The sequence below is a fragment of the Carassius gibelio genome, chromosome B15 (genome assembly GCF_023724105.1).
Source record: "Carassius gibelio isolate Cgi1373 ecotype wild population from Czech Republic chromosome B15, carGib1.2-hapl.c, whole genome shotgun sequence".
Taxonomy (NCBI): Eukaryota; Metazoa; Chordata; class Actinopteri; order Cypriniformes; family Cyprinidae; genus Carassius; species Carassius gibelio.
The window spans coordinates 17,152,075-17,634,427 of record NC_068410.1 but is presented as its reverse complement, the minus strand read 5'-3'; the positions used below and the strand labels follow the sequence as shown (position 1 = coordinate 17,634,427).

The following is a 482,353-nucleotide window of genomic DNA, read 5'->3' as shown; positions in this document are numbered from 1 at the left end:
CAGTGGCACATTGCCCTCTACCTGCACCGAGTGGCAATATGACAAAGGCCTGCGTTTCTTTACTGATCTGTCAGAGGATAGTACAAAGTACTGCTTTTTATGTACCACTGCACAAAAAAATCCACATTAGCCAATCATTCAGTTAGGGTAAGTTAATTAATTGCAATTTGTAATTTCATTAGAGAATTTTGTTAGTAGGAATGTGCCAATGCAATTATTAATCAATGCATTGCTTTTTTTATTCTCATAATACTACATTGATTTTTAAAGCCGTAATATACATTAAAGGTCATACTGTGCACAATTCATCACTACATGCTTTTCCAAAGAATTTGCCTTTATAAACTAAACCTAAAATTCGTTTACTCACCCTCATGTGAGTAACCAGACTCACCACAAACCCATACGACTTTCGATCATCTCTGAAAACACTTCATTCATCCCAAACTTTGGCACTTCAAAAAGTTCAAAAGACATTGTAGAAATAACAAAGCGGTTTAAGTCTTCTCTAGATTACTTTACATGTATGATAAACAGATTTGATTTAACACTTTTCACAAAATAAAAATACTGATCAGTGTTCATACATAAAACATATCAAATATGGAAAATGGAATCATAACCATATTTGTTTGATGTGCAAGGAAACAATTTCATTGGTTCTCACGAAAGGCCAAATATGGACACTGGTTTTTGCAAATAAAAGCCTAAATTAAATTGGTTAAGCAAATAAAATGATAATTTCTCCATCAAGACTCCACTTGTGCCTCAGTAAACTCTTAATTTGCTGTTTATTAGTAGTTAGTAAGGTAGTTGTAAACTAAGTTCAGGTTTTGGGTAGGATTAGAGATATGCGCTTTATAAGTACTAATAAAGGGTGAGTAAACGATGCCTGAATTTTACATTTTTGAGTGAATGGGTGCATTTCAACAGCAGCGCTTCCAATAATCCCAACAGAGGGCCAGGCCATGATTTCCCTCAGCTGACCTGCATTCAGTCCCATCACCATCGAGGGGAGCCCCAGGCTCATGCGAACACCCTGGCCCTGTCTGCTTGTTCTCAAAACCTGAAGGCATAAAATCAGCCCATCTGACGCCGAAGCACTGATATCAGGCAGGCGAGAGCCTCCAGCAAGGCCTGAAGAGGCACTGAGACCAGTAGCGATGTCACTTCCTTTCTTGTTCTCTCTCACTCCACTGCATTCGATAACTAAATCTTGGTTTCAAACAACTCATTATCCCTAATGCAGTTTCTCCCTCTTCCTCACTGTCTGTTTTCCTCCCTCGTTCTTATTCTCGCTCCGGGCGTGATTGCGGTCCCTGTTGGATCAGATGAGAAACCCGGAGTGTAATCACACCCAGAGGTCCGTCACGCTAAGAATCCTCACTGTTCGTCATACAGTACCTCACTCCAATCGACATCAACACCCCCCAATCACCACCTCCTTTGGGTGCCTGGCAACCGGCTCCCATGGCAACCACTCCTACAAGGGGTGTATTGGGTGAGTTCCAATGCCTGATGGAAGGAGGAGGCTATGGGAGAAAGAAGCATGGAAATGAAGTGCTTTTGCAAATGCGTTTTGAATAATTGTTGTCTTGACACTACTTCCTGGCACACGCTGGGGAAACTTTAACTACTCGTAAGTATGAGGAGAAGGTTGAACGTACCTAACCTAACGCTAATATTTATACAAAGAATCTCTTTGCCAATTGGGAGACTGGGAGTGTTTTTGAAAAATCTGTTTTACTGAGAGCAGGACGTCCAATGGCTGATCTAGATTTTAGCAAATGAGGCCTACACAAAAGAGTGAAAAATCCCTCAAAACAGTGGAAATTATTAGAAAACTAAACTGAAGAAAATCTGCATGAGTATTATGGAGTTTATTCTTCGTTATTCTGGTTACTAAATAAGAGTGGAGTAGTTTAAAATTAATATAAATAACAATTTGCAAGCCAATTTGCTTCCATAATAGGAGATATTCAACAAGAAAAAAAAAGTATGGCACAACTTTATTCATCAGTGAGGGATCAGGTCATAAAAAGTGGATCTAAAAACATTAACTTAATTTTAAATCACTTTTAAGAAAACATGACTAGTAATTTTGCTTCTGAAGTAAAGCTTTGCTTCTCAAATATCTTGATTTAGGAATGTTCTATCTATCTATCTATCTAGTTAGTTAGTATGTACAAGTTATTATTTATTTTTTTGACAAAGCTGTATACATTTAGGAACTGGCGGGACTGGAAGAGAAATATAGCACTTCTGTTAAATTTACAATATTTATCAGCCAATAATCTTAAAATAGTTAAATACTGTCCAATTAATCAGTCTGTCTCGTGTATCACTCCATCAATAGTTGAAAGTTAAATGTCAACAATGTTCAACATACTAACACTTTGTTTTTCTTCAGTTCACCCCGACAAAAAGGCTACATTTCCAATTTAAATTAAACGCTGCTGGGTCCACGGTTCACAGTATGCTCAAGACCGAAAATAAATAGACCACAGTGGGAAAGCAAGAAAAAGGCTAGTGACTGACAAATGTCAGCATGACAGGACCTCCAAACATATCTGGAGTCCATTTATTGAATAAACACAAAGTGTTTTTTAAGATTAATAGCCACAATTATCAGACTGCAGACGAACTGTGAGATGACTCAAGCATGTTATATGGAGGTTTCCGCCACGCTGGTAAGAGTGAGTCAGGAATAATGAGTGGAAAGGAGGACAGGCCCACAGATGGCCCACAGCAGTGCTGGGACATGCCACATGGCTCCTCCTTGACAGCTAGTGCCATCCAACACAGGGAGCAGAAGTGGACAACTTTGTTATGCTAATGAGGTGGGACAGCTGTGTGGGGTCATGGGGCGAACCTAGAACGTCACTGCACGAGCGGTACTGAAAAAACCCTGATGAACCCGTCATCACAGAAGAACCTAGTTCCTGTAAGTGCCTCACACTTGAATGGTTGCAGAGAAGATTAAATAATTTAGAAATGCACGATGTTTAAATAACCATTTTGGTTACCGGTCGATATTACAGCCATTTTTCATTTATTGGTATTGGCTAATACTGAATATTTATTTTGTATGATAATTTCCCCTATTTTTATATTAAGATCACATAATGCTCACTTAAAGTTAATCTGTATAAAAAAACTAAGAATTTAATAATGCTGTTAAGTAATGTTAGTCAAATCTCAAAATGTATTTCCATTATTTATAATGTAATACTCTTAATTTTGTGAGACCTTAGTTCACTTTTGAGCAAATTAATTACTTTAGTTTTATATTTTTTATTTATTTAATTGGTATAAATAATATAGAATTTGTAATCTTGGCCTCTTATAAGTTACCTTTTCATTTCATTTTTAATTTTAATCAAAACGGATCATTAAAAACACAATGGCAATGTTAAATCTTCTTCAAATCTCAAAACGAGTTTCCATTTTCATCCACAAGTTTATAATATTTTGAAATGTACTTTTAGCATTTAATTTTGGTTTTCATTTAAGTTTTTATATTTTTTAAGCTATTTTGATAAAAATAGTGTTTGTTGCTTAATTTTTTACGGGACGCCTACGTTGACTATACTATATTACAATCAAATTGAATCTAATCTTGACAAACTTTATATCGTTGGAAAGGTCTAAGACTCCCAAATTTATATTATACCAATATTTTTTGTTAAAAATTATGTAGGAAAAGTAATAGATCAATTTATGACAAGAGTGCATGCTCAGAAATCTACATTACAAAAGGAGTTTTGACCTTTGTTTAAAAAAAAGACTTCCTCGTTGCCTTTTTCTCTATCACTTTTAAGAAATCATCAGAAGTTATATATCACTTGAAAACACAAAATCTCAAAATTCATCCTTTAAAACCCATTTTAAAATCAGACATTGCATTACCATGTAAATGGCACATCAAAATCATGTTACAAAATGTTTTCAGTCATGAATTATAAAAATTTAGGTTTGTATCATGCACATTCAAGTCTATCTTCAAAAACGTGAGTGACATTTAACAGGTTAAAGGCACAATAACACTTTTAAATGTAATCTTTATAAAATGTCTTAATTTCTTACGGTGCATTATAAGGTTATGATGCCAAAATGTACTTGTAGCATTTAAAATTATAAATTTTAGTTTTATCATTTAGATTAAAAAAAAGTAAATAATTTATCAGTTATTGGCCATTAAACATTAAAAATAAAGTTACTGGCATATCAGTATTGGCTAGAATTTTGCTGCCCTACCTACTTTCGATGACAGCCATGTCGTTTTTTCCTTTTATCTTGAAATACGTCAAGAATGACGTCTGTGCTGCAGTTCCATTTCTTGAGTGACAGCAATGCCATATGTGCACTTACTTGACCCTGTTGTGATACACAACCAAGCAGAGGAAAAACATTCTTTCTTTTCTTCCTCTTCTTTTTTTAAGGAGCATCAAAAATGCATGCCAGTCACTTTGGATTCAGCATGTACTGTTTGTTGTTGTCTGCACTGAGGAGAAGGCCAGGCTACAAAACCATCTCAAAATAACCCTTCTAAATCGAAAACATTCCAGAAATCCCACTGAAACCTTCAATGGCCTTCAATACTCCAGAATAAGAGGTAACAGATGACTGTTATTTGTGGACTAGACTCATTGTGTTTTAGCTATAGTGTGCACGCTTTACCCAGAGTACTGGATAACCTTCACTAGGCAGTTACAATGTATTGATTCAAACTAAAAGACAAGAATAGCGCAGCAGACAGAATGAAGATAGCGTTCCATGCTAGTATGAAATGGCTAGTATGTTATCTCCACCTCTCAACCAGTCAGTGGAAGTCATTTAAGCCATGGAAGCCCACCTAACCATGAGTGTTTTGTCTGGATGTTAGGAAACAAAACCTTGTGAGAGAAAAGGGGGCCTCTGACTTAACAAAAACTCATTCGAGGTGCTTTCCTGTAAACTTTTCCCACTTGATTAAAAGCATGAATGGAGTTGGTAGCCACTGACTTCCATATTACAAAATATTTAAAAAAGTACTATGGAAGTTAATGGCTTCCTTCAAATGTTTGGTTTCCCACATTCTTAAAAATATATCCTGTGTTCAGCCGAAGAAAAAAATTCATACAGGTTTGGAACAACATGAGGGCAAGTAAATGATGCATTTCAATTTTTGGCTGAATTATTCATTTAAGGTTGAGCGGAGAGTTTAGTTCATGGTTAGTAAGCTTGTAATTATGCATAATTCACTGTTTTTATTATTATAGTAAATAGTAACAATTAAAATGTAAAACAATATATATATTATTTTGTTTTACATTTTAATTATTTTGTTTTACAATTAAAATGTAAAACAAAATTATATATATATATATATATATATATATATATATATATATATATATATATATATATATATATATATATATATATATATATATATATATATATATATATATATGAAGAGTTGTGACATCTGAAATTTTTTTAAGACAAATTCAGATGACACTTGGAGGCTTCATGAACTCTTCATATATATCATCACCACATAATTTACTGAATAACATTAGATATAATTAATGTACATTATAATGTAACATCTAAATACAAGTGTAGCATTTACAATGACTTTTTAATCTCGGCCACTTATAAATTACCTTTTAATTTCATTTTAATTTTTTATCAAAACTAATTAAAACACAATAACTGTTAAATGCAATCTTCTTCAAATCTCAGAATGAATTTCCATTAACATTATAAATACGTGAGGCTTTTTTTTATTACATTTGAAAAATCACCCATTTAACAGTTATTGTACATAATATGACAACAATTATCATCTTATCAGCCATTATTGAAATGGCCAAAGGTTATGGCAGTAACAAATTTTGTTTTGCAAAGTTTGCTGCTTCAGTATTTGAAGATTAATTTCTACGTTTCTATGGTATAATGAAAAGCAATGATAATCATATCATAAGCTTTAAAGGCTTTTATTGGCAAAAGAATATAATGAGTCAATGTTAACAGTCTTCATAATCTATGAAATTTATTCTGGCATGCTGGATATTAGCTTCTGGGCCAAGTCTTGACTGATGGCGAGCCATTCTTGCCTTATTAGTTCTCGGAGTTCTTAACAATTAGTGTGCTTCTGCTTGTCCACGCGCCTTTTGAGGACTGACCAGAGTTTCTCTACTATGGGATTGAGATCTGGGGAGTTGCCTGGCCATGGATCCAAAATTTCAATGTAATGATCTTCGAGCCACTTCTTTATCACTCTTGCTTTGTGACTTGATGCTCCATCATGCTGGAAAATGCAAGGATCATCACCAAATTGCTCATGGACTGTTAGAAGAAGTCGCTCTTGCAGGATGTTTTGATATCATCCTTTATTCATGGTAGTGTTTTGGGGCAGAATTATAAAAGAGCCCACTCCCTTGCTTGAAAAAAGCAACCACACACATGGATGGTCTCAGGATACTTCACTGTCACATCACAGGACTCATGGTAGCATGAGTCCTGTCGGAAGAGAGAAAATAACTTTGCACCAGTCTTTTGCTGTCCAATCCTTATACTTCCTGAAGAATATCAGTCTGTCCATGACATTTTTCTTGGAAAGAAGTGGCTTCTTTGCTGCTCTTCTTGACACCATGAGGTCGTTGTCCAAAAGTTTTGGCCTCACTGTGCGTGCAGATTCTTTCACACCACCCTCCTGCCATTCCTGAGCAAGCTCTGCACTGGAGGTGACATGATTCAATAGCGGAGATGGTACTGGCACTTGCTGGACTCTCTGGGACATCCTGAAGTCAGATGGTACTGGCACTTGCTAGACACTCTGGGACATCCTGAAGACTTCTTCACTGCAGTCGAACCTCCTTTCTTGATGATCAGGTAGATGGTTCTTTCAGGTGCAATATTCTTTGAAGCAATTTCCCTGCATGTAAGGCCATTTTGATGCAAAGCAATGATGGCTGCATGTGTTTCTTTGGAGGTAACCATTACTAACAAGAACAGAATGATTGGAAGTGCTTCTTCCCTCCTTTTATAGCAGTCAGTCTGCTCTTATAATCTAATTATTATGACAGTGATTTTACCTGACTAGTGCTCATTCACACTTTCACATGTGCTACTGATATGATAAGTCAATTAATGTTAGCTGGTCATTTTGTGTCAGGGTTTTTTTTTTTTGTGTGTGTGAAATGTTAATTTTTTTGGCCAATGAAGCTTTTAGCAATTATTTCAAATGCATCTGATCGCTCTACGCGATAATCTAGAAACAATGTAAATGAACACCACAACAGCTCAAGCAGAAAACTGTGCAAAACACAAAATTTTGGCCACGACTGTTCAATATTCATAGCAGAGACATATGGGTTATTTTAAGGTGGCTTTGTTACAAAGTAATTACAGAAATAAGTACTAAGTAATCATAAATAACTGCATGTGCTTGTACTATAAGTTTAGGGGTTAGCATTAGCGTTATTACTACAGGAAGTAAAATAAAGTGTTACGGACATATGTGAGATTTTATATGAAACATATGTAAGCTCTCCATATATGAGATCCGGCACATTCATGCTGGATTCTTCTAGGTCTAGGTTTTTACAAACTTTACCCAGAAGGGACAGACTAGGAAAACTGTATGAGATATAAAATGTGTGTCCCAACCAAGACGAGGGTCTGAAGAGGCTGGACGGGTGGGCATACAGGGATTAAAAGCACAGATCACAGATGGCCACCGCATCTCATCTTTCAGTGGGCCCCAGCAAATAATTGGCAGAGGTATGCTGTGCGGCCTTTGTCAGCACGTGCGTCTGACAAACACGGGCGTGTGTCGGGAACAATGGCTGTCCAACAAAAGGACAGGGGCCGGCTTCCCCACCCCTCACTACAAATGCTGTGAATTGCAAGGCACGCGCGAACTGGAACAATAGGGAATGGGACGGGTACTGGGTGGCATCAAGCCGACACAAGGCCCGCCCTCAAGGTATCAGGCCAAAAAGCTTCAGCATCAGCATTAGCATCAGACCCCGCTCTGCCAGCCTTAAAAATGGTGTTGCAAAATGGTGTTGCAGTTTTGCAAAAGCACGTGTGCATATGAGTTGTGAATGCATATGGAAGCGGAGGTTAATTCAGTGGAAGGGAGGTCATGCCAAAAGAAAGGGACATAAAAAGATCCTAACAGCTGGGACAGATCTACAGGGATACAATTGAGTCGGAGTGGGGGAGGAGGAGTGGCAGAAGAGAAATGGGACAGGAAAAAAAAAGATGGGTAGACGGGCCACCTTTCTAGAAGGCTGACAGGGGTCCTTTGTTACGGCAGCTGGTTGAGGGAGGTCAGACCAGCTGTGCTTCCACTGACCCCCCTCCCCCCATCCCGCTCCGCTCCCTGACCAAACACAGCCAGCTGTATAGGGGAGGAGTTAGGGGTTTTCAACGAGTTTGGGGGAGGGTGTCCATACAGTGTCCAAATCTTAGGACCCTACATGACTCACATCCAGTGTTTTACACTAAATGGCTCAGGACCCTAAATCATTCAGACTCTAAAGTAGTAGTAGATAGTGACAAGCCAATATATCATTGTGAGAAATTGAGCACTGGTAAAGGTGTTTAATTGGCCGAATAACAGAGGTGACAATTTCCCCTATCTTCATGTTACTGCTACATAACCAGTATAGTAGGCACATATCCTTATTACCATCTGCCATTTAAAGAAAAGTTATTGGTGGACATCTGGTCAACCCAACTCTTAACAACCTGAACACCAAAAAAAAAAAAAAAAAAAAAAAGTTCACTAGACACTATTATGAGAGAAAAGACGTATGATTTATGGTGGTCTATGGTTCAGTTCAGTTCAGTTCAGTTTATTTATATAGCACATTTAAAAACAACCATGGTTGACCAAAGTGCTTAACAATGTCTAGAAAAGAAAACTAGAGAGTCACATACAAATAAAACAAATACAGTAAAAACATACCAATGTCACAGCTCAGCTTGATATAAAAGCCAAGGAATACAAGTGTGTCTTAAGAAATGACTTAAAAATTCCAACAGTCTGAGCAGTTCTTATGTGTACAGGTAAACTATTCCACAAATTAGGTGCCACCACTGAAAAAGCCCGGTCACCTTTATTTTTTAACTTAGTTCTTGGAACACTGAGGAGCACCTGACTGGATGACCTCAATGCTTTAACGGGGGCATGGACATGTAAAAGCTCTGATAAATACGCAGGCGCCAACCCATTTAAGATCTTAAAAACAAACAATAAAATCTTGAAATCAATCCTAAAGCGGACAGGAAGCCAGTGTAGTGAAGCTAGGACAGGGCTAATGTGCTCATACTTTTTAGTCCCAGTCAAAAGCCGAGCTGCTGCATTTTGGACTAACTGTAAGCGTTGAAGAGATGACTTATCCAGACCAACATATAAAGAGTTACAGTAGTCTAGTCTAGATGTTATAAAAGCATGAATTACACTTTCAAACTCCTTACGTGGCATGTAGGGCTTGACTTTAGCTAACAGTCTTAGTTGAAAGAAACTGGCTTTTACAACAGAACTAATCTGTTTTTCAAATTTAAAAGCACTGTCAAAAATCACACCGAGATTCTTGGTAAATGGACGAACAAATAACCCTAAATTACCAAGTGCATCTACACAAGCACTTAAATCCCCAGGACGACCAAACACAACAATCTCAGTCTTATTTTCATTAAGACAAAGAAAGTTCTGATCCAACCATATTTTTAAATCTTTCAGGCAATTCAGTAATGAAAGAAACTAAGCTTTGTTATTAGTATTGACAGGCAAATAAATCTGTACATCATCTGCATAACAGTGAAAAGTGATATTGTGCTTTCTAAAAATATACCCCAAGGGCAGCATATACAAAGAAAACAACATAGGGCCCAATACTGACCCTTGAGGGACGCCACAAAAAAGAGGGTGGGCAGATGATGAAAATTCACCAAGGTGAACAGAAAAACTTCTGTCTGTCAAATATGACTGAAACCATTTAAGGGCTATGCCCTTAATACCGACACAGTGTTCAAGTCTAGATAAAAGAATAGAATGATTGACCGTATCAAAGGCCGCAGTAAAATCCAAAAGGACTAAAACAGCAGAGTTACCAGAGTCCACAGTTAAAAGAAGATCATTAGAAACTCTTAAAAGAGCAGTTTCTGTACTGTGACGGGGCTTAAAACCAGACTGAAAATTTTCATATATACTAAATTCATCAATAAATGACTGAAGTTGATTAAAAACAACTCTCTCCAAGACTTTCGATAAAAAGGGGAGTTTAGATATAGGTCTAAAATTTGACAAATTGGAAGGATCCAAGTTATTCTTTTTCAGTAGTGGTTGTACAATGGCATGTTTAAAAACAGATGGTACACACCCTGAGCTGAGAGATGTATTGACCAAAGATACAATGCTTTGCCCAACAGTGTCAAAGACATCTTTAACTAAACGTGCAGGAATACTGTCAAGGGGGCAGGTCGTAGGACGTAGCTGTTTAACTATGTCAAAAAGATAGGAGAATGTAACCGGCTCAAACTGCTGAAAGACAGCTGGGCAAAAAGAAAAACCGGGGGAGTTACTGATAACTGTAAAGGGTGGAAAACTGAGACCAGCAATTTTGTCCACAAAGTGTTTCAGAAAGTTTTCACATAACATTAAAGATGGCACAGTACAATCTGAATCACATGGGTTAACGAGAGAATTAAATACATTAAAAAGAACCTGAGGCCGCTGGCTGTTACTGGCTACGAGGTCAGAAAAATATTTAGTTTTGGCCGCTTTAACTGCTCTCTGGTATTTACATAATGTGTGTATGGTGTGTAAAAGACTCTTATACTATGCATTGCCCCCCTCTAAGACCATCTGCTTTAAATCCATAATGCATGTCACTGTATTATTGTAGCATTAAAAGCTTTTAAAACATTTATAAAGTGAAACCATTGATCCCAGTATCTATGTACAAGCAGTCTGCTCGTAAACTCATGTTTGCAAAGGATGTGCATTTTCAGGAAAGGCTTGGCTCTATTGATAGACACATTTCACTTAACCATCTAAAGTCTGTCTTCTTATGGTCTATAAGAACACCATAATGGAAGCTAAAGTGGTCATAGGCAGAGCAGGAAGACATTGTAGAGGTCCTGTAACACTGCAGTGAACCATATTCACTATATTATTCAAAAACAGTTCCAGTAGAGCTCTTGTTACACTACATCATGTTTCCAGACTTCTGCAATGACAGCCTGCGGGCACCATTTCACAATGGATATATTTGCAAGAACAATCTGCACTGTGGACTGCTAATGAGTACTTGAGCTTGAGGTGCACTCATGATATGAACTAACCAAAAAGACCCTGTTAAGAATATTTATATTTTAGACCTTGAATTTGAGATCTGTCTTTGAAAATGTTAACTTGAAATGGTACTCAAGACTCTTGGACTATAAAAGAAGTGTAAAATGCACAAAGAAACAAATTCAGTGGAGACTTCAATTACATCAAAAAGAAATGTTTAACCACTAAAATCTCCAATGGTAAATGACTTTAAACTGAAAGAACCATTTTCATGATCTAACTACAACATATAAGGCACAAGCTTAAACTACAACACTGGCAAATAAATAAGCAAATATCCATAAAAAAGCAAAGCATTACACGAGGGCTCCAACTGACAAAATGTTATGATTATTTATTGTTGGGGGTGATTTTAAGATCATTTGTGAGGGCAACCAAGACATAAATACTATGGATGATCATTAAAATGTGATTTTGTATATTGAAAAAAAATTACTCAAAAAGTACAATAATAAGTCTTAAACGTGTATGAAACATACACAGTGCTTCACTTAGCATTACACAACCTCAACAGATTCAATTGGATTGCACAACTATATGGAGAAACACACACACACACACACACACACACACACACATATATATATATATATATTTAGATAAATAAAGATAAGACTACATAATAACAATACAATGTGTTATTTACCCTTACACTGGATCCTACTAAAGTAGGCTGCTAGCATACAGGCTAATAGATGCTAAAAACAATATACAGACCATATAAATAGCATTTTTTAAACTTCATAAACAAAAACCATACCAAAGCTTGGATGAAATGTCAACATCTTTAACTTGCAAGGACACACATATACAGATTTGCTGTAAGACACTGTAGTATTCACATCTTCTTTCCAACTTAAAATAGATCAAATGTAAAATCATTCCCACTCATCTTGGCCAGATTCACCATTATCCTCACTGAAGAACTAGCTCAGCATTCTGTCTATCATCTGCCTGTTTCAAACACACAGGTGAGTGTGTTTCATTGTACAGCATGCAAAGCATATTTTGTATATTCTAAATAGACTGCTGAAGGGGGAAAAACAGCTTAAACCAGCCTAAGCTAGAACACTAGACTTATGAAATACTTATCCATAATGCATATGGACCTATTGTATTTAACAAAGAGCTTGTGAACTGTACTTGTTACTTTTCTAAATAACAGGCTAGTAATAGTAATGATACTACTAGTAGCAGTAGTAGTAATAACTAACTGGTGAGAAGGGTCTGGACATTTCAATCAGATGACAATTCATCATCTTTTTACAATGCTGGACACAAATTTCAGCTCCAAGATCACACATATTTCATATACTTTTAATCTGACTAATGGGTGCACTGCACTCATAGGCAGGTTTTCTTGTTTAGACAATTATTTGTGGATTTAAATATGTTTATTTTCTAGCCTCACTCAAGCCGATGAAAAAGTGAAAGTGATTGAGCCCACTACACCAAGATAGCGAGCAAGTGCTGCAATAATAGATGAGATGGGCTCCACACAGGCAGTATTGATCGAGGGCAGGAGGCTAAACAGAAAACGGGATAGAAAGAAGTGATTTAGCATACGGTGAAAGAAAAGAAAAAAAAATCCAACCTTCTCTGGGTAATACAAGGGTTTCATGATACTAGTGTCCATCTTGGCTACTGCAAAACATAGTATTTTTCTGCTATTTATTTTGTAATGTAGATATTCTATTTAATTTTTGGACATCTTCGCAACTTCGCTGTCACACTTCACTGTCTGGCTTTGACAACAAAATTCTTCCCTGAGACGTTTATACAAACTTTGTTTACATAAAATCTAACTTTCCATAAACTCCTTGCTGACACTTTAGTCAGTGGTTTGTGGGAATGGTATTGGTGACACATGAAAGGATATTAAAATTGGTGAAAAAGAGAACAGCCACAAAAAAATACAACATCCGTCATGCGTGGTCTGATCTCAAGTGGTCAGACGAGACAGATCTCCATTTATCACGATGGCCACTTGAATCAGCTGTGATCAATGGATGGGTCTCTGATTTTGATACCAGTGTGCTGCTACACATCGATAAACTAGAAGCATCCCTGCTCCACGGAGCACCATTCTCCCTTTTAATTTCGTTTTTGGGCTGAAATACACCATAAAACAAATTGAAAATGTCTGTGTAGTTATTTGTTTCCTCCAACTCTTCCTCCTCCATCTGATTCCAGCGGGATCCTCGGTTATAGATGAGAGGTTCTACAACATCTGTTCAACAGCTGAAGGCTTCTGACAGATGTTTGGAAAGGAGGATTGGAAACGGGGGAATGTCAGGGTAGGCAAAGAAGGAAAAGCTTCCACGCCCTTCATCATTTGTCTATGTTAGCATTAGGCATGAGTCACAGCAATTACATTGAAGGGCTGGAGCTGCACAAACCATGGCCACCCCAGTCACAGGCATGTGATACTTTTAACCTTTAGATGAGTTTTTGTGGAACGTTTAAAGAAAAATCTTGAAGAAAAATGTCTTGACAATCAGGGTGCAAGCCGACTTTTGCTGTGAGCTTGGTTGCTTAAAACAATACTTTTCTATTCAAGCTGAATGCACAGAGAAATTCACTGTGTAAGATTCTAATGTCTTAATTATTTCCAAAGTGTAAAAAAAACCTCAACTTTCAGCATTGCTATGACAAAAGCAACATTGACTCAAACAGTTATGTGGGTTTGGGGAGTGACTATCAGTTTGTCCGAGCAATAAAGGACAAGGAATGTGTTTGATCTCATTTAAACCCCAAAGAAAATCCTTAACAAGCTAAATTACTAGTTTAATGTAGTCATTGACTAGTTAACCTGCTAGCTTAAAGGAATAGTTCACCACAAAAAATGAAAGTTTTTTTTACAAACACATGCACAAGGTGATAACTCATGGACTGGAGTGGTGTGGATTATTGTGGTGTTTTATCAGCTGTTGGAACTGCCTCTCATTAAAGTGACGTAATGCTAAATTTATCCGAATTTGTTTCAATTAATAAACAAACTCCTCTACATTTTGGAGTACACTTTCAGCACATTTTAGAAAGATACAATTTAGAAAGCAGACAATTCAATGTATGAAGCAGAAAATCCCTGTATTAGTTTTTGTCAAGTCATATTTATATCGCCTTAAGCAATATCATGAGTGAGGGTGCTTTTTTTCCAAATATCAGCACGATTACAAATGTTTACACTTTAATTCAGTTAAATATATTTTTAACTGAATATTGTTGTGCACACCAGAACTGTTGTGGGTCTCTGAGCAACATTCAGCGGTGTTTTGTTACTGAATGAATCCATGTTTTTTAACCAACTGGGTGAGTCAATGATTCAATAAGTCATTAATAACGAGTCCGACTTTTGATTAGACATAACAAACAGCTACAAATGTCCATTCAGTCCACAGCTGACATTGGAAGTTAGGATTAGCATTGTATCCACTATACAATTTTTAACACTTTGCACAAACAGCTAAGCAAACTTGAATTGTATACTGACAATCTTCCAAAAAAAGTGACAAACTGATACTATTCCAAAAAAGAGTTTATAATGGTTTCTGTGCCCCTGGTGTTTAAGGTACTTCATGGAAACAGAATTTTGGGTTTCCATTCGGTGCCATTAATGGTGCATAAATTACACACTGCTGCTTTAAGTGAATGAAACATCTTCAAAAAAATAATCTCTTTTAAATAAATTCTGAATCTGATTATCTAAGAGTTGAGTTAACAGCATGAATCTGTACTGCAGGGTGTGAAATATGCTTTGCATACCTTCATATAGTACTATCTTTGTTGCATTGCTTTTAGATGTTCTGGATAAAACTAAAGGCTAACTGACAGCAAAAAAAAAAAAAAGAAAAAAAAATCTTGCTGTTTAATATTTGGATGCTTAAAAGAAAAGGAGATTCGGCTTCATATATGAAGAGAGCCTCACCACTGCAATCAGTAGGGAATTTCATTTCATTTCGTAATTACGGTGTCTCTGACTTTGAAGTTGTGCCACACAGGGGAGCTCTCTGAGGCACAACTAGAGAGATGCTACTATGTTTATCCATCCTCTGTTTCTCTATCCCTGTTGCTCTCGCCCTCTAACTCTCACTTTTTCCCTTACGTAAACACAAGACTGCTGCAGATGCTTTACAAGAGCTCATGCTCTGTGTGTGAGTATACAGTGTGTAAAGCATCTGCAGCAGTTCTGTTCATGACTGAAACAAGCTGCTCTATTCTTACCGTGTTCAGCCCCACCTCCTTCTGTCATGCAGTTTAATTCTATCTGACTGAGTTTGTCATCGTCAATTACTCATAACAGTGTAAAGAAGTTATCTACAAATAAATGGTGATGAAGGTGCCATAGTGTTTAGGGTCAACATGGAACTTTCCTTACCTTCAACAAGTGAACTTAAAAGATGAAATGGAGTCTACAAGTCTAGAGTACATTTTAAACTCCTTAACTTTTGGATCCTAGACAGATTCCTTTGCTGAATCCGGACACATTGCCAAGAATCACCATATTACCCATTATGAGCACTAGGAAGAGAAAGAGCTGTTTCACTCTGTCACTTGAGATCTCACTGTAATGTGTGGTCATACATAATGTAAAGTCGTGTAATAGTGGATGTGTTATGATATTTTTAATGCAGAGGAAAAAGGTCTACAAGCAAGCGTTCAAACGTGTGCATGGCATGTAAAAGCCAACCTTCGAAATTAAGCTAAACTACTCTGATTCCACTGCTGAATGCCATGCACACTTTGAAGTGATTACTTTGAATGACTCCAGGATTTTCCACACAAATGTAAAGGAAACTGGAAGAGTAATTTTTTCCAAAGTTATGCCTGTTAAGACTTTTTTGTTCTTTTTCTGACAAACGCATACCATGGCATTTTATTATATAGAGAACGATATTACATATTCATAGCTGATCATTTCATTTGAACACATTATGAAAGCGAGGTAATGAGATAAGCCTCAAGCCTTGTCAAATATGAGACCTGACAGTAAGTAAACTAAATCACAAAGACACAACTGGCCCATTGCAACTGAAAAATGGCTCAGCAAAAAATGGAAATGGCTTTTACGAGCAACCGCTCTCCATATATGGCGTAGAATTGTAGTCCATTGTTTAAAAGTCACACCCTTGTTATTACAAAAGAAATTACATCCTTCTCCAGTGCCACAGCTTAGCTGGCAGCCGTCTGATTGCCCTTTGCCCCTACGCTATTGTGGTTTCAGCTGCTGTGTCCCCTTGTTCTTATCCATCTGGATAACAATGGGGCGCACACTTACACCACAGACCAGCAGAACAGACGGTACCCACTCTGGGAAGTTAAAAAACCCCATTCAGCTGTTATGGATGTCCAATACCGACAGTCAGTGTGACAGGTGATTAAATAGTGCAGCTCAGAGAAGTTGCTTACAGAGGTGCTTAGGTTTTGTTTTTGTTTTTTTATGTGAATTACATTCAAATCAGCCCCAAAAGACTTGGCCCCTCGGGGGATGAAAAGGAAAACAAATTCATAATCTTGGACATTTTTTTTTTTTCCTCTAGCAAGCCCATATGCTTGAATTTGGGTTTATAAGCACAGATACATAACCAAAGGACAGTAGATAGTAATTTAATGGTCAGATCAGATCATGTAAAAAGTTCCAAGAAATGAAAATATGTTTAAGTTTAACTGCTACCTTAAATTTTGAGAAAAAATCAAATCAACTGGGAAACTTTCAACCACTTTGATTTTAATTAGTACTGATGTAGACGGAGTAGAAATGGCAGAACATCAGTGTAATAAGTTAAATGGATATAAATAAAATCATTATGATGAAAACGCAGACGTCTTGGTTTATTTCGGGCAAAACACACTTAGACTTCAAAGATTTAAAGATATTGTTAATCCAAATGTGACAATTTTCACCATTATTCCGTATGTCTTTCTTTTTCTTTTCAAGGTCTTTTGTAAAACCTCTCTCTCTTAAAAGTCAGTGAGGTGCAGTTTGGACCATTATTAACTTTGATTGTATGGACCTTGTTTCTGTTTCAAATATTTTTTTACCTATAAAGCTGATTCTACAAAATACAAATTCTAGCCATAATTTAATTCTACCATCATAATTTTAACAATCCATTTATGACTGCAGCTAAAGGGAAACATATCTCACCTAATTTATTTCTTTTCACTCTGTGCTCATCATAATGTTGGTGATATTGACACATACAAAGCATCTGTACACTGCAGTCCTGTACTCATACCATATTTCACTGAGGGCTCGGACAAATTCCTCAGAGTGTAAGGCCTAGCCATTATGGATCAATAAGTGTCATCTAATTATTGATGAGAGGCTATTTGTAAAGCGTTCTCTAATAAAAACACAATTTCACTCCCATAGTATTACATAATTTTACACTAGATGACTTTTACATAGCCTAAGCATATTTCTTATTGGTGGTGTTTTATGATGCTGAGTGTTTAGAAACATCTGGACTCAAACGCACTCACATTCTTGTATATGATGGAGTGGTTAATTATTTTTGCGCCCAATCATATTTCCATAACTCTAAGGGAATAACTCCATCAGTATTGTTTGTTGAACAAATACTTGCATGCTTTATCATAGATATGGACCTGAAGAAACCAGATATCTATAGATGTGCAACTCCAACCACTTCAGCTTTACTGTATGATATCCCAAGACTATAAATAATGCATGTTAAAATGAGAGCACTGATTGCAATTGGGACTTACCGAATAGAAGGATACTACAATGAGTGTCCGTGCCGCCTTTTGTGTAATCCACAGAATATTTTGGGGAAAAAATTACTTCAGCTTACATCAGAATTTCTCGCCACAATGACGCTCGATTAGATGCACGTGGACGGAGGCGCTTCGGATGGTCGTAAATTTTGAAAACGGCCGTGAGAAATGGACGGATTTTGGATAATCTCTGCGTTTGTTATTCACTGAGCAGCAGCCACTGGCGCATAGACTGCGCTCCTCCCGCGGCTCCACCCGCTAGCTCCGCCCACCCGACGAGCCCATTGGCGCACACCGGCGTTTATGCAAATTTCCTCTTCCCGCTGATGTTCAAGAGTCTGAATGGGATACAATGTATCCAGACGCCAGGCATAAAATACCGTCATCTAGAGGCCAAAACACTTCTCTAAACGTTTACGTTTCTGTATCCCCCCCCCCCAAAACTTTATTTTTTTTAACTGAGCGGGTGTTAATAGTTACTGCATTTTGGGTTGAGTGCTGTCTTACAACAATAACAAACAACTATTAATAAAATAATAAAAAAATATATAAACTATACATCTTCACTGAGCTCTAAAAAATAAATATACATTAAAATAATTTAATCATTATTAATGCATTTTTATATATATATATATATATATATATATATATATATATATAAATTAATACAATCAACAATTTGAGTTTATAGTGGGGCCAATTTCAAAATAAATACCTTTTGCTGAATGAATGAATGAATGAATGAATGAATGAAATGGGCAAGCAGAATATCTGGATAAGACTTCGGTAACACTTTATTTTGATAGTCCACTTTAGAAATTCTACTAGCAGTAAGTAACTTTGCAACTACAAGTCAACTAGCAGTTAGTAGAGTATTAGTAGACTGTATGCTTAATATCTTCTAACACTTTCTTTGTCAACTTATTGTCAACTAATACTAAGCCTAAACCTACCCCTAACACTAACCCTAAACCTACCCTAACAGTCTACTCTGAGAGTTAGTTGACATGTAGTTGCAAATTTCTGAGATTTAGTTGATATGTAGTCGACATGTAGTTACAAAGTTACTTACAGTCAGTAGAATGTCTAAAGTGGACTATCAAAATAAAGTGTAACCAAGACTTCCGATTCAACATTTGATATGGTTGTCGTTTTAATGTACTAAATATTGTAGAAATGTAATTTTCTGTAAAGTTGCTTTGTAACGACTTGTATCTTGAAAAGCGCTATACAAATAAACTTGAACTGAACTGGAAGTGGAAGTATAACATCCACTGTTAAATAAGTTGTCATACTTTTAATGATGAAAAGTGACATATTGCACACACATACTAACAATGACTTTCCTAACATGAAATAAATAGCAACATGATGTTAAACCAAACTGTCCCATCTAGAATTCTATTGTTACATTTATGGAATCCTGAAATGCATTCCTCTCCACTGCAGTAAATTTGTTAATGGTTAAATATTAATTTAAAAAGCTTGGCAATGATCATCATAACATAGACGTTTAAGCAAATTCTACAAACTCTACACACACTCAGAGCTTGTTGCTTGATAAACCAACAACGGAGAATATTCTGTTGTTGTATAAAGTTATAAACAAATGTAGGACATGTAGAATAGTATTATGGAACTTTTGAACTCTCCAGATTTATAAATAAACAACTCAGTCAGTCAGAAGTTAATCACATAACATACAGTTCTTGAATGCTTATCACATATAATAAAACATACAATAAATTCACTTTTATGATACAGACTCTACAAATCTAAACCTTGGTGCATCTTTTCTTACTTTGGTAGGCATTGTAAATGTCGAGGAACATATTTCGGCAGGGAATGCGTGCCTTCAGCTTGGAACAGATGAGGAATGAGCCAGCCATTTTGCGGTGCAGAGAGTAAGACTCCTCTGGAGGAGGAGTGAGACGGTGTCGAAGCATGACAGGGATCAGGCTCTGGATGCGCTGTGTGGTACTCTGAGTGCTGAAGTCAAACGCTTCAGGAGAAGCGAACGCTTCGCCGAGGATCATAACTGCCTCTACATGTGCATCCTCGAAGGCCTTAAGAGAGTGAGACAGTTTTGTTAAAGAGAACAGTTTAGAAGCTGCAGAGTGGTAAAGAAAGTAATAGCTTTGATCCTAGAGGGAAATAACAAGAATAAATGAGAAATGGATAGAAATTATGCAAGGCAGGGATACTAAAAATCATATAAAGCCACAAACCTTGGCTTCAAAACCAGTAAGGAAATTCAGATCTTTAGATTTCTGCAGAACAGTAGCCCTGTCTCCGACTGATGCTGCATGAACCACCTTTGAATGACAATTTGGACAAAATATGGTTACACATATTTTAAAGCAATTCACATAAAATGAAAGAGCAGATAATAATAATAATAATAATAATATTTTCCCTTATTTTAACCAGTAAGTTTGGCATTATCTTACAATGCCAGTTCTATTCAAATGCTTTAATTGACAAATGTTTCCCAAAAATTATCTGCAAAAAATAATAAAAGAAACCCATTGATAACAAATGTCTTCTTTTGAAAAATCCTTTTGACTGCTTCCCACTCCAGTCATACCAACAAAAGTGTTGAGTAAAAATCTGTACCTCTATGTAGTCATCTGTGAATGACTGTGGGTAGTCTCGGCAGGCTCCAAAGTCCAACAGAAATATCTGTTATAATGAAGAACACATTATTAAAGTTGTCCTCACTGTTTCAGTGGGGAAAACGGAAAGGCATATTCGCACCCAGATAACAAAGACATGCTATTAAGAAATTATGAAAGAAATGTAGTTAACTATGGTCCAAACTAAAAACAAAAACAACAGTAAACCTTTCAATTCCTTAAAATATCTTTTTTATTTTAAGCAGTCATTACTGTAGTCTTTTGTGTCACATGATCCTTCAAAAATCTGAATGCTGATTTGCTGCTAAAGAAACATTTATTATTAACATTGAAAAATGTTTTACCGCTTAATATTTTTATGGAAACTGCGATACATTTTACTCAATATTTTTTTTTAATGAATAGAAAGTTAAAAAGAACTGCATTTGGAACTGAATGTGTTCATATAAAACTAAAGATTTATAGATAAAACAGACATGTCCATTATGATTGTCGTAGTAGTTGCTCACCTTGTTCTGTTCACTATTATAGAAGAAGTTGGACCAGTTAGGGTCTGTCTGCATGAAGTGGAACTCAAACAACTCTCTCAAACACAACTGCAGGATGTTGAAACAGATCTACAGAATAAATATGAGTGAGAATTATTTCTCTTTTTCACAATAAAATAACACAAGATATCCAAATATCTCCAAAACTGAAGAAATATTACTGTAGGTCATTTACACAAAGTTAAGCTAACAAATGACCAAAAAAGATATACACAAACAGTCTAACTTCTGGTACGAGTCTTTCTGTTCAGTATGCATGTGTATATCGAACAAATTGTTCAATTTTTTCAGGAAACTCGCGACATATCACCATATACTAACACGTTCAGTTCTAAGGGACGTCATTAACACCTTGTAAACAAAACGTCACATAGCATTTCATTTACCTCAGGCAAGTCATCAGTGTCTTCAGCTGGTTATTAGCTAAAGAAAGTAAGTCTAGTGAAGAGCATTTTGCGAAATATTAGACTTTACTTCTTTATATTTACTTTACCTGTTAGTGATGTCTTCATTATTTAATATACGTTTAAATAAATATTTTGTGAAACAAGTTATGACTCTAAAAATAATTATATTTCAACTACAATCATAAATTGCATAATATAGAAGTTAATTTTAAAACAATTTACATATCTGCATACATTTTTTTGAGTGTTATTATTGTTAAGAATAAATAGTATTTGAAGTAAAGTTTAGGCTCTGTTGTTAATTGTAACCTTACATTAATGTAAGCTGAGGTAGATTTTTATCCCTAAGAAAATTTTTATCATGATTATATTTGAATTTATTTAAAGGACAGACGAAAGAGCAATTTGTTCAGTAAATCTAAGGCTGGGAGATATGGCAAAAAATAATTATCGCAATAATCTTTTTTATATCAGTCGATATCAATAATTATCATGGTAAATGTCAAATTTAAATTTCTTTCAAGCTTAAAGTCAGATTTTTGCTCCAATGTTAAAGTTCAAACATCATATCGAACTCGTTTGAGGAAATTTATATCGTGACAATTATCGTTATCGCGATTTATCACCCAGCCCTAAGCAAACCACGGTTAAATTTCACAAAACAAAACAATTATTTATTTATTTTTTTTCATGTTTAGTATTTTTCCTCCGGCTGTACCAAAAAAACATACCGAACCGTGACATCAAAACCGAGGTATGTATCAAACCACCATGTTTCTGGACTGTTACAACCCTAACATAGCAAATTCATCAATACATCAAATAACGGCTTATAGTAAATATCTTACATTAGGTTAATCTAACACACCTCATTTCTAGTCTCCTGATTCAAATCAACACAGCGGTCCAGTGGAACTCCATGAACTAGTTCCATGGTGATCACACGACGACTCGACAGCTCGTCAAAAACCTCAGGGACCACGAATACTGGATCACCTTTAAGCAAATTCCTGTGAGAGTGAAAAGAAAGAAAGAAAGAAAAAAAAAAAGTTCAACGTGTAAGGATTTTTGTAATATATTTTTAGCCAAAGCAGTGCAGATTAATAAAATAATGATTCTTTTCCTGGAATTTACATTACTTTTAGGGTTACAACAATATTTTAAAATTAAATGAATGTTTTTATTCAGAAAGCACATAAAAATTTATCAAAAGTGATGTTAAAGACATTAATAATAATATAATGTTACAATTTTTTTTATTTTTTATATTTCAAATATATGCAGTTCTTTTGAATGTTCCATTCATCAATTTTTTTTTAACTAATAATAAATATTTCTTAAGCAGAAAATCAGCAATATGATGATTTCGGAAGGATCATGTGACACTGAATAGTAATGGAGTAATGGCTGCTGAAGCTTTATCATCACACATACATTTGAAACTATATTAACCAGTTATTTAAATTGTTCACTATATTACTGCTTTTACAGTATTTTTGATCAATTAAATGACTTGGTGAGCATCAGAACTTAATTTCAAAGACACCACACCTTTTAACATTAGTGTAGCTAAAAAAAGTATGAAATTGCAGTTCATTCAAACACAATCCTAACTGGGAATACCTAAATCGCTTTGCACACTCTGCCTCTCTCTTGTAGTCACACTCCCATGCCAGCTCCCTCTGCAGAACTTCAAGACTACTGTCAGCAAATAGACCTGGTAAAGTAAATCACCAGTTACTGACATCACACAACGTGACTCAATATGGATATACAGTTTGTGCTTTTTGAACTGAGTATATGGCATATGAATCATATGCTAGCGCTCACCATCAGGCAACACAACACTCATCTTCAGAACAGACATGAGGTTGTTGATGTCACTACGAATGCTCTCAGCAACACCAGGGTACTGCAGTATATGAGAGACAATTAGTTAAAAAAATAACATATCACATATAACATCAACATCCGCTGCAAAACCTTAGATCGCTCTGAAAAAAAAATGAAAATTTCAGTCCAACACCTGGATCTTCATAGCAATTTCCCTCCCATCAGGCAAGACTCCATGATGCACTTGACCAATGGAGGCAGCAGCAAAGGGTTTTTCCTCAAATGATGAGAGTTTCTCCTTCCATCCAGATCCTAACTCCTCCTCGAGCACTTTCTATACATGGGGTTTCAACACAGACATCAGTTGCTGAGATATCACAAAGTGATAGCTGCAAAAACATCTGATAGAAGTCAGTTAGAAAGCACTATAAGGGGGTTTGAAGCAACTCTAACTATTGTTATGAGAGTCTTGTCTACTCAGGAGCTCAATCAATCAGCTGTATAAAGCACAATGACACTCCCTTGTGGTTTAAAAAAAAAAAAAAAAAAAGCCCATCTATAAAACTGCTGTCACGGTTAACTTACAACTAACACTACTAAAAAATAAAGCTGAAATATTCGAAAATCTAAATATTAAATACAATTTAAACCAAAATAAATAAATAAACTAAAATAAGTTACTAATAATAATTCAAATATAGCTAAATAGAAATATATAAAAATGACTAAACCAAACAATATATAACTAAATTCAAAATAAATATTATAGTAGTACATAAATATTGCTAAAATAATTTTTTGATTAATATTGAAATGGCTTGTTAGTAAAAAAAATTAACTTTTCATCAAGATATCAAGGCAATTTTTAATAGTCATGTGGTTAATGTTTCACAAGATCATAGAAAACACAATAACTCACATGCATTTGCCAGGCTGGCATGAAGTCTGCACTCTGTCGAACCCTCTCAAATATTTTCTGCAGTTGTGGGTTAATGAAGCTATTATCTATTGAGGACATACAAAAATAAAATAAAACGTTTAATAAAAATCAAAGGATATTTTCCTGATCATCACAAATTACAGCATCTAACCTTTTGCGCTTTTGAAATGCTCTAAACAGTATTTTGTTTCAGAAAGCGTTTCAAGCTGGATCTCTTAAAAGGGGAATATTTAGCATCATTATTAAAATTAACAAATGGTGGCACTTGGTACCAAAGTATTCACAATAAAATTCAACTTTGTACCCTGAATGCTTAGCATCTGTCCAATCTTGAGGGCCGCTCCTCTAACCTTACACAGTGTGTTCACTATTCTCTCTGCATTGGCCTCTGACAGGAGGGGAGAGTCTAAAAGAGCCCCCATATCTGAAAGAGAAAGACACCAGAAATTTAACCCAATAACCCAATCCAAACAATTCTGAAAAACTTTTCTAGGGGTGTCAACACACATTTAAGCAAGCTAGCACAAATAACCTGAGCGTTTCCCTCCAAAAGACTGCTTTGCCACCTCAGCAATAGCACCGATGCCAAGTCCAACAGCTAATCCTATGAAAAAAAGCAGCAGCGTTAATATGGTTACAATAGGTACAATGAACGCCTCATTAAGTGTTAGTCACATATGGTATACATATATTGTATATTACAAACAGTCAGCATTGCAAATGACAATTACTATAAAACTGCAAAAAAATCACTGACCTCCAAAATTAGCCAGTCGGCTTATCCGGGTTGCCGGTACTTTTCTTTCTCTCGCTCGCTCGCTAAGCTGCAAGGCATCAAAATCACTCTGCTTAACGTCTTTATTTCAGTTATTTATTGAAACTACATTTATTTCATAAACAAGCAGCACATGCTGAAAAAGGAACCTGCATAGATACTTTTATAGACTAAACAATATACTTAGAATTAGAAGACAAATACATTATAAAATGCCATAAGAGAAAAAGTATTATATACTTATTTGGGTTTCAAATTCATACTTTGAATTAACTATTATTTTTATTTTCCATTTCCATTTTAACTTTTGTTTCATTTTTAGTAATTCACTTTAGTAAATGTGCTTTTCCAATTTATTTTTTCTTGTATAAATATTTAGGTTGAAATATATATATATATATATATATATATATATATATATATTTATTTATTTACTTTATTATTATTTTCTTTTTATTTATTTTTTTTAATGTAACAATATGTTTTCATCACATGCAATCTCAAAATATTTCTGGTCTTAATTTCAGAAACACAAGCCAATTAATGTCCATGTACTTCGAAACACAATGTTATGACTGTATCTTCAAATATTATAATTATTTGATTAATTATACATGAATGATGCTTACAATAAATCAGCCTAGTTGTCCTCACCTTTTGTCGGACAGGCCTTGCAATATTCTGTTTTGCCTCCCTTGCCTTTTTAATGTCTTCAGGGCTTAACCTAGCAACCACAGAGTCATGAACAAACCTAACACGGAGATGAGACACTGATACATGCAAAAATCGAGTGCTTTGACCAGGCCAGCCATTTCCTTTGACAGAGCCAGTAGGTGCACCAGAAGACATCTCTGATGTTTCTTCCCTTCCATCTTTGCTGGAAATATCTGCTGGTATTTCAGAGCCTACAACCCATTTTGCTGCTTCATCTGGGTCCATCTCCCCCCACTTCTCACTGTCAGGGAACTCCTCGGTCTTGGGTGTCTGAAAATATTCATTTAACATACATATTTAGCAGTGCAATTTCTCTTCTTGTGTTCATGCATATCTGTGTAAGTGTTCACTAACCACGCCAGTTCCCATCATGCTCTCAACCGCCTCCTGTGCAGCTTTGACCCCTGAACCAAAGGTCGAGTTGCAGGCCATCAGTCTGAGCTGTTCACCCTGAATGGTGGCAAAGGCAGCACCCACCTTGCCAGCCCCCCTCATCACCTGGAGCACCTCTGCCAAAACCACTGAAAATCACAGGGGCAGATCAAATATTCTGAATGAGCTTATAGATATATATTTTAGTTTTCATTTAATTTTGAAAAATTTTTTTATGTGCTTTGGTCTCTCTCTCTCTCTCGCTCTGCACACACAGACACACACACACTAATAAAAATACTAATTAGGTTTCATTTCTAATAAATTAGTTCAGTGTTATTTTTGTATTTATTTTCATTGAGTAATTAAGTGCTTCAACTTAAAGGCATAGTTCACCCAAAATGAACATTTTATCATTCATTTCTCACCCTTGTGTCGTTCCAAACCCGTAAGACCTTTGTTCATCTTCAGAACACAAATTTTAAGATATTTTTGAAGTATGACATCTCTCTGACCCTCAAGACTACTCCGACATCATTAAAATGGTCCATGTGACAGTGGTTCAACCGTAATTTTATGACGCTAGGAGAATACTTTTTGTGTACAAAGAAAATATGACTTTATTTAACAATTATTTTCTTTTCTTTTTTCTTTTTTAAGGCGCATTTACCCGGTCAAGTTTGGCAGCTCGGTGCTTGCTCAAAATTCAGTGTAAATGCACAATGCTGCATAAAAGCTAGTCTTAAGCTTGCCCTGGTATTAAAGTATACTGAATAGTGAAATTGCTATGTAAATGCATTAATGTCCCCTCCGAGCAGCATTAAACAATCAGTATACACCACTTCAGGAGAGCTTCTGTAGCACCTTTGCAGTGAAAATCGGGCATCCACGATAATAACCATGGACTAGAGTAACATATTACAATTAACATTATATAATTTCGTTTTGTTTGTCATAGTGGTGATGATGCACATGCATTTGCAATTGAGCAATAAGGCCTCATGTAAAGTTTATGATTTCTAAAGTGCCTTTTATCCCTAGATCCAATTCACTGACACGGGCATTAATAATGCTATTGAAAATGACAGTATTAAAATGTATCCAATCATGACATGAACATTACTGTCAAAATAGACAAATTATGTTGGCATGGCATGAGAACATGTATGCATTATCACCCACGTGCACATCATATTTTACTCTTGTTTCCAGCTTGCCTGTATAAATGAGCCCAACAGTGTAGTTACTCAAACGGTACTAATACTTACTCGTGTTGAAAGTTTAGATTCTCCTCAGTGTCTGCACGAAGCGTCCTTCTCACTCCACACACCTCTGTCTGTTTTGCAACCACTACCGGACACAGAAAGCATGAGGTGATTGATAACCGTCTTAGCCAACCAAATTTGCAAGTATCAAAGAGTTTTAAGAGCTGTGCCTGTTGTCAACCAATCACGAACGACAATGCGCTTCGTCTGGACCAATAGGATTTGACATGGGGCGTATCCAATATGGCGCAGTAGCCAATGAACAGATGGAAATAACGCCGTAAACTGGCCAGTGTGAGAATTGCAGTTAAAAAGCTAAGATATTTATGTTTTTCCAGATCAATTACTAATAAATAACCAGAAGAAGAAGAAGAAAAATTTAAGTTTAGAATAATTTGAGTTTATAATTGTTAAATAAATGTTCACCATTCAAAATTTTAATTCTGACATTATAACTTGCTACCCTTAAAGCTTATCTATCTATCTGTCTGTCTGTCTGTCTGCCTGCCTGCCTAGCTATCTGTCTGTCTGTCTGTCTGTCTGTCTGTCTGTCTGTCTGTCCGTCTGTCTGTATATCTATCATAAGAATGTAATGAACATGGCCTATTATTAGGTTTGTGACCCTACTTTTTGTCATCACTGTAAAACATTTAAGAAAGCGTTTCAAATTTCAGGCAAAATGAAACGTTGTTCAAATTTGATAGTGGCCATGATTTTATGCTTCGCTTTCCTTTCGTTTTTTTTAATATTGGACAAACTGAATTTGTTTTCCATATAGTAAACTGGAATGCATCTGGTTTTATTTGCATTAACTTGCACTGTTAATCAATTATTTACATTTCACAATACCTTAATTAAAAGCTCACACAAAGGTCTATTCTTACACTTCTAAATGAGACTGTGTGGTCAACTCTGCTTTCTGTGTCTAAACAGCCTTCTCTCAGGGTGCTACATTAAAGCCATGTTATAATATTGTTGAAAGCGTTGTCTTTTTATTATCTCAGTCCTTAACATGGGTGTTTAGTTTAATAGCTCCAAGCTCGCCTTGCTCTTGCACAATCATCATGTCCAGTCATGCTTGTTTTGATTTTGATATGGCAACAAAGTAAAATCAGAAAACAATAAGGAACAGTTTCTACTTCAAATCCATTCCTAACATAAAAACACCATGTTGTACATCAAGAACTAGATCATGCACCCCCTGTACATATTGTGCGGCATACACTGCATGATGTACATTGCTGCTTAATAACTGTATTTTTTTTTATATTTATTAGTATTTGATTATTTGAAAATGGTTGTCTTTATCATTTGTATATTTTAAATTATTGTAAGAACAATTTTGCCTAAAAACAAACAAATAAAAAAATACATTTCTGTTTGGTTTTAAATATGCTTAAAAATTCTTTTCATTCAATCATAATAATTATTTCATGGACTATGAATGAGCTATAATTATTAAAAGGCTAATCAACTAAATATTTTGGAATATGATTTGGGCCTACGTCTATACAAGCAATTAGTTAGACAAATTAACAATTTAAATATCTAAATCTTCATTAGTACTGATTCATATTAATTTGTTTTTTGATAATAATAATAATAATAACAACAACATATTTTAAATAACTAATACTATTATCAGAAAATATTCCAAACAATAAATAAATAAATTGCAGGTACATATTACGTTTTCATATATTTTAATAGTTTACATATGCATATTTCTTTTGAATGATCTTTTATTTTCAATGTTTTGGTTATGATTCTGTTGTACATTTATTTCAGAATTTTTACTCACAATATCACTTTCTAAAAATACCACACATGTCAGAAATTGTGCTGTATTTGTATGTATGTGAATCATTAGATCCCTTTTCCGATCTGTGAATCACTAGACATAAAAATCCTAATAATACTGTGAATATTAGATAATTGTATGCAACATCTGAAACACAGTGTGTCTCTGTCATCTAGTTATCAGTACAGCACAAAACGATCCTAAACAGAGTCTACTATCATCATTTCTGCTCAAACTTGACTTTTATGTGAAATGTAGTAAAAGTGAAAGACGCTGAGTGTCATTATGATGATGAGGTAGAAGAATTTTCCTCTTCGTGGGTGTAAACAGAGATAATTTGGTGTAAAGCATACAGTATATGGCGTAGAGACAGAGGGGGAGTCTGAACATCCATATATGGGCATGCCATCAACTTTCTCTCCCTATTGGCTACTAGCGGTTTGCAGCTGCTTGTCAACAAAATGGCCTTCCTCAATTTCTTTTCGAGGACCTACTAACTATTTCTGTTTTAGTGAAATAGTATTGAAACTTTGGTTGAACAATAGAGACGATCGTTTTTTCTTAGAACACAGTATTTACCAACATATTTCTGTGTTCACAATAGGCATATATCGTTGCCAAAGCCAGATCAATATTGGGATTTTTGCTTCATTCTCGAGTTAGCTCACAAATGCTAACAGTCTACCTCTAAACGTTTATCGGCCTCAACTTTCATCTCAGATTGATTTATAATCACGCAGAGAAATTTGGAGGATAGTTGGCCTAAAGTTAACAATATAGCCACTTTTTTGCTACAAATATAAAGCTGTTGGAACGACACCATCGGAGATTTGGTCTCACAAGAAGGTAAGCAGAGAAATAATTCCAGCAGAGCTGCTACTGTTTTAGTTTGGGATATTATTTATTGTTGATGATGACAACAAGTGGAAATGTTTTAGAACGTTTCATATAATCAAAAATGTATTTTGATGCTAAAGTGGCACTGAACTTGTACTGTGTATTGCAAAAATATGCCAAGTTACGAAAATGTAATACACCGCAAGCTAAGCTTTCCACTTGATGAAGACAGCTTAGCTAACCGAGCTAAACATATGCTAATTACACACTGGCGCAGATATAAAACAATAACAATAAAATGCATTCACTTTAGTTGAGAATATAGTAGTGTTAGTTATATTGCTACCGATTATTTGAGTTGACATGATTGTTAATTAAAACTAAAGCAGATAAGTTCCCTCGCTTTTTATATGTTATAAAGCTGGCTAACAATTTGCAGTAGCCAGTTAGCTGAGAAGCTTTTAACTGCCTCGAGTCGAATGAATCCCAAACGCTTTCGACTCTTTACTGTTTTCAATTAGTGTTAATTGAAAGTAAAGTAAAGTACTGAAGATGGCAAGCGATTAAGTCAAGGCCTGTTTTTGTACAGTCTGTGGTTAAGACAAGCCATGGATTAACTTGAAGAGTAGGCCTGGTGAACAGGAGCGCTGGAAAAAGGAAAAAAACACTTACAGACGCAACAGCATAATCCACTTATTTATCATGAACGTATACTTGCATATTAAATTAAGTATATAGTATCTTCCTGTTTGGACTGGGGTATTTGCGAGGGTGATCATATTCTTGGGAATATTTGTTGTTCTAATTTTGTAATTTGCTCTTGGTGATCGTAATACTGTCGACTTTTAGGACTTTATAAAAGCACTTTGTGGTCATATTACCATTTAAACGGTCAAAAACGATTTCACACTGTTGTAATGGTGCACAAAGTCTGTCCTGTGTTGTTTGACTCCTGAGTTATCGTCTCGTGGACTGACTTGTTTAACAAGTCCTTTAACATTTTGTTGGCTAATTATCTGCAAGCTTACTGGAGTCATCCAATCTTTCTGTTCTTTGTCACAATAATGAGAGATTTTTATCAGTTCTCAATAGTTAGATTTTCCTGATGATAGTTTATTTATACACATGAATGCACACATACTAGTAGTATTTACTATATGATATATTGTTGGACAATCAATATCAGGTCAACTTTCATAGAAGGCATCTAGTGGCATCTTTCAAATGCAATATAAAACGTTTTTAGAATGCATTGCAGCATTATAGAAGGCTATACTCATTAGTGTTTTGATTGGTTTTGCAAGGTTTAAAAAAATTGCATACAATGTGACTATATAAACAATGCTTTTTATACTCCTTTTAGTTTGCTGCAACCATTGTCATGTTTGTTTATTTAAGGCATATTGTGTCTCAATGTAATGTGTTTGATTATAAGGAGTCCTTAAATGTAATACTGGTCCTCCTCTGCCTGTGCATTGTCTCTGTTCTCAAAGGTTTGGCTGGTGCACTTCATGAGACTTTATAAACTGGTGTGCTGATTTATTTGCCACAGAAATAGTGGATTTTGTTGCAGATCATTGTGGCCACCCAGAATGAAAAGACCAACTTAAACTGATTATATAATTGTGAACAACATGTGTTGGCATGTTCTCATTTTATAAAGGGTTTTGGTGTTATTTAACATAACCACACATAACAAAAGCTTTTAGACTAACTCAATATTAAAGGCAAAATTCCTGAATCGGCACTTTTTAATGATCAAAGAATGGCTCCTTGTAGAGATTACACAAGCACCTTTAGTAGCATGACAATGTCTGTTCCTGTTAGCTGGGATGACTAGTCAATTTAATTGACTACTAAAATCCATTGACATTTGTATCAGTCATTAAATGAATAGAATTGATTGTAGTCTGTCAGCCCAGTCTTATCATTCGTCTTCCTGAGGGCTGTTTCATAAAACAAGTTTACCAAATTAGCCAGGCTCATTTCAGTTAGTCGGACTTATTTCACTTGATTTGGTTTCATAAAGCAAGATTACCATAGCTCAAGTTCAGTCACTCTGGCAACTTATGCTGGGAAACTAACCTGGTCCGGGCCAGGGTAAGCTGAGATCCTTAACACCGAACAATAGGAATGCATTGATATTACGACACTGACACTCTCACATACAATTATTTGATGTTATCAGTCCAAAAATAAAAGTATACAGAAAATGCAACTTGCATCAAATAAAAATATATGGGCTAGGCTACAACCAACTGTATTTAATTTATTGTGCACAAGATTTAATGACTTTGTTTTAAGATATTAAACATTTTAACATACTGCTACATGTGCATTCAGTTGATAAGCAGGTTCTAGCCATGCAATCTTTCTCTCTGGTTTTATGACCGCTGTACATTATGGTCATTAGGAGAAAATTTAAACATTACAATATAAAGTTTCTCTTTAAAGCATTAACAATTAATGAATTAAAATTTAAATAAATAATATAAAACAGACTATATTTTATCTAAGAGGAATACACGTTTAAGGAGTCCTATAATGCTTTTTCAACTTAAGTTTGTCTGTAATGTTGCTGTTCGAGCATAAATAGATCTGCAAAGTTACAAGTCCACTTCAAAAGGAGATATTTTATTTAACAGAAATCACTTTTCAGAAACTACAACGAATGGCTTGTTTCGACTACAACACATATTTTCCGGGATTTGTAATATCACAAATATCTACAAATGGCATGAGATCATGAGACCTGGTTGAGCAGCACTAGAGAAGGCAATGAGTGTCATCACTATGTTGGAGACAGAGTACCGGTAGCTTTCCCAAGGCAGACGAACTTGGAGTAAACATCAGTTTACAAATGGTGCATTAATAATTAACAATTAATAATAAAAAAAATTAAAAATTAAAAAATTAAACAATAATCGGGCCCTATAATATGATGTTCTTATTTTTTCTGGTAATCAGAAGTCGGCACAAAACATTAATTTAATTTGTCCTAATCAAATGAAAATTAAACCCTCAAAGTGCTAGGTTTACTGTTAGAATTAAAGAAAACTAATGTGATTATTCCTTTAAAAATAAAGATTTATTAATCTGCAATAGCAGTAGTAGCATTAAGGCTTCTAAATTGTAATATTTTCTGAAGTTTCTTAACGTTAAACTATACTTTCATTTTGAAGGGCTGCCGTGAGGAACTTGCAGCTGGTGTGAATGTAATATGATGGTAGTTTTCTCAAAAGAAATGGGAAAATCCTATGAAGTGAATCTCAGAACTGCTGGAGATGATATTTGTGTATTCATACTATCATAGTGAGACAGCAGAAGCTGAAAACAACGCAAGCATCATCCGTGCTTTAGTATTTGTGTAAGTTGCATTAGTGAACAAAATCTGCCATTCATTCATTGATTGTGGAAATCATGGTGCCTTATGCGTGGTATCAAATACTTTTGCAGATATATAGCATTTCACCTGAGCATTGCGTATCACGCGTATGGCTTTGTTCTTGGTTCTCATCAACAGCATCTCTGCCATGAAATAATGGCAGGCTTTCCGTTCATCGCACAAGGTAAATAAGGGTGACATCTACTGGAGAAGAGTAATGATGAGAGTCACGTTAATCAGATCTGGTTTTAAATGTGTGCTGAAATATAATACCGGAAAATATGGATTCGTGGTTTTTGAGAATGGATATCAAATCGACGTCATAATAATAATAATAATAAAAAAAAGATAAATCGGAAAAATAGATATTTTTTGCCCAGCCCTACTGATTAGGGCTGTATTAGCTAGCTTACAGTTACTGCAATCATAAAAATACAATTATATAGGATTAAAATTCTACATTTAATGTCCAACAACAAATATTTTAGCAGAATGCATATTTTATTCAGAATTATTGTGCTGTTATTCTATTGCGTTTGTTTAGCGTGCATGCGCGCCACAGCGCTTGTTCAATCATGTAAGCCTCACCCACTCCACCAGCAAAATTGATATATTACAGATGAAAAATATACCTGTGACGTGTCAGTTATGCATCGCAAATATTCATTGTTTGCCATGGTGGATCGATTTGATCCATGATCGACATTAAGGGTTGCTTAAGAATAAGCGTGAACATCAAATTATCCTGACTCATTGAAGCTGGATTGAATCTCACAATTAGTGAGATTGCTTAAACTTAAATTGTCATTTATGAACTGCTTTAGTCCCGATTGATTTGTTAGGTAGTTTCAAGTCAGGTTTGGAATTTAATCCCTGCTTTTCTCAGCGTCTTTTATGAAACAGCCCCCTGGACTTGTACAGTAGATGGTAGTAACCTTTTCCAACATGATTTTTCAAATTTATGAAAAATAACTTACCGGTAATATAGGCCTATATTTAGATATAGCATGAAATCCATGCCAGTATTTCAGAGAGAGCAAACAATTGTGTGTAATGTTTTATGTGAAGATCACACTCTTGATTTGAGGAGCAATTGTAGGCGTTAAAACTAACATTAAAAATAAAAGGTTGATTCTCCCTTTTCAGAATTGTATTGTTTTTGACAAAATGTTTAGCTTATGTTCTAGAGTGAGAGAGTTTTAGTGATTTTAAGTAGGGCTGCAACTAACGATTATTTTGATAATCGATTAATCTGTCGATTATTTTTACGATTAATCGATTAATCGGTTTATGTACTTATATTTTAGTTTTTTCCATTTTTTCCCCAAGTAAATTATTAATAAAAGGTCTTTATCATTCAGCATAGATTTTTAAGAGATTTTAACCATTTTGCATTGTCATATCCTCATCAAAAATATACCTGGAGTTGTTTTATTATGTTAGTAATCCTTTGTCGAACTCTTCTGCAATCAAAACACTGACCCATACTCTAGCAAAATTCACAAGGAGATTTCAAATATTGTTTTCACCATGGCAGTCCTTAGAGCTCCTAAAGTAGTTTAACATCCCAAACAAAGCTTAAGGAATCTTTGAGAACATATTTTCACGAAGTATAAGGATAAAACAGAATAAAATTGCAGTGCATTGTATTTTATTATTTACTGGGAAAAAGCTTTATAGCTTATGCTGTGAAATTGTAAACAATCCTTCGAAAAAAAATGGCATGAAACCTGAATGGAACTCACAATTTAAAGTAAAATCCATCAGAAGGTTGTCCAGAAAAAAAAAAAAATTGGGACACACAAAAAACCTTCTGAAAATTAAAAATTTACCTCTCTCATTCAGTCATAATTAGGCTGCAAGTCTGAATTATGAACTGGTAAACGACAAACTGATCACATAACATGTTTGTAAAGCTTTAAATGTTAACTGTTAAAAAGCAATGTTATCAGCTTTTACGACTAAACATTTGAAAACAACCTTGTACTGGAGAATCTGCACAAATAAAATTCTTAGGGGCCGTTCACATATCGCACCTAAAAACGCGTGGAAAACGCTAGTCGCGCCGCTTTCTCCTCCTTTCCAAAGCGCTCGGGCAGAAGCGCCCCTGAGGCGTCTGCCTTTGCTAAGCAACCATGACGTGCTCTCTCCATGACGTGCCCTCTCCATGAAGACCCGGAAATTTCAGCAAAGGATAAATGGATGCGGTGTGGACGCGCCTGGAAAAACGGGCGCATCGCACCGCGTGCGTGTCGCGACCGCGTCGCTTCCATTATGAGAGTGCATACTGCGCGCCTACATAGGAAATAACGAACTTGAGCACGCAAAAGACACGATATGTGAACGGCCCCTTAAACAGTTCAGTAGTGCAGAGTTTACAGGTTACTCTTCATTTTGAAGGCTCAAAGTAAAGTACTCCCACTTCCCGCTGAATGCTGCAGAGACGCTGTTCGGGAAGCACGTGACATAAAACGAGGCCAGCTATTGGCTATTCGCTACTTCACCTGCTGTACTGGCTGAGTAAAACCTCCGGTGGCTCATTACTGCCACACTTTGGTCACCGCAGATTTGAAATATGCACGAAATGAGCCGCTTATGGCAAATAAAATTTATTTAGCGACGAATCGATTACTAAATTAGTTGACAACTATTTTAATAATCGATTTTAATCGATTAAATCGATTCGTTGTTTCAGCTCTAATTTTAAGGTTTTTAATTAATTGTATAAAATCTCAATCAATGGGCTGGTTGTAAAAAGCTGTGACACAAAAACTTGGCAAAATGGCAAAAAGACAACCCAGGACCCTCGATTTTCAACACAATGTCATAGATAAGATATCTCAAAGCTGCTCAATACAATATGTATCGTTTTGGAAAAACAATGGGTGTGTTCACATTTATTTAAGATGATTCATCACTCTTATGACTTCATCAGTAGGGAGGACTTTCTTATTTATTGCTGTGCTTCTAAATATGACATTTTAACATAGTTACATGAATGCAGTGAAACTAAGTCTTGCCTCTTTCTTTTAGTCCTTAGATGGAGTAATCTGTCCGGCTGGAGCCTGCAGACCTGAAAAGTGAGAATGCATGGTGATTTGCAGAGTTGCTGCCCAGCATAGAGGCAGGTATGCTCCCAATGGGCTCACAATGAACCGTGACACCTTTTCCCACATCCGGCTGTGGTGCCCACGCCCCTTTGGCACCTACTCCCAGAATAAGCCATACAGCAATGGTACAATCTGCAACAGAACAACTACTACCCACTGCAAGGCTGATGATTCGGGGCTTACAACCATAGAGACCCATGGAGTCAGTGATGAGCAGGATGAGGATGTTGGCACTGAAAACACACCACCAGATGCTCCATCTACCCTTCTGGCTCCACCACTACCTGCTTCACCCTCTCCAACTTCACAGATGGAGGATGGCAGGGTACTGCTTGATACCTGGTATGTCATCAAACCAGGCAACACCAAGGAGAAAATTGCCTTCTTTGTAGCTCACCAGTGTAATGGTGCTGGAATTCCCAGGCCTAGTGCCATGAAAGTCAAGGGAAACTGGGCTACTGATTGTACCAAGGCCAAGCGGCGGCGGCGCTGTTCCTCTTATGACCCTCCCACTAGAGCTCAAAATGTTGTCGTTGATGTACCCACAGAATCCAGTTCAATCGAGGATAGTGTTGGAGTGAGTGAGACAGATTTGCTTTCTGTGGCCGAAATGGTGGCTCTTGTAGAACAGCGTACAGCCTTGGCGCTTCAAGGGATGGTAGCGGAGGGACAAACTAGTCCTTATACGGTCCATCAGAAACCTATTGTAATCCTTTCAGAGACCCCTTCATCTGCACCAGCTTCTCAAAGTGACTTTGACCTGCAGCAGCAACAGCAGGAATCCCGGCGGGTCGCTCAGGCTGTTGCACAGTTTGAATCTCGGCAGCAGAATCTCGACAGTACAACTTTGCAGCCTGAGCTGAATGGAATGGATCACATTCAGACAGGTGATTCTGTGGGTGGCACTCCAAGTCATGGACGAGGGGAAGTACGGATTGCTTTCCGGGTGTCAAGTCTGGACCCTCGCACTCAGTCTGAGCCTGTTGGTCGGCCCAAATGCATGTTTATGAGTTGTGGAGTTGGAGGGGGGCAAGCAGGAACCAGGAGCAAAGAAAAGATCACTTGTGACCTCTACCAGTTGGTCAGTCCATCATCTCGAGATCCAGGTGCCCTCCTGGCTGGCTCCCCAAAAGCTGATCCCCTCGGAGAAGGCATCACTGACAGGCCATCCTCCACAACCCCAGATCCTAACCAAGACCCTGCCTCAGGAGAGAAGGCAGCCATTGCTCGAGAGCGGGTGACTGGTTTCCACGTTGAGGTTGTGGTCACAGGTGCAGTAGACCAATGTGTCTTCTATGGGAAGGACAGCACAGAGAATGTTCAAGAAGAGACTGTTTGTTTTGCTATCCCCAATGGGGCTAATTCAACTGATGCCTCAGAGGACCCGCCTCCTGGCCAGCTGTTCTTTCTGCAGTCACCAGCTACTGAAGATGAGAGTTGCTCATCGGTAAACAGTGGGATGCGGTCTTTAGACTGTGCAAACAACAATGGGCCAGTGGGGGCTAACATAGAGAGGCCAGATTCCCCACTGGCAACTGTGGATGATTGTTCTGATCCTCCTTTGTGCCGTCTCTACCGCCATGTCTCCCATGACTTCCTTGAGATTCGCTTTCAGATCCAGCGGCTTCTGGAGCCACGGCAATACATGCTCTTGCTTCCAGACCACATCATGGTCAATATCTTCAGCTACCTGCCCACCCGATCGCTAGCGGCCCTCAAATGCACCTGCCATGACTTCAAGACTCTGATCGACACTTACGGCGTGCGTGCTACAGACTCTCGCTGGAATCAGGATCCACTGTACCGTGACGACCCCTGCAAGCAGTGCAAGCGGCAATATGAGCGGGGGGATGTGTCGCTCTGCCGCTGGCACCCTAAACCTTACCACCACGACTTGCCTTATGGACGCTCCTACTGGATGTGTTGTCGGCGCACCGATAAGGACACACCTGGCTGTCGAGTTGGGCTACACGATAACAACTGGGTACAGCCATGCGAGCTGGTTCAGGTCCGCGCCAAAAGAGACGATGGGAGGTAAAGGAGAATGTAAGGGGATTTTCATTTCTCTCCGTTTTCACTCTACTGAAATCTCATGCCACTGTACTATTTATGGTTGAGCTCACCTCTTCTATCATAGCTTATTAACCTTGCTATCATTGTCAGTATCATTTCTTATCAGTGCACCATAGTTAATTCTCAGTCCTGCACAGACTGCAAGATGTTCTGAAATTTGAGAGCCAGTGCTGGTTAAATAAGGTAGTCTTGCTGCATGGGACTAGTCTGTGCATTGTACTTCTGAACTGGTTAGAAATTCTTCTGTCAATCTTGGAAGACCAGCTCTGATTCTGACCCCAACCTTGCAAAAACCCTGCAGGCTAGACACAGGACTTGCGATTATAACTTAAGGGGTTGTTGTCGAGTTTAATTTGCTGTCCCTTTGGTCAAAAGCACGCAAATGATGTCACTTTACAAATCCCCCGATGTCACTTTGTAATCAACCGTTTGACTGCTTGTTGGATTTTTCGGTTTTGTGTGTGAATGTGAGTGAGTCTTTGTTGTTTTTGGAGTTCATTTTCTCCCCTTCAAATTGATTTATGAAATTAATCTTTATTTCTTGACCAAACCTTTTCTGTGACCTATGTCTTTGCCTGCCAGGCTGTCTGTGTGCTTGTTGGCAAAGGCAGCTTTTGCCAAAGCAGTAATTAGCTTCATGTGGCTGAAAGAAAAGTAACTAAGAACAGGACAACTCAAAACCTGATTCTAGCCTTAACCCTGTTCGTTCTGCTCATTCCACCAGTCTGTGAAATCTTACAAACAGAAACAATGATGCTGATCCCTCTGGTTTGGGAGACTGTCATAGGTTTCGCTGCAATCTGCTTTTGGGAATCCTTGCCTCTAAAGTGAATAAAAGTTATTTAAAACTGGAGTCTGTGCTGTTCCTGTTCATGTGTTTTAGAATTGCAACAGTCAAATATTTGTAATGGTAAAGTTATCTTGTCACATTAAGGCATTGTTTTTTTATTATTATTATTCGTTGGTGTGAATAAGATGAATAAAAGGTGCTCTGTGGAACTCTGTCCTCTATCACCATCTGTTGAATTTAAAACTGCACATTAATTGTGGAGCTCTGTTTGCTGTGCTAATAATTATTGGCATTGTTAATTTTTACCATAGTGCACCTTTTATATGAAGGCTATACAGTAGTATATATATATATATATATATAAAAACAACATCATCATAATTAATAATAAAAAAGCGTATTATGGATTAAATGCTGCATGTTTGTAAAAATCCATCAAGATTTTTTAGCTTTTCATTGACTAGATTTGTATGGATCATTTGTGGACTATCAGCTGTTTGGACTTTCATTCTTACAGCACACTTTTGCTAACAATCAATTGATAACAACTAATGTAAAGGTAAAATTCTCCAAATCTGTTTAAATGAATTTGAAGGCCTGAGAGTGCGTACATTAATTTATTTTTTATATATTCATTTTTGGGTAAACCATTCCATTCCTTTTTTTAACGCATGGTATCACGTAGTCATTGATTAACAGATTCTGTAGACTAGAATTTAAATCTAGTGTTCCCATCCCTGTAGTTCTCCCAGCAGTACACACTTTGGATGTCTTCTTGTCTGACACACTCACTTCAAAGGGTTTCAGACTGATTAGGCGAAACAGATGTTTGATTAGGGAGACTCTTGATCCCAAGACAAGGGTTGGGAAACACTGATTTATAAGCTATGATCATTGTTTTGCCCTCACGCATAATAACCCCAAAAATAAACAGCCACAGACATCATTATCAGAGCATTAGCATTGACTATATACTTCCACAGTGGGTCTTCACTTATGTCAGGTAACTGTTTTGATGCTTCAGTCACTTCCTCCTCCGTGGGCTCTGGAGCCTGAGTATCACTTATGCCACAAAACCAGCCAATAATCTTCCTCATTATGGATCGGTCACCACGTTCAACTACGTCAAAGAGAAAATAATCAAAATGTGTATCATTACGCACAGAAGTAAGTTTGACCTACACCAGAGGTGTCCAATCCTGCTTCTGAAGGGCCAAGGATTCTGCAAAGTTTACCTCTAACCTGCCCAACACGCTTGCCTGGAAATGTGTAGTAATCCTTAAGAATTTAATTAGATGATTCAGTTGTTTAATTAGTATTGGTGCTAAACTCTGCATGATGGTGGCCCCTCCAGGTATGGGATTGGACACCTCTGACCTACACATACAAATATACATTTTATCTACAATTCTATTCAAAAACAATCTTACGTTGATCCTCCTCAGTTACGACCTCTTCCTTTTCATCAGCCTCTCTTCGAGCTTTTCGTCCTCGTTCCTCCTCTTCGCAGTCCAGATCGACCCTTTCTTCTTTAGAATGGCGTAAGGAAAAGACAAGTCGATAGAGCTTGACAAAGAGAAAAAGGTCTTATAAATGTTATAAATACAGAGAAGTATTCAAGTAGCTTCAGCAGTAGCTAAAACCTTACATGTTTGTCCTCTATGGGAGGAGTGTTGTAGCTTACAAAAAGCACTAGGATCGCAGTGCAGAAGAAGAGCAGCACTGCAAAGTAAAGGTAATGAACTCCACATATGAGTTTTGGGCAGTTGGAGGGAATAAGGCAGGTTCCTGAGCCATATGCAAACTCGGGTACCATACGACACAGACCCATAACCAGTCCTCCCATCAGACCCCAGAAGGCTCCCTAAGGAGCGATAAGTGAAGATGCAAGCTTTTAGTAAATTTGTGTTGTGATGTGGCATTAAACAAAGAATAAATATGTTTAAAGCAGTTACTTACTGCCTCATTGACCCTCTTCATAAAAATGGCAAGGAAGAAGACTGCTGCAATAGGTGGAGCTAAGAAACTAGTCACAGATTGAATATAATCAAACAGCTGTCCGCTCTGGGCTGCCTGGACAACTGGGATCCAACAAATGCTAATGACGACAATGCAGAGTATCCACACCCTGTCAAACAAGTTAATACATATGACGTCAGGACCACTGCTGGCCAAATGGGTGCCCTAAGCAAAATAGTATCGCCCCTCCTTCAAAAAAAATAAAAATAAAAAAATAAATTCTAATATAAGGCCTCAAAATACAACTTGTATTATTGTATTAAAATTGTATTATTTATAAATTACAATTGTAGCTCTAGACAATTACCTATGGCTATGATTTTATTAATACATTTGTCTGATTGATTTTATAGTCTTAAGCACTCAGAAATCCCACAAAATAAAATTTAGCTGTTTAACTATAATAAAACCATGGTTAATTTTGGTAAGGGTTGTGATGTCCACATGTTTTTGTTGAAGAAATTAAAGAGGCTGTAGCATTTCTATCGCAAAAGGGCGGCCAAAAATTTAAGTTATATTAAAAATTAAATTAAATTTAAAATTATTTAGTGGATATTTGAATTTCCATCAATGGATTGTAAGCAGATTTTGCTCAATTAAATTGACCACAAATGTAAACAGGTTATGAACTGCCATGAGAGTAACAAAAATAGAACAGTTGCTTGATGCAAGTTATGTATACAAATTCTAATTATTTTCTGAACAATTTTTTTTCACAGTTCCTCAAAAAAATCATTCACTGTAACGTTATAATTAGAACAAGAATTGGTAAATTCAGAAACAGTTTGATGCCATTTGTACTATAAGATAAACAGTATACCTCAACACTCTTTTATAAGCAGGAATTAGTTGTGAACATACCATATTATTAAAGATATAAATTGAAAGGTTACAAACCTTCCTACAATCATGAGCTCTTTATCTCTAGCCTGAGGCCGAATACGAGTCCAAATGTCCATGGTAAACAAGGTGCTACTGCTGTTAAAGATTGAGGCTAGTGAGCTCATGAGAGCTGCCAACATGACTGCCAGCATTAAACCTCTGAGACCTGATTAGGAATTGATTAAAGGAGAAAGAAAATAGACAGACAATTAATTACATTCATTTGTGTAGGGGATACTATCAGTTTAAAAACACTGGAAAAATAAATCAAGTTGTTTACCTGTTGGCATTATAGAAACCACTAATTTGGGGTAGGCAATGTTGGAGCAGCCAACTTCTGTGCCGCACACTTTCTTACAGATGCTTGGCTCCACACAACCTACTTCATCTAAGAATTAAATAAATAAACGATAACTGGTATTCTTTGATAAAGATTGTAATTATAAAGATATTTCATATTAAATATGTTCAAAATAAATTGCATACCAGGGTAAAGCACTCTGCTGATCATGCCTGGAAACACCATGAGAAACATAGGGAGAAGTTTGAGGTACCCACACAATATACATCCGGCCTTTACATGCGTCAGACTACGGGCAGCCAAACAGCGCTGCACAATTACCTGTAGAATACATAATGTCATGTGAACAATTAAGCAAGGATGATGGCAGAGTTATATATAAATATATATAGCACTGTACAGGTGCATCTCAATAGATTAGAATGTTGCAGAGAAGTTCATTTCAGTAATTCAACTAAAATTGTGAAACTTGTGTATTAAATAAATTCAATGCACACAGACTAAAGTAGTTTAAGTCTTTGGTTCTTTTAATTGTGATGATTTTGGCTCACATTTAACAAAAACACACAAATTTCAACAAATTAGAATATGGTGACATGCCAATCAGTTAATCAACTCAAAACACCTGCAAATATTTCCTGAGTCTTCAAAATGGTCTCTCAGTTTGGTTCACTAGGCTACACAATCATGGGGAAGACTGCTGATCTGACAGTTGTCCAGAAGACAATCATTGACACCCTACACAAGGAGGGTAAGCCACAAACATTCATTGCCAAAGAAGCTGGCTGTTCACAGAAAATGCACAACCAACCGAGAGAACCGCAGCCTTATGAGGATTGTCAAGCAAAATTTATTCAAGAATTTGAGTGGACTCCACAAGAAATGGACTGAGGTTGGGATCAAGGCATACAGACGTGTCAAGGAATTTGGCTACAGTTGTTGTATTCCCCTGGTTAAGCCACTCCTGAACCACAGACAACATCAGAGGCATCTTAACTGGGCTAAGGAGAAGAAGAACTGGACTGTTGCCCAGTGGTCCAAAGTCCTCTTTTCATATGTGAGCAAGTTTTGTATTTCATTTGGAAACCAAGGTCTTAGAGTCTGGAGGAAGGGGGGAGAAGCTCATAGCCCAAGTTGCTTAAAGTCCAGTGTTAAGTTCCCACAGTCTGTGATGATGTGGGGTGCAATGTCATCTGCTGGTGTTGGTCCATTGTGTTTTTTGAAAACCAAATTCAATGCACCCGTGTACCAAGAAATTTGGAGCACTTCATGCTTCCTTCTGCTAACCAACTTTTTTAAGATGCTGATTTCATTTTCCAGCAGGATTTGGTACCTGCCCACACTGCCAAAAGTTGGTTAAATAACCATGGTGTTGGTGTGCTTGACTGGCCGGCAAACTCACCAGACCTGAACCCCACAGAGACTATAGGCTATTGTCAAGAGGAAAACGAGAAACAAGAGACCAAAAAATACAGATGAGCTGAAGGCCACTGCCAAAGAAACCTGGGCTTCTATACCACCTCAGCAGTGCCACAAACTGATCACCTCCATGCCACGCTGAATTGAGACAGTAATTAAAGCAAAAGGATCCCCTACCAAGTATTGAGTATATGTACTTTCCAGAAGGCCAACCATTCACTAACAATGTTTTTTTGGTCTTAAGAAGTATTCTAATTGGTTGAGTAAATTGGTGGGTTTTTGTTAAATGTGAGCCAAAATCATCACAATTAAAAGAACCAAAGACTTAAACTACTTCAGTATGTGTGCATTGAATTTATTTATTACACAAGTTTCAGAATTTGAGTTTAATTACTGAAATGAACTTTTCCATGACATTCTAATTAATCAAGATGCACCTGTATATTCAGTATATATGCATACATTGTTTTATATATATTTATCCTTAAAATGTCCTGTCCTTACCTGATCAGTACACCAGTACCAGCTACCAATAATTGCAATGCCAAATAACACACCGGGCCATGGCAGGTCCCCAGTCGTGGGATCTCTAAGTAAATGAAAGGCATCCTCACGTGGTGTGTAACATTGCTCAGAAATGTTCAAACTCCTCTGAGATGGCAAAGATAAACTATATTTATCCAGTAAAGCATTGTATCCTCCAACTTCATAGAAGGCTATTAACAAATGGGGGACAACACAAGTAGCAGTTTATTATATAGTAGTTCATTTGTATGGACAAGTTATTTACACAAATATTTGTACATTTTTGTTTCTTTGTTAATGTAAAAAAAAAAAAAACTTTTGCACATTCATTATGTACAGTATGATTTTGAGACAAAAGTCTGACCACATTCCCCAGGTGTGCTGTCAGTTGTGTCTGCTCGCCTATCCAAATAAATGACTATTATTTCATTCCCTTTACCTAGTTCATAAGTGTGGACTGAATACAGATGCAATATATGCAAAATATTCAACCTTTAGCTGAACAGTCATTTCTTTTCACCCTAAAACACAGTGCAATGCACAATTAAAAATAAGGATAAAACATTAAAAAATTTAAACAAATTAGCTCATAGTTAACTTAGTAAAATAAACAAATAAGAAGCGCATGTGCTGTCTCATTATATTGTGACATATGTAAGCTGTCATTAAACTGTGAATAATGATGAGACAATGCATTTGGATAAGCAGTTGGTACATACAGAATCCCATTAGGACGAAGGCTCCAGCAATGATTACAAAGGTTTGGACAGTGTCTGTATACATCAATGCAGCCAGTCCTCCTACAGAGACATTGCATGTCAAATTTGAATGCATTACAATATTATTTGTTTCAAAAAGGCTATTTAATATCTATAATATATTGTCTGTCCAAAGCTGATTGTTTTCTAATGATTATAAGCATTCATATAGTTCAAACAATAGAATAATGTCACGGTCATGGGTTTGTTTCCCGAGAAATGCATGATCTGACGAAATCTTTGTCTTCAATATTTTAAGCTTTAAAGTTGTAAAAAAGTTGTTTAAAAATGTAGATTGGATGAGACTGATCAGTATCTGATTTTACCTGTGACTGTATAGAGTGCTGTAATGCAGAGCAGGGCAATCACTGCAACATAGATATTCCAGCCAAGAGCCTGCTGTATAAAAACAGCTCCTGAGAACATGTCAACCTGTGTTCAGTGAGAGATTCACAGAGGGAGTGAATCGGTGCCCTTTTTGCATGTAGCAAAGCGCATATTATGATTCTTTAGTGTTTTATATTATCAAGACGTGTTTATACTTACGGAAATCTTTGTGAAGATGTAAAGGAACAGTGAAATGACAGAGAGATACAAGCTAATTCTAGATCCTCCAAATCTTTTCTTGAGGTACCGAGGCATCGTAATCACCTTTTGTAAAAAAAAAAAGAAAAGAAAAAGAAATTCACTCATATTATTCAAATGAACATTTTTTATCTAAAATATCACTTAAAAAAAAAAAAAAAAAAAAAATTACATACCCCTGCAGTTAAATAAACAGGGACAAACACCCAGCCCAGCAACAAAACAATAAATAATGCCTGTGGAACAGAAATGTTTGAAATGAATAATGGAATCAAAATCTGATCTGAACTTTACCAATGACAAAACACAATATTTATTTCTCGCTCTCTCTCTCGCTCTCTCTATATATATAATAGAGCTTACATTCCATTCGAAACCACCGACAGCTATTCCACTTGCAGCTGCTGTTCCTGCAAGACCAACAAAATGACCACTTCCAATGTTGCTCGCAAAAAGAGAAGTTCCCACCTGTGTGTGTGGTGTGAGAGAAATACATACATAGAAGTAGAAAGCTTTAAAATAAGCATTGAAATCTTTAGATAGAGTCACAACATTTATTTTCATGTAAATAGTGACAACATTTAAAAACGACTAATCTGTAAAAAAAAAAATAATAATAAAAAAAAAAAAATTGTTTTTAATTAAATTTATCATTGTTGTGGGTAACGCATTACAAGTAACGCGAGTTACGTAATCAGATAACTTTTTTCAAGTAACTAGTAAAGTAACGCATTACTTTTTCATTTACAATTAAATATCTGAGTTACTTTTTCAAAAAAGGGGGGATAAATATTGGGATGTCCATATTGGGATAAATCGGAAGTACAGAGGCACTGTCTGAACATGATGTTCTAGACTAAATGTGAACATGCATTAATTCATCCCACTTGAAAAAAAACAAACAAACAAAAAACTGATTTAGTATTCATCAAAATGAATTAAAACAGTTTAATGCAAACTCAGAATATGACAAAAACCTGCAATAATTAAATATGTTAAATAAAACAAATGTATTTAATCCCATTTTATTAACTAATGTCTTTGTGGCTTACCTTTGGTGATCCAGTTCAACCATATAAATTAGCAAAAATGACTTTAGATAAACTAACAATTGTGCTTCAATTTATTTTATTTGTTTTATTGCTGAAGAGTTCTCCTGTGTTCTACTGTAAATATGTGAATTTACTTTTCTTTCAGCTTGAGGTTTATTCATTACAGTTTTTGTCATGAAAGAGCTTTTATATTTAATATAAAAATAAGTTCTTATATTAAAAACACTCAAGCCCTGCTCATATTTCAAAAGTAATGCAAAAGTAACGAAACATTACTTTTCATAAAAAGTTACTAAGTAACGTAATTATTTTCGTTTTTAGGGAGTATCGCAAAACTGTAATGCATTACTTTTAAAAGTAACTTTCCCCAACACTGCTTATAATTATTAAAATTTTATATTTAATACTCACAGGCCACCATACCATGGTCCGACCTGCAAGAAAGTAGCCGCCTACTGTGCCACGATTAGTCCTAAATGTAGACTGAGATAAAAAAAAGATAACATTTTTTTACTACATTATACACAAATTAAAAATGTAGTTCTTTTAACAGACATATAATTTTTTTTAAATGTTAAAACACACAAGAACAAACTTTTACTAACCCAAATTCCTACTGCAATAACCACCATGAAATAGCCAACGATTACACTGATGTCAGCTGGATTGTTGATGGTTATGTGTTTCGCTGTAGTGTTTTCCATTTTTGAAGTCAGACAGACACGATGCTGATATCATTTATGAGATGACAATACCTGAAGCATCCAACAGATAAGGCACTTGAGGAGGAAAACATTTCTTCATACAGGATTTGAGGGTAAAATCCATGATCTTTGCCCACATGCCAAAAAAGCTGATGAAGGAATATTATTAACAATAATTAACTTATTACTAGCCACTAAAAGAATTTAAATGCTAAACTTAAACCTTAACTAATGCTGTGGTACTTCTAGTAGAAAACAAAACAGTATAGTGCTTACATTTTAAAACTTTAATTACAGAATTTTATGATAAAAAAGCATATGAAAAAGTATTTAAAAAATTCAAAAGAGAAAGAAACACCCATGAGCACTGTTCAAAATGTCATCATAAAAAAATTACAATTAATTAAAGTATTTTCATTAATAACATCATTTTATTGTGTTTATTTCTTATGTATTAAAATAGACTTACGAAACTTTTGCCTTTGCCTTATTACAGTATTATACAAGCATAATTAGAGTAACTGGCTAAATTATGTCATAAAACATTATTTTGCAGTTTTTCTTTATGCTGATATAAGAAGAATAGCTTTTTCTTTTTATAAATGAACATGTCTGTTTCTCACAAAATCCTAAAATTATGTTCCCAACAGTACATTTCTAACCATATTTGGAAATAACTAAGGGTGGGGTGGGGGGGACTCTTTCATGGATGATGAGCTTGTGAATGCATCAGCTCTGTCACTAAGGTCTGGTTAATAATCCTGAACTTTGGTATGTGACAATATAACTATTTCACTGCTTTTCAAATGCAACAACAACTCGCTTATATTTGCAGGACAAGCAACAAAGAAACTTCTGTTCAATTTATTTAATGTAAACCAGAGCACAGACTTTTCATTCAGAGAATGTTCAATATTTGACAATTGTAGGTCTTTAAAAACAAACAGACCTGTTTGACATCAGATGAAAATACAGAGTCCTTTTGTCTCTGCGAAAATGTTACTGTAAGACAAAATTACAATAACTGAAAATAAAATGAAAACAATCATACAAAAAGCAGTCATTTGGTTTCTATTGCGAGTCTATGCTTTAAAACATTTCAGATGACCAGCTAAACCCAAAAAGATGCATTTAAAGCACAACAGATATGTAAACTGATCCACTTTATTGAGGGCAAGCTGAAGTCCATTACAACAATGTGCAGAAAATCAATCACTGTCATCATTAACCCTTCCAGAGGTGTCCAAATTCAAGAGGACCCCACAAAAATCACACAAGATACTAAAGGACTATAACATGGATTATGTATGTTAAGACTCATGTTTTGTTGCATTATTGTTCAATGTTAGTTCAGTAATATGAGATAAAAAGACAATTTCAGAAAGAGAAAGTGTGTCTCTTTATTTCAAAAGAATTTCTGGCATCAAATAAGCATGAATTTGGGACAGTTCTAGTAAATGCATTTGTGATTTACGGGTTAATTTAAATACAGTAGGGTTTGCAACATTAAATCTGAATAGCAACATCATTTAGAATTACATGATGTTGTTCATCAGCGGTTATTATCTGGGTCTATGTTATCACATTAGTGATTGCATGACACAAAACAATATCACAATTTGCAACATATGTTGAAAAAAAAAATAGAAATGGAAATTGTAGTCAATGGGAAATCTGCTCCTTTATTAAATGTAATAAAATGCGTGTGGTTTCGAATGTGCATGCTTACATAACACTCTTAACAGACTTCATGTGTGCTAGCAATCATCTCCAAGATCAAATTTCAGACTGGCTAGAGCAACATGATTTTTTTTCTTCTTCTCCAAGCATTTATTTAATCTCATATCTTCTGAATACATATCTTATAATTTGATCTTTAAATGTATTTCCACTGTAGTTACCCATAACCAAATAATAATAAAAAAAAATCATCCACCTCAAATGAATTGTATACATTTATTAATCACATTATGCAAATTTCATTCACATGATGGTTTTTCCATCCACCATTTTATTTTATTATATTTTCATGCAAATTTTGGGATACAGTATAGAAATGCTAGTTGAACGAAAACCTGGATGAATCAAATGTTGCTGCTTGACAGCAGTTGAAAATAAGTGTAATTTGAAACCACTGTAATCATTAAAAAAATGTAATAAAAGATTGGAAGCTTCAATTTGAAGAGATCCCATATTAAGCTATGACTTTATCAACCGCTGTTATGGTAGAAATCCAGATGTTTTAATGTGTGTAAAACTACATTCAGCATCATAGCAATAACTTTAACCAAAAAGGTTCAAATGAACATCAATGATTTTTTTCCTGATTGAGTCAAGCTTGTGTATAACTTGTTTTTGCTGTGATTCGAACAGTTTTATTATTTAACAGGACGATAACATTTCTAAGTTCAAATTTGGGAATCAAAACATTCTAAAATCATATCCAAATGTTATGTATATTTTCTGTCAATACTTCGTAAACAAAAACTTCCATTCTGCTTGCAGAAGTGAAATAATTTCAAAACATCTAGACATCATCCAAGAGTAATAATGTAAAAGTAGGTGCATGAATGTTTCCAAAATGCCCATAAGTTTCACTGAAAAAAAATAAAAAATAAAAATTCACACTTCCTGATTTGTCCTGTCAATCCGCATGATTCTGCATGACCGTGTCGGTCGTTTCTCTTTCCCCCGTTTCTGTTGGGCAGCACGAAGACGTGCTAAAATGTGTTTTTTTGGGAACTTCAGTGTGGTACATCCAAACTGGCTAACTCCTCCTGTTTCCCCTGGTAATTTCTCCCGCCTTTGGACCCAGCTTCGCCAGCCAGGTTTCCAGCAGTAGACGCTATCATAAAATCTCGATCCATTCTCACCACCCAACACATATATCCTGCGTTTCCATCTAGCCACACCTCCAGCTGCAATCCGCCTTGGCAGGCCAGGAAAAACCACCGGACTAGGCGCACGGTCACTACCACCACCCCCTCTCTCTACTCCAACAGCCACCTCCCGTTCTACTCCTGATCCTCTTCCTTCTCGGAAGAACAACACACGTCCTGTGGCATCTAGTGGTTCAGCCTGGGTGTAGTTGCCATTGAGGAACTTGGCGGCATCACGCAAGTAACCACCAATTGCACAAACGCCGCCACGTACTGCCACGCCTCCAGCCAGGCAGGTGGCGCCAGAGTCTAGGGCGACGCGGCTCCAAGTATTTGTAACTGTATGGTATATAAGCACGCCAGCATGCACCACAGCCCTGCTCTGCTCCAGTGTGGTACCACCAAGCAAGTAGAGACGACAGCGGAGGGCAGCGCAGGCAAAAGAACGCAATGGCAATGGTAAACGAGGTCCTGATGCCCAGGTCAGTGTGTTAAGGTCAAATCTTTCAGATGTGTCCAGAAAGGCTGCTCGGTTACAGCCACCAAGAGCGTATAAAAAACCTCCGCAGCCAAGAAGACCTAACATTGCACGTGGTTCAGCCATCAATGGCTGTACAATCCAACGGTTTAGCACGACATCGTACTCATGAAGTGCTGAGGAGACCTCAGAACTCCGCAGGATGCCTCCCGCCACAAAGAGTCGACTTCCAACAGCAGTGCAGCCAGGACAAAGCAGCGAGCCCAAGGCTGCCAGCTTCTCCCACTTTCCTGTACGAGGGTCGAAGCAATCCACTGTGAAGTCCCTTTCCTGTAAAGACTCATTCTCTCTTGGCTTAAGGTCTACACAGACTATTTTCTTCTCATACATGCCTTCTCGAGGCCTTAATGGTCCTCCCATGCCCTCTGTACTGGCTCGAAGTCCAAGTTCTTGGTTCATTCGGTGGCTCTCTTCAGGGCCGAAAAGACCGGGGCGTAAATGGCGTAACAAATTGGGCATGTGACTGTAGCGATCAGCCGGCTGGTTTTCTGCCCAGCGCCTTGCTGCATCATATACTTCAGTCTCAGACTCCACACCCAATCGATCCGACTCCAACAAGCTGCCAAGAGTTCCTGGGTCCAACAGGAGGAAATCTCGCTGCCGGGCTACTCGAGGGAAATGCTGGCCCACCAGTCTCAAAGAAGCCCGAAGAAGCAGCTGGTCATGATGTGAACGAGCCAGAGAGTACATTCCCAGGCAATTCTCCACAGACAGGTGTTCAAAAAGGAATCTAACAAACAGGAAAATAAAATGTGAGCATCAGCAAGACAAGATACAAAGTAGAACAATTACAATAGGATCACATCTACATTTTACCTAGAGCAAAGGTCCTGCAAGGGCATCACTTGAAGACGATTGGCTGCTACAAACAAGTCCTCTGCTGTATCAAGACTAAGACCTGCTTCTCCTGTATACACAAAGTGGATAACGGTCTCCATAACAGAAGGTGTCACCTCCTCCAGTCGGATCTCAGTAAGACGAGACTCTACGAGAGGGCTGGTAAACATGGCACGAAAATATGGACTGACTGCTGCTAAAAGAACTCTGAAAAAAGAAAAACAGCAGACGTCAAAACAGAACAGTTTTTTTTATGTTACGTGCTGCTGAAGAAACACTTCTATATTATCAATGTAAAAAACAATTTTGCTGCTTTTTTGATGGATAGAAATTTCTAAAGAAAAATGTTTATTTAAAATAAAAGTCTTTCGTAACATCATAAATGTCTTTTTTGTCACTTTTGATAAATTGAATGCATCCTTGCTGAATAAAAGCAATTTGTTAAAAAAAAACATCTTACAAACTGAATGGTACTGTATATCATTCATTATACTGAAATACATATAATTATAATCTTCTTCATTATTTAATATTCATTATGCAGTTTAATAGCTGGGGCCATTAGACTGAAATATTTGAAAGTATTCATGTTCTGAAAAAACATTTTTTTACATTCAATATTACAACCAGATAACCTTAAAAGCTGAAACCATAAAACCTACCTGTGACACATAAACTTTTTTCCCTCCACCACAAGCGTGACATCACACAACTGCTGAGCATCAAGCAGCTGTTTTAACCCTGAATGAGAATGCAAAGAGAAAAAACTAAGTTGTTAAAAAGGTGGCTAAATGATTAATCTATGTTCTAATCACAGTTACATTAACATTTAGAAAATGCTTTTATCCAATGGAAGCAAATTAAAATCAACAAAACAATAAGTTTTATGACAAGTCTCAGTTAGCCTAATGCAGTACACGTAGCAAGGTGTTTTTTTTTATTATATAAATTAAAAGAAAACACATAGAATAGAAAAAGAATAGAGCAAGCTAGTGTTAGAGGCCTTCTTTTACCTTTTTGTAACTTGTATAATAAATGAAAATAAAACAATACAAATAGAATACAAAAAGAATAGAGAAGCTAGTTCGTTTTTTTTTTTTTTAAGAACAGAATTAGAATAGAGAGTGCTAGAGATAGAGGGTCAAAAAAAGATGGAAGAGATGTGTTTTTAGTCGATTCTTGAAGATGGCTAAGGACTAAGGCTGCTCGAAACAACTTGGGCAGGTCATTCCACCAAGAGGAAACGTAATGTAAAAGTCTGTCAAAGTGAATTTGTGACTCTTTGGGATGGCACAATAAAGCGACGTTCATTTGCTGAACATAAGCTTCTAGAGGGCACTTAAGTCTGAAGTAATGAATTTAGGTAAAGGGGTGCAGAGCCAGTGGTGGTTTTGTAGGCAAACATCACTGCCTTGAATCTTATGTGAGCAGCTATCGTTGGATCATAAGGATGGAATGAGAGGTAGAGCTAAGTATCATCAGCATATCAGTGATATGAAAAGCTATGTTTCTGAATGCCATGTAGACAGAGAAGAAAGGTGGTCCAAGAACTGAGCCCTGAGGCACCCCAGTAGTTAGATGTTGCAACTTGGACACCTCACCCTTCACCTCATGAATGTTACATAGACATATTTGATAAATGTAATGTTGTTTCATTGTTTTTGAAGTACTGAAAAGTTTTTGTTTACTTCTTATCGCAGATCTGTAGGGCTTAAAGGGAACTAAATAAAATGCAATGCAATTCTAATCTGATTATTTTTAATTATAATTTAAATTACACCTTTATTTGAATAGTTACAAAATGTTAAATTTTTCTTCATTTTACATTTGAGCTTTTCTTTTCTTTTTTTTTATCAAACATAAAACTTTATTTTAAGGAATCCCATTGTCCAACAATCAATGATCAAAACTACAACCATTGTCTCACCCTGAGTTACATATTCCCCCAAGGGAGTAGAGTAGTCATCAGGAAAATCCTCTTCCTCTGAGTCACTATCCGAGAGAGGCTCTCCACCACCTCTATCTGCATCCTGCCATGGCTGTGGTCGCCAGGTAACTGCACCACCTCTGACAGTATTCATCTGTGGCAAGTTAATTTAAAAATACATTGTTTATAACATGTCATTTATAAAATGCTCATATAGTGACAGTATAATGCTGTGATCACATTTATAGATTCTAGGGCTGAACTGAACATCCATACACACATAATGTGTGGAAATTCACCTGCAGAGTTAAAGTCCGGCCACTCAAAATGATCAATTCAAAGTATATGACTGGAAACTGCAATCCAGGGCAGTCTCTCTGACTGAAACATACATCTGAGAGCTACAAAATGACTAAGCAAAACAGAGTAAAGGAACGCCAAAATAATTTATCATTGATGACTAGATAATCAAATGAACAGTTTACAATTTACACATGTAAACTGTTTTAATTAATTTCTTTTGACTTCCTAGACCTTTTCCAGGCCTACTGACCTTGACCACAGAAAGGGGCATTATTCACAAGTTGTTTCTTATAATATTCAAAGGCTAAATTTGAAACATTAAAGTGAGATAAAAATAAAAAAAAGACAACATAGCTTATACTTCTGTGTGACAGAAAGAGAAGGCCAGTACTCAGCAGGTTTTCTGAGGCCTTGTATGGGAGTGCCTCGGATAGCTTACATCTAACAGTCTAACCCTTACATGTATGGCATAACCTCAGCTGTTACTTTTCATCAAAAACACCATATATTAATGAACAATAAAGATAGAAAACCTATTTTAGTACATATAAATAAAATACAGAATAAGAACAGCTGGTATATTTCAGGATTTCAAAGATATTTAAGGAACTCTCTGTATAAGCAGTAACATTGATTGAACACAAATAGAAACAATAATATTTCCTTTTAAAATATGCTCACTCCAGACATTTCTGAGACTTTCTTATGAGGTTTATGGACAGGGTATATTTTTATTTATTTAACAATGCTATATCCAGGATTCTTCCCTCATCATAACATTTCCCAAAAGCCATTTGTTGATCAGAATATTAGTAATGGGATTGCCAAAGTAACCCGATTCTTCATGCACCCTATGAATATAAATATTAATACTACACTGCAAAACGAAATTGGTACTCCACCCAAATACAATAACAGCCGAACAGAGCATAAAACTCTTGCCCAATAAAATCGTTTAATTTTTTCTTTTTTAAATATTACCATGAGAGGTGAAGCTTTCTATCAGAGAGTGTGAGAGTTGACCCCAGCGGTACAAATCTGGGTGATAGATGCTCTCTTAATTCTTGGGATGTCTGGAGTTCGATTTTGTGTATCAAGAATTTCAGGGCGCCACGATGAAACAGACGGCCCGTTTACAACGCCTTGACCTTCCTGGGTAGTTTCAGCGCAACTTGATCGGCTCATTACGGTGTGTTGTCCATCCTTAGCATATGAGCACAAAAATATACACGAGCGCCTGATACATCCACACTGTCGAGCACGGCTCCATGCAGACTATTAAAGGGCTAGTAATCCGGACTGGCCCAGAGAATACGCAGTCCTGGGGGAAACAAGTGATTGTTTGATCAGTAATGTCAACTATTGCTCACAAGTGCCAACATTGCTCCATGATTGGAGGCGAAGCAAGCTGAGGGGTTTTCTGTCACTTGCCGGAACAACACACTAAACTTCCGCTTTGCTCATTGACCAATTTACCGGATGTGACGGATATTTACTTCCGTTTCCGAGAACTTTGAATTTGTGACTCCCAAAGCCGAAGAAATTCATTTCAATTCATTCATTGATTAACTGATTATATCCATGCAGTGAAATCTTACGACGAAGATTTTGACTTGATCAAATAAATACTTGAATATTTATTTATTCACTCGTATTTAGTGACAATTCTGAAACTACTGATAATGTATTTTGTATGTAGGCTATGCTGCATTATGGCTTGATATTTACGAAGTTTCCTCACCTTAAAATGTATTGTTCCAAGGACATTGTTAATGGACGTGTTGTGTGCAATAAACAGAAAAAAGAAGAAAAAGAAAATATGTCTTTGTAGTAAATAATATCTTTATTCTGAGAGTGAAACCTAGGATTTGTGTATTTCACAATGACTTTCTTTTACAAAAGATGATGAAAAATAAAAATGCAAATAAATCTTTTTAGCCATAATAAAATATTACATTTATTTAATCAATTTATTTAATTGATTAAATTAATTAATTTTATTACCCTACGTAAAAACATAATGTTCTTGCCAAACTGGTCGTACAAACGGTTCAATAATACAAGAAAAGTCTTATGTATTTCTGTATGATTACCAAAACTAATTTCCACCGAAATACACGAATGAATCATATCAGCATGTGTGCGAGGAGACGGATGCGGTGAAGGAGGAGAAGGGGGAGGATAATAAGGCGATCTGCGCAGTGTTGCCAACTTAGCGACTTTGTTGCTAGATTTAGCGACTTTTCAGACCCTTTGAGGGGGGGGTGAAATGCTATTTCATGCATACTGAGTTTTTTACATTATTAAAGAGTCGGATTCCCATGCTAAACATGGACAAAGTTTCAAAAATTAAGTTGTACGTTTGAAGGAGTATTTTTGTTCCAAAAATGCCTCTTCTGGTTTGTCATAAATTTCTGAAAGTTTTTTTTCGAGTATGAGTCTGTGTGACGTTAGATGGAGCGGAATTTACTTATATGGGTCTTAAGGGCACTTCTCCCGGAAGCGAGAGACCGAAATGTCACAAAAGAAGTGTGTTCCCAGCAAACACAGAACGTTGTGAGCACGTCGCCAGTTAGTCGTCATTTGGTCAGCGCGACATTACTTTATGGCAACGTTGTAAGGACGTCGTGGTAAAGTTCCATTTTTTTTAATCTTGGCTAACTTCCCAGAAACGTCGTGGGCACGTACTCAAAAGACGTCGCTAGTTAGTACCATTGGGGACGTTGTAGCGACGTGGTCAGCTGGTCTTCAGATAACTTTTAATATTATTGCACTAGATGTATTATTATTATTAAGATACCATTTGAACAGCATTTTCTTTGGGAAATATACAAAAAAATTAATCAAGCATGTTAAAATAATTATATATATATATATATATATATATATATATATATATATATATATATATATATATATATATATATATATATATATGTGTCATCAGTTTAAGAACAATAAAATAAACAATTTACTTAGCAAATGGTGATAATGTTTGTTAATGAAAGAGAGTACGGAACAAATTAACATTTAAACCTTAAACTAGCAGCGCACGTCACTTTCTGAGTGAAGTGCGCGACGTGCGCGTGCCCGTCATTTTGTAACGGTCAACTTCCAGCGGACGGACACGGAGGAAAGGTAAGTCCTATAAATCTACTTTTATTCATAGATTTTAACTTGATATAACGTTAAATACCATCAAAGAGGAGTAGTGTTTTGTATTTTTGTAGGTTTTCTCTTTCAATTTAATAAATAAATGCTCCGTTTGGTTAATTAGCTCAAAAGCAGTCTCAGAGGTGGTCTAAGGTAACGGTAACTGTTAAAATCGAATTTAACCTTACCTGTTTTAAATTATTTGAAATTTATCACTATAAACTATACAGTGTTAACTTTCTAATAATTAAATTTTTAACCGTAGTAACGTTAATTAGTTTGTTTGAATAACTTACCTGCTGCTCGAGCTTGATGATGCTCATGCTATCAATGCAGTGAACTTGAATATAATCCGATATAACGTTAAATATAAAGGTTAACGTTAATTAGACCGAGGCTGCCGAAATCATGTTCAGTGTAACGTTATGTGGGATTAATAATTTCCCCTTTTCTCCCTCAAGTGGCAGGCTTGTAAATTCTGTCATCTGTTCATTATTGGTGTTGATGGTGTTTTTCACATGCATGCTTTTTAATGCTAGTTTAATTCTCAAATTGATCTGATACTTTCGTTTCACAAAAAGTAAACAAATTGTTCACTTTCTTAGGGCCTGACAACCACCAGTTGAGTCCATGATTCAGTGAGTTCCTTATAAGGAAATATATTTGTTAACACCTAGTAATTTAAATGTATTATTTATTGCTTTAAAATGAGCACATATATTTATCATCAGGGGAAGAGACAGTCTGGGCAGCAGCAACAAGACAACTATTACAAGTAGAGATGGGTTTCAAGAACTGGTACTAATTTGGTTCCTGACTTGTTCAGTACTGAAAACATTTACATAAGGTACAGGATCAATAGTGCTGCTATCAGTATTCTTGTAACATTGATTCATTACCCTTTAGACACAACCACATATCCTCCAAATCATCTCTGCGTGGATGGCAGCAAGGATCCAGGATCAAGAGATCATTCTTCATGGAGACTGTTCCACAGGAAGCAGTTTCTCCTGGGTGAAAAACTAAACCTGGTTGTTTCAGCATCACTCAGGCAAGCCTAAATACTTTTAAATTGATTTCAGTTGGTTATGTGTTTCAGGTCATCCTGACCATTCTGCTGTCATGTATGTAAGGCCGTGCTGGAACTACATTTCTCGTTGTTGAAAGATTTGTGCAGCGGTATCCAGACATATAACGCCCCATCACATGGGGCGTCAACGCCTCTCGTTTACTTTTAAATGAAGTGACGTCAAGGATGGTGAAATTAATTCTAGAAATTAATTCTAAATAGAAGTTGAAGACTTTTCAAGCACCAATGCAGCCGTCCTCCAGTCAGGAAATATAATGCAAATACCCAAGCGCAGACGCAAGCCAATCGAGTGCATGCAATACCAGAAAACTAATGTGATTGGCTGTCACTATGAGAAGAGACAGTAATTCTGATCCGATATCAGTGTCGTTTTTTGCAAAAAAAAAATTTAAATCAATGTAGAATTTTCTATACTTCTGTGTAAGGATGTCAATTTTCAATAATTTCCATGATCGATCGTCGGGGGAAGTCGTGGCCTAATGGTTAGAGGGTTGGACTCCCAATCGAAGGGTTGTGAGTTCTAGTCTCGGGCCGGACGGAATTGTGGGTTGGGGTAGTGCACGAACAGCTCTCTCTCCTCCTTCAATACCACAACTTAGGTGCCCTTGAGCAAGGCATCGAACCCCCAACTGCTCCCCGGGCGCCGCAGCATAAATGGCTGCCCACTGCTCCGGGTGTGTGCTCACAGTGTGTGTGTGTGTGTGTTCACTGCTCTGTGTGTGTGCATTTCAGATGGGTTAAATGCAGAGCACAAATTCTGAGTATGGGTCACCATACTTGGCTGAATGTCACTTCACTTCACTTCACTTCACTTAAATTAACGATCAAATAATCGATTAATCGTTAACCCTAATGCTGCAAAGTCTATTGCAGTAACACCCAGTCACTGGTATGACAGGATGTGCAAAAGTGTGTGTGTGTGTGTATATGTATATATATGTATATATAATATATAAAAGACCAAAAGTTTGGACACCTTCTCATTCAAAGAGTTTTCTTTATTTTCATGACTATGAAAATTGTAGAGTCACACTGAAGGCATCAAGGGCTATTTGAGCAAGAAGGAGAGTGATGGGGTGCTGCACCAGATGACCTGGCCTCCACAGTCACCGGACCTGAACCCAATCCAGATGGTTTAGGGGTGAGCTGGACCGCAGACAGAAGGAAAAAGGGCCAACAAGTGCTAAGCATCTCTCAGGGAACTCCTTCAAGACTGTTGGAAGACCATTTCAGGTGACTACCTCTTGAAGCTCATCCAGAGAAAGCCAAGAGTGTGCAAAGCAGTAATCAAAGCAAAAGGTGGCTACTTTGAAGAACCTAGAATATGACATATTTTCAATTGTTTCACACTTTTTTGTTATGTATATAATTCCACATGTGTTAATTCATAGTTTTGATGCCTTCAGTGTGGATCTACAATTTAAATAGTCATAAAAATAAAGAAAACTCTTTAAATGAGAAGGTGTGTCCAAACCTTTGGTCTCAAACTGATTTAGCATTGTGATTATAGTTATATAACTATTGCAATTCGTGACTTATCCAAATTGTCTGTAAAATGATGTTTGTTTCTGTAGATTTGAGGGAAAGATTAAAAACAAGGAGGTCTGGGAACGACTGAAGGGAACTGACAGCAGTGCGGGAAGGAAGTAATCACCAGAATGTAAGTTCTTTGAGAATGTGTGCATTATTACAAGTTGAGTTTTCATTTAAATGTGGCAATGTACACAGCTGGTCAAAAGTTTTAAATATATTTTAAAAGTTGAATTTATTTCTATAATGCACAGCTATATTTTCAGCATTAATTACTCCAGTCTTCAGTGTCACATGATCTTCAGAAATCATTCTAATATGATGATTTACTGCTCAATACATTTTTCTGATTATTATCAGTGTTGGAAACAGTTGTGCTGCCCAAACATTTTGTCTACACTACAGTTATATTTATTTATTATTTATTTTATTTATTTATTTTATTGGGGGGGGGGCTAATAGCAAGAATGCATAAAATTGAAAACCAGTGGTAGAGAAGACTTTTGTAATTTTACAAAAGATTACCTTTTTTTCAATGTTTTGAACTTTGTGTTTTATAAAATAATAATGAAGAAAAAATTCAACTTTCCAGAAATGCTAAGTTTTCTTCCCCATCATTTCTAATATGGGGTGCGCTTCCCTAAAACCAACTTTGTTCAAAAAGTTCCTTCGTTACCAATAGAGTTCAGTGGAACTAAGGACCGTAGTAAGCTAACTGCAGATGTGATTTACATCATGTACGTCATGAACAGATGCACACTTTGATCATAGCAGCAATAATGTGATTAGGTGCATGTAAATGCACTGATTTGTGATAATGAGCAATGTTTCCCGATCAGCAATCAGTATATGAAAAAGATCATGTGACACTAAAGACTGGAGTAAAGTTACTGAAAAATTCAGCTTTGCCTCATAATTATTTCAATAAATATGTTTAAGTATATTCAAAAAAAGAGTATGAAAACTGTTATTTCTTTCTTTGTTTTCTTTTTTTTTTTTTTTTTTTTTTACAATTTAATTTTTTTTTTTTATCAAATTAATCTAGCTTTGGTGAGCAGAAGAGACTTCTCTTGAAAACCATAAAGAAAAGATTCCAGATTTTTGACTGGTTGTGAACATACATGAGCAACATTAACAAGATGATCCTCCCTTTCAGCTCAGAGAAGGATGTTGACAGCAGGCCCAGGATGAAGAAGAGGAGGAAGAACACGTTTAACAATTTTCTATAAGCTTGCCATGTGTTATAATAAAAACAATGAACATGACTACAATAATATGCTAAATGTTATTAAAAGATTCCAGTTTGCAAGAAGTCTGAGTGTCTGACTCTACACTAGAGGAACTCTTTTCTGAAGAAGATCAGGTGCTGAGAAGGAGCCTTGTTCTACAGCACAACACTGCATCAAGCCTCCTGTCCTTCCCTCAGAAGAGCCTGTCTTCTGCTGCTGGGGTAAGAAACGCACTCTTCCTCTTCTCTATCAGCTGTCCAGCACCTAACTCTGCCTCCTCAGCACTGTCTGAAAGAGTCTTCTCCACAGTCAGTAATCAGAGATCACAGATTCTTCTGAGAAAGTCGATATGCTCATTTTCTTAAAAAACTTTGTTTTTTCGGGTGGGACAAATAATACAGGAGAGATGCTAGAAATCTCTATATTGTTCATTTTTCATATCTTTACGCTTTATGAATGTTTTTCTTCTGAGAAGCTCAAAAATTATGGTTCTTTGGTAATTGTTATATTGTTTAGTTTTATCCTCTGATAGTGAGCACAGAGCCCTGATCATGACATGCAAGAAAAAGAAAGAAATCATGTCCATGATTTACTAATTCGTTCCCTCTATGTACTAAAACGTGCACGATTACTTTTACATTTCATTGATTTGCTAAATCGTATGCACAATTTACTAATTCGTTCTCTTGATGTATAAATAGTGTACACGTTTTAGCAAATCGAGGGAATGAAATAGAAAATTGTGCGCATGAATTAGCCTAAATTTTTTTCTGCATGTCGTGTAATTAAAGCACATCACCACCAGACATTTATACCAGGAGCCTCTTATACGACGCTCACAGTTTTACTTTGTGCAGTATCTCTGTGCAGTATCTGCTGAATTGTTTCATATCTATTTATCATGTATTTTTTGTTGCACTAAATTATGTTGTATCAATAAGTTTACTGATAATTATTTTTAATTTTCACTAATAACGTCATTAACCATCTCCCCATCTTTAAGACAAAAATGTTCTATTGTTTATATTGTGTAATCTATGAATTGATGTGTTTAGTTTTCTGTGCTCATAACTTAGTAACATTTTGCATGGTTAAAGAACAGGTGCGATGTTCAAAATGTTTTGGCTTCGTATTTGTACAAAGTAGTGCTGAATAAATATTGATTTGTGAATGAATGCAGCGTGTTTTGGTCTATTTTATATTAGAATGTAATGTTTTTGTATTTGTTTGCATTGCATGTATGTAATTAATGTATTAACTATGAATCCCCTATAATTAGATTACAATTAGATTTCATAAGGTTTATTTTTTGCACCAGAGATGGATTGAGTTTATTAGTTCTTTATGTATTTCAAGGTAATGGTGAGGTGAAAATATGAATTACCAATATGATCCTGTAATGTCACGTCCTCATAACGTGCCAGTTTGGTCGTCAGGACATACTCATCACGTTCCAGCGACGTTCCACTATAACGTCGCCAGGACGGATATGGGAATCACAAAGTTACGTCACTTGAACGTTATGTGGTACGTCGCTGAGACCAATATGGTATTTTATAGTAACGTTCTCATAACGTGACAGTTTGGTCGTTGGGACGTACTCATCACGTTCCAGCGACGTTCCACTATAACGTCGCAACGACGGATATGGGAATCACAAAGTTACGTCACTGGAACGTTATATGGTACGTCGCTGCGACCAATATGGTACTTTATAGTAACGTTCTCATAACGTGACAGTTTGGTCGTTGGGACGTACTCATCACGTTCCAGCAACGTTCCACTATAACGTCGCCACGACGGATATGGGAATCACAAAGTTACGTCACTGGAACGTTATTTGGGATGTCGCTGCAACGAATATGGTCTGGTCCAGTTACGTCGTCACAACGTAACTGTGTTAGCTGGGTTTTTGGTTGCCAGGGCAAGACAACCCTGCACAGATTACCAAAAAAAAAAAAACAGCATTAAGGGACCAGTGGATGGAGTTTATTTTTACAGAGCATCAACGGAGTTGTGCAAGTGTTTTTGTTTGTTCCCTGCATTTCGAAGATGCTTGTTTTACAAACAAGGCCCAGTTTGACGCCGGATTTGCATATTGTTTATTTCTTAAGGATAATGCAGTCCCAACGAAAAAGGGTCACGAACGTGTGTTGGAACTGCAGGCGGTGAGCAAGAAAAAAAAAAAAAAAGACGACATAAAGTGGAACTTAGTCATTTTCCAAAACCACTAAGCAAATATACAGTTTCAATACATACCACATAGAGACGTCCTGCTGTAGTTTTGCTGCTGCTGCTCTTGTTAAATTTCAGCCTCTGGATCTGATTCTGGATCATAAATATACGGCTGAATCTGACTGTTAGCCATGGTTTGTTTTGGATGATGTTTTTTTCCCAGGCGGCAAGGAAGTCGACCGGAAGTTGAAGTCGGCCGGGTGCCGCCATCTTGTAGCAGAACTTCACTTGCGTAACATCCCTTTGACCTCCCATTCATTTTGGCGTCACTTTGACAGCGAATAACTTTACATCTGAGGTGTTTAAAGACTCCATTTGTCCATTATTTATTTCTAAAGACACAAGATAATGTATAAAGAGCTCCATTACCTTCTATGTTACATTATGGCCCCGTAGAAACAGTTTTTGTAAAAATAGGCTAACGATTGCGTCATAAACACGCGACTCTCTGTCGCATAACCATACAGACTGGAGGAGAAGCTCGCAGGGAATTAACTTAATATGGCGTACTGGCGTTACATTTGAAAATACTATGCAAAATAATTAATCAGAATACTTACTCCTGCTCACTCACGCCAAAGAACTCCACGCTCAAGCTCGCCGTCTCTGCAAGATTAACGATGGCAGTTTGCACGCACAGCTACTAGAAGATTTACATCTGTCAGACAGGTTGCTGACGTCGTCAAGCTTCGCTTGAGTCTGCACGTCAGAAACGGAAGTGCTCAAAATAGCTAAAAACGGGCTTCATTTGTCTCAATTGAGTTCCAATGGGCTCACTGTGTCCATTTCTTTTACTGTCTATGTTTTTTCCTTACGGTAATGTCACAGCTTCCAAACGCTCTCAACGCAAAAGCCTACTCGCGCTCGTGATTCTTTAGCTCTGCCCACACGTCACGCCTCCAGGCGCTCATGTTTTTCCAGGAAAAAACGGTACAGACTATCTTTTCCTTATAAATATAACAAAACTAAAGACTTTTTGGAGTTATGAAGGATGCAGTACTACTCTATAGGTACTCAAGATTAACAGGATATTGAGTGAAAATGAGCATTTCACAGAATTGCTGCAGTAAATACTTTATTTGCCACGGGACATTAGAAAAGGAGCGAAAACAAAAATACAAAAAAATAATAATAATTAAATATAACTGACATTTACAGTTATAATACATTTTGAGCAACTTGACATTAGCAAATGTTAATATAGGAAACTGCAGATAAATGTGCATAATCAATTGCATGAATGTACAAAAGCAATCGCAACTTGTTCAAAAGAATGAGAAACTGGTTTTATGATGTGTATAAATTACTAGATGGTGTGGAGGTTGTACAAGTAGTTTTAAGAATTTCATTTCTGATTTGAGAAATGCTCCAAACTGACAATGCAGAAAAACTGCATATAAGCATATGGCATACTGTTCAATACAGTAGTTATATCAGAACTTTCCTCCAGAGTACACTTTTATATTGACAACATGACTAAGCGATTTGACTGTCTTGTCCGTAAACTATGACACAAGGACTTGTCATTCTGATAGCACTGACATGTTCATTGACACATGTTTATTTTTGAGAGATAAACTAAGGATTTTCAGCAAGAGACTGGCTTTTGCAGGTAATCCATGGTGTTTTGCTGTTTGTTCGAGTTGTTTTGAGAAATGCACTTACTGTTTTGCAAATCTCAAGGATGATTCGAGAAATGTACCAAAGCGACTGAGAAAAACTGTAGTGAGTATAACTAGGAATTCAATCCAGTCTCTTTCAATCAATATAGCACATAGTTTAATGTGTAAATTTGTACATTTGAAATGGATATATGGCATACATAAGCATATGGCATACTGTTCAATACAGTAACTGTCATCCAAAATGTTGCCATAGTTTATATCAGAACATCACTCCAGAGTACACTGTTATATTGACAGGAGGACTAAGCAATTTGACCGTCTTATCCATAAACTGTCAATGACTTGTCATTCTGATGGCACTGACATGTTCATTGACACAGATATTTAATTTTGAGAGATGAAATAAAGATTTTGAGCAAGAGATTGGCTTTTGAAGGGAGGCTGGGTGGCCCCCCCGAATCAGTTGTCAAAAACACTCTATTAGGCTGTGCAGAGCTTGGCCGTTGGCATCTTATCTGGATGCTTTAATCCTCTAAGTGCCCCTCCCTGAGAGAGTGTGTGCAGGTTGGCGCCGTGGCTTAGTTGGTTAAAGCTTGTGTGGTAAATAGGACATACTGAATTCAAATCCCAGCACTGTCTTTGCTGGTAATCAAACACCACCTTGGGTTGTATGGTTTTGCTTTGCGCAATCATGCAGTACAGAGGAGCGTCAGAGCAGCATGCGATTTCATTTGCCAACCACCCCTCAGCTGCTGCCGAACAATTCTGACCCAAGTCAACAATTCAGCAGGGCGCCGTGCTTAGCTGGTCAAAGCGATTGTCTTGTAAACAGGAGATCCTGGGTTTGATTCCCAGCGGTGCCTTTTAACAGGTGGCTCTGCTCTGTGGGTTCTTTCTGGGAAAGGAAGCCCTTACAGATACTCCGCTTTTCCAACCACATACCAATTGCAGAGAGTCCCACATATCTTGTCCTTCCCACTCCCCAAATACCTGAACTCAATTCAACGCACTGGAACAGCCAGGAAAAAAAACTCCACACGTGGCTCTGTGGCGCAATGGATAGCGCATTGGACTTCTAGACTGCCAGATGAGGCCATTCAAAGGTTGTGGGTTCGAGTCCCACCAGAGTCGTTGCTTTTGGCTTTCTGTTAATGGCGCTTGGCCAACAAACACATATGCTCTCTGGCCACCCCTCCGGACTTATAAAACTCTAAATCTCACTTTCTTGGCAGGTGCATGCAAGTCGGCGCTGTGGCTTAGTTGGTTAAAGCGCCTGTCTAGTAAACAGGAGATCCTGGGTTCGAATCCCAGCGGTGCCTTTGCTGGTGATCAAGTGACGCCTTGGGCTGTGAGGTTTTGCTCTCCGTAAAAAAGGGAGGCAGAGGAGGGCCAGAGCAGCATGCAATTTAATTTGCGAACCACCCCTCAGATGCTGCCGAACAATACTGGCCAGAGTCATCTCAGCGATGCAGCATGGCTCAGCTGGTCAAAGAGCTTGCCTTGCAAACAGGTGATCCTTGGTTTAGGACTGCTGCAAGCCTGGAAGGAGATACTGCACGTGGCGCAGAGTGTAGCGCATTGGGCTATTAGTCTCCGGTGTGAGGCCATTTAAAGTTTGTGGGTTTGAGTCAAAATAGATTGGTGACTTCTTGCCTTTCGTTTATCATTAAATTGCACGCTTATGCCCTCTGGCAACAGAAAGTTGTGAAAAATCTCATGAGCTGACCAGCACGTGGACCTTTGTCCTCACCGCTGGATGTTTTGATCAACTTACTCACCCTCCCAGAGCTGTAGGGCTCTGCTTGGCGCCGTGGCTTAGTTGGTTAAAGCGTCTGTCTCGTAAACAGGAGATCCTGGCTTCAAATCCCAGCGGTGCCTTTAGCGTCCCCTGTGTGCCTCAAGCATGTGCTTTTCTGAGATCGGACTGCAAACAGGAATAGCAAAGGCAGCAGGCGGTTGCATTTCCAAACCAGATCCTGATAATGCTGACGCTCTTTTGAACAGGTCAACACTTGCTGACAGGCTCTGTGGTACAATAGATAGCAAACTGGACTTCTAGACGGCCAGATGAGGCCATTGCTGTGCAGAGCCTGGCCGTTGGCCTCTTATCTGGATGCTTTAATCCTCTAAGTGCCCCTCCCTGAGAGAGTGTGTGCAGGTTGGCGCCGTGGCTTAGTTGGTTAAAGCTTGTGTAGTAAATAGGACATACTGAATTCAAATCTCAGCACTGTCTTTGCTGGTTATCAAACACCACCTTGGGTTGTATGGTTTTGCTTTGCGCAATCATGCGGTACAGAGGAGCGTCAGAGCAACATGCGATTTCATTTGCCAACCACCCCTCAGCTGCTGCCGAACAATTCTGACCCAAGTCAACAGTGCAGCAGGGTGCCGTGGCTTAGCTGGTCAAAGCGCTTGCCTTGTAAACAGGAGATCCTGGGTTCGATTCCCAGCGGTGCCTTTTAACAGGTGGCTCTGCTCTGTGGGTTCTTTCTGGGAAAGGAAGCCCTTACAGATACTCCGCTTTTCCAACCACATACCAATTGCAGAGAGGCCCACATATCTGTGGCGCAATGGATAGCGCATTGGACTTCTAGACTGCCAGATGAGGCCATTCAAAGGTTGTGGGTTCGAGTCCCACCAGAGTCGTTGCTTTTGGCTTTCTGTTAATGGCGCTTGGCCAACAAACACATATGCTCTCTGGCCACCCCTCCGGACTTATAAAACTCTAAATTTCACTTTCTTGGCAGGTACATGCAAGTTGGCGCCGTGGCTTAGTTGGTTAAAGCGCCTGTCTAGTAAACAGGAGATCCTGGGTTCGAATCCCAGCGGTGCCTTTGCTGGTGATCAAGTGACGCCTTGGGCTGTGAGGTTTTGCTCTCCGTAAAAAAGGGGGTGCAGAGGAGTGCCAGAGCAGCATGCAATTTAATTTGCGAACCACCCCTCAGATGCTGCCGAACAATACTGGCCAGAGTCATCTCAGCGATGAAGCATGGATCAGCTGGTCAAAGAGCTTGCCTTGCAAACAGGTGATCCTTGGTTTAGGACTGCTGCAAGCCTGGAAGGAGCTGCTGCACGTGGCGCAGAGTGTAGCGCATTGGGCTATTAGTCTCCGGTGTGAGGCCATTTAAAGTTTGTGGGTTTGAGTCAAAACAGATTGGTGACTTCTTGCCTTTCGTTTATCATTAAATTGCACGCTTATGCCCTCTGGCAACAGAAAGTTGTGAAAAATCTCATAAGCTGACCAGCACGTGGACCTTTGTCCTCACCGCTGGATGTTTTGATCAACTTACTCACCCTCCCAGAGCTGTAGGGCTCTGCTTGGCGCCGTGGCTTAGTTGGTTAAAGCGTCTGTCTCGTAAACAGGAGATCCTGGGTTCAAATCCCAGCGGTGCCTTTAGCGTCCCCTGTGTGCCTCAAGCATGTGCTTTTCTGAGATCGGACTGCAAACAGGGATAGCAAAGGCAGCAGGCGATTGCATTTCCAAACCAGATCCTGATAATGCTGACGCTCTTTTGAACAGGTCAACACTTGCTGACAGGCTCTGTGGTACAATAGATAGCAAACTGGACTTCTAGACGGCCAGATGAGGCCATTGCTGTGCAGAGCCTGGCCGTTGGCCTCTTATCTGGATGCTTTAATCCTCTAAGTGCCCCTCCCTGAGAGAGTGTGTGCAGGTTGGCGCCGTGGCTTAGTTGGTTAAAGCTTGTGTAGTAAATAGGACATACTGAATTCAAATCTCAGCACTGTCTTTGCTGGTTATCAAACACCACCTTGGGTTGTATGGTTTTGCTTTGCGCAATCATGCGGTACAGAGGAGCGTCACAGCAACATGCGATTTCATTTGCCAACCACCCCTCAGCTGCTGCCGAACAATTCTGACCCAAGTCAACAACGCAGCAGGGCGCCGTGGCTTAGCTGGTCAAAGCGCTTGTCTTGTAAACAGGAGATCCTGGGTTCGATTCCCAGCGGTGCCTTTTAACAGGTGGCTCTGCTCTGTGGGTTCTTTCTGGGAAAGGAAGCCCTTACAGATACTCCGCTTTTCCAACCACATACCAATTGCAGAGAGGCCCACATATCTTGTCCTTCCCGCTCCCCAAATACCTGAACTCAATTCAACGCACTGGAACAGCCAGGAAAAAAAAACTCCACACGTGGCTCTGTGGCGCAATGGATAGCGCATTGGACTTCTAGACTGCCAGATGAGGCCATTCAAAGGTTGTGGGTTCGAGTCCCACCAGAGTCGTTGCTTTTGGCTTTCTGTTAATGGCGCTTGGCCAACAAACACATATGCTCTCTGGCCACCCCTCCGGACTTATAAAACTCTAAATCTCACTTTCTTGGCAGGTACATGCAAGTTGGCGCCGTGGCTTAGTTGGTTAAAGCGCCTGTCTAGTAAACAGGAGATCCTGGGTTCGAATCCCAGCGGTGCCTTTGCTGGTGATCAAGTGACGCCTTGGGCTGTGAGGTTTTGCTCTCCGTAAAAAAGGGGGTGCAGAGGAGTGCCAGAGCAGCATGCAATTTAATTTGCGAACCACCCCTCAGATGCTGCCGAACAATACTGGCCAGAGTCATCTCAGCGATGCAGCATGGCTCAGCTGGTCAAAGAGCTTGCCTTGCAAACAGGTGATCCTTGGTTTAGGACTGCTGCAAGCCTGGAAGGAGCTGCTGCACGTGGCGCAGAGTGTAGCGCATTGGGCTATTAGTCTCCGGTGTGAGGCCATTTAAAGTTTGTGGGTTTGAGTCAAAACAGATTGGTGACTTCTTGCCTTTTGTTTATCATTAAATTGCACGCTTATGCCCTCTGGCAACAGAAAGTTGTGAAAAATCTCATAAGCTGACCAGCACGTGGACCTTTGTCCTCACCGCTGGATGTTTTGATCAACTTACTCACCCTCCCAGAGCTGTAGGGCTCTGCTTGGCGCCGTGGCTTAGTTGGTTAAAGCGTCTGTCTCGTAAACAGGAGATCCTGGGTTCAAATCCCAGCGGTGCCTTTAGCGTCCCCTGTGTGCCTCAAGCATGTGCTTTTCTGAGATCGGACTGCAAACAGGGATAGCAAAGGCAGCAGGCGATTGCATTTCCAAACCAGATCCTGATAATGCTGACGCTCTTTTGAACAGGTCAACACTTGCTGACAGGCTCTGTGGTACAAAAGATAGCAAACTGGACTTCTAGACGGCCAGATGAGGCCATTGCTGTGCAGAGCCTGGCCGTTGGCCTCTTATCTGGATGCTTTAATCCTCTAAGTGCCCCTCCCTGAGAGAGTGTGTGCAGGTTGGCGCCGTGGCTTAGTTGGTTAAAGCTTGTGTAGTAAATAGGACATACTGAATTCAAATCTCAGCACTGTCTTTGCTGGTTATCAAACACCACCTTGGGTTGTATGGTTTTGCTTTGCGCAATCATGCGGTACAGAGGAGCGTCAGAGCAACATGCGATTTCATTTGCCAACCACCCCTCAGCTGCTGCCGAACAATTCTGACCCAAGTCAACAACGCAGCAGGGCGCCGTGGCTTAGCTGGTCAAAGCGCTTGTCTTGTAAACAGGAGATCCTGGGTTCGATTCCCAGCGGTGCCTTTTAACAGGTGGCTCTGCTCTGTGGGTTCTTTCTGGGAAAGGAAGCCCTTACAGATACTCCGCTTTTCCAACCACATACCAATTGCAGAGAGGCCCACATATCTTGTCCTTCCCGCTCCCCAAATACCTGAAGTCAATTCAACGCACTGGAACAGCCAGGAAAAAAAAACTCCACACGTGGCTCTGTGGCGCAATGGATAGCGCATTGGACTTCTAGACTGCCAGATGAGGCCATTCAAAGGTTGTGGGTTCGAGTCCCACCAGAGTCGTTGCTTTTGGCTTTCTGTTAATGGCGCTTGGCCAACAAACACATATGCTCTCTGGCCACCCCTCCGGACTTATAAAACTCTAAATCTCACTTTCTTGGCAGGTACATGCAAGTTGGCGCCGTGGCTTAGTTGGTTAAAGCGCCTGTCTAGTAAACAGGAGATCCTGGGTTCGAATCCCAGCGGTGCCTTTGCTGGTGATCAAGTGACGCCTTGGGCTGTGAGGTTTTGCTCTCCGTAAAAAAGGGGGTGCAGAGGAGTGCCAGAGCAGCATGCAATTTAATTTGCGAACCACCCCTCAGATGCTGCCGAACAATACTGGCCAGAGTCATCTCAGCGATGCAGCATGGCTCAGCTGGTCAAAGAGCTTGCCTTGCAAACAGGTGATCCTTGGTTTAGGACTGCTGCAAGCCTGGAAGGAGCTGCTGCACGTGGCGCAGAGTGTAGCGCATTGGGCTATTAGTCTCCGGTGTGAGGCCATTTAAAGTTTGTGGGTTTGAGTCAAAACAGATTGGTGACTTCTTGCCTTTCGTTTATCATTAAATTGCACGCTTATGCCCTCTGGCAACAGAAAGTTGTGAAAAATCTCATAAGCTGACCTGCACGTGGACCTTTGTCCTCACCGCTGGATGTTTTGATCAACTTACTCACCCTCCCAGAGCTGTAGGGCTCTGCTTGGCGCCGTGGCTTAGTTGGTTAAAGCGTCTGTCTCGTAAACAGGAGATCCTGGGTTCAAATCCCAGCGGTGCCTTTAGCGTCCCCTGTGTGCCTCAAGCATGTGCTTTTCTGAGATCGGACTGCAAACAGGGATAGCAAAGGCAGCAGGCGATTGCATTTCCAAACCAGATCCTGATAATGCTGACGCTCTTTTGAACAGGTCAACACTTGCTGACAGGCTCTGTGGTACAATAGATAGCAAACTGGACTTCTAGACGGCCAGATGAGGCCATTGCTGTGCAGAGCCTGGCCGTTGGCCTCTTATCTGGATGCTTTAATCCTCTAAGTGCCCCTCCCTGAGAGAGTGTGTGCAGGTTGGCGCCGTGGCTTAGTTGGTTAAAGCTTGTGTAGTAAATAGGACATACTGAATTCAAATCTCAGCACTGTCTTTGCTGGTTATCAAACACCACCTTGGGTTGTATGGTTTTGCTTTGCGCAATCATGCGGTACAGAGGAGCGTCACAGCAACATGCGATTTCATTTGCCAACCACCCCTCAGCTGCTGCCGAACAATTCTGACCCAAGTCAACAACGCAGCAGGGCGCCGTGGCTTAGCTGGTCAAAGCGCTTGTCTTGTAAACAGGAGATCCTGGGTTCGATTCCCAGCGGTGCCTTTTAACAGGTGGCTCTGCTCTGTGGGTTCTTTCTGGGAAAGGAAGCCCTTACAGATACTCCGCTTTTCCAACCACATACCAATTGCAGAGAGGCCCACATATCTTGTCCTTCCCGCTCCCCAAATACCTGAACTCAATTCAACGCACTGGAACAGCCAGGAAAAAAAAACTCCACACGTGGCTCTGTGGCGCAATGGATAGCGCATTGGACTTCTAGACTGCCAGATGAGGCCATTCAAAGGTTGTGGGTTCGAGTCCCACCAGAGTCGTTGCTTTTGGCTTTCTGTTAATGGCGCTTGGCCAACAAACACATATGCTCTCTGGCCACCCCTCCGGACTAATAAAACTCTAAATCTCACTTTCTTGGCAGGTACATGCAAGTTGGCGCCGTGGCTTAGTTGGTAAAAGCGCCTGTCTAGTAAACAGGAGATCCTGGGTTCGAATCCCAGCGGTGCCTTTGCTGGTGATCAAGTGATGCCTTGGGCTGTGAGGTTTTGCTCTCCGTAAAAAAGGGGGTGCAGAGGAGTGCCAGAGCAGCATGCAATTTAATTTGCGAACCACCCCTCAGATGCTGCCGAACAATACTGGCCAGAGTCATCTCAGCGATGCAGCATGGCTCAGCTGGTCAAAGAGCTTGCCTTGCAAACAGGTGATCCTTGGTTTAGGACTGCTGCAAGCCTGGAAGGAGCTGCTGCACGTGGCGCAGAGTGTAGCGCATTGGGCTATTAGTCTCCGGTGTGAGGCCATTTAAAGTTTGTGGGTTTGAGTCAAAACAGATTGGTGACTTCTTGCCTTTCGTTTATCATTAAATTGCACGCTTATGCCCTCTGGCAACAGAAAGTTGTGAAAAATCTCATAAGCTGACCAGCACGTGGACCTTTGTCCTCACCGCTGGATGTTTTGATCAACTTACTCACCCTCCCAGAGCTGTAGGGCTCTGCTTGGCGCCGTGGCTTAGTTGGTTAAAGCGTCTGTCTCGTAAACAGGAGATCCTGGGTTCAAATCCCAGCGGTGCCTTTAGCGTCCCCTGTGTGCCTCAAGCATGTGCTTTTCTGAGATCGGACTGCAAACAGGGATAGCAAAGGCAGCAGGCGATTGCATTTCCAAACCAGATCCTGATAATGCTGACGCTCTTTTGAACAGGTCAACACTTGCTGACAGGCTCTGTGGTACAAAAGATAGCAAACTGGACTTCTAGACGGCCAGATGAGGCCATTGCTGTGCAGAGCCTGGCCGTTGGCCTCTTATCTGGATGCTTTAATCCTCTAAGTGCCCCTCCCTGAGAGAGTGTGTGCAGGTTGGCGCCGTGGCTTAGTTGGTTAAAGCTTGTGTAGTAAATAGGACATACTGAATTCAAATCTCAGCACTGTCTTTGCTGGTTATCAAACACCACCTTGGGTTGTATGGTTTTGCTTTGCGCAATCATGCGGTACAGAGGAGCGTCACAGCAACATGCGATTTCATTTGCCAACCACCCCTCAGCTGCTGCCGAACAATTCTGACCCAAGTCAACAACGCAGCAGGGCGCCGTGGCTTAGCTGGTCAAAGCGCTTGTCTTGTAAACAGGAGATCCTGGGTTCGATTCCCAGCGGTGCCTTTTAACAGGTGGCTCTGCTCTGTGGGTTCTTTCTGGGAAAGGAAGCCCTTACAGATACTCCGCTTTTCCAACCACATACCAATTGCAGAGAGGCCCACATATCTTGTCCTTCCCGCTCCCCAAATACCTGAACTCAATTCAACGCACTGGAACAGCCAGGAAAAAAAAACTCCACACGTGGCTCTGTGGCGCAATGGATAGCGCATTGGACTTCTAGACTGCCAGATGAGGCCGTTCAAAGGTTGTGGGTTCGAGTCCCACCAGAGTCGTTGCTTTTGGCTTTCTGTTAATGGCGCTTGGCCAACAAACACATATGCTCTCTGGCCACCCCTCCGGACTTATAAAACTCTAAATCTCACTTTCTTGGCAGGTACATGCAAGTTGGCGCCGTGGCTTAGTTGGTTAAAGCGCCTGTCTAGTAAACAGGAGATCCTGGGTTCGAATCCCAGCGGTGCCTTTGCTGGTGATCAAGTGACGCCTTGGGCTGTGAGGTTTTGCTCTCCGTAAAAAAGGGGGTGCAGAGGAGTGCCAGAGCAGCATGCAATTTAATTTGCGAACCACCCCTCAGATGCTGCCGAACAATACTGGCCAGAGTCATCTCAGCGATGCAGCATGGCTCAGCTGGTCAAAGAGCTTGCCTTGCAAACAGGTGATCCTTGGTTTAGGACTGCTGCAAGCCTGGAAGGAGCTGCTGCACGTGGCGCAGAGTGTAGCGCATTGGGCTATTAGTCTCCGGTGTGAGGCCATTTAAAGTTTGTGGGTTTGAGTCAAAACAGATTGGTGACTTCTTGCCTTTTGTTTATCATTAAATTGCACGCTTATGCCCTCTGGCAACAGAAAGTTGTGAAAAATCTCATAAGCTGACCAGCACGTGGACCTTTGTCCTCACCGCTGGATGTTTTGATCAACTTACTCACCCTCCCAGAGCTGTAGGGCTCTGCTTGGCGCCGTGGCTTAGTTGGTTAAAGCGTCTGTCTCGTAAACAGGAGATCCTGGGTTCAAATCCCAGCGGTGCCTTTAGCGTCCCCTGTGTGCCTCAAGCATGTGCTTTTCTGAGATCGGACTGCAAACAGGGATAGCAAAGGCAGCAGGCGATTGCATTTCCAAACCAGATCCTGATAATGCTGACGCTCTTTTGAACAGGTCAACACTTGCTGACAGGCTCTGTGGTACAAAAGATAGCAAACTGGACTTCTAGACGGCCAGATGAGGCCATTGCTGTGCAGAGCCTGGCCGTTGGCCTCTTATCTGGATGCTTTAATCCTCTAAGTGCCCCTCCCTGAGAGAGTGTGTGCAGGTTGGCGCCGTGGCTTAGTTGGTTAAAGCTTGTGTAGTAAATAGGACATACTGAATTCAAATCTCAGCACTGTCTTTGATGGTTATCAAACACCACCTTGGGTTGTATGGTTTTGCTTTGCGCAATCATGCGGTACAGAGGAGCGTCAGAGCAACATGCGATTTCATTTGCCAACCACCCCTCAGCTGCTGCCGAACAATTCTGACCCAAGTCAACAACGCAGCAGGGCGCCGTGGCTTAGCTGGTCAAAGCGCTTGTCTTGTAAACAGGAGATCCTGGGTTCGATTCCCAGCGGTGCCTTTTAACAGGTGGCTCTGCTCTGTGGGTTCTTTCTGGGAAAGGAAGCCCTTACAGATACTCCGCTTTTCCAACCACATACCAATTGCAGAGAGGCCCACATATCTTGTCCTTCCCGCTCCCCAAATACCTGAACTCAATTCAACGCACTGGAACAGCCAGGAAAAAAAAACTCCACACGTGGCTCTGTGGCGCAATGGATAGCGCATTGGACTTCTAGACTGCCAGATGAGGCCATTCAAAGGTTGTGGGTTCGAGTCCCACCAGAGTCGTTGCTTTTGGCTTTCTGTTAATGGCGCTTGGCCAACAAACACATATGCTCTCTGGCCACCCCTCCGGACTTATAAAACTCTAAATCTCACTTTCTTGGCAGGTACATGCAAGTTGGCGCCGTGGCTTAGTTGGTTAAAGCGCCTGTCTAGTAAACAGGAGATCCTGGGTTCGAATCCCAGCGGTGCCTTTTCTGGTGATCAAGTGACGCCTTGGGCTGTGAGGTTTTGCTCTCCGTAAAAAAGGGGGTGCAGAGGAGTGCCAGAGCAGCATGCAATTTAATTTGCGAACCACCCCTCAGATGCTGCCGAACAATACTGGCCAGAGTCATCTCAGTGATGCAGCATGGCTCAGCTGGTCAAAGAGCTTGCCTTGCAAACAGGTGATCCTTGGTTTAGGACTGCTGCAAGCCTGGAAGGAGCTGCTGCACGTGGCGCAGAGTGTAGCGCATTGGGCTATTAGTCTCCGGTGTGAGGCCATTTAAAGTTTGTGGGTTTGAGTCAAAACAGATTGGTGACTTCTTGCCTTTCGTTTATCATTTAATTGCACGCTTATGCCCTCTGGCAACAGAAAGTTGTGAAAAATCTCATAAGCTGACCAGCACGTGGACCTTTGTCCTCACCGCTGGATGTTTTGATCAACTTACTCACCCTCCCAGAGCTGTAGGGCTCTGCTTGGCGCCGTGGCTTAGTTGGTTAAAGCGTCTGTCTCGTAAACAGGAGATCCTGGGTTCAAATCCCAGCGGTGCCTTTAGCGTCCCCTGTGTGCCTCAAGCATGTGCTTTTCTGAGATCGGACTGCAAACAGGGATAGCAAAGGCAGCAGGCGATTGCATTTCCAAACCAGATCCTGATAATGCTGACGCTCTTTTGAACAGGTCAACACTTGCTGACAGGCTCTGTGGTACAATAGATAGCAAACTGGACTTCTAGACGGCCAGATGAGGCCATTGCTGTGCAGAGCCTGGCCGTTGGCCTCTTATCTGGATGCTTTAATCCTCTAAGTGCCCCTCCCTGAGAGAGTGTGTGCAGGTTGGCGCCGTGGCTTAGTTGGTTAAAGCTTGTGTAGTAAATAGGACATACTGAATTCAAATCTCAGCACTGTCTTTGCTGGTTATCAAACACCACCTTGGGTTGTATGGTTTTGCTTTGCGCAATCATGCGGTACAGAGGAGCGTCACAGCAACATGCGATTTCATTTGCCAACCACCCCTCAGCTGCTGCCGAACAATTCTGACCCAAGTCAACAACGCAGCAGGGCGCCGTGGCTTAGCTGGTCAAAGCGCTTGTCTTGTAAACAGGAGATCCTGGGTTCGATTCCCAGCGGTGCCTTTTAACAGGTGGCTCTGCTCTGTGGGTTCTTTCTGGGAAAGGAAGCCCTTACAGATACTCCGCTTTTCCAACCACATACCAATTGCAGAGAGGCCCACATATCTTGTCCTTCCCGCTCCCCAAATACCTGAACTCAATTCAACGCACTGGAACAGCCAGGAAAAAAAAACTCCACACGTGGCTCTGTGGCGCAATGGATAGCGCATTGGACTTCTAGACTGCCAGATGAGGCCATTCAAAGGTTGTGGGTTCGAGTCCCACCAGAGTCGTTGCTTTTGGCTTTCTGTTAATGGCGCTTGGCCAACAAACACATATGCTCTCTGGCCACCCCTCCGGACTTATAAAACTCTAAATCTCACTTTCTTGGCAGGTACATGCAAGTTGGCGCCGTGGCTTAGTTGGTTAAAGCGCCTGTCTAGTAAACAGGAGATCCTGGGTTCGAATCCCAGCGGTGCCTTTGCTGGTGATCAAGTGACGCCTTGGGCTGTGAGGTTTTGCTCTCCGTAAAAAAGGGGGTGCAGAGGAGTGCCAGAGCAGCATGCAATTTAATTTGCGAACCACCCCTCAGATGCTGCCGAACAATACTGGCCAGAGTCATCTCAGCGATGCAGCATGGCTCAGCTGGTCAAAGAGCTTGCCTTGCAAACAGGTGATCCTTGGTTTAGGACTGCTGCAAGCCTGGAAGGAGCTGCTGCACGTGGCGCAGAGTGTAGCGCATTGGGCTATTAGTCTCCGGTGTGAGGCCATTTAAAGTTTGTGGGTTTGAGTCAAAACAGATTGGTGACTTCTTGCCTTTCGTTTATCATTAAATTGCACGCTTATGCCCTCTGGCAACAGAAAGTTGTGAAAAATCTCATAAGCTGACCAGCACGTGGACCTTTGTCCTCACCGCTGGATGTTTTGATCAACTTACTCACCCTCCCAGAGCTGTAGGGCTCTGCTTGGCGCCGTGGCTTAGTTGGTTAAAGCGTCTGTCTCGTAAACAGGAGATCCTGGGTTCAAATCCCAGCGGTGCCTTTAGCGTCCCCTGTGTGCCTCAAGCATGTGCTTTTCTGAGATCGGACTGCAAACAGGGATAGCAAAGGCAGCAGGCGATTGCATTTCCAAACCAGATCCTGATAATGCTGACGCTCTTTTGAACAGGTCAACACTTGCTGACAGGCTCTGTGGTACAAAAGATAGCAAACTGGACTTCTAGACGGCCAGATGAGGCCATTGCTGTGCAGAGCCTGGCCGTTGGCCTCTTATCTGGATGCTTTAATCCTCCAAGTGCCCCTCCCTGAGAGAGTGTGTGCAGGTTGGCGCCGTGGCTTAGTTGGTTAAAGCTTGTGTAGTAAATAGGACATACTGAATTCAAATCTCAGCACTGTCTTTGCTGGTTATCAAACACCACCTTGGGTTGTATGGTTTTGCTTTGCGCAATCATGCGGTACAGAGGAGCGTCACAGCAACATGCGATTTCATTTGCCAACCACCCCTCAGCTGCTGCCGAACAATTCTGACCCAAGTCAACAACGCAGCAGGGCGCCGTGGCTTAGCTGGTCAAAGCGCTTGTCTTGTAAACAGGAGATCCTGGGTTCGATTCCCAGCGGTGCCTTTTAACAGGTGGCTCTGCTCTGTGGGTTCTTTCTGGGAAAGGAAGCCCTTACAGATACTCCGCTTTTCCAACCACATACCAATTGCAGAGAGGCCCACATATCTTGTCCTTCCCGCTCCCCAAATACCTGAACTCAATTCAACGCACTGGAACAGCCAGGAAAAAAAAAACTCCACACGTGGCTCTGTGGCGCAATGGATAGCGCATTGGACTTCTAGACTGCCAGATGAGGCCATTCAAAGGTTGTGGGTTCGAGTCCCACCAGAGTCGTTGCTTTTGGCTTTCTGTTAATGGCGCTTGGCCAACAAACACATATGCTCTCTGGCCACCCCTCCGGACTTATAAAACTCTAAATCTCACTTTCTTGGCAGGTACATGCAAGTTGGCGCCGTGGCTTAGTTGGTTAAAGCGCCTGTCTAGTAAACAGGAGATCCTGGGTTCGAATCCCAGCGGTGCCTTTGCTGGTGATCAAGTGACGCCTTGGGCTGTGAGGTTTTGCTCTCCGTAAAAAAGGGGGTGCAGAGGAGTGCCAGAGCAGCATGCAATTTAATTTGCGAACCACCCCTCAGATGCTGCCGAACAATACTGGCCAGAGTCATCTCAGCGATGCAGCATGGCTCAGCTGGTCAAAGAGCTTGCCTTGCAAACAGGTGATCCTTGGTTTAGGACTGCTGCAAGCCTGGAAGGAGCTGCTGCACGTGGCGCAGAGTGTAGCGCATTGGGCTATTAGTCTCCGGTGTGAGGCCATTTAAAGTTTGTGGGTTTGAGTCAAAACAGATTGGTGACTTCTTGCCTTTCGTTTATCATTAAATTGCACGCTTATGCCCTCTGGCAACAGAAAGTTGTGAAAAATCTCATAAGCTGACCAGCACGTGGACCTTTGTCCTCACCGCTGGATGTTTTGATCAACTTACTCACCCTCCCAGAGCTGTAGGGCTCTGCTTGGCGCCGTGGCTTAGTTGGTTAAAGCGTCTGTCTCGTAAACAGGAGATCCTGGGTTCAAATCCCAGCGGTGCCTTTAGCGTCCCCTGTGTGCCTCAAGCATGTGCTTTTCTGAGATCGGACTGCAAACAGGGATAGCAAAGGCAGCAGGCGATTGCATTTCCAAACCAGATCCTGATAATGCTGACGCTCTTTTGAACAGGTCAACACTTGCTGACAGGCTCTGTGGTACAAAAGATAGCAAACTGGACTTCTAGACGGCCAGATGAGGCCATTGCTGTGCAGAGCCTGGCCGTTGGCCTCTTATCTGGATGCTTTAATCCTCTAAGTGCCCCTCCCTGAGAGAGTGTGGAGGTTGGCGCCGTGGCTTAGTTGGTTAAAGCTTGTGTAGTAAATAGGACATACTGAATTCAAATCTCAGCACTGTCTTTGCTGGTTATCAAACACCACCTTGGGTTGTATGGTTTTGCTTTGCGCAATCATGCGGTACAGAGGAGCGTCAGAGCAACATGCGATTTCATTTGCCAACCACCCCTCAGCTGCTGCCGAACAATTCTGACCCAAGTCAACAACGCAGCAGGGCGCCGTGGCTTAGCTGGTCAAAGCGCTTGTCTTGTAAACAGGAGATCCTGGGTTCGATTCCCAGCGGTGCCTTTTAACAGGTGGCTCTGCTCTGTGGGTTCTTTCTGGGAAAGGAAGCCCTTACAGATACTCCGCTTTTCCAACCACATACCAATTGCAGAGAGGCCCACATATCTTGTCCTTCCCGCTCCCCAAATACCTGAACTCAATTCAACGCACTGGAACAGCCAGGAAAAAAAAACTCCACACGTGGCTCTGTGGCGCAATGGATAGCGCATTGGACTTCTAGACTGCCAGATGAGGCCATTCAAAGGTTGTGGGTTCGAGTCCCACCAGAGTCGTTGCTTTTGGCTTTCTGTTAATGGCGCTTGGCCAACAAACACATATGCTCTCTGGCCACCCCTCCGGACTTATAAAACTCTAAATCTCACTTTCTTGGCAGGTACATGCAAGTTGGCGCCGTGGCTTAGTTGGTTAAAGCGCCTGTCTAGTAAACAGGAGATCCTGGGTTCGAATCCCAGCGGTGCCTTTGCTGGTGATCAAGTGACGCCTTGGGCTGTGAGGTTTTGCTCTCCGTAAAAAAGGGGGTGCAGAGGAGTGCCAGAGCAGCATGCAATTTAATTTGCGAACCACCCCTCAGATGCTGCCGAACAATACTGGCCAGAGTCATCTCAGCGATGCAGCATGGCTCAGCTGGTCAAAGAGCTTGCCTTGCAAACAGGTGATCCTTGGTTTAGGACTGCTGCAAGCCTGGAAGGAGCTGCTGCACGTGGCGCAGAGTGTAGCGCATTGGGCTATTAGTCTCCGGTGTGAGGCCATTTAAAGTTTGTGGGTTTGAGTCAAAACAGATTGGTGACTTCTTGCCTTTCGTTTATCATTAAATTGCACGCTTATGCCCTCTGGCAACAGAAAGTTGTGAAAAATCTCATAAGCTGACCAGCACGTGGACCTTTGTCCTCACCGCTGGATGTTTTGATCAACTTACTCACCCTCCCAGAGCTGTAGGGCTCTGCTTGGCGCCGTGGCTTAGTTGGTTAAAGCGTCTGTCTCGTAAACAGGAGATCCTGGGTTCAAATCCCAGCGGTGCCTTTAGCGTCCCCTGTGTGCCTCAAGCATGTGCTTTTCTGAGATCGGACTGCAAACAGGGATAGCAAAGGCAGCAGGCGATTGCATTTCCAAACCAGATCCTGATAATGCTGACGCTCTTTTGAACAGGTCAACACTTGCTGACAGGCTCTGTGGTACAAAAGATAGCAAACTGGACTTCTAGACGGCCAGATGAGGCCATTGCTGTGCAGAGCCTGGCCGTTGGCCTCTTATCTGGATGCTTTAATCCTCTAAGTGCCCCTCCCTGAGAGAGTGTGTGCAGGTTGGCGCCGTGGCTTAGTTGGTTAAAGCTTGTGTAGTAAATAGGACATACTGAATTCAAATCTCAGCACTGTCTTTGCTGGTTATCAAACACCACCTTGGGTTGTATGGTTTTGCTTTGCGCAATCATGCGGTACAGAGGAGCGTCAGAGCAACATGCGATTTCATTTGCCAACCACCCCTCAGCTGCTGCCGAACAATTCTGACCCAAGTCAACAACGCAGCAGGGCGCCGTGGCTTAGCTGGTCAAAGCGCTTGTCTTGTAAACAGGAGATCCTGGGTTCGATTCCCAGCGGTGCCTTTTAACAGGTGGCTCTGCTCTGTGGGTTCTTTCTGGGAAAGGAAGCCCTTACAGATACTCCGCTTTTCCAACCACATACCAATTGCAGAGAGGCCCACATATCTTGTCCTTCCCGCTCCCCAAATACCTGAACTCAATTCAACGCACTGGAACAGCCAGGAAAAAAAAACTCCACACGTGGCTCTGTGGCGCAATGGATAGCGCATTGGACTTCTAGACTGCCAGATGAGGCCATTCAAAGGTTGTGGGTTCGAGTCCCACCAGAGTCGTTGCTTTTGGCTTTCTGTTAATGGCGCTTGGCCAACAAACACATATGCTCTCTGGCCACCCCTCCGGACTTATAAAACTCTAAATCTCACTTTCTTGGCAGGTACATGCAAGTTGGCGCCGTGGCTTAGTTGGTTAAAGCGCCTGTCTAGTAAACAGGAGATCCTGGGTTCGAATCCCAGCGGTGCCTTTGCTGGTGATCAAGTGACGCCTTGGGCTGTGAGGTTTTGCTCTCCGTAAAAAAGGGGGTGCAGAGGAGTGCCAGAGCAGCATGCAATTTAATTTGCGAACCACCCCTCAGATGCTGCCGAACAATACTGGCCAGAGTCATCTCAGCGATGCAGCATGGCTCAGCTGGTCAAAGAGCTTGCCTTGCAAACAGGTGATCCTTGGTTTAGGACTGCTGCAAGCCTGGAAGGAGCTGCTGCACGTGGCGCAGAGTGTAGCGCATTGGGCTATTAGTCTCCGGTGTGAGGCCATTTAAAGTTTGTGGGTTTGAGTCAAAACAGATTGGTGACTTCTTGCCTTTCGTTTATCATTAAATTGCACGCTTATGCCCTCTGGCAACAGAAAGTTGTGAAAAATCTCATAAGCTGACCAGCACGTGGACCTTTGTCCTCACCGCTGGATGTTTTGATCAACTTACTCACCCTCCCAGAGCTGTAGGGCTCTGCTTGGCGCCGTGGCTTAGTTGGTTAAAGCGTCTGTCTCGTAAACAGGAGATCCTGGGTTCAAATCCCAGCGGTGCCTTTAGCGTCCCCTGTGTGCCTCAAGCATGTGCTTTTCTGAGATCGGACTGCAAACAGGGATAGCAAAGGCAGCAGGCGATTGCATTTCCAAACCAGATCCTGATAATGCTGACGCTCTTTTGAACAGGTCAACACTTGCTGACAGGCTCTGTGGTACAAAAGATAGCAAACTGGACTTCTAGACGGCCAGATGAGGCCATTGCTGTGCAGAGCCTGGCCGTTGGCCTCTTATCTGGATGCTTTAATCCTCTAAGTGCCCCTCCCTGAGAGAGTGTGTGCAGGTTGGCGCCGTGGCTTAGTTGGTTAAAGCTTGTGTAGTAAATAGGACATACTGAATTCAAATCTCAGCACTGTCTTTGATGGTTATCAAACACCACCTTGGGTTGTATGGTTTTGCTTTGCGCAATCATGCGGTACAGAGGAGCGTCAGAGCAACATGCGATTTCATTTGCCAACCACCCCTCAGCTGCTGCCGAACAATTCTGACCCAAGTCAACAACGCAGCAGGGCGCCGTGGCTTAGCTGGTCAAAGCGCTTGTCTTGTAAACAGGAGATCCTGGGTTCGATTCCCAGCGGTGCCTTTTAACAGGTGGCTCTGCTCTGTGGGTTCTTTCTGGGAAAGGAAGCCCTTACAGATACTCCGCTTTTCCAACCACATACCAATTGCAGAGAGGCCCACATATCTTGTCCTTCCCGCTCCCCAAATACCTGAACTCAATTCAACGCACTGGAACAGCCAGGAAAAAAAAACTCCACACGTGGCTCTGTGGCGCAATGGATAGCGCATTGGACTTCTAGACTGCCAGATGAGGCCATTCAAAGGTTGTGGGTTCGAGTCCCACCAGAGTCGTTGCTTTTGGCTTTCTGTTAATGGCGCTTGGCCAACAAACACATATGCTCTCTGGCCACCCCTCCGGACTTATAAAACTCTAAATCTCACTTTCTTGGCAGGTACATGCAAGTTGGCGCCGTGGCTTAGTTGGTTAAAGCGCCTGTCTAGTAAACAGGAGATCCTGGGTTCGAATCCCAGCGGTGCCTTTGCTGGTGATCAAGTGACGCCTTGGGCTGTGAGGTTTTGCTCTCCGTAAAAAAGGGGGTGCAGAGGAGTGCCAGAGCAGCATGCAATTTAATTTGCGAACCACCCCTCAGATGCTGCCGAACAATACTGGCCAGAGTCATCTCAGCGATGCAGCATGGCTCAGCTGGTCAAAGAGCTTGCCTTGCAAACAGGTGATCCTTGGTTTAGGACTGCTGCAAGCCTGGAAGGAGCTGCTGCACGTGGCGCAGAGTGTAGCGCATTGGGCTATTAGTCTCCGGTGTGAGGCCATTTAAAGTTTGTGGGTTTGAGTCAAAACAGATTGGTGACTTCTTGCCTTTCGTTTATCATTAAATTGCACGCTTATGCCCTCTGGCAACAGAAAGTTGTGAAAAATCTCATAAGCTGACCAGCACGTGGACCTTTGTCCTCACCGCTGGATGTTTTGATCAACTTACTCACCCTCCCAGAGCTGTAGGGCTCTGCTTGGCGCCGTGGCTTAGTTGGTTAAAGCGTCTGTCTCGTAAACAGGAGATCCTGGGTTCAAATCCCAGCGGTGCCTTTAGCGTCCCCTGTGTGCCTCAAGCATGTGCTTTTCTGAGATCGGACTGCAAACAGGGATAGCAAAGGCAGCAGGCGATTGCATTTCCAAACCAGATCCTGATAATGCTGACGCTCTTTTGAACAGGTCAACACTTGCTGACAGGCTCTGTGGTACAAAAGATAGCAAACTGGACTTCTAGACGGCCAGATGAGGCCATTGCTGTGCAGAGCCTGGCCGTTGGCCTCTTATCTGGATGCTTTAATCCTCTAAGTGCCCCTCCCTGAGAGAGTGTGTGCAGGTTGGCGCCGTGGCTTAGTTGGTTAAAGCTTGTGTAGTAAATAGGACATACTGAATTCAAATCTCAGCACTGTCTTTGCTGGTTATCAAACACCACCTTGGGTTGTATGGTTTTGCTTTGCGCAATCATGCGGTACAGAGGAGCGTCAGAGCAACATGCGATTTCATTTGCCAACCACCCCTCAGCTGCTGCCGAACAATTCTGACCCAAGTCAACAACGCAGCAGGGCGCCGTGGCTTAGCTGGTCAAAGCGCTTGTCTTGTAAACAGGAGATCCTGGGTTCGATTCCCAGCGGTGCCTTTTAACAGGTGGCTCTGCTCTGTGGGTTCTTTCTGGGAAAGGAAGCCCTTACAGATACTCCGCTTTTCCAACCACATACCAATTGCAGAGAGGCCCACATATCTTGTCCTTCCCGCTCCCCAAATACCTGAACTCAATTCAACGCACTGGAACAGCCAGGAAAAAAAAACTCCACACGTGGCTCTGTGGCGCAATGGATAGCGCATTGGACTTCTAGACTGCCAGATGAGGCCATTCAAAGGTTGTGGGTTCGAGTCCCACCAGAGTCGTTGCTTTTGGCTTTCTGTTAATGGCGCTTGGCCAACAAACACATATGCTCTCTGGCCACCCCTCCGGACTTATAAAACTCTAAATCTCACTTTCTTGGCAGGTACATGCAAGTTGGCGCCGTGGCTTAGTTGGTTAAAGCGCCTGTCTAGTAAACAGGAGATCCTGGGTTCGAATCCCAGCGGTGCCTTTGCTGGTGATCAAGTGACGCCTTGGGCTGTGAGGTTTTGCTCTCCGTAAAAAAGGGGGTGCAGAGGAGTGCCAGAGCAGCATGCAATTTAATTTGCGAACCACCCCTCAGATGCTGCCGAACAATACTGGCCAGAGTCATCTCAGCGATGCAGCATGGCTCAGCTGGTCAAAGAGCTTGCCTTGCAAACAGGTGATCCTTGGTTTAGGACTGCTGCAAGCCTGGAAGGAGCTGCTGCACGTGGCGCAGAGTGTAGCGCATTGGGCTATTAGTCTCCGGTGTGAGGCCATTTAAAGTTTGTGGGTTTGAGTCAAAACAGATTGGTGACTTCTTGCCTTTCGTTTATCATTAAATTGCACGCTTATGCCCTCTGGCAACAGAAAGTTGTGAAAAATCTCATAAGCTGACCAGCACGTGGACCTTTGTCCTCACCGCTGGATGTTTTGATCAACTTACTCACCCTCCCAGAGCTGTAGGGCTCTGCTTGGCGCCGTGGCTTAGTTGGTTAAAGCGTCTGTCTCGTAAACAGGAGATCCTGGGTTCAAATCCCAGCGGTGCCTTTAGCGTCCCCTGTGTGCCTCAAGCATGTGCTTTTCTGAGATCGGACTGCAAACAGGGATAGCAAAGGCAGCAGGCGATTGCATTTCCAAACCAGATCCTGATAATGCTGACGCTCTTTTGAACAGGTCAACACTTGCTGACAGGCTCTGTGGTACAAAAGATAGCAAACTGGACTTCTAGACGGCCAGATGAGGCCATTGCTGTGCAGAGCCTGGCCGTTGGCCTCTTATCTGGATGCTTTAATCCTCTAAGTGCCCCTCCCTGAGAGAGTGTGTGCAGGTTGGCGCCGTGGCTTAGTTGGTTAAAGCTTGTGTAGTAAATAGGACATACTGAATTCAAATCTCAGCACTGTCTTTGATGGTTATCAAACACCACCTTGGGTTGTATGGTTTTGCTTTGCGCAATCATGCGGTACAGAGGAGCGTCAGAGCAACATGCGATTTCATTTGCCAACCACCCCTCAGCTGCTGCCGAACAATTCTGACCCAAGTCAACAACGCAGCAGGGCGCCGTGGCTTAGCTGGTCAAAGCGCTTGTCTTGTAAACAGGAGATCCTGGGTTCGATTCCCAGCGGTGCCTTTTAACAGGTGGCTCTGCTCTGTGGGTTCTTTCTGGGAAAAGAAGCCCTTACAGATACTCCGCTTTTCCAACCACATACCAATTGCAGAGAGGCCCACATATCTTGTCCTTCCCGCTCCCCAAATACCTGAACTCAATTCAACGCACTGGAACAGCCAGGAAAAAAAAACTCCACACGTGGCTCTGTGGCGCAATGGATAGCGCATTGGACTTCTAGACTGCCAGATGAGGCCATTCAAAGGTTGTGGGTTCGAGTCCCACCAGAGTCGTTGCTTTTGGCTTTCTGTTAATGGCGCTTGGCCAACAAACACATATGCTCTCTGGCCACCCCTCCGGACTTATAAAACTCTAAATCTCACTTTCTTGGCAGGTACATGCAAGTTGGCGCCGTGGCTTAGTTGGTTAAAGCGCCTGTCTAGTAAACAGGAGATCCTGGGTTCGAATCCCAGCGGTGCCTTTGCTGGTGATCAAGTGACGCCTTGGGCTGTGAGGTTTTGCTCTCCGTAAAAAAGGGGGTGCAGAGGAGTGCCAGAGCAGCATGCAATTTAATTTGCGAACCACCCCTCAGATGCTGCCGAACAATACTGGCCAGAGTCATCTCAGCGATGCAGCATGGCTCAGCTGGTCAAAGAGCTTGCCTTGCAAACAGGTGATCCTTGGTTTAGGACTGCTGCAAGCCTGGAAGGAGCTGCTGCACGTGGCGCAGAGTGTAGCGCATTGGGCTATTAGTCTCCGGTGTGAGGCCATTTAAAGTTTGTGGGTTTGAGTCAAAACAGATTGGTGACTTCTTGCCTTTCGTTTATCATTAAATTGCACGCTTATGCCCTCTGGCAACAGAAAGTTGTGAAAAATCTCATAAGCTGACCAGCACGTGGACCTTTGTCCTCACCGCTGGATGTTTTGATCAACTTACTCACCCTCCCAGAGCTGTAGGGCTCTGCTTGGCGCCGTGGCTTAGTTGGTTAAAGCGTCTGTCTCGTAAACAGGAGATCCTGGGTTCAAATCCCAGCGGTGCCTTTAGCGTCCCCTGTGTGCCTCAAGCATGTGCTTTTCTGAGATCGGACTGCAAACAGGGATAGCAAAGGCAGCAGGCGATTGCATTTCCAAACCAGATCCTGATAATGCTGACGCTCTTTTGAACAGGTCAACACTTGCTGACATGCTCTGTGGTACAATAGATAGCAAACTGGACTTCTAGACGGCCAGATGAGGCCATTGCTGTGCAGAGCCTGGCCGTTGGCCTCTTATCTGGATGCTTTAATCCTCTAAGTGCCCCTCCCTGAGAGAGTGTGTGCAGGTTGGCGCCGTGGCTTAGTTGGTTAAAGCTTGTGTAGTAAATAGGACATACTGAATTCAAATCTCAGCACTGTCTTTGATGGTTATCAAACACCACCTTGGGTTGTATGGTTTTGCTTTGCGCAATCATGCGGTACAGAGGAGCGTCACAGCAACATGCGATTTCATTTGCCAACCACCCCTCAGCTGCTGCCGAACAATTCTGACCCAAGTCAACAACGCAGCAGGGCGCCGTGGCTTAGCTGGTCAAAGCGCTTGTCTTGTAAACAGGAGATCCTGGGTTCGATTCCCAGCGGTGCCTTTTAACAGGTGGCTCTGCTCTGTGGGTTCTTTCTGGGAAAGGAAGCCCTTACAGATACTCCGCTTTTCCAACCACATACCAATTGCAGAGAGGCCCACATATCTTGTCCTTCCCGCTCCCCAAATACCTGAACTCAATTCAACGCACTGGAACAGCCAGGAAAAAAAAACTCCACACGTGGCTCTGTGGCGCAATGGATAGCGCATTGGACTTCTAGACTGCCAGATGAGGCCATTCAAAGGTTGTGGGTTCGAGTCCCACCAGAGTCGTTGCTTTTGGCTTTCTGTTAATGGCGCTTGGCCAACAAACACATATGCTCTCTGGCCACCCCTCCGGACTTATAAAACTCTAAATCTCACTTTCTTGGCAGGTACATGCAAGTTGGCGCCGTGGCTTAGTTGGTTAAAGCGCCTGTCTAGTAAACAGGAGATCCTGGGTTCGAATCCCAGCGGTGCCTTTGCTGGTGATCAAGTGACGCCTTGGGCTGTGAGGTTTTGCTCTCCGTAAAAAAGGGGGTGCAGAGGAGTGCCAGAGCAGCATGCAATTTAATTTGCGAACCACCCCTCAGATGCTGCCGAACAATACTGGCCAGAGTCATCTCAGCGATGCAGCATGGCTCAGCTGGTCAAAGAACTTGCCTTGCAAACAGGTGATCCTTGGTTTAGGACTGCTGCAAGCCTGGAAGGAGCTGCTGCACGTGGCGCAGAGTGTAGCGCATTGGGCTATTAGTCTCCCGTGTGAGGCCATTTAAAGTTTGTGGGTTTGAGTCAAAACAGATTGGTGACTTCTTGCCTTTCGTTTATCATTAAATTGCACGCTTATGCCCTCTGGCAACAGAAAGTTGTGAAAAATCTCATAAGCTGACCAGCACGTGGACCTTTGTCCTCACCTCTGCATGTTTTGATCAACTTACTCACCCTCCCAGAGCTGTAGGGCTCTGCTTGGCGCCGTGGCTTAGTTGGTTAAGGCGTCTGTCTCGTAAACAGGAGATCCTGGGTTCAAATCCCAGCGGTGCCTTTAGCGTCCCCTGTGTGCCTCAAGCATGTGCTTTTCTGAGATCGGACTGCAAACAGGGATAGCAAAGGCAGCAGGCGATTGCATTTCCAAACCAGATCCTGATAATGCTGACGCTCTTTTGAACAGGTCAACACTTGCTGACAGGCTCTGTGGTACAAAAGATAGCAAACTGGACTTCTAGACGGCCAGATGAGGCCATTGCTGTGCAGAGCCTGGCCGTTGGCCTCTTATCTGGATGCTTTAATCCTCTAAGTGCCCCTCCCTGAGAGAGTGTGTGCAGGTTGGCGCCGTGGCTTAGTTGGTTAAAGCTTGTGTAGTAAATAGGACATACTGAATTCAAATCTCAGCACTGTCTTTGCTGGTTATCAAACACCACCTTGGGTTGTATGGTTTTGCTTTGCGCAATCATGCGGTACAGAGGAGCGTCACAGCAACATGCGATTTCATTTGCCAACCACCCCTCAGCTGCTGCCGAACAATTCTGACCCAAGTCAACAACGCAGCAGGGCGCCGTGGCTTAGCTGGTCAAAGCGCTTGTCTTGTAAACAGGAGATCCTGGGTTCGATTCCCAGCGGTGCCTTTTAACAGGTGGCTCTGCTCTGTGGGTTCTTTCTGGGAAAGGAAGCCCTTACAGATACTCCGCTTTTCCAACCACATACCAATTGCAGAGAGGCCCACATATCTTGTCCTTCCCGCTCCCCAAATACCTGAACTCAATTCAACGCACTGGAACAGCCAGGAAAAAAAAACTCCACACGTGGCTCTGTGGCGCAATGGATAGCGCATTGGACTTCTAGACTGCCAGATGAGGCCATTCAAAGGTTGTGGGTTCGAGTCCCACCAGAGTCGTTGCTTTTGGCTTTCTGTTAATGGCGCTTGGCCAACAAACACATATGCTCTCTGGCCACCCCTCCGGACTTATAAAACTCTAAATCTCACTTTCTTGGCAGGTACATGCAAGTTGGCGCCGTGGCTTAGTTGGTTAAAGCGCCTGTCTAGTAAACAGGAGATCCTGGGTTCGAATCCCAGCGGTGCCTTTGCTGGTGATCAAGTGACGCCTTGGGCTGTGAGGTTTTGCTCTCCGTAAAAAAGGGGGTGCAGAGGAGTGCCAGAGCAGCATGCAATTTAATTTGCGAACCACCCCTCAGATGCTGCCGAACAATACTGGCCAGAGTCATCTCAGCGATGCAGCATGGCTCAGCTGGTCAAAGAGCTTGCCTTGCAAACAGGTGATCCTTGGTTTAGGACTGCTGCAAGCCTGGAAGGAGCTGCTGCACGTGGCGCAGAGTGTAGCGCATTGGGCTATTAGTCTCCGGTGTGAGGCCATTTAAAGTTTGTGGGTTTGAGTCAAAACAGATTGGTGACTTCTTGCCTTTTGTTTATCATTAAATTGCACGCTTATGCCCTCTGGCAACAGAAAGTTGTGAAAAATCTCATAAGCTGACCAGCACGTGGACCTTTGTCCTCACCGCTGGATGTTTTGATCAACTTACTCACCCTCCCAGAGCTGTAGGGCTCTGCTTGGCGCCGTGGCTTAGTTGGTTAAAGCGTCTGTCTCGTAAACAGGAGATCCTGGGTTCAAATCCCAGCGGTGCCTTTAGCGTCCCCTGTGTGCCTCAAGCATGTGCTTTTCTGAGATCGGACTGCAAACAGGGATAGCAAAGGCAGCAGGCGATTGCATTTCCAAACCAGATCCTGATAATGCTGACGCTCTTTTGAACAGGTCAACACTTGCTGACAGGCTCTGTGGTACAAAAGATAGCAAACTGGACTTCTAGACGGCCAGATGAGGCCATTGCTGTGCAGAGCCTGGCCGTTGGCCTCTTATCTGGATGCTTTAATCCTCTAAGTGCCCCTCCCTGAGAGAGTGTGTGCAGGTTGGCGCCGTGGCTTAGTTGGTTAAAGCTTGTGTAGTAAATAGGACATACTGAATTCAAATCTCAGCACTGTCTTTGCTGGTTATCAAACACCACCTTGGGTTGTATGGTTTTGCTTTGCGCAATCATGCGGTACAGAGGAGCGTCAGAGCAACATGCGATTTCATTTGCCAACCACCCCTCAGCTGCTGCCGAACAATTCTGACCCAAGTCAACAACGCAGCAGGGCGCCGTGGCTTAGCTGGTCAAAGCGCTTGTCTTGTAAACAGGAGATCCTGGGTTCGATTCCCAGCGGTGCCTTTTAACAGGTGGCTCTGCTCTGTGGGTTCTTTCTGGGAAAGGAAGCCCTTACAGATACTCCGCTTTTCCAACCACATACCAATTGCAGAGAGGCCCACATATCTTGTCCTTCCCGCTCCCCAAATACCTGAACTCAATTCAACGCACTGGAACAGCCAGGAAAAAAAAACTCCACACGTGGCTCTGTGGCGCAATGGATAGCGCATTGGACTTCTAGACTGCCAGATGAGGCCATTCAAAGGTTGTGGGTTCGAGTCCCACCAGAGTCGTTGCTTTTGGCTTTCTGTTAATGGCGCTTGGCCAACAAACACATATGCTCTCTGGCCACCCCTCCGGACTTATAAAACTCTAAATCTCACTTTCTTGGCAGGTACATGCAAGTTGGCGCCGTGGCTTAGTTGGTTAAAGCGCCTGTCTAGTAAACAGGAGATCCTGGGTTCGAATCCCAGCGGTGCCTTTGCTGGTGATCAAGTGACGCCTTGGGCTGTGAGGTTTTGCTCTCCGTAAAAAAGGGGGTGCAGAGGAGTGCCAGAGCAGCATGCAATTTAATTTGCGAACCACCCCTCAGATGCTGCCGAACAATACTGGCCAGAGTCATCTCAGCGATGCAGCATGGCTCAGCTGGTCAAAGAGCTTGCCTTGCAAACAGGTGATCCTTGGTTTAGGACTGCTGCAAGCCTGGAAGGAGCTGCTGCACGTGGCGCAGAGTGTAGCGCATTGGGCTATTAGTCTCCGGTGTGAGGCCATTTAAAGTTTGTGGGTTTGAGTCAAAACAGATTGGTGACTTCTTGCCTTTCGTTTATCATTAAATTGCACGCTTATGCCCTCTGGCAACAGAAAGTTGTGAAAAATCTCATAAGCTGACCAGCACGTGGACCTTTGTCCTCACCGCTGGATGTTTTGATCAACTTACTCACCCTCCCAGAGCTGTAGGGCTCTGCTTGGCGCCGTGGCTTAGTTGGTTAAAGCGTCTGTCTCGTAAACAGGAGATCCTGGGTTCAAATCCCAGCGGTGCCTTTAGCGTCCCCTGTGTGCCTCAAGCATGTGCTTTTCTGAGATCGGACTGCAAACAGGGATAGCAAAGGCAGCAGGCGATTGCATTTCCAAACCAGATCCTGATAATGCTGACGCTCTTTTGAACAGGTCAACACTTGCTGACATGCTCTGTGGTACAATAGATAGCAAACTGGACTTCTAGACGGCCAGATGAGGCCATTGCTGTGCAGAGCCTGGCCGTTGGCCTCTTATCTGGATGCTTTAATCCTCTAAGTGCCCCTCCCTGAGAGAGTGTGTGCAGGTTGGCGCCGTGGCTTAGTTGGTTAAAGCTTGTGTAGTAAATAGGACATACTGAATTCAAATCTCAGCACTGTCTTTGATGGTTATCAAACACCACCTTGGGTTGTATGGTTTTGCTTTGCGCAATCATGCGGTACAGAGGAGCGTCACAGCAACATGCGATTTCATTTGCCAACCACCCCTCAGCTGCTGCCGAACAATTCTGACCCAAGTCAACAACGCAGCAGGGCGCCGTGGCTTAGCTGGTCAAAGCGCTTGTCTTGTAAACAGGAGATCCTGGGTTCGATTCCCAGCGGTGCCTTTTAACAGGTGGCTCTGCTCTGTGGGTTCTTTCTGGGAAAGGAAGCCCTTACAGATACTCCGCTTTTCCAACCACATACCAATTGCAGAGAGGCCCACATATCTTGTCCTTCCCGCTCCCCAAATACCTGAACTCAATTCAACGCACTGGAACAGCCAGGAAAAAAAAACTCCACACGTGGCTCTGTGGCGCAATGGATAGCGCATTGGACTTCTAGACTGCCAGATGAGGCCATTCAAAGGTTGTGGGTTCGAGTCCCACCAGAGTCGTTGCTTTTGGCTTTCTGTTAATGGCGCTTGGCCAACAAACACATATGCTCTCTGGCCACCCCTCCGGACTTATAAAACTCTAAATCTCACTTTCTTGGCAGGTACATGCAAGTTGGCGCCGTGGCTTAGTTGGTTAAAGCGCCTGTCTAGTAAACAGGAGATCCTGGGTTCGAATCCCAGCGGTGCCTTTGCTGGTGATCAAGTGACGCCTTGGGCTGTGAGGTTTTGCTCTCCGTAAAAAAGGGGGTGCAGAGGAGTGCCAGAGCAGCATGCAATTTAATTTGCGAACCACCCCTCAGATGCTGCCGAACAATACTGGCCAGAGTCATCTCAGCGATGCAGCATGGCTCAGCTGGTCAAAGAACTTGCCTTGCAAACAGGTGATCCTTGGTTTAGGACTGCTGCAAGCCTGGAAGGAGCTGCTGCACGTGGCGCAGAGTGTAGCGCATTGGGCTATTAGTCTCCCGTGTGAGGCCATTTAAAGTTTGTGGGTTTGAGTCAAAACAGATTGGTGACTTCTTGCCTTTCGTTTATCATTAAATTGCACGCTTATGCCCTCTGGCAACAGAAAGTTGTGAAAAATCTCATAAGCTGACCAGCACGTGGACCTTTGTCCTCACCTCTGCATGTTTTGATCAACTTACTCACCCTCCCAGAGCTGTAGGGCTCTGCTTGGCGCCGTGGCTTAGTTGGTTAAGGCGTCTGTCTCGTAAACAGGAGATCCTGGGTTCAAATCCCAGCGGTGCCTTTAGCGTCCCCTGTGTGCCTCAAGCATGTGCTTTTCTGAGATCGGACTGCAAACAGGGATAGCAAAGGCAGCAGGCGATTGCATTTCCAAACCAGATCCTGATAATGCTGACGCTCTTTTGAACAGGTCAACACTTGCTGACAGGCTCTGTGGTACAAAAGATAGCAAACTGGACTTCTAGACGGCCAGATGAGGCCATTGCTGTGCAGAGCCTGGCCGTTGGCCTCTTATCTGGATGCTTTAATCCTCTAAGTGCCCCTCCCTGAGAGAGTGTGTGCAGGTTGGCGCCGTGGCTTAGTTGGTTAAAGCTTGTGTAGTAAATAGGACATACTGAATTCAAATCTCAGCACTGTCTTTGCTGGTTATCAAACACCACCTTGGGTTGTATGGTTTTGCTTTGCGCAATCATGCGGTACAGAGGAGCGTCACAGCAACATGCGATTTCATTTGCCAACCACCCCTCAGCTGCTGCCGAACAATTCTGACCCAAGTCAACAACGCAGCAGGGCGCCGTGGCTTAGCTGGTCAAAGCGCTTGTCTTGTAAACAGGAGATCCTGGGTTCGATTCCCAGCGGTGCCTTTTAACAGGTGGCTCTGCTCTGTGGGTTCTTTCTGGGAAAGGAAGCCCTTACAGATACTCCGCTTTTCCAACCACATACCAATTGCAGAGAGGCCCACATATCTTGTCCTTCCCGCTCCCCAAATACCTGAACTCAATTCAACGCACTGGAACAGCCAGGAAAAAAAAACTCCACACGTGGCTCTGTGGCGCAATGGATAGCGCATTGGACTTCTAGACTGCCAGATGAGGCCATTCAAAGGTTGTGGGTTCGAGTCCCACCAGAGTCGTTGCTTTTGGCTTTCTGTTAATGGCGCTTGGCCAACAAACACATATGCTCTCTGGCCACCCCTCCGGACTTATAAAACTCTAAATCTCACTTTCTTGGCAGGTACATGCAAGTTGGCGCCGTGGCTTAGTTGGTTAAAGCGCCTGTCTAGTAAACAGGAGATCCTGGGTTCGAATCCCAGCGGTGCCTTTGCTGGTGATCAAGTGACGCCTTGGGCTGTGAGGTTTTGCTCTCCGTAAAAAAGGGGGTGCAGAGGAGTGCCAGAGCAGCATGCAATTTAATTTGCGAACCACCCCTCAGATGCTGCCGAACAATACTGGCCAGAGTCATCTCAGCGATGCAGCATGGCTCAGCTGGTCAAAGAGCTTGCCTTGCAAACAGGTGATCCTTGGTTTAGGACTGCTGCAAGCCTGGAAGGAGCTGCTGCACGTGGCGCAGAGTGTAGCGCATTGGGCTATTAGTCTCCGGTGTGAGGCCATTTAAAGTTTGTGGGTTTGAGTCAAAACAGATTGGTGACTTCTTGCCTTTTGTTTATCATTAAATTGCACGCTTATGCCCTCTGGCAACAGAAAGTTGTGAAAAATCTCATAAGCTGACCAGCACGTGGACCTTTGTCCTCACCGCTGGATGTTTTGATCAACTTACTCACCCTCCCAGAGCTGTAGGGCTCTGCTTGGCGCCGTGGCTTAGTTGGTTAAAGCGTCTGTCTCGTAAACAGGAGATCCTGGGTTCAAATCCCAGCGGTGCCTTTAGCGTCCCCTGTGTGCCTCAAGCATGTGCTTTTCTGAGATCGGACTGCAAACAGGGATAGCAAAGGCAGCAGGCGATTGCATTTCCAAACCAGATCCTGATAATGCTGACGCTCTTTTGAACAGGTCAACACTTGCTGACAGGCTCTGTGGTACAAAAGATAGCAAACTGGACTTCTAGACGGCCAGATGAGGCCATTGCTGTGCAGAGCCTGGCCGTTGGCCTCTTATCTGGATGCTTTAATCCTCTAAGTGCCCCTCCCTGAGAGAGTGTGTGCAGGTTGGCGCCGTGGCTTAGTTGGTTAAAGCTTGTGTAGTAAATAGGACATACTGAATTCAAATCTCAGCACTGTCTTTGCTGGTTATCAAACACCACCTTGGGTTGTATGGTTTTGCTTTGCGCAATCATGCGGTACAGAGGAGCGTCAGAGCAACATGCGATTTCATTTGCCAACCACCCCTCAGCTGCTGCCGAACAATTCTGACCCAAGTCAACAACGCAGCAGGGCGCCGTGGCTTAGCTGGTCAAAGCGCTTGTCTTGTAAACAGGAGATCCTGGGTTCGATTCCCAGCGGTGCCTTTTAACAGGTGGCTCTGCTCTGTGGGTTCTTTCTGGGAAAGGAAGCCCTTACAGATACTCCGCTTTTCCAACCACATACCAATTGCAGAGAGGCCCACATATCTTGTCCTTCCCGCTCCCCAAATACCTGAACTCAATTCAACGCACTGGAACAGCCAGGAAAAAAAAACTCCACACGTGGCTCTGTGGCGCAATGGATAGCGCATTGGACTTCTAGACTGCCAGATGAGGCCATTCAAAGGTTGTGGGTTCGAGTCCCACCAGAGTCGTTGCTTTTGGCTTTCTGTTAATGGCGCTTGGCCAACAAACACATATGCTCTCTGGCCACCCCTCCGGACTTATAAAACTCTAAATCTCACTTTCTTGGCAGGTACATGCAAGTTGGCGCCGTGGCTTAGTTGGTTAAAGCGCCTGTCTAGTAAACAGGAGATCCTGGGTTCGAATCCCAGCGGTGCCTTTTCTGGTGATCAAGTGACGCCTTGGGCTGTGAGGTTTTGCTCTCCGTAAAAAAGGGGGTGCAGAGGAGTGCCAGAGCAGCATGCAATTTAATTTGCGAACCACCCCTCAGATGCTGCCGAACAATACTGGCCAGAGTCATCTCAGCGATGCAGCATGGCTCAGCTGGTCAAAGAGCTTGCCTTGCAAACAGGTGATCCTTGGTTTAGGACTGCTGCAAGCCTGGAAGGAGCTGCTGCACGTGGCGCAGAGTGTAGCGCATTGGGCTATTAGTCTCCGGTGTGAGGCCATTTAAAGTTTGTGGGTTTGAGTCAAAACAGATTGGTGACTTCTTGCCTTTCGTTTATCATTTAATTGCACGCTTATGCCCTCTGGCAACAGAAAGTTGTGAAAAATCTCATAAGCTGACCAGCACGTGGACCTTTGTCCTCACCGCTGGATGTTTTGATCAACTTACTCACCCTCCCAGAGCTGTAGGGCTCTGCTTGGCGCCGTGGCTTAGTTGGTTAAAGTGTCTGTCTCGTAAACAGGAGATCCTGGGTTCAAATCCCAGCGGTGCCTTTAGCGTCCCCTGTGTGCCTCAAGCATGTGCTTTTCTGAGATCGGACTGCAAACAGGGATAGCAAAGGCAGCAGGCGATTGCATTTCCAAACCAGATCCTGATAATGCTGACGCTCTTTTGAACAGGTCAACACTTGCTGACAGGCTCTGTGGTACAATAGATAGCAAACTGGACTTCTAGACGGCCAGATGAGGCCATTGCTGTGCAGAGCCTGGCCGTTGGCCTCTTATCTGGATGCTTTAATCCTCTAAGTGCCCCTCCCTGAGAGAGTGTGTGCAGGTTGGCGCCGTGGCTTAGTTGGTTAAAGCTTGTGTAGTAAATAGGACATACTGAATTCAAATCTCAGCACTGTCTTTGCTGGTTATCAAACACCACCTTGGGTTGTATGGTTTTGCTTTGCGCAATCATGCGGTACAGAGGAGCGTCAGAGCAACATGCGATTTCATTTGCCAACCACCCCTCAGCTGCTGCCGAACAATTCTGACCCAAGTCAACAACGCAGCAGGGCGCCGTGGCTTAGCTGGTCAAAGCGCTTGTCTTGTAAACAGGAGATCCTGGGTTCGATTCCCAGCGGTGCCTTTTAACAGGTGGCTCTGCTCTGTGGGTTCTTTCTGGGAAAGGAAGCCCTTACAGATACTCCGCTTTTCCAACCACATACCAATTGCAGAGAGGCCCACATATCTTGTCCTTCCCGCTCCCCAAATACCTGAACTCAATTCAACGCACTGGAACAGCCAGGAAAAAAAAACTCCACACGTGGCTCTGTGGCGCAATGGATAGCGCATTGGACTTCTAGACTGCCAGATGAGGCCATTCAAAGGTTGTGGGTTCGAGTCCCACCAGAGTCGTTGCTTTTGGCTTTCTGTTAATGGTGCTTGGCCAACAAACACATATGCTCTCTGGCCACCCCTCCGGACTTATAAAACTCTAAATCTCACTTTCTTGGCAGGTACATGCAAGTTGGCGCCGTGGCTTAGTTGGTTAAAGCGCCTGTCTAGTAAACAGGAGATCCTGGGTTCGAATCCCAGCGGTGCCTTTGCTGGTGATCAAGTGACGCCTTGGGCTGTGAGGTTTTGCTCTCCGTAAAAAAGGGGGTGCAGAGGAGTGCCAGAGCAGCATGCAATTTAATTTGCGAACCACCCCTCAGATGCTGCCGAACAATACTGGCCAGAGTCATCTCAGCGATGCAGCATGGCTCAGCTGGTCAAAGAGCTTGCCTTGCAAACAGGTGATCCTTGGTTTAGGACTGCTGCAAGCCTGGAAGGAGCTGCTGCACGTGGCGCAGAGTGTAGCGCATTGGGCTATTAGTCTCCGGTGTGAGGCCATTTAAAGTTTGTGGGTTTGAGTCAAAACAGATTGGTGACTTCTTGCCTTTTGTTTATCATTAAATTGCACGCTTATGCCCTCTGGCAACAGAAAGTTGTGAAAAATCTCATAAGCTGACCAGCACGTGGACCTTTGTCCTCACCGCTGGATGTTTTGATCAACTTACTCACCCTCCCAGAGCTGTAGGGCTCTGCTTGGCGCCGTGGCTTAGTTGGTTAAAGCGTCTGTCTCGTAAACAGGAGATCCTGGGTTCAAATCCCAGCGGTGCCTTTAGCGTCCCCTGTGTGCCTCAAGCATGTGCTTTTCTGAGATCGGACTGCAAACAGGGATAGCAAAGGCAGCAGGCGATTGCATTTCCAAACCAGATCCTGATAATGCTGACGCTCTTTTGAACAGGTCAACACTTGCTGACAGGCTCTGTGGTACAAAAGATAGCAAACTGGACTTCTAGACGGCCAGATGAGGCCATTGCTGTGCAGAGCCTGGCCGTTGGCCTCTTATCTGGATGCTTTAATCCTCTAAGTGCCCCTCCCTGAGAGAGTGTGTGCAGGTTGGCGCCGTGGCTTAGTTGGTTAAAGCTTGTGTAGTAAATAGGACATACTGAATTCAAATCTCAGCACTGTCTTTGCTGGTTATCAAACACCACCTTGGGTTGTATGGTTTTGCTTTGCGCAATCATGCGGTACAGAGGAGCGTCAGAGCAACATGCGATTTCATTTGCCAACCACCCCTCAGCTGCTGCCGAACAATTCTGACCCAAGTCAACAACGCAGCAGGGCGCCGTGGCTTAGCTGGTCAAAGCGCTTGTCTTGTAAACAGGAGATCCTGGGTTCGATTCCCAGCGGTGCCTTTTAACAGGTGGCTCTGCTCTGTGGGTTCTTTCTGGGAAAGGAAGCCCTTACAGATACTCCGCTTTTCCAACCACATACCAATTGCAGAGAGGCCCACATATCTTGTCCTTCCCGCTCCCCAAATACCTGAACTCAATTCAACGCACTGGAACAGCCAGGAAAAAAAAACTCCACATGTGGCTCTGTGGCGCAATGGATAGCGCATTGGACTTCTAGACTGCCAGATGAGGCCATTCAAAGGTTGTGGGTTCGAGTCCCACCAGAGTCGTTGCTTTTGGCTTTCTGTTAATGGCGCTTGGCCAACAAACACATATGCTCTCTGGCCACCCCTCCGGACTTATAAAACTCTAAATCTCACTTTCTTGGCAGGTACATGCAAGTTGGCGCCGTGGCTTAGTTGGTTAAAGCGCCTGTCTAGTAAACAGGAGATCCTGGGTTCGAATCCCAGCGGTGCCTTTGCTGGTGATCAAGTGACGCCTTGGGCTGTGAGGTTTTGCTCTCCGTAAAAAAGGGGGTGCAGAGGAGTGCCAGAGCAGCATGCAATTTAATTTGCGAACCACCCCTCAGATGCTGCCGAACAATACTGGCCAGAGTCATCTCAGCGATGCAGCATGGCTCAGCTGGTCAAAGAGCTTGCCTTGCAAACAGGTGATCCTTGGTTTAGGACTGCTGCAAGCCTGGAAGGAGCTGCTGCACGTGGCGCAGAGTGTAGCGCATTGGGCTATTAGTCTCCGGTGTGAGGCCATTTAAAGTTTGTGGGTTTGAGTCAAAACAGATTGGTGACTTCTTGCCTTTCGTTTATCATTTAATTGCACGCTTATGCCCTCTGGCAACAGAAAGTTGTGAAAAATCTCATAAGCTGACCAGCACGTGGACCTTTGTCCTCACCGCTGGATGTTTTGATCAACTTACTCACCCTCCCAGAGCTGTAGGGCTCTGCTTGGCGCCGTGGCTTAGTTGGTTAAAGCGTCTGTCTCGTAAACAGGAGATCCTGGGTTCAAATCCCAGCGGTGCCTTTAGCGTCCCCTGTGTGCCTCAAGCATGTGCTTTTCTGAGATCGGACTGCAAACAGGGATAGCAAAGGCAGCAGGCGATTGCATTTCCAAACCAGATCCTGATAATGCTGACGCTCTTTTGAACAGGTCAACACTTGCTGACAGGCTCTGTGGTACAAAAGATAGCAAACTGGACTTCTAGACGGCCAGATGAGGCCATTGCTGTGCAGAGCCTGGCCGTTGGCCTCTTATCTGGATGCTTTAATCCTCTAAGTGCCCCTCCCTGAGAGAGTGTGTGCAGGTTGGCGCCGTGGCTTAGTTGGTTAAAGCTTGTGTAGTAAATAGGACATACTGAATTCAAATCTCAGCACTGTCTTTGCTGGTTATCAAACACCACCTTGGGTTGTATGGTTTTGCTTTGCGCAATCATGCGGTACAGAGGAGCGTCACAGCAACATGCGATTTCATTTGCCAACCACCCCTCAGCTGCTGCCGAACAATTCTGACCCAAGTCAACAACGCAGCAGGGCGCCGTGGCTTAGCTGGTCAAAGCGCTTGTCTTGTAAACAGGAGATCCTGGGTTCGATTCCCAGCGGTGCCTTTTAACAGGTGGCTCTGCTCTGTGGGTTCTTTCTGGGAAAGGAAGCCCTTACAGATACTCCGCTTTTCCAACCACATACCAATTGCAGAGAGGCCCACATATCTTGTCCTTCCCGCTCCCCAAATACCTGAACTCAATTCAACGCACTGGAACAGCCAGGAAAAAAAAAACTCCACACGTGGCTCTGTGGCGCAATGGATAGCGCATTGGACTTCTAGACTGCCAGATGAGGCCATTCAAAGGTTGTGGGTTCGAGTCCCACCAGAGTCGTTGCTTTTGGCTTTCTGTTAATGGCGCTTGGCCAACAAACACATATGCTCTCTGGCCACCCCTCCGGACTTATAAAACTCTAAATCTCACTTTCTTGACAGGTACATGCAAGTTGGCGCCGTGGCTTAGTTGGTTAAAGCGCCTGTCTAGTAAACAGGAGATCCTGGGTTCGAATCCCAGCGGTGCCTTTGCTGGTGATCAAGTGACGCCTTGGGCTGTGAGGTTTTGCTCTCCGTAAAAAAGGGGGTGCAGAGGAGTGCCAGAGCAGCATGCAATTTAATTTGCGAACCACCCCTCAGATGCTGCCGAACAATACTGGCCAGAGTCATCTCAGCGATGCAGCATGGCTCAGCTGGTCAAAGAGCTTGCCTTGCAAACAGGTGATCCTTGGTTTAGGACTGCTGCAAGCCTGGAAGGAGCTGCTGCACGTGGCGCAGAGTGTAGCGCATTGGGCTATTAGTCTCCGGTGTGAGGCCATTTAAAGTTTGTGGGTTTGAGTCAAAACAGATTGGTGACTTCTTGCCTTTTGTTTATCATTAAATTGCACGCTTATGCCCTCTGGCAACAGAAAGTTGTGAAAAATCTCATAAGCTGACCAGCACGTGGACCTTTGTCCTCACCGCTGGATGTTTTGATCAACTTACTCACCCTCCCAGAGCTGTAGGGCTCTGCTTGGCGCCGTGGCTTAGTTGGTTAAAGCGTCTGTCTCGTAAACAGGAGATCCTGGGTTCAAATCCCAGCGGTGCCTTTAGCGTCCCCTGTGTGCCTCAAGCATGTGCTTTTCTGAGATCGGACTGCAAACAGGGATAGCAAAGGCAGCAGGCGATTGCATTTCCAAACCAGATCCTGATAATGCTGACGCTCTTTTGAACAGGTCAACACTTGCTGACAGGCTCTGTGGTACAAAAGATAGCAAACTGGACTTCTAGACGGCCAGATGAGGCCATTGCTGTGCAGAGCCTGGCCGTTGGCCTCTTATCTGGATGCTTTAATCCTCTAAGTGCCCCTCCCTGAGAGAGTGTGTGCAGGTTGGCACCGTGGCTTAGTTGGTTAAAGCTTGTGTAGTAAATAGGACATACTGAATTCAAATCTCAGCACTGTCTTTGCTGGTTATCAAACACCACCTTGGGTTGTATGGTTTTGCTTTGCGCAATCATGCGGTACAGAGGAGCGTCAGAGCAACATGCGATTTCATTTGCCAACCACCCCTCAGCTGCTGCCGAACAATTCTGACCCAAGTCAACAACGCAGCAGGGCGCCGTGGCTTAGCTGGTCAAAGCGCTTGTCTTGTAAACAGGAGATCCTGGGTTCGATTCCCAGCGGTGCCTTTTAACAGGTGGCTCTGCTCTGTGGGTTCTTTCTGGGAAAGGAAGCCCTTACAGATACTCCGCTTTTCCAACCACATACCAATTGCAGAGAGGCCCACATATCTTGTCCTTCCCGCTCCCCAAATACCTGAACTCAATTCAACGCACTGGAACAGCCAGGAAAAAAAAACTCCACACGTGGCTCTGTGGCGCAATGGATAGCGCATTGGACTTCTAGACTGCCAGATGAGGCCATTCAAAGGTTGTGGGTTCGAGTCCCACCAGAGTCGTTGCTTTTGGCTTTCTGTTAATGGCGCTTGGCCAACAAACACATATGCTCTCTGGCCACCCCTCCGGACTTATAAAACTCTAAATCTCACTTTCTTGGCAGGTACATGCAAGTTGGCGCCGTGGCTTAGTTGGTTAAAGCGCCTGTCTAGTAAACAGGAGATCCTGGGTTCGAATCCCAGCGGTGCCTTTGCTGGTGATCAAGTGACGCCTTGGGCTGTGAGGTTTTGCTCTCCGTAAAAAAGGGGGTGCAGAGGAGTGCCAGAGCAGCATGCAATTTAATTTGCGAACCACCCCTCAGATGCTGCCGAACAATACTGGCCAGAGTCATCTCAGCGATGCAGCATGGCTCAGCTGGTCAAAGAGCTTGCCTTGCAAACAGGTGATCCTTGGTTTAGGACTGCTGCAAGCCTGGAAGGAGCTGCTGCACGTGGCGCAGAGTGTAGCGCATTGGGCTATTAGTCTCCGGTGTGAGGCCATTTAAAGTTTGTGGGTTTGAGTCAAAACAGATTGGTGACTTCTTGCCTTTCGTTTATCATTTAATTGCACGCTTATGCCCTCTGGCAACAGAAAGTTGTGAAAAATCTCATAAGCTGACCAGCACGTGGACCTTTGTCCTCACCGCTGGATGTTTTGATCAACTTACTCACCCTCCCAGAGCTGTAGGGCTCTGCTTGGCGCCGTGGCTTAGTTGGTTAAAGTGTCTGTCTCGTAAACAGGAGATCCTGGGTTCAAATCCCAGCGGTGCCTTTAGCGTCCCCTGTGTGCCTCAAGCATGTGCTTTTCTGAGATCGGACTGCAAACAGGGATAGCAAAGGCAGCAGGCGATTGCATTTCCAAACCAGATCCTGATAATGCTGACGCTCTTTTGAACAGGTCAACACTTGCTGACAGGCTCTGTGGTACAATAGATAGCAAACTGGACTTCTAGACGGCCAGATGAGGCCATTGCTGTGCAGAGCCTGGCCGTTGGCCTCTTATCTGGATGCTTTAATCCTCTAAGTGCCCCTCCCTGAGAGAGTGTGTGCAGGTTGGCGCCGTGGCTTAGTTGGTTAAAGCTTGTGTAGTAAATAGGACATACTGAATTCAAATCTCAGCACTGTCTTTGCTGGTTATCAAACACCACCTTGGGTTGTATGGTTTTGCTTTGCGCAATCATGCGGTACAGAGGAGCGTCAGAGCAACATGCGATTTCATTTGCCAACCACCCCTCAGCTGCTGCCGAACAATTCTGACCCAAGTCAACAACGCAGCAGGGCGCCGTGGCTTAGCTGGTCAAAGCGCTTGTCTTGTAAACAGGAGATCCTGGGTTCGATTCCCAGCGGTGCCTTTTAACAGGTGGCTCTGCTCTGTGGGTTCTTTCTGGGAAAGGAAGCCCTTACAGATACTCCGCTTTTCCAACCACATACCAATTGCAGAGAGGCCCACATATCTTGTCCTTCCCGCTCCCCAAATACCTGAACTCAATTCAACGCACTGGAACAGCCAGGAAAAAAAAACTCCACACGTGGCTCTGTGGCGCAATGGATAGCGCATTGGACTTCTAGACTGCCAGATGAGGCCATTCAAAGGTTGTGGGTTCGAGTCCCACCAGAGTCGTTGCTTTTGGCTTTCTGTTAATGGTGCTTGGCCAACAAACACATATGCTCTCTGGCCACCCCTCCGGACTTATAAAACTCTAAATCTCACTTTCTTGGCAGGTACATGCAAGTTGGCGCCGTGGCTTAGTTGGTTAAAGCGCCTGTCTAGTAAACAGGAGATCCTGGGTTCGAATCCCAGCGGTGCCTTTGCTGGTGATCAAGTGACGCCTTGGGCTGTGAGGTTTTGCTCTCCGTAAAAAAGGGGGTGCAGAGGAGTGCCAGAGCAGCATGCAATTTAATTTGCGAACCACCCCTCAGATGCTGCCGAACAATACTGGCCAGAGTCATCTCAGCGATGCAGCATGGCTCAGCTGGTCAAAGAGCTTGCCTTGCAAACAGGTGATCCTTGGTTTAGGACTGCTGCAAGCCTGGAAGGAGCTGCTGCACGTGGCGCAGAGTGTAGCGCATTGGGCTATTAGTCTCCGGTGTGAGGCCATTTAAAGTTTGTGGGTTTGAGTCAAAACAGATTGGTGACTTCTTGCCTTTTGTTTATCATTAAATTGCACGCTTATGCCCTCTGGCAACAGAAAGTTGTGAAAAATCTCATAAGCTGACCAGCACGTGGACCTTTGTCCTCACCGCTGGATGTTTTGATCAACTTACTCACCCTCCCAGAGCTGTAGGGCTCTGCTTGGCGCCGTGGCTTAGTTGGTTAAAGCGTCTGTCTCGTAAACAGGAGATCCTGGGTTCAAATCCCAGCGGTGCCTTTAGCGTCCCCTGTGTGCCTCAAGCATGTGCTTTTCTGAGATCGGACTGCAAACAGGGATAGCAAAGGCAGCAGGCGATTGCATTTCCAAACCAGATCCTGATAATGCTGACGCTCTTTTGAACAGGTCAACACTTGCTGACAGGCTCTGTGGTACAAAAGATAGCAAACTGGACTTCTAGACGGCCAGATGAGGCCATTGCTGTGCAGAGCCTGGCCGTTGGCCTCTTATCTGGATGCTTTAATCCTCTAAGTGCCCCTCCCTGAGAGAGTGTGTGCAGGTTGGCGCCGTGGCTTAGTTGGTTAAAGCTTGTGTAGTAAATAGGACATACTGAATTCAAATCTCAGCACTGTCTTTGCTGGTTATCAAACACCACCTTGGGTTGTATGGTTTTGCTTTGCGCAATCATGCGGTACAGAGGAGCGTCACAGCAACATGCGATTTCATTTGCCAACCACCCCTCAGCTGCTGCCGAACAATTCTGACCCAAGTCAACAACGCAGCAGGGCGCCGTGGCTTAGCTGGTCAAAGCGCTTGTCTTGTAAACAGGAGATCCTGGGTTCGATTCCCAGCGGTGCCTTTTAACAGGTGGCTCTGCTCTGTGGGTTCTTTCTGGGAAAGGAAGCCCTTACAGATACTCCGCTTTTCCAACCACATACCAATTGCAGAGAGGCCCACATATCTTGTCCTTCCCGCTCCCCAAATACCTGAACTCAATTCAACGCACTGGAACAGCCAGGAAAAAAAAAACTCCACACGTGGCTCTGTGGCGCAATGGATAGCGCATTGGACTTCTAGACTGCCAGATGAGGCCATTCAAAGGTTGTGGGTTCGAGTCCCACCAGAGTCGTTGCTTTTGGCTTTCTGTTAATGGCGCTTGGCCAACAAACACATATGCTCTCTGGCCACCCCTCCGGACTTATAAAACTCTAAATCTCACTTTCTTGGCAGGTACATGCAAGTTGGCGCCGTGGCTTAGTTGGTTAAAGCGCCTGTCTAGTAAACAGGAGATCCTGGGTTCGAATCCCAGCGGTGCCTTTGCTGGTGATCAAGTGACGCCTTGGGCTGTGAGGTTTTGCTCTCCGTAAAAAAGGGGGTGCAGAGGAGTGCCAGAGCAGCATGCAATTTAATTTGCGAACCACCCCTCAGATGCTGCCGAACAATACTGGCCAGAGTCATCTCAGCGATGCAGCATGGCTCAGCTGGTCAAAGAGCTTGCCTTGCAAACAGGTGATCCTTGGTTTAGGACTGCTGCAAGCCTGGAAGGAGCTGCTGCACGTGGCGCAGAGTGTAGCGCATTGGGCTATTAGTCTCCGGTGTGAGGCCATTTAAAGTTTGTGGGTTTGAGTCAAAACAGATTGGTGACTTCTTGCCTTTTGTTTATCATTAAATTGCACGCTTATGCCCTCTGGCAACAGAAAGTTGTGAAAAATCTCATAAGCTGACCAGCACGTGGACCTTTGTCCTCACCGCTGGATGTTTTGATCAACTTACTCACCCTCCCAGAGCTGTAGGGCTCTGCTTGGCGCAGTGGCTTAGTTGGTTAAAGCGTCTGTCTCGTAAACAGGAGATCCTGGGTTCAAATCCCAGCGGTGCCTTTAGCGTCCCCTGTGTGCCTCAAGCATGTGCTTTTCTGAGATCGGACTGCAAACAGGGATAGCAAAGGCAGCAGGCGATTGCATTTCCAAACCAGATCCTGATAATGCTGACGCTCTTTTGAACAGGTCAACACTTGCTGACAGGCTCTGTGGTACAAAAGATAGCAAACTGGACTTCTAGACGGCCAGATGAGGCCATTGCTGTGCAGAGCCTGGCCGTTGGCCTCTTATCTGGATGCTTTAATCCTCTAAGTGCCCCTCCCTGAGAGAGTGTGTGCAGGTTGGCACCGTGGCTTAGTTGGTTAAAGCTTGTGTAGTAAATAGGACATACTGAATTCAAATCTCAGCACTGTCTTTGCTGGTTATCAAACACCACCTTGGGTTGTATGGTTTTGCTTTGCGCAATCATGCGGTACAGAGGAGCGTCAGAGCAACATGCGATTTCATTTGCCAACCACCCCTCAGCTGCTGCCGAACAATTCTGACCCAAGTCAACAACGCAGCAGGGCGCCGTGGCTTAGCTGGTCAAAGCGCTTGTCTTGTAAACAGGAGATCCTGGGTTCGATTCCCAGCGGTGCCTTTTAACAGGTGGCTCTGCTCTGTGGGTTCTTTCTGGGAAAGGAAGCCCTTACAGATACTCCGCTTTTCCAACCACATACCAATTGCAGAGAGGCCCACATATCTTGTCCTTCCCGCTCCCCAAATACCTGAACTCAATTCAACGCACTGGAACAGCCAGGAAAAAAAAACTCCACACGTGGCTCTGTGGCGCAATGGATAGCGCATTGGACTTCTAGACTGCCAGATGAGGCCATTCAAAGGTTGTGGGTTCGAGTCCCACCAGAGTCGTTGCTTTTGGCTTTCTGTTAATGGCGCTTGGCCAACAAACACATATGCTCTCTGGCCACCCCTCCGGACTTATAAAACTCTAAATCTCACTTTCTTGGCAGGTACATGCAAGTTGGCGCCGTGGCTTAGTTGGTTAAAGCGCCTGTCTAGTAAACAGGAGATCCTGGGTTCGAATCCCAGCGGTGCCTTTGCTGGTGATCAAGTGACGCCTTGGGCTGTGAGGTTTTGCTCTCCGTAAAAAAGGGGGTGCAGAGGAGTGCCAGAGCAGCATGCAATTTAATTTGCGAACCACCCCTCAGATGCTGCCGAACAATACTGGCCAGAGTCATCTCAGCGATGCAGCATGGCTCAGCTGGTCAAAGAGCTTGCCTTGCAAACAGGTGATCCTTGGTTTAGGACTGCTGCAAGCCTGGAAGGAGCTGCTGCACGTGGCGCAGAGTGTAGCGCATTGGGCTATTAGTCTCCGGTGTGAGGCCATTTAAAGTTTGTGGGTTTGAGTCAAAACAGATTGGTGACTTCTTGCCTTTCGTTTATCATTAAATTGCACGCTTATGCCCTCTGGCAACAGAAAGTTGTGAAAAATCTCATAAGCTGACCAGCACGTGGACCTTTGTCCTCACCGCTGGATGTTTTGATCAACTTACTCACCCTCCCAGAGCTGTAGGGCTCTGCTTGGCGCCGTGGCTTAGTTGGTTAAAGCGTATGTCTCGTAAACAGGAGATCCTGGGTTCAAATCCCAGCGGTGCCTTTAGCGTCCCCTGTGTGCCTCAAGCATGTGCTTTTCTGAGATCGGACTGCAAACAGGGATAGCAAAGGCAGCAGGCGATTGCATTTCCAAACCAGATCCTGATAATGCTGACGCTCTTTTGAACAGGTCAACACTTGCTGACAGGCTCTGTGGTACAAAAGATAGCAAACTGGACTTCTAGACGGCCAGATGAGGCCATTGCTGTGCAGAGCCTGGCCGTTGGCCTCTTATCTGGATGCTTTAATCCTCTAAGTGCCCCTCCCTGAGAGAGTGTGTGCAGGTTGGCGCCGTGGCTTAGTTGGTTAAAGCTTGTGTAGTAAATAGGACATACTGAATTCAAATCTCAGCACTGTCTTTGCTGGTTATCAAACACCACCTTGGGTTGTATGGTTTTGCTTTGCGCAATCATGCGGTACAGAGGAGCGTCAGAGCAACATGCGATTTCATTTGCCAACCACCCCTCAGCTGCTGCCGAACAATTCTGACCCAAGTCAACAACGCAGCAGGGCGCCGTGGCTTAGCTGGTCAAAGCGCTTGTCTTGTAAACAGGAGATCCTGGGTTCGATTCCCAGCGGTGCCTTTTAACAGGTGGCTCTGCTCTGTGGGTTCTTTCTGGGAAAGGAAGCCCTTACAGATACTCCGCTTTTCCAACCACATACCAATTGCAGAGAGGCCCACATATCTTGTCCTTCCCGCTCCCCAAATACCTGAACTCAATTCAACGCACTGGAACATCCAGGAAAAAAAAGCTCCACACGTGGCTCTGTGGCGCAATGGATAGCGCATTGGACTTCTAGACTGCCAGATGAGGCCATTCAAAGGTTGTGGGTTCGAGTCCCACCAGAGTCGTTGCTTTTGGCTTTCTGTTAATGGCGCTTGGCCAACAAACACATATGCTCTCTGGCCACCCCTCCGGACTTATAAAACTCTAAATCTCACTTTCTTGGCAGGTACATGCAAGTTGGCGCCGTGGCTTAGTTGGTTAAAGCGCCTGTCTAGTAAACAGGAGATCCTGGGTTCGAATCCCAGCGGTGCCTTTTCTGGTGATCAAGTGACGCCTTGGGCTGTGAGGTTTTGCTCTCCGTAAAAAAGGGGGTGCAGAGGAGTGCCAGAGCAGCATGCAATTTAATTTGCGAACCACCCCTCAGATGCTGCCGAACAATACTGGCCAGAGTCATCTCAGCGATGCAGCATGGCTCAGCTGGTCAAAGAGCTTGCCTTGCAAACAGGTGATCCTTGGTTTAGGACTGCTGCAAGCCTGGAAGGAGCTGCTGCACGTGGCGCAGAGTGTAGCGCATTGGGCTATTAGTCTCCGGTGTGAGGCCATTTAAAGTTTGTGGGTTTGAGTCAAAACAGATTGGTGACTTCTTGCCTTTCGTTTATCATTTAATTGCACGCTTATGCCCTCTGGCAACAGAAAGTTGTGAAAAATCTCATAAGCTGACCAGCACGTGGACCTTTGTCCTCACCGCTGGATGTTTTGATCAACTTACTCACCCTCCCAGAGCTGTAGGGCTCTGCTTGGCGCCGTGGCTTAGTTGGTTAAAGCGTCTGTCTCGTAAACAGGAGATCCTGGGTTCAAATCCCAGCGGTGCCTTTAGCGTCCCCTGTGTGCCTCAAGCATGTGCTTTTCTGAGATCGGACTGCAAACAGGGATAGCAAAGGCAGCAGGCGATTGCATTTCCAAACCAGATCCTGATAATGCTGACGCTCTTTTGAACAGGTCAACACTTGCTGACAGGCTCTGTGGTACAAAAGATAGCAAACTGGACTTCTAGACGGCCAGATGAGGCCATTGCTGTGCAGAGCCTGGCCGTTGGCCTCTTATCTGGATGCTTTAATCCTCTAAGTGCCCCTCCCTGAGAGAGTGTGTGCAGGTTGGCGCCGTGGCTTAGTTGGTTAAAGCTTGTGTAGTAAATAGGACATACTGAATTCAAATCTCAGCACTGTCTTTGCTGGTTATCAAACACCACCTTGGGTTGTATGGTTTTGCTTTGCGCAATCATGCGGTACAGAGGAGCGTCACAGCAACATGCGATTTCATTTGCCAACCACCCCTCAGCTGCTGCCGAACAATTCTGACCCAAGTCAACAACGCAGCAGGGCGCCGTGGCTTAGCTGGTCAAAGCGCTTGTCTTGTAAACAGGAGATCCTGGGTTCGATTCCCAGCGGTGCCTTTTAACAGGTGGCTCTGCTCTGTGGGTTCTTTCTGGGAAAGGAAGCCCTTACAGATACTCCGCTTTTCCAACCACATACCAATTGCAGAGAGGCCCACATATCTTGTCCTTCCCGCTCCCCAAATACCTGAACTCAATTCAACGCACTGGAACAGCCAGGAAAAAAAAAACTCCACACGTGGCTCTGTGGCGCAATGGATAGCGCATTGGACTTCTAGACTGCCAGATGAGGCCATTCAAAGGTTGTGGGTTCGAGTCCCACCAGAGTCGTTGCTTTTGGCTTTCTGTTAATGGCGCTTGGCCAACAAACACATATGCTCTCTGGCCACCCCTCCGGACTTATAAAACTCTAAATCTCACTTTCTTGGCAGGTACATGCAAGTTGGCGCCGTGGCTTAGTTGGTTAAAGCGCCTGTCTAGTAAACAGGAGATCCTGGGTTCGAATCCCAGCGGTGCCTTTGCTGGTGATCAAGTGACGCCTTGGGCTGTGAGGTTTTGCTCTCCGTAAAAAAGGGGGTGCAGAGGAGTGCCAGAGCAGCATGCAATTTAATTTGCGAACCACCCCTCAGATGCTGCCGAACAATACTGGCCAGAGTCATCTCAGCGATGCAGCATGGCTCAGCTGGTCAAAGAGCTTGCCTTGCAAACAGGTGATCCTTGGTTTAGGACTGCTGCAAGCCTGGAAGGAGCTGCTGCACGTGGCGCAGAGTGTAGCGCATTGGGCTATTAGTCTCCGGTGTGAGGCCATTTAAAGTTTGTGGGTTTGAGTCAAAACAGATTGGTGACTTCTTGCCTTTTGTTTATCATTAAATTGCACGCTTATGCCCTCTGGCAACAGAAAGTTGTGAAAAATCTCATAAGCTGACCAGCACGTGGACCTTTGTCCTCACCGCTGGATGTTTTGATCAACTTACTCACCCTCCCAGAGCTGTAGGGCTCTGCTTGGCGCAGTGGCTTAGTTGGTTAAAGCGTCTGTCTCGTAAACAGGAGATCCTGGGTTCAAATCCCAGCGGTGCCTTTAGCGTCCCCTGTGTGCCTCAAGCATGTGCTTTTCTGAGATCGGACTGCAAACAGGGATAGCAAAGGCAGCAGGCGATTGCATTTCCAAACCAGATCCTGATAATGCTGACGCTCTTTTGAACAGGTCAACACTTGCTGACAGGCTCTGTGGTACAAAAGATAGCAAACTGGACTTCTAGACGGCCAGATGAGGCCATTGCTGTGCAGAGCCTGGCCGTTGGCCTCTTATCTGGATGCTTTAATCCTCTAAGTGCCCCTCCCTGAGAGAGTGTGTGCAGGTTGGCACCGTGGCTTAGTTGGTTAAAGCTTGTGTAGTAAATAGGACATACTGAATTCAAATCTCAGCACTGTCTTTGCTGGTTATCAAACACCACCTTGGGTTGTATGGTTTTGCTTTGCGCAATCATGCGGTACAGAGGAGCGTCAGAGCAACATGCGATTTCATTTGCCAACCACCCCTCAGCTGCTGCCGAACAATTCTGACCCAAGTCAACAACGCAGCAGGGCGCCGTGGCTTAGCTGGTCAAAGCGCTTGTCTTGTAAACAGGAGATCCTGGGTTCGATTCCCAGCGGTGCCTTTTAACAGGTGGCTCTGCTCTGTGGGTTCTTTCTGGGAAAGGAAGCCCTTACAGATACTCCGCTTTTCCAACCACATACCAATTGCAGAGAGGCCCACATATCTTGTCCTTCCCGCTCCCCAAATACCTGAACTCAATTCAACGCACTGGAACAGCCAGGAAAAAAAAACTCCACACGTGGCTCTGTGGCGCAATGGATAGCGCATTGGACTTCTAGACTGCCAGATGAGGCCATTCAAAGGTTGTGGGTTCGAGTCCCACCAGAGTCGTTGCTTTTGGCTTTCTGTTAATGGCGCTTGGCCAACAAACACATATGCTCTCTGGCCACCCCTCCGGACTTATAAAACTCTAAATCTCACTTTCTTGGCAGGTACATGCAAGTTGGCGCCGTGGCTTAGTTGGTTAAAGCGCCTGTCTAGTAAACAGGAGATCCTGGGTTCGAATCCCAGCGGTGCCTTTGCTGGTGATCAAGTGACGCCTTGGGCTGTGAGGTTTTGCTCTCCGTAAAAAAGGGGGTGCAGAGGAGTGCCAGAGCAGCATGCAATTTAATTTGCGAACCACCCCTCAGATGCTGCCGAACAATACTGGCCAGAGTCATCTCAGCGATGCAGCATGGCTCAGCTGGTCAAAGAGCTTGCCTTGCAAACAGGTGATCCTTGGTTTAGGACTGCTGCAAGCCTGGAAGGAGCTGCTGCACGTGGCGCAGAGTGTAGCGCATTGGGCTATTAGTCTCCGGTGTGAGGCCATTTAAAGTTTGTGGGTTTGAGTCAAAACAGATTGGTGACTTCTTGCCTTTCGTTTATCATTAAATTGCACGCTTATGCCCTCTGGCAACAGAAAGTTGTGAAAAATCTCATAAGCTGACCAGCACGTGGACCTTTGTCCTCACCGCTGGATGTTTTGATCAACTTACTCACCCTCCCAGAGCTGTAGGGCTCTGCTTGGCGCCGTGGCTTAGTTGGTTAAAGCGTCTGTCTCGTAAACAGGAGATCCTGGGTTCAAATCCCAGCGGTGCCTTTAGCGTCCCCTGTGTGCCTCAAGCATGTGCTTTTCTGAGATCGGACTGCAAACAGGGATAGCAAAGGCAGCAGGCGATTGCATTTCCAAACCAGATCCTGATAATGCTGACGCTCTTTTGAACAGGTCAACACTTGCTGACAGGCTCTGTGGTACAAAAGATAGCAAACTGGACTTCTAGACGGCCAGATGAGGCCATTGCTGTGCAGAGCCTGGCCGTTGGCCTCTTATCTGGATGCTTTAATCCTCTAAGTGCCCCTCCCTGAGAGAGTGTGTGCAGGTTGGCGCCGTGGCTTAGTTGGTTAAAGCTTGTGTAGTAAATAGGACATACTGAATTCAAATCTCAGCACTGTCTTTGCTGGTTATCAAACACCACCTTGGGTTGTATGGTTTTGCTTTGCGCAATCATGCGGTACAGAGGAGCGTCAGAGCAACATGCGATTTCATTTGCCAACCACCCCTCAGCTGCTGCCGAACAATTCTGACCCAAGTCAACAACGCAGCAGGGCGCCGTGGCTTAGCTGGTCAAAGCGCTTGTCTTGTAAACAGGAGATCCTGGGTTCGATTCCCAGCGGTGCCTTTTAACAGGTGGCTCTGCTCTGTGGGTTCTTTCTGGGAAAGGAAGCCCTTACAGATACTCCGCTTTTCCAACCACATACCAATTGCAGAGAGGCCCACATATCTTGTCCTTCCCGCTCCCCAAATACCTGAACTCAATTCAACGCACTGGAACAGCCAGGAAAAAAAAACTCCACACGTGGCTCTGTGGCGCAATGGATAGCGCATTGGACTTCTAGACTGCCAGATGAGGCCATTCAAAGGTTGTGGGTTCGAGTCCCACCAGAGTCGTTGCTTTTGGCTTTCTGTTAATGGCGCTTGGCCAACAAACACATATGCTCTCTGGCCACCCCTCCGGACTTATAAAACTCTAAATCTCACTTTCTTGGCAGGTACATGCAAGTTGGCGCCGTGGCTTAGTTGGTTAAAGCGCCTGTCTAGTAAACAGGAGATCCTGGGTTCGAATCCCAGCGGTGCCTTTGCTGGTGATCAAGTGACGCCTTGGGCTGTGAGGTTTTGCTCTCCGTAAAAAAGGGGGTGCAGAGGAGTGCCAGAGCAGCATGCAATTTAATTTGCGAACCACCCCTCAGATGCTGCCGAACAATACTGGCCAGAGTCATCTCAGCGATGCAGCATGGCTCAGCTGGTCAAAGAGCTTGCCTTGCAAACAGGTGATCCTTGGTTTAGGACTGCTGCAAGCCTGGAAGGAGCTGCTGCACGTGGCGCAGAGTGTAGCGCATTGGGCTATTAGTCTCCGGTGTGAGGCCATTTAAAGTTTGTGGGTTTGAGTCAAAACAGATTGGTGACTTCTTGCCTTTCGTTTATCATTAAATTGCACGCTTATGCCCTCTGGCAACAGAAAGTTGTGAAAAATCTCATAAGCTGACCAGCACGTGGACCTTTGTCCTCACCGCTGGATGTTTTGATCAACTTACTCACCCTCCCAGAGCTGTAGGGCTCTGCTTGGCGCCGTGGCTTAGTTGGTTAAGGCGTCTGTCTCGTAAACAGGAGATCCTGGGTTCAAATCCCAGCGGTGCCTTTAGCGTCCCCTGTGTGCCTCAAGCATGTGCTTTTCTGAGATCGGACTGCAAACAGGGATAGCAAAGGCAGCAGGCGATTGCATTTCCAAACCAGATCCTGATAATGCTGACGCTCTTTTGAACAGGTCAACACTTGCTGACAGGCTCTGTGGTACAATAGATAGCAAACTGGACTTCTAGACGGCCAGATGAGGCCATTGCTGTGCAGAGCCTGGCCGTTGGCCTCTTATCTGGATGCTTTAATCCTCTAAGTGCCCCTCCCTGAGAGAGTGTGTGCAGGTTGGCGCCGTGGCTTAGTTGGTTAAAGCTTGTGTAGTAAATAGGACATACTGAATTCAAATCTCAGCACTGTCTTTGCTGGTTATCAAACACCACCTTGGGTTGTATGGTTTTGCTTTGCGCAATCATGCGGTACAGAGGAGCGTCACAGCAACATGCGATTTCATTTGCCAACCACCCCTCAGCTGCTGCCGAACAATTCTGACCCAAGTCAATAAAGCAGCAGGGCGCCGTGGCTTAGCTGGTCAAAGCGCTTGTCTTGTAAACAGGAGATCCTGGGTTCGATTCCCAGCGGTGCCTTTTAACAGGTGGCTCTGCTCTGTGGGTTCTTTCTGGGAAAGGAAGCCCTTACAGATACTCCGCTTTTCCAACCACATACCAATTGCAGAGAGGCCCACATATCTTGTCCTTCCCGCTCCCCAAATACCTGAACTCAATTCAACGCACTGGAACAGCCAGGAAAAAAAAACTCCACACGTGGCTCTGTGGCGCAATGGATAGCGCATTGGACTTCTAGACTGCCAGATGAGGCCATTCAAAGGTTGTGGGTTCGAGTCCCACCAGAGTCGTTGCTTTTGGCTTTCTGTTAATGGCGCTTGGCCAACAAACACATATGCTCTCTGGCCACCCCTCCGGACTTATAAAACTCTAAATCTCACTTTCTTGGCAGGTACATGCAAGTTGGCGCCGTGGCTTAGTTGGTTAAAGCGCCTGTCTAGTAAACAGGAGATCCTGGGTTCGAATCCCAGCGGTGCCTTTGCTGGTGATCAAGTGACGCCTTGGGCTGTGAGGTTTTGCTCTCCGTAAAAAAGGGGGTGCAGAGGAGTGCCAGAGCAGCATGCAATTTAATTTGCGAACCACTCCTCAGATGCTTCCGAACAATACTGGCCAGAGTCATCTCAGCGATGCAGCATGGCTCAGCTGGTCAAAGAACTTGCCTTGCAAACAGGTGATCCTTGGTTTAGGACTGCTGCAAGCCTGGAAGGAGCTGCTGCACGTGGCGCAGAGTGTAGCGCATTGGGCTATTAGTCTCCGGTGTGAGGCCATTTAAAGTTTGTGGGTTTGAGTCAAAACAGATTGGTGACTTCTTGCCTTTCGTTTATCATTAAATTGCACGCTTATGCCCTCTGGCAACAGAAAGTTGTGAAAAATCTCATAAGCTGACCAGCACGTGGACCTTTGTCCTCACCGCTGCATGTTTTGATCAACTTACTCACCCTCCCAGAGCTGTAGGGCTCTGCTTGGCGCCGTGGCTTAGTTGGTTAAGGCGTCTGTCTCGTAAACAGGAGATCCTGGGTTCAAATCCCAGCGGTGCCTTTAGCGTCCCCTGTGTGCCTCAAGCATGTGCTTTTCTGAGATCGGACTGCAAACAGGGATAGCAAAGGCAACAGGCGACTGCATTTCCAAACCAGATCCTGATAATACTGACGCTCTTTTGAACAGGTCAACACTTGCTGACAGGCTCTGTGGTACAATAGATAGCAAACTGGACTTCTAGACGGCCAGATGAGGCCATTGCTGTGCAGAGCCTGGCCGTTGGCCTCTTATCTGGATGCTTTAATCCTCTAAGTGCCCCTCCCTGAGAGAGTGTGTGCAGGTTGGCGCCGTGGCTTAGTTGGTTAAAGCTTGTGTAGTAAATAGGACATACTGAATTCAAATCTCAGCACTGTCTTTGCTGGTTATCAAACACCACCTTGGGTTGTATGGTTTTGCTTTGCGCAATCATGCGGTACAGAGGAGCGTCACAGCAACATGCGATTTCATATGCCAACCACCCCTCAGCTGCTGCCGAACAATTCTGACCCAAGTCAATAACGCAGCAGGGCGCCGTGGCTTAGCTGGTCAAAGCGCTTGTCTTGTAAACAGGAGATCCTGGGTTCGATTCCCAGCGGTGCCTTTTAACAGGTGGCTCTACTCTGTGGGTTCTTTCTGGGAAAGGAAGCCCTTACAGATACTCCGCTTTTCCAACCACATACCAATTGCAGAGAGGCCTAGTTGGTTAAAGCGCCTGTCTAGTAAACAGGAGATCCTGGGTTCGAATCCCAGCGGTGCCTTTGCTGGTGATCAAGTGACGCCTTGGGCTGTGAGGTTTTGCTCTCCGTAAAAAAGGGGGTGCAGAGGAGTGTCAGAGCAGCATGCAATTTAATTTGCGAACCACCCCTCAGATGCTGCCGAACAATACTGGCCAGAGTCATCTCAGCGATGCAGCATGGCTCAGCTGGTCAAAGAGCTTGCCTTGCAAACAGGTGATCCTTGGTTTAGGACTGCTGCAAGCCTGGAAGGAGCTGCTGCACGTGGCGCAGAGTGTAGCGCTTTGGGCTATTAGTCTCCGGTGTGAGGCCATTTAAAGTTTGTGGGTTTGAGTCAAAACAGATTGGTGACTTCTTGCCTTTCGTTTATCATTAAATTGCACGCTTATGCCCTCTGGCAACAGAAAGTTGTGAAAAATCTCATAAGCTGACCAGCACGTGGACCTTTGTCCTCACCGCTGGATGTTTTGATCAACTTACTCACCCTCCCAGAGCTGTAGGGCTCTGCTTGGCGCCGTGGCTTAGTTGGTTAAAGCGTCTGTCTCGTAAACAGGAGATCCTGGGTTCAAATCCCAGCGGTGCCTTTGCTGGTGATCAAGTGACGCCTTGGGCTGTGAGGTTTTGCTCTCCGTAAAAAAGGGGGTGCAGAGGAGTGTCAGAGCAGCATGCAATTTAATTTGCGAACCACCCCTCAGATGCTGCCGAACAATACTGGCCAGAGTCATCTCAGCGATGCAGCATGGCTCAGCTGGTCAAAGAGCTTGCCTTGCAAACAGGTGATCCTTGGTTTAGGACTGCTGCAAGCCTGGAAGGAGCTGCTGCACGTGGCGCAGAGTGTAGCGCTTTGGGCTATTAGTCTCCGGTGTGAGGCCATTTAAAGTTTGTGGGTTTGAGTCAAAACAGATTGGTGACTTCTTGCCTTTCGTTTATCATTAAATTGCACGCTTATGCCCTCTGGCAACAGAAAGTTGTGAAAAATCTCATAAGCTGACCAGCACGTGGACCTTTGTCCTCACCGCTGGATGTTTTGATCAACTTACTCACCCTCCCAGAGCTGTAGGGCTCTGCTTGGCGCCGTGGCTTAGTTGGTTAAAGCGTCTGTCTCGTAAACAGGAGATCCTGGGTTCAATTCCCAGCGGTGCCTTTAGCGTCCCCTGTGTGCCTCAAGCATGTGCTTTTCTGAGATCGGACTGCAAACAGGGATAGCAAAGGCAGCAGGCGATTGCATTTCCAAACCAGATCCTGATAATGCTGACGCTCTTTTGAACAGGTCAACACTTGCTGACAGGCTCTGTGGTACAATAGATAGCAAACTGGACTTCTAGACGGCCAGATGAGGCCATTGCTGTGCAGAGCCTGGCCGTTGGCCTCTTATTGCTTTGCGCAATCATGCGGTACAGAGGAGCGTCAGAGCAACATGCGATTTCATTTGCCAACCACCCCTCAGCTGCTGCCGAACAATTCTGACCCAAGTCAACAACGCAGCAGGGCGCCGTGGCTTAGCTGGTCAAAGCGCTTGTCTTGTAAACAGGAGATCCTGGGTTCGATTCCCAGCGGTGCCTTTTAACAGGTGGCTCTGCTCTGTGGGTTCTTTCTGGGAAAGGAAGCCCTTACAGATACTCCGCTTTTCCAACCACATACCAATTGCAGAGAGGCCCACATATCTTGTCCTTCCCGCTCCCCAAATACCTGAACTCAATTCAACGCACTGGAACAGCCAGGAAAAAAAAACTCCACACGTGGCTCTGTGGCGCAATGGATAGCGCATTGGACTTCTAGACTGCCAGATGAGGCCATTCAAAGGTTGTGGGTTCGAGTCCCACCAGAGTCGTTGCTTTTGGCTTTCTGTTAATGGCGCTTGGCCAACAAACACATATGCTCTCTGGCCTGCCCCTCCGGACTTATAAAACTCTAAATCTCACTTTCTTGGCAGGTACATGCAAGTTGGCGCCGTGGCTTAGTTGGTTAAAGCGCCTGTCTAGTAAACAGGAGATCCTGGGTTCGAATCCCAGCGGTGCCTTTGCTGGTGATCAAGTGACGCCTTGGGCTGTGAGGTTTTGCTCTCCGTAAAAAAGGGGGTGCAGAGGAGTGCCAGAGCAGCATGCAATTTAATTTGCGAACCACCCCTCAGATGCTGCCGAACAATACTGGCCAGAGTCATCTCAGCGATGCAGCATGGCTCAGCTGGTCAAAGAGCTTGCCTTGCAAACAGGTGATCCTTGGTTTAGGACTGCTGCAAGCCTGGAAGGAGCTGCTGCACGTGGCGCAGAGTGTAGCGCATTGGGCTATTAGTCTCCGGTGTGAGGCCATTTAAAGTTTGTGGGTTTGAGTCAAAACAGATTGGTGACTTCTTGCCTTTCGTTTATCATTTAATTGCACGCTTATGCCCTCTGGCAACAGAAAGTTGTGAAAAATCTCATAAGCTGACCAGCACGTGGACCTTTGTCCTCACCGCTGGATGTTTTGATCAACTTACTCACCCTCCCAGAGCTGTAGGGCTCTGCTTGGCGCCGTGGCTTAGTTGGTTAAAGCGTCTGTCTAGTAAACAGGAGATCCTGGGTTCGAATCCCAGCGGTGCCTTTAGCGTCCCCTGTGTGCCTCAAGCATGTGCTTTTCTGAGATCGGACTGCAAACAGGGATAGCAAAGGCAGCAGGCGATTGCATTTCCAAACCAGATCCTGATAATGCTGACGCTCTTTTGAACAGGTCAACACTTGCTGACAGGCTCTGTGGTACAAAAGATAGCAAACTGGACTTCTAGACGGCCAGATGAGGCCATTGCTGTGCAGAGCCTGGCCGTTGGCCTCTTATCTGGATGCTTTAATCCTCTAAGTGCCCCTCCCTGAGAGAGTGTGTGCAGGTTGGCGCCGTGGCTTAGTTGGTTAAAGCTTGTGTAGTAAATAGGACATACTGAATTCAAATCTCAGCACTGTCTTTGCTGGTTATCAAACACCACCTTGGGTTGTATGGTTTTGCTTTGCGCAATCATGCGGTACAGAGGAGCGTCAGAGCAACATGCGATTTCATTTGCCAACCACCCCTCAGCTGCTGCCGAACAATTCTGACCCAAGTCAACAACGCAGCAGGGCGCCGTGGCTTAGCTGGTCAAAGCGCTTGTCTTGTAAACAGGAGATCCTGGGTTCGATTCCCAGCGGTGCCTTTTAACAGGTGGCTCTGCTCTGTGGGTTCTTTCTGGGAAAGGAAGCCCTTACAGATACTCCGCTTTTCCAACCACATACCAATTGCAGAGAGGCCCACATATCTTGTCCTTCCCGCTCCCCAAATACCTGAACTCAATTCAACGCACTGGAACATCCAGGAAAAAAAAGCTCCACACGTGGCTCTGTGGCGCAATGGATAGCGCATTGGACTTCTAGACTGCCAGATGAGGCCATTCAAAGGTTGTGGGTTCGAGTCCCACCAGAGTCGTTGCTTTTGGCTTTCTGTTAATGGCGCTTGGCCAACAAACACATATGCTCTCTGGCCACCCCTCCGGACTTATAAAACTCTAAATCTCACTTTCTTGGCAGGTACATGCAAGTTGGCGCCGTGGCTTAGTTGGTTAAAGCGCCTGTCTAGTAAACAGGAGATCCTGGGTTCGAATCCCAGCGGTGCCTTTTCTGGTGATCAAGTGACGCCTTGGGCTGTGAGGTTTTGCTCTCCGTAAAAAAGGGGGTGCAGAGGAGTGCCAGAGCAGCATGCAATTTAATTTGCGAACCACCCCTCAGATGCTGCCGAACAATACTGGCCAGAGTCATCTCAGCGATGCAGCATGGCTCAGCTGGTCAAAGAGCTTGCCTTGCAAACAGGTGATCCTTGGTTTAGGACTGCTGCAAGCCTGGAAGGAGCTGCTGCACGTGGCGCAGAGTGTAGCGCATTGGGCTATTAGTCTCCGGTGTGAGGCCATTTAAAGTTTGTGGGTTTGAGTCAAAACAGATTGGTGACTTCTTGCCTTTCGTTTATCATTTAATTGCACGCTTATGCCCTCTGGCAACAGAAAGTTGTGAAAAATCTCATAAGCTGACCAGCACGTGGACCTTTGTCCTCACCGCTGGATGTTTTGATCAACTTACTCACCCTCCCAGAGCTGTAGGGCTCTGCTTGGCGCCGTGGCTTAGTTGGTTAAAGCGTCTGTCTCGTAAACAGGAGATCCTGGGTTCAAATCCCAGCGGTGCCTTTAGCGTCCCCTGTGTGCCTCAAGCATGTGCTTTTCTGAGATCGGACTGCAAACAGGGATAGCAAAGGCAGCAGGCGATTGCATTTCCAAACCAGATCCTGATAATGCTGACGCTCTTTTGAACAGGTCAACACTTGCTGACAGGCTCTGTGGTACAAAAGATAGCAAACTGGACTTCTAGACGGCCAGATGAGGCCATTGCTGTGCAGAGCCTGGCCGTTGGCCTCTTATCTGGATGCTTTAATCCTCTAAGTGCCCCTCCCTGAGAGAGTGTGTGCAGGTTGGCGCCGTGGCTTAGTTGGTTAAAGCTTGTGTAGTAAATAGGACATACTGAATTCAAATCTCAGCACTGTCTTTGCTGGTTATCAAACACCACCTTGGGTTGTATGGTTTTGCTTTGCGCAATCATGCGGTACAGAGGAGCGTCACAGCAACATGCGATTTCATTTGCCAACCACCCCTCAGCTGCTGCCGAACAATTCTGACCCAAGTCAACAACGCAGCAGGGCGCCGTGGCTTAGCTGGTCAAAGCGCTTGTCTTGTAAACAGGAGATCCTGGGTTCGATTCCCAGCGGTGCCTTTTAACAGGTGGCTCTGCTCTGTGGGTTCTTTCTGGGAAAGGAAGCCCTTACAGATACTCCGCTTTTCCAACCACATACCAATTGCAGAGAGGCCCACATATCTTGTCCTTCCCGCTCCCCAAATACCTGAACTCAATTCAACGCACTGGAACAGCCAGGAAAAAAAAAACTCCACACGTGGCTCTGTGGCGCAATGGATAGCGCATTGGACTTCTAGACTGCCAGATGAGGCCATTCAAAGGTTGTGGGTTCGAGTCCCACCAGAGTCGTTGCTTTTGGCTTTCTGTTAATGGCGCTTGGCCAACAAACACATATGCTCTCTGGCCACCCCTCCGGACTTATAAAACTCTAAATCTCACTTTCTTGGCAGGTACATGCAAGTTGGCGCCGTGGCTTAGTTGGTTAAAGCGCCTGTCTAGTAAACAGGAGATCCTGGGTTCGAATCCCAGCGGTGCCTTTGCTGGTGATCAAGTGACGCCTTGGGCTGTGAGGTTTTGCTCTCCGTAAAAAAGGGGGTGCAGAGGAGTGCCAGAGCAGCATGCAATTTAATTTGCGAACCACCCCTCAGATGCTGCCGAACAATACTGGCCAGAGTCATCTCAGCGATGCAGCATGGCTCAGCTGGTCAAAGAGCTTGCCTTGCAAACAGGTGATCCTTGGTTTAGGACTGCTGCAAGCCTGGAAGGAGCTGCTGCACGTGGCGCAGAGTGTAGCGCATTGGGCTATTAGTCTCCGGTGTGAGGCCATTTAAAGTTTGTGGGTTTGAGTCAAAACAGATTGGTGACTTCTTGCCTTTTGTTTATCATTAAATTGCACGCTTATGCCCTCTGGCAACAGAAAGTTGTGAAAAATCTCATAAGCTGACCAGCACGTGGACCTTTGTCCTCACCGCTGGATGTTTTGATCAACTTACTCACCCTCCCAGAGCTGTAGGGCTCTGCTTGGCGCAGTGGCTTAGTTGGTTAAAGCGTCTGTCTCGTAAACAGGAGATCCTGGGTTCAAATCCCAGCGGTGCCTTTAGCGTCCCCTGTGTGCCTCAAGCATGTGCTTTTCTGAGATCGGACTGCAAACAGGGATAGCAAAGGCAGCAGGCGATTGCATTTCCAAACCAGATCCTGATAATGCTGACGCTCTTTTGAACAGGTCAACACTTGCTGACAGGCTCTGTGGTACAAAAGATAGCAAACTGGACTTCTAGACGGCCAGATGAGGCCATTGCTGTGCAGAGCCTGGCCGTTGGCCTCTTATCTGGATGCTTTAATCCTCTAAGTGCCCCTCCCTGAGAGAGTGTGTGCAGGTTGGCACCGTGGCTTAGTTGGTTAAAGCTTGTGTAGTAAATAGGACATACTGAATTCAAATCTCAGCACTGTCTTTGCTGGTTATCAAACACCACCTTGGGTTGTATGGTTTTGCTTTGCGCAATCATGCGGTACAGAGGAGCGTCAGAGCAACATGCGATTTCATTTGCCAACCACCCCTCAGCTGCTGCCGAACAATTCTGACCCAAGTCAACAACGCAGCAGGGCGCCGTGGCTTAGCTGGTCAAAGCGCTTGTCTTGTAAACAGGAGATCCTGGGTTCGATTCCCAGCGGTGCCTTTTAACAGGTGGCTCTGCTCTGTGGGTTCTTTCTGGGAAAGGAAGCCCTTACAGATACTCCGCTTTTCCAACCACATACCAATTGCAGAGAGGCCCACATATCTTGTCCTTCCCGCTCCCCAAATACCTGAACTCAATTCAACGCACTGGAACAGCCAGGAAAAAAAAACTCCACACGTGGCTCTGTGGCGCAATGGATAGCGCATTGGACTTCTAGACTGCCAGATGAGGCCATTCAAAGGTTGTGGGTTCGAGTCCCACCAGAGTCGTTGCTTTTGGCTTTCTGTTAATGGCGCTTGGCCAACAAACACATATGCTCTCTGGCCACCCCTCCGGACTTATAAAACTCTAAATCTCACTTTCTTGGCAGGTACATGCAAGTTGGCGCCGTGGCTTAGTTGGTTAAAGCGCCTGTCTAGTAAACAGGAGATCCTGGGTTCGAATCCCAGCGGTGCCTTTGCTGGTGATCAAGTGACGCCTTGGGCTGTGAGGTTTTGCTCTCCGTAAAAAAGGGGGTGCAGAGGAGTGCCAGAGCAGCATGCAATTTAATTTGCGAACCACCCCTCAGATGCTGCCGAACAATACTGGCCAGAGTCATCTCAGCGATGCAGCATGGCTCAGCTGGTCAAAGAGCTTGCCTTGCAAACAGGTGATCCTTGGTTTAGGACTGCTGCAAGCCTGGAAGGAGCTGCTGCACGTGGCGCAGAGTGTAGCGCATTGGGCTATTAGTCTCCGGTGTGAGGCCATTTAAAGTTTGTGGGTTTGAGTCAAAACAGATTGGTGACTTCTTGCCTTTCGTTTATCATTAAATTGCACGCTTATGCCCTCTGGCAACAGAAAGTTGTGAAAAATCTCATAAGCTGACCAGCACGTGGACCTTTGTCCTCACCGCTGGATGTTTTGATCAACTTACTCACCCTCCCAGAGCTGTAGGGCTCTGCTTGGCGCCGTGGCTTAGTTGGTTAAAGCGTCTGTCTCGTAAACAGGAGATCCTGGGTTCAAATCCCAGCGGTGCCTTTAGCGTCCCCTGTGTGCCTCAAGCATGTGCTTTTCTGAGATCGGACTGCAAACAGGGATAGCAAAGGCAGCAGGCGATTGCATTTCCAAACCAGATCCTGATAATGCTGACGCTCTTTTGAACAGGTCAACACTTGCTGACAGGCTCTGTGGTACAAAAGATAGCAAACTGGACTTCTAGACGGCCAGATGAGGCCATTGCTGTGCAGAGCCTGGCCGTTGGCCTCTTATCTGGATGCTTTAATCCTCTAAGTGCCCCTCCCTGAGAGAGTGTGTGCAGGTTGGCGCCGTGGCTTAGTTGGTTAAAGCTTGTGTAGTAAATAGGACATACTGAATTCAAATCTCAGCACTGTCTTTGCTGGTTATCAAACACCACCTTGGGTTGTATGGTTTTGCTTTGCGCAATCATGCGGTACAGAGGAGCGTCAGAGCAACATGCGATTTCATTTGCCAACCACCCCTCAGCTGCTGCCGAACAATTCTGACCCAAGTCAACAACGCAGCAGGGCGCCGTGGCTTAGCTGGTCAAAGCGCTTGTCTTGTAAACAGGAGATCCTGGGTTCGATTCCCAGCGGTGCCTTTTAACAGGTGGCTCTGCTCTGTGGGTTCTTTCTGGGAAAGGAAGCCCTTACAGATACTCCGCTTTTCCAACCACATACCAATTGCAGAGAGGCCCACATATCTTGTCCTTCCCGCTCCCCAAATACCTGAACTCAATTCAACGCACTGGAACAGCCAGGAAAAAAAAACTCCACACGTGGCTCTGTGGCGCAATGGATAGCGCATTGGACTTCTAGACTGCCAGATGAGGCCATTCAAAGGTTGTGGGTTCGAGTCCCACCAGAGTCGTTGCTTTTGGCTTTCTGTTAATGGCGCTTGGCCAACAAACACATATGCTCTCTGGCCACCCCTCCGGACTTATAAAACTCTAAATCTCACTTTCTTGGCAGGTACATGCAAGTTGGCGCCGTGGCTTAGTTGGTTAAAGCGCCTGTCTAGTAAACAGGAGATCCTGGGTTCGAATCCCAGCGGTGCCTTTGCTGGTGATCAAGTGACGCCTTGGGCTGTGAGGTTTTGCTCTCCGTAAAAAAGGGGGTGCAGAGGAGTGCCAGAGCAGCATGCAATTTAATTTGCGAACCACCCCTCAGATGCTGCCGAACAATACTGGCCAGAGTCATCTCAGCGATGCAGCATGGCTCAGCTGGTCAAAGAGCTTGCCTTGCAAACAGGTGATCCTTGGTTTAGGACTGCTGCAAGCCTGGAAGGAGCTGCTGCACGTGGCGCAGAGTGTAGCGCATTGGGCTATTAGTCTCCGGTGTGAGGCCATTTAAAGTTTGTGGGTTTGAGTCAAAACAGATTGGTGACTTCTTGCCTTTCGTTTATCATTAAATTGCACGCTTATGCCCTCTGGCAACAGAAAGTTGTGAAAAATCTCATAAGCTGACCAGCACGTGGACCTTTGTCCTCACCGCTGGATGTTTTGATCAACTTACTCACCCTCCCAGAGCTGTAGGGCTCTGCTTGGCGCCGTGGCTTAGTTGGTTAAGGCGTCTGTCTCGTAAACAGGAGATCCTGGGTTCAAATCCCAGCGGTGCCTTTAGCGTCCCCTGTGTGCCTCAAGCATGTGCTTTTCTGAGATCGGACTGCAAACAGGGATAGCAAAGGCAGCAGGCGATTGCATTTCCAAACCAGATCCTGATAATGCTGACGCTCTTTTGAACAGGTCAACACTTGCTGACAGGCTCTGTGGTACAATAGATAGCAAACTGGACTTCTAGACGGCCAGATGAGGCCATTGCTGTGCAGAGCCTGGCCGTTGGCCTCTTATCTGGATGCTTTAATCCTCTAAGTGCCCCTCCCTGAGAGAGTGTGTGCAGGTTGGCGCCGTGGCTTAGTTGGTTAAAGCTTGTGTAGTAAATAGGACATACTGAATTCAAATCTCAGCACTGTCTTTGCTGGTTATCAAACACCACCTTGGGTTGTATGGTTTTGCTTTGCGCAATCATGCGGTACAGAGGAGCGTCACAGCAACATGCGATTTCATTTGCCAACCACCCCTCAGCTGCTGCCGAACAATTCTGACCCAAGTCAATAAAGCAGCAGGGCGCCGTGGCTTAGCTGGTCAAAGCGCTTGTCTTGTAAACAGGAGATCCTGGGTTCGATTCCCAGCGGTGCCTTTTAACAGGTGGCTCTGCTCTGTGGGTTCTTTCTGGGAAAGGAAGCCCTTACAGATACTCCGCTTTTCCAACCACATACCAATTGCAGAGAGGCCCACATATCTTGTCCTTCCCGCTCCCCAAATACCTGAACTCAATTCAACGCACTGGAACAGCCAGGAAAAAAAAACTCCACACGTGGCTCTGTGGCGCAATGGATAGCGCATTGGACTTCTAGACTGCCAGATGAGGCCATTCAAAGGTTGTGGGTTCGAGTCCCACCAGAGTCGTTGCTTTTGGCTTTCTGTTAATGGCGCTTGGCCAACAAACACATATGCTCTCTGGCCACCCCTCCGGACTTATAAAACTCTAAATCTCACTTTCTTGGCAGGTACATGCAAGTTGGCGCCGTGGCTTAGTTGGTTAAAGCGCCTGTCTAGTAAACAGGAGATCCTGGGTTCGAATCCCAGCGGTGCCTTTGCTGGTGATCAAGTGACGCCTTGGGCTGTGAGGTTTTGCTCTCCGTAAAAAAGGGGGTGCAGAGGAGTGCCAGAGCAGCATGCAATTTAATTTGCGAACCACTCCTCAGATGCTTCCGAACAATACTGGCCAGAGTCATCTCAGCGATGCAGCATGGCTCAGCTGGTCAAAGAACTTGCCTTGCAAACAGGTGATCCTTGGTTTAGGACTGCTGCAAGCCTGGAAGGAGCTGCTGCACGTGGCGCAGAGTGTAGCGCATTGGGCTATTAGTCTCCGGTGTGAGGCCATTTAAAGTTTGTGGGTTTGAGTCAAAACAGATTGGTGACTTCTTGCCTTTCGTTTATCATTAAATTGCACGCTTATGCCCTCTGGCAACAGAAAGTTGTGAAAAATCTCATAAGCTGACCAGCACGTGGACCTTTGTCCTCACCGCTGCATGTTTTGATCAACTTACTCACCCTCCCAGAGCTGTAGGGCTCTGCTTGGCGCCGTGGCTTAGTTGGTTAAGGCGTCTGTCTCGTAAACAGGAGATCCTGGGTTCAAATCCCAGCGGTGCCTTTAGCGTCCCCTGTGTGCCTCAAGCATGTGCTTTTCTGAGATCGGACTGCAAACAGGGATAGCAAAGGCAACAGGCGACTGCATTTCCAAACCAGATCCTGATAATACTGACGCTCTTTTGAACAGGTCAACACTTGCTGACAGGCTCTGTGGTACAATAGATAGCAAACTGGACTTCTAGACGGCCAGATGAGGCCATTGCTGTGCAGAGCCTGGCCGTTGGCCTCTTATCTGGATGCTTTAATCCTCTAAGTGCCCCTCCCTGAGAGAGTGTGTGCAGGTTGGCGCCGTGGCTTAGTTGGTTAAAGCTTGTGTAGTAAATAGGACATACTGAATTCAAATCTCAGCACTGTCTTTGCTGGTTATCAAACACCACCTTGGGTTGTATGGTTTTGCTTTGCGCAATCATGCGGTACAGAGGAGCGTCACAGCAACATGCGATTTCATATGCCAACCACCCCTCAGCTGCTGCCGAACAATTCTGACCCAAGTCAATAACGCAGCAGGGCGCCGTGGCTTAGCTGGTCAAAGCGCTTGTCTTGTAAACAGGAGATCCTGGGTTCGATTCCCAGCGGTGCCTTTTAACAGGTGGCTCTACTCTGTGGGTTCTTTCTGGGAAAGGAAGCCCTTACAGATACTCCGCTTTTCCAACCACATACCAATTGCAGAGAGGCCTAGTTGGTTAAAGCGCCTGTCTAGTAAACAGGAGATCCTGGGTTCGAATCCCAGCGGTGCCTTTGCTGGTGATCAAGTGACGCCTTGGGCTGTGAGGTTTTGCTCTCCGTAAAAAAGGGGGTGCAGAGGAGTGTCAGAGCAGCATGCAATTTAATTTGCGAACCACCCCTCAGATGCTGCCGAACAATACTGGCCAGAGTCATCTCAGCGATGCAGCATGGCTCAGCTGGTCAAAGAGCTTGCCTTGCAAACAGGTGATCCTTGGTTTAGGACTGCTGCAAGCCTGGAAGGAGCTGCTGCACGTGGCGCAGAGTGTAGCGCTTTGGGCTATTAGTCTCCGGTGTGAGGCCATTTAAAGTTTGTGGGTTTGAGTCAAAACAGATTGGTGACTTCTTGCCTTTCGTTTATCATTAAATTGCACGCTTATGCCCTCTGGCAACAGAAAGTTGTGAAAAATCTCATAAGCTGACCAGCACGTGGACCTTTGTCCTCACCGCTGGATGTTTTGATCAACTTACTCACCCTCCCAGAGCTGTAGGGCTCTGCTTGGCGCCGTGGCTTAGTTGGTTAAAGCGTCTGTCTCGTAAACAGGAGATCCTGGGTTCAAATCCCAGCGGTGCCTTTGCTGGTGATCAAGTGACGCCTTGGGCTGTGAGGTTTTGCTCTCCGTAAAAAAGGGGGTGCAGAGGAGTGTCAGAGCAGCATGCAATTTAATTTGCGAACCACCCCTCAGATGCTGCCGAACAATACTGGCCAGAGTCATCTCAGCGATGCAGCATGGCTCAGCTGGTCAAAGAGCTTGCCTTGCAAACAGGTGATCCTTGGTTTAGGACTGCTGCAAGCCTGGAAGGAGCTGCTGCACGTGGCGCAGAGTGTAGCGCTTTGGGCTATTAGTCTCCGGTGTGAGGCCATTTAAAGTTTGTGGGTTTGAGTCAAAACAGATTGGTGACTTCTTGCCTTTCGTTTATCATTAAATTGCACGCTTATGCCCTCTGGCAACAGAAAGTTGTGAAAAATCTCATAAGCTGACCAGCACGTGGACCTTTGTCCTCACCGCTGGATGTTTTGATCAACTTACTCACCCTCCCAGAGCTGTAGGGCTCTGCTTGGCGCCGTGGCTTAGTTGGTTAAAGCGTCTGTCTCGTAAACAGGAGATCCTGGGTTCAATTCCCAGCGGTGCCTTTAGCGTCCCCTGTGTGCCTCAAGCATGTGCTTTTCTGAGATCGGACTGCAAACAGGGATAGCAAAGGCAGCAGGCGATTGCATTTCCAAACCAGATCCTGATAATGCTGACGCTCTTTTGAACAGGTCAACACTTGCTGACAGGCTCTGTGGTACAATAGATAGCAAACTGGACTTCTAGACGGCCAGATGAGGCCATTGCTGTGCAGAGCCTGGCCGTTGGCCTCTTATTGCTTTGCGCAATCATGCGGTACAGAGGAGCGTCAGAGCAACATGCGATTTCATTTGCCAACCACCCCTCAGCTGCTGCCGAACAATTCTGACCCAAGTCAACAACGCAGCAGGGCGCCGTGGCTTAGCTGGTCAAAGCGCTTGTCTTGTAAACAGGAGATCCTGGGTTCGATTCCCAGCGGTGCCTTTTAACAGGTGGCTCTGCTCTGTGGGTTCTTTCTGGGAAAGGAAGCCCTTACAGATACTCCGCTTTTCCAACCACATACCAATTGCAGAGAGGCCCACATATCTTGTCCTTCCCGCTCCCCAAATACCTGAACTCAATTCAACGCACTGGAACAGCCAGGAAAAAAAAACTCCACACGTGGCTCTGTGGCGCAATGGATAGCGCATTGGACTTCTAGACTGCCAGATGAGGCCATTCAAAGGTTGTGGGTTCGAGTCCCACCAGAGTCGTTGCTTTTGGCTTTCTGTTAATGGCGCTTGGCCAACAAACACATATGCTCTCTGGCCTGCCCCTCCGGACTTATAAAACTCTAAATCTCACTTTCTTGGCAGGTACATGCAAGTTGGCGCCGTGGCTTAGTTGGTTAAAGCGCCTGTCTAGTAAACAGGAGATCCTGGGTTCGAATCCCAGCGGTGCCTTTGCTGGTGATCAAGTGACGCCTTGGGCTGTGAGGTTTTGCTCTCCGTAAAAAAGGGGGTGCAGAGGAGTGCCAGAGCAGCATGCAATTTAATTTGCGAACCACCCCTCAGATGCTGCCGAACAATACTGGCCAGAGTCATCTCAGCGATGCAGCATGGCTCAGCTGGTCAAAGAGCTTGCCTTGCAAACAGGTGATCCTTGGTTTAGGACTGCTGCAAGCCTGGAAGGAGCTGCTGCACGTGGCGCAGAGTGTAGCGCATTGGGCTATTAGTCTCCGGTGTGAGGCCATTTAAAGTTTGTGGGTTTGAGTCAAAACAGATTGGTGACTTCTTGCCTTTCGTTTATCATTTAATTGCACGCTTATGCCCTCTGGCAACAGAAAGTTGTGAAAAATCTCATAAGCTGACCAGCACGTGGACCTTTGTCCTCACCGCTGGATGTTTTGATCAACTTACTCACCCTCCCAGAGCTGTAGGGCTCTGCTTGGCGCCGTGGCTTAGTTGGTTAAAGCGTCTGTCTAGTAAACAGGAGATCCTGGGTTCGAATCCCAGCGGTGCCTTTAGCGTCCCCTGTGTGCCTCAAGCATGTGCTTTTCTGAGATCGGACTGCAAACAGGGATAGCAAAGGCAGCAGGCGATTGCATTTCCAAACCAGATCCTGATAATGCTGACGCTCTTTTGAACAGGTCAACACTTGCTGACAGGCTCTGTGGTACAAAAGATAGCAAACTGGACTTCTAGACGGCCAGATGAGGCCATTGCTGTGCAGAGCCTGGCCGTTGGCCTCTTATCTGGATGCTTTAATCCTCTAAGTGCCCCTCCCTGAGAGAGTGTGTGCAGGTTGGCGCCGTGGCTTAGTTGGTTAAAGCTTGTGTAGTAAATAGGACATACTGAATTCAAATCTCAGCACTGTCTTTGCTGGTTATCAAACACCACCTTGGGTTGTATGGTTTTGCTTTGCGCAATCATGCGGTACAGAGGAGCGTCAGAGCAACATGCGATTTCATTTGCCAACCACCCCTCAGCTGCTGCCGAACAATTCTGACCCAAGTCAACAACGCAGCAGGGCGCCGTGGCTTAGCTGGTCAAAGCGCTTGTCTTGTAAACAGGAGATCCTGGGTTCGATTCCCAGCGGTGCCTTTTAACAGGTGGCTCTGCTCTGTGGGTTCTTTCTGGGAAAGGAAGCCCTTACAGATACTCCGCTTTTCCAACCACATACCAATTGCAGAGAGGCCCACATATCTTGTCCTTCCCGCTCCCCAAATACCTGAACTCAATTCAACGCACTGGAACATCCAGGAAAAAAAAGCTCCACACGTGGCTCTGTGGCGCAATGGATAGCGCATTGGACTTCTAGACTGCCAGATGAGGCCATTCAAAGGTTGTGGGTTCGAGTCCCACCAGAGTCGTTGCTTTTGGCTTTCTGTTAATGGCGCTTGGCCAACAAACACATATGCTCTCTGGCCACCCCTCCGGACTTATAAAACTCTAAATCTCACTTTCTTGGCAGGTACATGCAAGTTGGCGCCGTGGCTTAGTTGGTTAAAGCGCCTGTCTAGTAAACAGGAGATCCTGGGTTCGAATCCCAGCGGTGCCTTTTCTGGTGATCAAGTGACGCCTTGGGCTGTGAGGTTTTGCTCTCCGTAAAAAAGGGGGTGCAGAGGAGTGCCAGAGCAGCATGCAATTTAATTTGCGAACCACCCCTCAGATGCTGCCGAACAATACTGGCCAGAGTCATCTCAGCGATGCAGCATGGCTCAGCTGGTCAAAGAGCTTGCCTTGCAAACAGGTGATCCTTGGTTTAGGACTGCTGCAAGCCTGGAAGGAGCTGCTGCACGTGGCGCAGAGTGTAGCGCATTGGGCTATTAGTCTCCGGTGTGAGGCCATTTAAAGTTTGTGGGTTTGAGTCAAAACAGATTGGTGACTTCTTGCCTTTCGTTTATCATTTAATTGCACGCTTATGCCCTCTGGCAACAGAAAGTTGTGAAAAATCTCATAAGCTGACCAGCACGTGGACCTTTGTCCTCACCGCTGGATGTTTTGATCAACTTACTCACCCTCCCAGAGCTGTAGGGCTCTGCTTGGCGCCGTGGCTTAGTTGGTTAAAGCGTCTGTCTAGTAAACAGGAGATCCTGGGTTCGAATCCCAGCGGTGCCTTTGCTGGTGATCAAGTGACGCCTTGGGCTGTGAGGTTTTGCTCTCCGTAAAAAAGGGGGTGCAGAGGAGTGCCAGAGCAGCATGCAATTTAATTTGCGAACCACCCCTCAGATGCTGCCGAACAACACTGGCCAGAGTCATCTCAGCGATGCAGCATGGCTCAGCTGGTCAAAGAGCTTGCCTTGCAAACAGGTGATCCTTGGTTTAGGACTGCTGCAAGCCTGGAAGGAGCTGCTGCACGTGGCGCAGAGTGTAGCGCATTGGGCTATTAGTCTCCGGTGTGAGGCCATTTAAAGTTTGTGGGTTTGAGTCAAAACAGATTGGTGACTTCTTGCCTTTCGTTTATCATTAAATTGCACGCTTATGCCCTCTGGCAACAGAAAGTTGTGAAAAATCTCATAAGCTGACCAGCACGTGGACCTTTGTCCTCACCGCTGGATGTTTTGATCAACTTACTCACCCTCCCAGAGCTGTAGGGCTCTGCTTGGCGCCGTGGCTTAGTTGGTTAAAGCGTCTGTCTCGTAAACAGGAGATCCTGGGTTCAAATCCCAGCGATGCCTTTAGCGTCCCCTGTGTGCCTCAAGCATGTGCTTTTCTGAGATCGGACTGCAAACAGGGATAGCAAAGGCAGCAGGCGATTGCATTTCCAAACCAGATCCTGATAATGCTGACGCTCTTTTGAACAGGTCAACACTTGCTGACAGGCTCTGTGGTACAAAAGATAGCAAACTGGACTTCTAGACGGCCAGATGAGGCCATTGCTGTGCAGAGCCTGGCCGTTGGCCTCTTATCTGGATGCTTTAATCCTCTAAGTGCCCCTCCCTGAGAGAGTGTGTGCAGGTTGGCGCCGTGGCTTAGTTGGTTAAAGCTTGTGTAGTAAATAGGACATACTGAATTCAAATCTCAGCACTGTCTTTGCTGGTTATCAAACACCACCTTGGGTTGTATGGTTTTGCTTTGCGCAATCATGCGGTACAGAGGAGCGTCAGAGCAACATGCGATTTCATTTGCCAACCACCCCTCAGCTGCTGCCGAACAATTCTGACCCAAGTCAACAACGCAGCAGGGCGCCGTGGCTTAGCTGGTCAAAGCGCTTGTCTTGTAAACAGGAGATCCTGGGTTCGATTCCCAGCGGTGCCTTTTAACAGGTGGCTCTGCTCTGTGGGTTCTTTCTGGGAAAGGAAGCCCTTACAGATACTCCGCTTTTCCAACCACATACCAATTGCAGAGAGGCCCACATATCTTGTCCTTCCCGCTCCCCAAATACCTGAACTCAATTCAACGCACTGGAACATCCAGGAAAAAAAAGCTCCACACGTGGCTCTGTGGCGCAATGGATAGCGCATTGGACTTCTAGACTGCCAGATGAGGCCATTCAAAGGTTGTGGGTTCGAGTCCCACCAGAGTCGTTGCTTTTGGCTTTCTGTTAATGGCGCTTGGCCAACAAACACATATGCTCTCTGGCCACCCCTCCGGACTTATAAAACTCTAAATCTCACTTTCTTGGCAGGTACATGCAAGTTGGCGCCGTGGCTTAGTTGGTTAAAGCGCCTGTCTAGTAAACAGGAGATCCTGGGTTCGAATCCCAGCGGTGCCTTTTCTGGTGATCAAGTGACGCCTTGGGCTGTGAGGTTTTGCTCTCCGTAAAAAAGGGGGTGCAGAGGAGTGCCAGAGCAGCATGCAATTTAATTTGCGAACCACCCCTCAGATGCTGCCGAACAATACTGGCCAGAGTCATCTCAGCGATGCAGCATGGCTCAGCTGGTCAAAGAGCTTGCCTTGCAAACAGGTGATCCTTGGTTTAGGACTGCTGCAAGCCTGGAAGGAGCTGCTGCACGTGGCGCAGAGTGTAGCGCATTGGGCTATTAGTCTCCGGTGTGAGGCCATTTAAAGTTTGTGGGTTTGAGTCAAAACAGATTGGTGACTTCTTGCCTTTCGTTTATCATTTAATTGCACGCTTATGCCCTCTGGCAACAGAAAGTTGTGAAAAATCTCATAAGCTGACCAGCACGTGGACCTTTGTCCTCACCGCTGGATGTTTTGATCAACTTACTCACCCTCCCAGAGCTGTAGGGCTCTGCTTGGCGCCGTGGCTTAGTTGGTTAAAGCGTCTGTCTCGTAAACAGGAGATCCTGGGTTCAAATCCCAGCGGTGCCTTTAGCGTCCCCTGTGTGCCTCAAGCATGTGCTTTTCTGAGATCGGACTGCAAACAGGGATAGCAAAGGCAGCAGGCGATTGCATTTCCAAACCAGATCCTGATAATGCTGACGCTCTTTTGAACAGGTCAACACTTGCTGACAGGCTCTGTGGTACAAAAGATAGCAAACTGGACTTCTAGACGGCCAGATGAGGCCATTGCTGTGCAGAGCCTGGCCGTTGGCCTCTTATCTGGATGCTTTAATCCTCTAAGTGCCCCTCCCTGAGAGAGTGTGTGCAGGTTGGCGCCGTGGCTTAGTTGGTTAAAGCTTGTGTAGTAAATAGGACATACTGAATTCAAATCTCAGCACTGTCTTTGCTGGTTATCAAACACCACCTTGGGTTGTATGGTTTTGCTTTGCGCAATCATGCGGTACAGAGGAGCGTCACAGCAACATGCGATTTCATTTGCCAACCACCCCTCAGCTGCTGCCGAACAATTCTGACCCAAGTCAACAACGCAGCAGGGCGCCGTGGCTTAGCTGGTCAAAGCGCTTGTCTTGTAAACAGGAGATCCTGGGTTCGATTCCCAGCGGTGCCTTTTAACAGGTGGCTCTGCTCTGTGGGTTCTTTCTGGGAAAGGAAGCCCTTACAGATACTCCGCTTTTCCAACCACATACCAATTGCAGAGAGGCCCACATATCTTGTCCTTCCCGCTCCCCAAATACCTGAACTCAATTCAACGCACTGGAACAGCCAGGAAAAAAAAAACTCCACACGTGGCTCTGTGGCGCAATGGATAGCGCATTGGACTTCTAGACTGCCAGATGAGGCCATTCAAAGGTTGTGGGTTCGAGTCCCACCAGAGTCGTTGCTTTTGGCTTTCTGTTAATGGCGCTTGGCCAACAAACACATATGCTCTCTGGCCACCCCTCCGGACTTATAAAACTCTAAATCTCACTTTCTTGGCAGGTACATGCAAGTTGGCGCCGTGGCTTAGTTGGTTAAAGCGCCTGTCTAGTAAACAGGAGATCCTGGGTTCGAATCCCAGCGGTGCCTTTGCTGGTGATCAAGTGACGCCTTGGGCTGTGAGGTTTTGCTCTCCGTAAAAAAGGGGGTGCAGAGGAGTGCCAGAGCAGCATGCAATTTAATTTGCGAACCACCCCTCAGATGCTGCCGAACAATACTGGCCAGAGTCATCTCAGCGATGCAGCATGGCTCAGCTGGTCAAAGAGCTTGCCTTGCAAACAGGTGATCCTTGGTTTAGGACTGCTGCAAGCCTGGAAGGAGCTGCTGCACGTGGCGCAGAGTGTAGCGCATTGGGCTATTAGTCTCCGGTGTGAGGCCATTTAAAGTTTGTGGGTTTGAGTCAAAACAGATTGGTGACTTCTTGCCTTTTGTTTATCATTAAATTGCACGCTTATGCCCTCTGGCAACAGAAAGTTGTGAAAAATCTCATAAGCTGACCAGCACGTGGACCTTTGTCCTCACCGCTGGATGTTTTGATCAACTTACTCACCCTCCCAGAGCTGTAGGGCTCTGCTTGGCGCAGTGGCTTAGTTGGTTAAAGCGTCTGTCTCGTAAACAGGAGATCCTGGGTTCAAATCCCAGCGGTGCCTTTAGCGTCCCCTGTGTGCCTCAAGCATGTGCTTTTCTGAGATCGGACTGCAAACAGGGATAGCAAAGGCAGCAGGCGATTGCATTTCCAAACCAGATCCTGATAATGCTGACGCTCTTTTGAACAGGTCAACACTTGCTGACAGGCTCTGTGGTACAAAAGATAGCAAACTGGACTTCTAGACGGCCAGATGAGGCCATTGCTGTGCAGAGCCTGGCCGTTGGCCTCTTATCTGGATGCTTTAATCCTCTAAGTGCCCCTCCCTGAGAGAGTGTGTGCAGGTTGGCACCGTGGCTTAGTTGGTTAAAGCTTGTGTAGTAAATAGGACATACTGAATTCAAATCTCAGCACTGTCTTTGCTGGTTATCAAACACCACCTTGGGTTGTATGGTTTTGCTTTGCGCAATCATGCGGTACAGAGGAGCGTCAGAGCAACATGCGATTTCATTTGCCAACCACCCCTCAGCTGCTGCCGAACAATTCTGACCCAAGTCAACAACGCAGCAGGGCGCCGTGGCTTAGCTGGTCAAAGCGCTTGTCTTGTAAACAGGAGATCCTGGGTTCGATTCCCAGCGGTGCCTTTTAACAGGTGGCTCTGCTCTGTGGGTTCTTTCTGGGAAAGGAAGCCCTTACAGATACTCCGCTTTTCCAACCACATACCAATTGCAGAGAGGCCCACATATCTTGTCCTTCCCGCTCCCCAAATACCTGAACTCAATTCAACGCACTGGAACAGCCAGGAAAAAAAAACTCCACACGTGGCTCTGTGGCGCAATGGATAGCGCATTGGACTTCTAGACTGCCAGATGAGGCCATTCAAAGGTTGTGGGTTCGAGTCCCACCAGAGTCGTTGCTTTTGGCTTTCTGTTAATGGCGCTTGGCCAACAAACACATATGCTCTCTGGCCACCCCTCCGGACTTATAAAACTCTAAATCTCACTTTCTTGGCAGGTACATGCAAGTTGGCGCCGTGGCTTAGTTGGTTAAAGCGCCTGTCTAGTAAACAGGAGATCCTGGGTTCGAATCCCAGCGGTGCCTTTGCTGGTGATCAAGTGACGCCTTGGGCTGTGAGGTTTTGCTCTCCGTAAAAAAGGGGGTGCAGAGGAGTGCCAGAGCAGCATGCAATTTAATTTGCGAACCACCCCTCAGATGCTGCCGAACAATACTGGCCAGAGTCATCTCAGCGATGCAGCATGGCTCAGCTGGTCAAAGAGCTTGCCTTGCAAACAGGTGATCCTTGGTTTAGGACTGCTGCAAGCCTGGAAGGAGCTGCTGCACGTGGCGCAGAGTGTAGCGCATTGGGCTATTAGTCTCCGGTGTGAGGCCATTTAAAGTTTGTGGGTTTGAGTCAAAACAGATTGGTGACTTCTTGCCTTTCGTTTATCATTAAATTGCACGCTTATGCCCTCTGGCAACAGAAAGTTGTGAAAAATCTCATAAGCTGACCAGCACGTGGACCTTTGTCCTCACCGCTGGATGTTTTGATCAACTTACTCACCCTCCCAGAGCTGTAGGGCTCTGCTTGGCGCCGTGGCTTAGTTGGTTAAAGCGTCTGTCTCGTAAACAGGAGATCCTGGGTTCAAATCCCAGCGGTGCCTTTAGCGTCCCCTGTGTGCCTCAAGCATGTGCTTTTCTGAGATCGGACTGCAAACAGGGATAGCAAAGGCAGCAGGCGATTGCATTTCCAAACCAGATCCTGATAATGCTGACTCTCTTTTGAACAGGTCAACACTTGCTGACAGGCTCTGTGGTACAAAAGATAGCAAACTGGACTTCTAGACGGCCAGATGAGGCCATTGCTGTGCAGAGCCTGGCCGTTGGCCTCTTATCTGGATGCTTTAATCCTCTAAGTGCCCCTCCCTGAGAGAGTGTGTGCAGGTTGGCGCCGTGGCTTAGTTGGTTAAAGCTTGTGTAGTAAATAGGACATACTGAATTCAAATCTCAGCACTGTCTTTGCTGGTTATCAAACACCACCTTGGGTTGTATGGTTTTGCTTTGCGCAATCATGCGGTACAGAGGAGCGTCAGAGCAACATGCGATTTCATTTGCCAACCACCCCTCAGCTGCTGCCGAACAATTCTGACCCAAGTCAACAACGCAGCAGGGCGCCGTGGCTTAGCTGGTCAAAGCGCTTGTCTTGTAAACAGGAGATCCTGGGTTCGATTCCCAGCGGTGCCTTTTAACAGGTGGCTCTGCTCTGTGGGTTCTTTCTGGGAAAGGAAGCCCTTACAGATACTCCGCTTTTCCAACCACATACCAATTGCAGAGAGGCCCACATATCTTGTCCTTCCCGCTCCCCAAATACCTGAACTCAATTCAACGCACTGGAACAGCCAGGAAAAAAAAACTCCACACGTGGCTCTGTGGCGCAATGGATAGCGCATTGGACTTCTAGACTGCCAGATGAGGCCATTCAAAGGTTGTGGGTTCGAGTCCCACCAGAGTCGTTGCTTTTGGCTTTCTGTTAATGGCGCTTGGCCAACAAACACATATGCTCTCTGGCCACCCCTCCGGACTTATAAAACTCTAAATCTCACTTTCTTGGCAGGTACATGCAAGTTGGCGCCGTGGCTTAGTTGGTTAAAGCGCCTGTCTAGTAAACAGGAGATCCTGGGTTCGAATCCCAGCGGTGCCTTTGCTGGTGATCAAGTGACGCCTTGGGCTGTGAGGTTTTGCTCTCCGTAAAAAAGGGGGTGCAGAGGAGTGCCAGAGCAGCATGCAATTTAATTTGCGAACCACCCCTCAGATGCTGCCGAACAATACTGGCCAGAGTCATCTCAGCGATGCAGCATGGCTCAGCTGGTCAAAGAGCTTGCCTTGCAAACAGGTGATCCTTGGTTTAGGACTGCTGCAAGCCTGGAAGGAGCTGCTGCACGTGGCGCAGAGTGTAGCGCATTGGGCTATTAGTCTCCGGTGTGAGGCCATTTAAAGTTTGTGGGTTTGAGTCAAAACAGATTGGTGACTTCTTGCCTTTCGTTTATCATTAAATTGCACGCTTATGCCCTCTGGCAACAGAAAGTTGTGAAAAATCTCATAAGCTGACCAGCACGTGGACCTTTGTCCTCACCGCTGGATGTTTTGATCAACTTACTCACCCTCCCAGAGCTGTAGGGCTCTGCTTGGCGCCGTGGCTTAGTTGGTTAAGGCGTCTGTCTCGTAAACAGGAGATCCTGGGTTCAAATCCCAGCGGTGCCTTTAGCGTCCCCTGTGTGCCTCAAGCATGTGCTTTTCTGAGATCGGACTGCAAACAGGGATAGCAAAGGCAGCAGGCGATTGCATTTCCAAACCAGATCCTGATAATGCTGACGCTCTTTTGAACAGGTCAACACTTGCTGACAGGCTCTGTGGTACAATAGATAGCAAACTGGACTTCTAGACGGCCAGATGAGGCCATTGCTGTGCAGAGCCTGGCCGTTGGCCTCTTATCTGGATGCTTTAATCCTCTAAGTGCCCCTCCCTGAGAGAGTGTGTGCAGGTTGGCGCCGTGGCTTAGTTGGTTAAAGCTTGTGTAGTAAATAGGACATACTGAATTCAAATCTCAGCACTGTCTTTGCTGGTTATCAAACACCACCTTGGGTTGTATGGTTTTGCTTTGCGCAATCATGCGGTACAGAGGAGCGTCACAGCAACATGCGATTTCATTTGCCAACCACCCCTCAGCTGCTGCCGAACAATTCTGACCCAAGTCAATAAAGCAGCAGGGCGCCGTGGCTTAGCTGGTCAAAGCGCTTGTCTTGTAAACAGGAGATCCTGGGTTCGATTCCCAGCGGTGCCTTTTAACAGGTGGCTCTGCTCTGTGGGTTCTTTCTGGGAAAGGAAGCCCTTACAGATACTCCGCTTTTCCAACCACATACCAATTGCAGAGAGGCCCACATATCTTGTCCTTCCCGCTCCCCAAATACCTGAACTCAATTCAACGCACTGGAACAGCCAGGAAAAAAAAACTCCACACGTGGCTCTGTGGCGCAATGGATAGCGCATTGGACTTCTAGACTGCCAGATGAGGCCATTCAAAGGTTGTGGGTTCGAGTCCCACCAGAGTCGTTGCTTTTGGCTTTCTGTTAATGGCGCTTGGCCAACAAACACATATGCTCTCTGGCCACCCCTCCGGACTTATAAAACTCTAAATCTCACTTTCTTGGCAGGTACATGCAAGTTGGCGCCGTGGCTTAGTTGGTTAAAGCGCCTGTCTAGTAAACAGGAGATCCTGGGTTCGAATCCCAGCGGTGCCTTTGCTGGTGATCAAGTGACGCCTTGGGCTGTGAGGTTTTGCTCTCCGTAAAAAAGGGGGTGCAGAGGAGTGCCAGAGCAGCATGCAATTTAATTTGCGAACCACTCCTCAGATGCTTCCGAACAATACTGGCCAGAGTCATCTCAGCGATGCAGCATGGCTCAGCTGGTCAAAGAACTTGCCTTGCAAACAGGTGATCCTTGGTTTAGGACTGCTGCAAGCCTGGAAGGAGCTGCTGCACGTGGCGCAGAGTGTAGCGCATTGGGCTATTAGTCTCCGGTGTGAGGCCATTTAAAGTTTGTGGGTTTGAGTCAAAACAGATTGGTGACTTCTTGCCTTTCGTTTATCATTAAATTGCACGCTTATGCCCTCTGGCAACAGAAAGTTGTGAAAAATCTCATAAGCTGACCAGCACGTGGACCTTTGTCCTCACCGCTGCATGTTTTGATCAACTTACTCACCCTCCCAGAGCTGTAGGGCTCTGCTTGGCGCCGTGGCTTAGTTGGTTAAGGCGTCTGTCTCGTAAACAGGAGATCCTGGGTTCAAATCCCAGCGGTGCCTTTAGCGTCCCCTGTGTGCCTCAAGCATGTGCTTTTCTGAGATCGGACTGCAAACAGGGATAGCAAAGGCAACAGGCGACTGCATTTCCAAACCAGATCCTGATAATACTGACGCTCTTTTGAACAGGTCAACACTTGCTGACAGGCTCTGTGGTACAATAGATAGCAAACTGGACTTCTAGACGGCCAGATGAGGCCATTGCTGTGCAGAGCCTGGCCGTTGGCCTCTTATCTGGATGCTTTAATCCTCTAAGTGCCCCTCCCTGAGAGAGTGTGTGCAGGTTGGCGCCGTGGCTTAGTTGGTTAAAGCTTGTGTAGTAAATAGGACATACTGAATTCAAATCTCAGCACTGTCTTTGCTGGTTATCAAACACCACCTTGGGTTGTATGGTTTTGCTTTGCGCAATCATGCGGTACAGAGGAGCGTCACAGCAACATGCGATTTCATATGCCAACCACCCCTCAGCTGCTGCCGAACAATTCTGACCCAAGTCAATAACGCAGCAGGGCGCCGTGGCTTAGCTGGTCAAAGCGCTTGTCTTGTAAACAGGAGATCCTGGGTTCGATTCCCAGCGGTGCCTTTTAACAGGTGGCTCTACTCTGTGGGTTCTTTCTGGGAAAGGAAGCCCTTACAGATACTCCGCTTTTCCAACCACATACCAATTGCAGAGAGGCCTAGTTGGTTAAAGCGCCTGTCTAGTAAACAGGAGATCCTGGGTTCGAATCCCAGCGGTGCCTTTGCTGGTGATCAAGTGACGCCTTGGGCTGTGAGGTTTTGCTCTCCGTAAAAAAGGGGGTGCAGAGGAGTGTCAGAGCAGCATGCAATTTAATTTGCGAACCACCCCTCAGATGCTGCCGAACAATACTGGCCAGAGTCATCTCAGCGATGCAGCATGGCTCAGCTGGTCAAAGAGCTTGCCTTGCAAACAGGTGATCCTTGGTTTAGGACTGCTGCAAGCCTGGAAGGAGCTGCTGCACGTGGCGCAGAGTGTAGCGCTTTGGGCTATTAGTCTCCGGTGTGAGGCCATTTAAAGTTTGTGGGTTTGAGTCAAAACAGATTGGTGACTTCTTGCCTTTCGTTTATCATTAAATTGCACGCTTATGCCCTCTGGCAACAGAAAGTTGTGAAAAATCTCATAAGCTGACCAGCACGTGGACCTTTGTCCTCACCGCTGGATGTTTTGATCAACTTACTCACCCTCCCAGAGCTGTAGGGCTCTGCTTGGCGCCGTGGCTTAGTTGGTTAAAGCGTCTGTCTCGTAAACAGGAGATCCTGGGTTCAAATCCCAGCGGTGCCTTTGCTGGTGATCAAGTGACGCCTTGGGCTGTGAGGTTTTGCTCTCCGTAAAAAAGGGGGTGCAGAGGAGTGTCAGAGCAGCATGCAATTTAATTTGCGAACCACCCCTCAGATGCTGCCGAACAATACTGGCCAGAGTCATCTCAGCGATGCAGCATGGCTCAGCTGGTCAAAGAGCTTGCCTTGCAAACAGGTGATCCTTGGTTTAGGACTGCTGCAAGCCTGGAAGGAGCTGCTGCACGTGGCGCAGAGTGTAGCGCTTTGGGCTATTAGTCTCCGGTGTGAGGCCATTTAAAGTTTGTGGGTTTGAGTCAAAACAGATTGGTGACTTCTTGCCTTTCGTTTATCATTAAATTGCACGCTTATGCCCTCTGGCAACAGAAAGTTGTGAAAAATCTCATAAGCTGACCAGCACGTGGACCTTTGTCCTCACCGCTGGATGTTTTGATCAACTTACTCACCCTCCCAGAGCTGTAGGGCTCTGCTTGGCGCCGTGGCTTAGTTGGTTAAAGCGTCTGTCTCGTAAACAGGAGATCCTGGGTTCAAATCCCAGCGGTGCCTTTAGCGTCCCCTGTGTGCCTCAAGCATGTGCTTTTCTGAGATCGGACTGCAAACAGGGATAGCAAAGGCAGCAGGCGATTGCATTTCCAAACCAGATCCTGATAATGCTGACGCTCTTTTGAACAGGTCAACACTTGCTGACAGGCTCTGTGGTACAATAGATAGCAAACTGGACTTCTAGACGGCCAGATGAGGCCATTGCTGTGCAGAGCCTGGCCGTTGGCCTCTTATTGCTTTGCGCAATCATGCGGTACAGAGGAGCGTCAGAGCAACATGCGATTTCATTTGCCAACCACCCCTCAGCTGCTGCCGAACAATTCTGACCCAAGTCAACAACGCAGCAGGGCGCCGTGGCTTAGCTGGTCAAAGCGCTTGTCTTGTAAACAGGAGATCCTGGGTTCGATTCCCAGCGGTGCCTTTTAACAGGTGGCTCTGCTCTGTGGGTTCTTTCTGGGAAAGGAAGCCCTTACAGATACTCCGCTTTTCCAACCACATACCAATTGCAGAGAGGCCCACATATCTTGTCGTTCCCGCTCCCCAAATACCTGAACTCAATTCAACGCACTGGAACAGCCAGGAAAAAAAAACTCCACACGTGGCTCTGTGGCGCAATGGATAGCGCATTGGACTTCTAGACTGCCAGATGAGGCCATTCAAAGGTTGTGGGTTCGAGTCCCACCAGAGTCGTTGCTTTTGGCTTTCTGTTAATGGCGCTTGGCCAACAAACACATATGCTCTCTGGCCTGCCCCTCCGGACTTATAAAACTCTAAATCTCACTTTCTTGGCAGGTACATGCAAGTTGGCGCCGTGGCTTAGTTGGTTAAAGCGCCTGTCTAGTAAACAGGAGATCCTGGGTTCGAATCCCAGCGGTGCCTTTGCTGGTGATCAAGTGACGCCTTGGGCTGTGAGGTTTTGCTCTCCGTAAAAAAGGGGGTGCAGAGGAGTGCCAGAGCAGCATGCAATTTAATTTGCGAACCACCCCTCAGATGCTACCGAACAATACTGGCCAGAGTCATCTCAGCGATGCAGCATGGCTCAGCTGATCAAAGAGCTTGCCTTGCAAACAGGTGATCCTTGGTTTAGGACTGCTGCAAGCCTGGAAGGAGCTGCTGCACGTGGCGCAGAGTGTAGCGCATTGGGCTATTAGTCTCCGGTGTGAGGCCATTTAAAGTTTGTGGGTTTGAGTCAAAACAGATTGGTGACTTCTTGCCTTTCGTTTATCATTAAATTGCACGCTTATGCCCTCTGGCAACAGAAAGTTGTGAAAAATCTCATAAGCTGACCAGCACGTGGACCTTTGTCCTCACCGCTGGATGTTTTGATCAACTTACTCACCCTCCCAGAGCTGTAGGGCTCTGCTTGGCGCCGTGGCTTAGTTGGTTAAAGCGTCTGTCTAGTAAACAGGAGATCCTGGGTTCGAATCCCAGCGGTGCCTTTGCTGGTGATCAAGTGACGCCTTGGGCTGTGAGGTTTTGCTCTCCGTAAAAAAGGGGGTGCAGAGGAGTGCCAGAGCAGCATGCAATTTAATTTGCGAACCACCCCTCAGATGCTGCCGAACAACACTGGCCAGAGTCATCTCAGCGATGCAGCATGGCTCAGCTGGTCAAAGAGCTTGCCTTGCAAACAGGTGATCCTTGGTTTAGGACTGCTGCAAGCCTGGAAGGAGCTGCTGCACGTGGCGCAGAGTGTAGCGCATTGGGCTATTAGTCTCCGGTGTGAGGCCATTTAAAGTTTGTGGGTTTGAGTCAAAACAGATTGGTGACTTCTTGCCTTTCGTTTATCATTAAATTGCACGCTTATGCCCTCTGGCAACAGAAAGTTGTGAAAAATCTCATAAGCTGACCAGCACGTGGACCTTTGTCCTCACCGCTGGATGTTTTGATCAACTTACTCACCCTCCCAGAGCTGTAGGGCTCTGCTTGGCGCCGTGGCTTAGTTGGTTAAAGCGTCTGTCTCGTAAACAGGAGATCCTGGGTTCAAATCCCAGCGATGCCTTTAGCGTCCCCTGTGTGCCTCAAGCATGTGCTTTTCTGAGATCGGACTGCAAACAGGGATAGCAAAGGCAGCAGGCGATTGCATTTCCAAACCAGATCCTGATAATGCTGACGCTCTTTTGAACAGGTCAACACTTGCTGACAGGCTCTGTGGTACAATAGATAGCAAACTGGACTTCTAGACGGCCAGATGAGGCCATTGCTGTGCAGAGCCTGGCCGTTGGCCTCTTATCTGGATGCTTTAATCCTCTAAGTGCCCCTCCCTGAGAGAGTGTGTGCAGGTTGGCGCCGTGGCTTAGTTGGTTAAAGCTTGTGTAGTAAATAGGACATACTGAATTCAAATCTCAGCACTGTCTTTGCTGGTTATCAAACACCACCTTGGGTTGTATGGTTTTGCTTTGCGCAATCATGCGGTACAGAGGAGCGTCACAGCAACATGCGATTTCATTTGCCAACCACCCCTCAGCTGCTGCCGAACAATTCTGACCCAAGTCAACAACGCAGCAGGGCGCCGTGGCTTAGCTGGTCAAAGCACTTGTCTTGTAAACAGGAGATCCTGGGTTCGATTCCCAGCGGTGCCTTTTAACAGGTGGCTCTGCTCTGTGGGTTCTTTCTGGGAAAGGAAGCCCTTACAGATACTCCGCTTTTCCAACCACATACCAATTGCAGAGAGGCCTAGTTGGTTAAAGCGCCTGTCTAGTAAACAGGAGATCCTGGGTTCGAATCCCAGCGGTGCCTTTGCTGGTGATCAAGTGACGCCTTGGGCTGTGAGGTTTTGCTCTCCGTAAAAAAGGGGGTGCAGAGGAGTGCCAGAGCAGCATGCAATTTAATTTGCGAACCACCCCTCAGATGCTGCCGAACAATACTGGCCAGAGTCATCTCAGCGATGCAGCATGGCTCAGCTGGTCAAAGAGCTTGCCTTGCAAACAGGTGATCCTTGGTTTAGGACTGCTGCAAGCCTGGAAGGAGCTGCTGCACGTGTAGCGCATTGGGCTATTAGTCTCCGGTGTGAGGCCATTTAAAGTTTGTGGGTTTGAGTCAAAACAGATTGGTGACTTCTTGCCTTTCGTTTATCATTAAATTGCACGCTTATGCTCTCTGGCAACAGAAAGTTGTGAAAAATCTCATAAGCTGACCAGCACGTGGACCTTTGTCCTCACCGCTGGATGTTTTGATCAACTTACTCACCCTCCCAGAGCTGTAGGGTTCTGCTTGGCGCCGTGGCTTAGTTGGTTAAAGCGTCTGTCTCGTAAACAGGAGATCCTGGGTTCAAATCCCAGCGGTGCCTTTAGCGTCCCCTGTGTGCCTCAAGCATGTGCTTTTCTGAGATCGGACTGCAAACAGGGATAGCAAAGGCAGCAGGCGATTGCATTTCCAAACCAGATCCTGATAATGCTGACGCTCTTTTGAACAGGTCAACACTTGCTGACAGGCTCTGTGGTACAATAGATAGCAAACTGGACTTCTAGATGGCCAGATGAGGCCATTGCTGTGCAGAGCCTGGCCGTTGGCCTCTTATCTGGATGCTTTAATCCTCTAAGTGCCCCTCCCTGAGAGAGTGTGTGCAGGTTGGCGCCGTGGCTTAGTTGGTTAAAGCTTGTGTAGTAAATAGGACATACTGAATTCAAATCTCAGCACTGTCTTTGCTGGTTATCAAACACCACCTTGGGTTGTATGGTTTTGCTTTGCGCAATCATGCGGTACAGAGGAGCGTCACAGCAACATGCGATTTCATTTGCCAACCACCCCTCAGCTGCTGCCGAACAATTCTGACCCAAGTCAACAACGCAGCAGGGCGCCGTGGCTTAGCTGGTCAAAGCACTTGTCTTGTAAACAGGAGATCCTGGGTTCGATTCCCAGCGGTGCCTTTTAACAGGTGGCTCTGCTCTGTGGGTTCTTTCTGGGAAAGGAAGCCCTTACAGATACTCCGCTTTTCCAACCACATACCAATTGCAGAGAGGCCTAGTTGGTTAAAGCGCCTGTCTAGTAAACAGGAGATCCTGGGTTCGAATCCCAGCGGTGCCTTTGCTGGTGATCAAGTGACGCCTTGGGCTGTGAGGTTTTGCTCTCCGTAAAAAAGGGGGTGCAGAGGAGTGTCAGAGCAGCATGCAATTTAATTTGCGAACCACCCCTCAGATGCTGCCGAACAATACTGGCCAGAGTCATCTCAGCGATGCAGCATGGCTCAGCTGGTCAAAGAGCTTGCCTTGCAAACAGGTGATCCTTGGTTTAGGACTGCTGCAAGCCTGGAAGGAGCTGCTGCACGTGGCGCAGAGTGTAGCGCTTTGGGCTATTAGTCTCCGGTGTGAGGCCATTTAAAGTTTGTGGGTTTGAGTCAAAACAGATTGGTGACTTCTTGCCTTTCGTTTATCATTAAATTGCACGCTTATGCCCTCTGGCAACAGAAAGTTGTGAAAAATCTCATAAGCTGACCAGCACGTGGACCTTTGTCCTCACCGCTGGATGTTTTGATCAACTTACTCACCCTCCCAGAGCTGTAGGGCTCTGCTTGGCGCCGTGGCTTAGTTGGTTAAAGCGTCTGTCTAGTAAACAGGAGATCCTGGGTTCGAATCCCAGCGGTGCCTTTGCTGGTGATCAAGTGACGCCTTGGGCTGTGAGGTTTTGCTCTCCGTAAAAAAGGGGGTGCAGAGGAGTGCCAGAGCAGCATGCAATTTAATTTGCGAACCACCCCTCAGATGCTGCCGAACAATACTGGCCAGAGTCATCTCAGCGATGCAGCATGGCTCAGCTGGTCAAAGAGCTTGCCTTGCAAACAGGTGATCCTTGGTTTAGGACTGCTGCAAGCCTGGAAGGAGCTGCTGCACGTGGCGCAGAGTGTAGCGCATTGGGCTATTAGTCTCCGGTGTGAGGCCATTTAAAGTTTGTGGGTTTGAGTCAAAACAGATTGGTGACTTCTTGCCTTTCGTTTATCATTAAATTGCACGCTTATGCCCTCTGGCAACAGAAAGTTGTGAAAAATCTCATAAGCTGACCAGCACGTGGACCTTTGTCCTCACCGCTGGATGTTTTGATCAACTTACTCACCCTCCCAGAGCTGTAGGGCTCTGCTTGGCGCCGTGGCTTAGTTGGTTAAAGCGTCTGTCTCGTAAACAGGAGATGCTGGGTTCAAATCCCAGCGGTGCCTTTAGCGTCCCCTGTGTGCCTCAAGCATGTGCTTTTCTGAGATCGGACTGCAAACAGGGATAGCAAAGGCAGCAGGCGATTGCATTTCCAAACCAGATCCTGATAATGCTGACGCTCTTTTGAACAGGTCAACACTTGCTGACAGGCTCTGTGGTACAATAGATAGCAAACTGGACTTCTAGACGGCCAGATGAGGCCATTGCTGTGCAGAGCCTGGCCGTTGGCCTCTTATCTGGATGCTTTAATCCTCTAAGTGCCCCTCCCTGAGAGAGTGTGTGCAGGTTGGCGCCGTGGCTTAGTTGGTTAAAGCTTGTGTAGTAAGTAGGACATACTGAATTCAAATCTCAGCACTGTCTTTGCTGGTTATCAAACACCACCTTGGGTTGTATGGTTTTGCTTTGCGCAATCATGCGGTACAGAGGAGCGTCACAGCAACATGCGATTTCATTTGCCAACCACCCCTCAGCTGCTGCCGAACAATTCTGACCCAAGTCAACAACGCAGCAGGGCGCCGTGGCTTAGCTGGTCAAAGCACTTGTCTTGTAAACAGGAGATCCTGGGTTCGATTCCCAGCGGTGCCTTTTAACAGGTGGCTCTGCTCTGTGGGTTCTTTCTGGGAAAGGAAGCCCTTACAGATACTCCGCTTTTCCAACCACATACCAATTGCAGAGAGGCCTAGTTGGTTAAAGCGCCTGTCTAGTAAACAGGAGATCCTGGGTTCGAATCCCAGCGGTGCCTTTGCTGGTGATCAAGTGACGCCTTGGGCTGTGAGGTTTTGCTCTCCGTAAAAAAGGGGGTGCAGAGGAGTGCCAGAGCAGCATGCAATTTAATTTGCGAACCACCCCTCAGATGCTGCCGAACAATACTGGCCAGAGTCATCTCAGCGATGCAGCATGGCTCAGCTGGTCAAAGAGCTTGCCTTGCAAACAGGTGATCCTTGGTTTAGGACTGCTGCAAGCCTGGAAGGAGCTGCTGCACGTGGCGCAGAGTGTAGCGCTTTGGGCTATTAGTCTCCGGTGTGAGGCCATTTAAAGTTTGTGGGTTTGAGTCAAAACAGATTGGTGACTTCTTGCCTTTCGTTTATCATTAAATTGCACGCTTATGCCCTCTGGCAACAGAAAGTTGTGAAAAATCTCATAAGCTGACCAGCACGTGGACCTTTGTCCTCACCGCTGGATGTTTTGATCAACTTACTCACCCTCCCAGAGCTGTAGGGCTCTGCTTGGCGCCGTGGCTTAGTTGGTTAAAGCGTCTGTCTCGTAAACAGGAGATCCTGGGTTCAAATCCCAGCGGTGCCTTTGCTGGTGATCAAGTGACGCCTTGGGCTGTGAGGTTTTGCTCTCCGTAAAAAAGGGGGTGCAGAGGAGTGTCAGAGCAGCATGCAATTTAATTTGCGAACCACCCCTCAGATGCTGCCGAACAATACTGGCCAGAGTCATCTCAGCGATGCAGCATGGCTCAGCTGGTCAAAGAGCTTGCCTTGCAAACAGGTGATCCTTGGTTTAGGACTGCTGCAAGCCTGGAAGGAGCTGCTGCACGTGGCGCAGAGTGTAGCGCTTTGGGCTATTAGTCTCCGGTGTGAGGCCATTTAAAGTTTGTGGGTTTGAGTCAAAACAGATTGGTGACTTCTTGCCTTTCGTTTATCATTAAATTGCACGCTTATGCCCTCTGGCAACAGAAAGTTGTGAAAAATCTCATAAGCTGACCAGCACGTGGACCTTTGTCCTCACCGCTGGATGTTTTGATCAACTTACTCACCCTCCCAGAGCTGTAGGGCTCTGCTTGGCGCCGTGGCTTAGTTGGTTAAAGCGTCTGTCTCGTAAACAGGAGATCCTGGGTTCAAATCCCAGCGGTGCCTTTAGCGTCCCCTGTGTGCCTCAAGCATGTGCTTTTCTGAGATCGGACTGCAAACAGGGATAGCAAAGGCAGCAGGCGATTGCATTTCCAAACCAGATCCTGATAATGCTGACGCTCTTTTGAACAGGTCAACACTTGCTGACAGGCTCTGTGGTACAATAGATAGCAAACTGGACTTCTAGACGGCCAGATGAGGCCATTGCTGTGCAGAGCCTGGCCGTTGGCCTCTTATTGCTTTGCGCAATCATGCGGTACAGAGGAGCGTCAGAGCAACATGCGATTTCATTTGCCAACCACCCCTCAGCTGCTGCCGAACAATTCTGACCCAAGTCAACAACGCAGCAGGGCGCCGTGGCTTAGCTGGTCAAAGCGCTTGTCTTGTAAACAGGAGATCCTGGGTTCGATTCCCAGCGGTGCCTTTTAACAGGTGGCTCTGCTCTGTGGGTTCTTTCTGGGAAAGGAAGCCCTTACAGATACTCCGCTTTTCCAACCACATACCAATTGCAGAGAGGCCCACATATCTTGTCGTTCCCGCTCCCCAAATACCTGAACTCAATTCAACGCACTGGAACAGCCAGGAAAAAAAAACTCCACACGTGGCTCTGTGGCGCAATGGATAGCGCATTGGACTTCTAGACTGCCAGATGAGGCCATTCAAAGGTTGTGGGTTCGAGTCCCACCAGAGTCGTTGCTTTTGGCTTTCTGTTAATGGCGCTTGGCCAACAAACACATATGCTCTCTGGCCTGCCCCTCCGGACTTATAAAACTCTAAATCTCACTTTCTTGGCAGGTACATGCAAGTTGGCGCCGTGGCTTAGTTGGTTAAAGCGCCTGTCTAGTAAACAGGAGATCCTGGGTTCGAATCCCAGCGGTGCCTTTGCTGGTGATCAAGTGACGCCTTGGGCTGTGAGGTTTTGCTCTCCGTAAAAAAGGGGGTGCAGAGGAGTGCCAGAGCAGCATGCAATTTAATTTGCGAACCACCCCTCAGATGCTACCGAACAATACTGGCCAGAGTCATCTCAGCGATGCAGCATGGCTCAGCTGATCAAAGAGCTTGCCTTGCAAACAGGTGATCCTTGGTTTAGGACTGCTGCAAGCCTGGAAGGAGCTGCTGCACGTGGCGCAGAGTGTAGCGCATTGGGCTATTAGTCTCCGGTGTGAGGCCATTTAAAGTTTGTGGGTTTGAGTCAAAACAGATTGGTGACTTCTTGCCTTTCGTTTATCATTAAATTGCACGCTTATGCCCTCTGGCAACAGAAAGTTGTGAAAAATCTCATAAGCTGACCAGCACGTGGACCTTTGTCCTCACCGCTGGATGTTTTGATCAACTTACTCACCCTCCCAGAGCTGTAGGGCTCTGCTTGGCGCCGTGGCTTAGTTGGTTAAAGCGTCTGTCTAGTAAACAGGAGATCCTGGGTTCGAATCCCAGCGGTGCCTTTGCTGGTGATCAAGTGACGCCTTGGGCTGTGAGGTTTTGCTCTCCGTAAAAAAGGGGGTGCAGAGGAGTGCCAGAGCAGCATGCAATTTAATTTGCGAACCACCCCTCAGATGCTGCCGAACAACACTGGCCAGAGTCATCTCAGCGATGCAGCATGGCTCAGCTGGTCAAAGAGCTTGCCTTGCAAACAGGTGATCCTTGGTTTAGGACTGCTGCAAGCCTGGAAGGAGCTGCTGCACGTGGCGCAGAGTGTAGCGCATTGGGCTATTAGTCTCCGGTGTGAGGCCATTTAAAGTTTGTGGGTTTGAGTCAAAACAGATTGGTGACTTCTTGCCTTTCGTTTATCATTAAATTGCACGCTTATGCCCTCTGGCAACAGAAAGTTGTGAAAAATCTCATAAGCTGACCAGCACGTGGACCTTTGTCCTCACCGCTGGATGTTTTGATCAACTTACTCACCCTCCCAGAGCTGTAGGGCTCTGCTTGGCGCCGTGGCTTAGTTGGTTAAAGCGTCTGTCTCGTAAACAGGAGATCCTGGGTTCAAATCCCAGCGATGCCTTTAGCGTCCCCTGTGTGCCTCAAGCATGTGCTTTTCTGAGATCGGACTGCAAACAGGGATAGCAAAGGCAGCAGGCGATTGCATTTCCAAACCAGATCCTGATAATGCTGACGCTCTTTTGAACAGGTCAACACTTGCTGACAGGCTCTGTGGTACAATAGATAGCAAACTGGACTTCTAGACGGCCAGATGAGGCCATTGCTGTGCAGAGCCTGGCCGTTGGCCTCTTATCTGGATGCTTTAATCCTCTAAGTGCCCCTCCCTGAGAGAGTGTGTGCAGGTTGGCGCCGTGGCTTAGTTGGTTAAAGCTTGTGTAGTAAATAGGACATACTGAATTCAAATCTCAGCACTGTCTTTGCTGGTTATCAAACACCACCTTGGGTTGTATGGTTTTGCTTTGCGCAATCATGCGGTACAGAGGAGCGTCACAGCAACATGCGATTTCATTTGCCAACCACCCCTCAGCTGCTGCCGAACAATTCTGACCCAAGTCAACAACGCAGCAGGGCGCCGTGGCTTAGCTGGTCAAAGCACTTGTCTTGTAAACAGGAGATCCTGGGTTCGATTCCCAGCGGTGCCTTTTAACAGGTGGCTCTGCTCTGTGGGTTCTTTCTGGGAAAGGAAGCCCTTACAGATACTCCGCTTTTCCAACCACATACCAATTGCAGAGAGGCCTAGTTGGTTAAAGCGCCTGTCTAGTAAACAGGAGATCCTGGGTTCGAATCCCAGCGGTGCCTTTGCTGGTGATCAAGTGACGCCTTGGGCTGTGAGGTTTTGCTCTCCGTAAAAAAGGGGGTGCAGAGGAGTGCCAGAGCAGCATGCAATTTAATTTGCGAACCACCCCTCAGATGCTGCCGAACAATACTGGCCAGAGTCATCTCAGCGATGCAGCATGGCTCAGCTGGTCAAAGAGCTTGCCTTGCAAACAGGTGATCCTTGGTTTAGGACTGCTGCAAGCCTGGAAGGAGCTGCTGCACGTGTAGCGCATTGGGCTATTAGTCTCCGGTGTGAGGCCATTTAAAGTTTGTGGGTTTGAGTCAAAACAGATTGGTGACTTCTTGCCTTTCGTTTATCATTAAATTGCACGCTTATGCTCTCTGGCAACAGAAAGTTGTGAAAAATCTCATAAGCTGACCAGCACGTGGACCTTTGTCCTCACCGCTGGATGTTTTGATCAACTTACTCACCCTCCCAGAGCTGTAGGGTTCTGCTTGGCGCCGTGGCTTAGTTGGTTAAAGCGTCTGTCTCGTAAACAGGAGATCCTGGGTTCAAATCCCAGCGGTGCCTTTAGCGTCCCCTGTGTGCCTCAAGCATGTGCTTTTCTGAGATCGGACTGCAAACAGGGATAGCAAAGGCAGCAGGCGATTGCATTTCCAAACCAGATCCTGATAATGCTGACGCTCTTTTGAACAGGTCAACACTTGCTGACAGGCTCTGTGGTACAATAGATAGCAAACTGGACTTCTAGATGGCCAGATGAGGCCATTGCTGTGCAGAGCCTGGCCGTTGGCCTCTTATCTGGATGCTTTAATCCTCTAAGTGCCCCTCCCTGAGAGAGTGTGTGCAGGTTGGCGCCGTGGCTTAGTTGGTTAAAGCTTGTGTAGTAAATAGGACATACTGAATTCAAATCTCAGCACTGTCTTTGCTGGTTATCAAACACCACCTTGGGTTGTATGGTTTTGCTTTGCGCAATCATGCGGTACAGAGGAGCGTCACAGCAACATGCGATTTCATTTGCCAACCACCCCTCAGCTGCTGCCGAACAATTCTGACCCAAGTCAACAACGCAGCAGGGCGCCGTGGCTTAGCTGGTCAAAGCACTTGTCTTGTAAACAGGAGATCCTGGGTTCGATTCCCAGCGGTGCCTTTTAACAGGTGGCTCTGCTCTGTGGGTTCTTTCTGGGAAAGGAAGCCCTTACAGATACTCCGCTTTTCCAACCACATACCAATTGCAGAGAGGCCTAGTTGGTTAAAGCGCCTGTCTAGTAAACAGGAGATCCTGGGTTCGAATCCCAGCGGTGCCTTTGCTGGTGATCAAGTGACGCCTTGGGCTGTGAGGTTTTGCTCTCCGTAAAAAAGGGGGTGCAGAGGAGTGTCAGAGCAGCATGCAATTTAATTTGCGAACCACCCCTCAGATGCTGCCGAACAATACTGGCCAGAGTCATCTCAGCGATGCAGCATGGCTCAGCTGGTCAAAGAGCTTGCCTTGCAAACAGGTGATCCTTGGTTTAGGACTGCTGCAAGCCTGGAAGGAGCTGCTGCACGTGGCGCAGAGTGTAGCGCTTTGGGCTATTAGTCTCCGGTGTGAGGCCATTTAAAGTTTGTGGGTTTGAGTCAAAACAGATTGGTGACTTCTTGCCTTTCGTTTATCATTAAATTGCACGCTTATGCCCTCTGGCAACAGAAAGTTGTGAAAAATCTCATAAGCTGACCAGCACGTGGACCTTTGTCCTCACCGCTGGATGTTTTGATCAACTTACTCACCCTCCCAGAGCTGTAGGGCTCTGCTTGGCGCCGTGGCTTAGTTGGTTAAAGCGTCTGTCTAGTAAACAGGAGATCCTGGGTTCGAATCCCAGCGGTGCCTTTGCTGGTGATCAAGTGACGCCTTGGGCTGTGAGGTTTTGCTCTCCGTAAAAAAGGGGGTGCAGAGGAGTGCCAGAGCAGCATGCAATTTAATTTGCGAACCACCCCTCAGATGCTGCCGAACAATACTGGCCAGAGTCATCTCAGCGATGCAGCATGGCTCAGCTGGTCAAAGAGCTTGCCTTGCAAACAGGTGATCCTTGGTTTAGGACTGCTGCAAGCCTGGAAGGAGCTGCTGCACGTGGCGCAGAGTGTAGCGCATTGGGCTATTAGTCTCCGGTGTGAGGCCATTTAAAGTTTGTGGGTTTGAGTCAAAACAGATTGGTGACTTCTTGCCTTTCGTTTATCATTAAATTGCACGCTTATGCCCTCTGGCAACAGAAAGTTGTGAAAAATCTCATAAGCTGACCAGCACGTGGACCTTTGTCCTCACCGCTGGATGTTTTGATCAACTTACTCACCCTCCCAGAGCTGTAGGGCTCTGCTTGGCGCCGTGGCTTAGTTGGTTAAAGCGTCTGTCTCGTAAACAGGAGATGCTGGGTTCAAATCCCAGCGGTGCCTTTAGCGTCCCCTGTGTGCCTCAAGCATGTGCTTTTCTGAGATCGGACTGCAAACAGGGATAGCAAAGGCAGCAGGCGATTGCATTTCCAAACCAGATCCTGATAATGCTGACGCTCTTTTGAACAGGTCAACACTTGCTGACAGGCTCTGTGGTACAATAGATAGCAAACTGGACTTCTAGACGGCCAGATGAGGCCATTGCTGTGCAGAGCCTGGCCGTTGGCCTCTTATCTGGATGCTTTAATCCTCTAAGTGCCCCTCCCTGAGAGAGTGTGTGCAGGTTGGCGCCGTGGCTTAGTTGGTTAAAGCTTGTGTAGTAAGTAGGACATACTGAATTCAAATCTCAGCACTGTCTTTGCTGGTTATCAAACACCACCTTGGGTTGTATGGTTTTGCTTTGCGCAATCATGCGGTACAGAGGAGCGTCACAGCAACATGCGATTTCATTTGCCAACCACCCCTCAGCTGCTGCCGAACAATTCTGACCCAAGTCAACAACGCAGCAGGGTGCCGTGGCTTAGCTGGTCAAAGCACTTGTCTTGTAAACAGGAGATCCTGGGTTCGATTCCCAGCGGTGCCTTTTAACAGGTGGCTCTGCTCTGTGGGTTCTTTCTGGGAAAGGAAGCCCTTACAGATACTCCGCTTTTCCAACCACATACCAATTGCAGAGAGGCCTAGTTGGTTAAAGCGCCTGTCTAGTAAACAGGAGATCCTGGGTTCGAATCCCAGCGGTGCCTTTGCTGGTGATCAAGTGACGCCTTGGGCTGTGAGGTTTTGCTCTCCGTAAAAAAGGGGGTGCAGAGGAGTGCCAGAGCAGCATGCAATTTAATTTGCGAACCACCCCTCAGATGCTGCCGAACAATACTGGCCAGAGTCATCTCAGCGATGCAGCATGGCTCAGCTGGTCAAAGAGCTTGCCTTGCAAACAGGTGATCCTTGGTTTAGGACTGCTGCAAGCCTGGAAGGAGCTGCTGCACGTGGCGCAGAGTGTAGCGCATTGGGCTATTAGTCTCCGGTGTGAGGCCATTTAAAGTTTGTGGGTTTGAGTCAAAACAGATTGGTGACTTCTTGCCTTTCGTTTATCATTAAATTGCACGCTTATGCCCTCTGGCAACAGAAAGTTGTGAAAAATCTCATAAGCTGACCAGCACGTGGACCTTTGTCCTCACCGCTGGATGTTTTGATCAACTTACTCACCCTCCCAGAGCTGTAGGGCTCTGCTTGGCGCCGTGGCTTAGTTGGTTAAAGCGTCTGTCTCGTAAACAGGAGATCCTGGGTTCAAATCCCAGCGGTGCCTTTAGCGTCCCCTGTGTGCCTCCAGCATGTGCTTTTCTGAGATCGGACTGCAAACAGGGATAGCAAAGGCAGCAGGCGATTGCATTTCCAAACCAGATCCTGATAATGCTGATGCTCTTTTGAACAGGTCAACACTTGCTGACAGGCTCTGTGGTACAATAGATAGCAAACTGGACTTCTAGACGGCCAGATGAGGCCATTGCTGTGCAGAGCCTGGCCGTTGGCCTCTTATCTGGATGCTTTAATCCTCTAAGTGCCCCTCCCTGAGAGAGTGTGTGCAGGTTGGCGCCGTGGCTTAGTTGGTTAAAGCTTGTGTAGTAAATAGGACATACTGAATTCAAATCTCAGCACTGTCTTTGCTGGTTATCAAACACCACCTTGGGTTGTATGGTTTTGCTTTGCGCAATCATGCGGTACAGAGGAGCGTCACAGCAACATGCGATTTCATTTGCCAACCACCCCTCAGCTGCTGCCGAACAATTCTGACCCAAGTCAACAACGCAGCAGGGCGCCGTGGCTTAGCTGGTCAAAGCACTTGACTTGTAAACAGGAGATCCTGGGTTCGATTCCCAGCGGTGCCTTTAAACAGGTGGCTCTGCTCTGTGGGTTCTTTCTGGGAAAGGAAGCCCTTACAGATACTCTGCTTTTCCAACCACATACCAATTGCAGAGAGGCCTAGTTGGTTAAAGCGCCTGTCTAGTAAACAGGAGATCCTGGGTTCGAATCCCAGCGGTGCCTTTGCTGGTGATCAAGTGACGCCTTGGGCTGTGAGGTTTTGCTCTCCGTAAAAAAGGGGGTGCAGAGGAGTGTCAGAGCAGCATGCAATTTAATTTGCGAACCACCCCTCAGATGCTGCCGAACAATACTGGCCAGAGTCATCTCAGCGATGCAGCATGGCTCAGCTGGTCAAAGAGCTTGCCTTGCAAACAGGTGATCCTTGGTTTAGGACTGCTGCAAGCCTGGAAGGAGCTGCTGCACGTGGCGCAGAGTGTAGCGCTTTGGGCTATTAGTCTCCGGTGTGAGGCCATTTAAAGTTTGTGGGTTTGAGTCAAAACAGATTGGTGACTTCTTGCCTTTCGTTTATCATTAAATTGCACGCTTATGCCCTCTGGCAACAGAAAGTTGTGAAAAATCTCATAAGCTGACCAGCACGTGGACCTTTGTCCTCACCGCTGGATGTTTTGATCAACTTACTCACCCTCCCAGAGCTGTAGGGCTCTGCTTGGCGCCGTGGCTTAGTTGGTTAAAGCGTCTGTCTCGTAAACAGGAGATCCTGGGTTCAAATCCCAGCAGTGCCTTTAGCGTCCCCTGTGTGCCTCAAGCATGTGCTTTTCTGAGATCGGACTGCAAACAGGGATAGCAAAGGCAGCAGGCGATTGCATTTCCAAACCAGATCCTGATAATGCTGACGCTCTTTTGAACAGGTCAACACTTGCTGACAGGCTCTGTGGTACAATAGATAGCAAACTGGACTTCTAGACGGCCAGATGAGGCCATTGCTGTGCAGAGCCTGGCCGTTGGCCTCTTATCTGGATGCTTTAATCCTCTAAGTGCCCCTCCCTGAGAGAGTGTGTGCAGGTTGGCGCCGTGGCTTAGTTGGTTAAAGCTTGTGTAGTAAATAGGACATACTGAATTCAAATCTCAGCACTGTCTTTGCTGGTTATCAAACACCACCTTGGGTTGTATGGTTTTGCTTTGCGTAATCATGCGGTACAGAGGAGCGTCACAGCAACATGCGATTTCATTTGCCAACCACCCCTCAGCTGCTGCCGAACAATTCTGACCCAAGTCAACAACGCAGCAGGGCGTCGTGGCTTAGCTGGTCAAAGCGCTTGTCTTGTAAACAGGAGATCCTGGGTTCGATTCCCAGCGGTGCCTTTTAACAGGTGGCTCTGCTCTGTGGGTTCTTTCTGGGAAAGGAAGCCCTTACAGATACTCCGCTTTTCCAACCACATACCAATTGCAGAGAGGCCCACATATCTTGTCCTTCCCGCTCCCCAAATACCTGAACTCAATTCAACGCACTGGAACAGCCAGGAAAAAAAAAACTCCACACGTGGCTCTGTGGCGCAATGGATAGCGCATTGGACTTCTAGACTGCCAGATGAGGCCATTCAAAGGTTGTGGGTTCGAGTCCCACCAGAGTCGTTGCTTTTGGCTTTCTGTTAATGGCGCTTGGCCAACAAACACATATGCTCTCTGGCCTGCCCCTCCGGACTTATAAAACTCTAAATCTCACTTTCTTGGCAGGTACATGCAAGTTGGCGCCGTGGCTTAGTTGGTTAAAGCGCCTGTCTAGTAAACAGGAGATCCTGGGTTCGAATCCCAGCGGTGCCTTTGCTGGTGATCAAGTGACGCCTTGGGCTGTGAGGTTTTGCTCTCCGTAAAAAAGGGGGTGCAGAGGAGTGCCAGAGCAGCATGCAATTTAATTTGCGAACCACCCCTCAGATGCTGCCGAACAATACTGGCCAGAGTCATCTCAGCGATGCAGCATGGCTCAGCTGGTCAAAGAGCTTGCCTTGCAAACAGGTGATCCTTGGTTTAGGACTGCTGCAAGCCTGGAAGGAGCTGCTGCACGTGGCGCAGAGTGTAGCGCATTGGGCTATTAGTCTCCGGTGTGAGGCCATTTAAAGTTTGTGGGTTTGAGTCAAAACAGATTGGTGACTTCTTGCCTTTCGTTTATCATTAAATTGCACGCTTATGCCCTCTGGCAACAGAAAGTTGTGAAAAATCTCATAAGCTGACCAGCACGTGGACCTTTGTCCTCACCGCTGGATGTTTTGATCAACTTACTCACCCTCCCAGAGCTGTAGGGCTCTGCTTGGCGCCGTGGTTTAGTTGGTTAAAGCGTCTGTCTCGTAAACAGGAGATCCTGGGTTCAAATCCCAGCGGTGCCTTTAGCGTCCCCTTTGTGCCTCAAGCATGTGCTTTTCTGAGATCGGACTGCAAACAGGGATAGCAAAGGCAGCAGGCGATTGCATTTCCAAACCAGATCCTGATAATGCTGACGCTCTTTTGAACAGGTCAACACTTGCTGACAGGCTCTGTGGTACAATAGATAGCAAACTGGACTTCTAGACGGCCAGATGAGGCCATTGCTGTGCAGAGACTGGCCGTTGGCCTCTTATCTGGATGCTTTAATCCTCTAAGTGCCCCTCCCTGAGAGAGTGTGTGCAGGTTGGCGCCGTGGCTTAGTTGGTTAAAGCTTGTGTAGTAAATAGGACATACTGAATTCAAATCTCAGCACTGTCTTTGCTGGTTATCAAACACCACCTTGGGTTGTATGGTTTTGCTTTGCGCAATCATGCGGTACAGAGGAGCGTCAGAGCAACATGCGATTTCATTTGCCAACCACCCCTCAGCTGCTGCCGAACAATTCTGACCCAAGTCAACAACGCAGCAGGGCGCCGTGGCTTAGCTGGTTAAAGCGCCTGTCTAGTAAACAGGAGATCCTGGGTTCGAATCCCAGCGGTGCCTTTGCTGGTGATCAAGTGACGCCTTGGGCTGTGAGGTTTTGCTCTCCGTAAAAAAGGGGTTGCAGAGGAGTGCCAGAGCAGCATGCAATTTAATTTGCGAACCACCCCTCAGATGCTGCCGAACAATACTGGCCAGAGTCATCTCAGCGATGCAGCATGGCTCAGCTGGTCAAAGAGCTTGCCTTGCAAACAGGTGATCCTTGGTTTAGGACTGCTGCAAGCCTGGAAGGAGCTGCTGCACGTGGCGCAGAGTGTAGCGCATTGGGCTATTAGTCTCCGGTGTGAGGCCATTTAAAGTTTGTGGGTTTGAGTCAAAACAGATTGGTGACTTCTTGCCTTTCGTTTATCATTAAATTGCACGCTTATGCCCTCTGGCAACAGAAAGTTGTGAAAAATCTCATAAGCTGACCAGCACGTGGACCTTTGTCCTCACCGCTGGATGTTTTGATCAACTTACTCACCCTCCCAGAGCTGTAGGGCTCTGCTTGGCGCCGTGGCTTAGTTGGTTAAAGCGTCTGTCTAGTAAACAGGAGATCCTGGGTTCGAATCCCAGCGGTGCCTTTGCTGGTGATCAAGTGACGCCTTGGGCTGTGAGGTTTTGCTCTCCGTAAAAAAGGGGGTGCAGAGGAGTGCCAGAGCAGCATGCAATTTAATTTGCGAACCACCCCTCAGATGCTGCCGAACAATACTGGCCAGAGTCATCTCAGCGATGCAGCATGGCTCAGCTGGTCAAAGAGCTTGCCTTTCAAACAGGTGATCCTTGGTTTAGGACTGCTGCAAGCCTGGAAGGAGCTGCTGCACGTGGCGCAGAGTGTAGCGCTTTGGGCTATTAGTCTCCGGTGTGAGGCCATTTAAAGTTTGTGGGTTTGAGTCAAAACAGATTGGTGACTTCTTGCCTTTCGTTTATCATTAAATTGCACGCTTATGCCCTCTGGCAACAGAAAGTTGTGAAAAATCTCATAAGCTGACCAGCACGTGGACCTTTGTCCTCACCGCTGGATGTTTTGATCAACTTACTCACCCTCCCAGAGCTGTAGGGCTCTGCTTGGCGCCGTGGCTTAGTTGGTTAAAGCGTCTGTCTCGTAAACAGAAGATCCTGGGTTCAAATCCCAGCGGTGCCTTTAGCGTCCCCTGTGTGCCTCAAGCATGTGCTTTTCTGAGATCGGACTGCAAACAGGGATAGCAAAGGCAGCAGGCGATTGCATTTCCAAACCAGATCCTGATAATGCTGACGCTCTTTTGAACAGGTCAACACTTGCTGACAGGCTCTGTGGTACAATAGATAGCAAACTGGACTTCTAGACGGCCAGATGAGGCCATTGCTGTGCAGAGCCTGGCCGTTGGCCTCTTATCTGGATGCTTTAATCCTCTAAGTGCCCCTCCCTGAGAGAGTGTGTGCAGGTTGGCGCCGTGGCTTAGTTGGTTAAAGCTTGTGTAGTAAATAGGACATACTGAATTCAAATCTCAGCACTGTCTTTGCTGGTTATCAAACACCACCTTGGGTTGTATGGTTTTGCTTTGCGCAATCATGCGGTACAGAGGAGCGTCACAGCAACATGCGATTTCATTTGCCAACCACCCCTCAGCTGCTGCCGAACAATTCTGACCCAAGTCAACAACGCAGCAGGGTGCCGTGGCTTAGCTGGTCAAAGCGCTTGTCTTGTAAACAGGAGATCCTGGGTTCGATTCCCAGCGGTGCCTTTTAACAGGTGGCTCTGCTCTGTGGGTTCTTTCTGGGAAAGGAAGCCCTTACAGATACTCCGCTTTTCCAACCACATACCAATTGCAGAGAGGCCTAGTTGGTTAAAGTGCCTGTCTAGTAAACAGGAGATCCTGGGTTCGAATCCCAGCGGTGCCTTTGCTGGTGATCAAGTGACGCCTTGGGCTGTGAGGTTTTGCTCTCCGTAAAAAAGGGGGTGCAGAGGAGTGTCAGAGCAGCATGCAATTTAATTTGCGAACCACCCCTCAGATGCTGCCGAACAATACTGGCCAGAGTCATCTCAGCGATGCAGCATGGCTCAGCTGGTCAAAGAGCTTGCCTTGCAAACAGGTGATCCTTGGTTTAGGACTGCTGCAAGCCTGGAAGGAGCTGCTGCACGTGGCGCAGAGTGTAGCGCTTTGGGCTATTAGTCTCCGGTGTGAGGCCATTTAAAGTTTGTGGGTTTGAGTCAAAACAGATTGGTGACTTCTTGCCTTTCGTTTATCATTAAATTGCACGCTTATGCCCTCTGGCAACAGAAAGTTGTGAAAAATCTCATAAGCTGACCAGCACGTGGACCTTTGTCCTCACCGCTGGATGTTTTGATCAACTTACTCACCCTCCCAGAGCTGTAGGGCTCTGCTTGGCGCCGTGGCTTAGTTGGTTAAAGCGTCTGTCTCGTAAACAGGAGATCCTGGGTTCAAATCCCAGCGGTGCCTTTAGCGTCCCCTGTGTGCCTCAAGCATGTGCTTTTCTGAGATCGGACTGCAAACAGGGATAGCAAAGGCAGCAGGCGATTGCATTTCCAAACCAGATCCTGATAATGCTGACGCTCTTTTGAACAGGTCAACACTTGCTGACAGGCTCTGTGGTACAATAGATAGCAAACTGGACTTCTAGACGGCCAGATGAGGCCATTGCTGTGCAGAGCCTGGCCGTTGGCCTCTTATTGCTTTGCGCAATCATGCGGTACAGAGGAGCGTCAGAGCAACATGCGATTTCATTTGCCAACCACCCCTCAGCTGCTGCCGAACAATTCTGACCAAAGTCAACAACGCAGCAGGGCGCCGTGGCTTAGCTGGTCAAAGCGCTTGTCTTGTAAACAGGAGATCCTGGGTTCGATTCCCAGCGGTGCCTTTTAACAGGTGGCTCTGCTCTGTGGGTTCTTTCTGGGAAAGGAAGCCCTTACAGATACTCCGCTTTTCCAACCACATACCAATTGCAGAGAGGCCCACATATCTTGTCCTTCCCGCTCCCCAAATACCTGAACTCAATTCAACGCACTGGAACAGCCAGGAAAAAAAAACTCCACACGTGGCTCTGTGGCGCAATGGATAGCGCATTGGACTTCTAGACTGCCAGATGAGGCCATTCAAAGGTTGTGGGTTCGAGTCCCACCAGAGTCGTTGCTTTTGGCTTTCTGTTAATGGCGCTTTGCCAACAAACACATATGCTCTCTGGCCTGCCCCTCCGGACTTATAAAACTCTAAATCTCACTTTCTTGGCAGGTACATGCAAGTTGGCGCCGTGGCTTAGTTGGTTAAAGCGCCTGTCTAGTAAACAGGAGATCCTGGGTTCGAATCCCAGCGGTGCCTTTGCTGGTGATCAAGTGACGCCTTGGGCTGTGAGGTTTTGCTCTCCGTAAAAAAGGGGGTGCAGAGGAGTGCCAGAGCAGCATGCAATTTAATTTGCGAACCACCCCTCAGATGCTACCGAACAATACTGGCCAGAGTCATCTCAGCGATGCAGCATGGCTCAGCTGGTCAAAGAGCTTGCCTTGCAAACAGGTGATCCTTGGTTTAGGACTGCTGCAAGCCTGGAAGGAGCTGCTGCACGTGGCGCAGAGTGTAGCGCATTGGGCTATTAGTCTCCGGTGTGAGGCCATTTAAAGTTTGTGGGTTTGAGTCAAAACAGATTGGTGACTTCTTGCCTTTCGTTTATCATTAAATTGCACGCTTATGCCCTCTGGCAACAGAAAGTTGTGAAAAATCTCATAAGCTGACCAGCACGTGGACCTTTGTCCTCACCGCTGGATGTTTTGATCAACTTACTCACCCTCCCAGAGCTGTAGGGCTCTGCTTGGCGCCGTGGCTTAGTTGGTTAAAGCGTCTGTCTCGTAAACAGGAGATCCTGGGTTCAAATCCCAGCGGTGCCTTTAGCGTCCCCTGTGTGCCTCAAGCATGTGCTTTTCTGAGATCGGACTGCAAACAGGGATAGCAAAGGCAGCAGGCGATTGCATTTCCAAACCAGATCCTGATAATGCTGACGCTCTTTTGAACAGGTCAACACTTGCTGACAGGCTCTGTGGTACAATAGATAGCAAACTGGACTTCTAGACGGCCAGATGAGGCCATTGCTGTGCAGAGCCTGGCCGTTGGCCTCTTATCTGGATGCTTTAATCCTCTAAGTGCCCCTCCCTGAGAGAGTGTGTGCAGGTTGGCGCCGTGGCTTAGTTGGTTAAAGCTTGTGTAGTAAATAGGACATACTGAATTCAAATCTCAGCACTGTCTTTGCTGGTTATCAAACACCACCTTGGGTTGTATGGTTTTGCTTTGCGCAATCATGCGGTACAGAGGAGCGTCAGAGCAACATGCGATTTCATTTGCCAACCACCCCTCAGCTGCTGCCGAACAATTCTGACCCAAGTCAACAACGCAGCAGGGCGCCGTGGCTTAGCTGGTCAAAGCGCTTGTCTTGTAAACAGGAGATCCTGGGTTCGATTCCCAGCGGTGCCTTTTAACAGGTGGCTCTGCTCTGTGGGTTCTTTCTGGGAAAGGAAGCCCTTACAGATACTCCGCTTTTCCAACCACATACCAATTGCAGAGAGGCCCACATATCTTGTCCTTCCCGCTCCCCAAATACCTGAACTCAATTCAACGCACTGGAACAGCCAGGAAAAAAAAACTCCACACGTGGCTCTGTGGCGCAATGGATAGCGCATTGGACTTCTAGACTGCCAGATGAGGCCATTCAAAGGTTGTGGGTTCGAGTCCCATCAGAGTCGTTGCTTTTGGCTTTCTGTTAATGGCGCTTGGCCAACAAACACATATGCTCTCTGGCCTGCCCCTCCGGACTTATAAAACTCTAAATCTCACTTTCTTGGCAGGTACATGCAAGTTGGCGCCGTGGCTTAGTTGGTTAAAGCGCCTGTCTAGTAAACAGGAGATCCAGGGTTCGAATCCCAGCGGTGCCTTTGCTGGTGATCAAGTGACGCCTTGGGCTGTGAGGTTTTGCTCTCCGTAAAAAAGGGGGTGCAGAGGAGTGCCAGAGCAGCATGCAATTTAATTTGCGAACCACCCCTCAGATGCTACCGAACAATACTGGCCAGAGTCATCTCAGCGATGCAGCATGGCTCAGCTGGTCAAAGAGCTTGCCTTGCAAACAGGTGATCCTTGGTTTAGGACTGCTGCAAGCCTGGAAGGAGCTGCTGCACGTGGCGCAGAGTGTAGCGCATTGGGCTATTAGTCTCCGGTGTGAGGCCATTTAAAGTTTGTGGGTTTGAGTCAAAACAGATTGGTGACTTCTTGCCTTTCGTTTATCATTAAATTGCACGCTTATGCCCTCTGGCAACAGAAAGTTGTGAAAAATCTCATAAGCTGACCAGCACGTGGACCTTTGTCCTCACCGCTGGATGTTTTGATCAACTTACTCACCCTCCCAGAGCTGTAGGGCTCTGCTTGGCGCCGTGGCTTAGTTGGTTAAAGCGTCTGTCTCGTAAACAGGAGATCCTGGGTTCAAATCCCAGCGGTGCCTTTAGCGTCCCCTGTGTGCCTCAAGCATGTGCTTTTCTGAGATCGGACTGCAAACAGGGATAGCAAAGGCAGCAGGCGATTGCATTTCCAAACCAGATCCTGATAATGCTGACGCTCTTTTGAACAGGTCAACACTTGCTGACAGGCTCTGTGGTACAATAGATAGCAAACTGGACTTCTAGACGGCCAGATGAGGCCATTGCTGTGCAGAGACTGGCCGTTGGCCTCTTATCTGGATGCTTTAATCCTCTAAGTGCCCCTCCCTGAGAGAGTGTGTGCAGGTTGGCGCCGTGGCTTAGTTGGTTAAAGCTTGTGTAGTAAATAGGACATACTGAATTCAAATCTCAGCACTGTCTTTGCTGGTTATCAAACACCACCTTGGGTTGTATGGTTTTGCTTTGCGCAATCATGCGGTACAGAGGAGCGTCAGAGCAACATGCGATTTCATTTGCCAACCACCCCTCAGCTGCTGCCGAACAATTCTGACCCAAGTCAACAACGCAGCAGGGCGCCGTGGCTTAGCTGGTTAAAGCGCCTGTCTAGTAAACAGGAGATCCTGGGTTCGAATCCCAGCGGTGCCTTTGCTGGTGATCAAGTGACGCCTTGGGCTGTGAGGTTTTGCTCTCCGTAAAAAAGGGGTTGCAGAGGAGTGCCAGAGCAGCATGCAATTTAATTTGCGAACCACCCCTCAGATGCTGCCGAACAATACTGGCCAGAGTCATCTCAGCGATGCAGCATGGCTCAGCTGGTCAAAGAGCTTGCCTTGCAAACAGGTGATCCTTGGTTTAGGACTGCTGCAAGCCTGGAAGGAGCTGCTGCACGTGGCGCAGGGTGTAGCGCATTGGGCTATTAGTCTCCGGTGTGAGGCCATTTAAAGTTTGTGGGTTTGAGTCAAAACAGATTGGTGACTTCTTGCCTTTCGTTTATCATTAAATTGCACGCTTATGCCCTCTGGCAACAGAAAGTTGTGAAAAATCTCATAAGCTGACCAGCACGTGGACCTTTGTCCTCACCGCTGGATGTTTTGATCAACTTACTCACCCTCCCAGAGCTGTAGGGCTCTGCTTGGCGCCGTGGCTTAGTTGGTTAAAGCGTCTGTCTAGTAAACAGGAGATCCTGGGTTCGAATCCCAGCGGTGCCTTTGCTGGTGATCAAGTGACGCCTTGGGCTGTGAGGTTTTGCTCTCCGTAAAAAAGGGGGTGCAGAGGAGTGCCAGAGCAGCATGCAATTTAATTTGCGAACCACCCCTCAGATGCTGCCGAACAATACTGGCCAGAGTCATCTCAGCGATGCAGCATGGCTCAGCTGGTCAAAGAGCTTGCCTTGCAAACAGGTGATCCTTGGTTTAGGACTGCTGCAAGCCTGGAAGGAGCTGCTGCACGTGGCGCAGAGTGTAGCGCATTGGGCTATTAGTCTCCGGTGTGAGGCCATTTAAAGTTTGTGGGTTTGAGTCTAAACAGATTGGTGACTTCTTGCCTTTCGTTTATCATTAAATTGCACGCTTATGCCCTCTGGCAACAGAAAGTTGTGAAAAATCTCATAAGCTGACCAGCACGTGGACCTTTGTCCTCACCGCTGGATGTTTTGATCAACTTACTCACCCTCCCAGAGCTGTAGGGCTCTGCTTGGCGCCGTGGCTTAGTTGGTTAAAGCGTCTGTCTCGTAAACAGGAGATCCTGGGTTCAAATCCCAGCGGTGCCTTTAGCGTCCCCTGTGTGCCTCAAGCATGTGCTTTTCTGAGATCGGACTGCAAACAGGGATAGCAAAGGCAGCAGGCGATTGCATTTCCAAACCAGATCCTGATAATGCTGACGCTCTTTTGAACAGGTCAACACTTGCTGACAGGCTCTGTGGTACAATAGATAGCAAACTGGACTTCTAGACGGCCAGATGAGGCCATTGCTGTGCAGAGCCTGGCCGTTGGCCTCTTATCTGGATGCTTTAATCCTCTAAGTGCCCCTCCCTGAGAGAGTGTGTGCAGGTTGGCGCCGTGGCTTAGTTGGTTAAAGCTTGTGTAGTAAATAGGACATACTGAATTCAAATCTCAGCACTGTCTTTGCTGGTTATCAAACACCACCTTGGGTTGTATGGTTTTGCTTTGCGCAATCATGCGGTACAGAGGAGCGTCACAGCAACATGCGATTTCATTTGCCAACCACCCCTCAGCTGCTGCCGAACAATTCTGACCCAAGTCAACAACGCAGCAGGATTCCCAGCGGTGCCTTTTAACAGGTGGCTCTGCTCTGTGGGTTCTTTCTGGGAAAGGAAGCCCTTACAGATACTCCGCTTTTCCAACCACATACCAATTGCAGAGAGGCCCACATATCTTGTCCTTCCCGCTCCCCAAATACCTGAACTCAATTCAACGCACTGGAACAGCCAGGAAAAAAAAAACTCCACACGTGGCTCTGTGGCGCAATGGATAGCGCATTGGACTTCTAGACTGCCAGATGAGGCCATTCAAAGGTTGTGGGTTCGAGTCCCACCAGAGTCGGTGCTTTTGGCTTTCTGTTAATGGCGCTTGGCCAACAAACACATATGCTCTCTGGCCACCCCTCCGGACTTATAAAACTCTAAATCTCACTTTCTTGGCAGGTACATGCAAGTTGGCGCCGTGGCTTAGTTGGTTAAAGCGCCTGTCTAGTAAACAGGAGATCCTGGGTTCGAATCCCAGCGGTGCCTTTGCTGGTGATCAAGTGACGCCTTGGGCTGTGAGGTTTTGCTCTCCGTAAAAAAGGGGGTGCAGAGGAGTGCCAGAGCAGCATGCAATTTAATTTGCGAACCACCCCTCAGATGCTGCCGAACAATACTGGCCAGAGTCATCTCAGCGATGCAGCATGGCTCAGCTGGTCAAAGAGCTTGCCTTGCAAACAGGTGATCCTTGGTTTAGGACTGCTGCAAGCCTGGAAGGAGCTGCTGCACGTGGCGCAGAGTGTAGCGCATTGGGCTATTAGTCTCCGGTGTGAGGCCATTTAAAGTTTGTGGGTTTGAGTCAAAACAGATTGGTGACTTCTTGCCTTTCGTTTATCATTAAATTGCACGCTTATGCCCTCTGGCAACAGAAAGTTGTGAAAAATCTCATAAGCTGACCAGCACGTGGACCTTTGTCCTCACCGCTGGATGTTTTGATCAACTTACTCACCCTCCCAGAGCTGTAGGGCTCTGCTTGGCGCCGTGGCTTAGTTGGTTAAAGCGTCTGTCTCGTAAACAGGAGATCCTGGGTTCAAATCCCAGCGGTGCCTTTAGCGTCCCCTGTGTGCCTCAAGCATGTGCTTTTCTGAGATCGGACTGCAAACAGGGATAGCAAAGGCAGCAGGCGATTGCATTTCCAAACCAGATCCTGATAATGCTGACGCTCTTTTGAACAGGTCAACACTTGCTGACAGGCTCTGTGGTACAATAGATAGCAAACTGGACTTCTAGACGGCCAGATGAGGCCATTGCTGTGCAGAGCCTGGCCGTTGGCCTCTTATCTGGATGCTTTAATCCTCTAAGTGCCCCTCCCTGAGAGAGTGTGTGCAGGTTGGCGCCGTGGCTTAGTTGGTTAAAGCTTGTGTAGTAAATAGGACATACTGAATTCAAATCTCAGCACTGTCTTTGCTGGTTATCAAACACCACCTTGGGTTGTATGGTTTTGCTTTGCGCAATCATGCGGTACAGAGGAGCGTCAGAGCAACATGCGATTTCATTTGCCAACCACCCCTCAGCTGCTGCCGAACAATTCTGACCCAAGTCAACAACGCAGCAGGGCGCCGTGGCTTAGCTGGTCAAAGCGCTTGTCTTGTAAACAGGAGATCCTGGGTTCGATTCCCAGCGGTGCCTTTTAACAGGTGGCTCTGCTCTGTGGGTTCTTTCTGGGAAAGGAAGCCCTTACAGATACTCCGCTTTTCCAACCACATACCAATTGCAGAGAGGCCCACATATCTTGTCCTTCCCTCTCCCCAAATACCTGAACTCAATTCAACGCACTGGAACAGCCAGGAAAAAAAAACTCCACACGTGGCTCTGTGGCGCAATGGATAGCGCATTGGACTTCTAGACTGCCAGATGAGGCCATTCAAAGGTTGTGGGTTCGAGTCCCACCAGAGTCGTTGCTTTTGGCTTTCTGTTAATGGCGCTTGGCCAACAAACACATATGCTCTCTGGCCACCCCTCCGGACTTATAAAACTCTAAATCTCACTTTCTTGGCAGGTACATGCAAGTTGGCGCCGTGGCTTAGTTGGTTAAAGCGCCTGTCTAGTAAACAGGAGATCCTGGGTTCGAATCCCAGCGGTGCCTTTGCTGGTGATCAAGTGACGCCTTGGGCTGTGAGGTTTTGCTCTCCGTAAAAAAGGGGGTACAGAGGAGTGCCAGAGCAGCATGCAATTTAATTTGCGAAACACCCCTCAGATGCTGCCGAACAATACTGGCCAGAGTCATCTCAGCGATGCAGCATGGCTCAGCTGGTCAAAGAGCTTGCCTTGCAAACAGGTGATCCTTGGTTTAGGACTGCTGCAAGCCTGGAAGGAGCTGCTGCACGTGGCGCAGAGTGTAGCGCATTGGGCTATTAGTCTCCGGTGTGAGGCCATCTAAAGTTTGTGGGTTTGAGTCAAAACAGATTGGTGACTTCTTGCCTTTCGTTTATCATTAAATTGCACGCTTATGCCCTCTGGCAACAGAAAGTTGTGAAAAATCTCATAAGCTGACCAGCACGTGGACCTTTGTCCTCACCGCTGGATGTTTTGATCAACTTACTCACCCTCCCAGAGCTGTAGGGCTCTGCTTGGCGCCGTGGCTTAGTTGGTTAAAGCGTCTGTCTCGTAAACAGGAGATCCTGGGTTCAAATCCCAGCGGTGCCTTTAGCGTCCCCTGTGTGCCTCAAGCATGTGCTTTTCTGAGATCGGACTGCAAACAGGGATAGCAAAGGCAGCAGGCGATTGCATTTCCAAACCAGATCCTGATAATGCTGACGCTCTTTTGAACAGGTCAACACTTGCTGACAGGCTCTGTGGTACAATAGATAGCAAACTGGACTTCTAGACGGCCAGATGAGGCCATTGCTGTGCAGAGCCTGGCCGTTGGCCTCTTATCTGGATGCTTTAATCCTCTAAGTGCCCCTCCCTGAGAGAGTGTGTGCAGGTTGGCGCCGTGGCTTAGTTGGTTAAAGCTTGTGTAGTAAATAGGACATACTGAATTCAAATCTCAGCACTGTCTTTGCTGGTTATCAAACACCACCTTGGGTTGTATGGTTTTGCTTTGCGCAATCATGCGGTACAGAGGAGCGTCAGAGCAACATGCGATTTCATTTGCCAACCACCCCTCAGCTGCTGCCGAACAATTCTGACCCAAGTCAACAACGCAGCAGGGCGCCGTGGCTTAGCTGGTCAAAGCGCTTGTCTTGTAAACAGGAGATCCTGGGTTCGATTCCCAGCGGTGCCTTTTAACAGGTGGCTCTGCTCTGTGGGTTCTTTCTGGGAAAGGAAGCCCTTACAGATACTCCGCTTTTCCAACCACATACCAATTGCAGAGAGGCCCACATATCTTGTCCTTCCCGCTCCCCAAATACCTGAACTCAATTCAACGCACTGGAACAGCCAGGAAAAAAAAAACTCCACACGTGGCTCTGTGGCGCAATGGATAGCGCATTGGACTTCTAGACTGCCAGATGAGGCCATTCAAAGGTTGTGGGTTCGAGTCCCACCAGAGTCGGTGCTTTTGGCTTTCTGTTAATGGCGCTTGGCCAACAAACACATATGCTCTCTGGCCACCCCTCCGGACTTATAAAACTCTAAATCTCACTTTCTTGGCAGGTACATGCAAGTTGGCGCCGTGGCTTAGTTGGTTAAAGCGCCTGTCTAGTAAACAGGAGATCCTGGGTTCGAATCCCAGCGGTGCCTTTGCTGGTGATCAAGTGACGCCTTGGGCTGTGAGGTTTTGCTCTCCGTAAAAAAGGGGGTGCAGAGGAGTGCCAGAGCAGCATGCAATTTAATTTGCGAACCACCCCTCAGATGCTGCCGAACAATACTGGCCAGAGTCATCTCAGCGATGCAGCATGGCTCAGCTGGTCAAAGAGCTTGCCTTGCAAACAGGTGATCCTTGGTTTAGGACTGCTGCAAGCCTGGAAGGAGCTGCTGCACGTGGCGCAGAGTGTAGCGCATTGGGCTATTAGTCTCCGGTGTGAGGCCATTTAAAGTTTGTGGGTTTGAGTCAAAACAGATTGGTGACTTCTTGCCTTTCGTTTATCATTAAATTGCACGCTTATGCCCTCTGGCAACAGAAAGTTGTGAAAAATCTCATAAGCTGACCAGCACGTGGACCTTTGTCCTCACCGCTGGATGTTTTGATCAACTTACTCACCCTCCCAGAGCTGTAGGGCTCTGCTTGGCGCCGTGGCTTAGTTGGTTAAAGCGTCTGTCTCGTAAACAGGAGATCCTGGGTTCAAATCCCAGCGGTGCCTTTAGCGTCCCCTGTGTGCCTCAAGCATGTGCTTTTCTGAGATCGGACTGCAAACAGGGATAGCAAAGGCAGCAGGCGATTGCATTTCCAAACCAGATCCTGATAATGCTGACGCTCTTTTGAACAGGTCAACACTTGCTGACAGGCTCTGTGGTACAATAGATAGCAAACTGGACTTCTAGACGGCCAGATGAGGCCATTGCTGTGCAGAGCCTGGCCGTTGGCCTCTTATCTGGATGCTTTAATCCTCTAAGTGCCCATCCCTGAGAGAGTGTGTGCAGGTTGGCGCCGTGGCTTAGTTGGTTAAAGCTTGTGTAGTAAATAGGACATACTGAATTCAAATCTCAGCACTGTCTTTGCTGGTTATCAAACACCACCTTGGGTTGTATGGTTTTGCTTTGCGCAATCATGCGGTACAGAGGAGCGTCAGAGCAACATGCGATTTCATTTGCCAACCACCCCTCAGCTGCTGCCGAACAATTCTGACCCAAGTCAACAACGCAGCAGGGCGCCGTGGCTTAGCTGGTCAAAGCGCTTGTCTTGTAAACAGGAGATCCTGGGTTCGATTCCCAGCGGTGCCTTTTAACAGGTGGCTCTGCTCTGTGGGTTCTTTCTGGAAAAGGAAGCCCTTACAGATACTCCGCTTTTCCAACCACATACCAATTGCAGAGAGGCCCACATATCTTGTCCTTCCCGCTCCCCAAATACCTGAACTCAATTCAACGCACTGGAACAGCCAGGAAAAAAAAACTCCACACGTGGCTCTGTGGCGCAATGGATAGCGCATTGGACTTCTAGACTGCCAGATGAGGCCATTCAAAGGTTGTGGGTTCGAGTCCCACCAGAGTCGTTGCTTTTGGCTTTCTGTTAATGGCGCTTGGCCAACAAACACATATGCTCTCTGGCCACCCCTCCGGACTTATAAAACTCTAAATCTCACTTTCTTGGCAGGTACATGCAAGTTGGCGCCGTGGCTTAGTTGGTTAAAGCGCCTGTCTAGTAAACAGGAGATCCTGGGTTCGAATCCCAGCGGTGCCTTTGCTGGTGATCAAGTGACGCCTTGGGCTGTGAGGTTTTGCTCTCCGTAAAAAAGGGGGTGCAGAGGAGTGCCAGAGCAGCATGCAATTTAATTTGCGAACCACCCCTCAGATGCTGCCGAACAATACTGGCCAGAGTCATCTCAGCGATGCAGCATGGCTCAGCTGGTCAAAGAGCTTGCCTTGCAAACAGGTGATCCTTGGTTTAGGACTGCTGCAAGCCTGGAAGGAGCTGCTGCACATGGCGCAGAGTGTAGCGCATTGGGCTATTAGTCTCCGGTGTGAGGCCATTTAAAGTTTGTGGGTTTGAGTCAAAACAGATTGGTGACTTCTTGCCTTTCGTTTATCATTAAATTGCACGCTTATGCCCTCTGGCAACAGAAAGTTGTGAAAAATCTCATAAGCTGACCAGCACGTGGACCTTTGTCCTCACCGCTGGATGTTTTGATCAACTTACTCACCCTCCCAGAGCTGTAGGGCTCTGCTTGGCGCCGTGGCTTAGTTGGTTAAAGCGTCTGTCTCGTAAACAGGAGATCCTGGGTTCAAATCCCAGCGGTGCCTTTAGCGTCCCCTGTGTGCCTCAAGCATGTGCTTTTCTGAGATCGGACTGCAAACAGGGATAGCAAAGGCAGCAGGCGATTGCATTTCCAAACCAGATCCTGATAATGCTGACGCTCTTTTGAACAGGTCAACACTTGCTGACAGGCTCTGTGGTACAATAGATAGCAAACTGGACTTCTAGACGGCCAGATGAGGCCATTGCTGTGCAGAGCCTGGCCGTTGGCCTCTTATCTGGATGCTTTAATCCTCTAAGTGCCCCTCCCTGAGAGAGTGTGTGCAGGTTGGCGCCGTGGCTTAGTTGGTTAAAGCTTGTGTAGTAAATAGGACATACTGAATTCAAATCTCAGCACTGTCTTTGCTGGTTATCAAACACCACCTTGGGTTGTATGGTTTTGCTTTGCGCAATCATGCGGTACAGAGGAGCGTCAGAGCAACATGCGATTTCATTTGCCAACCACCCCTCAGCTGCTGCCGAACAATTCTGACCCAAGTCAACAACGCAGCAGGGCGCCGTGGCTTAGCTGGTCAAAGCGCTTGTCTTGTAAACAGGAGATCCTGGGTTCGATTCCCAGCGGTGCCTTTTAACAGGTGGCTCTGCTCTGTGGGTTCTTTCTGGGAAAGGAAGCCCTTACAGATACTCCGCTTTTCCAACCACATACCAATTGCAGAGAGGCCCACATATCTTGTCCTTCCCGCTCCCCAAATACCTGAACTCAATTCAACGCACTGGAACAGCCAGGAAAAAAAAACTCCACACGTGGCTCTGTGGCGCAATGGATAGCGCATTGGACTTCTAGACTGCCAGATGAGGCCATTCAAAGGTTGTGGGTTCGAGTCCCACCAGAGTCGTTGCTTTTGGCTTTCTGTTAATGGCGCTTGGCCAACAAACACATATGCTCTCTGGCCTGCCCCTCCGGACTTATAAAACTCTAAATCTCACTTTCTTGGCAGGTACATGCAAGTTGGCGCCGTGGCTTAGTTGGTTAAAGCGCCTGTCTAGTAAACAGGAGATCCAGGGTTCGAATCCCAGCGGTGCCTTTGCTGGTGATCAAGTGACGCCTTGGGCTGTGAGGTTTTGCTCTCCGTAAAAAAGGGGGTGCAGAGGAGTGCCAGAGCAGCATGCAATTTAATTTGCGAACCACCCCTCAGATGCTACCGAACAATACTGGCCAGAGTCATCTCAGCGATGCAGCATGGCTCAGCTGGTCAAAGAGCTTGCCTTGCAAACAGGTGATCCTTGGTTTAGGACTGCTGCAAGCCTGGAAGGAGCTGCTGCACGTGGCGCAGAGTGTAGCGCATTGGGCTATTAGTCTCCGGTGTGAGGCCATTTAAAGTTTGTGGGTTTGAGTCAAAACAGATTGGTGACTTCTTGCCTTTCGTTTATCATTAAATTGCACGCTTATGCCCTCTGGCAACAGAAAGTTGTGAAAAATCTCATAAGCTGACCAGCACGTGGACCTTTGTCCTCACCGCTGGATGTTTTGATCAACTTACTCACCCTCCCAGAGCTGTAGGGCTCTGCTTGGCGCCGTGGCTTAGTTGGTTAAAGCGTCTGTCTAGTAAACAGGAGATCCTGGGTTCGAATCCCAGCGGTGCCTTTGCTGGTGATCAAGTGACGCCTTGGGCTGTGAGGTTTTGCTCTCCGTAAAAAAGGGGGTGCAGAGGAGTGCCAGAGCAGCATGCAATTTAATTTGCGAACCACCCCTCAGATGCTGCCGAACAATACTGGCCAGAGTCATCTCAGCGATGCAGCATGGCTCAGCTGGTCAAAGAGCTTGCCTTGCAAACAGGTGATCCTTGGTTTAGGACTGCTGCAAGCCTGGAAGGAGCTGCTGCACGTGGCGCAGAGTGTAGCGCATTGGGCTATTAGTCTCCGGTGTGAGGCCATTTAAAGTTTGTGGGTTTGAGTCAAAACAGATTGGTGACTTCTTGCCTTTCGTTTATCATTAAATTGCACGCTTATGCCCTCTGGCAACAGAAAGTTGTGAAAAATCTCATAAGCTGACCAGCACGTGGACCTTTGTCCTCACCGCTGGATGTTTTGATCAACTTACTCACCCTCCCAGAGCTTTAGGGCTCTGCTTGGCGCCGTGGCTTAGTTGGTTAAAGCGTCTGTCTCGTAAACAGGAGATCCTGGGTTCAAATCCCAGCGGTGCCTTTAGCGTCCCCTGTGTGCCTCAAGCATGTGCTTTTCTGAGATCGGACTGCAAACAGGGATAGCAAAGGCAGCAGGCGATTGCATTTCCAAACCAGATCCTGATAATGCTGACGCTCTTTTGAACAGGTCAACACTTGCTGACAGGCTCTGTGGTACAATAGATAGCAAACTGGACTTCTAGACGGCCAGATGAGGCCATTGCTGTGCAGAGCCTGGCCGTTGGCCTCTTATCTGGATGCTTTAATCCTCTAAGTGCCCCTCCCTGAGAGAGTGTGTGCAGGTTGGCGCCGTGGCTTAGTTGGTTAAAGCTTGTGTAGTAAATAGGACATACTGAATTCAAATCTCAGCACTGTCTTTGCTGGTTATCAAACACCACCTTGGGTTGTATGGTTTTGCTTTGCGCAATCATGCGGTACAGAGGAGCGTCACAGCAACATGCGATTTCATTTGCCAACCACCCCTCAGCTGCTGCCGAACAATTCTGACCCAAGTCAACAACGCAGCAGGATTCCCAGCGGTGCCTTTTAACAGGTGGCTCTGCTCTGTGGGTTCTTTCTGGGAAAGGAAGCCCTTACAGATACTCCGCTTTTCCAACCACATACCAATTGCAGAGAGGCCCACATATCTTGTCCTTCCCGCTCCCCAAATACCTGAACTCAATTCAACGCACTGGAACAGCCAGGAAAAAAAAACTCCACACGTGGCTCTGTGGCGCAATGGATAGCGCATTGGACTTCTAGACTGCCAGATGAGGCCATTCAAAGGTTGTGGGTTCGAGTCCCACCAGAGTCGTTGCTTTTGGCTTTCTGTTAATGGCGCTTGGCCAACAAACACATATGCTCTCTGGCCACCCCTCCGGACTTATAAAACTCTAAATCTCACTTTCTTGGCAGGTACATGCAAGTTGGTGCCGTGGCTTAGTTGGTTAAAGCGCCTGTCTAGTAAACAGGAGATCCTGGGTTCGAATCCCAGCGGTGCCTTTGCTGGTGATCAAGTGACGCCTTGGGCTGTGAGGTTTTGCTCCGTAAAAAAGGGGGTGCAGAGGAGTGCCAGAGCAGCATGCAATTTAATTTGCGAACCACCCCTCAGATGCTGCCGAACAATACTGGCCAGAGTCATCTCAGCGATGCAGCATGGCTCAGCTGGTCAAAGAGCTTGCCTTGCAAACAGGTGATCCTTGGTTTAGGACTGCTGCAAGCCTGGAAGGAGCTGCTGCACGTGGCGCAGAGTGTAGCGCATTGGGCTATTAGTCTCCGGTGTGAGGCCATTTAAAGTTTGTGGGTTTGAGTCAAAACAGATTGGTGACTTCTTGCCTTTCATTTATCATTAAATTGCACGCTTATGCCCTCTGGCAACAGAAAGTTGTGAAAAATCTCATAAGCTGACCAGCACGTGGACCTTTGTCCTCACCGCTGGATGTTTTGATCAACTTACTCACCCTCCCAGAGCTGTAGGGCTCTGCTTGGCGCCGTGGCTTAGTTGGTTAAAGCGTCTGTCTCGTAAACAGGAGATCCTGGGTTCAAATCCCAGCGGTGCCTTTAGCGTCCCCTGTGTGCCTCAAGCATGTGCTTTTCTGAGATCGGACTGCAAACAGGGATAGCAAAGGCAGCAGGCGATTGCATTTCCAAACCAGATCCTGATAATGCTGACGCTCTTTTGAACAGGTCAACACTTGCTGACAGGCTCTGTGGTACAATAGATAGCAAACTGGACTTCTAGACGGCCAGATGAGGCCATTGCTGTGCAGAGCCTGGCCGTTGGCCTCTTATCTGGATGCTTTAATCCTCTAAGTGCCCCTCCCTGAGAGAGTGTGTGCAGGTTGGCGCCGTGGCTTAGTTGGTTAAAGCTTGTGTAGTAAATAGGACATACTGAATTCAAATCTCAGCACTGTCTTTGCTGGTTATCAAACACCACCTTGGGTTGTATGGTTTTGCTTTGCGCAATCATGCGGTACAGAGGAGCGTCAGAGCAACATGCGATTTCATTTGCCAACCACCCCTCAGCTGCTGCCGAACAATTCTGACCCAAGTCAACAACGCAGCAGGGCGCCGTGGCTTAGCTGGTCAAAGCGCTTGTCTTGTAAACAGGAGATCCTGGGTTCGATTCCCAGCGGTGCCTTTTAACAGGTGGCTCTGCTCTGTGGGTTCTTTCTGGGAAAGGAAGCCCTTACAGATACTCCGCTTTTCCAACCACATACCAATTGCAGAGAGGCCCACATATCTTGTCCTTCCCTCTCCCCAAATACCTGAACTCAATTCAACGCACTGGAACAGCCAGGAAAAAAAAACTCCACACGTGGCTCTGTGGCGCAATGGATAGCGCATTGGACTTCTAGACTGCCAGATGAGGCCATTCAAAGGTTGTGGGTTCGAGTCCCACCAGAGTCGTTGCTTTTGGCTTTCTGTTAATGGCGCTTGGCCAACAAACACATATGCTCTCTGGCCACCCCTCCGGACTTATAAAACTCTAAATCTCACTTTCTTGGCAGGTACATGCAAGTTGGCGCCGTGGCTTAGTTGGTTAAAGCGCCTGTCTAGTAAACAGGAGATCCTGGGTTCGAATCCCAGCGGTGCCTTTGCTGGTGATCAAGTGACGCCTTGGGCTGTGAGGTTTTGCTCTCCGTAAAAAAGGGGGTACAGAGGAGTGCCAGAGCAGCATGCAATTTAATTTGCGAAACACCCCTCAGATGCTGCCGAACAATACTGGCCAGAGTCATCTCAGCGATGCAGCATGGCTCAGCTGGTCAAAGAGCTTGCCTTGCAAACAGGTGATCCTTGGTTTAGGACTGCTGCAAGCCTGGAAGGAGCTGCTGCACGTGGCGCAGAGTGTAGCGCATTGGGCTATTAGTCTCCGGTGTGAGGCCATTTAAAGTTTGTGGGTTTGAGTCAAAACAGATTGGTGACTTCTTGCCTTTCGTTTATCATTAAATTGCACGCTTATGCCCTCTGGCAACAGAAAGTTGTGAAAAATCTCATAAGCTGACCAGCACGTGGACCTTTGTCCTCACCGCTGGATGTTTTGATCAACTTACTCACCCTCCCAGAGCTGTAGGGCTCTGCTTGGCGCCGTGGCTTAGTTGGTTAAAGCGTCTGTCTCGTAAACAGGAGATCCTGGGTTCAAATCCCAGCGGTGCCTTTAGCGTCCCCTGTGTGCCTCAAGCATGTGCTTTTCTGAGATCGGACTGCAAACAGGGATAGCAAAGGCAGCAGGCGATTGCATTTCCAAACCAGATCCTGATAATGCTGACGCTCTTTTGAACAGGTCAACACTTGCTGACAGGCTCTGTGGTACAATAGATAGCAAACTGGACTTCTAGACGGCCAGATGAGGCCATTGCTGTGCAGAGCCTGGCCGTTGGCCTCTTATCTGGATGCTTTAATCCTCTAAGTGCCCCTCCCTGAGAGAGTGTGTGCAGGTTGGCGCCGTGGCTTAGTTGGTTAAAGCTTGTGTAGTAAATAGGACATACTGAATTCAAATCTCAGCACTGTCTTTGCTGGTTATCAAACACCACCTTGGGTTGTATGGTTTTGCTTTGCGCAATCATGCGGTACAGAGGAGCGTCAGAGCAACATGCGATTTCATTTGCCAACCACCCCTCAGCTGCTGCCGAACAATTCTGACCCAAGTCAACAACGCAGCAGGGCGCCGTGGCTTAGCTGGTCAAAGCGCTTGTCTTGTAAACAGGAGATCCTGGGTTCGATTCCCAGCGGTGCCTTTTAACAGGTGGCTCTGCTCTGTGGGTTCTTTCTGGGAAAGGAAGCCCTTACAGATACTCCGCTTTTCCAACCACATACCAATTGCAGAGAGGCCCACATATCTTGTCCTTCCCGCTCCCCAAATACCTGAACTCAATTCAACGCACTGGAACAGCCAGGAAAAAAAAACTCCACACGTGGCTCTGTGGCGCAATGGATAGCGCATTGGACTTCTAGACTGCCAGATGAGGCCATTCAAAGGTTGTGGGTTCGAGTCCCACCAGAGTCGTTGCTTTTGGCTTTCTGTTAATGGCGCTTGGCCAACAAACACATATGCTCTCTGGCCTGCCCCTCCGGACTTATAAAACTCTAAATCTCACTTTCTTGGCAGGTACATGCAAGTTGGCGCCGTGGCTTAGTTGGTTAAAACGCCTGTCTAGTAAACAGGAGATCCTGGGTTCGAATCCCAGCGGTGCCTTTGCTGGTGATCAAGTGACGCCTTGGGCTGTGAGGTTTTGCTCTCCGTAAAAAAGGGGGTGCAGAGGAGTGCCAGAGCAGCATGCAATTTAATTTGCGAACCACCCCTCAGATGCTACCGAACAATACTGGCCAGAGTCATCTCAGCGATGCAGCATGGCTCAGCTGGTCAAAGAGCTTGCCTTGCAAACAGGTGATCCTTGGTTTAGGACTGCTGCAAGCCTGGAAGGAGCTGCTGCACGTGGCGCAGAGTGTAGCGCATTGGGCTATTAGTCTCCGGTGTGAGGCCATTTAAAGTTTGTGGGTTTGAGTCAAAACAGATTGGTGACTTCTTGCCTTTCGTTTATCATTAAATTGCACGCTTATGCCCTCTGGCAACAGAAAGTTGTGAAAAATCTCATAAGCTGACCAGCACGTGGACCTTTGTCCTCACCGCTGGATGTTTTGATCAACTTACTCACCCTCCCAGAGCTGTAGGGCTCTGCTTGGCGCCGTGGCTTAGTTGGTTAAAGCGTCTGTCTCGTAAACAGGAGATCCTGGGTTCAAATCCCAGCGGTGCCTTTAGCGTCCCCTGTGTGCCTCAAGCATGTGCTTTTCTGAGATCGGACTGCAAACAGGGATAGCAAAGGCAGCAGGCGATTGCATTTCCAAACCAGATCCTGATAATGCTGACGCTCTTTTGAACAGGTCAACACTTGCTGACAGGCTCTGTGGTACAATAGATAGCAAACTGGACTTCTAGACGGCCAGATGAGGCCATTGCTGTGCAGAGACTGGCCGTTGGCCTCTTATCTGGATGCTTTAATCCTCTAAGTGCCCCTCCCTGAGAGAGTGTGTGCAGGTTGGTGCCGTGGCTTAGTTGGTTAAAGCTTGTGTAGTAAATAGGACATACTGAATTCAAATCTCATCACTGTCTTTGCTGGTTATCAAACACCACCTTGGGTTGTATGGTTTTGCTTTGCGCAATCATGCGGTACAGAGGAGCGTCAGAGCAACATGCGATTTCATTTGCCAACCACCCCTCAGCTGCTGCCGAACAATTCTGACCCAAGTCAACAACGCAGCAGGGCGCCGTGGCTTAGCTGGTTAAAGCGCCTGTCTAGTAAACAGGAGATCCTGGGTTCGAATCCCAGCGGTGCCTTTGCTGGTGATCAAGTGACGCCTTGGGCTGTGAGGTTTTGCTCTCCGTAAAAAAGGGGTTGCAGAGGAGTGCCAGAGCAGCATGCAATTTAATTTGCGAACCACCCCTCAGATGCTGCCGAACAATACTGGCCAGAGTCATCTCAGCGATGCAGCATGGCTCAGCTGGTCAAAGAGCTTGCCTTGCAAACAGGTGATCCTTGGTTTAGGACTGCTGCAAGCCTGGAAGGAGCTGCTGCACGTGGCGCAGAGTGTAGCGCATTGGGCTATTAGTCTCCGGTGTGAGGCCATTTAAAGTTTGTGGGTTTGAGTCAAAACAGATTGGTGACTTCTTGCCTTTCGTTTATCATTAAATTGCACGCTTATGCCCTCTGGCAACAGAAAGTTGTGAAAAATCTCATAAGCTGACCAGCACGTGGACCTTTGTCCTCACCGCTGGATGTTTTGATCAACTTACTCACCCTCCCAGAGCTGTAGGGCTCTGCTTGGCGCCGTGGCTTAGTTGGTTAAAGCGTCTGTCTAGTAAACAGGAGATCCTGGGTTCGAATCCCAGCGGTGCCTTTGCTGGTGATCAAGTGACGCCTTGGGCTGTGAGGTTTTGCTCTCCGTAAAAAAGGGGGTGCAGAGGAGTGCCAGAGCAGCATGCAATTTAATTTGCGAACCACCCCTCAGATGCTGCCGAACAATACTGGCCAGAGTCATCTCAGCGATGCAGCATGGCTCAGCTGGTCAAAGAGCTTGCCTTGCAAACAGGTGATCCTTGGTTTAGGACTGCTGCAAGCCTGGAAGGAGCTGCTGCACGTGGCGCAGAGTGTAGCGCATTGGGCTATTAGTCTCCGGTGTGAGGCCATTTAAAGTTTGTGGGTTTGAGTCAAAACAGATTGGTGACTTCTTGCCTTTCGTTTATCATTAAATTGCACGCTTATGCCCTCTGGCAACAGAAAGTTGTGAAAAATCTCATAAGCTGACCAGCACGTGGACCTTTGTCCTCACCGCTGGATGTTTTGATCAACTTACTCACCCTCCCAGAGCTGTAGGGCTCTGCTTGGCGCCGTGGCTTAGTTGGTTAAAGCGTCTGTCTCGTAAACAGGAGATCCTGGGTTCAAATCCCAGCGGTGCCTTTAGCGTCCCCTGTGTGCCTCAAGCATGTGCTTTTCTGAGATCGGACTGCAAACAGGGATAGCAAAGGCAGCAGGCGATTGCATTTCCAAACCAGATCCTGATAATGCTGACGCTCTTTTGAACAGGTCAACACCTGCTGACAGGCTCTGTGGTACAATAGATAGCAAACTGGACTTCTAGACGGCCAGATGAGGCCATTGCTGTGCAGAGCCTGGCCGTTGGCCTCTTATCTGGATGCTTTAATCCTCTAAGTGCCCCTCCCTGAGAGAGTTTGTGCAGGTTGGCGCCGTGGCTTAGTTGGTTAAAGCTTGTGTAGTAAATAGGACATACTGAATTCAAATCTCAGCACTGTCTTTGCTGGTTATCAAACACCACCTTGGGTTGTATGGTTTTGCTTTGCGCAATCATGCGGTACAGAGGAGCGTCAGAGCAACATGCGATTTCATTTGCCAACCACCCCTCAGCTGCTGCCGAACAATTCTGACCCAAGTCAACAACGCAGCAGGATTCCCAGCGGTGCCTTTTAACAGGTGGCTCTGCTCTGTGGGTTCTTTCTGGGAAAGGAAGCCCTTACAGATACTCCGCTTTTCCAACCACATACCAATTGCAGAGAGGCCCACATATCTTGTCCTTCCCGCTCCCCAAATACCTGAACTCAATTCAACGCACTGGAACAGCCAGGAAAAAAAACTCCACACGTGGCTCTGTGGCGCAATGGATAGCGCATTGGACTTCTAGACTGCCAGATGAGGCCATTCAAAGGTTGTGGGTTCGAGTCCCACCAGAGTCGTTGCTTTTGGCTTTCTGTTAATGGCGCTTGGCCAACAAACACATACGCTCTCTGGCCACCCCTCCGGACTTATAAAACTCTAAATCTCACTTTCTTGGCAGGTACATGCAAGTTGGCGCCGTGGCTTAGTTGGTTAAAGCGCCTGTCTAGTAAACAGGAGATCCTGGGTTCGAATCCCAGCGGTGCCTTTGCTGGTGATCAAGTGACGCCTTGGGCTGTGAGGTTTTGCTCTCCGTAAAAAAGGGGGTGCAGAGGAGTGCCAGAGCAGCATGCAATTTAATTTGTGAACCACCCCTCAGATGCTGCCGAACAATACTGGCCAGAGTCATCTCAGCGATGCAGCATGGCTCAGCTGGTCAAAGAGCTTGCCTTGCAAACAGGTGATCCTTGGTTTAGGACTGCTGCAAGCCTGGAAGGAGCTGCTGCACGTGGCGCAGAGTGTAGCGCATTGGGCTATTAGTCTCCGGTGTGAGGCCATTTAAAGTTTGTGGGTTTGAGTCAAAACAGATTGGTGACTTCTTGCCTTTCGTTTATCATTAAATTGCACGCTTATGCCCTCTGGCAACAGAAAGTTGTGAAAAATCTCATAAGCTGACCAGCATGTGGACCTTTGTCCTCACCGCTGGATGTTTTGATCAACTTACTCACCCTCCCAGAGCTGTAGGGCTCTGCTTGGCGCCGTGGCTTAGTTGGTTAAAGCGTCTGTCTCGTAAACAGGAGATCCTGGGTTCAAATCCCAGCGGTGCCTTTAGCGTCCCCTGTGTGCCTCAAGCATGTGCTTTTCTGAGATCGGACTGCAAACAGGGATAGCAAAGGCAGCAGGCGATTCCAAACCAGATCCTGATAATGCTGACGCTCTTTTGAACAGGTCAACACTTGCTGACAGGCTCTGTGGTACAATAGATAGCAAACTGGACTTCTAGACGGCCAGATGAGGCCATTGCTGTGCAGAGCCTGGCCGTTGGCCTCTTATCTGGATGCTTTAATCCTCTAAATGCCCCTCCCTGAGAGAGTGTGTGCAGGTTGGCGCCGTGGCTTAGTTGGTTAAAGCTTGTGTAGTAAATAGGACATACTGAATTCAAATCTCAGCACTGTCTTTGCTGGTTATCAAACACCACCTTGGGTTGTATGGTTTTGCTTTGCGCAATCATGCGGTACAGAGGAGCGTCAGAGCAACATGCGATTTCATTTGCCAACCACCCCTCAGCTGCTGCCGAACAATTCTGACCCAAGTCAACAACGCAGCAGGATTCCCAGCGGTGCCTTTTAACAGGTGGCTCTGCTCTGTGGGTTCTTTCTGGGAAAGGAAGCCCTTACAGATACTCCGCTTTTCCAACCACATACCAATTGCAGAGAGGCCCACATATCTTGTCCTTCCCGCTCCCCAAATACCTGAACTCAATTCAACGCACTGGAACAGCCAGGAAAAAAAAACTCCACACGTGGCTCTGTGGCTCAATGGATAGCGCATTGGACTTCTAGACTGCCAGATGAGGCCATTCAAAGGTTGTGGGTTCGAGTCCCACCAGAGTCGTTGCTTTTGGCTTTCTGTTAATGGCGCTTGGCCAACAAACACATATGCTCTCTGGCCACCCCTCCGGACTTATAAAACTCTAAATCTCACTTTCTTGGCAGGTACATGCAAGTTGGCGCCGTGGCTTAGTTGGTTAAAGCGCCTGTCTAGTAAACAGGAGATCCTGGGTTCGAATCCCAGCGGTGCCTTTGCTGGTGATCAAGTGACGCCTTGGGCTGTGAGGTTTTGCTCTCCGTAAAAAAGGGGGTGCAGAGGAGTGCCAGAGCAGCATGCAATTTAATTTGCGAACCACCCCTCAGATGCTGCCGAACAATACTGGCCAGAGTCATCTCAGCGATGCAGCATGGCTCAGCTGGTCAAAGAGCTTGCCTTGCAAACAGGTGATCCTTGGTTTAGGACTGCTGCAAGCCTGGAAGGAGCTGCTGCACGTGGCGCAGAGTGTAGCGCATTGGGCTATTAGTCTCCGGTGTGAGGCCATTTAAAGTTTGTGGGTTTGAGTCAAAACAGATTGGTGACTTCTTGCCTTTCGTTTATCATTAAATTGCACGCTTATGCCCTCTGGCAACAGAAAGTTGTGAAAAATCTCATAAGCTGACCAGCACGTGGACCTTTGTCCTCACCGCTGGATGTTTTGATCAACTTACTCACCCTCCCAGAGCTGTAGGGCTCTGCTTGGCGCCGTGGCTTAGTTGGTTAAAGCGTCTGTCTCGTAAACAGGAGATCCTGGGTTCAAATCCCAGCGGTGCCTTTAGCGTCCCCTGTGTGCCTCAAGCATGTGCTTTTCTGAGATCGGACTGCAAACAGGGATAGCAAAGGCAGCAGGCGATTGCATTTCCAAACCAGATCCTGATAATGCTGACGCTCTTTTGAACAGGTCAACACTTGCTGACAGGCTCTGTGGTACAATAGATAGCAAACTGGACTTCTAGACGGCCAGATGAGGCCATTGCTGTGCAGAGCCTGGCCGTTGGCCTCTTATCTGGATGCTTTAATCCTCTAAGTGCCCCTCCCTGAGAGAGTGTGTGCAGGTTGGCGCCGTGGCTTAGTTGGTTAAAGCTTGTGTAGTAAATAGGACATACTGAATTCAAATCTCAGCACTGTCTTTGCTGGTTATCAAACACCACCTTGGGTTGTATGGTTTTGCTTTGCGCAATCATGCGGTACAGAGGAGCGTCAGAGCAACATGCGATTTCATTTGCCAACCACCCCTCAGCTGCTGCCGAACAATTCTGACCCAAGTCAACAACGCAGCAGGATTCCCAGCGGTGCCTTTTAACAGGTGGCTCTGCTCTGTGGGTTCTTTCTGGGAAAGGAAGCCCTTACAGATACTCCGCTTTTCCAACCACATACCAATTGCAGAGAGGCCCACATATCTTGTCCTTCCCGCTCCCCAAATACCTGAACTCAATTCAACGCACTGGAACAGCCAGGAAAAAAAAACTCCACACGTGGCTCTGTGGCTCAATGGATAGCGCATTGGACTTCTAGACTGCCAGATGAGGCCATTCAAAGGTTGTGGGTTCGAGTCCCACCAGAGTCGTTGCTTTTGGCTTTCTGTTAATGGCGCTTGGCCAACAAACACATATGCTCTCTGGCCACCCCTCCGGACTTATAAAACTCTAAATCTCACTTTCTTGGCAGGTACATGCAAGTTGGCGCCGTGGCTTAGTTGGTTAAAGCGCCTGTCTAGTAAACAGGAGATCCTGGGTTCGAATCCCAGCGGTGCCTTTGCTGGTGATCAAGTGACGCCTTGGGCTGTGAGGTTTTGCTCTCCGTAAAAAAGGGGGTGCAGAGGAGTGCCAGAGCAGCATGCAATTTAATTTGCGAACCACCCCTCAGATGCTGCCGAACAATACTGGCCAGAGTCATCTCAGCGATGCAGCATGGCTCAGCTGGTCAAAGAGCTTGCCTTGCAAACAGGTGATCCTTGGTTTAGGACTGCTGCAAGCCTGGAAGGAGCTGCTGCACGTGGCGCAGAGTGTAGCGCATTGGGCTATTAGTCTCCGGTGTGAGGCCATTTAAAGTTTGTGGGTTTGAGTCAAAACAGATTGGTGACTTCTTGCCTTTCGTTTATCATTAAATTGCACGCTTATGCCCTCTGGCAACAGAAAGTTGTGAAAAATCTCATAAGCTGACCAGCACGTGGACCTTTGTCCTCACCGCTGGATGTTTTGATCAACTTACTCACCCTCCCAGAGCTGTAGGGCTCTGCTTGGCGCCGTGGCTTAGTTGGTTAAAGCGTCTGTCTCGTAAACAGGAGATCCTGGGTTCAAATCCCAGCGGTGCCTTTAGCGTCCCCTGTGTGCCTCAAGCATGTGCTTTTCTGAGATCGGACTGCAAACAGGGATAGCAAAGGCAGCAGGCGATTGCATTTCCAAACCAGATCCTGATAATGCTGACGCTCTTTTGAACAGGTCAACACTTGCTGACAGGCTCTGTGGTACAATAGATAGCAAACTGGACTTCTAGACGGCCAGATGAGGCCATTGCTGTGCAGAGCCTGGCCGTTGGCCTCTTATCTGGATGCTTTAATCCTCTAAGTGCCCCTCCCTGAGAGAGTGTGTGCAGGTTGGCGCCGTGGCTTAGTTGGTTAAAGCTTGTGTAGTAAATAGGACATACTGAATTCAAATCTCAGCACTGTCTTTGCTGGTTATCAAACACCACCTTGGGTTGTATGGTTTTGCTTTGCGCAATCATGAAGTACAGAGGAGCGTCAGAGCAACATGCGATTTCATTTGCCAACCACCCCTCAGCTGCTGCCGAACAATTCTGACCCAAGTCAACAACGCAGCAGGGCGCCGTGGCTTAGCTGGTCAAAGCGCTTGTCTTGTAAACAGGAGATCCTGGGTTCGATTCCCAGCGGTGCCTTTTAACAGGTGGCTCTGCTCTGTGGGTTCTTTCTGGGAAAGGAAGCCCTTACAGATGCTCCGCTTTTCCAACCACATACCAATTGCAGAGAGGCCCACATATCTTGTCCTTCCCGCTCCCCAAATACCTGAACTCAATTCAACGCACTGGAACAGCCAGGAAAAAAAAACTCCACACGTGGCTCTGTGGCGCAATGGATAGCGCATTGGACTTCTAGACTGCCAGATGAGGCCATTCAAAGGTTGTGGGTTCGAGTCCCACCAGAGTCGTTGCTTTTGGCTTTTTGTTAATGGCGCTTGGCCAACAAACACATATGCTCTCTGGCCACCCCTCCGGACTTATAAAACTCTAAATCTCACTTTCTTGGCAGGTACATGCAAGTTGGCGCCGTGGCTTAGTTGGTTAAAGCGCCTGTCTAGTAAACAGGAGATCCTGGGTTCGATTCCCAGCGGTGCCTTTTAACAGGTGGCTCTGCTCTGTGGGTTCTTTCTGGGAAAGGAAGCCCTTACAGATACTCCGCTTTTCCAACCACATACCAATTGCAGAGAGGCCCACATATCTTGTCCTTCCCGCTCCCCAAATACCTGAACTCAATTCAACGCACTGGAACAGCCAGGAAAAAAAAACTCCACACGTGGCTCTGTGGCGCAATGGATAGCGCATTGGACTTCTAGACTGCCAGATGAGGCCATTCAAAGGTTGTGGGTTCGAGTCCCACCAGAGTCGTTGCTTTTGGCTTTCTGTTAATGGCGCTTGGCCAACAAACACATATGCTCTCTGGCCACCCCTCCGGACTTATAAAACTCTAAATCTCACTTTCTTGGCAGGTACATGCAAGTTGGCGCAGTGGCTTAGTTGGTTAAAGCGCCTGTCTAGTAAACAGGAGATCCTGGGTTCGAATCCCAGCGGTGCCTTTGCTGGTGATCAAGTGACGCCTTGGGCTGTGAGGTTTTGCTCTCCGTAAAAAAGGGGGTGCAGAGGAGTGCCAGAGCAGCATGCAATTTAATTTGCGAACCACCCCTCAGATGCTGCCGAACAATACTGGCCAGAGTCATCTCAGCGATGCAGCATGGCTCAGCTGGTCAAAGAGCTTGCCTTGCAAACAGGTGATCCTTGGTTTAGGACTGCTGCAAGCCTGGAAGGAGCTGCTGCACGTGGCGCAGAGTGTAGCGCATTGGGCTATTAGTCTCCGGTGTGAGGCCATTTAAAGTTTGTGGGTTTGAGTCAAAACAGATTGGTGACTTCTTGCCTTTCGTTTATCATTAAATTGCACGCTTATGCCCTCTGGCAACAGAAAGTTGTGAAAAATCTCATAAGCTGACCAGCACGTGGACCTTTGTCCTCACCGCTGGATGTTTTGATCAACTTACTCACCCTCCCAGAGCTGTAGGGCTCTGCTTGGCGCCGTGGCTTAGTTGGTTAAAGCGTCTGTCTCGTAAACAGGAGATCCTGGGTTCAAATCCCAGCGGTGCCTTTAGCGTCCCCTGTGTGCCTCAAGCATGTGCTTTTCTGAGATCGGACTGCAAACAGGGATAGCAAAGGCAGCAGGCGATTGCATTTCCAAACCAGATCCTGATAATGCTGACGCTCTTTTGAACAGGTCAACACTTGCTGACAGGCTCTGTGGTACAATAGATAGCAAACTGGACTTCTAGACGGCCAGATGAGGCCATTGCTGTGCAGAGCCTGGCCGTTGGCCTCTTATCTGGATGCTTTAATCCTCTAAGTGCCCCTCCCTGAGAGAGTGTGTGCAGGTTGGCGCCGTGGCTTAGTTGGTTAAAGCTTGTGTAGTAAATAGGACATACTGAATTCAAATCTCAGCACTGTCTTTGCTGGTTATCAAACACCACCTTGGGTTGTATGGTTTTGCTTTGCGCAATCATGCGGTACAGAGGAGCGTCAGAGCAACATGCGATTTCATTTGCCAACCACCCCTCAGCTGCTGCCGAACAATTCTGACCCAAGTCAACAACGCAGCAGGATTCCCAGCGGTGCCTTTTAACAGGTGGCTCTGCTCTGTGGGTTCTTTCTGGGAAAGGAAGCCCTTACAGATACTCCGCTTTTCCAACCACATACCAATTGCAGAGAGGCCCACATATCTTGTCCTTCCCGCTCCCCAAATACCTGAACTCAATTCAACGCACTGGAACAGCCAGGAAAAAAAAACTCCACACGTGGCTCTGTGGCTCAATGGATAGCGCATTGGACTTCTAGACTGCCAGATGAGGCCATTCAAAGGTTGTGGGTTCGAGTCCCACCAGAGTCGTTGCTTTTGGCTTTCTGTTAATGGCGCTTGGCCAACAAACACATATGCTCTCTGGCCACCCCTCCGGACTTATAAAACTCTAAATCTCACTTTCTTGGCAGGTACATGCAAGTTGGCGCCGTGGCTTAGTTGGTTAAAGCGCCTGTCTAGTAAACAGGAGATCCTGGGTTCGAATCCCAGCGTTGCCTTTGCTGGTGATCAAGTGACGCCTTGGGCTGTGAGGTTTTGCTCTCCGTAAAAAAGGGGGTGCAGAGGAGTGCCAGAGCAGCATGCAATTTAATTTGCGAACCACCCCTCAGATGCTGCCGAACAATACTGGCCAGAGTCATCTCAGCGATGCAGCATGGCTCAGCTGGTCAAAGAGCTTGCCTTGCAAACAGGTGATCCTTGGTTTAGGACTGCTGCAAGCCTGGAAGGAGCTGCTGCACGTGGCGCAGAGTGTAGCGCATTGGGCTATTAGTCTCCGGTGTGAGGCCATTTAAAGTTTGTGGGTTTGAGTCAAAACAGATTGGTGACTTCTTGCCTTTCGTTTATCATTAAATTGCACGCTTATGCCCTCTGGCAACAGAAAGTTGTGAAAAATCTCATAAGCTGACCAGCACGTGGACCTTTGTCCTCACCGCTGGATGTTTTGATCAACTTACTCACCCTCCCAGAGCTGTAGGGCTCTGCTTGGCGCCGTGGCTTAGTTGGTTAAAGCGTCTGTCTCGTAAACAGGAGATCCTGGGTTCAAATCCCAGCGGTGCCTTTAGCGTCCCCTGTGTGCCTCAAGCATGTGCTTTTCTGAGATCGGACTGCAAACAGGGATAGCAAAGGCAGCAGGCGATTGCATTTCCAAACCAGATCCTGATAATGCTGACGCTCTTTTGAACAGGTCAACACTTGCTGACAGGCTCTGTGGTACAATAGATAGCAAACTGGACTTCTAGACGGCCAGATGAGGCCATTGCTGTGCAGAGCCTGGCCGTTGGCCTCTTATCTGGATGCTTTAATCCTCTAAGTGCCCCTCCCTGAGAGAGTGTGTGCAGGTTGGCGCCGTGGCTTAGTTGGTTAAAGCTTGTGTAGTAAATAGGACATACTGAATTCAAATCTCAGCACTGTCTTTGCTGGTTATCAAACACCACCTTGGGTTGTATGGTTTTGCTTTGCGCAATCATGCGGTACAGAGGAGCGTCAGAGCAACATGCGATTTCATTTGCCAACCACCCCTCAGCTGCTGCCGAACAATTCTGACCCAAGTCAACAACGCAGCAGGGCGCCGTGGCTTAGCTGGTCAAAGCGCTTGTCTTGTAAACAGGAGATCCTGGGTTCGATTCCCAGCGGTGCCTTTTAACAGGTGGCTCTGCTCTGTGGGTTCTTTCTGGGAAAGGAAGCCCTTACAGATACTCCGCTTTTCCAACCACATACCAATTGCAGAGAGGCCCACATATCTTGTCCTTCCCGCTCCCCAAATACCTGAACTCAATTCAACGCACTGGAACAGCCAGGAAAAAAAAACTCCACACGTGGCTCTGTGGCGCAATGGATAGCGCATTGGACTTCTAGACTGCCAGATGAGGCCATTCAAAGGTTGTGGGTTCGAGTCCCACCAGAGTCGTTGCTTTTGGCTTTCTGTTAATGGCGCTTGGCCAACAAACACATATGCTCTCTGGCCACCCCTCCGGACTTATAAAACTCTAAATCTCACTTTCTTGGCAGGTACATGCAAGTTGGCGCAGTGGCTTAGTTGGTTAAAGCGCCTGTCTAGTAAACAGGAGATCCTGGGTTCGAATCCCAGCGGTGCCTTTGCTGGTGATCAAGTGACGCCTTGGGCTGTGAGGTTTTGCTCTCCGTAAAAAAGGGGGTGCAGAGGAGTGCCAGAGCAGCATGCAATTTAATTTGCGAACCACCCCTCAGATGCTGCCGAACAATACTGGCCAGAGTCATCTCAGCGATGCAGCATGGCTCAGCTGGTCAAAGAGCTTGCCTTGCAAACAGGTGATCCTTGGTTTAGGACTGCTGCAAGCCTGGAAGGAGCTGCTGCACGTGGCGCAGAGTGTAGCGCATTGGGCTATTAGTCTCCGGTGTGAGGCCATTTAAAGTTTGTGGGTTTGAGTCAAAACAGATTGGTGACTTCTTGCCTTTCGTTTATCATTAAATTGCACGCTTATGCCCTCTGGCAACAGAAAGTTGTGAAAAATCTCATAAGCTGACCAGCACGTGGACCTTTGTCCTCACCGCTGGATGTTTTGATCAACTTACTCACCCTCCCAGAGCTGTAGGGCTCTGCTTGGCGCCGTGGCTTAGTTGGTTAAAGCGTCTGTCTCGTAAACAGGAGATCCTGGGTTCAAATCCCAGCGGTGCCTTTAGCGTCCCCTGTGTGCCTCAAGCATGTGCTTTTCTGAGATCGGACTGCAAACAGGGATAGCAAAGGCAGCAGGCGATTGCATTTCCAAACCAGATCCTGATAATGCTGACGCTCTTTTGAACAGGTCAACACTTGCTGACAGGCTCTGTGGTACAATAGATAGCAAACTGGACTTCTAGACGGCCAGATGAGGCCATTGCTGTGCAGAGCCTGGCCGTTGGCCTCTTATCTGGATGCTTTAATCCTCTAAGTGCCCCTCCCTGAGAGAGTGTGTGCAGGTTGGCGCCGTGGCTTAGTTGGTTAAAGCTTGTGTAGTAAATAGGACATACTGAATTCAAATCTCAGCACTGTCTTTGCTGGTTATCAAACACCACCTTGGGTTGTATGGTTTTGCTTTGCGCAATCATGCGGTACAGAGGAGCGTCAGAGCAACATGCGATTTCATTTGCCAACCACCCCTCAGCTGCTGCCGAACAATTCTGACCCAAGTCAACAACGCAGCAGGGCGCCGTGGCTTAGCTGGTCAAAGCGCTTGTCTTGTAAACAGGAGATCCTGGGTTCGATTCCCAGCGGTGCCTTTTAACAGGTGGCTCTGCTCTGTGGGTTCTTTCTGGGAAAGGAAGCCCTTACAGATACTCCGCTTTTCCAACCACATACCAATTGCAGAGAGGCCCACATATCTTGTCCTTCCCGCTCCCCAAATACCTGAACTCAATTCAACGCACTGGAACAGCCAGGAAAAAAAAACTCCACACGTGGCTCTGTGGCGCAATGGATAGCGCATTGGACTTCTAGACTGCCAGATGAGGCCATTCAAAGGTTGTGGGTTCGAGTCCCACCAGAGTCGTTGCTTTTGGCTTTCTGTTAATGGCGCTTGGCCAACAAACACATATGCTCTCTGGCCACCCCTCCGGACTTATAAAACTCTAAATCTCACTTTCTTGGCAGGTACATGCAAGTTGGCGCAGTGGCTTAGTTGGTTAAAGCGCCTGTCTAGTAAACAGGAGATCCTGGGTTCGAATCCCAGCGGTGCCTTTGCTGGTGATCAAGTGACGCCTTGGGCTGTGAGGTTTTGCTCTCCGTAAAAAAGGGGGTGCAGAGGAGTGCCAGAGCAGCATGCAATTTAATTTGCGAACCACCCCTCAGATGCTGCCGAACAATACTGGCCAGAGTCATCTCAGCGATGCAGCATGGCTCAGCTGGTCAAAGAGCTTGCCTTGCAAACAGGTGATCCTTGGTTTAGGACTGCTGCAAGCCTGGAAGGAGCTGCTGCACGTGGCGCAGAGTGTAGCGCATTGGGCTATTAGTCTCCGGTGTGAGGCCATTTAAAGTTTGTGGGTTTGAGTCAAAACAGATTGGTGACTTCTTGCCTTTCGTTTATCATTAAATTGCACGCTTATGCCCTCTGGCAACAGAAAGTTGTGAAAAATCTCATAAGCTGACCAGCACGTGGACCTTTGTCCTCACCGCTGGATGTTTTGATCAACTTACTCACCCTCCCAGAGCTGTAGGGCTCTGCTTGGCGCCGTGGCTTAGTTGGTTAAAGCGTCTGTCTCGTAAACAGGAGATCCTGGGTTCAAATCCCAGCGGTGCCTTTAGCGTCCCCTGTGTGCCTCAAGCATGTGCTTTTCTGAGATCGGACTGCAAACAGGGATAGCAAAGGCAGCAGGCGATTGCATTTCCAAACCAGATCCTGATAATGCTGACGCTCTTTTGAACAGGTCAACACTTGCTGACAGGCTCTGTGGTCCAATAGATAGCAAACTGGACTTCTAGACGGCCAGATGAGGCCATTGCTGTGCAGAGCCTGGCCGTTGGCCTCTTATCTGGATGCTTTAATCCTCTAAGTGCCCCTCCCTGAGAGAGTGTGTGCAGGTTGGCGCCGTGGCTTAGTTGGTTAAAGCTTGTGTAGTAAATAGGACATACTGAATTCAAATCTCAGCACTGTCTTTGCTGGTTATCAAACACCACCTTGGGTTGTATGGTTTTGCTTTGCGCAATCATGCGGTACAGAGGAGCGTCAGAGCAACATGCGATTTCATTTGCCAACCACCCCTCAGCTGCTGCCGAACAATTCTGACCCAAGTCAACAACGCAGCAGGGCGCCGTGGCTTAGCTGGTCAAAGCGCTTGTCTTGTAAACAGGAGATCCTGGGTTCGATTCCCAGCGGTGCCTTTTAACAGGTGGCTCTGCTCTGTGGGTTCTTTCTGGGAAAGGACGCCCTTACAGATACTCCGCTTTTCCAACCACATACCAATTGCAGAGAGGCCCACATATCTTGTCCTTCCCGCTCCCCAAATACCTGAACTCAATTCAACGCACTGGAACAGCCAGGAAAAAAAAACTCCACACGTGGCTCTGTGGCGCAATGGATAGCGCATTGGACTTCTAGACTGCCAGATGAGGCCATTCAAAGGTTGTGGGCTCGAGTCCCACCAGAGTCGTTGCTTTTGGCTTTCTGTTAATGGCGCTTGGCCAACAAACACATATGCTCTCTGGCCACCCCTCCGGACTTATAAAACTCTAAATCTCACTTTCTTGGCAGGTACATGCAAGTTGGCGCCGTGGCTTAGTTGGTTAAAGCGCCTGTCTAGTAAACAGGAGATCCTGGGTTCGAATCCCAGCGGTGCCTTTGCTGGTGATCAAGTGACGCCTTGGGCTGTGAGGTTTTGCTCTCCGTAAAAAAGGGGGTACAGAGGAGTGCCAGAGCAGCATGCAATTTAATTTGCGAACCACCCCTCAGATGCTGCCGAACAATACTGGCCAGAGTCATCTCAGCGATGCAGCATGGCTCAGCTGGTCAAAGAGCTTGCCTTGCAAACAGGTGATCCTTGGTTTAGGACTGCTGCAAGCCTGGAAGGAGCTGCTGCACGTGGCGCAGAGTGTAGCGCATTGGGCTATTAGTCTCCGGTGTGAGGCCATTTAAAGTTTGTGGGTTTGAGTCAAAACAGATTGGTGACTTCTTGCCTTTCGTTTATCATTAAATTGCACGCTTATGCCCTCTGGCAACAGAAAGTTGTGAAAAATCTCATAAGCTGACCAGCACGTGGACCTTTGTCCTCACCGCTGGATGTTTTGATCAACTTACTCACCCTCCCAGAGCTGTAGGGCTCTGCTTGGCGCCGTGGCTTAGTTGGTTAAAGCGTCTGTCTCGTAAACAGGAGATCCTGGGTTCAAATCCCAGCGGTGCCTTTAGCGTCCCCTGTGTGCCTCAAGCATGTGCTTTTCTGAGATCGGACTGCAAACAGGGATAGCAAAGGCAGCAGGCGATTGCATTTCCAAACCAGATCCTGATAATGCTGACGCTCTTTTGAACAGGTCAACACTTGCTGACAGGCTCTGTGGTACAATAGATAGCAAACTGGACTTCTAGACGGCCAGATGAGGCCATTGCTGTGCAGAGCCTGGCCGTTGGCCTCTTATCTGGATGCTTTAATCCTCTAAGTGCCCCTCCCTGAGAGAGTGTGTGCAGGTTGGCGCCGTGGCTTAGTTGGTTAAAGCTTGTGTAGTAAATAGGACATACTGAATTCAAATCTCAGCACTGTCTTTGCTGGTTATCAAACACCACCTTGGGTTGTATGGTTTTGCTTTGCGCAATCATGCGGTACAGAGGAGCGTCAGAGCAACATGCGATTTCATTTGCCAACCACCCCTCAGCTGCTGCCGAACAATTCTGACCCAAGTCAACAACGCAGCAGGATTCCCAGCGGTGCCTTTTAACAGGTGGCTCTGCTCTGTGGGTTCTTTCTGGGAAAGGAAGCCCTTACAGATACTCCGCTTTTCCAACCACATACCAATTGCAGAGAGGCCCACATATCTTGTCCTTCCCGCTCCCCAAATACCTGAACTCAATTCAACGCACTGGAACAGCCAGGAAAAAAAAACTCCACACGTGGCTCTGTGGCTCAATGGATAGCGCATTGGACTTCTAGACTGCCAGATGAGGCCATTCAAAGGTTGTGGGTTCGAGTCCCACCAGAGTCGTTGCTTTTGGCTTTCTGTTAATGGCGCTTGGCCAACAAACACATATGCTCTCTGGCCACCCCTCCGGACTTATAAAACTCTAAATCTCACTTTCTTGGCAGGTACATGCAAGTTGGCGCCGTGGCTTAGTTGGTTAAAGCGCCTGTCTAGTAAACAGGAGATCCTGGGTTCGAATCCCAGCGGTGCCTTTGCTGGTGATCAAGTGACGCCTTGGGCTGTGAGGTTTTGCTCTCCGTAAAAAAGGGGGTGCAGAGGAGTGCCAGAGCAGCATGCAATTTAATTTGCGAACCACCCCTCAGATGCTGCCGAACAATACTGGCCAGAGTCATCTCAGCGATGCAGCATGGCTCAGCTGGTCAAAGAGCTTGCCTTGCAAACAGGTGATCCTTGGTTTAGGACTGCTGCAAGCCTGGAAGGAGCTGCTGCACGTGGCGCAGAGTGTAGCGCATTGGGCTATTAGTCTCCGGTGTGAGGCCATTTAAAGTTTGTGGGTTTGAGTCAAAACAGATTGGTGACTTCTTGCCTTTCGTTTATCATTAAATTGCACGCTTATGCCCTCTGGCAACAGAAAGTTGTGAAAAATCTCATAAGCTGACCAGCACGTGGACCTTTGTCCTCACCGCTGGATGTTTTGATCAACTTACTCACCCTCCCAGAGCTGTAGGGCTCTGCTTGGCGCCGTGGCTTAGTTGGTTAAAGCGTCTGTCTCGTAAACAGGAGATCCTGGGTTCAAATCCCAGCGGTGCCTTTAGCGTCCCCTGTGTGCCTCAAGCATGTGCTTTTCTGAGATCGGACTGCAAACAGGGATAGCAAAGGCAGCAGGCGATTGCATTTCCAAACCAGATCCTGATAATGCTGACGCTCTTTTGAACAGGTCAACACTTGCTGACAGGCTCTGTGGTACAATAGATAGCAAACTGGACTTCTAGACGGCCAGATGAGGCCATTGCTGTGCAGAGCCTGGCCGTTGGCCTCTTATCTGGATGCTTTAATCCTCTAAGTGCCCCTCCCTGAGAGAGTGTGTGCAGGTTGGCGCCGTGGCTTAGTTGGTTAAAGCTTGTGTAGTAAATAGGACATACTGAATTCAAATCTCAGCACTGTCTTTGCTGGTTATCAAACACCACCTTGGGTTGTATGGTTTTGCTTTGCGCAATCATGCGGTACAGAGGAGCGTCAGAGCAACATGCGATTTCATTTGCCAACCACCCCTCAGCTGCTGCCGAACAATTCTGACCCAAGTCAACAACGCAGCAGGGCGCCGTGGCTTAGCTGGTCAAAGCGCTTGTCTTGTAAACAGGAGATCCTGGGTTCGATTCCCAGCGGTGCCTTTTAACAGGTGGCTCTGCTCTGTGGGTTCTTTCTGGGAAAGGAAGCCCTTACAGATGCTCCGCTTTTCCAACCACATACCAATTGCAGAGAGGCCCACATATCTTGTCCTTCCCGCTCCCCAAATACCTGAACTCAATTCAACGCACTGGAACAGCCAGGAAAAAAAAACTCCACACGTGGCTCTGTGGCGCAATGGATAGCGCATTGGACTTCTAGACTGCCAGATGAGGCCATTCAAAGGTTGTGGGTTCGAGTCCCACCAGAGTCGTTGCTTTTGGCTTTTTGTTAATGGCGCTTGGCCAACAAACACATATGCTCTCTGGCCACCCCTCCGGACTTATAAAACTCTAAATCTCACTTTCTTGGCAGGTACATGCAAGTTGGCGCCGTGGCTTAGTTGGTTAAAGCGCCTGTCTAGTAAACAGGAGATCCTGGGTTCGAATCCCAGCGGTGCCTTTGCTGGTGATCAAGTGACGCCTTGGGCTGTGAGGTTTTGCTCTCCGTAAAAAAGGGGGTGCAGAGGAGTGCCAGAGCAGCATGCAATTTAATTTGCGAACCACCCCTCAGATGCTGCCGAACAATACTGGCCAGAGTCATCTCAGCGATGCAGCATGGCTCAGCTGGTCAAAGAGCTTGCCTTGCAAACAGGTGATCCTTGGTTTAGGACTGCTGCAAGCCTGGAAGGAGCTGCTGCACGTGGCGCAGAGTGTAGCGCATTGGGCTATTAGTCTCCGGTGTGAGGCCATTTAAAGTTTGTGGGTTTGAGTCAAAACAGATTGGTGACTTCTTGCCTTTCGTTTATCATTAAATTGCACGCTTATGCCCTCTGGCAACAGAAAGTTGTGAAAAATCTCATAAGCTGACCAGCACGTGGACCTTTGTCCTCACCGCTGGATGTTTTGATCAACTTACTCACCCTCCCAGAGCTGTAGGGCTCTGCTTGGCGCCGTGGCTTAGTTGGTTAAAGCGTCTGTCTCGTAAACAGGAGATCCTGGGTTCAAATCCCAGCGGTGCCTTTAGCGTCCCCTGTGTGCCTCAAGCATGTGCTTTTCTGAGATCGGACTGCAAACAGGGATAGCAAAGGCAGCAGGCGATTGCATTTCCAAACCAGATCCTGATAATGCTGACGCTCTTTTGAACAGGTCAACACTTGCTGACAGGCTCTGTGGTACAATAGATAGCAAACTGGACTTCTAGACGGCCAGATGAGGCCATTGCTGTGCAGAGCCTGGCCGTTGGCCTCTTATCTGGATGCTTTAATCCTCTAAGTGCCCCTCCCTGAGAGAGTGTGTGCAGGTTGGCGCCGTGGCTTAGTTGGTTAAAGCTTGTGTAGTAAATAGGACATACTGAATTCAAATCTCAGCACTGTCTTTGCTGGTTATCAAACACCACCTTGGGTTGTATGGTTTTGCTTTGCGCAATCATGCGGTACAGAGGAGCGTCAGAGCAACATGCGATTTCATTTGCCAACCACCCCTCAGCTGCTGCCGAACAATTCTGACCCAAGTCAACAACGCAGCAGGGCGCCGTGGCTTAGCTGGTCAAAGCGCTTGTCTTGTAAACAGGAGATCCTGGGTTCGATTCCCAGCGGTGCCTTTTAACAGGTGGCTCTGCTCTGTGGGTTCTTTCTGGGAAAGGAAGCCCTTACAGATACTCCGCTTTTCCAACCACATACCAATTGCAGAGAGGCCCACATATCTTGTCCTTCCCGCTCCCCAAATACCTGAACTCAATTCAACGCACTGGAACAGCCAGGAAAAAAAAACTCCACACGTGGCTCTGTGGCGCAATGGATAGCGCATTGGACTTCTAGACTGCCAGATGAGGCCATTCAAAGGTTGTGGGTTCGAGTCCCACCAGAGTCGTTGCTTTTGGCTTTCTGTTAATGGCGCTTGGCCAACAAACACATATGCTCTCTGGCCACCCCTCCGGACTTATAAAACTCTAAATCTCACTTTCTTGGCAGGTACATGCAAGTTGGCGCCGTGGCTTAGTTGGTTAAAGCGCCTGTCTAGTAAACAGGAGATCCTGGGTTCGAATCCCAGCGGTGCCTTTGCTGGTGATCAAGTGACGCCTTGGGCTGTGAGGTTTTGCTCTCCGTAAAAAAGGGGGTGCAGAGGAGTGCCAGAGCAGCATGCAATTTAATTTGCGAACCACCCCTCAGATGCTGCCGAACAATACTGGCCAGAGTCATCTCAGCGATGCAGCATGGCTCAGCTGGTCAAAGAGCTTGCCTTGCAAACAGGTGATCCTTGGTTTAGGACTGCTGCAAGCCTGGAAGGAGCTGCTGCACGTGGCGCAGAGTGTAGCGCATTGGGCTATTAGTCTCCGGTGTGAGGCCATTTAAAGTTTGTGGGTTTGAGTCAAAACAGATTGGTGACTTCTTGCCTTTCGTTTATCATTAAATTGCACGCTTATGCCCTCTGGCAACAGAAAGTTGTGAAAAATCTCATAAGCTGACCAGCACGTGGACCTTTGTCCTCACCGCTGGATGTTTTGATCAACTTACTCACCCTCCCAGAGCTGTAGGGCTCTGCTTGGCGCCGTGGCTTAGTTGGTTAAAGCGTCTGTCTCGTAAACAGGAGATCCTGGGTTCAAATCCCAGCGGTGCCTTTAGCGTCCCCTGTGTGCCTCAAGCATGTGCTTTTCTGAGATCGGACTGCAAACAGGGATAGCAAAGGCAGCAGGCGATTGCATTTCCAAACCAGATCCTGATAATGCTGACGCTCTTTTGAACAGGTCAACACTTGCTGACAGGCTCTGTGGTACAATAGATAGCAAACTGGACTTCTAGACGGCCAGATGAGGCCATTGCTGTGCAGAGCCTGGCCGTTGGCCTCTTATCTGGATGCTTTAATCCTCTAAGTGCCCCTCCCTGAGAGAGTGTGTGCAGGTTGGCGCCGTGGCTTAGTTGGTTAAAGCTTGTGTAGTAAATAGGACATACTGAATTCAAATCTCAGCACTGTCTTTGCTGGTTATCAAACACCACCTTGGGTTGTATGGTTTTGCTTTGCGCAATCATGCGGTACAGAGGAGCGTCAGAGCAACATGCGATTTCATTTGCCAACCACCCCTCAGCTGCTGCCGAACAATTCTGACCCAAGTCAACAACGCAGCAGGATTCCCAGCGGTGCCTTTTAACAGGTGGCTCTGCTCTGTGGGTTCTTTCTGGGAAAGGAAGCCCTTACAGATACTCCGCTTTTCCAACCACATACCAATTGCAGAGAGGCCCACATATCTTGTCCTTCCCGCTCCCCAAATACCTGAACTCAATTCAACGCACTGGAACAGCCAGGAAAAAAAAACTCCACACGTGGCTCTGTGGCTCAATGGATAGCGCATTGGACTTCTAGACTGCCAGATGAGGCCATTCAAAGGTTGTGGGTTCGAGTCCCACCAGAGTCGTTGCTTTTGGCTTTCTGTTAATGGCGCTTGGCCAACAAACACATATGCTCTCTGGCCACCCCTCCGGACTTATAAAACTCTAAATCTCACTTTCTTGGCAGGTACATGCAAGTTGGCGCCGTGGCTTAGTTGGTTAAAGCGCCTGTCTAGTAAACAGGAGATCCTGGGTTCGAATCCCAGCGGTGCCTTTGCTGGTGATCAAGTGACGCCTTGGGCTGTGAGGTTTTGCTCTCCGTAAAAAAGGGGGTGCAGAGGAGTGCCAGAGCAGCATGCAATTTAATTTGCGAACCACCCCTCAGATGCTGCCGAACAATACTGGCCAGAGTCATCTCAGCGATGCAGCATGGCTCAGCTGGTCAAAGAGCTTGCCTTGCAAACAGGTGATCCTTGGTTTAGGACTGCTGCAAGCCTGGAAGGAGCTGCTGCACGTGGCGCAGAGTGTAGCGCATTGGGCTATTAGTCTCCGGTGTGAGGCCATTTAAAGTTTGTGGGTTTGAGTCAAAACAGATTGGTGACTTCTTGCCTTTCGTTTATCATTAAATTGCACGCTTATGCCCTCTGGCAACAGAAAGTTGTGAAAAATCTCATAAGCTGACCAGCACGTGGACCTTTGTCCTCACCGCTGGATGTTTTGATCAACTTACTCACCCTCCCAGAGCTGTAGGGCTCTGCTTGGCGCCGTGGCTTAGTTGGTTAAAGCGTCTGTCTCGTAAACAGGAGATCCTGGGTTCAAATCCCAGCGGTGCCTTTAGCGTCCCCTGTGTGCCTCAAGCATGTGCTTTTCTGAGATCGGACTGCAAACAGGGATAGCAAAGGCAGCAGGCGATTGCATTTCCAAACCAGATCCTGATAATGCTGACGCTCTTTTGAACAGGTCAACACTTGCTGACAGGCTCTGTGGTACAATAGATAGCAAACTGGACTTCTAGACGGCCAGATGAGGCCATTGCTGTGCAGAGCCTGGCCGTTGGCCTCTTATCTGGATGCTTTAATCCTCTAAGTGCCCCTCCCTGAGAGAGTGTGTGCAGGTTGGCGCCGTGGCTTAGTTGGTTAAAGCTTGTGTAGTAAATAGGACATACTGAATTCAAATCTCAGCACTGTCTTTGCTGGTTATCAAACACCACCTTGGGTTGTATGGTTTTGCTTTGCGCAATCATGCGGTACAGAGGAGCGTCAGAGCAACATGCGATTTCATTTGCCAACCACCCCTCAGCTGCTGCCGAACAATTCTGACCCAAGTCAACAACGCAGCAGGGCGCCGTGGCTTAGCTGGTCAAAGCGCTTGTCTTGTAAACAGGAGATCCTGGGTTCGATTCCCAGCGGTGCCTTTTAACAGGTGGCTCTGCTCTGTGGGTTCTTTCTGGGAAAGGAAGCCCTTACAGATGCTCCGCTTTTCCAACCACATACCAATTGCAGAGAGGCCCACATATCTTGTCCTTCCCGCTCCCCAAATACCTGAACTCAATTCAACGCACTGGAACAGCCAGGAAAAAAAAACTCCACACGTGGCTCTGTGGCGCAATGGATAGCGCATTGGACTTCTAGACTGCCAGATGAGGCCATTCAAAGGTTGTGGGTTCGAGTCCCACCAGAGTCGTTGCTTTTGGCTTTTTGTTAATGGCGCTTGGCCAACAAACACATATGCTCTCTGGCCACCCCTCCGGACTTATAAAACTCTAAATCTCACTTTCTTGGCAGGTACATGCAAGTTGGCGCCGTGGCTTAGTTGGTTAAAGCGCCTGTCTAGTAAACAGGAGATCCTGGGTTCGAATCCCAGCGGTGCCTTTGCTGGTGATCAAGTGACGCCTTGGGCTGTGAGGTTTTGCTCTCCGTAAAAAAGGGGGTGCAGAGGAGTGCCAGAGCAGCATGCAATTTAATTTGCGAACCACCCCTCAGATGCTGCCGAACAATACTGGCCAGAGTCATCTCAGCGATGCAGCATGGCTCAGCTGGTCAAAGAGCTTGCCTTGCAAACAGGTGATCCTTGGTTTAGGACTGCTGCAAGCCTGGAAGGAGCTGCTGCACGTGGCGCAGAGTGTAGCGCATTGGGCTATTAGTCTCCGGTGTGAGGCCATTTAAAGTTTGTGGGTTTGAGTCAAAACAGATTGGTGACTTCTTGCCTTTCGTTTATCATTAAATTGCACGCTTATGCCCTCTGGCAACAGAAAGTTGTGAAAAATCTCATAAGCTGACCAGCACGTGGACCTTTGTCCTCACCGCTGGATGTTTTGATCAACTTACTCACCCTCCCAGAGCTGTAGGGCTCTGCTTGGCGCCGTGGCTTAGTTGGTTAAAGCGTCTGTCTCGTAAACAGGAGATCCTGGGTTCAAATCCCAGCGGTGCCTTTAGCGTCCCCTGTGTGCCTCAAGCATGTGCTTTTCTGAGATCGGACTGCAAACAGGGATAGCAAAGGCAGCAGGCGATTGCATTTCCAAACCAGATCCTGATAATGCTGACGCTCTTTTGAACAGGTCAACACTTGCTGACAGGCTCTGTGGTACAATAGATAGCAAACTGGACTTCTAGACGGCCAGATGAGGCCATTGCTGTGCAGAGCCTGGCCGTTGGCCTCTTATCTGGATGCTTTAATCCTCTAAGTGCCCCTCCCTGAGAGAGTGTGTGCAGGTTGGCGCCGTGGCTTAGTTGGTTAAAGCTTGTGTAGTAAATAGGACATACTGAATTCAAATCTCAGCACTGTCTTTGCTGGTTATCAAACACCACCTTGGGTTGTATGGTTTTGCTTTGCGCAATCATGCGGTACAGAGGAGCGTCAGAGCAACATGCGATTTCATTTGCCAACCACCCCTCAGCTGCTGCCGAACAATTCTGACCCAAGTCAACAACGCAGCAGGGCGCCGTGGCTTAGCTGGTCAAAGCGCTTGTCTTGTAAACAGGAGATCCTGGGTTCGATTCCCAGCGGTGCCTTTTAACAGGTGGCTCTGCTCTGTGGGTTCTTTCTGGGAAAGGAAGCCCTTACAGATACTCCGCTTTTCCAACCACATACCAATTGCAGAGAGGCCCACATATCTTGTCCTTCCCGCTCCCCAAATACCTGAACTCAATTCAACGCACTGGAACAGCCAGGAAAAAAAAACTCCACACGTGGCTCTGTGGCGCAATGGATAGCGCATTGGACTTCTAGACTGCCAGATGAGGCCATTCAAAGGTTGTGGGTTCGAGTCCCACCAGAGTCGTTGCTTTTGGCTTTCTGTTAATGGCGCTTGGCCAACAAACACATATGCTCTCTGGCCACCCCTCCGGACTTATAAAACTCTAAATCTCACTTTCTTGGCAGGTACATGCAAGTTGGCGCAGTGGCTTAGTTGGTTAAAGCGCCTGTCTAGTAAACAGGAGATCCTGGGTTCGAATCCCAGCGGTGCCTTTGCTGGTGATCAAGTGACGCCTTGGGCTGTGAGGTTTTGCTCTCCGTAAAAAAGGGGGTGCAGAGGAGTGCCAGAGCAGCATGCAATTTAATTTGCGAACCACCCCTCAGATGCTGCCGAACAATACTGGCCAGAGTCATCTCAGCGATGCAGCATGGCTCAGCTGGTCAAAGAGCTTGCCTTGCAAACAGGTGATCCTTGGTTTAGGACTGCTGCAAGCCTGGAAGGAGCTGCTGCACGTGGCGCAGAGTGTAGCGCATTGGGCTATTAGTCTCCGGTGTGAGGCCATTTAAAGTTTGTGGGTTTGAGTCAAAACAGATTGGTGACTTCTTGCCTTTCGTTTATCATTAAATTGCACGCTTATGCCCTCTGGCAACAGAAAGTTGTGAAAAATCTCATAAGCTGACCAGCACGTGGACCTTTGTCCTCACCGCTGGATGTTTTGATCAACTTACTCACCCTCCCAGAGCTGTAGGGCTCTGCTTGGCGCCGTGGCTTAGTTGGTTAAAGCGTCTGTCTCGTAAACAGGAGATCCTGGGTTCAAATCCCAGCGGTGCCTTTAGCGTCCCCTGTGTGCCTCAAGCATGTGCTTTTCTGAGATCGGACTGCAAACAGGGATAGCAAAGGCAGCAGGCGATTGCATTTCCAAACCAGATCCTGATAATGCTGACGCTCTTTTGAACAGGTCAACACTTGCTGACAGGCTCTGTGGTACAATAGATAGCAAACTGGACTTCTAGACGGCCAGATGAGGCCATTGCTGTGCAGAGCCTGGCCGTTGGCCTCTTATCTGGATGCTTTAATCCTCTAAGTGCCCCTCCCTGAGAGAGTGTGTGCAGGTTGGCGCCGTGGCTTAGTTGGTTAAAGCTTGTGTAGTAAATAGGACATACTGAATTCAAATCTCAGCACTGTCTTTGCTGGTTATCAAACACCACCTTGGGTTGTATGGTTTTGCTTTGCGCAATCATGCGGTACAGAGGAGCGTCAGAGCAACATGCGATTTCATTTGCCAACCACCCCTCAGCTGCTGCCGAACAATTCTGACCCAAGTCAACAACGCAGCAGGGCGCCGTGGCTTAGCTGGTCAAAGCGCTTGTCTTGTAAACAGGAGATCCTGGGTTCGATTCCCAGCGGTGCCTTTTAACAGGTGGCTCTGCTCTGTGGGTTCTTTCTGGGAAAGGAAGCCCTTACAGATGCTCCGCTTTTCCAACCACATACCAATTGCAGAGAGGCCCACATATCTTGTCCTTCCCGCTCCCCAAATACCTGAACTCAATTCAACGCACTGGAACAGCCAGGAAAAAAAAACTCCACACGTGGCTCTGTGGCGCAATGGATAGCGCATTGGACTTCTAGACTGCCAGATGAGGCCATTCAAAGGTTGTGGGTTCGAGTCCCACCAGAGTCGTTGCTTTTGGCTTTTTGTTAATGGCGCTTGGCCAACAAACACATATGCTCTCTGGCCACCCCTCCGGACTTATAAAACTCTAAATCTCACTTTCTTGGCAGGTACATGCAAGTTGGCGCCGTGGCTTAGTTGGTTAAAGCGCCTGTCTAGTAAACAGGAGATCCTGGGTTCGAATCCCAGCGGTGCCTTTGCTGGTGATCAAGTGACGCCTTGGGCTGTGAGGTTTTGCTCTCCGTAAAAAAGGGGGTGCAGAGGAGTGCCAGAGCAGCATGCAATTTAATTTGCGAACCACCCCTCAGATGCTGCCGAACAATACTGGCCAGAGTCATCTCAGCGATGCAGCATGGCTCAGCTGGTCAAAGAGCTTGCCTTGCAAACAGGTGATCCTTGGTTTAGGACTGCTGCAAGCCTGGAAGGAGCTGCTGCACGTGGCGCAGAGTGTAGCGCATTGGGCTATTAGTCTCCGGTGTGAGGCCATTTAAAGTTTGTGGGTTTGAGTCAAAACAGATTGGTGACTTCTTGCCTTTCGTTTATCATTAAATTGCACGCTTATGCCCTCTGGCAACAGAAAGTTGTGAAAAATCTCATAAGCTGACCAGCACGTGGACCTTTGTCCTCACCGCTGGATGTTTTGATCAACTTACTCACCCTCCCAGAGCTGTAGGGCTCTGCTTGGCGCCGTGGCTTAGTTGGTTAAAGCGTCTGTCTCGTAAACAGGAGATCCTGGGTTCAAATCCCAGCGGTGCCTTTAGCGTCCCCTGTGTGCCTCAAGCATGTGCTTTTCTGAGATCGGACTGCAAACAGGGATAGCAAAGGCAGCAGGCGATTGCATTTCCAAACCAGATCCTGATAATGCTGACGCTCTTTTGAACAGGTCAACACTTGCTGACAGGCTCTGTGGTACAATAGATAGCAAACTGGACTTCTAGACGGCCAGATGAGGCCATTGCTGTGCAGAGCCTGGCCGTTGGCCTCTTATCTGGATGCTTTAATCCTCTAAGTGCCCCTCCCTGAGAGAGTGTGTGCAGGTTGGCGCCGTGGCTTAGTTGGTTAAAGCTTGTGTAGTAAATAGGACATACTGAATTCAAATCTCAGCACTGTCTTTGCTGGTTATCAAACACCACCTTGGGTTGTATGGTTTTGCTTTGCGCAATCATGCGGTACAGAGGAGCGTCAGAGCAACATGCGATTTCATTTGCCAACCACCCCTCAGCTGCTGCCGAACAATTCTGACCCAAGTCAACAACGCAGCAGGGCGCCGTGGCTTAGCTGGTCAAAGCGCTTGTCTTGTAAACAGGAGATCCTGGGTTCGATTCCCAGCGGTGCCTTTTAACAGGTGGCTCTGCTCTGTGGGTTCTTTCTGGGAAAGGAAGCCCTTACAGATACTCCGCTTTTCCAACCACATACCAATTGCAGAGAGGCCCACATATCTTGTCCTTCCCGCTCCCCAAATACCTGAACTCAATTCAACGCACTGGAACAGCCAGGAAAAAAAAACTCCACACGTGGCTCTGTGGCGCAATGGATAGCGCATTGGACTTCTAGACTGCCAGATGAGGCCATTCAAAGGTTGTGGGTTCGAGTCCCACCAGAGTCGTTGCTTTTGGCTTTCTGTTAATGGCGCTTGGCCAACAAACACATATGCTCTCTGGCCACCCCTCCGGACTTATAAAACTCTAAATCTCACTTTCTTGGCAGGTACATGCAAGTTGGCGCCGTGGCTTAGTTGGTTAAAGCGCCTGTCTAGTAAACAGGAGATCCTGGGTTCGAATCCCAGCGGTGCCTTTGCTGGTGATCAAGTGACGCCTTGGGCTGTGAGGTTTTGCTCTCCCTAAAAAAGGGGGTGCAGAGGAGTGCCAGAGCAGCATGCAATTTAATTTGCGAACCACCCCTCAGATGCTGCCGAACAATACTGGCCAGAGTCATCTCAGCGATGCAGCATGGCTCAGCTGGTCAAAGAGCTTGCCTTGCAAACAGGTGATCCTTGGTTTAGGACTGCTGCAAGCCTGGAAGGAGCTGCTGCACGTGGCGCAGAGTGTAGCGCATTGGGCTATTAGTCTCCGGTGTGAGGCCATTTAAAGTTTGTGGGTTTGAGTCAAAACAGATTGGTGACTTCTTGCCTTTCGTTTATCATTAAATTGCACGCTTATGCCCTCTGGCAACAGAAAGTTGTGAAAAATCTCCTAAGCTGACCAGCACGTGGACCTTTGTCCTCACCGCTGGATGTTTTGATCAACTTACTCACCCTCCCAGAGCTGTAGGGCTCTGCTTGGCGCCGTGGCTTAGTTGGTTAAAGCGTCTGTCTCGTAAACAGGAGATCCTGGGTTCAAATCCCAGCGGTGCCTTTAGCGTCCCCTGTGTGCCTCAAGCATGTGCTTTTCTGAGATCGGACTGCAAACAGGGATAGCAAAGGCAGCAGGCGATTGCATTTCCAAACCAGATCCTGATAATGCTGACGCTCTTTTGAACAGGTCAACACTTGCTGACAGGCTCTGTGGTACAATAGATAGCAAACTGGACTTCTAGACGGCCAGATGAGGCCATTGCTGTGCAGAGCCTGGCCGTTGGCCTCTTATCTGGATGCTTTAATCCTCTAAGTGCCCCTCCCTGAGAGAGTGTGTGCAGGTTGGCGCCGTGGCTTAGTTGGTTAAAGCTTGTGTAGTAAATAGGACATACTGAATTCAAATCTCAGCACTGTCTTTGCTGGTTATCAAACACCACCTTGGGTTGTATGGTTTTGCTTTGCGCAATCATGCGGTACAGAGGAGCGTCAGAGCAACATGCGATTTCATTTGCCAACCACCCCTCAGCTGCTGCCGAACAATTCTGACCCAAGTCAACAACGCAGCAGGGCGCCGTGGCTTAGCTGGTCAAAGCGCTTGTCTTGTAAACAGGAGATCCTGGGTTCGATTCCCAGCGGTGCCTTTTAACAGGTGGCTCTGCTCTGTGGGTTCTTTCTGGGAAAGGAAGCCCTTACAGATACTCCGCTTTTCCAACCACATACCAATTGCAGAGAGGCCCACATATCTTGTCCTTCCCGCTCCCCAAATACCTGAACTCAATTCAACGCACTGGAACAGCCAGGAAAAAAAAACTCCACACGTGGCTCTGTGGCGCAATGGATAGCGCATTGGACTTCTAGACTGCCAGATGAGGCCATTCAAAGGTTGTGGGTTCGAGTCCCACCAGAGTCGTTGCTTTTGGCTTTCTGTTAATGGCGCTTGGCCAACAAACACATATGCTCTCTGGCCACCCCTCCGGACTTATAAAACTCTAAATCTCACTTTCTTGGCAGGTACATGCAAGTTGGCGCCGTGGCTTAGTTGGTTAAAGCGCCTGTCTAGTAAACAGGAGATCCTGGGTTCGAATCCCAGCGGTGCCTTTGCTGGTGATCAAGTGACGCCTTGGGCTGTGAGGTTTTGCTCTCCGTAAAAAAGGGGGTGCAGAGGAGTGTCAGAGCAGCATGCAATTTAATTTGCGAACCACCCCTCAGATGCTGCCGAACAATACTGGCCAGAGTCATCTCAGCGATGCAGCATGGCTCAGCTGGTCAAAGAGCTTGCCTTGCAAACAGGTGATCCTTGGTTTAGGACTGCTGCAAGCCTGGAAGGAGCTGCTGCACGTGGCGCAGAGTGTAGCGCTTTGGGCTATTAGTCTCCGGTGTGAGGCCATTTAAAGTTTGTGGGTTTGAGTCAAAACAGATTGGTGACTTCTTGCCTTTCGTTTATCATTAAATTGCACGCTTATGCCCTCTGGCAACAGAAAGTTGTGAAAAATCTCATAAGCTGACCAGCACGTGGACCTTTGTCCTCACCGCTGGATGTTTTGATCAACTTACTCACCCTCCCAGAGCTGTAGGGCTCTGCTTGGCGCCGTGGCTTAGTTGGTTAAAGCGTCTGTCTCGTAAACAGGAGATCCTGGGTTCAAATCCCAGCGGTGCCTTTAGCGTCCCCTGTGTGCCTCAAGCATGTGCTTTTCTGAGATCGGACTGCAAACAGGGATAGCAAAGGCAGCAGGCGATTGCATTTCCAAACCAGATCCTGATAATGCTGACGCTCTTTTGAACAGGTCAACACTTGCTGACAGGCTCTGTGGTACAATAGATAGCAAACTGGACTTCTAGACGGCCAGATGAGGCCATTGCTGTGCAGAGCCTGGCCGTTGGCCTCTTATCTGGATGCTTTAATCCTCTAAGTGCCCCTCCCTGAGAGAGTGTGTGCAGGTTGGCGCCGTGGCTTAGTTGGTTAAAGCTTGTGTAGTAAATAGGACATACTGAATTCAAATCTCAGCACTGTCTTTGCTGGTTATCAAACACCACCTTGGGTTGTATGGTTTTGCTTTGCGCAATCATGCGGTACAGAGGAGCGTCACAGCAACATGCGATTTCATTTGCCAACCACCCCTCAGCTGCTGCCGAACAATTCTGACCCAAGTCAACAACGCAGCAGGGCGCCGTGGCTTAGCTGGTCAAAGTACTTGTCTTGTAAACAGGAGATCCTGGGTTCGATTCCCAGCGGTGCCTTTTAACAGGTGGCTCTGCTCTGTGGGTTCTTTCTGGGAAAGGAAGCCCTTACAGATACTCCGCTTTTCCAACCACATACCAATTGCAGAGAGGCCTAGTTGGTTAAAGCGCCTGTCTAGTAAACAGGAGATCCTGGGTTCGAATCCCAGCGGTGCCTTTGCTGGTGATCAAGTGACGCCTTGGGCTGTGAGGTTTTGCTCTCCGTAAAAAAGGGGGTGCAGAGGAGTGTCAGAGCAGCATGCAATTTAATTTGCGAACCACCCCTCAGATGCTGCCGAACAATACTGGCCAGAGTCATCTCAGCGATGCAGCATGGCTCAGCTGGTCAAAGAGCTTGCCTTGCAAACAGGTGATCCTTGGTTTAGGACTGCTGCAAGCCTGGAAGGAGCTGCTGCACGTGGCGCAGAGTGTAGCGCTTTGGGCTATTAGTCTCCGGTGTGAGGCCATTTAAAGTTTGTGGGTTTGAGTCAAAACAGATTGGTGACTTCTTGCCTTTCGTTTATCATTAAATTGCACGCTTATGCCCTCTGGCAACAGAAAGTTGTGAAAAATCTCATAAGCTGACCAGCACGTGGACCTTTGTCCTCACCGCTGGATGTTTTGATCAACTTACTCACCCTCCCAGAGCTGTAGGGCTCTGCTTGGCGCCGTGGCTTAGTTGGTTAAAGCGTCTGTCTCGTAAACAGGAGATCCTGGGTTCAAATCCCAGCGGTGCCTTTAGCGTCCCCTGTGTGCCTCAAGCATGTGCTTTTCTGAGATCGGACTGCAAACAGGGATAGCAAAGGCAGCAGGCGATTCCAAACCAGATCCTGATAATGCTGACGCTCTTTTGAACAGGTCAACACTTGCTGACAGGCTCTGTGGTACAATAGATAGCAAACTGGACTTCTAGACGGCCAGATGAGGCCATTGCTGTGCAGAGCCTGGCCGTTGGCCTCTTATCTGGATGCTTTAATCCTCTAAGTGCCCCTCCCTGAGAGAGTGTGTGCAGGTTGGCGCCGTGGCTTAGTTGGTTAAAGCTTGTGTAGTAAATAGGACATACTGAATTCAAATCTCAGCACTGTCTTTGCTGGTTATCAAACACCACCTTGGGTTGTATGGTTTTGCTTTGCGCAATCATGCGGTACAGAGGAGCGTCACAGCAACATGCGATTTCATTTGCCAACCACCCCTCAGCTGCTGCCGAACAATTCTGACCCAAGTCAACAACGCAGCAGGATTCCCAGCGGTGCCTTTTAACAGGTGGCTCTGCTCTGTGGGTTCTTTCTGGGAAAGGAAGCCCTTACAGATACTCCGCTTTTCCAACCACATACCAATTGCAGAGAGGCCCACATATCTTGTCCTTCCCGCTCCCCAAATACCTGAACTCAATTCAACGCACTGGAACAGCCAGGAAAAAAAAACTCCACACGTGGCTCTGTGGCGCAATGGATAGCGCATTGGACTTCTAGACTGCCAGATGAGGCCATTCAAAGGTTGTGGGTTCGAGTCCCACCAGAGTCGTTGCTTTTGGCTTTCTGTTAATGGCGCTTGGCCAACAAACACATATGCTCTCTGGCCACCCCTCCGGACTTATAAAACTCTAAATCTCACTTTCTTGGCAGGTACATGCAAGTTGGCGCCGTGGCTTAGTTGGTTAAAGCGCCTGTCTAGTAAACAGGAGATCCTGGGTTCGAATCCCAGCGGTGCCTTTGCTGGTGATCAAGTGACGCCTTGGGCTGTGAGGTTTTGCTCTCCCTAAAAAAGGGGGTGCAGAGGAGTGCCAGAGCAGCATGCAATTTAATTTGCGAACCACCCCTCAGATGCTGCCGAACAATACTGGCCAGAGTCATCTCAGCGATGCAGCATGGCTCAGCTGGTCAAAGAGCTTGCCTTGCAAACAGGTGATCCTTGGTTTAGGACTGCTGCAAGCCTGGACGGAGCTGCTGCACGTGGCGCAGAGTGTAGCGCATTGGGCTATTAGTCTCCGGTGTGAGGCCATTTAAAGTTTGTGGGTTTGAGTCAAAACAGATTGGTGACTTCTTGCCTTTCGTTTATCATTAAATTGCACGCTTATGCCCTCTGGCAACAGAAAGTTGTGAAAAATCTCCTAAGCTGACCAGCACGTGGACCTTTGTCCTCACCGCTGGATGTTTTGATCAACTTACTCACCCTCCCAGAGCTGTAGGGCTCTGCTTGGCGCCGTGGCTTAGTTGGTTAAAGCGTCTGTCTCGTAAACAGGAGATCCTGGGTTCAAATCCCAGCGGTGCCTTTAGCGTCCCCTGTGTGCCTCAAGCATGTGCTTTTCTGAGATCGGACTGCAAACAGGGATAGCAAAGGCAGCAGGCGATTGCATTTCCAAACCAGATCCTGATAATGCTGACGCTCTTTTGAACAGGTCAACACTTGCTGACAGGCTCTGTGGTACAATAGATAGCAAACTGGACTTCTAGACGGCCAGATGAGGCCATTGCTGTGCAGAGCCTGGCCGTTGGCCTCTTATCTGGATGCTTTAATCCTCTAAGTGCCCCTCCCTGAGAGAGTGTGTGCAGGTTGGCGCCGTGGCTTAGTTGGTTAAAGCTTGTGTAGTAAATAGGACATACTGAATTCAAATCTCAGCACTGTCTTTGCTGGTTATCAAACACCACCTTGGGTTGTATGGTTTTGCTTTGCGCAATCATGCGGTACAGAGGAGCGTCAGAGCAACATGCGATTTCATTTGCCAACCACCCCTCAGCTGCTGCCGAACAATTCTGACCCAAGTCAACAACGCAGCAGGGCGCCGTGGCTTAGCTGGTCAAAGCGCTTGTCTTGTAAACAGGAGATCCTGGGTTCGATTCCCAGCGGTGCCTTTTAACAGGTGGCTCTGCTCTGTGGGTTCTTTCTGGGAAAGGAAGCCCTTACAGATACTCCGCTTTTCCAACCACATACCAATTGCAGAGAGGCCCACATATCTTGTCCTTCCCGCTCCCCAAATACCTGAACTCAATTCAACGCACTGGAACAGCCAGGAAAAAAAAACTCCACACGTGGCTCTGTGGCGCAATGGATAGCGCATTGGACTTCTAGACTGCCAGATGAGGCCATTCAAAGGTTGTGGGCTCGAGTCCCACCAGAGTCGTTGCTTTTGGCTTTCTGTTAATGGCGCTTGGCCAACAAACACATATGCTCTCTGGCCACCCCTCCGGACTTATAAAACTCTAAATCTCACTTTCTTGGCAGGTACATGCAAGTTGGCGCCGTGGCTTAGTTGGTTAAAGCGCCTGTCTAGTAAACAGGAGATCCTGGGTTCGAATCCCAGCGGTGCCTTTGCTGGTGATCAAGTGACGCCTTGGGCTGTGAGGTTTTGCTCTCCGTAAAAAAGGGGGTACAGAGGAGTGCCAGAGCAGCATGCAATTTAATTTGCGAACCACCCCTCAGATGCTGCCGAACAATACTGGCCAGAGTCATCTCAGCGATGCAGCATGGCTCAGCTGGTCAAAGAGCTTGCCTTGCAAACAGGTGATCCTTGGTTTAGGACTGCTGCAAGCCTGGAAGGAGCTGCTGCACGTGGCGCAGAGTGTAGCGCATTGGGCTATTAGTCTCCGGTGTGAGGCCATTTAAAGTTTGTGGGTTTGAGTCAAAACAGATTGGTGACTTCTTGCCTTTCGTTTATCATTAAATTGCACGCTTATGCCCTCTGGCAACAGAAAGTTGTGAAAAATCTCATAAGCTGACCAGCACGTGGACCTTTGTCCTCACCGCTGGATGTTTTGATCAACTTACTCACCCTCCCAGAGCTGTAGGGCTCTGCTTGGCGCCGTGGCTTAGTTGGTTAAAGCGTCTGTCTCGTAAACAGGAGATCCTGGGTTCAAATCCCAGCGGTGCCTTTAGCGTCCCCTGTGTGCCTCAAGCATGTGCTTTTCTGAGATCGGACTGCAAACAGGGATAGCAAAGGCAGCAGGCGATTGCATTTCCAAACCAGATCCTGATAATGCTGACGCTCTTTTGAACAGGTCAACACTTGCTGACAGGCTCTGTGGTACAATAGATAGCAAACTGGACTTCTAGACGGCCAGATGAGGCCATTGCTGTGCAGAGCCTGGCCGTTGGCCTCTTATCTGGATGCTTTAATCCTCTAAGTGCCCCTCCCTGAGAGAGTGTGTGCAGGTTGGCGCCGTGGCTTAGTTGGTTAAAGCTTGTGTAGTAAATAGGACATACTGAATTCAAATCTCAGCACTGTCTTTGCTGGTTATCAAACACCACCTTGGGTTGTATGGTTTTGCTTTGCGCAATCATGCGGTACAGAGGAGCGTCAGAGCAACATGCGATTTCATTTGCCAACCACCCCTCAGCTGCTGCCGAACAATTCTGACCCAAGTCAACAACGCAGCAGGGCGCCGTGGCTTAGCTGGTCAAAGTGCTTGTCTTGTAAACAGGAGATCCTGGGTTCGATTCCCAGCGGTGCCTTTTAACAGGTGGCTCTGCTCTGTGGGTTCTTTCTGGGAAAGGAAGCCCTTACAGATACTCCGCTTTTCCAACCACATACCAATTGCAGAGAGGCCCACATATCTTGTCCTTCCCGCTCCCCAAATACCTGAACTCAATTCAACGCACTGGAACAGCCAGGAAAAAAAAACTCCACATGTGGCTCTGTGGCGCAATGGATAGCGCATTGGACTTCTAGACTGCCAGATGAGGCCATTCAAAGGTTGTGGGTTCGAGTCCCACCAGAGTCGTAGCTTTTGGCTTTCTGTTAATGGCGCTTGGCCAACAAACACATATGCTCTCTGGCCACCCCTCCGGACTTATAAAACTCTAAATCTCACTTTCTTGGCAGGTACATGCAAGTTGGCGCCGTGGCTTAGTTGGTTAAAGCGCCTGTCTAGTAAACAGGAGATCCTGGGTTCGAATCCCAGCGGTGCCTTTGCTGGTGATCAAGTGACGCCTTGGGCTGTGAGGTTTTGCTCTCCCTAAAAAAGGGGGTGCAGAGGAGTGCCAGAGCAGCATGCAATTTAATTTGCGAACCACCCCTCAGATGCTGCCGAACAATACTGGCCAGAGTCATCTCAGCGATGCAGCATGGCTCAGCTGGTCAAAGAGCTTGCCTTGCAAACAGGTGATCCTTGGTTTAGGACTGCTGCAAGCCTGGAAGGAGCTGCTGCACGTGGCGCAGAGTGTAGCGCATTGGGCTATTAGTCTCCGGTGTGAGGCCATTTAAAGTTTGTGGGTTTGAGTCAAAACAGATTGGTGACTTCTTGCCTTTCGTTTATCATTAAATTGCACGCTTATGCCCTCTGGCAACAGAAAGTTGTGAAAAATCTCATAAGCTGACCAGCACGTGGACCTTTGTCCTCACCGCTGGATGTTTTGATCAACTTACTCACCCTCCCAGAGCTGTAGGGCTCTGCTTGGCGCCGTGGCTTACTTGGTTAAAGCGTCTGTCTCGTAAACAGGAGATCCTGGGTTCAAATCCCAGCGGTGCCTTTAGCGTCCCCTGTGTGCCTCAAGCATGTGCTTTTCTGAGATCGGACTGCAAACAGGGATAGCAAAGGCAGCAGGCGATTGCATTTCCAAACCAGATCCTGATAATGCTGACGCTCTTTTGAACAGGTCAACACTTGCTGACAGGCTCTGTGGTACAATAGATAGCAAACTGGACTTCTAGACGGCCAGATGAGGCCATTGCTGTGCAGAGCCTGGCCGTTGGCCTCTTATCTGGATGCTTTAATCCTCTAAGTGCCCCTCCCTGAGAGAGTGTGTGCAGGTTGGCGCCGTGGCTTAGTTGGTTAAAGCTTGTGTAGTAAATAGGACATACTGAATTCAAATCTCAGCACTGTCTTTGCTGGTTATCAAACACCACCTTGGGTTGTATGGTTTTGCTTTGCGCAATCATGCGGTACAGAGGAGCGTCAGAGCAACATGCGATTTCATTTGCCAACCACCCCTCAGCTGCTGCCGAACAATTCTGACCCAAGTCAACAACGCAGCAGGGCGCCGTGGCTTAGCTGGTCAAAGCGCTTGTCTTGTAAACAGGAGATCCTGGGTTCGATTCCCAGCGGTGCCTTTTAACAGGTGGCTCTGCTCTGTGGGTTCTTTCTGGGAAAGGAAGCCCTTACAGATACTCCGCTTTTCCAACCACATTCCAATTGCAGAGAGGCCCACATATCTTGTCCTTCCCGCTCCCCAAATACCTGAACTCAATTCAACGCACTGGAACAGCCAGGAAAAAAAAACTCCACACGTGGCTCTGTGGCGCAATGGATAGCGCATTGGACTTCTAGACTGCCAGATGAGGCCATTCAAAGGTTGTGGGTTCGAGTCCCACCAGAGTCGTTGCTTTTGGCTTTCTGTTAATGGCGCTTGGCCAACAAACACATATGCTCTCTGGCCACCCCTCCGGACTTATAAAACTCTAAATCTCACTTTCTTGGCAGGTACATGCAAGTTGGCACCGTGGCTTAGTTGGTTAAAGCGCCTGTCTAGTAAACAGGAGATCCTGAGTTCGAATCCCAGCGGTGCCTTTGCTGGTGATCAAGTGACGCCTTGGGCTGTGAGGTTTTGCTCTCCGTAAAAAAGGGGGTGCAGAGGAGTGTCAGAGCAGCATGCAATTTAATTTGCGAACCACCCCTCAGATGCTGCCGAACAATACTGGCCAGAGTCATCTCAGCGATGCAGCATGGCTCAGCTGGTCAAAGAGCTTGCCTTGCAAACAGGTGATCCTTGGTTTAGGACTGCTGCAAGCCTGGAAGGAGCTGCTGCACGTGGCGCAGAGTGTAGCGCTTTGGGCTATTAGTCTCCGGTGTGAGGCCATTTAAAGTTTGTGGGTTTGAGTCAAAACAGATTGGTGACTTCTTGCCTTTCGTTTATCATTAAATTGCACGCTTATGCCCTCTGGCAACAGAAAGTTGTGAAAAATCTCATAAGCTGACCAGCACGTGGACCTTTGTCCTCACCGCTGGATGTTTTGATCAACTTACTCACCCTCCCAGAGCTGTAGGGCTCTGCTTGGCGCCGTGGCTTAGTTGGTTAAAGCGTCTGTCTCGTAAACAGGAGATCCTGGGTTCAAATCCCAGCGGTGCCTTTAGCGTCCCCTGTGTGCCTCAAGCATGTGCTTTTCTGAGATCGGACTGCAAACAGGGATAGCAAAGGCAGCAGGCGATTCCAAACCAGATCCTGATAATGCTGACGCTCTTTTGAACAGGTCAACACTTGCTGACAGGCTCTGTGGTACAATAGATAGCAAACTGGACTTCTAGACGGCCAGATGAGGCCATTGCTGTGCAGAGCCTGGCCGTTGGCCTCTTATCTGGATGCTTTAATCCTCTAAGTGCCCCTCCCTGAGAGAGTGTGTGCAGGTTGGCGCCGTGGCTTAGTTGGTTAAAGCTTGTGTAGTAAATAGGACATACTGAATTCAAATCTCAGCACTGTCTTTGCTGGTTATCAAACACCACCTTGGGTTGTATGGTTTTGCTTTGCGCAATCATGCGGTACAGAGGAGCGTCACAGCAACATGCGATTTCATTTGCCAACCACCCCTCAGCTGCTGCCGAACAATTCTGACCCAAGTCAACAACGCAGCAGGATTCCCAGCGGTGCCTTTTAACAGGTGGCTCTGCTCTGTGGGTTCTTTCTGGGAAAGGAAGCCCTTACAGATACTCCGCTTTTCCAACCACATACCAATTGCAGAGAGGCCCACATATCTTGTCCTTCCCGCTCCCCAAATACCTGAACTCAATTCAACGCACTGGAACAGCCAGGAAAAAAAAACTCCACACGTGGCTCTGTGGCGCAATGGATAGCGCATTGGACTTCTAGACTGCCAGATGAGGCCATTCAAAGGTTGTGGGTTCGAGTCCCACCAGAGTCGTTGCTTTTGGCTTTCTGTTAATGGCGCTTGGCCAACAAACACATATGCTCTCTGGCCACCCCTCCGGACTTATAAAACTCTAAATCTCACTTTCTTGGCAGGTACATGCAAGTTGGCGCCGTGGCTTAGTTGGTTAAAGCGCCTGTCTAGTAAACAGGAGATCCTGGGTTCGAATCCCAGCGGTGCCTTTGCTGGTGATCAAGTGACGCCTTGGGCTGTGAAGTTTTGCTCTCCCTAAAAAAGGGGGTGCAGAGGAGTGCCAGAGCAGCATGCAATTTAATTTGCGAACCACCCCTCAGATGCTGCCGAACAATACTGGCCAGAGTCATCTCAGCGATGCAGCATGGCTCAGCTGGTCAAAGAGCTTGCCTTGCAAACAGGTGATCCTTGGTTTAGGACTGCTGCAAGCCTGGAAGGAGCTGCTGCACGTGGCGCAGAGTGTAGCGCATTGGGCTATTAGTCTCCGGTGTGAGGCCATTTAAAGTTTGTGGGTTTGAGTCAAAACAGATTGGTGACTTCTTGCCTTTCGTTTATCATTAAATTGCACGCTTATGCCCTCTGGCAACAGAAAGTTGTGAAAAATCTCCTAAGCTGACCAGCACGTGGACCTTTGTCCTCACCGCTGGATGTTTTGATCAACTTACTCACCCTCCCAGAGCTGTAGGGCTCTGCTTGGCGCCGTGGCTTAGTTGGTTAAAGCGTCTGTCTCGTAAACAGGAGATCCTGGGTTCAAATCCCAGCGGTGCCTTTAGCGTCCCCTGTGTGCCTCAAGCATGTGCTTTTCTGAGATCGGACTGCAAACAGGGATAGCAAAGGCAGCAGGCGATTGCATTTCCAAACCAGATCCTGATAATGCTGACGCTCTTTTGAACAGGTCAACACTTGCTGACAGGCTCTGTGGTACAATAGATAGCAAACTGGACTTCTAGACGGCCAGATGAGGCCATTGCTGTGCAGAGCCTGGCCGTTGGCCTCTTATCTGGATGCTTTAATCCTCTAAGTGCCCCTCCCTGAGAGAGTGTGTGCAGGTTGGCGCCGTGGCTTAGTTGGTTAAAGCTTGTGTAGTAAATAGGACATACTGAATTCAAATCTCAGCACTGTCTTTGCTGGTTATCAAACACCACCTTGGGTTGTATGGTTTTGCTTTGCGCAATCATGCGGTACAGAGGAGCGTCAGAGCAACATGCGATTTCATTTGCCAACCACCCCTCAGCTGCTGCCGAACAATTCTGACCCAAGTCAACAACGCAGCAGGGCGCCGTGGCTTAGCTGGTCAAAGCGCTTGTCTTGTAAACAGGAGATCCTGGGTTCGATTCCCAGCGGTGCCTTTTAACAGGTGGCTCTGCTCTGTGGGTTCTTTCTGGGAAAGGAAGCCCTTACAGATACTCCGCTTTTCCAACCACATACCAATTGCAGAGAGGCCCACATATCTTGTCCTTCCCGCTCCCCAAATACCTGAACTCAATTCAACGCACTGGAACAGCCAGGAAAAAAAAACTCCACACGTGGCTCTGTGGCGCAATGGATAGCGCATTGGACTTCTAGACTGCCAGATGAGGCCATTCAAAGGTTGTGGGTTCGAGTCCCACCAGAGTCGTTGCTTTTGGCTTTCTGTTAATGGCGCTTGGCCAACAAACACATATGCTCTCTGGCCACCCCTCCGGACTTATAAAACTCTAAATCTCACTTTCTTGGCAGGTACATGCAAGTTGGCGCCGTGGCTTAGTTGGTTAAAGCGCCTGTCTAGTAAACAGGAGATCCTGGGTTCGAATCCCAGCGGTGCCTTTGCTGGTGATCAAGTGACGCCTTGGGCTGTGAGGTTTTGCTCTCCGTAAAAAAGGGGGTACAGAGGAGTGCCAGAGCAGCATGCAATTTAATTTGCGAACCACCCCTCAGATGCTGCCGAACAATACTGGCCAGAGTCATCTCAGCGATGCAGCATGGCTCAGCTGGTCAAAGAGCTTGCCTTGCAAACAGGTGATCCTTGGTTTAGGACTGCTGCAAGCCTGGAAGGATCTGCTGCACGTGGCGCAGAGTGTAGCGCATTGGGCTATTAGTCTCCGGTGTGAGGCCATTTAAAGTTTGTGGGTTTGAGTCAAAACAGATTGGTGACTTCTTGCCTTTCGTTTATCATTAAATTGCACGCTTATGCCCTCTGGCAACAGAAAGTTGTGAAAAATCTCATAAGCTGACCAGCACGTGGACCTTTGTCCTCACCGCTGGATGTTTTGATCAACTTACTCACCCTCCCAGAGCTTTAGGGCTCTGCTTGGCGCCGTGGCTTAGTTGGTTAAAGCGTCTGTCTCGTAAACAGGAGATCCTGGGTTCAAATCCCAGCGGTGCCTTTAGCGTCCCCTGTGTGCCTCAAGCATGTGCTTTTCTGAGATCGGACTGCAAACAGGGATAGCAAAGGCAGCAGGCGATTGCATTTCCAAACCAGATCCTGATAATGCTGACGCTCTTTTGAACAGGTCAACACTTGCTGACAGGCTCTGTGGTACAATAGATAGCAAACTGGACTTCTAGACGGCCAGATGAGGCCATTGCTGTGCAGAGCCTGGCCGTTGGCCTCTTATCTGGATGCTTTAATCCTCTAAGTGCCCCTCCCTGAGAGAGTGTGTGCAGGTTGGCGCCGTGGCTTAGTTGGTTAAAGCTTGTGTAGTAAATAGGACATACTGAATTCAAATCTCAGCACTGTCTTTGCTGGTTATCAAACACCACCTTGGGTTGTATGGTTTTGCTTTGCGCAATCATGCGGTACAGAGGAGCGTCAGAGCAACATGCGATTTCATTTGCCAACCACCCCTCAGCTGCTGCCGAACAATTCTGACCCAAGTCAACAACGCAGCAGGGCGCCGTGGCTTAGCTGGTCAAAGTGCTTGTCTTGTAAACAGGAGATCCTGGGTTCGATTCCCAGCGGTGCCTTTTAACAGGTGGCTCTGCTCTGTGGGTTCTTTCTGGGAAAGGAAGCCCTTACAGATACTCCGCTTTTCCAACCACATACCAATTGCAGAGAGGCCCACATATCTTGTCCTTCCCGCTCCCCAAATACCTGAACTCAATTCAACGCACTGGAACAGCCAGGAAAAAAAAACTCCAAACGTGGCTCTGTGGCGCAATGGATAGCGCATTGGACTTCTAGACTGCCAGATGAGGCCATTCAAAGGTTGTGGGTTCGAGTCCCACCAGAGTCGTAGCTTTTGGCTTTCTGTTAATGGCGCTTGGCCAACAAACACATATGCTCTCTGGCCACCCCTCCGGACTTATAAAACTCTAAATCTCACTTTCTTGGCAGGTACATGCAAGTTGGCGCCGTGGCTTAGTTGGTTAAAGCGCCTGTCTAGTAAACAGGAGATCCTGGGTTCGAATCCCAGCGGTGCCTTTGCTGGTGATCAAGTGACGCCTTGGGCTGTGAGGTTTTGCTCTCCCTAAAAAAGGGGGTGCAGAGGAGTGCCAGAGCAGCATGCAATTTAATTTGCGAACCACCCCTCAGATGCTGCCGAACAATACTGGCCAGAGTCATCTCAGCGATGCAGCATGGCTCAGCTGGTCAAAGAGCTTGCCTTGCAAACAGGTGATCCTTGGTTTAGGACTGCTGCAAGCCTGGAAGGAGCTGCTGCACGTGGCGCAGAGTGTAGCGCATTGGGCTATTAGTCTCCGGTGTGAGGCCATTTAAAGTTTGTGGGTTTGAGTCAAAACAGATTGGTGACTTCTTGCCTTTCGTTTATCATTAAATTGCACGCTTATGCCCTCTGGCAACAGAAAGTTGTGAAAAATCTCATAAGCTGACCAGCACGTGGACCTTTGTCCTCACCGCTGGATGTTTTGATCAACTTACTCACCCTCCCAGAGCTGTAGGGCTCTGCTTGGCGCCGTGGCTTACTTGGTTAAAGCGTCTGTCTCGTAAACAGGAGATCCTGGGTTCAAATCCCAGCGGTGCCTTTAGCGTCCCCTGTGTGCCTCAAGCATGTGCTTTTCTGAGATCGGACTGCAAACAGGGATAGCAAAGGCAGCAGGCGATTGCATTTCCAAACCAGATCCTGATAATGCTGACGCTCTTTTGAACAGGTCAACACTTGCTGACAGGCTCTGTGGTACAATAGATAGCAAACTGGACTTCTAGACGGCCAGATGAGGCCATTGCTGTGCAGAGCCTGGCCGTTGGCCTCTTATCTGGATGCTTTAATCCTCTAAGTGCCCCTCCCTGAGAGAGTGTGTGCAGGTTGGCGCCGTGGCTTAGTTGGTTAAAGCTTGTGTAGTAAATAGGACATACTGAATTCAAATCTCAGCACTGTCTTTGCTGGTTATCAAACACCACCTTGGGTTGTATGGTTTTGCTTTGCGCAATCATGCGGTACAGAGGAGCGTCAGAGCAACATGCGATTTCATTTGCCAACCACCCCTCAGCTGCTGCCGAACAATTCTGACCCAAGTCAACAACGCAGCAGGGCGCCGTGGCTTAGCTGGTCAAAGCGCTTGTCTTGTAAACAGGAGATCCTGGGTTCGATTCCCAGCGGTGCCTTTTAACAGGTGGCTCTGCTCTGTGGGTTCTTTCTGGGAAAGGAAGCCCTTACAGATACTCCGCTTTTCCAACCACATACCAATTGCAGAGAGGCCCACATATCTTGTCCTTCCCGCTCCCCAAATACCTGAACTCAATTCAACGCACTGGAACAGCCAGGAAAAAAAAACTCCACACGTGGCTCTGTGGCGCAATGGATAGCGCATTGGACTTCTAGACTGCCAGATGAGGCCATTCAAAGGTTGTGGGTTCGAGTCCCACCAGAGTCGTTGCTTTTGGCTTTCTGTTAATGGCGCTTGGCCAACAAACACATATGCTCTCTGGCCACCCCTCCGGACTTATAAAACTCTAAATCTCACTTTCTTGGCAGGTACATGCAAGTTGGCACCGTGGCTTAGTTGGTTAAAGCGCCTGTCTAGTAAACAGGAGATCCTGAGTTCGAATCCCAGCGGTGCCTTTGCTGGTGATCAAGTGACGCCTTGGGCTGTGAGGTTTTGCTCTCCGTAAAAAAGGGGGTACAGAGGAGTGCCAGAGCAGCATGCAATTTAATTTGCGAACCACCCCTCAGATGCTGCCGAACAATACTGGCCAGAGTCATCTCAGCGATGCAGCATGGCTCAGCTGGTCAAAGAGCTTGCCTTGCAAACAGGTGATCCTTGGTTTAGGACTGCTGCAAGCCTGGAAGGAGCTGCTGCACGTGGCGCAGAGTGTAGCGCATTGGGCTATTAGTCTCCGGTGTGAGGCCATTTAAAGTTTGTGGGTTTGAGTCAAAACAGATTGGTGACTTCTTGCCTTTCGTTTATCATTAAATTGCACGCTTATGCCCTCTGGCAACAGAAAGTTGTGAAAAATCTCATAAGCTGACCAGCACGTGGACCTTTGTCCTCACCGCTGGATGTTTTGATCAACTTACTCACCCTCCCAGAGCTGTAGGGCTCTGCTTGGCGCCGTGGCTTAGTTGGTTAAAGCGTCTGTCTCGTAAACAGGAGATCCTGGGTTCAAATCCCAGCGGTGCCTTTAGCGTCCCCTGTGTGCCTCAAGCATGTGCTTTTCTGAGATCGGACTGCAAACAGGGATAGCAAAGGCAGCAGGCGATTGCATTTCCAAACCAGATCCGGATAATGCTGACGCTCTTTTGAACAGGTCAACACTTGCTGACAGGCTCTGTGGTACAATAGATAGCAAACTGGACTTCTAGACGGCCAGATGAGGCCATTGCTGTGCAGAGCCTGGCCGTTGGCCTCTTATCTGGATGCTTTAATCCTCTAAGTGCCCCTCCCTGAGAGAGTGTGTGCAGGTTGGCGCCGTGGCTTAGTTGGTTAAAGCTTGTGTAGTAAATAGGACATACTGAATTCAAATCTCAGCACTGTCTTTGCTGGTTATCAAACACCACCTTGGGTTGTATGGTTTTGCTTTGCGCAATCATGCGGTACAGAGGAGCGTCAGAGCAACATGCGATTTCATTTGCCAACCACCCCTCAGCTGCTGCCGAACAATTCTGACCCAAGTCAACAACGCAGCAGGATTCCCAGCGGTGCCTTTTAACAGGTGGCTCTGCTCTGTGGGTTCTTTCTGGGAAAGGAAGCCCTTACAGATACTCCGCTTTTCCAACCACATACCAATTGCAGAGAGGCCCACATATCTTGTCCTTCCCGCTCCCCAAATACCTGAACTCAATTCAACGCACTGGAACAGCCAGGAAAAAAAAACTCCACACGTGGCTCTGTGGCGCAATGGATAGCGCATTGGACTTCTAGACTGCCAGATGAGGCCATTCAAAGGTTGTGGGTTCGAGTCCCACCAGAGTCGTTGCTTTTGGCTTTCTGTTAATGGCGCTTGGCCAACAAACACATATGCTCTCTGGCCACCCCTCCGGACTTATAAAACTCTAAATCTCACTTTCTTGGCAGGTACATGCAAGTTGGCGCCGTGGCTTAGTTGGTTAAAGCGCCTGTCTAGTAAACAGGAGATCCTGGGTTCGAATCCCAGCGGTGCCTTTGCTGGTGATCAAGTGACGCCTTGGGCTGTGAGGTTTTGCTCTCCGTAAAAAAGGGGGTACAGAGGAGTGCCAGAGCAGCATGCAATTTAATTTGCGAACCACCCCTCAGATGCTGCCGAACAATACTGGCCAGAGTCATCTCAGCGATGCAGCATGGCTCAGCTGGTCAAAGAGCTTGCCTTGCAAACAGGTGATCCTTGGTTTAGGACTGCTGCAAGCCTGGAAGGATCTGCTGCACGTGGCGCAGAGTGTAGCGCATTGGGCTATTAGTCTCCGGTGTGAGGCCATTTAAAGTTTGTGGGTTTGAGTCAAAACAGATTGGTGACTTCTTGCCTTTCGTTTATCATTAAATTGCACGCTTATGCCCTCTGGCAACAGAAAGTTGTGAAAAATCTCATAAGCTGACCAGCACGTGGACCTTTGTCCTCACCGCTGGATGTTTTGATCAACTTACTCACCCTCCCAGAGCTTTAGGGCTCTGCTTGGCGCCGTGGCTTAGTTGGTTAAAGCGTCTGTCTCGTAAACAGGAGATCCTGGGTTCAAATCCCAGCGGTGCCTTTAGCGTCCCCTGTGTGCCTCAAGCATGTGCTTTTCTGAGATCGGACTGCAAACAGGGATAGCAAAGGCAGCAGGCGATTGCATTTCCAAACCAGATCCTGATAATGCTGACGCTCTTTTGAACAGGTCAACACTTGCTGACAGGCTCTGTGGTACAATAGATAGCAAACTGGACTTCTAGACGGCCAGATGAGGCCATTGCTGTGCAGAGCCTGGCCGTTGGCCTCTTATCTGGATGCTTTAATCCTCTAAGTGCCCCTCCCTGAGAGAGTGTGTGCAGGTTGGCGCCGTGGCTTAGTTGGTTAAAGCTTGTGTAGTAAATAGGACATACTGAATTCAAATCTCAGCACTGTCTTTGCTGGTTATCAAACACCACCTTGGGTTGTATGGTTTTGCTTTGCGCAATCATGCGGTACAGAGGAGCGTCAGAGCAACATGCGATTTCATTTGCCAACCACCCCTCAGCTGCTGCCGAACAATTCTGACCCAAGTCAACAACGCAGCAGGGCGCCGTGGCTTAGCTGGTCAAAGTGCTTGTCTTGTAAACAGGAGATCCTGGGTTCGATTCCCAGCGGTGCCTTTTAACAGGTGGCTCTGCTCTGTGGGTTCTTTCTGGGAAAGGAAGCCCTTACAGATACTCCGCTTTTCCAACCACATACCAATTGCAGAGAGGCCCACATATCTTGTCCTTCCCGCTCCCCAAATACCTGAACTCAATTCAACGCACTGGAACAGCCAGGAAAAAAAAACTCCACACGTGGCTCTGTGGCGCAATGGATAGCGCATTGGACTTCTAGACTGCCAGATGAGGCCATTCAAAGGTTGTGGGTTCGAGTCCCACCAGAGTCGTAGCTTTTGGCTTTCTGTTAATGGCGCTTGGCCAACAAACACATATGCTCTCTGGCCACCCCTCCGGACTTATAAAACTCTAAATCTCACTTTCTTGGCAGGTACATGCAAGTTGGCGCCGTGGCTTAGTTGGTTAAAGCGCCTGTCTAGTAAACAGGAGATCCTGGGTTCGAATCCCAGCGGTGCCTTTGCTGGTGATCAAGTGACGCCTTGGGCTGTGAGGTTTTGCTCTCCCTAAAAAAGGGGGTGCAGAGGAGTGCCAGAGCAGCATGCAATTTAATTTGCGAACCACCCCTCAGATGCTGCCGAACAATACTGGCCAGAGTCATCTCAGCGATGCAGCATGGCTCAGCTGGTCAAAGAGCTTGCCTTGCAAACAGGTGATCCTTGGTTTAGGACTGCTGCAAGCCTGGAAGGAGCTGCTGCACGTGGCGCAGAGTGTAGCGCATTGGGCTATTAGTCTCCGGTGTGAGGCCATTTAAAGTTTGTGGGTTTGAGTCAAAACAGATTGGTGACTTCTTGCCTTTCGTTTATCATTAAATTGCACGCTTATGCCCTCTGGCAACAGAAAGTTGTGAAAAATCTCATAAGCTGACCAGCACGTGGACCTTTGTCCTCACCGCTGGATGTTTTGATCAACTTACTCACCCTCCCAGAGCTGTAGGGCTCTGCTTGGCGCCGTGGCTTACTTGGTTAAAGCGTCTGTCTCGTAAACAGGAGATCCTGGGTTCAAATCCCAGCGGTGCCTTTAGCGTCCCCTGTGTGCCTCAAGCATGTGCTTTTCTGAGATCGGACTGCAAACAGGGATAGCAAAGGCAGCAGGCGATTGCATTTCCAAACCAGATCCTGATAATGCTGACGCTCTTTTGAACAGGTCAACACTTGCTGACAGGCTCTGTGGTACAATAGATAGCAAACTGGACTTCTAGACGGCCAGATGAGGCCATTGCTGTGCAGAGCCTGGCCGTTGGCCTCTTATCTGGATGCTTTAATCCTCTAAGTGCCCCTCCCTGAGAGAGTGTGTGCAGGTTGGCGCCGTGGCTTAGTTGGTTAAAGCTTGTGTAGTAAATAGGACATACTGAATTCAAATCTCAGCACTGTCTTTGCTGGTTATCAAACACCACCTTGGGTTGTATGGTTTTGCTTTGCGCAATCATGCGGTACAGAGGAGCGTCAGAGCAACATGCGATTTCATTTGCCAACCACCCCTCAGCTGCTGCCGAACAATTCTGACCCAAGTCAACAACGCAGCAGGGCGCCGTGGCTTAGCTGGTCAAAGCGCTTGTCTTGTAAACAGGAGATCCTGGGTTCGATTCCCAGCGGTGCCTTTTAACAGGTGGCTCTGCTCTGTGGGTTCTTTCTGGGAAAGGAAGCCCTTACAGATACTCCGCTTTTCCAACCACATACCAATTGCAGAGAGGCCCACATATCTTGTCCTTCCCGCTCCCCAAATACCTGAACTCAATTCAACGCACTGGAACAGCCAGGAAAAAAAAACTCCACACGTGGCTCTGTGGCGCAATGGATAGCGCATTGGACTTCTAGACTGCCAGATGAGGCCATTCAAAGGTTGTGGGTTCGAGTCCCACCAGAGTCGTTGCTTTTGGCTTTCTGTTAATGGCGCTTGGCCAACAAACACATATGCTCTCTGGCCACCCCTCCGGACTTATAAAACTCTAAATCTCACTTTCTTGGCAGGTACATGCAAGTTGGCACCGTGGCTTAGTTGGTTAAAGCGCCTGTCTAGTAAACAGGAGATCCTGAGTTCGAATCCCAGCGGTGCCTTTGCTGGTGATCAAGTGACGCCTTGGGCTGTGAGGTTTTGCTCTCCGTAAAAAAGGGGGTACAGAGGAGTGCCAGAGCAGCATGCAATTTAATTTGCGAACCACCCCTCAGATGCTGCCGAACAATACTGGCCAGAGTCATCTCAGCGATGCAGCATGGCTCAGCTGGTCAAAGAGCTTGCCTTGCAAACAGGTGATCCTTGGTTTAGGACTGCTGCAAGCCTGGAAGGAGCTGCTGCACGTGGCGCAGAGTGTAGCGCATTGGGCTATTAGTCTCCGGTGTGAGGCCATTTAAAGTTTGTGGGTTTGAGTCAAAACAGATTGGTGACTTCTTGCCTTTCGTTTATCATTAAATTGCACGCTTATGCCCTCTGGCAACAGAAAGTTGTGAAAAATCTCATAAGCTGACCAGCACGTGGACCTTTGTCCTCACCGCTGGATGTTTTGATCAACTTACTCACCCTCCCAGAGCTGTAGGGCTCTGCTTGGCGCCGTGGCTTAGTTGGTTAAAGCGTCTGTCTCGTAAACAGGAGATCCTGGGTTCAAATCCCAGCGGTGCCTTTAGCGTCCCCTGTGTGCCTCAAGCATGTGCTTTTCTGAGATCGGACTGCAAACAGGGATAGCAAAGGCAGCAGGCGATTGCATTTCCAAACCAGATCCGGATAATGCTGACGCTCTTTTGAACAGGTCAACACTTGCTGACAGGCTCTGTGGTACAATAGATAGCAAACTGGACTTCTAGACGGCCAGATGAGGCCATTGCTGTGCAGAGCCTGGCCGTTGGCCTCTTATCTGGATGCTTTAATCCTCTAAGTGCCCCTCCCTGAGAGAGTGTGTGCAGGTTGGCGCCGTGGCTTAGTTGGTTAAAGCTTGTGTAGTAAATAGGACATACTGAATTCAAATCTCAGCACTGTCTTTGCTGGTTATCAAACACCACCTTGGGTTGTATGGTTTTGCTTTGCGCAATCATGCGGTACAGAGGAGCGTCAGAGCAACATGCGATTTCATTTGCCAACCACCCCTCAGCTGCTGCCGAACAATTCTGACCCAAGTCAACAACGCAGCAGGATTCCCAGCGGTGCCTTTTAACAGGTGGCTCTGCTCTGTGGGTTCTTTCTGGGAAAGGAAGCCCTTACAGATACTCCGCTTTTCCAACCACATACCAATTGCAGAGAGGCCCACATATCTTGTCCTTCCCGCTCCCCAAATACCTGAACTCAATTCAACGCACTGGAACAGCCAGGAAAAAAAAACTCCACACGTGGCTCTGTGGCGCAATGGATAGCGCATTGGACTTCTAGACTGCCAGATGAGGCCATTCAAAGGTTGTGGGTTCGAGTCCCACCAGAGTCGTTGCTTTTGGCTTTCTGTTAATGGCGCTTGGCCAACAAACACATATGCTCTCTGGCCACCCCTCCGGACTTATAAAACTCTAAATCTCACTTTCTTGGCAGGTACATGCAAGTTGGCGCCGTGGCTTAGTTGGTTAAAGCGCCTGTCTAGTAAACAGGAGATCCTGGGTTCGAATCCCAGCGGTGCCTTTGCTGGTGATCAAGTGACGCCTTGGGCTGTGAGGTTTTGCTCTCCGTAAAAAAGGGGGTACAGAGGAGTGCCAGAGCAGCATGCAATTTAATTTGCGAACCACCCCTCAGATGCTGCCGAACAATACTGGCCAGAGTCATCTCAGCGATGCAGCATGGCTCAGCTGGTCAAAGAGCTTGCCTTGCAAACAGGTGATCCTTGGTTTAGGACTGCTGCAAGCCTGGAAGGATCTGCTGCACGTGGCGCAGAGTGTAGCGCATTGGGCTATTAGTCTCCGGTGTGAGGCCATTTAAAGTTTGTGGGTTTGAGTCAAAACAGATTGGTGACTTCTTGCCTTTCGTTTATCATTAAATTGCACGCTTATGCCCTCTGGCAACAGAAAGTTGTGAAAAATCTCATAAGCTGACCAGCACGTGGACCTTTGTCCTCACCGCTGGATGTTTTGATCAACTTACTCACCCTCCCAGAGCTTTAGGGCTCTGCTTGGCGCCGTGGCTTAGTTGGTTAAAGCGTCTGTCTCGTAAACAGGAGATCCTGGGTTCAAATCCCAGCGGTGCCTTTAGCGTCCCCTGTGTGCCTCAAGCATGTGCTTTTCTGAGATCGGACTGCAAACAGGGATAGCAAAGGCAGCAGGCGATTGCATTTCCAAACCAGATCCTGATAATGCTGACGCTCTTTTGAACAGGTCAACACTTGCTGACAGGCTCTGTGGTACAATAGATAGCAAACTGGACTTCTAGACGGCCAGATGAGGCCATTGCTGTGCAGAGCCTGGCCGTTGGCCTCTTATCTGGATGCTTTAATCCTCTAAGTGCCCCTCCCTGAGAGAGTGTGTGCAGGTTGGCGCCGTGGCTTAGTTGGTTAAAGCTTGTGTAGTAAATAGGACATACTGAATTCAAATCTCAGCACTGTCTTTGCTGGTTATCAAACACCACCTTGGGTTGTATGGTTTTGCTTTGCGCAATCATGCGGTACAGAGGAGCGTCAGAGCAACATGCGATTTCATTTGCCAACCACCCCTCAGCTGCTGCCGAACAATTCTGACCCAAGTCAACAACGCAGCAGGGCGCCGTGGCTTAGCTGGTCAAAGTGCTTGTCTTGTAAACAGGAGATCCTGGGTTCGATTCCCAGCGGTGCCTTTTAACAGGTGGCTCTGCTCTGTGGGTTCTTTCTGGGAAAGGAAGCCCTTACAGATACTCCGCTTTTCCAACCACATACCAATTGCAGAGAGGCCCACATATCTTGTCCTTCCCGCTCCCCAAATACCTGAACTCAATTCAATGCACTGGAACAGCCAGGAAAAAAAAACTCCACACGTGGCTCTGTGGCGCAATGGATAGCGCATTGGACTTCTAGACTGCCAGATGAGGCCATTCAAAGGTTGTGGGTTCGAGTCCCACCAGAGTCGTAGCTTTTGGCTTTCTGTTAATGGCGCTTGGCCAACAAACACATATGCTCTCTGGCCACCCCTCCGGACTTATAAAACTCTAAATCTCACTTTCTTGGCAGGTACATGCAAGTTGGCGCCGTGGCTTAGTTGGTTAAAGCGCCTGTCTAGTAAACAGGAGATCCTGGGTTCGAATCCCAGCGGTGCCTTTGCTGGTGATCAAGTGACGCCTTGGGCTGTGAGGTTTTGCTCTCCCTAAAAAAGGGGGTGCAGAGGAGTGCCAGAGCAGCATGCAATTTAATTTGCGAACCACCCCTCAGATGCTGCCGAACAATACTGGCCAGAGTCATCTCAGCGATGCAGCATGGCTCAGCTGGTCAAAGAGCTTGCCTTGCAAACAGGTGATCCTTGGTTTAGGACTGCTGCAAGCCTGGAAGGAGCTGCTGCACGTGGCGCAGAGTGTAGCGCATTGGGCTATTAGTCTCCGGTGTGAGGCCATTTAAAGTTTGTGGGTTTGAGTCAAAACAGATTGGTGACTTCTTGCCTTTCGTTTATCATTAAATTGCACGCTTATGCCCTCTGGCAACAGAAAGTTGTGAAAAATCTCATAAGCTGACCAGCACGTGGACCTTTGTCCTCACCGCTGGATGTTTTGATCAACTTACTCACCCTCCCAGAGCTGTAGGGCTCTGCTTGGCGCCGTGGCTTACTTGGTTAAAGCGTCTGTCTCGTAAACAGGAGATCCTGGGTTCAAATCCCAGCGGTGCCTTTAGCGTCCCCTGTGTGCCTCAAGCATGTGCTTTTCTGAGATCGGACTGCAAACAGGGATAGCAAAGGCAGCAGGCGATTGCATTTCCAAACCAGATCCTGATAATGCTGACGCTCTTTTGAACAGGTCAACACTTGCTGACAGGCTCTGTGGTACAATAGATAGCAAACTGGACTTCTAGACGGCCAGATGAGGCCATTGCTGTGCAGAGCCTGGCCGTTGGCCTCTTATCTGGATGCTTTAATCCTCTAAGTGCCCCTCCCTGAGAGAGTGTGTGCAGGTTGGCGCCGTGGCTTAGTTGGTTAAAGCTTGTGTAGTAAATAGGACATACTGAATTCAAATCTCAGCACTGTCTTTGCTGGTTATCAAACACCACCTTGGGTTGTATGGTTTTGCTTTGCGCAATCATGCGGTACAGAGGAGCGTCAGAGCAACATGCGATTTCATTTGCCAACCACCCCTCAGCTGCTGCCGAACAATTCTGACCCAAGTCAACAACGCAGCAGGGCGCCGTGGCTTAGCTGGTCAAAGCGCTTGTCTTGTAAACAGGAGATCCTGGGTTCGATTCCCAGCGGTGCCTTTTAACAGGTGGCTCTGCTCTGTGGGTTCTTTCTGGGAAAGGAAGCCCTTACAGATACTCCGCTTTTCCAACCACATACCAATTGCAGAGAGGCCCACATATCTTGTCCTTCCCGCTCCCCAAATACCTGAACTCAATTCAACGCACTGGAACAGCCAGGAAAAAAAAACTCCACACGTGGCTCTGTGGCGCAATGGATAGCGCATTGGACTTCTAGACTGCCAGATGAGGCCATTCAAAGGTTGTGGGTTCGAGTCCCACCAGAGTCGTTGCTTTTGGCTTTCTGTTAATGGCGCTTGGCCAACAAACACATATGCTCTCTGGCCACCCCTCCGGACTTATAAAACTCTAAATCTCACTTTCTTGGCAGGTACATGCAAGTTGGCACCGTGGCTTAGTTGGTTAAAGCGCCTGTCTAGTAAACAGGAGATCCTGAGTTCGAATCCCAGCGGTGCCTTTGCTGGTGATCAAGTGACGCCTTGGGCTGTGAGGTTTTGCTCTCCGTAAAAAAGGGGGTACAGAGGAGTGCCAGAGCAGCATGCAATTTAATTTGCGAACCACCCCTCAGATGCTGCCGAACAATACTGGCCAGAGTCATCTCAGCGATGCAGCATGGCTCAGCTGGTCAAAGAGCTTGCCTTGCAAACAGGTGATCCTTGGTTTAGGACTGCTGCAAGCCTGGAAGGAGCTGCTGCACGTGGCGCAGAGTGTAGCGCATTGGGCTATTAGTCTCCGGTGTGAGGCCATTTAAAGTTTGTGGGTTTGAGTCAAAACAGATTGGTGACTTCTTGCCTTTCGTTTATCATTAAATTGCACGCTTATGCCCTCTGGCAACAGAAAGTTGTGAAAAATCTCATAAGCTGACCAGCACGTGGACCTTTGTCCTCACCGCTGGATGTTTTGATCAACTTACTCACCCTCCCAGAGCTGTAGGGCTCTGCTTGGCGCCGTGGCTTAGTTGGTTAAAGCGTCTGTCTCGTAAACAGGAGATCCTGGGTTCAAATCCCAGCGGTGCCTTTAGCGTCCCCTGTGTGCCTCAAGCATGTGCTTTTCTGAGATCGGACTGCAAACAGGGATAGCAAAGGCAGCAGGCGATTGCATTTCCAAACCAGATCCGGATAATGCTGACGCTCTTTTGAACAGGTCAACACTTGCTGACAGGCTCTGTGGTACAATAGATAGCAAACTGGACTTCTAGACGGCCAGATGAGGCCATTGCTGTGCAGAGCCTGGCCGTTGGCCTCTTATCTGGATGCTTTAATCCTCTAAGTGCCCCTCCCTGAGAGAGTGTGTGCAGGTTGGCGCCGTGGCTTAGTTGGTTAAAGCTTGTGTAGTAAATAGGACATACTGAATTCAAATCTCAGCACTGTCTTTGCTGGTTATCAAACACCACCTTGGGTTGTATGGTTTTGCTTTGCGCAATCATGCGGTACAGAGGAGCGTCAGAGCAACATGCGATTTCATTTGCCAACCACCCCTCAGCTGCTGCCGAACAATTCTGACCCAAGTCAACAACGCAGCAGGGCGCCGTGGCTTAGCTGGTCAAAGTGCTTGTCTTGTAAACAGGAGATCCTGGGTTCGATTCCCAGCGGTGCCTTTTAACAGGTGGCTCTGCTCTGTGGGTTCTTTCTGGGAAAGGAAGCCCTTACAGATACTCCGCTTTTCCAACCACATACCAATTGCAGAGAGGCCCACATATCTTGTCCTTCCCGCTCCCCAAATACCTGAACTCAATTCAACGCACTGGAACAGCCAGGAAAAAAAAACTCCACACGTGGCTCTGTGGCGCAATGGATAGCGCATTGGACTTCTAGACTGCCAGATGAGGCCATTCAAAGGTTGTGGGTTCGAGTCCCACCAGAGTCGTAGCTTTTGGCTTTCTGTTAATGGCGCTTGGCCAACAAACACATATGCTCTCTGGCCACCCCTCCGGACTTATAAAACTCTAAATCTCACTTTCTTGGCAGGTACATGCAAGTTGGCGCCGTGGCTTAGTTGGTTAAAGCGCCTGTCTAGTAAACAGGAGATCCTGGGTTCGAATCCCAGCGGTGCCTTTGCTGGTGATCAAGTGACGCCTTGGGCTGTGAGGTTTTGCTCTCCGTAAAAAAGGGGGTGCAGAGGAGTGCCAGAGCAGCATGCAATTTAATTTGCGAACCACCCCTCAGATGCTGCCGAACAATACTGGCCAGAGTCATCTCAGCGATGCAGCATGGCTCAGCTGGTCAAAGAGCTTGCCTTGCAAACAGGTGATCCTTGGTTTAGGACTGCTGCAAGCCTGGAAGGAGCTGCTGCACGTGGCGCAGAGTGTAGCGCATTGGGCTATTAGTCTCCGGTGTGAGGCCATTTAAAGTTTGTGGGTTTGAGTCAAAACAGATTGGTGACTTCTTGCCTTTTGTTTATCATTAAATTGCACGCTTATGCCCTCTGGCAACAGAAAGTTGTGAAAAATCTCATAAGCTGACCAGCACGTGGACCTTTGTCCTCACCGCTGGATGTTTTGATCAACTTACTCACCCTCCCAGAGCTGTAGGGCTCTGCTTGGCGCCGTGGCTTACTTGGTTAAAGCGTCTGTCTCGTAAACAGGAGATCCTGGGTTCAAATCCCAGCGGTGCCTTTAGCGTCCCCTGTGTGCCTCAAGCATGTGCTTTTCTGAGATCGGACTGCAAACAGGGATAGCAAAGGCAGCAGGCGATTGCATTTCCAAACCAGATCCTGATAATGCTGACGCTCTTTTGAACAGGTCAACACTTGCTGACAGGCTCTGTGGTACAATAGATAGCAAACTGGACTTCTAGACGGCCAGATGAGGCCATTGCTGTGCAGAGCCTGGCCGTTGGCCTCTTATCTGGATGCTTTAATCCTCTAAGTGCCCCTCCCTGAGAGAGTGTGTGCAGGTTGGCGCCGTGGCTTAGTTGGTTAAAGCTTGTGTAGTAAATAGGACATACTGAATTCAAATCTCAGCACTGTCTTTGCTGGTTATCAAACACCACCTTGGGTTGTATGGTTTTGCTTTGCGCAATCATGCGGTACAGAGGAGCGTCAGAGCAACATGCGATTTCATTTGCCAACCACCCCTCAGCTGCTGCCGAACAATTCTGACCCAAGTCAACAACGCAGCAGGGCGCCGTGGCTTAGCTGGTCAAAGCGCTTGTCTTGTAAACAGGAGATCCTGGGTTCGATTCCCAGCGGTGCCTTTTAACAGGTGGCTCTGCTCTGTGGGTTCTTTCTGGGAAAGGAAGCCCTTACAGATACTCCGCTTTTCCAACCACATACCAATTGCAGAGAGGCCCACATATCTTGTCCTTCCCGCTCCCCAAATACCTGAACTCAATTCAACGCACTGGAACAGCCAGGAAAAAAAAACTCCACACGTGGCTCTGTGGCGCAATGGATAGCGCATTGGACTTCTAGACTGCCAGATGAGGCCATTCAAAGGTTGTGGGTTCGAGTCCCACCAGAGTCGTTGCTTTTGGCTTTCTGTTAATGGCGCTTGGCCAACAAACACATATGCTCTCTGGCCACCCCTCCGGACTTATAAAACTCTAAATCTCACTTTCTTGGCAGGTACATGCAAGTTGGCACCGTGGCTTAGTTGGTTAAAGCGCCTGTCTAGTAAACAGGAGATCCTGAGTTCGAATCCCAGCGGTGCCTTTGCTGGTGATCAAGTGACGCCTTGGGCTGTGAGGTTTTGCTCTCCGTAAAAAAGGGGGTACAGAGGAGTGCCAGAGCAGCATGCAATTTAATTTGCGAACCACCCCTCAGATGCTGCCGAACAATACTGGCCAGAGTCATCTCAGCGATGCAGCATGGCTCAGCTGGTCAAAGAGCTTGCCTTGCAAACAGGTGATCCTTGGTTTAGGACTGCTGCAAGCCTGGAAGGAGCTGCTGCACGTGGCGCAGAGTGTAGCGCATTGGGCTATTAGTCTCCGGTGTGAGGCCATTTAAAGTTTGTGGGTTTGAGTCAAAACAGATTGGTGACTTCTTGCCTTTCGTTTATCATTAAATTGCACGCTTATGCCCTCTGGCAACAGAAAGTTGTGAAAAATCTCATAAGCTGACCAGCACGTGGACCTTTGTCCTCACCGCTGGATGTTTTGATCAACTTACTCACCCTCCCAGAGCTGTAGGGCTCTGCTTGGCGCCGTGGCTTAGTTGGTTAAAGCGTCTGTCTCGTAAACAGGAGATCCTGGGTTCAAATCCCAGCGGTGCCTTTAGCGTCCCCTGTGTGCCTCAAGCATGTGCTTTTCTGAGATCGGACTGCAAACAGGGATAGCAAAGGCAGCAGGCGATTGCATTTCCAAACCAGATCCGGATAATGCTGACGCTCTTTTGAACAGGTCAACACTTGCTGACAGGCTCTGTGGTACAATAGATAGCAAACTGGACTTCTAGACGGCCAGATGAGGCCATTGCTGTGCAGAGCCTGGCCGTTGGCCTCTTATCTGGATGCTTTAATCCTCTAAGTGCCCCTCCCTGAGAGAGTGTGTGCAGGTTGGCGCCGTGGCTTAGTTGGTTAAAGCTTGTGTAGTAAATAGGACATACTGAATTCAAATCTCAGCACTGTCTTTGCTGGTTATCAAACACCACCTTGGGTTGTATGGTTTTGCTTTGCGCAATCATGCGGTACAGAGGAGCGTCAGAGCAACATGCGATTTCATTTGCCAACCACCCCTCAGCTGCTGCCGAACAATTCTGACCCAAGTCAACAACGCAGCAGGGCGCCGTGGCTTAGCTGGTCAAAGCGCTTGTCTTGTAAACAGGAGATCCTGGGTTCGATTCCCAGCGGTGCCTTTTAACAGGTGGCTCTGCTCTGTGGGTTCTTTCTGGGAAAGGAAGCCCTTACAGATACTCCGCTTTTCCAACCACATACCAATTGCAGAGAGGCCCACATATCTTGTCCTTCCCGCTCCCCAAATACCTGAACTCAATTCAACGCACTGGAACAGCCAGGAAAAAAAAACTCCACACGTGGCTCTGTGGCGCAATGGATAGCGCATTGGACTTCTAGACTGCCAGATGAGGCCATTCAAAGGTTGTGGGTTCGAGTCCCACCAGAGTCGTAGCTTTTGGCTTTCTGTTAATGGCGCTTGGCCAACAAACACATATGCTCTCTGGCCACCCCTCCGGACTTATAAAACTCTAAATCTCACTTTCTTGGCAGGTACATGCAAGTTGGCGCCGTGGCTTAGTTGGTTAAAGCGCCTGTCTAGTAAACAGGAGATCCTGGGTTCGAATCCCAGCGGTTCCTTTGCTGGTGATCAAGTGACGCCTTGGGCTGTGAGGTTTTGCTCTCCGTAAAAAAGGGGGTACAGAGGAGTGCCAGAGCAGCATGCAATTTAATTTGCGAACCACCCCTCAGATGCTGCCGAACAATACTGGCCAGAGTCATCTCAGCGATGCAGCATGGCTCAGCTGGTCAAAGAGCTTGCCTTGCAAACAGGTGATCCTTGGTTTAGGACTGCTGCAAGCCTGGAAGGAGCTGCTGCACGTGGCGCAGAGTGTAGCGCATTGGGCTATTAGTCTCCGGTGTGAGGCCATTTAAAGTTTGTGGGTTTGAGTCAAAACAGATTGGTGACTTCTTGCCTTTCGTTTATCATTAAATTGCACGCTTATGCCCTCTGGCAACAGAAAGTTGTGAAAAATCTCATAAGCTGACCAGCACGTGGACCTTTGTCCTCACCGCTGGATGTTTTGATCAACTTACTCACCCTCCCAGAGCTGTAGGGCTCTGCTTGGCGCTGTGGCTTAGTTGGTTAAAGCGTCTGTCTCGTAAACAGGAGATCCTGGGTTCAAATCCCAGCGGTGCCTTTAGCGTCCCCTGTGTGCCTCAAGCATGTGCTTTTCTGAGATCGGACTGCAAACAGGGATAGCAAAGGCAGCAGGCGATTGCATTTCCAAACCAGATCCTGATAATGCTGACGCTCTTTTGAACAGGTCAACACTTGCTGACAGGCTCTGTGGTACAATAGATAGCAAACCGGACTTCTAGACGGCCAGATGAGGCCATTGCTGTGCAGAGCCTGGCCGTTGGCCTCTTATCTGGATGCTTTAATCCTCTAAGTGCCCCTCCCTGAGAGAGTGTGTGCAGGTTGGCGCCGTGGCTTAGTTGGTTAAAGCTTGTGTAGTAAATAGGACATACTGAATTCAAATCTCAGCACTGTCTTTGCTGGTTATCAAACACCACCTTGGGTTGTATGGTTTTGCTTTGCGCAATCATGCGGTACAGAGGAGCGTCAGAGCAACATGCGATTTCATTTGCCAACCACCCCTCAGCTGCTGCCGAACAATTCTGACCCAAGTCAACAACGCAGCAGGGCGCCGTGGCTTAGCTGGTCAAAGCGCTTGTCTTGTAAACAGGCGATCCTGGGTTCGATTCCCAGCGGTGCCTTTTAACAGGTGGCTCTGCTCTGTGGGTTCTTTCTGGGAAAGGAAGCCCTTACAGATACTCCGCTTTTCCAACCACATACCAATTGCAGAGAGGCCCACATATCTTGTCCTTCCCGCTCCCCAAATACCTGAACTCAATTCAACGCACTGGAACAGCCAGGAAAAAAAAACTCCACACGTGGCTCTGTGGCGCAATGGATAGCGCATTGGACTTCTAGACTGCCAGATGAGGCCATTCAAAGGTTGTGGGTTCGAGTCCCACCAGAGTCGTTGCTTTTGGCTTTCTGTTAATGGCGCTTGGCCAACAAACACATATGCTCTCTGGCCACCCCTCCGGACTTATAAAACTCTAAATCTCACTTTCTCGGCAGGTACATGCAAGTTGGCGCCGTGGCTTAGTTGGTTAAAGCGCCTGTCTAGTAAACAGGAGATCCTGGGTTCGAATCCCAGCGGTGCCTTTGCTGGTGATCAAGTGACGCCTTGGGCTGTGAGGTTTTGCTCTCCGTAAAAAAGGGGGTGCAGAGGAGTGCCAGAGCAGCATGCAATTTAATTTGCGAACCACCCCTCAGATGCTGCCGAACAATACTGGCCAGAGTCATCTCAGCGATGCAGCATGGCTCAGCTGGTCAAAGAGCTTGCCTTGCAAACAGGTGATCCTTGGTTTAGGACTGCTGCAAGCCTGGAAGGAGCTGCTGCACGTGGCGCAGAGTGTAGCGCATTGGGCTATTAGTCTCCGGTGTGAGGCCATTTAAAGTTTGTGGGTTTGAGTCAAAACAGATTGGTGACTTCTTGCCTTTCGTTTATCATTAAATTGCACGCTTATGCCCTCTGGCAACAGAAAGTTGTGAAAAATCTCATAAGCTGACCAGCACGTGGACCTTTGTCCTCACCGCTGGATGTTTTGATCAACTTACTCACCCTCCCAGAGCTGTAGGGCTCTGCTTGGCGCCGTGGCTTAGTTGGTTAAAGCGTCTGTCTCGTAAACAGGAGATCCTGGGTTCAAATCCCAGCGGTGCCTTTAGCGTCCCCTGTGTGCCTCAAGCATGTGCTTTTCTGAGATCGGACTGCAAACAGGGATAGCAAAGGCAGCAGGCGATTGCATTTCCAAACCAGATCCTGATAATGCTGACGCTCTTTTGAACAGGTCAACACTTGCTGACAGGCTCTGTGGTACAATAGATAGCAAACTGGACTTCTAGACGGCCAGATGAGGCCATTGCTGTGCAGAGCCTGGCCGTTGGCCTCTTATCTGGATGCTTTAATCCTCTAAGTGCCCCTCCCTGAGAGAGTGTGTGCAGGTTGGCGCCGTGGCTTAGTTGGTTAAAGCTTGTGTAGTAAATAGGACATACTGAATTCAAATCTCAGCACTGTCTTTGCTGGTTATCAAACACCACCTTGGGTTGTATGGTTTTGCTTTGCGCAATCATGCGGTACAGAGGAGCGTCAGAGCAACATGCGATTTCATTTGCCAACCACCCCTCAGCTGCTGCCGAACAATTCTGACCCAAGTCAACAACGCAGCAGGGCGCCGTGGCTTAGCTGGTCAAAGCGCTTGTCTTGTAAACAGGCGATCCTGGGTTCGATTCCCAGCGGTGCCTTTTAACAGGTGGCTCTGCTCTGTGGGTTCTTTCTGGGAAAGGAAGCCCTTACAGATACTCCGCTTTTCCAACCACATACCAATTGCAGAGAGGCCCACATATCTTGTCCTTCCCGCTCCCCAAATACCTGAACTCAATTCAACGCACTGGAACAGCCAGGAAAAAAAAACTCCACATGTGGCTCTGTGGCGCAATGGATAGCGCATTGGACTTCTAGACTGCCAGATGAGGCCATTCAAAGGTTGTGGGTTCGAGTCCCACCAGAGTCGTTGCTTTTGGCTTTCTGTTAATGGCGCTTGGCCAACAAACACATATGCTCTCTGGCCACCCCTCCGGACTTATAAAACTCTAAATCTCACTTTCTCGGCAGGTACATGCAAGTTGGCGCCGTGGCTTAGTTGGTTAAAGCGCCTGTCTAGTAAACAGGAGATCCTGGGTTCGAATCCCAGCGGTGCCTTTGCTGGTGATCAAGTGACGCCTTGGGCTGTGAGGTTTTGCTCTCCGTAAAAAAGGGGGTGCAGAGGAGTGCCAGAGCAGCATGCAATTTAATTTGCGAACCACCCCTCAGATGCTGCCGAACAATACTGGCCAGAGTCATCTCAGCGATGCAGCATGGCTCAGCTGGTCAAAGAGCTTGCCTTGCAAACAGGTGATCCTTGGTTTAGGACTGCTGCAAGCCTGGAAGGAGCTGCTGCACGTGGCGCAGAGTGTAGCGCATTGGGCTATTAGTCTCCGGTGTGAGGCCATTTAAAGTTTGTGGGTTTGAGTCAAAACAGATTGGTGACTTCTTGCCTTTCGTTTATCATTAAATTGCACGCTTATGCCCTCTGGCAACAGAAAGTTGTGAAAAATCTCATAAGCTGACCAGCACGTGGACCTTTGTCCTCACCGCTGGATGTTTTGATCAACTTACTCACCCTCCCAGAGCTGTAGGGCTCTGCTTGGCGCCGTGGCTTAGTTGGTTAAAGCGTCTGTCTCGTAAACAGGAGATCCTGGGTTCAAATCCCAGCGGTGCCTTTAGCGTCCCCTGTGTGCCTCAAGCATGTGCTTTTCTGAGATCGGACTGCAAACAGGGATAGCAAAGGCAGCAGGCGATTGCATTTCCAAACCAGATCCTGATAATGCTGACGCTCTTTTGAACAGGTCAACACTTGCTGACAGGCTCTGTGGTACAATAGATAGCAAACTGGACTTCTAGACGGCCAGATGAGGCCATTGCTGTGCAGAGCCTGGCCGTTGGCCTCTTATCTGGATGCTTTAATCCTCTAAGTGCCCCTCCCTGAGAGAGTGTGTGCAGGTTGGCGCCGTGGCTTAGTTGGTTAAAGCTTGTGTAGTAAATAGGACATACTGAATTCAAATCTCAGCACTGTCTTTGCTGGTTATCAAACACCACCTTGGGTTGTATGGTTTTGCTTTGCGCAATCATGCGGTACAGAGGAGCGTCAGAGCAACATGCGATTTCATTTGCCAACCACCCCTCAGCTGCTGCCGAACAATTCTGACCCAAGTCAACAACGCAGCAGGATTCCCAGCGGTGCCTTTTAACAGGTGGCTCTGCTCTGTGGGTTCTTTCTGGGAAAGGAAGCCCTTACAGATACTCCGCTTTTCCAACCACATACCAATTGCAGAGAGGCCCACATATCTTGTCCTTCCCGCTCCCCAAATACCTGAACTCAATTCAACGCACTGGAACAGCCAGGAAAAAAAAACTCCACACGTGGCTCTGTGGCGCAATGGATAGCGCATTGGACTTCTAGACTGCCAGATGAGGCCATTCAAAGGTTGTGGGTTCGAGTCCCACCAGAGTCGTTGCTTTTGGCTTTCTGTTAATGGCGCTTGGCCAACAAACACATATGCTCTCTGGCCACCCCTCCGGACTTATAAAACTCTAAATCTCACTTTCTTGGCAGGTACATGCAAGTTGGCGCCGTGGCTTAGTTGGTTAAAGCACCTGTCTAGTAAACAGGAGATCCTGGGTTCGAATCCCAGCGGTGCCTTTGCTGGTGATCAAGTGACGCCTTGGGCTGTGAGGTTTTGCTCTCCGTAAAAAAGGGGGTGCAGAGGAGTGCCAGAGCAGCATGCAATTTAATTTGCGAACCACCCCTCAGATGCTGCCGAACAATACTGGCCAGAGTCATCTCAGCGATGCAGCATGGCTCAGCTGGTCAAAGAGCTTGCCTTGCAAACAGGTGATCCTTGGTTTAGGACTGCTGCAAGCCTGGAAGGAGCTGCTGCACGTGGCGCAGAGTGTAGCGCATTGGGCTATTAGTCTCCGGTGTGAGGCCATTTAAAGTTTGAGGGTTTGAGTCAAAACAGATTGGTGACTTCTTGCCTTTCGTTTATCATTAAATTGCACGCTTATGCCCTCTGGCAACAGAAAGTTGTGAAAAATCTCATAAGCTGACCAGCACGTGGACCTTTGTCCTCACCGCTGGATGTTTTGATCAACTTACTCACCCTCCCAGAGCTTTAGGGCTCTGCTTGGCGCCGTGGCTTAGTTGGTTAAAGCGTCTGTCTCGTAAACAGGAGATCCTGGGTTCAAATCCCAGCGGTGCCTTTAGCGTCCCCTGTGTGCCTCAAGCATGTGCTTTTCTGAGATCGGACTGCAAACAGGGATAGCAAAGGCAGCAGGCGATTGCATTTCCAAACCAGATCCTGATAATGCTGACGCTCTTTTGAACAGGTCAACACTTGCTGACAGGCTCTGTGGTACAATAGATAGCAAACTGGACTTCTAGACGGCCAGATGAGGCCATTGCTGTGCAGAGCCTGGCCGTTGGCCTCTTATCTGGATGCTTTAATCCTCTAAGTGCCCCTCCCTGAGAGAGTGTGTGCAGGTTGGCGCCGTGGCTTAGTTGGTTAAAGCTTGTGTAGTAAATAGGACATACTGAATTCAAATCTCAGCACTGTCTTTGCTGGTTATCAAACACCACCTTGGGTTGTATGGTTTTGCTTTGCGCAATCATGCGGTACAGAGGAGCGTCAGAGCAACATGCGATTTCATTTGCCAACCACCCCTCAGCTGCTGCCGAACAATTCTGACCCAAGTCAACAACGCAGCAGGGCGCCGTGGCTTAGCTGGTCAAAGTGCTTGTCTTGTAAACAGGAGATCCTGGGTTCGATTCCCAGCGGTGCCTTTTAACAGGTGGCTCTGCTCTGTGGGTTCTTTCTGGGAAAGGAAGCCCTTACAGATACTCCGCTTTTCCAACCACATACCAATTGCAGAGAGGCCCACATATCTTGTCCTTCCCGCTCCCCAAATACCTGAACTCAATTCAACGCACTGGAACAGCCAGGAAAAAAAAACTCCACACGTGGCTCTGTGGCGCAATGGATAGCGCATTGGACTTCTAGACTGCCAGATGAGGCCATTCAAAGGTTGTGGGTTCGAGTCCCACCAGAGTCGTTGCTTTTGGCTTTCTGTTAATGGCGCTTGGCCAACAAACACATATGCTCTCTGGCCACCCCTCCGGACTTATAAAACTCTAAATCTCACTTTCTTGGCAGGTACATGCAAGTTGGCGCCGTGGCTTAGTTGGTTAAAGCACCTGTCTAGTAAACAGGAGATCCTGGGTTCGAATCCCAGCGGTGCCTTTGCTGGTGATCAAGTGACGCCTTGGGCTGTGAGGTTTTGCTCTCCGTAAAAAAGGGGGTGCAGAGGAGTGCCAGAGCAGCATGCAATTTAATTTGCGAACCACCCCTCAGATGCTGCCGAACAATACTGGCCAGAGTCATCTCAGCGATGCAGCATGGCTCAGCTGGTCAAAGAGCTTGCCTTGCAAACAGGTGATCCTTGGTTTAGGACTGCTGCAAGCCTGGAAGGAGCTGCTGCACGTGGCGCAGAGTGTAGCGCATTGGGCTATTAGTCTCCGGTGTGAGGCCATTTAAAGTTTGAGGGTTTGAGTCAAAACAGATTGGTGACTTCTTGCCTTTCGTTTATCATTAAATTGCACGCTTATGCCCTCTGGCAACAGAAAGTTGTGAAAAATCTCATAAGCTGACCAGCACGTGGACCTTTGTCCTCACCGCTGGATGTTTTGATCAACTTACTCACCCTCCCAGAGCTTTAGGGCTCTGCTTGGCGCCGTGGCTTAGTTGGTTAAAGCGTCTGTCTCGTAAACAGGAGATCCTGGGTTCAAATCCCAGCGGTGCCTTTAGCGTCCCCTGTGTGCCTCAAGCATGTGCTTTTCTGAGATCGGACTGCAAACAGGGATAGCAAAGGCAGCAGGCGATTGCATTTCCAAACCAGATCCTGATAATGCTGACGCTCTTTTGAACAGGTCAACACTTGCTGACAGGCTCTGTGGTACAATAGATAGCAAACTGGACTTCTAGACGGCCAGATGAGGCCATTGCTGTGCAGAGCCTGGCCGTTGGCCTCTTATCTGGATGCTTTAATCCTCTAAGTGCCCCTCCCTGAGAGAGTGTGTGCAGGTTGGCGCCGTGGCTTAGTTGGTTAAAGCTTGTGTAGTAAATAGGACATACTGAATTCAAATCTCAGCACTGTCTTTGCTGGTTATCAAACACCACCTTGGGTTGTATGGTTTTGCTTTGCGCAATCATGCGGTACAGAGGAGCGTCAGAGCAACATGCGATTTCATTTGCCAACCACCCCTCAGCTGCTGCCGAACAATTCTGACCCAAGTCAACAACGCAGCAGGGCGCCGTGGCTTAGCTGGTCAAAGTGCTTGTCTTGTAAACAGGAGATCCTGGGTTCGATTCCCAGCGGTGCCTTTTAACAGGTGGCTCTGCTCTGTGGGTTCTTTCTGGGAAAGGAAGCCCTTACAGATACTCCGCTTTTCCAACCACATACCAATTGCAGAGAGGCCCACATATCTTGTCCTTCCCGCTCCCCAAATACCTGAACTCAATTCAACGCACTGGAACAGCCAGGAAAAAAAAACTCCACACGTGGCTCTGTGGCGCAATGGATAGCGCATTGGACTTCTAGACTGCCAGTTGAGGCCATTCAAAGGTTGTGGGTTCGAGTCCCACCAGAGTCGTAGCTTTTGGCTTTCTGTTAATGGCGCTTGGCCAACAAACACATATGCTCTCTGGCCACCCCTCCGGACTTATAAAACTCTAAATCTCACTTTCTTGGCAGGTACATGCAAGTTGGCGCCGTGGCTTAGTTGGTTAAAGCGCCTGTCTAGTAAACAGGAGATCCTGGGTTCGAATCCCAGCGGTGCCTTTGCTGGTGATCAAGTGACGCCTTGGGCTGTGAGGTTTTGCTCTCCGTAAAAAAGGGGGTGCAGAGGAGTGCCAGAGCAGCATGCAATTTAATTTGCGAACCACCCCTCAGATGCTGCGGAACAATACTGGCCAGAGTCATCTCAGCGATGCAGCATGGCTCAGCTGGTCAAAGAGCTTGCCTTGCAAACAGGTGATCCTTGGTTTAGGACTGCTGCAAGCCTGGAAGGAGCTGCTGCACGTGGCGCAGAGTGTAGCGCATTGGGCTATTAGTCTCCGGTGTGAGGCCATTTAAAGTTTGTGGGTTTGAGTCAAAACAGATTGGTGACTTCTTGCCTTTCGTTTATCATTAAATTGCACGCTTATGCCCTCTGGCAACAGAAAGTTGTGAAAAATCTCATAAGCTGACCAGCACGTGGACCTTTGTCCTCACCGCTGGATGTTTTGATCAACTTACTCACCCTCCCAGAGCTGTAGGGCTCTGCTTGGCGCCGTGGCTTACTTGGTTAAAGCGTCTGTCTCGTAAACAGGAGATCCTGGGTTCAAATCCCAGCGGTGCCTTTAGCGTCCCCTGTGTGCCTCAAGCATGTGCTTTTCTGAGATCGGACTGCAAACAGGGATAGCAAAGGCAGCAGGCGATTGCATTTCCAAACCAGATCCTGATAATGCTGACGCTCTTTTGAACAGGTCAACACTTGCTGACAGGCTCTGTGGTACAATAGATAGCAAACTGGACTTCTAGACGGCCAGATGAGGCCATTGCTGTGCAGAGCCTGGCCGTTGGCCTCTTATCTGGATGCTTTAATCCTCTAAGTGCCCCTCCCTGAGAGAGTGTGTGCAGGTTGGCGCCGTGGCTTAGTTGGTTAAAGCTTGTGTAGTAAATAGGACATACTGAATTCAAATCTCAGCACTGTCTTTGCTGGTTATCAAACACCACCTTGGGTTGTATGGTTTTGCTTTGCGCAATCATGCGGTACAGAGGAGCGTCAGAGCAACATGCGATTTCATTTGCCAACCACCCCTCAGCTGCTGCCGAACAATTCTGACCCAAGTCAACAACGCAGCAGGGCGCCGTGGCTTAGCTGGTCAAAGCGCTTGTCTTGTAAACAGGAGATCCTGGGTTCGATTCCCAGCGGTGCCTTTTAACAGGTGGCTCTGCTCTGTGGGTTCTTTCTGGGAAAGGAAGCCCTTACAGATACTCCGCTTTTCCAACCACATACCAATTGCAGAGAGGCCCACATATCTTGTCCTTCCCGCTCCCCAAATACCTGAACTCAATTCAACGCACTGGAACAGCCAGGAAAAAAAAACTCCACACGTGGCTCTGTGGCGCAATGGATAGCGCATTGGACTTCTAGACTGCCAGATGAGGCCATTCAAAGGTTGTGGGTTCGAGTCCCACCAGAGTCGTTGCTTTTGGCTTTCTGTTAATGGCGCTTGGCCAACAAACACATATGCTCTCTGGCCACCCCTCCGGACTTATAAAACTCTAAATCTCACTTTCTTGGCAGGTACATGCAAGTTGGCACCGTGGCTTAGTTGGTTAAAGCGCCTGTCTAGTAAACAGGAGATCCTGAGTTCGAATCCCAGCGGTGCCTTTGCTGGTGATCAAGTGACGCCTTGGGCTGTGAGGTTTTGCTCTCCGTAAAAAAGGGGGTACAGAGGAGTGCCAGAGCAGCATGCAATTTAATTTGCGAACCACCCCTCAGATGCTGCCGAACAATACTGGCCAGAGTCATCTCAGCGATGCAGCATGGCTCAGCTGGTCAAAGAGCTTGCCTTGCAAACAGGTGATCCTTGGTTTAGGACTGCTGCAAGCCTGGAAGGAGCTGCTGCACGTGGCGCAGAGTGTAGCGCATTGGGCTATTAGTCTCCGGTGTGAGGCCATTTAAAGTTTGTGGGTTTGAGTCAAAACAGATTGGTGACTTCTTGCCTTTCGTTTATCATTAAATTGCACGCTTATGCCCTCTGGCAACAGAAAGTTGTGAAAAATCTCATAAGCTGACCAGCACGTGGACCTTTGTCCTCACCGCTGGATGTTTTGATCAACTTACTCACCCTCCCAGAGCTGTAGGGCTCTGCTTGGCGCCGTGGCTTAGTTGGTTAAAGCGTCTGTCTCGTAAACAGGAGATCCTGGGTTCAAATCCCAGCGGTGCCTTTAGCGTCCCCTGTGTGCCTCAAGCATGTGCTTTTCTGAGATCGGACTGCAAACAGGGATAGCAAAGGCAGCAGGCGATTGCATTTCCAAACCAGATCCGGATAATGCTGACGCTCTTTTGAACAGGTCAACACTTGCTGACAGGCTCTGTGGTACAATAGATAGCAAACTGGACTTCTAGACGGCCAGATGAGGCCATTGCTGTGCAGAGCCTGGCCGTTGGCCTCTTATCTGGATGCTTTAATCCTCTAAGTGCCCCTCCCTGAGAGAGTGTGTGCAGGTTGGCGCCGTGGCTTAGTTGGTTAAAGCTTGTGTAGTAAATAGGACATACTGAATTCAAATCTCAGCACTGTCTTTGCTGGTTATCAAACACCACCTTGGGTTGTATGGTTTTGCTTTGCGCAATCATGCGGTACAGAGGAGCGTCAGAGCAACATGCGATTTCATTTGCCAACCACCCCTCAGCTGCTGCCGAACAATTCTGACCCAAGTCAACAACGCAGCAGGATTCCCAGCGGTGCCTTTTAACAGGTGGCTCTGCTCTGTGGGTTCTTTCTGGGAAAGGAAGCCCTTACAGATACTCCGCTTTTCCAACCACATACCAATTGCAGAGAGGCCCACATATCTTGTCCTTCCCGCTCCCCAAATACCTGAACTCAATTCAACGCACTGGAACAGCCAGGAAAAAAAAACTCCACACGTGGCTCTGTGGCGCAATGGATAGCGCATTGGACTTCTAGACTGCCAGATGAGGCCATTCAAAGGTTGTGGGTTCGAGTCCCACCAGAGTCGTTGCTTTTGGCTTTCTGTTAATGGCGCTTGGCCAACAAACACATATGCTCTCTGGCCACCCCTCCGGACTTATAAAACTCTAAATCTCACTTTCTTGGCAGGTACATGCAAGTTGGCGCCGTGGCTTAGTTGGTTAAAGCGCCTGTCTAGTAAACAGGAGATCCTGGGTTCGAATCCCAGCGGTGCCTTTGCTGGTGATCAAGTGACGCCTTGGGCTGTGAGGTTTTGCTCTCCGTAAAAAAGGGGGTGCAGAGGAGTGCCAGAGCAGCATGCAATTTAATTTGCGAACCACCCCTCAGATGCTGCCGAACAATACTGGCCAGAGTCATCTCAGCGATGCAGCATGGCTCAGCTGGTCAAAGAGCTTGCCTTGCAAACAGGTGATCCTTGGTTTAGGACTGCTGCAAGCCTGGAAGGAGCTGCTGCACGTGGCGCAGAGTGTAGCGCATTGGGCTATTAGTCTCCGGTGTGAGGCCATTTAAAGTTTGTGGGTTTGAGTCAAAACAGATTGGTGACTTCTTGCCTTTCGTTTATCATTAAATTGCACGCTTATGCCCTCTGGCAACAGAAAGTTGTGAAAAATCTCATAAGCTGACCAGCACGTGGACCTTTGTCCTCACCGCTGGATGTTTTGATCAACTTACTCACCCTCCCAGAGCTTTAGGGCTCTGCTTGGCGCCGTGGCTTAGTTGGTTAAAGCGTCTGTCTCGTAAACAGGAGATCCTGGGTTCAAATCCCAGCGGTGCCTTTAGCGTCCCCTGTGTGCCTCAAGCATGTGCTTTTCTGAGATCGGACTGCAAACAGGGATAGCAAAGGCAGCAGGCGATTGCATTTCCAAACCAGATCCTGATAATGCTGACGCTCTTTTGAACAGGTCAACACTTGCTGACAGGCTCTGTGGTACAATAGATAGCAAACTGGACTTCTAGACGGCCAGATGAGGCCATTGCTGTGCAGAGCCTGGCCGTTGGCCTCTTATCTGGATGCTTTAATCCTCTAAGTGCCCCTCCCTGAGAGAGTGTGTGCAGGTTGGCGCCGTGGCTTAGTTGGTTAAAGCTTGTGTAGTAAATAGGACATACTGAATTCAAATCTCAGCACTGTCTTTGCTGGTTATCAAACACCACCTTGGGTTGTATGGTTTTGCTTTGCGCAATCATGCGGTACAGAGGAGCGTCAGAGCAACATGCGATTTCATTTGCCAACCACCCCTCAGCTGCTGCCGAACAATTCTGACCCAAGTCAACAATGCAGCAGGGCGCCGTGGCTTAGCTGGTCAAAGTGCTTGTCTTGTAAACAGGAGATCCTGGGTTCGATTCCCAGCGGTGCCTTTTAACAGGTGGCTCTGCTCTGTGGGTTCTTTCTGGGAAAGGAAGCCCTTACAGATACTCCGCTTTTCCAACCACATACCAATTGCAGAGAGGCCCACATATCTTGTCCTTCCCGCTCCCCAAATACCTGAACTCAATTCAACGCACTGGAACAGCCAGGAAAAAAAAACTCCACACGTGGCTCTGTGGCGCAATGGATAGCGCATTGGACTTCTAGACTGCCAGATGAGGCCATTCAAAGGTTGTGGGTTCGAGTCCCACCAGAGTCGTAGCTTTTGGCTTTCTGTTAATGGCGCTTGGCCAACAAACACATATGCTCTCTGGCCACCCCTCCGGACTTATAAAACTCTAAATCTCACTTTCTTGGCAGGTACATGCAAGTTGGCGCCGTGGCTTAGTTGGTTAAAGCGCCTGTCTAGTAAACAGGAGATCCTGGGTTCGAATCCCAGCGGTGCCTTTGCTGGTGATCAAGTGACGCCTTGGGCTGTGAGGTTTTGCTCTCCGTAAAAAAGGGGGTGCAGAGGAGTGCCAGAGCAGCATGCAATTTAATTTGCGAACCACCCCTCAGATGCTGCCGAACAATACTGGCCAGAGTCATCTCAGCGATGCAGCATGGCTCAGCTGGTCAAAGAGCTTGCCTTGCAAACAGGTGATCCTTGGTTTAGGACTGCTGCAAGCCTGGAAGGAGCTGCTGCACGTGGCGCAGAGTGTAGCGCATTGGGCTATTAGTCTCCGGTGTGAGGCCATTTAAAGTTTGTGGGTTTGAGTCAAAACAGATTGGTGACTTCTTGCCTTTCGTTTATCATTAAATTGCACGCTTATGCCCTCTGGCAACAGAAAGTTGTGAAAAATCTCATAAGCTGACCAGCACGTGGACCTTTGTCCTCACCGCTGGATGTTTTGATCAACTTACTCACCCTCCCAGAGCTGTAGGGCTCTGCTTGGCGCCGTGGCTTACTTGGTTAAAGCGTCTGTCTCGTAAACAGGAGATCCTGGGTTCAAATCCCAGCGGTGCCTTTAGCGTCCCCTGTGTGCCTCAAGCATGTGCTTTTCTGAGATCGGACTGCAAACAGGGATAGCAAAGGCAGCAGGCGATTGCATTTCCAAACCAGATCCTGATAATGCTGACGCTCTTTTGAACAGGTCAACACTTGCTGACAGGCTCTGTGGTACAATAGATAGCAAACTGGACTTCTAGACGGCCAGATGAGGCCATTGCTGTGCAGAGCCTGGCCGTTGGCCTCTTATCTGGATGCTTTAATCCTCTAAGTGCCCCTCCCTGAGAGAGTGTGTGCAGGTTGGCGCCGTGGCTTAGTTGGTTAAAGCTTGTGTAGTAAATAGGACATACTGAATTCAAATCTCAGCACTGTCTTTGCTGGTTATCAAACACCACCTTGGGTTGTATGGTTTTGCTTTGCGCAATCATGCGGTACAGAGGAGCGTCAGAGCAACATGCGATTTCATTTGCCAACCACCCCTCAGCTGCTGCCGAACAATTCTGACCCAAGTCAACAACGCAGCAGGGCGCCGTGGCTTAGCTGGTCAAAGCGCTTGTCTTGTAAACAGGAGATCCTGGGTTCGATTCCCAGCGGTGCCTTTTAACAGGTGGCTCTGCTCTGTGGGTTCTTTCTGGGAAAGGAAGCCCTTACAGATACTCCGCTTTTCCAACCACATACCAATTGCAGAGAGGCCCACATATCTTGTCCTTCCCGCTCCCCAAATACCTGAACTCAATTCAACGCACTGGAACAGCCAGGAAAAAAAAACTCCACACGTGGCTCTGTGGCGCAATGGATAGCGCATTGGACTTCTAGACTGCCAGATGAGGCCATTCAAAGGTTGTGGGTTCGAGTCCCACCAGAGTCGTTGCTTTTGGCTTTCTGTTAATGGCGCTTGGCCAACAAACACATATGCTCTCTGGCCACCCCTCCGGACTTATAAAACTCTAAATCTCACTTTCTTGGCAGGTACATGCAAGTTGGCGCCGTGGCTTAGTTGGTTAAAGCGCCTGTCTAGTAAACAGGAGATCCTGGGTTCGAATCCCAGCGGTGCCTTTGCTGGTGATCAAGTGACGCCTTGGGCTGTGAGGTTTTGCTCTCCGTAAAAAAGGGGGTGCAGAGGAGTGCCAGAGCAGCATGCAATTTAATTTGCGAACCACCCCTCAGATGCTGCGGAACAATACTGGCCAGAGTCATCTCAGCGATGCAGCATGGCTCAGCTGGTCAAAGAGCTTGCCTTGCAAACAGGTGATCCTTGGTTTAGGACTGCTGCAAGCCTGGAAGGAGCTGCTGCACGTGGCGCAGAGTGTAGCGCATTGGGCTATTAGTCTCCGGTGTGAGGCCATTTAAAGTTTGTGGGTTTGAGTCAAAACAGATTGGTGACTTCTTGCCTTTCGTTTATCATTAAATTGCACGCTTATGCCCTCTGGCAACAGAAAGTTGTGAAAAATCTCATAAGCTGACCAGCACGTGGACCTTTGTCCTCACCGCTGGATGTTTTGATCAACTTACTCACCCTCCCAGAGCTGTAGGGCTCTGCTTGGCGCCGTGGCTTACTTGGTTAAAGCGTCTGTCTCGTAAACAGGAGATCCTGGGTTCAAATCCCAGCGGTGCCTTTAGCGTCCCCTGTGTGCCTCAAGCATGTGCTTTTCTGAGATCGGACTGCAAACAGGGATAGCAAAGGCAGCAGGCGATTGCATTTCCAAACCAGATCCTGATAATGCTGACGCTCTTTTGAACAGGTCAACACTTGCTGACAGGCTCTGTGGTACAATAGATAGCAAACTGGACTTCTAGACGGCCAGATGAGGCCATTGCTGTGCAGAGCCTGGCCGTTGGCCTCTTATCTGGATGCTTTAATCCTCTAAGTGCCCCTCCCTGAGAGAGTGTGTGCAGGTTGGCGCCGTGGCTTAGTTGGTTAAAGCTTGTGTAGTAAATAGGACATACTGAATTCAAATCTCAGCACTGTCTTTGCTGGTTATCAAACACCACCTTGGGTTGTATGGTTTTGCTTTGCGCAATCATGCGGTACAGAGGAGCGTCAGAGCAACATGCGATTTCATTTGCCAACCACCCCTCAGCTGCTGCCGAACAATTCTGACCCAAGTCAACAACGCAGCAGGGCGCCGTGGCTTAGCTGGTCAAAGCGCTTGTCTTGTAAACAGGAGATCCTGGGTTCGATTCCCAGCGGTGCCTTTTAACAGGTGGCTCTGCTCTGTGGGTTCTTTCTGGGAAAGGAAGCCCTTACAGATACTCCGCTTTTCCAACCACATACCAATTGCAGAGAGGCCCACATATCTTGTCCTTCCCGCTCCCCAAATACCTGAACTCAATTCAACGCACTGGAACAGCCAGGAAAAAAAAACTCCACACGTGGCTCTGTGGCGCAATGGATAGCGCATTGGACTTCTAGACTGCCAGATGAGGCCATTCAAAGGTTGTGGGTTCGAGTCCCACCAGAGTCGTTGCTTTTGGCTTTCTGTTAATGGCGCTTGGCCAACAAACACATATGCTCTCTGGCCACCCCTCCGGACTTATAAAACTCTAAATCTCACTTTCTTGGCAGGTACATGCAAGTTGGCGCCGTGGCTTAGTTGGTTAAAGCACCTGTCTAGTAAACAGGAGATCCTGGGTTCGAATCCCAGCGGTGCCTTTGCTGGTGATCAAGTGACGCCTTGGGCTGTGAGGTTTTGCTCTCCGTAAAAAAGGGGGTGCAGAGGAGTGCCAGAGCAGCATGCAATTTAATTTGCGAACCACCCCTCAGATGCTGCCGAACAATACTGGCCAGAGTCATCTCAGCGATGCAGCATGGCTCAGCTGGTCAAAGAGCTTGCCTTGCAAACAGGTGATCCTTGGTTTAGGACTGCTGCAAGCCTGGAAGGAGCTGCTGCACGTGGCGCAGAGTGTAGCGCATTGGGCTATTAGTCTCCGGTGTGAGGCCATTTAAAGTTTGTGGGTTTGAGTCAAAACAGATTGGTGACTTCTTGCCTTTCGTTTATCATTAAATTGCACGCTTATGCCCTCTGGCAACAGAAAGTTGTGAAAAATCTCATAAGCTGACCAGCACGTGGACCTTTGTCCTCACCGCTGGATGTTTTGATCAACTTACTCACCCTCCCAGAGCTGTAGGGCTCTGCTTGGCGCCGTGGCTTACTTGGTTAAAGCGTCTGTCTCGTAAACAGGAGATCCTGGGTTCAAATCCCAGCGGTGCCTTTAGCGTCCCCTGTGTGCCTCAAGCATGTGCTTTTCTGAGATCGGACTGCAAACAGGGATAGCAAAGGCAGCAGGCGATTGCATTTCCAAACCAGATCCTGATAATGCTGACGCTCTTTTGAACAGGTCAACACTTGCTGACAGGCTCTGTGGTACAATAGATAGCAAACTGGACTTCTAGACGGCCAGATGAGGCCATTGCTGTGCAGAGCCTGGCCGTTGGCCTCTTATCTGGATGCTTTAATCCTCTAAGTGCCCCTCCCTGAGAGAGTGTGTGCAGGTTGGCGCCGTGGCTTAGTTGGTTAAAGCTTGTGTAGTAAATAGGACATACTGAATTCAAATCTCAGCACTGTCTTTGCTGGTTATCAAACACCACCTTGGGTTGTATGGTTTTGCTTTGCACAATCATGCGGTACAGAGGAGCGTCAGAGCAACATGCGATTTCATTTGCCAACCACCCCTCAGCTGCTGCCGAACAATTCTGACCCAAGTCAACAACGCAGCAGGGCGCCGTGGCTTAGCTGGTCAAAGTGCTTGTCTTGTAAACAGGAGATCCTGGGTTCGATTCCCAGCGGTGCCTTTTAACAGGTGGCTCTGCTCTGTGGGTTCTTTCTGGGAAAGGAAGCCCTTACAGATACTCCGCTTTTCCAACCACATACCAATTGCAGAGAGGCCCACATATCTTGTCCTTCCCGCTCCCCAAATACCTGAACTCAATTCAACGCACTGGAACAGCCAGGAAAAAAAAACTCCACACGTGGCTCTGTGGCGCAATGGATAGCGCATTGGACTTCTAGACTGCCAGTTGAGGCCATTCCAAGGTTGTGGGTTCGAGTCCCACCAGAGTCGTAGCTTTTGGCTTTCTGTTAATGGCGCTTGGCCAACAAACACATATGCTCTCTGGCCACCCCTCCGGACTTATAAAACTCTAAATCTCACTTTCTTGGCATGTACATGCAAGTTGGCGCCGTGGCTTAGTTGGTTAAAGCGCCTGTCTAGTAAACAGGAGATCCTGGGTTCGAATCCCAGCGGTGCCTTTGCTGGTGATCAAGTGACGCCTTGGGCTGTGAGGTTTTGCTCTCCGTAAAAAAGGGGGTGCAGAGGAGTGCCAGAGCAGCATGCAATTTAATTTGCGAACCACCCCTCAGATGCTGCCGAACAATACTGGCCAGAGTCATCTCAGCGATGCAGCATGGCTCAGCTGGTCAAAGAGCTTGCCTTGCAAACAGGTGATCCTTGGTTTAGGACTGCTGCAAGCCTGGAAGGAGCTGCTGCACGTGGCGCAGAGTGTAGCGCATTGGGCTATTAGTCTCCGGTGTGAGGCCATTTAAAGTTTGTGGGTTTGAGTCAAAACAGATTGGTGACTTCTTGCCTTTCGTTTATCATTAAATTGCACGCTTATGCCCTCTGGCAACAGAAAGTTGTGAAAAATCTCATAAGCTGACCAGCACGTGGACCTTTGTCCTCACCGCTGGATGTTTTGATCAACTTACTCACCCTCCCAGAGCTGTAGGGCTCTGCTTGGCGCCGTGGCTTACTTGGTTAAAGCGTCTGTCTCGTAAACAGGAGATCCTGGGTTCAAATCCCAGCGGTGCCTTTAGCGTCCCCTGTGTGCCTCAAGCATGTGCTTTTCTGAGATCGGACTGCAAACAGGGATAGCAAAGGCAGCAGGCGATTGCATTTCCAAACCAGATCCTGATAATGCTGACGCTCTTTTGAACAGGTCAACACTTGCTGACAGGCTCTGTGGTACAATAGATAGCAAACTGGACTTCTAGACGGCCAGATGAGGCCATTGCTGTGCAGAGCCTGGCCGTTGGCCTCTTATCTGGATGCTTTAATCCTCTAAGTGCCCCTCCCTGAGAGAGTGTGTGCAGGTTGGCGCCGTGGCTTAGTTGGTTAAAGCTTGTGTAGTAAATAGGACATACTGAATTCAAATCTCAGCACTGTCTTTGCTGGTTATCAAACACCACCTTGGGTTGTATGGTTTTGCTTTGCGCAATCATGCGGTACAGAGGAGCGTCAGAGCAACATGCGATTTCATTTGCCAACCACCCCTCAGCTGCTGCCGAACAATTCTGACCCAAGTCAACAACGCAGCAGGGCGCCGTGGCTTAGCTGGTCAAAGCGCTTGTCTTGTAAACAGGAGATCCTGGGTTCGATTCCCAGCGGTGCCTTTTAACAGGTGGCTCTGCTCTGTGGGTTCTTTCTGGGAAAGGAAGCCCTTACAGATACTCCGCTTTTCCAACCACATACCAATTGCAGAGAGGCCCACATATCTTGTCCTTCCCGCTCCCCAAATACCTGAACTCAATTCAACGCACTGGAACAGCCAGGAAAAAAAAACTCCACACGTGGCTCTGTGGCGCAATGGATAGCGCATTGGACTTCTAGACTGCCAGATGAGGCCATTCAAAGGTTGTGGGTTCGAGTCCCACCAGAGTCGTTGCTTTTGGCTTTCTGTTAATGGCGCTTGGCCAACAAACACATATGCTCTCTGGCCACCCCTCCGGACTTATAAAACTCTAAATCTCACTTTCTTGGCAGGTACATGCAAGTTGGCACCGTGGCTTAGTTGGTTAAAGCGCCTGTCTAGTAAACAGGAGATCCTGAGTTCGAATCCCAGCGGTGCCTTTGCTGGTGATCAAGTGACGCCTTGGGCTGTGAGGTTTTGCTCTCCGTAAAAAAGGGGGTACAGAGGAGTGCCAGAGCAGCATGCAATTTAATTTGCGAACCACCCCTCAGATGCTGCCGAACAATACTGGCCAGAGTCATCTCAGCGATGCAGCATGGCTCAGCTGGTCAAAGAGCTTGCCTTGCAAACAGGTGATCCTTGGTTTAGGACTGCTGCAAGCCTGGAAGGAGCTGCTGCACGTGGCGCAGAGTGTAGCGCATTGGGCTATTAGTCTCCGGTGTGAGGCCATTTAAAGTTTGTGGGTTTGAGTCAAAACAGATTGGTGACTTCTTGCCTTTCGTTTATCATTAAATTGCACGCTTATGCCCTCTGGCAACAGAAAGTTGTGAAAAATCTCATAAGCTGACCAGCACGTGGACCTTTGTCCTCACCGCTGGATGTTTTGATCAACTTACTCACCCTCCCAGAGCTGTAGGGCTCTGCTTGGCGCCGTGGCTTAGTTGGTTAAAGCGTCTGTCTCGTAAACAGGAGATCCTGGGTTCAAATCCCAGCGGTGCCTTTAGCGTCCCCTGTGTGCCTCAAGCATGTGCTTTTCTGAGATCGGACTGCAAACAGGGATAGCAAAGGCAGCAGGCGATTGCATTTCCAAACCAGATCCGGATAATGCTGACGCTCTTTTGAACAGGTCAACACTTGCTGACAGGCTCTGTGGTACAATAGATAGCAAACTGGACTTCTAGACGGCCAGATGAGGCCATTGCTGTGCAGAGCCTGGCCGTTGGCCTCTTATCTGGATGCTTTAATCCTCTAAGTGCCCCTCCCTGAGAGAGTGTGTGCAGGTTGGCGCCGTGGCTTAGTTGGTTAAAGCTTGTGTAGTAAATAGGACATACTGAATTCAAATCTCAGCACTGTCTTTGCTGGTTATCAAACACCACCTTGGGTTGTATGGTTTTGCTTTGCACAATCATGCGGTACAGAGGAGCGTCAGAGCAACATGCGATTTCATTTGCCAACCACCCCTCAGCTGCTGCCGAACAATTCTGACCCAAGTCAACAACGCAGCAGGGCGCCGTGGCTTAGCTGGTCAAAGTGCTTGTCTTGTAAACAGGAGATCCTGGGTTCGATTCCCAGCGGTGCCTTTTAACAGGTGGCTCTGCTCTGTGGGTTCTTTCTGGGAAAGGAAGCCCTTACAGATACTCCGCTTTTCCAACCACATACCAATTGCAGAGAGGCCCACATATCTTGTCCTTCCCGCTCCCCAAATACCTGAACTCAATTCAACGCACTGGAACAGCCAGGAAAAAAAAACTCCACACGTGGCTCTGTGGCGCAATGGATAGCGCATTGGACTTCTAGACTGCCAGTTGAGGCCATTCCAAGGTTGTGGGTTCGAGTCCCACCAGAGTCGTAGCTTTTGGCTTTCTGTTAATGGCGCTTGGCCAACAAACACATATGCTCTCTGGCCACCCCTCCGGACTTATAAAACTCTAAATCTCACTTTCTTGGCATGTACATGCAAGTTGGCGCCGTGGCTTAGTTGGTTAAAGCGCCTGTCTAGTAAACAGGAGATCCTGGGTTCGAATCCCAGCGGTGCCTTTGCTGGTGATCAAGTGACGCCTTGGGCTGTGAGGTTTTGCTCTCCGTAAAAAAGGGGGTGCAGAGGAGTGCCAGAGCAGCATGCAATTTAATTTGCGAACCACCCCTCAGATGCTGCCGAACAATACTGGCCAGAGTCATCTCAGCGATGCAGCATGGCTCAGCTGGTCAAAGAGCTTGCCTTGCAAACAGGTGATCCTTGGTTTAGGACTGCTGCAAGCCTGGAAGGAGCTGCTGCACGTGGCGCAGAGTGTAGCGCATTGGGCTATTAGTCTCCGGTGTGAGGCCATTTAAAGTTTGTGGGTTTGAGTCAAAACAGATTGGTGACTTCTTGCCTTTCGTTTATCATTAAATTGCACGCTTATGCCCTCTGGCAACAGAAAGTTGTGAAAAATCTCATAAGCTGACCAGCACGTGGACCTTTGTCCTCACCGCTGGATGTTTTGATCAACTTACTCACCCTCCCAGAGCTGTAGGGCTCTGCTTGGCGCCGTGGCTTACTTGGTTAAAGCGTCTGTCTCGTAAACAGGAGATCCTGGGTTCAAATCCCAGCGGTGCCTTTAGCGTCCCCTGTGTGCCTCAAGCATGTGCTTTTCTGAGATCGGACTGCAAACAGGGATAGCAAAGGCAGCAGGCGATTGCATTTCCAAACCAGATCCTGATAATGCTGACGCTCTTTTGAACAGGTCAACACTTGCTGACAGGCTCTGTGGTACAATAGATAGCAAACTGGACTTCTAGACGGCCAGATGAGGCCATTGCTGTGCAGAGCCTGGCCGTTGGCCTCTTATCTGGATGCTTTAATCCTCTAAGTGCCCCTCCCTGAGAGAGTGTGTGCAGGTTGGCGCCGTGGCTTAGTTGGTTAAAGCTTGTGTAGTAAATAGGACATACTGAATTCAAATCTCAGCACTGTCTTTGCTGGTTATCAAACACCACCTTGGGTTGTATGGTTTTGCTTTGCGCAATCATGCGGTACAGAGGAGCGTCAGAGCAACATGCGATTTCATTTGCCAACCACCCCTCAGCTGCTGCCGAACAATTCTGACCCAAGTCAACAACGCAGCAGGGCGCCGTGGCTTAGCTGGTCAAAGCGCTTGTCTTGTAAACAGGAGATCCTGGGTTCGATTCCCAGCGGTGCCTTTTAACAGGTGGCTCTGCTCTGTGGGTTCTTTCTGGGAAAGGAAGCCCTTACAGATACTCCGCTTTTCCAACCACATACCAATTGCAGAGAGGCCCACATATCTTGTCCTTCCCGCTCCCCAAATACCTGAACTCAATTCAACGCACTGGAACAGCCAGGAAAAAAAAACTCCACACGTGGCTCTGTGGCGCAATGGATAGCGCATTGGACTTCTAGACTGCCAGATGAGGCCATTCAAAGGTTGTGGGTTCGAGTCCCACCAGAGTCGTTGCTTTTGGCTTTCTGTTAATGGCGCTTGGCCAACAAACACATATGCTCTCTGGCCACCCCTCCGGACTTATAAAACTCTAAATCTCACTTTCTTGGCAGGTACATGCAAGTTGGCACCGTGGCTTAGTTGGTTAAAGCGCCTGTCTAGTAAACAGGAGATCCTGAGTTCGAATCCCAGCGGTGCCTTTGCTGGTGATCAAGTGACGCCTTGGGCTGTGAGGTTTTGCTCTCCGTAAAAAAGGGGGTACAGAGGAGTGCCAGAGCAGCATGCAATTTAATTTGCGAACCACCCCTCAGATGCTGCCGAACAATACTGGCCAGAGTCATCTCAGCGATGCAGCATGGCTCAGCTGGTCAAAGAGCTTGCCTTGCAAACAGGTGATCCTTGGTTTAGGACTGCTGCAAGCCTGGAAGGAGCTGCTGCACGTGGCGCAGAGTGTAGCGCATTGGGCTATTAGTCTCCGGTGTGAGGCCATTTAAAGTTTGTGGGTTTGAGTCAAAACAGATTGGTGACTTCTTGCCTTTCGTTTATCATTAAATTGCACGCTTATGCCCTCTGGCAACAGAAAGTTGTGAAAAATCTCATAAGCTGACCAGCACGTGGACCTTTGTCCTCACCGCTGGATGTTTTGATCAACTTACTCACCCTCCCAGAGCTGTAGGGCTCTGCTTGGCGCCGTGGCTTAGTTGGTTAAAGCGTCTGTCTCGTAAACAGGAGATCCTGGGTTCAAATCCCAGCGGTGCCTTTAGCGTCCCCTGTGTGCCTCAAGCATGTGCTTTTCTGAGATCGGACTGCAAACAGGGATAGCAAAGGCAGCAGGCGATTGCATTTCCAAACCAGATCCGGATAATGCTGACGCTCTTTTGAACAGGTCAACACTTGCTGACAGGCTCTGTGGTACAATAGATAGCAAACTGGACTTCTAGACGGCCAGATGAGGCCATTGCTGTGCAGAGCCTGGCCGTTGGCCTCTTATCTGGATGCTTTAATCCTCTAAGTGCCCCTCCCTGAGAGAGTGTGTGCAGGTTGGCGCCGTGGCTTAGTTGGTTAAAGCTTGTGTAGTAAATAGGACATACTGAATTCAAATCTCAGCACTGTCTTTGCTGGTTATCAAACACCACCTTGGGTTGTATGGTTTTGCTTTGCGCAATCATGCGGTACAGAGGAGCGTCAGAGCAACATGCGATTTCATTTGCCAACCACCCCTCAGCTGCTGCCGAACAATTCTGACCCAAGTCAACAACGCAGCAGGATTCCCAGCGGTGCCTTTTAACAGGTGGCTCTGCTCTGTGGGTTCTTTCTGGGAAAGGAAGCCCTTACAGATACTCCGCTTTTCCAACCACATACCAATTGCAGAGAGGCCCACATATCTTGTCCTTCCCGCTCCCCAAATACCTGAACTCAATTCAACGCACTGGAACAGCCAGGAAAAAAAAACTCCACACGTGGCTCTGTGGCGCAATGGATAGCGCATTGGACTTCTAGACTGCCAGATGAGGCCATTCAAAGGTTGTGGGTTCGAGTCCCACCAGAGTCGTTGCTTTTGGCTTTCTGTTAATGGCGCTTGGCCAACAAACACATATGCTCTCTGGCCACCCCTCCGGACTTATAAAACTCTAAATCTCACTTTCTTGGCAGGTACATGCAAGTTGGCGTCGTGGCTTAGTTGGTTAAAGCGCCTGTCTAGTAAACAGGAGATCCTGGGTTCGAATCCCAGCGGTGCCTTTGCTGGTGATCAAGTGACGCCTTGGGCTGTGAGGTTTTGCTCTCCGTAAAAAAGGGGGTGCAGAGGAGTGCCAGAGCAGCATGCAATTTAATTTGCGAACCACCCCTCAGATGCTGCCGAACAATACTGGCCAGAGTCATCTCAGCGATGCAGCATGGCTCAGCTGGTCAAAGAGCTTGCCTTGCAAACAGGTGATCCTTGGTTTAGGACTGCTGCAAGCCTGGAAGGAGCTGCTGCACGTGGCACAGAGTGTAGCGCATTGGGCTATTAGTCTCCGGTGTGAGGCCATTTAAAGTTTGTGGGTTTGAGTCAAAACAGATTGGTGACTTCTTGCCTTTCGTTTATCATTAAATTGCACGCTTATGCCCTCTGGCAACAGAAAGTTGTGAAAAATCTCATAAGCTGACCAGCACGTGGACCTTTGTCCTTACCGCTGGATGTTTTGATCAACTTACTCACCCTCCCAGAGCTTTAGGGCTCTGCTTGGCGCCGTGGCTTAGTTGGTTAAAGCGTCTGTCTCGTAAACAGGAGATCCTGGGTTCAAATCCCAGCGGTGCCTTTAGCGTCCCCTGTGTGCCTCAAGCATGTGCTTTTCTGAGATCGGACTGCAAACAGGGATAGCAAAGGCAGCAGGCGATTGCATTTCCAAACCAGATCCTGATAATGCTGACGCTCTTTTGAACAGGTCAACACTTGCTGACAGGCTCTGTGGTACAATAGATAGCAAACTGGACTTCTAGACGGCCAGATGAGGCCATTGCTGTGCAGAGCCTGGCCGTTGGCCTCTTATCTGGATGCTTTAATCCTCTAAGTGCCCCTCCCTGAGAGAGTGTGTGCAGGTTGGCGCCGTGGCTTAGTTGGTTAAAGCTTGTGTAGTAAATAGGACATACTGAATTCAAATCTCAGCACTGTCTTTGCTGGTTATCAAACACCACCTTGGGTTGTATGGTTTTGCTTTGCGCAATCATGCGGTACAGAGGAGCGTCAGAGCAACATGCGATTTCATTTGCCAACCACCCCTCAGCTGCTGCCGAACAATTCTGACCCAAGTCAACAACGCAGCAGGGCGCCGTGGCTTAGCTGGTCAAAGTGCTTGTCTTGTAAACAGGAGATCCTGGGTTCGATTCCCAGCGGTGCCTTTTAACAGGTGGCTCTGCTCTGTGGGTTCTTTCTGGGAAAGGAAGCCCTTACAGATACTCCGCTTTTCCAACCACATACCAATTGCAGAGAGGCCCACATATCTTGTCCTTCCCGCTCCCCAAATACCTGAACTCAATTCAACGCACTGGAACAGCCAGGAAAAAAAAACTCCACACGTGGCTCTGTGGCGCAATGGATAGCGCATTGGACTTCTAGACTGCCAGATGAGGCCATTCAAAGGTTGTGGGTTCGAGTCCCACCAGAGTCGTAGCTTTTGGCTTTCTGTTAATGGCGCTTGGCCAACAAACACATATGCTCTCTGGCCACCCCTCCGGACTTATAAAACTCTAAATCTCACTTTCTTGGCAGGTACATGCAAGTTGGCGCCGTGGCTTAGTTGGTTAAAGCGCCTGTCTAGTAAACAGGAGATCCTGGGTTCGAATCCCAGCGGTGCCTTTGCTGGTGATCAAGTGACGCCTTGGGCTGTGAGGTTTTGCTCTCCGTAAAAAAGGGGGTGCAGAGGAGTGCCAGAGCAGCATGCAATTTAATTTGCGAACCACCCCTCAGATGCTGCCGAACAATACTGGCCAGAGTCATCTCAGCGATGCAGCATGGCTCAGCTGGTCAAAGAGCTTGCCTTGCAAACAGGTGATCCTTGGTTTAGGACTGCTGCAAGCCTGGAAGGAGCTGCTGCACGTGGCGCAGAGTGTAGCGCATTGGGCTATTAGTCTCCGGTGTGAGGCCATTTAAAGTTTGTGGGTTTGAGTCAAAACAGATTGGTGACTTCTTGCCTTTCGTTTATCATTAAATTGCACGCTTATGCCCTCTGGCAACAGAAAGTTGTGAAAAATCTCATAAGCTGACCAGCACGTGGACCTTTGTCCTCACCGCTGGATGTTTTGATCAACTTACTCACCCTCCCAGAGCTGTAGGGCTCTGCTTGGCGCCGTGGCTTACTTGGTTAAAGCGTCTGTCTCGTAAACAGGAGATCCTGGGTTCAAATCCCAGCGGTGCCTTTAGCGTCCCCTGTGTGCCTCAAGCATGTGCTTTTCTGAGATCGGACTGCAAACAGGGATAGCAAAGGCAGCAGGCGATTGCATTTCCAAACCAGATCCTGATAATGCTGACGCTCTTTTGAACAGGTCAACACTTGCTGACAGGCTCTGTGGTACAATAGATAGCAAACTGGACTTCTAGACGGCCAGATGAGGCCATTGCTGTGCAGAGCCTGGCCGTTGGCCTCTTATCTGGATGCTTTAATCCTCTAAGTGCCCCTCCCTGAGAGAGTGTGTGCAGGTTGGCGCCGTGGCTTAGTTGGTTAAAGCTTGTGTAGTAAATAGGACATACTGAATTCAAATCTCAGCACTGTCTTTGCTGGTTATCAAACACCACCTTGGGTTGTATGGTTTTGCTTTGCGCAATCATGCGGTACAGAGGAGCGTCAGAGCAACATGCGATTTCATTTGCCAACCACCCCTCAGCTGCTGCCGAACAATTCTGACCCAAGTCAACAACGCAGCAGGGCGCCGTGGCTTAGCTGGTCAAAGCGCTTGTCTTGTAAACAGGAGATCCTGGGTTCGATTCCCAGCGGTGCCTTTTAACAGGTGGCTCTGCTCTGTGGGTTCTTTCTGGGAAAGGAAGCCCTTACAGATACTCCGCTTTTCCAACCACATACCAATTGCAGAGAGGCCCACATATCTTGTCCTTCCCGCTCCCCAAATACCTGAACTCAATTCAACGCACTGGAACAGCCAGGAAAAAAAAACTCCACACGTGGCTCTGTGGCGCAATGGATAGCGCATTGGACTTCTAGACTGCCAGATGAGGCCATTCAAAGGTTGTGGGTTCGAGTCCCACCAGAGTCGTTGCTTTTGGATTTCTGTTAATGGCGCTTGGCCAACAAACACATATGCTCTCTGGCCACCCCTCCGGACTTATAAAACTCTAAATCTCACTTTCTTGGCAGGTACATGCAAGTTGGCGCCGTGGCTTAGTTGGTTAAAGCGCCTGTCTAGTAAACAGGAGATCCTGGGTTCGAATCCCAGCGGTGCCTTTGCTGGTGATCAAGTGACGCCTTGGGCTGTGAGGTTTTGCTCTCCGTAAAAAAGGGGGTGCAGAGGAGTGCCAGAGCAGCATGCAATTTAATTTGCGAACCACCCCTCAGATGCTGCCGAACAATACTGGCCAGAGTCATCTCAGCGATGCAGCATGGCTCAGCTGGTCAAAGAGCTTGCCTTGCAAACAGGTGATCCTTGGTTTAGGACTGCTGCAAGCCTGGAAGGAGCTGCTGCACGTGGCGCAGAGTGTAGCGCATTGGGCTATTAGTCTCCGGTGTGAGGCCATTTAAAGTTTGTGGGTTTGAGTCAAAACAGATTGGTGACTTCTTGCCTTTCGTTTATCATTAAATTGCACGCTTATGCCCTCTGGCAACAGAAAGTTGTGAAAAATCTCATAAGCTGACCAGCACGTGGACCTTTGTCCTCACCGCTGGATGTTTTGATCAACTTACTCACCCTCCCAGAGCTGTAGGGCTCTGCTTGGCGCCGTGGCTTACTTGGTTAAAGCGTCTGTCTCGTAAACAGGAGATCCTGGGTTCAAATCCCAGCGGTGCCTTTAGCGTCCCCTGTGTGCCTCAAGCATGTGCTTTTCTGAGATCGGACTGCAAACAGGGATAGCAAAGGCAGCAGGCGATTGCATTTCCAAACCAGATCCTGATAATGCTGACGCTCTTTTGAACAGGTCAACACTTGCTGACAGGCTCTGTGGTACAATAGATAGCAAACTGGACTTCTAGACGGCCAGATGAGGCCATTGCTGTGCAGAGCCTGGCCGTTGGCCTCTTATCTGGATGCTTTAATCCTCTAAGTGCCCCTCCCTGAGAGAGTGTGTGCAGGTTGGCGCCGTGGCTTAGTTGGTTAAAGCTTGTGTAGTAAATAGGACATACTGAATTCAAATCTCAGCACTGTCTTTGCTGGTTATCAAACACCACCTTGGGTTGTATGGTTTTGCTTTGCGCAATCATGCGGTACAGAGGAGCGTCAGAGCAACATGCGATTTCATTTGCCAACCACCCCTCAGCTGCTGCCGAACAATTCTGACCCAAGTCAACAACGCAGCAGGGCGCCGTGGCTTAGCTGGTCAAAGCGCTTGTCTTGTAAACAGGAGATCCTGGGTTCGATTCCCAGCGGTGCCTTTTAACAGGTGGCTCTGCTCTGTGGGTTCTTTCTGGGAAAGGAAGCCCTTACAGATACTCCGCTTTTCCAACCACATACCAATTGCAGAGAGGCCCACATATCTTGTCCTTCCCGCTCCCCAAATACCTGAACTCAATTCAACGCACTGGAACAGCCAGGAAAAAAAAACTCCACACGTGGCTCTGTGGCGCAATGGATAGCGCATTGGACTTCTAGACTGCCAGATGAGGCCATTCAAAGGTTGTGGGTTCGAGTCCCACCAGAGTCGTTGCTTTTGGCTTTCTGTTAATGGCGCTTGGCCAACAAACACATATGCTCTCTGGCCACCCCTCCGGACTTATAAAACTCTAAATCTCACTTTCTTGGCAGGTACATGCAAGTTGGCGCCGTGGCTTAGTTGGTTAAAGCGCCTGTCTAGTAAACAGGAGATCCTGGGTTCGAATCCCAGCGGTGCCTTTGCTGGTGATCAAGTGACGCCTTGGGCTGTGAGGTTTTGCTCTCCGTAAAAAAGGGGGTGCAGAGGAGTGCCAGAGCAGCATGCAATTTAATTTGCGAACCACCCCTCAGATGCTGCCGAACAATACTGGCCAGAGTCATCTCAGCGATGCAGCATGGCTCAGCTGGTCAAAGAGCTTGCCTTGCAAACAGGTGATCCTTGGTTTAGGACTGCTGCAAGCCTGGAAGGAGCTGCTGCACGTGGCGCAGAGTGTAGCGCATTGGGCTATTAGTCTCCGGTGTGAGGCCATTTAAAGTTTGTGGGTTTGAGTCAAAACAGATTGGTGACTTCTTGCCTTTCGTTTATCATTAAATTGCACGCTTATGCCCTCTGGCAACAGAAAGTTGTGAAAAATCTCATAAGCTGACCAGCACGTGGACCTTTGTCCTCACCGCTGGATGTTTTGATCAACTTACTCACCCTCCCAGAGCTGTAGGGCTCTGCTTGGCGCCGTGGCTTACTTGGTTAAAGCGTCTGTCTCGTAAACAGGAGATCCTGGGTTCAAATCCCAGCGGTGCCTTTAGCGTCCCCTGTGTGCCTCAAGCATGTGCTTTTCTGAGATCGGACTGCAAACAGGGATAGCAAAGGCAGCAGGCGATTGCATTTCCAAACCAGATCCTGATAATGCTGACGCTCTTTTGAACAGGTCAACACTTGCTGACAGGCTCTGTGGTACAATAGATAGCAAACTGGACTTCTAGACGGCCAGATGAGGCCATTGCTGTGCAGAGCCTGGCCGTTGGCCTCTTATCTGGATGCTTTAATCCTCTAAGTGCCCCTCCCTGAGAGAGTGTGTGCAGGTTGGCGCCGTGGCTTAGTTGGTTAAAGCTTGTGTAGTAAATAGGACATACTGAATTCAAATCTCAGCACTGTCTTTGCTGGTTATCAAACACCACCTTGGGTTGTATGGTTTTGCTTTGCGCAATCATGCGGTACAGAGGAGCGTCAGAGCAACATGCGATTTCATTTGCCAACCACCCCTCAGCTGCTGCCGAACAATTCTGACCCAAGTCAACAACGCAGCAGGGCGCCGTGGCTTAGCTGGTCAAAGCGCTTGTCTTGTAAACAGGAGATCCTGGGTTCGATTCCCAGCGGTGCCTTTTAACAGGTGGCTCTGCTCTGTGGGTTCTTTCTGGGAAAGGAAGCCCTTACAGATACTCCGCTTTTCCAACCACATACCAATTGCAGAGAGGCCCACATATCTTGTCCTTCCCGCTCCCCAAATACCTGAACTCAATTCAACGCACTGGAACAGCCAGGAAAAAAAAACTCCACACGTGGCTCTGTGGCGCAATGGATAGCGCATTGGACTTCTAGACTGCCAGATGAGGCCATTCAAAGGTTGTGGGTTCGAGTCCCACCAGAGTCGTTGCTTTTGGCTTTCTGTTAATGGCGCTTGGCCAACAAACACATATGCTCTCTGGCCACCCCTCCGGACTTATAAAACTCTAAATCTCACTTTCTTGGCAGGTACATGCAAGTTGGCGCCGTGGCTTAGTTGGTTAAAGCGCCTGTCTAGTAAACAGGAGATCCTGGGTTCGAATCCCAGCGGTGCCTTTGCTGGTGATCAAGTGACGCATTGGGCTGTGAGGTTTTGCTCTCCGTAAAAAAGGGGGTGCAGAGGAGTGCCAGAGCAGCATGCAATTTAATTTGCGAACCACCCCTCAGATGCTGCCGAACAATACTGGCCAGAGTCATCTCAGCGATGCAGCATGGCTCAGCTGGTCAAAGAGCTTGCCTTGCAAACAGGTGATCCTTGGTTTAGGACTGCTGCAAGCCTGGAAGGAGCTGCTGCACGTGGCGCAGAGTGTAGCGCATTGGGCTATTAGTCTCCGGTGTGAGGCCATTTAAAGTTTGTGGGTTTGAGTCAAAACAGATTGGTGACTTCTTGCCTTTCGTTTATCATTAAATTGCACGCTTATGCCCTCTGGCAACAGAAAGTTGTGAAAAATCTCATAAGCTGACCAGCACGTGGACCTTTGTCCTCACCGCTGGATGTTTTGATCAACTTACTCACCCTCCCAGAGCTTTAGGGCTCTGCTTGGCGCCGTGGCTTAGTTGGTTAAAGCGTCTGTCTCGTAAACAGGAGATCCTGGGTTCAAATCCCAGCGGTGCCTTTAGCGTCCCCTGTGTGCCTCAAGCATGTGCTTTTCTGAGATCGGACTGCAAACAGGGATAGCAAAGGCAGCAGGCGATTGCATTTCCAAACCAGATCCTGATAATGCTGACGCTCTTTTGAACAGGTCAACACTTGCTGACAGGCTCTGTGGTACAATAGATAGCAAACTGGACTTCTAGACGGCCAGATGAGGCCATTGCTGTGCAGAGCCTGGCCGTTGGCCTCTTATCTGGATGCTTTAATCCTCTAAGTGCCCCTCCCTGAGAGAGTGTGTGCAGGTTGGCGCCGTGGCTTAGTTGGTTAAAGCTTGTGTAGTAAATAGGACATACTGAATTCAAATCTCAGCACTGTCTTTGCTGGTTATCAAACACCACCTTGGGTTGTATGGTTTTGCTTTGCGCAATCATGCGGTACAGAGGAGCGTCAGAGCAACATGCGATTTCATTTGCCAACCACCCCTCAGCTGCTGCCGAACAATTCTGACCCAAGTCAACAACGCAGCAGGGCGCCGTGGCTTAGCTGGTCAAAGTGCTTGTCTTGTAAACAGGAGATCCTGGGTTCGATTCCCCGCGGTGCCTTTTAACAGGTGGCTCTGCTCTGTGGGTTCTTTCTGGGAAAGGAAGCCCTTACAGATACTCCGCTTTTCCAACCACATACCAATTGCAGAGAGGCCCACATATCTTGTCCTTCCCGCTCCCCAAATACCTGAACTCAATTCAACGCACTGGAACAGCCAGGAAAAAAAAACTCCACACGTGGCTCTGTGGCGCAATGGATAGCGCATTGGACTTCTAGACTGCCAGATGAGGCCATTCAAAGGTTGTGGGTTCGAGTCCCACCAGAGTCGTAGCTTTTGGCTTTCTGTTAATGGCGCTTGGCCAACAAACACATATGCTCTCTGGCCACCCCTCCGGACTTATAAAACTCTAAATCTCACTTTCTTGGCAGGTACATGCAAGTTGGCGCCGTGGCTTAGTTGGTTAAAGCGCCTGTCTAGTAAACAGGAGATCCTGGGTTCGAATCCCAGCGGTGCCTTTGCTGGTGATCAAGTGACGCCTTTGGCTGTGAGGTTTTGCTCTCCGTAAAAAAGGGGGTGCAGAGGAGTGCCAGAGCAGCATGCAATTTAATTTGCGAACCACCCCTCAGATGCTGCCGAACAATACTGGCCAGAGTCATCTCAGCGATGCAGCATGGCTCAGCTGGTCAAAGAGCTTGCCTTGCAAACAGGTGATCCTTGGTTTAGGACTGCTGCAAGCCTGGAAGGAGCTGCTGCACGTGGCGCAGAGTGTAGCGCATTGGGCTATTAGTCTCCGGTGTGAGGCCATTTAAAGTTTGTGGGTTTGAGTCAAAACAGATTGGTGACTTCTTGCCTTTCGTTTATCATTAAATTGCACGCTTATGCCCTCTGGCAACAGAAAGTTGTGAAAAATCTCATAAGCTGACCAGCACGTGGACCTTTGTCCTCACCGCTGGATGTTTTGATCAACTTACTCACCCTCCCAGAGCTGTAGGGCTCTGCTTGGCGCCGTGGCTTACTTGGTTAAAGCGTCTGTCTCGTAAACAGGAGATCCTGGGTTCAAATCCCAGCGGTGCCTTTAGCGTCCCCTGTGTGCCTCAAGCATGTGCTTTTCTGAGATCGGACTGCAAACAGGGATAGCAAAGGCAGCAGGCGATTGCATTTCCAAACCAGATCCTGATAATGCTGACGCTCTTTTGAACAGGTCAACACTTGCTGACAGGCTCTGTGGTACAATAGATAGCAAACTGGACTTCTAGACGGCCAGATGAGGCCATTGCTGTGCAGAGCCTGGCCGTTGGCCTCTTATCTGGATGCTTTAATCCTCTAAGTGCCCCTCCCTGAGAGAGTGTGTGCAGGTTGGCGCCGTGGCTTAGTTGGTTAAAGCTTGTGTAGTAAATAGGACATACTGAATTCAAATCTCAGCACTGTCTTTGCTGGTTATCAAACACCACCTTGGGTTGTATGGTTTTGCTTTGCGCAATCATGCGGTACAGAGGAGCGTCAGAGCAACATGCGATTTCATTTGCCAACCACCCCTCAGCTGCTGCCGAACAATTCTGACCCAAGTCAACAACGCAGCAGGGCGCCGTGGCTTAGCTGGTCAAAGCGCTTGTCTTGTAAACAGGAGATCCTGGGTTCGATTCCCAGCGGTGCCTTTTAACAGGTGGCTCTGCTCTGTGGGTTCTTTCTGGGAAAGGAAGCCCTTACAGATACTCCGCTTTTCCAACCACATACCAATTGCAGAGAGGCCCACATATCTTGTCCTTCCCGCTCCCCAAATACCTGAACTCAATTCAACGCACTGGAACAGCCAGGAAAAAAAAACTCCACACGTGGCTCTGTGGCGCAATGGATAGCGCATTGGACTTCTAGACTGCCAGATGAGGCCATTCAAAGGTTGTGGGTTCGAGTCCCACCAGAGTCGTTGCTTTTGGCTTTCTGTTAATGGCGCTTGGCCAACAAACACATATGCTCTCTGGCCACCCCTCCGGACTTATAAAACTCTAAATCTCACTTTCTTGGCAGGTACATGCAAGTTGGCGCCGTGGCTTAGTTGGTTAAAGCGCCTGTCTAGTAAACAGGAGATCCTGGGTTCGAATCCCAGCGGTGCCTTTGCTGGTGATCAAGTGACGCCTTGGGCTGTGAGGTTTTGCTCTCCGTAAAAAAGGGGGTGCAGAGGAGTGCCAGAGCAGCATGCAATTTAATTTGCGAACCACCCCTCAGATGCTGCCGAACAATACTGGCCAGAGTCATCTCAGCGATGCAGCATGGCTCAGCTGGTCAAAGAGCTTGCCTTGCAAACAGGTGATCCTTGGTTTAGGACTGCTGCAAGCCTGGAAGGAGCTGCTGCACGTGGCGCAGAGTGTAGCGCATTGGGCTATTAGTCTCCGGTGTGAGGCCATTTAAAGTTTGTGGGTTTGAGTCAAAACAGATTGGTGACTTCTTGCCTTTCGTTTATCATTAAATTGCACGCTTATGCCCTCTGGCAACAGAAAGTTGTGAAAAATCTCATAAGCTGACCAGCACGTGGACCTTTGTCCTCACCGCTGGATGTTTTGATCAACTTACTCACCCTCCCAGAGCTGTAGGGCTCTGCTTGGCGCCGTGGCTTACTTGGTTAAAGCGTCTGTCTCGTAAACAGGAGATCCTGGGTTCAAATCCCAGCGGTGCCTTTAGCGTCCCCTGTGTGCCTCAAGCATGTGCTTTTCTGAGATCGGACTGCAAACAGGGATAGCAAAGGCAGCAGGCGATTGCATTTCCAAACCAGATCCTGATAATGCTGACGCTCTTTTGAACAGGTCAACACTTGCTGACAGGCTCTGTGGTACAATAGATAGCAAACTGGACTTCTAGACGGCCAGATGAGGCCATTGCTGTGCAGAGCCTGGCCGTTGGCCTCTTATCTGGATGCTTTAATCCTCTAAGTGCCCCTCCCTGAGAGAGTGTGTGCAGGTTGGCGCCGTGGCTTAGTTGGTTAAAGCTTGTGTAGTAAATAGGACATACTGAATTCAAATCTCAGCACTGTCTTTGCTGGTTATCAAACACCACCTTGGGTTGTATGGTTTTGCTTTGCGCAATCATGCGGTACAGAGGAGCGTCAGAGCAACATGCGATTTCATTTGCCAACCACCCCTCAGCTGCTGCCGAACAATTCTGACCCAAGTCAACAACGCAGCAGGGCGCCGTGGCTTAGCTGGTCAAAGCGCTTGTCTTGTAAACAGGAGATCCTGGGTTCGATTCCCAGCGGTGCCTTTTAACAGGTGGCTCTGCTCTGTGGGTTCTTTCTGGGAAAGGAAGCCCTTACAGATACTCCGCTTTTCCAACCACATACCAATTGCAGAGAGGCCCACATATCTTGTCCTTCCCGCTCCCCAAATACCTGAACTCAATTCAACGCACTGGAACAGCCAGGAAAAAAAAACTCCACACGTGGCTCTGTGGCGCAATGGATAGCGCATTGGACTTCTAGACTGCCAGATGAGGCCATTCAAAGGTTGTGGGTTCGAGTCCCACCAGAGTCGTTGCTTTTGGCTTTCTGTTAATGGCGCTTGGCCAACAAACACATATGCTCTCTGGCCACCCCTCCGGACTTATAAAACTCTAAATCTCACTTTCTTGGCAGGTACATGCAAGTTGGCACCGTGGCTTAGTTGGTTAAAGCGCCTGTCTAGTAAACAGGAGATCCTGAGTTCGAATCCCAGCGGTGCCTTTGCTGGTGATCAAGTGACGCCTTGGGCTGTGAGGTTTTGCTCTCCGTAAAAAAGGGGGTACAGAGGAGTGCCAGAGCAGCATGCAATTTAATTTGCGAACCACCCCTCAGATGCTGCCGAACAATACTGGCCAGAGTCATCTCAGCGATGCAGCATGGCTCAGCTGGTCAAAGAGCTTGCCTTGCAAACAGGTGATCCTTGGTTTAGGACTGCTGCAAGCCTGGAAGGAGCTGCTGCACGTGGCGCAGAGTGTAGCGCATTGGGCTATTAGTCTCCGGTGTGAGGCCATTTAAAGTTTGTGGGTTTGAGTCAAAACAGATTGGTGACTTCTTGCCTTTCGTTTATCATTAAATTGCACGCTTATGCCCTCTGGCAACAGAAAGTTGTGAAAAATCTCATAAGCTGACCAGCACGTGGACCTTTGTCCTCACCGCTGGATGTTTTGATCAACTTACTCACCCTCCCAGAGCTGTAGGGCTCTGCTTGGCGCCGTGGCTTAGTTGGTTAAAGCGTCTGTCTCGTAAACAGGAGATCCTGGGTTCAAATCCCAGCGGTGCCTTTAGCGTCCCCTGTGTGCCTCAAGCATGTGCTTTTCTGAGATCGGACTGCAAACAGGGATAGCAAAGGCAGCAGGCGATTGCATTTCCAAACCAGATCCGGATAATGCTGACGCTCTTTTGAACAGGTCAACACTTGCTGACAGGCTCTGTGGTACAATAGATAGCAAACTGGACTTCTAGACGGCCAGATGAGGCCATTGCTGTGCAGAGCCTGGCCGTTGGCCTCTTATCTGGATGCTTTAATCCTCTAAGTGCCCCTCCCTGAGAGAGTGTGTGCAGGTTGGCGCCGTGGCTTAGTTGGTTAAAGCTTGTGTAGTAAATAGGACATACTGAATTCAAATCTCAGCACTGTCTTTGCTGGTTATCAAACACCACCTTGGGTTGTATGGTTTTGCTTTGCACAATCATGCGGTACAGAGGAGCGTCAGAGCAACATGCGATTTCATTTGCCAACCACCCCTCAGCTGCTGCCGAACAATTCTGACCCAAGTCAACAACGCAGCAGGGCGCCGTGGCTTAGCTGGTCAAAGTGCTTGTCTTGTAAACAGGAGATCCTGGGTTCGATTCCCAGCGGTGCCTTTTAACAGGTGGCTCTGCTCTGTGGGTTCTTTCTGGGAAAGGAAGCCCTTACAGATACTCCGCTTTTCCAACCACATACCAATTGCAGAGAGGCCCACATATCTTGTCCTTCCCGCTCCCCAAATACCTGAACTCAATTCAACGCACTGGAACAGCCAGGAAAAAAAAACTCCACACGTGGCTCTGTGGCGCAATGGATAGCGCATTGGACTTCTAGACTGCCAGTTGAGGCCATTCCAAGGTTGTGGGTTCGAGTCCCACCAGAGTCGTAGCTTTTGGCTTTCTGTTAATGGCGCTTGGCCAACAAACACATATGCTCTCTGGCCACCCCTCCGGACTTATAAAACTCTAAATCTCACTTTCTTGGCATGTACATGCAAGTTGGCGCCGTGGCTTAGTTGGTTAAAGCGCCTGTCTAGTAAACAGGAGATCCTGGGTTCGAATCCCAGCGGTGCCTTTGCTGGTGATCAAGTGACGCCTTGGGCTGTGAGGTTTTGCTCTCCGTAAAAAAGGGGGTGCAGAGGAGTGCCAGAGCAGCATGCAATTTAATTTGCGAACCACCCCTCAGATGCTGCCGAACAATACTGGCCAGAGTCATCTCAGCGATGCAGCATGGCTCAGCTGGTCAAAGAGCTTGCCTTGCAAACAGGTGATCCTTGGTTTAGGACTGCTGCAAGCCTGGAAGGAGCTGCTGCACGTGGCGCAGAGTGTAGCGCATTGGGCTATTAGTCTCCGGTGTGAGGCCATTTAAAGTTTGTGGGTTTGAGTCAAAACAGATTGGTGACTTCTTGCCTTTCGTTTATCATTAAATTGCACGCTTATGCCCTCTGGCAACAGAAAGTTGTGAAAAATCTCATAAGCTGACCAGCACGTGGACCTTTGTCCTCACCGCTGGATGTTTTGATCAACTTACTCACCCTCCCAGAGCTGTAGGGCTCTGCTTGGCGCCGTGGCTTACTTGGTTAAAGCGTCTGTCTCGTAAACAGGAGATCCTGGGTTCAAATCCCAGCGGTGCCTTTAGCGTCCCCTGTGTGCCTCAAGCATGTGCTTTTCTGAGATCGGACTGCAAACAGGGATAGCAAAGGCAGCAGGCGATTGCATTTCCAAACCAGATCCTGATAATGCTGACGCTCTTTTGAACAGGTCAACACTTGCTGACAGGCTCTGTGGTACAATAGATAGCAAACTGGACTTCTAGACGGCCAGATGAGGCCATTGCTGTGCAGAGCCTGGCCGTTGGCCTCTTATCTGGATGCTTTAATCCTCTAAGTGCCCCTCCCTGAGAGAGTGTGTGCAGGTTGGCGCCGTGGCTTAGTTGGTTAAAGCTTGTGTAGTAAATAGGACATACTGAATTCAAATCTCAGCACTGTCTTTGCTGGTTATCAAACACCACCTTGGGTTGTATGGTTTTGCTTTGCGCAATCATGCGGTACAGAGGAGCGTCAGAGCAACATGCGATTTCATTTGCCAACCACCCCTCAGCTGCTGCCGAACAATTCTGACCCAAGTCAACAACGCAGCAGGGCGCCGTGGCTTAGCTGGTCAAAGCGCTTGTCTTGTAAACAGGAGATCCTGGGTTCGATTCCCAGCGGTGCCTTTTAACAGGTGGCTCTGCTCTGTGGGTTCTTTCTGGGAAAGGAAGCCCTTACAGATACTCCGCTTTTCCAACCACATACCAATTGCAGAGAGGCCCACATATCTTGTCCTTCCCGCTCCCCAAATACCTGAACTCAATTCAACGCACTGGAACAGCCAGGAAAAAAAAACTCCACACGTGGCTCTGTGGCGCAATGGATAGCGCATTGGACTTCTAGACTGCCAGATGAGGCCATTCAAAGGTTGTGGGTTCGAGTCCCACCAGAGTCGTTGCTTTTGGCTTTCTGTTAATGGCGCTTGGCCAACAAACACATATGCTCTCTGGCCACCCCTCCGGACTTATAAAACTCTAAATCTCACTTTCTTGGCAGGTACATGCAAGTTGGCACCGTGGCTTAGTTGGTTAAAGCGCCTGTCTAGTAAACAGGAGATCCTGAGTTCGAATCCCAGCGGTGCCTTTGCTGGTGATCAAGTGACGCCTTGGGCTGTGAGGTTTTGCTCTCCGTAAAAAAGGGGGTACAGAGGAGTGCCAGAGCAGCATGCAATTTAATTTGCGAACCACCCCTCAGATGCTGCCGAACAATACTGGCCAGAGTCATCTCAGCGATGCAGCATGGCTCAGCTGGTCAAAGAGCTTGCCTTGCAAACAGGTGATCCTTGGTTTAGGACTGCTGCAAGCCTGGAAGGAGCTGCTGCACGTGGCGCAGAGTGTAGCGCATTGGGCTATTAGTCTCCGGTGTGAGGCCATTTAAAGTTTGTGGGTTTGAGTCAAAACAGATTGGTGACTTCTTGCCTTTCGTTTATCATTAAATTGCACGCTTATGCCCTCTGGCAACAGAAAGTTGTGAAAAATCTCATAAGCTGACCAGCACGTGGACCTTTGTCCTCACCGCTGGATGTTTTGATCAACTTACTCACCCTCCCAGAGCTGTAGGGCTCTGCTTGGCGCCGTGGCTTAGTTGGTTAAAGCGTCTGTCTCGTAAACAGGAGATCCTGGGTTCAAATCCCAGCGGTGCCTTTAGCGTCCCCTGTGTGCCTCAAGCATGTGCTTTTCTGAGATCGGACTGCAAACAGGGATAGCAAAGGCAGCAGGCGATTGCATTTCCAAACCAGATCCGGATAATGCTGACGCTCTTTTGAACAGGTCAACACTTGCTGACAGGCTCTGTGGTACAATAGATAGCAAACTGGACTTCTAGACGGCCAGATGAGGCCATTGCTGTGCAGAGCCTGGCCGTTGGCCTCTTATCTGGATGCTTTAATCCTCTAAGTGCCCCTCCCTGAGAGAGTGTGTGCAGGTTGGCGCCGTGGCTTAGTTGGTTAAAGCTTGTGTAGTAAATAGGACATACTGAATTCAAATCTCAGCACTGTCTTTGCTGGTTATCAAACACCACCTTGGGTTGTATGGTTTTGCTTTGCGCAATCATGCGGTACAGAGGAGCGTCAGAGCAACATGCGATTTCATTTGCCAACCACCCCTCAGCTGCTGCCGAACAATTCTGACCCAAGTCAACAACGCAGCAGGATTCCCAGCGGTGCCTTTTAACAGGTGGCTCTGCTCTGTGGGTTCTTTCTGGGAAAGGAAGCCCTTACAGATACTCCGCTTTTCCAACCACATACCAATTGCAGAGAGGCCCACATATCTTGTCCTTCCCGCTCCCCAAATACCTGAACTCAATTCAACGCACTGGAACAGCCAGGAAAAAAAAACTCCACACGTGGCTCTGTGGCGCAATGGATAGCGCATTGGACTTCTAGACTGCCAGATGAGGCCATTCAAAGGTTGTGGGTTCGAGTCCCACCAGAGTCGTTGCTTTTGGCTTTCTGTTAATGGCGCTTGGCCAACAAACACATATGCTCTCTGGCCACCCCTCCGGACTTATAAAACTCTAAATCTCACTTTCTTGGCAGGTACATGCAAGTTGGCGTCGTGGCTTAGTTGGTTAAAGCGCCTGTCTAGTAAACAGGAGATCCTGGGTTCGAATCCCAGCGGTGCCTTTGCTGGTGATCAAGTGACGCCTTGGGCTGTGAGGTTTTGCTCTCCGTAAAAAAGGGGGTGCAGAGGAGTGCCAGAGCAGCATGCAATTTAATTTGCGAACCACCCCTCAGATGCTGCCGAACAATACTGGCCAGAGTCATCTCAGCGATGCAGCATGGCTCAGCTGGTCAAAGAGCTTGCCTTGCAAACAGGTGATCCTTGGTTTAGGACTGCTGCAAGCCTGGAAGGAGCTGCTGCACGTGGCACAGAGTGTAGCGCATTGGGCTATTAGTCTCCGGTGTGAGGCCATTTAAAGTTTGTGGGTTTGAGTCAAAACAGATTGGTGACTTCTTGCCTTTCGTTTATCATTAAATTGCACGCTTATGCCCTCTGGCAACAGAAAGTTGTGAAAAATCTCATAAGCTGACCAGCACGTGGACCTTTGTCCTCACCGCTGGATGTTTTGATCAACTTACTCACCCTCCCAGAGCTTTAGGGATCTGCTTGGCGCCGTGGCTTAGTTGGTTAAAGCGTCTGTCTCGTAAACAGGAGATCCTGGGTTCAAATCCCAGCGGTGCCTTTAGCGTCCCCTGTGTGCCTCAAGCATGTGCTTTTCTGAGATCGGACTGCAAACAGGGATAGCAAAGGCAGCAGGCGATTGCATTTCCAAACCAGATCCTGATAATGCTGACGCTCTTTTGAACAGGTCAACACTTGCTGACAGGCTCTGTGGTACAATAGATAGCAAACTGGACTTCTAGACGGCCAGATGAGGCCATTGCTGTGCAGAGCCTGGCCGTTGGCCTCTTATCTGGATGCTTTAATCCTCTAAGTGCCCCTCCCTGAGAGAGTGTGTGCAGGTTGGCGCCGTGGCTTAGTTGGTTAAAGCTTGTGTAGTAAATAGGACATACTGAATTCAAATCTCAGCACTGTCTTTGCTGGTTATCAAACACCACCTTGGGTTGTATGGTTTTGCTTTGCGCAATCATGCGGTACAGAGGAGCGTCAGAGCAACATGCGATTTCATTTGCCAACCACCCCTCAGCTGCTGCCGAACAATTCTGACCCAAGTCAACAACGCAGCAGGGCGCCGTGGCTTAGCTGGTCAAAGTGCTTGTCTTGTAAACAGGAGATCCTGGGTTCGATTCCCAGCGGTGCCTTTTAACAGGTGGCTCTGCTCTGTGGGTTCTTTCTGGGAAAGGAAGCCCTTACAGATACTCCGCTTTTCCAACCACATACCAATTGCAGAGAGGCCCACATATCTTGTCCTTCCCGCTCCCCAAATACCTGAACTCAATTCAACGCACTGGAACAGCCAGGAAAAAAAAACTCCACACGTGGCTCTGTGGCGCAATGGATAGCGCATTGGACTTCTAGACTGCCAGATGAGGCCATTCAAAGGTTGTGGGTTCGAGTCCCACCAGAGTCGTAGCTTTTGGCTTTCTGTTAATGGCGCTTGGCCAACAAACACATATGCTCTCTGGCCACCCCTCCGGACTTATAAAACTCTAAATCTCACTTTCTTGGCAGGTACATGCAAGTTGGCGCCGTGGCTTAGTTGGTTAAAGCGCCTGTCTAGTAAACAGGAGATCCTGGGTTCGAATCCCAGCGGTGCCTTTGCTGGTGATCAAGTGACGCCTTGGGCTGTGAGGTTTTGCTCTCCGTAAAAAAGGGGGTGCAGAGGAGTGCCAGAGCAGCATGCAATTTAATTTGCGAACCACCCCTCAGATGCTGCCGAACAATACTGGCCAGAGTCATCTCAGCGATGCAGCATGGCTCAGCTGGTCAAAGAGCTTGCCTTGCAAACAGGTGATCCTTGGTTTAGGACTGCTGCAAGCCTGGAAGGAGCTGCTGCACGTGGCGCAGAGTGTAGCGCATTGGGCTATTAGTCTCCGGTGTGAGGCCATTTAAAGTTTGTGGGTTTGAGTCAAAACAGATTGGTGACTTCTTGCCTTTCGTTTATCATTAAATTGCACGCTTATGCCCTCTGGCAACAGAAAGTTGTGAAAAATCTCATAAGCTGACCAGCACGTGGACCTTTGTCCTCACCGCTGGATGTTTTGATCAACTTACTCACCCTCCCAGAGCTGTAGGGCTCTGCTTGGCGCCGTGGCTTACTTGGTTAAAGCGTCTGTCTCGTAAACAGGAGATCCTGGGTTCAAATCCCAGCGGTGCCTTTAGCGTCCCCTGTGTGCCTCAAGCATGTGCTTTTCTGAGATCGGACTGCAAACAGGGATAGCAAAGGCAGCAGGCGATTGCATTTCCAAACCAGATCCTGATAATGCTGACGCTCTTTTGAACAGGTCAACACTTGCTGACAGGCTCTGTGGTACAATAGATAGCAAACTGGACTTCTAGACGGCCAGATGAGGCCATTGCTGTGCAGAGCCTGGCCGTTGGCCTCTTATCTGGATGCTTTAATCCTCTAAGTGCCCCTCCCTGAGAGAGTGTGTGCAGGTTGGCGCCGTGGCTTAGTTGGTTAAAGCTTGTGTAGTAAATAGGACATACTGAATTCAAATCTCAGCACTGTCTTTGCTGGTTATCAAACACCACCTTGGGTTGTATGGTTTTGCTTTGCGCAATCATGCGGTACAGAGGAGCGTCAGAGCAACATGCGATTTCATTTGCCAACCACCCCTCAGCTGCTGCCGAACAATTCTGACCCAAGTCAACAACGCAGCAGGGCGCCGTGGCTTAGCTGGTCAAAGTGCTTGTCTTGTAAACAGGAGATCCTGGGTTCGATTCCCCGCGGTGCCTTTTAACAGGTGGCTCTGCTCTGTGGGTTCTTTCTGGGAAAGGAAGCCCTTACAGATACTCCGCTTTTCCAACCACATACCAATTGCAGAGAGGCCCACATATCTTGTCCTTCCCGCTCCCCAAATACCTGAACTCAATTCAACGCACTGGAACAGCCAGGAAAAAAAAACTCCACACGTGGCTCTGTGGCGCAATGGATAGCGCATTGGACTTCTAGACTGCCAGATGAGGCCATTCAAAGGTTGTGGGTTCGAGTCCCACCAGAGTCGTAGCTTTTGGCTTTCTGTTAATGGCGCTTGGCCAACAAACACATATGCTCTCTGGCCACCCCTCCGGACTTATAAAACTCTAAATCTCACTTTCTTGGCAGGTACATGCAAGTTGGCGCCGTGGCTTAGTTGGTTAAAGCGCCTGTCTAGTAAACAGGAGATCCTGGGTTCGAATCCCAGCGGTGCCTTTGCTGGTGATCAAGTGACGCCTTTGGCTGTGAGGTTTTGCTCTCCGTAAAAAAGGGGGTGCAGAGGAGTGCCAGAGCAGCATGCAATTTAATTTGCGAACCACCCCTCAGATGCTGCCGAACAATACTGGCCAGAGTCATCTCAGCGATGCAGCATGGCTCAGCTGGTCAAAGAGCTTGCCTTGCAAACAGGTGATCCTTGGTTTAGGACTGCTGCAAGCCTGGAAGGAGCTGCTGCACGTGGCGCAGAGTGTAGCGCATTGGGCTATTAGTCTCCGGTGTGAGGCCATTTAAAGTTTGTGGGTTTGAGTCAAAACAGATTGGTGACTTCTTGCCTTTCGTTTATCATTAAATTGCACGCTTATGCCCTCTGGCAACAGAAAGTTGTGAAAAATCTCATAAGCTGACCAGCACGTGGACCTTTGTCCTCACCGCTGGATGTTTTGATCAACTTACTCACCCTCCCAGAGCTGTAGGGCTCTGCTTGGCGCCGTGGCTTACTTGGTTAAAGCGTCTGTCTCGTAAACAGGAGATCCTGGGTTCAAATCCCAGCGGTACCTTTAGCGTCCCCTGTGTGCCTCAAGCATGTGCTTTTCTGAGATCGGACTGCAAACAGGGATAGCAAAGGCAGCAGGCGATTGCATTTCCAAACCAGATCCTGATAATGCTGACGCTCTTTTGAACAGGTCAACACTTGCTGACAGGCTCTGTGGTACAATAGATAGCAAACTGGACTTCTAGACGGCCAGATGAGGCCATTGCTGTGCAGAGCCTGGCCGTTGGCCTCTTATCTGGATGCTTTAATCCTCTAAGTGCCCCTCCCTGAGAGAGTGTGTGCAGGTTGGCGCCGTGGCTTAGTTGGTTAAAGCTTGTGTAGTAAATAGGACATACTGAATTCAAATCTCAGCACTGTCTTTGCTGGTTATCAAACACCACCTTGGGTTGTATGGTTTTGCTTTGCGCAATCATGCGGTACAGAGGAGCGTCAGAGCAACATGCGATTTCATTTGCCAACCACCCCTCAGCTGCTGCCGAACAATTCTGACCCAAGTCAACAACGCAGCAGGGCGCCGTGGCTTAGCTGGTCAAAGCGCTTGTCTTGTAAACAGGAGATCCTGGGTTCGATTCCCAGCGGTGCCTTTTAACAGGTGGCTCTGCTCTGTGGGTTCTTTCTGGGAAAGGAAGCCCTTACAGATACTCCGCTTTTCCAACCACATACCAATTGCAGAGAGGCCCACATATCTTGTCCTTCCCGCTCCCCAAATACCTGAACTCAATTCAACGCACTGGAACAGCCAGGAAAAAAAAACTCCACACGTGGCTCTGTGGCGCAATGGATAGCGCATTGGACTTCTAGACTGCCAGATGAGGCCATTCAAAGGTTGTGGGTTCGAGTCCCACCAGAGTCGTTGCTTTTGGCTTTCTGTTAATGGCGCTTGGCCAACAAACACATATGCTCTCTGGCCACCCCTCCGGACTTATAAAACTCTAAATCTCACTTTCTTGGCAGGTACATGCAAGTTGGCGCCGTGGCTTAGTTGGTTAAAGCGCCTGTCTAGTAAACAGGAGACCCTGGGTTCGAATCCCAGCGGTGCCTTTGCTGGTGATCAAGTGACGCCTTGGGCTGTGAGGTTTTGCTCTCCGTAAAAAAGGGGGTGCAGAGGAGTGCCAGAGCAGCATGCAATTTAATTTGCGAACCACCCCTCAGATGCTGCCGAACAATACTGGCCAGAGTCATCTCAGCGATGCAGCATGGCTCAGCTGGTCAAAGAGCTTGCCTTGCAAACAGGTGATCCTTGGTTTAGGACTGCTGCAAGCCTGGAAGGAGCTGCTGCACGTGGCGCAGAGTGTAGCGCATTGGGCTATTAGTCTCCGGTGTGAGGCCATTTAAAGTTTGTGGGTTTGAGTCAAAACAGATTGGTGACTTCTTGCCTTTCGTTTATCATTAAATTGCACGCTTATGCCCTCTGGCAACAGAAAGTTGTGAAAAATCTCATAAGCTGACCAGCACGTGGACCTTTGTCCTCACCGCTGGATGTTTTGATCAACTTACTCACCCTCCCAGAGCTTTAGGGCTCTGCTTGGCGCCGTGGCTTAGTTGGTTAAAGCGTCTGTCTCGTAAACAGGAGATCCTGGGTTCAAATCCCAGCGGTGCCTTTAGCGTCCCCTGTGTGCCTCAAGCATGTGCTTTTCTGAGATCGGACTGCAAACAGGGATAGCAAAGGCAGCAGGCGATTGCATTTCCAAACCAGATCCTGATAATGCTGACGCTCTTTTGAACAGGTCAACACTTGCTGACAGGCTCTGTGGTACAATAGATAGCAAACTGGACTTCTAGACGGCCAGATGAGGCCATTGCTGTGCAGAGCCTGGCCGTTGGCCTCTTATCTGGATGCTTTAATCCTCTAAGTGCCCCTCCCTGAGAGAGTGTGTGCAGGTTGGCGCCGTGGCTTAGTTGGTTAAAGCTTGTGTAGTAAATAGGACATACTGAATTCAAATCTCAGCACTGTCTTTGCTGGTTATCAAACACCACCTTGGGTTGTATGGTTTTGCTTTGCGCAATCATGCGGTACAGAGGAGCGTCAGAGCAACATGCGATTTCATTTGCCAACCACCCCTCAGCTGCTGCCGAACAATTCTGACCCAAGTCAACAACGCAGCAGGGCGCCGTGGCTTAGCTGGTCAAAGTGCTTGTCTTGTAAACAGGAGATCCTGGGTTCGATTCCCCGCGGTGCCTTTTAACAGGTGGCTCTGCTCTGTGGGTTCTTTCTGGGAAAGGAAGCCCTTACAGATACTCCGCTTTTCCAACCACATACCAATTGCAGAGAGGCCCACATATCTTGTCCTTCCCGCTCCCCAAATACCTGAACTCAATTCAACGCACTGGAACAGCCAGGAAAAAAAAACTCCACACGTGGCTCTGTGGCGCAATGGATAGCGCATTGGACTTCTAGACTGCCAGATGAGGCCATTCAAAGGTTGTGGGTTCGAGTCCCACCAGAGTCGTAGCTTTTGGCTTTCTGTTAATGGCGCTTGGCCAACAAACACATATGCTCTCTGGCCACCCCTCCGGACTTATAAAACTCTAAATCTCACTTTCTTGGCAGGTACATGCAAGTTGGCGCCGTGGCTTAGTTGGTTAAAGCGCCTGTCTAGTAAACAGGAGATCCTGGGTTCGAATCCCAGCGGTGCCTTTGCTGGTGATCAAGTGACGCCTTTGGCTGTGAGGTTTTGCTCTCCGTAAAAAAGGGGGTGCAGAGGAGTGCCAGAGCAGCATGCAATTTAATTTGCGAACCACCCCTCAGATGCTGCCGAACAATACTGGCCAGAGTCATCTCAGCGATGCAGCATGGCTCAGCTGGTCAAAGAGCTTGCCTTGCAAACAGGTGATCCTTGGTTTAGGACTGCTGCAAGCCTGGAAGGAGCTGCTGCACGTGGCGCAGAGTGTAGCGCATTGGGCTATTAGTCTCCGGTGTGAGGCCATTTAAAGTTTGTGGGTTTGAGTCAAAACAGATTGGTGACTTCTTGCCTTTCGTTTATCATTAAATTGCACGCTTATGCCCTCTGGCAACAGAAAGTTGTGAAAAATCTCATAAGCTGACCAGCACGTGGACCTTTGTCCTCACCGCTGGATGTTTTGATCAACTTACTCACCCTCCCAGAGCTGTAGGGCTCTGCTTGGCGCCGTGGCTTACTTGGTTAAAGCGTCTGTCTCGTAAACAGGAGATCCTGGGTTCAAATCCCAGCGGTGCCTTTAGCGTCCCCTGTGTGCCTCAAGCATGTGCTTTTCTGAGATCGGACTGCAAACAGGGATAGCAAAGGCAGCAGGCGATTGCATTTCCAAACCAGATCCTGATAATGCTGACGCTCTTTTGAACAGGTCAACACTTGCTGACAGGCTCTGTGGTACAATAGATAGCAAACTGGACTTCTAGACGGCCAGATGAGGCCATTGCTGTGCAGAGCCTGGCCGTTGGCCTCTTATCTGGATGCTTTAATCCTCTAAGTGCCCCTCCCTGAGAGAGTGTGTGCAGGTTGGCGCCGTGGCTTAGTTGGTTAAAGCTTGTGTAGTAAATAGGACATACTGAATTCAAATCTCAGCACTGTCTTTGCTGGTTATCAAACACCACCTTGGGTTGTATGGTTTTGCTTTGCGCAATCATGCGGTACAGAGGAGCGTCAGAGCAACATGCGATTTCATTTGCCAACCACCCCTCAGCTGCTGCCGAACAATTCTGACCCAAGTCAACAACGCAGCAGGGCGCCGTGGCTTAGCTGGTCAAAGCGCTTGTCTTGTAAACAGGAGATCCTGGGTTCGATTCCCAGCGGTGCCTTTTAACAGGTGGCTCTGCTCTGTGGGTTCTTTCTGGGAAAGGAAGCCCTTACAGATACTCCGCTTTTCCAACCACATACCAATTGCAGAGAGGCCCACATATCTTGTCCTTCCCGCTCCCCAAATACCTGAACTCAATTCAACGCACTGGAACAGCCAGGAAAAAAAAACTCCACACGTGGCTCTGTGGCGCAATGGATAGCGCATTGGACTTCTAGACTGCCAGATGAGGCCATTCAAAGGTTGTGGGTTCGAGTCCCACCAGAGTCGTTGCTTTTGGCTTTCTGTTAATGGCGCTTGGCCAACAAACACATATGCTCTCTGGCCACCCCTCCGGACTTATAAAACTCTAAATCTCACTTTCTTGGCAGGTACATGCAAGTTGGCGCCGTGGCTTAGTTGGTTAAAGCGCCTGTCTAGTAAACAGGAGATCCTGGGTTCGAATCCCAGCGGTGCCTTTGCTGGTGATCAAGTGACGCCTTGGGCTGTGAGGTTTTGCTCTCCGTAAAAAAGGGGGTGCAGAGGAGTGCCAGAGCAGCATGCAATTTAATTTGCGAACCACCCCTCAGATGCTGCCGAACAATACTGGCCAGAGTCATCTCAGCGATGCAGCATGGCTCAGCTGGTCAAAGAGCTTGCCTTGCAAACAGGTGATCCTTGGTTTAGGACTGCTGCAAGCCTGGAAGGAGCTGCTGCACGTGGCGCAGAGTGTAGCGCATTGGGCTATTAGTCTCCGGTGTGAGGCCATTTAAAGTTTGTGGGTTTGAGTCAAAACAGATTGGTGACTTCTTGCCTTTCGTTTATCATTAAATTGCACGCTTATGCCCTCTGGCAACAGAAAGTTGTGAAAAATCTCATAAGCTGACCAGCACGTGGACCTTTGTCCTCACCGCTGGATGTTTTGATCAACTTACTCACCCTCCCAGAGCTTTAGGGCTCTGCTTGGCGCCGTGGCTTAGTTGGTTAAAGCGTCTGTCTCGTAAACAGGAGATCCTGGGTTCAAATCCCAGCGGTGCCTTTAGCGTCCCCTGTGTGCCTCAAGCATGTGCTTTTCTGAGATCGGACTGCAAACAGGGATAGCAAAGGCAGCAGGCGATTGCATTTCCAAACCAGATCCTGATAATGCTGACGCTCTTTTGAACAGGTCAACACTTGCTGACAGGCTCTGTGGTACAATAGATAGCAAACTGGACTTCTAGACGGCCAGATGAGGCCATTGCTGTGCAGAGCCTGGCCGTTGGCCTCTTATCTGGATGCTTTAATCCTCTAAGTGCCCCTCCCTGAGAGAGTGTGTGCAGGTTGGCGCCGTGGCTTAGTTGGTTAAAGCTTGTGTAGTAAATAGGACATACTGAATTCAAATCTCAGCACTGTCTTTGCTGGTTATCAAACACCACCTTGGGTTGTATGGTTTTGCTTTGCGCAATCATGCGGTACAGAGGAGCGTCAGAGCAACATGCGATTTCATTTGCCAACCACCCCTCAGCTGCTGCCGAACAATTCTGACCCAAGTCAACAACGCAGCAGGGCGCCGTGGCTTAGCTGGTCAAAGTGCTTGTCTTGTAAACAGGAGATCCTGGGTTCGATTCCCCGCGGTGCCTTTTAACAGGTGGCTCTGCTCTGTGGGTTCTTTCTGGGAAAGGAAGCCCTTACAGATACTCCGCTTTTCCAACCACATACCAATTGCAGAGAGGCCCACATATCTTGTCCTTCCCGCTCCCCAAATACCTGAACTCAATTCAACGCACTGGAACAGCCAGGAAAAAAAAACTCCACACGTGGCTCTGTGGCGCAATGGATAGCGCATTGGACTTCTAGACTGCCAGATGAGGCCATTCAAAGGTTGTGGGTTCGAGTCCCACCAGAGTCGTAGCTTTTGGCTTTCTGTTAATGGCGCTTGGCCAACAAACACATATGCTCTCTGGCCACCCCTCCGGACTTATAAAACTCTAAATCTCACTTTCTTGGCAGGTACATGCAAGTTGGCGCCGTGGCTTAGTTGGTTAAAGCGCCTGTCTAGTAAACAGGAGATCCTGGGTTCGAATCCCAGCGGTGCCTTTGCTGGTGATCAAGTGACGCCTTTGGCTGTGAGGTTTTGCTCTCCGTAAAAAAGGGGGTGCAGAGGAGTGCCAGAGCAGCATGCAATTTAATTTGCGAACCACCCCTCAGATGCTGCCGAACAATACTGGCCAGAGTCATCTCAGCGATGCAGCATGGCTCAGCTGGTCAAAGAGCTTGCCTTGCAAACAGGTGATCCTTGGTTTAGGACTGCTGCAAGCCTGGAAGGAGCTGCTGCACGTGGCGCAGAGTGTAGCGCATTGGGCTATTAGTCTCCGGTGTGAGGCCATTTAAAGTTTGTGGGTTTGAGTCAAAACAGATTGGTGACTTCTTGCCTTTCGTTTATCATTAAATTGCACGCTTATGCCCTCTGGCAACAGAAAGTTGTGAAAAATCTCATAAGCTGACCAGCACGTGGACCTTTGTCCTCACCGCTGGATGTTTTGATCAACTTACTCACCCTCCCAGAGCTGTAGGGCTCTGCTTGGCGCCGTGGCTTACTTGGTTAAAGCGTCTGTCTCGTAAACAGGAGATCCTGGGTTCAAATCCCAGCGGTACCTTTAGCGTCCCCTGTGTGCCTCAAGCATGTGCTTTTCTGAGATCGGACTGCAAACAGGGATAGCAAAGGCAGCAGGCGATTGCATTTCCAAACCAGATCCTGATAATGCTGACGCTCTTTTGAACAGGTCAACACTTGCTGACAGGCTCTGTGGTACAATAGATAGCAAACTGGACTTCTAGACGGCCAGATGAGGCCATTGCTGTGCAGAGCCTGGCCGTTGGCCTCTTATCTGGATGCTTTAATCCTCTAAGTGCCCCTCCCTGAGAGAGTGTGTGCAGGTTGGCGCCGTGGCTTAGTTGGTTAAAGCTTGTGTAGTAAATAGGACATACTGAATTCAAATCTCAGCACTGTCTTTGCTGGTTATCAAACACCACCTTGGGTTGTATGGTTTTGCTTTGCGCAATCATGCGGTACAGAGGAGCGTCAGAGCAACATGCGATTTCATTTGCCAACCACCCCTCAGCTGCTGCCGAACAATTCTGACCCAAGTCAACAACGCAGCAGGGCGCCGTGGCTTAGCTGGTCAAAGCGCTTGTCTTGTAAACAGGAGATCCTGGGTTCGATTCCCAGCGGTGCCTTTTAACAGGTGGCTCTGCTCTGTGGGTTCTTTCTGGGAAAGGAAGCCCTTACAGATACTCCGCTTTTCCAACCACATACCAATTGCAGAGAGGCCCACATATCTTGTCCTTCCCGCTCCCCAAATACCTGAACTCAATTCAACGCACTGGAACAGCCAGGAAAAAAAAACTCCACACGTGGCTCTGTGGCGCAATGGATAGCGCATTGGACTTCTAGACTGCCAGATGAGGCCATTCAAAGGTTGTGGGTTCGAGTCCCACCAGAGTCGTTGCTTTTGGCTTTCTGTTAATGGCGCTTGGCCAACAAACACATATGCTCTCTGGCCACCCCTCCGGACTTATAAAACTCTAAATCTCACTTTCTTGGCAGGTACATGCAAGTTGGCGCCGTGGCTTAGTTGGTTAAAGCGCCTGTCTAGTAAACAGGAGATCCTGGGTTCGAATCCCAGCGGTGCCTTTGCTGGTGATCAAGTGACGCCTTGGGCTGTGAGGTTTTGCTCTCCGTAAAAAAGGGGGTGCAGAGGAGTGCCAGAGCAGCATGCAATTTAATTTGCGAACCACCCCTCAGATGCTGCCGAACAATACTGGCCAGAGTCATCTCAGCGATGCAGCATGGCTCAGCTGGTCAAAGAGCTTGCCTTGCAAACAGGTGATCCTTGGTTTAGGACTGCTGCAAGCCTGGAAGGAGCTGCTGCACGTGGCGCAGAGTGTAGCGCATTGGGCTATTAGTCTCCGGTGTGAGGCCATTTAAAGTTTGTGGGTTTGAGTCAAAACAGATTGGTGACTTCTTGCCTTTCGTTTATCATTAAATTGCACGCTTATGCCCTCTGGCAACAGAAAGTTGTGAAAAATCTCATAAGCTGACCAGCACGTGGACCTTTGTCCTCACCGCTGGATGTTTTGATCAACTTACTCACCCTCCCAGAGCTGTAGGGCTCTGCTTGGCGCCGTGGCTTACTTGGTTAAAGCGTCTGTCTCGTAAACAGGAGATCCTGGGTTCAAATCCCAGCGGTGCCTTTAGCGTCCCCTGTGTGCCTCAAGCATGTGCTTTTCTGAGATCGGACTGCAAACAGGGATAGCAAAGGCAGCAGGCGATTGCATTTCCAAACCAGATCCTGATAATGCTGACGCTCTTTTGAACAGGTCAACACTTGCTGACAGGCTCTGTGGTACAATAGATAGCAAACTGGACTTCTAGACGGCCAGATGAGGCCATTGCTGTGCAGAGCCTGGCCGTTGGCCTCTTATCTGGATGCTTTAATCCTCTAAGTGCCCCTCCCTGAGAGAGTGTGTGCAGGTTGGCGCCGTGGCTTAGTTGGTTAAAGCTTGTGTAGTAAATAGGACATACTGAATTCAAATCTCAGCACTGTCTTTGCTGGTTATCAAACACCACCTTGGGTTGTATGGTTTTGCTTTGCGCAATCATGCGGTACAGAGGAGCGTCAGAGCAACATGCGATTTCATTTGCCAACCACCCCTCAGCTGCTGCCGAACAATTCTGACCCAAGTCAACAACGCAGCAGGATTCCCAGCGGTGCCTTTTAACAGGTGGCTCTGCTCTGTGGGTTCTTTCTGGGAAAGGAAGCCCTTACAGATACTCCGCTTTTCCAACCACATACCAATTGCAGAGAGGCCCACATATCTTGTCCTTCCCGCTCCCCAAATACCTGAACTCAATTCAACGCACTGGAACAGCCAGGAAAAAAAAACTCCACATGTGGCTCTGTGGCGCAATGGATAGCGCATTGGACTTCTAGACTGCCAGATGAGGCCATTCAAAGGTTGTGGGTTCGAGTCCCACCAGAGTCGTTGCTTTTGGCTTTCTGTTAATGGCGCTTGGCCAACAAACACATATGCTCTCTGGCCACCCCTCCGGACTTATAAAACTCTAAATCTCACTTTCTTGGCAGGTACATGCAAGTTGGCGCCGTGGCTTAGTTGGTTAAAGCGCCTGTCTAGTAAACAGGAGATCCTGGGTTCGAATCCCAGCGGTGCCTTTGCTGGTGATCAAGTGACGCCTTGGGCTGTGAGGTTTTGCTCTCCGTAAAAAAGGGGGTGCAGAGGAGTGCCAGAGCAGCATGCAATTTAATTTGCGAACCACCCCTCAGATGCTGCCGAACAATACTGGCCAGAGTCATCTCAGCGATGCAGCATGGCTCAGCTGGTCAAAGAGCTTGCCTTGCAAACAGGTGATCCTTGGTTTAGGACTGCTGCAAGCCTGGAAGGAGCTGCTGCACGTGGCGCAGAGTGTAGCGCATTGGGCTATTAGTCTCCGGTGTGAGGCCATTTAAAGTTTGTGGGTTTGAGTCAAAACAGATTGGTGACTTCTTGCCTTTCGTTTATCATTAAATTGCACGCTTATGCCCTCTGGCAACAGAAAGTTGTGAAAAATCTCATAAGCTGACCAGCACGTGGACCTTTGTCCTCACCGCTGGATGTTTTGATCAACTTACTCACCCTCCCAGAGCTTTAGGGCTCTGCTTGGCGCCGTGGCTTAGTTGGTTAAAGCGTCTGTCTCGTAAACAGGAGATCCTGGGTTCAAATCCCAGCGGTGCCTTTAGCGTCCCCTGTGTGCCTCAAGCATGTGCTTTTCTGAGATCGGACTGCAAACAGGGATAGCAAAGGCAGCAGGCGATTGCATTTCCAAACCAGATCCTGATAATGCTGACGCTCTTTTGAACAGGTCAACACTTGCTGACAGGCTCTGTGGTACAATAGATAGCAAACTGGACTTCTAGACGGCCAGATGAGGCCATTGCTGTGCAGAGCCTGGCCGTTGGCCTCTTATCTGGATGCTTTAATCCTCTAAGTGCCCCTCCCTGAGAGAGTGTGTGCAGGTTGGCGCCGTGGCTTAGTTGGTTAAAGCTTGTGTAGTAAATAGGACATACTGAATTCAAATCTCAGCACTGTCTTTGCTGGTTATCAAACACCACCTTGGGTTGTATGGTTTTGCTTTGCGCAATCATGCGGTACAGAGGAGCGTCAGAGCAACATGCGATTTCATTTGCCAACCACCCCTCAGCTGCTGCCGAACAATTCTGACCCAAGTCAACAACGCAGCAGGGCGCCGTGGCTTAGCTGGTCAAAGTGCTTGTCTTGTAAACAGGAGATCCTGGGTTCGATTCCCAGCGGTGCCTTTTAACAGGTGGCTCTGCTCTGTGGGTTCTTTCTGGGAAAGGAAGCCCTTACAGATACTCCGCTTTTCCAACCACATACCAATTGCAGAGAGGCCCACATATCTTGTCCTTCCCGCTCCCCAAATACCTGAACTCAATTCAACGCACTGGAACAGCCAGGAAAAAAAAACTCCACACGTGGCTCTGTGGCGCAATGGATAGCGCATTGGACTTCTAGACTGCCAGATGAGGCCATTCAAAGGTTGTGGGTTCGAGTCCCACCAGAGTCGTAGCTTTTGGCTTTCTGTTAATGGCGCTTGGCCAACAAACACATATGCTCTCTGGCCACCCCTCCGGACTTATAAAACTCTAAATCTCACTTTCTTGGCAGGTACATGCAAGTTGGCGCCGTGGCTTAGTTGGTTAAAGCGCCTGTCTAGTAAACAGGAGATCCTGGGTTCGAATCCCAGCGGTGCCTTTGCTGGTGATCAAGTGACGCCTTGGGCTGTGAGGTTTTGCTCTCCGTAAAAAAGGGGGTGCAGAGGAGTGCCAGAGCAGCATGCAATTTAATTTGCGAACCACCCCTCAGATGCTGCCGAACAATACTGGCCAGAGTCATCTCAGCGATGCAGCATGGCTCAGCTGGTCAAAGAGCTTGCCTTGCAAACAGGTGATCCTTGGTTTAGGACTGCTGCAAGCCTGGAAGGAGCTGCTGCACGTGGCGCAGAGTGTAGCGCATTGGGCTATTAGTCTCCGGTGTGAGGCCATTTAAAGTTTGTGGGTTTGAGTCAAAACAGATTGGTGACTTCTTGCCTTTCGTTTATCATTAAATTGCACGCTTATGCCCTCTGGCAACAGAAAGTTGTGAAAAATCTCATAAGCTGACCAGCACGTGGACCTTTGTCCTCACCGCTGGATGTTTTGATCAACTTACTCACCCTCCCAGAGCTGTAGGGCTCTGCTTGGCGCCGTGGCTTACTTGGTTAAAGCGTCTGTCTCGTAAACAGGAGATCCTGGGTTCAAATCCCAGCGGTGCCTTTAGCGTCCCCTGTGTGCCTCAAGCATGTGCTTTTCTGAGATCGGACTGCAAACAGGGATAGCAAAGGCAGCAGGCGATTGCATTTCCAAACCAGATCCTGATAATGCTGACGCTCTTTTGAACAGGTCAACACTTGCTGACAGGCTCTGTGGTACAATAGATAGCAAACTGGACTTCTAGACGGCCAGATGAGGCCATTGCTGTGCAGAGCCTGGCCGTTGGCCTCTTATCTGGATGCTTTAATCCTCTAAGTGCCCCTCCCTGAGAGAGTGTGTGCAGGTTGGCGCCGTGGCTTAGTTGGTTAAAGCTTGTGTAGTAAATAGGACATACTGAATTCAAATCTCAGCACTGTCTTTGCTGGTTATCAAACACCACCTTGGGTTGTATGGTTTTGCTTTGCGCAATCATGCGGTACAGAGGAGCGTCAGAGCAACATGCGATTTCATTTGCCAACCACCCCTCAGCTGCTGCCGAACAATTCTGACCCAAGTCAACAACGCAGCAGGGCGCCGTGGCTTAGCTGGTCAAAGCGCTTGTCTTGTAAACAGGAGATCCTGGGTTCGATTCCCAGCGGTGCCTTTTAACAGGTGGCTCTGCTCTGTGGGTTCTTTCTGGGAAAGGAAGCCCTTACAGATACTCCGCTTTTCCAACCACATACCAATTGCAGAGAGGCCCACATATCTTGTCCTTGCCGCTCCCCAAATACCTGAACTCAATTCAACGCACTGGAACAGCCAGGAAAAAAAAACTCCACACGTGGCTCTGTGGCGCAATGGATAGCGCATTGGACTTCTAGACTGCCAGATGAGGCCATTCAAAGGTTGTGGGTTCGAGTCCCACCAGAGTCGTTGCTTTTGGCTTTCTGTTAATGGCGCTTGGCCAACAAACACATATGCTCTCTGGCCACCCCTCCGGACTTATAAAACTCTAAATCTCACTTTCTTGGCAGGTACATGCAAGTTGGCGCCGTGGCTTAGTTGGTTAAAGCGCCTGTCTAGTAAACAGGAGATCCTGGGTTCGAATCCCAGCGGTGCCTTTGCTGGTGATCAAGTGACGCCTTGGGCTGTGAGGTTTTGCTCTCCGTAAAAAAGGGGGTGCAGAGGAGTGCCAGAGCAGCATGCAATTTAATTTGCAAACCACCCCTCAGATGCTGCCGAACAATACTGGCCAGAGTCATCTCAGCGATGCAGCATGGCTCAGCTGGTCAAAGAGCTTGCCTTGCAAACAGGTGATCCTTGGTTTAGGACTGCTGCAAGCCTGGAAGGAGCTGCTGCACGTGGCGCAGAGTGTAGCGCATTGGGCTATTAGTCTCCGGTGTGAGACCATTTAAAGTTTGTGGGTTTGAGTCAAAACAGATTGGTGACTTCTTGCCTTTCGTTTATCATTAAATTGCACGCTTATGCCCTCTGGCAACAGAAAGTTGTGAAAAATCTCATAAGCTGACCAGCACGTGGACCTTTGTCCTCACCGCTGGATGTTTTGATCAACTTACTCACCCTCCCAGAGCTTTAGGGCTCTGCTTGGCGCCGTGGCTTAGTTGGTTAAAGCGTCTGTCTCGTAAACAGGAGATCCTGGGTTCAAATCCCAGCGGTGCCTTTAGCGTCCCCTGTGTGCCTCAAGCATGTGCTTTTCTGAGATCGGACTGCAAACAGGGATAGCAAAGGCAGCAGGCGATTGCATTTCCAAACCAGATCCTGATAATGCTGACGCTCTTTTGAACAGGTCAACACTTGCTGACAGGCTCTGTGGTACAATAGATAGCAAACTGGACTTCTAGACGGCCAGATGAGGCCATTGCTGTGCAGAGCCTGGCCGTTGGCCTCTTATCTGGATGCTTTAATCCTCTAAGTGCCCCTCCCTGAGAGAGTGTGTGCAGGTTGGCGCCGTGGCTTAGTTGGTTAAAGCTTGTGTAGTAAATAGGACATACTGAATTCAAATCTCAGCACTGTCTTTGCTGGTTATCAAACACCACCTTGGGTTGTATGGTTTTGCTTTGCGCAATCATGCGGTACAGAGGAGCGTCAGAGCAACATGCGATTTCATTTGCCAACCACCCCTCAGCTGCTGCCGAACAATTCTGACCCAAGTCAACAACGCAGCAGGGCGCCGTGGCTTAGCTGGTCAAAGTGCTTGTCTTGTAAACAGGAGATCCTGGGTTCGATTCCCAGCGGTGCCTTTTAACAGGTGGCTCTGCTCTGTGGGTTCTTTCTGGGAAAGGAAGCCCTTACAGATACTCCGCTTTTCCAACCACATACCAATTGCAGAGAGGCCCACATATCTTGTCCTTCCCGCTCCCCAAATACCTGAACTCAATTCAACGCACTGGAACAGCCAGGAAAAAAAAACTCCACACGTGGCTCTGTGGCGCAATGGATAGCGCATTGGACTTCTAGACTGCCAGATGAGGCCATTCAAAGGTTGTGGGTTCGAGTCCCACCAGAGTCGTAGCTTTTGGCTTTCTGTTAATGGCGCTTGGCCAACAAACACATATGCTCTCTGGCCACCCCTCCGGACTTATAAAACTCTAAATCTCACTTTCTTGGCAGGTACATGCAAGTTGGCGCCGTGGCTTAGTTGGTTAAAGCGCCTGTCTAGTAAACAGGAGATCCTGGGTTCGAATCCCAGCGGTGCCTTTGCTGGTGATCAAGTGACGCCTTGGGCTGTGAGGTTTTGCTCTCCGTAAAAAAGGGGGTGCAGAGGAGTGCCAGAGCAGCATGCAATTTAATTTGCGAACCACCCCTCAGATGCTGCCGAACAATACTGGCCAGAGTCATCTCAGCGATGCAGCATGGCTCAGCTGGTCAAAGAGCTTGCCTTGCAAACAGGTGATCCTTGGTTTAGGACTGCTGCAAGCCTGGAAGGAGCTGCTGCACGTGGCGCAGAGTGTAGCGCATTGGGCTATTAGTCTCCGGTGTGAGGCCATTTAAAGTTTGTGGGTTTGAGTCAAAACAGATTGGTGACTTCTTGCCTTTCGTTTATCATTAAATTGCACGCTTATGCCCTCTGGCAACAGAAAGTTGTGAAAAATCTCATAAGCTGACCAGCACGTGGACCTTTGTCCTCACCGCTGGATGTTTTGATCAACTTACTCACCCTCCCAGAGCTGTAGGGCTCTGCTTGGCGCCGTGGCTTACTTGGTTAAAGCGTCTGTCTCGTAAACAGGAGATCCTGGGTTCAAATCCCAGCGGTGCCTTTAGCGTCCCCTGTGTGCCTCAAGCATGTGCTTTTCTGAGATCGGACTGCAAACAGGGATAGCAAAGGCAGCAGGCGATTGCATTTCCAAACCAGATCCGGATAATGCTGACGCTCTTTTGAACAGGTCAACACTTGCTGACAGGCTCTGTGGTACAATAGATAGCAAACTGGACTTCTAGACGGCCAGATGAGGCCATTGCTGTGCAGAGCCTGGCCGTTGGCCTCTTATCTGGATGCTTTAATCCTCTAAGTGCCCCTCCCTGAGAGAGTGTGTGCAGGTTGGCGCCGTGGCTTAGTTGGTTAAAGCTTGTGTAGTAAATAGGACATACTGAATTCAAATCTCAGCACTGTCTTTGCTGGTTATCAAACACCACCTTGGGTTGTATGGTTTTGCTTTGCGCAATCATGCGGTACAGAGGAGCGTCAGAGCAACATGCGATTTCATTTGCCAACCACCCCTCAGCTGCTGCCGAACAATTCTGACCCAAGTCAACAACGCAGCAGGGCGCCGTGGCTTAGCTGGTCAAAGCGCTTGTCTTGTAAACAGGAGATCCTGGGTTCGATTCCCAGCGGTGCCTTTTAACAGGTGGCTCTGCTCTGTGGGTTCTTTCTGGGAAAGGAAGCCCTTACAGATACTCCGCTTTTCCAACCACATACCAATTGCAGAGAGGCCCACATATCTTGTCCTTCCCGCTCCCCAAATACCTGAACTCAATTCAACGCACTGGAACAGCCAGGAAAAAAAAACTCCACACGTGGCTCTGTGGCGCAATGGATAGCGCATTGGACTTCTAGACTGCCAGATGAGGCCATTCAAAGGTTGTGGGTTCGAGTCCCACCAGAGTCGTTGCTTTTGGCTTTCTGTTAATGGCGCTTGGCCAACAAACACATATGCTCTCTGGCCACCCCTCCGGACTTATAAAACTCTAAATCTCACTTTCTTGGCAGGTACATGCAAGTTGGCGCCGTGGCTTAGTTGGTTAAAGCGCCTGTCTAGTAAACAGGAGATCCTGGGTTCGAATCCCAGCGGTTCCTTTGCTGGTGATCAAGTGACGCCTTGGGCTGTGAGGTTTTGCTCTCCGTAAAAAAGGGGGTACAGAGGAGTGCCAGAGCAGCATGCAATTTAATTTGCGAACCACCCCTCAGATGCTGCCGAACAATACTGGCCAGAGTCATCTCAGCGATGCAGCATGGCTCAGCTGGTCAAAGAGCTTGCCTTGCAAACAGGTGATCCTTGGTTTAGGACTGCTGCAAGCCTGGAAGGAGCTGCTGCACGTGGCGCAGAGTGTAGCGCATTGGGCTATTAGTCTCCGGTGTGAGGCCATTTAAAGTTTGTGGGTTTGAGTCAAAACAGATTGGTGACTTCTTGCCTTTCGTTTATCATTAAATTGCACGCTTATGCCCTCTGGCAACAGAAAGTTGTGAAAAATCTCATAAGCTGACCAGCACATGGACCTTTGTCCTCACCGCTGGATGTTTTGATCAACTTACTCACCCTCCCAGAGCTGTAGGGCTCTGCTTGGCGCTGTGGCTTAGTTGGTTAAAGCGTCTGTCTCGTAAACAGGAGATCCTGGGTTCAAATCCCAGCGGTGCCTTTAGCGTCCCCTGTGTGCCTCAAGCATGTGCTTTTCTGAGATCGGACTGCAAACAGGGATAGCAAAGGCAGCAGGCGATTGCATTTCCAAACCAGATCCTGATAATGCTGACGCTCTTTTGAACAGGTCAACACTTGCTGACAGGCTCTGTGGTACAATAGATAGCAAACCGGACTTCTAGACGGCCAGATGAGGCCATTGCTGTGCAGAGCCTGGCCGTTGGCCTCTTATCTGGATGCTTTAATCCTCTAAGTGCCCCTCCCTGAGAGAGTGTGTGCAGGTTGGCGCCGTGGCTTAGTTGGTTAAAGCTTGTGTAGTAAATAGGACATACTGAATTCAAATCTCAGCACTGTCTTTGCTGGTTATCAAACACCACCTTGGGTTGTATGGTTTTGCTTTGCGCAATCATGCGGTACAGAGGAGCGTCAGAGCAACATGCGATTTCATTTGCCAACCACCCCTCAGCTGCTGCCGAACAATTCTGACCCAAGTCAACAACGCAGCAGGGCGCCGTGGCTTAGCTGGTCAAAGCGCTTGTCTTGTAAACAGGCGATCCGGGGTTCGATTCCCAGCGGTGCCTTTTAACAGGTGGCTCTGCTCTGTGGGTTCTTTCTGGGAAAGGAAGCCCTTACAGATACTCCGCTTTTCCAACCACATACCAATTGCAGAGAGGCCCACATATCTTGTCCTTCCCGCTCCCCAAATACCTGAACTCAATTCAACGCACTGGAACAGCCAGGAAAAAAAAACTCCACACGTGGCTCTGTGGCGCAATGGATAGCGCATTGGACTTCTAGACTGCCAGATGAGGCCATTCAAAGGTTGTGGGTTCGAGTCCCACCAGAGTCGTTGCTTTTGGCTTTCTGTTAATGGCGCTTGGCCAACAAACACATATGCTCTCTGGCCACCCCTCCGGACTTATAAAACTCTAAATCTCACTTTCTCGGCAGGTACATGCAAGTTGGCGCCGTGGCTTAGTTGGTTAAAGCGCCTGTCTAGTAAACAGGAGATCCTGGGTTCGAATCCCAGCGGTGCCTTTGCTGGTGATCAAGTGACGCCTTGGGCTGTGAGGTTTTGCTCTCCGTAAAAAAGGGGGTGCAGAGGAGTGCCAGAGCAGCATGCAATTTAATTTGCGAACCACCCCTCAGATGCTGCCGAACAATACTGGCCAGAGTCATCTCAGCGATGCAGCATGGCTCAGCTGGTCAAAGAGCTTGCCTTGCAAACAGGTGATCCTTGGTTTAGGACTGCTGCAAGCCTGGAAGGAGCTGCTGCACGTGGCGCAGAGTGTAGCGCATTGGGCTATTAGTCTCCGGTGTGAGGCCATTTAAAGTTTGTGGGTTTGAGTCAAAACAGATTGGTGACTTCTTGCCTTTCGTTTATCATTAAATTGCACGCTTATGCCCTCTGGCAACAGAAAGTTGTGAAAAATCTCATAAGCTGACCAGCACGTGGACCTTTGTCCTCACCGCTGGATGTTTTGATCAACTTACTCACCCTCCCAGAGCTGTAGGGCTCTGCTTGGCGCCGTGGCTTAGTTGGTTAAAGCGTCTGTCTCGTAAACAGGAGATCCTGGGTTCAAATCCCAGCGGTGCCTTTAGCGTCCCCTGTGTGCCTCAAGCATGTGCTTTTCTGAGATCGGACTGCAAACAGGGATAGCAAAGGCAGCAGGCGATTGCATTTCCAAACCAGATCCTGATAATGCTGACGCTCTTTTGAACAGGTCAACACTTGCTGACAGGCTCTGTGGTACAATAGATAGCAAACTGGACTTCTAGACGGCCAGATGAGGCCATTGCTGTGCAGAGCCTGGCCGTTGGCCTCTTATCTGGATGCTTTAATCCTCTAAGTGCCCCTCCCTGAGAGAGTGTGTGCAGGTTGGCGCCGTGGCTTAGTTGGTTAAAGCTTGTGTAGTAAATAGGACATACTGAATTCAAATCTCAGCACTGTCTTTGCTGGTTATCAAACACCACCTTGGGTTGTATGGTTTTGCTTTGCGCAATCATGCGGTACAGAGGAGCGTCAGAGCAACATGCGATTTCATTTGCCAACCACCCCTCAGCTGCTGCCGAACAATTCTGACCCAAGTCAACAACGCAGCAGGGCGCCGTGGCTTAGCTGGTCAAAGCGCTTGTCTTGTAAACAGGAGATCCTGGGTTCGATTCCCAGCGGTGCCTTTTAACAGGTGGCTCTGCTCTGTGGGTTCTTTCTGGGAAAGGAAGCCCTTACAGATACTCCGCTTTTCCAACCACATACCAATTGCAGAGAGGCCCACATATCTTGTCCTTCCCGCTCCCCAAATACCTGAACTCAATTCAACGCACTGGAACAGCCAGGAAAAAAAAACTCCACACGTGGCTCTGTGGCGCAATGGATAGCGCATTGGACTTCTAGACTGCCAGATGAGGCCATTCAAAGGTTGTGGGTTCGAGTCCCACCAGAGTCGTTGCTTTTGGCTTTCTGTTAATGGCGCTTGGCCAACAAACACATATGCTCTCTGGCCACCCCTCCGGACTTATAAAACTCTAAATCTCACTTTCTTGGCAGGTACATGCAAGTTGGCGCCGTGGCTTAGTTGGTTAAAGCGCCTGTCTAGTAAACAGGAGATCCTGGGTTTGAATCCCAGCGGTTCCTTTGCTGGTGATCAAGTGACGCCTTGGGCTGTGAGGTTTTGCTCTCCGTAAAAAAGGGGGTACAGAGGAGTGCCAGAGCAGCATGCAATTTAATTTGCGAACCACCCCTCAGATGCTGCCGAACAATACTGGCCAGAGTCATCTCAGCGATGCAGCATGGCTCAGCTGGTCAAAGAGCTTGCCTTGCAAACAGGTGATCCTTGGTTTAGGACTGCTGCAAGCCTGGAAGGAGCTGCTGCACGTGGCGCAGAGTGTAGCGCATTGGGCTATTAGTCTCCGGTGTGAGGCCATTTAAAGTTTGTGGGTTTGAGTCAAAACAGATTGGTGACTTCTTGCCTTTCGTTTATCATTAAATTGCACGCTTATGCCCTCTGGCAACAGAAAGTTGTGAAAAATCTCATAAGCTGACCAGCACGTGGACCTTTGTCCTCACCGCTGGATGTTTTGATCAACTTACTCACCCTCCCAGAGCTGTAGGGCTCTGCTTGGCGCCGTGGCTTAGTTGGTTAAAGCGTCTGTCTCGTAAACAGGAGATCCTGGGTTCAAATCCCAGCGGTGCCTTTAGCGTCCCCTGTGTGCCTCAAGCATGTGCTTTTCTGAGATCGGACTGCAAACAGGGATAGCAAAGGCAGCAGGCGATTGCATTTCCAAACCAGATCCTGATAATGCTGACGCTCTTTTGAACAGGTCAACACTTGCTGACAGGCTCTGTGGTACAATAGATAGCAAACTGGACTTCTAGACGGCCAGATGAGGCCATTGCTGTGCAGAGCCTGGCCGTTGGCCTCTTATCTGGATGCTTTAATCCTCTAAGTGCCCCTCCCTGAGAGAGTGTGTGCAGGTTGGCGCCGTGGCTTAGTTGGTTAAAGCTTGTGTAGTAAATAGGACATACTGAATTCAAATCTCAGCACTGTCTTTGCTGGTTATCAAACACCACCTTGGGTTGTATGGTTTTGCTTTGCGCAATCATGCGGTACAGAGGAGCGTCAGAGCAACATGCGATTTCATTTGCCAACCACCCCTCAGCTGCTGCCGAACAATTCTGACCCAAGTCAACAACGCAGCAGGGCGCCGTGGCTTAGCTGGTCAAAGCGCTTGTCTTGTAAACAGGAGATCCTGGGTTCGATTCCCAGCGGTGCCTTTTAACAGGTGGCTCTGCTCTGTGGGTTCTTTCTGGGAAAGGAAGCCCTTACAGATACTCCGCTTTTCCAACCACATACCAATTGCAGAGAGGCCCACATATCTTGTCCTTCCCGCTCCCCAAATACCTGAACTCAATTCAACGCACTGGAACAGCCAGGAAAAAAAAACTCCACACGTGGCTCTGTGGCGCAATGGATAGCGCATTGGACTTCTAGACTGCCAGATGAGGCCATTCAAAGGTTGTGGGTTCGAGTCCCACCAGAGTCGTTGCTTTTGGCTTTCTGTTAATGGCGCTTGGCCAACAAACACATATGCTCTCTGGCCACCCCTCCGGACTTATAAAACTCTAAATCTCACTTTCTTGGCAGGTACATGCAAGTTGGCGCCGTGGCTTAGTTGGTTAAAGCGCCTGTCTAGTAAACAGGAGATCCTGAGTCCGAATCCCAGCGGTGCCTTTGCTGGTGATCAAGTGACGCCTTGGGCTGTGAGGTTTTGCTCTCCGTAAAAAAGGGGGTACAGAGGAGTGCCAGAGCAGCATGCAATTTAATTTGCGAACCACCCCTCAGATGCTGCCGAACAATACTGGCCAGAGTCATCTCAGCGATGCAGCATGGCTCAGCTGGTCAAAGAGCTTGCCTTGCAAACAGGTGATCCTTGGTTTAGGACTGCTGCAAGCCTGGAAGGAGCTGCTGCACGTGGCGCAGAGTGTAGCGCATTGGGCTATTAGTCTCCGGTGTGAGGCCATTTAAAGTTTGTGGGTTTGAGTCAAAACAGATTGGTGACTTCTTGCCTTTCGTTTATCATTAAATTGCACGCTTATGCCCTCTGGCAACAGAAAGTTGTGAAAAATCTCATAAGCTGACCAGCACGTGGACCTTTGTCCTCACCGCTGGATGTTTTGATCAACTTACTCACCCTCCCAGAGCTGTAGGGCTCTGCTTGGCGCCGTGGCTTAGTTGGTTAAAGCGTCTGTCTCGTAAACAGGAGATCCTGGGTTCAAATCCCAGCGGTGCCTTTAGCGTCCCCTGTGTGCCTCAAGCATGTGCTTTTCTGAGATCGGACTGCAAACAGGGATAGCAAAGGCAGCAGGCGATTGCATTTCCAAACCAGATCCTGATAATGCTGACGCTCTTTTGAACAGGTCAACACTTGCTGACAGGCTCTGTGGTACAATAGATAGCAAACTGGAATTCTAGACGGCCAGATGAGGCCATTGCTGTGCAGAGCCTGGCCGTTGGCCTCTTATCTGGATGCTTTAATCCTCTAAGTGCCCCTCCCTGAGAGAGTGTGTGCAGGTTGGCGCCGTGGCTTAGTTGGTTAAAGCTTGTGTAGTAAATAGGACATACTGAATTCAAATCTCAGCACTGTCTTTGCTGGTTATCAAACACCACCTTGGGTTGTATGGTTTTGCTTTGCGCAATCATGCGGTACAGAGGAGCGTCAGAGCAACATGCGATTTCATTTGCCAACCACCCCTCAGCTGCTGCCGAACAATTCTGACCCAAGTCAACAACGCAGCAGGGCGCCGTGGCTTAGCTGGTCAAAGCGCTTGTCTTGTAAACAGGCGATCCTGGGTTCGATTCCCAGCGGTGCCTTTTAACAGGTGGCTCTGCTCTGTGGGTTCTTTCTGGGAAAGGAAGCCCTTACAGATACTCCGCTTTTCCAACCACATACCAATTGCAGAGAGGCCCACATATCTTGTCCTTCCCGCTCCCCAAATACCTGAACTCAATTCAACGCACTGGAACAGCCAGGAAAAAAAAACTCCACACGTGGCTCTGTGGCGCAATGGATAGCGCATTGGACTTCTAGACTGCCAGATGAGGCCATTCAAAGGTTGTGGGTTCGAGTCCCACCAGAGTCGTTGCTTTTGGCTTTCTGTTAATGGCGCTTGGCCAACAAACACATATGCTCTCTGGCCACCCCTCCGGACTTATAAAACTCTAAATCTCACTTTCTTGGCAGGTACATGCAAGTTGGCGCCGTGGCTTAGTTGGTTAAAGCGCCTGTCTAGTAAACAGGAGATCCTGGGTTCGAATCCCAGCGGTGCCTTTGCTGGTGATCAAGTGACGCCTTGGGCTGTGAGGTTTTGCTCTCCGTAAAAAAGGGGGTGCAGAGGAGTGCCAGAGCAGCATGCAATTTAATTTGCGAACCACCCCTCAGATGCTGCCGAACAATACTGGCCAGAGTCATCTCAGCGATGCAGCATGGCTCAGCTGGTCAAAGAGCTTGCCTTGCAAACAGGTGATCCTTGGTTTAGGACTGCTGCAAGCCTGGAAGGAGCTGCTGCACGTGGCGCAGAGTGTAGCGCATTGGGCTATTAGTCTCCGGTGTGAGGCCATTTAAAGTTTGAGGGTTTGAGTCAAAACAGATTGGTGACTTCTTGCCTTTCGTTTATCATTAAATTGCACGCTTATGCCCTCTGGCAACAGAAAGTTGTGAAAAATCTCATAAGCTGACCAGCACGTGGACCTTTGTCCTCACCGCTGGATGTTTTGATCAACTTACTCACCCTCCCAGAGCTGTAGGGCTCTGCTTGTCGCTGTGGCTTAGTTGGTTAAAGCGTCTGTCTCGTAAACAGGAGATCCTGGGTTCAAATCCCAGCGGTGCCTTTAGCGTCCCCTGTGTGCCTCAAGCATGTGCTTTTCTGAGATCGGACTGCAAACAGGGATAGCAAAGGCAGCAGGCGATTGCATTTCCAAACCAGATCCTGATAATGCTGACGCTCTTTTGAACAGGTCAACACTTGCTGACAGGCTCTGTGGTACAATAGATAGCAAACTGGACTTCTAGACGGCCAGATGAGGCCATTGCTGTGCAGAGCCTGGCCGTTGGCCTCTTATCTGGATGCTTTAATCCTCTAAGTGCCCCTCCCTGAGAGAGTGTGTGCAGGTTGGCGCCGTGGCTTAGTTGGTTAAAGCTTGTGTAGTAAATAGGACATACTGAATTCAAATCTCAGCACTGTCTTTGCTGGTTATCAAACACCACCTTGGGTTGTATGGTTTTGCTTTGCGCAATCATGCGGTACAGAGGAGCGTCAGAGCAACATGCGATTTCATTTGCCAACCACCCCTCAGCTGCTGCCGAACAATTCTGACCCAAGTCAACAACGCAGCAGGGCGCCGTGGCTTAGCTGGTCAAAGCGCTTGTCTTGTAAACAGGAGATCTTGGGTTCGATTCCCAGCGGTGCCTTTTAACAGGTGGCTCTGCTCTGTGGGTTCTTTCTGGGAAAGGAAGCCCTTACAGATACTCCGCTTTTCCAACCACATACCAATTGCAGAGAGGCCCACATATCTTGTCCTTCCCGCTCCCCAAATACCTGAACTCAATTCAACGCACTGGAACAGCCAGGAAAAAAAAACTCCACACGTGGCTCTGTGGCGCAATGGATAGCGCATTGGACTTCTAGACTGCCAGACGAGGCCATTCAAAGGTTGTGGGTTCGAGTCCCACCAGAGTCGTTGCTTTTGGCTTTCTGTTAATGGCGCTTGGCCAACAAACACATATGCTCTCTGGCCACCCCTCCGGACTTATAAAACTCTAAATCTCACTTTCTTGGCAGGTACATGCAAGTTGGCGCCGTGGCTTAGTTGGTTAAAGCGCCTGTCTAGTAAACAGGAGATCCTGGGTTCGAATCCCAGCGGTGCATTTGCTGGTGATCAAGTGACGCCTTGAAAAAGGGGGTGCAGAGGAGTGCCAGAGCAGCATGCAATTTAATTTGTGAACCACCCCTCAGATGCTGCCGAACAATACTGGCCAGAGTCATCTCAGCGATGCAGCATGGCTCAGCTGGTCAAAGAGCTTGCCTTGCAAACAGGTGATCCTTGGTTTAGGACTGCTGCAAGCCTGGAAGGAGCTGCTGCACGTGGCGCAGAGTGTAGCGCATTGGGCTATTAGTCTCCGGTGTGAGGTCATTTAAAGTTTGTGGGTTTGAGTCAAAACAGATTGGTGACTTCTTGCCTTTCGTTTATCATTAAATTGCACGCTTATGCCCTCTGGCAACAGAAAGTTGTGAAAAATCTCATAAGCTGACCAGCACGTGGACCTTTGTCCTCACCGCTGGATGTTTTGATCAACTTACTCACCCTCCCAGAGCTGTAGGGCTCTGCTTGGCGCCGTGGCTTAGTTGGTTAAAGCGTCTGTCTCGTAAACAGGAGATCCTGGGTTCAAATCCCAGCGGTGCCTTTAGCGTCCCCTGTGTGCCTCAAGCATGTGCTTTTCTGAGATCGGACTGCAAACAGGGATAGCAAAGGCAGCAGGCGATTGCATTTCCAAACCAGATCCTGATAATGCTGACGCTCTTTTGAACAGGTCAACACTTGCTGACAGGCTCTGTGGTACAATAGATAGCAAACTGGACTTCTAGACGGCCAGATGAGGCCATTGCTGTGCAGAGCCTGGCCGTTGGCCTCTTATCTGGATGCTTTAATCCTCTAAGTGCCCCTCCCTGAGAGAGTGTGTGCAGGTTGGCGCCGTGGCTTAGTTGGTTAAAGCTTGTGTAGTAAATAGGACATACTGAATTCAAATCTCAGCACTGTCTTTGCTGGTTATCAAACACCACCTTGGGTTGTATGGTTTTGCTTTGCGCAATCATGCGGTACAGAGGAGCGTCAGAGCAACATGCGATTTCATTTGCCAACCACCCCTCAGCTGCTGCCGAACAATTCTGACCCAAGTCAACAACGCAGCAGGGCGCCGTGGCTTAGCTGGTCAAAGCGCTTGTCTTGTAAACAGGAGATCCTGGGTTCGATTCCCAGCGGTGCCTTTTAACAGGTGGCTCTGCTCTGTGGGTTCTTTCTGGGAAAGGAAGCCCTTACAGATACTCCGCTTTTCCAACCACATACCAATTGCAGAGAGGCCCACATATCTTGTCCTTCCCGCTCCCCAAATACCTGAACTCAATTCAACGCACTGGAACAGCCAGGAAAAAAAAACTCCACACGTGGCTCTGTGGCGCAATGGATAGCGCATTGGACTTCTAGACTGCCAGATGAGGCCATTCAAAGGTTGTGGGTTCGAGTCCCACCAGAGTCGTTGCTTTTGGCTTTCTGTTAATGGCGCTTGGCCAACAAACACATATGCTCTCTGGCCACCCCTCCGGACTTATAAAACTCTAAATCTCACTTTCTTGGCAGGTACATGCAAGTTGGCGCCGTGGCTTAGTTGGTTAAAGCGCCTGTCTAGTAAACAGGAGATCCTGGGTTCGAATCCCAGCGGTGCCTTTGCTGGTGATCAAGTGACGCCTTGGGCTGTGAGGTTTTGCTCTCCGTAAAAAAGGGGGTGCAGAGGAGTGCCAGAGCAGCATGCAATTTAATTTGTGAACCACCCCTCAGATGCTGCCGAACAATACTGGCCAGAGTCATCTCAGCGATGCAGCATGGCTCAGCTGGTCAAAGAGCTTGCCTTGCAAACAGGTGATCCTTGGTTTAGGACTGCTGCAAGCCTGGAAGGAGCTGCTGCACGTGGCGCAGAGTGTAGCGCATTGGGCTATTAGTCTCCGGTGTGAGGCCATTTAAAGTTTGTGGGTTTGAGTCAAAACAGATTGGTGACTTCTTGCCTTTCGTTTATCATTAAATTGCACGCTTATGCCCTCTGGCAACAGAAAGTTGTGAAAAATCTCATAAGCTGACCAGCATGTGGACCTTTGTCCTCACCGCTGGATGTTTTGATCAACTTACTCACCCTCCCAGAGCTGTAGGGCTCTGCTTGGCGCCGTGGCTTAGTTGGTTAAAGCGTCTGTCTCGTAAACAGGAGATCCTGGGTTCAAATCCCAGCGGTGCCTTTAGCGTCCCCTGTGTGCCTCAAGCATGTGCTTTTCTGAGATCGGACTGCAAACAGGGATAGCAAAGGCAGCAGGCGATTCCAAACCAGATCCTGATAATGCTGACGCTCTTTTGAACAGGTCAACACTTGCTGACAGGCTCTGTGGTACAATAGATAGCAAACTGGACTTCTAGACGGCCAGATGAGGCCATTGCTGTGCAGAGCCTGGCCGTTGGCCTCTTATCTGGATGCTTTAATCCTCTAAGTGCCCCTCCCTGAGAGAGTGTGTGCAGGTTGGCGCCGTGGCTTAGTTGGTTAAAGCTTGTGTAGTAAATAGGACATACTGAATTCAAATCTCAGCACTGTCTTTGCTGGTTATCAAACACCACCTTGGGTTGTATGGTTTTGCTTTGCGCAATTATGCGGTACAGAGGAGCGTCACAGCAACATGCGATTTCATTTGCCAACCACCCCTCAGCTGCTGCCGAACAATTCTGACCCAAGTCAACAACGCAGCAGGGCGCCGTGGCTTAGCTGGTCAAAGCGCTTGTCTTGTAAACAGGAGATCCTGGGTTCGATTCCCAGCGGTGCCTTTTAACAGGTGGCTCTGCTCTGTGGGTTCTTTCTGGGAAAGGAAGCCCTTACAGATACTCCGCTTTTCCAACCACATACCAATTGCAGAGAGGCCCACATATCTTGTCCTTCCCGCTCCACAAATACCTGAACTCAATTCAACGCACTGGAACAGCCAGGAAAAAAAAACTCCACACGTGGCTCTGTGGCGCAATGGATAGCTCATTGGACTTCTAGACTGCCAGATGAGGCCATTCAAAGGTTGTGGGTTCGAGTCCCACCAGAGTCGTTGCTTTTGGCTTTCTGTTAATGGCGCTTGGCCAACAAACACATATGCTCTCTGGCCACCCCTCCGGACTTATAAAACTCTAAATCTCACTTTCTTGGCAGGTACATGCAAGTTGGCGCCGTGGCTTAGTTGGTTAAAGCGCCTGTCTAGTAAACAGGAGATCCTGGGTTCGAATCCCAGCGGTGCCTTTGCTGGTGATCAAGTGACGCCTTGGGCTGTGAGGTTTTGCTCTCCGTAAAAAAGGGGGTGCAGAGGAGTGCCAGAGCAGCATGCAATTTAATTTGCGAACCACCCCTCAGATGCTGCCGAACAATACTGGCCAGAGTCATCTCAGCGATGCAGCATGGCTCAGCTGGTCAAAGAGCTTGCCTTGCAAACAGGTGATCCTTGGTTTAGCACTGCTGCAAGCCTGGAAGGAGCTGCTGCACGTGGCGCAGAGTGTAGCGCATTGGGCTATTAGTCTCCGGTGTGAGGCCATTTAAAGTTTGTGGGTTTGAGTCAAAACAGATTGGTGACTTCTTGCCTTTCGTTTATCATTAAATTGCACGCTTATGCCCTCTGGCAACAGAAAGTTGTGAAAAATCTCATAAGCTGACCAGCACGTGGACCTTTGTCCTCACCGCTGGATGTTTTGATCAACTTACTCACCCTCCCAGAGCTGTAGGGCTCTGCTTGGCGCCGTGGCTTAGTTGGTTAAAGCGTCTGTCTCGTAAACAGGAGATCCTGGGTTCAAATCCCAGCGGTGCCTTTAGCGTCCCCTGTGTGCCTCAAGCATGTGCTTTTCTGAGATCGGACTGCAAACAGGGATAGCAAAGGCAGCAGGCGATTGCATTTCCAAACCAGATCCTGATAATGCTGACGCTCTTTTGAACAGGTCAACACTTGCTGACAGGCTCTGTGGTACAATAGATAGCAAACTGGACTTCTAGACGGCCAGATGAGGCCATTGCTGTGCAGAGCCTGGCCGTTGGCCTCTTATCTGGATGCTTTAATCCTCTAAGTGCCCCTCCCTGAGAGAGTGTGTGCAGGTTGGCGCCGTGGCTTAGTTGGTTAAAGCTTGTGTAGTAAATAGGACATACTGAATTCAAATCTCAGCACTGTCTTTGCTGGTTATCAAACACCACCTTGGGTTGTATGGTTTTGCTTTGCGCAATCATGCGGTACAGAGGAGCGTCAGAGCAACATGCGATTTCATTTGCCAACCACCCCTCAGCTGCTGCCGAACAATTCTGACCCAAGTCAACAACGCAGCAGGGCGCCGTGGCTTAGCTGGTCAAAGCGCTTGTCTTGTAAACAGGAGATCCTGGGTTCGATTCCCAGCGGTGCCTTTTAACAGGTGGCTCTGCTCTGTGGGTTCTTTCTGGGAAAGGAAGCCCTTACAGATACTCCGCTTTTCCAACCACATACCAATTGCAGAGAGGCCCACATATCTTGTCCTTCCCGCTCCCCAAATACCTGAACTCAATTCAACGCACTGGAACAGCCAGGAAAAAAAAACTCCACACGTGGCTCTGTGGCGCAATGGATAGCGCATTGGACTTCTAGACTGCCAGATGAGGCCATTCAAAGGTTGTGGGTTCGAGTCCCACCAGAGTCGTTGCTTTTGGCTTTCTGTTAATGGCGCTTGGCCAACAAACACATATGCTCTCTGGCCACCCCTCCGGACTTATAAAACTCTAAATCTCACTTTCTTGGCAGGTACATGCAAGTTGGCGCCGTGGCTTAGTTGGTTAAAGCGCCTGTCTAGTAAACAGGAGATCCTGGGTTCGAATCCCAGCGGTGCCTTTGCTGGTGATCAAGTGACGCCTTGGGCTGTGAGGTTTTGCTCTCCGTAAAAAAGGGGGTACAGAGGAGTGCCAGAGCAGCATGCAATTTAATTTGCGAACCACCCCTCAGATGCTGCCGAACAATACTGGCCAGAGTCATCTCAGCGATGCAGCATGGCTCAGCTGGTCAAAGAGCTTGCCTTGCAAACAGGTGATCCTTGGTTTAGGACTGCTGCAAGCCTGGAAGGAGCTGCTGCACGTGGCGCAGAGTGTAGCGCATTGGGCTATTAGTCTCCGGTGTGAGGCCATTTAAAGTTTGTGGGTTTGAGTCAAAACAGATTGGTGACTTCTTGCCTTTCGTTTATCATTAAATTGCACGCTTATGCCCTCTGGCAACAGAAAGTTGTGAAAAATCTCATAAGCTGACCAGCATGTGGACCTTTGTCCTCACCGCTGGATGTTTTGATCAACTTACTCACCCTCCCAGAGCTGTAGGGCTCTGCTTGGCGCCGTGGCTTAGTTGGTTAAAGCGTCTGTCTCGTAAACAGGAGATCCTGGGTTCAAATCCCAGCGGTGCCTTTAGCGTCCCCTGTGTGCCTCAAGCATGTGCTTTTCTGAGATCGGACTGCAAACAGGGATAGCAAAGGCAGCAGGCGATTGCATTTCCAAACCAGATCCTGATAATGCTGACGCTCTTTTGAACAGGTCAACACTTGCTGACAGGCTCTGTGGTACAATAGATAGAAAACTGGACTTCTAGACGGCCAGATGAGGCCATTGCTGTGCAGAGCCTGGCCGTTGGCCTCTTATCTGGATGCTTTAATCCTCTAAGTGCCCCTCCCTGAGAGAGTGTGTGCAGGTTGGCGCCGTGGCTTAGTTGGTTAAAGCTTGTGTAGTAAATAGGACATACTGAATTCAAATCTCAGCACTGTCTTTGCTGGTTATCAAACACCACCTTGGGTTGTATGGTTTTGCTTTGCGCAATCATGCGGTACAGAGGAGCGTCAGAGCAACATGCGATTTCATTTGCCAACCACCCCTCAGCTGCTGCCGAACAATTCTGACCCAAGTCAACAACGCAGCAGGGCGCCGTGGCTTAGCTGGTCAAAGCGCTTGTCTTGTAAACAGGCGATCCTGGGTTCGATTCCCAGCGGTGCCTTTTAACAGGTGGCTCTGCTCTGTGGGTTCTTTCTGGGAAAGGAAGCCCTTACAGATACTCCGCTTTTCCAACCACATACCAATTGCAGAGAGGCCCACATATCTTGTCCTTCCCGCTCCCCAAATACCTGAACTCAATTCAACGCACTGGAACAGCCAGGAAAAAAAAACTCCACACGTGGCTCTGTGGCGCAATGGATAGTGCATTGGACTTCTAGACTGCCAGATGAGGCCATTCAAAGGTTGTGGGTTCGAGTCCCACCAGAGTCGTTGCTTTTGGCTTTCTGTTAATGGCGCTTGGCCAACAAACACATATGCTCTCTGGCCACCCCTCCGGACTTATAAAACTCTAAATCTCACTTTCTTGGCAGGTACATGCAAGTTGGCGCCGTGGCTTAGTTGGTTAAAGCGCCTGTCTAGTAAACAGGAGATCCTGGGTTCGAATCCCAGCGTTGCCTTTGCTGGTGATCAAGTGACGCCTTGGGCTGTGAGGTTTTGCTCTCCGTAAAAAAGGGGGTGCAGAGGAGTGCCAGAGCAGCATGCAATTTAATTTGCGAACCACCCCTCAGATGCTGCCGAACAATACTGGCCAGAGTCATCTCAGCGATGCAGCATGGCTCAGCTGGTCAAAGAGCTTGCCTTGCAAACAGGTGATCCTTGGTTTAGGACTGCTGCAAGCCTGGAAGGAGCTGCTGCACGTGGCGCAGAGTGTAGCGCATTGGGCTATTAGTCTCCGGTGTGAGGCCATTTAAAGTTTGTGGGTTTGAGTCAAAACAGATTGGTGACTTCTTGCCTTTCGTTTATCATTAAATTGCACGCTTATGCCCTCTGGCAACAGAAAGTTGTGAAAAATCTCATAAGCTGACCAGCACGTGGACCTTTGTCCTCACCGCTGGATGTTTTGATCAACTTACTCACCCTCCCAGAGCTGTAGGGCTCTGCTTGGCGCCGTGGCTTAGTTGGTTAAAGCGTCTGTCTCGTAAACAGGAGATCCTGGGTTCAAATCCCAGCGGTGCCTTTAGCGTCCCCTGTGTGCCTCAAGCATGTGCTTTTCTGAGATCGGACTGCAAACAGGGATAGCAAAGGCAGCAGGCGATTGCATTTCCAAACCAGATCCTGATAATGCTGACGCTCTTTTGAACAGGTCAACACTTGCTGACAGGCTCTGTGGTACAATAGATAGCAAACTGGACTTCTAGACGGCCAGATGAGGCCATTGCTGTGCAGAGCCTGGCCGTTGGCCTCTTATCTGGATGCTTTAATCCTCTAAGTGCCCCTCCCTGAGAGAGTGTGTGCAGGTTGGCGCCGTGGCTTAGTTGGTTAAAGCTTGTGTAGTAAATAGGACATACTGAATTCAAATCTCAGCACTGTCTTTGCTGGTTATCAAACACCACCTTGGGTTGTATGGTTTTGCTTTGCGCAATCATGCGGTACAGAGGAGCGTCAGAGCAACATGCGATTTCATTTGCCAACCACCCCTCAGCTGCTGCCGAACAATTCTGACCCAAGTCAACAACGCTTCAGGGCGCCGTGGCTTAGCTGGTCAAAGCGCTTGTCTTGTAAACAGGAGATCCTGGGTTCGATTCCCAGCGGTGCCTTTTAACAGGTGGCTCTGCTCTGTGGGTTCTTTCTGGGAAAGGAAGCCCTTACAGATACTCCGCTTTTCCAACCACATACCAATTGCAGAGAGGCCCACATATCTTGTCCTTCCCGCTCCCCAAATACCTGAACTCAATTCAACGCACTGGAACAGCCAGGAAAAAAAAACTCCACACGTGGCTCTGTGGCGCAATGGATAGCGCATTGGACTTCTAGACTGCCAGATGAGGCCATTCAAAGGTTGTGGGTTCGAGTCCCACCAGAGTCGTTGCTTTTGGCTTTCTGTTAATGGCGCTTGGCCAACAAACACATATGCTCTCTGGCCACCCCTCCGGACTTATAAAACTCTAAATCTCACTTTCTTGGCAGGTACATGCAAGTTGGCGCCGTGGCTTAGTTGGTTAAAGCGCCTGTCTAGTAAACAGGAGATCCTGGGTTCGAATCCCAGCGGTGCCTTTGCTGGTGATCAAGTGACGCCTTGGGCTGTGAGGTTTTGCTCTCCGTAAAAAAGGGGGTACAGAGGAGTGCCAGAGCAGCATGCAATTTAATTTGCGAACCACCCCTCAGATGCTGCCGAACAATACTGGCCAGAGTCATCTCAGCGATGCAGCATGGCTCAGCTGGTCAAAGAGCTTGCCTTGCAAACAGGTGATCCTTGGTTTAGGACTGCTGCAAGCCTGGAAGGAGCTGCTGCACGTGGCGCAGAGTGTAGCGCATTGGGCTATTAGTCTCCGGTGTGAGGCCATTTAAAGTTTGTGGGTTTGAGTCAAAACAGATTGGTGACTTCTTGCCTTTCGTTTATCATTAAATTGCACGCTTATGCCCTCTGGCAACAGAAAGTTGTGAAAAATCTCATAAGCTGACCAGCACGTGGACCTTTGTCCTCACCGCTGGATGTTTTGATCAACTTACTCACCCTCCCAGAGCTGTAGGGCTCTGCTTGGCGCCGTGGCTTAGTTGGTTAAAGCGTCTGTCTCGTAAACAGGAGATCCTGGGTTCAAATCCCAGCGGTGCCTTTAGCGTCCCCTGTGTGCCTCAAGCATGTGCTTTTCTGAGATCGGACTGCAAACAGGGATAGCAAAGGCAGCAGGCGATTGCATTTCCAAACCAGATCCTGATAATGCTGACGCTCTTTTGAACAGGTCAACACTTGCTGACAGGCTCTGTGGTACAATAGATAGCAAACTGGACTTCTAGACGGCCAGATGAGGCCATTGCTGTGCAGAGCCTGGCCGTTGGCCTCTTATCTGGATGCTTTAATCCTCTAAGTGCCCCTCCCTGAGAGAGTGTGTGCAGGTTGGCGCCGTGGCTTAGTTGGTTAAAGCTTGTGTAGTAAATAGGACATACTGAATTCAAATCTCAGCACTGTCTTTGCTGGTTATCAAACACCACCTTGGGTTGTATGGTTTTGCTTTGCGCAATCATGCGGTACAGAGGAGCGTCAGAGCAACATGCGATTTCATTTGCCAACCACCCCTCAGCTGCTGCCGAACAATTCTGACCCAAGTCAACAACGCAGCAGGGCGCCGTGGCTTAGCTGGTCAAAGCGCTTGTCTTGTAAACAGGCGATCCTGGGTTCGATTCCCAGCGGTGCCTTTTAACAGGTGGCTCTGCTCTGTGGGTTCTTTCTGGGAAAGGAAGCCCTTACAGATACTCCGCTTTTCCAACCACATACCAATTGCAGAGAGGCCCACATATCTTGTCCTTCCCGCTCCCCAAATACCTGAACTCAATTCAACGCACTGGAACAGCCAGGAAAAAAAAACTCCACACGTGGCTCTGTGGCGCAATGGATAGCGCATTGGACTTCTAGACTGCCAGATGAGGCCATTCAAAGGTTGTGGGTTCGAGTCCCACCAGAGTCGTTGCTTTTGGCTTTCTGTTAATGGCGCTTGGCCAACAAACACATATGCTCTCTGGCCACCCCTCCGGACTTATAAAACTCTAAATCTCACTTTCTTGGCAGGTACATGCAAGTTGGCGCCGTGGCTTAGTTGGTTAAAGCGCCTGTCTAGTAAACAGGAGATCCTGGGTTCGAATCCCAGCGTTGCCTTTGCTGGTGATCAAGTGACGCCTTGGGCTGTGAGGTTTTGCTCTCCGTAAAAAAGGGGGTGCAGAGGAGTGCCAGAGCAGCATGCAATTTAATTTGCGAACCACCCCTCAGATGCTGCCGAACAATACTGGCCAGAGTCATCTCAGCGATGCAGCATGGCTCAGCTGGTCAAAGAGCTTGCCTTGCAAACAGGTGATCCTTGGTTTAGGACTGCTGCAAGCCTGGAAGGAGCTGCTGCACGTGGCGCAGAGTGTAGCGCATTGGGCTATTAGTCTCCGGTGTGAGGCCATTTAAAGTTTGTGGGTTTGAGTCAAAACAGATTGGTGACTTCTTGCCTTTCGTTTATCATTAAATTGCACGCTTATGCCCTCTGGCAACAGAAAGTTGTGAAAAATCTCATAAGCTGACCAGCACGTGGACCTTTGTCCTCACCGCTGGATGTTTTGATCAACTTACTCACCCTCCCAGAGCTGTAGGACTCTGCTTGGCGCCGTGGCTTAGTTGGTTAAAGCGTCTGTCTCGTAAACAGGAGATCCTGGGTTCAAATCCCAGCGGTGCCTTTAGCGTCCCCTGTGTGCCTCAAGCATGTGCTTTTCTGAGATCGGACTGCAAACAGGGATAGCAAAGGCAGCAGGCGATTGCATTTCCAAACCAGATCCTGATAATGCTGACGCTCTTTTGAACAGGTCAACACTTGCTGACAGGCTCTGTGGTACAATAGATAGCAAACTGGACTTCTAGACGGCCAGATGAGGCCATTGCTGTGCAGAGCCTGGCCGTTGGCCTCTTATCTGGATGCTTTAATCCTCTAAGTGCCCCTCCCTGAGAGAGTGTGTGCAGGTTGGCGCCGTGGCTTAGTTGGTTAAAGCTTGTGTAGTAAATAGGACATACTGAATTCAAATCTCAGCACTGTCTTTGCTGGTTATCAAACACCACCTTGGGTTGTATGGTTTTGCTTTGCGCAATCATGCGGTACAGAGGAGCGTCAGAGCAACATGCGATTTCATTTGCCAACCACCCCTCAGCTGCTGCCGAACAATTCTGACCCAAGTCAACAACGCAGCAGGGCGCCGTGGCTTAGCTGGTCAAAGCGCTTGTCTTGTAAACAGGAGATCCTGGGTTCGATTCCCAGCGGTGCCTTTTAACAGGTGGCTCTGCTCTGTGGGTTCTTTCTGGGAAAGGAAGCCCTTACAGATACTCCGCTTTTCCAACCACATACCAATTGCAGAGAGGCCCACATATCTTGTCCTTCCCGCTCCCCAAATACCTGAACTCAATTCAACGCACTGGAACAGCCAGGAAAAAAAAACTCCACACGTGGCTCTGTGGCGCAATGCATAGCGCATTGGACTTCTAGACTGCCAGATGAGGCCATTCAAAGGTTGTGGGTTCGAGTCCCACCAGAGTCGTTGCTTTTGGCTTTCTGTTAATGGCGCTTGGCCAACAAACACATATGCTCTCTGGCCACCCCTCCGGACTTATAAAACTCTAAATCTCACTTTCTTGGCAGGTACATGCAAGTTGGCGCCGTGGCTTAGTTGGTTAAAGCGCCTGTCTAGTAAACAGGAGATCCTGGGTTCGAATCCCAGCGGTGCCTTTGCTGGTGATCAAGTGACGCCTTGGGCTGTGAGGTTTTGCTCTCCGTAAAAAAGGGGGTACAGAGGAGTGCCAGAGCAGCATGCAATTTAATTTGCGAACCACCCCTCAGATGCTGCCGAACAATACTGGCCAGAGTCATCTCAGCGATGCAGCATGGCTCAGCTGGTCAAAGAGCTTGCCTTGCAAACAGGTGATCCTTGGTTTAGGACTGCTGCAAGCCTGGAAGGAGCTGCTGCACGTGGCGCAGAGTGTAGCGCATTGGGCTATTAGTCTCCGGTGTGAGGCCATTTAAAGTTTGTGGGTTTGAGTCAAAACATATTGGTGACTTCTTGCCTTTCGTTTATCATTAAATTGCATGCTTATGCCCTCTGGCAACAGAAAGTTGTGAAAAATCTCATAAGCTGACCAGCATGTGGACCTTTGTCCTCACCGCTGGATGTTTTGATCAACTTACTCACCCTCCCAGAGCTGTAGGGCTCTGCTTGGCGCCGTGGCTTAGTTGGTTAAAGCGTCTGTCTCGTAAACAGGAGATCCTGGGTTCAAATCCCAGCGGTGCCTTTAGCGTCCCCTGTGTGCCTCAAGCATGTGCTTTTCTGAGATCGGACTGCAAACAGGGATAGCAAAGGCAGCAGGCGATTGCATTTCCAAACCAGATCCTGATAATGCTGACGCTCTTTTGAACAGGTCAACACTTGCTGACAGGCTCTGTGGTACAATAGATAGCAAACTGGACTTCTAGACGGCCAGATGAGGCCATTGCTGTGCAGAGCCTGGCCGTTGGCCTCTTATCTGGATGCTTTAATCCTCTAAGTGCCCCTCCCTGAGAGAGTGTGTGCAGGTTGGCGCCGTGGCTTAGTTGGTTAAAGCTTGTGTAGTAAATAGGACATACTGAATTCAAATCTCAGCACTGTCTTTGCTGGTTATCAAACACCACCTTGGGTTGTATGGTTTTGCTTTGCGCAATCATGCGGTACAGAGGAGCGTCAGAGCAACATGCGATTTCATTTGCCAACCACCCCTCAGCTGCTGCCGAACAATTCTGACCCAAGTCAACAACGCAGCAGGGCGCCGTGGCTTAGCTGGTCAAAGCGCTTGTCTTGTAAACAGGCGATCCTGGGTTCGATTCCCAGTGGTGCCTTTTAACAGGTGGCTCTGCTCTGTGGGTTCTTTCTGGGAAAGGAAGCCCTTACAGATACTCCGCTTTTCCAACCACATACCAATTGCAGAGAGGCCCACATATCTTGTCCTTCCCGCTCCCCAAATACCTGAACTCAATTCAACGCACTGGAACAGCCAGGAAAAAAAAACTCCACACGTGGCTCTGTGGCGCAATGGATAGCGCATTGGACTTCTAGACTGCCAGATGAGGCCATTCAAAGGTTGTGGGTTCGAGTCCCACCAGAGTCGTTGCTTTTGGCTTTCTGTTAATGGCGCTTGGCCAACAAACACATATGCTCTCTGGCCACCCCTCCGGACTTATAAAACTCTAAATCTCACTTTCTTGGCAGGTACATGCAAGTTGGCGCCGTGGCTTAGTTGGTTAAAGCGCCTGTCTAGTAAACAGGAGATCCTGGGTTCGAATCCCAGCGTTGCCTTTGCTGGTGATCAAGTGACGCCTTGGGCTGTGAGGTTTTGCTCTCCGTAAAAAAGGGGGTGCAGAGGAGTGCCAGAGCAGCATGCAATTTAATTTGCGAACCACCCCTCAGATGCTGCCGAACAATACTGGCCAGAGTCATCTCAGCGATGCAGCATGGCTCAGCTGGTCAAAGAGCTTGCCTTGCAAACAGGTGATCCTTGGTTTAGGACTGCTGCAAGCCTGGAAGGAGCTGCTGCACGTGGCGCAGAGTGTAGCGCATTGGGCTATTAGTCTCCGGTGTGAGGCCATTTAAAGTTTGTGGGTTTGAGTCAAAACAGATTGGTGACTTCTTGCCTTTCGTTTATCATTAAATTGCACGCTTATGCCCTCTGGCAACAGAAAGTTGTGAAAAATCTCATAAGCTGACCAGCACGTGGACCTTTGTCCTCACCGCTGGATGTTTTGATCAACTTACTCACCCTCCCAGAGCTGTAGGGCTCTGCTTGGCGCCGTGGCTTAGTTGGTTAAAGCGTCTGTCTCGTAAACAGGAGATCCTGGGTTCAAATCCCAGCGGTGCCTTTAGCGTCCCCTGTGTGCCTCAAGCATGTGCTTTTCTGAGATCGGACTGCAAACAGGGATAGCAAAGGCAGCAGGCGATTGCATTTCCAAACCAGATCCTGATAATGCTGACGCTCTTTTGAACAGGTCAACACTTGCTGACAGGCTCTGTGGTACAATAGATAGCAAACTGGACTTCTAGACGGCCAGATGAGGCCATTGCTGTGCAGAGCCTGGCCGTTGGCCTCTTATCTGGATGCTTTAATCCTCTAAGTGCCCCTCCCTGAGAGAGTGTGTGCAGGTTGGCGCCGTGGCTTAGTTGGTTAAAGCTTGTGTAGTAAATAGGACATACTGAATTCAAATCTCAGCACTGTCTTTGCTGGTTATCAAACACCACCTTGGGTTGTATGGTTTTGCTTTGCGCAATCATGCGGTACAGAGGAGCGTCAGAGCAACATGCGGTTTCATTTGCCAACCACCCCTCAGCTGCTGCCGAACAATTCTGACCCAAGTCAACAACGCAGCAGGGCGCCGTGGCTTAGCTGGTCAAAGCGCTTGTCTTGTAAACAGGAGATCCTGGGTTCGATTCCCAGCGGTGCCTTTTAACAGGTGGCTCTGCTCTGTGGGTTCTTTCTGGGAAAGGAAGCCCTTACAGATACTCCGCTTTTCCAACCACATACCAATTGCAGAGAGGCCCACATATCTTGTCCTTCCCGCTCCCCAAATACCTGAACTCAATTCAACGCACTGGAACAGCCAGGAAAAAAAAACTCCACACGTGGCTCTGTGGCGCAATGGATAGCGCATTGGACTTCTAGACTGCCAGATGAGGCCATTCAAAGGTTGTGGGTTCGAGTCCCACCAGAGTCGTTGCTTTTGGCTTTCTGTTAATGGCGCTTGGCCAACAAACACATATGCTCTCTGGCCACCCCTCCGGACTTATAAAACTCTAAATCTCACTTTCTTGGCAGGTACATGCAAGTTGGCGCCGTGGCTTAGTTGGTTAAAGCGCCTGTCTAGTAAACAGGAGATCCTGGGTTCGAATCCCAGCGGTGCCTTTGCTGGTGATCAAGTGACGCCTTGGGCTGTGAGGTTTTGCTCTCCGTAAAAAAGGGGGTACAGAGGAGTGCCAGAGCAGCATGCAATTTAATTTGCGAACCACCCCTCAGATGCTGCCGAACAATACTGGCCAGAGTCATCTCAGCGATGCAGCATGGCTCAGCTGGTCAAAGAGCTTGCCTTGCAAACAGGTGATCCTTGGTTTAGGACTGCTGCAAGCCTGGAAGGAGCTGCTGCACGTGGCGCAGAGTGTAGCGCATTGGGCTATTAGTCTCCGGTGTGAGGCCATTTAAAGTTTGTGGGTTTGAGTCAAAACAGATTGGTGACTTCTTGCCTTTCGTTTATCATTAAATTGCACGCTTATGCCCTCTGGCAACAGAAAGTTGTGAAAAATCTCATAAGCTGACCAGCACGTGGACCTTTGTCCTCACCGCTGGATGTTTTGATCAACTTACTCACCCTCCCAGAGCTGTAGGGCTCTGCTTGGCGCCGTGGCTTAGTTGGTTAAAGCGTCTGTCTCGTAAACAGGAGATCCTGGGTTCAAATCCCAGCGGTGCCTTTAGCGTCCCCTGTGTGCCTCAAGCATGTGCTTTTCTGAGATCGGACTGCAAACAGGGATAGCAAAGGCAGCAGGCGATTGCATTTCCAAACCAGATCCTGATAATGCTGACGCTCTTTTGAACAGGTCAACACTTGCTGACAGGCTCTGTGGTACAATAGATAGCAAACTGGACTTCTAGACGGCCAGATGAGGCCATTGCTGTGCAGAGCCTGGCCGTTGGCCTCTTATCTGGATGCTTTAATCCTCTAAGTGCCCCTCCCTGAGAGAGTGTGTGCAGGTTGGCGCCGTGGCTTAGTTGGTTAAAGCTTGTGTAGTAAATAGGACATACTGAATTCAAATCTCAGCACTGTCTTTGCTGGTTATCAAACACCACCTTGGGTTGTATGGTTTTGCTTTGCGCAATCATGCGGTACAGAGGAGCGTCACAGCAACATGCGATTTCATTTGCCAACCACCCCTCAGCTGCTGCCGAACAATTCTGACCCAAGTCAACAACGCAGCAGGGCGCCGTGGCTTAGCTGGTCAAAGCGCTTGTCTTGTAAACAGGCGATCCTGGGTTCGATTCCCAGCGGTGCCTTTTAACAGGTGGCTCTGCTCTGTGGGTTCTTTCTGGGAAAGGAAGCCCTTACAGATACTCCGCTTTTCCAACCACATACCAATTGCAGAGAGGCCCACATATCTTGTCCTTCCCGCTCCCCAAATACCTGAACTCAATTCAACGCACTGGAACAGCCAGGAAAAAAAAACTCCACACGTGGCTCTGTGGCGCAATGGATAGCGCATTGGACTTCTAGACTGCCAGATGAGGCCATTCAAAGGTTGTGGGTTCGAGTCCCACCAGAGTCGTTGCTTTTGGCTTTCTGTTAATGGCGCTTGGCCAACAAACACATATGCTCTCTGGCCACCCCTCCGGACTTATAAAACTCTAAATCTCACTTTCTTGGCAGGTACATGCAAGTTGGCGCCGTGGCTTAGTTGGTTAAAGCGCCTGTCTAGTAAACAGGAGATCCTGGGTTCGAATCCCAGCGTTGCCTTTGCTGGTGATCAAGTGACGCCTTTGGCTGTGAGGTTTTGCTCTCCGTAAAAAAGGGGGTGCAGAGGAGTGCCAGAGCAGCATGCAATTTAATTTGCGAACCACCCCTCAGATGCTGCCGAACAATACTGGCCAGAGTCATCTCAGCGATGCAGCATGGCTCAGCTGGTCAAAGAGCTTGCCTTGCAAACAGGTGATCCTTGGTTTAGGACTGCTGCAAGCCTGGAAGGAGCTGCTGCACGTGGCGCAGAGTGTAGCGCATTGGGCTATTAGTCTCCGGTGTGAGGCCATTTAAAGTTTGTGGGTTTGAGTCCAAACAGATTGGTGACTTCTTGCCTTTCGTTTATCATTAAATTGCACGCTTATGCCCTCTGGCAACAGAAAGTTGTGAAAAATCTCATAAGCTGACCAGCATGTGGACCTTTGTCCTCACCGCTGGATGTTTTGATCAACTTACTCACCCTCCCAGAGCTGTAGGGCTCTGCTTGGCGCCGTGGCTTAGTTGGTTAAAGCGTCTGTCTCGTAAACAGGAGATCCTGGGTTCAAATCCCAGCGGTGCCTTTAGCGTCCCCTGTGTGCCTCAAGCATGTGCTTTTCTGAGATCGGACTGCAAACAGGGATAGCAAAGGCAGCAGGCGATTCCAAACCAGATCCTGATAATGCTGACGCTCTTTTGAACAGGTCAACACTTGCTGACAGGCTCTGTGGTACAATAGATAGCAAACTGGACTTCTAGACGGCCAGATGAGGCCATTGCTGTGCAGAGCCTGGCCGTTGGCCTCTTATCTGGATGCTTTAATCCTCTAAGTGCCCCTCCCTGAGAGAGTGTGTGCAGGTTGGCGCCGTGGCTTAGTTGGTTAAAGCTTGTGTATTAAATAGGACATACTGAATTCAAATCTCAGCACTGTCTTTGCTGGTTATCAAACACCACCTTGGGTTGTATGGTTTTGCTTTGCGCAATCATGCGGTACAGAGGAGCGTCAGAGCAACATGCGATTTCATTTGCCAACCACCCCTCAGCTGCTGCCGAACAATTCTGACCCAAGTCAACAACGCAGCAGGGCGCCATGGCTTAGCTGGTCAAAGCGCTTGTCTTGTAAACAGGAGATCCTGGGTTCGATTCCCAGCGGTGCCTTTTAACAGGTGGCTCTGCTCTGTGGGTTCTTTCTGGGAAAGGAAGCCCTCACAGATACTCCGCTTTTCCAACCACATACCAATTGCAGAGAGGCCCACATATCTTGTCCTTCCCGCTCCCCAAATACCTGAACTCAATTCAACGCACTGGAACAGCCAGGAAAAAAAAACTGCACACGTGGCTCTGTGGCGCAATGGATAGCGCATTGGACTTCTAGACTGCTAGATGAGGCCATTCAAAGGTTGTGGGTTCGAGTCCCACCAGAGTCGTTGCTTTTGGCTTTCTGTTAATGGCGCTTGGCCAACAAACACATATGCTCTCTGGCCTGCCCCTCCGGACTTATAAAACTCTAAATCTCACTTTCTTGGCAGGTACATGCAAGTTGGCGCCGTGGCTTAGTTGGTTAAAGCGCCTGTCTAGTAAACAGGAGATCCTGGGTTCGAATCCCAGCCGAATCTGGTGCCTTTGCTGGTGATCAAGTGACGCCTTGGGCTGTGAGGTTTTGCTCTCCGTAAAAAAGGGGGTGCAGAGGAGTGCCAGAGCAGCATGCAATTTAATTTGTGAACCACCCCTCAGATGCTGCCGAACAATACTGGCCAGAGTCATCTCAGCGATGCAGCATGGCTCAGCTGGTCAAAGAGCTTGCCTTGCAAACAGGTGATCCTTGGTTTAGGACTGCTGCAAGCCTGGAAGGAGCTGCTGCACGTGGCGCAGAGTGTAGCGCATTGGGCTATTAGTCTCCGGTGTGAGGCCATTTAAAGTTTGTGGGTTTGAGTCAAAACAGATTGGTGACTTCTTGCCTTTCGTTTATCATTAAATTGCACGCTTATGCCCTCTGGCAACAGAAAGTTGTGAAAAATCTCATAAGCTGACCAGCACGTGGACCTTTGTCCTCACCGCTGGATGTTTTGATCAACTTACTCACCCTCCCAGAGCTGTAGGGCTCTGCTTGGCGCCGTGGCTTAGTTGGTTAAAGCGTCTGTCTCGTAAACAGGAGATCCTGGGTTCAAATCCCAGCGGTGCCTTTAGCGTCCCCTGTGTGCCTCAAGCATGTGCTTTTCTGAGATCGGACTGCAAACAGGGATAGCAAAGGCAGCAGGCGATTGCATTTCCAAACCAGATCCTGATAATGCTGACGCTCTTTTGAACAGGTCAACACTTGCTGACAGGCTCTGTGGTACAATAGATAGCAAACTGGACTTCTAGACGGCCAGATGAGGCCATTGCTGTGCAGAGCCTGGCCGTTGGCCTCTTATCTGGATGCTTTAATCCTCTAAGTGCCCCTCCCTGAGAGAGTGTGTGCAGGTTGGCGCCGTGGCTTAGTTGGTTAAAGCTTGTGTAGTAAATAGGACATACTGAATTCAAATCTCAGCACTGTCTTTGCTGGTTATCAAACACCACCTTGGGTTGTATGGTTTTGCTTTGCGCAATCATGCGGTACAGAGGAGCGTCAGAGCAACCTGCGATTTCAGTTGCCAACCACCCCTCAGCTGCTGCCGAACAATTCTGACCCAAGTCAACAACGCAGCAGGGCGCCGTGGCTTAGCTGGTCAAAGCGCTTGTCTTGTAAACAGGAGATCCTGGGTTCGATTCCCAGCGGTGCCTTTTAACAGGTGGCTCTGCTCTGTGGGTTCTTTCTGGGAAAGGAAGCCCTTACAGATACTCCGCTTTTCCAACCACATACCAATTGCAGAGAGGCCCACATATCTTGTCCTTCCCGCTCCCCAAATACCTGAACTCAATTCAACGCACTGGAACAGCCAGGAAAAAAAAACTCCACACGTGGCTCTGTGGCGCAATGGATAGCGCATTGGACTTCTAGACTGCCAGATGAGGCCATTCAAAGGTTGTGGGTTCGAGTCCCACCAGAGTCGTTGCTTTTGGCTTTCTGTTAATGGCGCTTGGCCAACAAACACATATGCTCTCTGGCCACCCCTCCGGACTTATAAAACTCTAAATCTCACTTTCTTGGCAGGTACATGCAAGTTGGCGCCGTGGCTTAGTTGGTTAAAGCGCCTGTCTAGTAAACAGGAGATCCTGGGTTCGAATCCCAGCGGTGCCTTTGCTGGTGATCAAGTGACGCCTTGGGCTGTGAGGTTTTGCTCTCCGTAAAAAAGGGGGTGCAGAGGAGTGCCAGAGCAGCATGCAATTTAATTTGCGAACCACCCCTCAGATGCTGCCGAACAATACTGGCCAGAGTCATCTCAGCGATGCAGCATGGCTCAGCTGGTCAAAGAGCTTGCCTTGCAAACAGGTGATCCTTGGTTTAGGACTGCTGCAAGCCTGGAAGGAGCTGCTGCACGTGGCGCAGAGTGTAGCGCATTGGGCTATTAGTCTCCGGTGTGAGGCCATTTAAAGTTTGTGGGTTTGAGTCAAAACAGATTGGTGACTTCTTGCCTTTCGTTTATCATTAAATTGCACGCTTATGCCCTCTGGCAACAGAAAGTTGTGAAAAATCTCATAAGCTGACCAGCACGTGGACCTTTGTCCTCACCGCTGGATGTTTTGATCAACTTACTCACCCTCCCAGAGCTGTAGGGCTCTGCTTGGCGCCGTGGCTTAGTTGGTTAAAGCGTCTGTCTCGTAAACAGGAGATCCTGGGTTCAAATCCCAGCGGTGCCTTTAGCGTCCCCTGTGTGCCTCAAGCATGTGCTTTTCTGAGATCGGACTGCAAACAGGGATAGCAAAGGCAGCAGGCGATTCCAAACCAGATCCTGATAATGCTGACGCTCTTTTGAACAGGTCAACACTTGCTGACAGGCTCTGTGGTACAATACATAGCAAACTGGACTTCTAGACGGCCAGATGAGGCCATTGCTGTGCAGAGCCTGGCCGTTGGCCTCTTATCTGGATGCTTTAATCCTCTAAGTGCCCCTCCCTGAGAGAGTGTGTGCAGGTTGGCGCCGTGGCTTAGTTGGTTAAAGCTTGTGTATTAAATAGGACATACTGAATTCAAATCTCAGCACTGTCTTTGCTGGTTATCAAACACCACCTTGGGTTGTATGGTTTTGCTTTGCGCAATCATGCGGTACAGAGGAGCGTCAGAGCAACATGCGATTTCATTTGCCAACCACCCCTCAGCTGCTGCCGAACAATTCTGACCCAAGTCAACAACGCAGCAGGGCGCCATGGCTTAGCTGGTCAAAGCGCTTGTCTTGTAAACAGGAGATACTGGGTTCGATTCCCAGCGGTGCCTTTTAACAGGTGGCTCTGCTCTGTGGGTTCTTTCTGGGAAAGGAAGCCCTTACAGATACTCCGCTTTTCCAACCACATACCAATTGCAGAGAGGCCCACATATCTTGTCCTTCCCGCTCCCCAAATACCTGAACTCAATTCAACGCACTGGAACAGCCAGGAAAAAAAAACTGCACACGTGGCTCTGTGGCGCAATGGATAGCGCATTGGACTTCTAGACTGCTAGATGAGGCCATTCAAAGGTTGTGGGTTCGAGTCCCACCAGAGTCGTTGCTTTTGGCTTTCTGTTAATGGCGCTTGGCCAACAAACACATATGGTCTCTGGCCTGCCTCTCCGGACTTATAAAACTCTAAATCTCACTTTCTTGGCAGGTACATGCAAGTTGGCGCCGTGGCTTAGTTGGTTAAAGCGCCTGTCTAGTAAACAGGAGATCCTGGGTTCGAATCCCAGCCGAATCCGGTGCCTTTGCTGGTGATCAAGTGACGCCTTGGGCTGTGAGGTTTTGCTCTCCGTAAAAAAGGGGGTGCAGAGGAGTGCCAGAGCAGCATGCAATTTAATTTGTGAACCACCCCTCAGATGCTGCCGAACAATACTGGCCAGAGTCATCTCAGCGATGCAGCATGGCTCAGCTGGTCAAAGAGCTTGCCTTGCAAACATGTGATCCTTGGTTTAGGACTGCTGCAAGCCTGGAAGGAGCTGCTGCACGTGGCGCAGAGTGTAGCGCATTGGGCTATTAGTCTCCGGTGTGAGGCCATTTAAAGTTTGTGGGTTTGAGTCAAAACAGATTGGTGACTTCTTGCCTTTCGTTTATCATTAAATTGCATGCTTATGCCCTCTGGCAACAGAAAGTTGTGAAAAATCTCATAAGCTGACCAGCACGTGGACCTTTGTCCTCACCGCTGGATGTTTTGATCAACTTACTCACCCTCCCAGAGCTGTAGGGCTCTGCTTGGCGCCGTGGCTTAGTTGGTTAAAGCGTCTGTCTTGTAAACAGAAGATCCTGGGTTCAAATCCCAGCGGTGCCTTTAGCGTCCCCTGTGTGCCTCAAGCATGTGCTTTTCTGAGATCGGACTGCAAACAGGGATAGCAAAGGCAGCAGGCGATTGCATTTCCAAACCAGATCCTGATAATGCTGAAGCTCTTTTGAACAGGTCAACACTTGCTGACAGGCTCTGTGGTACAATAGATAGCAAACTGGACTTCTAGACGGCCAGATGAGGCCATTGCTGTGCAGAGCCTGGCCGTTGGCCTCTTATCTGGATGCTTTAATCCTCTAAGTGCCCCTCCCTGAGAGAGTGTGTTCAGGTTGGCGCCGTGGTTTAGTTGCTTAAAGCTTGTGTAGTAAATAGGACATACTGAATTCAAATCCCAGCACTGTCTTTGCTGTTAATCAAACACCACCTTGGGTTGTATGGTTTTGCTTTGCGCAATCATGCGGTAAAGAGGAGCGTCAGAGCAACATGCAATTTCATTTGCCAACCACCCCTCAGCTGCTGCCGAACAATTCTGACCCAAGTCAACGATGCAGCAGGGCGCCGTGGCTTAGCTGGTCAAAGCGCTTGTCTTGTAAACAGGCGATCCTGGGTTCGATTCCCAGCGGTGCCTTTTAACAGGTGGCTCTGCTATGTGGGTTCTTTCTGGGAAAGGAAGCCCTTACAGATACTCCGCTTTTCCAACCACATACCAATTGCAGAGACACCCACATATCTTGTCCTTCCCGCTCCCAAAATGCCTGAACTCAATTCAACGCACTGGCACAGCCAGGAAAAAAAGCTCCTCACATGGCTCTGTGGCGCAATGGATAGCGCATTGGACTTCTAGACTGCCAGATGAGGCCATTCAAAGGTTGTGGGTTCGAGTCCCACCAGAGTCGTTGCTTTTGGCTTTCTGTTAATGGCGCTTGACCAACAAACACATACGCTCTCTGGCCACCCCTCCAGACTTATAAAACTCGAAATCTCACTTTCTTGGCAGCTACGTGCAAGTTGGCGCCGTGGCTTAGTTGGTTAAAGCGCCTGTCTAGTAAACAGGAGATCCTGGGTTCGAATCCTAGCGGTGCCTATGCTGGTGATCAAGTGACGCCTTGGGCTGTGAGGTTTTGCTCTCCGTAAAAAAGGGGGTGCAGAGGAGTGCCAGAGCAGCATGCAATTTAATTTGCGAACCACCCCTCAGATGCTGCCGAACAATGCTGGCCAGAGTCATCTCAGCGATGCAGCATGGCTCAGCTGGTCAAAGAGCTTGCCTTGCAAACAGGTGATCCTTGGTTTAGGACTGCTGCAAGCCTGGAAGGAGCTACTACCCGTGGGGCAGAGTGTAGCGCATTGGGCTTTTAGTCTCCGGTGTGAGGACATATAATATTTGTGGGTTCGAGTCAAAACAGATTGGTGACTTCTTGCCTTTTGTTTATCATTAAATTGCACGCTTATTCCCTCTGGCAACAGAAAGTTGTGAAAAATCTCATAAGCTGACCAGCACGTGGACCTTTGTCCTCACCGCTGGATGTTTTGATCAACTAGGTCACCCTCCCAGAGCTGTAGGGCTAGGCTTGGCGCCGTGGCTTAGTTGGTTAAAGCGTCTGTCTCGTAAACAGGAGATTCTGGGTTCAAATCCCAGCGGTGCCTTTAGCGTCCCCTGTGTGCCTCAAGCGCGTGCTTTTCTGAGATCGGACTGCAAACAGGGATAGCAAAGGCAGCAGGCGATTGCATTTCCAAACCAGATCCTGATAATGCTGACGATCTTTTGCACAAGTCAACACTTGCTGACAGGCTCTGTGGTACAATAGATAGCAAATTGGACTTCTAGACTGCCAGATGAGGCCATTCAAAGGTTAATTAATGGCACTTGGCCAACAAACCCAGAGGCTAGCTGGCCACCCCCGAATCAGTTGTCAAAAACACTCTTTTAGGCTGTGCAGAGCCTGGCCGTTGGCCTCTTATCTGGATGCTTTAATCCTCTAAGTGCCCCTCCCTGAGAGAGTGTGTGCAGGTTGGCGCCGTGGCTTAGTTGCTTAAAGCTTGTGTAGTAAATAGGACATACTGAATTCAAATCCCAGCACTGTCTTTGCTGTTAATCAAACACCACCTTGGGTTGTATGGTTTTGCTTTGCGCAATCATGCGGTAAAGAGGAGCGTCAGAGCAACATGCGATTTCATTTGCCAACCACCCCTCAGCTGCTGCCGAACAATTCTGACCCAAGTCAACGATGCAGCAGGGCGCCGTGGCTTAGTTGGTCAAAGCGCTTGTCTTGTAAACAGGCGATCCTGGGTTCGATTCCCAGCGGTGCCTTTTAACAGGTGGCTCTGCTATGTGGGTTCTTTCTGGGAAAGGAAGCCCTTACAGATACTCCGCTTTTCCAACCACATACCAATTGCAGAGACACCCACATATCTTGTCCTTCCCGCTCCCAAAATGCCTGAACTCAATTCAACGCACTGGCACAGCCAGGAAAAAAAGCTCCTCACATGGCTCTGTGGCGCAATGGATGGCGCATTGGAATTCTAGACGGTCAGATGAGGCCATTCAAAGGTTGTGGGTTCGATTCTCACCAGAGTCATTCCTTTCGGCATTCTGCTAATGGCGCTTGGCAACAAACACGATAGCCTGCCAGCCCTACTTAGTTTTAATCCTCTAAGTCTCACTTCCTTACAAGGTATGTGAAAGTTGGTGCCGTGGCTTAGTTGGTTAAAGCGCCTGTCTAATAAACAAGAGATCCTGGGTTCAAATCACAGCAGTGCCTAAGCTGGTTATCAAGTGCCAACTTGGGCTGTGTGATTTTGCTATCCACTAATTGGGGGTGCAGAAGAGTGCCTGATCAGCATGCGATTTAATTTTTTAGTTTTTAGGTCCTATAATTAACACCTCTGTTTTTTCTGAATTTATCAGTAAGAAATTACTCGTCATCCAATTTTTTATATCGACTATGCATTCCATTAGTTTTTCAAATTGGTGTGTTTCACCAGGCCGCGAAGAAATATAGAGCTGAGTATCATTAGCATAACAGTGAAAGCTAACACCATGTTTCCTGATGATATCTCCCAAGGGTAACATATAAAGCGTGAAGAGTAGCGGCCCTAGTACTGAGCCTTGAGGTACTCCATACTGCACTTGTGATCAATATGATACATCTTCATTCACTGCTACGAACTGATGGCGGTCATATAAGTAAGATTTAAACCATGCTAATGCACTTCCACTGATGCCAACAAAGTGTTCAAGTCTATGCAAAAGAATGCTGTGGTCAATGGTGTCAAACGCAGCACTAAGATCCAATAAAACTAATAGAGAGATACACCCACGATCAGATGATAAGAGCAGATCATTTGTAACTCTAAGGAGAGCAGTCTCAATACAATGATATGGTCTAAATCCTGACTGGAAATCCTCACATATACCATTTTTCTCTAAGAAGGAATATAATTGTGAGGATACCACCTTTTCTAGTATCTTGGACAGAAAAGGGAGATTCGAGATTGGTCTATAATTAACTAGTTCTTTGGGGTCAAGTTGTGTTTTTTTGATGAGAGGCTTAATAACAGCCAGTTTGAAGGTTTTGGGGACATATACTAATGACAATGAGGAATTAATAATAGTCAAAAGAGGACCTATGACTTCTGGAAGCACCTCTTTTAGGAACTTCGATGGTATAGGGTCTAACATACATGTTGTTGGTTTAGATGATTTAACAAGTTTATACAATTCTTCCTCTCCTATGGTAGAGAATGAGTGGAACTGTTCCTCAGGGGCTCTATAGTGCACTGTCTGATGCGATACTGTAGCTGACGGCTAAATGGTTGCAATTTTATCTCTAATATTATCGATTTTAGAAGTAGTTCATAAAGTCATTACTGCTGCGGTGTTGGGAAATGTCAACACTTGTTGAGGCTTTATTTTTCGTTAATTTAGCCACTGTATTGAATAAATACCTGGGGTTATGTTTGTTTTCTTCTAAAATCTAGCAGTTTTTAATGCTTTTCTGTAGGATATGTTACTTTCCCGCCAAACAATACGAAATACCTCTAGTTTTGTTTTCCTCCAGCTGCGCTCCATTTTTCGTGCTGCTCTCTTTAGGGTGCGAGTATGCTCATTATACCATGGTGTCAAACTATTTTCCTTATCTTCCTTAAGCGTAAAGGAGCAACTGTATTTAAAGTGCTAGAAAAGAGAGAGTCCATAGTTTCTGTTAAATCATCAAGTCGTTCTGAGGTTTTGGATATGCTAAGGAATTTGGATATATCAGGAAGATAACTTAAAAAGCAGTCTTTTGTGGTAGAAGTGATGGTTCTTTGATACTTGTAACAAGAAGTAGAGTTTACAATTTTGGCTATATGAAGTTTGCACAGAACTAAATAAGGATCTGAGATATCATCACTTGGCTGCATAATTTCAACACTATCAACATCAATTCCATGTGACAGTATTAAATCTAGAGTATGATTTCGACAATGAGTAAGTCCTGAAACATGTTGTCTAACACCAATAGAGTTCATAATGTCTATAAATGCTGATCCCAATGCATCTTTTTCATTATCGACATGGATATTCAAATCACCAACTATTAAAACTTTATCTGCAGCCAGAACTAACTCGGCTGTAAAATCACCAAACTCTTTAATAAAGTCTGTATGGTGCCCTGGTGGCCTGTATACAGTAGCCAGTACAAACATAACAGGGGATTTATCATTAACATTTGTTTCTCTGGATAATGTTATATGTAGCACCATTACTTCAAACGAGTTATACTTGAAGCCTGCCCTCGGAGAAATCCTGAAAACGTTGTTATAAATTGAAGCAACACCTCCACCTTTGCCTTTTAGACGTGGCTCGCCGCTCGTGTTTATAACAGTAATCTTGGGGGGGTGGACTCATTTAAAATAATGTAATCATCAGGTTTTAGCCAGGTTTCTGTCAAACAGAGCACATCTAGATTATGATCAGTTATCATATTATTTACAAAAAGTGTTTTCGTAGAAAGGGATCTGATATTCAATAAGCCAAGCTTTATCATTTGTTTATCCATATTGCATTTGTTTTTTATTTGTTGAACCTCAATTAAATTATTAATCTTAACTTGGTTTGGACGTTTTTTGTATTTTCTAGTTCGGGGAACAGACACAGTCTCTATAGTGTGATATCTAGGTGAAAGAGTCTCTATGTGCTGAGAATTAGCTGACCTCTGTGATGGGAGGCAGCTAGCAGACGGTCGGTTTAGCCAGTCTGTCTGCTTCCTGACCTGGGCCCCAGTGAGTCAAGTATGAACTCTAAGACTATTTGCCATATTTCTAGAGAGAAGAGCAGCTGCACCCCGGGAGGGATGAAGACCATCTCTTTTAAACAGGTCAGGTCTGCCCCAAAAGCTCGTCCAATTGTCTATAAAAACCTATGTTATGCTGTGGGCACCACTTAACACATTCAGCCATTGAGTGATGACAATCTGCTATGCATCTCATCACCACGGTAAGCAGGGAGGGGACCAGAGCATATTACAGTGTCTGACATCGTGCTTGCAAGTTCACACACCTCTTTAATGTTATTTATAGTGATCTCCGACTGGCGAAGTCGAACATCATTAGCGCCGGCATGAATAATTGGCTTGTGGGTTTAACATACCCGTGTAGAGTGGGCCCTCACCCCCAGGGGGCACGGCTCGCCTTGGGAATGGTAAGCCAAGGCGATGGCATCCACTATCCAGTGGGCCAACCTCTGCTTAGAGACAGCCTTCCCCTTCTGCTGACCTCCAAAGCAGACCAGGAACTGCTCAGAGCTTCTAAAGCTCTGGGTGCGGTCCACGTATATGCAATGCGCTCTTACGAGACACAGCAACGCCAAGGCTGGGTCTGCCTCCTCCAGGGGCAGCGTTTGCAGGTTCACCACCTGGTCTCGGAAGGGAGTGGTGGGAACCTTGGGCACGTATCCAGGCCGGGGTCTCAGGACAACGTGAGAGTAGGCCTGCCCGAACACAAGGCACTCTTCACTTACCGAAAATGCTTGGAGGTCCCCGACCCTCTTAATGGAAGTGAGCGTGATCATTTTGGGAATCCGCGGCACAAGCATTAGGCGCTAGACTTCTTTGCATGAGGGAAGAACACAGTGTTCAAAATGCTGTCTACCTATAAACTGCAGTAGTCATTCTCACGATAGAAGTGGCATAAAGCTTAACCCCTTTACGTGCAAACATCGCAGACGGCCCCAGTTTATTATTGTTTCACTTTCACAGCACATTAAACATCACTCTCTTACTTGATCTGGAAAAACTGTGCATCAATTGAAAGTTTAAAGACTCTAGCTTCGATATTTGACCAATATTTTGATAAAATATTGTTGCAGTGACAGTTATTTAGTAATTTATGTCAGGAGTGCAAAATAATAAATCCGTATTATGCCCCATTTTGAACAGAAATTCACCACTCATTAATATTCAGTCAAGTCTGCAGCGGTTTATTTGTGTTCACATAGACTCACTGAACAGCATCAATAAGGATTTATAGACCATAGATGCATATCCGCGGAGATATGTGGATATATTTACTGATGTTTACTTCATATTTCTTCAGACAGAATCATCATTCCTATTCATTTTCCACTGATTTACGCGATCTGATGATAAATAGCCTCTCCCAGTGCCGTCTCTGTGTGTTTGCTTACGTGTACTCGAGCTGTGACCCAGACATACTCTGATTGGACCTTTGGCTTGTCAATCTGACAGTCCCAAAACCGGACAGCGTCAGATCGTGTCACATGGTTCGTGAACAGTTCCTGGTTCATATCTGCTCACAACAACACTGAAACACCTCTGTATACACGAAATATCCGAATAATAAACCTGCGATTATGATAGAAAAGCTTGGTATGAGATTTTCTTGAGATCTGGGGCATTTTATAAAATATAAAAAAAAAAATGTACATCGGAAATGCTAACTTGTGCAGCTATGAAAAAGGCTACAAATAGCATATTTTTACAATAGTAAACGACCAAATTCCACCCGTGATCGCAAAAGGAAGTTATTATAAACACTCGATTGGGGTTCAAAGTGAGTTTTGAGTAAAAGTGTACTAATAATTTCATAAATTGTCTGATGTAGCTTGATGCTAACGTTAGCTCCAATGCTACTAATAGCAGGTGCATTTCTTCTTCATAATGCATTTCTTTCACAATAATTCACGTAAGGTCGTAAGAAAATGTTTTGTTGTATTTTTATAGTAAGACTTTTGATAAATAAGGACTAAATGCATACAGAGACTGAAGTGAGATCGCTGCTTTGTTGCTTTGTTAACATTGAAAAACCACAACAAAGGCTGATAAAAGTGGAATAAAAACAAAAGAATAATGATAAAAGAATAATGCGGATAATGTGTCGTACCTGGCGGAGGTGTGAAAGACTCGTTTGGTGAGAACAATAGAATAATGAATCGGGCAGTTTTCAAAACACACATATAAAATACACAGCAGTGTTTACATGTGAGATCTTACAGGGATGACAAGGGCCATAAATCAATCTGATTAGCCTTCTCTAAAAAACACACATGACATGGCCTTAGAAAATATTTCATAAAATTCACAGGTTTACAGATTAGATTATGAAATTTCTAATGAAGTTTTGAAAGACTTGTGGCTTTAGCTACACTCTATTTCTAAACTCATATCTTACATCAACACATTTTTAAATACATTAAATACATTTTAAATACTTTTAAATTTAATATTTTTATTTTTGTTTTTATGTTTGAGCTTATATATCTCTATTATCATAACAGTCTGAGTGATTCTGATTCCTGAACAGTAAACTTTGAAGTGTCAGCTTTGTGAACATATGTTGATTATGTATCTAGTCAGAAAGAATCATGAGCAGAAACCTTTTTATTTTGGGTATGTCATTTCTGTCTCCATGCCAAAAAAGGGGGTGGCTAGAAAGGGGTTAAGAATGGAATATAATTTTATCGTTTTCCAGCGTGGAAAAATAATACTACAAGCCATGTTTCAGAGGTGACAAAAAGGCGACGAATGGCATGGATAGTAGCGGTAAGTTGGCCAAGCTTACCTTCAATAACATTCCACCACACATCATGGTGTTCAAAGCATTTTCACAAACCAAAGAAGAAGAAGAAGAAGAAGGAGAAGAAGAAGAAGCATTTTCACAAAGGTAAGTTACAATAACTCTCTGTAAATGTTAACTGTTAACTAGCATGACATGGCTAGAAAATGAGCTTAAGTTACCAGTGTATTAAAGCGTAACGCTAATCAGTTTTAAATGTTGTACATCTAGGCTACATTGCAATTCATTTGGTGACTGTGTTTGCAGTCAAACCTGCCCATGAAATGTTGGAGTGTGATCCTGCTTTGATTACAGGAATAAATTAGTTTAAAATATATTAAAATAGTAAAGTCATTTTAAACTCTGTTAACCTGCACTAGAACGCCCTCGTCCTCAAAGCCACATCACTCGCACGTGTCAGTGATTATGAATAGATTAAATGAAACAGGACAAATTTAATCTTGACAAACTATGTATCATTATAAAGATCTAAGCCTCAAGCATCGACGACAGATCGCTGTTTTTCAATGGAAAGCTTATAAAGACTGTATTTGCTACATTTGTGTAAGCAGTACACATAAAAAAATAAGCAATGAAAACGCTGTACATACCAGATCGTCGTAATAACGAGTAATAAACACATCCACAGCCAGGGACGGACTGGGACTGAAAAACGGCCCTGGACTTTGACTAGGCCTGGCCCAAAGCAATCGGCGCGCGTAAACTGGACAACAACAACAATAACGCCTGGCATGAGTGTCACAAGACTTTAATTGTGGCTCATGATACTATACCATCCAAATGATAGCAATAGCACTGATGTTGACTAGATGTTGAGCTGGAGTGGGTGTCTTTCTCTGCTCTTGGTCTAAGCTCAACCTGAATAAACAAACGATGGAATGGATAAAAAAAAAAATAATAATTCCATGCCGTCTTGAAATGAATTTATTACTTAATAATCTTAATTTATGCAGTAATTAATCTTACTGCACAGATAATAATACCACATCTAAATGAAAATACACCATTACAAATGTAACTTCTGTATTCAAAATTGGAAACCAGCTATATGAAAAGGTTTGTAAGCATTAACTGTAATGTTACCAACATTTTTAAAATTAAAAGCACAACATTTTTTAATATTAGCTACTGCATGTGTCATTATACAGCTAAAATGTTGAAGTTTAGCCGTTTTAACTACTGTAATCATTAAAAACATAGCAACCTGAATATCACTTCCTAACATCATCCCTAGCAAGTACCTCTCTTTCTCCTCTCATGTTCCATACTTGGATCTGGATCTGCCTGTGGAACCCGCTCATCTTTCTGTCCCTCATCATCATCACTGGAGGCATGTTGTTGCATAGTTGTCTGGCTCACTTCTTCACTGCTGCTAATATTTAACTGCGAGGTGCTGCTGCTGGAAAATATTGCTATATATTTCAGTTTGTTTGGGACATTTAGCGGCATCAGTTTTTTACCCGCGACCGCGTTTTGCATATTATTTGTTTGTTTGATTCTATTCTTCTATCTAATGTTAACGTCTTTGCTGTTTGTTTCTTCCTACTCTTCCACTTCTTACTTGGCGGCCACGGCCAGTGCAGCTGACATCAGAGTTAAAGGTGCATTGCTGCCACCTACAGTACTGGAGTGTTAAACATTATTGGGCAAAAAACAAAAAAAACAGGTGATAACTGCATGCTTGGCGGGTGGTGGGCATAGTTAGGAAGGTAAGGGTCCACAGAACGACATCTCATGAAGCATGTTTAGTCCAACAAAGCAATAATGTTGTAATATGGATCATAATTCCTTTGTTTACATTTCATTTCTTCAGCGACAGAATTGTTTGCGTCTGTTATGGAATAACTCACGGTTGGAAACTGCGTCTTGGTGGTAAAAACACGGCATGGTTTTGCAGCGTACAGTGTCACAAACAGAATGAGGCGATCCACCGGAAAACAAGGGGCAAGGAACTCGACCGGAAGTTGAAGTCGGGTGGGGGCTGCCATCTTTTAGCAGAACTTCACTTGCGTTAGCATTCCCATTGACTCCCATTCATTTTGGCGTCACTTTGACAGCGAATAACTTTACATCTGAGGCGTTTAAAGACTCTGTTTGTCCATTATTTATTTCTAAAGATACACGAAAATGTATAAAGGGCTCCATTACCTTCTATGTTACATTATGGCCCCGTATAAACAGTTTTTGTAAAAAATAGGCTAACGATTGCGTCATAACCACTCGGCTCTCTGTCGCATTACCGTACAGACAGGAGGAGAAGCTCGCAGGCAATTAACTTAATATGGCGTAGTGGCGTTACATTTTAAAATACTATACAAAATAATTAATCAGAAAACTTACTCCTGCTCACTCACGACAAAGAACTCCCCGCTCAAGCTCGCCGTCTCTGCAAGATTAACGATGGCAGTTTGCACGCACAGCCAATTAGAAGATTTACATCTGTCAGACAGGTTGCTGACGTCGTCAAGCTTAGTTTGAGTCTGCGCGTCAGAAACGGAAGTGCTAAAAAAAACGCTAAAACTGGGCTTCATTTGTCTCAATTGAGTTCCAATGGGGTCGCTGTGTCCATTTCTTTTACTGTCTATGCCGGAAAAACGAATGAATGAAAAATAGGCGGTAGATAGTTTATTTGAATTTGGCGCTTTCTCCTGTGGGCTTGTGACGCGCTCTGACGCACCTGTCAGCTGGTGGAGGCGGAACTTACAGCGATCGTCTTTTTCTTTGTTTTTTGTTTTTTATTTCTTTTTAATTTTCGACAGTTTTTATATATGTGAGAGTGTGTTTTATGTTGAATGTGAATGTATCTGCATGATTACCATCTGTTTGAGTGCAAATCAGCCCAAATCAGCTCGCTATTACTGAATGATCACGGCTATCAAAGTGAACGCGTCTATATGAATAGAGAGAGAGTGGATTATTTATTGGCACATTTGTGTTATTACCATCTGTATAAGTGGCCATCAGCACATTAGCACTTATTTGCATCGTAATTCATTGTAAAATATGCATCTCAAGCAATCTCAGGATGTTCTATATTGGCAAACAAAGTTAAATATTTTTTTTATTTGTCTTATTATTCTTATTTTTCTTACTCAAATTATTCTTATTGTATTTTTCTAGTGCTCAAATAAATCATTTATATGATGTCTAAGTTTCTGTCTTGTGTTTTATAATTGAAAAAAAAAAACTATGCAGTGGTATGTTTACTGACTAAATAGTTTGTAGAAGCCTTCAATACTATTGGGAAATATATTTTCTTATATTTGGGGGGTGGGGGGGTGTAGACATAGTCTCATAAAAATATTTGCAGGAGTCTCATTTTTCATTATATTTTATTCAGATTTGATATAGAAACTCATGAGACATGTGGCTTTCAACCCATTACTTTTCTAGATTGCTCCAGGACTCATTTCATGTATTTTTATATCAAATAAAAAACTATTTAAGAGTGGTAAAAAAAAATTCAAGGCACTTCAGTGTCTATAACTTTTAATATTTTTGAGCATTATCAAATCTGGTTGATAAAAAGTGAAGCCCAAAGGGTCTTCTTTCTAAAGACACCACAATTATGTTTGTAACACACTGAAGTAGGAAACTCTTACAATTATAAGTTAGTTAGAGCACTTTCAGCTGTGAGTCCCATAATGGCGGGTGCTGGCTAACAGGTTAAATAGTAGTAACAACCAACTTAATTTCAGTTTCTTTACATATTTAACATGTAAATACATTTAGATGAATACAATTACATTTATAAAGAATCGAAAATGTATGAGGTAGGTTGTGGGTGATAAGTCACAGACACATGACTCTTCTCTGGCTGGTGCGCTGCTGAGTCCCACGCAGTCTAAATGAACGGTAGTGTATGTTGTATAGGACAGTTCTGATTATCGCAAGCAAACATGTCATCAAGCTCTTCAGGCTGTCTGCAAAAGCACCACAGCACAGCCTTTTCACATGCCCTTCTTTTGGGCTGGAGGGTGTTACCTTGACCCGTCGCTCTGCTCGTAAGGATCGAGTCCTTTGATTCTCTTTATTTTCTCGTCATATCTCATCTTTGCATTAGGATTTAGTTTTAGGCGGTATGCTCCGACAATGTTTTCTTTAGCCCGCTGCATTTTGTAGGATTATATTATTTTCATGCCAGAACACTAGCCTGCTATGCCAGACAATGTTAACTGGCCAAACATACCCATAATTCTTTGCGTTCTGATGATTTTGCCGTCCAGTTGGTCCCATGTGTTAGCGATCTCTATACTGGGGCAACTGTGGTCAAATGGTTAGAGACTAGTTACCTGACTGTTGCCTTTTTTGAGTCTCAGTGCTGGCAGGAGTTGTGGGTTGGAGTGAATGAACAGTGCTGTCTTCCACCCTCAGTACCCATGGCTGAAGTGCCCTTGAGCAAAGCACTGAACCCCTGGATATATAGCCCACTGCTCTGGGTGTGTGCTCTGGGTTACCATACATGGCAAATGTCATGACTTCCACTTTTTTTTTTTTTTTCACTTTCATTATTCCAACAGCAGAGGACATTGGTCTCTATTACATTACACTTAATGATTCTAAAATTAGTACTTACAGTGGTTTTAAATAAAATGCCATTCAGGTTTTTACAATCTCTGATCTTTAAACATAATTGAATGTCAGCTCCATACTTGATGAAAGCTATTAAATAAATAATCATTTAATCATTTAGCTATTACTATTTTGATATTTTATATCATAGCAATGTTACAAAGTATATGACGATACATTATACAAACAAAAACAGCTATTTTGAGGGTAATTAAATACTTTACAAAAAAGGATATCTCATTTAATTGTTTATTTGTGTATGTTTAAAACATTTATGTGAGTTACTTTGCAACCATAAACAACATACTATTGTACCAGATTTACACTAGATACAAGTAGTGGGTCAAAATTAAGAAACATCCAAGTGAGCAAATTATTATTTTTGGTGTGTGTGTGTTTACATGTCAACATCTGTAGTTTACATTTTCACCAAACATTCTGGTGTTTATCTTGTAAAGCAGGAAGAAAAGGTCAGCTTGCTCTTAGGGCGGTATGCCAAACCATTCTTTGACCCACACAGAAACATAAAGTGTGGCAGTTTTTTTTCTGTGCTCTTTAGACAGCCATGATAATTATACATGTGTCATTCTCCTTAAGTCATGGCTGAAGTGCCCTTGAGCAAGGCACTGAACCCCTGGATATATAGCCAATTGCTCTCGGTGTGCTCTGGGTTACCATACATGGCAAATGTCAAGACTTCCACTTTTTTTTTTGTTCACTTTCATTATTCCAACAGCAGAGGACATTGGTCTCTATTACATTACACTTGATGATTCTAAAATTAGGACTTACAGTGGTTTTAAATAAAATACCATTCAGGTTTTTACAATCTCTGATATTTAAACATAATTGAATGTCAGCTCCATACTTGATGAAAGCTATTAAAAAATGACATATTTAAATCATTTTGCTATTACTATTTTGATATTTTATATCATAGCAATGTTACAAAGTATATGACGATACATTATACAAACAAAAACAGCTAGTTTGAGGGTAATTAAATACTTTACAAAAAAGGATATCTCATTTAATTGTTTATTTGTGTATGTTTATAACATTTATGTGAGTTACTTTGCAACCATAAACAACATACTATTGTACCAGATTTGCACTAGATACAAGTAGTGGGTCAAAATAAAGAAACATCCAAGTGAGCAAATTATTCTTTTTGGTGTGTGTGTGTGTTTACATGTCAACATCTGTAGTTTACATTTTCACCAAACATTCTGGTGTTTATCTTGGAAAGCAGGAAGAAAAGGTCAGCTTGCTCTTAGGGCTGTATGCCAAACCATTCTTTAACCCACACAGAAACATAAACTGTGGCAATTTCTTTTTCCTGTGCTCTTTAGACAGCCATGATAATTATCCATGTGTCGCTCTCCTTAAGTCTGTGGTCTCAGATCACTCATAAAGGCAGACATCTCTCTCCCATCTTCAGCTTTTCATTTCATTTATTGCCAGTTTTACTCCTTCAAGGGGACTGACTCTTATGCTTTAAATGGACTATTGCTTTCTTCATTCCTCAGGATTAAGGCTACAACGATGTTGGAACTCCTGGCCATACTCATGAACCCACTTATTGGCAACTAGAAAAGAAAAGACAGTGACTAATTTGGTTAATGTTATGTTTACAGAAAGTTTTCCAGGGAATTTATATCAAATCGGCTTAACAATGTATACCTTGAATGCAATGTAAGTTGCTTTGGATATAATAGGTGATACAACAATCATACCCCACTTATCGCCAACAATAACAGGACAGCCAGCATGAAGAGTGTCAACATTTCCTTGACCATTTCTATGAAGATTCCACCAAAAGAGAGCACCATTCTGTAAAGTGATCACATAAAAAAAATGAAAATTACAAATAAACTCATTGCAACCTATCAGTTAATCCTGTAAATTATATATCATATTTTCCCAATATAGTTATATTCTGTAGTCTAAATGCTTTTTTGACTTTGTATGTAATAGCCAAAATCTGGTTAACTGTCTGTTCCGATTTTCGACCATAGACCTAAAAATGACATTTCCAACTTACAGAGCCATAACATACACCCGGCACAATGCAACGAACACAATCGCAGCGCAAGTGTGTATGCTAGTTTCAGTACAGCGCCGTTTGCATTTTCCTGTCTAGCAACACATCGTTTAATTAGTAAATGCACTTGCGGCCATTTGTGGGCCCATGGGAGTGCTGGTCTAAAAAAGAGGTGTGTTCATGTGCATTGTTGGCACATTGCTATTTTAGGGAGCTGAAAATAGAATGCACCATAGACCAACTCAAACCAGGTCTAAAGTCCAACGTCAATGGCAACAATTTTATTTTGTTGGTAGAAAATGCGCCTGGGTGGTTCCACAGTGCGCTTACACTTTGCTTAGTACACAAAGGGATACACATCACACAAACATGCCAAATATTAAAAACAAAAGTATTACCGCGTAAAATAATATTATTGTGTAGGTTACATAAATATAAAAATGTAAAGATGGATAGTCATTGCGAATTATCTATTTGCGATTCAGCCAAATTATTACTTGTAATGATGAATGAAATTGGCTTATGCCTGCTTGGTGAATGCCTGCTTGTCCCGCATGATCTGCTCGCACACTTTAACGCGCACGAGCAAATCGGTTTCTTCACTTGAGAAGCGTTCAGCTTTTCCGCCAACAAATTCCACCATGTAAATAGCGATCCACCATGGCACGAGTGCATCTCGCTCTTAAAGGGAGTGGGAGATAACATTCTGATTGGTTTATTGAACGTTAAGAACATGATTGGTTTATTGAACGTTACGACCATTACTTATTAAGAGAATAGGGACAACCATTCCAAAAATGGGACCGTTTTTCCGAAATTAAAATAGCAAAAATGGATTTGGACACGCCATGAGTGCATCTGCGCCATGCACTTTGCATTTAGATCATTAAAATAGGACCCACAGTTTTTTACAATTGCTTAAACACAAATTAAAAATAGCACACAGTTAGCGAAACCTTACACTCAAAGAGCAAAACCTCAGCCCAGATCTGCGCAACTGTAAGCACATTCTTAGCCTCACACTGTCTTGCAAAACACTAAACACACAGAAATCTAACATAATGTCACTTCTTTGCCATTTCAAGACACTGCTTTCCAAAATACTACATGTATGAAACTATTGATCAAACACTGCCATCAGTTGTGCAGACACCTAGGTGCTTAAATATAAACTCAACAATCAAAGTGTAAGCACTAAAAAACTTAACAGGTGAATTTTTGTCAACAAAAATGAAAGACAGTGGTACAAGAAGAAGAATAGGGAGAAACATATTTGGCCAGAGAGCTCGGTAACACTTTATTTTGATAGTCCACTTTAGACATTCTACTAGCAGTAAGTAACTTTGCAACTACATTTCAACTAGCAGTTAAAAGAGTATTAGTAGACTGTCTGCTTAATATCTTCTAACACTTTCTTTGTCAACTTATTGTCAACTTATACTAAGCCTAAAACTACCCCTAACACTAACCCTAAACCTACCCTAACCGTCTACTCTGAGAGTTAGTAGACATGTAGTTGCAAATTTCTGAGATTTAGTTGATATGTAGTTGACATGTAGTTACAAAGTTACTTACAGTCAGCAGAATGTCTAAAGTGGACTATCAAAATAAAGTGTAACCGAGAGCTCTTTTGAATGTCCTGGGTCAACATGGTGGTAACATTACAATATATGCTGCAATCACACAGCATGGGGTCCTCCACTGGCATGCCAAAATAGGACCTTACAACTCCAATCACATTCGTGTTTAGACTGACTAAGCAGTGGACAGACTAGGTGCCTGGTCCCATTATTCCAGTACCTCCCACAACACTTTCCCTTCCTTCCCTTTTCCCCTTCTGCATGGCAGTGGAAGGTTTATGATCTCTGACCCTATGTTATACCCCTCATTCAAGCAACGAGGAGGAGGTTTGTGACCTAATAGATTCAGAGTCTGTGTAAGGATTGATTCACCATTTGAGGAGATTCTTCTCTCGCTGTTTTGCAAGGGAGGACATTGACTGTGATATGGATGAAGTGGCCATATCCAACTATATGAAGAGATGATGCTAAGGTGTTGTTTACTCATCTCCACAAAAGTTTATGTACTACTGTGTATTGTATTTGGAATACATTCTGATTTTCAGTGAAAAATGCAGCCTGATTGCAATGATCTACTGAAGGATTTTACAATGTGGTGAAATATAAATATTTTCATGAGTGTGCAGTACTTGTCTTATGTGTTGTGTTTGGTCAATATATTAATGTTCTTTAGTAATAAAAAAAAATAAAAAAAACCTCGATTAAAAATAAAAAAATCGTAAATCTTTAAGATAGTGCCCAGCAGTGTCTAAGTGGTTCAATAAGAATCCAACTATATGAACCATGTGTGTTACCAAATTATTATTTTTTTATTATTATTGTAGTTTTAAAAGAAGTGCTTTGTTTTGTAAAAGATTTGAGATGTTCTGATACTTGTTTGTGTGTATATGTTACAGTTTTTGCCCATTGCTTACACACTAAAACCGAATGCCTAGACCAAAGCCTCAATACATAAACTTATTGTAGCATACCTTAAACACAGTGTAACCATAGCTTAAACACATTGTCAACTTTTCACTGTTTGCAATTCTGAAACACACTTATTGCCAGACACTACTACACACGTTTTCTTACATTAGACACTGTTCAAAAACGAAATCACTGTTATCATTGGGAAAACATCCCAATGAAAACACTGTTATCGGTGAAAAAACCGGTTCAGCGGTTCTTTTAAGCTCGACGTAATGACGTCATTGGCGATGACATAATGGCGTCACGTCTATCAAACATTCAAATATATAAATCAGTAATAATAATTTTAGTCAGTTAAAAACCTCATAATCATGAAAAGTTTACATTTGAATTTTGCAACAACACCTAAATACTACAATACAGTAACAGCAATAATGTGCATATGAGGATTTAAGTCTTGAAGATATAAAGTACATAAATTAGGTGTCATCAGCACAGAAACCATGATCCACTTACTAAACATAATCCATTGCGATGTATTTGTTATTAAATGAACTTACGTTTCGCCAGATTGCCCTTCATCCAAGCCCTCGAAATACCCACGCTCATAACATTAGTACAGAATCAGAATCAATCACCAAAAGAATCACTTCGGTTCAGACATGCTGTGAGTCAGTTGGCTTCACGCTGAATCGCACATGCACAGTATCATCATTTCATCGGTTCTCAATTTGGACGCGTCCGACAGAAACGATTCTCGGTTGAGTGTACTGATGATCCGAAACGATGCAACCGGTTCTTGACTCGAGAACGAGAATCGCTCTAACCGGCACGTGCTGCAGTTCAGTTTCATCAGCTGCTCTACTCGTGTTCATTTTCTGTTTACTACAAACTCAATTTGTGAATGTGTCATCATTAACTATATACAGTACAGATATCTCATAAATCATCCCTTATTCCTATTAAACATAAGAGTCTTAGAGTCTTAATTATTGTCCAACTTCCCTGAAAACCCATTTGGCCTATACATTATATACAATATACAGATTGGAAACATTAATCTTAAAAAAAATTATATATATATATATATATATATATATATATATATATATATATATATATATATATATATATATATATATATATATAGTTATTTTATCACACTTTCCGATGTTTAACAAAAAACATACAAAATTACACGCATGCGCAGTATCATCAGTTCATCGGTTCTCGATTCAGACGTGTCCGACAGAAACGATTCTCGGTTGAGTGTACTGGTGATCCGAAAACCGAAGCAACCGGTTCTTGACTCGAGAACGAGAATCAGCTCATCGGTTCTCAAATCGGACGCGTCCGACAGAAACGATTCTCGGTTAAGTGTACTGGTGATCCGAAAACCGAAGCAACCGGTTCTTGACTCGAGAACGAGAACTGCTCCAGCAGTGGGCGTGTTCGTTCATTATCTGGCTCGGCTAGGTGTTCAACTTCAGTGCGGTCTTCACAGCATTTCATTCAGTGTACTGTTTGAGTAGATGGATTACCCCGGGATATTGGTTTATTCTGACTCAGAGGGAGTGTCAGTCACGTTAAAAAAAAAGTTTACAGCTTAAGTAATTTGTGGATTAATGCTTATTGGAGACGTGAACCGTTTCAAACGATTCAGTTCGATTTGGTGAACTGGTCCAACCGGTTCACTAAGAAGAACCGGTTAAATTGAACTAATACACTAATACACACTTGAAAACACTTGCACAGAAAACAGAACACAAATCAGTCTGAGCCTTAGCACTGCAAACAGGCCTCAGGGAAGCCATTTTGAGAACTTTGCAAGCATGGAGGCAAAAAGAGTAAGAGTAAGAGGAGGACAAAGAGAGAAAGGAACTGGACATGGAAGAGGAGGAGGACAAAGACGAGGAACAGTGCGGAGACATGTATCAAATGATATCATGGCCTGTCCATGAGGGAGCCCGGGCAAAGATTCCACCCTAACCCCAGTCGCTACACAGTAGAATCTATAATAAGGACATTCTGACTGGAGAACAGGTATATCTTCAAGTTTATACTCCAGACTGTACCTATTGTATGTGTCACATGATGCTGTATCGTATTATAGTATAACTGTACTAACTGTTTTATATGAAAATGGGTAGTGCTGTGAAGTATATCTAAAGGAATACCATTTTGATGTTACAGTACTGTTTACAATTTGAAAATACAGTATGTGGAAAAAGAACCTAACAAATTACATCTTGTGGTGGCATTTTCTACAGAATGGTTGGACGACCCCCTCAAGGTAGAAGGGAATGCTTCTTCACTCAACTATTGCCATCATTGAAATGGTGCAAGAAAATAATGCAATCTGACTTTAACGTTTTTTTGGATTGCTTACACACTACAGTTTTTTTCAATTGCTTACACACTAAAATTAGAACTTTCCCACAATTAGCAAAACCTTACACTCAAGGAGCAAAACACCGGCCTAGATTTGCACAACTGTAAGCACATTGTCAGCTTCACACTTTTTGCAAAACATTACACACAGTGAACACTAAACACACTTGTATTCATTTGACACAGAAATTTATCATGATGTAATTTCCTTGCAATTTCAAAGCAAAGGCTTTCAAATGAGCACTCCCATGAACCAACTGGTTAAACACAGGCACCAGGTGTGTACACACACTGGTGCTTAATTGTAGACACACAATTGTAGACACTTACACAATTGTAAGTTCACCTGTCTTCAACAAAAATGGATGGTGTTAGAGGAAGAGGGAGAGTGCGGATAAGAGGGGGAATCCAGAGTACCAGGTGGAGGAAGAGGCCAAGGAAGAGGAAGAGGGAGAAGAAGACCTGGAGGAGGGGTAGCACATTCACAAAGAAGAAGACAACCAAATCTGTGTAATGAAATTCGTGCTACAATTGTGGACTATGTAATAAACCACAGACTAACACTGAGGGAGGCTGGATTGAGAGTACAGCCTAACCTAAGCAGGTACATGGTGGCATCAATAGTTCGGACATTTCGTCAAGAGCACAGGTGAGAAACTTCTCTTCAGTCAACAGAAAATCCATTGCTTACTGCATGTACTATATCAACAGTACTCATGTAGGCCTACTCTATATTTTGGTACTGTATATATTACTGTATGTATCATTTTACAGTAAGCTGTGTATTTTGTTTGGCCAACATAGGATTGAACGTTGTGAACACCAAGGAGGGAGGGGCCCCATATTCACACATGAGCAAGAGAGAGAGATTATAAACCTCGTTTTGGCCAATAATGCAATCAGACTTTGAGAAATTCAAGCCCATATTGTCAATGATCACCTAATTTTCAATAATGTCCAACAGGTCTCTCTGTCAACAATAGCCTGTATCCTTAAAAAACATCAAGTTCTGATGAAACAACTGTATAAAGTGCCATTTGAAAGAAATTCAGACAGGGTGAAAGTCCTGCGGCGTGAATGTGTGGTGGTACATTTTGTTCACTGACTGTAGTATTGTGTACTGCACACATAACCTTTTTACTGTACATGTAATTTTACTGTATAGCAAACCTACAGTTTACTGATCTACACAATGTGATCTTTTGCTGTATTTCAGAGAGTTTTGCAAATGGATGCATTGGAGGAAGTCCCACTTGAGTTTATTTACATTGATAAGGCTGGATTTAACCTGACAACTGTACGAAGAAGGGGAAGAAACATCATCGGCCACAGGGTTATTGTCAATCTACCAGGGCAACGTGGGTTTAACATTACCCTTTGTGCTGCCATTACACAGAATGGGGTCCTCCACCGCCATGCCAACTTGGGTCCTTACAACACTGAACTCATTCATACATTTTTTAGACAGATTACACAATATCGTCACAGCAGCAAACCGAAGGGACCAGATGCAATACATTGTCGTCTGGGACAATGTAGCTTTCCATCGTTCTGCTCTGGTCCAAAACTGGTTTCAACAACACCCACAATTTACAGTTCAATACCTACCGCCATACTCCCCCTTCCTGAACCCCATCAAGGAGTTCTTCTCAACATGGCGGTGGAAGGTTTATGATCTCCGACCCTATGTCCAGATGCCCCTCATTCAAGCTATGGAGGAAGCATGTGATCAAATTGAACCAGCATCCATACAAGGGTGGATTCGTCACAAAAGATTCTTCCCACGTTGCCTTGCAAATGAAAATATAGCCTGTGATGTTGACGAGGCCCTGTGGCCAGATCCAGCTAGGCGGAGAGATGTTTAGTTTTTTTTTTTTTTTTCGGTACTGAACTGGATATGTAATTTATGTTAAAGTATTACTATTAGCTAAGAGTACAATGGTACGTTCAGTAATACTGTAATATATGAAAGCTGTTTTGTAACTGTTTTGTTGAAATGTTCAGTATTGACTGACTTGAGTACATGAAAATAAATTTATATTTTCATCAGTCTGCACAATTTCCCAGTGGGATCATAAAGTTTCATGAGCTGCTAAGGGGGTAGGTTTACAACTCATGATTCTATTTGAGAACATTGAAATTATGAGAAATATTTCCAATTTATAAATTAGCAATTTATAATCCTCACATAACAAGGATTAACCATTTTATGCAAAGCACAAACCTAATAAAAATACATATTATTAAGGGCTTACATAAAGAGCGTAAAGAAAAGTTTGTGTGTGTGTGTATTTAGGAATGTGGGCGTTTCGTTTCTCCTTTGAGGCTGCTCACGTGACTTTGGAATGTCTCATCCAGTGTCATAAATAATTTAAATCCAGCCAGGCTGGCACCAGGCCAGGCATTTAGTTTAGAAAGAGTTGGGTTTATATGCCTGAATTCAAAATCTACAAGCTTTGGTTTTTGCATTGTTTTAGATTCAACGAACCGTGATTCATTAGTTCAGAACCCATGAACCGATGACCTGCATATCCGTTACATCCCCACTTTCCGTCGGATGAAGTCCCTGTGTGGACATCATCGGACGGCAATCATCAGGATGGGCAGATGACAGGTGAATCATGATGGTCATGTAGCAGGTGGATCGTGATGGCAGGTGGTTCCTGGAGCTGAGGATTCAGCTTGATGAGGTTCGGTGTTGTCTTTGACTTGGCACCCCCTTTCCGGGATTCCGTCGGAGACCTCCAGCCACGGTTGTCGTGAGTTTGGCTGTAGAGGTTTGCATCTCGTTGAGTCTCCTGTATAGGATGAAGGTCACGCCAAGGGTCAGGGTGGGACCAATGACAGTGGAGATGCACCGTGGAGTGTCGGCAGCAGTCCAGGCTCGGACCGCAGATGACGGATTCAGAACGGGCTGTCGAGACAGCGCTTGGAGGGCTGTGTCGACGGGAGTAATGTCAATGTGTTGGGTGGCAACTTTCAGTACTTGAATCCACATGCTCTGGTCAAGCAGGTTGACACAGGTGGCAGTGTCATGCTGGTCGTAGGTCAGTGTAGCTGTGTGCACAGGAGTGTTTTGACGAGCCATCTGTCACCTACAATCTCTGCTTGCGTTTCTGTGACTTGTGTACGAGGCTTGGCTTTTGCAGGGTAGTGTGAGTCGCTGACCAGGGGGTGCAACCCGCAGATTCCTTCAGCGTTGTGTCTGAGGAAGGGTTTGCTAAGGCAGAGATAATGAATGTCTTTGTTCAAAGTACACATGTGCAGGTTTGGGGCCAGGTACAGCTGTGTGTCGCTGTCGTGGTAGGCCACCACATCTGGAATGTGTGTCTTGATGTGGGTGTTGCTTTTCCACAACCTGACAACGACAATGTCTTTAAGTCTGTAGACTTGGCTTGACTCGCTGATGGGTTGGTTCAGGAGCACATTCACTTCTCTCTGTTTGGGGTTAACGTGCAGTAGGATGGCGCTATCCAGAGAGTTGGCGAGGTGTATTTGTAGCAGGTCAGCCGGCGTGGTGATGGCGTAAGCCAGCACAGTTAGCACAAGGCTTAAGGGTATCATGTATGGTGTGGTTTTACCCATGGTTAGGCTGTCATTGGAGGAGCTAACCTCCCACAGCATGTCTGTTGTTAACGCTGTAAAGAGCTGAGTCTGGGTAAAGTCATTCTGGAAGACAGTAAATAGCGGTTTCATGGAGTTTACGGTCTGGTTCGCTGCAGTGACACTGGACATACCAATGTTAAACGTTCTGGCGGCAGCAGCAGCTCTGAGCAAAGCTCCCGGGAACTGTTGTTGGTGGTGTCCACCTAACTCCATTTGTGTAACAGTCACTTTCTCATGTTTGCTGAACATGTGTTTGACATCGGCCTCAGTGTGAGTGAGGGAGTCCTCTCTCCATCGAACCCCTGTCCAGCTGTATTGGGTTACAGTGCTGGGGTAGTGTGCCCTGTCATCAGTGATCAGGAGTTTCAGTGGTTCTCTCTGTGGCAGCTGTCCTCTCTTTGGCTGACAGCACAGCACGGCAAACCACAGAAGCATCCTGGTACAGATAACAAAGAGAGAGAGAAAGAAAGGGGAGGAAGAAACAAGCGAGGGCTGTCTTTGGTTGGACAGGGCAGTCTCTTTGCTTTGTGGGCAGCGACTAGGTTTAGCTCGCCCTGGCCCATGTTTTGCCACATCTTGCTGCTGGCATGACGCTTGCTTCAGTGTCTTGTCAGTGGCTCTGGTGCTGCGTCATGGAAATATATTGGCATTTTCCCCCTTTTGCTCCGTGGCATTACAAGCCCTGGCATTGTGATGTCAGATGGTGCACAACCCACAATGTTGTTCTGTGCACGCAGCATGTCCTTTGTATCATGCAGTGGTCTGGGGCATTGGCTGTTAGTGACTGTAGACTGGTTGCCAGGGTGGATGGAGGGGTCAGAGAGGTGGTTAAGCAAAATCATTATGGAGGTTTCAGAAACCTGCATGTCCGCTATGTTGGTCTGTGTAGACAACGGAGCCAGTGTAAGCATTTCTGAGGTAGGCAGTTTAGCTAGTAAAGTTATTATGCTGTGTGTAATCAGTTCAACCCTGAATGTGGGTGGGTGGGTTGGGAGTGACCACAGCCTGTTGTTTAGTGCGCCAGTTTTGGCAAGGGTGTCAGTTTGATCTTTGAAGTCCTTGTCTAGACCTGGTAGCTTCAAGTGTCCTTTTACCTTCTTCCAGTACACAGTCACATTGTGTGTTTTTGTGATGTTATCACCTTGCTTGAACAGGTGTTTGTGTTTGACTGGCTTGTTGTTTGCAGTTTTGAAACCATTCTGTTTACAGCATGGAAGATGGCACACGAAACTGAGTGTAGCATAGTTAGAGTCTGTACAGGCTTTGTTCAAACAGATGTTGAATTCAGCTGGTGAGTTGGCATAGTCGAACAGACACCTGTTGAAGGTGAACTGAAGGTCGCCAAGTGTTAATGCCAGTTTGTGTTGGTTTTCCGGGTGCACCGGAATGGTCCAGAATCCAGAGGCCACTTCAAGTGTAGGGAGGATTGTGGCTCCTCTGATTCAGGGCATTTCTTGTTCCAGCTGGGTCTTGTGCCATCGTGACAGCGGCACCTGTTGATTCAGTTTCCTGTAGTCACTTTTGGGTTGCCACTCACCACGGAGCATCAGGTGCGTAGGTATGTAAGGTTGGTAAGACCACAGTCTAAAAAGTCTTTGGCACAGGATTCTTTGAGCTTATAAAGAACTTGTCTTTGGCGATCTGTATTGCTCTGAAGTACATGAGCATCTCGTAGAATTTGCTGCATTTGAGATTGAAAACCTGTGTAAGGCTCCTCCGTCGGTGTGTGATCAGTCAGTTTGGTATTGAGAGGTGTAGCAGCTTCATCAGTCTCACTGAAATTCTGGTGGGAGACTGTGTATATTGCTAGGTGTTGGTCATCTGTCAGATCCATTCTGCACACCTGGTCTTTGCTCACCGACATGACAGATGTGATGGCGACGAATTTGAAGGGTGCAGTGAAAAACGTGTTGTTTGTACTCCCTTTGGGTATCAGTGCAGGTGGAATGGGCTCAATGATAGGTGATACAAGTTCAAAGTCATTAAAGACATGGGTCACTAGCCATCCCAGCCGGTAGGCCTTGGGAATGTTGATGTCAGTTGCCGTAAAGTTGTTGCACAGGATGTAGGCTATACAAGCTTTGGTCTGTCGTTAGGGTGGTGTACCCATGGCTGGCTGCTGGGGTTCCCGTGACCTCTGTGACCTGACAGTCTGGCTCTGTCAACCTGTGTGGCTGGAGGGAAAGAGGTTCTCGCACTTAAGCAAAGTCTTTTAGCTGTTTGAAGTTCAGTAAAGGGTCAAAGTGGTCTAGCAGGTCTTTGCCGATGAGAAATGTATGAGTGTTCATTGGTGAGACATAAATGGGATGTACTAGACTCACCAGACCGATTGTCAGGTGAATGGAAACAACCTGTTCAAACCGGATGTCATTCTGGCTGTACGACTGTACATTCAGTTCACAAGTTTGAGGTGTGAGAGTTCGATCTTGTCTCTTAGCTTCAAATTGGAGTCTTTTGAAAAGGTGAGATTAGATCACCATCAGGTTTGATCCTGTGTCGATCAGGTATTCTCTTGCTCTGCTCTTGCTCACTCCTTTTCGGCCCACCCCCTTTTCGACAAGGCTGCCCAGGAATGTTGGCATCAGGGCAGGTGTGACGATCGATGGGTGGTTAGGACCGGTCTTGTGTAGCTCACTGTGAAGGCAGGTAGTCAAAACAGCATTTTCTGGTACCTTGTGTTTGTGGTACCTGGTGTGAGGACCTGTGCTGTTTCGTTCAGGGTGTGCAGCTGTCAGCTGTGGAGCTTGGGTGATGCTGTCACCTTGTGATGTGACTGTTAGCTCTGTGGTCTGTGGATGACGAGCAGTGTTCTGGGTGCTTGGCTCATACAGATGGCAGTTAGACAGGGTGTTGGTTTCAGTTCTTATGCTTAGACATACAATGTCTGGTTCATCTTCCTTGTCTTTCTTGCGAGTTTTCATGTAAGGAAGCTCTTTCAGCATCCTCAGGATCTCTGCTGTCTCAGACGTGGCTGCCCTGTGTTTTTCTGATGTGGACTCAGGATTGAGCTTACCAGTGTCATGTCGAGATTGGTTCCACTGCCGGCTGTCGGGGCTTTGTGTCCTGGACAGTGGGGATCAGCTCTTTTTGGGTCGCTGGTCCCAGAATCTTTCAGAGTGCTCACTCTGGTGCTTTGGACGAGCACCACCACGATTGCGTTGCCCTCTGCTGGCTATTGACTCTCTGTAAAAAGGTCTGTGACTGTGGTGTTGTAGGGCGCCCTCTAGGGTTAACTCCAAGCAGTGCTCAGAGACAGAGATTTTGGGGTTTTTCACAGCCTTTTCATCAATAGTCTTTTGCTTGGTGCAAGCTTTGTGGGATAAGTTCCGTAACTCTTGTGTAGTCATGTTACGCGGACATGCTGGGACTCTGAGATGAAAACTCCAACTGGCATGTAGGTTTTGGAGGAACAGAGTTTTTAAGTCGACATCGTGTTCCATACCTGGTTTGTTGCATGCTCCGAAGTAGGCTTTTCATAGCTGACTATAGAAAGTCTGTGGGTTTTCAAGTCGGCCCTGTTTGAGGTCCATAGCAATAAGGAGCCCATGGTCTGAGTCTGGATCAGAGAATTCAAGAATCAAAGTTTGTAGCAGTCTGCTTTGACAGTCTCTGGTTGACGATCCAGAAAACTATGTACATCACGGCTGGAAGTGATTTTTAACAGGTACAATGTGTTCACATCTGTCACGTTGGTGACAGTTTGAAAGTGAAAGTCAATGTCTTGTAAATAAGCATGAACGTCATGTCCTCCTGCAGGATCTGGATTGAATATAGGGATTCTTCTGGCCAGCTTGTCAAGTTCTCTGTGAGCCGTGCAGGGTTTAGTGGAATGCGTTCTCTGGAAGGGTTCTCCCTCCTCCGTTGTTGACAGGTGTTCTTGTAAGCTGGCTGGTGATTTCTTGAGCCGTGAGCTTACACCCCCTTTTTCAGCTCTGGGTTCTTGGCTGAAAGGGTTGGAGTGGCGGGCCGTGAGAAACTCTGTGGTGTGCGTTTCCCCGATCCAGCCACTCTGTAATCTGTCAGAATGTTTCAGTTCTGTGTAAACAGTGTCAAGTTCATCTTGGAGCTCGTCTCTCTGCAGACTAAGCTCGTTGATTTTAGCTTTGGGCCGCTTGCAAGTGTGTTTTGCAGGCCCAGGTTTTAGAGTCTCTTTCTTTCAGTTCAGTCTCTGCTCTTTTTATGAGAGCGTCACCTTGCCAGAGTTTTTTGTTGAGTTCTTTTCTGGCTTCTCTCTCCAGCGGTTCTCTTTTTATCTGTGTCGAGGCAAATTTTGCAGGGCATTGTGAAGTCTTTCTACTTCTTTCTGTAGCTCTGGATCTGTGTCATCCTCTTTCTCGCACTGGTTCTGGGTCTCGAGGAGGAGCTGATCAAGGCGAATCTGGTTTCGGGCCTGGTCATTCCAGGCCTCCTCCACTTGAAGCTTAAGCGTTGCTGCTTGCTGTTCAAGGTTGATGTTGCTCCGTTCACTGAGCCGTGCCTGGGCGTCGAGAATGTGAACTAGGCTTCCGAAGATCCTGGCGAGTTCTTTGTAGTAGTTGCTTTGGGTTGGATCGTGTGCCATCAGTTCATCTAGCTCGGTGTCTAGTTGCTCTGGGTGCTGCAGGTTACTGCAGATTACTGGCGTCCTTGGGCAGGAAGGGGGTCGTCACTGCTTTCAACCATGTCGAGAGGTGGCCCCCGTGGACTGCTGGACTGGATGACTGGAACATCATGGCTTCACTGTCGGTGAGAGAAGCACAGCACACACACAAAAACACCAATACAAGTTCGTTCTACGGTTAACAAGCTATATTCATACGGGCTGTACCGTTTATGAGAATTTTGGGACTAACTGATGCAAACAGTCAGACAGTTCAGTAGCCAATTTACTTGGGTCAACGCAGGACCTGAAATGGAGATTTGACAGGCAGTAGCCTTGCGGGTTGCGTGATGACACCGGCTGCTGGTTGTCGCGCTACTATTTTGTCGCACTTTGGTGGCTCTCACAGGTTACTGTCTCTATGTGAAATGAGAAAAACAAATCACAACAGAACAGAGGATAGAAAAAGATCAAAGTGAAACACAACACTTGAAATGAGATAAAACAATAGTAATACAAGGTGTTAGTGAGAATAAGGAGGCCTAAGCCTACTGCTAGATTTTAAGATAGGGCCAACAGGTGAGTGGGCTATCTGAGTAGGAAACCTAGAAAGATGGTGTGGCTTGAAGAAGCAAATGGGTCAAACCCTTAAAATATATCCGGGGGAATATCTAATATTCTGTGGCTTATAATAAGTGGATGGGTTTTATCACATTTGGTTCACCTGGGTGAATTGAAGTCATTCAGGTGGGAACCAGTGGCTTAGTCAACCTCTCCGGCGCTCCCCAAACACTCAACCACAGTGTCCCCGGTCCTCCGTTACTCTGGCGTTGCACCCTCTCAAACAGCTTGTGACTTTTAACACAACCTTTGGAGTGCCAAATTGCTGATGTCTCCACTGTGTGCCGCAACGGACAGAGACAAGAGGAACCAAGTTTCACTCACAGCCAGTGTCGGTAACGCTGGTCGGCCCCCTTGCTCACTGGAAGCCTGAGATGACTGTCCAATCACCAAGGGAGTTCTACAATCAAATACACAAAGGATGAACAAAGGAAACTTAAAGTTAATTAAGGTTTGGTTTGTTTAAAATCAATTGAGTAAATATGTATGTAGAAAGGAAAGGTAACAGCTTTACCTAATAATGATAAAACAACAAAAAAAAACATTATGATAATGATGGTAATTATCAAAATAACCTAAGGCAAAAGAGAGAAGAAAAATAATAAAAATCAAAATAACAAAAGACAGGAATGAAACACGGGAGAAGTAGCTGGTTTTCACCACAAGGGGGTGTACTCCCTCTCTGTGCTTAACCTGGTGAGCAGAAAACTTAATTCAAATTAAAAAATTCAAAACTGGTTTAAATCAAAATTTAAAATAAGCATGTAACAAGAATTAAAAGGAAAATCTGAATAATATATTATAACAACCAATGATAACAGTAAGGTATCAATAATAATTATGAAATTAATCAAAAAGGGTAAAAGTAGACATATGCAATTCAAAACAGAATTGAAAAGAGAGCTGAGAGCTGTTAGTCGATTTAACAGGAGACTGCCACTAGATGGCTTACTTACTTCTAAGTGGGTCAATCAGTGTTTGACCTGAAACATCTAGATTTCCACTATTAAACAATAAAATGATATTTCAAATTATGTTTGAACCAAACACAAAGTAAATGTAAACAGTCAGAGGAAGGGAAAAAATTGTCTCCCTGTAATAATATTCGCACGAGCAAAACTGTAAATGCAAATAATTGTTGAGAATTTAGACAGCTAATTCAATAAATCACAAGGGAATAGAGATTAGCCATTAGAGCGCATTATCTGAAATGGCCACGAGATGATGTATTTGAATTTTGAAATTTTGAACTTCTAAACAAAAGAGTAGTCAGCGGAATTACAGCCAATTTCAATATGACTTAATATCTGATCGTTTGTCAGGCTGTTTTTCACAACTAACAAACAGACAAAGGTTTTATGACCTCTGCGGTGCTATATTAAACAGAGCGTGATGAAGGATCTGTTCACTGCCAAACACACAACTGTTAACAACAAGGCTAGTGGAATTCTAGTGCCTACGGTGAAGTGCCTAAAGGGAAGTGAGCCCACTAGTGGACACCCAGGGAAACAGAGACTAGACAGCGTGACATTACCCCTTCCTCCATGGAGCAGCTGCCAGATGCTCCATCTGAACCCAAGGGAAGACCAAAGGCACAAAGAGACCAGGAGAGAGATGGAGCGGCGGAGGACCAGGGGGAGGGACGGGGGGCCAGGTAAAATGGGGAAAACGGAGACAAGAGGACCAGGTAAAATGGGGAAACAGAGACAAGAGGACCAGGTAAAATGAAACACAAACAAGAAACCCAGGAGGGAGGTGGACCGGCGGAGGATCAGGGGGAGGGATGGAGGGTCAGGTCCAAAGGTGGAAAACAGGCAGAAGAACGAAAAAAAAAAAAAACACAAAAACACAAGTCCAGGAAGGACATAGCGTGACGCCCACCAGGGTGGAGCAGAAGACCACCACATCTGTGCGGTCAAAACAGACGCCCCCCAGGGCGGAGCAGAAGACCACCACATCTGTGCGGCCGAAACAGATGCCCCCCAGGGTGGAGCAGAAGACCACCACATCCGAGCGGCCGTAACAGACGCCCCCCAGGGCAAAGCAGAAGACCAGCACATCCATGTGGTCGAATGAACAGGAGGACAAGTCTGGTTGGGCAAGTCTGAAACAAAGAACCTGAACAAGTTAAGGGTATCCTCTGTGGCCACAACAGGACCAGTCGGTGCTCAGAGAGTTGACTTGACGAGACTCTGGAAGTTCCGCAGAGGCAAGGAGAGACTCTGGTAGATCAGCCGAGCCGAGGGGAGACTCTAGAAGTTCAGCAGAGACGTGGAACGGCTCTGGTAGTTCAGCAGAGACGTGGAGAGGCTCTGGTAGTTCATCAGAGACGTTGAGAGGCTCTGATAGTTCAGCAGAGATGTGGGGAGGCTCTGGTAGTTCCACAGAGACTTGACTCTGTCCTTGAAGATCACCAGTGACTTGACTTGACTCCGGAAGGTCAACGGTGACTAGCCCTGACTCTGGAGGGTCAACGGTAACTAGTCCTGACTCTGGAGGGTCAACGATAACTAGCCCTGACTCTGGAAGGTCAATGGTGACTAGCCCTGATTCTGGAAGTTAGACGGTGACTAACACTGACTCTGGAAGGTCAACGGTGACTAACCCTGTCTCTGGAGGGTCCACTAGCACCTGACTCGACTCTGGAGGGTCCACGAACACCTGATTTGACTCTGGAGGGTCAACTGGAACCGGACTCGACTCTGGAAAGTCAACGGGCACCTGACTCGACTCTGGAAGGTCAACAGGAACCTGATTTGACTATGGAAGGTCAACAGGAACCTGACTCGACTGTGTAGGGTCCACGGGAACCTGACTCCACTATGGAGGGTCAACTGGAACCTGACTCGACTCTGGAGGGTCAACTGGAACCTGACTCAACTCTGGAAAGCCCACTGTAGCTGCCATCCTCTGCAGTGGTTCCGGGCTAGCGGCCACCTGGTGCAGTGGCGCTGGGTTGGTGGCCATCTTGTACTGTGGCACTGGCTCAGCAGACGTGCTGTGAACAGTCTCTGTGACGTGGACACTCCTGGGAATCTCTAGGATTTTGGATAGCATGGAGAAATAATCCAAAAATGTTTCAGCGGCCATCTTGGGCATTGGCACGAGGATGGCAGCCATCTTGCATCGTGGTGCTGGGCTGCTGACCATTTTGTGCTGTGGCGCTGTGCTGGCGTCCATCTTGCCTCGTGGCATTGGGCGGGCGGCCATCTTGTGCAGTGTCGCTGGACCTGCGGCCATCATGGGCAGTGGTGCTGGGCCAGCGGCCATTCTGCGCAGTGGCTCTGGGCTGGCGGCCATCTTGTGGTGTGGCACTGGGCTGACGTCCATCTTGCTTCGTGGCGCTGGGCTGGCGGCCATCATGGGCAGCGGTGCTGGGACGGTGGCCATTCTGCACAGTGGCTCTGGGCTGGCGACCATCTTGTACTGTGTCGCTGGGTTGGCGTCTATCTTGCCTCGAGGTGCTGTGTTGGCGGCCATCTTCTGCAATGGCGCTGGGCCGGCGGCCATTCTGCGCAGCGGCGCTGGGCTGGCGGCCATCTTGTGCAGCGGCGCTGGCTCGGCAGACTTGCGCCTCCTCTCCCCTCTCCGTCCACAATGGTGAGACGGCGGCTCCCATCCGTTCCTCACAAACCCAGGGTTGATGGGGGGCTCAAAACCATTTCTATCCCGCTCGGTGGCTGGGGAGGAAGCATCAAAGAACATACTGTTGGATCTTATGGATGGAGTCCTCCTGTGATGATCGTGTTCAGTGAGACACAGGAGAGAGTTAGATCCAAGTGCAGTAATGTCTTTAATAAGGATAATCAAAATCGTGGTCGAAACAAGCCAAGGTCAAAACCAAAACAGCAGTCCAAAACAAACAAACAAATAAATAAACAAAGGAGGGAACAGGAAAGGGAAAGGAACGGGAATTCGGAGGATGAGAAGACAATGAAGAATCTCGGAAGTAGAGAAGGCTGGAAACACGAAAGGTAAGGACTCCATACAGACAACAGGAAAAGACTGGTAAATATAGGGAGGCTAATGGCAATTAAGTGAAGGCACCTTGTGCAATTAGCAGGAGTGCAATTACTGTGATGAAAGGACAAGACTAGTGAAGTGCCTTAAGGGAAGTGAGCCCACTAGTGGACACCCAGGGAAACAAAGACTATTTGTGATTCTATTTTTCTTTATTTCTGTATGAATGTTTTTTTTGTTTTTGTTTTTTACTCTTGATTACTGTGAAATTCTACTTTTGAGTCTTAAAAAAAGACCGAGTCTGAGAAAATAACAATAAAAAATTGAAACACAAAGACTGCAGTTTCATATAAAGCCCATTAGTGTGTTGCTGGTGATATGAAAGAGTAATTCAAATGGTGCTTGTGTGTATGGTTTTGTTGCAAGCATTTCATTTTTAGAATGGAGTGCTAAGTTTTGATTGCAGTGTTTTATTTTAGCATAGACTCAAGTTGTTAATCTCCAAGTGCAATGTCTGATTGGCTTGTGTGTAGTGTTTTGAAATAATGAGACAAATTGTAAAAAAAAAAAAAAAGTGTGTAAGCAATAGGCAAAAAAATTTAATAATTTAAATATTTATATTTTATATAAAATTTATAATTTACAAAACATGTTTTTACAGATTTTTAGGTTAAGGCATATTCCATTTTATCCCCTGCAAGAGGTTGTGCTGGGATAAAATCCCCTTAGAGGGTTTCGAAAACATGAGTACTTGGAGGTGAAAGTTCGAAATTCTAGACAGCTACCTATCAGGTTTCTTCAACAGTTAATTTATCAAAAAAACATGGTTTCCCTAACACCCAACCCTAAAGTTTTTTGTTTGTTTTTTTGTAACAGGATGTCCAATGAATTATCTGACTTCAATTGCAAACAATCTTTTATCACTCAGAACTGCAGGGAATAGCATTCTGAAAGCTATGCAGAGTAAAGTCTGGCTGTGTTCTGTCTTGAATCTGACTGTGAGAATGATTTATGGGATTCTATACCTCCACTACAGGAACACTGAAGTTAGCGTAAATAAACGCTGTGTATCCTCCTGCTTCCACAGAGCTCAACTAAAGAGGGAAAAAAGTTGTTCAGTGCTTCCAGAACTCACATACTATTTTTTTCAGTCCAAACTAAATTGGCAGGATATTGTTTTTTAATTAAAAAAAGTAAGCAATCAAGAGCTGAACTATTATTTACTTACATATATCATGAATGTAGCCACACGATTCCCAGTTTTTAGTCTGTACAATGGACTAGAGTTAGACTGCCATTAAAAAAAAAAAATAAAGGTCACATTATCCACAGTGGGTCTGCATCATGACAAACAATGTGAATACAAAAATAATTATCAATAGAAATTTTCTGCTGTAAAAAATGTGTTTTGGAAAATATAGAGTAAAAACAATTATTGTTACTCACGGTGGCATGGTCAAAATGAGGTTCATAGTGTCCTCCAATGCCATAATTTACAACTTGAAGATATTCAGCATAAGGAGGCTGCACATTCAACCCAGTGACCATAGTGATGCGCCGGTCCACTTTGCCCACAACTCCATGGGGTGATTCTTTAAGCCATGCACTGAAAGATCATTGACAAAGTTTGTAATGTTAGTGCCACTTTACAATTTAGGGAAGTACAAAAAGAGAAAAATGGGATATTATTACAATAATACTTGTATTATTTACCATTGAGATATGTTGCTTTTAAATATTTAGTAGTATACTAGCATATTGCATAGAAGAGCCGATTTAACTGTTAAAAAAATATATATATACATATATATATATATATATATCTATAATTATAATAAAATGCTTGTACCTCTTGCTGATGCGATATTCCGCAGTGGACTGATTCACTCCTGATGCCACCACTGATCTTCTGAGCTGAAGGAAAACATGAAACATATAAATATAGATGATGCTGATGCAGACAGAGACAGAGAAATACAGACAGACACTTTGAAAAAGTACAAACAGACAGGATAAAAACAAAATGTTCCTGTGCAGTTTTAATCTAGCACAAAAAAGGATGGAAACACATGATTGAATGCTCAGTCTGCTCCCACAAAATGAAAAAGAAAAAGAAAAAACAATCTGGGTGGAATAACTGACGAACTGTGAGCACAGTTGATTCCGACCACATGACTTATTCACGTAATGTGCTATTCATCTTCTTTCCAGCTCAGTTAAAGGCTGGCTTATGTTGTATGGTTAAAATGCCTGCAAAAGGAAGAAAAACTAGAACACACTCTTGAGAAACTAACTTCACACACATTTTAAAGAGTGGCCAGTAACTGGCATACATAGTTCTACATCTTGGTAAAATACCCATTGCATATCCAATTCTGTATGTGTCCGCATAAAGGCACTCACCCCTGGAATGGCATATTCTCTGATGCTTTTAGCTTCAGCTCGGGTAACAAAGCTATGGAAGAGTACAAGATAAGGGTGCAGGCTGATTAGCTCTCTTTTAATTGGTTGCAGAAGTAGGCCAGGGTTGCCATTGGTGAAAAAGTCACAGAACAACCTGGGGTTCTCAAAATGCTTTGGCTGTAAAAAGAAAGTAATTTATATAATACATTATAAAAGTTAATTATCATACAATAAACTATTATTATACAGTCAGACAAGTCACAAGTACACCATTATTTGAGCCTATGCTGTTATTGTACATGATTGAGTAGCCTAAACAACGAAAATCCACTTTACACACTTAACATTTAAAGCATGTCATTGTTTCATGTGACCTTCTTCATGATCCAAATCTGACGTAACTCACTTTTGTACACTGCTGTGCAATTTTCTTCATGATGTCATGGGAGGAATTCTACCAAACTCCTCTAAGGATTTGCCATATCTTTTGACTTTTGCTGCTTTTTGTACTTACTTTTTTATGACAGGAGTCATTTGAAGTTATTTAGGGGAGGTTTAGTGAAAGTTACTTTAGAAATTTCAGTGAACTTACGTCTGAGTGGCAATGTCTGAAATGTTCTTTTGCTAGCATACAGTATGTGCTAACATTTAATATTTGTGTAGCTTACAATACTTCCAAGAACAGATGCTATTGAATAAGATATAGCCTATGATAAACTGTGAACACTACATTGTTTGAATCACAAGCACAGTGTGGACTGATACCTGAGAACCTTTTGTTTGACACAGCTTCTCATAGACATTCCTGGTCCTTAGATAGGTGGAGTCAGGCCTTTTCAAAACCAAACCCTGGTTTTTAACAGGCGGACTTTCATCTAGGAGCTTCTCATACTTCTTCACGTTGAAATGCACCCTACTGTTCACAGGATCTAGAGGACAAGATTGAAATTGCATTGTGATGAAATATTGTAAAAGATCTTACATACTGTTTTTTTTTTTTTAAGTTAAGGCATAGTTAACCCAAAAATGAATTCGCATCACCCTGGCCTATAGCACCATTTTGTAGAGGATCCACTGAATGTAAACAGCGTGTACTGTTCTGTGTCAGCTGTGCCACGCAGATACATTGTTTTCATTCAAATCAAAGGATAAACAACGTATCCTCGTGGCGCACCTCACACAGAACAGCATACGCTGTTTACTTAATTTGTGTTCCGAAGATGTACGAAGGACTTACAGGTTTAGAACGACATGAGGGTGCATAATTTATGACAGAATTGAAATTTTTGTGTGAACTATCCCTTTAATCTTTATTTATGAATTAAAAATAAATTGTTCTATTTGGCTTTTTTTCTCAATGTATCACTCATTGCTGTTGGCTGACAGATGGCAGAGGTTTACCATGAAGCAATAGTTCCTGGGAGACACTGAGAGCGAAAGATATGTTTCCGGTCTAAAAAAAAACGTAAACAAGTGTGAATTATTCAATAGATTGCAAAATGCATACATAAAAAAGATAAGGTATGGCACTGTTTATACCTACTATTAAAATCCATTGAGTGATCCAATCACAAGTTGTCAGCCAAGACAGTTTGCTGTTTATATCTGCTTGTAAAATCTATCTCCTGTGATCCCAGATTTTGAAAGGAGGGTTTCTGGCTTTTTTTTTTTTTTTTTTATAAATGTTTAATTTTCATTTTCATTTTAGTTATAGTTTTTGTCTTATTGTCATTATTATCATTATCATTATTCATATTCTTATTCTTTTTATTACATGTCTATATAGTTTAGTACATCAAGTTGAACTAAATGAAAATTTGAAATGTTTCTTTGGTAACTAGCTTAAAATAAAACAATTGTAAGATTTTAAAATGCATTTAATGAAATGTAATTCTTTATTTAAATTAAAATTTCATTAATTTCAATTAACATTTATTTTATGTTAAGTTTTTTTTTTTTATAACCCTGTCAACGAACCAACTAGGCAGTTTTTTATTGTTAACTGAACTGAATCACACCAGCATGATACATTATGAAATGTGGTCACATCAGTTACTGGATACCTCCAAATGTGATTTAACAAACTGTTCAGGACTCTGCTTACACTGGATCAGATCACCCAAGATGGATCTTAATACCTGGTGTAAACATATTTATTTTATAAGAAGTACCATACCTTAAAATGAGAGAAAGCTAGATGGTCAAGGGCATCTTCAAGTGTGCCTTCATTTTCTGGACTCCATTCTGTTCCTCGAAAGAGACGAACTGCCTCCTCAAACCATTGCACAGAATGGTAATAATCTTCCAAATCATAGGCCACCTACAAGCATAAAGCTCTCAAAGATGTAGCATAACAAATATGCGAAAACGATGATGACAACCAAAATATCTGGCACTTGGATTCAAATTGCTTCTTACTCAATTATGTCAAAAACCGTTTAGTCACTGGTTATTCGATGTGTCACTTTATGACTGTTAAAAGAAGTTGCCAATCGTTGGCCAAACAGCATATTTTACTTTGTAGATGTTCGGGTGGTGGTAAAGAGAACAGATGGTACTTACTCCATGAAGGCAACAAAACAGGGCTTTTCTTTTTGCATGAAGGACTAAAAGTATAAATAATTTGGTATGGTGTTCACCACAAAAGAGGCACCAGAGACTAAACAACATTGAGCAGTATGGAATCTACATCAGGAAGTAACATTAAGCTCAAGCGGGAACACATTCTGAACACATTTTTCCAGTGGTTTTCCCATCGGTTCAAAACACATTCCAAACTTTGAGAGCACGGCCAGTAGTGTTTGAGCCTTCAAGGAGTTAAGCTTGTGACAAATAAGAAATGATTCGCTCTATGCTTTACATACTGGAAATAATCCAGTGTGTTCTACCTTTCCAACAAGGAAGCAATCATCCCCAGATAGCGTATCAGACACAGGAGGTTTGTAAATATCAACTGGATCTCCATTTGTGATTTGCTGGAAGTGACCTCGCACAAGGCCCTCCACACGTAGATCATACACATCCTGAAGTCTCATCAGCCCCTGCGCTGCTCCCTGAAGGTCTTCCAGTTTGGGTAAGCTGCCTTCCATTCTCCTGTAGCCCTCCCTAAGGGCTTAATGAAAACAGTAAATGGGGGTTGTAAAGGGGTAGAATTGAGTGAGAGAAGCAAGCCAGTACAGTGGAAAAAAGCACATGAAGGTACAGTTACAGTTTTGTAGGCTTTTCTGAAATGGGTTATGTGTGTGAAGGTCAGCCAACTACCGTCAATATTTTCTTCGGCTTCATTGCTATGGACAACATTCATCCATTCAGACTTGAGTCTTTTGACCAGTTTGAATGCAACAATTGGATTAGCTATGGTAGCTGATGGCTCATGGTATATCCCACTGTGCAATGACGTGACTCTTGAGAAGAACCTAAAAAAGATCAAAGAATTATTACTTGGTTGCAATTTTTTAATTCTATAAAACGTTCAGTCAGATTTAATTAAAAGTACAACTGTTCTGTCAGCTGCAGTGTTGGCATAGTTGTCTTGTTAACAAAACAACATGATATAGGAATGCCCAAGCTTTTACAATTTTGGCGTTTTAATTTGTCAGAACATGATTTAACATAGAAATGTATTTATTTGATTCGATATAAAAAATTATAGAAAAAACACACAAATTCGCTCGCTGTGTTGAGCAAAGTTTGGCATGGTTTTTAAAATATACTGTCGTATAACTTTTAAAACAGATATTTCTTCCAGTGTACCGATTAAACATGACCACATCTTGTTGTAGCCTTTATTTATATTGCTTAATTACTTAAACGCGGCATTAATACATTTATATCAATGCAAAAATACGTTTTCTTACCTTTTAATATCATCAAGTCTTTGCATTTCGTTTTCTAAATAAGTTCTTAAATAATCGATGAGTTGTCTTTCTGCGAAAACGGCTTGCTTCACGCTCATCACTGAAGTGAACATCTCACCGAACGATTTGTCAGATATATTAACTACGTATACAAGTATTAAGAGACTAACGTATGAAGACATCTTTTAAGGAAGATGTTTAAGAGACCATACGTATTAATGCGCTGAATACGTTATTCCACAGTTTTTCATTCTTCTTCATAAGCGCACTAAGTTCTTACGTAGGACATAAAAGAACGTGCACATCTCATGATGAGCAATCTGCAGTACGTGTGTGCGTGCGCGCGCGCGAGAGTGTGTGTGTGTGGGTGGGTGTGTGTGGGGGGGGGAGTGGGGCGGTGGGGGTGATTGAGGATAGCCTATATAATAATACAGAACGATATATATATATATATATATATATATATATATATATATATATATATATATATATATATATATATATATATATATATATATATATATATATTTTTTTTTTTTTTTTTCAATATATTTTATTTTATATATATATATATATATATATATATATATATATATATATATATATATATATATATATATATATATATATATATATATATATATATATATGAAAGCTCTTTGATCTCCTTGCTTAAACAACCTTTTTTTCCCAAATATATAGCGGAGGCTTTAAAATTAATATTATTATTAAAGACAAAACACAAATGTGTATCATAAACAGACATTTATAAAAAAAAATTAAGAACTTTATAAATGCTAAGTCTTACAGGAATTAAACAAAAATCAGTTTTAACTTGGCATCAAAAGAACTGAGTCACAGACATGTGTGGTCAAGGTGTCCTGGTGATGGAAAAATTGTAGTTTTGTTATCTTCCTGGGGTTTAGGTCTAGTCTGTGTTCTTTGCTACTTACCCATGCCACTTGTTCATGTCACATATGGCTTTTCACTCTGCACATAATGCTACACTTGATTCCACACTTGAAACATTTCAAAATTGCACTAGCACTGCTGTAAAGTTTGGGTAATGAGGCCCTGCACCAGTAGGTCTAACTTCCACACTGAGGTGCCAAAGTTATAGACCTACTGTGTGAATTACCAACCCAGAATAAAGACTTCCTTTAAAAACGAAATGTCCACTGAACAACCAATAGTATTCCTACACACTATATTTGCCCTAAAATATTGAGACATAAGGAACACAAGAATTTAAACTACAGTTTTACACTTTACCTAGACTTAAACTTGTTGACAGAACCTTGTTCAGACAACATAAAGCAGAGAACTATATATATGACCATTTCATTTAATATACTAGTATATTAGTATTTGAGTTATAGAAGTGTTTTTCATATATAGACATCATTTATGTACCCTATCATTTATAATCTTTGGTCTATGTTATCTTTTCTAGTTAGATTAGTTAGAGAAACCATTTAACTACAGTGTAACATGTCTTATCGTCTTCAGTCACTAGATGGTGCCATTTAGCTGTGCTTTCTTGCATTCATATAAAAAGAGACTGTCCACTAATTTAAATACTAGGCTAGGCCTGTGTTTAATATGGATAAATAAATGCATCAAGTTGTCACACTGTGGTAACGGTGTGAACTTTTCAAAAAGGTTACAAATCAAATTTGATGTTCTAGTTGCATTTTTAATATGCAACAAATTTACATTTCAGATACAGAGCACCAACAAACTAGAACACCATCTAACACTTGATCGCTGCTTTGCCAGGTCTTGATAATCAGTTAGCAGCCTAGGTGTGATATTTGATAGCAATCTTTCATTTGAAATGTTCCACATTTTTAATATTTGCAAAACTGGACTTTTCTTAAAAATACAAATACAAGTTCTCTGCACAGACCCTGTGGCCAGCTTTGACTCCTTCACCATGTGATGTATTCCAGTATTCAAGTGGAAGGAACTGGTTCTGTTGTTCTGAGTGATTCCAGTCCACAGTCTGACTTGTGATGCAGCCCAGAATTAATCCACACCATGCTGGTTTTGTCTGACGGGAGGAGAATTGGCCCGCGACTGGATCTGGTTTCTCCCTAGTTCTTTTTTTTTTTTTTTTTTTTTTTTTTTTTTTCATTTCTATCAACAATGGGATTTGGGTTCCTTGCCACTGTCACCTTTTGGCTTGCTTAGTTTGCTTAGTTATTTGATAATTTGCAATATTGTCTATTTGATTGCAAAGACACTATTGGAAGAGAAGAGAACTGAGCTGGACAATGACGTCACTGAATCAAAGATGAACTGACTGTAACAGAATTTATTTTATTTTTTATTTATTAATTGTTAATGTCAGCTCAGTTTAATTAAATAATGATAGAAACAACTTTTAATTTTACTTATGTATTAGTAAATGTTAAAATAACATTAACTAAATTAATAAATGCTTCATAATTATTTTTCATTGTTAGTTTATGTTCATGTTAAGAAATTGAGCTTTATTGTAAAGCGTTACCAAAAATGCAAAAACAATCACTATTTTGTTCTGTTCTTAACTAAATAACATTTTTAATCGAGTAAATATTTCATTAATGAACAGGGAGAATATCCTAAGCTCAAGAAACCACTCAATTAGTATTTTAGATGCAATATTTAAGTCCCAAAATTTAATTTTAAAAGGTCATGCTTAAAAAGAAGTACTGTAGAGGGAAGAATTATTCTTGTTAATGTAAACTGAAAATAAAATTGCATTTTTATAGATCCAACTATATTGTAGTATACGCATTGGCATTAACTGACAGAGCAAGTTTATAAAACGGATGAGCGGAAATTAAATGCTCTTTGTTATAATGATATCATAGGATGCAAAACTCAAGACATGCGTAGAAATGTTGCTCCAAAATACATGTCAAACAACTAGTCACTAGATTATTGTTAAAAAGTCAAAAAGGGAGAACAAAACTCATACAATATGTGTATCTTTAGATTTCTATATATATATATATATATATATATATATATATACACACACACACACACACACACACACACACACAAATGTGATATCACTACCATAGCTCTGATTTCATGAAATAACCTTTAATGAGAACGGCTTGCTGGAATGATAAGATTAAATGGTGATAAAGTTAATAAATAGATTATTTAAAAATATGTCTTTCAGCAGATGTAATTTAGTTGTTTGGAAGAGCATCTGGTACAGAAATGGTATCCAAGGACTGATGTAACATGAGACTACTCATTGTTGCTTGTTTCCTTTGTCAGTTAACCCAAAGCAGGATGAAAACATGTTTATTATGTGACTCTGTGCTTTAATTAGACCCAAGGGAGGCTTACTAACTGTCATAATGCTTCTTAAAAGCACAAACTATTATTGTTTTATGTGTGTGGTCAATAAATATTTGCTATTGTTTTGCCTCAATCATATGATATTTTAAATAAACAAATAATTCACAAATACACTTTTTTTTTTTTTTTTGCATTTATTTTATTTACACATGGTTTACGCACTGTTTACTTGTCCCCAGTAAAGTTGTAATTAGTGGTAATTACAATGTCTCCCAAACTTTTCCTGAAGCTCATTATATTTTGGATTTCCTATGTATTTGTTTCCTTAAATATGGAATTTTTAAAATGGTTATGTTTTCTTTAGAATGCACATACGTATTTAAATTACGATATGACACTATAAAGCACAGGAAACATATGTAATATAGCACAAATACTAGTATATTTAAGAAAATGTGTATACATATTAGCTGTATACTTACATTACACACTTTCCTAGTGATAACATACATTTCAGAATGCAGCAAGGAACATTCATATCAGAAATAGCTTCTAAATAAAACAGACACTGTTGTTATGTATTTGCATGTACAGTATGGATTAAATTATAATCTTATGGTCTAACATAAAATCATTATCACTTGACTTTTTCAGAAATTTTAAAAACTGCAGGTTCATTCTCTATTCACACTGTAAGTCAAAAGATACCTGTCACAAATAAGATGTTATGGGCAATATAAGTCCTGCAAGCACATATGGATGTAACTGTAGAAATGTCATGCCACATTTTGCATACTTAAATTTTGTTGTTGTTTTACCAGCGAATTAGAGATCTGTGTTTTGTCTTACTGTTGTCAAGTACACTGAAAAAAAAAAGCCTTAACAGACAGTGTTTTTGAGTAAAGAAAACGCTTTATTTGTTCAAACACCAGCTCTTTATTTACCCTTGCAATGGAAACAAGCAGAGATCTAGCTCCATAACTGTTATAAGGTTATACATATAGTTATAAGGTTTTGCCAACAGTTTGAGGATCCAATGGCGTTATGAGTTTTAGTCACAGCCTATTTTCATGGGTTAAATATTTGTAAAACCCACAAACAGTTTTGTTTTCACAAAAAAAATTAGAAAATGTTGAGATATGAAGTTTCTGTCTGACAGCCTGTAGTATTCTAAATTTATTTTAATTTGATAATTTTCCACAGCACACCTGACAACCTTTCAGGCAAGAACTGCACTACGATATGGGATGTGCTCATTTTAATCTCACATGTAAGATATTTATGTGATTAATATACTTATTTACAGCAAACATAGACATTATTTTACAAAATGCCAAATTTCCTTCAAACAGTTTAGTATAAAAATGTAATGGCTGTGTGGAATATTTTATATGACTTCAAAAAAGCATGCAGTGAACATTAAATGCAGTAGGCTAACAAATGGCATTGAGCATCATAAATTTTTTTAAAACAGAAATGTCTTTTAAAAAAGATTAGTTTTTACTTGATAACAGCATCCATTTCTACAAAGTTTATTCACAATATCACAAATATACTTTTAGATCCTGTATGTTGTACACTTCAGTTCAAAGGTTTAGGGTCAGTAAGTTCAAAGTTAAATTTAAAGAAATGAATACTTTTATTTAGCAATTATGCGTGAACTTGACAGTAAAAGTGACAAAAGTGACAGTAAAGACATTTATGTTGTTAGAGTTCTGTTTTTATGCTTTTGAACTTTACATTCATCAAAGAATCATAAAAATATCATGGTGTTCACAGAAGAAATTAAGCATTACAACTGGTTTCCAACAATGAATTATTTAATAAGCAATAATTCAAATAAGCATTTTATAATTATTTCTGATTGGATGGTTGGAAAACTAGAAAACTTAATATCTTTTAAAATAAATTACATTTTAAAAGATATTAAAATTGGAAGCAGTTTTTTTTTCTTCATTTTAATAATGTCACATTATTACATTTTTACTGTATTTTTGATCAATAATTTAGACTTGAAACTTATTTCAAAAACATGTTTTTTTTAAACTTACGAACCCCAAACTTTTGTAGCAGTAGATCAAATTTAATTATTATTCATTATTATTATTATTATTATATAACTTTTTAGCTAACATTAAAAAAATAGCAATCCAAACAGATAGATAGATAGATAGATAGATAGATAGATAGATAGATAGATAGATAGATAGATAGATAGATAGATAGATAGATAGATAGATAGATAGATAGATAGATAGATCTTTTAGTTAATTTTATTTAGTGATTTCTTTGTGTCGGTCAGTTCGTGCACAATAACAAGGCGTGACTTTCTTCATATAGCTTCTGAGGCTCTCATCTCTAAAGCCATAAATGAGTGGGCTCAGAAAGCGGGGAAGCAGGATGAAGCAGAAAAAGTAGATAAAATACATATCTGCTTGTGACAAGTATACACCCTGGACAAAAAAGAGTTCTGCGACAGGCTGGGAGAAGGCCATCATGCTGAGGAGCAGCTGGAACCCATGAAGCAGCACTGTGTGCAGAGCCTTCCTCACTGACACCCGGTCCTGCCGCATCCGCCGGGTCTCCAACAGGATCCGAATGTAGGTGAAGAGGATGACCACAGCAACCACTGCAAAGAAGATCCCATTGAGGCTGACTTTGAACAGAGCCTGAATGGGAGAAGCATTGAGCACAACAGTTTTGCAGAGCACAGGGGTTGAAAGGATATCTACGTTCGGCTTGAGTCGCATCAAGACAAAGTCAACGGTGGGAAGAATGCAGCTGATTATCCAGAGGCTTAGAATGATGATCCAAATCCATTCAGGTTTCCAGATGGCAGGACGGTGCAGCGGGTAGAAAATAGCCACATAACGCTCCAATGACATGGTGCAAAGGATGAGTGGGGTGTTTAGAAAGGTAGCAGTGGACACAAACAGCAATGGAGCACAGAAGACGATTGCAAACTGCACACTACCCATCACTAGCAAGAAAAGGGATACAGAGGAGAGCAGCTGCAAGCTGTCGTTGATCAGCATGTAAGTGAAGAGGATGTAACGGGAGCTGTCAAAGAACTGCCTGTGAGATGCAAAGGTGCACAGCGTCAGGAGGATGAAGAACAGGAAGACAATGAAGAACGGAATCACCACACACACCTTCATAATGACAGAGAGGTTCGTGCTGGATGTCGTGTTCTCTGGGAGGTCTGTCAGATTCTGCATGGTTTCAAGCACTATACAGAACTACCGATGATGCAAAGGCTGAAAGGAAGTTTGCAAAAGAAAATCTATTTAGTTTGGAATGTGGTAAATGAGAACAGTATAGAATATAGCAGTAGGTATTCACTGGAGTATCAATTGGAGATTCTGAATCTGATCTGATTTCCATTCATAAACTTTACGCTTGTACACTTACCACGCTGCCTCTGTTGGAAAAGAAATTAAAAGATAATTAGAGATGGGCAGCCCACTTTTATACTGGAAAAGATTTGCTTCATGACAAAGGAATGGGATTTGTTTTCCCAAAGGATGGATTAATTTCACGCTATGAATGCAAAGCATCATTATAGCAATTAACGACCAATCAATCCAAACCACACAAATCAAGTTGGCTGTAACTTGGAGTGTTTGTGAATCAATAGGCAATGTGCTTTTGAAAAATAATTGATAATAATCATATGCTTTTTTTTATGTTTATACATTTTCCATTTTTCCCCCCTATGTTTAATAATCAAAAACTATAAAAAGTATATGCATTTTTAAGAAAAAAATTATCTGTTGTATCCAAGGTTTTATATGGACTCCTAATTTTTTCATCTGGTTAACAAGAACCTATAGCAAAACTTTCTTTAAAGTAAATAATTAATTATTTGAAACTATTTATTTTCCATTTGTGACCTTGGAGCACAAAACCAGTCATAAGTAACACGGGTATATTTGTAGCAATAGCCAAAAATATATTGTATGGGTCAAAATTATCTAGTTTTTATGCCAAAAATCGTCAGGATATTAAATAAAAATAATGTCCTATGAAGATATTTAGTAAATTTCCTATTGTAAAAATATCAAAACTTAATTTCTGATTAATGATATACATTGCTAGAACTTAATTTGGACAACTTTAAAGGTGCTTCTCTCAAGATTTAGATTATTTTGCCACCCTCAGATTCCAAATAGTTGTATCTCGGCCAAATATTGTCCCATCCTAACAAACCATACATCAATGGAAAGCTTATTTATTCAGCTGATGCATAAACATTTGTAAAAAGCTTTCAGATGGTGCATAAATCACAATTTAAAAAAAATTACCATTATGACTGGTTTTTTGGTTCAGGGTTTTAACATTTATTAAATAAGTTATAAGTTATATATACATTTCATGCACTTTTGCATTTGAGAAAGTAATTTTGTAGTAAAGTATTTTTCTGTCCTTTCCAACTAATCTGTTATATAAGTTGTCAATTATTCACTGCTGGATAAGCATATTCAGAATGTTTGTCTGTTTCTTATAGCTAGTCATTAACAGAGCTATCAATTATTGACTGTGAACTGCTGTGCTCTGCCTTTTGTTTGTTCAGCAGTGCAGCAGAAAAAGTTGTACTCGACGAAAGTACATTGGCAGCTCGATCTGCAGTGTCATATGCGTCACTCATAAGGGCAGTTAGACACGTAGCTCACAGTGCACTGACCTAAAATATTGGGGGAAGAGGGAAACATTGAGCAGAAAAGATCAAACAACAAGCTTTATGATAAAGAAGATCTGGAGCATTGCGGGAGGGGGCTTTTTTAACATGTATGTTTTAATGTAAATCAACTGTAATGCCTTTACGCTTCAATTTAGAGCTGCATTTATTGTTATTTTATTTTATTGAGTGTATTTATTTATTTATTTATTTATTTTTATTTAATCTGGAACTTTTTTTATAGGACTTCCATTCTAACACTGGTAAAATCTCAGGATTAGACATGCTTTGCAGAAAATAGTTGGCCAAATCTTCCCAGAGTCAAATCCTATGTGATTAATTATGTGTTTGAAAAGGCCATAAATGGTAAACCACAATTTCATATCCGTGAAATTTGTGTTTCTTTATTGTTTTCCAATGATGCAACCAATATATGTATATGTACAGTATATGTTTATGCTGCATATGTATATGTATATGTACTGTACAGTATATGTGTAGGCCTCTCTTTCTAACACTGGTAAAATATCTAAGGATCAGATGTGCATCACAGAAAGTACTTGACCAAATCTTTCCAGAGTCAAATCCTGTGTGACTAATTATGTGCTTTAGAGGTTGTCAAGAAGGCCATCAGTGGTAAACCCCAAGTTTGTATATCAGTGTAATTGTGTTACCCAATTGCTTGGCAATGATGCAACCTGCCTGGCCAGATGAGGAGAAGCTTCCTGATCCCTTTGCACAGAACCAAGTTCCAAAGCAAATGTTTTTTTAATGACTTTTTGCTCTGATTAATCTCCTGAGTGATACCACACAGATCCAGTCTGTTAGAATGATGTAAATATGTTTAAGAAACATTGACCCACAAAAAGTGCAGCACCCAAGGCCGCAATAAAATAAATAAATAATAATAATTAAAATAAGAAAATGTATGTGATTATAATTTATGGACTTTGTGAGACTCAATATTTCTTGATACATTAGTCGTGGTTATCTAACAATATTGCTGCATAACCCTTGTGAGAACAAGCCAGCTTCTAAAGCTTCATTGCACCACTCCTTTTAGTTATATGAATAAAAATCATGTTTTTATTGTGTTATGATGTTTTTATTGTTTTACTTTGTTAGTTAGCTGTATTTTTATTTTTACCTAATCAAAATAACCCAACAGCAGTTTGATTGAGATTAATTGGAATGCACAATTATTAAATATCATATCACATCATATCATATATCATATCATATCATACCATATCATATTATAATTTGAGAAAATAACTTTTTTTTAAATACCTAAGACATATCTCACCTAGATGAACTTGGGAACAGTGGGTGTATTCAAAGTGTCAATACAGGAGCAAAACTGTGGTCCTTTGCTTTACCCAAGTGCAGCCTGTACTTGTGTGTCTACATTCAGACAACTGTGTTGAGTCACAATTTAAAGATATATTAATTCAGCAGGATGGATTTTGTGTAAAGATTTTGTATATCTTTTCAACCCTAATGACCAGAAAACATTTGTTTAATATATAATTATATTATAACTGTAAAGTTTTCATGATTTAAACATTATTGTGTCATTGTTGCATATCTTCTAAGATTCCTCATTCTCCTAATATTATCAGAGACATTATATACATATTATGAGGTGCCAAACAGGAAATAACGATATAAAAATCTGAATATATATGTATAATTGTGAATATATAAATGTAAATCTAAATATATTTTCATAAGTCTGAATATATAAATGCAAATCTGAATATTTACTTAGAAATCTGAATATATAGTTATAAGTCTAAGTATATAAATGTCAATCTGAATATATACTTATATGTCTGAATATATAGAAGTAAATCGCTTAATTTACTTAATGTCACCATGGTTCCTTGAGATAAGGGAATGAGCATTATGTATTGGAAAACTCTTTTTTTTTTTTCATTTCTGCTGATGCCTGATTTGTTCACGTCTGTGTAGCTGCACAAACCAATGACGCTTCAGCCCGCCAATAGGACCTCGGCCGACCACTATATAAGTTGCTCCATAGAAAGTGAAGTGAGAAACCACTACCCACACGTGAGGTTTAAATAGATAGAATCCGCGCCTACATGTCTAAGTTATACAATCTGACAAAAGTGGACGACGACATCCAGTCGGCGGCCAAACAGATCTCACTGTTAGATATGCCGCTGGACCACACCCATGAGGAGGCAATTCCCCTTGTGGAGTGGGCTGTCACACCGATAGGACATTCCAGTCCTTTTGATGCGTAAGCCAAAGCTATTGCATCAACAATCCAGTGAGACAGTCTTTGCTTAGTAACCAGCAGACCCTTCTGGTGGCCTCCAAAGCAAACAAACAGTTGTTCAGACTGCTTAAACAGTTTAGAACGGTCCACATAGGCTCTCAGAGCCTTAACAGGTCAGAGAGAATTCGGTCCCTGCACACCGTCTGCAACGGGGAGTGCCAATAGGGATACTACTTGTGCTCTAAAGGAAATAGAGAGCACTTTTGGAACATAACCATGTCTCAGTTTTAAAATGTCCTTGAAGTCGTTGAGCCCAAACCTAAGACACGAGGTGCTGACTGAAAGTGGTTGTAAGTGACCCACATGCTTAACCGACACCAAAGCAAGGAGAAGGGCAGTTTAAAGTGATAACGGCCACAAGTCAGCCGAACTGAGCGGCTCAAATGGGGGCCTTTTTAGGGCCACTAGGACCATGGATAAGTCCCAACATGGCACAGTCCGAGGGCGAGGAGGATTCAGTCTGGATGGGGCACGCCCCTTATCCAACAGCTCTTGCAGAAAAGTCAGCAGGCATGTCACATCACATGAGAACGGGTCCACTTGCCGTGAAGAGCACCAACTGAGGAATACTGACAATTTTGGGCCATAGAGCTGTCTCATGGACATTGCCCTTGCCTAACCAATAGTGTTGCTTATCCTCGCTGGGAGCTTGTGAGATTCCTGTCGAGGCACCAGAGATGCAGACTCCACAACTCTGTGTGGGGGTGCCACAAACCAATCTCTATAAGTTGTGAGACCCGCCTTGATGATTGATTTAAGACACCACTGTGGTGCAGTCTTAGCGGACCAGGATGTGGTGGCCGGAAGGAAGGAATACTGTCCAGGAGCCGAATGAAGGATTGCCCTCCAACAGCTCGCCCCACCTGGAGTAATCACTTTCCTTCTGGAGGCCACGCCCATCCTCAATCCTGTCTGAAACAGGCAAGTGGTCCTCCAGGGGCCCACAGCTTGGATAGAGCAGTGGTCCACCCTGACCGGAAATCTCTTCAACCGCCAAGTGTGGGGTGGGACTCTGGCCTTTAGCCAAAATTGGAGGGGCCAAATGTGGAGTTGGCCCAGCTGAGTTACAGAGGGTATCTGATAGAAACTATTCCTACAATAGGCCATGGGTGGGCTCGTCCGAAGCAATTGTTTTGTCATTGTTGTGTCAGTTATTGTATTTCAGTCAAACCTATAAAACCCTTTGTTATTCCAAACTACATATAAAAGCCTGATAAGTGGCACAAAAGTAATCAGAATGCAGCTACTTGTTCCTTATTTTTGTTTTTATTTGTTTCTTATTGATGCTTGAACTTCCCCTTTAAATAACACAATGCTCTGCCCTATATGTGTATGATGCTGCTCCCTTTAAGCACCTTTGTAAGTGAATTAATTAAATTCGACAAGGTGGTTTAATAAAGGATTTTTGATCTCGTGAATTAGTGAATTTTACTATACCAATTTTTTTTTTTAATTGGCTGTTAAAGTTTAATATGGGAATATTACTTGACACACTGATCCTTTAACAATGCACTGGGACAAAAACACACACCTTTTGGACAAATCTTGCAACATGATTTCTCGACTGCAACAAATACCATACTGCTTAAACAAAATATTGATATTTTTTTTTTTACTTTTTACTGTACCAATATTTTAAATTGGCCTTGGAACTTAGCTGTATTGCATAGCAAAAAAAAAAAAAAAAAACTAAAACAAAAAGCCTTACCTTGCCAAAGCAGTGAACACTCATTGATCTAATGGCATTGTTGAGCGCTCTAAATGCAAACTTTGCATGCAACAATCATGCACTAACTGACAGTGCTCTGATCCAATGACATACAGGCATCGTCAGTTTGACAGAACTCTAGCCAAATGATGTTGGGGGATCCAGTGGGGGCAGCAATTATATTTCAGGTTGGCCATGCTGCTCTTTATCACAACCCTGCTAAAATGTAGTGCCAGTATGTGCACTCACTGGCGCCCTCTACTGCTGGTGGAGCCCCAGGCAATCGCCTAGCTTGCCTATGTCTAAAAAATGGTTCTGACTAAATATTCAGATTTACTTCTATATATTCAGACTTCTAATTATATTTTCAAATTTACATTAATATAGTCTCAGTTCTATGTATTCAGATTTACATTTATATATTTGGAATTATTACTATATATTCAAACGTAACAATATATTCAGACTTCTAACTATCTCCATCACACTACCACCAACATGTTGGCTGTTGGTATGATGTTCTTTTTAATGAAAACTTTACTAAAGCATAACATAACGTAACATGGCATAATATAAATACCACTGATGGATAGATAGATAGATAGATAGATAGATAGATAGATAGATAGATAGATAGATAGATAGATAGATAGATAGATAGATAGATAGATAGATAGATAGATAGATAGACAGATAGACAGATAGATAGATAGATAGATAGCGCTTTCATTTTCAATCCACCCACCAAACATTTCAAGCAATAAGGCATCAGACACATTAGCTTTGTCTGTGAGCTTAGACTGGGTCCCTGAGGGACTACACATGTATTACTGACAGCAAATAAACATATTTTGCTGCTTGTAATCCAAAGTTGCTTGTGCACTGATTAGGCCCCAGAAGCCCTCATGTCATTACGGAGAAAATATTTTGAGTAAACACCAGACAAAAGAGAGCTATACTCATGACGTTTCACCGGTTTTCAATAATAATTAATTACAGGTAATACTAAATTCCTTTTTTTCCGGAAGTGTCGTGTCATCCTAAAAAAAATAAAATAAAAGATTAACAGGTACAATTGTAAATAGCAGCAGCAGTATGGTCCATTTGATCAAGTACGATCTCTAATGTGGCACTTGCCACAATGTTAAGGCACGATGCCTTTGACACATACCGACTTTAATGATATGCCAAAGTATTTGTAAAATGTAGCATTTTAATACCAAATTTAAAATGACAGATGCCCAAACAACGTGCATAGGCCTGTGTATTTGTCCTCACATCAATTAAAAATGGTTAGACTGATCATCTTGAATTTGTTTTTACTTTTTTTGTCAGCATGGTCTGAAGATGACAGTTGTATGTTCATGAAAAACGTTTTTATTTATTATTATTATTATTATTATTATTATTATTATTATTATTATTATTATTATTATTATTATTATTATTATTATTATTATTATTTTATCCAGAACATAAAAAATTCTGTCGGCTTGAAATGAGCAAAGGAATCTCACGAAACATGAATTTTGTTCATAAACATGAGTTCAACATTGGATATTGAGTTAGAGACTCCAAGTTTGCCATGGTTAACCTTCAGTCTGTCCTCTATTTGTGTGCCTAAATTTCAGAACTTTCCTTTAGTTCTTAGACCCTAATAAATAAATAACACTGATTATAAATAGACACACTGAGAGCAGAAAAAAAAAGATTAACCTCAGATTTATGTACTTTGGCTATTTGCATGTGGTATCAATAGAGTGTGTATAATACAGCCAAACTCAGTAAAACTGTTGTGTTGCACATATTATTTTTTCAGGTTATTGTTTTAGAAATTACTGCATTATTTAAATTTTTTTTAATATGATTGTGTCTCTGTACTTGGCATCTATCCCAACTCACAATCAAATCTAAATTTAGCTCTAGATGTCATTAACTAAGATTGTGTCATCCATTAGAGTTTTGCTTGGTTAAACACTATAAAAATGTTTGTTCACAGCTCCCTTCATCATTTGGCTTATTTACTTATACTTTCTAAAGTTACACCTGATATAGGTGCTTAAGGATAGAGTCAAGAATACTTTCAGTACATGGTACAGCAAAAGTTATGTACAGTAACATTGTTTTCATGTCTTTCTGTGTCGTGAAAAACAGAAGCTGAATAATACGGTTTAATACAGTCATCAGGACTTAATCACTTCTAGAGGAGTATGTCCACTCATCTCTAGATTTAAAGATGAGTAATTCTACGCAGCTATGAAATATCATATCAGATGCAAAAACAACACCAACTCATCTGACACAATTAAACAATCATGACCATCTATTGGTAAAGTTTTTAACATTAATAATTCAGTCATACTATATTTTTTGCCCCTTGTGATTTTAACAGAACTACATTTGTATTTAAATGTATGTCAAGTTAATTGTATAATATAACACATATTCTTTAGAACAGTTTTGATAAAGGAAATGCATTAAGAGTGGTTAACAAGCACTCTATAATATTCCATGCAGAAATTGTCTGGCCAATAAGGTCAATGCAAGGAGCCTCTCACATTCAGAATTGTTTACAGTAATAGCGACCTCTGCTGATCAGATAAAGCATGATTAACCTTATGTTGACATTACTTGACATTCACATGATTTTTCATTGACATTTCTTTGATCATAAGAATAATCTCTATTGTGAAATGGAAAAGTGGATGCTCTCTCCTGAGCTCAGAGAACTCTGAGAGACAACAAGAGATGGCATCTCCTGAACCCATTCACGCTCCAGCTATTATTGTGAGTCCCATTCAGTGTGCCCTCGAGGACCAGATAACTGAAGCCACAAACTCTGAGCCAACAAAAGTACATTCTGGATATTTAATTTCTTCAATCATTTTTGTCTTTCAAAAGTTTTTTAATGCGTAATTTCGATATAGTTAGGACACATCCCGATCAGACATGGGTCACACTTACAGCAAACTCTCCAAAATATTAATATCAGTAGTTACTTCAAGCATCATACCGTTCTGAAATATTATAAATAAATAAATTTCAGTTTTTTGCTCTTTCTCACCTAATCTAGATTTTGACATTCATGGTATATGGCAAATAAAAGATATTTGAATGCATGATTGTGTCTCAGTGCTCCAGGTCTATCCCCAAACACAATCAAATCTAAATTTAGCTCTAGATGCCCTCAGCTAAGCTGATGTCATCCAAAGGAGTTTTGCTCTGTCAAACTCCATATAAATGTTTGTTCACAGTGCACATTATCATTTCTTACACTTAATATATGACCATGGCTAAAGAATAGAACCGTATTGTCAGTAAGTATTACAGCAAGATTATGTAGCAATTTGTAACTGATTTCATGACCTTCAATTATGTAAACTGACATTATATATTTTTATGGCTACATAAATATTTGAAGCATATTAATAATCCATGCTATATCTAAATATTAAGATTATATGTCACAGTGCAATCGCTGTTTAACTTGGAACATAACAGTTGCATTTATAATGGTAACTGAAACTTAACAATTTGACCAACTTTCCAACTACTCAAATGTTTTCTCTCTTTATTTTTACATGCATAAATGCAAGAATGGAATTATGTGAACTGTAATTGTTTGGCTGCAGAAATATTTGAAGCTTATTGATAGTGTATATCATAAATACTGATTATTCATTATTTAGTGTCTCACATGTTGGTTTTTGTGATCTAATTTTCTCTCAGATCTGCAAATAATAGCCAGTATGAATGCTAGTGGCAATGAGCAGATGCAGCTGATCCAAGTTGACCCCGTCCGGAGGAACATTTCACTGGCGCTGACCCAGATCTTTGTGTGGCCTTTCATCTACCTCATCTTCCTCATGCTCTTAATATTCTCCAAGAAGGAGACTTTCAGATCAGAGACACGTTATATATTGTTTGGTCATTCTCTCCTGGTAGACCTAATGTTTCTTTTTCTGACCGATTTTGTGGTGCTCTTATCATACAACTTTGTTTTAATACCTTTGCACTTCTGTATCCCCATCTGCATGTTAATGGAGGCGATCACGGCATGTGCACCACTTACAATTATAGCCATGTGTGTGGAGCGTTATGTGGCTATTTGCATGCCGCTGCGACATCAGGCGATCTCCACCTCTCGAAGAGCCCTGATAGTGATTTTAATGATTTGGATCCTGAGCTCCATAAACCCCTTTGTTGATATGTTTATCCTCATTAGCACGGCCTCGCGTGAATACTTGTCTCAACTGACACACTGCCACTATGAGATTATGATTCCAGAAAAGATTCGTCACTTTGCTAGAGGTCTGTTGTATATCGTGGGGCTTGTGTTTATCTTGATAATTGAAATCTTTTGTTATGTGATGATATACCTTGCTGCACGTGCAGCGTCTGGTGACAATAAGAAGTCAGCATCAAAAGGGCAGCGCACTATTTCTCTTCATATCCTGCAGCTGTTTTTGTGTACGGCTGAGGTCATGTGTCCTTACATTGAGGCTGTGGTTATGCAGTATGATATTCAGACATACCTGACTGTCCGATTTATAAATTTCCTTGCATTTAGTATCACTTCTAGAGCAGTAAGTCCTCTCGTCTATGGCTTTAGAGACGAGAAATTCTATGCAGCTATGGTTTATTATATCAGATGCAAAAACAACACCATCTCATCTGATACAATTAAACAATCATGACTATCTTTTAGTAGATTTTTTAACGTTAATAATTCAGTCAAACTCCATGGTTTAATGTTTAATATTTTAACTGCTTGTGTGATTTTAACAGGCCTAAATTTATATAGCCTACAAATGTATAAGTTATTCGATTAAAACAACACATATTCTGAACACATAACAGTTTTGATAAATGAAATGCATTCGGAGTGGTTATCAAGTACCCCATCATATTTAATGTAAAAAAAAAAAAAAAAAAAAAAAAAAAAACATCCAAAGTTTGTATTTGACTGGCCAGTAATATTTTGCAAGGTGCCTCTCACATTCAGTATATTGTTTAATGGTGACCTCTGTTGGCCGGATTAAGCATCATAAGTGAAAAATAGACGCTTTTGTTTACATGAGTTTTCTTTATATTCACTCACATGATTGTTTAACAAGATTTCTTTGATGTTCATGACTGTTGTGAAATGGATGCAATATGTTACATGCAGGCAAACCTGTGGATTTTTAATTAATTCTGAGCCCCTGTATTTATCTAAATAAATTAGGCTATTAAATCGTCAGTTTGATTAACATTGGATTAAAATATTATCAATTTATTTAATGAAAGTGAAATGTTTCTGTATAAATAAAATAAAATAAAATAAAGGAAAGCACTTACATCCATTCGAACATTTTAAATGGTTGATTGCATCCTTCAGGTTAACATCAGAGACATGTCAATCTAACAGCCTACAAAAATGTAAATTTTGTACTAATAAACAATTATTAAAATTTACATGTTGGATATTTAATTCCTCTATTGCTTTGTCTTCCAAATGTTTTTCATGTGTAACTTCTATAAACATACTCTCACTCTCCATCTAAAGCTAAGTTCACTCTCCGTTTAAGGCCTTTTAGCAAAATAATAAAATTAGTGATTATCAGAGCCTATGTGGAAATAAATAAACTAAACTGAAATATAAAAATGCATATATATGAACAGCATTGTGTTTTAGCAACATTATCAGCTCAATACACTTTATGTGATGTTACTGATTTCATTTTTAGGATAAACCCATATTACTCACAAAATAGTGTACACATTACTGTTTCATTGAAATGTTCATAGCAACCTTCAGGTTAAATTATAGCATTACAGTCCTTGTATCTGAATCAGAGTGCATTTTAAACTCATACTGTAGTATGTATAAACAAACAGCCTAAATGAGTAATGAAGATAAAGTTTAAACTATTAGCAATCATTTGAAAATAAACCACCTACAGCATCATGCAAATTAAAGTTGCAAAAATGCCAACATGTTTTCTATGTGTCTATAATGTTATGTGGCTTTGCACGCCAGTGTGACATGATGCAATCATGACTTCCAAACCGCCTTTGTTGTGATTTCTGTCTATTCTTGTAATCTGGACCCTGAGCGCTAGAAACTCCTTGTTTACCTGTACATACTACTGCCAAAGATAAGTACTTGCTGAACTTGCCTGAGAGATTCTTCTTTTTTGTGTGTACTTTTTCCTATATGAATACTCTTTAACATGTTTGTGTTTTGGAAGCAAATGTTTAATGGAATAGGTTTTGTGCACTATTAAACATTTACCAAACAGATAACTTGAACTGTAATATGCTACAAATATACAGTAGGATATTTATATATATAACAACAATACTGGTCAAAGGAAAATATTCCAAAATGTTCAGTATCAAAAGAAGAGAATATTTCCCTGCATATTCCTCAATTTTTCCTCTATATAATAAAGCATAAATTAAAACAAAAATAACAAATACAATAAATTAAAATTTGACAGTAAGGACATTTATATGTTTCTGTTTACCAAAACAAAACAAAAAAAGCATCACAGTTACCACAAAAACATTAAGCAGCACTGTTTTCAATATTCACAATAAAAATAAATGTTTTGTGAGCACCAAATCATTATTTACTGCATTTTTATCAAATAAATACAGCCTTCTTTCCTAACTTTTCTTCTAAATTTTTGAACAGAATGTGTGTTTATTTTATTTTGGATTTTATTTTATTTTTATTATTGTTGTTGTTATTTGTTTTAGGTTTCCTTTGCTGCAAAAAGTTTCTTATAGCCCTTGATGCATGACAACAAGAACAGAACAAATAGTCCTGAAAACTGTCTCCCAGCATGCTAACACTGAAGACTTGAGAAGATATTCAGAAAAAAAAAATCACTTTGACACATTAAAGCTGAAAGAGAAGTTTTTAGTTCGGCTAGAGGTCAACTGAATTGGTCTATCAATGTCTTTCTTTAGGTGTTAGACTATAACTCACTTTAAACACAGGCTCATGTTGCCTCTATAGCCTACATACATTTTGGTCCACTAAGACTTTTTCTTATCACGTGGCCTTGTTTTTCTGCCACACCCTTTCAGGCGTGCATGCCATGCTCATCAATTCCTCTGCCTGTAATGCTCTTAATACATGTTTTGTGATAGCTGGAGGTGTGTGTCAGCATGTGCTGCAGCTCAACCACTAAGAGATCACTAGTGTTTGTTTACCACAGCCTGTTACAACCTTTGTGCTGACGTAGTGTGTAAATGTGCGTCAAACCGAGCTTTCCTTGAACTTAAACCGCTAAAAATCAAGATTAAAGGTCTAAATAAACGGATCAATAGACTGCATGGAGGGCAGAGTCCTGTAGCAGTGTATAAATACCGGTGAGCAATGCTGTCAACTTAAACCATTGAAGAGCTGCTTAAAAATACATACAGGCTGAAGGGATAAACCTGAGTATTTTTAAAATTAGTATTAGTAAAAGACTTTAAGCAAATATGCAGGCTTTTAGTAACTGCGGTTTGTGTGCTAGTGGGAGTCTTCTTAAATGCCGGACTGACTTCCTGGTCGCCCGGAGAAACATGGCCGTCCTGCGACTGAGTGCTGCATGCGTTCAGCTTCTCAAGTAAGTTTGCGTTCATATTGTGCAAAAAAAAGACGTCGTAGAGGTAGGTGTTTGGGAGTTATTTTCAACTTAGTCTAATTTATTGTGTTATATTACAGGGACAAGGCTAACGTGCTCTGCAGAAGCCGCGTTCATCAGCGTGTCCTGCGTCTGCCGGAGGTCTGTCGATCCAATACAGTCGCGTTCAGTCTCGGCAGCAGCCTCTGTGCGGTTCCTTTCACACAGGTAACCTAATGCATAAATGTTACATATAAGCTATAGACAGTGAACAAATGACGCTCGTATAGATTTAATTGTGTTAGTGTTAAAAAAAATAATAATATACAGGTAACGTTACATGATTTTATTATGATTTGCACCCTGTTGACCTGTGCAATAAAATGCTTTTTTTTTTTCTTTCTTCAGCAGGTTGAAAACCTTTCACATGAATCCCTGATTCGTCGGGCCTCATGTCTGGTCACAGACAGTGCCAACACTTACCTGTCTCAGACCACACTGGCTCTTGTGGATGCCCTCACTCAGTATGCCAAGGTAAGACTTGAAAACAATGCATCTTTGACTTTTAGTTCACTTTGTAAAATTAGCAGCTCACTTCATTTCTGACAAAGTTGTTCAGTTTCTAATACAATAAATATATTGAATATAAATATAAATGAAGTAATTTTACCCTATTTATTTTTCTTAGGCTCTACATACCCTCATTGCCCTTCAGAAGCGATACATAACCTCGATAGGTAAACTGACCCGTGCTGAAGAGGACAACATTTGGCAGGTGATCATTGGCCAGCGAGTGGAGGTAAATACTGTTCCTTTACATGTTTATTTACTTTTTGTAGAACAGGGTCCGCTTTAGTGTTGTTTACATTTTGCAACAGTATAGATCTTTATTAAGGCAGATCTTGTGGATATCAAGGTAGCCTAGTTATATTTAATTCAAGAGAACACTTGATATCGGAGCGTTCACTGGGTTTTTCTCTTTTATTTAGGTTAGTGATCGATTGGAAGAATGCAAACGCTTCGAGTCAAACTGGATGAATGCCATCAACATCTGCGAGCTGTCAGCAGAAGCAGCCCAAAATTCAGGTATGTTTAGAAGTTATCCTTAATAATTGGATTTTATCTACCATGCAGACTAAAAAAAATAATTTATTGTACATATGACTTTGGTCTGGTCTGTGTATTGATTCAGGCTTAATGTTTTACAGGGGCAGAGCATGCATGCACAGCAACAAAGACGAATCTGCAGGTGGCACAGTGCAAGGTGGAAGAGCTTCGAAAGATCTCAAAAGAAGCAGAGAAAAAACTGGCCGAAGCGAAAGCAGAAGAAATCCAGAGAATGGCTGAATATGCCTCCAGCATTGATATTAATGATCTGGAAGATATTCCAGAGGCCTACCTTCGTGAAGACTAGAAAAACTACATGTGTTTGTGACATTGGTATTCTGTAGCCGGCAGTGAAACACTCAATGAGTATGACTGAGTCGAGAATGCACCTTGATATGAATTTGCAATCGGTATTGGTAATGGAATAATGAAGGCCAACGAAGGCCTCATTGATAAAAGGAAAAAAAAAAATACCTGTATTGAGTAATTAATGCAGCTTGTAAGATACATATAAAATGTATGTGGAGGTGAAGCCTGCAAAGAAATTGCTTTGTAAGTAACACTGATTTAGTATTCGTATGCGTGTATATATTTTCATATTGTTTATTTTTTTAGTGCAATTGCATGTTTGTTAATGCAACAATGAAATCATATCACATGTTGTGATATCCCAGTGTATACAAAGTTGCAATCAGTGCGTTTTATATTTGTAGAGATCAACTCTTATTTATTATCCTAATAAACAGACATTTTCACAAAATGTGTGAATTCCAACCAGTTATTTTCATGAACTGAATTATGGTGCCTATAAGTTTTACAGTGAATTGATATATATTTAAAACATTGTTATTGCATTGTCCAATGCGTTATAAAAATGTTCATTCACATGCAAACTAATTCTATAATATCACGATTATAATTAATATAATTAACTTTAAGGTTTAAGATGCTTTTGTTCAGTCAGTTTTATGTATAAGTTCACAATTTTGACCGACAGAGGGCAATGTCATGCTTTTTATGGAAAAAGGAAAATATTTTGGCTGCTTGAATGTGGAAATACAACGTAATTACAATATAGAAATCTGTTATTAACTGCAAACAAACAATAGTTAATGGGTATCCAAAATAGATTTATGGGATTATGATGTTCTAAACCTTTGACTTTGCTTTTTCTTCTGCTAAGCACTAAATGCAACATAGTGGGATCAGTCACCATACACATTTATTCCATAACTTTTTTTCAATACAATAATATTTAATGTTTTATATAATAAGTTTTTCTCAGTTTACAGACCAGGGTCCCCCACATTAGATTCTCAGTCAGCTCAGGGGCCCCCAGTTATAAAACTCTTGCTAGATTTTCACTGTAACATTTTATAGTAACTACAATTAAGAAGCTATCATGCGACATTGTATAAAAATCAGCAGAGCTTTATTCCAAAGTAAAAATAATAATAATAATTCTAAAATTGTCTGCTAGTTAGAAATGTCTTAGAATTTGATATGTTTCCTCTTTGAACTCCACAAAAATATTTGTCTGTCTGTGAATCAAGTTCCTGAAGTCTTTGCATTTTAGTGAGAGAGGAGTAACATTCAGAAGAGGGCCAATAGAAATGATTGATTGGTGTAAATGGCACCACTCAGCTGGGGATATATCACTTTTGGAAGACATAAATAAAACACAAGGAGCATGGAAAGCGTGCCCAGCATGGCTCACTCTTTAATCTGAGTGAACCGGGCGACATCTCCTAGCACCCCATTGAGCCAACCAATTCCAATATATCTACTTTTGTAATGTTACAATGGACATTTTAGCAAATGCATTCCAATACGAGCAAATTAAGTTAAAGAATCTTTATAAGTAGCGCTGACAACACAGATGCGCCGCCTATATGATACGATTGAATATATATCGATTAAAGGAGAAAGACATCCCGGGACACGCTTTCGCTTTTTGACTTTGTGCAGCCTTGTTTTATACATTTATTTAGTTGTTGCTATCAGCATTTCCTAAATCGTTTGCGTCCGAAAGAAAGCAAATGCTAACTTCATTGCAATGTCCCGCGCTGTTGACGGGTTTATTTTTAGTCGGAAACCGCTGCTGGGCTGAAGGTCCCGCCCACGCGCGGCGCGGCTCGGCTCGGCTCGGCTACTGAGTGTGGATCAGACACCGAGTGACTTCAACGAGGAGGATCTCACTACTGCAGTCTGAAACCATGGCAGAGGAAGTAAGACACCTCTTTGGGAATAGCACGTTTTTCCATGGACTTCTACCTCTCCTGGGGCTTCTCTTGAGCGTCTGCACTGGTGGGTACTTCATCTTTTTCAGGAAGATAACGTGTCATCTTGAATTGAACTTATCTTAAAGTTAACATGCAAGTTTGCGGTGAAGTTTATCTAGCAAGCTGGGACTGCTACGATATGGATATGCTCCGTTAGCTGTTAAACTTAAAATGAACTGTTATTTAACTAATTAACAATAATAAACTCTTTATCTAATTTTAGAAATATTATTATTATTATCTACTGCCCAAGACAGCAAAGCGTGTGTCAGCCTATTTTATCTTTGTTTTTCTTTTAATATACTTATTTTGTATGTAACAGCCTATACTTAAATTTCAATTAATGCAAAGGTTTAATTATTTATTGTTTTGTGAGTTTGATGTATAATCTTTAATTTTTTTTATGAATTTCATGTTAGACTTAATTAATAGCAATATGACTTTTTATTACTTTAATGATGCTTTCTTGCTTATATTTCATAAATAAGTGTAACTGTCAAATAATTGATGCATCCAGACCAATAGGTGTCAGTATAAAGTTTACAACCACTGGTAGCTTATTATTGATCAATAATCATTAACAACAACTTACTAGGTGCATCTCGATGTGTATACTCTGTACTGTACTCTGTTTTATACCATATTGTAGTATAAATAGTATAAATAGTTCACTGAAAATTCCAAAAAGAAAAGCCAAAAATCAAATACTCAAATGATGCAATTAACCAAAAAAAAAAAAAGTTTGAAATGTTGTATACGTATTGCTCTAGACCCCACTTCCTCAAATCTTGCCCTGGAGGTCCAATGCACTGCAGTGTTTAGCTCCAACCCTGATCAACCTCACCTGTCTGAGATTCTTTAATGATCCCAAAGACATTAATTGGCATTGATTAGCATGCCCAGGTGTGTTTGATTAGGGTTAGAGCTAAACTCTGCAGGAAAGTGGATCTCGAGGTCCAGATTTGAGGATCCCTGCTCTAGACAGTCATTAGTACAGAGCCATGACATGACAGTACATGACATGCAAGAAAAAATAAATAGTAGGCTAAATCATGTGCACGATTTACTAATTCGTTCCCTCAATGTTCTAAAACGTGCACACGATTACTATTGTGTTCCCTCGATTTGCTAAATCGTGCTCACAATTTAACAAATCGAGGAAACGAATTAGTAAATCGTGTGCATATTTTAGTACATTGAGGGAATGAATTAGTAAATCGTGCACACGATTTAGCCTACTATTTTTTCCTGCATGCCATGTGCGGGGATCCGTACATTAGACTTTGATTTTGAATGAGAAAATAACGTTCTAAAATGCATGCTTTTGACAGAAGGATACATCACAGCTAACAGAGAACATTGAGAGAAAACGTTCTGAGATCAACATTCTCTGAATGTCCTTATGATGTTACACGATGAATGTTCTCATAATGTTGATAGAAAACGTTTTGAGAACAACTTTCTTGGAACGTCCTTATGATGTTATTTGTACGTGATAAATGTTCTAAATAATGTTTTTTTGTTACCTTTAAACAAAGATGTAACCATGAAAAGTAAGTGGACAATTCAACATTTTAGTAACATTTTCTACAATGTTTTTTAAAACATAAATTTTGATACCTTTGTTATAATGCATAGTGTATAGTGTTTCTTTTGGGATTCAACTTCTATGTTCTTTTAAGATTCAGATTCCAGTGTCTCGTGTAAAAAACTCTAACTGATGAACCAGAATGGAATGGCTGTAAAAAGTGTTTGTGTAAATGTGTCTGGTGTAGAACAAGTGAAAGGGTGGGTGTGTTTAAGCAAGGGGGTTAAGGGCGTACTTTAGTGCCTGAGAGGAAAAGGACCGAAGCCGCAGACTCTGGAAGTATTGACCTGTTATTGGGCACTCTGCCAGTGGCATCTTCCACTTTTGGTGCCTTAAATATTAGGTTAAAATAGAAGAAACTCTCTGCTTGCCCTTTAGAAAAACACTGCAAGAGGAAGTGATTTGTTAAACGGAATGACTATAATCATATAGTTTTTAGACCAGTGGGAAGGGTGGAAAAAATGGATGCAGAAAGCAACTCAAAGCATAAAGCATTTGCAAAATGGGGGGTTAGGTCACAGGTCATTGTAGTTCGCTTTGACAAACTAGCTGCTAATGTTTGCTTTCTGCTGGTCAGACAGGAAGAATGCTGACTTAAGTAATAAGAAACATAAATGGATGAATTAACAGTTACCTAAACTTAAGGCAGACTGAGTCACTGAATTGAATCAATTTAGAAGAAATATGTAAGAGGTTTTGTGATCTTTAAAGAGCTTATATATATATATATATATATATATATATATATATATATATATATATATATATATATATATATAGAGGCTATAAAAATAAATAAAATATCTGTAATTGCATAATTATTTGCTATCATTAAACTTTATTAATTATATATCTGCAATTTTGCATTTTTGTCTGGGCAGGTCTTTTCATGAATGCATCATAAATCCAGCGTGTATGTAATTTGAAGAGAGAATGAGATTTGAGGCTTTGTAAATTCAGCAGTTTGATTTTCTGCAGTGTGCAAATTGATTGCATAGGGTCATTTCAAGTATACATTTAGTTGACAGGCCATTCACAGCGGTCGCTATCGGCAAATGACATGCAGGCTAATCCAGGGTCACGTAAGGACAGAGTGCCTGTGATAGCCTCGCTGCTGTAGATTGAGAAAGATCTATGTTATGGAAATACAGTCAGCAAGTGTCACCCTGACCGGACAAATTAGACCAAGGTGAAAGCAATGCAGGCTCAGCTCCTCCATCATGCAGGTAATGCGTCACAAAAATATAGGTTAGCCTATGTTATTTCCTTGCTGCATGCTGAATGGATCAGCCAGACTGTGATTTAGGTTAATTGTTTTTTGTTGGCTTCACTATCGGAAATATACTTAGGTTTGGCTGCTTTGTGTATGGAGTATAGAAGAAGCCAATGTATGTGAATAGTGATCCTGAATGTGTGCATTCTTTCACAGGAAAATGTCAATGTACTGGCTCTTTATTATGAGTGCTGCATCATCCAGCCTGTCTTTGTACTTCATTTTAATCTCACTTAGCCTACATAACTGCAGGCTGAAATATGACAATCATAGTTAAAGTTTCCTTTGAAGAAGGTCCATCAGGAAAGGACTGTTAGGCTTTATTGTGAGCTGAGGCAGCACGGAGCAAAAGCCATGAATGCAGAGAAGCATTTTGCTGTGATTGTGTTCCTTCCTGGAAGATGTGATAATCAGAGGCTCTGTAACTGGGCTGCTCTCCATTAAACAATGTAATGCAGTAACCTTTGACCATGGGAAAGTGCTGTTCCTTGTCATGAGTGTATTTACTTTGTTGAAAAGACCAAGATGGCTGATCACAGGCATGTGTTGTGTTTTGGATGATGGATTTCCTGTCAGGCTTCTTAACTAGGTGGCTTTCCCTGGTCAACCAGCTTCATCAGCTAGTAAAATTTGGTGTTGGTGAATATGATAATGTAGCAGGTAGGTTTTTCACTTTTGTAGTTTTCTTACAGCAAGTTCACGTTTTTTTTATTTTTTTTTTTACAAAATGAGATTTAAGACAAATAAAAAAAATTTAATTTGTCCTTTTATTATTGTTTAGACAAAATGCTGCACTTTTCTTTTTGAAACTGAAATATAACATAATATTCTATTTTTGCTCTTTTTTTGGTTTTATTGCTTCTGTCGTCTTCATTTGTAAGTCACTTTGGATATACGCGTCTGCTAAATAACAAAATGTAAATATAATGTAAATGTAAATAGCAAAACCAAATTGAAAAAAGGCCCAAATCAAATAACACAAATAAAAGAAATCTCTTCATATAAACAAAATAATGCTTTGTCTGTGCTCTTTCCATTTACAGTTGTTGATCCAAACAAAGATGCTGCATACATGCAACATGAGCAGTTTTTAATCTAAATTAGATTGTATAATTTTGAAAATTTGAGAAATTTTTACAGAATGATTTGACTTTTGTGAAACTTTTTTCAGACTTTCAGCTTTGTGAAACTATACATAAAAAACAATATCTGCATGAAACAAAAACAACAGACGAGCTGAATGAGACGCAGATTAACTCTTTGCCAGCAGGTGGCGCTTAAAGTGTTTCCTTTGTTTCCGCTGTAAACAAAGTAGCGCTGCACTTATGAACTTTAATATGCATTATACATTTTCAAAGTTTTTAAATTGCTTGTTTATTTCATGATTATTTTACTTTATTTTATGTAAAGCACTTTGAATAACCATTGTGTACGAAATGTGCAATATAAATAAACTTGCCTTGCCTTGCTTTATACAGAGGCAAGATGAAAGAGAAAAAATACCATCTAAATTTTCTAAAGACAGTAAGTTTCCGTCAGACATACATTCATATAAACTCTTACCTCAAATTGCACTTCAGCATCCGTACATTTATCGCTGTTCATCATAATTGCAAAATAAGTTGACACAATGTTTACAGTATGTTACACAGCATTTTAAATCATGGTGGGTGAGGGCGTTTTCGAACGCATCTGGCCAATCAATGTCTACTTGCATCAAGGTTAGTACCAGTTGTGCTGGTTACACCCTGCTCTGGAGTCAGAGCTAATTTGGTTCCTGAAAAAGGCAGTTCAGTACTAAAATTGCATCTAGTCCCGGCGGTGCGAAAATGCCTAAAAGTATGTAGTTCCACAATTAGTTCTGGTACTATGAAAAGGTTCCAGTGGTGTGAAAAGCCCAATCAGTGTTATTTTAGTATCCCTTTTAGTATATATATATATATATTTTTTTTTTCTTTTCTTTTTCCATTCATTTCATTCAAGTTATAAATAAATCAAATAAATAAAGATCAAATAAAATAAGTAAAAAAAATGTTTATTTTATTGCAAGTAACTTTTTTATTGTTTCATTTTCTAGTGTTTAAGTTTTGGTTATCTATAATTACCCTGAGATAGTTCAGGTTGTAAAATGCCTTTTTACCTAGAAAATAGTTTGATTGTTTTATATATTTAAAAATCTATATTTTAATATGTAATAATTTTACATGTGCTTAAAAAACATTAATAATAAAAATGCAACAGTTACGTCTTCAGTGATGATGTTTTTGTTTTCTGAACTCATGTAAATAATTTTTTATTTTTTAGGTTAATATAAAGTTAAATATGTTAAATATGTACACAACTTAACTTATAATTAAGGAAAGTTAAGTAAAAAAAAAAAAAGCTATCTGTATTAAAAATTAATCAATAAAATGTCATGCATAAACTTTCCAAAAGAAACATTTAAACGGTAAATATCATAATGAGGACCCCTGCAATAATTTTTGTCATTTACCCAGTTATCTTGATTGAGGCATAGCATGCACTAAATTCATGAATTTAATTTCCCATTATTGTGACTGCATGGCCACGGTCAGTACTTTCACTTGCAAAGCTTATTCATTAAAATAAGATAGGTGCATGCATTGACCATATCTAGATCTTTTCCGGTGCATCACTCATGTGATTGGTGTTGAATGTCCTCTAGTTTCCTTACAGAATCAAATCCATCTGTTCATACTGCTCTGAGAGCCCCCTCTGTCCGGGCATTGAAACAAAGAGGGCATTTTATGTGCGATGATCTTCCATGCTGTCTTTGTAATTGTTAGTTGCTGTAGAAGTTTTTAACGAGGGCTTCTGGGCAGGAACACAGTCCATGCGCTGTGATGTTGATGAGGCCTCGGCTGCGATCTCTTTAGCTGTTGATGTAATCACAGGGACCTGTTGGGTGTGGGGTCCTTATGGACCTGCAGAGACACAAAGGTGGTTTTGCTGCATTTTATTTGTTATTATAAATATGACCGCATGCTACCCCATGAGAGCATGAGCCCATGGTTTTGTATGACAGGGAAGCTTTATTGTAGAACTTGTAATGATCATTCTGCAGCCTTATAAGGATTTCCTGTTGAACTGGGTTGACATCTGACAGGAATAGGCTTTGGTGGGAGAATCTTCAGAGACTTGACCAAATGATGTGTCCTGTAGTACCACCATTTGAGATAATGTAATATGAGTCAATGACATAAGTGTACAATAAAGAGAGTCCTTAAAAGAAAATCTATCCTAAAAACACATGCAATATTTTTAAATAATATACTATACATATTTATATACAGTAGGTACAGAAAGTATTCAGGCCCCCTCAGACCTTTAATCGTTGCACATTTATTAAAAAAGAAAAACTGAAATATCACATTGTCCTAAATATTCAGACCCTTCAGCACACTTTTGATCTAATTACAGCCAGGAGTCTTTTTGGGAAAGATGCAACAAGTTTTTCCACACCTGGATTTGGGGATCCTCTGCCATTCCTCCTTGCAGATCCTCTCCAGTTCTGTCAGGTTGGATGGTAAACGTTGGTGGACAGCCATTTTCAGGTCTCTCCAGAGATGTTCAATTGGGTTAAGTCAGGGCTCTGGCAGGGCCAGTCAAGAACAGTCACGGAGTTGTTGTGAAGCCACTCCATTATTAATTTAGCTGTGTGCTTAGGGTCATTGTCTTGTTGGAAGGTGAACCTTCGGCCCAGTCTGAAGTCCTAAGCACTCTGGAGAAGGTTTTCGTCCAGGATATCCCTGTACTTGGCCGCATTTATCTTTCCCTTGATTGCAAGCAGTCGTCCTGTCCCTGTAGCTGAAAAAAACCCCCCACAGCATGATGCTGCCACCACCATGCTTCACTGTTGGGACTGTATGGACAGGTGATGTGCAGTGTCTGGTTTTCTCCACACATACTGCGTATTATTAAGGCCAAAAAGTTATATCTTGGTCTCATCAGACCAGAGTCCTTGAGGTGTTTTTTTAGCAAACTCCATGCGGGCTTTCATGTGTCTTGCACTGAGGAGAGGCTTCCGTCGGGCCACTCTGCCATTAAGCCCCGACTCACGTGGAGGGCTGCAGTGATGGTTGACTTTCTACAACTTTCTCCCACCTCCCGAGTCCCGACTGCATCTGTGGAGCTCAGCCACAGTGATCTTTGGGTTCTTCTTTACCTCTCTCACCAAAGCTCTTCTCCCCCGATAGCTCAGTTTGGCCGGACGGCCAGCTCTAGGAAGGGTTCTGGTCATCCCAAACATCTTCCATTTAAAGATTATGGAGGCCACTGTCCTCTTAGGAACCTTAAGTGCAGCAGAATGTTTTGTGTAACCTTGGCCAGATCTGTGCCTTGCCACAATTCTGTCTCTGAGCTCTTCAGGCAGTTCCTTTGACCTCATGATTCTCATTTGCTCTGACATGCACTGTGAGCTGGAAGGTCTTATATAGACGTGTGTGTCTTTCCTAATCAAGTCCAGTCAGTATAATCAAACACAGCTGGACTCAAATGAAGGTGTAGAACCATCTCAAGGATGATCAGACAAAATGGACAGCACCTGAGTTAAATATATGAGTTTCACAGTAAAGGGTCTGAATACTTAGGACCATGTGATATTTCAGTTTTTCTTTTTTAATAAATGTCCTTGCATTATAGATAGATAGATAGATAGATAGATAGATAGATAGATAGATAGATAGATAGATAGATAGATAGATAGATAGATAGATAGATAGATAGATAGATAGATAGATAGATATTACACTATCAGCATGTTTTTTTTTTTTTTTTTTTTTCATGGCTTCATCATCTATATCAAATGTAAACTGACACTTGCAGTATAATCTTCCCCACCTGTGCTAATGCTGCTTGTTGACTTCGGTCACACAGGTGGAGAAGGTATTAAATCAATGGAATTTGACATGCAAGCAAACTTAAGGACAAAGCGCTCAAGCTGGGTGGTATTGATTAGCAATACCGATTAGTGTTCTGGTCTGCCATTTGTGGAAAAGAGGAGTGTGCAGAGAAAGTAAACTAAGTCTGTTGTGTTTTATGTTGACCAAACTGCTGCATTACTTTGCTCTTTAATTCAGTCTTGTTTGTGTGTCCTTCCCTTTGTGACATCTCAAGTGTCCTGTGTCTTTGTTGGCAACATTTCGGCCCCCTGAAAGCCTTCAGGAACAACATCTCATCCTTTGATTTTGGCACTTCCTCGCAGACTTGTTTCAGTCAATTTTTTTTGGAGGACATATAGAGGGTTTTGACATTTTTGTTGTTGAGCAAAACGGAATCATTGTGTGTGCTGATCTAAATAATGGAAACAGATTTTCACACTTATTTGTTTGAATTGTCTCAAGTTCTTCAATTGAGCCCTGCTTACCGTTAGTGTATGCATGAACACTAAGGCTCAGAAGGAAAGGAAAACAGTTCTCGGTGAGTTTGGGAAGGAAGTCAAAAACCCAGCCCTTGTGTGTTCAGATAGCGTGCTGTTCTGTGGAGCCTCATTAACAGCTCGCATTCCATACCTTGGTCACCTTGTTTTGAAACTCACTTTTTAATCAGGAAATACTAAAGAGGACTAATGCTTCATGTAGTGCATTTAAAATGAGTTTCCAGCTTGGATTTCAAATTAGGATCGTTTTTCAGAACAATGTGGTATTCTGAGGAAACTGTTGACTCAAAGCAAAAGAATAGTGGTTCTTTAGAAACTGCAAAAGGAAGTCTTACCAGTCAGGAAGGTGCTAAATTAGGAGTCTCCATCATTATTCAGAATGAGAGCAATTGTATTTGAGCTGAACTATGGTTTCTGTGTTAAAACTTTACTCAGTTCAGACTCAAGAGCCACCAAAAACACACATGAGTGAAAGTTAAAAATAATAATAATCTACATTCAAATGTACTAACACCAGTGTTTGAATGTTTGGGACCTGCAATATTTTTATTTGTGAAAGAAATTAATACTTTATTAAGCAGGGATTGATAGAATTGACCAAAAGCAACAGTATAGACATAACATTACAAAAGATTTTTATTAGAAATAAATCTTGGTTTCCACAAACATATTAAGCAGCTTATTTTTTGTTTTGTTTTCAACGTTGTTCATAAGAAATCTTTATTGAGCAGCAATTCAGCATGTTAGAATGATTTCTGAAGGATCGGGTGACATTAAATACTAGATTAATATATCATAATATCACTGTATATATCATAAAACTTCCTGTGTTTTTGCTCTAAAAAATGCGGCCTTGGTGAGCATAAGAGACTTTTTTCAAAACATTAAAAATGATACCAAACTTTGTAATAATGGCGCATTTTATCATTTTAAAAATACACCTTTCAAGCAAAGTTGGCCGATAAGCTTAATATGGTTGACAAAATCAAATGTAATCTGTACTTTGAATACCAAAATTTTAGTATAAATTATAATTTCGCTACGAAATTAAGAAATGTAATAGAGAAGCACAGTTATTTTTCAGTTATTATCTTCACTAGTCATTTTTATGCCATGAAGATCATAGAATTCTTGATTGATTGGTTGACAAATGTTCCAAAGCCTTCATTTTCTGCACAGCTATGAAGTAGTTCCATGATTTTGACAATATATATATGATATATGACAAACACATTTTTTTTTTTTACAGATGCTTTTTAATATAGGAACTACTACAGTTTCAGCTGCGACATGAGATCTAAATGGGACAACCGTCCACACAGATGCCCACAAAACCTTGTTTCTCCATGTGCGAGAATTGAAAGAGTCACTTTCAAACTAAATGTAGTCACCAGCACACAACATAGAAGCACTCTTTTAGTCCGGTGGAGCGGAGCAGTGGCCCTTTTTCTAACCTCTGTTACCCAGCTCCTAAATGACCCACTGTTCATTAACACACAAGGATGAATAACACAGGCACAGAAGAATTTTCCACCACTAATAAGCAATTTACCCTTGCATTGTTTGCCTTTGACCCCTTCTCACAACGTTAATGGCATCTTATGGAAAGCTTTCTTTGTTTTGTTTCAAAAGACGTCAAAAAGTCAAGATGACAAGTGGAGCGTTGCTTGGGTTTACTGCAGACAAATGAGTCTCAGTAAAGACTTCATTGTTTAGGTGTTGATTGTGGTGTGAAGGGACGGCAATGTCTGACTTCTTTAATGCTAACATCATTGATTCCCCTTTTTTCTTTTAAGTGCTGGTCTTTAATCAGATGTGATAGGTAATAAAAAGTCTTGCAATAGAGAGCGAGCGGAAGCTTTCCTCAGGAAGAAGGAAATGATCTGAGGGAGGAGGCCTGTCAAAATATTTGTGTTTTATTTGAATTAAGTTGGAGGCTTTCTTGGCTCACAGAGAATTGTTTCATTGTTTCCAAGGAAGTAAATATATCGTCTTTCAATGTTTTGTGACTAATAAGAATGTGATTAACATATGTTACCAAATATCAATAAACACAAGTCAGTCAGATGGCCTTAAAACATTGATTTGCTGAAGAACTGTAGTTTTTTGTGTGTAAACACTACAGTAATCATGAAGGTAGCATTTATACACTTTGCTAATGGCTAATGAATTGGAAGTCTCATACATTAACAGAAAATAGGATTTGGGGTAATACAGTCAGGCTGTCGTCTTATAAACTGCTTAAATTAGATATTTTCTGGCAAGCTTTATTACCGCCCTTTATCTACAGCACAAAAAAAAATGCTAATTTGGCTTTTGCCTCATAGCACATTACTGGTTTAGCGGACTAAGGTTATTCTTGTTTCACAGCGTGTCAACATTTTGTTTTTGAGCAAAGCCAGTTTCAGCAATGCCCTTTTTTTCTCAGCCTGTGGTTTTACTCCCACGTAGATTGATTCTTAGGACAGAGTTTTCTTTGGGGCATCCAACCACAAAGATATTTAAATATTTATGATTTCCTTTTGGAACCCAACATAATCATCCGTAATGCATTCAACATTTGTACAAGCCTTGAGCATACAGTCTCTATTCTTCACAGCAGTGTCTGTAGGCCCAGCAATCAGGTCCTATTAGGGGTCGTGAACTATGATGACTTTATTTTCCCTTCCTCTTTTGGCTTGAGCAGTTGGGTTGGTAAGACCCTCTAGCAGAATGGTTCCTCTCACTAAACTCAATGACCGTAGCACATGTCTACAAAACAGCATAGCTAATTACTATTGGTATGTCAAGTACAGCTGTTGCGAGTCTTTTCTCTTTAGCCTTTGACATTCATTGTTACACCATTGGCGTTGTGACCAAAGGTGAGGCAATTCAACTGAAGTCACACTGTCCTCTCACTCAAGCTCTCATCTAATGAAGACGGACGGCCAGCTGAAACAATGCTCGATCTGTCATTAGTCAATCTGTATTTAACCACTTTAGTCTGGAATCAAAGTTGTTTAACCACAATCATCTATTTGTTTTTTTGCCATGCACATTAGTGGTCAAACTTCGTTTTTTATTTGTTGGTTTCATTCACATCCCCCTTTTTCTGCATAGATAAAATAACTGAAAATGGTATAGTTAAACTAAAAATTAACATTAAAACATTTTTACCATTACTTGTACTTAGTATGTGTAAGTGTTATTTATATAGTTATATTCTACTCTAGAATTTCATTGTAATTTTTAAGTTTCAGTCAATGAGTTTCTTTTGTCACTTTTATTCGTTTTTTTATTTCTATTTATCATTCATTTAATTTTATTTCAGGTTTGGTTTTAGTAATTTTACTACTTCAAACTTAACGTATGACAGTTAGTTGCCATGACCACATTTCCACATTTCGTTTCAACAATGTATTTCAGCTCAGTTAACAAAAATGTTAATTATAAAAAGATTTTTATAATATTAGTTTTTGTTAACCATAACAGCGCCTTCTTTAAGTTATTCGTTTGTGCAACAAAAATTACGTTCACTTTTCAACGCGAGGAAAGCATCATAAAAGTAATCCATAAAACTTTTCATTTAATCCAATACTATAAATGATGTCTTAGGGTTTTTATTTATTTTATTTTATTTTTTTCAGGAACATATTCAAATGTAAGCAGTTATTGACTACAAGTCTTGCTTTTCTGGATCCACGTGAATTTTTATTGTTTAGAAAAGACAGGTTTGAACATTATTCAATTGTTTTTATTTTGTGTTCTACAGAAAGATAGTAATACAGGACTGGAATGAAATGACGATAAGTAAATAATGACAAAATCATGGGTGAACCTCTGGGTGAGTTTAAACAAGATTTTTTCATCACCTCACCCTACCTCAGTCTTATTTCTCACAAAGTTTCTTATATCTTTAATAGTGCACTTCTGGTGACGTTCATCACCTCTCCACTGCCATTATGACATTAACAAAGCATTCATTTAAAATGTTCTCATTGGTCTTGTCTTGCCACATCACCGTCCTAAAACACAGCTCTAATCTGAGTGAGCTGTTGCGTGCAAAAGAAGAGTTTGGCCTCATATGTTTCCTGGTTTCTTTCTTTTTTTTTATATCTGAAAGTAGGGAATGCATCAGCAGGTTTTCCCCTCCCAGTGACCTGACAAAAAGACTAGGGGCTCTGGGACAATTCTTCCCACACCGAAATGAAGTTAAGATGTTTCACAAGAGAGTGAGGTCAGGTTCGGATCTCAGTTCACGCTGGGGCATTTGGCGCGTGAGATGAGGAGTGGAATGCATAGTGGAGAGCTCGAATAGACTGTTGGACCCCATGAACAGCTTGTAAGAGTTAGTGATGTCAGGAGAGAGAAAAACAAACTCAAGGAAGGCTTCAAAGGCCAGGCATATCTCTTTCATTAATGCATTTCTGATTTGTTTCCGCTCGTTTCCTTCTTGTTCTCACTCATCCTCGCCGTTCCGTGTAGTGACCTTTCGATTTGTTCCTCGTTGTCTTTGCCAATTGTTTTCATTAAATGCAGTCACACTATACCTCTCATTTCCTATTGAGGCTTTAAAATCTGATTGGCAGAGTTGGGCTGGCCTTTGGATCTTAGAACTTTCGCCAGGCCTACATGCTTTTTGAAGTTTTATGTATTGTTAAACCAGGCCTGGATTGAGGTAATGATAGAACCCTTGAGATTATGATATCCTCAAGCAAAGTTTGCATGCTTGTTGTGAGGGAACAATGGGAATTGTATCCCAACATTGCCTTCATCAACGACTTTGTTCATAGAGTGCGTTTCATTCTTCTGTCGTATTAGATGTTTACGGCAAATGCAATGAACACAAATTTGCCATTCTGGACTTGATTCAGGTATCTCAGGTTGAGGCCATCTGTTCATCTCTACGGAAGAAGCAATATATCTATAGCTATACTGCTGCATAAGACTTTATTAAATAACTATAGTTAAAGGAAGAATATTTAGTGTTACATATGGCTTAACTGCTAACTGTGACAGCATCTGTGGCCTGAAAATAATTTCAACACATCGCTTAGCAGTATTAAACTACCACACTCTCATGGAAATTTGTAAGTGTTGTACTTTTTTAGTGAATCTGTGACTTATTCGTATGAATTTGTACATTGTTTAACAATCTTCTTAGTGCTTACGCCCCACTGACCATTAGATTCAGGGGTGAACCTTCTTGCTTTTTTCAAAAATGTTATGTTTCCAATTTGAAATTTCCTTATGTCAAACTGTATTAGTATATTAATTTTTTTCATAACATACTTTGTCCGTAAACTTATTATTATTATTATTTTATCCCATTTATGTGTTACGTATTAATAACAAAATATTCTAGTAAATTTTTAAGAATTATTGTCTGACGGTAATTGATAATTTTTTAATTTATTTTTTAACTGATAAACAGGGTTATTATTAAAACTAATATCATTTTTTTTTCAATTAATTATTTAAAATCAACAATTAAATTAAATTAAAAACTAAAACTACACAACAAAATTACTAAACTTTGAAATTTAAGGGGGGGGTGAAATGCTCGTTTTCACTCAATATCCTGTTAATCTTGAGTACCTATAGAGTAGTACTGCATCCTTCATAACTCCAAAAAGTCTTTAGTTTTATTATATTCATAAGAGAAAGATAGTCTGTACCGATTTTTCCCGGAAAAACACGACCGGCTTGACGTGTGGGCGGAGCAAAAGAATCACGAGCGCCAATAGGCTTTTGCGTTGAGAGCATTTGGAAGCTGACATTACCTTGAGGAAAAAACCATCATCCAAATCAAACCATGGCTAACAGTCAGATTCAGCCGTTTATTTATGATCCAGAATCAGATCCCGAGGCTGAAACTGAACGAGAGCAGCAGCAGCAACGACTCGCTCCGAGCGGGGCTCAAACCCGGGTCTCCGGCATGGGAGGGGACGCACTAACAAGGAGGCAGAGATATTTTAAGCAATTTTACTCACCGCCTGTGGTTCCAACACACGATCGTGACCCTTTTTCGTTGGGACTGCATCATCCTTAAGAAATAAACGATACGCAAATCCATCATCAAATTGGGCCTTGTTTGTAAAACAAGCATCTTCGAAATGCAGGGAACAAACAAAAACACTTGCACAACTCCGTTGATGCTCTGTAAAAATAAACTCCATCCACTGGTCCCTTAATGCTGTTTTTTCTTTGGTAATCTGTGCAAGGTTGTCTTGCCCTGGCAACCAAAAACGCACTCCTTTTGTGACATTTCGCGACGCTCTCGCTCTGATCAGTGATTGTCTGTGCACAGCCTCTCTCTGCTCTGCTCTACGGGAGCGCGCACTCTTCCGGCAGACGTGCCCTCAGGACCCATATAAGGAAATTCCGCTCCATCTAACGTCACACAGAGCCATACTCGAAAAAAAACTTTCTGAAACTTGCGACAAACCAGTAGAGGTATTTTTGGAACAGAAATACTCCTTCAAACGTAGAACTTAATTTTTGAAACGTTGTCCATGTTTAGCATGGGAATCCAACTCTTTAACAGTGTAAAAAACTCAGTATGCATGAAATAGCATTTCACCCCCCCTTTAAATGAAAACCAAAAATACAACTAAAATCCAATGTAATTAATTACTGAATCCAATGATTACTTTCAAATTCATACAGCCCATCAAGTGTAGTGTGATTTCTCAAAGTAACTAGATTTGAATCATTTATTTTTAGTTAATTAATTTTTTTATCCGTGTTCCATAAAAGTACTAAAAGAATTGTCATTAAGCATAAGCAACAAGAAGCTTCAGAAGAGTTACATTTACAGTTCCCTTTTCTACCGTCGACCGTATTTATTTAATTTTAGTGTAATCAAGGGTGATTTGTGGTACATGTCCAATCTTCACTCTGTTTCTGAGATTCTAGACAGGCCAAGATGAAACGTACCATTTGCGGATGACTGGACCGTGTAGCATACCACAAATTTCATCACGGTGGTGCGTGTAGGTTTTTGGAGTTGTTTTCACAGCCGACTGGAGGCCGATATTTTTGTCAGTGTGTGTTCGTTATCCTCCCTGATGAGCACCGTTGGATGTATGTATGTGTGTACGTGACAGGGCAGGGTTGCGAGGTCAGCGGTGGGTTGGCTGGTAGACAGGTGACAGCTGCTCCCACAGCTCAGACTGCAGTGAAGTGGAGACAGCACAGGCTGCGTGTTATTCTGCCCTAAACACAACAAACATGCACAGGGCAACCAGAAACATAAAGCATAAATAACAGGCCAAACCCTTGCATATGAAATCCCAGTTGAGCCTGGTTTTCCATTGATAAAGTAATAAAACTCTATTAAGGTTAATGCTTGAAATCGTGATTATCAGGATGGACACATTCATGCAACTCAATTACTGCTGTCATTGAAACAAAAGTGGACCAAGGGAAAAAATGATGTTGCTTTGAATCCTCAGAACTCGAAATCCCTTTTCTCTCACCTGGGTTTTGATGTGGCAGTCTGACATCAAACGTCAGACCACATCAGAAGTTTGCCTGGTCTTAAGTTTTGTTGATGGTTAAGCACAATTTTAAGCTTATAGCTAGTCATTATAACTCTAGGGAAAAACAGAGGGTTCCTTACTGAACAGCCTCAGTTTTTGGCTGAAAGTGACTTCACATCATTTTTTTTTTTTTATGTAATGTAAAAAAGGGGTTGACATTTAAATAGGTAGTAATCTTGTAGAATAGACAATGACAATGTACTATATATTTCTTCTTCATTAACATATGTCAGTGGGTATCTTCATGTGCTCTGGTTGTAAGTGCAGTGGTTCTCATTCTCAAACTTTTTGACTCAAAGCCCCCCGTACCATTTTCCAATACAATATTCAAACCTCTATTTTATATATATATATATATATATATATATATATATATATATATATATATATATATATATATATATATATATATATATATATATATATAAACAACATTATTTATTTATTTATTACAAATAATTAATTAACCAAAATTCATTTTGGTACTCCAGAAGTTAAAGAACAGTATGTTCTTCAATAAAAGCTATATTTATTGGGATTAAATATTTCTGAATTTAATGAGCAATTTAATTTAGATTAGACATCCTGCATCTCTAGCCCCTCCTGCACCATCCTTCTGTCTAGTTTATTTAAGAGTTTCATTATCATTATTATTGTTTAGATTTTTAGTGATGGTTTCCAACGGTGCATTTCAAGAAAGATACTGTGATAGTTTTGTGCAATAAAAGTCTGTTTATTAGTTGAATATCTGCCAGTGGTCTGTGTGTTCTTGCATTGAGCCTGTGCTATTTTTGAAATGTTGGTCTTTATACACAAGCAAACATTTTTTGTCAATTTCATCTCACCTTGCTGTTTTTTCAGCATCTTACGTCATGAGAATTGCATTTCTAAAGACTGACACACTGGAAATGTATAAACACGTTTCGAGACCCTTGCATTCTTCTCCATTGTTGCATTCAGCGTTTTTAACACAAAGGCATGTCCTGTTTGAACGGAAGCAAAGAAATGCACTCGACCCTATTTATACATAGCTTCCTGAATAACTTGTTTTTGAATATGCATATGTTGCTATAGAATTCAAACAGATTAGGAATGAAATATGGGTTAATGATGGAATAATTTTTGGGTGATCTATCCATTTAGGACAACAGTAAAAATCGAGTCTTACAGGTAAACTGGTGCACCCTAAGCTCAGTTTCTTGATTGACGTAAATGTCTCTTTAAAGATCTCAGTGTGAATTGAAATTGGTGATCCTCTGGTCTCAGCAAATTTGATATTCAAGCAGTCAGCCAGATTGCAGTGTAGCCTCTCTCTCTCACACACACACCCTCCCTCGCTCCGTCTCTGCGTGTGTGTGTGTGTGTGGTGGTATTCTGGCAATTACAGGGTGGGCAGGGGAACAGGCAGAGGGAGAGCCTGCACCCGATATAATAGCAGAGGTTTACCACTAGTATGCAGCTGCCAAGGTTTCAAAATATCAGCCACTATTTAGTGCCTCCATAGACCCACTTTTTATGATATGGTCTCGTATACCCAGCCTATGTATTTTAAATAGTATGGGTTTTACCTTGTGACTGTTTTGATGGTAGGAACACTTCTTAGCACAGTCATTTGTAAAAACAGCATTAAATGCGCTGACTTCTTTTTAAAGAGAGGAAAGCTTAGTGTCTCGATTAACAATTTTTCCATCTGAAATGCAGCAATTTGTGGGCTTTAATAATGACTGAGGAGATTTTATTTTCTCCGCTCTGTGTTTCTCTCAGAATATGTTTTGCACAGCTCCCATTCGTAGCCTATAATTTGTCTGTTTTCCAGTGATCCTCACGGAAATGTGTTCTTTTGTTTTGCTTTCAGGACACTGTGATTTCTTGCATGAGGCAAGGCTGCATTGTGTTGTTGTTTACCAAGCAAGATTGAGTTTTAAAGGGATAGCCTAAAAATGAAAATACGGTCATCATTTTCTCATCATCTTGTTGTTGCAAACCTGTATGACTTTCTTCTGTGGAACACCAAAGATCCAGCGTTGTTTTGGACCTCACTGGCTTTTTGTGTTTCACTTTATGAACAAAAAAATCTTCAAAATATCAACTTTCATGATATTTTACTCTCTTTCACAAGCCAGTTTTGCTTTGTATCCTATCCATGCAATGATACTAGGAAAGCACATGGAATTTAAATGGTAAAACACTGTTTACATGAAACAAACAAGAAGTACGCCAGTAACTCGGCATCAGAAGTTCAACCACTTAGGAAAGCAGTCTCACAAAAACTGAAAAACAACTTTTCCCACTGAGGGATTTATGTAAGTTAGCCTTTTATGAAGATTTTTTCAGAACAAAAACAGGTTGTATACTCCCATTGAAAAGTTTAGGGTCAGTAAGATTTTTTGTGCATGTAGAGGTATTTAGTTAGACAAAAACTGTGTTATGCAGTATGAATCATAAATCAATATCTTTTGCCCTGTTTTCCCAGAAGAAAACAAAAAATATATATATACATTTTGCCAATATTTAGATGTACATAATAATAACACATTGATAGCTTTAAAGCTAACAAAATTCTTAATTATGATGATGTCTTTGGACCCCTTAAGGACCCTGTCTGATCTACTTCTCTTCTCTTGCCAACACCTTTTTTTAATCAATCTCTTCCATTGTAATTTTAACTGCCAGCTCATCAGAATATCGTGTTTACATGAATCAGCAAATAACTCCAGTGTGTTCAAATAAACATGCAAAGGGCACAAGCGCAGATTAAAGAAACCTATTAAACAGTAAAAACCTCCCAAATTGGCTATTGGTGTTTTTCATCTTGTTCCAGCAGATTTTATAAGGCAAGGTGCTCAGACGGTTAATGGAGAGGACAGTCGGAGCGTCCCGCAGTGTGATGCGGGGGTCTGTATGGGGCTCATTATGGATGTGAAGCACGGGCTGTGTGGCACAGCACTCACAGCCTGCTGCAGTAGAGAAGGAAGGTCTCCCGCATGGGGCGTAATTAAGGCTGGGGAAAACACAAGCCCTCATTATCTGCTGTACGAGATCTCCCACTACTGTACTTCAGTTATGACCTTTCAAGGGTTCACCTGATGCAAGTGATGTCAGCACGATTAGACAGATGGAACTGGTTAAGAGCACATAACAATTTAAATTGATTCACAAAGGTTTTCCGTGAGATGTTGCTGCAGGATTTGAACAACAATTAGTAAAAAAAAAATATATACAATTGACATTTTCATAACATTTGAAGTATCGACTTTCAGCATATTCTGTTTGACAATGGCAACATTATATAGATAGTTAGCATTTCCCTCAGGTATATCATAAACAATTTGATGTGCTAAACAAAAAAAAAACAAATAATTCATTCTTAACAGTAGGTTCTTTACTTGCATTGAAGGTTCCATGAAGAATCTTTAACACTCATGGAAACTTTCATTACACAAAACATTCTTTATCATGGAAAAAGTCCTTTAAGGACTAAGGGTTCTTTAGATAATTAAAATGTTCTTTATACTAAGGAAAATATGGTTCTTTTAGTAACTGTTCACTGAAAGGTTCTTTGAGAAATCGAAAATGGATTGTTGCATTGCTCCAACCCCACTCTTATTAAGTGTTGAATGGAAATTTTGGCTACTGTTAATCTATTTCCTATATCTATCTCTCCAGGTGTGTGGGCCAACAAGGTTGTGGTTCCTGAGCAGGTGACTGCGGTGCTGGGGAAAAACGTTACTTTGACCTGCAGGGTGGAGGTCAGCACAAACCTCAGTCTGACCCAGAGTTCCTGGGAACGCCGTCTGCCCTCCGGCACTGTTACTTTGGCTGTCTTCAACCCCCAGTACGGGACCTCCATAGCTGACGAGTACAGCAAACGTGTGCATTTCATCAAGCCCTCAGTGCGTGATGTATCCATTGTCCTGCAGGGCGTTGGGTTTGCAGACATTGGGACCTACACTTGTAAAGTTGTCACGTTCCAACTTGGAAACATGCAAGCATCCACAACTGTAGACATCATGGGTGAGTATATCTTTGTGGACAGCTTGTACACTATATAATTGTGTAGGTGTGAATTCTTTAAAGCAAATCTTTTTGTGAAGCATTATGGTGTATTCACACCAAATGCAAATCTAATTATTTGCATGAGTAGATTACATACAAAGTCAATGCAAAGATGGGAATAGAGGCGAATTCATGCCAGGTGACGCGAATGACGTGAAATGCATGACACGTTTGCCACAAATGCAAGATATTCGCCTCAATCGCATCTTTCGCGCAAGTTAAAAAATTTCCACTTGAGCGTTCTCGCACGAGGAAAGTCATTGAAGATTTTATTGTCTCATGTGGTTGAATCAGAAAATGGAGGAGTGCATTATTGTAGCTGTTTGCGGGCACCAAGAAATCTATGATTTTCACCTCACTCGCGTGAATAAAAGCATAGCGCATGTGATGCCCTGTACACACCGCTTAACAACACACAGCGACAGAGTGACATAATCCAATGGATTTTCAGTGGAGAGCTGGCGACTTCCTCTGAAAGTCACGACATGTCAAGCGATGCGAGTCGAGCGATAAAAGTTGATAATTCTTCAACTTTATTCAAATAAGCAGCGAATTTCAATTTCACTGTTTTATATTATTTGAATGTAACCACATACATGGATACAAAAATGATGCATAAAAAAGAAACTTGGCTGTGTAAATTCGTTTGAATCATACACTGATGGTTCAAGTTGTTACTTATATGATGCAGTGAGCAGTTTAGGTTAATGATTTAATGCACGAGCACTGCTGTAGTTTATGTAACAACACTCTCCAACAGCAGAAGGACACTTTTATGTCTTTTGAGTTTAATTTCTAGTCATATTAGAATGATATCTTAATTTTACCGGCAATATATATTGGTGATTGCATATTTGTCAAGATGTGTAGTCTACAAATAACATTAGAGCAAGCAGTAGAAACGCCCACCAGCGTCTTCACAGCACGAGTCTAGCAACACACAGCGGAAAATTTGCTGGCGGTGTGAACGGGGCTTGACGCGAAAAACATCCCACGAGTAAACTAGAGCGAGGGACACGATGGACATATTCGCTTCGGGTATGGTGTGAATACACCATTAGAATTAGGTCTGTCAAATGATTAATTGCATCCAAAATAAAAGTTTTTGTTTACAGAATATGCATGTTTACCATGTATATTTATTATGTATATATAAATGCATAAACATACAGTATATATTTTGAAAATGTATATATTTAAATTCATATAATTTATATTTAAATATAATTAACATATAAAAATAAAACATTTTTCTGAAATATATACATGCATGTGTGTGTATTTATATATACATAATAAATATACACAGTACACACACATATGCGATTAATCATGATTAATCATTTGACAGCCCTAATTAGAATCCTCCTGAACCCCATAGTTGCTGGGTCATAATTTTTTATACATTCATTCATTCATTCATTCATTCATTCAGTCATTCATTTTGTCATTCATGCATACATTTATTTCTTCCCAGGCTTGTATAGTGCACAAAAAACAACAAAACATAAATAAGCACATCTCTTTATTTATTTATGCATTCATTTATACAAGGCACTCAAAAGTGTTTAACTGACATTCCAAAAATTCTCTTTTGAAAACAAGACTGGAATTCTAGGGAAGTGATTCAGAAACTTCTGTTGAAATTGCTTATTTTTGTAGATTGTAATTATAGAAAGGGCTGGAAACACCCTTCACAGAGCCCCTTTTCTGCTCGAGTGAAATGAAGCGTTGTCAAACACTACAGAGATGACAAAAATATGTGTCACACACTGGCGTGATAGCGCTTAGCACATTCCTTCTATTTTGATTTGTGGGGTGCCATTTTTTCCTCCTTGTTTATTTCCTGCATTCCTGGAAAAAGAAAACATTGAAAAAGAAACTAATCTTTTCCCTATTATAAGTGGTAAAACCCTTTAAATTGTATCGATCCAGTCTGAAATGGCATTACTGATTCAGACGTTAAAGCAAAGCCCTATTAGTCATTGGCATTTTCACAGAAAAGGGAGAAATTCACCCAAACCTCTAAAACTATAAATTCACTGGCCAATAAGCTGCTTTGCGTTTGTGTGTTTTTTGCACACAGGCTTGAAGCCGCCATCCCTATTCCTGTGAATTTAACAGTGATGAATCATCGGAATGAATTCTCAATGACCGTGTGAATTTTTACTATAAAACACATCAAATGCGGCATGCAAGCTAAGCAGTATAATTTGTACCCGCAATTCATTCTTTTCCTTTTTTAACCTAATTACTTTGCTTTCACTTAGAGTCCATTATAATGACACAATTGTTTGGGGAATTGTGGTTTTGGCGACAACCCTGGCCTGCAACCCAGAAGAGGAATGTTTTGGGTTTTGCATTTGTGCGGAGGCAACAGTGACCCAGCCCTAATTCCTGCCCCGTCTAATGATAAATAAATACCCGGAGCTTCTCTTGGGCCTGCACGTCAGTTTGGCTGGTTCTCCGCTTCTATCAGGAGGGTTGGGTGTGAAGGAGTTGCCAAGATGCCCCTGCAAGCTCTGAGTCAGCAGAGCTCCAGCGTGATGCAGATGGCATGGAGTTCAGGCTAGATCTGGTTTTGGCATTAGGATGTCAGCGCTCTGTGATGCACTGTGGGTAGCCACCATTCAGGTGCCACAGGGCTATATTTAGCATTAGGGGTCCCTGGGGTCATTTTGATTTCTCGTATACAGAGTAGAACAGGTGTGTGGAGCAGACGACCTTGCGTGTAAGATTAAGTTGACGTTGCTGGCCCACATGGCCAAACTGTTTCTTAAGAGCGCAGCTGTTGCAATTCTCTAGAGAGAGTGATGGAGAAAGGAAAGAGGGAAAAGGACAAATTAAAGTAGTATTGATAGGATTTTATTAATAGAGGATATTATGGCTGCATTCATAGTTCACTGTGGCCCAAATCCCAATTCTGACCATTGCCAGTTTAATGCAATACACTATTAGATTTTTATACTAGGTTTTATTTGTTTATTTTTACGTAGTTTTATTTAGCAAAGATGCATTAAATTGATCAAAAGTGTCATTTAAGACATTTGTAATGTCACAAAAGATTTCTATTTCAAATAAAAGAGGTTCTGTAAAACTTTTTATCAAAAAACGATTCCTGGAATTTATTTGACAAATTACATAAAAATATTAAGCAGCAAAACTATTCTAAATATACATGTTTCTTTTTACAATGATTGTCATATGACACTGAAGGCTGCAGTAATGATGCAGAAGATTCAGCTTTGCCATCACTGTTTATTACATTAAAAGTTACTTTAAATTCCAATAATATTTCACATTATTACTGTTTTTACTGTATGTATATTTAAAAATGTTTACAGACAGTAGTGAATGTGACAGAATCAGCAGGTACCTATGCATTATTATCAATACGTTATTATAATGCATTGTGATTAAATACAGTTGTAGCTTTATATATTTAATGTATTACTAAAATCAGTGATAGTTTAGTCATTTATTACTTTTTTTTACATAAAATATAATAGAAATGTTTAAATTTGTTTGTTTAAAACAAATTATACATTTGCAGTATATAGTTATAATTAGTAGTAGTGCGGTGGTAGTAGTATTTTAAAGAACATGTCACAATTATTATGTTGTATCATGTTAATGTTAGTGCTGATGCATTTAAAACTTTTTCTTTTTTTTCTCTTTTCATGTAATAACAAAACATGATATCATATTCAGTGTATTAGTTGATTACCCTGCCAAAGTAGGGAGTTATATGCAGGTGTGATGCCGGTGTATTATAAGGATATATGCACCACATTTATAAGGTCACATGAATATCCTCACAAAACTGAATTTGAACAGAAAATTGTAATCGGACACTGGCTTGTAGTGTGAATGTAACCTTTGAGGTGAGCGGTCTCTTAGCTAATGTTATTTCAGAAGTAAAAACAATAGCTGAAATTGAATCAGTTGTTTTAATTCAAGCAGTGCGGGCTTTTGTTGCTCAGGGCAGCTGAACATTTCCCAATGATTGATTCGGCTGTCATACACAACGTGTCCTTCCTTTTGTTCTCTTTAAATCCATGTGGACTCTCTCAATATTATTAAGACTCTAATATGCCACTTTTCTGTAGAGACAGAAGCCACTCAGACGCACTCAGGGATGTTGTTGTACTCCTACCTCAGCACTCAGTAATTTCAGATCATCCATTTTTAATCTGAATATATAGGGTTGGTGTAATAAATCAATTCTGACTGTACTAAGGCCATTTTCCACCCTTTACCTGATTTCTTTTTTCCCTTCCTTCCTTATTTCTTCATTTTGTTTTTATCATCCTGTAAGGTCAATTCAACTCATTTTGTACTGTTTTTTTTCTGACTCTTCCACATTTTTTATTATTTATTTCTTGTTTTCTCGATGCATGTGTATTTCCAGTAATCTTGTTGTCAAGTATTAGAAAATACTTAATTAGCATTTTTCTTTAAATTAATCTTTTATTCTTTTTAAAGTATATAAAAGCAGTAATATACAGTAAAAGTAGTAATTTTGTGAAATAATATTATAATTTAAATTAACTGCTTTGTATCTAAATATATATTCTTACATGTAAATTGTTAAACCATACTGACCCCAAAATGTTGACCGCTAACAAATATAACATTTTGTTTGATACACAAATGCCTTTACCAGATGTTCAAAAAGAATATAGTTTAATAAAAATAAGATTTAAAATAGCATATTTTAACCTGTAAGCATCTCTGTGCTTATTGTACAATTGTTCTCATTCTCTCCCTTTAGTGGAGCCAAAGGTCTATGTGTCTCCTGGTTCCTTGTCTCTGACGGATGGAGATGGTGAAACTCTGGTGGCCATATGTACAGCTGAAAGGGGTCGTCCAGCAGCAGAGGTCTTCTGGGAATCAGACTTCCCAGGCCAGTCAAAAGTCGTCAAACAGCCGGAGTCTGAAGGCACTACCACCACTTCAGCACACTACGTCTGGGCCCCCACCCGGGATGCATTTGGCCAGTCCATCAGCTGTGTTGTACGTCACCCGGCCCTATCCCAGGATTTCCGCATTCCCTACCGGCTCAATGTGTTTTGTGAGTGTGAATTACTTTTATTAAAAAAAAAAAACATTTCTCTTGCTTTGTATTTCAAGATCTCCATATGTTACAAGGAGAGCTGATTGCTCACTTTTGCCACTCTCAAACTCACAAGATGTCAATTTAGGAGTAATTTTAACATCTTAATCCTCAGTGTGCTTCCCTTTGGCTTCTCGAACTGTTGGCTGCTGTCTGTTTGAATGGCATTCTGCTTAATGGAGTCGCTTTATGAAATATTGATCTGAGCGCAGCAAGGGCAGCAACAGGAGCGGAAATACAAATGGGGGAGTTCATACTGACAAAAGGAGGCTTTAGTACTCAATAAATCACACGTTGCTTTCCAAAGTGTCTAAAAGTGAGAAAACTTCTTTTGAGTTTTACAGCCTCATACATTTATTAATACTAATGGTTTTATCATAGACCAAGCTGACCATGCAAACACTACAACAATTTGATTTCTTATTGAAGTCTTGTTCAGAAGAACACAAATCTAAAATTCAGTTAGATTTATGCCTCACATAAGAACAAAACAATAATGTGACGAAATCTAAATGTAATGCGAGATAATATTTTAACATATTATACATTACCAGTTTTTAACTTTCATACTCCTCGAGGTTGCATTTATATGATCACTGTAAAAATAGTGATGCTGTGATTTATCACTGCAATCTAACATAACTCATTTCTGTTTGAATATTTTAAAAATATAATTTATTATGATAATGTCATTATATTTATGAATTTAATGATATTAAAAAAATCTAAATTTTTATAAAACAAATATGTGTACCTTCAGTGTAATAAAAGTGTACTTAATCAATAAAGTACTGGTTAGTATATGGTTACTACATTGAATATATATATATATAGTGCAAATGTCTGCTGTTCTTCAGAAAAATCCTCCAGCTCCTGCACATTCTTTGGTTTTCCAGCATCGTCTGCATATTTGAACCCTTTCCGAAAGTGACTGTATAATTTTGAGATCCATATTTTCACACTGAGTACAACTGAAGGAATCATAAATAATTATTACAGAAGGTGGAAACATTTACTGATGCTCAAGAAGAAAGCAACAGGAATGCATTAAGAGCCGGGGGATGTAAACTTGTGAACAGGATGATGATGTGTACATTTTTCTCATTCTGTTTAACGATTATGTAGTATTCACATGTTTCCCAGAAGACAAAATAAGTAAAGTTTACCTTGATCATCCAATTGAAAAAGTTTACACCCCCTGTCTCTTAATGCATTGTGTGGCCTTGTTGAGCATCAGTACATGTTTTCTGTATATATTGTAATATGCTATTATAGGTACATAACAAGTGCATATGTTATAATAAGTACATAGTATGTACACGTACATACCATATTTTCTTTGTAAGTCTAAACATCTTTCTTAGTCTTATGCACATTTTTAATAAAGTCTAGAATCTTTATTTACAAGACAGATTTACAGAATCTTTACAGTGCATCTTTTACAAGTGCAATTGATTTGCATTGTTCAATAAGAAAGTGGCTATTTTGATGAGAATTTGATCATGTTATTGTTATGTGGACTGCTGGGGTTGAATCTCAAGGCTCTCTGTTTCACTCCTGAATCTTCTCTCCATATCACACATCAGTTTATTTTCTCAGCCACAGCTAAGCCTCAGTATCCTGAGGTTTCTGTGTGATTGAGTTAGCCAATCACATCTCCCCTTGCTGTTTCTAAGAGTCACGTCCATAGTGTGAGAATGGTTTCATGCTCAATTTTAATGTCTTATAAAAATAAAATGAGTGTCATTGCTTATAAATTGTTCTTTACAAAGTACAGCATTAAGTGAATTTCCAAAGAACAGTATAATTCATATGTATTGATGCCATAATTTAACCAACTTTTTTGTTTCAAACTTGTATGACTTTCTCTGCCATTGAACATAAAATGAGAACAATATAAAATCTTTCAGGCAGCTATAATTTGATATATAAAAGTCATATTTTCTACTTTTACTGGACTTCTTGCCATTTTTAGAATTTGTCATCCCCAATTTTGATTCATTTTCATTGTATAGAAAAGAACAGCATAGACATTTCGCAAAATATTAAGACTTGGTTGACAATATCCATTACTTGATTTTAATCAATATTCATTTTGAAGAATCAAGATCTATTCTTAAATCTTTGAATTGTTGATATGCTTTTTCATGACAACCACCATTTAAATGTTTATATTTCAACAACAAATTGTCAAACATAATTATATAATTAAGAAGTTGATATAAACTGCCTTATGTTCAATTTACAGTAAATGTTTATACAAATAAACATTATAATATCTAAAAATGAATAACAAATTAATTTAATAGTTACATTTTAACCTTTAACTTTAAAGTAATGTACTAACTAGAGGTTCCCTCTGTAGATTACAACATTAGTTAAGATATATTTACTATATAAATTGACATGTACGAATTGAAATTAATTAGTTTGTCAAATGAAAATGAATTGATTGTGTGAAATATGTGTTTATAGCCAGCCCTGCAATATCCTCTTTTGTGTTCTGTGGAAGAAAGAAAAAGGGTTTTGGTTTTGTTAAGCACTATATATTTTTAAAGCAAGGCGATCTTATTATTTCTTCATGCAACAATGATTTATATTATGTTACAGTCGCTCCAGATGTTATGGTGAATGGCCTGCAGGACGTGTGGTACGTGGGACAAAAAAATGTACTGCTGGACTGTAGAGCCAATGCCAACCCACCTGCTTTTTTGTACATCTGGACCAGGTCTGTACATAAAGTTTGTTACTTATAATTTTATTGGACATGTCAGTTCAATTGTAAACACAAAAAAAGTGTTTTAAAAGAGAATTCAAGATTGCTTCAGGGTGGCTTCCTGCTGCAAAACTTGTCAACAAGCTCTAAAGTGATAATCGTGTCTTCTGTCACTCCTCAGACTGGACGCCCCGATGCCTGCAGGTGTGGACACATCTAATGGCAGCCTGGTGTTTACTCGCCCTTTAGAGCCGAACGACTCTGGACAATACAGGTGTGAAGTTCAGAACGAAGTTAGACACCACTTTAAGGATGTACGCTTCCTGGTACAAGGTGAGAAGTTTCTTGTAACCTTTCAGGTCCACAGATACTAATGATGATGTTTTCTTCATGGCGGCTGATGTTTGAGGGCGGATCGCTGGTTGATAAATTATGTCCTGACATTGTCTCTGCCTTTGTGAAACAGGCACCATTTATACTTACCCACCCAGTCAATTACTCATGTGAGGCATAAACAAAATGCCAAGTTGGTGACTCGATGAAGCTGGATAAAAAAATTATAAGGTTCAAACACAGTTTACCGTGCAGCCATAACTGACTCATATTAGAGCAAAGTCTCTGTTGTATGACTCTCCATAGCCCTGCTGAAAAAAACTAAAAAACAATAGAAACCATCACAATAATTGTAAAAGTTTCCAGTAAAAATACCATTACAAACCATTAAAAGCAGTTAAAAATGGTTTCCTGCAGTGTGTTTTGGGACATATTCCATTAGAATTTAGTGGTGTTAACAAGCCACCAATAGAAGGCAGCCAATTACCAGGAGAGACCCACAGGCACCATTATAGTTTTCATTAAAACCCATACAATTCCCATTAAAACCAGTAAAACCATTTCAAATTCTGTGATGTTTATATTGTTTTTAATGTTTTTTTTTTTTTTTTTTAGGAGGAAGTGCACTGGAAAATTTACTCAATACTAAATTAGTTGTTAACTTGTTTCTGAGTTAACACAGTTATCCTGAGAAAAATAAACTTTTTTGATTTCATTGAATTACAGAGTGTGGCAGGAATGAGCCCTAAAACCTCGAAACAAGCATTTTTGTACGTTTGGTTCCATGGTTTAAAAATCAAAGGGTTTTTGGTTAAATGCCTAAAATAAAGTCTGTAGTATAAGCTATTTTCACATTTTATTTCTGCAACATAAAATGCATCAATAATACCCTACTCATGATTTTTTTTAAAGCTTTTACTTGTCTTTAAGATGCACTTTTTAAGAAGTGGCTAAATGGAACCATGGAGGCTTTCTGGGACATTAATTGTCATCACACACAACAGTAAAACTCATTTATTTATTAGTCCACTTTTACAGCCTCGTTGTGTTCATACTCGCACTCTTGCAAACTATTGCAACTTAAACTTTCTAACTTGTAGATTTTCTAAAGCATAATGGTGGTTGCTTTGAAGCATGAATGAAACAGCACTACATGGCTATTCTGCAAAGAACACACATGACTTTGCGATTTAAACTAGTTTAAAGCCAGATGAAACAGCGCTGGCAAACAGGAGAAACACTGTGCACAACATTTCTTTTTTGGAATAGCCTGGAAAACCCTGACAAAACTCACAAGATGTTTTCTCGTGTTTGACATTTGTGTTGTATCATTGAGTAAGTGTGTATTTCCTGTTACTGAATATGTAAATTTCTGAATCTCTTGTTGAAAATACCATTAACAGAAGCTCTTTCTGAAAGATGGCTGAACGTGCCAAACGCTCCACACTTGGTCTGTGAGATTTCTGCAATGACGTAAATAAAGTTGGACCAAACTCACAGCAGTTTGAATTCAATCAGCTCTTAGCCACTGTGCTTTTTACCAAATATTTGGCTCTTCTTCAGGCTGCAAAATATGAGGAACCTTTATCATGTAGCTTTGTGATCAAATCAGAATCCAAATATTGTGCCCGTTTTTTTTTACTTCAGTGGTGTACAAACATGGATGACGGAAGCATAGAGAAAAACAAAATGAGATAAGAAAAATCAGGACTTGGGCTTCTGTTCTTTGAAGAAGTTTAGAGTGACTTTCTCAAAATGAAAGTTGTCCCCAGTTGACATCCAATAATTGATACACCAAATAGTTATTTTATACCATTCAAAAAGCAATATTTTTAACATCCTTTTTCTGTCTCCTGAAAAAAATGATGTACCAGTTTTGAAGACTGTCTCCACAGGCCTCCAAATTCAAATAATTGCTGTTACATGAGCAAGTTCTGTCCTTTTATCTTATAATAATTATACTACAGAATTATTGGTGCAATATCGATCAATATTGAATTTGTTTTATTTATCAGATATTGAATATTGTATTGTTCATTTTCCCTATTTTTACATTCCGATTTCTTTTTCGTCATCTAGCATTTAAAATGTTTTTAAGACGCTAATAAATTAATAATAAATCAATAGCAAATCTCAAAATCAAAGTCTGTATTTCATACTGTAGGTTTTAATACTTTAACGCAATGTATATTACAGCCAACCTTATCCACATACATGCAGTATATTTACATATAGCTATATGTACAATATAACAGATCTGATTTTTTTGTCACAAATTGTAAGCACTGTACATTACTTGCCAGCTCTTTATATAAAAATTGATATATAGTTTCATGTGCATCATGATTATCTTTAAAACTGCTTTAAACTGTTTTTTTGTTGTTGTTGTTGTTGTTGTTGTTTGTTTTTGTGAAAAGTGCTATGTAAATACATTTATTTGTGACTTTCTTTTTATTGTTAAGAATTTTTATTTTAGAATTTTAATGTTGGTGTATATTATTATTTATTTTTAGCTTTTTAATTTAATTTAATTTTTTAAGGTATATATTTAAAATAAGAAAATAATTGCCAGTGGTATATTTTAAAAAAAAAATATTCAAGAGGTTTATATATATATATATATATATATATATATATATATATATATATATATATATATATATATATATATATATATATATGTGTGTGTGTGTGTGTGTGCGTGTGTGTGTATATATATATATACAAGACAAAAAAATTGCTGAAATTATTAAAATAACCCCCTCAAAAGTTTGGGAACCCTTGGTTCTTAATACTGTGTTCTGTTACCTGATGATCCACAGCTGTCTTTTCTGTTTTGTGATGGTTGTGCATGAATCCCTTGTTTGTTCTGAACATTTGAAGATCAAGGTAAATTGTACTTAATTTGTGTACCGGGAAACATAGAAGTATCTTCTGTTGCTTACGAAGGGCAGAACTAAAGGGAAAAAAATTATATTTCAACAAAATAAGACAAATTTGGCCATCTTCGTCGTGTTCAAAAGTTTTCACCCCCCAGCTCTTAATGCATCTTGTTTCCTTCTAGAGCATCAGTGAATGTTAGAACCTTTTTTTAATTGTTGTGTTTGAGTATCAGTCGAGTACCAGCCACATTATTAAATCTGTGCATTTTCGTCACAACTTGTCTTTTACCAATCTTATAATATTTGTCTATATCTCCCCCTCTCAGAGCCGCCCCCGACCACTGCAGCCCCCACCACCACCCGCACCACCAAGTCCATCCTCCCTGACACCACCTTGACCATAACAGCTCCCATCAACCACCATGCCCACTTCACCGCCCCGACTCAGGCCTCCCCGCCGGACAGCGGTCTGGGCACTATCGTGGGCGGTGCTGTCGGTGGGATCCTGATCCTGGTGTTGCTGATGGCGCTGGCGGGGGCTTTCTACATGCGTCAGCGCCGAACATTCAGAGGAGACTACTACACCAAACAGTACATCGGCCCATCCGACATGCAAAAAGAGACGCAACTGGACGTCATTCAACCCCATGAGCTTCAGGACATTTACGGCGACGACTCGGGCAACGGAAGCCAAGACTTGAAGCCCAAACCCGAAGGAGACATTATCTATCCCGATTATCCCAGTGACCACAAAGACATGGAGGGCTGGGGAGACAATCTCAGCCTTCAGAGAGAGGGAACATATTACTCCGACCACCACAACCATCATAACGTGAACCCCAGCGGGCCGCCGCTACACAACGGCTCCCCTTACCTGCAGGACGAGTGCTACGACAACGGCACGGACAGCGACTACGTGTCTCACGTGGATGGATCTGTGATTTCACGCAGGGAATGGTATGTTTGAAAAGGCAGGGGAGCTTTTACTGGACAACAATAATTTAAAATCAGTTAGAAAGTGTTATTTAACTCAGCAGAGTGAGATAAAGTGTATGTTATAAACGTATTTTTCATGCTTGGTTTACGATTTCATCGGCTGTAATTTACTGCAGATATGTTCTGGATGGATTTTCGTTCGGTGGACTGCTGTGACTTCAGGATGTAAAGGGAGAGGTTTACATGGTTTATGATCATAGGGTGGATTAACACAAAGAAAACAAGTCTGCTAAAATTAAGCTACACTGTGTGCGTAACCATTCCAGTTACCACACTGTACATGACTGTTAGCTTTAAAACCAGGTGCAGCGTATTCTTGGTTCTTTCCACTCACTTTGTTTTTCTTTTTTTTTTATTAAATGTATACACATGACTTCTCCTGTGTAGGAGCAAAACATGACTTGATTTTCACATGAAAAGACACATGAACTGAGTTTGAAAGTCTTTGAGTCTTACGTTTTTGTTGCAGGGATTTTGTTTCTGTTTTTAATCAGTATTTTGATCTATTTTCGGAGAAAAACAATATCTACATTTATTAGAATATATTAATAATTTAATAGATAATTTGAATATCTTTGAGAGAAGCAAAAATGGCCTAAGATAGCATACGTTGGTGTTCCATTAAAAATCAAGTTTTTGTATGTATTATTATTGCTATTGTTGTTGTTGTCATTATTTTAAGCAAAAAACAAAAACAAAACATATTTTAACATTGTTTATAACAAGAAAAAATGGCAGAGGGGTAAGACAAATAACCATAAATAAATATGTATTATGCTAAGTAGTATGCTAAGTTTATTTCATATGATGATATTATATATTATATATTCTCAAGAAAATGTATCTTATTTAAAATAATTTTAATATGATTAGAATAAGTTACTTTTTTAAGAGTAAAAATTGTGTAAGATTATATAAAGAATATTTAAAAAAAATGTTTTAGTGTTCAAAATAATAAGAAAAATGATCAGTGTTTTTATTAAAACGTTTAGAAAGAAATGTAAAGAAAAATAAACTTAATTCAGCTTAATATATCAAAAACATTTACATAATAATAATATCTTTAAGATACATTTTTCTCGAGAGGAAATTGCATAAGATTGCATAAAAATGATTTTAAAACGTTTTTTATTATTATTTAAATGACCTTTTTTAGGTTTATGTTTAAAACAAGAAAAGCAATTGCCAGTTGCATTACGTTTATTAAATTAACTTGTCAAATATCTTATGCATTTTTCCTTCTCAGCTCAATTAAATTAATTGTAAATGTGTAAATATATTTTTTCTCTGAAAAAAGGAGAAAAATACTGATTAACAAATTAGTTTTGCAGAAATACAGTTTGTTTCACTCGACTCAACACATGCATTTGAACCCAGCTGGTCTATATTTTGATCTATTTCATCACTCCCCTCCTACAGCAGTGTCTTTTTCATTAATGGATAAGTTAGGGAGCAATGGAAGCAGTCCTGGAAGAGTGGTTTTATGTGGTTGTGCTGAGGACCTGTCATAGGCTGATGGGGGGTTGACGTTCACCGAGACAGATCAAAAGGACCACGGTCGGCCCCAGTGGTTTTACCGAAGCCATGTGGCATTTGCCAATTTACTTCAATCCTTTTAATTTTGTGCTGATTTCTTTTTTTCTCTCCATCTCTCCACCCTTGTTACTCATACACTCCCATCCCTGTGTCGAGAGCTTCGGATTTCCCAGAATAAACTGTCTGGCACGCAGCAGACATGTGCAGCATGGGCTTCCACTAGCATGCCTCAACTCAAAGATCCAACTTTGTAATTAATATTTTCTGCCCTCTTGCAAACAGACCTCTCTCCGTTCTGTCTCCGAGTTGTGCCGAGCATCTGTTCGCAAGCACGCAAGGTTGTTTTTCTCCATGGGTCTCGATGGTCACACGTTGCATGCCTGTTGAAAAAGATACGGCAGTTGCTAATGCTCAGATTCATTGTTCATAAATCAGCGGCTTTGTTGCTACAGCTGCAGTACACTCTGTTTTGCATTTTCAAGACCAAAATCTTTTTCCGTTCAACAAGTTGGGCTGCTTCCCATCTGTATCTTAACGGGGCAGTTATTTGTGCCGCTCATTATTAGAAAGAAAGTCTTGAATCATGTAAAAGAGCCCATATCGTAAGAGTTTACCATACTGTAAAAGAATTTGGAGGTTAAAACTCAACATTCTCAACAAATGCTCAGCTAATGAACAATGCGTAAATAATTTTGACACCAGAATCTTTTATAGTGCATTTATCCCCAGTATTTTCATTATTTTAACTCCCTTTTTAACTAATTTTTGTAATTTCACCTAGAAAGATTCAAAACACACACAAACACAAATCCTTTTTATTTATTACTATTATTTCTTTGATTTTTCTGACTCTTGCATGCATGGTCAATGTAACACAATTTCATGAAGTTGTATACATGTACAAAGCTGTACATTTACTACATAAAACACTATGTTTCTTCCTTTTGAATAAATGTCTATTTACAAGCAGCCTTTGGCCGTACATAAAAGCATCATATATTTATTTTTTCACCATTTAATGACATGCTTTTCTGTTCTGTATTCCCAAAGTGTTATTTGTGTTCCTGTTATTACTGTATTTTCCGGATTTGCCTTTCTTTAACAAGACGACTCTTGTTTTTGCAAGTTTAAAAGCACCAGCAATGGTGCAAACTCACTGGATATTTACAACAGTAGCACTTGTGAGTGTTACGGTGGCCAGTTGCGGTATATATATATTTTTTTTGTACATATTCTAGCAGGAGATATTTGTCTATGGACTAAACATATTTTTATATAAGGCCAGAACATTAAGCGGAGGATGTTCACGCTTAGTTAACATGTGCTTTTTATCTTCTCATGTTCATTTTTTTATATATATATTTAGTTCTCAGGAGTTTGAAAGATTATTTTGTACATATTAGAGTTATACAAATGATTGATTGAGTTGCAAATCATTTTGGAAATGAGAGAAAAACGTTGCTTTGTTTTTGATGCCTTCTGTTTATAATAAAAAAGTTCTTTTTGGAACATGTCAAAGTGTTTGTGATGTTGATATGTCGTGTTACACTAACACTTTCCATTTTGATCCATGTGATTATTTTGGATCAAATAAATGAATAGTTCAGCCAGTAATTATTTACTTACTTCTTTTAGATTTTAAATTTATGAATCAATTATGAATTAGTAATAGATATTTTTTACAGTTTTAAAGTTAAATACTACCATTCTTCCTTTGTTTTAATGGAAATATGTACATATAGTGACTTTGGCTGCACATAAAAGCATTATATTTTTTTTTTAGCATTCAAGGTCATGTTTTTCTTTTCTGTATTCCCTTAGTTCAAACAGAACAACATAATACACTTTTAATTCAAGACGCAATCAATGTAAATAATATTTCACGCAGTGTTGCAGAATAAACCGATCTTGTTTTATGCATTTGAAATTATTTGAGGTTATTTTTGCCATGAACAACAGAAGACATACAGCAAATACTGACTGTTCCTTGCACAAGGCTATTGTATTGACTCAGCAGATTTGGAAAATAGACAACTAAACTACCTTTATGTTATCTTAATAGTTATTCTCTGAAGCTTGACAGCTTCTTGATACTTTTTGCAGAATGGAAAAGAGCAGTTTGGGCTCTTGTTTTGTGCTCCGCAGACAAAACAATGTCTTGCGGCTCCGTAGCAGTATAAGAGTGAGCAAACGATGACAGAATTTCCATATTGGCCAAACTACATCCCTTTAATCTTCAAATATTGTCAATAACCAGATAAAGCTGTTGGAGGCGGTGAGGTCCAATCACTCACGGACCCCAACTATGCGCTTTTTTTGTCATCGATTTTTGTCAGCAGAATATTATGTACCTCTGAAAGGATTAAGGGTATTTGTGTTTTGGAATACCAACAAAGAAAAGTCTGTTTCTTCATTGGACCTGATTAGACTTCAAAACTGAACTTCGTCCCCAAAGACACCATGTGAAAGAATGCTTCGCACCTGTGATTATTGGCTACTGACCCGACGCATCACCCTCCATTACGTCCAACTCAGCACCCTCTCCATCACTGGGAGGGAAAATAGATTTTGGCAATGAGAGGTAATCGATCACATCAGCACAGCCCTGATGCATCATGCTGTCTATTCTTCTCTGTATTGACCAACCACACCAAAACATAGACGCAACCCACACACAACGTCAGCTCTGGATCTGGTCTTGAGAATTTCTCCCTGCTGTTGATTGATCCAGCAATGCCATCTTGAAAAAAAAAAAAAAGACAAGACCCCCTGACCCCAAGCTTCGGTCTTATTCCAGTAGCCTTGTCCAATAGTATTTAGGAGATACTTTCATCCTTATTTGGAATAATAGAACTGAAACTTAAGTTAACATCAAATTCATCCTTGTGGTTAATCAGCAGCTTCCAGGGTGTTTAAGGGGAAGCTCCAGGAGGCAGGCAGACCCTCGGTCACCCCTCATGTCCTACCCTCTGTCATGCTTTCAGCACTCAAGTGGCTCTAGTGTCTTCTCTGCAGCGGGACAGCTTTTGTGTTGTCGTGTTGATTCGCCGCAGTGGCCCCAATCTCATCCATCACTGCTTTCAGCAGCACGTTTGTCCAGTTTGAGTATAAATATCTCGCTGCCGGTGGCCTCAAGTTACCTTCTCTCTGCTTCTCTAATTTCAGCTATTTTTCATATGTATCACCTCTTCTAGATGTTTTGCACTTAACAAATCTAAAACGTGAAATCTGAAGTAAATCGCTCGTCCAAAACCACACTTCTGATACAAGTTATAGTTAAAAAACTAAAACGATTTTGTATTTCTACTTTATTTTTATTACAAATTTTATTATCAGAAGTAAAATAATAATAATAGTAATAATGATGATGAGTTTTTAATTTTATTGTAATGTTTTAAAGTTTTTTTTTAAGTAAAAAAACTTAAAACAGTATAAAGTAAGGTGACTGAGAGAGCTCAAGGCACTGCAACTTGAGAAAACAAATAGAAAAAGCACCAACAAATTAAGGAAACATCATCATCAGTTTGACAGCACATGCTCACAACACAATCAAATCCAGAAACATGCTGCAAATGCTCACAACACAATCAAATCCAGAAACATGCTGCAAATGCTCACAACACAATCAAATCCAGAAACATGCTGCAAATGCTCACAACACAATTAAATATAGAAACGAGCTGCAAGTAGCACAGACCACAATTGGGATACAACAATGCTTATGAAAAATAACCATGGTTTTATTACCGTAAAAGTGTAGTAAACATATTTTTGTTTGTTTTGTTTTTCTGGCATATATTGATTAACATTTGTATAAACAGATATCATGGTGAATGGTTGGAGCAGCAAAAGCATGGTTTATTAATGATTACCATGATTTAATTACATTTTACATTTGCAAAATTGCAATATATATATATAAGGTAGGAGTAAAAGTAACCAGCTTACACAATAGTTCACAGTCACAATAATTATGTATTTCATCAGCTTATTTAGGCTAATAATATCCCAAAAAGTGAAGGAGTCATATGATCAGGATGTTTAAAAAAAAATCTCACCTTTTAAAGTGGGCACTGATAAGCATGTCAGAAGTTTGTCACAAGAAATTTGCGGTTTCCTTAAACATTTCCAGTGTGGTCTGTGCAAATTTACAGTGTTTGTGTTTTTCTTTTCTTTTTTGCGTTTTGAGTATTTGCAGCACATGTGCTGTCAAACTGCTGAAGATGTTTAGTTAATTTGCTTGTGTTTTTTCTGTTTGCATGTGGGTTTTTTTGGTGGTTTTTTTTTTCATTTGCAGTGCGTTGAGCAATCGTAATAGTTCTTTTAAGGCATAACAATGCAGAAGATTCTGAATTTAGATTCTAAATCCCAGAAATTGGGCCTCAAACTTTTGGGCCCCACTGTAACTCCTCTAAAAGGATGAGTGACAGCATTAAATAATTATCAGGGTATTGTTCACCGTGCTCTCCTGTAACTACTTAAGTGTTGTTCAGATGTTCTCAGTTCAGAAACTGGGACTCCCACTGCAGCTTGGATTTAAAGGTTGTAGAGCAGGCTACTCTCATTCTTGTTCATCCTAGAAAAACAAAAATGAGCACAAGATCACACCATTGTTGGCTAATGAACACAACCCGAGCATCGGGGAGCTCACATCAAAGGCCACAACTGACACAGCAGAACACACAAATTGTCTGAGCTCATGGATTTGGAAGTAATGAAATGCTTCAGAGGGGGAGACAGTGGGTGATAGTTAAAACACAAAGTGGGGTCCTGTGTAAAAAAAAAAATGCCTGGTTTGGAAAATTCATCCAGAAAACGAAATAAAGTTGCAGTCTACTTCTATCTTGAACAAGTGTTCCCTATGGGTCATTGCTTCACATCTGATTATGTGAGTGAATCTGGACGAAAATACGGGAATGTGGGTGGTTTAAAGAAGTTCTTCTTACATCAGCAGAAAAATGCAGTCTCCATAGAAACTTGGCTTGCTGCACTCTGTGAATGAGGACAAGTCATTGAGCACGACAGGCCTCTCCAATATTTACCAAATGACTCCCACGACTGTTTGTTGTTTAGCGTTTCTTCACTCAGAGAGAAACAGCAGCCAACAGCATGCTCAGAAACTTCTGACGCTTGTTGAATCGACAGTACATTTTTAGCAGCTGTGTTTACCATAAGCTTTGTACTAAATTCAATGACAATAAGGTACAATATTGTAACAGTAATTAACATGCAATAACAGTGAGAATGTGTAATTATTGTGTAATTAAGATTAATTCATAATTGATTCATAAATGAATGCATAAATACATATACACACATATTGTCACCGTTTTCTTTCTTTCTTTCTATCTATCTATCAATCTATCTATCTATCTGTCTGTTAATTATAAATTTTTACATTCTTTTCCTGTTGAATTATATTTGTTTTTACAGATCATTTAAAGAGTACGGTCTAAACTGTGTAACTTAAAAATAATATATATATATATATATATATATATATATATATATATATATATATATATATATATATTCAAATGAGAAATGTTTGAATGAACCAGTGGACTCTTAAATGCTTTCTAAATGAGGCATTTTATATACAGAAACTTCAAAGCAACAAAGGACTGTTTGTTATTATTGAACCCCAGTGAGAGTAAGAAGAAAGACAGAATGGGTTGTGTTTCATCACTCCATTGAATACTGGAGGCTTCAGATGGTAGACAAAATGTGAGAAGTTGGTACAGAATCCATGAGAACCCTCAGATGTCTTGTGCATATTGGCTCCAGCCATTCAACTAGTCTTGGGATCTGTTGAGAACCAGAACCTAAAAATACAGTTCAGTAGTTAGTGGTTTTGCTAATGAGAACATGGTTGATTTAAAGCTTCTCTCATGACCTGGGCTCTAATTGGGATCGTGGCATGTAAGCCCTGTGAACAGTTTGGGTGGGCAACAATTTAACTGAAAACTGACAGTGAAACAACCTCACAGTGTTTTCAGTGCTAAAGAAGATATAATCCTACATGAGCTGAAATCCTTTGAAACAATATACAACCCCCAATTCCTGTAGTTCTGGACTATTGGCTTCTTTAATGATTTCTTTTTCAAGCTTAAATCTTTTGATTATTATACCATGTGTGGCCATCTGCCTCTCTTTGTAATGTTTCTTTAGTGATGCACTTACTGCAACAGTTTCCTTGTGTCGCTGAGGTATTTTGATGTGTTTATCCCACCTGTTGTGCTGCTAACAGGTGGACAGTAACCAGATAAGAATCACAAGAAAAGAAGGAGGATTTTGCACAGCGGCATCTCAGAATGGGCATTGTGTGGGTTTAAGGACTGTATAATTAGAATATATGAGAGTATATTTATAGTATGTGTGCACATGGACACTCATCAGCACTGCCTCTATCATTAAAACATCTATCAACTTCTGGTTTTTAATTTCCCAAAGCGTCTGTAGTTGCTGCCATATTGAGACTTGGAGAAAGATTTTCTCCAAGTCCAAAGACGAACTGCAGTCTTTGAATATTAAAAATATGTACACCACTGTTTTAGGTTTTTAGAGTATTTATTTTATTTATTATTATATTTTTATTTAATTTTGATAAATTATTATTCAATGACACTTTAAATTGATTTTTTTAAAAATGATAGTGGATTTGTGTTACATTACATACATACAAGAGTTTAAATAAATGTAGTTCTTTAAAGTTTTTTTCAGAGAAACCACAAAAATATTAAGCAGCACAACAAGTTTTATAAATGTAAAGAATATTAATAATAATAATAATGTTTCTTGAATGTCAAAACATCAACCATTAATCACATTTCAAATTATATTTAAATAGAAAACTGTTCTTTTAACTTTTAGTAATATTTCACAATACTGCTGTTTTTACTGTATTTTTGTTTAAAAATTTTTGATTCTAATAGAGTAATGACTACAATAATTCAGCTTTGCCAAAATAAATCACAATTTAAAACATATTTAAATACAAAACAGTTACTTTAAATTTTAATAATACAGTATTTCGCAACTGTGCTGTTTTACTGTAAAAATGCAGTTTCAGTGATAAGACCGGGGGTCGGGTCTCGGGGGCAGCAGTCTAAGCAGAGACGCCCAGACTTCCCTCTCCCTAGACACTTCCTCCAGCTCTTACGGGGGGAAACTGAGACATAATCCTTCCAGTGTGTCCTCGGTCTTCTCCAGGGCCTCCTCCCGGTGGGACGTGCCCGGAACAACTTCCCAGGAAGGTGTCGAGGAGGCATCCGGAACAGATGCCCGAGCCACCTCAGCTGGCTAATCTCGATGTGGAGTAGCAGCGGCTCTACTCTGAGCTCCTCCTGTGTGGCAGAGCTCCTCACCCTATCTCTAAGGGAGTGCCCAGCCACCCTGTGGAGAAAGCTCATTTAAGCCGCCTGTATCCGGGAGCTCATGACCATAGGTGAGAGTAGTAATGTTATGTTTATCCTCGTCTCCGTTCCTTCATTTGCCACAGAGCTCAACCATGACAGAAGAACCAAGCATGACTGTAAGCGGCACCCCCTCAACCCTTGTTTGGTTTCCGTTTTTTAAAAAGTAAACATGGTGACTAAACATGGTGGACTGAGCATGCCGTGGCTCAATCGAACTCTGATCCTGTCAGTTATGTGAGGGTGTTCATGCGACTCGCCCTTGCCATCTCCCTCGAGGGGGGAACCCTAATGATTCTGTTGCGGTTCCGGATAACATATCATCACCACGCAGAGCTCCTAGACACCACCAACCTCGACTGGAAAGAGGCAGTCATCCGGTGTCTGGAGAACCTCTGATATTGATCTGCAACCCTTCCGCCAGCCATTCCCAAGTCAAGTCCGCTGGCCATTCCCAAGTCAGCCCTGCCGGCCGCGCTGATGTCAAGCCCATTGGCCGCGGCCTACACAAGCCTGCCAGCCGCCTGGTTTACCCATAACCAAGGGAGGAAAATGAGGAGGGAAAGACATTTCACAGCCCTCCTCCCAGCCCCAGAGCTCACTCCCATGTTGGCTCCAGCCCCAGAGCTTGCTCCCGTGTCGTCTCCAGCCCCAGAGCTTGCTCCAGTGCCAGCTCCTCGAAAGCATCTTGCTGTGCCTGCTCCTCCAGGCACTTCCCTGACCAGGGAGATCTCCTGACCCCCAGTTGAACCCAGGGAGGGCTCCTGACACCCCAGTTAAGCATAGGGAGGGCTCCTGATTACCAGTTTTGCCCAAGGAGGGCTCCTGATTCCCCATATAGAAGACCAAGATGGTAGTGTGTACACATCGTCCAGTCCAGTTTTTGCAATTTTGCAGTATTTTTCCTGCTCATCTCGGATCTGTTCATACTGAACAGCTTTGCTTTAACATCCTACACCTGATAGGAGCTTTTGGATATTGGTGAGGACTGTACCAACAGTTTAACACCAATCTTCGACTCACCCCTGACATCTCCAGAACACCCGAGGCTACGCACTCTACCCGGCTGGGCGGAAGTGCTCGCAGGCGGTGTCGAGATCGTAAACAAAGGCGGGGGAAGCGCAGAGGTCTAAGAGCTAAGCTAAAGCTAATACTGCTCCGGCTCTCTTTACCTAGCATTTTCCTCGCTAATGCGCGGTCACTGGTGAACAAAATGGACGAGTTACGACTGTACGACTATGTCCATAATACTTATCTGTATAGTTATTGTACATATTGCAGACCTTGTATATTCTGTACTTACTGCTTATTGCACTTCTGGTTAGATGCTAACTGCATTGCGCTACCTTGTACCTTACATGTGCAATGACAATAAAGTTGAATCTAATATAATCAAATCTAATGTAGCCCAGGGAGGCTCCTAACCCCCAATTAAGCCCAAGGAGGGCTCCTGATTCCCCGTTTAGCCCAGGGAGGACTCCTGATCCCCCGTTAAGCCTAAGGAGGGCCATAGGTCCTGAGTTCAGCCATGTAAGTTCAGTTAGTGTTTGTCGGTTCTAGTCGTAACATCCATGTTGTGTTCCTGTGTGTCTCTGCCTGTCCTGTGTTCCCTGGAGTTTTGATTATTATAGGACTGTTTGGTAAGTTCATTCTCGTCTCATCGTTTCTTGCTTTAAATATATATATTTTTTTAAAAACATCTTAAATTTAGGCATAAATAAAGAACAGCAAAATATGACTATACGGCAAATAAATACTTTACTAAATAATTTTTACTATTGCATTCATTGTCAAGTTCATTATATTTGTCCAATCCCTCAAACCTCCCATCTGCCCTGTTATAAGCAACTTAGCAGCTGTTCAGTTAAACGTTCTTGCCACAGTCATTTGGTTTGATTAATTGCTCTTCCTTCTTGATTCTTTTAATGAAAGCTGAGGAGACCAGGGATTAAGGCATCCCAGTATTAAAAAGGATTTGTTATATTTTTAAAAGCGGTCCACCACAAAATACATTTCTACAATGGCAGGGAGGAGGATGAGGTTACAGAGTCTAATAAATTGCTTATGATAGAATGTTAGGGGAACAGCCAGCCTTTAAAAGCCATTAAAGTCAAGCAGCTTGAAGCCCTAATTACAGGGACTTAACATCGGGCTGTGCTGCATTCATGCTGTGATGGTCAAATGTTAGCCTCTGTTTTGGCCTGCTGCGCTAGAGGAAGCAAAATAGACTCTCCCTGTCAAAGCGTTGAAGAGTTGTGCTGCGCATTGCTAAGATTTTCAGTCACATTGCCAAGAAACCAAATGAGAAGAGAAAATGGTAAGAATGCAAATTCAGACTTCAGTGTTAAATAACACTTGACTTCATCCATGGTTACACCCAAAAAGCCATTAAAACATATAATAAATAAGTCTAAATTGCCCCCGAATGCTCTATTATGTGCCTGTGCCAACTAAAATTCCACAGGAAGAAAGATGAACTGTGGAGGAGAAGGAAAAGAAAAGAGCTAAGCATTTCTCTACAAGTCGAAAAGGCTACTATAAGGAAGTATTCAAGTAACACCTCTTTACCTTGGCCCGCTATGTTTCCTTCAGTGTAATTTCTCCTCTGGGCCCCTGTTGCAGTTTTCTAATCAATACCACATTGCGGGGAAACTAATGTCATACTCTTTATGTAATGTTATTAGTTGCCAAATGTTTTACGTAGATGGTGCATTAACTAAAGTTATTGAAATTCTGTACACAACATACCTCGATAAATGACTCAAAAACCAAAATATACAAAATTATTTTGTCTTGTTCATCCTAGCATTGTTTGACAAAGGATTCAGGGGCTAAACAATTTATAGCAAAATTCAGACACAATTTAATCTTGCTGTCAAAATAGTCTGCTTATGTTTTAATTTGCCTAATGGCCGATGCAAGCAGCACTGTGTTTGATCTTAAAATGTGCGCTTTGTTTGAAAAATGATATTAAACTCACAATGTAAACAATGAAAATGAAAAATCTAATCAGTGGAAAGAGAACAAAAAAATAAATAAATAAACAAAAGCATGAAACTAAACAACTTTCACATTCACACAGGACATGTTTATGTGGTTGAAAAACACAAGACAAATGGGCAAAAAACATGTTTTTCAGAATGCACTGCTGCGAGGCTCAAGCACAATTGTCAGACACTTCTGTCTAGTGAGTGTTTAAAAAACAAAAGATTGCTAAAGTAGTGCAGTGGAATGGGAAAATGTGTCCTGTGTAAAAAGAAAAATGTGTCCACAAGTGTGTACATAGACATGTTTAGCTACGGAAGCCTTTTTTGGGAAATATGTACTTATTGTACACATTGTATTCTCTACACTCCCACAAGGGGAGCTCTAGTGTAAATATTCGCTTACTGTCAGTTTTGTCTTGTAGAAGCGCACGTTACCGCGTTACCATTACCATTACATTTAAAAAAGTAATTGCGACTTCATATCTCAAAGTTATTACGTTTCCTCACAATTACGACTTTGTGAGAGTTTTTTGTGAACTTGCAATTGCAAGAAAATAAACCAGAATTGCAGAATCTAAAGTCGCAGTTGTGAGTAAACTTGCGAAGATAAAAATATTGACAAAATTGCATGATGTAAACTGGAAATTGTGAGTTATAATGTCAGAATTGTGAAATATAAATTTACAATGGCGATAAAAAGTTTATATCTTACAATTTAGACTTTTTCCTCCAGTTTTAAGTTTATATCTCACAATTCTGATTTTTTGCTTTTTTTTCATGATTTTTCTCACATGTTAGACAAAAAGTTGTGATTAACTTTTTTAATGTTTTATTCAGTGGCGCAAATGGGCTATCATACTTTCAACTTCTGTCATGACTGAACAACAGTTTGATGAGTCTTGCTGAGTAAGTAAGTTAAAATCAATATGTTTATAGCAACTTGATTAATAACACATTCAGTTTAATGGCAGACAGATATCTTAATGTAGCTCCTTTGCGCCATTAAGTAACAAGGTAATGTATGTCCGAGGTTTGCATCTGTGTTGGTTAGTTGTGTAAAGTATATTTCCACCCCCAAACAACCAAGTGATTCAATAGTCTATGAGACTGCAAGACCTTAAAGTTATATTTGTAACCCCACTGACTGTAAATCACAGAGTAATATAGTGCTTTCAATTAGTTGTGTCTCACTAGAGGCACCCCTGGTGTCTGAGTAACAAAAGGCCTTCTGACAGCTTCTCAGTTCCCATGTTGCCCGGGCGTCCAGTCACGTTATTAAATTCACCACTGGCAGCGATACCTGGAGGGCTCGTGCATTTATGTCATTCCATCATTGGGGATAAAGGCTCTGGAAGCCGTGACAATGCAATTTCATTTCTCGCTGCTTGTGTAATGCCAGAATGCAATAAAACTGTCTAGCCTCATGTCTGGCTCCAGTCGGACTGTTTTACTGAACCAAAATTCTAGCCCTGAAAACTATTAGTAGCGAAATGTCATGTAGAATAATAGCATCTTGTTCCTTGTAGGTTTAGCTGTTGGACACCATAAAGCAGCTGGTGATGAACAAGTGAGTCACTAACCACCCGGGAGGTAAACCTCACATGTTTTAATGACTAGCCTACACTGAAAAACTGGTTGGGCTACAGGTCAAATCAAAGATCTGCTTATTTTATTTGGCAGTCGTTACTTTGGTATTAGAGGTCTGTGTGTGGGTATTAAATGTCTCTTATCTATTAAAGTTTATAGAGTCGTTTCGGTTTCTTGCTTTTTGGTAGAAGCTGCTGATATTTAAGTGTAAAGATTAATTTTCCACTTTTGCAGGTTTTATTTTGGTGGGTTTGGATGATTTATTTTTTTTTATTTTTTTTTTTGCGGTTACAAAGTGTCTGCCTTTCAGTATTTCCATCACTAAATCACAAAAGAGCAGCAAAGTATCGAGAAAGAGAGAGAAAGAGAGAGAGAGAAAGAGAGAGAGAGAATAAAAATCTATAAAAAACTAAAATATATCAGTACTTTTCAGCCTCTCTTTGTGGTTTTATCTGTAAGACAAACTACGTGATTTAATGAACAACCAATTTATTTGTTAAGTCAAAACGCCCTTGAGGAGAGAAATATATTTATCACCCCAACTGATGCATAACATTTGCTTTTATTAATTAAATTTGTGGGAGAGTGCTGTATAGAGATGTTTTGAATGAATTATAGCTGGCTTTTGCCTGAATTGCAGACCTGGGAAGGTCGTTCAGAAGGTTTGTTGTACAAAATAAATAAATATAAATGAACTGATTTACTACCCATCGGTGAGAACTTCAGCTACTGTTTGTGACAAAAAGAAAAAAGCTTAAATATTTTTAAATATTTAAATATAAATATGTTGTAGAAAAATCAAAACATTTAGTCTTTGAAGTGATGGTTCTTATTTATTTTATTTTATTTTATTTTTGTTTAACTGACAATCTCATCATTAACAGCTACATATTGGTTATCTTTGAACTTTATTATTGAACCATTAAATGAACAAAATTATTTAAAAAATAAATGTTAATTTTATACAATTTATATTTCGTATCTATTGTATGAGAAAATAATAATATTTACATTTTATTTAACATTTATTTCTTGCTTGTTTATTTCTATCTTATTAGACATTTTTTATTAGCCATCAGCAGCAGCTAAATGTATTTTTGTAATTATTTGTAACTTTAAACTTTATAATCGGTGAAATTTATACACACACACACACACACACACACACACACACAAACAAACACAAACACACACACACACACACACACACACACACACACACACACACTAACTGTATACACACAAACACAAGCTTTTTGTTCATTCATTCATTTTGAATATTTACATTTTATTTAACATTTAATGTATTTTATTTATTTGTTTGTTAAATTTTTGTCACTATACATATGCATTTATAAATAATTTTTATTATTATTTAATCACTTCTACTGTATAAAGAGTGGACTGTTGACTATTGATTATTGATAGGTAATACATTTTCTCTTAACCATTTCTTTCATTTTCCTATTTATGTTTCAGGTTAATTTTCTGGAAGAAAGTGCATGGTGGTTTATATCTTGAGCTGAAAGGACCTCACATTAAGCGTTAATAGCACAACTAATTACTTGCGATTAACATCGGCCTATTAGGGCAATTGATCTCACCATCGGCAATGATTTACTACAGCTGTTGTTTATAAACATCAAGGGCAAGGGCTTCTGACTGATACTCCTGGCCACATTTATTTCTACAGTCAGCACAAGCAAACACAACAGAGTAAACAGAATCTTTTGTCTCTGTTGTATCACATTAAAGGTTGAGCAGTGATTATGTGGCTGGAGCAGTTTGGCAGGAAGCTAGAGAGCACTTCTATCTCGTGTCCATTCCTTTCTAGACATTTATTTGTGATACAAATCAGTGCAGGCTCATCATTTAGCTGTTTGACACTATCAGAAACCTAATTGTGCAACTTATATAAAGTGCATTTAAAACACTGAAGCATACACAAGGATGCTGAAAGCAAAGGCTGACTGTAAGGTCATTAGAGCCAGATCAATAATGCAAATGAACAGACAGTTGCAACAGCAAGCATGACAGACCATTTTAGATGAACACCACTTTGAACCTCTTAGATCAGCACAGAGACAGCTCCCCTGGGAAATGCAGCTTTAAGGAGATTTTTTTTTTTTTTTGGTTTGCATTTATTCATGCATTTCATGAGACGGAAAGAATGAATGTGTTTCTGTATTCTAGCTGCACTGCTAATTTCACCTAATGTGCAGTTAATACTGTTACAATGGCCAAATGAATAAATGTAAATGTAGATTCCTCCAAAAGTTCATTTAATACACATTTGGAAGTGTTCCTAAAAGACATCAAAATAAACTCTTAGATATGAAATATAAGTAAACACTATTTTAGATAATACATATAAAGGTATTTTACACACACACACACACGCACACACACACACACGCACACACACACACACACACACAGTGTATATATATATATATATATATATATATATATATATATATATATATATATATATATATATATATATATATGTATTATTATTATCATTATCATTATTATTATTCCCAATGTTATTTTTATATTGTTTCTTTTCTGTTTTTATTTTTTATTTCCTTGTTTATCTAGCCTAAAGTTAAATATTTGTTATAATTATTTCTAAATGTAAAATTATTGACATTTTACTAATTAACTATTCATTATATTTTTATTATTATTATTACTACTACTACTACTATCAAAGTTTTAAACATTTATTTTACTATATATATAAATTCATGTTAATGCCATTTTTTGAGAACTGTCTACTGAACATCTGTGGCACTGTGTTTTTACCCTTAGATGGCAGTCATGGGTCGTGCTTGGCCTGACTGATGACTTCTTTTATATTATTTCTTTTCCTTCTAAAATTTCCCTCAGAAAGTGATACTTGTTTGATTAAGTTCTCATCATAAAGGACACATTTTGGGAATGATTAGACCTATTGCTGAAAACAATGAAAAACATAAAGTTTTAATGACCTCATAAAAATGCATGATATCTGGTTGGCCGGTCAGGTGGAATGCTGACTATGCTTAAATTGGGTTCCCCAGGGCACGAAATATAGCACACTTAAGGGAGCATTTATGTAGGATTCAGCTTCAAGAAATTTATTGATTATTCCCTCCAATGTCGTGCCTCTACAGGCAGTACTTTACGCTCTCATTCACAAGTTGCGTGTGGATTTTCTGTTGTGTCAGCTTGAACAAATAACGCATGAAAGGAGATATAATTGTAATTACTTGCCACTTAATTAATAGCATTCTGTTCCCAATCTTCACAAGCCTATTGTCTCAGCATGCAATACTTTCATCAGAACTGGACTTTTATCTCTATATTTTATATGAATAAATTAGTTTTTTTAGAATCAAACCCATTTTACTTCTGTTATGTAAGACTGATTGATTTTATCCATCTGGAATGGAGTAGGCTTAGTAAAATGTCCCTTGAGCTCCACTATGAGAAGGATGTTCTGCTGACATCATCCTTTGGCCGGAGGAAATGTGGACTCCCCAATGTTAGGACATCAGTGCTTGTTGGCATGGGAAAGCTACCTAGTTTTCTAGTTTTTCGCAGTGACAGTGAGTGGTGGGCGAAAGTTTGGCTGCCTATCAGAAACGTGGGGTGGACATCAAATCATCTGCCATCTGTTATCAATGTCATCAGTATTAGATGTTTTTATGTAAAAATCAGGCGTTCTTATAAATTCTAAGTACACATTTACCTTTTCTACTAATAAAGGACTAATAAACATCATGAAACACAGACGGCAAACTAGAAGGCCACGTTATGGCTTAAAGTTCACGGCCTTTCCATAAACAATGCTAATAAACAAGTATATGTAATAGACAGCAATTCCCAAAATACTGTAAGGTATAAATTCGCAGTTTTTAAATTTTCGTTTGCATTTCATCAAAGTGAATCACAGCATAGTCAATATCAGTGGACTCTGTATCAATAAACAATTTATCTCCAAATGTAATTATTGTAAATGTAATTGCCTTTGATTTTTAGACGTGATAGCTACAGTATTCAGTTGCATTTACAGTCCTTCCAAACTGTAAGGTGTGACAATGACACAGTATCATTATAGACCAATCTAATGACATTTCACACATCCATTTTTTTAGTAATCAAAACTGATATGGAGGCAGCAGGAAGCGAATATGTGATGAATATAGAGGGTTGTGCACAAGCTCCACTGACTGCCTTTAAAGGAGATTTTAACTTTTAACAGTGACTAACAGGAACCCAGCACTGAGGTTGGTATCTGGCTCATAGTCTTCCTGTTTACCTTGATAACTGTCATTCTGTGGTAGAAACGTGTGAGAATACGTGTCTGTGTCTACGACTGACATGTCAGTTTTTCTGAGTGTTTGAGTGTTTTTACGCACAGCAATACTCATAGCAAGTTACAGTAACTCCTACATCTTAACAGAACAGATGGAAAACGATCCAGCAACCTATTTGAAATAGGAAACTGAGAAACCTCAAGAGAAGTGTCTGCCGTGGACTGAAACTGCTTTTTCATTGTTCAGTGAATGAGTCAAAAATGCAGTTGAAACCTCAGTACCCCGTAACCCAATGAGTCAACAGTTTTAGAGTAGTTTCCAAAGCGGGGACCTCCATTCTCTACAACTCACTTGTCAAACAGGACTGAAAGAGGATGTATGACTAAGAATGATAACTGACAAATTGACAGTTGTAAGCGAATAGAGGTTATACCTTAAGTGACAGGGGATAAAAAGCTGTTTTGACAGCTTTTACACAATGAGAATGATTTTTTCCCCATTATATATAATCTGTTAATGTAGTAATTGAATGTAAGTTTCATGATTCATATTTAAAACACAAGTATTTTAATAGGATCAATATTAGGACCGATCTAGTTTCTCGATCTAGGTTAGGAGTAAAATGTCATCAACATGTAAATGGAAACTTTTGTGGCATATGTTTCTAAATTTGTGGCTCTATCTTTGAATAAAAAAATCACACAAACAACTCATCATCTTATTATCTCATTATCATAAGATCATTACAGATTGTCATACCAAAACATACTGGAAAAAAATGCTATATCATATATGACCATAATAAATATGTGTAAGATTTCTTTTTGATGTAATGATCTAAAAATGTATAGTGTAGAAAGGCAGTTTGTGGGTTATTCAAAGCTCGACTATTTTGGGGTTTGGGGTGAGGAGTGAGCACTCATATGCACACACTTCTTTGGCAGCTGACTGTGACCTCTTCTGCCCCACAGTCTAACAGATTCAACCACACACACACACACCCTAGCACACACATTCAAGTGTTTTTTGCTCCAGTTGCCTTCTTTAATGACTTCAACATGGGCATGCCAATATTTTTTATTTTAGCAATGGTTCTGAATTTTGCTCACAGCAGGGACATGCAAGGTAGGTTCACAGTGTCTCAGGATTTATTATTTTTTGCTTAATTTGATCAGATGATGCTGTTGTGTTTTCTGGTCCTTTTGAAAAGCTTGCATATTTTCTGATAGGCTAGATACAAAAACAGACAGATATTAGATAGATTAATGTAAATGAATAGTAATTGATTAAAAAAAATGTGAACACACATTGCATTGCATTTCATTTCAGTCTGTGACTTTGCTCACACTGAGAAGATATTTCCAGAGAAAAGGGAGGGAATGAGAATTTCAGGCGGGCTTTACAGTTGTGCAATGTGTGTGTGTGTGTATATACTGTATATATATATTAGCCTTTTGTTTGAATCATTGCTATTGGTATTTGGAGCTTTTTTGAGCCTTTTAAGTATGTGATGGTGATAATAATGATAAAAATCTGTTGAATCTGTTGCTCATTGAGAAGAGCTGCATGCAATGAATGAAGATTCTTTCACAAATTCTGCTTAAGGCATTTCCACTGTCCTTCGCCAGACAACCACTTAACCTTTCATTCTGAAACCCATAAATGCTGGGGCATGGAAAATCTATTCTGGCTTGTATTCATTTGGTAGTGGTGTAATTAGATTACTAGAAAACATAAAATTATTTTCTTTTGTGGTTTAAATTGTTTAGTGCACGCACAGTAGCAATAGAATGCAAGATGCAAAAAATATGCTGGCTTTTTATTTATTTATTATTTTCTTTTTGCTCAAGCCATTATTGTAAGATTTGTAACATCATCAAATCAGGGCAGTAATGACGCATTCAACAGCTGTGATTTTGAACACAGAATTAGAGAGTGGTATGTGTGTGGTTTAAAGCAGCATGCAACATGTGTGTAAAAGAGCTGTGTTGGAAAGTCTTGTCACATGACTGAAAAACAAAAAACATCTGCTTCCTTTTGTGCAAAGCAGCTCAGACTCTATGCACGCTGCATGTGATGGCACTTTTGCTATTAAGGCCAAATTAATATTCTTTAAAACATTGCAAGCAATATTGCCTAAGTAATGCATTTTTAAGATAATTTAAATTCTGTCATCATTTATTTACCCTTTTAAATCTCGACTTTCTTTCTTACTTGGAACACAACTGGAGAGATTCTGAATCCTGTGCTGGCATCTCTTTTACATCACAATGAAAGGGAACTGAATGCAAAAAAGTCTGAATTACAGTTGAATTACATGGAAAAGATCAGTCAAGACATTCTTCAAAATCTCAAAGTCTTTCAGGTTTGGAACCACAAGAGTAAATAAAATGACAGTTTTTCTATTTAAACTCTCCTTTTAAGAAAGTGGATTCTTAATTTACCTTGGGTTCCATAATACGTGCCCTTCAGGATTCATTTCACAAAACATTAGGGTGTTAAATGGACATGTCAAGAAATGCTTTTGTTGGCTGTCCTGTCACAAATGAAGAAATCTGAGTTTATTAAGAGTGCCAGGTGCCGACACTTCCCCTGACTGTGCTTTATAAGTTGTTAGAACGGAACATTATAGATGTAAACAACAAATACAATTAGTTGTTAGCTTAATGATTACTGTAATGAACTATGTAATCAAAACTGAGTAATATTTGTCCTTCTCTCTTTATTATAGATCCAGAAACTAAAGACTTGGTTCTTAACCAGAAGGTGACAGGGATTTTGGGGGAGGAGGTCTACTTGCGTTGTCTGTTTACTGGACAAAGTAGCATATTGTTCTCCTCCTGGAACCGTATTGATTCTTCAAAAAGGGCAAAGAAAATGGCAGGTTACTTATCTAGTGACAAATCTTTCAAAAAAGAAAACTTTGACATCCCTGCATCAATTACAAACCTTACTGTAAAGGTGAACGTGACCAGCTTTGATCAAGAGGGAGAGTACACTTGTGTATTTGACTCTGAAGAGGATGAAACCAAGGAAACCATGGTTCTTAGTGTTATTGGTGAGTATGCAAAAATGTATTTCTCCCCAGAAACTCATGCATGGGTTTGAAATATGAACAATGAATAAATTATGAAAAATTCATCAATACCTCTGATTTGTCTCTAAGCTCGGCCTGATGTTGACATAACTGTGGAAAAGGAAGTTGTGAATGGGACCCTCTACCATGCTGTCACTTGCTCTGCCTCTGGAGCCAAGCCTGAAGCTGTGATTAGATGGGAGATCTCTGGTGCCCTTCCAAGAGGCGACATCTTCTCTGTGAACACGATTAATCCAGTTCATACCAATGGCACATCCAGTTCAGTCAGTGTACTTCGCTTCCCCCTAATTATGAATAATGAGAGCAATGTTACCTGTGTGGTTGAGCATCCAGCTTTTACAGAACCCAAAAGAGCCAGCATAGAGGTGGACACATTTGGTAAGTTCTGTTCTGTAGCGTTATTGGGAAAAGCCAGGGAGTGCACGACACATAAGCTACTTTTCTGTTCTTTTGCAATAGCTACAATTGTTCAGGATGAAACCTAAAAGAAAGAACTGAGAAATCAAGCTGGTATTGTCCTTTGCACTAGTGCACAAGTGTTTCCTGTGGTACTGTCACATTTGTAGCAGCTGTCTGACCACAAACGTAGCACACTGTGCAGCTTAATTGAAATCCTTAAGTGTTAAATGCTAAATCATTTTGCAAGTAGTTAGTGAACGGGTTTTAGCACTCAGAGTACTTCAAATGGCACAACTTTTGCATTTATCTTTTCTTGAATCATGACATCTAAACCAAGCATCTTTCATTCACTGAGAAATACCTTGCTTGAAGCTATAGTTAGCATTTCCAACAGCTTGGTAAACAGACAGAGCAGCTGTTTAAACTACTCTAGACTCAAATGTATGCTTGTTTAACCTTAAGATTAAACTCACAGATACTCTTCTCAGTTTTCTAAGAAGAGCAGTCTCTTTGTCAGGAACTTCCTTGTTCTTACTGGCACTTTTCTTCTTTTTAACAGTTTCGCCCGTTATAAGCATGAAGACCGTCCTGGTCCAAGAAGGAGAAGAAGACTTTCAAGTGGTCATCTGTACAGCAACAGGGGGGAGGCCACATCCAAATATCACATGGATGCTGCCCGAATTCAAAAACACGCCACCTTTACAGAGAAATGTCTCCAAACCGGATTCAGTTATCAGTTCATATCAGTTCCCATCAGATCCTTATGAAGGAGAAAATATCTCTTGTGTATTTAGCTATGCGTTTCTCCCATTCATAAACACAAGGACAATCACTTTGCCAATTTACTGTGAGTACCAGCACTCTTTAAACTGAATATATGCACATATATTAAAAGCACTTTCTAAATTGTAAAACCTTTTTCCATCCAGATCTTTCCTCACTTCAGCTGAAGAACCTTGATTATGTTATTAACAGTGAGAACCAGACTTCACTGGCGCTATTGGAGGGGGACACGGACATTACAATCATGATGGATGTTTTGGGCAATGTACCAAGTTCTAAAGTGAAATGTTCCAGGTAAGATGTTATTATATCATCCCTGAAGGCCTTGAATATGAGCATAAAATGTAAAATTCAAAAGAGCACTGATACCACACGAAACTGTCGATTTGATTCACATTAAAAAATGTATATTGTATTCTGATGTGTTGACTACAGAATAAGCACACTGAAACAAGTTGTAAAAAGCTTGCTTTGCACTTTTGTATCACTTGATCAAGGGAAGGCCAACCACTACCTGAGGATGTGGATGTGGTTGGCAATGATCTCTTTGTCAGAGGACCTGTTGAGCTGCACCTAGCTGGACAATATCTCTGCCAGGCCTCTTACCGTAGACATCAAGTTTCCCTGCAGTTTACAATTGAAGTAATTCCAAAAATCCTACTGCCAGGTATTATATTTGCTTTTATGATATCATCACACTGTACTGATATTCTACACTCTACAACCAAAGATAGTCAACTAAGCTTGATTTCATTTCACTTTCAGTGACATTTCCCCCAAATATCAGTGTGAATTTAGAAGAGGATTCAGACTACATTCGCATTGAGTGTTCGGCCTCCAATGCTGTACCTGCAGCAAATGTGTCCTGGGTTCATTCCAAAAATATTTATAGTACAGTTGAGTCTGAAGACCTACACTATAATGGATCTTATTCTGTCAGGAGTGTGTTGACTGTGCCTAGCTGCATGGCTCACAAATATGTAATTGAGTGCATAGTCGACCATCCTGACTTCACGGAAGAAGAGAGGCGGCAGATTACTCTTCCTGTGTGTGGTAAGACATTGTTGGATAGATGGATGGATGGATGGATGGATGGATAGATGCATAGTACAATGATGATGATAGAGCAATGGATGGATGGATGGAGGTATGGATAGGTTAACGGATGGATGGATGGATGGATGCATAGTACAATGTTGATGATAACAGAAGAATGGATGGATAGATGGATGAATAGTATGATGATGATGACAGAACAATGGATGCATGCATGGATGGATCAATGATTTAATGGATAAATAGATGCATGAATCAACAATAGATGGATGGATGGATAAGTAGGTGGGTGCATGGATGGATGGATAGAACAATGGATGAATGGTTGATGGATAGAAGGATATAGTATATATGGATTAATAGATGGATGCATGGATCCTGTTGTCATATGCAGCTCACAATATATCAAACATTCTGACATGAAATTTATGTTTTTGGGTTGTAGCACCACCGAATATTACCCTGCAGTCTAGTGTTGAATGGGGCAGTGGCATTGCTTACGCATCGCTGGTGTGTTCAGTGCAGAGCCAGACCACAGCAGCGGCCATCACCTGGCCTGTAGAGTGCCACGGCATCAATAATAGCTCTAGAGAACTTGCAATGACTCAACATGAGCTTCGGCAGAGTCATATGGTTGTCGTTCAGAGCGTGGCACGTATTCCTATTCACTCACATGCCGGATGCACTGTGACCTGTGTGGTTAAGCATCGAGGGTTAGAGAAACCAGAGAACAAGAGCATCGTCCTCCCGTCGTTAGGTAAGTTTTACTATTACATTAACCCCAAAAGTAATTTGACGCTTGAGCCAGACTTAGAATTGAATGAATGTGATTGCTTAAGAGAGCTAAATGTCAGTCCATTCATACGTTTTATAAAAGACCTAATCATCACTGTGAAACTGCTATGCTTCTTATCGCTTGAATTTCAAGAAAAATATAAGTTCATTTTAACCCCAAAATGACCACTACAAAATCGACACATCAAGTAATGAAAATCTCTTTGCTTTTAGGGCCGTCTGTAAGCCGTGCGTTTCTGGGTGAAGAGAGTTACACTCTTATGTGGCAAGCTGTGTGTGAGTACACCGGCGATGGGGTGAAACCCAACATCTCCTGGGTCTTTCCCGATGAAGACACTGTAATGCTGGCGACTAATGAATCCAGATATGATGGAATCAAAGTGGAAGTCAATTTAACTCATGAATTTCAACTCGGTCAGTATGAGGGGAAAGATTTGATATGTCTGATCCAGAACAAGCTCGGCAGGGATGAAAGACGGACACTACATGTTCCAAAATACTGTAAGCTTTTCTCAACCCTAAAATATCGACTGGCATGATTTCTTGTTATTCATTCAGTAAATGTAATCTGCTTTTTCTTCTACTTAGCTATCTCATCTATTGAGGTTTTAAACAAAACCACACTTGAACGTAGAAGTCATGGCCAGAATGAGCATCGCTTAGAACTGCAAGAAAACTTCTCGAATCAGAAGATACTTCTCAGAGCCCACGGCAATGTTCCGTCGTACAAGACAACATGTTACAGGTATGCTGAATCATGCATGCTTAAATATGGCACAACATACTCAAGAATTCAAAGTTACAGAAAAACATCATGACCGTATCAAGGCCAGTTATACAATTCTGCCGCACTCTCAAAACCTAAATGCAGCACACTGAATTTTCTTTCATTTCAGACACTCAAAGGGATAAATAGGGCTAGCTTCAGTTTTTACATGGGGTTTTTTACTGCATTTGTCAGTGAAGTTCTAAAGGATTCTTTTTGCTTGACAATAAATGCAGAAGCATTTCTTATTTTTGTTTAGTTTAACTTGTACTAAGTACTAGATTAACTAAAACGAATATATATATATATATATATATATATATATATATATATATATATATATATATATATATATATATATATATAGATAGATAGATAGATATATAGATTTATATAAAGCATAAAATATATTTATTAACTAATAAAAAAGGCAAAAACAACAAAACTAACTGAAAACAAAAGAATTAAATTAATAGTTTTTAAAATAGTAAATTAAATTACTAAAACTAATTAATAGTAATACTAAAAAGAAAAATAAAGATAAATATAAATATTTTAACTGATAAAAAGGACAAACCACAATAAAACTAAAACTAAGACAAAAACGTACACACTTTTTTGAGTGTTCTGACTCAGAGCTAGAGAGAATGTGAATTCCAAGAAAGAAAGAAAGAAAGCCAGAAAGAAAGAAAGTCATGAGTAAATTAGGATAGTTTTCGTTTTTGTGTGAACTACCCCTTTAACTTTTTCCAGACATCCATTGTAATGTAGTTTTGTTTGTGCTAATTTCAGACATATTAATCAAAACTCTTCTAAATCTTCCATCTAGCAGTTTCAATGAAAAAAGTAGACTTTTTAAAGCTGTTATTTAAGACACTGCTCTGAATTGTTCTCATCCCAGGGAGGACGGGTCAGCAGCTGACACAGAGGGCATGGCATTAGTTTTTACAGAGCCAGTGTCTGAACTGGATGCAGGACTGTACATATGCCACGTCTCGTACCACCACCACACGGCTAATGTTTGCATCCGAGTGGATGTAACTAGTGATGAGACTCAAGACAGTGAGTTTTCCACATATCAGGCCTGGATTATCAATACTGATGTTTAGAAGTGTGGTGAATTGATTTGTAATGAATGTTTTTTTTCCCGCAGTGATATTCATCATTATTTGCTTCTCGTCAGCTGCTGCAATCACCCTCATAATGATTATCATTTTGGTTGTCCTCTGGTGAGTATACCTGCTTTCTAACAAAATCAGGTTAAATTCTGCTCTTTTCTTTTTGCATATCACCATACAGGTGAGATCGGAGGAGGCAAACAGGAAGCAAGGTAGCTTACCTAGACCAATGACATGCATCATGTTCGTAAACAGGATACATAGTGGCTTGCATAGAACAAGACCACATCAACCACATCTGTGCTTTCACGCGACATAAACAGATTCATGTTCATGTCTCAGCAGTAGAGAATGGTGTCAATTTAAATTGCAAACGTTTATGTGGCTTTGATTTAAAAAAAAAAAAAAAAAAAAAACCTTGACATTTAAATCTCCTATTGTTATTTCTTTCTAGTAAAAGTGGGAGAAGTAACACGTCACAAAAGGGACAAAAGGTAGACAAAGTGTTGTATAATCATTTCAACATTTAGTCCAATCAATATCAATGGCTCATTTCATTTAATTCTTTTTCAAAAGAAAAACAGGACCGAGCGTGAGTCTCTAGCAGCTCTAATGCAGGACCCTCGCTGCCCGGAGAAGACTGTGATTCCAAGCACGACTGAGCCGAACTATGCTGAGATTGTGCACTATTCCATTGTTTTTGATGCTAAAAGCACAGTGTGACACACCTGTTAGGTTTTACGACTGCAATATATCGGTTTTTGCACATACTTGTGGAGTTTGTGGCAGCTTGAGTGCATGCTTTTAAAAAGAATTTCATGCTTAAGAAGTCCGTTCATTTTTAATCAGACTGTTATGCTGATGGTGTCATTTGTAATGAAAAAAAGAGAATGGATTTTTTGTTGTTTTGTCGACCCAGGTCATCCAAGATTAGAGTTTGTTTCTTTAGCAGAACAGATTTGGAGAAATTTAGCACTGCCTTAGTTGCTCAGCAGTGGATCCTTTGCAGTGAATGGGTGGCATCAGAATGAGTCCAAACAGCTGATAAAAACATCATAATAATCCACAAGTAATCCATAAGACTCCAGTCTATCAAGTAAAATATTGGGAATTGTCTGTCAAATCTGTGTTTGTGATAAACACATAATATATCAGGTTTCTCAAAAACTTCTCCAAATCCATTTCACTGAAGAAACAACTCATATACATCTCAAATGGCCTAAGAATGATGCAAATGTTTCTTTTTGTATGAACTATTCATTTAATATGAATATTTCATTAGTGGGCTCAGGGTTTGGGACCCAACTGTATATACACATTGCAGTTGGTATTTTTAATATGTAGTTATTCTTTTTCCTCAACTACAAATACATATTGTGAGGAAAAGATTGAAGTAGGTTAGTGTTACTTTTAGCATTATGATTTACCTTTTTATTGCACATTTTTATTGTTTTACTAGTTTTTAAGACTGTTGCTTTGTTCTGACTTACACAGGGATATACTTTAAAAGTCTGGTTGGTGTCTTCTATCTTGTTTTTGTTCCAGTTGTACTTGTAGCTCACAAACTGACTGAATTTGTACCTCTAGCGCCCTCTGGTGACCCTGCAGTATACAGTGGGAGAATCCACATCCGGGTCCAGTCTGATATTTTCTGATATTAAGATTTAACTCCCTTCACAGGCTTTGTATGAATGACGACTGGTCTTCCTTTGTGTTGCGGTAAGATGTTTAGGCATTTCCAGGGTAAATGATGTCACTGTGACACTTGTAAAAAATAAATAAATAAAAAAATAAAATAAAATACTTGACAAGTTTATATACTTATCGAGTCTTGTTTGTTTATCAGGTAAAAGACGATATATGACAAATAGTTTTCACAAAGGACAAAATTCTTGAATATCATATTATAAAATGCACTTTCTTGTTACACTGATTTACAAAACATACAACGCTAAGAAGAGATCTGACCTTGAGTTAAACTGAATTATTGCTCATAAACCTTTCATACACAGTCCATACATAAAGAAGCAAAGAAATGTACTTTATGTACATTTATCGTTTCTTGTACAGACAAGGTTTAAGTTGAAGGCTGACTTTCTTCGCGTTCCCAGGTGCTTTTCCTGTCTTTATGAATTCAAACGAGTAGAAGTGACTGTTTTCTGTGTCCTAGAAGAAAAAAAAGATGGAAATAAATACCCTGTAAACAGCTCTTTTCTGTAAGGTTCAATATTACTGTAGGTTGCCTTCTGGTGGCCTGTACATAAATCACTCATTTGCCATGATAACATAAAAATGACTTATATAGGGTAAATTGTTATATTCATAACAAAAGCATTACTTGGCCCTTTAGATACATTTTTCTAGATTTGTTTTAGTTTTGTGTAAAAGGATGCATGTTATTTTGCTATGTTCCATACACTGCTCATTAAATTTGAATGATAGTGCAATACTGTCAAATCATAACATAACAATAATAATAAAAAAATAATATTTTGTAAAATAAGAGATTATTCAATTTGAGTATATTGATCAATTGGTAATTAAAAAACGATTTTTATTTAATAAGTAGAAAAAAAAAGAAAAGAAAAAAAGAATTTCTCCATGGCCCTAGAATGGTTGTCCATCCTGTCATATTAGGGAATCCGCCCCTTTAAGAAAAGGACAATCACTTTAGTGACATCAGGACAACAGATTCAGTGCCGAGGATTTCAACGGCTGAGGTGAGTAAGCTGGTGACTTTTCAAATGACAAATTTACTTTGTCTGAGTTTCCTTACTTGCTTTGCCAAAGCTTAACATGTCCCCCCTTTTGGCATAAAGCATGCCAGAAGTGATTAGAATAGAGCATTTTCAAAATATGCAAGTTTAAATATGCCAAATTCTCTTCAACAACCAGACTAAATTTATAGCTAGTCACAGTTTGTTGTAAGCTAATATGCTAATTGAAACTAAAAATGTCTACCCTGTGGACCACTTAGACTTGATACACATACTCATGACAGGGTGGACATAGCATTCATTTGTAGTTAATATTGCTAAAATGAACACATATCAATGTGACTGAGACTGTCCTTTTATTATTTATTATTATTACTTTTTTTTTTCAAAGTTAAATAAATGTTTCATTGTCATATTTTGTGTATTCTGCATTTTGTGTCCACCCTGTCATCTTGATATTTTACAATAATATATCAAATAATAATTCAATCATATACATATAATCCAGTGTGTTCAATAGCTAGGTGTGGGGGCATTACCACCATGCAAACAAAAAACTGCATCCAAATATCAGTTTTCTCCAAATAAGACAAAATACATGTGTGAATTGTATGAGTCTCTTTAAAATCACATGGTTTACATAATTTTTTAAAATGTATTTATAATTTAAAAGCAAACAAAAACCCTATTTAGGAAAGGGACATCATACCTTTCAGAAATATAATTTGCATCTTAATTTTGCAATGAAATCATATTTAACAGTAATACACATGTCCATGACAGGGTGGACATAACTTAAGGGTTATGCTTTGAATAATGGCCCATAATTATCTAAAAAAGTGTGGGAGCTCAGCTAATATGTCAATTATTTAAGTTATTTGAGTTATGAGTCATCTACAAAATAAAGTAAGATCACCAACTTCAAAATATCTTTTTTCCAATGACTATTTGCCTCATTCTTTGCTCTGCACCTGGGTTATTTTAGTATTATTTATGTACAGTGTATTTATTCATATTTTTAATAAGCTTATATTTTGAGTTTTCAAAAGTAATGTCAAGAACTGCATATCCTGAGATTTAAAAAAAGGGAATGCATGATTAGGCTGACATTTTGAAGCTGCTTGCATCCAAAGGAAGTACAAGAGATGAACATCCTGGTGTACAAAAAAATAAAAGCAGATCCTGGAATAAGTAATATGGCCTGGTGAATCATATTCTACGCTGTTTTCTCTATGCTACAGGGTGCCTTCAGTAGTGTGCTGGACAGTGTAATGGGGTCCGTCTCATGACAGTTATTAAACAAAAGATTTATTTATAGATTATATATATTTCACAGGACCAAGTGAATTTTATGCTGGAAACATGTTTTTTAAAGCTCACCAAGTCTGTATTTGATGAAAAATAGAGCAAAATATTATGATATTTTATTTAAATAAATGGTTTCTATTATTATTAATTTTATTAGAGATGGGAAAGCTGGATTTTCAGCACCATAACTCCAGTCTTCAGTGTTGCGTGATCCTTTAGAAACCATTCTAATATGCTAATATGCTAAAACATTTATTATCAATGCTTTGTTTTGTTTTTTTGAAGAAACGGTGATATATATCTAAACATTTCAATGGTAGTGTATGTTCACAGGAATGAATTGCACTTTACCTTATGGACTAACTTGAAGCCCAGACTTGACAATGCACTAACGAACGAACGCTCGTTTTCAAATCTGCTGGCCACTTCAGCAATTTTAAGAACACCCCTGCAAAAAACATAATAATAAATAAATTGAAAGATAATATATTGGCTAATCACTAGACTTGGATTTTCTAATAAACTTTTAAAATAATGGCGATTGTTCAAAAAACAAAAAGGCGCCGGCAGTTACCCCATCACCAGGACTCTGTTTGCTTCTGCCAAAAAGTCTCCCAGATTTGTCCCCATCAGAGAAAGACAGAAAACAGCAATATCTACAGTAGAATCACGAAGCGGCACCTGGGAAAAAGTCATAAACAGTGCTGCCTTTAGTCTTTCAGCTGCATTACAAATTATAACTTTATTACTACAATAACTTACTTTTGCCATGTCACATTTAGTGGCAAGATCACAAACCGGAGCCAGATCAAAAGAATGTACTTTATTCTTTACACTCCGAGCAATTTTACAGTCTCCACAGCCGAAGTCAGCAACAACTAAAGAAGCTGGTCTGGGGAAAAAAAAGAAAGAAATCGAAAATCATTAACTTTCAGTGCCTTCCAAAAATGCTGTATTTCTGTAGTTCATTCATGTAAGATGATTCTGTCCACGACCACTGTGATTTAATAAAGACAAGCCAGTTAATTTGTTAATTGTTTTAAATGTCTTTAAAAAATTATTTTAATAACAAATCAAACTGTAGTTCAGGAAACTACAGCCATGTCAAAACTGGATGGAAAATTATTATTATTATTACTGTTGCTGTTGTTATGCCAAATAAATTCATCAGGTTTTTTAAAATAAAGATTTAAAAAAAACAAGTAAATAAAAGAGCATGTTGAAATAATATTTTTAAATAAATAAAGTTAAAAGCAATATGCAATAAACCCATCACATATATATACATATACATATATATACATATATATGTATATATATATATATATATATATATATATATATATATATATATATATATATATATATATATATATGCCTAAAAGTAACGTGTGCTTGCATGCCACGCCCACAAAAAAATATATAAAGTAAATAAATAAATAACATATACATATATATATATATACACACACACACACACACAAACAAAACAACAACACAACAAAACACTACATAACGGAATAAGCAGAAAGAAGGTCATCTCACCTTTTACTAATATAGGAAATGATTGAATCCACAGGGTTTTTAGGCCAGTACTGAACTTGTGTCGTGTAGCCCTTGTGGTAAATTGCTATGGCCTCTGGGTCCTGCTCAAACATGCGTTTGGCCTCACCGCTGGTCGACGTGTAAAGCAGCTCATTGATGTAGCGGAATCTAGCGGCTTCTAACTGCTTCTCCATCTTCGTCCTTAAAGCAGTCGAGGGGTCAGGAGCCGCATGCTCTTCATCGCCCTTCAAACTTACTGTTGTCTCTTTGGGTTCTTCCAGTTCCTCTGAGGCTTTATTACTGGCATCAGGAAACTGCGACTTTAAAATGCGACGCAATTTCTCTGCATGCCATTTACTCATTTTTGAAGTTTTCCCTTTCTCTTCCACTTTATGTGAGACTGTATCGTTACTTCGGGAGTCATCTACTATTCTAGTTTCTGTGTTGGGCAATTCATCTGTTTTAGAGTCTTGGCTGTTTTGAGCATTGTCCGTGATGGAAGAAATACCATTCGTTTTATGAGCTTTCTTCGTTTTTTTGGATGCCTTGTCATGTTTCTTCACTTTCTTGGATTCTTTGACATCCTTAGCTGGAAGCAATGGTTCCTCATTTGCAATGGCATGATCAACACCTGTCGTCTTTGGAAGATATTTGTTCTTGGACCTTCGTTTGTTTTTCATCTTGTTCTTCCACTGCTTTCTGCTCAGCTTGTTTTCTGCTTGACTTTCAGTTTTCTCCAACTGAGGCCCGACTCCTTTGTCGGTCTTATCATTTCTGGACTCTTGTGACACCTTAGATTCTGCAAACACAAACTGGTGTGAAAAAGTCAAAAATGTTTAAGAGTGTAGACATAAAATGACTAGAACATGTTCTCACTTGTTTCTTTAACGGTCTTCTTCACTGGCTTCTTCTTCTTATTCACAGGTGGTTCAGATGAATCCCCTTTATCCTGCTGCTTTGCTTCATTTTCAGCATTAGATGTTCTTTTACGCTTTTTACACCTTTTCCTTTTTGCTGTCTTGACTGTAACGTTAGTGGAGGCGTCCTTCTCCTCTTCACTATCCTCAGAAACATCCCCAGCTCCCCAGTCTGGAACTGAACCCAATGTTTGCAGGGTTCTCAAAAGACTTTGTTTACGCACAACCTTGTCCTGTCGGGATAAAAAAACACAAGATTAAAAATGTAATTAATGTGACAGACCTACACTTCAAAAAGTAGGGGGGAAAAATCATAATACCTTGCCAGAGGCAGGAGGCATCTTAACAGAGTGAGATGATCCATCTGGTAATGGAGAATCAGTCCATTCCTCTTCATCAAACATGTTTGTAAACGCTGTTAATTTTGGATGAACACTGTAAAACCGTCACAATGAGTTATACGAAAAGAATTTGCATGCTAACTATAATGTGCTCCCATTTCTTGTCAGATAAGAAAATTGATCACATTGCTGGCAGAAATTATTGTTTGAGACCCGCACAAACTTATGACAGTATCCTACAACGCTTTTAAAATTAATGTACATTGTAATTTTAATGTACTTTACAGCGTACTTACAACCGTTTCGCTCTTCTACACGTGGAAAGAAAGGACCGTCACGTGGTTTTGTGTACATCCGGGTTAGCGTGACAACTTCCTTTACAAACTACTCGGATTCTGGGTCTATGGGTTCTCCGAATGCGCTTAAACTTTATTCAAATGTTTATTTGAATAAAGCTTATTTATTAAGCTCAATTATTTATTATATTGTGAGAGGAAAACGGTTCATTAGATGAAATGCATTACCGTTTTAACACAAACTACGGTGTTTTTTGTAGTGAAGAAAATACGTTTTCGCTTATCGGCTCGAAAGATAATGAATACGAAATAAGTTACACTGGTCATATTGTTCAAACTTATAAGTTAACATTTCTCCTGGATATTAATATCGTGTGGTTTTATTCATGGTCATGAATGATTGTTTAGACCATTTGTAATAGCCTAGCTTTATTTATTGACCCTGGTGTAAAAGGAGTATTTATCATAGAAATATACTTGTGTGTGTTCAAAATAAAAATATATATATAATTAATATTGAAATACATTTTTTGAATGTAGTGCTTTTTGCAGGCCAGTTTGCTGCCCTAGGCAAGATTTACCTGGTGTCCCCTCACATTCCACCAATAATCATTGCATTCAAACATTTACACATAAACTGCATAGCTAGATATTTCAAAAGAAATGGAGGAGAATGTGTGACTATTGGGGGTTACATTTTCTTATTAAAAAGCAGATGATGATAAAAATCAGTAACACTTACAATAAGTTATCATTTGTTAACATTAGTGAATGTGTTAACTAACTTGAACTAACAATGAACAATACATTTGTAGTAGTATTTAAGATTTCTGTTAATGTTAGTTATGGAAAATTAACCTTATTTTAAATTATTTCAAGTGAGATTATAAAAATATAGGTGCTGCTAATTCACATTATAAATTAAACAAAAATAGCAAGAATGATTACATCTGGTATTCCTGCACAAAACTAAGAGCTTCTGTACTTTTCTAACATACAGTAACGTAACTGTTTAATCTTTAAAATAAATGTGACGTGTTTAATTTTTTAGTAGGCTGCAATGTTCTACAAAACAAATTAAACTGAGAAACCTACATACTTAAGTGAGTTTTACATACAATGTAAGTCCAGTTACATACAAACATTACTAAATTAGCCAATTCAGATTAAAAATGCCAAAACCTACTACACAACTACTGTAACGTATTATCATGAAACATGAAAAATATCTTAATGGACTGAAGCGATTTAGATTATACACATATTTTTGTTCATATGAATATCAAATGTGATACATCATGGCAGGCTTTTAATTATGATTTGTACATGTACATCTCTTAAAACATTAGGCATATTGCATTGCATTGATATGTTAGATTCAAATAATAAACTTAAGAAATTAAGCAGATTGTGTCGCCTCGGCTCAGAAAAAGTTTAGGTCCATTACAAAGTTCGCAGTGTCACAAATGTTCCTCTAGATGGCGAGATTTGTTTTCATTTTCCCCTTGCCGTTGACTCCGTCGTGGAGCGTTTGCCCAAAGACTTTGCAATGATGCTCTGTTACTTTTCTCAGCGCTGATAAAGGATGAGCCAATCGGCTCTCTGTCTTCTAGCGCCCTCTGTAGGAAAACGACATTTTTGTCTCATAACAACTAACTAGCTAGCAGCGTTTGCTACATACCTTCCATATATATATATATATACTATATATATGTGTATATATCTATGCATAGCTTCTAGCAGAAGTGGTCGAGTTTCATCTTAATCATATCAAAACAATGGCGTCGCAGCAGATGGTCGGTAACAGTGCTCAGATGGGCGTTCAGCAAGCGGCTGTTTTACAGTCTCAACAGCAGCAGCAGCTCAGTCAACAACAGGATTTCGATCCCGTTCACAGATTCAAAATGCTGATTCCTCTGCTCAAAGATAGTTTACAGGTTTGTTTTGGTGCCTGTCATTGTACATGGGAGCTGAAAGCAAGGGTATGAAATAGAATACCAACATTCATTTAAAAATTCCAACATTCATTTAAAAATTTTATGTTTTCAGAACGTAATGACCGTTGCTTCACTTAATTTTGGACACAATGCAGTTATTGACAACGGCTTAAACACAACCGAGTAAGATTCCCTTATTATTATGTAAATAACATGTTACATGAATATGTAATAAGCACATACCTATATGTTTGTATTCTGTATGTATGTACATGTCTGTCCGTTTTGTCTATTATTGTACATGAATGTATGGAAATATATGGAAGCCTGTTTTTGCCACAGAAAAAAATCAGACTTTTTAATCACACAATTATGACTCTTAAATAAATAAAATGGAAGAATCCTTTTTTTTTCACAATTCGGACATTATATCTCACTTTTTTCTAAAAATTCTACATTTAAATCTCATTTTCTAAATCACAATTAAATTTTTATTTCCTCCAATGAATGAAAAATAACAATAGAATTATGACTTTTCCCCCTCAAAATTCATACTTTTTTTTCTCAGTATTCTCGCTGTAAACTCAAAATAGTTTGAATCGTGAGAACATTTTTTCTTAATTTTAGTACTGTGACAGAAATAAGCTTCAGTAGAAAGATTTTTTTTATTCTTAAACCATGAATTAATATTTATTTATATGTATATATATCTCACCTCTCAAAATATAGGAAGGGTAATGATGCAGCAGTTCAGCGATTTGACAAAAGTTTAGAGGAGTTTTATGCTCTCTGTGATCAACTGGAGCTCTGCCTGGTAAGAACCTGCCGTGATTCTGGTAAAAAAAAAAATGTCATTCAGAGATCTTGTTTTATTTCGATTAACATTTTATTATTTCAGCGGCTGGCCCACGAGTGCCTATCGCAGAGCATCGACAGCACAAAGCACTCTCCAAATCTCGTACCTACAGCCACCAAACCGGACACAGTGCAGACAGAGTCTCTGTCTTACTCTCAGTATCTCAGTATGATCAAATCACAGATCTCATGTGCTAAAGACATTCATAATGCTCTCTTAGAGTGTTCAAAGAAGATCGCTGGGAAGGGTCAAGGAGCTTGTAATTAGGCTGGATTGGATTTAGTTTGCTTTTTTATTTGTATTTTACATAGCTTTGATGCTGATTTAGGAATATATATATATATATTTTGTATTGTCATTTCATTTGGTCTGTTTACTATTGTGACAAATGTACTTGTACAATTACAGTTATATATTCTTGAAAAGGAATTTGTTTGTGTGTGTGTGTTGTAATATACTTTTTTGGTCAACAAGCTACTTATGGGTCCTGTCTACTCAATTGCTATTTATATATATATATATATATATATATATATATATATATATATATATATATATATATATTATATTATATTATATATATTTTTATATAATATATATAAAATTTTATATTATATATATTTATATAGAATTTATTCACAGGTTTTATTAGCTTTAACTACCTTTTTATTTTATGTCATTTATTTGCCAAGGAATTATATCTAAGTTTAGCATTTTTAATCCAATAAATAGTATTAATTTACACTTTATTTGAATTTAAGAAAATTATTGTGAATGATTTACATTTTAGCGTTAACCACACTTTTTTTCTTTTTCTTTTTTTTTTTTTTTTTTTGTGGGTTAGCACTTGTGGGTTAATGCTTCTCTTTTAAGATCTTTAAAATCTGCATTTTTTTCTCCAATAGATATTTGAATAGAGATTATTTGATAGCTTGACAACTTCTTTTTGAGTGGATTATACCATTCAATCAACACTTAAAATGAAACGGTCTCTTTTCATTGATGACCTGCATTCTTAAGTGCTCACTAAAATTAGAAGAAGAAAAGTTTAATATAACGATCAGAACATTGATTTTTACCGGTTTGTCAAAACGATCGTAGTATCAATTCGCTCCCTTGTAATCTCTTATCTCTCCTTGAGAGGCGCTGGAATCCCCTCACGCTACTTGTCAAAGCAAAGAGAAGAAGTCGTTCCGGGCTCTGATTGGTCGAGCCGTTGCTCAGCGGTATTATGTTTGTTAATGCAACTGTCAACAAATTATGAAAGCTTTGATTCATTAATATCATTATTTAGTACACTCTCGATGTGAGGAATGAAGAATAAAAAGGTGAAACCCTCAAAGGGTGTAAGCAACAGAAAAAGGGGTAAGTTACGTCTGTTTGGAGGTTGTATTCGTCCAAATCCGAGAGTCTTAAAGAGATTTAAAATCTCGTAACCTTTGCGAGGACAAAACCTGCTTCTAAATAGTAATCTACCTAACTTTACCTAGAAAGCATTTTTAGGGCTCACCGTATTTTAAGACAGACGTATTGAACACTAATGCTTAATTGTTGTCTGCGCCTGGAATATTAGGGGTAAAAAATAATAAACAGCTGTATTCAAGGTAATTGAAAGGTAGGAATTATAGGAAACGCTGCCTGATCTCATGTCTTTTTTTTGTCCTCATTCTGCAGTGCTCAGTGATGTGTCTCCATCCAGCAGTATTCCTCCTCTGGTGGAGGGTCAGCTCAGATGTTTTCTGAGGGTGACAGTGAGTAAAGTGCTGTGGACCATCACCAGACCTCCTCCTGTGACTCTGATCAGGCTCAGGTGGTGGGGAGAGTCTTCAAGTGGCACTTTCTTCAGGCCTAGAGATGGACATGCTGAGCAGAAAGGGGTCAAATCCACTGCCCGCTTTCCAGTTCGATGTGGACCCAAACAGCTGACTTCTTATTTGACAGGTTAGATCACTATGTAGGTGATGGCTCGGCTATTCCTACTGTATGTATGGATTTCAGGTTTTTTTTAGTGGATCTTACAAAAGTATTTGTTGAACCTGCAGAAGTCCTAAATTGATGACATGTGTTGCATAACTGAATATAATATTTCTCTGTTCACAGATATGGGCTCATTGGTGCTGGATGTGCTTACTAAGGTTGATCATTTGCCTATAGCTCGAGTTCAAATCCCAGGGATTGCCCGGCTGTCTTTGTCTCACTCCATAAATGGATATTTCACTCTTGTTTCCCCGTCATCAGAAAAACTTGGAGAGCTACAGGTGGGTGAGATGCTCAGCAGAATTCACATTTACTCAGCTGATCAAATCTTAGTTAATGTTATCGCACTAGAATCAGACTTACCAGACACAGGGTATAACAATTCCCAAAAATAACTGTATAATGTTTCCACTTTTTTTGAGTATTTTTTCCACACCTTGTTACATTTATGGGGATCCTGGTCGAAAGCTAAATTGCCTGCAAAAACTTACTTATAAATCTCTCGTAATGCTATATTATAAATTATATTGGATTCAGTCTCTTTGCCATCTTGTTTTCTTTCAATTAGCACTGTGTTTTGTATTTAATTTTGGAACTGAGTGATCATAGGACTTATTTATCTGAGCTTATGCATCTTCCGTTTGTGAGAGAACATTGCCGTAATTATCCACAAATCATTTGATTTTTTCCCCTCTCAAAAATTGAGATATATAAATTCTGGGAATTTGGACTGGGAACACCAAGCACAGCACAAGGGTTAAATAAGTGTTGTTTCACATGTACCGTAGGTCACACTTGCCCTGGAAGCGTTAACAGAGGCATATGACAGCAGTAGTTCATTACCCACCACTGATATGAGCCTCGACGCACAGGCTCCTGGAGTAATAACTCACCAGAACATACCTGCACATTCATCCCTGCATCAGCCTCTCCTGAGTGTGAAGGAGGCGGCTGGCAGCAGCTCTGGCCACATGCCTAGGTTTGTTTTTATGTTTTGGATGGTTTTAGTGTTGAATGAGTAATGTGAAAAAAACTGTTGTTAGAGCATTAAGTTCACAACTCTCATCCTTACGACTGATCTTGGAATTAGTTGCTGACTTGACGTGGTTTATGAACGGACAAGTTAAATTAAAATGCCAAATATTTTGGATAAAATATTTAATTTAAGTAGTCTTTTTAGAATGTATTTTAGTTTAGTTTAGTTTGTTTATTTTAGTATTATTTAAATAATATTTATATATATTTTTCTATTAATAATCTATTAACTATGTTATTACCTTTCTAATATAAATATTTTAATATGAATATCTCTTTAATAATAATAATAATAGTTGTTTATTATTATTATATGCTATTTATTAATAATATTTATTAATGTTTAACTTATGTTTTCAGTTTTCATTTTAGTTTAAATGAAGTTATGTGCTTATGACATTTTTATTTTTTCAATATTTGTATTTAGCTTTACTTTATTTTAAACCATTTTTAATCATAGTAATTTTAGTGCTGTAACTTAGTTACTTTCTTTTGGTTTCTATTTTTTAAGTTCCAAAAATGTAATTTTAGTTCAATAAACATCAATACTAAAACATTGTTTTCTTCCAATATTCTTGTTTTAGAGGGAAAGATTACTTGTATTTTCAAGAAAACAGTAACGTCATACCAGATTCTTCTACTGGAAAACCTGAACCTGCTTCCACCCAAACAAATAGCCACGCACCTGTCGACCTTTTGTCAGGTAAACCTCATTAACTTTTTAAGAACTGGTCAAATTGCACAATCACAATCTGAATATTGCCAAATTCTGCTTATTGATCTTGATTTCTTTTTAAACTTTAGTAAATTCTGGTAGTTCTAAAACGTTATTTTGTGTCAGTACAGCACTATAGAGCCCTGACTTTTTTACACCTCAATGGCCGGGCTTCAGGCCAATTTTCATGTCATAGTTCAGACGTGGGGCAGGCCTCGGCGCCTGTTGTAGGCTCCTCTATTTTGTTTTCATCCATCAATTAGTGATGAAAAAACAATTGCACTGGTGGAAACAACACAAGACCATTCTACTGCGACAGTGAAGAGCGGCTTGGATGGTGTTTAGTGTTCCACAGCAGCAGCAAGTATGCCGACAGCGCAGCTGAAGAGTTCTGCGATCAAATGCACGCAGTAAGATAAAGCTTGCTGCAAAGCACCAGCAAAAGTAATTCCCATGAATGTGTCGGGGAAATAGCAAGGAGATATTTGAATTCTTCACTTATAAACTAGTGTTTTCTGAGTCTGTGTCGCAAGGATGATGTTGCCAATCCTGATTAGCTATCTCCCCAGACGTGCCTTTAGAGAAGAGTGTATTTTTTCAGATTTAAATTATGTTTTAGATTTGATTTCATTAAGTAATAATTAAAAGCTTTTTATGTCTATATTTATCATGTCTGTGAGGCATGTATTCGCTGAGTTTGGGTTCATTTTTGAGAAGTGCTCCTGTTCAAGAGCGAGACGGCAGAAAGCGGATTGTGTGTTTTCTTTATTTCATAAAAGCACAACGATTTGTTAATATTGTGTGGACACAAATAAATGTAGACCCTTTACAGATGAATTGCTCTTACCTTTATGACCAAAAATGCTGGTGTATTTTAAATTGTTTCTACTTATAAGAATGCAAAGCAAGCCTTAGCTTCCACTCTCCGCACAAAAGTTTGAATATGCGTCTTACTGCGCACATTTGCTTGAACTGCAAATTTGGTGTACTTTAAAAACAAAAACTTATATTTAACCAACCCAAAATACTCCCAATGTTTTTCTTAAGTAACTTAATAGAAAAACGACACAAAATATAATCACTTTGCCATTACATACAAAAGAGAACTATTTTGATAGCTGTAACAGAAGTAATAAGCTGTGGGGTGGGGGAGGGGGATGGGCTCGGCCAGTAGTTCTGATAAGCTGTTGGACACGGGCCGGGCATGGCTCTACAGCACTATACAAATTACACAGTTTTTGTTAGAGATTGTTGAAGCCATTGTGGAAGTTCTTTTGGCAGATCTGTAGACAAAAAGACTAGACCTTTCTTTAAACTCATTTAACACTAGTTAGTGATGCATATGCCGAGTGTTTATTTAATTTGTACTTATATTGTCCATTATATAGTCTACTTAATTTTAATTATATATTATTATTATTATTTTTTTGTTCAGTTCTTCTGGAGCGTGGCAGCAAACTGAGAAATGCCATGGTGGTTTCAGCCTTAAAATCTGATGTGGAGTCAGATGTTCCTCTGAAGGACATTCCCCTGCCTCTCTCCAAAGACAACACTGATGCCTTGTATAAACTCTTCTCATTCTTTCACATACCTATGAGGGGTCAAATAGACATAAAATGGCAGAATGTTGATGATTATAAAGAGTGTTAAACATCTTCCTCCTAAAGGCCAGCCAGGCCCTCATCAGGACAGTTTCTGGAGAACATCCTTCAAGCAGAACACCAACATCCTGTTCACTACCTTGAAGAACCAGGCCAGAATAGAGTCAACCCAGAGGACATGGCTGTGGATCTGCTGCTGGGAAGGTAGTCGAGGCTACTGATAGCTTTAGATTAAGTGGCGAAAATGGAACTTTGCTCATAAATACTTGATGAAACTTTTAGAGTTAGACAAATGTTTTTGTCTGTGTTTGCAAGCTATGTGCGTTAATGTTTGTAATGGCTCTGTCCCTCAGTGTTAATGGATCTGTTCTGCACTTCTGGGATGGAGAGGGTTCTTTCCCAGATTCTCTTTCTGATCACAGTAGTGTGCTCATGGAAAGTGAGCTAAATGACCCTCAATATGATCAGAGTCTTCTGGAGAACCTCTTCTACAAAGCTCCTGTAAGCCATACAGTGTAACACAGCAAACTGTTATATGTAGTTTAGTTTCCTTAAACATATAACTTTGTCAATCATTTCCCCCCTCTTTTTTTAGATATCAGATGAATGTTTGGAAGAGGAGCATCAAAACAAAGATCCAGCAGAGAAGCCAGTACACACAAGACAGACTAAAAATGCCCAGTCAGTTACACTAATGCAACAAGATATGCTTTAAATAATTGAAAGATAAATACATAATACCATTATATAATAATATATAATTTTTTTTTTTTGAAGGCTTGATTCTGAAGATGTGCAGCATTCAGAAGCAGGAGATGATTTCTCTGGACTTAGCATGGAGGAAATAGCTTTGCTTGGAGATATTCGTTTTGCCAGGGTCACCATCAGTGAGTTAAAAGTTTCCACTGAGAGTATTTCCAGAAGTCTCTCTAAAAAAGGAAGACCGCCTCGTCCCCTCACCACAAGGAAATGGTATGACAATCATGATATTTTACATCTGATCGTATTTATAGATGGTGGTGGCTAGAAGATAGTGTCCATTTTTAAAAACTAACCGGGTGTAAATATTTCGTTTATCTAGCTTTTATATCATAGAGTACCTTTTTCCGCTGGTCTCTGCCGGGTTTGAGGATGTTCAGCGTGTGCCATCGGAGATTACAAAAGCTGTCTCTAGTAAAGTAACCGAGGGCGGTGAGTACATTTGTTTTAGACAACCACGAGAAACCAGAAGTAGTGTAATAATCTGGTGATTCGTTTCTGTTTCAGTCGTGATGTTTCAGCACCAAGGTTTGTTTCCAGTGAGGTTCAGTAGGTCATCTGTTAAACAGTGGTGGGAGATGAACGTCACATTCAAGATCTACTCCAGAAATAGCCTTCAAAAGACAGTAAGTGCAGTGTGTTCCAATCACAAAATCGAACGACGCTCTTTTGGTTTTATCTGTTGGAGGTCTGATCTTCTCATTTGTTGTTTAGCCCGTCCTCATTGGATCGGCAATGTTTCCACTGAGCTCCCTGATGCAGAGTGAATCGCTGAGCATTTCTGCAGCCCTTCCTGTTCAAACAGCGGATGGAAACATTGATAAACAAGCAGCTGGTCCTCTGAAAGTAAAGAATCGATCATAAGAAGCAAATTTGGGAGATTTTATTGATCTAAGTGATTCAATCTTTGTACCTCATGTTTTTTTTTAAGGTTTCATTTGAATTGGCAGCAGACAAAAATGATTTCTCCACCAAAAAGAGACCTGCGAAAGGAAGGCCGAGTCCAGCAAGACCTCCTCCTTCCCGTTTGACTGAAGAGCAGGACGGGCCAAAGGGTTCATGTGTGACTGACCATAGGAGAGACCCATCTCCTAGTGCAAGTGTTCATCAAGTGCAGAGTATCCTGATACCTCCATCCAGATCACGGTCCACATCACCACGCGTCAGATCCCAGAGCTCGCTTCATGGGCCTCTGCAGCGGGAAGTGGAGCAGTCTGAGATTCTGCTTCATATGCTGCTCATGGTGCCTGAAGGGAAAGATTTTAACTGTGCGCCCATGCAGCCCAACATCTACTTGAACTGTAAGCTCCTCGGATCCGATGAAACCGCTCGATCGACAGTGAGCTGGGGTCAGAAACATCCATCGTTCGGCTTTATTCAGGTCGGTGCTAAATATAGAATCGGTGAGCGTTCACAGGCTTTACCCATATTACTCTGTGGTTCCCACAATACAGTTAGTTTATCTTTTGTTTTCAATCTAATTTCTAATATGATATAGGTGGCTCCAGTCACACTGACCAGCAAACTGTTGGAGAGAATGAAGAACAACATGATGGTCATTGAAGTTTGGTTGAGGGCCAGTAGTTCAGACCATGATAAACTTCTTGGTTTGGTAAAACTACCTCTTCACCAGTTCTACATGTCCTTCAGGTAGATCGAGAGATATATATATATATATATATATATATATACAGTATGTATGTATGTGATAGCATAAATATAACATTAGTTACGCTATTTATGTGCAGTATATTCATTTTGTGGTATTTTTGTAGTTGCAGTATATTTAATTTATTATTATGCATTGCCTATTAAAATAAATATGTGAAAATGCGTAAAATTAAATATTTGTTATAAATAAAATAATTATTTATTATATTATGCAATGATAATAATAATGAATAGAATAATAGCAACAGTATATATTAATAATAACATTATATTATATTAGTAATGTATATTAATTAGTATACATTTTATATTAATAGTAACACTATATGATGAATTACTTTATATCAAATATATCAGTGTAGTTATCATTAAATAAATCTAAAACTATTAAAAAGTGCTTTTATTAATTGAAATAAATCTAAAATAAGATCAAATTTTCTGAACTGCTTATTCTTTGTAGAGTTGCGGGTAAATATTAGATGACTTTTACATTTACATTTAGTGATTTAGCAGATGCTTTTATTCAAAGCGACTTCCAAATGAGGACAATGGAAGCAATCAAAACAACAAAAGATATACGATAAGTGTTCTGACAAGTCTCAGTTAGCTTATGTAGTACTAGTGTTACAGTTTGTTTTTCTTTTGACTTTGTCTCCAGAGAGCCCAAGATCACAGAGCTGCTCCTGCAGTCTCAGTGTCCAGTGGTTGGAGTGGACAGTTTTATGCCTGTGGTCGATGTGTTCAGCGGCAGCACTCGTGGACACCTCAGGGTGTGTCTAGCAATGGGCCTAGCACAGCAGATCACGGCACTGCAGCGAATGAGGGATGACGGGGTGACCCACGGATCTCCAGCGCACATGCTAGACCACCGGCCACATGCAGAAACCAAGGCTAGTTCACTTTAAAACTCCCAAAGCAGCACTGATGCTCAGAATGAAGCTTCATTTGCTTTTAAATTGATGTTTTTGCAGGCCAGTACCACTCTGGATGTTCTGCGTGAGCATGTCTTTATGGTCCGTGTAGAGCGAGTAAAGGGTCTGACGCCTCTGCAGTCCACAGTGTGGGGGGAAGCTGACTGTTACATCCAGTACTCCTTCCCTGCACAAAATGAGTCGCGAGAGGACACGGACCCACATGTTGTTGAGAGCAGTAAGCGGTTTTCTTTCTGAACATATTAAAAGTTTTTTTTGTTTTTTGTTCAGCTCAACCAACGCTCTGTTCCACAGATGTGGAGCTCAAGGCCTACCGCACTGAGACCACTCTCTGTATGCCTGACCCCGTGTTTGGGCATAATGAGACTCATGTCCTGCTGGCTCCTCCTGACGTCCCAGTGCAAAGAATACTGCTGAGCTCACTGGCCAGTCAAGGGGTGAGGAACGGAGGAGGGGTGCAGTTTGAGGTTTGGTGCAGGTACAGGAATTGTAATTTAGTCCTGAATTTTATTTATTGCATTTTAGCATTTAAATAGTTTTTTGTGTGTGTCTGTGTGTGCATGTGGCAAGAATTTCATTTAAATTTATTTATATGTACATATATTATTATTATTATTATATTTTAGTGCTTCGAAATGTTACCAAGTAAAATATATACATTTTATTTAGTAAGTTAGTTTATTTTTACATTGAGACTTGAGAACAATATTTTAAATGTTTTTATTCATTTTTTTTTATTAGTTTTTACATGTTTTCTTTTGGCAATATTTTATGTATTTACATGTTAGCATCTTGTGTCTGTTTTTGTTTGGCAGTGTTTGTTTGTTTGTTTTTACATTATAGAATTAAAAACAATGCATCATTTTTATTATTATTTTTTATTATGTTTTACATTTTAGCATGTAAAAACATGTTTTGGCAATATTTTATTATTAAACTGAGCCTTTTTGTTTGGCAATGTTTGTTTATTTATTTATTTATTTATGTACTGTTTACATTTTAGCATTTGAAAGCTTATTCTTTGACTTTGTTTAATTAATATACTTATTTGTCTCTTTTATTTGTAAATACATTTATTTGCTTTTTTTTTAGCAATATTGTATTTGCCAATATTATTATTATTATTTCATTTTATTCATTTAATTTTGACATTTATTTCAGCATTTAAAAATATATTGATTTTCTTTGGTACTATTTTTATTCTTTCTTTCTTTTCATTAATTTTTATGTCTCAAATTTAGTAATATTTGAATATTTGTTTGGTAAAATATTACTTCTTTACAAGCCTATTGAAACATTTGCAGGTATTATTATCCAAATGTTAGAGATCAGCTAGTAGCCAGAGGACTGCTGCCCATGGCCAAACTGTGTGCCATGGTAACCATGCAGAAACAGGGTCAAACCGATGCACATCTTTTCTCCCTTCCTCTGGTACCAAGAACCGACCGCCCTGTTGACACACAGCCTCAGCCCCCTGGTAGTTGCATATCTAATTATCTTAAAACTGCAGATAACAGATACAGTGTTATATGGATTTTAAACCAATGTAATGAGTTAAAAGCTGTTTTCGTCTGTGCTTTACTTGTAGGGTTGCTTGAAGTGAGCGTTGAGTACAAGTCTCGACCAATGAGGAGTGTGGGAGTGAAGAGTGGGGTGGTGCCGTCCCGCAGAGTGATGCTGGTTATACAGGTGCACAGGGCAGCCGGGCTACAGGCTGCAGCCAAGTGAGTCAATCCGTCTCAAATCTGCCTTTAGCTTTAACCAATTACCCCAACAGCAATCCAGCTTGATTACATTGATTTAACATTACATGGATTATAATTTTGGCATTTAAATAGTATTTTTATTTGCCTGTTTTTGTCCCTCAGAGCTCTTGCAGATGCAGACAGCTCACTGCTGTATTACTCTGAAGTGGGGCTCAACTCCTTCATCACTGTGCAGTTGTCCTTCCTGCCGGACAGTGAGGTTCGAAGCACACGTGTGGTGGCCCGCAGTTTCTGCCCAGAGTTTGAACATCACGCCGAGTTCTGCTGTAACCTGCTGGTGCAGAGAGACAGCGGGGAGAGCGTCAGTCTGGCTGAACTCCTGCAGGGGGCAGTGGCCGTCTTCACCGTTTACAACAGAGACACACGCAAAAGTGAGTTACCCGACTTGGAAAGGTAGACAGCGAAGATTAGATTTGTTTTCTTATGATAAACTTCTGTTAAGGATGTTTGGATAGCTTTGGTTTATTATTGCATAAATCCCTTAATGCAAAATATCCACACAAAAAAAAGTGTGTAGGTGTAGATCTGTGTTGTAAGGAATAAAAAAAATGCTTTTAATTAGTGGGTAGATTAAGTTTTGTCTGCTGATTCAGTATTATTACATAAGTGGTTCAGATTATTATTTTATTTTATTTTTAGTTATGATATTTTACCCATTTATGTTATGTGTTTTCAGGCATTTTTTGTGTATTTTTATGTCTTTACATTTACTGTTTAGATTAATTTAATATTAACTTTTTTCAGTATTATCACTCCATTCCAGCATTATAAATACTATATACTGCATGTTTTTTTGTTTTTTTTAAATCTCATTGTAGTGGCTGAAACCACGAGATCGAAGGACACTGTCTTGGGCACTGTGAAGATTAGACTTGCAGATCTGATTTCTAAAAGAAGTGGTATGAAAATCTTGAATATTATTAGGATTTAAGTTTATGATTTATTTTGTACATTGTAGTGTAATAGATATATAATATAGTATTATTATTTATTATTATTATTATTATTACTACAATATTTACTTATTTTATTACATTATTTGTGTCTGTGTGTGTGTGTGTGTGTATGTATATGTATGTATGTGTGTGTATATATATATATATATATATATATATATATATATATATATATATATATATATATATATCTATATATCTATATATATAGATATATATAGATATATATATATATATATATAGTATTATAGTATTGTTAGTTTATAAATACATATAAAAATGTAATTTCTTAATTATTATTGTTTACGTCATTTATTTATTTACTTTTTTTGTTATTTTTATTTGTTTATTTTTTTACATTTTAAACGTTTAAAAAACTTTCATCATCTATTTGGCTATGTTTTAGTATTTAGATTTTATTTCTGTATTCATTTATTTGTGGTATGAAAATGTTTAAATGAATAGAAATATAACCGTTGCTTATGAATATATTTTTTAAAGGCATATCTGGCTGGTACAGTCTCTCTCTACCTCCGAGCACAAGTTCATCTCACAGTCTGACCTCAGCAGGAGGACTTGAAGTCTCCATCAGTTTTTCCCATCATGCAGATCGAGAGCGAGTCGTCAGTTCAGCCCGTGGACTGGGATGGGACGTGGGGCAAGACAGTGAAGACGAGGCAGATATAGAGGACGAAGACACATTGGAAGAAAGCACAAAGTCTCTGGCATTATCAGTCTCCATGCCTAGAGCGTGGCTGCCCGTCCATTGCCTGCTGCTGCCAGGACATGAAGACTTACAGCGTTCCACCTACTGCTACTACAGATACAAACTCTACAACCGGCAAACCTTCTGCTCTGAACTTACACATCCCGTTCCTGACGAGAGAGAAGGAGAAGAAGGTTTAGCCACCGTGGCATTTCAGGGGAGCAAAAGCGTGGTGCTGAGGAGGACTCAACCCCTGCGCTGGTATCTGAGGGAGGAGAAGCTGGAGGTGCAGGTGTGGGTGGCCTTTGGGAAGGAGAAGAGAGTCCGGCCTCATAACGCCGACCGTCTGGTGGGCTCTGCTTTTGTGGATCTCTCTGCTCTTGCTGGAAGCTTGAAGCACCATCAAACTATCAGTGGTAGATATTTACTCTGTTTATTTATCTGTGAAGGAGATTTTTGTGCACTTTAGATTTTTATTAATAAATACTATTATGCTGGCCTAATATAATCATGTTAAAGATCATTATGCAGCAACACTGTTACAACATGATAATTTCACCCTTATTAAACAGAGTATTGCAAGACAATGAATACTCACTATATATATACTAAATATACTATATACACTACCGGTCAAAAGTATGGGCTTGGTAAGGGGATTTTTTAGTTTTTAAGATTTTGAAAAAAAAAATTTATCCTCACCAAAGCTGCATTTTTCATTTTCTCCAAAATACAGTAAAAATAGTAATATTTTGACAGTTAAAAACAGCTATTCACTATTGTAATTCTGTGATAGCAAAGCTGAATTTTCAGCATCATTTCTCCAGTCATTACTGTCACGTGATCTTTCAAAAAACATTCTAATATGCTGATGGATGTTTTTTAGATGAATAGAAATTCAAAAGAACAGATTATTTGAAATAGAAATATTCTATATCATTAATGTTATTATAGACCATTTCAATTATAATGTATATTTTAATTTAATTTAAAGTTTGTATAATTACTAGCTAATATTTGGAGCCAAATGTAAGGCATAACCTTTTTTTGTTTTTTCTTATCTATCAAGACTTTTTTATTAGAGAAATATTTGGTAATGTGGATAAAAAAACTGCTAACTGTATATCAAATAAATGTAAAATAAAACAACACATACAGGTAGTTTACTTTGAGATGTCCGAAGGTTAAGCACTTCATTTCATTGCCATTTTGTTGAAGAACAGAAATTTGATTTAATTAAATACATTTCAGTCCCTATTTTGAACCCCATTTTTATTAGATCTCATAAGTGCTAGGAAAATCCTATTTTCCTGTGATGTGTCCTCGAAGAGAATATTTTGGTAACATTTTGGTATTCCCTCCTGACTAACACACGGCTCTCTCTCATGCTAGGTGTGTATCCTTTGTTCAAGCGCTCGGCTGTAAACCTGAGTGGCGCTGCTCTCAGAGTCCATATCACTGTCACAACAGACTCTGTAGCACATGAGCCTCAAGCCACTGAGGAGCTCACCAGCCCAGTAGAAGATGAGGAGGATGGAGGCCTCCCCGCCACAGCGCTGTTAAGACCCTCTCAATCCCCCAGCAAACAGCTGATCAAATCAACCATGAACACTGAAGCACCACCATCCAAAGAAATCACCATTGAAGACACCTTCATAGCCAACATAACCGTGGACAGAGCCATGCACCTGAGCCTGAAGGGTAGAGTAACCACAGGGATTACTGATTTGACTTCTTTCTCATTCCTGATGTTTAAACGCTGTTGTCATCCTCAGGGTGTCCTCTCGCTGAGCGTGGTGGAGGATTGCCTAGTTGCTGTGTTTCTTACGCCATCGCCGATGCCCCAGGCACGGTGACCACAGCACTCATCAAAGACAGTGACTGCCCCATCTGGGACCAGCAGCAAGAATGCAGGTAAACCCATTGGACATTCCTCAAACTTTTTCCCTTTTCAAAAGAAAGTGTATTGTGACAGATTATACTAAAGAAGGGAGGATGAAATCGATTAAATCCGAACACACAGGAGATGCATGTAAAGACCAGGTGGAAGCGGTCATGCGTGTATGCATCTTAATACAAGGTGGAAACTCGTGGCTGTTTTCTGTTTTCAGACTGTCGAAGGAGCTACTTTTAGATCCCCAGCAGTCCTTGGTTTTCAAAGTCTGGCATAAAGGAGGTAATGAAACCCTAGCACCGTATTTCATCATATGCTCACCTAAAAGATTGGTTTTGCATTATGTTTTGGTTTGCAGAGGTTGAGCGGGTGATTGGATTCGTGTCTGTTGACCTGTCACCACTTCTGTCGGGATTTCAGTCAGTGTGTGGCTGGTATAACATCACTGATTTCAGCGGGCAGTGTCAGGGGCAGCTGAAGGTGTCTGTGTCTCCTCTGAGGGCAGTGCAGGAATTCCGGGCACAAAGACTGCCTGCCCACGAGAACGCTGCTCCAGACTCAAGTGTAAGCCATTTTAACAGATGAACCTTTCTTATTATTTTCAATGTTGAAAAAGTTTTAGTTGTGCACTGATTTGTTTTTGACCAAATAAGTTCAGCATTGGTGAGCACGAGAGATTTCTTTCCAAACTTGTGGCTGGTAGTGTATAAAAAACCTAATCGTGTCTACACAGTTGACACATGTGGTGATGATTATGTGTCTGTTGCAGGCTCTCTTTAGCGCCCTTCCACTTAGCTATCAAACAACAGCTACGTACAGCAGCTTCCCCAGCCACATCAGTCGATTCTCAGAGCAGAGGATCAGCACACCTCCTGAACAGATTGAAAGACTGCTCTCTGACAGGTATCTATTTAAGGGAAATGATATAGAAAAGCTGCCTTATTGTCAGATTTACTGTCTGTTGTAATAAATGTGGGGATGTGTGTTCAGGTACAGTGTGACGGATCGCCACGATGAGCACATGGACAACATAAGAATGTTCCATCAGAGTTTGCATGAGGAAGAGAAAGCGTCCCAGTCCTCCTTAGCTGGAGATTCCCACCCATCCAGTTCAGCACTCTTCTCTGTCCTCAGGTACCCACACTGTCTTCTGCTTCCTGGGTGAAAGATTAAGGTGTCACATCAGATAATGATCAGATTAGATGTATTCCAAATAGAAGTTCTGCATATGGAAATACTATTGATTAAATAAATGCAGCCTTGATGAGCATAAGACACTTCTTTCGAAAACATTACAAATCAGACCTGAACAATTGAACAGTAGTTTATATGTCAGATTTAATATTTACTTTGTTATATAACAGATTAAGATGGCAAATATCATGGATTGAGCTAGGGACGGGTGATATCTTATCATTTGCGATATACTGGTAAAAATCCTCCCCACGATAAGAATTAGTCTTCCCGTGATAATCACGATAAAGTCTAGTTGTTGACATATTTCTTTGTGCGACAGTGCGGAGTGACGTCGCGATGGCAGACGTGAAACCAGTGTTGCAAATTCATTTTCAGGGGAAGTTGGTAAAGGAAGGTCGCTTTGTGGCTATAAGTTGCCAAATGACGTTGTGATGTCATTGCGCGATGGCATTATGTAATTACGTTTACGACGCAAAAATGCGTCACATGAATTAAACAGTCATTACATTACATGTCTACTCACTAATGCTCACAACACCCTATTATAAATAAACAATAGCAAAGACAATACTTTTTTTTCTAAAGAAACAGGATTCCTTGAATTATTGTCATTGATATCTTTATCAGAATAAATGCTAGAAATTAAAGCTGCAGTCGGTAACTTTTGACGCTCTGGCAGTTAATAAACAGAACTGCTTGAGTCTTGCGGAAGAACATCGTAGCCGGAACTACTTCTCTCTGTTTATGTCTATGAAGAATCACAAAGGTACTGGCTTACTCCGCCGCGGTATCCCCGAAGCAATCTAAAATAGTCTGAATATAAACACTTATTATAGGTACACCCTAGTGATTCAGGACAAGCTAAAAACACAGTTTGGAAAATGGATTCATGGTTTACTCGCTTATTATATACATTTTCTACATTTTGAACACAAACAAAGTTACGGACCGCAGCTCTGATTGGTTGTTTCTTACCGGGAGCGGATGAATTTCTGCAAATGACAATAGGACCACTGGGAGGAGCCAGAGGAGCTTGATTTTTTCACAGATTATCTGTCTCATATTCTACTGTCAGGACATAATGACAGGTTTAACAAATATGTAAAAAATATATTTTTACAAAAGTTACCTACTGCAGCTTTAAGTGATACATTTTTAACCCCCTAATGTCCCATCCCTAGATTCAACACAATCGGATGTGTTTTTTTTATTTTTCTAGATTTAGGTTTTTATGTGGATTGACAGTTTGTTCCACTTTGGCTTTCAGTTTTGATTGTCAATGGAATTTTGTTGTTGTTGCATTTTTAGGAAAAACCTCAGTGAGCTGGATGATATTCAAAGGTATTTCAGCCGAAAGTTGTCCACTCCAGCCTTCCCAAAGCTGAATGAGCCGAGAGGAACCTCCAGGCTGGACGAGCATAGAGACTCAGAGTCAGACAGCACTCAACTGCTACTGAAGTCCAGTCAGCTGGTGGGAGAGGTCAATAACATCATAAAAGGTGAGTCAGCTGTTAACTGTTAGTGTGATTTCCTGTTTATTTAAAGCCATTTTTAACTCTTTATTTTAAATCAGGCTTAAGTGAACACCAAACAGAAGAGGCTACAACTAGCCATAAAAGCTCTGCTTCTCTTGATGTGGTTGAGGAGCACTTAACATCTGGAGTAGATCAGCTGATATCATCAGAGTCTGATAGCTGTGAGACAGAGCCACGCTTTCATAAAGAATCAGACATGATGTCGGAGGAAGAAGATGAAGTCTGGCCCGTCAGCTCTCCTGCTCCTGCAGAGATCAGACAGTCACCAGCTGCTGCTGAAGATGAGAAGCTCCACCAGCGCTCCAGCGATCACTCATCTGATGAAGAGGACTGTGTAGATGAGGATGAGCATGAAGACTTTGAGGAAACTTTAATACAGCCCCGAACACTCAATGAGGTCACCTCAGTCACAGACAGAACCAGCCCTTGGACCAGCCTACTGTCTGACCCAGATATGGGATCTCTGGAGAGTCTGGAGTTCGTGCAGCATCACGCTCACGACGACACCATCCACACTGAAGGAGAGGAAAGAAACAGCAGAGAAATTCTTCCTGACTTTAACCCGCAGTCATTGACTGGAGAATCACAAGCCGTTGATTCCGATTCAGATATCCGTGAAAGATCTGAAACTGATCTTGATGCATGTAGGAGTGATGGTGCTATCATCACAGATCATCGAGAACAGCAACCTTCTTTAGATGGTCTGGATGGAGATGGGGCTCTTTCTAGCATTAGTGAGGTGGAAGATTATGAACAAAGTAATAGTGCACATGAAGAAAGTGATGAGAGCCCAAACTTGCCTCTCTCTGCAGAGTCTGGTTCTGAGACAAGTGAGGAAAGTGACGAGAGGACAGCAAAACCGTATCCTTCTAAGCTTTGTATGACCCGATAATATCAGTTTTTTTTTTTCTCTAGCTCTTTTGTGGCATGCTGTTGATTACCCAAAAAAATTATAATCTGTCTCAGTTTGTAAAACCCCCCCCAAAAAAACTTTAGAAATGGAAGTCTGTGGGACAGGTGTTTTAAACGTCTGCTTTTATTAAAACATGTGTGGGTTATTTTTATCTAAACACCCCTGTGCAGTTTGGAATCTGTAGAGATTCCGAATTTCTTCCTGTCGGCTCACCATCTGGAGGCGTCCATGAGGGCTTTGAGGATGGCACCTGTCTTTCCATCGGCAACAACTGAATCTGTGAGTACACTCCCTTTTTTTATTAAAAGAAAGCTGCTGCTACTGTTTGGTAATCTTGATTAAGTTAAATGCACTGTTTGTATTTTTTTTTTTTTTTTACTATGCTAAAGCATAAAAATACTAATATGTTTGCAGATATTTAGGAAACATGCTAAGTTCATATACTCGTTTCTCTGAAAAACAATGTGCGTTCTGTGTAAGAATGTCTGTTTTTGTTTTGGTCAGTTACTCCGCCCACTGCCAGCTTACCCAATAGTATTTTAACACCCTTGGTTGCAAGTTGATTGAAAACACTGTGTATTGCAAACTTCCTCTCAGATCTGTTGATCATATATATTCCCTAACACCTGTTTTTATTATTACGATTATTATTTTGTTGTTTGTTTTTGGGAAAAACCTACTTTTTAAGCCTACCCTAATCTATCCGAGTAATTCAGAAGATATGAGGGACTACATTTTCAAATGTGGTCCATAATGAATAATCTTGTGTAAGCGTAATCTACAAAGTTTGTGAATTGAGGTACGCTTTCTTATTTGTAAAATGATTTATTCGTTTTTAAGCCTGTCGTGATTTAGCTATTAAAATTCATTCATTTAGGAGACCGTAAATCCTGGAAGTCTATATAGAAGAGTCCCTCGATCAAGACCAAGCATCCCTCCATCACAGAGAAGTGAAGAGACTAGAAGAATTGCAAAGATATTTGCTTCGAAATTTACAGAAGGAAGTTGATACGTTCTTTCAAGATTTCTGTGTTTTTACATTTTTTTTATAAGTACGTGATTGGTATCCTTATTTATTTCATACATGATGCATTATGGTATATAGTTTTTAACAGTAATTATAATAATGTGCGCATTCAAAAAGTTGTTTGTTTACAGTATTGAATCTATTTTTGTAATAAAGAATTTTGTATTTCCATCATCTACGGGTAATTGTTTTTGAAGGTCCTGCTCTCACTGTTTAGTTTTACCTCTTCTTAACGTTGTCAGTTGTCTGGGGCAGTTAATGTCTGTCAGACTGAGCTGCTCAAAGGCTCGAAGCATTTAGCTGACAGATGAGAAAATTGCCCAATTTGAGCTGCTGCAGACAATGGCACATACTGACAGTGATGTAACCAAAGTATTATCCAGAGACAAAAGAAGCCAACGGCCTGACAAAAGCTCTCCTTTACCCTCTCAGCCTGTTTAATGAGCTCTAATTAGAGAGATGAGTCCGATCAAGCAACTGGTCCTCATGTTGACCTTCTTCTAAACCAGATGAATCAACTGAGGGCTTCTGAGCTGTAGAAGATGGCTGCAAATCAAGCTAAATATAATAGATGAAAACTACGAACCATCACCAATTATTAACCATTTTACTTCATCGAGTGGAGGAGGAGGCTTTAATGATAAAATTGTTATAATTACTTGGTTTCATTTGTTTATTTGACTAATACATCAGTGATTAAAAAATTGCACAAAATTTCTGAAACCAAACTGACGGTGATTTATTCGAAATTGACCAAAACTAAAAATCAGCTGTCCAGTAAATCAGAATATATTTAGTGAATATATTCTGGGTTATCTATTCCAGCAACAAAATGGTTTTCCAAACTATTTCAGTGTTCCCAGACCAGCAGCGCACCTTTACTTGGGAGTCTGGCGAATGTTGGGTTGAATCTTGTCGAGTGGATGTAAAGCAGCGTGTCTTTGAGCCCATCGGCGAGTCTCGACGCTCGAGTCATTTTTGGATATCAAAGTGGAGCATGTTGCGACACAGCCATGATGCTTAAGAGGAGGAAGATTTGATATCGGAGATAAATGAGGATACTGGAAACCAGGCAGCAAGATAACAGGAGCGCTGCCACTGAAAACATTGATAGTGGTTGGCGAGTGCAAGAAGTGTGGATGATGCCCAAAACGGTAAAAATCAGCTTCTTGATTGTATATTTGTGCGTGTATTATGAGGTTATGGATCTTTTCAGCTTGAAAAAGGCGTCGATGACACAGAATCTGAGAGCTTTGAAGTGATTCCACAAAATCTGTCAGAAGAAGCTTTCCTTCTATGAACTTCTGCCAGAGATTCTGGAGAGTGAAAGACAAAGAAGAAATCTCAATCAAAACTTCGAAACCACTTTTTCAAGTCTTTGATATCTGAATCTGCATTTCATGAAACATATATATCTCAGCTGTACCTCAGATTGACTCAAGGAATGATTGGCCTTCTCCTTAAGAAGCTTATGAATCGTTCGAAGGCTGAGTTTCTGCTGCAAAGTTTCTGGACAAGCATTTGATCAGTTATACAGTGACGCAGATTAGAAAAAGCATTATATTGCAAGCCAATCAAGAACTTACCCAGCTTTCTCTGTTTGCGTTGCACTGAAGACATCATTTGACCAAGAGTCTGGTACTTTTCAGCTAAAAGCTTTTTAGAGTTGTTCAGATGTGGCTGATGTGCTAGGTTCTGCTCTGCAAGCCAACAGTTGGAGGCCATCAAGATCTTTTTACACCTCTGAAGATGCTGTAACTGCAGGCGAGACCCATTTTACACTATAAAAGTATTTAGACATTTTGCAAGCTGTAAACGGATGCTACCTGACATTTTCTCAGAGCTAAAACTTTTCTGAGCAATCTCGATATCATTTTTAGTTTACCTAACAATTTTGACAACCAGAATTTCTGGGACTTCATTTTTTGTCGCTCGTGACTATGTAGTTAGGTGTTGTACAGTACCTTTGAATCGTGTCTGATTGTCTCTCGCATCCTTTCCTCGTCTTCCAGGAGCTCCAGAAGTTGAGCGGTGTTCAGATGTTTGAGATAGTCCAAATTTAGCATTGAATCCCCTTCAAGAGGCATTGCAGCCCATTTAGGAAAACACTGCCTCTCACCCAGGACTTGATGCTGTGGGAACATGCTGCATTTGTACATCTTGTAACATGATCACAAGCTCCAGAGAGGTTGGTTACTAGGGATTTCAGAGCTTTCATAGGAGCCAGCATACCAGCAAAGAACTACACTTTCTCTTCCAACACCCTTGATAAATGTAGACAAAAATATGAGTCAAAATGGATGAGGGTCTTCAGCACCTTGGACAGCTCGAGAATAGTTAGAATAACCTTAGAAAAACATTAGTCTGTCTGTCCCGCTCTTATGGAAAAAAATAAGGTAAACCAAACTCTTCAATCTTTCAGGAACTGAATGCTGCAAGAACAATTTGTGTCCTCCTTATTTAATTTTCTGTAGCTTAGCAAAACAGTATAGCAATAAATTGTCAACCCTGTTGCTGTGATTTTCTAGAATACAATCTGTTTTTTAAAATGAGATCTTTTTTGAGAAGTATCAGCAATATACTCTGTCTAATAATACCATGAACACGGCCAAATTAATTATAAAACTGTCAACATGCCATCATCAACCCTGTTACATCACATATTCAAAAATGTTATTTTTCATTACATTAACATACCATAAAATATATCATTTTAAAATGGAAAGGACATCTGATACATGACCCTTCTGATTATTTTCCCAAACAAAACGGACAATGCACCGATAAAAATAAGCTTGACGTTCTATAAAAGTATCTTTGTTTTGGATTAAATCCAATTTTGCTCTCAAGTAGCACGTCCTATAAGGTTATGTAACAATTGATCTTCTTTCCCTGCTGATAAACTGACTCAAGAGCATGTTACTTTAACTCTAAAGTGTTATCCTGTTATACTTTGACTTCAAAGTTCAAGAACTTAGCCACTTAGCCATCATTTCCTTTCCACCCTGCAACCGAACTCACTTATGCTTTGTGTGTTCACATCGTGGGTGCTTTACGGCACTTGCCCTCAGAATGACGTAGTATCACTCATTGATCACTGTCCATGTCCTTTCACTGACTGCAGTCCGTCCATGTAAACAGTCTTTTGGAACAGATATAGCCACGCTGGACTAAATGTGACCATGCTAGCTAATCCTCTTTGCTTTGGTGATCCCAAAGAGTCTGGAGTCCTCTGGGCTTCAGAGGCACAACAGTGTTTTCTGCCTGATGAGTGGAAGACCATGCAATACTATGGCTGGCAATTCAGTCTCTTTCTGCTGTATGTAAGTAATAACAACTGCTATGTATACTGGAAAAACTAAAAATGTTTTTTGATTGAGGTCACGCACTTATGCAACGTTTTTTTAACAGGTCAAATGCTTCGTATGTTTTAAATAAGATATCAATATTTCACATTTGATATAACTCCGTAAATGATGTCTGAGGTTAGACTGATTTTTTTTTTCCAGAATGTTTTTAATGATTTTTTTTATAGTGAAAATCCAACTAGTGTTATTTAGTATTACTGAGATACTATTTGTTTTTATTATTATTTTGAATATGATTTTTTAATTGTAATTTTTGTTAAAGTTTTAGTAGTTTTGTTATGCATTTTTCATTCGTATTTTTTAAACATTTATGTGGTTAATTTTATAGTACATGGTGTATAGTTTTTACATTTATAGTTAACTTTCACTTTTAGTTTGAATACTTCAACTTAAAAGTTTTTCATATTTTATTTCAGTTCATGTTTATTAGATTTTACTGTAATAATAATTAAAGTTTTAGCTGTTACATTTTGTCATTTTTTAGGTTATTACAAAGTTTCTATTACGCTTTTAGTTTATTTTAATACTGCTTCATATTTTAATTAACTGACACCCGCTAAAATACGTTTTCAGATTTTATTTCAGTTACTGTAGATTATAGGTTTTATTTGATCCTGTTTACCTATAATTTTGTATTTTTTATGTGATTTATTATTTTTATTAGTTTGTTGTGTTTAATGTCTGTAATATTAAGAATTATTTTTAGCTGTTTTAATACTTCAAATTAAATTGAACAATAATTACAAATGTGTATTTAAGTTTTTTTTTCAGTTAATGTTTATTTTATTTCAAGTAATGAAAATGTGTGGTTTTTAATGGTTTTAGTTAATAATAACCTTGAATCAGACAGAGCCATAAATTATAATTTTGAACCATTTTAGCATTTATTTTTGTGCTTCCCTGTTAATTAAGCCATTGTGAAGCCATTATTTTACAATATATTTTCTCTGTTGATGCACATTGGTACAGATGGTTTTATGAGTTGTTCTAATTATCTGTGGTCCATTTTGTGTGCTTCCATATTAGCAGTAATAAAACCATATTAAACCTAAAACATGAAAAGTTCTAGAGTCTAAAGAATGCATCACTTAAATGTTTGAACTTATGGCAGTGAGTGTGCTTCTTACCGCTGTCAAACTCAATGCAATTCTGCTTTCACAGTTTGATGTTCCTCTGGAGCCTCTGAAGAACACCGGGCTCTGCAGTGTTCACTGAGAGGAGTACTTTGTTCTAAGCAGCTCAGACTGAAGCAGGACAGTCATGAGTGCTGACACCGCCAACAGGGTGGATCTAGACCCTGATTACCATTCTGAACTGGCGGACATGGTAGCAGCTATGAACATGGCTGCCAACAGACTGACCCCTCCTAATGGATACAGGACCACCCCACATCGCCTCAATCTCTCCGATCGCAAGCTGTCACTGCAGGAGCGATCCAGTTACCAGAACGGCCATACCCCACGGATAGCCAGAAGACCCACTATTGAATCCAAGCGGGTGTCTATCTCTGATGGGGAAGTGAGTTGGGCAGAAGATTTTATTCCTTTGCAGCAGTGTTACCTCGGATTGTTGAGCATCCGTGGAGTATGTTCACAAAAATGAACGTGGAATTCTGTAGAGCTGTCACAATATTAGACTGTAGAGTGCAGGGTTATTAAGGTCTTCCTGTGGCTCAGTGGTAGAGCATTGTGTTAGCAGTGCAAAAGGTTGTGGGTTCGATTCCCAGGGGACACATGTTAGATAAAACATGCTTTGGATAAAGGTGTCTGGTAAATGCATAATTTAAATGCATCAAGACCAAAAGAATTCATGATAGCTTGCTAATTTTACAAATAATTATAAAGAAATGTCAAGAAAGGCATTAAATTAAATACTGTATTCAATTTTGAAGTAAAGACTGAACTATTTTCTTGCCAAATATTTTTTTTCATGTTTTATTTTGAATTATTATAATTTTTTTATTGTTGTTTCTTTTATGTTTTCAAAATATGAGAATCATTAAATGTATTTTTACATCTAAATATCGCCACATGTCTCCCCACAGGACTGTGTCCAGCTAAACCAGTACAAGTTAAAGAGTGAGATAGGAAAGGTTGGTAATTCTACTTGAATATCTTAATTTGTTTTACATGTTTATTATTGATTGGCCATGTCTGGTAATCTTCTGTTTATTACCCAGGGTTCATATGGGGTGGTCAAATTAGCATATAATGCAGATGATGACCAGTATTATGTAAGCATATATGTGATGTCAAATTAAATTTACCTTCTGTAAGGATTTAGCCATATTGACATTTTTAACATTTAGTTATTATTACAATTATTTAACAAAAATATTATTATTCCAGGCTATGAAGTTGGTATCCAAAAAGAAGTTAATGAAGCAGTGTGGATTCCCACGTAAGCAATAAAAAATGTACATTTTAGGCGTGTGACTTTCTCTTGAAGTGAAGTTTGCGTGCAGAATATGAATATTAATGTTGTGATGGTTGTGTAGGGCGACCTCCTTCCAGAGAATCCAATGGATCACAAGAGAATCTTTTAAAGCATTCTGGCCTGTTGGACCGAGTTTATCAGGAAATCGCTATTTTGAAGAAACTTGACCATCTTAATGTTGTTAATTTAGTTGAGGTGAGTTAGACACTGTGTGTTGGGGTTTTTATGAGATTCGTTACCATACAAGTCAAATATGTTTTACTATAAATTATATCTCTGTGTTATTTTAGTATTATTCATATAGCTTTTATTATTATTCTGAATTGGCTTACATTTCTATCTATTTTATTTGATTTAGTTTTTAATTTAAATAACTCTGCCATGACTAAAACGCATCTTTCCTGTGATATTTAACTGAAGGTTCTTGATGATCCGGCTGAGGATAACTTGCACATGGGTAAGAAATTCTGTTAGTCAGCGATCTGCAATTATAAAGCACTTTGGTTTTTACTCTTTGATCTATTTATTTGGGTTTTTACTCTTTGATCTATTTATTTGGGTTTTTACTCTTTGATCTATTTATTTATTCTGTGTGTCCCTTTCATAGTCTTTGAGTGGGTGCGTAAAGGGTGAGTATCTGTAACTATAGGTCATCACCACATATATATACAGATTGGATGTTTCTTTAGTTTGTTTTTCTCTCTCTAATTTTCACCTGGTACTAGTCCAGTGATGGAGATCCCTACGGACAGTCCTCTGTCAGAAGAAATGGCCCGTTTCTACTTCAGAGATGTCATCCTAGGAATCGAATACTGTACGTTTGCCTAGTTTAGGGTCCTTCAAGTTGTAGTGTATATGTCGATGTCATTTATAAACTTTAGGATTTGGCGCTAGATTTGGTTTCATGTTTTATTTTTAGTGCACTATCAGAAAATCGTACATAGAGACATCAAACCCTCGAATCTGCTGCTGGGGGACGACGGACACATCAAGATCGCAGATTTTGGTGTGAGTAATGAGTTTGAGGGGAATGATGCTCTCCTATCAAACAGTGCAGGAACACCAGCTTTCATGGCGCCTGAAACTCTGACTGACCTGGACCTGAGATTCAGCGGAAGGGTGAGGAGGTGTTATAGAACATTCCATACAGTGAAGACACTGATTCCTTATCATTAACAAACAACTCTCGTTGGTTTCAGGCTGTGGACATATGGGCAATGGGAGTGACGCTGTTTTGTTTTGTCTTTGGAAGGGTAAGACATTGACCTTTTAAAACATGACTGTGGTCAAGGACATCTGTGGATATAATGCAAATCTGTTTGTGTTTCTTTGTGCAGTGTCCTTTTCATGATGAATATATCTTAGGACTGCATGAAAAGATCAGGGCTGCGCCAGTGGAGTTCCCAGACATGTGAGTCACAAGCGCTATACTAAACCATGATGGGGAAACAGAAAGAAACGGTATAATATTAAATTAATTCATAATTTTCAGCAAATGTATAATATGTCAAGGAATTGAAACTGATGTAGGAACTGTATCTTCTAGTTGAATGGCACTTAATGAATATTCTTAATTCGATTAAAGTAGTTTTAACATTTTCTTCATATAGTAACTTTTTTTTAAAACCAAAACAAACCTGGAGTTCTACTATATGACAGATGGATGGATGGTGTAATTGTTTTTGTGTTGTTTGCACAGGCCTGTGATCAGTGATGGGTTGAAGGATCTCATCATCAGAATGCTGGACAAAGTTCCTGAAACTAGAATCATGTTACCAGAAATCAAGGTGAAATCATATTGAAAGATTGCTGAGAAGTAGTTTCAAGTGTAGATGGTAGCGTTGCTCTGAGTGTGTGTAATATTGAGTCTGTGGGCAGCTGCACCCGTGGGTCACACTTGATGGCACGGATCTTCTGCCTCTGGAGGAGGAGCACTGCACCGTGGTGGAGGTCACTGAGGAGGAGGTGCAGAACTCTGTCAAACTAGTTCCCAGCCTTTCTGCTCTGGTGAGTAGATATGAAGAAAAAACAAAAACGTACATTTTGATTTTTCACTATGAATAATTCTCCCTTAGTTTCTCTATGCCACACACACGCAATTAGGCATAAAAAAATGCCATTTTATTTAAAAATGCCAATTGATTTATCTTTTTAAATTTTATTTGAATGTATTTTCACCCAAAAATGAACATTTGTTCCAAACCTGAATGCATTTCTTTCTTTTCCCTGAAGAATATTGTTAACTAAACAGTTGATGGTAGCCATTAATTTCCATAGTATTAAAAAATAGTCAATTGTTTAATATCTGTAGCACAAAAAAGTCCCATGTTGTGGATCAAGGAGTGAAATAGAGTGAATTTGTGTTTTGCACTGTATCTTAAGATCCTGGTGAAGTCCATGTTGCGAAAGCGCTCCTTCAGTAACCCGTTCGAGTCTCCCAGCCGCAGGCAAGGCAGGTCCATGTCTGCCCCTGGAGGTCTGACTGTGTAAGTCCAGAATGCACATCACTGCATTCAACACTGATGCTTATAATACCTGTGATTTCACTGATATTTGGTTCTTCTTTCTTTCAATAATTTCTGCAGGGATATGTCGCTGTTTCGCCCTCTAAGGTATTTCACAATAGACCTTACTGCCATGATAATCAGCTAAATTTAGTATTTCAACTCCGTTCTCATGTTTCAGTGCATGTGTGTATACGACACATATTCATATTTTGATGGTCTGTGTCTCCAACAGCAGAGGGAGTAACAGTAACGGAAGCAGAGAGGGGGAGCTGGAAAACCTTATCGAGGATGAAACTTCTCCTTAAATTTGAAAATATAATTTTGTGGGATTGGACATTTTTTCCCATCTGAGTATTTTGAGCATTGAGTACATGATGTATAACATTTTAAATTCTGTATACTGTACACACTGCATGATGAAAGGTTAGATTTTGAGGTACCTTTAAAATATAATACAGAATCTGGTAATACTTTATATCAGTGGTTCCCAACACTGGTCCTTGAGGCACCCCAACACTGTACATTTTGCATGTCTCCTTTCTCTGATGCATCAATTTCAAGTTTTGAAGTCTGTACTACTGAGCAGAAGACCTGAATAAAGTTTGTTTTATTAAGGAGACATGCAAAACTGTTGGGGTGCCTCAAGGGCCAGGGTTGGGAACCACTGCTTTATATTAGAGTAATATTTGTGTTTCATTGCATTTACGTGCCAAAAGTAAAAACGAAAGAAATTTAGATATAAATGCATGTATATGTATCTGTGCATTTAACAGATAAGCATGTGATAATTTTGATGAGCTGTATTAGAAGTCCGTTATCTATAAGTCTGTATGCTGTTTCATCGTCCTTTTGAGGTTTTAATATTGTATCGTGCATTTCATCTGTGGACACACACACACATATATAAAATGCAAAATAAAAATAATTTATGTGACATTTTAATAATATACATCTAATTTTTTTGTGTGTGATATACTTAAAGAAAAAAAAATGATATGAATAAATAATTTGAATTCATTTAATAAATAATAATTACAAGTTTTACAAGTTACAAATTACAAGTTAAATAAGAATAGAGACATGTTTATTTTTATTTTTTTTATAATAGTCACTGGCTAAACATCGATTGTGATTAAGTATTTTTGAT

The 482,353-nt window shown here is 44.3% G+C and overlaps 15 protein-coding genes, 3 long non-coding RNA genes and 620 other non-coding genes across 645 annotated transcripts; 630 read left to right on the top strand and 8 right to left on the bottom strand.

Annotated features, from left to right (window-relative positions):
* Positions 1–19,385: 19,385 nt before the first annotated feature.
* Positions 19,386–27,714, bottom strand: LOC127972089 (atypical kinase COQ8B, mitochondrial). Of its 2 annotated transcripts, XM_052575367.1 has the most exons (16): positions 27,597–27,714; positions 26,311–26,477; positions 25,897–26,226; positions 25,225–25,291; positions 25,000–25,071; positions 24,772–24,891; positions 24,619–24,681; positions 24,447–24,532; positions 23,721–23,861; positions 23,525–23,606; positions 23,318–23,411; positions 22,563–22,704; positions 21,249–21,356; positions 20,720–20,785; positions 20,332–20,418; positions 19,386–20,169 (listed from the first exon to the last, which is right to left on the bottom strand). In XM_052575367.1, coding segments are annotated over exons 1-16 (1,917 nt in total). In that variant the 5' UTR covers positions 27,598–27,714; the 3' UTR covers positions 19,386–19,878. The 2 variants fall into 2 exon arrangements, with proteins under 2 accessions (XP_052431327.1, XP_052431328.1); XM_052575368.1 differs by lacking the exon at positions 24,619–24,681.
* A 2,108-nt stretch (positions 27,715–29,822) lies between these two features.
* Positions 29,823–39,652, top strand: LOC127972363 (F-box only protein 46). Its single transcript, XM_052575811.1, has 2 exons — positions 29,823–30,240; positions 36,650–39,652. The coding sequence occupies exon 2, from the start codon at positions 36,707–36,709 to the stop codon at positions 38,762–38,764; it is 2,058 nt and encodes a 685-aa protein (XP_052431771.1). The 5' UTR covers positions 29,823–30,240; positions 36,650–36,706; the 3' UTR covers positions 38,765–39,652.
* Positions 39,653–40,193: 541 nt separating this feature from the next.
* slc5a2 (solute carrier family 5 member 2) lies at positions 40,194–47,903 on the bottom strand. Its single transcript, XM_052575813.1, has 15 exons — positions 47,736–47,903; positions 47,542–47,613; positions 46,442–46,546; positions 46,255–46,314; positions 46,040–46,144; positions 45,820–45,925; positions 45,455–45,535; positions 44,715–44,926; positions 42,977–43,112; positions 42,771–42,878; positions 42,506–42,656; positions 41,549–41,717; positions 41,238–41,453; positions 41,020–41,155; positions 40,194–40,709 (listed from the first exon to the last, which is right to left on the bottom strand). Exons 1-15 carry the CDS (start codon positions 47,832–47,834, stop codon positions 40,495–40,497), a joined length of 1,971 nt encoding a protein of 656 aa, XP_052431773.1. The 5' UTR covers positions 47,835–47,903; the 3' UTR covers positions 40,194–40,494.
* A 780-nt stretch (positions 47,904–48,683) lies between these two features.
* On the bottom strand, positions 48,684–55,811 carry LOC127972365 (kelch-like protein 17). Its single transcript, XM_052575812.1, has 5 exons — positions 55,300–55,811; positions 54,016–54,169; positions 52,751–52,829; positions 52,068–52,295; positions 48,684–51,981 (listed from the first exon to the last, which is right to left on the bottom strand). The coding sequence occupies exons 1-5, from the start codon at positions 55,300–55,302 to the stop codon at positions 50,457–50,459; spliced, it is 1,989 nt and encodes a 662-aa protein (XP_052431772.1). The 5' UTR covers positions 55,303–55,811; the 3' UTR covers positions 48,684–50,456.
* A 1,651-nt stretch (positions 55,812–57,462) lies between these two features.
* Positions 57,463–58,522, top strand: LOC127972201 (uncharacterized). The gene is made up of 3 exons (XR_008157032.1): positions 57,463–58,109; positions 58,203–58,269; positions 58,378–58,522. It is a non-coding gene; the product is annotated as an uncharacterized LOC127972201 (long non-coding RNA).
* Positions 58,523–58,573: 51 nt separating this feature from the next.
* On the top strand, positions 58,574–62,495 carry LOC127972202 (uncharacterized). The gene is made up of 3 exons (XR_008157033.1): positions 58,574–59,794; positions 60,136–60,221; positions 61,248–62,495. It is a non-coding gene; the product is annotated as an uncharacterized LOC127972202 (long non-coding RNA).
* A 3,726-nt stretch (positions 62,496–66,221) lies between these two features.
* trnar-ucu (transfer RNA arginine (anticodon UCU)) lies at positions 66,222–66,311 on the top strand. Its single transcript is given in 2 exon segments — positions 66,222–66,258; positions 66,276–66,311. It is a non-coding gene; the product is annotated as a tRNA-Arg (tRNA).
* A 114-nt stretch (positions 66,312–66,425) lies between these two features.
* trnat-agu (transfer RNA threonine (anticodon AGU)) lies at positions 66,426–66,499 on the top strand. The gene has a single exon. It is a non-coding gene; the product is annotated as a tRNA-Thr (tRNA).
* Positions 66,500–66,984: 485 nt separating this feature from the next.
* trnat-cgu (transfer RNA threonine (anticodon CGU)) lies at positions 66,985–67,058 on the top strand. Its single transcript has one exon. It is a non-coding gene; the product is annotated as a tRNA-Thr (tRNA).
* Positions 67,059–67,564: 506 nt separating this feature from the next.
* trnat-ugu (transfer RNA threonine (anticodon UGU)) lies at positions 67,565–67,638 on the top strand. The gene has a single exon. It is a non-coding gene; the product is annotated as a tRNA-Thr (tRNA).
* Positions 67,639–67,729: 91 nt separating this feature from the next.
* Positions 67,730–67,826, top strand: trnar-ucu (transfer RNA arginine (anticodon UCU)). The gene is given in 2 exon segments: positions 67,730–67,773; positions 67,791–67,826. It is a non-coding gene; the product is annotated as a tRNA-Arg (tRNA).
* A 114-nt stretch (positions 67,827–67,940) lies between these two features.
* Positions 67,941–68,014, top strand: trnat-agu (transfer RNA threonine (anticodon AGU)). The gene has a single exon. It is a non-coding gene; the product is annotated as a tRNA-Thr (tRNA).
* Positions 68,015–68,500: 486 nt separating this feature from the next.
* Positions 68,501–68,574, top strand: trnat-cgu (transfer RNA threonine (anticodon CGU)). Its single transcript has one exon. It is a non-coding gene; the product is annotated as a tRNA-Thr (tRNA).
* Positions 68,575–69,080: 506 nt separating this feature from the next.
* Positions 69,081–69,154, top strand: trnat-ugu (transfer RNA threonine (anticodon UGU)). The gene has a single exon. It is a non-coding gene; the product is annotated as a tRNA-Thr (tRNA).
* A 179-nt stretch (positions 69,155–69,333) lies between these two features.
* trnar-ucu (transfer RNA arginine (anticodon UCU)) lies at positions 69,334–69,423 on the top strand. Its single transcript is given in 2 exon segments — positions 69,334–69,370; positions 69,388–69,423. It is a non-coding gene; the product is annotated as a tRNA-Arg (tRNA).
* Positions 69,424–69,537: 114 nt separating this feature from the next.
* On the top strand, positions 69,538–69,611 carry trnat-agu (transfer RNA threonine (anticodon AGU)). The gene has a single exon. It is a non-coding gene; the product is annotated as a tRNA-Thr (tRNA).
* A 486-nt stretch (positions 69,612–70,097) lies between these two features.
* On the top strand, positions 70,098–70,171 carry trnat-cgu (transfer RNA threonine (anticodon CGU)). The gene has a single exon. It is a non-coding gene; the product is annotated as a tRNA-Thr (tRNA).
* Positions 70,172–70,677: 506 nt separating this feature from the next.
* Positions 70,678–70,751, top strand: trnat-ugu (transfer RNA threonine (anticodon UGU)). The gene has a single exon. It is a non-coding gene; the product is annotated as a tRNA-Thr (tRNA).
* Positions 70,752–70,930: 179 nt separating this feature from the next.
* trnar-ucu (transfer RNA arginine (anticodon UCU)) lies at positions 70,931–71,020 on the top strand. Its single transcript is given in 2 exon segments — positions 70,931–70,967; positions 70,985–71,020. It is a non-coding gene; the product is annotated as a tRNA-Arg (tRNA).
* A 114-nt stretch (positions 71,021–71,134) lies between these two features.
* Positions 71,135–71,208, top strand: trnat-agu (transfer RNA threonine (anticodon AGU)). The gene has a single exon. It is a non-coding gene; the product is annotated as a tRNA-Thr (tRNA).
* A 486-nt stretch (positions 71,209–71,694) lies between these two features.
* On the top strand, positions 71,695–71,768 carry trnat-cgu (transfer RNA threonine (anticodon CGU)). Its single transcript has one exon. It is a non-coding gene; the product is annotated as a tRNA-Thr (tRNA).
* Positions 71,769–72,274: 506 nt separating this feature from the next.
* Positions 72,275–72,348, top strand: trnat-ugu (transfer RNA threonine (anticodon UGU)). The gene has a single exon. It is a non-coding gene; the product is annotated as a tRNA-Thr (tRNA).
* A 179-nt stretch (positions 72,349–72,527) lies between these two features.
* On the top strand, positions 72,528–72,617 carry trnar-ucu (transfer RNA arginine (anticodon UCU)). Its single transcript is given in 2 exon segments — positions 72,528–72,564; positions 72,582–72,617. It is a non-coding gene; the product is annotated as a tRNA-Arg (tRNA).
* Positions 72,618–72,731: 114 nt separating this feature from the next.
* Positions 72,732–72,805, top strand: trnat-agu (transfer RNA threonine (anticodon AGU)). Its single transcript has one exon. It is a non-coding gene; the product is annotated as a tRNA-Thr (tRNA).
* A 486-nt stretch (positions 72,806–73,291) lies between these two features.
* Positions 73,292–73,365, top strand: trnat-cgu (transfer RNA threonine (anticodon CGU)). The gene has a single exon. It is a non-coding gene; the product is annotated as a tRNA-Thr (tRNA).
* Positions 73,366–73,871: 506 nt separating this feature from the next.
* On the top strand, positions 73,872–73,945 carry trnat-ugu (transfer RNA threonine (anticodon UGU)). The gene has a single exon. It is a non-coding gene; the product is annotated as a tRNA-Thr (tRNA).
* A 179-nt stretch (positions 73,946–74,124) lies between these two features.
* Positions 74,125–74,214, top strand: trnar-ucu (transfer RNA arginine (anticodon UCU)). The gene is given in 2 exon segments: positions 74,125–74,161; positions 74,179–74,214. It is a non-coding gene; the product is annotated as a tRNA-Arg (tRNA).
* A 114-nt stretch (positions 74,215–74,328) lies between these two features.
* On the top strand, positions 74,329–74,402 carry trnat-agu (transfer RNA threonine (anticodon AGU)). Its single transcript has one exon. It is a non-coding gene; the product is annotated as a tRNA-Thr (tRNA).
* A 486-nt stretch (positions 74,403–74,888) lies between these two features.
* Positions 74,889–74,962, top strand: trnat-cgu (transfer RNA threonine (anticodon CGU)). The gene has a single exon. It is a non-coding gene; the product is annotated as a tRNA-Thr (tRNA).
* A 506-nt stretch (positions 74,963–75,468) lies between these two features.
* On the top strand, positions 75,469–75,542 carry trnat-ugu (transfer RNA threonine (anticodon UGU)). The gene has a single exon. It is a non-coding gene; the product is annotated as a tRNA-Thr (tRNA).
* Positions 75,543–75,721: 179 nt separating this feature from the next.
* Positions 75,722–75,811, top strand: trnar-ucu (transfer RNA arginine (anticodon UCU)). Its single transcript is given in 2 exon segments — positions 75,722–75,758; positions 75,776–75,811. It is a non-coding gene; the product is annotated as a tRNA-Arg (tRNA).
* Positions 75,812–75,925: 114 nt separating this feature from the next.
* trnat-agu (transfer RNA threonine (anticodon AGU)) lies at positions 75,926–75,999 on the top strand. Its single transcript has one exon. It is a non-coding gene; the product is annotated as a tRNA-Thr (tRNA).
* A 486-nt stretch (positions 76,000–76,485) lies between these two features.
* Positions 76,486–76,559, top strand: trnat-cgu (transfer RNA threonine (anticodon CGU)). The gene has a single exon. It is a non-coding gene; the product is annotated as a tRNA-Thr (tRNA).
* Positions 76,560–77,065: 506 nt separating this feature from the next.
* trnat-ugu (transfer RNA threonine (anticodon UGU)) lies at positions 77,066–77,139 on the top strand. The gene has a single exon. It is a non-coding gene; the product is annotated as a tRNA-Thr (tRNA).
* A 179-nt stretch (positions 77,140–77,318) lies between these two features.
* trnar-ucu (transfer RNA arginine (anticodon UCU)) lies at positions 77,319–77,408 on the top strand. The gene is given in 2 exon segments: positions 77,319–77,355; positions 77,373–77,408. It is a non-coding gene; the product is annotated as a tRNA-Arg (tRNA).
* A 114-nt stretch (positions 77,409–77,522) lies between these two features.
* On the top strand, positions 77,523–77,596 carry trnat-agu (transfer RNA threonine (anticodon AGU)). The gene has a single exon. It is a non-coding gene; the product is annotated as a tRNA-Thr (tRNA).
* A 486-nt stretch (positions 77,597–78,082) lies between these two features.
* trnat-cgu (transfer RNA threonine (anticodon CGU)) lies at positions 78,083–78,156 on the top strand. Its single transcript has one exon. It is a non-coding gene; the product is annotated as a tRNA-Thr (tRNA).
* Positions 78,157–78,662: 506 nt separating this feature from the next.
* Positions 78,663–78,736, top strand: trnat-ugu (transfer RNA threonine (anticodon UGU)). The gene has a single exon. It is a non-coding gene; the product is annotated as a tRNA-Thr (tRNA).
* A 180-nt stretch (positions 78,737–78,916) lies between these two features.
* On the top strand, positions 78,917–79,006 carry trnar-ucu (transfer RNA arginine (anticodon UCU)). Its single transcript is given in 2 exon segments — positions 78,917–78,953; positions 78,971–79,006. It is a non-coding gene; the product is annotated as a tRNA-Arg (tRNA).
* A 114-nt stretch (positions 79,007–79,120) lies between these two features.
* On the top strand, positions 79,121–79,194 carry trnat-agu (transfer RNA threonine (anticodon AGU)). The gene has a single exon. It is a non-coding gene; the product is annotated as a tRNA-Thr (tRNA).
* Positions 79,195–79,680: 486 nt separating this feature from the next.
* On the top strand, positions 79,681–79,754 carry trnat-cgu (transfer RNA threonine (anticodon CGU)). Its single transcript has one exon. It is a non-coding gene; the product is annotated as a tRNA-Thr (tRNA).
* A 504-nt stretch (positions 79,755–80,258) lies between these two features.
* On the top strand, positions 80,259–80,332 carry trnat-ugu (transfer RNA threonine (anticodon UGU)). The gene has a single exon. It is a non-coding gene; the product is annotated as a tRNA-Thr (tRNA).
* A 179-nt stretch (positions 80,333–80,511) lies between these two features.
* On the top strand, positions 80,512–80,601 carry trnar-ucu (transfer RNA arginine (anticodon UCU)). Its single transcript is given in 2 exon segments — positions 80,512–80,548; positions 80,566–80,601. It is a non-coding gene; the product is annotated as a tRNA-Arg (tRNA).
* Positions 80,602–80,715: 114 nt separating this feature from the next.
* Positions 80,716–80,789, top strand: trnat-agu (transfer RNA threonine (anticodon AGU)). The gene has a single exon. It is a non-coding gene; the product is annotated as a tRNA-Thr (tRNA).
* Positions 80,790–81,275: 486 nt separating this feature from the next.
* On the top strand, positions 81,276–81,349 carry trnat-cgu (transfer RNA threonine (anticodon CGU)). Its single transcript has one exon. It is a non-coding gene; the product is annotated as a tRNA-Thr (tRNA).
* A 506-nt stretch (positions 81,350–81,855) lies between these two features.
* On the top strand, positions 81,856–81,929 carry trnat-ugu (transfer RNA threonine (anticodon UGU)). The gene has a single exon. It is a non-coding gene; the product is annotated as a tRNA-Thr (tRNA).
* Positions 81,930–82,108: 179 nt separating this feature from the next.
* trnar-ucu (transfer RNA arginine (anticodon UCU)) lies at positions 82,109–82,198 on the top strand. The gene is given in 2 exon segments: positions 82,109–82,145; positions 82,163–82,198. It is a non-coding gene; the product is annotated as a tRNA-Arg (tRNA).
* Positions 82,199–82,312: 114 nt separating this feature from the next.
* Positions 82,313–82,386, top strand: trnat-agu (transfer RNA threonine (anticodon AGU)). The gene has a single exon. It is a non-coding gene; the product is annotated as a tRNA-Thr (tRNA).
* Positions 82,387–82,872: 486 nt separating this feature from the next.
* Positions 82,873–82,946, top strand: trnat-cgu (transfer RNA threonine (anticodon CGU)). Its single transcript has one exon. It is a non-coding gene; the product is annotated as a tRNA-Thr (tRNA).
* A 506-nt stretch (positions 82,947–83,452) lies between these two features.
* Positions 83,453–83,526, top strand: trnat-ugu (transfer RNA threonine (anticodon UGU)). Its single transcript has one exon. It is a non-coding gene; the product is annotated as a tRNA-Thr (tRNA).
* Positions 83,527–83,705: 179 nt separating this feature from the next.
* Positions 83,706–83,795, top strand: trnar-ucu (transfer RNA arginine (anticodon UCU)). Its single transcript is given in 2 exon segments — positions 83,706–83,742; positions 83,760–83,795. It is a non-coding gene; the product is annotated as a tRNA-Arg (tRNA).
* A 114-nt stretch (positions 83,796–83,909) lies between these two features.
* Positions 83,910–83,983, top strand: trnat-agu (transfer RNA threonine (anticodon AGU)). The gene has a single exon. It is a non-coding gene; the product is annotated as a tRNA-Thr (tRNA).
* Positions 83,984–84,469: 486 nt separating this feature from the next.
* On the top strand, positions 84,470–84,543 carry trnat-cgu (transfer RNA threonine (anticodon CGU)). Its single transcript has one exon. It is a non-coding gene; the product is annotated as a tRNA-Thr (tRNA).
* A 506-nt stretch (positions 84,544–85,049) lies between these two features.
* On the top strand, positions 85,050–85,123 carry trnat-ugu (transfer RNA threonine (anticodon UGU)). The gene has a single exon. It is a non-coding gene; the product is annotated as a tRNA-Thr (tRNA).
* A 179-nt stretch (positions 85,124–85,302) lies between these two features.
* Positions 85,303–85,392, top strand: trnar-ucu (transfer RNA arginine (anticodon UCU)). The gene is given in 2 exon segments: positions 85,303–85,339; positions 85,357–85,392. It is a non-coding gene; the product is annotated as a tRNA-Arg (tRNA).
* A 114-nt stretch (positions 85,393–85,506) lies between these two features.
* trnat-agu (transfer RNA threonine (anticodon AGU)) lies at positions 85,507–85,580 on the top strand. The gene has a single exon. It is a non-coding gene; the product is annotated as a tRNA-Thr (tRNA).
* A 486-nt stretch (positions 85,581–86,066) lies between these two features.
* On the top strand, positions 86,067–86,140 carry trnat-cgu (transfer RNA threonine (anticodon CGU)). Its single transcript has one exon. It is a non-coding gene; the product is annotated as a tRNA-Thr (tRNA).
* Positions 86,141–86,646: 506 nt separating this feature from the next.
* Positions 86,647–86,720, top strand: trnat-ugu (transfer RNA threonine (anticodon UGU)). Its single transcript has one exon. It is a non-coding gene; the product is annotated as a tRNA-Thr (tRNA).
* Positions 86,721–86,899: 179 nt separating this feature from the next.
* Positions 86,900–86,989, top strand: trnar-ucu (transfer RNA arginine (anticodon UCU)). Its single transcript is given in 2 exon segments — positions 86,900–86,936; positions 86,954–86,989. It is a non-coding gene; the product is annotated as a tRNA-Arg (tRNA).
* Positions 86,990–87,103: 114 nt separating this feature from the next.
* Positions 87,104–87,177, top strand: trnat-agu (transfer RNA threonine (anticodon AGU)). The gene has a single exon. It is a non-coding gene; the product is annotated as a tRNA-Thr (tRNA).
* Positions 87,178–87,663: 486 nt separating this feature from the next.
* Positions 87,664–87,737, top strand: trnat-cgu (transfer RNA threonine (anticodon CGU)). Its single transcript has one exon. It is a non-coding gene; the product is annotated as a tRNA-Thr (tRNA).
* Positions 87,738–88,243: 506 nt separating this feature from the next.
* Positions 88,244–88,317, top strand: trnat-ugu (transfer RNA threonine (anticodon UGU)). Its single transcript has one exon. It is a non-coding gene; the product is annotated as a tRNA-Thr (tRNA).
* A 179-nt stretch (positions 88,318–88,496) lies between these two features.
* trnar-ucu (transfer RNA arginine (anticodon UCU)) lies at positions 88,497–88,586 on the top strand. The gene is given in 2 exon segments: positions 88,497–88,533; positions 88,551–88,586. It is a non-coding gene; the product is annotated as a tRNA-Arg (tRNA).
* A 114-nt stretch (positions 88,587–88,700) lies between these two features.
* trnat-agu (transfer RNA threonine (anticodon AGU)) lies at positions 88,701–88,774 on the top strand. Its single transcript has one exon. It is a non-coding gene; the product is annotated as a tRNA-Thr (tRNA).
* A 486-nt stretch (positions 88,775–89,260) lies between these two features.
* trnat-cgu (transfer RNA threonine (anticodon CGU)) lies at positions 89,261–89,334 on the top strand. Its single transcript has one exon. It is a non-coding gene; the product is annotated as a tRNA-Thr (tRNA).
* Positions 89,335–89,840: 506 nt separating this feature from the next.
* Positions 89,841–89,914, top strand: trnat-ugu (transfer RNA threonine (anticodon UGU)). The gene has a single exon. It is a non-coding gene; the product is annotated as a tRNA-Thr (tRNA).
* A 179-nt stretch (positions 89,915–90,093) lies between these two features.
* On the top strand, positions 90,094–90,183 carry trnar-ucu (transfer RNA arginine (anticodon UCU)). The gene is given in 2 exon segments: positions 90,094–90,130; positions 90,148–90,183. It is a non-coding gene; the product is annotated as a tRNA-Arg (tRNA).
* A 114-nt stretch (positions 90,184–90,297) lies between these two features.
* trnat-agu (transfer RNA threonine (anticodon AGU)) lies at positions 90,298–90,371 on the top strand. Its single transcript has one exon. It is a non-coding gene; the product is annotated as a tRNA-Thr (tRNA).
* Positions 90,372–90,857: 486 nt separating this feature from the next.
* trnat-cgu (transfer RNA threonine (anticodon CGU)) lies at positions 90,858–90,931 on the top strand. Its single transcript has one exon. It is a non-coding gene; the product is annotated as a tRNA-Thr (tRNA).
* Positions 90,932–91,437: 506 nt separating this feature from the next.
* Positions 91,438–91,511, top strand: trnat-ugu (transfer RNA threonine (anticodon UGU)). Its single transcript has one exon. It is a non-coding gene; the product is annotated as a tRNA-Thr (tRNA).
* Positions 91,512–91,690: 179 nt separating this feature from the next.
* trnar-ucu (transfer RNA arginine (anticodon UCU)) lies at positions 91,691–91,780 on the top strand. Its single transcript is given in 2 exon segments — positions 91,691–91,727; positions 91,745–91,780. It is a non-coding gene; the product is annotated as a tRNA-Arg (tRNA).
* A 114-nt stretch (positions 91,781–91,894) lies between these two features.
* Positions 91,895–91,968, top strand: trnat-agu (transfer RNA threonine (anticodon AGU)). The gene has a single exon. It is a non-coding gene; the product is annotated as a tRNA-Thr (tRNA).
* Positions 91,969–92,454: 486 nt separating this feature from the next.
* trnat-cgu (transfer RNA threonine (anticodon CGU)) lies at positions 92,455–92,528 on the top strand. The gene has a single exon. It is a non-coding gene; the product is annotated as a tRNA-Thr (tRNA).
* Positions 92,529–93,034: 506 nt separating this feature from the next.
* Positions 93,035–93,108, top strand: trnat-ugu (transfer RNA threonine (anticodon UGU)). The gene has a single exon. It is a non-coding gene; the product is annotated as a tRNA-Thr (tRNA).
* A 179-nt stretch (positions 93,109–93,287) lies between these two features.
* trnar-ucu (transfer RNA arginine (anticodon UCU)) lies at positions 93,288–93,377 on the top strand. Its single transcript is given in 2 exon segments — positions 93,288–93,324; positions 93,342–93,377. It is a non-coding gene; the product is annotated as a tRNA-Arg (tRNA).
* A 114-nt stretch (positions 93,378–93,491) lies between these two features.
* trnat-agu (transfer RNA threonine (anticodon AGU)) lies at positions 93,492–93,565 on the top strand. Its single transcript has one exon. It is a non-coding gene; the product is annotated as a tRNA-Thr (tRNA).
* A 486-nt stretch (positions 93,566–94,051) lies between these two features.
* On the top strand, positions 94,052–94,125 carry trnat-cgu (transfer RNA threonine (anticodon CGU)). Its single transcript has one exon. It is a non-coding gene; the product is annotated as a tRNA-Thr (tRNA).
* Positions 94,126–94,631: 506 nt separating this feature from the next.
* On the top strand, positions 94,632–94,705 carry trnat-ugu (transfer RNA threonine (anticodon UGU)). Its single transcript has one exon. It is a non-coding gene; the product is annotated as a tRNA-Thr (tRNA).
* A 179-nt stretch (positions 94,706–94,884) lies between these two features.
* Positions 94,885–94,974, top strand: trnar-ucu (transfer RNA arginine (anticodon UCU)). Its single transcript is given in 2 exon segments — positions 94,885–94,921; positions 94,939–94,974. It is a non-coding gene; the product is annotated as a tRNA-Arg (tRNA).
* Positions 94,975–95,088: 114 nt separating this feature from the next.
* On the top strand, positions 95,089–95,162 carry trnat-agu (transfer RNA threonine (anticodon AGU)). The gene has a single exon. It is a non-coding gene; the product is annotated as a tRNA-Thr (tRNA).
* Positions 95,163–95,648: 486 nt separating this feature from the next.
* trnat-cgu (transfer RNA threonine (anticodon CGU)) lies at positions 95,649–95,722 on the top strand. Its single transcript has one exon. It is a non-coding gene; the product is annotated as a tRNA-Thr (tRNA).
* Positions 95,723–96,228: 506 nt separating this feature from the next.
* trnat-ugu (transfer RNA threonine (anticodon UGU)) lies at positions 96,229–96,302 on the top strand. The gene has a single exon. It is a non-coding gene; the product is annotated as a tRNA-Thr (tRNA).
* A 179-nt stretch (positions 96,303–96,481) lies between these two features.
* trnar-ucu (transfer RNA arginine (anticodon UCU)) lies at positions 96,482–96,571 on the top strand. Its single transcript is given in 2 exon segments — positions 96,482–96,518; positions 96,536–96,571. It is a non-coding gene; the product is annotated as a tRNA-Arg (tRNA).
* A 114-nt stretch (positions 96,572–96,685) lies between these two features.
* On the top strand, positions 96,686–96,759 carry trnat-agu (transfer RNA threonine (anticodon AGU)). The gene has a single exon. It is a non-coding gene; the product is annotated as a tRNA-Thr (tRNA).
* A 486-nt stretch (positions 96,760–97,245) lies between these two features.
* Positions 97,246–97,319, top strand: trnat-cgu (transfer RNA threonine (anticodon CGU)). Its single transcript has one exon. It is a non-coding gene; the product is annotated as a tRNA-Thr (tRNA).
* Positions 97,320–97,825: 506 nt separating this feature from the next.
* Positions 97,826–97,899, top strand: trnat-ugu (transfer RNA threonine (anticodon UGU)). The gene has a single exon. It is a non-coding gene; the product is annotated as a tRNA-Thr (tRNA).
* A 179-nt stretch (positions 97,900–98,078) lies between these two features.
* trnar-ucu (transfer RNA arginine (anticodon UCU)) lies at positions 98,079–98,168 on the top strand. The gene is given in 2 exon segments: positions 98,079–98,115; positions 98,133–98,168. It is a non-coding gene; the product is annotated as a tRNA-Arg (tRNA).
* Positions 98,169–98,282: 114 nt separating this feature from the next.
* Positions 98,283–98,356, top strand: trnat-agu (transfer RNA threonine (anticodon AGU)). Its single transcript has one exon. It is a non-coding gene; the product is annotated as a tRNA-Thr (tRNA).
* A 486-nt stretch (positions 98,357–98,842) lies between these two features.
* On the top strand, positions 98,843–98,916 carry trnat-cgu (transfer RNA threonine (anticodon CGU)). Its single transcript has one exon. It is a non-coding gene; the product is annotated as a tRNA-Thr (tRNA).
* Positions 98,917–99,422: 506 nt separating this feature from the next.
* Positions 99,423–99,496, top strand: trnat-ugu (transfer RNA threonine (anticodon UGU)). The gene has a single exon. It is a non-coding gene; the product is annotated as a tRNA-Thr (tRNA).
* A 179-nt stretch (positions 99,497–99,675) lies between these two features.
* trnar-ucu (transfer RNA arginine (anticodon UCU)) lies at positions 99,676–99,765 on the top strand. Its single transcript is given in 2 exon segments — positions 99,676–99,712; positions 99,730–99,765. It is a non-coding gene; the product is annotated as a tRNA-Arg (tRNA).
* Positions 99,766–99,879: 114 nt separating this feature from the next.
* On the top strand, positions 99,880–99,953 carry trnat-agu (transfer RNA threonine (anticodon AGU)). Its single transcript has one exon. It is a non-coding gene; the product is annotated as a tRNA-Thr (tRNA).
* Positions 99,954–100,439: 486 nt separating this feature from the next.
* On the top strand, positions 100,440–100,513 carry trnat-cgu (transfer RNA threonine (anticodon CGU)). The gene has a single exon. It is a non-coding gene; the product is annotated as a tRNA-Thr (tRNA).
* Positions 100,514–101,019: 506 nt separating this feature from the next.
* trnat-ugu (transfer RNA threonine (anticodon UGU)) lies at positions 101,020–101,093 on the top strand. Its single transcript has one exon. It is a non-coding gene; the product is annotated as a tRNA-Thr (tRNA).
* Positions 101,094–101,273: 180 nt separating this feature from the next.
* trnar-ucu (transfer RNA arginine (anticodon UCU)) lies at positions 101,274–101,363 on the top strand. Its single transcript is given in 2 exon segments — positions 101,274–101,310; positions 101,328–101,363. It is a non-coding gene; the product is annotated as a tRNA-Arg (tRNA).
* A 114-nt stretch (positions 101,364–101,477) lies between these two features.
* Positions 101,478–101,551, top strand: trnat-agu (transfer RNA threonine (anticodon AGU)). The gene has a single exon. It is a non-coding gene; the product is annotated as a tRNA-Thr (tRNA).
* A 486-nt stretch (positions 101,552–102,037) lies between these two features.
* Positions 102,038–102,111, top strand: trnat-cgu (transfer RNA threonine (anticodon CGU)). The gene has a single exon. It is a non-coding gene; the product is annotated as a tRNA-Thr (tRNA).
* A 506-nt stretch (positions 102,112–102,617) lies between these two features.
* On the top strand, positions 102,618–102,691 carry trnat-ugu (transfer RNA threonine (anticodon UGU)). Its single transcript has one exon. It is a non-coding gene; the product is annotated as a tRNA-Thr (tRNA).
* Positions 102,692–102,870: 179 nt separating this feature from the next.
* Positions 102,871–102,960, top strand: trnar-ucu (transfer RNA arginine (anticodon UCU)). Its single transcript is given in 2 exon segments — positions 102,871–102,907; positions 102,925–102,960. It is a non-coding gene; the product is annotated as a tRNA-Arg (tRNA).
* Positions 102,961–103,074: 114 nt separating this feature from the next.
* trnat-agu (transfer RNA threonine (anticodon AGU)) lies at positions 103,075–103,148 on the top strand. Its single transcript has one exon. It is a non-coding gene; the product is annotated as a tRNA-Thr (tRNA).
* A 486-nt stretch (positions 103,149–103,634) lies between these two features.
* On the top strand, positions 103,635–103,708 carry trnat-cgu (transfer RNA threonine (anticodon CGU)). Its single transcript has one exon. It is a non-coding gene; the product is annotated as a tRNA-Thr (tRNA).
* Positions 103,709–104,214: 506 nt separating this feature from the next.
* Positions 104,215–104,288, top strand: trnat-ugu (transfer RNA threonine (anticodon UGU)). The gene has a single exon. It is a non-coding gene; the product is annotated as a tRNA-Thr (tRNA).
* Positions 104,289–104,467: 179 nt separating this feature from the next.
* trnar-ucu (transfer RNA arginine (anticodon UCU)) lies at positions 104,468–104,557 on the top strand. Its single transcript is given in 2 exon segments — positions 104,468–104,504; positions 104,522–104,557. It is a non-coding gene; the product is annotated as a tRNA-Arg (tRNA).
* Positions 104,558–104,671: 114 nt separating this feature from the next.
* trnat-agu (transfer RNA threonine (anticodon AGU)) lies at positions 104,672–104,745 on the top strand. Its single transcript has one exon. It is a non-coding gene; the product is annotated as a tRNA-Thr (tRNA).
* Positions 104,746–105,231: 486 nt separating this feature from the next.
* Positions 105,232–105,305, top strand: trnat-cgu (transfer RNA threonine (anticodon CGU)). The gene has a single exon. It is a non-coding gene; the product is annotated as a tRNA-Thr (tRNA).
* Positions 105,306–105,811: 506 nt separating this feature from the next.
* Positions 105,812–105,885, top strand: trnat-ugu (transfer RNA threonine (anticodon UGU)). Its single transcript has one exon. It is a non-coding gene; the product is annotated as a tRNA-Thr (tRNA).
* Positions 105,886–106,065: 180 nt separating this feature from the next.
* Positions 106,066–106,155, top strand: trnar-ucu (transfer RNA arginine (anticodon UCU)). The gene is given in 2 exon segments: positions 106,066–106,102; positions 106,120–106,155. It is a non-coding gene; the product is annotated as a tRNA-Arg (tRNA).
* A 114-nt stretch (positions 106,156–106,269) lies between these two features.
* Positions 106,270–106,343, top strand: trnat-agu (transfer RNA threonine (anticodon AGU)). Its single transcript has one exon. It is a non-coding gene; the product is annotated as a tRNA-Thr (tRNA).
* A 486-nt stretch (positions 106,344–106,829) lies between these two features.
* On the top strand, positions 106,830–106,903 carry trnat-cgu (transfer RNA threonine (anticodon CGU)). The gene has a single exon. It is a non-coding gene; the product is annotated as a tRNA-Thr (tRNA).
* A 506-nt stretch (positions 106,904–107,409) lies between these two features.
* On the top strand, positions 107,410–107,483 carry trnat-ugu (transfer RNA threonine (anticodon UGU)). The gene has a single exon. It is a non-coding gene; the product is annotated as a tRNA-Thr (tRNA).
* Positions 107,484–107,662: 179 nt separating this feature from the next.
* trnar-ucu (transfer RNA arginine (anticodon UCU)) lies at positions 107,663–107,752 on the top strand. Its single transcript is given in 2 exon segments — positions 107,663–107,699; positions 107,717–107,752. It is a non-coding gene; the product is annotated as a tRNA-Arg (tRNA).
* Positions 107,753–107,866: 114 nt separating this feature from the next.
* Positions 107,867–107,940, top strand: trnat-agu (transfer RNA threonine (anticodon AGU)). The gene has a single exon. It is a non-coding gene; the product is annotated as a tRNA-Thr (tRNA).
* Positions 107,941–108,426: 486 nt separating this feature from the next.
* On the top strand, positions 108,427–108,500 carry trnat-cgu (transfer RNA threonine (anticodon CGU)). Its single transcript has one exon. It is a non-coding gene; the product is annotated as a tRNA-Thr (tRNA).
* Positions 108,501–109,006: 506 nt separating this feature from the next.
* Positions 109,007–109,080, top strand: trnat-ugu (transfer RNA threonine (anticodon UGU)). Its single transcript has one exon. It is a non-coding gene; the product is annotated as a tRNA-Thr (tRNA).
* A 179-nt stretch (positions 109,081–109,259) lies between these two features.
* Positions 109,260–109,349, top strand: trnar-ucu (transfer RNA arginine (anticodon UCU)). Its single transcript is given in 2 exon segments — positions 109,260–109,296; positions 109,314–109,349. It is a non-coding gene; the product is annotated as a tRNA-Arg (tRNA).
* Positions 109,350–109,463: 114 nt separating this feature from the next.
* trnat-agu (transfer RNA threonine (anticodon AGU)) lies at positions 109,464–109,537 on the top strand. Its single transcript has one exon. It is a non-coding gene; the product is annotated as a tRNA-Thr (tRNA).
* Positions 109,538–110,023: 486 nt separating this feature from the next.
* trnat-cgu (transfer RNA threonine (anticodon CGU)) lies at positions 110,024–110,097 on the top strand. Its single transcript has one exon. It is a non-coding gene; the product is annotated as a tRNA-Thr (tRNA).
* Positions 110,098–110,603: 506 nt separating this feature from the next.
* On the top strand, positions 110,604–110,677 carry trnat-ugu (transfer RNA threonine (anticodon UGU)). The gene has a single exon. It is a non-coding gene; the product is annotated as a tRNA-Thr (tRNA).
* A 180-nt stretch (positions 110,678–110,857) lies between these two features.
* Positions 110,858–110,947, top strand: trnar-ucu (transfer RNA arginine (anticodon UCU)). The gene is given in 2 exon segments: positions 110,858–110,894; positions 110,912–110,947. It is a non-coding gene; the product is annotated as a tRNA-Arg (tRNA).
* A 114-nt stretch (positions 110,948–111,061) lies between these two features.
* trnat-agu (transfer RNA threonine (anticodon AGU)) lies at positions 111,062–111,135 on the top strand. Its single transcript has one exon. It is a non-coding gene; the product is annotated as a tRNA-Thr (tRNA).
* Positions 111,136–111,621: 486 nt separating this feature from the next.
* On the top strand, positions 111,622–111,695 carry trnat-cgu (transfer RNA threonine (anticodon CGU)). The gene has a single exon. It is a non-coding gene; the product is annotated as a tRNA-Thr (tRNA).
* A 506-nt stretch (positions 111,696–112,201) lies between these two features.
* trnat-ugu (transfer RNA threonine (anticodon UGU)) lies at positions 112,202–112,275 on the top strand. The gene has a single exon. It is a non-coding gene; the product is annotated as a tRNA-Thr (tRNA).
* Positions 112,276–112,454: 179 nt separating this feature from the next.
* trnar-ucu (transfer RNA arginine (anticodon UCU)) lies at positions 112,455–112,544 on the top strand. The gene is given in 2 exon segments: positions 112,455–112,491; positions 112,509–112,544. It is a non-coding gene; the product is annotated as a tRNA-Arg (tRNA).
* Positions 112,545–112,658: 114 nt separating this feature from the next.
* Positions 112,659–112,732, top strand: trnat-agu (transfer RNA threonine (anticodon AGU)). Its single transcript has one exon. It is a non-coding gene; the product is annotated as a tRNA-Thr (tRNA).
* A 486-nt stretch (positions 112,733–113,218) lies between these two features.
* On the top strand, positions 113,219–113,292 carry trnat-cgu (transfer RNA threonine (anticodon CGU)). The gene has a single exon. It is a non-coding gene; the product is annotated as a tRNA-Thr (tRNA).
* Positions 113,293–113,798: 506 nt separating this feature from the next.
* Positions 113,799–113,872, top strand: trnat-ugu (transfer RNA threonine (anticodon UGU)). The gene has a single exon. It is a non-coding gene; the product is annotated as a tRNA-Thr (tRNA).
* A 179-nt stretch (positions 113,873–114,051) lies between these two features.
* On the top strand, positions 114,052–114,141 carry trnar-ucu (transfer RNA arginine (anticodon UCU)). The gene is given in 2 exon segments: positions 114,052–114,088; positions 114,106–114,141. It is a non-coding gene; the product is annotated as a tRNA-Arg (tRNA).
* A 114-nt stretch (positions 114,142–114,255) lies between these two features.
* trnat-agu (transfer RNA threonine (anticodon AGU)) lies at positions 114,256–114,329 on the top strand. Its single transcript has one exon. It is a non-coding gene; the product is annotated as a tRNA-Thr (tRNA).
* Positions 114,330–114,815: 486 nt separating this feature from the next.
* trnat-cgu (transfer RNA threonine (anticodon CGU)) lies at positions 114,816–114,889 on the top strand. Its single transcript has one exon. It is a non-coding gene; the product is annotated as a tRNA-Thr (tRNA).
* A 506-nt stretch (positions 114,890–115,395) lies between these two features.
* Positions 115,396–115,469, top strand: trnat-ugu (transfer RNA threonine (anticodon UGU)). The gene has a single exon. It is a non-coding gene; the product is annotated as a tRNA-Thr (tRNA).
* Positions 115,470–115,648: 179 nt separating this feature from the next.
* Positions 115,649–115,738, top strand: trnar-ucu (transfer RNA arginine (anticodon UCU)). The gene is given in 2 exon segments: positions 115,649–115,685; positions 115,703–115,738. It is a non-coding gene; the product is annotated as a tRNA-Arg (tRNA).
* Positions 115,739–115,852: 114 nt separating this feature from the next.
* On the top strand, positions 115,853–115,926 carry trnat-agu (transfer RNA threonine (anticodon AGU)). Its single transcript has one exon. It is a non-coding gene; the product is annotated as a tRNA-Thr (tRNA).
* Positions 115,927–116,412: 486 nt separating this feature from the next.
* Positions 116,413–116,486, top strand: trnat-cgu (transfer RNA threonine (anticodon CGU)). Its single transcript has one exon. It is a non-coding gene; the product is annotated as a tRNA-Thr (tRNA).
* Positions 116,487–116,992: 506 nt separating this feature from the next.
* Positions 116,993–117,066, top strand: trnat-ugu (transfer RNA threonine (anticodon UGU)). The gene has a single exon. It is a non-coding gene; the product is annotated as a tRNA-Thr (tRNA).
* Positions 117,067–117,709: 643 nt separating this feature from the next.
* On the top strand, positions 117,710–117,783 carry trnat-cgu (transfer RNA threonine (anticodon CGU)). Its single transcript has one exon. It is a non-coding gene; the product is annotated as a tRNA-Thr (tRNA).
* Positions 117,784–118,269: 486 nt separating this feature from the next.
* Positions 118,270–118,343, top strand: trnat-cgu (transfer RNA threonine (anticodon CGU)). Its single transcript has one exon. It is a non-coding gene; the product is annotated as a tRNA-Thr (tRNA).
* Positions 118,344–118,687: 344 nt separating this feature from the next.
* trnat-ugu (transfer RNA threonine (anticodon UGU)) lies at positions 118,688–118,761 on the top strand. The gene has a single exon. It is a non-coding gene; the product is annotated as a tRNA-Thr (tRNA).
* A 179-nt stretch (positions 118,762–118,940) lies between these two features.
* Positions 118,941–119,030, top strand: trnar-ucu (transfer RNA arginine (anticodon UCU)). The gene is given in 2 exon segments: positions 118,941–118,977; positions 118,995–119,030. It is a non-coding gene; the product is annotated as a tRNA-Arg (tRNA).
* Positions 119,031–119,145: 115 nt separating this feature from the next.
* On the top strand, positions 119,146–119,219 carry trnat-agu (transfer RNA threonine (anticodon AGU)). Its single transcript has one exon. It is a non-coding gene; the product is annotated as a tRNA-Thr (tRNA).
* A 486-nt stretch (positions 119,220–119,705) lies between these two features.
* trnat-agu (transfer RNA threonine (anticodon AGU)) lies at positions 119,706–119,779 on the top strand. The gene has a single exon. It is a non-coding gene; the product is annotated as a tRNA-Thr (tRNA).
* A 506-nt stretch (positions 119,780–120,285) lies between these two features.
* On the top strand, positions 120,286–120,359 carry trnat-ugu (transfer RNA threonine (anticodon UGU)). Its single transcript has one exon. It is a non-coding gene; the product is annotated as a tRNA-Thr (tRNA).
* A 179-nt stretch (positions 120,360–120,538) lies between these two features.
* trnar-ucu (transfer RNA arginine (anticodon UCU)) lies at positions 120,539–120,628 on the top strand. The gene is given in 2 exon segments: positions 120,539–120,575; positions 120,593–120,628. It is a non-coding gene; the product is annotated as a tRNA-Arg (tRNA).
* Positions 120,629–120,742: 114 nt separating this feature from the next.
* Positions 120,743–120,816, top strand: trnat-agu (transfer RNA threonine (anticodon AGU)). Its single transcript has one exon. It is a non-coding gene; the product is annotated as a tRNA-Thr (tRNA).
* Positions 120,817–121,302: 486 nt separating this feature from the next.
* trnat-cgu (transfer RNA threonine (anticodon CGU)) lies at positions 121,303–121,376 on the top strand. The gene has a single exon. It is a non-coding gene; the product is annotated as a tRNA-Thr (tRNA).
* Positions 121,377–121,882: 506 nt separating this feature from the next.
* trnat-ugu (transfer RNA threonine (anticodon UGU)) lies at positions 121,883–121,956 on the top strand. The gene has a single exon. It is a non-coding gene; the product is annotated as a tRNA-Thr (tRNA).
* A 180-nt stretch (positions 121,957–122,136) lies between these two features.
* Positions 122,137–122,226, top strand: trnar-ucu (transfer RNA arginine (anticodon UCU)). Its single transcript is given in 2 exon segments — positions 122,137–122,173; positions 122,191–122,226. It is a non-coding gene; the product is annotated as a tRNA-Arg (tRNA).
* A 114-nt stretch (positions 122,227–122,340) lies between these two features.
* trnat-agu (transfer RNA threonine (anticodon AGU)) lies at positions 122,341–122,414 on the top strand. The gene has a single exon. It is a non-coding gene; the product is annotated as a tRNA-Thr (tRNA).
* Positions 122,415–122,900: 486 nt separating this feature from the next.
* trnat-cgu (transfer RNA threonine (anticodon CGU)) lies at positions 122,901–122,974 on the top strand. The gene has a single exon. It is a non-coding gene; the product is annotated as a tRNA-Thr (tRNA).
* Positions 122,975–123,480: 506 nt separating this feature from the next.
* Positions 123,481–123,554, top strand: trnat-ugu (transfer RNA threonine (anticodon UGU)). Its single transcript has one exon. It is a non-coding gene; the product is annotated as a tRNA-Thr (tRNA).
* A 179-nt stretch (positions 123,555–123,733) lies between these two features.
* Positions 123,734–123,823, top strand: trnar-ucu (transfer RNA arginine (anticodon UCU)). Its single transcript is given in 2 exon segments — positions 123,734–123,770; positions 123,788–123,823. It is a non-coding gene; the product is annotated as a tRNA-Arg (tRNA).
* A 114-nt stretch (positions 123,824–123,937) lies between these two features.
* trnat-agu (transfer RNA threonine (anticodon AGU)) lies at positions 123,938–124,011 on the top strand. Its single transcript has one exon. It is a non-coding gene; the product is annotated as a tRNA-Thr (tRNA).
* Positions 124,012–124,497: 486 nt separating this feature from the next.
* On the top strand, positions 124,498–124,571 carry trnat-cgu (transfer RNA threonine (anticodon CGU)). The gene has a single exon. It is a non-coding gene; the product is annotated as a tRNA-Thr (tRNA).
* A 506-nt stretch (positions 124,572–125,077) lies between these two features.
* Positions 125,078–125,151, top strand: trnat-ugu (transfer RNA threonine (anticodon UGU)). The gene has a single exon. It is a non-coding gene; the product is annotated as a tRNA-Thr (tRNA).
* A 179-nt stretch (positions 125,152–125,330) lies between these two features.
* Positions 125,331–125,420, top strand: trnar-ucu (transfer RNA arginine (anticodon UCU)). The gene is given in 2 exon segments: positions 125,331–125,367; positions 125,385–125,420. It is a non-coding gene; the product is annotated as a tRNA-Arg (tRNA).
* Positions 125,421–125,534: 114 nt separating this feature from the next.
* On the top strand, positions 125,535–125,608 carry trnat-agu (transfer RNA threonine (anticodon AGU)). The gene has a single exon. It is a non-coding gene; the product is annotated as a tRNA-Thr (tRNA).
* A 486-nt stretch (positions 125,609–126,094) lies between these two features.
* On the top strand, positions 126,095–126,168 carry trnat-cgu (transfer RNA threonine (anticodon CGU)). Its single transcript has one exon. It is a non-coding gene; the product is annotated as a tRNA-Thr (tRNA).
* A 506-nt stretch (positions 126,169–126,674) lies between these two features.
* trnat-ugu (transfer RNA threonine (anticodon UGU)) lies at positions 126,675–126,748 on the top strand. The gene has a single exon. It is a non-coding gene; the product is annotated as a tRNA-Thr (tRNA).
* Positions 126,749–126,927: 179 nt separating this feature from the next.
* trnar-ucu (transfer RNA arginine (anticodon UCU)) lies at positions 126,928–127,017 on the top strand. The gene is given in 2 exon segments: positions 126,928–126,964; positions 126,982–127,017. It is a non-coding gene; the product is annotated as a tRNA-Arg (tRNA).
* Positions 127,018–127,131: 114 nt separating this feature from the next.
* On the top strand, positions 127,132–127,205 carry trnat-agu (transfer RNA threonine (anticodon AGU)). Its single transcript has one exon. It is a non-coding gene; the product is annotated as a tRNA-Thr (tRNA).
* Positions 127,206–127,691: 486 nt separating this feature from the next.
* Positions 127,692–127,765, top strand: trnat-cgu (transfer RNA threonine (anticodon CGU)). The gene has a single exon. It is a non-coding gene; the product is annotated as a tRNA-Thr (tRNA).
* Positions 127,766–128,271: 506 nt separating this feature from the next.
* trnat-ugu (transfer RNA threonine (anticodon UGU)) lies at positions 128,272–128,345 on the top strand. Its single transcript has one exon. It is a non-coding gene; the product is annotated as a tRNA-Thr (tRNA).
* Positions 128,346–128,988: 643 nt separating this feature from the next.
* Positions 128,989–129,062, top strand: trnat-cgu (transfer RNA threonine (anticodon CGU)). Its single transcript has one exon. It is a non-coding gene; the product is annotated as a tRNA-Thr (tRNA).
* A 486-nt stretch (positions 129,063–129,548) lies between these two features.
* Positions 129,549–129,622, top strand: trnat-cgu (transfer RNA threonine (anticodon CGU)). The gene has a single exon. It is a non-coding gene; the product is annotated as a tRNA-Thr (tRNA).
* Positions 129,623–129,966: 344 nt separating this feature from the next.
* Positions 129,967–130,040, top strand: trnat-ugu (transfer RNA threonine (anticodon UGU)). Its single transcript has one exon. It is a non-coding gene; the product is annotated as a tRNA-Thr (tRNA).
* Positions 130,041–130,219: 179 nt separating this feature from the next.
* trnar-ucu (transfer RNA arginine (anticodon UCU)) lies at positions 130,220–130,309 on the top strand. Its single transcript is given in 2 exon segments — positions 130,220–130,256; positions 130,274–130,309. It is a non-coding gene; the product is annotated as a tRNA-Arg (tRNA).
* A 115-nt stretch (positions 130,310–130,424) lies between these two features.
* Positions 130,425–130,498, top strand: trnat-agu (transfer RNA threonine (anticodon AGU)). The gene has a single exon. It is a non-coding gene; the product is annotated as a tRNA-Thr (tRNA).
* A 486-nt stretch (positions 130,499–130,984) lies between these two features.
* trnat-agu (transfer RNA threonine (anticodon AGU)) lies at positions 130,985–131,058 on the top strand. The gene has a single exon. It is a non-coding gene; the product is annotated as a tRNA-Thr (tRNA).
* Positions 131,059–131,564: 506 nt separating this feature from the next.
* trnat-ugu (transfer RNA threonine (anticodon UGU)) lies at positions 131,565–131,638 on the top strand. The gene has a single exon. It is a non-coding gene; the product is annotated as a tRNA-Thr (tRNA).
* Positions 131,639–131,817: 179 nt separating this feature from the next.
* Positions 131,818–131,907, top strand: trnar-ucu (transfer RNA arginine (anticodon UCU)). The gene is given in 2 exon segments: positions 131,818–131,854; positions 131,872–131,907. It is a non-coding gene; the product is annotated as a tRNA-Arg (tRNA).
* A 114-nt stretch (positions 131,908–132,021) lies between these two features.
* trnat-agu (transfer RNA threonine (anticodon AGU)) lies at positions 132,022–132,095 on the top strand. Its single transcript has one exon. It is a non-coding gene; the product is annotated as a tRNA-Thr (tRNA).
* Positions 132,096–132,581: 486 nt separating this feature from the next.
* On the top strand, positions 132,582–132,655 carry trnat-agu (transfer RNA threonine (anticodon AGU)). The gene has a single exon. It is a non-coding gene; the product is annotated as a tRNA-Thr (tRNA).
* A 486-nt stretch (positions 132,656–133,141) lies between these two features.
* Positions 133,142–133,215, top strand: trnat-cgu (transfer RNA threonine (anticodon CGU)). Its single transcript has one exon. It is a non-coding gene; the product is annotated as a tRNA-Thr (tRNA).
* Positions 133,216–133,721: 506 nt separating this feature from the next.
* On the top strand, positions 133,722–133,795 carry trnat-ugu (transfer RNA threonine (anticodon UGU)). The gene has a single exon. It is a non-coding gene; the product is annotated as a tRNA-Thr (tRNA).
* Positions 133,796–133,974: 179 nt separating this feature from the next.
* trnar-ucu (transfer RNA arginine (anticodon UCU)) lies at positions 133,975–134,064 on the top strand. The gene is given in 2 exon segments: positions 133,975–134,011; positions 134,029–134,064. It is a non-coding gene; the product is annotated as a tRNA-Arg (tRNA).
* A 114-nt stretch (positions 134,065–134,178) lies between these two features.
* Positions 134,179–134,252, top strand: trnat-agu (transfer RNA threonine (anticodon AGU)). Its single transcript has one exon. It is a non-coding gene; the product is annotated as a tRNA-Thr (tRNA).
* Positions 134,253–134,738: 486 nt separating this feature from the next.
* Positions 134,739–134,812, top strand: trnat-cgu (transfer RNA threonine (anticodon CGU)). The gene has a single exon. It is a non-coding gene; the product is annotated as a tRNA-Thr (tRNA).
* Positions 134,813–135,318: 506 nt separating this feature from the next.
* trnat-ugu (transfer RNA threonine (anticodon UGU)) lies at positions 135,319–135,392 on the top strand. Its single transcript has one exon. It is a non-coding gene; the product is annotated as a tRNA-Thr (tRNA).
* Positions 135,393–135,572: 180 nt separating this feature from the next.
* Positions 135,573–135,662, top strand: trnar-ucu (transfer RNA arginine (anticodon UCU)). Its single transcript is given in 2 exon segments — positions 135,573–135,609; positions 135,627–135,662. It is a non-coding gene; the product is annotated as a tRNA-Arg (tRNA).
* A 114-nt stretch (positions 135,663–135,776) lies between these two features.
* Positions 135,777–135,850, top strand: trnat-agu (transfer RNA threonine (anticodon AGU)). Its single transcript has one exon. It is a non-coding gene; the product is annotated as a tRNA-Thr (tRNA).
* Positions 135,851–136,336: 486 nt separating this feature from the next.
* trnat-cgu (transfer RNA threonine (anticodon CGU)) lies at positions 136,337–136,410 on the top strand. The gene has a single exon. It is a non-coding gene; the product is annotated as a tRNA-Thr (tRNA).
* A 506-nt stretch (positions 136,411–136,916) lies between these two features.
* trnat-ugu (transfer RNA threonine (anticodon UGU)) lies at positions 136,917–136,990 on the top strand. Its single transcript has one exon. It is a non-coding gene; the product is annotated as a tRNA-Thr (tRNA).
* A 179-nt stretch (positions 136,991–137,169) lies between these two features.
* On the top strand, positions 137,170–137,259 carry trnar-ucu (transfer RNA arginine (anticodon UCU)). Its single transcript is given in 2 exon segments — positions 137,170–137,206; positions 137,224–137,259. It is a non-coding gene; the product is annotated as a tRNA-Arg (tRNA).
* Positions 137,260–137,373: 114 nt separating this feature from the next.
* On the top strand, positions 137,374–137,447 carry trnat-agu (transfer RNA threonine (anticodon AGU)). The gene has a single exon. It is a non-coding gene; the product is annotated as a tRNA-Thr (tRNA).
* Positions 137,448–137,933: 486 nt separating this feature from the next.
* On the top strand, positions 137,934–138,007 carry trnat-cgu (transfer RNA threonine (anticodon CGU)). The gene has a single exon. It is a non-coding gene; the product is annotated as a tRNA-Thr (tRNA).
* A 506-nt stretch (positions 138,008–138,513) lies between these two features.
* Positions 138,514–138,587, top strand: trnat-ugu (transfer RNA threonine (anticodon UGU)). The gene has a single exon. It is a non-coding gene; the product is annotated as a tRNA-Thr (tRNA).
* A 179-nt stretch (positions 138,588–138,766) lies between these two features.
* trnar-ucu (transfer RNA arginine (anticodon UCU)) lies at positions 138,767–138,856 on the top strand. Its single transcript is given in 2 exon segments — positions 138,767–138,803; positions 138,821–138,856. It is a non-coding gene; the product is annotated as a tRNA-Arg (tRNA).
* A 114-nt stretch (positions 138,857–138,970) lies between these two features.
* On the top strand, positions 138,971–139,044 carry trnat-agu (transfer RNA threonine (anticodon AGU)). The gene has a single exon. It is a non-coding gene; the product is annotated as a tRNA-Thr (tRNA).
* Positions 139,045–139,530: 486 nt separating this feature from the next.
* Positions 139,531–139,604, top strand: trnat-cgu (transfer RNA threonine (anticodon CGU)). Its single transcript has one exon. It is a non-coding gene; the product is annotated as a tRNA-Thr (tRNA).
* A 506-nt stretch (positions 139,605–140,110) lies between these two features.
* Positions 140,111–140,184, top strand: trnat-ugu (transfer RNA threonine (anticodon UGU)). Its single transcript has one exon. It is a non-coding gene; the product is annotated as a tRNA-Thr (tRNA).
* Positions 140,185–140,363: 179 nt separating this feature from the next.
* Positions 140,364–140,453, top strand: trnar-ucu (transfer RNA arginine (anticodon UCU)). Its single transcript is given in 2 exon segments — positions 140,364–140,400; positions 140,418–140,453. It is a non-coding gene; the product is annotated as a tRNA-Arg (tRNA).
* Positions 140,454–140,567: 114 nt separating this feature from the next.
* Positions 140,568–140,641, top strand: trnat-agu (transfer RNA threonine (anticodon AGU)). Its single transcript has one exon. It is a non-coding gene; the product is annotated as a tRNA-Thr (tRNA).
* A 486-nt stretch (positions 140,642–141,127) lies between these two features.
* Positions 141,128–141,201, top strand: trnat-cgu (transfer RNA threonine (anticodon CGU)). The gene has a single exon. It is a non-coding gene; the product is annotated as a tRNA-Thr (tRNA).
* Positions 141,202–141,707: 506 nt separating this feature from the next.
* On the top strand, positions 141,708–141,781 carry trnat-ugu (transfer RNA threonine (anticodon UGU)). Its single transcript has one exon. It is a non-coding gene; the product is annotated as a tRNA-Thr (tRNA).
* Positions 141,782–142,424: 643 nt separating this feature from the next.
* On the top strand, positions 142,425–142,498 carry trnat-cgu (transfer RNA threonine (anticodon CGU)). The gene has a single exon. It is a non-coding gene; the product is annotated as a tRNA-Thr (tRNA).
* A 486-nt stretch (positions 142,499–142,984) lies between these two features.
* trnat-cgu (transfer RNA threonine (anticodon CGU)) lies at positions 142,985–143,058 on the top strand. Its single transcript has one exon. It is a non-coding gene; the product is annotated as a tRNA-Thr (tRNA).
* Positions 143,059–143,402: 344 nt separating this feature from the next.
* On the top strand, positions 143,403–143,476 carry trnat-ugu (transfer RNA threonine (anticodon UGU)). The gene has a single exon. It is a non-coding gene; the product is annotated as a tRNA-Thr (tRNA).
* Positions 143,477–143,655: 179 nt separating this feature from the next.
* Positions 143,656–143,745, top strand: trnar-ucu (transfer RNA arginine (anticodon UCU)). The gene is given in 2 exon segments: positions 143,656–143,692; positions 143,710–143,745. It is a non-coding gene; the product is annotated as a tRNA-Arg (tRNA).
* Positions 143,746–143,860: 115 nt separating this feature from the next.
* trnat-agu (transfer RNA threonine (anticodon AGU)) lies at positions 143,861–143,934 on the top strand. Its single transcript has one exon. It is a non-coding gene; the product is annotated as a tRNA-Thr (tRNA).
* A 486-nt stretch (positions 143,935–144,420) lies between these two features.
* trnat-agu (transfer RNA threonine (anticodon AGU)) lies at positions 144,421–144,494 on the top strand. Its single transcript has one exon. It is a non-coding gene; the product is annotated as a tRNA-Thr (tRNA).
* Positions 144,495–144,980: 486 nt separating this feature from the next.
* On the top strand, positions 144,981–145,054 carry trnat-cgu (transfer RNA threonine (anticodon CGU)). The gene has a single exon. It is a non-coding gene; the product is annotated as a tRNA-Thr (tRNA).
* Positions 145,055–145,560: 506 nt separating this feature from the next.
* trnat-ugu (transfer RNA threonine (anticodon UGU)) lies at positions 145,561–145,634 on the top strand. The gene has a single exon. It is a non-coding gene; the product is annotated as a tRNA-Thr (tRNA).
* A 633-nt stretch (positions 145,635–146,267) lies between these two features.
* On the top strand, positions 146,268–146,341 carry trnat-cgu (transfer RNA threonine (anticodon CGU)). Its single transcript has one exon. It is a non-coding gene; the product is annotated as a tRNA-Thr (tRNA).
* Positions 146,342–146,847: 506 nt separating this feature from the next.
* Positions 146,848–146,921, top strand: trnat-ugu (transfer RNA threonine (anticodon UGU)). The gene has a single exon. It is a non-coding gene; the product is annotated as a tRNA-Thr (tRNA).
* Positions 146,922–147,564: 643 nt separating this feature from the next.
* trnat-agu (transfer RNA threonine (anticodon AGU)) lies at positions 147,565–147,638 on the top strand. Its single transcript has one exon. It is a non-coding gene; the product is annotated as a tRNA-Thr (tRNA).
* Positions 147,639–148,124: 486 nt separating this feature from the next.
* Positions 148,125–148,198, top strand: trnat-cgu (transfer RNA threonine (anticodon CGU)). Its single transcript has one exon. It is a non-coding gene; the product is annotated as a tRNA-Thr (tRNA).
* A 506-nt stretch (positions 148,199–148,704) lies between these two features.
* On the top strand, positions 148,705–148,778 carry trnat-ugu (transfer RNA threonine (anticodon UGU)). Its single transcript has one exon. It is a non-coding gene; the product is annotated as a tRNA-Thr (tRNA).
* Positions 148,779–149,421: 643 nt separating this feature from the next.
* Positions 149,422–149,495, top strand: trnat-cgu (transfer RNA threonine (anticodon CGU)). Its single transcript has one exon. It is a non-coding gene; the product is annotated as a tRNA-Thr (tRNA).
* A 486-nt stretch (positions 149,496–149,981) lies between these two features.
* Positions 149,982–150,055, top strand: trnat-cgu (transfer RNA threonine (anticodon CGU)). The gene has a single exon. It is a non-coding gene; the product is annotated as a tRNA-Thr (tRNA).
* Positions 150,056–150,399: 344 nt separating this feature from the next.
* Positions 150,400–150,473, top strand: trnat-ugu (transfer RNA threonine (anticodon UGU)). Its single transcript has one exon. It is a non-coding gene; the product is annotated as a tRNA-Thr (tRNA).
* A 179-nt stretch (positions 150,474–150,652) lies between these two features.
* trnar-ucu (transfer RNA arginine (anticodon UCU)) lies at positions 150,653–150,742 on the top strand. Its single transcript is given in 2 exon segments — positions 150,653–150,689; positions 150,707–150,742. It is a non-coding gene; the product is annotated as a tRNA-Arg (tRNA).
* Positions 150,743–150,857: 115 nt separating this feature from the next.
* Positions 150,858–150,931, top strand: trnat-agu (transfer RNA threonine (anticodon AGU)). The gene has a single exon. It is a non-coding gene; the product is annotated as a tRNA-Thr (tRNA).
* Positions 150,932–151,417: 486 nt separating this feature from the next.
* trnat-agu (transfer RNA threonine (anticodon AGU)) lies at positions 151,418–151,491 on the top strand. Its single transcript has one exon. It is a non-coding gene; the product is annotated as a tRNA-Thr (tRNA).
* A 486-nt stretch (positions 151,492–151,977) lies between these two features.
* Positions 151,978–152,051, top strand: trnat-cgu (transfer RNA threonine (anticodon CGU)). Its single transcript has one exon. It is a non-coding gene; the product is annotated as a tRNA-Thr (tRNA).
* A 506-nt stretch (positions 152,052–152,557) lies between these two features.
* On the top strand, positions 152,558–152,631 carry trnat-ugu (transfer RNA threonine (anticodon UGU)). The gene has a single exon. It is a non-coding gene; the product is annotated as a tRNA-Thr (tRNA).
* A 633-nt stretch (positions 152,632–153,264) lies between these two features.
* On the top strand, positions 153,265–153,338 carry trnat-cgu (transfer RNA threonine (anticodon CGU)). The gene has a single exon. It is a non-coding gene; the product is annotated as a tRNA-Thr (tRNA).
* Positions 153,339–153,844: 506 nt separating this feature from the next.
* On the top strand, positions 153,845–153,918 carry trnat-ugu (transfer RNA threonine (anticodon UGU)). Its single transcript has one exon. It is a non-coding gene; the product is annotated as a tRNA-Thr (tRNA).
* A 643-nt stretch (positions 153,919–154,561) lies between these two features.
* trnat-agu (transfer RNA threonine (anticodon AGU)) lies at positions 154,562–154,635 on the top strand. Its single transcript has one exon. It is a non-coding gene; the product is annotated as a tRNA-Thr (tRNA).
* Positions 154,636–155,121: 486 nt separating this feature from the next.
* trnat-cgu (transfer RNA threonine (anticodon CGU)) lies at positions 155,122–155,195 on the top strand. The gene has a single exon. It is a non-coding gene; the product is annotated as a tRNA-Thr (tRNA).
* Positions 155,196–155,701: 506 nt separating this feature from the next.
* trnat-ugu (transfer RNA threonine (anticodon UGU)) lies at positions 155,702–155,775 on the top strand. Its single transcript has one exon. It is a non-coding gene; the product is annotated as a tRNA-Thr (tRNA).
* Positions 155,776–156,418: 643 nt separating this feature from the next.
* On the top strand, positions 156,419–156,492 carry trnat-cgu (transfer RNA threonine (anticodon CGU)). Its single transcript has one exon. It is a non-coding gene; the product is annotated as a tRNA-Thr (tRNA).
* Positions 156,493–156,998: 506 nt separating this feature from the next.
* On the top strand, positions 156,999–157,072 carry trnat-ugu (transfer RNA threonine (anticodon UGU)). The gene has a single exon. It is a non-coding gene; the product is annotated as a tRNA-Thr (tRNA).
* A 643-nt stretch (positions 157,073–157,715) lies between these two features.
* trnat-cgu (transfer RNA threonine (anticodon CGU)) lies at positions 157,716–157,789 on the top strand. The gene has a single exon. It is a non-coding gene; the product is annotated as a tRNA-Thr (tRNA).
* Positions 157,790–158,295: 506 nt separating this feature from the next.
* Positions 158,296–158,369, top strand: trnat-ugu (transfer RNA threonine (anticodon UGU)). The gene has a single exon. It is a non-coding gene; the product is annotated as a tRNA-Thr (tRNA).
* Positions 158,370–158,549: 180 nt separating this feature from the next.
* On the top strand, positions 158,550–158,639 carry trnar-ucu (transfer RNA arginine (anticodon UCU)). The gene is given in 2 exon segments: positions 158,550–158,586; positions 158,604–158,639. It is a non-coding gene; the product is annotated as a tRNA-Arg (tRNA).
* A 115-nt stretch (positions 158,640–158,754) lies between these two features.
* Positions 158,755–158,828, top strand: trnat-agu (transfer RNA threonine (anticodon AGU)). Its single transcript has one exon. It is a non-coding gene; the product is annotated as a tRNA-Thr (tRNA).
* Positions 158,829–159,314: 486 nt separating this feature from the next.
* Positions 159,315–159,388, top strand: trnat-cgu (transfer RNA threonine (anticodon CGU)). Its single transcript has one exon. It is a non-coding gene; the product is annotated as a tRNA-Thr (tRNA).
* A 506-nt stretch (positions 159,389–159,894) lies between these two features.
* Positions 159,895–159,968, top strand: trnat-agu (transfer RNA threonine (anticodon AGU)). The gene has a single exon. It is a non-coding gene; the product is annotated as a tRNA-Thr (tRNA).
* A 486-nt stretch (positions 159,969–160,454) lies between these two features.
* trnat-agu (transfer RNA threonine (anticodon AGU)) lies at positions 160,455–160,528 on the top strand. Its single transcript has one exon. It is a non-coding gene; the product is annotated as a tRNA-Thr (tRNA).
* A 486-nt stretch (positions 160,529–161,014) lies between these two features.
* On the top strand, positions 161,015–161,088 carry trnat-cgu (transfer RNA threonine (anticodon CGU)). The gene has a single exon. It is a non-coding gene; the product is annotated as a tRNA-Thr (tRNA).
* A 506-nt stretch (positions 161,089–161,594) lies between these two features.
* Positions 161,595–161,668, top strand: trnat-ugu (transfer RNA threonine (anticodon UGU)). Its single transcript has one exon. It is a non-coding gene; the product is annotated as a tRNA-Thr (tRNA).
* A 643-nt stretch (positions 161,669–162,311) lies between these two features.
* On the top strand, positions 162,312–162,385 carry trnat-cgu (transfer RNA threonine (anticodon CGU)). Its single transcript has one exon. It is a non-coding gene; the product is annotated as a tRNA-Thr (tRNA).
* Positions 162,386–162,729: 344 nt separating this feature from the next.
* On the top strand, positions 162,730–162,803 carry trnat-ugu (transfer RNA threonine (anticodon UGU)). Its single transcript has one exon. It is a non-coding gene; the product is annotated as a tRNA-Thr (tRNA).
* A 179-nt stretch (positions 162,804–162,982) lies between these two features.
* trnar-ucu (transfer RNA arginine (anticodon UCU)) lies at positions 162,983–163,072 on the top strand. Its single transcript is given in 2 exon segments — positions 162,983–163,019; positions 163,037–163,072. It is a non-coding gene; the product is annotated as a tRNA-Arg (tRNA).
* Positions 163,073–163,187: 115 nt separating this feature from the next.
* On the top strand, positions 163,188–163,261 carry trnat-agu (transfer RNA threonine (anticodon AGU)). Its single transcript has one exon. It is a non-coding gene; the product is annotated as a tRNA-Thr (tRNA).
* A 486-nt stretch (positions 163,262–163,747) lies between these two features.
* Positions 163,748–163,821, top strand: trnat-cgu (transfer RNA threonine (anticodon CGU)). Its single transcript has one exon. It is a non-coding gene; the product is annotated as a tRNA-Thr (tRNA).
* Positions 163,822–164,327: 506 nt separating this feature from the next.
* trnat-ugu (transfer RNA threonine (anticodon UGU)) lies at positions 164,328–164,401 on the top strand. The gene has a single exon. It is a non-coding gene; the product is annotated as a tRNA-Thr (tRNA).
* Positions 164,402–164,580: 179 nt separating this feature from the next.
* trnar-ucu (transfer RNA arginine (anticodon UCU)) lies at positions 164,581–164,670 on the top strand. The gene is given in 2 exon segments: positions 164,581–164,617; positions 164,635–164,670. It is a non-coding gene; the product is annotated as a tRNA-Arg (tRNA).
* A 115-nt stretch (positions 164,671–164,785) lies between these two features.
* Positions 164,786–164,859, top strand: trnat-agu (transfer RNA threonine (anticodon AGU)). Its single transcript has one exon. It is a non-coding gene; the product is annotated as a tRNA-Thr (tRNA).
* Positions 164,860–165,345: 486 nt separating this feature from the next.
* trnat-cgu (transfer RNA threonine (anticodon CGU)) lies at positions 165,346–165,419 on the top strand. Its single transcript has one exon. It is a non-coding gene; the product is annotated as a tRNA-Thr (tRNA).
* A 506-nt stretch (positions 165,420–165,925) lies between these two features.
* Positions 165,926–165,999, top strand: trnat-agu (transfer RNA threonine (anticodon AGU)). The gene has a single exon. It is a non-coding gene; the product is annotated as a tRNA-Thr (tRNA).
* Positions 166,000–166,485: 486 nt separating this feature from the next.
* trnat-agu (transfer RNA threonine (anticodon AGU)) lies at positions 166,486–166,559 on the top strand. Its single transcript has one exon. It is a non-coding gene; the product is annotated as a tRNA-Thr (tRNA).
* Positions 166,560–167,045: 486 nt separating this feature from the next.
* Positions 167,046–167,119, top strand: trnat-cgu (transfer RNA threonine (anticodon CGU)). Its single transcript has one exon. It is a non-coding gene; the product is annotated as a tRNA-Thr (tRNA).
* Positions 167,120–167,822: 703 nt separating this feature from the next.
* On the top strand, positions 167,823–167,912 carry trnar-ucu (transfer RNA arginine (anticodon UCU)). Its single transcript is given in 2 exon segments — positions 167,823–167,859; positions 167,877–167,912. It is a non-coding gene; the product is annotated as a tRNA-Arg (tRNA).
* Positions 167,913–168,026: 114 nt separating this feature from the next.
* Positions 168,027–168,100, top strand: trnat-agu (transfer RNA threonine (anticodon AGU)). Its single transcript has one exon. It is a non-coding gene; the product is annotated as a tRNA-Thr (tRNA).
* A 486-nt stretch (positions 168,101–168,586) lies between these two features.
* Positions 168,587–168,660, top strand: trnat-cgu (transfer RNA threonine (anticodon CGU)). Its single transcript has one exon. It is a non-coding gene; the product is annotated as a tRNA-Thr (tRNA).
* A 506-nt stretch (positions 168,661–169,166) lies between these two features.
* On the top strand, positions 169,167–169,240 carry trnat-ugu (transfer RNA threonine (anticodon UGU)). The gene has a single exon. It is a non-coding gene; the product is annotated as a tRNA-Thr (tRNA).
* Positions 169,241–169,419: 179 nt separating this feature from the next.
* On the top strand, positions 169,420–169,509 carry trnar-ucu (transfer RNA arginine (anticodon UCU)). The gene is given in 2 exon segments: positions 169,420–169,456; positions 169,474–169,509. It is a non-coding gene; the product is annotated as a tRNA-Arg (tRNA).
* A 114-nt stretch (positions 169,510–169,623) lies between these two features.
* On the top strand, positions 169,624–169,697 carry trnat-agu (transfer RNA threonine (anticodon AGU)). Its single transcript has one exon. It is a non-coding gene; the product is annotated as a tRNA-Thr (tRNA).
* A 486-nt stretch (positions 169,698–170,183) lies between these two features.
* trnat-cgu (transfer RNA threonine (anticodon CGU)) lies at positions 170,184–170,257 on the top strand. The gene has a single exon. It is a non-coding gene; the product is annotated as a tRNA-Thr (tRNA).
* A 506-nt stretch (positions 170,258–170,763) lies between these two features.
* trnat-ugu (transfer RNA threonine (anticodon UGU)) lies at positions 170,764–170,837 on the top strand. Its single transcript has one exon. It is a non-coding gene; the product is annotated as a tRNA-Thr (tRNA).
* A 180-nt stretch (positions 170,838–171,017) lies between these two features.
* trnar-ucu (transfer RNA arginine (anticodon UCU)) lies at positions 171,018–171,107 on the top strand. The gene is given in 2 exon segments: positions 171,018–171,054; positions 171,072–171,107. It is a non-coding gene; the product is annotated as a tRNA-Arg (tRNA).
* A 114-nt stretch (positions 171,108–171,221) lies between these two features.
* On the top strand, positions 171,222–171,295 carry trnat-agu (transfer RNA threonine (anticodon AGU)). The gene has a single exon. It is a non-coding gene; the product is annotated as a tRNA-Thr (tRNA).
* A 486-nt stretch (positions 171,296–171,781) lies between these two features.
* Positions 171,782–171,855, top strand: trnat-cgu (transfer RNA threonine (anticodon CGU)). Its single transcript has one exon. It is a non-coding gene; the product is annotated as a tRNA-Thr (tRNA).
* A 506-nt stretch (positions 171,856–172,361) lies between these two features.
* Positions 172,362–172,435, top strand: trnat-ugu (transfer RNA threonine (anticodon UGU)). The gene has a single exon. It is a non-coding gene; the product is annotated as a tRNA-Thr (tRNA).
* A 179-nt stretch (positions 172,436–172,614) lies between these two features.
* On the top strand, positions 172,615–172,704 carry trnar-ucu (transfer RNA arginine (anticodon UCU)). The gene is given in 2 exon segments: positions 172,615–172,651; positions 172,669–172,704. It is a non-coding gene; the product is annotated as a tRNA-Arg (tRNA).
* A 114-nt stretch (positions 172,705–172,818) lies between these two features.
* On the top strand, positions 172,819–172,892 carry trnat-agu (transfer RNA threonine (anticodon AGU)). The gene has a single exon. It is a non-coding gene; the product is annotated as a tRNA-Thr (tRNA).
* Positions 172,893–173,378: 486 nt separating this feature from the next.
* Positions 173,379–173,452, top strand: trnat-cgu (transfer RNA threonine (anticodon CGU)). The gene has a single exon. It is a non-coding gene; the product is annotated as a tRNA-Thr (tRNA).
* A 506-nt stretch (positions 173,453–173,958) lies between these two features.
* trnat-ugu (transfer RNA threonine (anticodon UGU)) lies at positions 173,959–174,032 on the top strand. The gene has a single exon. It is a non-coding gene; the product is annotated as a tRNA-Thr (tRNA).
* A 179-nt stretch (positions 174,033–174,211) lies between these two features.
* Positions 174,212–174,301, top strand: trnar-ucu (transfer RNA arginine (anticodon UCU)). Its single transcript is given in 2 exon segments — positions 174,212–174,248; positions 174,266–174,301. It is a non-coding gene; the product is annotated as a tRNA-Arg (tRNA).
* A 115-nt stretch (positions 174,302–174,416) lies between these two features.
* trnat-agu (transfer RNA threonine (anticodon AGU)) lies at positions 174,417–174,490 on the top strand. The gene has a single exon. It is a non-coding gene; the product is annotated as a tRNA-Thr (tRNA).
* Positions 174,491–174,976: 486 nt separating this feature from the next.
* trnat-agu (transfer RNA threonine (anticodon AGU)) lies at positions 174,977–175,050 on the top strand. The gene has a single exon. It is a non-coding gene; the product is annotated as a tRNA-Thr (tRNA).
* Positions 175,051–175,536: 486 nt separating this feature from the next.
* trnat-cgu (transfer RNA threonine (anticodon CGU)) lies at positions 175,537–175,610 on the top strand. Its single transcript has one exon. It is a non-coding gene; the product is annotated as a tRNA-Thr (tRNA).
* A 702-nt stretch (positions 175,611–176,312) lies between these two features.
* trnar-ucu (transfer RNA arginine (anticodon UCU)) lies at positions 176,313–176,402 on the top strand. The gene is given in 2 exon segments: positions 176,313–176,349; positions 176,367–176,402. It is a non-coding gene; the product is annotated as a tRNA-Arg (tRNA).
* Positions 176,403–176,516: 114 nt separating this feature from the next.
* On the top strand, positions 176,517–176,590 carry trnat-agu (transfer RNA threonine (anticodon AGU)). The gene has a single exon. It is a non-coding gene; the product is annotated as a tRNA-Thr (tRNA).
* Positions 176,591–177,074: 484 nt separating this feature from the next.
* On the top strand, positions 177,075–177,148 carry trnat-cgu (transfer RNA threonine (anticodon CGU)). Its single transcript has one exon. It is a non-coding gene; the product is annotated as a tRNA-Thr (tRNA).
* A 506-nt stretch (positions 177,149–177,654) lies between these two features.
* Positions 177,655–177,728, top strand: trnat-ugu (transfer RNA threonine (anticodon UGU)). The gene has a single exon. It is a non-coding gene; the product is annotated as a tRNA-Thr (tRNA).
* Positions 177,729–177,907: 179 nt separating this feature from the next.
* On the top strand, positions 177,908–177,997 carry trnar-ucu (transfer RNA arginine (anticodon UCU)). Its single transcript is given in 2 exon segments — positions 177,908–177,944; positions 177,962–177,997. It is a non-coding gene; the product is annotated as a tRNA-Arg (tRNA).
* Positions 177,998–178,111: 114 nt separating this feature from the next.
* Positions 178,112–178,185, top strand: trnat-agu (transfer RNA threonine (anticodon AGU)). The gene has a single exon. It is a non-coding gene; the product is annotated as a tRNA-Thr (tRNA).
* Positions 178,186–178,671: 486 nt separating this feature from the next.
* trnat-cgu (transfer RNA threonine (anticodon CGU)) lies at positions 178,672–178,745 on the top strand. The gene has a single exon. It is a non-coding gene; the product is annotated as a tRNA-Thr (tRNA).
* Positions 178,746–179,251: 506 nt separating this feature from the next.
* trnat-ugu (transfer RNA threonine (anticodon UGU)) lies at positions 179,252–179,325 on the top strand. Its single transcript has one exon. It is a non-coding gene; the product is annotated as a tRNA-Thr (tRNA).
* Positions 179,326–179,504: 179 nt separating this feature from the next.
* On the top strand, positions 179,505–179,594 carry trnar-ucu (transfer RNA arginine (anticodon UCU)). Its single transcript is given in 2 exon segments — positions 179,505–179,541; positions 179,559–179,594. It is a non-coding gene; the product is annotated as a tRNA-Arg (tRNA).
* Positions 179,595–179,709: 115 nt separating this feature from the next.
* trnat-agu (transfer RNA threonine (anticodon AGU)) lies at positions 179,710–179,783 on the top strand. The gene has a single exon. It is a non-coding gene; the product is annotated as a tRNA-Thr (tRNA).
* A 486-nt stretch (positions 179,784–180,269) lies between these two features.
* On the top strand, positions 180,270–180,343 carry trnat-cgu (transfer RNA threonine (anticodon CGU)). Its single transcript has one exon. It is a non-coding gene; the product is annotated as a tRNA-Thr (tRNA).
* Positions 180,344–180,849: 506 nt separating this feature from the next.
* Positions 180,850–180,923, top strand: trnat-agu (transfer RNA threonine (anticodon AGU)). Its single transcript has one exon. It is a non-coding gene; the product is annotated as a tRNA-Thr (tRNA).
* Positions 180,924–181,409: 486 nt separating this feature from the next.
* trnat-agu (transfer RNA threonine (anticodon AGU)) lies at positions 181,410–181,483 on the top strand. The gene has a single exon. It is a non-coding gene; the product is annotated as a tRNA-Thr (tRNA).
* Positions 181,484–181,969: 486 nt separating this feature from the next.
* Positions 181,970–182,043, top strand: trnat-cgu (transfer RNA threonine (anticodon CGU)). The gene has a single exon. It is a non-coding gene; the product is annotated as a tRNA-Thr (tRNA).
* A 701-nt stretch (positions 182,044–182,744) lies between these two features.
* On the top strand, positions 182,745–182,834 carry trnar-ucu (transfer RNA arginine (anticodon UCU)). Its single transcript is given in 2 exon segments — positions 182,745–182,781; positions 182,799–182,834. It is a non-coding gene; the product is annotated as a tRNA-Arg (tRNA).
* Positions 182,835–182,948: 114 nt separating this feature from the next.
* trnat-agu (transfer RNA threonine (anticodon AGU)) lies at positions 182,949–183,022 on the top strand. The gene has a single exon. It is a non-coding gene; the product is annotated as a tRNA-Thr (tRNA).
* A 486-nt stretch (positions 183,023–183,508) lies between these two features.
* On the top strand, positions 183,509–183,582 carry trnat-cgu (transfer RNA threonine (anticodon CGU)). Its single transcript has one exon. It is a non-coding gene; the product is annotated as a tRNA-Thr (tRNA).
* Positions 183,583–184,278: 696 nt separating this feature from the next.
* Positions 184,279–184,368, top strand: trnar-ucu (transfer RNA arginine (anticodon UCU)). Its single transcript is given in 2 exon segments — positions 184,279–184,315; positions 184,333–184,368. It is a non-coding gene; the product is annotated as a tRNA-Arg (tRNA).
* Positions 184,369–184,482: 114 nt separating this feature from the next.
* trnat-agu (transfer RNA threonine (anticodon AGU)) lies at positions 184,483–184,556 on the top strand. The gene has a single exon. It is a non-coding gene; the product is annotated as a tRNA-Thr (tRNA).
* A 486-nt stretch (positions 184,557–185,042) lies between these two features.
* On the top strand, positions 185,043–185,116 carry trnat-cgu (transfer RNA threonine (anticodon CGU)). Its single transcript has one exon. It is a non-coding gene; the product is annotated as a tRNA-Thr (tRNA).
* A 702-nt stretch (positions 185,117–185,818) lies between these two features.
* Positions 185,819–185,908, top strand: trnar-ucu (transfer RNA arginine (anticodon UCU)). The gene is given in 2 exon segments: positions 185,819–185,855; positions 185,873–185,908. It is a non-coding gene; the product is annotated as a tRNA-Arg (tRNA).
* A 114-nt stretch (positions 185,909–186,022) lies between these two features.
* On the top strand, positions 186,023–186,096 carry trnat-agu (transfer RNA threonine (anticodon AGU)). The gene has a single exon. It is a non-coding gene; the product is annotated as a tRNA-Thr (tRNA).
* Positions 186,097–186,582: 486 nt separating this feature from the next.
* On the top strand, positions 186,583–186,656 carry trnat-cgu (transfer RNA threonine (anticodon CGU)). Its single transcript has one exon. It is a non-coding gene; the product is annotated as a tRNA-Thr (tRNA).
* Positions 186,657–187,162: 506 nt separating this feature from the next.
* trnat-ugu (transfer RNA threonine (anticodon UGU)) lies at positions 187,163–187,236 on the top strand. Its single transcript has one exon. It is a non-coding gene; the product is annotated as a tRNA-Thr (tRNA).
* A 179-nt stretch (positions 187,237–187,415) lies between these two features.
* On the top strand, positions 187,416–187,505 carry trnar-ucu (transfer RNA arginine (anticodon UCU)). Its single transcript is given in 2 exon segments — positions 187,416–187,452; positions 187,470–187,505. It is a non-coding gene; the product is annotated as a tRNA-Arg (tRNA).
* A 114-nt stretch (positions 187,506–187,619) lies between these two features.
* Positions 187,620–187,693, top strand: trnat-agu (transfer RNA threonine (anticodon AGU)). The gene has a single exon. It is a non-coding gene; the product is annotated as a tRNA-Thr (tRNA).
* A 179-nt stretch (positions 187,694–187,872) lies between these two features.
* On the top strand, positions 187,873–187,962 carry trnar-ucu (transfer RNA arginine (anticodon UCU)). The gene is given in 2 exon segments: positions 187,873–187,909; positions 187,927–187,962. It is a non-coding gene; the product is annotated as a tRNA-Arg (tRNA).
* Positions 187,963–188,076: 114 nt separating this feature from the next.
* trnat-agu (transfer RNA threonine (anticodon AGU)) lies at positions 188,077–188,150 on the top strand. Its single transcript has one exon. It is a non-coding gene; the product is annotated as a tRNA-Thr (tRNA).
* A 486-nt stretch (positions 188,151–188,636) lies between these two features.
* On the top strand, positions 188,637–188,710 carry trnat-cgu (transfer RNA threonine (anticodon CGU)). The gene has a single exon. It is a non-coding gene; the product is annotated as a tRNA-Thr (tRNA).
* Positions 188,711–189,412: 702 nt separating this feature from the next.
* On the top strand, positions 189,413–189,502 carry trnar-ucu (transfer RNA arginine (anticodon UCU)). The gene is given in 2 exon segments: positions 189,413–189,449; positions 189,467–189,502. It is a non-coding gene; the product is annotated as a tRNA-Arg (tRNA).
* Positions 189,503–189,616: 114 nt separating this feature from the next.
* On the top strand, positions 189,617–189,690 carry trnat-agu (transfer RNA threonine (anticodon AGU)). Its single transcript has one exon. It is a non-coding gene; the product is annotated as a tRNA-Thr (tRNA).
* Positions 189,691–190,176: 486 nt separating this feature from the next.
* On the top strand, positions 190,177–190,250 carry trnat-cgu (transfer RNA threonine (anticodon CGU)). The gene has a single exon. It is a non-coding gene; the product is annotated as a tRNA-Thr (tRNA).
* A 506-nt stretch (positions 190,251–190,756) lies between these two features.
* trnat-ugu (transfer RNA threonine (anticodon UGU)) lies at positions 190,757–190,830 on the top strand. Its single transcript has one exon. It is a non-coding gene; the product is annotated as a tRNA-Thr (tRNA).
* A 179-nt stretch (positions 190,831–191,009) lies between these two features.
* Positions 191,010–191,099, top strand: trnar-ucu (transfer RNA arginine (anticodon UCU)). The gene is given in 2 exon segments: positions 191,010–191,046; positions 191,064–191,099. It is a non-coding gene; the product is annotated as a tRNA-Arg (tRNA).
* A 114-nt stretch (positions 191,100–191,213) lies between these two features.
* On the top strand, positions 191,214–191,287 carry trnat-agu (transfer RNA threonine (anticodon AGU)). Its single transcript has one exon. It is a non-coding gene; the product is annotated as a tRNA-Thr (tRNA).
* A 486-nt stretch (positions 191,288–191,773) lies between these two features.
* On the top strand, positions 191,774–191,847 carry trnat-cgu (transfer RNA threonine (anticodon CGU)). Its single transcript has one exon. It is a non-coding gene; the product is annotated as a tRNA-Thr (tRNA).
* Positions 191,848–192,353: 506 nt separating this feature from the next.
* Positions 192,354–192,427, top strand: trnat-ugu (transfer RNA threonine (anticodon UGU)). The gene has a single exon. It is a non-coding gene; the product is annotated as a tRNA-Thr (tRNA).
* A 179-nt stretch (positions 192,428–192,606) lies between these two features.
* trnar-ucu (transfer RNA arginine (anticodon UCU)) lies at positions 192,607–192,696 on the top strand. Its single transcript is given in 2 exon segments — positions 192,607–192,643; positions 192,661–192,696. It is a non-coding gene; the product is annotated as a tRNA-Arg (tRNA).
* A 114-nt stretch (positions 192,697–192,810) lies between these two features.
* trnat-agu (transfer RNA threonine (anticodon AGU)) lies at positions 192,811–192,884 on the top strand. The gene has a single exon. It is a non-coding gene; the product is annotated as a tRNA-Thr (tRNA).
* Positions 192,885–193,370: 486 nt separating this feature from the next.
* On the top strand, positions 193,371–193,444 carry trnat-cgu (transfer RNA threonine (anticodon CGU)). Its single transcript has one exon. It is a non-coding gene; the product is annotated as a tRNA-Thr (tRNA).
* Positions 193,445–193,950: 506 nt separating this feature from the next.
* On the top strand, positions 193,951–194,024 carry trnat-ugu (transfer RNA threonine (anticodon UGU)). The gene has a single exon. It is a non-coding gene; the product is annotated as a tRNA-Thr (tRNA).
* Positions 194,025–194,203: 179 nt separating this feature from the next.
* trnar-ucu (transfer RNA arginine (anticodon UCU)) lies at positions 194,204–194,293 on the top strand. Its single transcript is given in 2 exon segments — positions 194,204–194,240; positions 194,258–194,293. It is a non-coding gene; the product is annotated as a tRNA-Arg (tRNA).
* A 114-nt stretch (positions 194,294–194,407) lies between these two features.
* trnat-agu (transfer RNA threonine (anticodon AGU)) lies at positions 194,408–194,481 on the top strand. Its single transcript has one exon. It is a non-coding gene; the product is annotated as a tRNA-Thr (tRNA).
* Positions 194,482–194,967: 486 nt separating this feature from the next.
* Positions 194,968–195,041, top strand: trnat-cgu (transfer RNA threonine (anticodon CGU)). The gene has a single exon. It is a non-coding gene; the product is annotated as a tRNA-Thr (tRNA).
* Positions 195,042–195,743: 702 nt separating this feature from the next.
* Positions 195,744–195,833, top strand: trnar-ucu (transfer RNA arginine (anticodon UCU)). The gene is given in 2 exon segments: positions 195,744–195,780; positions 195,798–195,833. It is a non-coding gene; the product is annotated as a tRNA-Arg (tRNA).
* A 114-nt stretch (positions 195,834–195,947) lies between these two features.
* Positions 195,948–196,021, top strand: trnat-agu (transfer RNA threonine (anticodon AGU)). Its single transcript has one exon. It is a non-coding gene; the product is annotated as a tRNA-Thr (tRNA).
* Positions 196,022–196,507: 486 nt separating this feature from the next.
* On the top strand, positions 196,508–196,581 carry trnat-cgu (transfer RNA threonine (anticodon CGU)). The gene has a single exon. It is a non-coding gene; the product is annotated as a tRNA-Thr (tRNA).
* Positions 196,582–197,087: 506 nt separating this feature from the next.
* trnat-ugu (transfer RNA threonine (anticodon UGU)) lies at positions 197,088–197,161 on the top strand. The gene has a single exon. It is a non-coding gene; the product is annotated as a tRNA-Thr (tRNA).
* A 179-nt stretch (positions 197,162–197,340) lies between these two features.
* Positions 197,341–197,430, top strand: trnar-ucu (transfer RNA arginine (anticodon UCU)). Its single transcript is given in 2 exon segments — positions 197,341–197,377; positions 197,395–197,430. It is a non-coding gene; the product is annotated as a tRNA-Arg (tRNA).
* Positions 197,431–197,544: 114 nt separating this feature from the next.
* On the top strand, positions 197,545–197,618 carry trnat-agu (transfer RNA threonine (anticodon AGU)). The gene has a single exon. It is a non-coding gene; the product is annotated as a tRNA-Thr (tRNA).
* Positions 197,619–198,104: 486 nt separating this feature from the next.
* Positions 198,105–198,178, top strand: trnat-cgu (transfer RNA threonine (anticodon CGU)). The gene has a single exon. It is a non-coding gene; the product is annotated as a tRNA-Thr (tRNA).
* A 506-nt stretch (positions 198,179–198,684) lies between these two features.
* Positions 198,685–198,758, top strand: trnat-ugu (transfer RNA threonine (anticodon UGU)). The gene has a single exon. It is a non-coding gene; the product is annotated as a tRNA-Thr (tRNA).
* A 179-nt stretch (positions 198,759–198,937) lies between these two features.
* trnar-ucu (transfer RNA arginine (anticodon UCU)) lies at positions 198,938–199,027 on the top strand. Its single transcript is given in 2 exon segments — positions 198,938–198,974; positions 198,992–199,027. It is a non-coding gene; the product is annotated as a tRNA-Arg (tRNA).
* A 114-nt stretch (positions 199,028–199,141) lies between these two features.
* Positions 199,142–199,215, top strand: trnat-agu (transfer RNA threonine (anticodon AGU)). The gene has a single exon. It is a non-coding gene; the product is annotated as a tRNA-Thr (tRNA).
* Positions 199,216–199,701: 486 nt separating this feature from the next.
* trnat-cgu (transfer RNA threonine (anticodon CGU)) lies at positions 199,702–199,775 on the top strand. The gene has a single exon. It is a non-coding gene; the product is annotated as a tRNA-Thr (tRNA).
* A 702-nt stretch (positions 199,776–200,477) lies between these two features.
* Positions 200,478–200,567, top strand: trnar-ucu (transfer RNA arginine (anticodon UCU)). The gene is given in 2 exon segments: positions 200,478–200,514; positions 200,532–200,567. It is a non-coding gene; the product is annotated as a tRNA-Arg (tRNA).
* Positions 200,568–200,681: 114 nt separating this feature from the next.
* trnat-agu (transfer RNA threonine (anticodon AGU)) lies at positions 200,682–200,755 on the top strand. The gene has a single exon. It is a non-coding gene; the product is annotated as a tRNA-Thr (tRNA).
* A 486-nt stretch (positions 200,756–201,241) lies between these two features.
* Positions 201,242–201,315, top strand: trnat-cgu (transfer RNA threonine (anticodon CGU)). The gene has a single exon. It is a non-coding gene; the product is annotated as a tRNA-Thr (tRNA).
* Positions 201,316–201,821: 506 nt separating this feature from the next.
* On the top strand, positions 201,822–201,895 carry trnat-ugu (transfer RNA threonine (anticodon UGU)). Its single transcript has one exon. It is a non-coding gene; the product is annotated as a tRNA-Thr (tRNA).
* Positions 201,896–202,074: 179 nt separating this feature from the next.
* On the top strand, positions 202,075–202,164 carry trnar-ucu (transfer RNA arginine (anticodon UCU)). Its single transcript is given in 2 exon segments — positions 202,075–202,111; positions 202,129–202,164. It is a non-coding gene; the product is annotated as a tRNA-Arg (tRNA).
* Positions 202,165–202,278: 114 nt separating this feature from the next.
* trnat-agu (transfer RNA threonine (anticodon AGU)) lies at positions 202,279–202,352 on the top strand. The gene has a single exon. It is a non-coding gene; the product is annotated as a tRNA-Thr (tRNA).
* A 486-nt stretch (positions 202,353–202,838) lies between these two features.
* trnat-cgu (transfer RNA threonine (anticodon CGU)) lies at positions 202,839–202,912 on the top strand. The gene has a single exon. It is a non-coding gene; the product is annotated as a tRNA-Thr (tRNA).
* Positions 202,913–203,418: 506 nt separating this feature from the next.
* trnat-ugu (transfer RNA threonine (anticodon UGU)) lies at positions 203,419–203,492 on the top strand. Its single transcript has one exon. It is a non-coding gene; the product is annotated as a tRNA-Thr (tRNA).
* A 179-nt stretch (positions 203,493–203,671) lies between these two features.
* On the top strand, positions 203,672–203,761 carry trnar-ucu (transfer RNA arginine (anticodon UCU)). The gene is given in 2 exon segments: positions 203,672–203,708; positions 203,726–203,761. It is a non-coding gene; the product is annotated as a tRNA-Arg (tRNA).
* A 114-nt stretch (positions 203,762–203,875) lies between these two features.
* trnat-agu (transfer RNA threonine (anticodon AGU)) lies at positions 203,876–203,949 on the top strand. The gene has a single exon. It is a non-coding gene; the product is annotated as a tRNA-Thr (tRNA).
* Positions 203,950–204,435: 486 nt separating this feature from the next.
* trnat-cgu (transfer RNA threonine (anticodon CGU)) lies at positions 204,436–204,509 on the top strand. The gene has a single exon. It is a non-coding gene; the product is annotated as a tRNA-Thr (tRNA).
* A 506-nt stretch (positions 204,510–205,015) lies between these two features.
* Positions 205,016–205,089, top strand: trnat-ugu (transfer RNA threonine (anticodon UGU)). The gene has a single exon. It is a non-coding gene; the product is annotated as a tRNA-Thr (tRNA).
* Positions 205,090–205,268: 179 nt separating this feature from the next.
* trnar-ucu (transfer RNA arginine (anticodon UCU)) lies at positions 205,269–205,358 on the top strand. The gene is given in 2 exon segments: positions 205,269–205,305; positions 205,323–205,358. It is a non-coding gene; the product is annotated as a tRNA-Arg (tRNA).
* Positions 205,359–205,472: 114 nt separating this feature from the next.
* trnat-agu (transfer RNA threonine (anticodon AGU)) lies at positions 205,473–205,546 on the top strand. The gene has a single exon. It is a non-coding gene; the product is annotated as a tRNA-Thr (tRNA).
* Positions 205,547–206,032: 486 nt separating this feature from the next.
* Positions 206,033–206,106, top strand: trnat-cgu (transfer RNA threonine (anticodon CGU)). The gene has a single exon. It is a non-coding gene; the product is annotated as a tRNA-Thr (tRNA).
* A 506-nt stretch (positions 206,107–206,612) lies between these two features.
* On the top strand, positions 206,613–206,686 carry trnat-ugu (transfer RNA threonine (anticodon UGU)). Its single transcript has one exon. It is a non-coding gene; the product is annotated as a tRNA-Thr (tRNA).
* A 179-nt stretch (positions 206,687–206,865) lies between these two features.
* Positions 206,866–206,955, top strand: trnar-ucu (transfer RNA arginine (anticodon UCU)). The gene is given in 2 exon segments: positions 206,866–206,902; positions 206,920–206,955. It is a non-coding gene; the product is annotated as a tRNA-Arg (tRNA).
* Positions 206,956–207,069: 114 nt separating this feature from the next.
* On the top strand, positions 207,070–207,143 carry trnat-agu (transfer RNA threonine (anticodon AGU)). The gene has a single exon. It is a non-coding gene; the product is annotated as a tRNA-Thr (tRNA).
* A 486-nt stretch (positions 207,144–207,629) lies between these two features.
* Positions 207,630–207,703, top strand: trnat-cgu (transfer RNA threonine (anticodon CGU)). The gene has a single exon. It is a non-coding gene; the product is annotated as a tRNA-Thr (tRNA).
* A 506-nt stretch (positions 207,704–208,209) lies between these two features.
* trnat-ugu (transfer RNA threonine (anticodon UGU)) lies at positions 208,210–208,283 on the top strand. The gene has a single exon. It is a non-coding gene; the product is annotated as a tRNA-Thr (tRNA).
* Positions 208,284–208,462: 179 nt separating this feature from the next.
* trnar-ucu (transfer RNA arginine (anticodon UCU)) lies at positions 208,463–208,552 on the top strand. The gene is given in 2 exon segments: positions 208,463–208,499; positions 208,517–208,552. It is a non-coding gene; the product is annotated as a tRNA-Arg (tRNA).
* A 114-nt stretch (positions 208,553–208,666) lies between these two features.
* trnat-agu (transfer RNA threonine (anticodon AGU)) lies at positions 208,667–208,740 on the top strand. Its single transcript has one exon. It is a non-coding gene; the product is annotated as a tRNA-Thr (tRNA).
* A 486-nt stretch (positions 208,741–209,226) lies between these two features.
* Positions 209,227–209,300, top strand: trnat-cgu (transfer RNA threonine (anticodon CGU)). The gene has a single exon. It is a non-coding gene; the product is annotated as a tRNA-Thr (tRNA).
* A 506-nt stretch (positions 209,301–209,806) lies between these two features.
* On the top strand, positions 209,807–209,880 carry trnat-ugu (transfer RNA threonine (anticodon UGU)). Its single transcript has one exon. It is a non-coding gene; the product is annotated as a tRNA-Thr (tRNA).
* Positions 209,881–210,523: 643 nt separating this feature from the next.
* trnat-cgu (transfer RNA threonine (anticodon CGU)) lies at positions 210,524–210,597 on the top strand. The gene has a single exon. It is a non-coding gene; the product is annotated as a tRNA-Thr (tRNA).
* A 696-nt stretch (positions 210,598–211,293) lies between these two features.
* trnar-ucu (transfer RNA arginine (anticodon UCU)) lies at positions 211,294–211,383 on the top strand. Its single transcript is given in 2 exon segments — positions 211,294–211,330; positions 211,348–211,383. It is a non-coding gene; the product is annotated as a tRNA-Arg (tRNA).
* Positions 211,384–211,497: 114 nt separating this feature from the next.
* trnat-agu (transfer RNA threonine (anticodon AGU)) lies at positions 211,498–211,571 on the top strand. The gene has a single exon. It is a non-coding gene; the product is annotated as a tRNA-Thr (tRNA).
* Positions 211,572–212,057: 486 nt separating this feature from the next.
* trnat-cgu (transfer RNA threonine (anticodon CGU)) lies at positions 212,058–212,131 on the top strand. Its single transcript has one exon. It is a non-coding gene; the product is annotated as a tRNA-Thr (tRNA).
* A 506-nt stretch (positions 212,132–212,637) lies between these two features.
* trnat-ugu (transfer RNA threonine (anticodon UGU)) lies at positions 212,638–212,711 on the top strand. Its single transcript has one exon. It is a non-coding gene; the product is annotated as a tRNA-Thr (tRNA).
* A 179-nt stretch (positions 212,712–212,890) lies between these two features.
* trnar-ucu (transfer RNA arginine (anticodon UCU)) lies at positions 212,891–212,980 on the top strand. The gene is given in 2 exon segments: positions 212,891–212,927; positions 212,945–212,980. It is a non-coding gene; the product is annotated as a tRNA-Arg (tRNA).
* A 114-nt stretch (positions 212,981–213,094) lies between these two features.
* Positions 213,095–213,168, top strand: trnat-agu (transfer RNA threonine (anticodon AGU)). The gene has a single exon. It is a non-coding gene; the product is annotated as a tRNA-Thr (tRNA).
* A 486-nt stretch (positions 213,169–213,654) lies between these two features.
* trnat-cgu (transfer RNA threonine (anticodon CGU)) lies at positions 213,655–213,728 on the top strand. Its single transcript has one exon. It is a non-coding gene; the product is annotated as a tRNA-Thr (tRNA).
* A 506-nt stretch (positions 213,729–214,234) lies between these two features.
* Positions 214,235–214,308, top strand: trnat-ugu (transfer RNA threonine (anticodon UGU)). The gene has a single exon. It is a non-coding gene; the product is annotated as a tRNA-Thr (tRNA).
* A 179-nt stretch (positions 214,309–214,487) lies between these two features.
* Positions 214,488–214,577, top strand: trnar-ucu (transfer RNA arginine (anticodon UCU)). The gene is given in 2 exon segments: positions 214,488–214,524; positions 214,542–214,577. It is a non-coding gene; the product is annotated as a tRNA-Arg (tRNA).
* A 114-nt stretch (positions 214,578–214,691) lies between these two features.
* Positions 214,692–214,765, top strand: trnat-agu (transfer RNA threonine (anticodon AGU)). The gene has a single exon. It is a non-coding gene; the product is annotated as a tRNA-Thr (tRNA).
* Positions 214,766–215,251: 486 nt separating this feature from the next.
* trnat-cgu (transfer RNA threonine (anticodon CGU)) lies at positions 215,252–215,325 on the top strand. Its single transcript has one exon. It is a non-coding gene; the product is annotated as a tRNA-Thr (tRNA).
* Positions 215,326–215,831: 506 nt separating this feature from the next.
* On the top strand, positions 215,832–215,905 carry trnat-ugu (transfer RNA threonine (anticodon UGU)). Its single transcript has one exon. It is a non-coding gene; the product is annotated as a tRNA-Thr (tRNA).
* Positions 215,906–216,084: 179 nt separating this feature from the next.
* Positions 216,085–216,174, top strand: trnar-ucu (transfer RNA arginine (anticodon UCU)). Its single transcript is given in 2 exon segments — positions 216,085–216,121; positions 216,139–216,174. It is a non-coding gene; the product is annotated as a tRNA-Arg (tRNA).
* Positions 216,175–216,288: 114 nt separating this feature from the next.
* On the top strand, positions 216,289–216,362 carry trnat-agu (transfer RNA threonine (anticodon AGU)). Its single transcript has one exon. It is a non-coding gene; the product is annotated as a tRNA-Thr (tRNA).
* A 486-nt stretch (positions 216,363–216,848) lies between these two features.
* trnat-cgu (transfer RNA threonine (anticodon CGU)) lies at positions 216,849–216,922 on the top strand. The gene has a single exon. It is a non-coding gene; the product is annotated as a tRNA-Thr (tRNA).
* Positions 216,923–217,618: 696 nt separating this feature from the next.
* Positions 217,619–217,708, top strand: trnar-ucu (transfer RNA arginine (anticodon UCU)). Its single transcript is given in 2 exon segments — positions 217,619–217,655; positions 217,673–217,708. It is a non-coding gene; the product is annotated as a tRNA-Arg (tRNA).
* Positions 217,709–217,822: 114 nt separating this feature from the next.
* On the top strand, positions 217,823–217,896 carry trnat-agu (transfer RNA threonine (anticodon AGU)). The gene has a single exon. It is a non-coding gene; the product is annotated as a tRNA-Thr (tRNA).
* A 486-nt stretch (positions 217,897–218,382) lies between these two features.
* trnat-cgu (transfer RNA threonine (anticodon CGU)) lies at positions 218,383–218,456 on the top strand. The gene has a single exon. It is a non-coding gene; the product is annotated as a tRNA-Thr (tRNA).
* Positions 218,457–218,962: 506 nt separating this feature from the next.
* Positions 218,963–219,036, top strand: trnat-ugu (transfer RNA threonine (anticodon UGU)). Its single transcript has one exon. It is a non-coding gene; the product is annotated as a tRNA-Thr (tRNA).
* A 179-nt stretch (positions 219,037–219,215) lies between these two features.
* Positions 219,216–219,305, top strand: trnar-ucu (transfer RNA arginine (anticodon UCU)). The gene is given in 2 exon segments: positions 219,216–219,252; positions 219,270–219,305. It is a non-coding gene; the product is annotated as a tRNA-Arg (tRNA).
* A 114-nt stretch (positions 219,306–219,419) lies between these two features.
* Positions 219,420–219,493, top strand: trnat-agu (transfer RNA threonine (anticodon AGU)). Its single transcript has one exon. It is a non-coding gene; the product is annotated as a tRNA-Thr (tRNA).
* Positions 219,494–219,979: 486 nt separating this feature from the next.
* trnat-cgu (transfer RNA threonine (anticodon CGU)) lies at positions 219,980–220,053 on the top strand. Its single transcript has one exon. It is a non-coding gene; the product is annotated as a tRNA-Thr (tRNA).
* Positions 220,054–220,559: 506 nt separating this feature from the next.
* Positions 220,560–220,633, top strand: trnat-ugu (transfer RNA threonine (anticodon UGU)). The gene has a single exon. It is a non-coding gene; the product is annotated as a tRNA-Thr (tRNA).
* Positions 220,634–220,812: 179 nt separating this feature from the next.
* trnar-ucu (transfer RNA arginine (anticodon UCU)) lies at positions 220,813–220,902 on the top strand. Its single transcript is given in 2 exon segments — positions 220,813–220,849; positions 220,867–220,902. It is a non-coding gene; the product is annotated as a tRNA-Arg (tRNA).
* A 114-nt stretch (positions 220,903–221,016) lies between these two features.
* Positions 221,017–221,090, top strand: trnat-agu (transfer RNA threonine (anticodon AGU)). The gene has a single exon. It is a non-coding gene; the product is annotated as a tRNA-Thr (tRNA).
* A 486-nt stretch (positions 221,091–221,576) lies between these two features.
* trnat-cgu (transfer RNA threonine (anticodon CGU)) lies at positions 221,577–221,650 on the top strand. Its single transcript has one exon. It is a non-coding gene; the product is annotated as a tRNA-Thr (tRNA).
* Positions 221,651–222,156: 506 nt separating this feature from the next.
* trnat-ugu (transfer RNA threonine (anticodon UGU)) lies at positions 222,157–222,230 on the top strand. Its single transcript has one exon. It is a non-coding gene; the product is annotated as a tRNA-Thr (tRNA).
* Positions 222,231–222,409: 179 nt separating this feature from the next.
* Positions 222,410–222,499, top strand: trnar-ucu (transfer RNA arginine (anticodon UCU)). The gene is given in 2 exon segments: positions 222,410–222,446; positions 222,464–222,499. It is a non-coding gene; the product is annotated as a tRNA-Arg (tRNA).
* Positions 222,500–222,613: 114 nt separating this feature from the next.
* On the top strand, positions 222,614–222,687 carry trnat-agu (transfer RNA threonine (anticodon AGU)). The gene has a single exon. It is a non-coding gene; the product is annotated as a tRNA-Thr (tRNA).
* A 486-nt stretch (positions 222,688–223,173) lies between these two features.
* On the top strand, positions 223,174–223,247 carry trnat-cgu (transfer RNA threonine (anticodon CGU)). The gene has a single exon. It is a non-coding gene; the product is annotated as a tRNA-Thr (tRNA).
* Positions 223,248–223,949: 702 nt separating this feature from the next.
* trnar-ucu (transfer RNA arginine (anticodon UCU)) lies at positions 223,950–224,039 on the top strand. Its single transcript is given in 2 exon segments — positions 223,950–223,986; positions 224,004–224,039. It is a non-coding gene; the product is annotated as a tRNA-Arg (tRNA).
* Positions 224,040–224,153: 114 nt separating this feature from the next.
* trnat-agu (transfer RNA threonine (anticodon AGU)) lies at positions 224,154–224,227 on the top strand. Its single transcript has one exon. It is a non-coding gene; the product is annotated as a tRNA-Thr (tRNA).
* A 486-nt stretch (positions 224,228–224,713) lies between these two features.
* Positions 224,714–224,787, top strand: trnat-cgu (transfer RNA threonine (anticodon CGU)). The gene has a single exon. It is a non-coding gene; the product is annotated as a tRNA-Thr (tRNA).
* A 506-nt stretch (positions 224,788–225,293) lies between these two features.
* trnat-ugu (transfer RNA threonine (anticodon UGU)) lies at positions 225,294–225,367 on the top strand. Its single transcript has one exon. It is a non-coding gene; the product is annotated as a tRNA-Thr (tRNA).
* A 179-nt stretch (positions 225,368–225,546) lies between these two features.
* trnar-ucu (transfer RNA arginine (anticodon UCU)) lies at positions 225,547–225,636 on the top strand. The gene is given in 2 exon segments: positions 225,547–225,583; positions 225,601–225,636. It is a non-coding gene; the product is annotated as a tRNA-Arg (tRNA).
* A 114-nt stretch (positions 225,637–225,750) lies between these two features.
* trnat-agu (transfer RNA threonine (anticodon AGU)) lies at positions 225,751–225,824 on the top strand. Its single transcript has one exon. It is a non-coding gene; the product is annotated as a tRNA-Thr (tRNA).
* Positions 225,825–226,310: 486 nt separating this feature from the next.
* Positions 226,311–226,384, top strand: trnat-cgu (transfer RNA threonine (anticodon CGU)). Its single transcript has one exon. It is a non-coding gene; the product is annotated as a tRNA-Thr (tRNA).
* Positions 226,385–226,890: 506 nt separating this feature from the next.
* On the top strand, positions 226,891–226,964 carry trnat-ugu (transfer RNA threonine (anticodon UGU)). Its single transcript has one exon. It is a non-coding gene; the product is annotated as a tRNA-Thr (tRNA).
* A 179-nt stretch (positions 226,965–227,143) lies between these two features.
* On the top strand, positions 227,144–227,233 carry trnar-ucu (transfer RNA arginine (anticodon UCU)). The gene is given in 2 exon segments: positions 227,144–227,180; positions 227,198–227,233. It is a non-coding gene; the product is annotated as a tRNA-Arg (tRNA).
* Positions 227,234–227,347: 114 nt separating this feature from the next.
* trnat-agu (transfer RNA threonine (anticodon AGU)) lies at positions 227,348–227,421 on the top strand. Its single transcript has one exon. It is a non-coding gene; the product is annotated as a tRNA-Thr (tRNA).
* A 486-nt stretch (positions 227,422–227,907) lies between these two features.
* trnat-cgu (transfer RNA threonine (anticodon CGU)) lies at positions 227,908–227,981 on the top strand. Its single transcript has one exon. It is a non-coding gene; the product is annotated as a tRNA-Thr (tRNA).
* Positions 227,982–228,683: 702 nt separating this feature from the next.
* Positions 228,684–228,773, top strand: trnar-ucu (transfer RNA arginine (anticodon UCU)). The gene is given in 2 exon segments: positions 228,684–228,720; positions 228,738–228,773. It is a non-coding gene; the product is annotated as a tRNA-Arg (tRNA).
* Positions 228,774–228,887: 114 nt separating this feature from the next.
* trnat-agu (transfer RNA threonine (anticodon AGU)) lies at positions 228,888–228,961 on the top strand. The gene has a single exon. It is a non-coding gene; the product is annotated as a tRNA-Thr (tRNA).
* Positions 228,962–229,447: 486 nt separating this feature from the next.
* trnat-cgu (transfer RNA threonine (anticodon CGU)) lies at positions 229,448–229,521 on the top strand. The gene has a single exon. It is a non-coding gene; the product is annotated as a tRNA-Thr (tRNA).
* Positions 229,522–230,027: 506 nt separating this feature from the next.
* Positions 230,028–230,101, top strand: trnat-ugu (transfer RNA threonine (anticodon UGU)). The gene has a single exon. It is a non-coding gene; the product is annotated as a tRNA-Thr (tRNA).
* A 179-nt stretch (positions 230,102–230,280) lies between these two features.
* On the top strand, positions 230,281–230,370 carry trnar-ucu (transfer RNA arginine (anticodon UCU)). The gene is given in 2 exon segments: positions 230,281–230,317; positions 230,335–230,370. It is a non-coding gene; the product is annotated as a tRNA-Arg (tRNA).
* Positions 230,371–230,484: 114 nt separating this feature from the next.
* trnat-agu (transfer RNA threonine (anticodon AGU)) lies at positions 230,485–230,558 on the top strand. The gene has a single exon. It is a non-coding gene; the product is annotated as a tRNA-Thr (tRNA).
* Positions 230,559–231,044: 486 nt separating this feature from the next.
* trnat-cgu (transfer RNA threonine (anticodon CGU)) lies at positions 231,045–231,118 on the top strand. The gene has a single exon. It is a non-coding gene; the product is annotated as a tRNA-Thr (tRNA).
* A 506-nt stretch (positions 231,119–231,624) lies between these two features.
* On the top strand, positions 231,625–231,698 carry trnat-ugu (transfer RNA threonine (anticodon UGU)). Its single transcript has one exon. It is a non-coding gene; the product is annotated as a tRNA-Thr (tRNA).
* Positions 231,699–231,877: 179 nt separating this feature from the next.
* trnar-ucu (transfer RNA arginine (anticodon UCU)) lies at positions 231,878–231,967 on the top strand. Its single transcript is given in 2 exon segments — positions 231,878–231,914; positions 231,932–231,967. It is a non-coding gene; the product is annotated as a tRNA-Arg (tRNA).
* A 114-nt stretch (positions 231,968–232,081) lies between these two features.
* Positions 232,082–232,155, top strand: trnat-agu (transfer RNA threonine (anticodon AGU)). The gene has a single exon. It is a non-coding gene; the product is annotated as a tRNA-Thr (tRNA).
* A 486-nt stretch (positions 232,156–232,641) lies between these two features.
* Positions 232,642–232,715, top strand: trnat-cgu (transfer RNA threonine (anticodon CGU)). The gene has a single exon. It is a non-coding gene; the product is annotated as a tRNA-Thr (tRNA).
* Positions 232,716–233,221: 506 nt separating this feature from the next.
* On the top strand, positions 233,222–233,295 carry trnat-ugu (transfer RNA threonine (anticodon UGU)). The gene has a single exon. It is a non-coding gene; the product is annotated as a tRNA-Thr (tRNA).
* Positions 233,296–233,474: 179 nt separating this feature from the next.
* trnar-ucu (transfer RNA arginine (anticodon UCU)) lies at positions 233,475–233,564 on the top strand. Its single transcript is given in 2 exon segments — positions 233,475–233,511; positions 233,529–233,564. It is a non-coding gene; the product is annotated as a tRNA-Arg (tRNA).
* A 114-nt stretch (positions 233,565–233,678) lies between these two features.
* trnat-agu (transfer RNA threonine (anticodon AGU)) lies at positions 233,679–233,752 on the top strand. Its single transcript has one exon. It is a non-coding gene; the product is annotated as a tRNA-Thr (tRNA).
* Positions 233,753–234,238: 486 nt separating this feature from the next.
* trnat-cgu (transfer RNA threonine (anticodon CGU)) lies at positions 234,239–234,312 on the top strand. Its single transcript has one exon. It is a non-coding gene; the product is annotated as a tRNA-Thr (tRNA).
* Positions 234,313–234,818: 506 nt separating this feature from the next.
* trnat-ugu (transfer RNA threonine (anticodon UGU)) lies at positions 234,819–234,892 on the top strand. The gene has a single exon. It is a non-coding gene; the product is annotated as a tRNA-Thr (tRNA).
* Positions 234,893–235,071: 179 nt separating this feature from the next.
* trnar-ucu (transfer RNA arginine (anticodon UCU)) lies at positions 235,072–235,161 on the top strand. The gene is given in 2 exon segments: positions 235,072–235,108; positions 235,126–235,161. It is a non-coding gene; the product is annotated as a tRNA-Arg (tRNA).
* A 114-nt stretch (positions 235,162–235,275) lies between these two features.
* On the top strand, positions 235,276–235,349 carry trnat-agu (transfer RNA threonine (anticodon AGU)). Its single transcript has one exon. It is a non-coding gene; the product is annotated as a tRNA-Thr (tRNA).
* Positions 235,350–235,835: 486 nt separating this feature from the next.
* On the top strand, positions 235,836–235,909 carry trnat-cgu (transfer RNA threonine (anticodon CGU)). The gene has a single exon. It is a non-coding gene; the product is annotated as a tRNA-Thr (tRNA).
* Positions 235,910–236,415: 506 nt separating this feature from the next.
* Positions 236,416–236,489, top strand: trnat-ugu (transfer RNA threonine (anticodon UGU)). The gene has a single exon. It is a non-coding gene; the product is annotated as a tRNA-Thr (tRNA).
* Positions 236,490–236,668: 179 nt separating this feature from the next.
* Positions 236,669–236,758, top strand: trnar-ucu (transfer RNA arginine (anticodon UCU)). The gene is given in 2 exon segments: positions 236,669–236,705; positions 236,723–236,758. It is a non-coding gene; the product is annotated as a tRNA-Arg (tRNA).
* Positions 236,759–236,872: 114 nt separating this feature from the next.
* On the top strand, positions 236,873–236,946 carry trnat-agu (transfer RNA threonine (anticodon AGU)). Its single transcript has one exon. It is a non-coding gene; the product is annotated as a tRNA-Thr (tRNA).
* Positions 236,947–237,432: 486 nt separating this feature from the next.
* Positions 237,433–237,506, top strand: trnat-cgu (transfer RNA threonine (anticodon CGU)). The gene has a single exon. It is a non-coding gene; the product is annotated as a tRNA-Thr (tRNA).
* A 506-nt stretch (positions 237,507–238,012) lies between these two features.
* On the top strand, positions 238,013–238,086 carry trnat-ugu (transfer RNA threonine (anticodon UGU)). Its single transcript has one exon. It is a non-coding gene; the product is annotated as a tRNA-Thr (tRNA).
* A 179-nt stretch (positions 238,087–238,265) lies between these two features.
* On the top strand, positions 238,266–238,355 carry trnar-ucu (transfer RNA arginine (anticodon UCU)). The gene is given in 2 exon segments: positions 238,266–238,302; positions 238,320–238,355. It is a non-coding gene; the product is annotated as a tRNA-Arg (tRNA).
* Positions 238,356–238,469: 114 nt separating this feature from the next.
* trnat-agu (transfer RNA threonine (anticodon AGU)) lies at positions 238,470–238,543 on the top strand. Its single transcript has one exon. It is a non-coding gene; the product is annotated as a tRNA-Thr (tRNA).
* A 486-nt stretch (positions 238,544–239,029) lies between these two features.
* On the top strand, positions 239,030–239,103 carry trnat-cgu (transfer RNA threonine (anticodon CGU)). The gene has a single exon. It is a non-coding gene; the product is annotated as a tRNA-Thr (tRNA).
* A 506-nt stretch (positions 239,104–239,609) lies between these two features.
* On the top strand, positions 239,610–239,683 carry trnat-ugu (transfer RNA threonine (anticodon UGU)). The gene has a single exon. It is a non-coding gene; the product is annotated as a tRNA-Thr (tRNA).
* A 179-nt stretch (positions 239,684–239,862) lies between these two features.
* On the top strand, positions 239,863–239,952 carry trnar-ucu (transfer RNA arginine (anticodon UCU)). Its single transcript is given in 2 exon segments — positions 239,863–239,899; positions 239,917–239,952. It is a non-coding gene; the product is annotated as a tRNA-Arg (tRNA).
* A 114-nt stretch (positions 239,953–240,066) lies between these two features.
* Positions 240,067–240,140, top strand: trnat-agu (transfer RNA threonine (anticodon AGU)). The gene has a single exon. It is a non-coding gene; the product is annotated as a tRNA-Thr (tRNA).
* A 486-nt stretch (positions 240,141–240,626) lies between these two features.
* Positions 240,627–240,700, top strand: trnat-cgu (transfer RNA threonine (anticodon CGU)). The gene has a single exon. It is a non-coding gene; the product is annotated as a tRNA-Thr (tRNA).
* Positions 240,701–241,402: 702 nt separating this feature from the next.
* Positions 241,403–241,492, top strand: trnar-ucu (transfer RNA arginine (anticodon UCU)). The gene is given in 2 exon segments: positions 241,403–241,439; positions 241,457–241,492. It is a non-coding gene; the product is annotated as a tRNA-Arg (tRNA).
* Positions 241,493–241,606: 114 nt separating this feature from the next.
* On the top strand, positions 241,607–241,680 carry trnat-agu (transfer RNA threonine (anticodon AGU)). The gene has a single exon. It is a non-coding gene; the product is annotated as a tRNA-Thr (tRNA).
* Positions 241,681–242,166: 486 nt separating this feature from the next.
* Positions 242,167–242,240, top strand: trnat-cgu (transfer RNA threonine (anticodon CGU)). Its single transcript has one exon. It is a non-coding gene; the product is annotated as a tRNA-Thr (tRNA).
* A 506-nt stretch (positions 242,241–242,746) lies between these two features.
* trnat-ugu (transfer RNA threonine (anticodon UGU)) lies at positions 242,747–242,820 on the top strand. Its single transcript has one exon. It is a non-coding gene; the product is annotated as a tRNA-Thr (tRNA).
* A 179-nt stretch (positions 242,821–242,999) lies between these two features.
* On the top strand, positions 243,000–243,089 carry trnar-ucu (transfer RNA arginine (anticodon UCU)). Its single transcript is given in 2 exon segments — positions 243,000–243,036; positions 243,054–243,089. It is a non-coding gene; the product is annotated as a tRNA-Arg (tRNA).
* A 114-nt stretch (positions 243,090–243,203) lies between these two features.
* On the top strand, positions 243,204–243,277 carry trnat-agu (transfer RNA threonine (anticodon AGU)). The gene has a single exon. It is a non-coding gene; the product is annotated as a tRNA-Thr (tRNA).
* Positions 243,278–243,763: 486 nt separating this feature from the next.
* Positions 243,764–243,837, top strand: trnat-cgu (transfer RNA threonine (anticodon CGU)). Its single transcript has one exon. It is a non-coding gene; the product is annotated as a tRNA-Thr (tRNA).
* Positions 243,838–244,343: 506 nt separating this feature from the next.
* On the top strand, positions 244,344–244,417 carry trnat-ugu (transfer RNA threonine (anticodon UGU)). Its single transcript has one exon. It is a non-coding gene; the product is annotated as a tRNA-Thr (tRNA).
* A 179-nt stretch (positions 244,418–244,596) lies between these two features.
* trnar-ucu (transfer RNA arginine (anticodon UCU)) lies at positions 244,597–244,686 on the top strand. Its single transcript is given in 2 exon segments — positions 244,597–244,633; positions 244,651–244,686. It is a non-coding gene; the product is annotated as a tRNA-Arg (tRNA).
* Positions 244,687–244,800: 114 nt separating this feature from the next.
* trnat-agu (transfer RNA threonine (anticodon AGU)) lies at positions 244,801–244,874 on the top strand. The gene has a single exon. It is a non-coding gene; the product is annotated as a tRNA-Thr (tRNA).
* A 486-nt stretch (positions 244,875–245,360) lies between these two features.
* On the top strand, positions 245,361–245,434 carry trnat-cgu (transfer RNA threonine (anticodon CGU)). Its single transcript has one exon. It is a non-coding gene; the product is annotated as a tRNA-Thr (tRNA).
* A 506-nt stretch (positions 245,435–245,940) lies between these two features.
* trnat-ugu (transfer RNA threonine (anticodon UGU)) lies at positions 245,941–246,014 on the top strand. Its single transcript has one exon. It is a non-coding gene; the product is annotated as a tRNA-Thr (tRNA).
* A 179-nt stretch (positions 246,015–246,193) lies between these two features.
* Positions 246,194–246,283, top strand: trnar-ucu (transfer RNA arginine (anticodon UCU)). The gene is given in 2 exon segments: positions 246,194–246,230; positions 246,248–246,283. It is a non-coding gene; the product is annotated as a tRNA-Arg (tRNA).
* Positions 246,284–246,397: 114 nt separating this feature from the next.
* trnat-agu (transfer RNA threonine (anticodon AGU)) lies at positions 246,398–246,471 on the top strand. Its single transcript has one exon. It is a non-coding gene; the product is annotated as a tRNA-Thr (tRNA).
* Positions 246,472–246,957: 486 nt separating this feature from the next.
* trnat-cgu (transfer RNA threonine (anticodon CGU)) lies at positions 246,958–247,031 on the top strand. The gene has a single exon. It is a non-coding gene; the product is annotated as a tRNA-Thr (tRNA).
* Positions 247,032–247,733: 702 nt separating this feature from the next.
* Positions 247,734–247,823, top strand: trnar-ucu (transfer RNA arginine (anticodon UCU)). Its single transcript is given in 2 exon segments — positions 247,734–247,770; positions 247,788–247,823. It is a non-coding gene; the product is annotated as a tRNA-Arg (tRNA).
* Positions 247,824–247,937: 114 nt separating this feature from the next.
* On the top strand, positions 247,938–248,011 carry trnat-agu (transfer RNA threonine (anticodon AGU)). The gene has a single exon. It is a non-coding gene; the product is annotated as a tRNA-Thr (tRNA).
* Positions 248,012–248,497: 486 nt separating this feature from the next.
* Positions 248,498–248,571, top strand: trnat-cgu (transfer RNA threonine (anticodon CGU)). The gene has a single exon. It is a non-coding gene; the product is annotated as a tRNA-Thr (tRNA).
* Positions 248,572–249,077: 506 nt separating this feature from the next.
* Positions 249,078–249,151, top strand: trnat-ugu (transfer RNA threonine (anticodon UGU)). The gene has a single exon. It is a non-coding gene; the product is annotated as a tRNA-Thr (tRNA).
* A 179-nt stretch (positions 249,152–249,330) lies between these two features.
* trnar-ucu (transfer RNA arginine (anticodon UCU)) lies at positions 249,331–249,420 on the top strand. Its single transcript is given in 2 exon segments — positions 249,331–249,367; positions 249,385–249,420. It is a non-coding gene; the product is annotated as a tRNA-Arg (tRNA).
* Positions 249,421–249,534: 114 nt separating this feature from the next.
* On the top strand, positions 249,535–249,608 carry trnat-agu (transfer RNA threonine (anticodon AGU)). The gene has a single exon. It is a non-coding gene; the product is annotated as a tRNA-Thr (tRNA).
* A 486-nt stretch (positions 249,609–250,094) lies between these two features.
* On the top strand, positions 250,095–250,168 carry trnat-cgu (transfer RNA threonine (anticodon CGU)). The gene has a single exon. It is a non-coding gene; the product is annotated as a tRNA-Thr (tRNA).
* Positions 250,169–250,674: 506 nt separating this feature from the next.
* Positions 250,675–250,748, top strand: trnat-ugu (transfer RNA threonine (anticodon UGU)). The gene has a single exon. It is a non-coding gene; the product is annotated as a tRNA-Thr (tRNA).
* Positions 250,749–250,927: 179 nt separating this feature from the next.
* On the top strand, positions 250,928–251,017 carry trnar-ucu (transfer RNA arginine (anticodon UCU)). The gene is given in 2 exon segments: positions 250,928–250,964; positions 250,982–251,017. It is a non-coding gene; the product is annotated as a tRNA-Arg (tRNA).
* Positions 251,018–251,131: 114 nt separating this feature from the next.
* trnat-agu (transfer RNA threonine (anticodon AGU)) lies at positions 251,132–251,205 on the top strand. Its single transcript has one exon. It is a non-coding gene; the product is annotated as a tRNA-Thr (tRNA).
* Positions 251,206–251,691: 486 nt separating this feature from the next.
* Positions 251,692–251,765, top strand: trnat-cgu (transfer RNA threonine (anticodon CGU)). The gene has a single exon. It is a non-coding gene; the product is annotated as a tRNA-Thr (tRNA).
* Positions 251,766–252,271: 506 nt separating this feature from the next.
* trnat-ugu (transfer RNA threonine (anticodon UGU)) lies at positions 252,272–252,345 on the top strand. The gene has a single exon. It is a non-coding gene; the product is annotated as a tRNA-Thr (tRNA).
* A 179-nt stretch (positions 252,346–252,524) lies between these two features.
* Positions 252,525–252,614, top strand: trnar-ucu (transfer RNA arginine (anticodon UCU)). The gene is given in 2 exon segments: positions 252,525–252,561; positions 252,579–252,614. It is a non-coding gene; the product is annotated as a tRNA-Arg (tRNA).
* A 114-nt stretch (positions 252,615–252,728) lies between these two features.
* trnat-agu (transfer RNA threonine (anticodon AGU)) lies at positions 252,729–252,802 on the top strand. The gene has a single exon. It is a non-coding gene; the product is annotated as a tRNA-Thr (tRNA).
* Positions 252,803–253,288: 486 nt separating this feature from the next.
* Positions 253,289–253,362, top strand: trnat-cgu (transfer RNA threonine (anticodon CGU)). The gene has a single exon. It is a non-coding gene; the product is annotated as a tRNA-Thr (tRNA).
* Positions 253,363–253,868: 506 nt separating this feature from the next.
* On the top strand, positions 253,869–253,942 carry trnat-ugu (transfer RNA threonine (anticodon UGU)). The gene has a single exon. It is a non-coding gene; the product is annotated as a tRNA-Thr (tRNA).
* A 179-nt stretch (positions 253,943–254,121) lies between these two features.
* Positions 254,122–254,211, top strand: trnar-ucu (transfer RNA arginine (anticodon UCU)). Its single transcript is given in 2 exon segments — positions 254,122–254,158; positions 254,177–254,211. It is a non-coding gene; the product is annotated as a tRNA-Arg (tRNA).
* A 114-nt stretch (positions 254,212–254,325) lies between these two features.
* trnat-agu (transfer RNA threonine (anticodon AGU)) lies at positions 254,326–254,399 on the top strand. The gene has a single exon. It is a non-coding gene; the product is annotated as a tRNA-Thr (tRNA).
* Positions 254,400–254,885: 486 nt separating this feature from the next.
* On the top strand, positions 254,886–254,959 carry trnat-cgu (transfer RNA threonine (anticodon CGU)). The gene has a single exon. It is a non-coding gene; the product is annotated as a tRNA-Thr (tRNA).
* Positions 254,960–255,465: 506 nt separating this feature from the next.
* trnat-ugu (transfer RNA threonine (anticodon UGU)) lies at positions 255,466–255,539 on the top strand. Its single transcript has one exon. It is a non-coding gene; the product is annotated as a tRNA-Thr (tRNA).
* A 179-nt stretch (positions 255,540–255,718) lies between these two features.
* On the top strand, positions 255,719–255,808 carry trnar-ucu (transfer RNA arginine (anticodon UCU)). The gene is given in 2 exon segments: positions 255,719–255,755; positions 255,773–255,808. It is a non-coding gene; the product is annotated as a tRNA-Arg (tRNA).
* A 114-nt stretch (positions 255,809–255,922) lies between these two features.
* Positions 255,923–255,996, top strand: trnat-agu (transfer RNA threonine (anticodon AGU)). The gene has a single exon. It is a non-coding gene; the product is annotated as a tRNA-Thr (tRNA).
* Positions 255,997–256,482: 486 nt separating this feature from the next.
* On the top strand, positions 256,483–256,556 carry trnat-cgu (transfer RNA threonine (anticodon CGU)). Its single transcript has one exon. It is a non-coding gene; the product is annotated as a tRNA-Thr (tRNA).
* Positions 256,557–257,062: 506 nt separating this feature from the next.
* trnat-ugu (transfer RNA threonine (anticodon UGU)) lies at positions 257,063–257,136 on the top strand. Its single transcript has one exon. It is a non-coding gene; the product is annotated as a tRNA-Thr (tRNA).
* A 179-nt stretch (positions 257,137–257,315) lies between these two features.
* On the top strand, positions 257,316–257,405 carry trnar-ucu (transfer RNA arginine (anticodon UCU)). Its single transcript is given in 2 exon segments — positions 257,316–257,352; positions 257,371–257,405. It is a non-coding gene; the product is annotated as a tRNA-Arg (tRNA).
* Positions 257,406–257,519: 114 nt separating this feature from the next.
* On the top strand, positions 257,520–257,593 carry trnat-agu (transfer RNA threonine (anticodon AGU)). The gene has a single exon. It is a non-coding gene; the product is annotated as a tRNA-Thr (tRNA).
* Positions 257,594–258,079: 486 nt separating this feature from the next.
* Positions 258,080–258,153, top strand: trnat-cgu (transfer RNA threonine (anticodon CGU)). The gene has a single exon. It is a non-coding gene; the product is annotated as a tRNA-Thr (tRNA).
* A 506-nt stretch (positions 258,154–258,659) lies between these two features.
* Positions 258,660–258,733, top strand: trnat-ugu (transfer RNA threonine (anticodon UGU)). Its single transcript has one exon. It is a non-coding gene; the product is annotated as a tRNA-Thr (tRNA).
* Positions 258,734–258,912: 179 nt separating this feature from the next.
* trnar-ucu (transfer RNA arginine (anticodon UCU)) lies at positions 258,913–259,002 on the top strand. The gene is given in 2 exon segments: positions 258,913–258,949; positions 258,967–259,002. It is a non-coding gene; the product is annotated as a tRNA-Arg (tRNA).
* A 114-nt stretch (positions 259,003–259,116) lies between these two features.
* Positions 259,117–259,190, top strand: trnat-agu (transfer RNA threonine (anticodon AGU)). The gene has a single exon. It is a non-coding gene; the product is annotated as a tRNA-Thr (tRNA).
* A 486-nt stretch (positions 259,191–259,676) lies between these two features.
* On the top strand, positions 259,677–259,750 carry trnat-cgu (transfer RNA threonine (anticodon CGU)). The gene has a single exon. It is a non-coding gene; the product is annotated as a tRNA-Thr (tRNA).
* Positions 259,751–260,452: 702 nt separating this feature from the next.
* trnar-ucu (transfer RNA arginine (anticodon UCU)) lies at positions 260,453–260,542 on the top strand. The gene is given in 2 exon segments: positions 260,453–260,489; positions 260,507–260,542. It is a non-coding gene; the product is annotated as a tRNA-Arg (tRNA).
* Positions 260,543–260,656: 114 nt separating this feature from the next.
* trnat-agu (transfer RNA threonine (anticodon AGU)) lies at positions 260,657–260,730 on the top strand. Its single transcript has one exon. It is a non-coding gene; the product is annotated as a tRNA-Thr (tRNA).
* Positions 260,731–261,216: 486 nt separating this feature from the next.
* Positions 261,217–261,290, top strand: trnat-cgu (transfer RNA threonine (anticodon CGU)). Its single transcript has one exon. It is a non-coding gene; the product is annotated as a tRNA-Thr (tRNA).
* A 506-nt stretch (positions 261,291–261,796) lies between these two features.
* trnat-ugu (transfer RNA threonine (anticodon UGU)) lies at positions 261,797–261,870 on the top strand. The gene has a single exon. It is a non-coding gene; the product is annotated as a tRNA-Thr (tRNA).
* A 179-nt stretch (positions 261,871–262,049) lies between these two features.
* On the top strand, positions 262,050–262,139 carry trnar-ucu (transfer RNA arginine (anticodon UCU)). Its single transcript is given in 2 exon segments — positions 262,050–262,086; positions 262,104–262,139. It is a non-coding gene; the product is annotated as a tRNA-Arg (tRNA).
* A 114-nt stretch (positions 262,140–262,253) lies between these two features.
* trnat-agu (transfer RNA threonine (anticodon AGU)) lies at positions 262,254–262,327 on the top strand. Its single transcript has one exon. It is a non-coding gene; the product is annotated as a tRNA-Thr (tRNA).
* A 486-nt stretch (positions 262,328–262,813) lies between these two features.
* Positions 262,814–262,887, top strand: trnat-cgu (transfer RNA threonine (anticodon CGU)). Its single transcript has one exon. It is a non-coding gene; the product is annotated as a tRNA-Thr (tRNA).
* Positions 262,888–263,393: 506 nt separating this feature from the next.
* Positions 263,394–263,467, top strand: trnat-ugu (transfer RNA threonine (anticodon UGU)). The gene has a single exon. It is a non-coding gene; the product is annotated as a tRNA-Thr (tRNA).
* A 179-nt stretch (positions 263,468–263,646) lies between these two features.
* Positions 263,647–263,736, top strand: trnar-ucu (transfer RNA arginine (anticodon UCU)). Its single transcript is given in 2 exon segments — positions 263,647–263,683; positions 263,701–263,736. It is a non-coding gene; the product is annotated as a tRNA-Arg (tRNA).
* A 114-nt stretch (positions 263,737–263,850) lies between these two features.
* Positions 263,851–263,924, top strand: trnat-agu (transfer RNA threonine (anticodon AGU)). Its single transcript has one exon. It is a non-coding gene; the product is annotated as a tRNA-Thr (tRNA).
* Positions 263,925–264,410: 486 nt separating this feature from the next.
* On the top strand, positions 264,411–264,484 carry trnat-cgu (transfer RNA threonine (anticodon CGU)). Its single transcript has one exon. It is a non-coding gene; the product is annotated as a tRNA-Thr (tRNA).
* A 506-nt stretch (positions 264,485–264,990) lies between these two features.
* Positions 264,991–265,064, top strand: trnat-ugu (transfer RNA threonine (anticodon UGU)). Its single transcript has one exon. It is a non-coding gene; the product is annotated as a tRNA-Thr (tRNA).
* Positions 265,065–265,243: 179 nt separating this feature from the next.
* On the top strand, positions 265,244–265,333 carry trnar-ucu (transfer RNA arginine (anticodon UCU)). Its single transcript is given in 2 exon segments — positions 265,244–265,280; positions 265,298–265,333. It is a non-coding gene; the product is annotated as a tRNA-Arg (tRNA).
* Positions 265,334–265,447: 114 nt separating this feature from the next.
* Positions 265,448–265,521, top strand: trnat-agu (transfer RNA threonine (anticodon AGU)). The gene has a single exon. It is a non-coding gene; the product is annotated as a tRNA-Thr (tRNA).
* A 486-nt stretch (positions 265,522–266,007) lies between these two features.
* trnat-cgu (transfer RNA threonine (anticodon CGU)) lies at positions 266,008–266,081 on the top strand. The gene has a single exon. It is a non-coding gene; the product is annotated as a tRNA-Thr (tRNA).
* A 506-nt stretch (positions 266,082–266,587) lies between these two features.
* On the top strand, positions 266,588–266,661 carry trnat-ugu (transfer RNA threonine (anticodon UGU)). The gene has a single exon. It is a non-coding gene; the product is annotated as a tRNA-Thr (tRNA).
* Positions 266,662–266,840: 179 nt separating this feature from the next.
* Positions 266,841–266,930, top strand: trnar-ucu (transfer RNA arginine (anticodon UCU)). The gene is given in 2 exon segments: positions 266,841–266,877; positions 266,895–266,930. It is a non-coding gene; the product is annotated as a tRNA-Arg (tRNA).
* Positions 266,931–267,044: 114 nt separating this feature from the next.
* On the top strand, positions 267,045–267,118 carry trnat-agu (transfer RNA threonine (anticodon AGU)). The gene has a single exon. It is a non-coding gene; the product is annotated as a tRNA-Thr (tRNA).
* A 486-nt stretch (positions 267,119–267,604) lies between these two features.
* trnat-cgu (transfer RNA threonine (anticodon CGU)) lies at positions 267,605–267,678 on the top strand. The gene has a single exon. It is a non-coding gene; the product is annotated as a tRNA-Thr (tRNA).
* A 506-nt stretch (positions 267,679–268,184) lies between these two features.
* Positions 268,185–268,258, top strand: trnat-ugu (transfer RNA threonine (anticodon UGU)). The gene has a single exon. It is a non-coding gene; the product is annotated as a tRNA-Thr (tRNA).
* A 179-nt stretch (positions 268,259–268,437) lies between these two features.
* Positions 268,438–268,527, top strand: trnar-ucu (transfer RNA arginine (anticodon UCU)). Its single transcript is given in 2 exon segments — positions 268,438–268,474; positions 268,492–268,527. It is a non-coding gene; the product is annotated as a tRNA-Arg (tRNA).
* A 114-nt stretch (positions 268,528–268,641) lies between these two features.
* trnat-agu (transfer RNA threonine (anticodon AGU)) lies at positions 268,642–268,715 on the top strand. The gene has a single exon. It is a non-coding gene; the product is annotated as a tRNA-Thr (tRNA).
* A 486-nt stretch (positions 268,716–269,201) lies between these two features.
* On the top strand, positions 269,202–269,275 carry trnat-cgu (transfer RNA threonine (anticodon CGU)). The gene has a single exon. It is a non-coding gene; the product is annotated as a tRNA-Thr (tRNA).
* Positions 269,276–269,781: 506 nt separating this feature from the next.
* Positions 269,782–269,855, top strand: trnat-ugu (transfer RNA threonine (anticodon UGU)). The gene has a single exon. It is a non-coding gene; the product is annotated as a tRNA-Thr (tRNA).
* A 179-nt stretch (positions 269,856–270,034) lies between these two features.
* On the top strand, positions 270,035–270,124 carry trnar-ucu (transfer RNA arginine (anticodon UCU)). Its single transcript is given in 2 exon segments — positions 270,035–270,071; positions 270,089–270,124. It is a non-coding gene; the product is annotated as a tRNA-Arg (tRNA).
* Positions 270,125–270,238: 114 nt separating this feature from the next.
* Positions 270,239–270,312, top strand: trnat-agu (transfer RNA threonine (anticodon AGU)). The gene has a single exon. It is a non-coding gene; the product is annotated as a tRNA-Thr (tRNA).
* A 486-nt stretch (positions 270,313–270,798) lies between these two features.
* On the top strand, positions 270,799–270,872 carry trnat-cgu (transfer RNA threonine (anticodon CGU)). Its single transcript has one exon. It is a non-coding gene; the product is annotated as a tRNA-Thr (tRNA).
* Positions 270,873–271,378: 506 nt separating this feature from the next.
* trnat-ugu (transfer RNA threonine (anticodon UGU)) lies at positions 271,379–271,452 on the top strand. Its single transcript has one exon. It is a non-coding gene; the product is annotated as a tRNA-Thr (tRNA).
* Positions 271,453–271,631: 179 nt separating this feature from the next.
* Positions 271,632–271,721, top strand: trnar-ucu (transfer RNA arginine (anticodon UCU)). Its single transcript is given in 2 exon segments — positions 271,632–271,668; positions 271,686–271,721. It is a non-coding gene; the product is annotated as a tRNA-Arg (tRNA).
* A 114-nt stretch (positions 271,722–271,835) lies between these two features.
* trnat-agu (transfer RNA threonine (anticodon AGU)) lies at positions 271,836–271,909 on the top strand. Its single transcript has one exon. It is a non-coding gene; the product is annotated as a tRNA-Thr (tRNA).
* Positions 271,910–272,395: 486 nt separating this feature from the next.
* Positions 272,396–272,469, top strand: trnat-cgu (transfer RNA threonine (anticodon CGU)). Its single transcript has one exon. It is a non-coding gene; the product is annotated as a tRNA-Thr (tRNA).
* Positions 272,470–272,975: 506 nt separating this feature from the next.
* trnat-ugu (transfer RNA threonine (anticodon UGU)) lies at positions 272,976–273,049 on the top strand. Its single transcript has one exon. It is a non-coding gene; the product is annotated as a tRNA-Thr (tRNA).
* Positions 273,050–273,228: 179 nt separating this feature from the next.
* trnar-ucu (transfer RNA arginine (anticodon UCU)) lies at positions 273,229–273,318 on the top strand. The gene is given in 2 exon segments: positions 273,229–273,265; positions 273,284–273,318. It is a non-coding gene; the product is annotated as a tRNA-Arg (tRNA).
* A 114-nt stretch (positions 273,319–273,432) lies between these two features.
* trnat-agu (transfer RNA threonine (anticodon AGU)) lies at positions 273,433–273,506 on the top strand. The gene has a single exon. It is a non-coding gene; the product is annotated as a tRNA-Thr (tRNA).
* Positions 273,507–273,992: 486 nt separating this feature from the next.
* On the top strand, positions 273,993–274,066 carry trnat-cgu (transfer RNA threonine (anticodon CGU)). Its single transcript has one exon. It is a non-coding gene; the product is annotated as a tRNA-Thr (tRNA).
* Positions 274,067–274,572: 506 nt separating this feature from the next.
* On the top strand, positions 274,573–274,646 carry trnat-ugu (transfer RNA threonine (anticodon UGU)). The gene has a single exon. It is a non-coding gene; the product is annotated as a tRNA-Thr (tRNA).
* A 179-nt stretch (positions 274,647–274,825) lies between these two features.
* trnar-ucu (transfer RNA arginine (anticodon UCU)) lies at positions 274,826–274,915 on the top strand. Its single transcript is given in 2 exon segments — positions 274,826–274,862; positions 274,880–274,915. It is a non-coding gene; the product is annotated as a tRNA-Arg (tRNA).
* A 114-nt stretch (positions 274,916–275,029) lies between these two features.
* On the top strand, positions 275,030–275,103 carry trnat-agu (transfer RNA threonine (anticodon AGU)). The gene has a single exon. It is a non-coding gene; the product is annotated as a tRNA-Thr (tRNA).
* Positions 275,104–275,589: 486 nt separating this feature from the next.
* Positions 275,590–275,663, top strand: trnat-cgu (transfer RNA threonine (anticodon CGU)). Its single transcript has one exon. It is a non-coding gene; the product is annotated as a tRNA-Thr (tRNA).
* Positions 275,664–276,365: 702 nt separating this feature from the next.
* On the top strand, positions 276,366–276,455 carry trnar-ucu (transfer RNA arginine (anticodon UCU)). Its single transcript is given in 2 exon segments — positions 276,366–276,402; positions 276,420–276,455. It is a non-coding gene; the product is annotated as a tRNA-Arg (tRNA).
* A 114-nt stretch (positions 276,456–276,569) lies between these two features.
* Positions 276,570–276,643, top strand: trnat-agu (transfer RNA threonine (anticodon AGU)). The gene has a single exon. It is a non-coding gene; the product is annotated as a tRNA-Thr (tRNA).
* A 486-nt stretch (positions 276,644–277,129) lies between these two features.
* On the top strand, positions 277,130–277,203 carry trnat-cgu (transfer RNA threonine (anticodon CGU)). The gene has a single exon. It is a non-coding gene; the product is annotated as a tRNA-Thr (tRNA).
* Positions 277,204–277,709: 506 nt separating this feature from the next.
* On the top strand, positions 277,710–277,783 carry trnat-ugu (transfer RNA threonine (anticodon UGU)). Its single transcript has one exon. It is a non-coding gene; the product is annotated as a tRNA-Thr (tRNA).
* A 179-nt stretch (positions 277,784–277,962) lies between these two features.
* trnar-ucu (transfer RNA arginine (anticodon UCU)) lies at positions 277,963–278,052 on the top strand. Its single transcript is given in 2 exon segments — positions 277,963–277,999; positions 278,017–278,052. It is a non-coding gene; the product is annotated as a tRNA-Arg (tRNA).
* Positions 278,053–278,166: 114 nt separating this feature from the next.
* Positions 278,167–278,240, top strand: trnat-agu (transfer RNA threonine (anticodon AGU)). The gene has a single exon. It is a non-coding gene; the product is annotated as a tRNA-Thr (tRNA).
* Positions 278,241–278,726: 486 nt separating this feature from the next.
* trnat-cgu (transfer RNA threonine (anticodon CGU)) lies at positions 278,727–278,800 on the top strand. Its single transcript has one exon. It is a non-coding gene; the product is annotated as a tRNA-Thr (tRNA).
* A 506-nt stretch (positions 278,801–279,306) lies between these two features.
* On the top strand, positions 279,307–279,380 carry trnat-ugu (transfer RNA threonine (anticodon UGU)). The gene has a single exon. It is a non-coding gene; the product is annotated as a tRNA-Thr (tRNA).
* A 179-nt stretch (positions 279,381–279,559) lies between these two features.
* On the top strand, positions 279,560–279,649 carry trnar-ucu (transfer RNA arginine (anticodon UCU)). Its single transcript is given in 2 exon segments — positions 279,560–279,596; positions 279,614–279,649. It is a non-coding gene; the product is annotated as a tRNA-Arg (tRNA).
* A 114-nt stretch (positions 279,650–279,763) lies between these two features.
* On the top strand, positions 279,764–279,837 carry trnat-agu (transfer RNA threonine (anticodon AGU)). The gene has a single exon. It is a non-coding gene; the product is annotated as a tRNA-Thr (tRNA).
* A 486-nt stretch (positions 279,838–280,323) lies between these two features.
* On the top strand, positions 280,324–280,397 carry trnat-cgu (transfer RNA threonine (anticodon CGU)). Its single transcript has one exon. It is a non-coding gene; the product is annotated as a tRNA-Thr (tRNA).
* A 506-nt stretch (positions 280,398–280,903) lies between these two features.
* On the top strand, positions 280,904–280,977 carry trnat-ugu (transfer RNA threonine (anticodon UGU)). The gene has a single exon. It is a non-coding gene; the product is annotated as a tRNA-Thr (tRNA).
* A 179-nt stretch (positions 280,978–281,156) lies between these two features.
* On the top strand, positions 281,157–281,246 carry trnar-ucu (transfer RNA arginine (anticodon UCU)). Its single transcript is given in 2 exon segments — positions 281,157–281,193; positions 281,211–281,246. It is a non-coding gene; the product is annotated as a tRNA-Arg (tRNA).
* A 114-nt stretch (positions 281,247–281,360) lies between these two features.
* Positions 281,361–281,434, top strand: trnat-agu (transfer RNA threonine (anticodon AGU)). Its single transcript has one exon. It is a non-coding gene; the product is annotated as a tRNA-Thr (tRNA).
* Positions 281,435–281,920: 486 nt separating this feature from the next.
* On the top strand, positions 281,921–281,994 carry trnat-cgu (transfer RNA threonine (anticodon CGU)). Its single transcript has one exon. It is a non-coding gene; the product is annotated as a tRNA-Thr (tRNA).
* Positions 281,995–282,500: 506 nt separating this feature from the next.
* On the top strand, positions 282,501–282,574 carry trnat-ugu (transfer RNA threonine (anticodon UGU)). Its single transcript has one exon. It is a non-coding gene; the product is annotated as a tRNA-Thr (tRNA).
* A 179-nt stretch (positions 282,575–282,753) lies between these two features.
* Positions 282,754–282,843, top strand: trnar-ucu (transfer RNA arginine (anticodon UCU)). Its single transcript is given in 2 exon segments — positions 282,754–282,790; positions 282,808–282,843. It is a non-coding gene; the product is annotated as a tRNA-Arg (tRNA).
* A 114-nt stretch (positions 282,844–282,957) lies between these two features.
* trnat-agu (transfer RNA threonine (anticodon AGU)) lies at positions 282,958–283,031 on the top strand. The gene has a single exon. It is a non-coding gene; the product is annotated as a tRNA-Thr (tRNA).
* Positions 283,032–283,517: 486 nt separating this feature from the next.
* On the top strand, positions 283,518–283,591 carry trnat-cgu (transfer RNA threonine (anticodon CGU)). Its single transcript has one exon. It is a non-coding gene; the product is annotated as a tRNA-Thr (tRNA).
* Positions 283,592–284,097: 506 nt separating this feature from the next.
* Positions 284,098–284,171, top strand: trnat-ugu (transfer RNA threonine (anticodon UGU)). The gene has a single exon. It is a non-coding gene; the product is annotated as a tRNA-Thr (tRNA).
* Positions 284,172–284,350: 179 nt separating this feature from the next.
* Positions 284,351–284,440, top strand: trnar-ucu (transfer RNA arginine (anticodon UCU)). The gene is given in 2 exon segments: positions 284,351–284,387; positions 284,405–284,440. It is a non-coding gene; the product is annotated as a tRNA-Arg (tRNA).
* Positions 284,441–284,554: 114 nt separating this feature from the next.
* On the top strand, positions 284,555–284,628 carry trnat-agu (transfer RNA threonine (anticodon AGU)). The gene has a single exon. It is a non-coding gene; the product is annotated as a tRNA-Thr (tRNA).
* A 486-nt stretch (positions 284,629–285,114) lies between these two features.
* trnat-cgu (transfer RNA threonine (anticodon CGU)) lies at positions 285,115–285,188 on the top strand. Its single transcript has one exon. It is a non-coding gene; the product is annotated as a tRNA-Thr (tRNA).
* A 506-nt stretch (positions 285,189–285,694) lies between these two features.
* Positions 285,695–285,768, top strand: trnat-ugu (transfer RNA threonine (anticodon UGU)). Its single transcript has one exon. It is a non-coding gene; the product is annotated as a tRNA-Thr (tRNA).
* A 179-nt stretch (positions 285,769–285,947) lies between these two features.
* Positions 285,948–286,037, top strand: trnar-ucu (transfer RNA arginine (anticodon UCU)). Its single transcript is given in 2 exon segments — positions 285,948–285,984; positions 286,002–286,037. It is a non-coding gene; the product is annotated as a tRNA-Arg (tRNA).
* Positions 286,038–286,151: 114 nt separating this feature from the next.
* Positions 286,152–286,225, top strand: trnat-agu (transfer RNA threonine (anticodon AGU)). Its single transcript has one exon. It is a non-coding gene; the product is annotated as a tRNA-Thr (tRNA).
* A 486-nt stretch (positions 286,226–286,711) lies between these two features.
* trnat-cgu (transfer RNA threonine (anticodon CGU)) lies at positions 286,712–286,785 on the top strand. Its single transcript has one exon. It is a non-coding gene; the product is annotated as a tRNA-Thr (tRNA).
* A 506-nt stretch (positions 286,786–287,291) lies between these two features.
* Positions 287,292–287,365, top strand: trnat-ugu (transfer RNA threonine (anticodon UGU)). Its single transcript has one exon. It is a non-coding gene; the product is annotated as a tRNA-Thr (tRNA).
* A 179-nt stretch (positions 287,366–287,544) lies between these two features.
* trnar-ucu (transfer RNA arginine (anticodon UCU)) lies at positions 287,545–287,634 on the top strand. The gene is given in 2 exon segments: positions 287,545–287,581; positions 287,599–287,634. It is a non-coding gene; the product is annotated as a tRNA-Arg (tRNA).
* Positions 287,635–287,748: 114 nt separating this feature from the next.
* Positions 287,749–287,822, top strand: trnat-agu (transfer RNA threonine (anticodon AGU)). The gene has a single exon. It is a non-coding gene; the product is annotated as a tRNA-Thr (tRNA).
* A 486-nt stretch (positions 287,823–288,308) lies between these two features.
* Positions 288,309–288,382, top strand: trnat-cgu (transfer RNA threonine (anticodon CGU)). The gene has a single exon. It is a non-coding gene; the product is annotated as a tRNA-Thr (tRNA).
* Positions 288,383–289,084: 702 nt separating this feature from the next.
* Positions 289,085–289,174, top strand: trnar-ucu (transfer RNA arginine (anticodon UCU)). The gene is given in 2 exon segments: positions 289,085–289,121; positions 289,139–289,174. It is a non-coding gene; the product is annotated as a tRNA-Arg (tRNA).
* A 114-nt stretch (positions 289,175–289,288) lies between these two features.
* Positions 289,289–289,362, top strand: trnat-agu (transfer RNA threonine (anticodon AGU)). The gene has a single exon. It is a non-coding gene; the product is annotated as a tRNA-Thr (tRNA).
* A 486-nt stretch (positions 289,363–289,848) lies between these two features.
* trnat-cgu (transfer RNA threonine (anticodon CGU)) lies at positions 289,849–289,922 on the top strand. Its single transcript has one exon. It is a non-coding gene; the product is annotated as a tRNA-Thr (tRNA).
* Positions 289,923–290,428: 506 nt separating this feature from the next.
* Positions 290,429–290,502, top strand: trnat-ugu (transfer RNA threonine (anticodon UGU)). Its single transcript has one exon. It is a non-coding gene; the product is annotated as a tRNA-Thr (tRNA).
* A 179-nt stretch (positions 290,503–290,681) lies between these two features.
* On the top strand, positions 290,682–290,771 carry trnar-ucu (transfer RNA arginine (anticodon UCU)). Its single transcript is given in 2 exon segments — positions 290,682–290,718; positions 290,736–290,771. It is a non-coding gene; the product is annotated as a tRNA-Arg (tRNA).
* A 114-nt stretch (positions 290,772–290,885) lies between these two features.
* On the top strand, positions 290,886–290,959 carry trnat-agu (transfer RNA threonine (anticodon AGU)). Its single transcript has one exon. It is a non-coding gene; the product is annotated as a tRNA-Thr (tRNA).
* Positions 290,960–291,445: 486 nt separating this feature from the next.
* Positions 291,446–291,519, top strand: trnat-cgu (transfer RNA threonine (anticodon CGU)). Its single transcript has one exon. It is a non-coding gene; the product is annotated as a tRNA-Thr (tRNA).
* Positions 291,520–292,025: 506 nt separating this feature from the next.
* On the top strand, positions 292,026–292,099 carry trnat-ugu (transfer RNA threonine (anticodon UGU)). The gene has a single exon. It is a non-coding gene; the product is annotated as a tRNA-Thr (tRNA).
* Positions 292,100–292,278: 179 nt separating this feature from the next.
* trnar-ucu (transfer RNA arginine (anticodon UCU)) lies at positions 292,279–292,368 on the top strand. The gene is given in 2 exon segments: positions 292,279–292,315; positions 292,333–292,368. It is a non-coding gene; the product is annotated as a tRNA-Arg (tRNA).
* Positions 292,369–292,482: 114 nt separating this feature from the next.
* On the top strand, positions 292,483–292,556 carry trnat-agu (transfer RNA threonine (anticodon AGU)). Its single transcript has one exon. It is a non-coding gene; the product is annotated as a tRNA-Thr (tRNA).
* Positions 292,557–293,042: 486 nt separating this feature from the next.
* Positions 293,043–293,116, top strand: trnat-cgu (transfer RNA threonine (anticodon CGU)). Its single transcript has one exon. It is a non-coding gene; the product is annotated as a tRNA-Thr (tRNA).
* Positions 293,117–293,622: 506 nt separating this feature from the next.
* On the top strand, positions 293,623–293,696 carry trnat-ugu (transfer RNA threonine (anticodon UGU)). The gene has a single exon. It is a non-coding gene; the product is annotated as a tRNA-Thr (tRNA).
* A 179-nt stretch (positions 293,697–293,875) lies between these two features.
* On the top strand, positions 293,876–293,965 carry trnar-ucu (transfer RNA arginine (anticodon UCU)). Its single transcript is given in 2 exon segments — positions 293,876–293,912; positions 293,930–293,965. It is a non-coding gene; the product is annotated as a tRNA-Arg (tRNA).
* A 114-nt stretch (positions 293,966–294,079) lies between these two features.
* trnat-agu (transfer RNA threonine (anticodon AGU)) lies at positions 294,080–294,153 on the top strand. Its single transcript has one exon. It is a non-coding gene; the product is annotated as a tRNA-Thr (tRNA).
* A 486-nt stretch (positions 294,154–294,639) lies between these two features.
* Positions 294,640–294,713, top strand: trnat-cgu (transfer RNA threonine (anticodon CGU)). The gene has a single exon. It is a non-coding gene; the product is annotated as a tRNA-Thr (tRNA).
* A 506-nt stretch (positions 294,714–295,219) lies between these two features.
* Positions 295,220–295,293, top strand: trnat-ugu (transfer RNA threonine (anticodon UGU)). The gene has a single exon. It is a non-coding gene; the product is annotated as a tRNA-Thr (tRNA).
* A 179-nt stretch (positions 295,294–295,472) lies between these two features.
* On the top strand, positions 295,473–295,562 carry trnar-ucu (transfer RNA arginine (anticodon UCU)). The gene is given in 2 exon segments: positions 295,473–295,509; positions 295,527–295,562. It is a non-coding gene; the product is annotated as a tRNA-Arg (tRNA).
* A 114-nt stretch (positions 295,563–295,676) lies between these two features.
* trnat-agu (transfer RNA threonine (anticodon AGU)) lies at positions 295,677–295,750 on the top strand. The gene has a single exon. It is a non-coding gene; the product is annotated as a tRNA-Thr (tRNA).
* Positions 295,751–296,236: 486 nt separating this feature from the next.
* On the top strand, positions 296,237–296,310 carry trnat-cgu (transfer RNA threonine (anticodon CGU)). Its single transcript has one exon. It is a non-coding gene; the product is annotated as a tRNA-Thr (tRNA).
* A 506-nt stretch (positions 296,311–296,816) lies between these two features.
* trnat-ugu (transfer RNA threonine (anticodon UGU)) lies at positions 296,817–296,890 on the top strand. The gene has a single exon. It is a non-coding gene; the product is annotated as a tRNA-Thr (tRNA).
* A 179-nt stretch (positions 296,891–297,069) lies between these two features.
* Positions 297,070–297,159, top strand: trnar-ucu (transfer RNA arginine (anticodon UCU)). The gene is given in 2 exon segments: positions 297,070–297,106; positions 297,124–297,159. It is a non-coding gene; the product is annotated as a tRNA-Arg (tRNA).
* A 114-nt stretch (positions 297,160–297,273) lies between these two features.
* Positions 297,274–297,347, top strand: trnat-agu (transfer RNA threonine (anticodon AGU)). The gene has a single exon. It is a non-coding gene; the product is annotated as a tRNA-Thr (tRNA).
* A 486-nt stretch (positions 297,348–297,833) lies between these two features.
* trnat-cgu (transfer RNA threonine (anticodon CGU)) lies at positions 297,834–297,907 on the top strand. The gene has a single exon. It is a non-coding gene; the product is annotated as a tRNA-Thr (tRNA).
* Positions 297,908–298,413: 506 nt separating this feature from the next.
* Positions 298,414–298,487, top strand: trnat-ugu (transfer RNA threonine (anticodon UGU)). Its single transcript has one exon. It is a non-coding gene; the product is annotated as a tRNA-Thr (tRNA).
* A 179-nt stretch (positions 298,488–298,666) lies between these two features.
* trnar-ucu (transfer RNA arginine (anticodon UCU)) lies at positions 298,667–298,756 on the top strand. Its single transcript is given in 2 exon segments — positions 298,667–298,703; positions 298,721–298,756. It is a non-coding gene; the product is annotated as a tRNA-Arg (tRNA).
* Positions 298,757–298,870: 114 nt separating this feature from the next.
* trnat-agu (transfer RNA threonine (anticodon AGU)) lies at positions 298,871–298,944 on the top strand. The gene has a single exon. It is a non-coding gene; the product is annotated as a tRNA-Thr (tRNA).
* A 486-nt stretch (positions 298,945–299,430) lies between these two features.
* On the top strand, positions 299,431–299,504 carry trnat-cgu (transfer RNA threonine (anticodon CGU)). Its single transcript has one exon. It is a non-coding gene; the product is annotated as a tRNA-Thr (tRNA).
* Positions 299,505–300,010: 506 nt separating this feature from the next.
* Positions 300,011–300,084, top strand: trnat-ugu (transfer RNA threonine (anticodon UGU)). Its single transcript has one exon. It is a non-coding gene; the product is annotated as a tRNA-Thr (tRNA).
* Positions 300,085–300,263: 179 nt separating this feature from the next.
* On the top strand, positions 300,264–300,353 carry trnar-ucu (transfer RNA arginine (anticodon UCU)). Its single transcript is given in 2 exon segments — positions 300,264–300,300; positions 300,318–300,353. It is a non-coding gene; the product is annotated as a tRNA-Arg (tRNA).
* Positions 300,354–300,467: 114 nt separating this feature from the next.
* trnat-agu (transfer RNA threonine (anticodon AGU)) lies at positions 300,468–300,541 on the top strand. The gene has a single exon. It is a non-coding gene; the product is annotated as a tRNA-Thr (tRNA).
* Positions 300,542–301,027: 486 nt separating this feature from the next.
* On the top strand, positions 301,028–301,101 carry trnat-cgu (transfer RNA threonine (anticodon CGU)). Its single transcript has one exon. It is a non-coding gene; the product is annotated as a tRNA-Thr (tRNA).
* Positions 301,102–301,607: 506 nt separating this feature from the next.
* trnat-ugu (transfer RNA threonine (anticodon UGU)) lies at positions 301,608–301,681 on the top strand. The gene has a single exon. It is a non-coding gene; the product is annotated as a tRNA-Thr (tRNA).
* A 179-nt stretch (positions 301,682–301,860) lies between these two features.
* Positions 301,861–301,950, top strand: trnar-ucu (transfer RNA arginine (anticodon UCU)). The gene is given in 2 exon segments: positions 301,861–301,897; positions 301,915–301,950. It is a non-coding gene; the product is annotated as a tRNA-Arg (tRNA).
* Positions 301,951–302,064: 114 nt separating this feature from the next.
* trnat-agu (transfer RNA threonine (anticodon AGU)) lies at positions 302,065–302,138 on the top strand. Its single transcript has one exon. It is a non-coding gene; the product is annotated as a tRNA-Thr (tRNA).
* Positions 302,139–302,624: 486 nt separating this feature from the next.
* On the top strand, positions 302,625–302,698 carry trnat-cgu (transfer RNA threonine (anticodon CGU)). Its single transcript has one exon. It is a non-coding gene; the product is annotated as a tRNA-Thr (tRNA).
* A 506-nt stretch (positions 302,699–303,204) lies between these two features.
* trnat-ugu (transfer RNA threonine (anticodon UGU)) lies at positions 303,205–303,278 on the top strand. Its single transcript has one exon. It is a non-coding gene; the product is annotated as a tRNA-Thr (tRNA).
* A 179-nt stretch (positions 303,279–303,457) lies between these two features.
* Positions 303,458–303,547, top strand: trnar-ucu (transfer RNA arginine (anticodon UCU)). The gene is given in 2 exon segments: positions 303,458–303,494; positions 303,512–303,547. It is a non-coding gene; the product is annotated as a tRNA-Arg (tRNA).
* Positions 303,548–303,661: 114 nt separating this feature from the next.
* Positions 303,662–303,735, top strand: trnat-agu (transfer RNA threonine (anticodon AGU)). The gene has a single exon. It is a non-coding gene; the product is annotated as a tRNA-Thr (tRNA).
* Positions 303,736–304,197: 462 nt separating this feature from the next.
* On the top strand, positions 304,198–304,271 carry trnat-cgu (transfer RNA threonine (anticodon CGU)). The gene has a single exon. It is a non-coding gene; the product is annotated as a tRNA-Thr (tRNA).
* Positions 304,272–304,777: 506 nt separating this feature from the next.
* Positions 304,778–304,851, top strand: trnat-ugu (transfer RNA threonine (anticodon UGU)). Its single transcript has one exon. It is a non-coding gene; the product is annotated as a tRNA-Thr (tRNA).
* Positions 304,852–305,030: 179 nt separating this feature from the next.
* Positions 305,031–305,120, top strand: trnar-ucu (transfer RNA arginine (anticodon UCU)). The gene is given in 2 exon segments: positions 305,031–305,067; positions 305,085–305,120. It is a non-coding gene; the product is annotated as a tRNA-Arg (tRNA).
* Positions 305,121–305,234: 114 nt separating this feature from the next.
* trnat-agu (transfer RNA threonine (anticodon AGU)) lies at positions 305,235–305,308 on the top strand. Its single transcript has one exon. It is a non-coding gene; the product is annotated as a tRNA-Thr (tRNA).
* A 486-nt stretch (positions 305,309–305,794) lies between these two features.
* Positions 305,795–305,868, top strand: trnat-cgu (transfer RNA threonine (anticodon CGU)). The gene has a single exon. It is a non-coding gene; the product is annotated as a tRNA-Thr (tRNA).
* A 500-nt stretch (positions 305,869–306,368) lies between these two features.
* trnat-ugu (transfer RNA threonine (anticodon UGU)) lies at positions 306,369–306,442 on the top strand. The gene has a single exon. It is a non-coding gene; the product is annotated as a tRNA-Thr (tRNA).
* A 179-nt stretch (positions 306,443–306,621) lies between these two features.
* Positions 306,622–306,711, top strand: trnar-ucu (transfer RNA arginine (anticodon UCU)). The gene is given in 2 exon segments: positions 306,622–306,658; positions 306,676–306,711. It is a non-coding gene; the product is annotated as a tRNA-Arg (tRNA).
* A 114-nt stretch (positions 306,712–306,825) lies between these two features.
* Positions 306,826–306,899, top strand: trnat-agu (transfer RNA threonine (anticodon AGU)). The gene has a single exon. It is a non-coding gene; the product is annotated as a tRNA-Thr (tRNA).
* A 486-nt stretch (positions 306,900–307,385) lies between these two features.
* trnat-cgu (transfer RNA threonine (anticodon CGU)) lies at positions 307,386–307,459 on the top strand. Its single transcript has one exon. It is a non-coding gene; the product is annotated as a tRNA-Thr (tRNA).
* Positions 307,460–307,965: 506 nt separating this feature from the next.
* Positions 307,966–308,039, top strand: trnat-ugu (transfer RNA threonine (anticodon UGU)). The gene has a single exon. It is a non-coding gene; the product is annotated as a tRNA-Thr (tRNA).
* A 179-nt stretch (positions 308,040–308,218) lies between these two features.
* On the top strand, positions 308,219–308,308 carry trnar-ucu (transfer RNA arginine (anticodon UCU)). The gene is given in 2 exon segments: positions 308,219–308,255; positions 308,273–308,308. It is a non-coding gene; the product is annotated as a tRNA-Arg (tRNA).
* Positions 308,309–308,422: 114 nt separating this feature from the next.
* Positions 308,423–308,496, top strand: trnat-agu (transfer RNA threonine (anticodon AGU)). The gene has a single exon. It is a non-coding gene; the product is annotated as a tRNA-Thr (tRNA).
* Positions 308,497–308,982: 486 nt separating this feature from the next.
* On the top strand, positions 308,983–309,056 carry trnat-cgu (transfer RNA threonine (anticodon CGU)). The gene has a single exon. It is a non-coding gene; the product is annotated as a tRNA-Thr (tRNA).
* A 506-nt stretch (positions 309,057–309,562) lies between these two features.
* On the top strand, positions 309,563–309,636 carry trnat-ugu (transfer RNA threonine (anticodon UGU)). Its single transcript has one exon. It is a non-coding gene; the product is annotated as a tRNA-Thr (tRNA).
* A 179-nt stretch (positions 309,637–309,815) lies between these two features.
* Positions 309,816–309,905, top strand: trnar-ucu (transfer RNA arginine (anticodon UCU)). Its single transcript is given in 2 exon segments — positions 309,816–309,852; positions 309,870–309,905. It is a non-coding gene; the product is annotated as a tRNA-Arg (tRNA).
* A 114-nt stretch (positions 309,906–310,019) lies between these two features.
* Positions 310,020–310,093, top strand: trnat-agu (transfer RNA threonine (anticodon AGU)). The gene has a single exon. It is a non-coding gene; the product is annotated as a tRNA-Thr (tRNA).
* Positions 310,094–310,579: 486 nt separating this feature from the next.
* Positions 310,580–310,653, top strand: trnat-cgu (transfer RNA threonine (anticodon CGU)). The gene has a single exon. It is a non-coding gene; the product is annotated as a tRNA-Thr (tRNA).
* Positions 310,654–311,159: 506 nt separating this feature from the next.
* Positions 311,160–311,233, top strand: trnat-ugu (transfer RNA threonine (anticodon UGU)). The gene has a single exon. It is a non-coding gene; the product is annotated as a tRNA-Thr (tRNA).
* A 179-nt stretch (positions 311,234–311,412) lies between these two features.
* Positions 311,413–311,502, top strand: trnar-ucu (transfer RNA arginine (anticodon UCU)). The gene is given in 2 exon segments: positions 311,413–311,449; positions 311,467–311,502. It is a non-coding gene; the product is annotated as a tRNA-Arg (tRNA).
* A 114-nt stretch (positions 311,503–311,616) lies between these two features.
* On the top strand, positions 311,617–311,690 carry trnat-agu (transfer RNA threonine (anticodon AGU)). The gene has a single exon. It is a non-coding gene; the product is annotated as a tRNA-Thr (tRNA).
* A 486-nt stretch (positions 311,691–312,176) lies between these two features.
* On the top strand, positions 312,177–312,250 carry trnat-cgu (transfer RNA threonine (anticodon CGU)). Its single transcript has one exon. It is a non-coding gene; the product is annotated as a tRNA-Thr (tRNA).
* A 506-nt stretch (positions 312,251–312,756) lies between these two features.
* Positions 312,757–312,830, top strand: trnat-ugu (transfer RNA threonine (anticodon UGU)). The gene has a single exon. It is a non-coding gene; the product is annotated as a tRNA-Thr (tRNA).
* Positions 312,831–313,009: 179 nt separating this feature from the next.
* Positions 313,010–313,099, top strand: trnar-ucu (transfer RNA arginine (anticodon UCU)). Its single transcript is given in 2 exon segments — positions 313,010–313,046; positions 313,064–313,099. It is a non-coding gene; the product is annotated as a tRNA-Arg (tRNA).
* Positions 313,100–313,213: 114 nt separating this feature from the next.
* trnat-agu (transfer RNA threonine (anticodon AGU)) lies at positions 313,214–313,287 on the top strand. The gene has a single exon. It is a non-coding gene; the product is annotated as a tRNA-Thr (tRNA).
* Positions 313,288–313,773: 486 nt separating this feature from the next.
* On the top strand, positions 313,774–313,847 carry trnat-cgu (transfer RNA threonine (anticodon CGU)). The gene has a single exon. It is a non-coding gene; the product is annotated as a tRNA-Thr (tRNA).
* Positions 313,848–314,353: 506 nt separating this feature from the next.
* trnat-ugu (transfer RNA threonine (anticodon UGU)) lies at positions 314,354–314,427 on the top strand. Its single transcript has one exon. It is a non-coding gene; the product is annotated as a tRNA-Thr (tRNA).
* Positions 314,428–314,606: 179 nt separating this feature from the next.
* trnar-ucu (transfer RNA arginine (anticodon UCU)) lies at positions 314,607–314,696 on the top strand. Its single transcript is given in 2 exon segments — positions 314,607–314,643; positions 314,661–314,696. It is a non-coding gene; the product is annotated as a tRNA-Arg (tRNA).
* Positions 314,697–314,810: 114 nt separating this feature from the next.
* On the top strand, positions 314,811–314,884 carry trnat-agu (transfer RNA threonine (anticodon AGU)). Its single transcript has one exon. It is a non-coding gene; the product is annotated as a tRNA-Thr (tRNA).
* Positions 314,885–315,370: 486 nt separating this feature from the next.
* On the top strand, positions 315,371–315,444 carry trnat-cgu (transfer RNA threonine (anticodon CGU)). Its single transcript has one exon. It is a non-coding gene; the product is annotated as a tRNA-Thr (tRNA).
* A 506-nt stretch (positions 315,445–315,950) lies between these two features.
* On the top strand, positions 315,951–316,024 carry trnat-ugu (transfer RNA threonine (anticodon UGU)). The gene has a single exon. It is a non-coding gene; the product is annotated as a tRNA-Thr (tRNA).
* Positions 316,025–316,203: 179 nt separating this feature from the next.
* Positions 316,204–316,293, top strand: trnar-ucu (transfer RNA arginine (anticodon UCU)). Its single transcript is given in 2 exon segments — positions 316,204–316,240; positions 316,258–316,293. It is a non-coding gene; the product is annotated as a tRNA-Arg (tRNA).
* A 114-nt stretch (positions 316,294–316,407) lies between these two features.
* On the top strand, positions 316,408–316,481 carry trnat-agu (transfer RNA threonine (anticodon AGU)). The gene has a single exon. It is a non-coding gene; the product is annotated as a tRNA-Thr (tRNA).
* Positions 316,482–316,967: 486 nt separating this feature from the next.
* trnat-cgu (transfer RNA threonine (anticodon CGU)) lies at positions 316,968–317,041 on the top strand. The gene has a single exon. It is a non-coding gene; the product is annotated as a tRNA-Thr (tRNA).
* A 506-nt stretch (positions 317,042–317,547) lies between these two features.
* Positions 317,548–317,621, top strand: trnat-ugu (transfer RNA threonine (anticodon UGU)). Its single transcript has one exon. It is a non-coding gene; the product is annotated as a tRNA-Thr (tRNA).
* A 179-nt stretch (positions 317,622–317,800) lies between these two features.
* trnar-ucu (transfer RNA arginine (anticodon UCU)) lies at positions 317,801–317,890 on the top strand. The gene is given in 2 exon segments: positions 317,801–317,837; positions 317,855–317,890. It is a non-coding gene; the product is annotated as a tRNA-Arg (tRNA).
* Positions 317,891–318,004: 114 nt separating this feature from the next.
* trnat-agu (transfer RNA threonine (anticodon AGU)) lies at positions 318,005–318,078 on the top strand. The gene has a single exon. It is a non-coding gene; the product is annotated as a tRNA-Thr (tRNA).
* A 486-nt stretch (positions 318,079–318,564) lies between these two features.
* trnat-cgu (transfer RNA threonine (anticodon CGU)) lies at positions 318,565–318,638 on the top strand. The gene has a single exon. It is a non-coding gene; the product is annotated as a tRNA-Thr (tRNA).
* Positions 318,639–319,144: 506 nt separating this feature from the next.
* Positions 319,145–319,218, top strand: trnat-ugu (transfer RNA threonine (anticodon UGU)). The gene has a single exon. It is a non-coding gene; the product is annotated as a tRNA-Thr (tRNA).
* A 179-nt stretch (positions 319,219–319,397) lies between these two features.
* trnar-ucu (transfer RNA arginine (anticodon UCU)) lies at positions 319,398–319,487 on the top strand. The gene is given in 2 exon segments: positions 319,398–319,434; positions 319,452–319,487. It is a non-coding gene; the product is annotated as a tRNA-Arg (tRNA).
* Positions 319,488–319,601: 114 nt separating this feature from the next.
* trnat-agu (transfer RNA threonine (anticodon AGU)) lies at positions 319,602–319,675 on the top strand. The gene has a single exon. It is a non-coding gene; the product is annotated as a tRNA-Thr (tRNA).
* A 486-nt stretch (positions 319,676–320,161) lies between these two features.
* Positions 320,162–320,235, top strand: trnat-cgu (transfer RNA threonine (anticodon CGU)). The gene has a single exon. It is a non-coding gene; the product is annotated as a tRNA-Thr (tRNA).
* A 500-nt stretch (positions 320,236–320,735) lies between these two features.
* On the top strand, positions 320,736–320,809 carry trnat-ugu (transfer RNA threonine (anticodon UGU)). The gene has a single exon. It is a non-coding gene; the product is annotated as a tRNA-Thr (tRNA).
* A 179-nt stretch (positions 320,810–320,988) lies between these two features.
* On the top strand, positions 320,989–321,078 carry trnar-ucu (transfer RNA arginine (anticodon UCU)). The gene is given in 2 exon segments: positions 320,989–321,025; positions 321,043–321,078. It is a non-coding gene; the product is annotated as a tRNA-Arg (tRNA).
* A 115-nt stretch (positions 321,079–321,193) lies between these two features.
* Positions 321,194–321,274, top strand: trnat-agu (transfer RNA threonine (anticodon AGU)). Its single transcript has one exon. It is a non-coding gene; the product is annotated as a tRNA-Thr (tRNA).
* A 486-nt stretch (positions 321,275–321,760) lies between these two features.
* Positions 321,761–321,834, top strand: trnat-cgu (transfer RNA threonine (anticodon CGU)). Its single transcript has one exon. It is a non-coding gene; the product is annotated as a tRNA-Thr (tRNA).
* A 506-nt stretch (positions 321,835–322,340) lies between these two features.
* On the top strand, positions 322,341–322,414 carry trnat-ugu (transfer RNA threonine (anticodon UGU)). The gene has a single exon. It is a non-coding gene; the product is annotated as a tRNA-Thr (tRNA).
* A 179-nt stretch (positions 322,415–322,593) lies between these two features.
* On the top strand, positions 322,594–322,683 carry trnar-ucu (transfer RNA arginine (anticodon UCU)). The gene is given in 2 exon segments: positions 322,594–322,630; positions 322,648–322,683. It is a non-coding gene; the product is annotated as a tRNA-Arg (tRNA).
* Positions 322,684–322,797: 114 nt separating this feature from the next.
* On the top strand, positions 322,798–322,871 carry trnat-agu (transfer RNA threonine (anticodon AGU)). Its single transcript has one exon. It is a non-coding gene; the product is annotated as a tRNA-Thr (tRNA).
* Positions 322,872–323,357: 486 nt separating this feature from the next.
* trnat-cgu (transfer RNA threonine (anticodon CGU)) lies at positions 323,358–323,431 on the top strand. Its single transcript has one exon. It is a non-coding gene; the product is annotated as a tRNA-Thr (tRNA).
* A 500-nt stretch (positions 323,432–323,931) lies between these two features.
* On the top strand, positions 323,932–324,005 carry trnat-ugu (transfer RNA threonine (anticodon UGU)). The gene has a single exon. It is a non-coding gene; the product is annotated as a tRNA-Thr (tRNA).
* A 179-nt stretch (positions 324,006–324,184) lies between these two features.
* trnar-ucu (transfer RNA arginine (anticodon UCU)) lies at positions 324,185–324,274 on the top strand. The gene is given in 2 exon segments: positions 324,185–324,221; positions 324,239–324,274. It is a non-coding gene; the product is annotated as a tRNA-Arg (tRNA).
* Positions 324,275–324,389: 115 nt separating this feature from the next.
* trnat-agu (transfer RNA threonine (anticodon AGU)) lies at positions 324,390–324,470 on the top strand. Its single transcript has one exon. It is a non-coding gene; the product is annotated as a tRNA-Thr (tRNA).
* Positions 324,471–324,956: 486 nt separating this feature from the next.
* Positions 324,957–325,030, top strand: trnat-ugu (transfer RNA threonine (anticodon UGU)). The gene has a single exon. It is a non-coding gene; the product is annotated as a tRNA-Thr (tRNA).
* A 506-nt stretch (positions 325,031–325,536) lies between these two features.
* Positions 325,537–325,610, top strand: trnat-ugu (transfer RNA threonine (anticodon UGU)). Its single transcript has one exon. It is a non-coding gene; the product is annotated as a tRNA-Thr (tRNA).
* A 178-nt stretch (positions 325,611–325,788) lies between these two features.
* Positions 325,789–325,878, top strand: trnar-ucu (transfer RNA arginine (anticodon UCU)). Its single transcript is given in 2 exon segments — positions 325,789–325,825; positions 325,843–325,878. It is a non-coding gene; the product is annotated as a tRNA-Arg (tRNA).
* Positions 325,879–325,992: 114 nt separating this feature from the next.
* Positions 325,993–326,066, top strand: trnat-agu (transfer RNA threonine (anticodon AGU)). The gene has a single exon. It is a non-coding gene; the product is annotated as a tRNA-Thr (tRNA).
* Positions 326,067–326,552: 486 nt separating this feature from the next.
* On the top strand, positions 326,553–326,626 carry trnat-cgu (transfer RNA threonine (anticodon CGU)). The gene has a single exon. It is a non-coding gene; the product is annotated as a tRNA-Thr (tRNA).
* Positions 326,627–327,216: 590 nt separating this feature from the next.
* On the top strand, positions 327,217–327,290 carry trnat-ugu (transfer RNA threonine (anticodon UGU)). Its single transcript has one exon. It is a non-coding gene; the product is annotated as a tRNA-Thr (tRNA).
* Positions 327,291–337,894: 10,604 nt separating this feature from the next.
* Positions 337,895–363,853, bottom strand: p4ha3 (prolyl 4-hydroxylase, alpha polypeptide III). Of its 3 annotated transcripts, XR_008157017.1 has the most exons (14): positions 363,581–363,853; positions 362,985–363,139; positions 362,612–362,835; positions 361,900–362,043; positions 361,125–361,176; positions 360,489–360,652; positions 359,724–359,900; positions 359,170–359,234; positions 358,767–358,926; positions 358,549–358,611; positions 358,346–358,414; positions 353,685–353,760; positions 339,364–339,460; positions 339,184–339,216 (listed from the first exon to the last, which is right to left on the bottom strand). XR_008157017.1 is itself a non-coding variant. In XM_052575501.1 (13 exons), the coding sequence occupies exons 1-13, from the start codon at positions 363,760–363,762 to the stop codon at positions 339,118–339,120; spliced, it is 1,704 nt and encodes a 567-aa protein (XP_052431461.1). In that variant the 5' UTR covers positions 363,763–363,853; the 3' UTR covers positions 337,895–339,117. The 3 variants fall into 3 exon arrangements, 2 of the variants coding, with proteins under 2 accessions (XP_052431461.1, XP_052431462.1); XM_052575501.1 differs by lacking the exon at positions 353,685–353,760 and having other exon boundaries at positions 337,895–339,216; positions 339,311–339,460; XM_052575502.1 differs by lacking the exon at positions 353,685–353,760 and having other exon boundaries at positions 337,895–339,216.
* On the bottom strand, positions 346,517–353,674 carry LOC127972173 (uncharacterized). The gene is made up of 2 exons (XM_052575503.1): positions 353,464–353,674; positions 346,517–353,158 (listed from the first exon to the last, which is right to left on the bottom strand). Exon 2 carries the CDS (start codon positions 348,593–348,595, stop codon positions 347,603–347,605), a length of 993 nt encoding a protein of 330 aa, XP_052431463.1. The 5' UTR covers positions 348,596–353,158; positions 353,464–353,674; the 3' UTR covers positions 346,517–347,602.
* Positions 363,854–369,136: 5,283 nt separating the features above from the next.
* LOC127972369 (odorant receptor 131-2-like) lies at positions 369,137–370,101 on the bottom strand. The gene has a single exon (XM_052575825.1). The coding sequence runs from the start codon at positions 370,099–370,101 to the stop codon at positions 369,157–369,159; it is 945 nt and encodes a 314-aa protein (XP_052431785.1). The 3' UTR covers positions 369,137–369,156.
* Positions 370,102–374,294: 4,193 nt separating this feature from the next.
* LOC127973064 (odorant receptor 131-2-like) lies at positions 374,295–380,271 on the top strand. The gene is made up of 2 exons (XM_052577094.1): positions 374,295–374,376; positions 379,304–380,271. Exons 1-2 carry the CDS (start codon positions 374,295–374,297, stop codon positions 380,269–380,271), a joined length of 1,050 nt encoding a protein of 349 aa, XP_052433054.1.
* A 2,685-nt stretch (positions 380,272–382,956) lies between these two features.
* Positions 382,957–385,045, top strand: LOC127972143 (diablo IAP-binding mitochondrial protein-like). 2 transcript variants are annotated; one of them, XM_052575449.1, is made up of 6 exons: positions 382,957–383,181; positions 383,280–383,406; positions 383,590–383,712; positions 383,867–383,977; positions 384,168–384,264; positions 384,387–385,045. In XM_052575449.1, the coding sequence occupies exons 1-6, from the start codon at positions 383,054–383,056 to the stop codon at positions 384,590–384,592; spliced, it is 792 nt and encodes a 263-aa protein (XP_052431409.1). In that variant the 5' UTR covers positions 382,957–383,053; the 3' UTR covers positions 384,593–385,045. The 2 variants fall into 2 exon arrangements, with proteins under 2 accessions (XP_052431409.1, XP_052431410.1); XM_052575450.1 differs by having other exon boundaries at positions 382,958–383,181; positions 383,587–383,712.
* Positions 385,046–386,062: 1,017 nt separating this feature from the next.
* On the top strand, positions 386,063–421,502 carry nectin3a (nectin cell adhesion molecule 3a). 2 transcript variants are annotated; one of them, XM_052577247.1, is made up of 7 exons: positions 386,063–386,592; positions 398,578–398,649; positions 406,016–406,363; positions 411,180–411,479; positions 414,132–414,249; positions 414,419–414,570; positions 417,779–421,502. In XM_052577247.1, the coding sequence occupies exons 2-7, from the start codon at positions 398,634–398,636 to the stop codon at positions 418,417–418,419; spliced, it is 1,575 nt and encodes a 524-aa protein (XP_052433207.1). In that variant the 5' UTR covers positions 386,063–386,592; positions 398,578–398,633; the 3' UTR covers positions 418,420–421,502. The 2 variants fall into 2 exon arrangements, with proteins under 2 accessions (XP_052433207.1, XP_052433206.1); XM_052577246.1 differs by lacking the exon at positions 398,578–398,649 and having other exon boundaries at positions 386,066–386,592.
* A 4,062-nt stretch (positions 421,503–425,564) lies between these two features.
* On the bottom strand, positions 425,565–439,829 carry LOC127972897 (uncharacterized). Its single transcript, XR_008157220.1, has 3 exons — positions 439,691–439,829; positions 439,429–439,593; positions 425,565–425,809 (listed from the first exon to the last, which is right to left on the bottom strand). It is a non-coding gene; the product is annotated as an uncharacterized LOC127972897 (long non-coding RNA).
* On the top strand, positions 437,194–446,073 carry si:ch211-149e23.4 (uncharacterized). 2 transcript variants are annotated; one of them, XM_052576832.1, is made up of 14 exons: positions 437,196–437,405; positions 439,012–439,338; positions 439,447–439,755; positions 440,336–440,623; positions 440,706–440,853; positions 441,057–441,226; positions 441,325–441,612; positions 442,061–442,372; positions 442,624–442,911; positions 442,999–443,155; positions 444,078–444,238; positions 444,330–444,405; positions 444,749–444,788; positions 444,871–446,073. In XM_052576832.1, exons 1-14 carry the CDS (start codon positions 437,204–437,206, stop codon positions 445,015–445,017), a joined length of 2,913 nt encoding a protein of 970 aa, XP_052432792.1. In that variant the 5' UTR covers positions 437,196–437,203; the 3' UTR covers positions 445,018–446,073. The 2 variants fall into 2 exon arrangements, 1 of the variants encoding a protein (XP_052432792.1); XR_008157219.1 differs by lacking the exon at positions 444,871–446,073 and having other exon boundaries at positions 437,194–437,405; positions 444,330–444,506.
* Positions 446,074–446,106: 33 nt separating this feature from the next.
* rrp8 (ribosomal RNA processing 8) lies at positions 446,107–451,512 on the bottom strand. The gene is made up of 8 exons (XM_052576833.1): positions 451,419–451,512; positions 451,102–451,216; positions 450,741–451,014; positions 449,865–450,663; positions 449,082–449,211; positions 448,894–449,000; positions 448,671–448,767; positions 446,107–446,460 (listed from the first exon to the last, which is right to left on the bottom strand). Exons 2-8 carry the CDS (start codon positions 451,183–451,185, stop codon positions 446,347–446,349), a joined length of 1,605 nt encoding a protein of 534 aa, XP_052432793.1. The 5' UTR covers positions 451,186–451,216; positions 451,419–451,512; the 3' UTR covers positions 446,107–446,346.
* A 1,538-nt stretch (positions 451,513–453,050) lies between these two features.
* On the top strand, positions 453,051–454,688 carry med29 (mediator complex subunit 29). Its single transcript, XM_052576525.1, has 4 exons — positions 453,051–453,355; positions 453,468–453,538; positions 454,085–454,169; positions 454,254–454,688. Exons 1-4 carry the CDS (start codon positions 453,197–453,199, stop codon positions 454,476–454,478), a joined length of 540 nt encoding a protein of 179 aa, XP_052432485.1. The 5' UTR covers positions 453,051–453,196; the 3' UTR covers positions 454,479–454,688.
* Positions 454,689–455,408: 720 nt separating this feature from the next.
* c2cd3 (C2 domain containing 3 centriole elongation regulator) lies at positions 455,409–473,069 on the top strand. The gene is made up of 33 exons (XM_052576062.1): positions 455,409–455,576; positions 455,886–456,152; positions 456,312–456,469; positions 456,977–457,167; positions 457,808–457,926; positions 459,374–459,500; positions 459,606–459,743; positions 459,893–460,040; positions 460,135–460,220; positions 460,317–460,511; positions 460,621–460,730; positions 460,806–460,924; positions 461,013–461,144; positions 461,230–461,679; positions 461,797–461,948; positions 462,628–462,859; positions 462,941–463,118; positions 463,196–463,379; positions 464,206–464,378; positions 464,490–464,625; positions 464,770–465,038; positions 465,486–465,566; positions 466,125–466,745; positions 467,722–468,030; positions 468,105–468,243; positions 468,441–468,505; positions 468,582–468,787; positions 468,993–469,126; positions 469,214–469,357; positions 470,729–470,919; positions 470,994–471,816; positions 472,039–472,147; positions 472,746–473,069. The coding sequence occupies exons 1-33, from the start codon at positions 455,525–455,527 to the stop codon at positions 472,875–472,877; spliced, it is 6,570 nt and encodes a 2,189-aa protein (XP_052432022.1). The 5' UTR covers positions 455,409–455,524; the 3' UTR covers positions 472,878–473,069.
* Positions 473,070–475,243: 2,174 nt separating this feature from the next.
* Positions 475,244–482,151, top strand: camkk1b (calcium/calmodulin-dependent protein kinase kinase 1, alpha b). 2 transcript variants are annotated; one of them, XM_052576064.1, is made up of 17 exons: positions 475,244–476,214; positions 477,425–477,781; positions 478,308–478,355; positions 478,443–478,496; positions 478,612–478,663; positions 478,761–478,894; positions 479,120–479,156; positions 479,307–479,328; positions 479,425–479,513; positions 479,619–479,818; positions 479,899–479,952; positions 480,037–480,110; positions 480,399–480,486; positions 480,578–480,706; positions 481,082–481,185; positions 481,285–481,311; positions 481,439–482,151. In XM_052576064.1, the coding sequence occupies exons 2-17, from the start codon at positions 477,524–477,526 to the stop codon at positions 481,509–481,511; spliced, it is 1,443 nt and encodes a 480-aa protein (XP_052432024.1). In that variant the 5' UTR covers positions 475,244–476,214; positions 477,425–477,523; the 3' UTR covers positions 481,512–482,151. The 2 variants fall into 2 exon arrangements, with proteins under 2 accessions (XP_052432024.1, XP_052432023.1); XM_052576063.1 differs by having other exon boundaries at positions 475,244–476,218.
* The last annotated feature ends 202 nt before the right edge of the window (positions 482,152–482,353 follow it).

Bases quoted from the DNA above. Each gene is read 5' to 3' on its own strand.
- LOC127972089 (XM_052575367.1), bottom strand. The intron at 23,412-23,524 runs GTGAGCGCTAGC...TTACTTTACCAG, and splicing joins GAGTGTTGTGTTGCCTGATG to GTCTATTTGCTGACAGTAGT. The intron at 20,419-20,719 runs GTACAGATTTTT...TGTCATTCAAAG, and splicing joins TCACAGATGACTACATAGAG to GTGGTTCATGCAGCATCAGT.
- LOC127972363 (XM_052575811.1), top strand. From the start codon at position 36,707: ATGGTGATTTGCAGAGTTGCTGCCCAGCATAGAGGCAGGTATGCTCCC.
- slc5a2 (XM_052575813.1), bottom strand. From the start codon at position 47,834: ATGGAAAACACTACAGCGAAACACATAACCATCAACAATCCAGCTGAC. The intron at 45,536-45,819 runs GTAAAATCAGAT...ATGTCTCTGTAG, and splicing joins AGCACTCTATACAGTCACAG to GAGGACTGGCTGCATTGATG. The intron at 43,113-44,714 runs GTAAGGACAGGA...TGTATTCTACAG, and splicing joins GGTACTGGTGTACTGATCAG to GTAATTGTGCAGCGCTGTTT.
- LOC127972365 (XM_052575812.1), bottom strand. The intron at 52,830-54,015 runs GTGAGACAATGG...ATTCTCATTCAG, and splicing joins GGGGGAATATGTAACTCAGG to GGTTAAAACAGCTGCTTGAT. The intron at 52,296-52,750 runs GTAGGTTTTATG...TTCTTTTTTCAG, and splicing joins AAAAAGTTTATGTGTCACAG to AGTTCTTTTAGCAGCAGTCA.
- LOC127972173 (XM_052575503.1), bottom strand. From the start codon at position 348,595: ATGCTTCTGTGGTTTGCCGTGCTGTGCTGTCAGCCAAAGAGAGGACAG.
- p4ha3 (XM_052575501.1), bottom strand. From the start codon at position 363,762: ATGTCTTCATACGTTAGTCTCTTAATACTTGTATACGTAGTTAATATA. The intron at 362,836-362,984 runs GTAGTTGGCTGA...GTTTTCATTAAG, and splicing joins AGCCGAAGAAAATATTGACG to CCCTTAGGGAGGGCTACAGG. The intron at 361,177-361,899 runs GTATGGTACTTC...GTTTTTTTTTAG, and splicing joins TAGCTTTCTCTCATTTTAAG to ACCGGAAACATATCTTTCGC.
- LOC127972369 (XM_052575825.1), bottom strand. From the start codon at position 370,101: ATGCAGAATCTGACAGACCTCCCAGAGAACACGACATCCAGCACGAAC.
- LOC127973064 (XM_052577094.1), top strand. From the start codon at position 374,295: ATGGCACAGTCCGAGGGCGAGGAGGATTCAGTCTGGATGGGGCACGCC. The intron at 374,377-379,303 runs GCATGTCACATC...ATTTTCTCTCAG, and splicing joins TCTTGCAGAAAAGTCAGCAG to ATCTGCAAATAATAGCCAGT.
- LOC127972143 (XM_052575450.1), top strand. From the start codon at position 383,054: ATGCAGGCTTTTAGTAACTGCGGTTTGTGTGCTAGTGGGAGTCTTCTT. The intron at 383,182-383,279 runs GTAAGTTTGCGT...GTTATATTACAG, and splicing joins GCATGCGTTCAGCTTCTCAA to GGACAAGGCTAACGTGCTCT. The intron at 384,265-384,386 runs GTATGTTTAGAA...AATGTTTTACAG, and splicing joins AGAAGCAGCCCAAAATTCAG to GGGCAGAGCATGCATGCACA.
- nectin3a (XM_052577246.1), top strand. From the start codon at position 386,502: ATGGCAGAGGAAGTAAGACACCTCTTTGGGAATAGCACGTTTTTCCAT. The intron at 406,364-411,179 runs GTGAGTATATCT...CTCTCCCTTTAG, and splicing joins CACAACTGTAGACATCATGG to TGGAGCCAAAGGTCTATGTG. The intron at 414,250-414,418 runs GTCTGTACATAA...GTCACTCCTCAG, and splicing joins TTTTTGTACATCTGGACCAG to ACTGGACGCCCCGATGCCTG.
- si:ch211-149e23.4 (XM_052576832.1), top strand. From the start codon at position 437,204: ATGCACACACTTCTTTGGCAGCTGACTGTGACCTCTTCTGCCCCACAG. The intron at 441,227-441,324 runs GTATTATATTTG...TTTCACTTTCAG, and splicing joins TCCAAAAATCCTACTGCCAG to TGACATTTCCCCCAAATATC. The intron at 442,373-442,623 runs GTAAGTTTTACT...CTTTGCTTTTAG, and splicing joins CATCGTCCTCCCGTCGTTAG to GGCCGTCTGTAAGCCGTGCG.
- rrp8 (XM_052576833.1), bottom strand. From the start codon at position 451,185: ATGTTTGATGAAGAGGAATGGACTGATTCTCCATTACCAGATGGATCA. The intron at 449,001-449,081 runs GTAAGTTATTGT...ACTTTTTCCCAG, and splicing joins CTAAATGTGACATGGCAAAA to GTGCCGCTTCGTGATTCTAC. The intron at 448,768-448,893 runs GTAACTGCCGGC...TGTTTTTTGCAG, and splicing joins AACAGAGTCCTGGTGATGGG to GGGTGTTCTTAAAATTGCTG.
- med29 (XM_052576525.1), top strand. From the start codon at position 453,197: ATGGCGTCGCAGCAGATGGTCGGTAACAGTGCTCAGATGGGCGTTCAG. The intron at 453,356-453,467 runs GTTTGTTTTGGT...TTATGTTTTCAG, and splicing joins TGCTCAAAGATAGTTTACAG to AACGTAATGACCGTTGCTTC. The intron at 454,170-454,253 runs GTAAGAACCTGC...TTATTATTTCAG, and splicing joins ATCAACTGGAGCTCTGCCTG to CGGCTGGCCCACGAGTGCCT.
- c2cd3 (XM_052576062.1), top strand. From the start codon at position 455,525: ATGAAGAATAAAAAGGTGAAACCCTCAAAGGGTGTAAGCAACAGAAAA. The intron at 460,731-460,805 runs GTGAGTACATTT...TTTCTGTTTCAG, and splicing joins TAGTAAAGTAACCGAGGGCG to TCGTGATGTTTCAGCACCAA. The intron at 461,949-462,627 runs GTAGATCGAGAG...CTTTGTCTCCAG, and splicing joins CAGTTCTACATGTCCTTCAG to AGAGCCCAAGATCACAGAGC.
- camkk1b (XM_052576064.1), top strand. From the start codon at position 477,524: ATGAGTGCTGACACCGCCAACAGGGTGGATCTAGACCCTGATTACCAT. The intron at 478,356-478,442 runs GTTGGTAATTCT...TTTATTACCCAG, and splicing joins TAAAGAGTGAGATAGGAAAG to GGTTCATATGGGGTGGTCAA. The intron at 480,487-480,577 runs GTGAAATCATAT...GTCTGTGGGCAG, and splicing joins TCATGTTACCAGAAATCAAG to CTGCACCCGTGGGTCACACT.